This window comes from Gorilla gorilla, chromosome 18 (genome assembly GCF_029281585.2).
Source record: "Gorilla gorilla gorilla isolate KB3781 chromosome 18, NHGRI_mGorGor1-v2.1_pri, whole genome shotgun sequence".
NCBI lineage: Eukaryota > Metazoa > Chordata > Mammalia > Primates > Hominidae > Gorilla > Gorilla gorilla.
The window spans coordinates 102,098,523-102,675,238 of record NC_073242.2 but is presented as its reverse complement, the minus strand read 5'-3'; the positions used below and the strand labels follow the sequence as shown (position 1 = coordinate 102,675,238).

Here is a 576,716-nt window from a genome sequence, read left to right as displayed (position 1 = left end):
GTCCATGGAAAAACTGTCTTTCATGAAACCAGTCCCTGATGCCAAAAAAGTTGGGGACCACTGCAGTGGAGAAAACCGCCTCAATTCTCTTTCTTTCCTGTCTAAAAACCAACTGTTTATTTACTAAAAAAAAAATCTTGAAATTCAGAGAGGAATCTTTTCCATTCAAGTTGTAAAATCATAGGTTAACAGAATTCAAAGTAATTTTGGCTTAACATACTCAAGTGCAGGCAGACAGCAATTGATGAAGCTCTCTGCTAATTCTTAGAACAATTCCAGCTTTCATATACCAGTCTGAAACTCACCAGACCCAACTCTCTCCCCTGAGGTATAAATGGACAATTGTCACTGGCTCAAATGGGAGTCATACCCAGGTACCACTGAGCATTTGTAAATTAGTGATTTGATACACATAAGTCTCTTAGTACAGCCTATATACTGCAGTAAGTGCTTGGTAAGTGTTAGCTAGTATTATTACTATGAGCATTCACCTATCCCCAGCCCACCCAGCTCAGGTTAGACAGACCAGCTTTTTAAATATCCAAAGCTAGGAAGAGTCTCCTGTCCAGCTCAGAATTTGTTTGAATGGTTTTCACATGTTTTCTGGCCTAATGGTACCAAATAATTTTCCATAAATGTTTATGGAACAGAAACAAATATGCACCCACTAGGAACAAGGCATCTTTAGGGATATAAAGATGGAGATTGAATTCTGACCTCAGAGAGCTTACACTCTATTGAAAGAGAGAAGCAGAGCCTGTCCATAATGCAAGTCAAATTGTGGGAATTTTAAAAAATAATGTCTGTATGTAAAGTACAAGAGGACTGGATGGGCCATGGAACTTTCTAGAGGAAGCGACATGAAAGCAGGGCCTTGAAAGATTAAGTCATCCTTCCTTCCTTCCAGCCATTTATCTCTCCACCCACCCTTCCTACTGAGTGCCTGGCAGTAAGCAAAAGGAATGCAAAGTCAGTTGATGCATAGTCTCGACCCTCAAGGCCATTCCAGGCATATGGAAGAGATACAGGTGTGGGTCAGTGACTCCTGGACAACGGAGTAGATGCTGATAAAACAGGCACTGAGAGGCTGTATGAGCATGGGGGAGGGTCTCCTAAATTAAAAGGAGAGATCAGGGAAGGCTTCCAGGAGGAGGTGATGCTTCAGCTAAATTTAGAAGACTAGGTTGGGAAGATCAAGAAGAGGGTAGAAGGTAGGAACGAAAAAGAAAAAAAAAAGTTATGTCAAGGCGTGGAGGCAAAAAAAAAAAAAAAAAGAAAGAAAGATGAAGCCTTGTGGCACCCCAGGTAGTTCAGAGTGTGCAGGAGGGCTGGGGATAAAAGCACAGTAAGGTGGGTGGGATGGTCATGACTTTGATGGGGGTGGAGGAGAGCAAAGGAGGTGGTCGTTCCAGAGAGAAGGACCTGCATAATCAAAGGCAAAGAGATGTGAAAAGTGCATCACATGAAAGAAGGCCAACGAGCAGTGGAGTGTGGCTGGAGCAGAGGGTAGCAGAGAGGTGAACCTGGAAAGCTAGACTAGGGCCGAAGTCCATCTTCCTGCTGCGGAATTCCTGTCTGGTTCCCTCAGCACCATCTGGTTGGCCCAGTCTCAGCATTACAGTGTAGTCATTTCGACTCCAGCAGCCCGAACATCTTCCCCTGCCATAGCGATGGTTTTACGACTTTGATTTTGATTCTGGGCCAAACTGGCCATATGGCTGGGCTGCCTTAGTACAGAAACTCTTTGAGCTATTCACCCTGGGTGAGGTTCATATTTTCTTCTCATGCTTCATATTTCTCTTCCATGTGGCTTTTGATTGGTATTCTATTTTGGCCCACAGTTAATTTCAGAAAGAGATGGTTAGGAAATAACTAAGAGATGGGTGATTCAAAATGAACACATTCTTTTAATGGTGTTCATTCTAGAGAGTTTCAAGGGCTCAGAAATATTGAGTCTAGCCCAGGTTTTGGCCACATTTATGAATTCTAACAAGGGCAGTACTCTTACACATCACCCAGGGACAAAGAATGGGTGGTTGGCTACACAGACTTATAGTGAATAATATTGAGCTCAGATCTTTACATTTAAATGCCTTTTTTAAGAAAATGATTGTGAGTCACAGTTAAAAAAAAAATGTTCTTCCCACTGATTTATGTTTATGTTCTTGGTGTTTTCTGGGAATTTTGTCAATCTTCAGAGAAGTCTGATCATTTGTGGATTGTGTTAAATTCCTGAGAAACACTGCCACGCCGTAAGTGGCTTTCATTCATCAATATGTAGGAAGCATGAAGAACAGACAGCAATTCTTTCTAATAAGTTTAGTCCAGTAAATGCCTACTGTGCATCTAGCTCTTTGTTTGGTATTGCAGATGCTAAGGAAATACAATGACTATTCTTAAGGAGATTTCATATAATTCAGCATTACCTGAACCAAAACAAAACAAAAATAGTGAATCTTCATCTTCATTATTATTTTTAAGGATTTTTCAGCATCTCTCTTCTTGCTCTAGCAGAGCGTTTCTCATACCAAAGCAGTTGCACAGCCAAGTCTAAGATGCTTTTGCAGCATTTTCCTCTCACATGGACAACAAAATTGTTGAAGCCCTTTTAATTTAGTGAACCTGCCTAAGCATTCCAAATTTATTTCAGAATAAGTTTGAAACATGCAGATTGTTCACAGATAAAATTGTCCTAATTAATCAAGCCTCTTTGGGTTGAAACTAACTATAATCAGATTCACATTAGCTTAAGTAAAAATGGCAGTGTTTTAATTGATAGACTAAAATGCATGGGGTTGGCTGCTTTAGGCTTAGCTGGATTCAACACTTCAAACAGTAATATCTGACTCCCCTACTCTCCCCACACCTACTTTGGTTCTGTTTTCCTCTGTGTTTGCCTCATTTCCAGGTGGGCTATTGGCATGTGGTAGCCCCTGGCAGCCCAAACTCACATCCCACCAGTATAAATACCCCAAGGGGACAGAGCCCCCCATTGCCAATGGTTTCAGCAAAAGATCTTGCTTTGGCTCTCACTGTCTCAGCTCATGTCCATCACTGTAGACAAGGTGGTGCAGTGTCCAGCTGGCCTGGCTTGGATCAACCTAGAGCCAGGGAGCAGGGTCTGCCCTGCCCAAACCAAATGAACTGAGAGCCGGGAAAGGTGCTTCCCCATAAAAGAAATTTAGAGTGCACATTTCAAAAGAAAGGGAAGCAATACAGAGCAAGCAAGCACCATGTTCATTACAATTATCTCAGTAAGTCCCAAGGCATTGGAAAATTGGGTGGTTTGCATCAGGTGAAGGATGAATAATCATGAGCGTAACAGGTAATACATAATTAAAAAGTAAAGTATGTCATCAAAAAATTGGCTTTTAAAAAATATTCAGATGCTAAATAGCCCCTTTGATAGGATTATTTTCCGTGATTTCAACAAATTAACTATAATTGGTCCAGATGCTCTCTAAATTCACTTTAAGCTTAAAAAAAAAAAAAGTCTGTGATTTGTGAATTGGTTAGGTTCATTGTTTTGGAAGCATCCAGAAATGGTTTTCAGGTCATAGAGTTAGGTAAGCTACATGATACTGTGTAAACAGTCTGACATTTATCGGTTTTTTCAGACTGTGGCTTCCTCACAGGGCCAATCTAAAATACACTTCTTCAAGGGATCTTTTATTTAATATCATTTTGTAGTGGAAGCATCAAGAGAATTCAATCCTATCTTTGGTTGAAAAGATATCATTTTTCATATGATTATTCGATAATATTAAATTTTCCTTCAAATGTATAAATCACATTCTCACCATAATTCTAAATATATAAAATAAAAATTCATGAAGGGGTTTTATGGCTGAAACAAAAAATATTTCCTAGTAATATATAGCAAAATAGCTGAGTAATTTTTTTAATTATAAACTTTTGAAGGCCAAATAATGAAGTCTGGATAGGAGACTTTAGAAATTCCACCAATTTAATATGATTTATTACTATTAATCAGAATTATACCTTTCTGCATAAGATATTCATTTTTTAGTTTTTTTTCGTCTTCATAACACTGGTATGTTTTACTCAAAAACTCTCCAGAAGAGACTTATTTTCTTCTATGTTTTTTCATCATGCTGACATTTTCCTTTACTTCCATTTCTTTTTTCCATGTGGAACCTTGATTACAACAAAGGCAAACACATATTTTACAAATTGACTAGAGTGGTGATTAATTTTTTAAAAGATCATAATAAATCCAATGTTACCAGCTTTCGGGTTACTTCATAGCCTTTCTTTTTTTTCACTAAGAACTGCCAATCTATAAAACTGTATTTCATTCTGGAAATAAAAGTTGCATAGACTTCAGTAGCGTAACAAGAATGTGACAACATCCATTTTGGAGTTGGCCTCGTTCACCCTCTCACTGTAGCACCTGGAGGACTGTGATGTTACTTTCCATCCACCATGGCCTCCCAAAGGAGCCTGTGTTAGTGAGGAGACTCACCAATTTTTCATCATTCCAGAAAAGAATGTCTCTCTCTAGTGGACTCAGTGATCTTACCTTGAGGTGTTAAGAATCGCTAAGGGCTGTAAGGACTTGTGTAAATTACAGCCATGCAGAGAGGCGTTGAAAAATCAATAAGTAATGAAATAGTACTGGAGTGAAGTAGTCAAGAGAGCAATGGGTGGGAAACTCCCAAGGACGCAGTTTCATTTTGTCAAAAGGTAAAAGAAGATGTTCTGATGTGTTCCTATAAAACCGGCTTCCTTGGAAACAAGAGGCTTTGGGCATAGATGGCAGCAGAGTCACTTTCATGGGCCATGGACTTGGTGCTACCGTTTCATTTTAGACAACCATGCATTTTATCCCACTAAAGGCAATAAATATGGCAATTTCTTTGTCACCTTAGGTGTCTACCTGTCAGCAGGTTTTCTGTACTCTGGAAACCTAAGTGTACCCCGTTACGCCCCATTCTACGAGGGACCAGCCACGTTGTCTACACAAACCGTCTTCTTCCTTTCTGATCATACGTTAGCAATCTTCTCCAGAATTTGATGGTGTAGTTGAACCTGGACATCAGTTTCCAAAGTTTCCCCTCAATTCACAGATGACTCTAGAAATATACACCTGGAAGGTAAAACTCTCTGGTCTCAGCCTAATAGTCAAAGGGCTTTGTTTTGAACGGGACATTCACAAAGTCGAGAGTCCCCGAGCTCACATTTGAATCTGTTTATTTCTTTTTCTTTTTCATTTAAAATGACATCCAATGTCGTTGTTTTTGATGTTGATGGTTTGCTTTGAGAAGGCAGAACTGATTTTTTATAAAAAGAAGAGGCTGAAGTATTTGAATATAACAAGCAGGTTGGGGGAAAGAATCCAGTGCCGTTGGCTTTGCCTGGGAGAACTTGCTTCCCTCCTGTATCTGAGTGAAAGTCCCCTTTCGTTTCTGCCCTTCCCAATGATGACAGAAGCCCTTCGCTTCCAACATGTCCCTCTGGCATATTAAGGAAGTTTCTGTAGCGAGGATGAGCCACCAACTGAATCTGGAGGTCTAGATATAGGAAAAGGAAACCACAAAGATGTCACCCAAGAACTCATCTAAATGATGGGATTACATTTGCCTTTTGTGCCTCTTTGTTTTACACGCAGTTTCTGGCCTGTGTTTCTCAATAGATCAACGAAAGCTAGAGAAGAACCCCAAGCTCTCATCTGAGTCTGTTTAGAAATTCTACCGATTTAATTTGATTTATTACTATTAATCAGAATTATACCTTTCTGCATAAAATAAGCATTTTTTAGTTTATTTTCTTCTTCATAACACTGGTATGTCCAGCAATGGGGTTAAACTTCAAAAAAAAAAAAAAAAAAGATACCAGCATGGAAGAGAATAAAGTAACCAATGGTATTCATGCAGTTAAAAGACTTACAGTCTTTGTGATAACGGTGACATGATTCTTCAAACACCAAATAAGGGGCTGGGCATGGTGGCTCACACCTGTAATCTTAACACTTTGGGAGGCTGAGGCGGGCGGATCACTAGGTCAGAAGATGGAGACCATCCTGGCTAACACAGTGAAACCCCGCCTCTACTAAAAATACAAAAAATTAGCCGGGCATGGTGGCACGCACCTGTAGTCCCAGCTACTCAGGAGGCTGAGGCAGGAGAATCACTTGAACCTGGGAGGCAGAGGTTGCAGTGAGCCGAGATCGTGCCACTGCACTCCAGCCTTGGCGACAGAGCAATACTCCATCTCAAAAAAAAAAAAAAACACCACCAAATCACATACTCTACTTATCTTCTTTTTCTTTACCGACACCCAAGTACATTTGGAACACTGACAAGAAGCATCTTTTATACCTGAAATAAAACAGGGTAATAACCATAAACTGAAAAGCACTGGGATTTGAACGAACGGCCAGCCCATTCCCAGCCCACTTAGTCTATGTCAAGTAAGTTTTGTGATAATGAATGAATGAGTTGTAATTATTGTTTTTTACCCTCAGGCTGTGTCTGCCTATAGTATGTAACATTAGAAATAAAGACATCTATCATGTTTAGTAGAAATACACATGATCAAATCCCAAAAAGAAAAATACTTTTCTCTGAAATATCCAGATAAGTCATGGGGAAGTGGTTTAGGTGGTTTGAATTATCCGCTTAGTTGACTTTCCTCACCTCCTTGCATGAGCATATACAATCCAATTGCTTTATGTTTACTCATCATTTGCTACAATGTCTGGAGCAGGGTACTAAGATGAAAAATACAACAGACAACAGACACGGTACTTGAACCAATCACCATATCCACCTTGCTAGCTTGTCCTCTACTTCATGTGCTCATAGTAAATCCTTCCTAGTCACACTCTCATGCTGTGGATATAGCAATACCCACCTCCTCCAACAATTCATGCACTGATGCCATTATCCATTGTTTATGACATTGTAACCACAGTAATGAATTGATATGTCTTGATCTTTGAAATGCTTAGACAGGAGGCCACACATTATAAGAAAACAACAATGTCAAGACTCAGTTCTATTCAGCAGGGGTTAGAAGTGGATATTGTACAGAAAAATGCATTAAAATTGAAGGGGGGGTTGTTTAACATGATGGTTTTAAAGACATAAACAATTATGGTGGGCAATTACTCCTTCCATCAGAAGATGGTAAAGACGCCCTACTTAGGTCAGGGTTGCTGGTGGTGTTCCAAGTCGTGCTACCAACAGGAAACACTAGGGGGCACCATGTCAATACCAGTGTCCCAGCTCCATGGCCCTCCAGAACGCCTACCATCAAGAGTCCTGGGCTCCCTGCTCATCCAAGGAATGCCACTTTGTGCCTTTCATGTGGCATGGGACCATTTGCAGTTATTTCAAGCATGGCTGAAATAGTGAGGTAGAGTCCTCTCGAAACCTCCTTCTGGTGAATGGTATTTTTTAAGTGCCACCTACACGTATGGGTCCATTATTTGGGCTAGATGTCATTATAAGGAGTGGACAGACCAGTCATTCAAATATGGCACATTTTCATTCCATAGCTACATGGGATTCCAACTCAGATGTTCTGCTAAAGCCAGATTCTCTCAAACTAGGAGAACACTTTTTTTTTTCTGGCCAGGATGGACACTACTGTTGAGTGTTAAGCACAAAATTAATGTTTCCCTTGTCCTTTGTTTCTCAACTCTGTGTTTTCAAGCCCCAGTTCAGAATTATTTTTCAGAGAAGAAATGTAAGCAGTTGTCTATGATCTACAGATATGGCGTCACTAGGCTGTATCGAAGTCTGTAGCCATCAGGACGGGAAATTGCTAACCCAAGTCCTGTGGAGCTCCCAAGCTCACCGTGATATGATTTCTGCGTACTCCTATTGCAGTCTTGAGGAAAATCTGGCCCTCCCCACCACCCCAAGCAGGAAGCCCTAGATATCCCATTCGGGGTAGAGCTTCTGAAGCTTGGGATTAATTAAAGCAGTTGAAGACCTGTGAAGAGCATTTAAACTGCACCAACCCCCACCCACCCCCCCCCTCCAAAAAAAAAAAAAACTATTTCAAGAGAAACAGATGGCACTTGATAATAATGGTAAGATCACAGCCTAGATAAAGTACACTTCTGAGTCAAAATTAATTTTACAGCTTCTGGTGTTTTACACATTCTCTTTGTTTCTGTTTCATTAACTTACTGAGTACCTAATATGTACACGGCATGTGTGTTAGGCAATGAGGGAGATACAAAGATATACATGTATAAAGACGGTAACTAGTGGTTGCTACATTATCTTTCCTCTCTGCACCACTGGTGTAACTGCCTGACCCAAATCTATCTCTTCTGCAACCACCGCTTCTCTCCCACCTGTTCAGTCAGGCCCCTCACTCTCTCTAGCACTTCCTGCCGTTCCCGATTCCCCTTCACCAACATTTACCTGTCCTTTTTTTTTTTGCTCTTTCTAGCCACTTAAATTGGATATAATAGTAAAGACACAGGCCAGGCGCGGTGGCTCACGCCTGTAATCCCAGCACTTTGAAAGGCCAAGGCAGATGGATCACGAGGTCAGGAATTCAGGACCAGCCTGGCCAATATGGTGAAACCCTGTCTCTACTAAAAATACAAAAACTAGCTGGGCGTGGTGGTGCATGCCTGTAGTCTCAGCTGCTCGGAAGGCTGAGGCAGAAGAATCACTTGAACCCAGGTGGCGGAGGCTGTAGTGAGCCCAGATCACACCTCTGCAGTCCAGCCTGGGTGACAGAGCAAGACTCCATCTCAAAAAAAAAAAAAAAAAAAAATAGTAAAGACACAACCATATTTTGTAGTATTTCTGTATCTTCTCTGTACTTAATTTTCAAAACAGGTATTTGTTTCCCTAAGAAAAGGAAATGCAGATATTTGATTTTTTCGGAAAAAATCAGTTTTTCCTGTGGGTTATCAGCCCTTAATAGAAAAAACAAAGGGTCCTCCCCTTCTCCCTTTTCCAAACCATATTCATGGTTTGGTGAGAAAGTGATTTAAGAAATTTCCATGTGGCAAATTAATTTTGCAAAGCCAATGGTATAGAAGTAGAGAAATAAATCAAGAACATGCAAAAGGTGGTATTTGTTAAGTAGGTATTTGGAGAGACTTGAAATATGCTTCTGTCTAACCTGAAAATGAAACTCTAGTGGGTCCAACCCTTAATTCCTACCAAATTATAATGAAGTCATCCAGGTAGATTCCTAGCGAAGGGTATATTTGCCATTATTTGTTTTTTGATTCAGGTTCTCGCAAACCCTAGCCTATAAACACCATACTTAGGAGAGTTCTTCATAAAACTTAAAATAAGAAAACTTCCACTATTAACTGAGAGGTTCATGACTTTGATCTTCCATTTCTCCAGAATTAGGAATTCTTAACAAAGTGACTCTTGGCTATTCACAATTGCCATGGAAATAGAGGCAAAGAGAAAGTTTCTCCAGGATTCTCTCAGAGCAGTGTGAATTGGGTGTGGACAAAAATTGCAATGACATGCATCAAAGGCATACCACTCAAGAAAAAGATTTATGAAGCCTAGCTTGGGTTCAATTATATCATACATTTTCTTTCTTTTTTGGACCTCTAGTTGATGTAACCATAATATAATTTTATTATACCAGATACTTTTCCTTACTATATCCAAAACTGTACTTGGATGATCCTGGTGACCTAGCAAATAAGAAGGCAATAAGGTTGGATGCAGTGGCTCATGCCTGTAATCCCAGCACTTTGGGAGGCCAAGGTGGGAGGATCACTTGAGCCCAGGAGTTTGAGACCAGCCTGGACAACATGGTGAAACCCCATCTGTACTGAAAATACAAAAATTAGCTGGGGGTGGTGGTGCACGCCTATAGTGCCAGCTACTCTGGAGGCTGTGGTGGGAGGATTGCTTGAGCCTGGGAGGTCGAGGCTGCAGTGAGCCATGATCGCAACACTGCACTCCAGCCTGGGTGACAAAGTGAGACCCTGTCTCAAAATAAATAAACAAAATAAAGGAAGGCAATAAAATAAAATAAAAAAGAAGTTCCTAATCCGGGGTCTATGAACCCCAGCAATTCCATGGATGGGTTGGAACACCCTGAAGATATATGTGAAGTTTAGGAGCATATGTTAACTCTTCTGCAGAGAAAGTTCATAACATTCATCATACAAGCCGTGGCCCTCAGAAGCTTAAGAACCCACTGGACTAGAGGGTCCTAGCGAGGTCTTTCAGAAACGAATCAGGCTTCATCACTGCATGGACCACAAACATTTGACTCATGATGATTATACTCTCACTACGTCTTGAGTGTATACCGTGTGCCAGGGCATGGTTTAAGCATGTGGTGCATACTTACACAATCCTTATCTGATGGAAATTCTTATTATCCCCACTGTACAGCTGAGGATGCTGAAACACAGAGAGGTAGGCGGCTTTCCAAGGACATAGGAGGGAAAGTGGCAGAGTTAGAATATGACCAGGATCTGGCCCCATAGTCTGTGGGGTTTAACAAACTGCTTCACCACTATGCAGTACTGCCTCTTGACTGAAGGCTCCTCCCAGCCAGGGGTTGTCCCCTTTCAAAACAAACCAGAACTGAGGGTCTAAGGAACTGTGAACCCTACAAAGTGAGTCAGATAATATATACCTTAACTTGCTTCACTCCAGTCCTTACCCCCAGGATACTGGAAATTCAGGGTGATCCCAGCAAACTGTCAACATGCTCCTTGGTGCCAGGGAAAATGCCAGGGGCAGCAGCAGAGCTGGTTGAGCATCGACCTTCAGGACTCTTCACACCTGACATTTGACTAGCACTTTCTGTTGGCAGTTCACCGCCCCCATCTCTCCTTTCCTCAGTTGCTCCCCAACTCCCCTGCAAAGCAGACAGGGTGGAGATTATGTTACAGGCTAGAAAACTGAGGCCCAGAGAGGTGGTGCCTTCCTGAGTGAGGGTCACAAGACTAGGTTATAGCAGAGCTATGAATAGGACCCACATCTTCAGGCCCCCAGTAACAGTTCTCTTTCCACTGCTCTTTGCTGTCTCACCCACCAATATCACTTGGCATTGAAGAACAGGGTACCCCAAAAAGCAAGAATTCCACGTGCATCCAACTTTCCTGCAGAGGGCACATTTTTGTTTGTGAGCCTGTAGGAGGCATCACCCTGAATCCACGCAAAGCACTTTCCTTCCATTATTTCATTTAATCCTCAAAACAACCCAATGAGGTGGCTGTTATTCCTCCAGTTTCACAGACAGGGAAACTGAGGCTTAGTAGCATAGTTAGGAAGTTGCAGACTTCAGACCCACATGTGTCCAGCTCCCCACCATTTGCTCTTCCCTGTTGGGCCAGTCTATTGCCCAAGGAGACATGAAAAAGGAGAGGGAAGGAAATGAATGACCCCATTTGTACCATGAGCAATGCCTTCTACCTTCTCTGAGGACGGACAAATGGAAAGCTGTTTAAAGCACCAGCGCATGAGGTTAAAATTAACGAGGACAATTACGAGCGATTTATTCACTGGAGTGGGGCTCCACGGGCTTCTTCAAAAACAGGATCAGCCCTCACTCACTTGGACCTAGCACAGAGGAGCCATCCAAGAAGTCTTTTTCTAGGCCTGTGATTCTGTGATTAACTCTTTTAAAGGAGCCAGACAGCTCAGACGCATTAGAAACAAAGACTCCATTTCTCAGGAGCTGTCGAGTCCAGCGGATCCTGAGTAACTTTCTTTGGCACCCGGTGATCATGAAATTAACACCAGGGCCGCTGGCACGGGATCACTCTCCTCTGTTGTGTCCTGGGGAGGGGAGAAGTCACTCAACCTTTTTTGTCCAGAAATCCCAGGAAGCCAGGGCGGCGGATGGTTTGGGTTTCAGCACCTCTCAATGCCTCATTTCAAACAGTCACTCTTCCTAAATGTTCATTCATTCCAAGGTCCTAAGAGAAGCATCCTGAACAGACGCAGAGAGGCAGGGAGGGCTTTGAAATGGCGGTGGGATAGGGCGTTTGGGGAGGAGATCAGTGGACATCTGATCCCAGGGGCTGAGACTTCCAGAGCTGGAGGGAAGGTAGCAAGTGAGGCTCATGTGCTAGTGCCAGGGAGGAAGGCACCCCTCTGTCCCCAGATCCCCTCGGAATAAGAAGAAAAACAACCTGAACAGTTTTGCGTGAACCCCCCACCACACAGCCAAGTAGGGCGACTGAGCTGCTGCCAGCAGCACTTCTAACGGGGGAGGCCCAGGGTGCTGCATCTTTGATGTGTTTGGTGGGTCAGATTCTTCTTTGTGGAACCTTCCCTCGGCTCCCAACATATGTCCACTAAAGCGTGTTTGCACAGCATGAGGAGGCCTGGCCCCACCGCGGCTACAAGCCAGAGAGGCCAGCTTTTCTCCTTCCCCTCTTTTAAGAGATTCCCAGGGCAGCCCAGTGCAGGTACCTGACCCCAGACCACAGGGAATTCAGGGTTCTCTTCCCGCAGGAAAAACAAAAGAAATACAGCTCTGTATTGTCTCTGAAAGAGCCGTGGGTGAGAGGGGACCCGAGAGAGATCAGACTTACTGCCACTGTAAAGAAAAGGTGAGAAGCTGGGGGAAAAAAATCGAGTAGGATGGAGGTGACTAAACGGGAGGGGTTTGGTTTGGTTTTTTGTTTTTCTGCAGCATTTCCTCTTTTGGAGATCTAAAATCTGCAAGTGTTACGTCAAAGCTTTCTCCAAATGACTTGATGAGGGTTTTTCTGTTGTTGGGTTGTTGTACCCCCGGGACTCATTGGGATGGCAGGATAAAAATTAATTAGAGGCAGTTTGGAAGGGGCTTTGCAAGACAGCCTGAGGCTACGCTTCAGTCTGGTTGTTAGAAGCAATATCATCACCGCCTCCTTGCCCAGCGAACAGACCTGTGCTGGGGCGGCCGGGGGGAGCCACGGAACGTTCAACACAGACATCAGAGCCAAGACTTCCTCCCAGAGAGATTACTTACCACAAACCAGTGGATCTACCTGCTGACAACCTCAGAAATATGTCTTGTTTCGTTTTCAGATTTTTAAGAGGGGTTGCATAGAAAGCCCACAGAATCCTGATGAAACAGCTCCTGCAGGAGGGGCTCTGCCTCTCCCACACCTCTGAATATGACATCAGGCTGGGCAGAGCCACCACACAGCCACCAGGAAAGCAGGATCCTTTTCAGCCACGGATTTGGTCCCATTTTTAGTGGGTAGCAAACTAAAAAGGGTTTTTAGTAAGCCAACATGTTTCCCCTAACCAATGATTATCTCAAATTCAGGCAATTTACAAAAAAAAAAAAAAAACAAAAAAAAAACCGGTCCCTCTTCACCCTGGTCTCTATCCTTCTCCCTTTTCTTCCTTCGCCCTGTAGTCCCTCATGTGCCCACTCTGCTCTCCCCCACACATAATCCTCCTCTACCTGAGACACTGGTTCGGTGAGTGACCTTGGAGTCTGATTAATTGGAAACTGGCTCCTTAAATCCGGATAAAACAGTTCAAAGCATGATATCAGTGCTGGCATTTCATCAGCCACAACAAGTACCTTTTCCAGCTGTGTATCTCACCCTGGAAATGGAGACAGAAAAGTGAACAGATGCCTGGGTCCCCTTCTTACGCACACCTTTACTGTCATGAAAGATCGTCTTCACTTATGTAACAGAGTGCATCTGCAGGCCAGTGTAAAAATGTAAGCTAGTTTGTCCTTATAACATTTTCTATGATGCAAGCAATCATTAAGTTCCCTGTTTTATGGCTGGAAAAACTGAAATTGTTCTTCTTTCCCATGTCCAGAAAAAGGCAATCTATGTGTGAGCTCAAAGAAAACTTGGAAACTCCTAGTGCCTGTCCCCATTCTCTCTAAACTTAGCTGTGTCTTTTTTATTCCTATAATTGTTTCCTTGCATCATAGTGGGGATGGGGGTGGGGGAAGCCAATGGGAACAATTACCAAAGGAAAAACAGCAACTTCTTCCCCCACACAGCCACTTCCAAAATGAATTCACCAGCTGTGTAATACGAAGTCACACCATTACACATGTCAGCAGCTTCCTGCTTCCAAAGGTGCGTTCCTTAAGGTGAGTCTTAGTCCCTTGGCCTCAGATAAGGAATGGTCAAGATGCTCACTCTAGCTTAGAAGAAACAAAAAGACTTCTTCCTAGGGAGGCTCACCACTGACGCTGAGCGCTTGGCTTCTTTCAAGAGTGGATGTGAGATGTTGGTGAGCCCATAACATCAACTCCATTTCTCAATTGTGTGTCTTTAGGCTTTTAGTTTTTAATTTTTTTTTAATTTTTTTAGACATGAGGGTCTCCCTATGTTGCCCAGGCTGGTCTTGAACTCCTGGGCTCAGGTGATCCTCCTGCCTCAGCCTCCTAAAGCACTAGGATTACAGGCATGAGCCACCATGCCTGCCCAGTCCTTACACTTTCACCATACAGACAAGGAGGAGTTCTCGGTACACAGAGATGCTCATACCTGGTTGGTGAGCTCAGGGGGAATGCCCAAGACAACTCCTTCCCCATTTGCTCCCTACCAAAGAGAGGTGAAAGGAGAGATGCCAGGGCTGCCCTCAGAAACCACATCCAGCCTAAAGTGGGCATCAAGGAACATGGCTGCAAAAAGCCAAATCCTCTCCACTCACTGCTTCCAAAACTAACCAGTCTGCCTCAAAATCAGTCTTCCGCTTTATAAGCAGCCAGCATATTTAGAACCATGGAAATTAAAGACGGAAAAGACCTATTAAGTCTTCTAGATCATTCCCTAGGGTCCAGTGCCGGCTCGTTTCCCTGTAGTACATTTGTTATTGCTACGTCAGGCCTAATTTCAAGTGTCTCAAGCAATAAACGTAAAGGAAGCAGAGACAGTGGCGTCTGCCCACCCCAGTGAACAATGATCATGTGATTAGAATTCTGCTAGCTGCTCACTGGCCTTCGGCATGCCCGGAAAGGGTTTGGAATCCCTGGGGTGTGGCCCAGCAGCTTCTAGAAGGTAGAGACGTTGGAGAATGTCTTCACCCTTTTATGTTAAGCAGGATAACATACTGCCTCTTAGAAATACCCAGACGTGGGCGGGCGCGGTGGCTCATGCCTGTAATCCCAGCACTTTGGGAGGCTGAACTGGGTGGATCACAAGGTCAAGAGATCGAGACCAGCCTGGCCAATATGGTGAAGTCCTGTCTTTACTAAAAATACAAAAAGTAGCCGGGCGTGGTAGCTTGCGCCTGTAATCCCAGCTGCTTGGGAGGCTGAGGCAGGAGAATCGCTTGAACCCAGGAGGCGGAGGTTGTAGTGAGCCAAGACCACGCCACTGCACTCCAGCCTGGGCAAAAGAGCAAGACTCCATCTCAAAAAAAAAAAAAAAGAAAAAGAAAAAGAAAAAAAGAAATATCCAGACGCCAGCCTCCCTGTAAGTAGCCATAGGGGAAAAAGTGAGAACCTAGGTGTTTCAGGATTTGTTCTGAAACTAAACAAATCCTACCCCTGGGAATCTAACATTTTCTCTCTCAGGTTTTCTTCTGGTTTGGTCACCAGTCAACAAAGCCACCTTTCCAACCAGTAGCAAAATAGTGGAAATATTTTCAGAGTTGCCAGGGCTTTATTCTACAACATGCAGGGCCAAGTGATAGGAAAATAAGGGCAGGTGACTTCACAATAGTTTAGTCAGGGTTTTCTGAAAAAACTATTTCTCTCTTTGTCCCTGTTTCCCCGCTAGAGAGGAAGCAAGTCAAATTCACCATCTCAGGTGAGAGTGTCTTCACAGGAAGGTGGACCGAAACTCATCAGCTCGAGAGGACAAAGGGATCCAAACAGAGTATTGGCAAGGTTCTTTCTCCTCCTCTATTTTGAAATGGCTGCAAAAGTCCCTTTAGGGACCCCTTTTAAGGGCTAGGCCTGGTGACTCATGCCTGTAATCTCAGTGCTTTGGGAGGCCGAGGCCGGAGGATCGTTGCAGCCCAGGAGTTTGAGGCTGCAGTAAGGTAAGATTGTGTCACTGCACTCCAGCCTGGGTGACAGAGCCAGACCCTGTCTCTTAAAAGGAAAATAATAATAATAAAGATATCCCTGTTAAAAATTCCAAGCCTGGCCGGGCACAGTGGCTCATGCCTGTAATCCCTGCACTTTGGGAGGCCGAGGCAGGCGGATCACAAGGTCAGGAGATCAAGACCATCCTGGCTAACAGAGTGAAACCCCGTCTCTACTAAAAATACAAAAAATTAGCCAGGTGTGGTGGCAGTCGCCTGTAGTCCCAGCTGCTACTTGGGAAACTAAGGCAGGAGAATGGCATGAACCTGGGAGGCGGAGCTTGCAGTGAGCCGAGATCACGCCATTGCACTCCAGCCTGGGCGACAGAGCAAGACTCCGTCTCAAAAAAAAAAAGTTCCAAACCTGTGCATTATAAAGCCCAGCTCTGTTATGCAACGTGGATGACGTGAAAAGGAGTGCTTGGTCCAATGTAGAAACCACGCCAACAGTTTCTCTACACCAAGCATCATGAAAATGTCACCACTTCACACGAACAAAGCCAGGATCACCTAAAGAGGGCAAATCGCTGTCATCCAAAGAGACTCGCCTGCTCCATTTCTGGTCTAGAGGATGAGACCCGTTTTCTTTACCAGATACTTTAAGCAAAACTGAACTTTGAAAAGCCTGAAGTTTAACTCACAGGCCAGCAGCACATTCACTTCTGAAATGCCCCCATCTGCCGCAGGAGTCTCACCACACTCCTTTTCTCTTTCCTCTAAAACATTATCTCATCTCGGCATTGCAGTTTTTTTAAGTTCAATGTCAACAGCTAGTTAGGAGAGGGCAGGGAGGTCAGGGATTAGGACTACAAACTGTCCTTGACGTTTCTCTGTAGGTTGATCTGCTGTTTGCATCAGCCCAATTTAAAAAAAAAAAAAATCCCTCTTTACTATCTGAGAAAAGATCAGAACAGGAAAATGTCAGCTTGAGAGCTGACAGAATTCTCATAAGAATGAACTGGAAATAAGAGAAAGAAAGGAAGAAATGCTGTCACTCTAAGAAGTTGTTAATTTAATGTTTTTAGACAAATACATTTCCCACTGAGTGAGTGTGCGTGTGTGTGTGTGTGTGTGTGTGTGAGACATACAACTTGTCCATCCCCCCGCCTCTCTTCCAAACCCTCTTCTTGAGAGAAAGCCTGTCTATTTTGACTTGATTTGATTTGATTTCCACAGTCTTTCCACAACCTTTCAAAGATCTGGAAGGGTCAACCTTTCCGGCCTGAAAGCTGTGAGCACATTCACTCCCACAGAATTTCTTCTAAGCCCTGAAATAGTTTCCCGTTTCAGTAGTATCTGTACATATTTTTAGAGTTAGAGAGATAATTTAAATTCTTAGGCTTAATTGAACCGACAGAATGGAGAATGGAGTGCTACAGATGGAAACATTTTCCAAGAGTGACGACCTCTGAGGTCAAATTTAATACCTACATAATAAAGGCTTGACGATAATATAATGGGCATTGTTTCTGTTGCCCTATTTTTTTTTAACTTGTGTAACAACTTTATCATTAGAAGAAATGGCTGGTGTTTTTAAATATAGGATGGATGAAACATCGAAATGCGACCCCCATTAAAAGATATGTTTTTCAGGATGAAAAGGCCAAGTTCTTTCATGCATAAAACACTCAATAGGAGTTAAGTGTTTTGAGTGAAAAAAAAACCAAAAAACTTCCTGGAGACTAGGGAATTGGCTGGTATATCCACAAAGTGTTTCTTGAGTACCTACTACATACCTTGCACACTACTGGGTATTTTATGTCATCTCATTTCACCCTCTAATAACTCTACGAGGCAAATGCTATTGTCCATATTTTGCAGTTGCAGAGAGTGAGGCTAGGTGAGGGGGGTTCTATTCATGATCACACAGCCTAAGGTGTGACAGACCCAAGGTACACACCTGGTAGGGCAGCAGTCTCAAATCTTTTTGGCACCAGGGACCAGTTTCATGGAAGGCAGTTTTTCCACAGATGGTGAGGGGGTATGGTTTTGGGGCGATTCAAGCATGTTCCATTTATTGTGCACTTTATTTCTATTATAATTACATTGTAATATATAATGAATTATACAACTTACTATCATGTAGAATCAGTGGGAGCCCTGAGCTTGTTTTCTTGCAACTAGATGGTCCCATGTGGGGGTGATGGGAGACAGTGACAGATCATCAGGCATTAGATTCTCACAGGGAGTGCGCAACCTAGATCCCTCGCATATGCAGTTCCCAAAAGGGTTTGCACTCCTATGAGAATCTCATGCTGCTGCTGATCTGACGGGAGGCAGAGCTAGGGTGGTAATGAGAGGGATAGGGAGCAGCTGTAAACACAGATGAAGCTTCACTCACTTGCACACCACTTACCTCCTGCTGTGCGATCCGGCTCCTGACAGGCCGTGGACCAGTACTCGTCCGTGGCCCGGGGATTGGGGACCCCTGTGGCTGGGGATCTAGGGGGCCCATGTGTACAAGTCATGTCCTGTCCTTAATAATTTCATCTCGTGTCATTATTCACTTTGTCAAAATGCCCAAATTGTCCTGCATTCAGCTATTTTTAATACATTACAAAAATTCATTAGAGCGATTCTTCAAATTTAACTGGGAGTCAGTTTTGCATTTTTATGTGCTAAAACTGACAGCCCCAACCTCTGAGTCTCACACTCTCAAATCCAGAGGTTTGCCCATTCCACACAAAAGGAATAGCTTTTGCGGGACACTTGCTTACTCCTTGATAAAGCAAACACTGTATATATTAAGCTTGATCTATAGTAGTTAAGAGTGTGGGCTCTTGACTCAGTTAGACTTGGGTTCCGCCCTTTGCTCTGCCACTTGCAAGCTGTGCAACGTTGGACAAATGTCTCAACCTCCCTGAACCTCAGGTTGCCGTTTGGTAAAATGAGGACAGGAATAATGCTTACCTCATATGGTTACATGGGGATTTTAAAAGAGAATGCATATAATAAGACAGCCCACTTCCCGGCACATAGTAGGTGTTCAAGAAATATTAGCCATCACCTTTGCCCTCAACATCATTCTAATATGGCTCTTATAAAGCACAGCTCTGCTCAGGTCGTCCCTTCTTTAAAATATTGACTGCCTATAAGAGATGGTACATGTAGTCCCAGCTACCAGGGAGGCTGAGGCAGGAGGATCACTTGAGCATAGGAAGTCAAGGCTGCAGTGAGCTATGATGATACCACTACACTCCAGCCTGGGTGACTGAGACGCTGTCTCAGAAAAAAAAAAAAAAAAGAGATGGTGCAAGTTCCTTAACTTTGCACACAATATCTGTTGTGCACCGGCCCTGCCGATCTCACCAGCCTGGTTCCTACTTTCACACACGGGAGATAATCAATGAATGTTTCTCAGGATAACCTGTTGAAATTCAGGTCAAAATTGAAATTCACTCTGAATTTCATTAAGGGAACAATTATGTTTTCAGGTTTACGTTTGAAATTTTTTTTCTCCCAAATAGGGTTTCACTGACATTGAATCCTTGGGCCTCCTCATCCTTGCAAATGGATTTCACTTTTAATTAAAGATGCCAGGCAGTCGAGGATGTTCTAGGACCCTGCAAGCAAGAACCCCACACTGGGGTGGCCGGAATGCTAGGGAGAGTGTCCCTAGGAAGGTTTTTCCCAGGAAGAGTTGAGATTTTGACTCTCCACCTGCCCCGCAGGCTCACGACCTGCCTTTCCCTCTGGCTGAGCCGATTTGAAATAAATCCCCACTTGGGCAGTGGCAGAGCACCTCCTGGCTTAGAAGCAGCCAAGCCATAAACACAAAGAAGGAATTTTACTGGCTCATCCTCACCTCACTATTTTATTGTCTGTCTGGCGTTTCCACTTCCACTGCCTTCTCCTGAAAACTGACAAAAATGTCTTCCATGAAACCCTCGCTTGGATTCACATTGGCTGCAAAGGTCTGTAGGTGGCTGCATTGCTGTCTCTTGATCACTCTGAAAGTAGAGGTGTGGGCCCCTGTCTGGACGCATCCATCACTGACTTGAGGAAACACTGGTGACACCACTGAGCCACGTGGCAAGCCCTAGCACCCCTGGAGGTGGGACAGGGTAGATGGTGAGGTCAGAAGGGAGGGTCTGGTCACAACCCGAAAGAGCCCATATACCTCTAGGAGAGAAAAGACGCAGTAGACCAAAAGCCTGGGGTGCTCAAAGCCAAGGACACAGACCAGGCCTCTTTAGAGACACATGGTCCGCATCCCTGAGGCCCTGCTCTTTACAGATTCATGCGCTGGCAAAAGTTCTAAATTGCTGCCAGTTTCACAACTGTTTTTAATTTAAAGGGCTCCAGGCCATGATATTCCAGGGCAAAGAGAGATTTTTTCAGCAAGCAGAGCATAAGAACGAGATCAGAGCGCCCCCACGGTTCGCAGGAGCCGACCTCACCTTCCCAGCTCCCGAAATCGTCATTAATTTCTCCGCATCTCCAAAACGCACTTCCGCTCACAGATAAGGACGCACCCTGGAAACCATTCAGAGGAGGCTCTGAATGGCAGAGGGCAGAGCAGTCAGGCGCAGCAGCTATAAACATAACTTCCTTTAGGAAAAAAAGTAATAAAGGATAGCGCAGAGTTTTCCCAAACGTAAGACAGCGTGTGAAGTCTGGGCTGTAGCCCCAACCATCTCCAGAGGCTGATGGAGAGAGATGGGTTCAGTGACAGCCCTGAACAAGGAGTTCACTCACTCAGACAGGGAACACTGGATGGATCCCTTCAGGGGGAAAACACAAAGAAACACCCACCTCACTTTACAGTAATCCAGTTGCAAAAGGACCAGAGAGCCAGCCAGGATCATTCTCCAGACATTTTATTATCCACTGCTGCCTTTTAAAAGGCAAAGGGTGAACGTCAATCTTTTTTTATTTTTATTTTTTGCATTTTTATATATTTAGAGGGTACACATGCAGGCTTCCTACATGCATATATCACATAGTGATGAAGTCTGGCTTTTAGTGTCCCCATCACCCAAATAGTGAACATTGTACCTAAGAGGTAATTTTTTTTTGTTTTGTTTTAGACGGAGTCTTACTCTGTTGCCCAGGCTGGAGTGCAGTGGCACGATCTTGGCTCACTGCAACCTCTGCTTCCTGGGTTCAAGCAATTCTCCTGTCTCAGCCTCCCGAGTAGCTGGAACTACAGGCGCCCACCACCACACCCCGCTAAATTTTGTATTTTTAGTAGAGATGAGGTTTCACCATATTGGTCAGGCTGGTCTTGAACTCCTGACCTGAGGTGATCCGCCCACCTCGGCCTTCCAAAGTGCTGAGATTACAGGCGTGAGCCACCACGCCCGGCCCCAAGAGGTAATTTTTCACCCCTCCCACCCTCCCGCCTTTTGCAGTCTCCAGTGTCTGTGATTGTAATCTGTATGTCCATGGGTACCCATTGTTTAGTTCTCACTTAGAAGTGAGAGCATGCAGTATTGGACTTTCTGTTTTTTAGCTATTTCAGTTAGGATAATGGCCTCTAGTTCTATTCATGTTGCTGCAAAAGACATGATTTCATTCTTCTGATGGCTGAATATTATTCCATGGTATATGCACACATTTTCTTTATCCAGTTCTTCATTGGATAACACTTAAGTTGATTCCATGTCTTTGCTATTGCGGATAGTGCTGTGATAAATACATGAATGCACATGCCTTTCTGATGTAACGATTTCTTTCCCTTTGCGTAGATACCCAGTAGTGGGATTGCTAGATCGGATAGTAGTTCTATTTTTAGTTATTTGAGACCTCCATACTGTTTTTTTGTTTTGTTTTGTTTTGTTTTGTTTTGTTTTGCTACAGAGTCTCGCCCTGCCACCTGGGCTGGAATGCAGTGGCACGATCTTGGCTCACTGCAACCTCTGCCTCCCAGGTTCAAGCGATTCTCATGCCTCAGCCTCCCAAGTAGCTGGGATTACAGGCATGCGCCACCACACTCAGCTAAGTTTTGTATTTTTAGTAGAGATGGGGTTTCACTGTGTTGGCCAGGGTGGTCTCAAACTCCCAACCTCAGGTGATCTGCCCGCCTTGGCCTCCCAAAGTGTTTGGATTACAGGCGTGAGCCACGGCGCCCGGCCCTCCCTACTGTTTTAGAGGATGAGCTTCTGAATGCTCTAGTTGGGATTTTCTTCACCTGCACTTCCTCCCAGCTCTGAGGAAAAGGTCAGAAGATTCTGAGCCTTGTCTAGCCTATTCTGTACCCTTGTATCATATGAAACAAGCTGCCCTCCTCTGGAGGAACAATTAGAGAAAAGTGCTCCCACTCGGTAAACAAAACCCGAAGGACTGCTGGCTTGAATAACCAACTTCTCCTCAGTGTGAAGAAAAAGTTACCTATCCCTCTTGGTGGATGCCACCCTGAGTCAGGGCTTGCATGGCAGATTGGCAGGTAGAACGTCAGCTGTTTTCAGCCCACAATTGTGCCTTCAGCTGGTGCCTTTACATAGTCCACAGAATGCCCAACCACACACAGCAGCCCTAACGGGAACTGTATCCCCAACAGACTTCTGTTATTTCTTGACATTGCATAGATGATCATCTCCCACCTCCCAATCATTAAATCTCATTTGTCCCAGAACACGTTTGCTCAGTTCTCTTTAAGTGATGATTGTATATTCACAGTCAAGGGCACAAGAAGAGGGGATAGAACTTGGGTTACAAGGGCAAAATTTAACCCCGAGACTACTCATGAATAATGGAACCAGTGGTGACATTAAACAGCCTTTTGTGAGTTTCCCCCATTCATGAGACATAAAGCTATACTGCCCTTTATCAGGATACAGTGGTTTGGGGTGATGGTCCTAATCCCACAGACAGAGCTGGCAAGAAGAAATCCATGGGGCTCTAAAAACTAGCTGCAGCTGGCTGGGCATGATGGCTCATGCCTGTAATCCCAGTACTTTGGGAGGCTGAGGCAGGCAGATCAGTAGGTCAGGAGAAGGAGACCATCCTGGCCAACATGGAGAAACCTTGTCTCTACTAAAAATACAAAAATTAGCTGGGCATGCTGTCGTGTGCCTGTAATCCCAGCTACTCAGGAGGCTGAGGCAGGAGAATCGCTTGAACCAGGGAGTCGGTGGTTGCAGTGAGCCGAGATTACACCACTGCACTCCAGCCTGGAAACAGAGCAAGACTCCATCTCAAAACAAAACAAAACAAACAAACAAACAAAAAAACTAGCTGCAGCCTTGCTTCTAAAGCCCTGCCTACACAAATTACTCCGAGACATTCCCAAAAGGTATTTCTCTTACTCAAGGAGAATGCCATTTAAAGAAGCACAATGGGCCAGGCGCAGTGGCTCACGCCTGTAATCCCAGCACTTTGGGAGGCCAAGGCGGGTGGATGATTTGAGGCCATAAGTTTGAGACCAGCCTGACCAAAATGGTGAAACCCTGTCTCAACTAGAAATGCAAAAATTAGCTGGGCGTGGTGGTGCGCACCTGTAATCCCAGCTACTCAGGAGGCTGAGGCACGAGAATCGCTTGAACCCGGGAAGCGGAGGTTGCAGTGAGCTGAGATAGCACCACTGCACTCCAGCCTGGGCTATAGAGTGAGATTCTGTCTCAAAAAAAAAAAAGCAGCAGCAGAATGACAGTAAGCATGTGATACACACTGAGGGACTAGGGTGGCAGAGCAGAGATTCATTTCCCCTGGGAACACCAACATGAGCACCCCAGAGAGGGTAAACACAGTGGACTGGCATAGAAAGTTGATTGGCTACACATGCAATTCTTGAACCTCTGATGGGCGTGGCTTCGTGCCCACTCACGTCTCCTATATCCGCCTCCCTTCTGCATTTGTAGCCTCAGCACCTCTGCTGGCAGGCAGAGTATACAGAGCAGCTTTCTGGGTCTTTCTAGTGAGTCTAGACCAAACTTCAGAGTAAAGGCAAAAAAATAATAATAAAATAAAGAGAAGAATGAAATAAGAGGATTCCTTGTGAATGGATATGAGCCCTGAATCTCTTCCCAACACGCCTTTAAATTTTCCCTTCAAATATTTGGATCTGTGTACAGCAAGCCTGCGTTTCGTGGAGCAACTTGCTCTCTCAGTGACCCCTGGGTCCAAGAGTTGGCTGGAAACAGGAACGACTGGCCAAAGCCTGGATGGATTCGGCTGGGCTCAGTCCCTGCAGGCTTTGTTCTTCAATCTGTTTATACAGTTTCCCGTAGGAGTCTGTAATTTTAATCAGTAAATATCTCCTTTGATTTATCACCTTCTATTGACATAGTGGTAATTCAAGCAGTGGAGCTAAAGCTGGGCCTGCTGTGTGTTTTTTCCCCTCATTGTGCCCGAGCTCTGTTTGATTTTTCTCAGTCCTCTTAGGTAATTGGACCGCCTCTGACACTCTCTGTATGACAAGGCTGTGGTCAGGGGTCAGTGGGTCCCCCTTCTGAAGGGCAAAATGCTCTAACCAATCACGGCGCAACCCCATCTCGAGTCTGCTAAAAGCGGAGTAGACAAACCACAGACTGATAGGGCCCAGTGGATTTCATTTAAAAAGCAGAAATCCAAGATGCTTATAAAGGACCCTGTTATTCATTCCCTCTAGCCCCAGAGACAACCTGGAGACTTAATCTCCTGATTTAGTATCTCTGAGTTGAGCAGGGAGACCCTCTTTCCCTAACCTTCTAGAGTTGCCATTTTCCACATGAGCAGTTTGAGCCCTCTACAAAAATGGGGTTGGATAAGGCCTGGTACTTAGTTCTATTATTTTTTTTTATTAATGCACTTACTTATTTGGTACTTGTGCTAGTAAATTTGTAACATTCTTTGGGCACTCGGCATCTTGATTTCAATATAACCTTTGACCAAAACTGTTCATGAGCTCCTTGATGGTCAAAGAAATGAAAACTTGATAGTCATGGAGGGGAGTGGAGTCAAAGCTGTCTTGAAAGGCCCAAGGTTCTGGGCTAAGCTACTTGTGTTACTTTTAGGTGGCCCAGAAATAAAAGGAATGGTTTGATGTCAGAGGACAGGATCTAGATTCCCAGAAGATCTCAATGAAGTAAACAGTTGACTGAAACTTAAAATGGTAAAAATCAATGTATAGTGCTGAACTTTGGTTCCAGAAATCAAATGCTAAGCCACCAAACAAGGGCAATCTGTGTAAACATAAATTTGGTGAGAATATATTAGAAGTCCAGGTATCCACAAGGTCAGTAGATGCTAACTGTATGAGTTATGACTGCCAAAAATACTAATAAAATCTTTGGTTATGTTGGTGTCAGCATGGTTCCCTCCAACCATTATCTCACTCAATTTGACTTTCATTTACAATTTTCATCATTGTATCCCCTGTAGTGACTAAACAGTGCTTCATATAACAAAAGCTTATTTACGTATCGTTGGGTGGGTAGATGCATGGATGGATGGATGAATGGATAGATGGGAGGATGGATGGACGGATAATGGGATGGAACTGACTCACTAGTCAACACATATCTAAAATATTATATTGCTTCTGTCATGCTTCTGTGCCTGTAATCCCAGCTATTTGGAAGGTTAAGGTGAGAGGATCGCTTCAGGACAGAAGTTTGAAACCAGCCTGGGCAACATAGTGAGACCTGGTCTCAACAAAAATAAAAATAAAATAAACTATTGTATTGAATTTGCAATGCCATGTTTAAGGATGAACATGAATAAAGTGGAATTTATCGAGAGAAGAATGCTAGAGAGTGAAGGACTGGGGAATCATGCCATAGACAAATGAGTTGAAGAAATCGGCACATTTAATCCAAAAGAGGAAAATGATGAAGGAGTCTTTGGGGTAGGGGCACTGGGGAGAAGGAAAGAAATGTCATTTATGGTCAGGCGTGGTGGCTCACACCTGCGATCCCAGCACTTTGGGAGGACGAGGCAGGCGGATCACTTGAGGTCAGAAGTTTGAGACTAGCCTGGTCAACATGGTCAAACCCCATCTCTACTAAAAATTCAAAAAAATAGCTGGGTGTGGTGGCGGGTGCCTGTAATCCTAGCTACTCAGGAGGCTGAGGCAGGAAAATTGTTGGAACTGAGGAGGCAGAGGTTGCAGTGAGCCAGGATCACACCACTGTACTCCGGAGTGAGACCCTGTCTCAAAAAAAAAAGAAAAAGTCATCCACATTTAGAATTTTGAACGATGGTATGTGGGAGAGGGATTAAACTAATTTACATTGCTTCAGAGGACAAAGCTAGAAGCACCTGGTGGAAGCTACAGTTAGGTAGATCTCAGCTCACAATAGGGAAGCTAGAAGGATTCCCCGATGCCTGCAGAGAGGTAGCCTGCCCCGACTGATGGGTCTTTCTGTTTCTCACGTGAGGCTGACTGTCGTAGCAGCCCCTGTTCGCAGCAGCTCTTTCCCTACCGCGCCTCCACAACTAATTGCCAGTGTCCCTTGCTCAATGCTTTATTTAACAGTGCTTTGCATTAAAGTGAGCTCATATGTCTGTCTCCTCCACTAAGCTATAAATTCCTTGAGAACAAGGCCTATCCCTTTCCTACTCTTTATATGTAGTAGAAACACAATCAACATTTACTTTCTTTGTTCAGTTAAATAGGAATTGGCTGCCTCTTCTATTCAAGTCCACCACCCAAAAAAATGCATTTGGTCTAGTCTGAGATCTGTGGAAACACAGAAACTCCTGAATGGTAATATAACCATATTGGCTGTATGCCAGTGTTCTGTGTATTTTGGGAAAGATCACATCTGTGAATCTGTTCTTCCCATCTTTAAAGTAGGGATACCTATGTTCTTGCGGCTCACAATGCTGTGCACATAATGTTTCATACGCTTTCAAAGAAAAGTAATCTCTAAATGTAAGGTGCCATTATGATGATATGTGTCACATTAAAGAAACATTTTCTTCTTCCCCTTTAACATCAGTATTCTCTTTTGTTTTGCAAGTTTTCACTATAAAATTCTAGAAAGTTCATTTCCAAAAACCCCATTTATCTGCTACCCATTCAAACATCTACAAAGCACTGGAGTCTCTTTTGCATAGAATAGAAGATATTTTTATTTTCCCTCCAACCATTATGTCACTCAATTTGAATTTGACTTGGGTATTTGGTTGGTTGGTTGGTTGGTTGGCTGGTTGGTTGGTTGGTTTTGAGACGGAGTCTTGCTCTGTTGCCCAGGCTGGAGTGCAGATATTAATTTTAGGAATTAATCATTATTTGGGCTTTTTCTAATAACTCACATCATTGAGTATTTTGGTCTGAGGGATATACAAATGTCACCTTCAAGTCACAGTAATTGGACCAAGTGCTTCCTATGTGCTCATGAAATCAACTTGCTTCCATGACTTAGTCATGCTGATGCTGCAAATCTAGGTGGGGCCAAAGATGAAATGATGAAGGCACTTTCCTTTATGCTTATTCTGTGGATGAAAAAAATTGCTCTGATGCAAGCCTTGTGCTTGTTCTCATTATTACATCATTGCATTCCCAGCGTATTAGATGGCAGAATAGGGCTGGACCAGCACATCAAGAAGAAGACTTTTCTCCACTCTTAGCTCTTGTCTAGCCTACATTTTATCACACTGCCACGTTCCTTCCCAAAGGTGGCAGCATTCTGGAGAATGGTAAAGGGAAATGATTTCCAGAGAAGTAATTAGCAAAGTGCATGGAGGCTTAAGGAAAAAAAAGAAAAAAAAAAAGGAGAAGAAGAAGAAGGCTATCAATCAATAAATAATAAAAAATTCAGCCGAGAGCATTTTCCATCTTGGTGTTCTTGGCTAAGAGAGCAAGAAAGAGAGATGCATGAGGACAGGTCAGGTTACTCCTCCTTAGCTCATGTTACACGGCTTCAATATAATACAGTGTACTCACATAAAGGGAGGTGATAAGGAACAAAAATGGGAACTATGCTTTCACCTGCACTTGACTTCCTATCATCATCACTTGAGACTTTCAGGTAGCACTGTAAGATACCTGATCTTGGATATTTATGGAGTAATTGCATTGACATTGATCTCTTAATGGTAGTTGATGAGTTAATTCATCCCCAAACCCTTCTGACTTGGCAGATGAGGAGTCATTAGTCATTGAACTTATTCTGGGCATTACATATTCTATTATTTATCATTTACATATAAATGAAAGTGTGAGCCTCCTAGAGTGACGGGATGGTGCTAGATGGTTTAGAGGTTTTTCCATTGCCAAGAGACCAGAGAGTCAATAATGCCAAAGGATGAGAGAATAAGTAAATACAGGATTTGGAGAGGAGAATTGGCATAGCCGACTAGGTGGATTGGGGATGGCTCTGGTATTAGAAGAAGAAAGATAAGGAGTTATATTCATTCATTTATGCATTCATTCCACAAATATTCCTTGTGCTGGATAAGATTATTAGACATAGCCCTCCTCCCCAAGTAAACAAATCATTCGTCATCCCAAGTTGGAAAAAGTGCTTTGAAGGAAACAGACAGGGTGTTGTAGGAGAAAATAATGGGAATGGCGGTTCAAGGGTTGGGAATGTATTTGAATAGACTGGTTAGAGAAGATCTCTAAAGAGTTAACATGTAAACTTGAACCCAAAGGATAAAAAAGAGCCAGCCATATAAAGGGGAAATGATAAGTGACAGAGGCTTTTGTGAGGCCTTGAAGCGGGAAGAGTCCTTGGCAAATTCAAAGAAGTAAACTGTTAATGGCACTTCGCTTTATCGAGCACCTATCACGGCCAGACCCTGGTCTAGATGTTTTGTGTGTGTTAATGCACTTACTCCTCCCAGCCCTCTGAGCAGGCGTTGTTACATCCTCACTCTACTGGTGATGAAAACGAGGCTAGTGTGGCTGGACCATAAAAGGTGAAGGGGAGATGGCTCAAGACCAAGTTGGAGAAGCAGGCAGGGGCCACCAGTGGTTTTTTGTTTGTTTGTTTGTTTGTTTTGGAGACATAGTCTCTGTTGCCTAGGCTAGAGTGCAGTGGTGCAATCTCAGCTCACTGCAGCCTCCATCTCCTGGGTTCAAGTGATTCTCCTGCCTCAGCATCTCGAGTAGCTGGGATTACAGGCACGAGCCACCATGCCCAGCTAATTTTTTTAGTTTTAGTAGAGACGGGGTTTCACCATGTTGGCCAGGCTGGTCTCGAACTCCTGACCTCAAGTAATCCGCCCGCCTCAGCCTTATAAGTGCTGGAATTAGAGGTGTAAGCCACGACACCAGGCCAAGTGGGGTTTTCAGCAGGGAAATGGGCTTAATCTGATTTGGGTATTTGGTTGGTTGGTTGGTTGGTTTTGAGAGGGGGTCTTGCTCTGTCACCCAGGCTGGAGTACAGTGGCGCTATCTCGGTTCACTGCAGCCTCCACCTCCCAGGTTCAAGCGTTTCTCCTGCCTCCCGAGTAGCTGGGATTACAGGCATGTGCCACCATGCGTGGCTAATTTTTTTTTTTTTTTTTTTTTTGTATTTTTAGTAGAGACGGGGTTTTGCCATGTTGCCCAGGCTGGTCTTGAACTCCTGACCTCAAGTGATCCACCCACCTCGGCCTCCCAAAATGCTAGGATTATAGGCATAAGCCACTGTGCTCGGCCCTGATTTGGGTTTTTAAAGGATCCCTCTGGGCCGCTCATTGATGAGCGGACTGCAATGGGGCAGGAGAAGAGTGTGGGGACCATTTAGAAGGCATTACAGGTTTCCAGCAAGAGGAGATGTGACTGGGCCAGGAGGGTTACAGTGGAGGAGATGACAGGAAATGGTGGGTTGGAGGCAGGTTTTGGCTGTGTGGAGATTTGAGAGGCAGCCCAAGCAGTGAGGATGCAAAAAGAAAACACATGAACTCAAACCTAATACCAGCGCCCTTCTACCACTAAAGAGAGGGAAGAGAGAGAGTCGCGGAATAGATTCCTTGAAATTGGAAGAGTTTCAGGCATCTGACCAGGATCCTGCCTCGCTGTCAATATAAAACTTAAATGCCCATTGCCTGCATGATGCGGTTTGGCAGCCCTTATTCCTCCTTTTGTTGTTGTTGTTGTAGTTGTTGTTGTTTTGTGTGAACACACACACCACCCATTCCTGATCCACTGAGGCCTTAGAAGGCATCAGCAAGTGAGGTTTCCTCCTGTGACCAGGAAGGTCTCCGTGCAGAGAAGAGAGATCCGCTACCCAGAAACTGAAGTTAAGGAAAAAAAGGTGGCTCGCCTGGGGGAAACACGTCCAGTGAACCTCAAGCCGGTCATTAACTTTGCCCAAAGCCTTGAGGACGCTCACACACTTGGGAATTTTGGGAGCCCGGAAACTAACTGCAAAGTTTATTTTCAGAACAAGGCCCAGAGAAGGAAGCAAAAGATAAACAGGGACCGAATGTTTTAATTATTTTACATGGTTCCACCCCAACACCATTCCCTAAATCTTAAAGGAATGAAGGTCCGAAGGGGTTTATGGGAGAGCATTTTATTCCTTCCCCTTTCTGCCATACAGGCTTGCAACTGCCCTGCGCCCCCACTTCTATAGCGTTCCCTTCATGGGAATGGCTGGGTATATCCGTGGCTATCTTGTGACTTTGGCCAAACCTGGGTGTCGGAGCCTGGTGAGTTTCCTGGGCGGTTGTGGTCCTTTCAGAACAGTAGCCACATGGGATGCTCTCCAGGGACCGCCTCTGAGTTGCATGGATACAGTTCTTCATCTGGGTTTTATAGGGAACAGGGGTCCTGACCTTGGAGTGCAAGAGAGCAGAGCATTGTTAGTAAACTGTCCGGGGAAGACTTTAAGAAAAACGAATGAGGTGGAGAAAAGGGAAACTGGGAAGGGCCAAAGGAATCCAGATCCTTCATCACGTTCAGGCACAAGCAGACTCCCTGGGTGTGGCCTTCGGACTCGCAAAATCGACTCCAGATATCTTGGGGAGAGCGAGAAGAGAGGACAAATATGCCGGGCCGGGAGGGGCGGGGGGAAAATACCTGCTAATGCAATTAACTGCAAGTGGAAACGACAAGCCGTCGCCCACGGAAGATCTCAGAAAACACAGCTCGAAAAAGTACAAAAGTCCTTCAGTGTGAGGTAATGAGGCGCATCTAATTATATTTAAGAAAGAAACAGCAAGAACTGCTTTAAAAGCCTCCCCTCAGTCTTCCCCTCTCAAACCAGTATGGATCCAAAACCCAGAGACATCGTTGCTTCAGAGAAAGTGAGGAATTGAAGAGTGCATCACAGGAAACAAGATTATTTTCCCAGAACTGAGAAAAACTATCACATAAGCCCTTCCCTGCCTGTTCTCTTTTCCCCTCCCCTCCACCCCCAAAAAAAAAGTCCTATCAGGAAACAGCAGGGGGAGAAAGAAAGAAAGAAAAAAAAAAACCACAGGCAGCCCCACCATGAGAAATCAAGGCAGTCGAAATGACATTTGACACCGCCAGGCCACAGCTGAAGAACAAGGGAAAAGTTTTAGGGCGACTGTCAATGACCCATGGTCCTTCACTCCTAACCTTGCTCCTAGCATATGTTTCTCATTTCCTTGCTTATAGCTGGTCCAAGCTAATGATATGTGTTTTGGCCGGGATCCCGTGCTTGGCATACAGCCGGTCTTGTTCTCATTGTCCGGGCTACTTACAGAAACCTCTTTCTCTGTCTCTTTCTCTCTCTCAAAAAACCGGCTTTAAAGAACAGTAAATATGCAAAACAGCCCCCACGCTCTATAGAGCTACCATCTTGAACACGGCCTACGCCATCCTCACACACCCCATCAATAAAGGCCTGAAGAGACTGCCCACAGGAGAGGGGTAAGTTCAACACAAAAGCAGTGGAAATTCAAACAAATTGGCCCATTAGAGTCTCACACGGCTATAAATACAGCTCGGCTGGGGCTATTTTGAGGGACGGTGGCATGGGAAAGTTCGGCCTGGAATCTTGAGTCTGTCAAAGGAGACGGATCTCTCCCAAGACATGGGAAGAACACGAAGCGCCTGGCGGGCAGGAGGAAGGAGGGCGTCGGAGCTGGTCAGTTTCAGGGCCAGATTACACGTGGATGGCAGAGACAAGGCCGGGCCTCGCCCCTGCACTCCGGGGCTGCCGGACTTGCTGTCGGAGGCTTGGGCTCGGGTGTCACTCAGAGTGTCCATAACCTCTAAAAAGGCCAAACATGCTCTTTTCCTCCTCAATGGTCAATGGGCCATTTCACTCTTCCTGAAGGACCCGGCAGGCGGGTGGAGGAGGGGTCGGAAATGGAGTGGCTGGCGAGTCTGGGCAGGACCCGGTCTGCAGTCAGCATCTCTGGCGGACCCAGAAGGGAATTTTTTCCCATTTTTTTACTGATACATAATCATTGTGCATATTGATGGGGTAGGTGTGATATTTTGATATAATGTGTAATGATCAAATTAGGGTATTTAGGGTAACCATCATCTCAAGCATTTAGTATTTCTTTGTGTTGGGAACAGTTGAGGAGGGCATTTTTGCCCATTCAACCCCAAAGGTTGACACCGGGTACGTGTATGTTACGAAATCAGGGGCACAGTAGCATGGATTTGAGGAAATGGGTCCCATAAACAAGAGTTAGTAAAATATGTAGGCAGAGAATATATATGCAGATGTCGAGAACTGCTTAACATTCCCCCTCAGGGTGTGTCAACAGATGGCAATTAACTGCTAACAGTTAGGAATCAGTAAACACAGAATACACAGACGCTTATGCATCGTGTACCTGCCTGCGCTGCAGGAACACAGATTCCCCTTTGCGGCTGTGAAATTGCAAGGAACGTCTGGGTTCACTCTGCCCCCTCCCCATTTTCTGTTCAGAAGGCACACCCAGGACAACTGTGGATTTACACATTCACTGAATAAGTCTGAGCATTCACTGTAGACCAAGTACTATCCAAGGCACAAGAGTCACACAGACAGAGCTCCTTCTGCCTGAGGCTTTCAGCCCAGTGGATGCATTTGATCGGTGCCTGACCCTACAGTTTCCTTGAAGATACCTCGGCATTTCCCCGGAACAGCCCAGTTTGTATCTATTATCCCAGAGTAATTATTAATAGCACTTCTTTTCACTCTCAAAAGCGTCCCAGTTTGGATGATAAATTATATGGCTACTCGATCTAGAGTCCCTTTTTAAAAAGGGCTTTTTTGGGGGGATGAAATCTAATACACAGAGAAAAAAAGTGCAAAAATATAGCATCCTCTATTTGAGAGGCTCTTTGGAACTTGCCGAAGTCAAGAGAGGGTTCCCAAATGATGGAGAAAATGGCTTTAGCAGATTAAATTTTAATTAGTTCATAACAGGTTCCACCGCATTCTGGACTTGAATCCCTGCCGCACGCTGTCGCCGGTTCTGTAGTCCCAGACATTGTCGGCTCTGGATTTTCCACGGTGCGTCGGAAAACTCAAACTGACTGCCCTCTTCCACAAGCCTGGGGACAGCTGGGGCACATGAGGGCACTTGTCCCCATACAGCCTGGAGGGGAAGAGCCAATTCAGGTTTCCATGACAACACCCTTTCCTGAAAATCTCTGACTGACACTTCCTGGGGAGACAGGAAGTACAGACAGGAAGATCCCGAGGTCATTCTTTTCCTTTGTCCAGCTTTTCCCACCTCCCAGACTCTCTGATGATTTGACGTTTCCTAGCTCAGCATATCTTCTGCCAGCCCCATCAGCAAAGCTGTCCTGGGGGCAAAAAGCAAGCAACTGTTTCTGTCCTCTTCTTCCCAGCTGGCCAGTGAACACCCAAACTATTTCAACAACAACCTGCATCAAAGTAACTAGTGAGGGCTGGGCACGGTGGCTCACTCCTGTAATCCCAGCACTTTGAGAGGCCGAGGCAGGCGGATCACCTGAGGTCAGGAGTTCGAGACCAGCCTAGCCAACATGTTGAAACCCTGTCTCTACCAAAATAAACAAATTAGCTGGGTCTGGTGACATGTGACTGTAGTCCCAGCTACTCAGGAGGCTGAGGCATGAGAATCGTTTGAACCCGGGAGGTGGAGGTTGCAGTGAGCCGAGATCGTGGCACTGCACTCCAACCTGGGTGACAAAGTGGAGCTATGTCTCAAAAAAAACAAAACAAAACAAAACAAAAAACTAGTGAAAGGAAGATGCTTCAAAAAGTTACACAGCTGATTCCAAAGTAAATGAACAATTTATGGACTGTCTGCACTTTCGCAGTTAGCATCAGGACATTAATAATCATCCCACAAGTGTTACTGAGTGCCTACCATGTGCCAGGTGCTGTGCTGGAGATTGGGTATTGAGTATTGAACAGAATGGATATGGCCCCTGCCTCCATGGAGCTTACAGTGTCCTAAGGGAGACAGACATTCAATGGATAATCACACAATAAATATACAACTACCAATTGTAATAAATGCAGCAAAGGAAGAGTACAGAGTAGGAGAGAACCTACAACAGGGGTACCTAATTTACAATTGGGTGGGTCAGAGAAAGCCTCCCTCAAGAAAAAGCAGCTTTGATCTAAGACCTGAAGGATTACTAGAGGTAGGCAAAGAATGTCTGTCATCCATTAATATCAAGAATCCATGCGTCTCCACCATACTGGGCATAACCTTGATACTTTACTGAAATATTTCACTTCTATGCCAAAAGAAGATTTCCCTCACTAGTTACTTTTTTTTTTTTTCCTTTTTTGAGACATCATCTCACTCTGTCACCCAGGCTGGAGTGCAGTGGCACAATCTTGGCTCACTGCAACCTCTGCCTCACTGCAACCTCTGCCTCCCAGGTTCAAGTGATTCTCCTGACTCAGCCTCCTGAGTAGCTGGGATTACAGGCGCATGCCACCACACCCAGCTAATTTTTTTGGATTTTAGTAGAGATGGGGTTTCACCATGTTGCCCAGATATTGCCCAGAAGTGAAAGTCATACCGTGAGGTCATACCATGAGGTATGACTTTCAGGCCTACATATTTATAACCTGCATTAAAAATAATACAAGAGATTCATAATACCAACATTCTAGATTGTTGCTTAGCTCTGCTTGAAATGTAGGAAAAGTTCAGAGTATGCCCTTAGTCTATTTCAGCAAGTCTCTCATATCTGAATCCCCACCACCTAGCATGACTCAATGCATTGTTACCATGTAATCGTTTTATGTATTAGGCGTTCGATATGCATTGAACAAATGAAGGTATCAATGAACAAATAAGTGAACTTTAGTAGGTGTCTTTTATGGACCAGGCATGTGCCAGGTACCCTCACAAATATCCTCCAATTTCAACACCCTAACCTTATTGCACCTTTCTCAAAGATAGGGTTCTAATATGCTGAACCAAACAATAGTTCTAAAAATAATTCTGAAATATAAGCTGAATGAAGTTTGGAGTCGCAGATAAGGGAGAAAATGCATTTTCAGAAGCATTTTGAAGTAGCAAGGGAAGATGGCAGTCAGCAAAACTAAAGGGTGCCATGCTCTCAAGGGTCATAGATGTGGACAAGGAGGTGACTTGAAAGGGAGCAGAGGTGTAAAGCAGAGTGGACGGTCGGTATTGCTGAAACCCAGAGGGCAGCTAGCTGGAGATCCTGAGATGGTGCACAGAATGTTTTGTGGATGGAGATGATACATTTGTATTCTGTTGCCCTTGGAACAAGTGCTGAATACATTCCCAACAGTCTGGGGACAGATTGGGGGAATTGCGGGGAGGGACAGTGTGGGTTTGGAAAGAATGGAGAGAAGAGAATTTGGGCTCAGTAGAACATTTAGGTACAGAGAAGCTTCCAAAACTGGACCAGGTACAGTGGCTCACACCTGCAATCCCAGCACTACGGGAGGCTGGGGTAGGAGAGCTGCTTGAGGCCAGGAGTTCAAAACCAGCCTGGGCAAGACAGCAAGTCCGTGTTTCTACAACAAAACAAGTTTTAACTTAGCCAGGCACTCCTGTAGTCCTAGCTACTCTGGATGCTGGGGCAGGAGAATCTCTTGAGTCCAGGAGTTCAAGTCTGCAGTGAACTATGATCACACCACTGCACTCCAGCGTGGATGACAGAGTGAGACAAGAAAGAAAGAAAGAAAGAAAGAAAGAAAGAAAGAAAGAAAGAGAGAGAGAGAGAGAGAGAGAGAAAGAAAGAAAGAAAGAAAGGAAGGAAGGAAGGAAGGAAGGAAGGAAGGAAGGAAGGAAGGAAGGAAGGAAGGAAAGAAAGAATGAAAGAAGGAAAGAAAGAAAGAAGGAAAGAAAGAAAGAAAAAAGAAACTGTAATGTTAAAAGGCTGGCATTTATGGGGCAGGTGATAATAGAGAAGTCTTTTGAAACAAAAGAAGTAATGAAAAGAGCTGTGAATTCAGAAGTAGCTCTACATCTCACTAGTATAAGAAAGAGCATTAGAAAAGGAAGGAAAATAAGCAGATGATTTTATATTTTAAGAGGTTCTTCTAGAGCTAAAAGGAGCAGGTCTAACTGTGAACAATTTAGACAAAAGAAAGTTTAAACAGAGGTAGGAATTTATTTCAGCAAAGATGACAGTGGGAAGCATCGAGTCGTTTTAGGGTTGGAAATCTCTACATTTTAAAACCATTCACATTAGACTGGGGATGAATGGGAAACAGAAGTGTCTGAAAAGGTTCAAGGGGGTAGGCGAAAATCCGAAGGCAAAAATTGTTGCCCCTGGTGGGGACCTCTAATATTCAAGAGAATTTTCTGCAGAAAAGGATGTTAGTTTGAAGTTGCTATTCTTCTCTTGAATCTCTGCAGTTCCCTGAGCTGGTGACAAGTTCCATAATTGTTCTAGCTTTATTGTTTTTTTCTCCACAAAGCTATTTGTGAAAGAGCCATAAAATTGTCTTACCCAATGTTCTCAGTTGCAAGAAATATGATACACAGCAGATCGGAAGAAATTATTATTATTTTTTTCTATTTCACAGCATCTTGGCACAAGTTCAGCACTGAAACGGTTAAAATATCAGCACATTTCACTAGTCTTGGGTTACTCATAAACATTCAGCAAAGCAATTTCACTCAATCGCACATATTAACTGCTTAAGTTCTTCTCTCTGAGGATGTGGACTGTTATTTTATGCCAAAAGTCCTGTAATTAAGTTTGACATAAGCGCATGGATTAAATGTGTGGCTGGGAGGGAGGGGGGCTGGTCCAGAATGGAAGAGTTTCTCCCCTTGCCTTCTTGCCATATGGAAACTGTAACCAAATAATGTGCAAAAAATTTTAAGAGAATTTCCAATCCTATTACTCAGTGTTGTTTATCAGGTAAATCTCAAGGCCAATACAGTTACAGAGCCAGTTTTTCTTTTCCCCAATTTTGCAATAAGTACAAGAACAAAACATTAACCATCCAACAGCCGAGGAACCTCAGATTATCATCTTTGCAGGGCAGAGAACAGAACAGCTATTAGAAACTCTTCCAATGGGCAAGGGACTGTGGCTATAGTTTGGAGCTAATTTATCAAACTGATCTAATTCGGGGAAATCATGAGGAGGATGCTGTGTGTTGTGTTGTGTTGTGTTGTGTTGTGTTGTGTTGTGTTGTCAATGACATTAAGGAATGCAACATTCTGATGCACTTTGTTCAGATGGCACTTTTATCTCATCAAGATTTTCCCTGTCTGGAGGGTCCTCAGGTGACTCTGAAAAGGCTCAAATCACTTAAGCAACGTAATAACAAATTTACTTTCAATTTCTGGCCATATTCATGAAGGTTTCTTGAGGTTTGAGAGAGGAATGCTCTTGTTCCTGCCTTCCTAAAAACAGCTGAAAATAGCTTTTCAAATGTTTGAAGGAGAAAACATCCTCCTTGAGTTTCCCCCAAATCAGAGGGAGCACACAGGAAATTAACCTGACAAGGGTAACCATGCAGCAGACCCCTTCCCTGCCTCTCTCCCAGTGAATGCTGCCCCGCGCTCTTGCCCAATCCGGCCCTTCCTTGCTTCTCTCTTTCCATTGGTTGAGCTGATTTGACTGCTCTCTTGGTGGCTTCGTCTAGCCATAACTTCCTTAAAGCATCCAGAAATGTTATCCAAATGCCTGCCAGGTTCAAGTTCTTTATACTTGAGCCATCATTCTAAAAAATCTCATTGCAACTATTCCCAGCTTCCTTCTTGATTTGTCTCTGTTTGTCCAAACCCGACTCGGAATCTCTTCCTCTTAGAGGGCCACAGACCAGGCAGTTCATAACACTGGTGTACGAAGCCCCATAAATCTCCATGTCACACCAATTTCTGGCATGGGTTTCTGACCATTTTCACATATGCATTTGTATTTTATAATAGGTGGCTCAAGCTGAGCCCAGCGTTGAGATAAAGCCTTAAAAATCTGCTACACAGGAGTGAATAATTTACTTAGGCCCAATGCGACTCTCTATATTCCCCCTAATTTGGGGAGAATATCTGCCACATCTTTTAAAAGCCCATCCCAAGCCCTCCAGGAATATTCTTGTTTCTCAGTTTATCCTCCTGGTTTTATAGTTCGTATTTCTGCTTATTAAATTACATAAACCTGTTATTAGGCCCACAGTCTTAATGTATTCCAGTCATTCTGAATTGTCCTGCGCTCTTCTATATTATCCCCCAATTTGGTACAAAATATAATTACTACCTTCAACTCTACTATCCATGTCATTGTTGGGAATTGCCTGGTTCACTTACCCAGGGCTTCTTTTTCTTTGATATCCCAGGTAGTTATTTTTATTCCCCAAACTTATTCTTTAGAGGGGCCAGCTCGTAAGAGTAGCCCAAGAGAGGTAATGCAACACGTACTCTACCCCACAGCTAGGCTCTTGCTTTGGTGGGGAGGGGTAGGGAGAAAAGCCTCCAGCGGTTTGCCATTTTCTGAGTCTAGTCCACTGACTTGAAGTTAATGGGATTGACTCAGGCCACGCTGAGAAAGGTGGGCTCGGTCCACTTTCTGTGTCTGGTTACATTTTCCATAGACCGAGTTTGACATTTTATTCTGCCAATATCTGATTCCTCCGCCACAACTCCAGAATGAAGCCACAGCAAAGACACATTGCCACAGGCGGGGCCCAGGCAGAGTGTGGATGGGGTTCCCTGCAGCTGATTGAAGTGGGGCAAAGTGTGGTATGTTAAGAACCCAGAGGCTTGAGCATAATCGTACAAGACCTCCTTGGAGTCCTGTTGAAACATTTTCTGCGCTTGAGCCTCTTCCACCTTTGTCCCCAAATATACTAACTTAGTCCAATTTTTCCTCCCAGCTGCCGGCGTGTTTTGCATCCGGGTTGGGGTAATTCCAGCTTGGACCTTGCATTCCTCCTGCCCTACCTGTGTTCCCTCTGAGAAATCTGTAAGACTGAGAACCTGGTAGGATTTTTTGAGGTCCATGTTCACAGCTTTCTAAATCTGACCTCGTCATGTCAAAGAGCACGGACGTTTCCTGTGCAGTTTATGCATAGCGTCTTTTGGTTCCAAACTTCTTTAGCATGATTCAAAATTATGCATCCTCATGCTTGTCAATGAGTGGCAGTATGGAAGAATGCAGTAAATAAGGATGCAAGTTCTGACCTGGATTCGAATTTTGACTCAGACATTCATTAGCTGTCTAACCTCAAGCGTGTGAACTCCTTGCAACTCATTTGCCTCATCTGTGTAATAGGTACATAATAGTACCTACTTCTTGAAGTCATTGTGAGGATTAAACACATAAAGCATTAATGAGAATGCTTGGTCCATGGCAAAGCCTTCAGGAAGTGTTGGCAATAGCCAAATAGATGGTGTGGATTCCAAATTGTTTTTGTTTTTTTTTTTTTAAACAGAGTCTCACTTTGTCACCCAGGCTGGAGTGCAGTGGCACAATCTCAGGTCACTGCAGCCTCTGCCTCCCTGGTTCAAGCCATTCTCCTGCCTCAGCCTCCTGAGTAGCTGAGATTACAGGCATATGCCACTGTGCCTGGCTAGTTTTTGTACTTTTAGTGGAGACAGGATATCCCCATGTTGGTCAGGCTGGTCTTAAACTCCTGGCCTCAAGTGATCCACCCGCCTTGGCCTCCCAAAGTGCTGGGATTACAAGTGTGAGCCACCATGCCCGGCCCCACATTTCCTAAGGGCATCAGCCACATTGTTTTTGGGAGATGAGCTGGTCCTTGAAAGATCTGAGATGCTCAGGCTTTCAAGAGGATGAGTGACAAGCACATCCATGTCTTTGGGCTTCTCTTTGCTTTGCAGGATTTAAACATAGCCTTATATCCAGACCCACAGTCAACCCATGCATGACTCAGCTTCTCACAGCCTAGCATTATTGAAGGACAGAGAGATTCAGGAAACGGAAAAATTGGTATAAAAATTAATAAAAGGATTTAGTTTCAAATTTCTTATTGTTTCATCTGCTGCACATAGTCACAAATTGCCAAGTTCTCCTGTGGGGTCCCTATAAAAATCAGAACCTTGCGGCAGTTGCAGGATCGGCTCAGCAGCTCTGCAAGGCTTTCCACCTACAGCCAGGCTTTTAACCAACCTCTCTGACGGTCATCTGCCAAACTGGGGTAATTTACTACCCTGCCTACCTCACAAGACTATGGCAAGCAAGAAAGAGAGTGAAAGTGTTTGGAAATATAATGTTATTATTAAACATACAGCTTCAGTTAAATAATCTACCTTAAAATTATCAATAGTATTTTTATTTATTTATTTATGTAAAATATTGATATGCAAAGTTACCAAATACCCTTGGATTATTCCATCTCTCTCATCTCCTTGTCCAAGTTCTACTTTTCTCTAATTCCTCGCTTCCTCTAAAAAGCTACCCCCTCACATACACACACAAACATTGCAGGAAACGTTCACTCTTCTGAACTGTTAGTCCACTTACTATTGTCCTTTCACTTGCTTTAGTATTTAATCATCCACTTCCAAGAGTCAGCAGACTTTTTCTATAAAGGTCCAGAGAGCAAATATTTTCATTTTTGCAGGCCATACTGTCTCTGTTGCAACTGCTCTCAACTGTGCTTTTGTAGCACAGAAGCATCATAGAGAATACATCAAAGAATGGACATGGCTGAGTTCCAATAAAACTTTATTTACAAAAACAAGTCACGGGCTGGATTTGGCCTGTGAGCCCCAGCTTGCAGCCCCTAATCTGCAGCCTGGTTTTGTTATTAAGTCCCTTTCCTAGTGCCTTTATATTTTGTCTACCTGATTAGACCGTCAGAACCTTGGAGACAGGACTCATTGTTAGGTCTTTAGAATACCCTATCCCCCAGGTCTCCGAATCCCTGCACCTGGCTCAGTATGTGCTTATTGGATTAAGCTGTCTCATGGGACAATTGTATATTTATTGTGAATAGATGGACTTAGGCAATCAAGCCAGGCAGAGTTAAACTAGAAAAAATACATGTGTTGTCCCGACTGAATGAAAGACGGCCATCTATGTGTCAAACACATCAGTACAGGAAAAATGCTGCCTACCAATCACTATCAAATCCTGAGGGAAAAGCTACGGAAAACACCTGAAGACCACATGTTCCTGGAATCTGAGCTCTGTGGATGAATCATGCCATATAAGACCAGCAGCATGGGTAGCCTGACTCTTTTCTGAGGACGTAGTTATAATTCTGAATTCACAGATGACCACCATTCTTTAGAGACAACTCTTTCATCATTATCCTTGAGTTTAGAAGAATTTCCCTTTTGTTTCTCATTTAGATTCACCTGAAAATAAATATTTTTATTTGTGGAAAATACAACATTCCAGGGTTAAGAGTGGTTAAGCCTGTAATCCCAGCACTTTGGGAGGCCGCGATGGGCAGATTGCTTGAGCCCAGGAGTTCAAGACCAGCCTGGGCAACATGGTGAAACCTCATCTCTACAAAACAATAAAAAATTAGCCGGGTGTGGTGCATTACATTTACTGTGTGCTTTATTTCTATAATTATTACATTGGAATACATAATGAAATAATTCTACAGCTCACCATCACGTAGAATCATTTTGTGCATTACATTACATTTATTGTGTGCTTTATTTCTATAATTATTACATTGGAATATATAATGAAATAATTCTACAACTCACCATCATGTAGAATCAGTTGGAGCTCTGAGCTTGTTTTCCTGCAGCCAAAGAGTCCCATGTGGGGGTGATGGGAGACAGTGACAGATCATTGGGCATTAGATTCTCATGAAGAGTGCACAACCTAGATCCCTCGCATGTGCAGTTCACAGTAGGGTTTGTGCTCCTATAACAATCCAATACCACTGCAGTCTGGCAGGAGGCAGAGCTCAGGCGGTAATGAAAGCGATGGGGAACAGCTGTAAATACAGACGAACCTTTGCTCACTGACCTGTTGCTCACCTCCTGCTGTGTGGCTTGGTTCCTAACAGGCCATGAATTGATACTGGTCTGTGCCCCAGGGGCTGGGGACCCCTGTTCTATAAAGTCATTAAGCTAACCATTTAGCATTCTTTATGCATCACACCAATTGAGATTTGGTCATTCTCCACTTGCCTGTAGCTTGTATCATTATAACAATGGGCTGTTCCCAAGTATAAATCATATTATTATCTCAAATGATACCTTTCAAACCCTGTTTCTTAGAGACACAGCCCTCTTCTTCTCAGTTGAAAGTCACAATTCTGAGTTCTAGAAGGTTCAGTAAGTCTAGGATCCCTAGGTTTTGCATAAAGAAGTAAGGCGTCCACCAGGCCACCTATGGATTAAATTTGCCCACTGCAGAAAAGAAGGATTCTCACATTTTTATGAACCTAAAAATGACCTGTGCAGCTTGTTTACCGTGCGGATTCCTGGGCCTTCCTAGCAGAAAGGCAAACTCAGTAGGTCTTAGAAGGGGCCGAGAGGTGGTGAGACAGTGTTTAACAAGCACCTCTCACCATGCTAATGCATGAATACACAAACCACACTTTGAGAAATGCTGCTAGCAAAGGTTGGAAACCAGTGCAGTGCCAAATGTCTACTGAGCACCAACCTTAAACAATGCTCTCTGCTAGGCACTTTGGAGGCACAAAGACATATAATCCCTTCCACAAATAGCACATAATCAAGTCTGAAGACAGTATAATAACTGAGCATGCACGTGGAATGTGATCAATAACCGTTGAGCAACTGAGACTCTAAGGCTGTAAGAATTCAGAAGAGCAAAGCAGCTCCATGAGCCAAGGTGGTTGGAGATGACTTTGTGAAGGAGAGGGGTCATTCAGGTCTAACCTTAGAAAGTGACTATGGGCAGGGCAGTGGCTCACACCTGTAATCCTAGAAGTTTGGGAGGCTGAGACAGGATTGCTTGAGCCCAGGAGTTCAAGACCAACCTGGGCAATATAGGGAGACCCCATCTCTACAAAAAAATGTTTAAAAGATTAGCCAGGCATGGTGCCAGGCGCCTGTAGTCCCAGCTATTCGGGAGGCTGAGGCAGGAGAATCGCTTGAGCCTGGGATGTGGAGGTTGCAGTGAGCTGAGATGGTACCACTGCACTCCAGCCTGGGTGACAGAGCCAGTACCTCTAAAGGCCTTGTGTCATCTTAGCTATCAACCCATTGGCCAAAGAAAGTTATAGCCAGACCAGAGTGTCTGAGAGGGCACCACCCAAGAATGTAGATTAAAAGGGGAGAAAAATGTGTGACCATGTTTACCACCACAGCAGTGTACATCTAATATATTATGTACCTCTAAAGGAAATGGTAATTATCTTGTAAATCCTGTCTAGAAAAAAAAAAAAAAGAGAAAAGAAAAGAATAAGCATGATAAGCATGCCGTGACAGAATTCCTATTTTGCTTAAAAGGGTAAAGCAATCCAAATATCTTTTCTTTCTTGCACTCATGGTAAGAGAGATGCTACCTTGAACCAAGCAATTAAGGAATGTGATTATGATGGCAGTAATGAGGGAAATGCAGACGGAAGGAGGGTTAAACCCTCTATGTAGATGGAGGGAGGCTCAGAGATTAGAAAACATGACTGTGGGGTAGGAAAAAAAAAGAGGACAGAAAACTACATCTGCTAAGCCCTGTGTGGGTGTGGAGTTCTCATCCTTAGAAATTTGCTCAGGATAGCTAGAATGAGAAACACTGCTTCCTGTGAAAGAAGGTCATCAACATGCTAGAAACAACCTTTGCAAATCACCATACTCACTACTCAGGAAGACTCGTCAGGTCCTTGGCTTTTTTTGGTTGACGGGCTGTTTATTACTGATTCAGTTTTGGAGCTCATTATTGGTCTTTTCAGGGAATCAATTTCTTCCTGCTTCAGCATCAGAAGGGTACATGTGTCCAGGAATTTATCCACATTTTCTAGGTTTTCTAGTTTGGATAAGGAAAGGGAACAATGCTCTTACCCAGAAAGGGAGCACTGCCATTGCATAACAGCTAATCATCACATATCCAAACAATGCCTTATATTTAAGGAAAGAAGTCCCTAATAATCTAGCTTAGGCCAGGCATGGAGGCTCATGCCTGTAATCCCAGCACTTTAGGAGGCCAAGACAGGCGGACCACTTGAGGTCAGGAGTTCGAGACCCACCTGGTCAACATGGCAAAACCCCATCTCTACTAAAAATACAAAAATTAGCCAGGCATGGTGGCACGCACCTGCAGTCCCAGCTACTCGGGAGGCTGAGGCAGGAGAATCGCTTGAACCTGGGAGGTGGAGGTTGCAGTGAGCCGAGATCATGCCACTGCACTCCAGCCTGAGTGACAGAGCAAGACTCTGTATCAAAAAATAATAATGATAATATAATAATCGAGCTTAAAGGACAAAAATAACAACTTTGGTTATGGCTTATTATGCAGATTTTGCCATAATAACAAAGCATCCCAAAACTTAGTAACTTAAAACAATCAATTATTTCTCACAATTCTTGGGGAAGCTGGGCCATTCTCCGAGTCTGAGTTGGCTTGACCAAGATGGATAAACAAGAATGGCCTCCCTTTTGTGGCCTGGAGTAGACTCCGTGTCAGCTGAAGTGGTTCCTCATCTCTCAGCAGGCAACCCCGAGCTTCTTCACATGGTGGCCTCAGGGCTCCAAAGGACAGCAAGATAGCAAGCCCTGGTGCACACATACTTTTCCAGTTTGGGTTTGTGTCACCTTAGCTATCCTCCCATTGGCCAAAAAAACGTCATATGGCCAGACCAGAGTCTGTGAGAGGGCACCACCCAAGGACACAGATAAAAAGGGGAGAAAAATGCGTGATCATTTTTACCACAACAGCAATGTACATCTAATATATCATGTTCTTCTAAAGGAAGTGATAATTATCTTGTAAATTTGTTTGTTTAAGTTCCTTATAGATGCTGGATATTAGATCTTTGTCAGATGCACAGTTTGCAAACATTTTCTCCCATTCTGTAGGTTGTCTGTGTACTCTGTTGACAGTTTCTTTTGTTGTGCAGATGCTCTTTAGTTTAATTAGATCTCATTTGTCAATTTTTGCTTTTGTTGCAATTGCTTTTGGCATCTTCCTCATGAAATCTTTGCCTGTTCCTATGTCCAGAGTGGTACTGCCTAGGTTGTCTTCCAGGGTTTTCATGGTTTTGAGTTTTACATTTAAGTCTTTAATCCATCTTGAGTTGATTTTTGCATACGATTTAAGGAAGGGATCCAGTTTCAATCTTCTGCATATGGCTAGTCAGTTATCCCAGCACTGTTTATTGAATAGGGAGTCCTTTCCTATTTGCTTGTTTTTGTCAGCTTTGCCAAAGATCAGATGGTTGTGGGTGTGCAGTCTTATTTCTGGGCTCTCTATTCCGTTCCATTGGTCTATGTGTCTGTTTTTGTACCAGTACCATGCTGTTTTGGCTACTGTAGCTCTGTAGTGTACTTTGAAGTCAGATAGCATGATGCCTCCAGCTTCGTGCTTTTTGCTTATGAGTGGCAATGATGTACTCAATCCTACCTAAAGAATCTAGAAGAATAAGGGTCAATGTTGGTTTATGCTGTACATGTCTAAATGTAAATGTTTGAACTCTTGTGAAAAACATTTACAAGTGTATATAACTGATAAAAAAAAGTTTTTAAAAGAAAGAAGAGAAAAGAGAAGAGAGGGGGAAGGAAGGGAAGAGAAGAAGGAAGGGAGCGAGAAAGAAAAGGAAAGAAAAGAAAAGGACTTTCTTGTCATATTTAGTTTTATTACTTTGCACTGGCAGAATACTACCAGTCTTATAAAGATTTTAAACTATTCAGTTGTCATTACTTGTCTTGAAAAAAAGCTTCCTATCTCCTGAACTCCTGGCTGGGTTAGATTTCAACACTGTAGCGAGGTACTCATGGTATGTGTCCAGGAACCCAGGTTTCTAATCCCCAGAGTGGTAAATGCCGGGGCTGCTGTCCCAGCCTGGGAAAGAACAAAGATGCAGACCTGCAGTGTCCCATTCTTAGGACATAATTAATGTGCTGGTAATTTTTTTCATCAACAAAGGATTACCAAAATACCGCATGATTTCCTCCAAAAATGTGACCCTCCCTTTCCTGTCTCATTTTTTTTTTCCTGGATCCAAACATGGTTTCCATTGGCCTCACAAAAACAGTCATTTCTGTTCATTTTCCTCAACTCATCTCAGTTCCTGCATCCCGAGAAGTCCAGAACTGCTAATGGCCAATTATTAGCAGACTCTTAAGGGGCTGCTTCTCTCTCTCAGAGGCTCTTCTCTAAAATGCTTCTTCTCCTTGTGAGGCCAATGGCGTCCACGGCAGCCCACAGCAAACCTCGTGGCGTTATAAAAAGCCAACTAACTAAATAATGCCATAGGAATCTTAATGACTGGGGCCATTTGGCCAACAACATTACACAGTTTTTTCCTCTCAAAATTTAAGCATTCAAAATTACAAATATCCCATCCAATTCAGATTTAATTACTGCTGTTCAAACTTTAAGAACTTTCTCAGTTTCAATTAAGCCAAATTGGAAACAATGAACTGCTAAGGGATAGTGACTTGACCCCCTTTTTTAAGGAGGAGCAGAAAAAATGGCATAATTATTATATCTTTCAGATAAAATGTCTATCGTGGACTGGCCTTTTTTTTTTTTTTTTTACCAAACATTCCTAAATCACCCAAGACAATTTCTCCACATTGATCATAGCCAAGAATGAAGTTAACCTGTGGCAAGCCCTGATGTCTGATTGGGCCACAGAGACCATTGTTTCCACAACACAAGTCCGTGTCTGATAGCTGAGCTGATGCAAGGTTTAAGTACGGCAGAGGGTATTTGAGGGAACAACTGTCACAGAAAACCCAGGACTTAAGAGGCACCATCTACCCAAACATACCTGGAGCTACTCTGTACCATCTGCTGGGTAAGGAAAGGGAACTAAAGGAGACAGCCCTTTGGGGCCTTCAAATGACCACATTCATGACTTGTCCTCCCTCCTGTGGGCGGCTAGACTTCAGAGTCAGGCACATCTGAGTGTGCTTTAGAAACGTGGCTTATATCCCGGGCAATATAGTGAGAACTCATCTCTACAAAAAAATTAAAAAATAAGCCAGGAGGCCGGGCATGGTGGCTCACGCCTGCAATCCAAGCACTTTGGGAGGCCAAGGTGGGCAGATCACGAGGTCAGGAGATAGAGACCATCCTGGCCAACATGGTGAAAGCCCATCTCTGCTAAAAATATATAAATTAGCTGGGCGTGGTGCCACGTGTCTGTAATCCCAGCTACTCGGGAGGCTAAGGCAGGAGAATCACTTGAACCCGGGAAGCGAAGGTTGCAGTGAGCCAAGATCACACCATTGCACTCCAGCCTGGTGACAGAGCTAGACTCTTCAAAAAAAAAAAAATTAGCCAGACATGATGATGTGTGCCTATAGTCCCAGCTACCTGGGAGACTAAAGTGGGAGGATCACTTGAACCCAGGAGGTCGAGGCTGCAGAGAGCCAGGATCACCCCACAGCACTGCAGCTTGTGTGACAGAGTGAGACCCTGTCTAAAAATTAAATTAAATCAAAAGAAACATCTCTTATACAAAGCAAGACCAGGAGCGAAGGCTTAGTTTAAGAGAGCCCTACCTGTTTGGGAGATGTCTTCTTGAAATAATGACGGATCCATGGTAACAGTTCTCTGAAGATCCATTTCAGTCTGCTTTGCAATCTACCCCATTGTCTGTAATGATCATCTTTTTTAAAAACCACAGTTTTCTTTAAGTACCTCAAATCATTTTTTTAAATGGGAACTACCCACCCACCTATCAGCTAGTTCTTATAATAAGCCTGACTTTTGTGTTACTGGAAAAGAACACTTTATATATAGTCTTTTTTTTTTTTTTTTTTTGAGACGGAATCTCACTCTGTTGCCCAGGCTGGAGTGCAGTGGTGCGCCCTTGGCTCACTGCAAGCTCTGCCTCCCGGGTTCACACCATTCTCTTGCCTCAGCCTCCCAAGTAGCTGGGACTACAGGCACCCGCCACCACACCCGGCTAATTTTTTGTATTTTTAGTAGAGATGGGGTTTCACCATGTTAGCCAGGATGATCTCCATCTCCTGACCTTGTGATCTGCCCATCTCGGCCTCCCAAAGTGCTGAGATTACAGGCGTGAGCTACCACACCCGACCACTTTATATATATTCTTACATATATAACATATATGTGAGTGTGTATGATATGCATATGTACTATATATAACGACATGTGTCATATGTATATACATATATACATGTCGTTTGTTTGTTTGTTTGTTTTGAGGCAGAGTTTCTCTCTTGTCGCCCAGGCTGGAGTGCAATGGCGCGATCTGGGCTCACTGTGACCTCCGCCTCCTGGGTTCAAGCGATTCTCCTGCCTCAGCCTCCCGAGTAGCTGGGGTTACAGGCGCATGCCACCATGCCCGGCTAATTTTTTAATTTTTAGTAGAGATGGTGTTTCACTACATTGGCCAGGCTGGTCTGGAACTCCTGACCTCAGGTGATCCACCCACCACAGCCTCCCAAAGTGCTGGGATTATAGGCATGAGCCACTGTGTCCAGGCTTCATGTATATTATTATATCATTGTGTCATTATATCACTAGCAGTTGTTTAAAATGTGCTGTATTTTGTCACCATTGGCCCTTCCACTTCCATGGAAAGCTGAGGGATTGGGGCAAGGGCTGAATTTCCACTCTGTTTCCTCTTGGGCAACAAGATCCTTGCTGTCTGGGAGATGCCCCTAGCTTCATGTAGGACCAACATCCTTTATATTGACTACTGAAGCCTAAAGCCCTAAGATTATTTACCTTTAAGCATGTGCTATTTTGGTTTGGTAGATCAAGTGAAACTATTCAGAGTATACACGCCAACTGAAAAAAAAATCTTTTTATTTTTTCCTTTTTTTTTTTTTTTTGTTTTTTTGTTTTTTTGAGACAGAGTCTCACTCTGTCGCCCAGGCTGAAGTGCAATGGGCCAATCTTAGCTCACTTGCAACCTCTGCCTCCCACATTCAAGCGATTCTTGTGCCTCACCCTCTGAGTAGCTGGCACTACAAGTGCAGCCACCATGCCTAGCTAATTTTTGTATTTTTAGTAGAGATGGGGTTTCGCCTTGTTGGCCAGGCTGGTCTCGAACTCCTGGGCTCAAGTGATCCTCCCACCTCGGCCTCCCAAAGTGCTAGGATTACAGACGTGAGCTGCCACCTGTAATCCCAAAAATATCTTTCTTTATCTTTATGCTGGAATCCAATTTATGCTTGTTGATTTTCACAATCTTTGCTTTTGATTTTTTAATGGCCTTCACTACAAACATCTCCTCCTTTCTTCACCCATCTTTAGTAGTATGAAGCTCTTGAAGGTTGAGCATTTTGCATCTGATGTAATGTCCACTTTTTCCCCAGAACATATTTCTATTTTTTCAAAGCCTCAAATTACCATAGTAACTATCAAGAGTCCCTAAAATGTATGTTGCATTCTCTGGACTTAAACCTACTGCAGAGTCACCACAAATGCCCTGAGGATTGTGAAAGAGCTTCATCCTGGGCTGCAAGAAAAGCCGCCCACCCCTAAGTCATTCATTTCTTTCCATTTTAGTGTGTCTTGGGGGAGACTGAGTGACAGACCTGCAAGGATAACGGAATCATCAGTAGAGACTCTGGTTATTGCAGACAGGGAGTGACTGTCCAGTGGCCGCCTGTGCCCAGTCACTGGTGCAGGAGAAAGAAGAGGAAGTACAGAAAAACGGAACAGGAAACAGATGGGAGACATGATCTCTCCAAACTCCAAAACTTCTGAAAAACTTCAGACCAGCCTGGTTGCTTGAAGATTAAGACAACACTGAGATCTGTGCATTGACCAAAGAAAGGCCATCGGAAGCAGGCCTCAGCAAGGAGCCATGTCACGTGGATGCCAAATCCCAGGGGCTGCAGTTCTGCAATACCCAAGGGAAGTGAGAAAGCAAGACAATCACTGAGTCCGTCTGGACTGAGATGCCGACCAAAGATTGCACATTTTCGCAATGGTCGCCTTCACTCCAGCATCATGTTGACAGCCAGAATCTCTGCAGACGTGTGATTTGGGGTTAAGAATGCTTGTTTTGAGGCCAGGCGCCGTGGCTCACACCTGTAATCCCAGCACTTTGGGAGGCTGAGGCGGGCGGATCATGAGGTCAAGAGATGAAGACCATCCTTGTCCTTAATTATTAATAATTAAATTATTAAGGCTTGTCCTTAATAATTTCATCCTGGCCAACATGGTGAAACCCCGACTCTACTAAAAATACAAAAATTAGCTGGGTGTGGTGGTGCGCGCCTTTAGTCCCAGCTACTCAGGAGGCTGAGGCAGGAGAACTGCTTGAACCCGGGAGGTGGAGGTTGCAGTGAACCGAGATCACACCACTGCACTCCAGCCTGGCGACAGGACTAGATCCCATCTCAAAAAATAAAATAAAATAAAATAAAGAGTGCTTATTTCTTCCCTTAAACTTAAGAGATATTTATTTAGTGAAAATTAAAGCCCATAATGGTGACCAGAGGGAAAGGACCCAGTCTTCCTCACCTGCAGCCTTTAGGGCTCACACAAGGGAAGGAAGGGGACAGAACCTGGAGTTAATGTGTTGAGGCCATTTTCAATGACTCCAGTGCAGAAAAATATCAAGGAATCTAAAGGGCTTCATTAAAATTCACCCCAAGGCTAGGTGTGGCTGTAATCCCAGCACTTTGGGAGACGGAGGCAGGAGGCTTCTTTGAGTCTTTGAGCCAGAGTTTGAGATCAGCCTAGGCAACGTAGGGAGACACCTTGTCTCTAAAAACATAAAATAAACTTATATTACAAAATTCATCCCAAGGTGCAATTATTTATCGAAGATGATTCTTACATCCAAAGTTGAGAGCTCTGGGAGAAACTTTCCAGGTGGGAATGAACATCCAGGCTTCCATGTTCCCTTCCTTCACTGGTTTGGCAAGTGGTTTGGGGTGGTGGGGCTGGAGGGGTAGGAGAGGGTCTCTCCCTAACAACCAGAGAGTTTAACCGGCTTCCTGAGGAGATGCTAAAATCTGACAACCCAGCTGACCTCCTCCTAACAAAGCCTGATAGCAAAACCATCCAAAAATTCCAGACACCCCTCCCCCTTCCCAGCAACTGCATTTCACTTGTGACCCGGCTCAGCCTGTGGTCAGGAAAGAGCCTTTGAACACATCTCCAGAGCTGCAGCGATTAGAAGGGCTTTGATTACCCGGCTCAGCTGGCCCTCTCTTCTCGCGATTACTCCCCTCCCTTCCCCCCAGCCCCCTTCCCTCCCCTCCTCACCCTGGTAGCCCAGGCCAGGGCTTTTTTTTTTTTTTTTTTTTAAGCAACCCATTTTTTTCTCTCTCTCTCTTTTCATTTTCCTATAGCATCCTAAACCTCAAGATGTGGTTAACACTAATCCTGATTTATTTAGGATTTATCTGCATTATTAATTCCAATCACGTGAGAAAAAAAAAAGAAAGAAAAATGCTACAGGCCCCTAGTTTGTATACAAAGTTTGGGTGTTTGTGAAAAGAGCCAGCAATCCCTAAGAAACATATTTTCTTTAGTTATCATTTAAATCTAAACAACTTTCTTTTCTACTCTGAAAATGTTCCTTGAAATGGGCCCTGTCCTTAATAATTTCATTTATTATTATTTCTCCCTCAGTCAATATCCTTTGAAGCTACTTCCTGCATTAATCTGGACTTAATATGGATTTAAACATTGACAATGGAAAATAACTTGGGTTAAAAAATAATCTTCCTTGATAAAGCTAGAAAACTCCCCAAACTGTCACCGTCTCTGACAGCTGGGAATAGAATGAGATTCTTGAATCTGTATATTGAAGATGAGGAAAAGCAGAACTAACAGGCTGTATATTACATTTTTTATTTGTCAGCTGTTATGACTGACTAGAGTTGAGTGATATCCAGGGTCTTGACTTGTTGTTTGAATGAATTCATCATCGTTCGGGACATATGAGCAGTTATTTGGTGCCTGGGATGTACTGAAAATATCTTGTTGGAGTGAGGGAAGTGTCTCAGGGATGGAAGCTTGCGTGTCTCCTCCACAGAGTGGCTCCTCAGTAACTGCTAGGGCCCAGAGGTTCCAAACCCCCTTCCCAGCTCTCTTCTCCGCCCCTCTCCTTTTCTGTTTTTTTCTGTGGGGGTGGGGTGGGGGTGGGTCTTTTCTTTCTTTCTCTCTTTTTTTTTTCTGTTTTTTGCATTCTCCTTTTAACTGATATAATGCTGGAAATAGAAAGTTCACTTTTCTTTGTGTAGGCCCCCGGCAAGGCCAGTGTTATCACGTGAATTCTTCCTGAATTTGGTTCAAGGAACCCATGGAGATTGGAATATTTTCATGGGAATTTAGAGGAATTCAGATTAGATCTCCAACTCTACTTCGTCAGACCTTAACACATAGGACAGACCTAAATGTGTTTTTATTTCTCGGGCACCTGCAGAATGAAGGCTCCTGGAGGAGTAGAAAGTGTGTGGCACTGATTCATCACCGCGCATTCCTATGCCCGGGCAGGTATCACCAATCAATCACGACATTCTTTCCCACCGAGCAGGAGGCAGCCTCTGTATCCTGATATCAGACCCAGATCCTTCTCACAGTTCCTCAAGGCCTTCCTCCAACCTGCCTCTGACTGGTTCCCCCTTTCATTCCTGCTACGGAATGCTGTTCTCTACATGCGACATTCCTTTCCCAATGAGGAAGCCTTCTCCAACCCCCACACACCTTCCTTTCCCCTCTGAGATGCCTGACCTCAGTAACCAAGTCTCCCCTTCCCTCCATGTCCCTCACCACTTTTTGTTTGTGTTGTACATTTTATTTTAATAACATTTACCTTCTTCCAAAGTAATAAAAATTCATTATAGAAATTATATACAATACAGATATGCAAAAAAGTTGGGAGTTTGGTCGCCCTTAGCAATCACTCATCTATTTTCTGTCTCTATGAATTTTTGTGTTGTGGACATTTGATATAAATAGAATCATTCAGTGTGTGGTTTTTTGTGACTGGCTTCTTTCATTTAGCATGTTTTCAAGGTTCTTCTACATGGTAGCATTCCTTTATTCCTTTTTATTGCCAAATAATATTGCCCATTCTGTGTAAGACTTCCTGTTTTGTTTTTGTTTGAGTGATGCCGGTTTCAACACTGTATTCATGTCTCTTATCTGTGCGCACACTTGAGTTGTGCCAGTGATTATTTTTGGTAGAATTCTACTGAATTTACAAAGAAATCCAGTTCAACTTAGTTCAACAGACACATGTTAAGGGTTAAAATGTACAAGATTCTTTGCTAGAAAGTGCTGGAGATACAAAGATGTATTCAGGCTCTGTCATCCGGGAGTTTACAATTTATTTACACCAAATCATGAAAGCAAATCATGTCCACCAGTCACGCTGATACCCCTGGCTTTTAACTAGTCTTTTAGTTTACATTATATAGATGAAGACGTGTAAATGTTTTTCAAGGTGATTTCATGCTTTTATGTTTATATCCTGTTATCTTCTAAGCCACTCCAAAACAGAAACTATGGGTTCTATTTCTTTTTCTATTATAATAATATAATTACAACAGCTGCCACTTGCTGTGTATTTATTTTATTTGATATGTAAAACAATGTGTGAGGTAGTTATTGTTACTTTCATTTATTGATGAGGACACACTGAGGCTGACAGTGGGAAGTAACTTGGCAAAGATCATCTGCTGGGAAGGGGCAGGAGCAGGACTTGAACCCAGGGCCATCTTACTTCAAAGAAGCTCACACATTTGATTACTGAGCCACACCAGCCCCAAACTACAGGGAGAACATTCTTAGCAGCCAGTAGATGACATTGTCCACCTACCACTCTGGCCAGCCCCTTGGTCTGGACAACCTGAACCAGTCTGTGGTGGGGGAAGAGTGAATCCAAAGGGGCCTGGAGCCTCCATCCAGCAGCATCTGCGGTTGTGTCTGTTCTACTCTTCTGTTGACAGTGGTGGAAATTGTAACTCCCCCAAAAGCTCCGTCTGCTTGGTACAAGAAATCATTGAATGTCATCTTTGGAAACGACCATTCTGGAATCATACTATAGAAAATGCAAACTTAGGGATAACAAATTAGGAACCACTCAACCCAAAATGTGCCCTTTGACAGCGCAGGTGTCAGATGGAAGCATCTGAGAACTTGGGCCTCCAAAGCGGTCTGACTACTTCTCCAGACACACCTGCCTGCACTCTGCTGTCATCTTCAACAATAAGGCAGGTTACATCTGTGAGTCTACGTAGCACAATGAAGACAATAAATATTAAATAATAATTATTGTTTCTTTCACATTCGCTGACAGGATAAAATCCAGGTAAAGAGCCTTTAAGGTCTAATTACTTTGTAAGCATTGAAACCAAACTGCTAGTTGAAAAATTAATTGTGGAGCAGTCAGAGACGGAGTAGTAGGAAGTTGTTTTGAGCAGTGGTGTCACTCTGAAACGCCGCAGAAGATGTAGAGCAATAAACACCAACGCAAAGTGCCGAAAATGACTGAGCAAGAGAGGACTAGACGTGCAGCTGGTAGCGCATGGACTTTGGTTCATTTCCTGATTACTTTGGCACACAACAGATGTGTGGAGTGAGTGGCCAACTGAATTAATTAACTAATAAGCGGAAATGTCATTAGGGATATTTAGAACAATATGGAAGTGATCTCTACAGCATGAATGAAGGCCCCACATGTTAATAACAATAATTTTTATTAATATAACAAAATATTATATTAATGACATTAATATTAATAAAGTATAATATCTGCTGATACTATTATGTAATGTCAATATAAAATAATATTATAATATAACATAAAATATAGTAATGACAATATGAATATAATTAATCGGATAAAATATCATAATATAATATAAAGTAAAATATATTGGCATTTATTAATAAAGTATAATATCTGTTGATAATAGTCTATAATATTAATGTAATTATATAAAATATCAACAATAACTGCTGACATTTGCTGAGCACTATGAGCCAGGCCCTATTTTAAGTGCTCTATTTATATATATAGCACTTTATATATATATAAAATATATATATAATCTCATTTAATTCTTACAACAAATTGTGAAGCAAATACAATTATCCTCTTGTTTTGTTTTGAGATGGAGTCTTGCTCTGTCACCCAGGCTGGAGTGCAACGGCACCATCTAAGCTCACTGCAGCCTCCACCTCCCAGGTTCAAATGGTTCTACTGCCTCAGCCTCCTGAGTAGCTGGGACTACAGGCTCATGACACCACACCTGACTAATTTTTGTATTTTTATTAGAAACAGGGTTTCTCCGTGTTGGCCAGGCTGATCTTGAACTCCTGACCTCAGGCGATCTGCCTGCCTCAGCCTCCCGAAGTGCTGAGATTATAGACGTGAGCCACCATGCCCAACCCAACTTTCTTTATTTTTAAAATGAGGAAATGGAAGCACAGAGAAGTTGAGTAAACCACCCAACATCACACAGATAATAGTAAAAAAAAAAAAAAAAAAAAAGCCCAGCATTTGCCAGACGAAGGCGCATTTGCTGCCATTCTCTAATCTCTGAAGAAATTACTGAGTTTCTAGGACCTTAAAGAAGTATCCAGAGATTATCCAGTTCATAGTTTTCAAATTGCTCCATGGAACCATGGAAATTGCTGTAGAATTTCTACCAACCATAGATTATTTCTGCCAAACAAGGAAGAGTTCAGCTTCCTGGGGAAATATTTGTTTCTTGAACCTGCTTTGCATATTGAATTTCCACATAAGATTTTACTTTTAAACAAAGGAAAGAGTGTTCCATTGTTGTAGGTCAGGGCTGGCAAACGTTTACTATAAAGGGCCAAATGGTAAATATGTTAGGCTTCACAAGCCACGCTGTCTCTGTCATAACAAGTCAACTCTGCTGTCGTGGTGCAGAAAGAATCATAGACAATACATAAATGAATGAGTGTGGCTACGTTCCAATAAAACTTTATTTACAATAGTGGGCCATGGGCAAAATTTAGCCTGCCAGCCATAGCTTGCTAAGCTCTGGGCTAAGTCAGCTCCCTGTGGTCAAGTAGAGTTTGCCTAAACTTTCTAAATAGATACTAGACTTTCTTGCTCACAAAGAGAAGATATATTATCCAACACCTCATATTTAACAATGTCCATCATGGAAAAGCCTGGGCTATGGGTTTTTTTATTTTTGTTTTTCGTAGAGGATCTCGCTCTGTCACCGAGGCTGGAGTGCAGTGGCATGATCATGGCTCACTGCAGCCTGGAACTCCTGGGGTCTTAAGTGGTTTGCCCACCTCGGCCTCCGGAATAGCTGGGACTACAGGCACACGCCATCATGCCTGGCTAATTTTTTTATTTTTATTTTTATTTTTATTTTTCAGTAGATACGCAGTCTGGCTACGTTGCTCGGGCTTCAGGCTGCGGTTTAAGGCAAAAGGAAACTGCTGTGTTTCGAAGGTTGAATTTGTCTAACAGTCTAACAGTTCTACATCCAAATTCATCCCCGTTGTACCTGTGTTGGGTGGATGGCATGATCCCCTTTAACAATGAAGAAAACAGGCTTAAAGAGGTAGAAGTAGTACCTCGAGTCATGCCAACGTCTCCCCATATGCCATCATACCATATTGGCATGGCCAAAGCAACATGGCTTATCCTACAATGGAATACAGTGGAAGGTCATTGATGTCACCTTTAACCTGTTCTTTTCCAAGAAAAACAATTCCAGTTCATTTCCCAACCTTGCTTTTCTCCCTAGGATGTTTTACTACTTCTATTAATAAGAGGCTTAAGAACTAGTACTACCAGCCAGGCACGGTGGCTCACGTCTGTAATTCTAGCACTTTTGGAAGGCCAAGGCAGGTGGATGGCTTGAGCCCAGGAGTTTGAGACCAGCCTGGGCAACATGGCAAAATTCTATATCTACAAAAAATACAAAAACATTAGCTGGGCTTGGTGGCAGCGCCTGTAGTCCCAGCTATTTGGGAGGCTGAGATGAGAGGATTGCTTGAGCCTGGGAGGTCAAGTTTGCAGGATTGTGGCACTGCACTCCAGTCTGGCAACAGAGCAAAACACTGTCTCAAAAAAAAAAAAATAATAATTAATTACAAAATAAAAAAGAAAAGAGTTTAAAAAACTAGTACTGCCATGTTCATATGGTTTTCTCAAGGCATAACTCAAGAGGAGAATAACCTTGCAATTTCAACAAGCCGTTCTCCCATTCATGCTTTCTAGTTGTTTATTGTCTGCCTTAGCAGAGGCTGCATTGGGGGTTTGTATTAGCTGATCCTCCATGGTCCATATGCCTTTCAGAAGATCTTTTTTTTTTTTCCTTTTGAGATGGAGTCTTGCTGTGCCACCAGGCTGGAGTGCAGTGGCTCGATCTCGGCTCACTGCAACCTCCGCCTCCCGGGTTGAAGCGATTTTCCTGCCTCAGCCTCCCAAGTAGCTGTGGCTACAAGCGTGTGCCACCATGCCCAGTTAATTTTTGTATTTTTAGTAGAGACGGGGTTTCACCATGTTGGCCAGGATGATCTCAATCTCTTGACCTTGTGATCCGCCCATCTCAGCCTCCCAAAGTGCTGGGATTCTAGGCGTGAGTCACCGCGCCCGGCCCAGATCATTTTTTATCTCTATACTTTGTTTTCCTCCTCCTGTTTTTGTCTCTCTTAAATTCATACTATCTTGGGAAATTTTGGAATTCTTCCAGTTTTGTAACCTCGTTTTCATCAAATATTTAATGGCACTACTAGCCTGGTTATATGCCACCAGTAGATAAAGAAATCTAATTTCTTCCACCTGCCTGAGATAGGTGGAAAATTTGAGGCTGGGCTATTGATAGTTAGAATACTAAATCTCTTCCAGAACACATTGATTGCCTTCTTTTTATGTTCGCCGAACTGTCTTGGACTTGCAGGACCTCTTATATCTATTTTTCAATTCATTCTGGATTGGTTTCATTTCAAGAACCAATCAGCCCCATTCAACTGACAATACGAGGTTGGTGCCATCCCAGAAGTCAGTGACAGTATCACCTCTCATAGCTCTCAGTTCCAGAAAAGTCTGTGGCCATGCGTCACCGCAATCCACCTCCATGACTGAATGGAAATCCAGCTGCATGTGAAACAGAAGAGAAATCCATCATAAGTGGAAAACTCAGTCATCAATAAGCGGCTCTGCAGGCCTTTCAGTTAGGGACCAACCACAGAACTGGCTCTCCATCAACAATCAAACAGTCTTTAGCTGTGATCAGCCACTTCCATCACCTCTGAGACTGGCAGGTTTCCAATAAAGCCAATCGCCCCCTCCCCCCAGGGTAAGGTCCTCCGCAGGAGGCCGCCATTGTCTTTTAGCCCAGCAATTTGACAACAGTGTTAGCTGACACTCTATTAGCCAGCAGCTACACCCTGACCTCTGACCCTGACATTGGCCCCTGGCATTGCACCCTGACATTGGCCACACCCTGACCCCTGACTTTGATCATGTGAGGTGGCCCGCCCTGCTGGTCAGCTTGAGAGAAAGCTGGCCAGGACCGAGCAGGGCTCTCTGGTCACCCCTGCTCCCCCAACAGGATGCTTGAGCTTGAAGTACAGAAACAAGCCCGAGTTGAACCTAAGATGGCAAAGGTGAAAGTTCAGAAGCGTGTCCATCAGCAGCCTGTCACCACAGGACGATGTACGAACCATGGGGGCTTTCAGCACAGGGATAGCCATTGTCACCAGACAGTTCTGCTCCTTAATGGAAAAGACGTATCAAAATATGGCTTACAAAATACAAAATAATGGACTGAAATGTACATTATATGAGGGTGTTAGATTGCAATGTACTTTACAGTGGGGGAATTAGATTGAAGTGTTATGCCAGGGTAGTTAGGTTGAAATATGGATTATCCCAGGAATGTCAGCTTGAGATGTGCTTTATAACACAGTTGTTAAATTAAGATATGCTCTTCAGTGCAGGCATTAGCCAAGAGATGTGCATTATAGCCAAGTTGTTAGGGGAAGATGTGGATTCCACTTTGTGGGGAGGGGCGGGTAGGAGAGAGGAAAACACCTTGGGTTGAATATTATTCAAGGTTAGGGAATGTCTTCTGCATTCGATGGATTTCAGGGGTCTGAATACGTGGGAGTAGGACACAGCGTGGTGTATAATGTTCCTTCCCGCCTCCTTTCTCCCCAGCCAAACAATCTGCCACTTTCCCCACTTTTCCTGTTAGGGACTTAAAGGCTTCCCCCATCAATAAAAACATTAGCTCACTAAACAGCCTGATGGCTTTTCCTTCCCTGGCTTAACCCTTCGGGAGCTGGGGTTTCCTTTGGATTTGTAAAGATATTGATTCCAGATAATGTTTGCCGTTCTAACTCTCTCTTCCTTAGACTTGATGGATAGGTTCAGGGCTACATCTCGGCAGCCAACTCACCGCAGCTACCCAGGGAAAGAGGAATGGAAAACGAGGCAAGTGTTCAGTAGTTAACACCATTTGAATCCTTTCCCTGGGATGGACGGGCAGAAATGCGGTGGCCAGGAGAATTCAATGAGTACAAGATTTCACTTTCAATTTCCCTCATCCTTGTCCTGATCCCGCTACCAATATTTCTTTAGTTCAACTTAGAGTGTTTTATGATTTTTAATTAATGTCAGACGCTGTCTTGAGGTTGGCTGCCCTGAGTTTCATTTTTAAAAATGCCTTTCCCAGTTCAAGAATGTGCTTTTCTACAGCCTAGGCAACATAAGTGAATACAGGGAACTGTGTCATTTGCCTTGATACTGGCCGACGAGGGGGTGACTTGAATAAACCCTCACCCTAGAAACAAATCTTATTTAAGAAAAATAAGTGAAAAGCAATGGGAGAATCATTCATTAGCCACTCGGCCTGCGAAGGTTTGCCAAACATCTCCCCAACCGTGTTTTTGTCCTTTCTTTTCTTCTTCAGTTCGGAAGATATAAGTTACAACCCCCAGAAGTCTAGCCTAGCGCTGTTGGATGGTGTCCAGCTTTGCCGGAATTAGAGAGGTGAGTTCCAGCTTTCTTGTTTCTCAATGAAAGAAAATGTTATACCAGGTGAGTTAACGCAGTCAAAAAAGACTAACCAGCCAGACAAGGACACCAAACAAAACCAAACAGTTCAAAGGAAATTGCAGTGTTACTAGACACCTCTGCAGTGTGCCTGGGGTTTCAAGAAAGAGATAAGCAGGCATTTCTGTGTGCATTTTTTGGGCCGTATTTCTCTAGTTAGAAAAGTGGGTTTGCTGCAAGACAACAGCATTTACCTTTCCTGGCTGAGCTTTCTGTGGGCAAAACACAATGAATGTGACAGAAATATGCTGTCCGGGTGAAGGAAGAAGAAAAAAGCAATTTCACCCACCCTACTATGTCTCTGCCAATGTTATCTTTGTCAATCTTCCCACTTCTCCTCTCTGAGCATTTCTTGGTGAAGGCTTCGTTAGAAGTTGGCCCTATTCTCTAGCCTGGTGAGTTCTCTTCTCTTCTCGGGGTCCATTTCTGCCTCATTTTCTAACGTCATGCTTTCCTTAAAAATAGGCTATGAGAGCTATTTCTAACCTCTGTCAAGGGATCCGTCCAACCAGACTCCCATGAGATGTGAGAATGAGCTTAAACCAATCCTGGAGAAGAAAGGGGGGAGACAAGGTTGGCTTATTCCCAGACTCAGTTAAAAAAAAAAAAAAAAATCTGTTGGGTCAAGTGACATATTTGAGGCCCCTCCCTAGAAGGGAAATGGCAATATGGTTCTCCTTAAGCACCACCTAAAACTCCACCCGAAAGAAGAGACCAAATTGTATCCTGGCAGAATCATGGAAGACTGGGGATTAGGAGCAGCTTTGGAGTCAGTTTCATCCCCATCACTTAATGGCCTTGTTAATATGGACCAATCACTGGGCCTTTCTGGACGTCAGTTTCTCCATCCATGAAATGGACATAGTAGCATCTGACCTATAAGGATATTATGACTCTCAAACAGGGTAGTGCATATAAAATGCTTAGTCTTGTGCCTATAATCATTCAATGAATAGTAGCTGTTAACTTTATCATTTTATTACCATATCAACATCTAGCCCCAGAGCATTGTGCCAATTCACACCAGCGCCTGCGGCATTGACTTATCACATTCCACACTACCCGTCATGCACTCATTAACGCATCTGGTTTTAAAAACACAATGTATCTCTTAGCCTCACTGCTTTATGTGACTACTGTTTATAAGGATTTTCTCTGTACAGGAAGAATGGTAGCCCTGCCGATGGGGGGAGAAACAGATTACAAGGGCCTCACTGATGGAATATAATCCCCCTTCTGTACTCCCTGGTAACTAGCCATGATTGTATTTCAAAGGTAACAGTTCTTCTCTACGGCGGGTATTGGCGTGCAGTCCGCAAATAGGACCTAATGTGATCCGACAGCCCTGATTTCTCTAGATATATATTAAAACAACATGCCCAGTGCTGATGGCTCAGAGGTCCTGACCTTTAACAAGGACTTATGACGTAAGGCAACCTGCCCAGGAGAGCAGGCAGGGCAAAAGGCCAGAGGGACAAGGTCATCGGCTAATGAAGTGGTCAGCATTGAGTTTCTGTCACTCAGCTGGTTAAGAGGAAACGGAGGGGGAAGTAAAAGAAAATGGGAACATTTAAGAAACAAAGGGAGGGACCATGTTTGAGCTAATGCTCTGGAGGTGAATGATATTGTCAGAAGGCAGGGTGATGATGTGCAGCCCATCTGAGCCTTCATCGCAGCCTTGTTCAGTTTTACCTGCTCAACAGGGGCTGGTTGAAAGAGCATCTGCAAGAAGCCAACTCAGTATAAACCCTGAGTTAGAATGAAAATAAACAGGTCCTAAACCACCCTGCTCTTTGTTGCAAATCTGCTCCAGACACACAGTCAGGAAAGAGATCAAGATTACAGGCTGGGCAGTGGCTTCCAGACCTATTCTTTCTCTGCATGGGCAGACTACCTCCTGAGCCTCAGAGTCAGAATCTGAAAAACTGGAATGATAATGCCACCTACCTCAAAGGGAGGGTGGTAGGATTAAATGACAAAATTTATTTAGCTGAGCATGATGTGATGCCTTATGCCTGTAATCCCAACGCTTTGGGAGGCAGAGGCAGGAGGATCGCTTGAGCCCAGGAGTTTGAGACCAGCCTGGGTAACACAGCAAGACCCTGTCTCAACAAAAAATTTAGAAATTAGCCCTACATGGTGGAGCACAGCTGTAGTCCCTGCTACTCGGGAGGCTGAGATGGGAGTATCCCTTGAGCCCAGGAGTTCGAGGCTATAATAAACTCTGATCGAGCCACTGCACTCCAGCCTGGGTGACAGAGCAAAACTCCGTCTCTGAAAAAAAAAAAAAATTATTTAAAGAGATCAGCACAGTGCTTGGCACAAAGTGATCAGTCAAATGTCAGCAACTACTTTTGTCATTCCAAATACTCTAACAATCTCAGAAAGCGTGTGAGCTTTTTTAAATGGGTAATACATTGTATATTTCAGAGTAAGAGAGTTCCATGAGTTCCACTGATACAATCTCTAAGGTATTTCACTGGTGGAGTACTTTGAATTTCTGAACCATTCACCCAGTCGGCAAACATCTATTGAAAACTACAGTATTAGGTCATAGGCATGGTATTATATTGAATCAGAATCATTCTTGACTTTGTTCTTTCACAGCCCGACTGGGGAGGCAGAAACCTCAAGATGTAGAGTGTAAGTGGCAGCATATTACAAGATTATGCTATGGGATGGGGTGACCAGCTGCTCTTGAGAAGGCTAGAGAGAAGTCAAAGAGAGGGGCTTCTTATCTCTTCCATCACTTGATCCTCCAAATGATGCCTTGGGGAGTGTAAAGCCAAGGTTTCTCTCCCCATTCGTGTTTTTTTGTTTGTTTGTTTGTTGTTTTTGGGACAGAGTCTTACTGTGTCACCCAGGCTGGAGTGCAGTGGCACAATCAGCTCACTGCAACCTCCGCCTCCCGGGTTCAATTGATTCTCCTGCCTCAGCCTCCCAAGTAGCTGGGACTATAGGCACTCGCCACCACGTCTGGATAATTTTTGTATTTTTAGTACACAGGGTTACGCCATGTTGGCCAGGCTGGTCTTGAACTCCTGACCTCAAGTGATCCACCCACCTCGGCCTCCCAAAGTGGTGGGATTACAAGTGTGAGCCGCCACGCCCGGCCTCCCCATTTGTTTTAGGTATGAAAAGGTTGAGACCTAGTCAGGTTAACCCTTGCCTTTGTTTGCCACTGTTAATAGTAGAACTGAAACCTTTAACCCGAACTCCAGACTTCCCTGAGAGCACTGTCTCAGCAGATCAGGATGAATCAGGACCAATGATAGCCATTAGAGGTCCAAAAATATTCCTCTTAATGAGCACTTTGATCACAGCCAGATTATAATCCAACTCTTGAACATCCCTACACAAGATACGGATGGTTTTAGTTTCGTTTCCTGAATTATTAAAAAGGTTATTTTATTTTATACCTTTTTTTGAGACAGGGTTTCACTCTGTCTCCCAGGATGGAGTGTAGTGACATGATCATAGCTCACTGCAGCCTCAAACTTAAGCAATCCTTCCCACCTCAGCCTCCCAAGTAGCTGGGAATACAGGCATGTGCCCACCATGCCCAGCTAATTTTCAAATTATGTGTAGAGATAAGGTCTCACTATGTTGCCCAAGCTGGTCCCAAACTCGTGGCCTCAAGCGATTCTCCCACCGTGGCCTCCCAAGGCGCTGGGATTACAGGTGTGAGCCACCATGCCTGGCTCCATCTCACTTCTGAAAGTGAAGCACTAGGGGTTTGTGGAAGAAGCACTGAGCTGAGAGATTGAGAACCAGTATGCTAGTCTCAGCAGTACCATGGTCTCCCTCAAGTCCCATAGCCACTGATGTCTCAGGTCCTGAAACTTTTCTTCATATTCCCTACCTACCTCTGCCTTACAAAGATGATATGAGGATGAACTTGAAAGCATTGATCCAAGGAAGCACTCTGAGTGTTTAGTAGGGAGCATAAAGTTTCAATGGAAATGATTATCAAATTAGACTGTCGTAGCCTGGGAATAAAGAGTTGGAGCATCACGGCGGCAGCCAACTCCCTGTTCCCATCATGACCCAGCCAAAGCTCTTTCCCAGGATTCAATGTCTTGGGAAATTTTTGGGTTTGGAGACTTTAGGAGAACAGCGTAATGACTCACATACCATTAACCAAGGCTGTTCTTTTTTTCTCTCAAATATAGACCTAGCTTTAAGCTTTATTTTTCTGATTAAAAGATAATGTACAATATCTTCAGAAATGCAAGCAATTTATCAAGGCATAAAAATTAAAATCGCCAAAAATTCCACCACCCAGAAGTAAACACGGTTAACCTGGAGTTCGTCCTATCAGATGTCTCCTATGCATGCACATATACATATGTTTTATTTCATGCCAGTGGTATCATAGTATGCATACTGTCTGCAACAATATACCATGTCAGTGGGTTATACATTTTCAATAATTTTTGATGATTTTTCATAGTTTCATTGCAATGACTGCATTGCATTCCAGTGTTGGATATACCATCGTTTATTTAACTAATTCCCTATTAATGAGCAGTGATGTTGTAAACAATGATATGATGGACATCTTTGTGCTTAGTGAATCTGTCTCGTCTCATTAGGATAAATTTCTATAAGGTGGAATTGCTGGAGATGCTGTCCCCTTCAACCAAATGTTGAAAGGGATTCACATGGTGCAGTGAGAGAATAAAAGGGCAATGACCAGGCAGGGCACAGTGGCTCACACCAGTAATCCCAGCCCTTTGGGAGGCCGAGGCAGGAGGATTGCGTAAGCCTAGGAGTTTGAGACCGGCCTGGGCAACACAGTGAGACTCTGTCTCTATTAAAGAGTTTTCAAAAATAAGCCAGGCATAGTGGTGCGCGCCTGTGGTCCCAGCTACTCGGGAGGCTGAGGTGGGAGGATCGCTTGAGCCTGGGCAGTCCAGGCTGCAGTGAGCCATGATCATGCCACTGCACTCCAGCCTGGGTGACAGAGTGAGACCCTATCTCAAAAGTGAGACCCCATCTCAAAAAAAAAAGTAGGGGGCAATAACTAGCCAAGCTGAAGAGTCTCATCAACCCTGGTGACCTGTAACAACTGCAGGAAGACATCCGCTCATCCATGGGGAGTGGAGGGTAAGAGAAGGGGAACTTTTATATCCCTGGGGTTAAGCATCATGCCTTGATATTCTAGAACCAGATGTTTGTTTTCTTTCACTCCCTGCCTCCTACTCTTCTTGCCCTGGTCTTCAGAGCCCTGGCATATCTCACAGCTCTCTCTGCAGCGGACAGATCCAGTCTTCATCCCCTGACCCTCTGACCGTCAGTGGGTAGATTCCATCTCCTCTTGAATGGATTTCCTTCCTTGTTGCTTTTCTCTATACAGGGCCCAAACATTGATTAACTTCTTTGGGTAAAAGTAGGCACTGGGGCCAGCCAAGCAGAGAGTGGAGCTGGGTGATTACATTGCAATGTTTTAATTTGTCTTCAGACAAACTCTCATAAGCTTTCACGAGAAAATCTCCCATTAGATGTAGTCATTTAATTTAAGAACAGTTGGGAGAGGAAGATGAACTAAGATGACAGATGGAGGAATGCAGCTGTATGTCTTAGAGGGACTCAGAAGCACTCTGAGGATTTGGCATCCAGCGAAACACAATGTTGGCTTCTACTGATTGTGCCCATGGACTTCAGAAGTTGTCAAGAAATCATTAGGATACAGGGATTTTCTCCGACGACAAGCAATTTTCATTATTTCCTTCTGTCGGCAAAGTCATAGCAAGATCAACTAAAGAACTGGATATTCCCTCACCCCCCAATACCCCAAATCTAGCAAATACAAAAAAAATTTTGAGTAGCCTTATAGGAAGGCAAAACAAAACAAAAGCATTATAACAAAGCTGCTGTTTGAGATAAGTTTCCTTTGGTCCTGCCACAAAGATAATTTTTTTAATTCCCTGCTTTCTCTGGCTTCCTTCATACAGATTTTCTGAACATCCTAATTTGGTGTTTGTATCATTCAACATCTATTACTGTTTTAGGACCACAGTTATTATTTTAATTATAATTTAAAGCTGCCTAATATACCCGGAGGTCACTGGGCACCTAAAAGAAATAAATAAAAACAACTTGCCATTTTTAAAGGCAGCATGTTTATTTGCAAGTCCCACGAGCCACTCAACCAAGACATCATAAAACCTTCAAATAAACTAAAACGGAAACAAAATAAAATGCCCGTTCTTAATCTCCTTAGAAGGCAAGCAGGAGAAAGTTGCAGCTAGCTGAATGCTGGCATGAGAACTCTGAGGGCGATTTCATTACTGAGTTCAGGAACTGAAGTGTGTATCTCAACATCCATATTCCATATTCCAAGCTGCGGTGGGTTTACAGTCCCTCAGCCTTGATGTAAAGTTTCAGTCAATGAGAGGTCAGTATAGCAATGAATCTGGTGCAGAAAAAGAAAGGGGTAGGTGAGAGAGGCTTGCAAATGCCTACCTACTGTCTACTTTATCCAGATAGCACTGGCTGGCTCTCTGCAGTGTAGGTATCTACAAAGCGGTATCGATCTCATCAGCTCTGATATTTTAAAATGTAGAATTGCTGAAATATCAAAGTCTAGTGATTTTATATTTAGAAGGCAAAAGAAATTTCAAGACAGTTCCATAATGTTCCTACATGTGAGTTTCCATAACAGAAAACAGTAAAATCATTTTCCAATCATTTACTGCTAGCATTTTCCATGTAATCAAAGCTGTTATGGTTTGTTAAGCAACAGAATTATCTAGTGGGCAGGAGGCTTATGCTGCTGCAAGACCTGCTAGCTACACAAGTATGCAAATCACCAAGTATTATAGAAGCTGTTAGATAAACATTGTCAGAATCTCCAGCAGAAAGCATTTCTTCCCTGCACCCCTAGAATTGTCTTATTTGATTGGTGCAAAAGTCATTGCAGTTTTGGCCATTACTTTTTTTTTTTTTTTTTTTTTTTTTGAGGCAGAGTCTTGCTCTGTCACCCAGCCTGTAGGGCAGTGGTGCACTCTCAGCTCACTGCAACCTCTGCCTCCTGGGTTCAAGTGATCCTCCCACCTCAGCCTCCCAAGTAGCTGGGACTACAGGCATGCACCACCATGCCTGACTAATTTTTGTGTTTTTAGTAGAGACGAGGTTTCACCATGTTGGCCAGGCTAGTCTCGAACTCCTGACCTCAAGTGATCTGTCTGCTTTGGCCTCCCAGAGTGTTGGGATTACAGGCATGAGCCACCGCTCCCATTGGCCATTACTTTTAATGGCAAAAACTGCAATGACTTTTGCACCAACCTAATAGATAGTTTAGAATGAAGCTCTTTGGGAACCAAAGAACTGGACTGTCAAGTTTGGGTCACCCCAAATTCCAAAAACAAGGCAGAAGAGTGATGTCCTCAGAGTGGCAAAAATGGAGTCCCCAAGATCTCCTTGTTTACTATGGAAGACATAGGAATAAAAGAAGGCCAAGAAAAAGGAAAGGAAAGGAGTTAATTGATACTCAAGGTGGCAAACTCAAGTGGCTCCACGGATTAAGCAAATAATATAAATAATCACACCTGTAATCCCAGCACTTTAGGAGGCCAAGGAGGGCGGATCACAAGTTCAGGATTTCAAGATCATCCTGACCAACATGGTTAAACCCCGTCGCTACTAAAAATACAAAAATTAGCTGGGCATGGTGGCGTGTGCCTGTAATCCCAGCTACTCAGGATGCTGAGGCAGGGGAATTGCTTGAACCCAGGAGGTGGAGGTTGCAGTGAGCCGAGATCGCACCACTGCACTCCAGCCTGGGCGACAAAGCGAGATTGTCTCAAAAAAAAAAAAAGAATATAAATAAGTGAAGTGAGCCTAGTATAAGGCAATAGGGAGAGGTAGGGACTGTGGAAACCATGCCCAGCCTAAAAGGCAGCTGCTACTCAACTTTAGTTGAAGTTTCCTAAGCCCAGTGTAACCAAAGCTTTCAATTAAGAGAAGCTGGAACTATTTTTTTTAACCTGAAATATCTCAAATTTTGATTGTTGGCAATCAATTTGATTCGAACATCCGCACATAGAATAGTGTTTTATTTGGTATGTGAAAAGACTTCCACAGGCCACATTCAGTTCATAGGTCATAAGTTTGCAACCTCTAAGAGAAGTGAGCGATTCGGAACTAAAAATGGCAGCAGGGTCAAAAGCTTGGAATGGATAATTTACATTGAAGAGTTCTTTTATTCTCTGTCCTTGGATAAGGGACAGTCTCATCAGGCCTTTGTACTAATTCCCATCCACGAAAGAAAATAAATCCTTTTTCTCTCCCATTCTATCCAATGTCCTGGAACCTAAAATAACATTTAGTCTGCTCCATCTGTTCTTTCTGATTCTCTTTGTACATATTGAGCTGGTGAATGAACTCGGTGTGTACTGAGCTAGGCAAGGGTTTATGATCTTTTAGCCTTCTGAGATGGAGATTGATAGACGCATAGAAAGTATTCACAGAGGGCAGAAAGCTCTATTGCAAGATTTCTTGGATAAGCTATAATACAGTTTATTGGTTATTTAAGAGTATGCTTATTGATTAAAGATATTATCCTTACAACAGTCCTGGCATTTCACTTAAATATATTGGTATTCAGAGACTGTATCAGTCAGTTTTTACTAAGTAATGATGCAGTAACAAACAACCCCTGAGTCTCAGTGGTTTGCAACAAAGATACATTTTTGTTCAATCAACACAGGTTGATCACATCTCCCCTCTATTTTGTCTTTATTCTGAGACCTGAGCTGAAGTTGCTGCTTGGGCCTGGCTTCAAAGCATTCTCATGCTAGAAGGGAGAAGAGAAAAATCACATGGTGACTTCTAAAATTTCTGCTCAAAAGTAGCAAACATCACCTCCTCTTACATTTTATTGGCAGCCAAAGCAAGTCACATGGCCAAGTCTGATGTTGATGAGATGGGAGAAGGATAATCCTCCCATAAGGAAGGGTAATATTTGGAAACAATTTAAAAAAAATCTCCCACAGTGGGTACTGTCTCAGTAAGAAATAGAGAAATAAGAACTAACAGGGAGCCAGGTGCAGTGGGGCACACCTGTAATCCCAGCACTTTGGGAGCCTGAGGCAGGAGGATCACTTGAGCCCACGTGTTCAAGACCAGCCTGGGCAATATAGCAAGACCCCATATCCACAAAAAAATTTTTTTAGTTAGCTGGGTGTGGTGACACATGCCTGTGGTCACGACTGTTAGGGAGGCTGAGGCAGAAGGATCACTTGAGACCAGGACTGAGCCATGATAACGCCACTGCATGCCAGCCTGGGCGACAGAGGAAGACTGTCTCTTAAAAAAAAAAAAAAAAAGAGGTGGGGAGACTAACAGGGAAGGTCACTAACAGCTATTGTTAGAAAAACAAAGCTAGTCCTCAAAGTCTGTTCTGACCCTGCTAGGGGCCATTGAGGTCATCTGAGTTGTGAGTGGTTAAAAGCATGGTACCTGAAGTCAGACTTGCTGGGTTCAAATCGTAGCTCTACCATTTACTATCTGTGAGACCTTGGATACATTGCTCAACCCTTTTGTGCCTCAGCTTCCTCTTTTAAGCACACCTACCTCATAGGGCTATTGGGGGGATTCAACGAATGAATATTATGTATAGATGTAGACATAGATATAGATAGACACAGAGCACTTGGAACAGTATTTGGCACATAATAAGTATTGGCTATCACTACAGCAATTATGACTGGAAAGCCATCAGTCCAAATGCATCTCAGCTACCTAGATTACTCCAAGTAAGAATCTCATATTAAAATGCAGGCACTTGTGGGAGGGCTAAAACGTTAAGTTCAGCTAATACTTTCTTGGGGATTACTGTGAGAGCAGCTTCTAACAGGGTATGTCCCAGGAAAGGGATCTGGAGATGGAGAAAACAGAAATTGGTGGACAGGAACCCCCAAAATACCACAAAGAAAGTACCACAAACTAGGTGGCTTCAATGACAGAAATTTATTTTCTCATAATTCTGCAGGCCAGAAGCCCAAGATCAAGGTGTTGGTGGGACTGGTTTCTTCTGAGGCCTCTCATCTTGGCTTATAGCTGGCCATCTTCCTCCAGAGGGTTCACATGGTCTTTGCTCTATGTGTCTGTGTCCGAATCTCCTCTTCTTAAAAGGACACCAGTCTTATTGGATTAGGGTCCACCCCTATGCCCTCAATTTACCCTAATGACCTCTTTTTTTTTTTTTTTTTTTTTTTGAGACAGAGTCTCAAGTAATTCTCCTGCCTCAGCCTCCTGAGTAGCTGGGACTACAGGCACTTGCCACCACACCTGGCTAATTTTTGTATTTTTAGTAGAGACGGGGTTTCACCATTTTGGCCAGGCTGGTCTTGAACTCCTGACTTCAGGTAATCCACCCACCTCAGCCTCCCAAAGTGCTGGGATTACTGGCGTGAGCCACCACGCCCAGCCCTGAATTACCTCTTTAAAGGTCTTATCTCTAAATACAGTCACATTCTGGGATACTGGGGGTTATGGACATAATTCCACCGTAACACTCAGTTACACATTAGAATTCCCAAGAGATGCCCAGACCATGCCCTAGACCAAAAGCATCAGAACTTCTGTGGGTGAAATACAGGGCTCTGAACTTCTTAAAACACCCCAGGGGCCTCCCATGTGTTGCCAAGATTGGTCATCACTGGAGCAGCTGGCCTTCCGCTCAGAGCACTCTTTGGTGATCCATATTTTGCTGTGCCATGCATCTTCATGAATTTCTCCATCATGATCGGCCAAACTGACCAGGAGAAGAACACTTGCTGACGAAGACGAGAGGGAGAGGTGGCCAACATCGAGCATTTGTCTTCCCTCTCCTCCTGATTGATCACTTTATACAATAATAAAACTTTTAAAAGGTTGAACCTGAACTGAGGCTGTGACTGTGACACAATTAATCAAACTCTTGAAGAATCATGTTACATTATGTGCTTCAAGCATTGATCCACTTCACTAAAAGTTGGCCTGAAATACAGCCTAGACGCAGGATATTGGATCTGTAAGAAACGGCCGGGATACTGTCAATTGCTTTGTGTCTCTGTGTGATATGTGGTCCTAGAGCAGACCAGACCATGAAGCAGGACAAATTCCAATGCATCAGAGAGGACATCATCCAGTCCCCAGCTGGCCCCAAATTGCTAGAAGTGGAACTACAGAGAAGAGAGAGCTGATTACGGCGTGTTCCTGAAACCTGCTATCATAATACCTTCATCCACGAGGCTCCCAGTCTCCTTCCCTCTTCTTGAATTGATTCCAGACAATACCAGGATCTCTGACACCATAAAGTTTTCTCCAGGGAGGCACAAGTTTGGGTCCTGTCTAAATCAAAGTTTTAAAGGACCAAGTGCATCCCCTCTCCACTCTTTTTTTTTTTTTTTTTTTGAGACAGAGTCTTGCTCTGTCACCCAGGCTAGAGTGCAGTGATACAATCAAAGCTCACTATAGCTTCATTCTCCTGGGCTCAAGTGATCCTCTGACATCAGCCTCCGGAGTAGCTGGGACTACAGTTGTGTGCCACCTCATGGGGCTAATTTTTAAATTTTTGTAGAGATGGGGTTTCACTATGTTGCCCAGGCTGGTCTTGAACTCCTGGCCTCAAGCAATCTTCCCACCTTGGTCTCCTAAAGCACTGGGATTACAGGTGTGAGCCACTGCACCGGACCCTCATCCCTCTTGCATCACAGGGAGGCATCAAGCCAATAATAATATCTAGCATCTCTGTGCAGTGCTTTCTAGTTGACCGAGCAGTTAAACATCCCCAAACATTTGAGCCTCACAACAGCTCCAGGAGGTAGGTGAGCCAAGATTTTTGATCCCCATTTCCCAGAAAATGAAATTTACTGGGAAAGGAATGTGAGTTGCCGAGATCATAGAATGTGTGGTAGAACTGGAATACAGTACCTAGTTTTAGGACTCGGATCCAGTGGCTTTTCGTAACTCCCTGCTCCAGGCAACATTGGAGACCACAAAAGAAATCAGATCTTGTACTGGCCCCAGGGAAAATCAGGTAAAGCAAAAGCTCCTTTGATGCTTTCGCCCTCTCCCCTGGATATCCCTCCCACCCCGTGAGGCTCACTGTGTCAGCTCACACTTTGACTAGTACCTCTGGGTCCTAAAGTCTCTCTGTCTCTCTGTGTTCCCCTCTTGAAACTACCCTGTCTTACTTAGCTGGTCCAGTAGGAAGAATCAGACGTGCCCTCAAAGTCCAGCTTGACCTAGCTGCATGACCTTGGACAAGTTACATTTTGCTTTTGCATTTCCTCCTCTGTGAAATGGATTTTTACTAGAACCTACTTCCATAGGGTTGAATGAAAGATTGTATGAGTCATGTACATAAAGCACTCTGGACCATGAATTGTGTTTATTAAGTACTTCACAAAGGCAGTTGTTTTTTTAAATGATTTATATTTAGGCATTCATTATATATAACAGGCATAGTAGCTGACCTTTTGCAGGTCCTGCTATGTAATGCTATGCGTTGACTTGTTCTCATGGTATTTTCATATGTTCTTTCATTGAATTCTCATGTCAACCCTAGAAAACAAGTCCTATTATTACTCCCACTTTACAGATAGAGAAACTGAGACACAAAGGAGTTAACAAGAGCCAGCAAGGGACAGGACCTGGATTGGAGCCCAGGGGGTCTAACTCCAGAACCAGCACCACCAGCTCAGGCACAAAGCTGCAGTTGCAGAGGGGTTGGTGACAAATATCTTATAGTGCCCCTAGCCATTTGCATTTTAAAATAAGACTGTCTGGGCCCAGCGTGGTGGCTCACGCCTGTAATCCCAGCATTTTGGGAGGCCAAGGCGGATGGATCACCTAAGGTCAGGAGTTTGAGACCAGCCTGGCCAACATGGCGAAACCCTGTCTCTACTAAAAATAAAAAAATTAGCCAGGCATGGTGGCAGGTGCCTGTAATCCCAGCTACTTGGGAGGTTGAGGCAGGAGAATCCCTTGAACCCGGGCAGCGGAGTTTGCCGTGAGCTGAGATCACCTCCATTGCATGCCAGCCTCAGAGACAGAGCAAGACTCCATCTTAAAAACAAACTATTGTTTGGTTTTGTTGTTATTTTCTTCCCTATATACTCCACACTAAAAAGTAATGAACATCGTGTTTTAAAATGATAGTGTAAACCCAGTCTCTGGCTCCACGCCAGTGTCACTCTCCTTGTCCTCAAGTTGCCTACTGCCTCAGTGCAAAGCTAGACATCGTAGACCCTCTCGGAGAAGAGTGTATGGTGCCAGGGATCCTGGTATTGTCTGTAAAGACCAAAAGGATGAAAGCATTGGAGCACACAGCAAGATGGGATATAATTAAGTGCCCAAGAACGCAGAGCCATCTCTTGAGACTGTCGGAGTACAGCTCTCTTTCCAAACATGGTATTTTCCCTGATGTTTTTTTTTTTTTTGCCTCCACCAAAAATTTTCCACTTTAATTATGTGGGTTAGGTTAGAGGAGCTCACCTTCGGAACTTTACATGCGCAAACAGCTAATCCCTTCCATAAGACACATTTCTGGGAAAGCCCAAAAATAAATGTTTACAGTCTGTGCTGGGATAACAGAACCCAGTGGAATTAGAAATGATTTAAGTATTATAGGTCCATGCCCTAAGAAACAATTTTGGGAGAGCTTTCGCCTCTGCATTCTGGAATTCTGGCCTTCATTGTCACAAAGAGTGGAATCACTGGCAATGCTCTCGGGTTAGACGCTTTCCCTGTTTTCCTGCTTTTGCCTTAAACACAAGGATGATGGTTAATTAAAACCATATTTAAAATATTAAGTCGACTACCTAAAGGAATGAAGTTTATTAAATTTGCTAAGCATTAAGTACAGAAACTTAAAATAGCCTGAGCACACTCTCCTTAGCCCATACCCAAAATATCGGTTGAAATGAGCATGAGCACAGACATTGGTGAGTGGACATACACACACACACACACACACACACGCATATACACATGCACACACATGCACATGCGCGCACACATGCACACACAGGCGCGCACACACACACATGCACACACGCACACATCTGCATGCACACACACGCACACACTACACCTCAATACATTGATATATCAGTAAACGGAATGCATTTCTCAAGCAACCTGCATTTGACAAGCAGAGGGCAAAGACGATCTCCTAATTAAGGTACATAGAAGGCTGTTACACCTCAAAATTGTGAAATGGTCTCATGGGCTCAGAGAAAATAGAGACAGACACTAGATATCACTTCAATTCTGTGTGTGTATGTGTGTGTGTGTGTCACAGAGTCTCTGCCACCCAGGCTGGAGTGCAGTGGTGCGATTTTGGCTCACTGCAACCTCCACCTCTCAGGCTCAAGCGATTCTCATGCCTCAGCCTCCTGAGTAGCTGGGATTACAGGAACCCACCACCACGCCTGGCTAATTTTTGTATTTTTAGTAGAGACAGGATTTCGCCATGTTGGCCAGGCTGGTCTTAGAAACTCCCGACCTCAAGTGATCTGCCCACTTCAGCCTCCCAAAGTGCTGGAATTACAGGTGTGCCCCTCCGCGCCTGGCCCACTTCAACTCTTTAAGGCTCAGTTTCTCCACCGGTCATCTGGGGTCAGTGTTATCCCCTTTGGAGGAGTGTGGGGAAGGTTTAAGGAGAGACTTAGCACAAAGTAAGTAGGCACTTGGTCAGTGTAATGCCCCTTTCTCCCCAGGATCTCTTTGGGGTTCAATTGATAAAACATGACCATTACTCCAACAACTGCACGAGGTGAGTGTTACCATCCCCGTTATATAGATGAGAAACTCTTTCGAAAAGTATTCTCTGATGGTCTCTTCTAATGCTAAGGAATTCCCTTGTTTGTATCACAAATGAGTGGGGAATTGATCTGGACTTTCAGAAACAACCAGGATTTGGGGAACAAGCGGAGAAGGATGTTTCAGACAGGATCAAACTCTACAGAGGCTTGTAAGGGAATAGGGAGTATAAAATGGTAAAAGATCAAAAGAAATGCAACCTTTTCTTCTTCTCCTTCCATGTAGAGTGCTTGAGTATGGGTCAGTCAGTGAATTTATTCCTGGGCTTATAGTACCTGTTATTTATTAAGTACCCAAGCTGAGAGCTAGTATAGGAAAATGGTTAAGAAAAAGTGCTCTGGAGTTGGTCTGCCTGGGTTTGGATTCCTGCCTGTCATTTATAAGCTGTGTGACCATAGGGAATTCTTTCAACCTCTCTGAGCACTAGGTTTCATGATTGTAAAATTAAGACAAGAATAGATTCTTCACATGGTTGCTTTGAGAATTAATCAAGTTAATATATGCAGAGCTTTTGCTGTGCCTGCACCTGTGAACATTCAGCACATGGTAATTTGTTGTTGCTGCTGTTTTCATGTGCTTTATATAAATAAAACAAGATTTGGGTGGATTAAGAAATAGACCAAATCACCCAAATAGTAACAACTGGTAGAGACAGGATTCTAAAACCCAGCCCCCACGTATCAGTCAGAAAAAGTTCAGTTATGCTGGGTAACAAACAAGCCCAAAAATTAAGTGATGTGACACAATAGAAGCTTATTCCTTATTCACACAAAATTCATTGCAGTTTTGGAAAACTATGCATCCATTTGCTTAACATTCCAGATAGTTTCACTCTTATCCATATCAACACTAGTACGCAGGATCACAGTGGCAAGCAAAGAACAGGAAGGTTGTACACCAGTAATTAAATGCTTCTACCCAGCAGGGACATGCGTCACTTCTATTCACATTTCATTGGCCAAACAAGTTGCATGTTCACATCTAATTCAAGAAAAAGAATTACAATCCTTCCGAGGGCATAAAAGTTCAGGAAAATAAGTCATCAGCCAGTTTCTTAACTACACTATATGGCACCATTCTGCTTCTGTCTGTGATAGGACCAGGCATTGTCCAACTTTCTCTGCAGCCATTAGTTTCAACAGCCCTTACTGAGTGAGGTTCAGGAAAAAGCATCAGGGTTTTAAATGAACTAATTAATCAGCAACTGTTCCATAACATCCAGCCTGTACCCTGTTCCTTTCTTGCCTGTCAGCAGTGCTCCATGGTCAGTGGCTGTCCTCAAGTGCCCCAGTCAGCTCGGCTGAGCCCAAAGCCTCCCATCTCTGCATTCAGGGGCTCTCTTCTTCCCCCATCCATCACCAGGGACCAGTGATCTTGCCTGTCGATGCCCGGCTCTCGCTTGATGTCTCAGTTCCGGAACAGAGATGCTCCAGCTACTACCTGGGAAGGCTCTGGCCCCAAAAATATTTAGTTAGCAGCCATTCAGTTAAGTGGAATTGACTTTTTATCGGCTTTCCTCTGTACGGCTGCCACCAGCGAAGGCTGTTTCCTTCTTCCCTCTTCTCTGCCTGTCAGTTTCCTCCACATTCCTATCGGCAGCCTTTAGCTCTGATCGATACTAACCGCTGTGTAACAACTCACGCACGACTGCTCTGGTTTGCATCGATCAGACCCTTCTTCCAACAGGTAGTCAGCTATTTGAGGCAATGACTTGAGATAAACACCTACTTTTACTTCAGGCTAATTCATTTCAGGTGGATTTCAAGGAGGCTCTGCACCCCGTCTCTTAGACAAGCTGAAATTGGAGAGTCAAGATCCACGTATTGCATGCTTGAGATCTTAGGAGACCTTTCTTCCTCTCCCGTTTTCTTTTTCTTTCCCTTGTACTTTGTAAGTGCCACTTATAAACAAGATACCAGGACTCAGGACGTTGAAAATGCCACTTCAGAAAATGTGTCGGCCATCCATCCGTCTATCCTTTTAATGAGATGCATCCGGGACTGCAGGAAACCAAGACTGCTACGGAGGCAGCATTGTCGCTGGGCAACCAAGCATCCTTCCAGCTGCCCCAGAACGAATCTCACAATGTCCTGCAACCCCTGGTCTTCTCACCACCTCAGGGGGAGGTCCTTGAATCCACCCCTATCCTTGTTCCAGGCTCACAAGTGAAATTTACCAGGAGCTGATATTGCAAAATAGATTGCTATTTCGCAACTGACTGCAGTGTGTGGGAGTGGTACAACTTATTAACATGTGCACTGTAACCAAAGAACACACAAGACTGGCTGATGTACACTTTTTTTTCCAACGTGTACACTAAGTGTGGCTGAATGATACATCTAATACTATCATTCACCTATCACCTCGCTCCCAAACCTCCCATCTGTTTCTGTTTCTTCAGTCCCCGCTTGACACATCCAGTACTTCAGTCCCCAAGTCCTGTTGTGCTTCCCCTAGCAGTGCAATGCCCTTGTCTCTTCCCTCCATCTAGGCTGCTATCATCCTCATTCAAGCCCTCATCACCTAGTGCTTGGACCTCTGCAGTATCCTCTCGCTGATTGCCTGGCTTCCAGTTGCTCCCTGCTTTGTTAGTTTGGCCTTGCACACGGATAAATTTCCCGGTGCCCCGCTGTGATTGCCTTTCTCTTCTCTGAAGTCCTCAGTGGCTTCCCAGAGCCTCCCAGAATGGAGGACAAATTCCTCCGCCCATCATTCTGGTCCTTGGCTCTCTCCCCAGGCTGTCTTTCCCCATTCTCTAGCACAAACCCCATACTAGTCCATGTGGATGACTCACTGCTTCCTCTATGTGCATTTTTCAGCTATGTGCCTAAGAAACAAATGCTGTGTCCCACACCCTCTTTGAAATTGGTTCAAATCCTGGCTCCATTACTTATTACTGTATGTCATACAGTAATAAGACTGAGTTATCTAACTTCTCTTTGCCTCAATTTCTCATCTGTGAAGTGGGATAATAATGGTACGGTATTAGGGTTCTCTACAGGGACAGAACTAATGGAATAGATATGTGTGTGTGTGTATATATATGCATATATATATATACATATATACACACACATATATATATGGGAGTTTATTAAGTATTAACTCAGACAATCACAGCTTCCCACATTAGGCCATCTACAGGCTGAGGAGCAAGGAGAGCCAGTCCAAGTTCCAAAACTGAAGGATTTGCAGTCCAATGTTCGAAGGCAGGAAGCATCCAGTACAGGAGAAAGATGTAGGCTGGGAGGCTAGGGAGTCTCTCTCTTCACATTTTTCTGCCTGCTTATATTCTAGCTGCACTGGCAGCTGATTAGATGGTGCCCACCCAGGTTAAGGGTGGGTCTGCCTTTCCCAGCCCATTGACTCAAATGTGAATCTCCTTCTGCAACACCCTCACAGACACACCCAGGATCAATATTTTATGTCCTTCAATCCAATCAAATTGACATTCAGTATTAACCATCACAGTACCTACCCCATAAAGTGGCTATGAAGGTTAAACAAATTAATGTATGTACAACATCCAGAATGGTACCTGCACATAGTAGGTTCCATGTCAATGTTTGCTCTATTATTTTCTTCATCTCTCCAAGCCACATCTCAAAGCAGACCTCCTCCATGAGTATTCTGCAGGTCGCCCTAGCAAAAAAACAAAACAAAACAAAACAAAAAAAACTCAATTCCTCTTCTGCCACCCACAGCTCTTGGTTTCTTCCGATAATATAATAATATTACAGCAAACAGTGACTGGGTGCTAGGTACATGATCAGGGCTTTCCTATGCATTATTGCTTTTAAATCCATGGGCTGGATACCTTCCATTTGCCCCAGATCTACTCTCCCACCTTCTCCACCTTGCTTTTTGCCACAGGAGGCTGATTCGAAGCCCAGTGGCTTCCAGTTGGATTTGGCCAATGAGGATCACTGGCAAAAATAGGCAAGAGGAAGAAGTTAGATCAGAGTTTATATTCTCCCAGCCCCCTCCCAGCCATGTCACTGCAGAACAGACTCATTTCTCAACACAAGGTTATGGGTCCTGTTAAGCAACCCTCTTGACCCCACCTGCTCTGTCCCCAGCTTCTCGTCACCATGCCCTGTCCTTGCTTCCCACCTGGGTGCTATCACAACCCCAGGCACTACACTCTTGTGTTTCCCTGAAACCTGACCACATCTTTGTAGATGTAATAGCCCCTTTATAAACTCTCCTCAAGTTATCCTAATACAGATGTGTGACCCTGGCCGACACAGTTCTCATTACAACCCTGCAAAGCATGTACTGTCACTGTTACCGTTGTTATCAAACGTGTCCAGGATTATATCTAAGTGGTGGGACTGAACCTGCCTGGCTCCAAAGCCCGCACTATGAATGGCTCTAGGGTATGGTCTGAATGTTGAAACCTAACCCTCAATGTGATGATATCAGGAGGTGGGGACTTTGGGAAGTGATTAGGTCATAGGGGTGGAGCTCTCATGAATGAATGGAATTAGTGATCTTATAAAAGAGACCCAGAGAGCTAGCTTGCTCCTTCCACCACATGAAGACACAGCAAGGAGACACCATCTATGAACCAGAACGCAGGCCCTCACCGGACACCAGATCTGCTGTCCCCAGTGCCTTGATCTTGAACTTCCCAGCGTCCAGAACCGGGACAAATATATTTCTGCTGCTTAAAAGCTACCCAGTTTATGGTATTTTGTTACGGCAGCCGGAACAGGCCAAAACACACTATTATAATAGCTCTCCTATACAAGGTTGTAAAGTGGTTATTTCTACATGGATTTTCCCACCTGTGACTCAAACTGTATTAGTTGGTTGGTTGGTTGGTTTTGCCATCTGTCTTAGTCCATCTGTACTGCTATAACAAAACACGACAGACTGGGTAACTTATAAACAATAGAAATGTATTTCTCACAGTTTTGGAGCCTGAGAAGTCCAAGATCAATGTACTGGCAAATTTGGTATCTCATGAAGTCCTGCTCCTCATAAATGGCATCTTCTTACTGGGTCTTCATATTGCAGAAGGGGCAAACAAGCTCCCCCAGGCCTCTTCTATAAGGGCATGAGTCCCATTCAGGAGGGCTCTACCCTCATAACCTAATCACTTCCCAAGGACTCTACCTCTTAATGCCACTAAATTGGGGATTAGGTTTCAACATATTAATTTCCAGGTGACTCAAACATTGAGACCATAGTACCATATTTTTAAAATATCCAAAACTTAGAGACTTAAAACAACAATTGTTAATTAGCTCACCATCCTGGAGGCTGGCAGTTTGGGTTAGGCTTAGCTGGGAAGTTCTTCTGTTGAGTTCACCTGAACTTGTGTATGTGGCTACAGTCAGGTGAGGACTGTCTGAGGCCTGGTGGTCCCAGATGGTATCACTTATGTGCCTGGAACCTGGGAGGGATCCACAAGGGTGACCAGGCTATGTGTCTCCAGGATCTAGTAAGCCAGTCTAGACTTCTTCACATGATGGCTGGATTCCAAAAATAGCAAAAGAGAGCAAACCCCTCTGTGCAAGTGCTTGTCAAGCTTCTGCTTGCATTAGGTGTCCTGATGTCCCGTGAGTAGTATAACCCAGATTCAAGGGCTGGTGAAACTGACTCCATGTCTTGGTGGGAGGAGCTGCAAAATACTGTAGCCGTTTTTTTTTTTTTTAAATCTACCACATGGGACGCTCCTTTCCGGAAAGATCTATGCCTTTGACAACTTCACATCCTGTATCCTCATAACCCTAGTCAGAAAAGCAATGTGGGGGCCGGCCCTGTGTTTTAGAGGGTGGGGAGTGTCCTCTTTATAGCTTGGTGAACATCTGACACTCTTCCTGCCTGTTACCACCAGACTGAAAATAATTCTGAAAGGGCAGTCTCTTAAAACGTAGCATGAGGGAGTGGAATTTTTTCTTAATTAGGCTTCAGCAGAATTTTTAAAAGAATCTTTTCTTTTCTTCAGTTGCCTCTCCCTTGTTATACATTTTAACTCCACCCAGTGGCCGACCACATCCAGGCTGGGCTCTCCTTCTCGCTCCTCCACACCACTGTTTGCTTGGCAGCAGTGCTCAGCTCCCAGGGCCACGGAAAGCCGAAGGAGAAGTCTTGCTTCCTGCTGTCCTCACTTCATGTTTTCTTTCCTCTGCTCCTTCTGGGGCTCGCCCTTAACTGCTGACTCCTGCTCTGTGCCCATCTGGTGCCCCACTAGGAACAGGATGCTAGGAAGGGCTGGACAGTTTGTCTACAGGGAATCCCCTGATGGCCCCCCAAGTCGGTCACTGCACCCCATGGTGGCCTAGAGACACAGCCAAAAGACTTGACCTCCAGGAAGCCCCAAGACAGAAAACAAATCCTAAAATTAGTTATATGTGGCCAGGCACAGTGGCTCACACCTGTAATCCCAGCATTTTGAGAGGCCAAGGCAGGCAGATCACTTGAGGGCAGAGTTTCGAGACCAGCCTGGCCAACATGATGAAACCCTGTCTCTACTAAAAAAAAAAAAAAAATACAAAAATTAGCCGGGCATGCACCTGTAGTTCCGGCTATTCAGGAGGCTGAAGCATGAGAATCGCTTGAACCTGGGAGGTGGAGGTTGCAGTGAGCCGAGATTGCATCACTGCACTCCAGCCTGGGCTACAGAGTGAGACTCCATCTTAAAAAAAAAAAAGTAGTTGTATGTGAAATTATATTTAAAGATACTTGTGAACTTGATGTGGCTATCCATTAATTAATTTCACAAGTATGGATAGAGTACCTACCATGTGCCAGGCCCTGGAAATATAAAATATGGTTCCTGCCCCTGAGAAACTTATAGTCTTAGTGGGGAGAGAGATACACGAAGACAATATGAATTAATATTCATGAATAATAATATTCATGAAGAGAATATAATTAATATGAATAGGTTGGAGCAAAAGTAATTGCAGTTTTCACCTTCAAAAGTAATGGTGAAAACCACAATTATGGCTGGGTGCGGTGGCTCATGCCTGTAATCCCAACACTTTCGGAGGCCGAGGCAGGTGGATCACGAGGTCAGGAGATACAGACCATCCTGGCTAACATGGTGAAACCCCATCTCTACTAAAAATACAAAAAATTAACCGGGTATGGTGGCGGGTGCCTGTAGTCCCAGCTACTTGGGAGGCGGAGGCAGGAGAATGGCGAGAACCCAGGAGGCCGAGCTTGCAGTGAGCCGAGATCGAGCCACTGCACTCCAGCCTGGGCAACAGAGCAAGACTCCATCTCAAAAAAAAAAAAAAGAAAGAAAACCGCAATTAGTTCTGCGCCAGCCTAATAAGTCCTATGTAAGAACATATCATGAAAGATGTTAGAAGGCCACTGTGCCTAGCCTGAGTGATTGGGAAAACTGTTCTCAAGGAGATGCTGTCTGAAATGGTCTAGGCCAAAGATGTCCAGTAGAAACACAGTACAAGCCATGTGTGTAATTTTAAATATTCCAGTAGCCATATTTTAAAAAGTAAAAACAAACAGGTGAAAATAATCTTAATAATATATTTTATTCAACCCAATATGTCCAAAATATTACCATTTCACTATGCAATCAATGTAAAAATTATTAATGAGATATTATACATTCTTTTTATTGTATTAAGTCTTTGAAAGCCAGTGCATATTTTATACTTACAGTACATCTCAATTTGGATGCCAAATTTTCAACTGTTAAAGTAAAATGTAGTCCTATCAAAGCAATAAAGCTGTGTTTAACAGAAACATATATTATATTGCTTTGATTTAAAATTTGTAATTTAAATTAATTGAGATGAAATAAAGTAGAAAATTCAGTTCCTCACTGGCAGTAGCCACATTTCAAGTAATCCATAGCCACACATGGCTAGCAGCTGCCATATTGGAGAGTGGTGGCTTAAGTGGATAAATAGATGTAAAACAAAGAAAGTAGAGAGGATAGGGGCCCAGCACAGTGGCTCACACCTGTAATCCCAGCACTCTGGGAGGCCGAGGTGGGTGGATCACAAGGTCAGGATATCAAGACCATCCTGGCTAACACGGTGAAATCCCGTCTCTATTAAAAATATAAAAAATTCACCCGGCGTGGTAGCACATGCCTGTGGTCCCAGCTACTCAGGAGGTTGAGGTAGGAGAATCGCTTGAACCCAGGAGGTGGAGGGTGCAGTGAGCCGAGATCACGCCACTGCACTCCAGCCTGGGCGACAGAGCGAGATTCTGTCTCAAAAAAAAAAAAAAAAAAAAAGTAGACAGGATAGGGCAGAAAAACAAACAAAAAAAACAATATGAAGAAAGGCACATGAAGAAAGGTATGGGGTTTGGCCAGGCACAGTGGCTCATGCCTGGAATCCCAGAACTTTGGGAGACCAAAGTGAAAGGATCACTTGAGCCCAGGAGTTTGAGAGTAGCCTGGGCAATGGAGTGACACCCTGTCTCTACAAAAAAATAAAAATATGAAAAATTAGTGGAGCATGGTGGCATGTGCCTGTAGTCCCAGCTACTCAGGAGGCTGAAGCAGGAGGATCATTTGAGCCTCGGAGTTTGAGGCTGCAATGAGCTATGATTGTACCACTTATGCGCACTCCAGCCTGGGTGACAGAGCAAGACCCTGTCTCTAACAACAATAACAACAACAACAAAAATAGTATGGAATGTGGAACTCTAAACAGCTTAATATTACTGTGATTCAAGGGGCAGGACTAGAAATGGGAAATGAGCCAAGGGTCATGAAGGGATAGATCAGAGACAGAAAGAGCCTTGAGTGTGAAAAAAACAACCAAAAAAAACATACGTGAACTGTGTATTTCACTTAGTATGGGGGAAATTGAGCACAGAGGAACTTTCAGGAGTAGACTCCTGGCTGGAACCACTAAAACCCACTGGGAATGAATTCAGCCTCCTGGAGGCCTGGGACAGAGGCTCTGCAATTCCACATCTGGAATAAGAAAGCTCAGCCTCAAGCAAAACAAAGGTTTTTTTGTTTGTTGTAAATATCCTGGGAAACATAGCAAGTCCCTGTCCTAAAAAAAAAAATGTAAAAATAAAAAATATAAACCATGCAAGGTGTTGCACGCCTGTAGTCCCAGCTACTCAGGAGGCTGAAGCCAGCCACTTGAACTCAGGAGTTCAAGGCTGCAGAAATAGGATCACACTACTGCATTCCAGCCTGGGGGATACAGCAAGACCCCATTTCTAAAAGACGTAAAATAAAATACATGAAGTTTATATTTCCTATGATGTCACTGTTAGAAATCAACTCAAACAGATCTCAGTAAGGATGCCTGTTGGCTCACATGGAACATGGCAAAGGTAAAGCAGGCCACACGGCTGGTTGGTCCAAGCGCTCAGGAGCATAATGAAGGGCCCAGAGCCCTTCTTCCTCTCTACCCCATCATCCACAATGTTGCCCTCATCCTAAGGCCTGCCCTCCTTGGAGACACAGTGTGGCTGCCAGTTTAGTGCAGAGCCCCATGGTAGAAAGTGCTTCCGGGCTGGGTGTGGTGACTCACACCTGTAATCCCAGAACTTTGGGAGGCTGAGATGGAAGGATCACTTGAGCCCAGAAGTTGGAGACCAGCCTAGACAACATAGTGGGGCCCCATCTCTACAAAAATTGTTTTAAAATTTAGCTGGGCATAGTGGCATGCACCTATGGTCCCAGCTACTCAGGAGGCTGAGGCAGGAGGATCACTTGAGCACAGAAGGTTGAGGCTGCAGTGAGCCATGATCGCACCACTGCACTGCAGCCTGGGCCACAAAGTGAGACCCTGTCTCAAAAAAAATAAAAATAAAAGAATTTTAAAAAGAGAGTGTTTCTGCACTGTCATTTCAAGTAGGATTCCTGAAATTTACATGATAGTACCATCCCAGGACACAGTGCCCACCCTGAAAGGAGTGACTGTAATCAGGGAAATAAAAGGTGCTGCCTGGCTCAAGTTATTCAGGGCTCTCAGCTGGAATAAGCTACTAAGTACATGGGCTGCATGGGGATGTAATTACCTGAAGGAAAATCTGGATACTGCTAAGGTGGAGGATAGTTACATGGGTGCTGGGTAGCAACCAAAAAATGTCAAGTACTGTGCACCCCTTTGGCTACTCAACATGTACTCATACCTATCTTCCACAGAAACACTCTTACAAATACCCATACCCATATAAAAATGCATGCAACTCAAATGCAAGAGCCCGGAGGCTTGTATAATTACTACATCCTGTGAAATTCCTCTTCTTGAAATTCACAGGTAACTCCTAGTGGTCCAGTGACCTGTGATTAAATAAGTTATCTACCCGCAATACACCCAATACACTGAAGAAAGAATGGGAGGTATACAATAAAAACTCTGGGAAGATGGGAAGTTGCACATGTCATATCCTAAGAACAAAAAATAGGCCAGGCATGGTGGCTCACACCTGTAATCCCAGCACTTTGGGAGGCGGGGCAGGTAGATCACCTGAGGTGAAAGGTTCAAGACCAGCCTGGCCAACATGATGAAACCCCATCTCTACTAAAAATACAAAAATTAGGCAGGCGTGTTGGCACACATCTATAATCCCAGCTATTCAGGAGGCTGAGGCACGAGAATCACTTGAACCTAGGAGTTGGAGGTTGCAGCGAGCCAAAATTGTGCCACTGCACTCTAGCCTGGGTAACAGAGTGAGACTGTCTCAACAACAACAAAAAAACTAAGAACAAAAAATAATTAAGACCTCTGGCAATAGAAAGAATTCTTGGTATCTAATATAGACCACAGAGGGTCGTCTTTGTCCATCTGTCCTTCATGGGCATCTCTGAGGAAGGCAATGGGAACATGCATTCTCTGAAGACTGTACTGCTTTAGCAATTCACTACCTCTGGTGTGAGTTTGGGGGTGTCTTAGTTAGTTCAGGCTGCCATAACAAACAACTCTAGACTGGATGGCTTATAAACAACAGAAATGTATTTCACATGGTTCTGGAGGCTGGGAAGTCCAAGATCAAGGCACCAGCAGATTTGGTTTCCGGTGAGGGCTCACTTCCTGGTTCATAGACAGTCATCTTTTCTGTGTCCTCATATGGTAGAAGGGGCAAGGGAGCTCTCTCAGGCCTTTTTTATAAGGGCACTAATCCTATTTGTGAGGGTTCCACCCTCATGACCTAATGACCTCCCAAAGGCCTCACCTTCAAATACCATCATATTAGGGGTTAGGATTTTAACATGTGAATTTAGGTGGGGACACATTGGGTCTATAGCAGGAGGCTAGAGATTGACCTAAAGTACGCCTAACAATTTAAACAATTGCAGACTATTGTCACCCTTTCTTGCCATTTCTTTAGCAATACTCATCCCCCCAAAAACTAATAGGCTTTTCATATTTTTGCCTCTAGACAACTCCATTGGGTCGTAACCATAGTCAGAGGTTTTGTTTGATCATGTGTTTTCAACCTGGAAATTTCTACTTTCTGGCCCCAAATCTCTATGCTTCACCTGTCTACTAGTTTTCAAATTTTTTGGCCATGACCCATAATGAGAATGAATTTACTTCATGACCTAGTATACAATTATGCATGTGCATATTGGTATGTATTTATGTATAACTAAATCATAAGTTTTATTATACAACAGTATTTATGGCCACTACATGGGCTACATGCTAATAGTTTCTATTCTGTTGAAAGAGGAAGGAAGGAAAGAAGGGAAGGAGGGAAGAAGGAAAAAGAAAAGAAAAAACAAGCCAGTAACAATCCATCAAATTGAGTTTATAGTCCACTAATGTGTCATACCTAGAGTTTGAAGCACTACCTTTAGTTCAGGCCTAGTGTGTGGCCTCTTCCTTCATTTCAGCCTTTGCTTTGTAGGAAATAAAGACAATAGCCTTGGGTAGGCAGATTCTTATTTCTTCATGCCCTCAGACTGTTCCCAGACACTTCACAAAGTGCATGCATCCCCCTTGCTTAGACAGACAATGTTCGCCAGAACAAGCTGGGAGACAGCCTAGGATGAGGCAGGCCAGGCTTTTTCTGTGTTCTCATCTCATCTTCTGAGAGCCCTCCCCATTCCTGCGTGAATAAACTGGGTTTGAGATAGAAAAATGTGGTTTTTCCAGCCCTGCAGTACCCAGGGTTAGGACTTTTGGTCATTTACATTACAGGCCACAGGTGGAAAGAACCTCTCTTAGCCAACCAGAGTCCTTTGACTTCTTGCTGGAAAACAGAGCACCTTCAGCCTGCCTCCCAAAGTGCTTCACTGAAGGCTGCTGGAAGAAGCCAACCCACTCCAACATCCTGAATTTTTTCTGCTAAACTAAGCTTTGATAGGTACATGGTCTGCATCCCCAGGTACAAAAAATGACAGTTTCATCCTCAGCATAATGGAGGCCTCCAGCTTCCCAGCCTGGAGTCTGGCACCCTCCCCAGCCACTCCTGGCCTTCTGCACTTGCGATTCCACAATGTAGGGAGTGTTTGTTACACACTCCTGGTTCAAACTCTCATTCCTTCTCTTGAGAACTAGCCTCTCTTCTCCAAACCCTCCTTGTCCTAAGAAAATGCCTGTGAGTGAGTAACTGTCAGCAAATCCCCATTAATGAGGTAGTCAGAATTTTCAAGGGACACTCCCCCGCCACCCACCCACTCAACCCGGCTCTGGAGTACCTGGATTTCATCTGGGAGACTCTTGAAGGTAGGAACAGTTTTCAAGACCCAAAGGGCATAAGCACTAAAGGCAGGATGAAGCAGTGGAAGCAGAGAGCAACATTTTTTTTTTTTTTTTTTTTGAGACAGAGTTTCGCTCTTGTTGCCCAGGCTAGAGTACACTGGCACGATCTCTCCTCACCGCAACCTCCGCCTCCTGGGTTCAAGCGATTCCCCTGCCTCAGCCTCCCGAGTAGCTGGGATTACAGGCATGCATCACCACGCCCGGCTAATTTTGTATTTTAACAGAGACGGGGTTTCTCCATGATGTTGGTCAGGCTGGTCTCGAACTCCTCACCTCAGATGATCCATCCTCCTTGGCCTCCCAAAGTGCTGGGATTACAGGCATGAGCCACTGTGCCTGGCCAGAGCAACCTTTTAGAACCAGACAACCCTGGACTTGATTAGTGGCTCCATCACAAACAATGTGAACTTGAACAAGTTATCTCACTAAGCTTCAGTTTCCTCATCTGTGAAACTGTCTATAGCAGTGCCTCCTATAATTGTGAGGGCCAAATGAAAGACGTAAAGCATCTAGCCTTACACCTGCCCTTGAGGAGGTGCTCCAAAAAAGTTGCTATCTGGTTCTAGAAGCAAGGAGATGCTAGAAGGTGGGAGATGCTGAAGGAAGCCAAGTATGGATATTGGACTCTTGAGAGAGGGTCTCATTCTGTCACCCTGGCTGGAGTGCAGTGGCATGATCCCGGTTCACTGCAGCCTCGACCTCCCAGGTTCAAGCAGTCCTCCCCACCTCAGCTTCCCAAATAGCTGGGACTATAGGCACACGCCACCACACCCAGCTGATTTTTGTTTTTGTTTTTGTTTTTGTTTTTTTGTAGAGATAGGGTCCCATTATGTTGTCCAGGCTGGTCTCAAACTCCTAAACTCAAGTGAGCCTCCTGCCTAAGCCTCCCAAAGTGCTGGGATTACAGGCATGAGCCATCGCGCCTGGCCTGGACCCCGTAATCTTGGGGCAGTGGTAGACCTTGGATCCCTGGAGTCGGACTTAATGGTCTCCCGCAAGGCACCAACTCAGCAGCGTCTGCTGAGACTTGGAGATGAGGGGCAGCCAGGATCAGGGTCTGGTTTCTCCGGCAGTTGGTCCTGAACTTCAAGACATTGGCTACCCCAAGAATTGCTGGTGGCCAACAAAGAAGGCCTAGGGAGAGAAGCTGAAGACAGCTGCTTCTATGACAGTAGACTCTTGAGGAATCGCTATAGAAGGGCCTGGGGCCCCAGGGTAGAAATTGCAATCAGCTAGGCATGGTGGCATGCGCCTGTAGTCCCTACAGCTTGGGAGGCTGAGGTGGGAGGATTTCTTGAGCCCAGTAGTATGAGACCAGCCTGAGCAACACAGCAAGACCCCATCTCTTTAAAAACAAACTAAAATTAGGAAATAGTAGTAATCCTTTGCCTATGAGTTGCCCTTGTGATCAAAGACAGGCTGGCCATTCACGAGGTGGCAAAACTTATTTCCTTGCAGAAAATTGCTAGTTTTCCCATTTTATTTTTTTAATTTTACTTTACGTTTTTTGAGACAGGGTCTCACTGTGTCGCCTAGGTTGGAGTGCAGTGACGCAATCATGGCTCACTACAGCCTCGACCTCCTGGGCTCAAGGGATCCTCCCAGCTCACCCTCCTGAGTAGCTGGGACTGCAGGCATGTGCCACCATGCCTGGCTAGTTTTTAAATCTTTTTCATAGAGATGGGGGTCTCACTGTGTTGCCCAGGTTGGTCTTAAACTCCTGGCCTCAAGTGATCCTCTCACCTTGGCCTCTCAAAATGCTGTGATTACAGGCATGAACCACCATGACTGACAGTTTACCAAATTTCTGATAACAACCTAAGGGGTGATTAATAAAGAATATTAAAAAGGTAACTTTAGTTAAGAAAATTCCAACTTATTTTCAACCGTAGTGTGAGACCATCACCAAATAGCCTCAGAAAATGAGTAACATACAGGCAAAATCCATTCCCTTGAAAGTTTCCAGCCAGACACGGTGGCTCATGCCTGAATCCCAACACTTTGGGAGGTTGAAGTGGGAGGGTCACTTGAGCCCAGGAGTTCGAGACCAGCCTGGGCAACAGAGTGAGACCCCCATCTGATAAAAAAAAAATGGCCGGGCACGGTAGCTCACGCCTGTAATCCCAGCACTTTGGGAGGCCGAGGCGAGCAGATCACAAGGTCAGGAGATGGAGACCATCCTGGCTAACATGGTGAAACCCCATCTCTACTAAAAATACAAAAAAATTAGCTAGGCGTGGTAGTGGGTGCCTGTAGTCCCAGCTACTCAGGGAGGCTGAGGCAGGAGAATGGCTTGAACCCAGGAGGCGGAGCTTGCAGTAAGCAAAGATCACGCCACTGCACTCCAGCCTGGGTGACACAGCGAGACTCTGTCTTAAAAAAAAAAAAAAAGTTTCCAAAAAAGAGTCTTGGTCTGAGAAAAACTATTTGTTTTAACCTTCTGCCCATGTAATGTAGAAATGGACGCATCATACCCCATTAGTAGGAACCAAGACCCGCCATCCGTGTTTAATTCCACTTTCTCATATCTCTTCTAGAACGTTCCTTCCTGTGCATTTGTTGCTGGCATTCACCTCCTTGCCTCTTCCCAGTAGCTCATGTAGTGGGTGTATGAGATTATAGCCCATGGGATTCTTGCATAATTGTAATTACTCACATTAAAGCAAGGCCTCGAAGGATGCCTCATTCTCCAGGCTGTCATGTGGACATGGGTGTGGATAGATGTGGGCCGTATTTATCGTGGCCTGTGATTTTTAATTTCTTAGAGGCAGCTTTATGAAAGCTGGCAGGAATTTTTGTACTTCCTCAGGCCTTTTGCTAATCCTCAACGACAACTTGTTCTTAATTTCGCAGGCCAGTTTATTGACCTCTGGGACGTGGTGAAAGATCTTATATTGTTCCTTCCTATTAATATATAATGCCTCCTTCCTCCCTTCACTTCCTCTGGCAGCTTCTCCACCTCCTCGCCTGGTTCCGTCTCCCACTCTCTTTCTCCAGGCCTCTTGCCCTCCTCTCCTGCTCTCCTTCTTTCTGACCTTCTCTTTCTCTAACTCCTCTTCTCTCTTCCTCCTCTCATTCCCTCTTTCTTTCTCATATTCTCTCTCTCCTTTCTCCCAAAGACTAATCCGGCTGGTTTGCTGGATCTTAGGGAAAATCCCTAAGACGTTAGGGATTTTCAAAGTTTGTCTGAAGAGCCAAAGTTTGTCCAGTGAACCAAGGCGCAGGGCTGCTGTGGGTGCTGGGTCCAAAGTGTGCAGGATAACTCCAGGGCGGGCCTGGCTCCGCTGGGGCTGTGCAGCCGCTCACCTGGTCAGCCAGGCCCCAGGGGCAGCAGCTAGGACCCTCCTCCCTGGATGCAGAGGAACGTGGGTGGGGTCTGGGCTGCTTCTCTCCGCCCTTCACTAACCTTCCCCTTTCTCGGTCTATTGGGGGAAAGCACTTACTTTTTTTTTTTTTTTTTTTTTTTTGAGATGGAGTCTTAACGCCGTCGCCCAGGCTGGAGTGCAGTGGCGCGATCTCAGCTCACCGCAACCTCCACCTCCCGGGTTCAAGCGATTCTCCTGCCTCAGTAGTCTCCCGAGTAGCTGGGATTACAGACATGTGCCACCACGCCCGGCTAATTTTTGTATTTTTAGTAGAGACAGGGTTTCACCATGTTGCCCAGGCTGGTCTCAAACTCCTGACCTCAGGTGATCCACCCACCTCAGCCTCCCAAAGTGCTGGGATTACAGGCGCGAGCCACTGGGTTCGGCCTTTTTAAAATTTTTTTAAATCTTTCCTGCCTGGCTTTGTTGTCATCCTTTTAATTTATGAGACTAGGACTCCCAAAGCTCCTTGCCTCACAGGCCCTGCCCTTCTTCCCTTCCTTCCATTTTTCTGTCTTCCTATTGTGTCGACTCCTCTGTAGGCTCCTGCTTGGGGTTCTGCCTCTCTTTCTCTCATTATCCCATCCCTCTCTTCTTCTCTGTCTTCCCTCTTTCTCTCCTTCTTATCCCTCTTGAGATCAGGTGCCATGGGCAGACAGGAGCAGAGAGAAATGGAAAACTCTGGAGAGAAGTTTGTCCAACATGCCCGGGGCATCTCCCCAGGTGTTTTCTAGAGCACCTCTAGAAAAGTAGGAAAAGGACTATGAACCACCTAGACCCACCAGTGTAAGATTCTACAACTGCGAACCTGTTCTCCAGTCCCCTCTAAAGCGATTCTTGGTAGAGGACGGTCAGTGGGCTTTGGAGCCAGGAAGGACTAAGTTTGAATCCAGGTTCCTTGAGAACTTACACGAATTTGTTAAACCTAGTTTTCCCGTCCATAAAATGGGGACAAGAAATGCTTCTTGGAGTTTCAAAAACTAAATGAAATAGCATATATGGCAAGGGTTTAGAATGTGTTAGGTGCACGGCAAATCCCTCCCTCCCTCCTTCCTTTCCTCCCTTCCTTCCTCCCTCCCTCCGTCCTTTTCTTTTCTTTCCTTTCTTTCTTCCTTTCTCTCTCTCCTTCCTTCCTTCCTCTCTTTCGCTCTCTCCTTCCTTCCTTCCTCTCTTTCTCTCTCTTCTTTCTCTCTCTCTTTCTTTCTGTCTTTCTTTCTTCCCTCCCTCCCTCCCTCACAGAGAATATGGAATCTGTAAAGACTTAGGATAAACAGCAAAGCTTGGCAGTTGAAACATAGGAGAGTGTAGAGTTCCTTTTATTCCTTTCTGAATGGGTTGGTGCAGTTTCCTATAGACAGCAAGAGCCCCCAGGTCAACTTTTATTCTGTGTATGCTGTGTAGCTGCATTTGATTCTTTAATGTTTAAATAGTGGCTGCTTCCCCTAAGCTGGCATGATTGTTAGACCTCCCATTAGTGTGTTTATTTATTTGTAATTTCACTAGCAATGTGTCAAAACATTCTCAAGGGAAAAAACAAAAACAAAAGCAGAATCGAATAGGATAATAGAAAAATGCTGGCCGGGTGCAGTGGCTCACGCCTGTAATCCCAACTCTTGGGAAGGCTGAGGCAGACAGATCACTTGAGGCCAGGAGATCGAGACCGGGCCTGACCAACATGGTGAAACCTCGTCTCTACTAAAAATACAAAAATTAGCCGGGTGTGGTGGTGCGCACCTGTACTCCCAGCTACTCAGGAGTCTGGGGCAGGAGAATCGCTTGAACTCAGGAGCCGGAGGTTGCAGTGAGCCGAGATTGTGCCACTGTACTCTGGCCTGGGAAACAGAGTGAGACTCCATCTCAAAAAAAAACATAAAATCATAAAATCAAAAAATGCATCCTTACTGTTATTATTCTGCAACTTGGTCATTTGTTTCTTTATTAGTTTAACCTGCTAGGCCAGGCACAGTGGTTCACACCTATAATCCCAGCAATTTGGGAAGCCAAGGCAGGCAGATCACGTGAGCCCAGAACTTCAAGACCATACTGGCCAACAATGGGAGACCCCATCTCTACAAAAAATTGAAAAATGAGCTGGCTGTGTTGATACGCACCTGTAGTCCCAGCTACTCAGGAGGTGGGGGTGGGAGGATCATTTGGACCTAGGAGGTTGAGGCTGAGCTATGATTGAGCCACTGTACTTCAGCATGGGTGACAGAGCAAGACCCTGTCTCCAAAAAAAGCTGGGACAAAATACAAAGAATTAGTGATCCTGTGTAAAGAGTGTATGGAAATTTTAGGAGTGTTTTTTGTAATTTTTCTTAAAACTTGAATTATATATGTTTTTAAAATTACATAATAAATACAATGTCATGTCAGGGAAATTCAAGTTAAAATATCACTGATGTATCTTTTATTACAATTGAATTGTCACAAACAAAATTATATTATCCAAGGACCAAGGAAAGGGCATACTCAGATACTACTGTTTCATGTGCAAATAGACACAACCTGTTTGAACGTATCTTACTGAGATACTTGCACAAGTACATGAGAAAATGTATAAGGATTTTTAGGATTTAAAAGTAAAACAAATGAAACTCTTCTTTTTTTTTTTTTGAGACAGTCTCGCTCTGTCGCCCAGGCTGGAGTGCAGTGGCGCGATCTCAGCTCACTGCAAGCTCCACCTCCCAGGTTCACGCCATTCTCCTGCCTCAGCCTCCTGAGTAGCTTTTTGTATTTTTAGTAGAGATGGGGTTTCACCGTGTGAGCCAGGATGGTCTCGATCTCCTGACCTCATGATCTGCCCGCCTCAGCCTCCCAAAGTGCTGGGATGACAGGCGTGAGCCACCGCGCCCCGCCCAGATGAAACTCTTTAATGTCGTATCATTAGTTTTGTTTACTTTGAAAAGCTTTTAATATGAAAAGTTTTGGTGGTTTTTTGTTTTTGTTTTTGTTTTTGTTTTGAGACCAAGTCTCGCTCTGTTGCCCAGTCTGGAGTACAGTGGTTTGATCTTGGCTCACTGCTACCTCTGCCTCCCAGGTTCAAGTGACTCTCGTGCCTCAGCCTCCCAAGTAGCTGGGACTACAGGTGTGCACCACCATACTCAGCTAATTTTTGTGGTTTTTGTAGAGATGGGCTTTCACTCTGTTGACCAGGCTGATCTTGAACTGCTGGCCTCAAGCAATTCACCTGCCTTGGCCTCCCAAATTACAGGCATGAGGCACTGCACCTGAAAATTTTTAAACAAAAACAATATGGAATGCTTCACGAGTTTGTGTATCCATCCTGCGCAGGAGCCACGTAACCTTCTGTGTCGTGCTGATTTTAGTGCATGCGCTGCCAGAGCAAGCACTGCAGCTTTATTTGTGATACCAAGAAACGGGTGGAGATGGCCAAAATGTTCAATCACATTTATGTTGGTTAAATGTATTTGGCTTTGTTCATATTCTGGATTAATACGAAGCTCTTCAACAGAATGACATGGAGGGGTGTCTGAGATGGACTGTTGGGTGAAAAAAAAAAGCAATTTACAGAACAAAATGTTTCCTATGATTGCATTTTTGTAATAAAGACATGAAGCCTATGCACACGCAGGCGTTCACATCCTCATTCACTCAGTCACATTTGAATGTGCACAGGAAAAAGTTTGGAAAAATACACGTGAAACAGTTACCAGATCATTCTCTAGAAATTCCTCTAGTCCTGCGGAAAGACCACCCGGCTCCATCTCTCAAGTCCTCAGGCTGGCTGTGGAGGGTCCCCTCTGAAGAGCCTTGTGCTGGAACAACAGGGATGCCTCCGGCCAGCCAGAAATCCCCAACCGGTGCCTATCGGCTTGTTAGCCGCACCTCTTTGCTGCACCACCAAATTGCTGGCAAACGCCCCCACCAAGGGCTGCTGTTTCCAGCCCCATAATGGCCAGGGCCCCTCCCCATCGCCACCAGGCCTGCAGGGCAGGCAGGGTCATTACTGAGTTCCAATGAAGGGAGTGTTTATTATTGTTTTCAGTTTGATGCTGATCCCAAAAGGACCTAATCAACAGGTAATAAGACCTCATGGGAGTGATTAGAAACCTCAACTTTAACCCTGTTAGAACCGCAGTGGAGAAGGCCAGAGTCACTTCAGGACTGTGCCCCGCACTCCACAGGGCCTGATGGGGAGCGGGCCAGAGAGGTACTGGTGGGTGTGCTCCAGGACCAGCAGAGAAGGGGATCTAGATGGAGGAGGAGATATCCAAAATTTAGTTTACTCAATAACATACATCCACTTGGTGTAATCCCAGCACTTTGTGTGGTCAAGGTGGGAGGATCACTTGAGCCTAGGAGTTTGAGGCTGCAGTGAGCCGTGATCCCACCACTGCACTCTAGCCTAGGCAACAGAGCAATACCCTCAAAACAAACAAACAAAAAATAATATACATCCTTCTCCTCTTCATCGTCTTCCTCCTCATCATCATCATCATTTCTCTCTCTCTCTTTTTTTTTTTAAGGTAAGGTCTTGCTCTGTCACCCAGGCTGAAGTGCAGTGGCATGATCACCACTCACTGCAGCCTCAACCTCCCAGGCCCAAGCAATCCTCCCACCTCAGCCTCTTGAGCAGCTGGGACCATGGGGGCACACCACCATACCCAGCTAATTTTGTTGTTGTTGTTTGTTTGAGATGGAATCTTGCTCTGTCGCCCAGGCTGGAGTGCAGTGGCACAATCTCAGCTCACTGCAAGCTCCGCCTCCCAGGTTCATGCCATTCTCCTGCCTTGGCCTCCCGAGTAGCTGGGACTACAGGTGCCCGCCACCACGCCTGGCTAATTTTTTGTATTTTTAGTAGAGACGGGGTTTCACTGTGTTAGCCAAGATGGTCTCGATCTCCTGACCTCGTGATCCGCCTGCCTCAGCCTCCCAAAGTGCTGGGATTACAGGCATGAGCCACTGCGCCCAGCCCATACCCAGCTAATTTTTAAAATTTTCTGTAGAGACGGAGTCTCACTATGTTGCTCAGGCTGCTCTCAAACTCCTAGGCTCAGCGACCCTGCTACCTTGGCCTCCCAAAGTAGGATTACAGGTGTGAGCCACCACACCCAGCCCATTATCATCATTCTTGATTGAAAACCTGTGCTAGGTGCTTGGGGTTCCAAACCAAATACGCGTGGTGCTGCCCTCAAGATGCTCACAGCATGGGAATAAAGACTCAAAATGCCATAGGAGCTACACTACAGAACAGGTTTGTTCCAGGCACAGGAGTGATGCGGAGGAGGGAATTCTCAACCTTGTTGGGTGAGTCAGGGAAAGCAGATGCCCCAGTAAAGTGATATCTTGTCATACGCAGATGTGACAACATTTGTCGGTTGAGCAGAAAGGGCTTATATTTAAACACCCACTTCTAACATGGATCTCCTTTTGTTTCTGAAGCTGCCTTATATCCTTTTTCCAACAAGGTTTGATATGAAATATATAAAACTAAAGAGGAATCCATTTTTTAATTTTATATTTTATTTTATTTTATTATTTTTTGAGACAGAGTCTTGCTCTGTCGTCCAGTCTGGAGTGCAGTGGCATGATCTTGGCACGCTGAAACCTCTGCCTCCTAGATTTAAGCAATTCTCCTGCCTCAGAGTCCCGAGTAGCTGAGATTACAGGTGCGCACCACCACACTCAGCTAGTGTTTTTGTATTTTTAGTAGAGACAGCATTTCGCCATGTTGGTCTCGAACTCCTGACCTCAAGTGATCTGCCCGTCTCATCCTCCCAAAGTACTAGGATTACAGGCATGAGCCACTGCACCCAGCCTAAAGAGGAATGATTTTTTAAATACATACTTAAATACTTGCTTTTTTGGTATTACAAGTGACTCACCTGCTAACCAGTTAGATGGACTGTTAGTCCCATCCATTAGCAAAACTTAATAATGCCTGAGACGATAGCAGTGTCCTGACCCATTTGTCATTACTCACGTGGTGACCAAGTGCATTGTTGCATAACTGTCACAGGAGGACACCCTTGGAAGTGGACAGACTAACTCTAGACAGGTGCACCGTCATTATTGTCAATTGATAGTTGATAAACGTTTTGATTACTTAAACTTTCTAAGGCAGGGCTTCCATGATGAATGATGGGAACTTGGAGACAAAGTCACATCTATGCAGGCCACATTGGCCCCCGGCTTTTTCCAACTTGCACAGAATTACAACAGGCTCTCTAGTTATTGCCGTGCAAGATTTTGCATCTTGCATGAAACTAGCTGCAAATGTCATATGAGCTGGGATGACTGATTTGACCAGGCCCAAGGGCACAATAAAGGGATGATATCAGATAGAACATGAAGCCATCTGACTGCTTGGCCCTTTGTAGCCTTTTAAGAGCACTCACCCTTAGAAAGGGAGAGTTTGTACATCTTCCATCTTGTGTAATCCTGGGTTCTCATCCCGCTAGAACAAAAGTCTTGGAACCCAAAAACTGACACCATGCAAAAAGCATAGGCATTTAAGGTCTTCTCAGAGCTGAGAAAGCTTCACCATCACTAAATAATAAAAGAATGTTAAATTCCACAGATTCTTATTTTACAATTCATCCAGCCACCTGGGACCCAGCAGTAGGCATGGAAAAAAAAAGAACAAGACAAGATCCTTGCTCCTAAGGATCTTGCGCTCTAATTGAGCAAAATGGGCAGAAATCATTGGAATATCATGAGAAAAGTCAGGCAGTAGCCAAAGCTCAGGGAACTAAGAGAAGTCCCTAACATGTCATAGGGACAAGGGGTCTGGGAGGGCTTCCGGGAAACATTGAAACTGTGTTTTGCATGGCGGAGAGGATTCCCTGGCTCTGAGGCTGGTGTTCCAGGCAGCAGGTATTGCATGAGCCTAAGCACAGAGGTAGGAGATGGGGCGGGGGGAGGGGGTTCATGTACATGTAGGGAGTGGGAGAGATGAGGGTGTGAAAGAAAAGCTGGATCTAAAGGAATCTCAATCATGATGATCATGAGGGCCATGAAAAGAATTTTTGACTTGGAAAGCCATTGCAGTGAAATGTTTTGTTTTAATTAACAACAAAAATATTTAATTTAATTTTATTTTTTGAGACAGAGGCTCACTCTTTCACACAGGCTGGAGTCCAGTGGCACGATCTCAGCCCATTGCAACCTCCACCTCCCAGAATCAAGTGATTCTCCTGCCTCAGCCTCCCAAGTAGCTGGGATTATAGGCACCCGCCACCATGCCCAGCTGATTTTTGTGCTTTTAGTAGAGATGGGGTTTTGCCATGTTGGCCAGGCTGGTCTTGAAACTGCTGACCTCAAGTGATCCGCCCGTCTTTGCTGGGATTACTGGTGTGAGCCAGCACGCCTGGCCTGAGGGAAAAAAAAATATATATATATATGTGTGTGTGTGTGTGTGTGTATGTGTGTGTATATATATATGTATGTGTGTGTGTGTGTATATATATATGTATATATATATAAAATTAGAGACAGGGTCTTGCTGTGTTGCCCAGGCTGGTCTTGAGCTCTTGGCCTCAAGCCGTCCTCCCACTTTGGCCTCCCAAAGTGCTGGGATTACAAACGTGAGCCACCACTCCTGGCCCAGCAACAAAAAACTGACAATTAAAGAAAACAGTGGCCAAGGACATATTTGTGCAAGAGCTCATCGCCAAGCACAGTGAGTGACAGCTGCAGTGGCCTGCTGTTTTGTAGTCCTCTTCCCTCCGTAGGATGCTTGCATCACTTCTTCTTCTCAGAATGGTCCAGTGACAAACATACTTGACAGGTCCCTGCCTTTAGGGATCTCACAGTCAAGTGAGGGACAGACTTGGGTTTGATCATTCAGCCATATGATGATGGAAGCGAACATAAAATGCTATAGGAGCACATGGGGGACAGAATGGTGGGGTTGAAGGAGTGGCCAAGGAAGGCTTCTGAAGTACCCACTTTTCAGCCACATGTTAAAAGTTAGCCAGGTGAAGAGGATACAGGATCAGGCCTATACCTGAGGTCAACCGAGGCCCTGAGAGGTTCTTCTCTAGAGACCCTGTGTGTTCCCATTACGCTTGTACAGCTAAGCTTGTGAACTATGAACCAGCCTCATGTGGTACGTAGTCCCCCAGAGTCTCTCGTAAAGAAAATGTCCCACTCCTTCACTGAGAGATTTGCCCAAATTGTCACATTGAAATCCACAGGAGGCTGGGCATGGCGGCTCATGCCTGTAATCCCAGCACTTTGGGAGGCTGACGCAGGTGGATCACTTGAGGCCAGGAGTTGAGGCCACCCTGGGCAACATAGCGAAACCCTGTCTCTACCAAAAATACAAAAATTAGCTGGACATGGTGGCGCGCACCTGTAATCCCAGCTACTCGGGAGGCTGAGGCACCAGAATCACCTGAGCCCAGGAGGTGGAGGTTGCATTGAACTAAGATTGCGCTACTGCACTCCAGCCTGGGTGACAGAGCGAGACTCTGTCTCAGAAAAAATAAAATAAATAAATAAATACATAAAATAAATCCATAGGGAGCACATAATTCCAAAACGTGGAGATTAAGTATTCAGTTACTGGATGATTGTGGCTGTGGCCTCAATGCCTGTCCATCTGGAGACCTCCCATAACAGTCTGGATGGAGATCGGTGCATTTCATAACCTAACATGTCAATTTACTTTGTCCCAAAGATACTTGGCCAGTTCTTCCTCGGAGGCCACCATCACACAGCTTCCATGGGAAGCCGTGAGACTGGGAGATAGACCAGTGGAATCAGAGTGTCTTCAGTTAGTTTGGAACTTTGGTCAAATCACTAAACTCCTTGCCTTGGTTTACTACATTATTTCCCACCGTATCTGCCAGAACAAGCCTAGTTTTATCTGAAGATCTAGCAAGATGATGATCTATGTAAAATGTCTCTGTAAAGAGGCCTACGGATAAAAGTCTCCACCAGACTGTTATAGGAGGTCTCCAGATGGACAGGCATTGAGGCCACTGCCACAATCATTGGGTGACTTAATGCTTAATCTCCACGTTTTAGTAAACACAGAAAATATTCATCAGACCGTAGAATGTTCATGCACTGTGAGTGGGCCAAAAGGAGGCACGAGCTATGATTCCTACCCCTGAGGAGTTCACGGACTCACAGAGGAGTCTGGATACAAACACAAATTAACTGTACTGCAATGTGAAAGTGCTGTAATAGAGGAAGGTTCAGAGAGCTATGGAAATAAGGATAAGGAAATAATTAATTCTTGCCAAGCATCTTTCTGTGGGCCACCAATGGGAGGAGAGACCCTCCAGGAGGAGGGAACTGCTGGAGAACAGGCCTAGAGGTGTGAGCGCACAGGACTTGTTGAAGGAAGAGGCAGAGTCTGGTTTGGGGTACCCAAGGTTGGGGTACATCAGTAAGGCCGGGAGACAAGGCTGGGAACCTGAGATACTCATGGCCCAGGACTTTAAGCCTTACCCAGTAGAACTGGGAGCCAGTAGAGACCTTTTCAAAGATAATAGGCTGGGCGCAGGAAATCATGCCTGTAATCTCAGCACTTTGGGAGGCCGAAGCGGGTGGATCACTTGAGGTCAGGAGTTCGAGACCAGCTTGGCCAACATGGTGAAACCCTATGTCTACCAAAAATACAAAAATTAGCCAGGGTTGGTAGCAGGTGCCTGTAATCCCAGCTGCTCAGGAGGCTGAGGCAGGAGAATCGATTGAACCTGGGAGGTGCAGGTTGCAGTGAGCTGAGATTGCACCACCACACTCCAGCCAGGGCAACAGAGTGAGACTCTCTCTCAAAAAAACAAACAAAGATGTAAATGTAGGAACACCAGTACCCAATGGCTACCATTCACTGAGTGCCTGACCTAGGCCAGGAACCATGTTAAGTACTTATGTTTGTTTTCTCTTTTGACCTTTATAACAACCTGTAAGAGAGGTACTATTATTACTTCCCTTTTACAGAAGATGAAACTGAGGCTTAGAGAGGTAAGGAACTTATCAAAGATCGTCCAATAAGCGATAGAGCTGGGGTTCTCACCTCAAACCCAGATGGTGGTTTTTGTGTTTTTTTCAAATTTCCATATTAGTAAATGCAGACAAATTGACAGCCAGCAATACCAAGGACAGAAAGGCTAGCTATGCTTATGACTGTGAAAGTGTTTGAAAGGTCAAAAATCTATACACATGTCGCTACCCACAGCGATTAAGAAATTCACCTGTTCAATTCAACAAATATTTTTCAAAGCACCATATACAAGGTCCTATGCTAGAGAAAAGCAAAGGTGACCTAAAGAAACTCACTTCCAGGAGCTTCAAGTCTAGTGGAAGAAATAGAAAAGCATATGCATAGATACGTATTTCACAAAGTGGACAGATGCCGGAAAAGAGGGGCAGTGTGTACCCTGGATTTCCATACTGGAAGTGGCAGCATTTGGCATCTTGAGGTGAGCTCAGGTGAACATTTCCAAGTTCTTCATCTGCAAGAGCAATCGTGAGGATGGAAGAGGCCAGGCACGGTGGCTCACTCCTGTAATCCCAGCACTTTGGGAGGCTGAGGTGGGCGAATCACCTGAGGTCAGGAGTTTGAGACCAGCCTGGACAACATGGTAAAACCTCGTCTCTACTAAAAGCACAAAAATTAGCCAGGCGCAGTGGCAGGTGCCTGTAATCCCAGCTACTCAGGAGGCTGAGGCACAAGAATCGCTTGAACCCAGGAGGCGGAGATTGCAGTGAGCTGAGATGGCGCCAGTGCACGCCAGCCTGGGTGACAGAATGAGACCCTGTCTCAAAAAAAAAAAAAAAAAAAGAGGTGAGAATGGAAGAAATATTACTGAAGAGGTAGCACCCAGCTAGAGTGAGGTGCATGTTGGAAGGGGTAGTGTACTGGGTGCAGAGGACTGGAAGGTTGAGGTTTGAAGCCTAGGGTCTGTGAAACAGTGATGTCATTAACAAAAATAAAGAAGTCAAGAAGCAGGAAATCTGAACATGTAATACAATCTGGAAGAAATGCCAAACTTTGGCCAGGCACAGTGGCTCACGCCTGTAATCCCAGCACTATGGGAGGGTGACGTGAGTGGATCACTTGAGGTCAGGAGTTCGAGCCCAGCCTGGCCAACATGGTGAAACCCCACCTCTACTAAAAATAAAAAAAAAATTTAAAAAAATTAAAAAAATTAGCTGGGCGTGGTGGCACTTGCCTGTTGTCCCAGCTACTCAGGAGGCTGAGGCAGGAGAATTGCTCGAACCAGGGAGACGGAGGTTGCAGTGAGCCAAGTTCGTGCCATTGCACTCCAGCCTAGGCGACAGAGCAAGACTCCATCTCAAAAGGGGAGCAATACCTTTCAACACGGTAATTATATTACTTGTGCCAAAAGACAATGTTCTCAAATTTATGAGTGATGCTGAGGAGTCTGAAGCCCACCTTAGAAATTCTGATTCAGTAGATCTTGAATGGGGCTCATCAATTTGAAATAAATTTTGAAATTTTGAGAAGATGGGTTATGGACCACAATTGAGATATAATGGTGCTGCAGTGCTCTAATGGTACAAACAGGTTGGAGAGGAATCGAAAGTGAAGCAGAGGAGATTGTATCAGATTGTCCAAGAAGAAGGCAAGCGGGACTCAGAGCTGATGGGATTTGGAACAGGTGGATTTAGATGGTTTGAGAATGAACAGGGGTTGAGGGGGTGCTGAAGCACCAGAGCAAGGACATGGTGGATGCTAAGGACATGGATAAAGCAGAAAGCAGCAGTCAGGTGCTGGGGGTCCCTTGTTTTCCATGTTTAATTCTCAGAATCCTTTCTTAGAGAATCCTGGAAATTGGCTGGGCAAGGTGACTCACCCCTGTAATCTCAGCACATTGGGAGGCCGAGATGGGCAGATCACCTGAGGTCAGGAGTTCAAGACCAGCCTGGCCAACATAGTGAAACCCCATCTCTACAAAAATACAAAAATTAGCCAGGCATGATGGTGGGTGCCTGTAATCCCAGCTACTCGGGAGGTTGAGGCAGGAGAATCACTTGAACCTGGGAGGTGGAGATTACCCAGGAGGCAGAAGTGGCAGTGAGGCGAGGCAAGGTTGCGCCACTGCACTCCAGCCTGGGTGACAGAGCAAGACTAAGACTCCGTCTCAAAAAAAAAAAAAAAGAGGGGAATTCCTGGAAATTGATTTCTAACCTGGAAATCAGAAAACTGGGAGATGTTTCCATTTAAGTATGGTGAAGGGGCTTTCTTGCACTCTGCCACTTCCTGATATTTCTGAGAACCAAATTCTGCCAAAGAGTTGCAAAGTTAATCAAACCCAGCAAACCTGGGCTAGATCAAAGAAAAAGGCATGCCCGTTGGTGAGATCGTCTCAGCTCTTGAGTCCTAGGGGCTGATGTTTATTTGTTCATCTGATCAAGGTGTTTTTGAATACTTACCATGGGCTTTGGGCTATTCTAGAGTATGTCAGGGTCATCCCTCAGCTGTCTGTCTTCTCTGCACTGTCTATTCCTTCTCTGCTCACTAGCTCAATTCTCAGAAATTAGGAAAAGGAATGAAAAAGAAATGGAACAAAACCCAGTATGTTTGGCTACTTCCTAATGGTTTTAATGAGAGGCTCAATGGTGGAGCCCCGGAATTGTCAACACTAAAACCTATGGCTTCTCCACAGGTATCTTTCATCTGAATTCCCCTTGCCCCCAACCCCACCCTGTCCTCATGTGTAATGGGCTGATACCCATAGTGAGATGGTGAACATTTAAATAGCATCTCAAGTCCTCAAGACAATGCAAGGTTCCCAGGAAAGGGATTCCACTGAGAATGCCCCAGGTAGCCAGAAGGAGAAGTTCCAAGGTATTCCAAGATAATCCAAGGCATGGCTGATGCATATGGTAGACTTGATGACCCAGATGACTCTGAACATTTGGCCTGTTCCTGCTTTCTCCTTCCCCTTCCCACCCCACGTCTGTTCTTCCTGAGAGCAGGACACACAGAGCTCATTTCTCTCTCTCTCTCTCTTTTTTTTTTTTTTTGAGATGGAGTCTCACTCTATCGCCCAGGCTGGAGTGCCGTGGTGTGATCTCGGCTCACTGCAACCTCTGCCTCCAGGGTTCAAGCTATTCTCCTGCCTCAGCCTCCTGAGTAGCTGGGATTAAAGGTGCCTGCAACCACACCCAGCTAATTTTTGTATTTTTAGTAAAGACAGGGTTTCACCATGTTGGCCAGGCTGGTCTCAAACTCCTGACCACAGGTGATCCACCTGCCTCAGCCTCCCAAAGTGCAGGGATTACAGGTGTGAGCCACCGTGCCCGGCCAGAGTTCATCTCTTAATGTTTCCAAATAAAGCTGTGGTAAGAACCTAACTGTCTGGTGTGACAAAAATAAAAAACTCCGACAACAAAAATTGCTATTCAAAGTAAAGTATTATTTTAGGGTGGCATTATTTTTTAAATTCACATTTTTCATTTGTTATAACATGTAGCCGTTCTGTGAACACATAGATAAGAGGACACAATAGCTATTTGACAGTGTAGCTCTCAGAATATTTGCATATCCAAGAGATTATTTCAGCAAGTGTACTTAGACTGACCCTATTAACCATTCACAATATTTTGTCTTGAATCCAATTCACACTCTATAGACATGTCCAATTCACATTTCAGCTCTTACGCTGTTTTCCCTTTTAGACTGTATATTAGGAAATAAATCCCTAACATCAAATTTCATGACAACCTCTGCTCTGGCTGACATGATTGAAAGGGAATTTCACTCATCCCAGGTGATTCTGTTTCTTAATTTGTTCTTTAGCATACCTGAGAAGCAGCTTGTTTTATCAAGTCCAATGTAGGGGGTGGAGGTTGCTGGTGCAGAATTCACAACCAGCACCAGCCGTGGCAATGCCAGAGGATGACTGCAAGAAGTCCTTTGAAGCAGCGGCGCTGACAGTCAGAGAGGAATTCCCAGGCATAAATGGCTTTGCCACTTGTGCCCACGCTGGCTCTGCCAAGCTAGCAAACAGAGCATCCAAGATAAAGGTAGATCAGATGAAAAAAAATGTGATGGTCAAAACATAGATATACAGCCAGGTGCAGTGGCTCATGCCTGTAATCCCAACACTTTGGGAGGCCAGGGTAGGAGGATCGCCTGAGGTCAAGAGTTCAAGACCAACGTGGCCAACATGGCAAAACCCCATCTCTACTAAAGATACAAAAATTATCCGGGTGTGGTGGCATGTGCCTGTCATCCCAGCTACTCAGGAAGCTGAGGGAGGAGAATCGCTTGAACCCAGGAGGTAGAGGTTGCAGTGAGCCAAGATCGTGCCACTGCACTCCAGCCTAGGTAAGAGAGCAAAACTCCATCTCAAAGACAAAACAGGTGGGGCACAGTGGCTCACACCTGTAATCCCAGCACTTTGGAAGGCTGTGACAGGTGGATCACGAGGTCAGGAGTTCGAGACCAGCCTGGCCAATATGGTGAAACCCTGTCTCTACTGAAAATACAAAAAAATTAGCTGGGCCTGGTGGCCCATGCTTGTAGTCCCAGCTGCTCAGGAGGCTGAGGCAGGAGAATCGCTTGAACCCAGGAGACAGAGGTTTCAGTGATCTGAGATCGTGCCACTGCACTCCAGCCTGGGTGACAAAGCGAGACTCCATCTCAAAAAAAAAAAAAAAAATAGATACACAAGTGACGCAGATACTTGTACACTCATGTTGACAGCAACATTATTCCAATAGCCAAAGAGAATAATAATCCAAGCGTCCATCAACAGGGGAGTGGATAAACATAATGTGGTATATCCATACAGTGGAATATTATTTCGTATAAAATGAATTAAGGTTAGATACATCTTATAACATGGATGAACCTTGAAAACATTATGTTCAGTGAAAGAAGCCAGATACAAAGGGACAAATATTGTACAGTGCCATTTATGTGAAATGTTCAGAATAGCAAATTCATAGAGACAGAAAGTAGATGAGAGGTTTCCAGGGGCTGGAGGGGCCACGGGGACGGGGAAAGAGGGAATAGGACTTATTGCTTAATGGGTAAAGAGTTTATGTTTAGAGTGACGAAAAATGTTGGAAAGAGATAGTGGCCATAGTCTCACAACACTGCCAGTGTGATGAACAGCACTGAATTGTACACTGAACAGTGGGTAAAATGGCAAATTTTATGTTGTCTATATTTTACCACAATGAAAAATTAAATAACTTGAGACATATGTATATATAAATCCAGGTAAAACCTAAAACCAGATAATCCAGTTGAAGAGTCATGAAAGCTATTCATGGGAAATTACATAAACAAGTTAGAAAAGACAGTAAGGGCTGTCTCAGAGCTAACGCTATTCAAACTGTCCAGAAAGAAATCTTTCTAGGCCAGGCTCAGCAGCTCATGCCTGTATGGCCAGCACTTTGGGAGGCCAAGTGGGGAGGACTGCTTGAGAACAGGAGTTCAAGACCATCCTGGGCAACAGAGCAAGTCCTGTCTCTACAAAAAAAAAAAAAAAAAAAAAATTAAAATTAGCTGGGTGTGGTGAGGAGGCAAGTGCCTCTAGTCCCAGCTACTTGGGAGGCTGAGGCAGAAGAACTGCTTGAGCCTGGGAGGTTGAGGCTGCAGAGAGTTGTGATGGTGCCACTGTACTCCAGCCTGGGTGACAGAACAAGACCCCACCTCAAAAGAAGGAAGGGAGGGAGGGAGGGGGAGAGAGACAGAGAAAGAGAAGAGATGAGATGAGATGGAAAGAAAAAATATTTCTCCTCTTGCCTTGGCTTTCCCTGTGGCCGTTTCTTTACAGCACATACTTATGGCTGTGTTTTAAGATCTCATCTCCTGCGTTTTGGGCAAAGGTGCCAGTCTTCTTGACTGAGTTCCCCTCTGTCCCAGCACACCTGACATGAAATGAGGTTCTAAAGGCAAGCTTACTCCCGGGCATACTTCTGCCTTGAAGAAGAGTTTTAACATGATGCCCCATTCTCTGCCTTCTCCTGTCCCACTCCCTTCCCACCACCAGAAGTTCAGCTTCAATGTCGGGCATGGTGGCTTGTGCCTGTAATCCCCCTGTAATCCCAGCATTTGGGGAGGCTGAGGCAGGTGGATCCCTTGAGGTCAGGAGTTAGAGACCAGCCTGGCCAAATGGTGAAACCCCGTCTCTACTAAAAAAAAAAAAAAAAAAAAAAATTAGCTGGGCTTGGTGATGCACACCTATAATCCCAGCTACTTGGGAGGCTGAAGTACAAGAATCGCTTGAACCCAGGAGGCGGAGGTTACAATGAGCTCAGATCGCATCACTGCACTCCAGCCTGGGTGACAGAGTGAGACTCTGTCTCAAAAAAAAAAATAAAGAAGTTCGGCTTCAGCTATTGCATACGAAGACCTCTGAGTTTTCATTGGTTTAAGAAATGTGCAGGGCTGCTGTAAGAGCACCTACGAGATGGAGGGAGATCCCCTGAGCTCCCAGACCATGAAAGACCCAGCCACTGCCCAGTCTCCAGCACTGGGAGTCATAAGGAGCAAAAGCTACTTTCTGGAACAGTTATGGGAGCCCAATTCGGGGCAGGCAGCCGGAGCAGGCAGGCAGGCAGTAAAGAGTTTCCAGGTCCCTAGGGGACTGTAATCACATTCCCCAACCAGGTGCTGGGAGGAGGGCTAGTGGCTTCCAACCTTCTTGGCCCGGGGCCAGCATCTCCAGGCCTCTCTCCACCCTTGGCTCAATCACATCGTCTTTCCAACCAGAAGCTTGTTAACTGTTTTCCTGTGCTTTTATTCAGATTTCAAGGCACCCTCTGTGTGTTAAACTTCAAAGAAAGTTTGCTACAGTAAGTGCAATGTTGTAACAAGTGGAAGCTCCTAACAGCTCTGTTGAAAATGTTTTATTAAAAAGAAGGGGCCAGGATTCTTTTCCCCCTCCACCCACCACCTTCTTTCAAATGAAATTGCATTTGTGTCTGAATTAAGTTGCCCGGTATCAATCCTGAAGTTTTTAAAGATGAAAAGCAGAACAGCCACACAATATTTAAAATGTAAAATGATTACCAAATGGCATCAGGCCAATGTTTATGAATCATTGAATATGATCATAAAATCATAAAAAATAATCACCAAAAGGTAAATAAATTACCCAGCTTACTGCTTATTTTCACGTAGGGTCTGACACAAAAGCTGCAGCCATGAATGATTTATACCTGTTTTAACAATAATACTCATTTTACTGAAAGATGGTCAGCACTTGGGCCGCTGTGGGCAACATGCCAGTTGTCGAAAGGTTAATGTTTCAGCAGCAATACATTAAATTATGAATAACACCAGTCCCAAAATGGAATGTTATTAGCTCAGTCTGCTTAATTAGCCCAGCTAGAACTTTGCCATCTAGTAGCAGCGCCCATTACTTCAGCAGTAGCTAAGATGGGGGCTGGAAGTGTGGGATTCTTATGCCAGAATGGGGACAGGGAGAGGCAAGATGGGTGTAGGATGTCTTTTATTTTCTTTTCATCCAGTGTAATATTAAGAGAAACATCCCAGAGCCAGGCGCAGTGGCTCATGCCTGTAGTCCCAGCACTTTGGGAGGCCAAAGTGGGAGGATCACTTGAGCTCAGGAGTTTGAGACCAGCCTAGGCAACATAGCAAGACCCCTGTCTCTATTTAAAATAAAAAGTAAAAAAAGATAAGCATTTCAGAAGCTGGTTTTCAGGATTTTTAACTCTCCCATGGTTTATCTATGAAGACTTCACAGAAGGAGCTGCGCACAGTGGCTCATGCCTGTAATCCCAACACTTTAGGAGGCTGAGGTGGGCAGATCACCTGAGGTCAGGAGTTTGAGACTGGCCTGGCCAACATGAGGAAAACCCTATCTCTATAAAAATACAAAAATTAGCCGGACATGATGGTGTACATCTGCAGTCCCAGCTACTCAGGAGGCTGAAGCAGGAGAATCACTTGAACCCAGGAGGTGGAGGCTGCAGTGAGTCAAGTTCGTACCTCTGCACTCCAGCCTGGGCAAAAAAGCAAGACACCATCAAAAAATAACAACAACAAAAAACACTTCACAGGAGCTTGCAGTGAGCCGAGATCGCGCCACTGCACTCCAGCCTGGGCGACAGAGCGAGACTCCGTCTCAAAAAAAAAAAAACAAAAAAACAAAAAAAACAAAAAAACACTTCACAGGAGGAAGGAGCAGAAATTGTTAGGGAGGAGCTTGGTCCTTGGTCCTTGTTGGTGTGGACCCACCGTGATCTGGTTCTACATGTGTTTGTTGCTGCTATACCTGAGCCCCACTGAAGTAGCAGAAGGTACCATCCACTTCGGCGCCCACCGTGACCCATCAGCACTCATCCGACACAGGCATGTATTGGGCAGCTACTTTGTACCTAGTACTTACAAAGTCAGGAATAAGACAAACACATTTTTAATCTAAGGGAGGGGACAGACAACCATGCTAAACAATCAACTATGCAATTATTGCATTAATTACAGTCACATGGCTGTTATGAAGAGAAGGTTTACAGGACCAACGCCTGGACTGGAGTCAGGGTAGGGGTTCTTAGAGAAGGCTTCTTACTGTTCAGATCTCTAAAATGTGTGAGTAGGAATTAATTGGGTGAATTTCCAGGAAAGAACCTTCCAGGGAGAAAAATACCTAAACTATGCCTGTGTTTCCAAAAAGAATGCTGCTGGAGAAAGATCAGGCATTATTTTCAAAGGTATATTGGAAGAGGATTTGCCTACCTGGGCTATAAGAAAGCTATTGAGCGCCTAGCTTGTGTGTGCATTTGTAGGGGGTTGGGGGGGTCCACAGTCAACCCCACAACTTTCCCTCACCCCATCCTGCCTTTGCCCTGCCAGGTGCTCCAGTTCTAAACTCTTAAGTTTTCAGCCAGGAGCAGGGCCAGGACTCACCCGTGCCATGCCGGCTACATCCCTGCTAGAGCTAAGCTGTCTGCACCACCGCCCCAGCTCTACTTAGTACTATTAGTAGCTTGTTTTTCTAAGCCCTAAAATTCATTTTCTTTTCCCGCCTCACTTCCAGAAAAATAAATAAAAGTGAACACATCACTCATTTAAGACGAGGAATGGAATTTAGGTTGCGTTTTTCTTTCTATTTTTATGATTAGTTAGAATTTTCCTGGGAACGCCGCCAGGAGGGCATTATGGTGAGATAATGTCCTGTATTTAATCAGCGCTGTAATGGCGAACTGTATTCTGTGGGGAGAGGCCGAGTTCACCCATCCTTCTCTGTGTTGTCTGTTTGCAGGAGACGACCGGTTAGCCCAAGATGAAGACAAGGCCAAGAAATGGCTGGGCTCCAGGCTTGTGTGACAGCCCGAGAGTGGACAGGGCGCAGCTATGACTCCATCTCTTCTTACAGGACCTGGAAGCTCTGAGAGCCCTGGAACCCCCAAAAGAGCTGAGCGAAAGGGGTCCTCAAACGGACCAAAGTGATCAGCTGTGGTTCTGCATCTGCCAGACTTTTTCAGGGTCGTCACCTGTGGCTTTCAGACGTCTGTGGGCCTGGGCACACTTCTGGCTTTCAATATGCATCTTTCCCCTTTGCAACCCAAACACGATGTGCAAAGGGTGGCACGTGGCCTTTGAGTGAACCTGGAAGTCAACGCCAGGTAGGACCGGATCATTTCCTTACCTCTGCATGCACGTGGTCGTCCAGAGTTTCCCGAAAACCTCTGCTGGAGGTGAGGGCTCGTGGTTTGCAGCTGTCGGGGTTGTTCTTGTTTTCAGAGTTCTTTGATCCATTGCTGAAGAATGAAGGGATCTCTGGGAGGGGTGAAATAGCAAAAGGATATGTTAGAGAGATGTTTGAAAGGATGGAAGAAAACAAGGGCCCGAAGAAAAAGGAGAAGGGATTTCACCTCCAGGAAGGGCACACAGAGCATAACTGAAGGGATACAGGTTGGCCTTTCTCTGCAACTAGCATGGGTGGCCGGGAAAACAGGAGCGCGTGGGGCACACACAGCCTCTCAGATTTACTGTTGTCCCTATTAAACTCGGGGTCTGCATGAGCCGTCTGTTCAGGTAAAGGCAGTGGAGAGCTCAGGATGCCCCAAGCAACCCATAAATAGCAGGGTGAAGACAAAGTGTTTATTACTTAGCCTCATGAAGCCCATATAAGCGCTCTCCTAGAGCGCGAGAGAGCAAGAGCATGTGTAAGCCAGCTCGCGTGTGTGTCCCGGGAGTGGGAGCCCCAGACACGGCGTTCGCGCTCGGCTTGATTCTATGAAGGTGTCTATTTGATGGAACGTACTGGAACAGTTCATAGCCAGCCCAGCAAACCTTGTGTGGAGACAGAGCTTGCTTTTTCTCTTTCCTTTTCCTGTTTGCAGTGAGAATGAGGCCTTTCTCTCCTCGGCCCTTTGCTCTCCCCACAGTTGTCTCACGAGGTCACTTCCTGCTGACAGGCTCCTTTCAGTGCAAGGTTTGGATGGAAACAATGCTCCGTTTTCTGGGGGACTGGTGAGGCTCTGGGCCTCACCAGGCTGTCTTAAACTTAAATGGGATATTGTTTCAGTAGGGCTGACAGTTTCTACAGACAACTGGGTCTATGCGATGCAAGACTTTATCCTTTTTTGTGTGTGCATGTGTAAACATATATACGGTATCTTCATACCATCAACACGCAGTGGCAGAAAGGTGGCTTATGATCATGATGTTTGCTTTCAAGTCGGGTTCAGCTACGCACTAGCTGCGTGTTCTTGGGCAAGTTACTAAGTGACTTTCCCTTTTTAGCTGGGCGTTAGTGTCCTTAATTCACACTAGCCTGTCTATAAGAAATCTTCGAGCTCAAACATTCGTTGATTCTGTGATTGCAAGACACTACATTACTATGTTCAACAATGAACTTAAAAGCACTTTCTCTGAATAGCTAATATGTCGACAGAACCAATTTCTAAGAGCAGTTAAGGATATGTGCTGAATGTTCTATTGAATATCCTGAATACCGAATGTATTGCTTTGCTAAGGTGAGGGGAACGCAGAAGAGACCTATGTCGTCACATTCTAGCGTCTCAAAATACCCTTATAGATATTCTCAGGGTTTTCAGCTACAGCGATCCTTGTGGCCATTGGATAGTATTTTGAAAATTAAGTGGCACTGTCAAATGCTATATTTTGCGAATTTCTGAATGAAGACTCAGCTCGACAAACTCTTTCATCCCATGAAGATCGTAAAATAAATGAATGCAATTCACCACAACTAAGGTTAACTATTTGGGGTCATAATATCAAATATCAGAGTCCTCAGAGGAAACTGACAGGATAAAGATGGGATTGAGCAAGGCTCAATCTCTGAGATGCTAGGGACCATTTGACATAGCCATCCTTAGGCTACTGCTGGCCAGCTCTGCAGAAGTGTCGCCAGCACAGGAGTGTGTGCTGGCCTTCGAGGAAGGTAAGTCCCTGGTTGATCCAAGAAAGAGGGATTCCCTGGGGTTCCGCCAATAGGCACAGTGGGAATCACAGCCCTGCAGCCACTGAAAGCCACTGCCAACTCCTTTGTTGATCTCCATGAGGTTGTCTCTCCCAGGCTTACTGCCAATGCCCCTTTTGGAAAAGCGTGACACTACTGGCTGCCTGATTAGTGGTCTTTACTGCTTTTTTTTTTTTTTTCCGCTTTCTTTTTTTTTTTTCTGAGACGGAGTCTCACTCTGTCGCCCAGGCTGGAGTACAGTGGCGTGATCTCCGCTCACTGCAAGCCCCGCCTCCCGGGTTCATGCCATTCTTTTGCCTCAGCCTCCCGAGTAGCTGGGACTACAGGCACCCGCCACCATGCCTGGCTAATTTTTTGTATTTTTAGTAGAGACGGGGTTTTACCGTGTTAGCCAGGATGGTCTTGATCTCCTGACCTTGTGATCCGCTAGCCGCAGCCTCCCAAAGTGCTGGGATTACAGGTATGAGCCACCATGCCTTGCCTTTTTTTTTTTTTTTTTTTTTTTAATATGGGATCTTACTCTGTCTCCCAGGCTGGAGTACAGTGGTGCAATCATGGTTCACTGCAGCCTTGACCTCTTGGGCTCAGGTGATTCTCCCACCTCAGCCTCTCAAGTAGCTAGGACTACAGATGCACACCAGTACACCTGGCTAATTTTTTGTATGTTTTTTGTTTTTTTTTTTTTCTGTAGAGGCCAGTTTTCACCATGTTGCCCAGGCTGGTCTCAAACTCCTGGGCTCAAGCAATCTGCCTGCCTTGGCCTCCCAAAATGCTGGGATTACAGGTATGAACCACCACGCCCCACCCTTTACTGCTTCTTTAACATCCAGCCCGCTTTCCCTCCCTTTCTTCCTTCCATAGACATTTACTGAGCAAATACTATGTGATAGGCACTGTGATAAGCACATGGCACTCATATATTTAAACCAATGGTCCCTGAGCTCAAAATACTTTTTGCCTTATGAAAAAGATAACCAAGTACACAACAACAAATGTACTTTATTTATTTATTTACTTAATTTGAGACAGGGTCTCTGTCACCCAGGTTGGAGTGCAGTGCCACCATCTCAGCCCACTGCAACCTCCGCCTCCCAGGCTCAAGCCATCCTCCCACCTCAGCCTCCTGAGTAGCTGGGACCATGAGCGCGTGCCACCATGCTGGCTAATTTTTGTATTTTTCATAGAGATGGGGTTTCCCCATGTTGCCGAGGCTGGTCTCAAACTCCTGAGCTCAAGGGATCTGCCCACCTCGGCCTCCCGAAGTGCTGGGATTACAGGTGTGAGCCACCAAGCCCGGCCCCACAGATATAGTTTAAATATAGTTATTACAGTGAACTTGGAGAGCACGGATTAGGGAAAAAAGAGCCTCAGGCTGGAGGGGTTGATATTGTTGGGGGCAAGGCATTGTCAGGAGAGGACACATGCCCTATTTGGGCATCACAGGTAGGTATTTTGTGCGTTGTGTGTAGGATCTGGGAAGCAATCAAGACTGGAGATGAGCTTGGGGGCCACTAGCCTTAAAGCAAGCACAGCTTGGGTTCAGGAATATTTCTTCATCCTTATATCCTACAGATAATTCCCCAGCCTTGAACACTAATAGGGGAATCTTCAAATCTTGCCAGTCATCAACAAAAGGCTCGACGATCATTAGTAAAGCCTGCAGGTCAGTGTCCCAGGGCAGCATGGTGCCTCAGGCTCTGTGTCTGCAAGGATGAGAGCCTTGCCTGGTACATTCATCCTATCCAGGGATGAATCTTGAATCACAGGATTCCTGTTGCCAGAGACCTGCCCTGATTCATGCCAGTCAGTGCAGGGTCAATGGATAGTGTGGTCACTGCATCCATCACTTAATCACAGCGGCATCCCTGATGTTGCTTGCATTAGACCCTTGTTCGGTGACACAGTTGGCTTCATGGTGGCCCAGCTCTCTGCTGTTTGATTTTTCCTCGGTAAAAATATGTTCATGGAGTAATGAGATGCAAGGACACAATCTAAAGGTATAACATTAGACCGGGTGCAGTGGCTCGTGCCTGTAATCCCAGCACTTTAGGATCCACTTTACGTGGATCACCTGAGGTCAGGAGTTTGAGGCCAGCCTGGCCAACAGAGTGAAACCTCGTCTCTATTAAAAATACAAAAATTAGCTGGGGGTGGTGGCGGGTACCTGTAATCCCAGCTACTCAGGAGGCTGAGGCAGGAGAATTGCTTGAACCTGGGAGGCGGAGGTTGCAGTGAGCTGAGATCGCGTCACTGCACTCCAGCCTGGGCGAGAGAGCAAGACTCTGTCTCAAAAAATAAATTAATTAATTAAAATTTAAATTTAGAAAAAGGTGTAACATTACCTTTGCCTTTGGAAGTGAGTGTCTGTCTGAGGGTACTGAGATCCTCACCCAGGGCTATGTTAAGTTCAAATGCAGAGGCCCCATCCAATCCTAAGGCCTTCAACGAGCTGTGCCTTTCTGCCTCGTGCTTTCTCTGGCTGCCACCTGCCCTGGACCCCCACCATGGATACTAAACAGTCTGACTTCCCTTTCAGGATCTATGTAGGGTCAAGACTGTCCAATGAGTAGTGGGCATGGCCAGCACTATGAGGTTAGAAGACCAGACTTCTTGTGACAAGATGAGCTCCTGTCAGTGGTCTGCTTTCTGACACTGGCGTCTCAGTCTCTCTGATCTCCTGCCTTGAACTTCAGGATGTACCTGAGAATGTTTTAACTCTCATTTAGTTACCTGGATTCATGCCCTCACTACCTACTGTGACCTGCCATACCTACCTGATCCCCAAAAACTTGCCTGAGCATGGAACTCTAATCCTCATTCTGCCACACTCATTTCTCCTTTGTTCTTATCCATACCTAGAATCGACATGCAGATAGAATTCATTTAGGTGGTTTCTTATATTCTAGGCTTCATGTAATCATGGAGATGGTAAGTACAGGTATATGAAATAAAAGAAATGGGGCAGGCACAGTGGTTCATGCCTGTATTTCAGCACTTTGAGAGACTGAGGCATGTGGATCGCTTGAGCCCAGGAGTTTGAGACCAGCTGGGGCAACATGGTGAAACCCCATCTCTACGAAAAATACAAAATACAAAAATTAGCTGGGCATGGTGGCACACAGCTGTGATCCCAGCTATGCAGAGGGCTGAGGTGGAAGGATTGCTTGAGCCCAGGAGTTTGAGGCCGCAGTGAGCTATGATCACTCCGCTGTGCTCCAGCCTGGGTGGCAGAGGGAGACCCTCTCTCAAAAAAAAAGAAAAAAAAAATGAAATGAAAGTTTAGGCCAGGGGCAGTGGTTCACGCCTATAATCCCAGCACTTTGGGAGGTTAAGGCGGGTGAATCACCTGAGGTCAGGAGTTCGAGACCAGCCTGGCCAACATGGCGAAACCCCATCTCTACTAAAAATACAAAATCAGCCAGGCGTGGTAGCGGGTGCCTGTAATCCCAGTTACTCAGGAGGCTGAGGCAGGAGAATCATTTGAACCCGGGAAGCTGGAGGTTGCAGTGAGCCAAGACCATATCACTGCACTCCAGCCTGGATGACAAGAGCGAGACTCCATCTCAGAAAAAAAAAAGAGAGAGAGAAATGAAAGTTTGGCTTGGCTGGTAAACTTCTTTGTCCCTTACAATTTAAGACATTTCCTGATCCTTGTACCACATTAAATCTCAAAATGTATTAGACTTTGGGGACACTATCCTCGACTCCTGGAAAGAGCCCAAACTGACATTAAGTCATCTTCTCCATGAAAAAAGATGCGCAAATGCCAGTTGCTTAGAGTCCCAGGGGATTCTTGTCCATCACCCCCCATTTTTAATTAGAGTTATAATCATCTCTCAGGGGACATCTTGAGGCTTCATTAAATCCAGCAGCTTCCCTGTGATATCTAAAACTGGTGATGTTTAAAATCTTGGCTATATCAAAAAGAATGGCAGTTTGGGGAAAACATATCTGTTGTCTAGGGGCTTTAGGAGAAATGAGGTTCCCTTGTGCCTCTGTAAGACAAGGACTTTCCTGGAGTTAGCCTGAAAAGCTGTACCTCTTGTTGTCCCACTGGGTACATTGGTTTCATATTCACGTCACATTCCCGGATCCTCAGAGGCCCCAGTTAAACCTCACAGTTTGCCATCTGTGACTTACTTCACAAACCCACAACAGGTAGTTAGTTACATGACCCTTCGAGATGGACCAGCCTGTCTAGTTTTAGGACTAGTACTGTGTTTGTAGACCAGGAATTCTCCATGGCAGTATTCATTATACTTTTTAATTAAATTTTTAAAAGTTTTTAGTGTTTTTCTAATTGATACATAATAGTTGTACCTATTTCGGGGGGCACATGTAATATTTTGATACATGTGAACAATGGGTAATGATCTCATCAGGGTAACTGGAATACCTGTCACCGCAAACATTTATATTTTCTTATGTTGGGAGCATTCCAGTTCTTCTCTTCTGGCTATTTTGTTGTTTTGTGGTTTTGGTTTTCTGTTTTGTTTTGTTTTTTGAGACAGGGTCTTGTTCTTTGACCCAGGATGGAGTGCAGTGGTGTCATCACAGCTCATTGCAGCCTCAACCTCCTGGACTCAAACAATCCTCCCACCTCAGCCTCCCGAGTAGCTGAGAGCACAGGTGCATGCCACCACACCTGGCTAATTTTTGTATTTTTTTGTAGAGATGGGGTTTTGCCATGTTGCCCAGGCTGGTCTTGAACTCCTGTATTCAAGCAATCTCCCTGCCTCAGCTTCCCAAAGTTCTGGAATTACCGGTATGAGCCACCATGCCTGGCCCTAGATACTGTGAACTATACATAAAATTATTGCTAACGATAGTCCATTTTCATTCATGTTGCTTCAAATGACAGGATTTAATTCTTTTTTTGTAGCTGAATAATATTCCATTGTGTATATATACCACATTTTCTTTATCCATTCATCCATTGATGGACACTTAAGTGGATTCCGTATCTTTGCTATTGTGAGTAATGCCACAATAAACATGGAAGTGCAGATTTCTTTTCAATATACTGATTTCCTTTCTTTGCGACATACACCCACCAGTGGCACTGTCAGATCATGTGGTAGTTCTATTTTTAGACTTTTGAGGAACCTCCACTTTTCCATAGAGGCTGTACTAATTTACATTCCCACCAACAGTGCATGTGGGTTCCCCTTTTTCTGCAACTTTACCAGCATTTGCTATTTTTTGTCGTTTTGATAAAAGCCATTCTAACTGAGGTAAGATATCTCATTGTGGTTTTGATTTGCATTTCTTGGACAATTAATGATGTGGAGCATTTTTAAATAGCATTTTAAAAATATACTTGTTGGCTATTTGTCTTACATATGTCTTCTTTTGAGAAATGTCTGTCTGTCTAGATCTTTTGCCCATTTTTAATTTGATTTTTTTTTTTTTTTTTTTTTTTTTTTGCAATTGAGTTGTTTGAGTTCCTTATATATTCTGGTTACTGATCTCTTGTCAGATGCATAGTTTGCAAATATTTTCCCCCATTCTTGTAGGTTGTTTTTTCACTTTGCGAATTGCTTCCTTTGCTGTACAGAAGCTTCCTAGCTTAATGTAATTCCATTTTTCTAATTTTGCTTTTGATGCCTGTGCTTTTAAAGTCTTATTCCCAAAATTTTTGCCCAGACCAATGTCCTGAAGTGTTTCCCTAATGTTTTCTTCTAGGAGTTTCACAGTTTCAGGTCTTAGATTTAGTCTTTAGTCTATTTTGATTGATGTTTATTTATGGTGAAAGATAGGGGTCTAGCTTTATGCTTCTGCATATGGTTATCTAATTTTCCCAGTCACATTTATTGAAGAGACTGTCCTTTGCCCAGTGTATGTTTTTTGTTGAAAATGAGTTGTAGGCCAGGAGCAGTGGTTCATGCCTGTAATCTCAGCACTTTGGGAGGCCGAGGCAGGTGGATCACTAGAGGTCAGGAATTCAAGACCAGCCTGACCAACATAGTGAAACCCCATCTCTAAATTAGCTGGGCGTGGTGGTGCACACCTGTAGTCTCAGCTACTCTGGAGGCTGAGGCAGGAGAATCACTTGCTGGGAGGCAGAGGTTGCAGTGAGCCAAGATTGTGCCATTACACTCCAGCCTGGGCAACAAGAGCAAAACTCCATCTCAAAAAAACAATAATAATAAAATGAGTTGTAAATGCTGTAAATGTGTGGACTTATTTCTGGTTTTCTATTCTGTTCCACTGGTCTAGTGGCTGTTTCTATGCTAGTACCATGCTGTTTTGGTTACTATGGCTTTGTAGTATATTTTGAAGTCAGGTAGTGCAGTGCCTCCAGCTTTGTTCTTGTTCTTCATGTTTGCTTTGCTATTTGGGGTCTTTTGTGGTTCTAGGACTTTTTTTTTCTATTTCTGTGCAGAATATGTCTGGTATTTTGATAAGGGTTGCATGAGTCTGTAAATTGCTTCGGGTAGTACTCTTGACATTTTAACATTAATTCTTTCAATCCATGAGCATGGGCTATCTTTGATCTTTTTGTGTCCTCCTTAATTTCCTCCATCAGTGTTTTATAGTATTCCTTGTAGAGATCTTTCATGTATTTGGTTAAATTTATTTCCAGGTATGGCCAGACGCGGTGGCTCATGCCTGTCATCCCAGCATTTTGGGAAGCTGATGTGGGCAGATCATGAGGTCAGGAGATCGAGACCATCCTGGCTAACACGGTGAAACCCCATCTCTACTAAAAATACAAAACAAAATTAGCCGGGCATGGTGGCAGGCACCTGTAGTCTCAGCCTGGGAGGCTGAGGCGGGAGAATGGTGTGAACCCGGGAAGTGGAGCTTGCAGTGAGCTGAGATCGTGCCACTGCACTCCAGCCTGGGTGACAGAGCAAGACTCCATCTCAAAAAAAAAAAAAAAAAAATTTAGTCCTAGGTATTTTATATTTTTGTAGCTGTGAGATTGCTTTCTTACATTCTTTTTCAGGTTGTTTGCTGTTGTTTTATATAAATGCTACTAATTTTTTAATGTTGATTGTGTATCCTGCAACTTCACTGAATTTGTTTATCATTTCTAACAGGTTATTTTGGTGGTGTTTCTAAGTTTTTCTAAAATAGGTCATCTACAAACAGTAATAATTTGACTTCTTCCTTTCCAGTTTGGATGCACTTTATTTCTTTCTCTTGCCTAATTTCTCTGGCTAGGACTTCAACTTTGTCAAGAATAAAAATGGTGAAAGTGTGCATTCTTTTCTTGTTCTAGATCTTAAAGGCTTTCATTGATGACATTTTTATTAAGATCATTGCTATTGGCATTTTGAGCCAGATAATTCCTTGTTGGTGGAGGGAATGTGTCTTGTGCATTGCCAAATATTTATCAGAATCCGTGGCCTCTACCCATGAGATGTCAGTTGTCACTACTAGAAATGTCTCCAGACACTTCCAAATGTCCCTTGGGATGTGGGGGGCAAAGTCAGCCCCAGTTGAGAACCATGGCCCTAGACCTCATGTAGAACAGGTGTGTCACCCTGGGGCTGTGTGGTCTTTCCAGTGGAGGCATGTTCTGGGGTATCTGTGGAATCTTCTCTGGCCTATAGGAAAGAAATAGGAAAGGCCGGGCATGGTGGCTCACACCTGTAATCCCAGCACTTGGGAGGCTGAGGCGGGCAGATCGCTTGAGCCCAGGAGTTTGAGACCAGCCTGGGCAACATGGCAAAAACGCATCTCTATAAAAAACACAACAGTTAACCAGGTGTGATGGTGCGCACCTGTAGTCCCAGGTACTCAAAAGGCTGAGGTGAGAGGATGGCTTGAGCCCGAGAGGTCACTGCTGCAGTGAGCCAAGATTGCACCACTGTACTCTATCCTGGGCAACAAAGTGAGACCCTGTCTCAAAATATAAAAAAAGAAATAGGAAAGGCATGACTACAAAGAAAGTCACTTGACCATGAAAACCACAAGACTTTCCACCATTCATTTACATCTTTTCACCCTTTGTGTTTTATATATCAGATAATTATTCAGATGTGTTACCAGTTGTGATACAGAAGGGAACCATAATGGAGAGAAAAGCCAGATGTCCCTGTCCAGCTATGTCACATCCTACCGACACACTTTGTGCCATCACAAGAGGTCTCATTAGCAGTAAGCTCATAACTCAGGTTTTATCTGCATGTTATGCTGACTTAGATGGCTCTACTAAGGTAAGGTGTTGGGGTTTTTTTGTTTCGCTTTTTTGAGACTGAGTTTTGCTCTTGTTGCCCAGGCTGGAGTGCAATGGCATGGTCTTGGCTCACTGCAACCTCTACCTCCTGGGTTCAAGTGATCCTCCTGCCTTAGCCTCCCAAGTAGCTGGGATTACAGGCACCCGCCACCAAGCCCAGCTAATTTTTTTTTTTTTTTTTTTTTTTAGTAGAGACGGAGTTTCACCATGTTGGCTAGGCTGGTCTTGAACTCCTGACCTCAAGTAATCCGTCCACCTCGGCCTCCCAAAGTGCTAAGATTACAGGCACGAGCCACTGCGCCTGGCCAGGTTTTGTTTTGTTTTGTTTTAAATACTGTTTCCTGTGTCTGTTTGGCCATTACTACAGATTCCAGTAATGTTGTGATGTTTCAGAAACTGTGTCATCCTTTCTGTGATTTCATCACACTGCATTTCAAAGACTGCTTTTATTCTAAGGAGCTGATTTTTATGAGCAGTGACTAAGAGAAACAATTGGGACTGCTGAGATCTGCCCAGGCACACCACTTCCCTCATGCCTAGGGAGCTTAGTCTTCCAGTATTCACTCCAGGATCTGCTTTCATCTTATATAAAAAAAAAGAAAGTAAGTTAATGGGAATAAAATGTAAAATTCATTCATTTGGCTGGGCACGGTGGCTCACGTCTGTAATCCCAGCACTCTGGGAGGCCGAGGCAGGCGGATCCTGAGGTCAGGAGATCGAGACCATCCTGGCTAACACGGTGAAACCCCTTCTCTACTAAAAATACAAAAAAAAAAATTAGCCGGGCATGGTAGCGGGCACCTGTAGTCCCAGCTACTCGGGAGGCTGAGGCAGAAGAGTGGCGTGAACCCAGGAGGCGGAGCTTGCAGTGAGCCGAGATCGCGCCACTGCACTCCAGGCTGGGCGACAGAGAGAGACTCCCTCTCAAAAAAGAGAAAAAAAAATTCATTCATTCAAAGAAAGGTTACCAAGTAGGATCTTGTGCTAGTTACCATGAGATATTTTGAGGCACCTAAGATAAAAGCTCAGAGTTCAGGAGCTCCTTATCTCATAGTTGAATCAAGATGTAGACGAGGGCTGGATGCGGTGTCTCACACCTGTAATCCCAGCACTTTCAGAGACTGAGGCAGGTGGATCACCTGAGGTCAGGAGTTCAAGAACAGCCCGGCCAACATGGTGAAACCCCGTCTCTAGTAAAAATATAAAAATTAGCTGGTTGTGGTGGTACACACCTGTAGTCTCAGCTACCCAGGAGGCTGAGGCAGGAGGATCCCTTGAACCTGGGAGGCAGAGGTTGCAGTGAGCCAAGATCGTGCCACTGCACTCCAGCTTGGGTGACAGAGTGAGACTCCATCTCAAAAAAAAAAAAAAAAAAAGATGTGGTCAAGAACATTTATAATTACAAGTCAAGGGTCCTATGACATAAGTGCCATAAACATCCAGAACAACGTCACTGGAAAAAAGGGTGAGTTCTACACACTACAGTCCATTGCCTGACCACAGATTCTAGAATGCACGTGTAAATGGCCTGTGAGAATACTTCATTTTCTTTTTTGACAGAATTGGCATCTACCAGTGGAACAAGGAGATAGAGAATACAAAGAAGAGCTGGGCTTTAGTGAGGCATTTGATAATATGGTTAAAGACAATTTGGGCCGGGCACAGTGGCTCATGCCTGTAATCCCAGCACTTTGGGAGGTCGAGGTGGGCAGATCACCTGAGTTCAGGAGTTCGAGACCAGCCTGACCAACTCTACTAAAACCCGTCTCTACTAAAAATACAAAATTAGCCGGGCATGGTGGCGCATGCCTGTAATTCCAGCTACTCAGGAGGCTGAGGCAAGAGAATTGCTTGAACCTGGGAGGCGAAGATTGTGGTGAGCAGACATTGTGCCATTGCACTCTAGCCTAGGCAACAAGAGCAAAACTCTGTCTCAAAAAAAAAAAAACCAAAAAACAAAAAACAAAGAAAGACAATTTGCTCATTTATCTCATGGAAAAGAAGATGAAAGATGAAGTACAAATTAGTTAGTGATTGGTATCAATGTGGAGGAGATTTCTGGTGCTAGGACAGTGAGGTTTTGGTAGTCCATGTGTGGTTATCATGACATCATATGTTGCAAAATAAAGAATTCAAAAGATTTTTGATAGACCAAGGCAATGCACCAAATCTAGCAAGGTGAAATGTAACACAAGAAAATGGCAGGTCTTGACCTTGGGCCTGAAAACCCATCTGCACAAACTCGGGTGGAGGGAGCCAGGCTTGGTAAGTAGTATTAGAAAAGACCTGAAGCTTTTTTTTCTTTTCAGACTTTTGGGCACATTTAAGAATCACCTGGCTGAGCACAGTGGCTCACACCAGAAATCCCAGCACTTTGGGACGCCAAGGCGGGAGGATTGCTTGAGGCCAGGAGTTCGAGACCAGAGCCTGGTCAACATAGCAAGACCCTGTCCCTACAAAAAAGTTTTTTTAAAAATTAGCCAGGCATGGTGGTGTATGCCGATAATCCCAGCTACTGGGGAGGCTGACGTGGAAGGATCATTTGAGCCCAGGAGTTTGAGGCTGCAGTGAGCTCTGATCATACTGCTGTACTCCAGCCTGGGCAACACAGCAAGATCCCATCTCAAAAAAAAAAGAAAGAAAAAGTCACCTGGCATAAATGTTTAAAATGTGGATTCCCAGGTGCTACCCCAGATTGTCAGATTCAAGTTTGAGGTGTGGACCAAGAATCTCCATTTATTAAAGTGTCTTAGATAGCTCAGACTGCTATCACAAAATATCATAGACTAGGTGGCCCAATCAACAGACATTTATTTCTCACAGTTCTGGAGGCTGGGATCAAAATACCTACACATTCAGTTCCACCCTCTTTTGGGAGGACACAAACTTTCAGTCCATAACATGAAGCTCTCTGGGTCATTCTGAAGTAGGAGCTCCATGAGCCACACTTTCTGAACCACTGTCTTAGAGGTTTAAGTTAGTGGGTGGAGGCTTTCACAATTGTATTGGGCAAAAGTGTAATGAGGAGAACAAAGAGGTGAGAATCCTGCTGTACTGTGGAAGACAGAGCAGATGTGGATAATTCACATTTAATATTGGGCCATGACATTTTAAGAAGAGAGTCAAACTGGAAACAGGAAGGCAAAGGGGACTCAGAGGCAGAGCCTGTGAAAAAGAGTTGAAGAAACTGGCAGTTCCTAGCTCAGAAAGATCAGACTGAGAGAGGAGGCCAGGACAGGAAAAGGTTGTCTGCATCAGGGAATTAAACTTGCTCTGTGTGACCTCACAAGGTGACACTAAGACCAGTAGGCAAGAACCACAAGGGATCTATTTAAAAGGCTCAAAATAATGACCATCTTCTGTAACAATCAGAGCCAGCTGTCCACAGTGCCAGAGGTGCTCAAGCAAGGGCCAGAGAACACATTTAAATGATTCTTCAGGAAGTTGGGTAATGAATGGAAGGATGGCACATCAAAAAGGTAGCAGAACCAAGGGAAGTGTTACTGTTCTTGTTCTTGTTTGATCGGAGAGAATACAGCATGTGTAGGTTTCCAAGTAGAAATGGAGTAAAGACAGGAGGCCAGGTGTGGCGGCTCACGCTTGTAACCCCAACACTTTGGGAGGCCAGGGTGGGAGGATCACTTGAGGCCAGGAGTTTAAGAACAGCCTGGGCCACATAGTGAGATCCCATCTCTATTTTTAAAAAATTAAAAATAATTGTTTTTTTTTTTGGAGACAGAGTCTCGCCCTGTCCCAACCTCTGCCTCCTGGGTTCAAGTGATTCTCCTGACTCAGCTTCCCAGATAGCTGGGATTACAGGCATGTGCCACCATTCCTATCTAATGTTTGTATTTTTTGTAGAGACGGGGTTTGACCATGTTGGCCAGGCTGGTCTTGAACTCCTGACCTCAAGTGATCTGCCCACCATGGCCTCCCAAGGTGCTGGGATTACACATGTGAGCCACTATGCCCGGCCTTAAAAATAAATTTAATAAGAGAAAGATATGAAAGTGATGGAGGCAGGTGTGCCGTGGGGACAGGAGTGGGGAGAGACAAGTAAGTGAAAGAGAAGGGGACTGGAAGGACCTGGTCGGGTTGGACTCTAGAGATCAGGGAAGATTTGCAGTGGAATCACAGCAGAATAGAAGGAAGGAAATAATAGTTAAGGCTACAAAGATATTTCGTGGTGAAAAAGAGGAGGTGGTATAAGGCACCATAAGGTAATGTGACAGGCAAGTTGAAGTTCATTCCAATCTTGGTTTTAAGAAACAAAGGGGCCGGGCGCGGTGGCTCACGCCTGTAATCCCAGCACTTTGGGAGGCCGAGGCAGGCGGATCACGAGGTCAGGAGATCGAGACCATCCTGGCTAACATGGTGAAACCCCGTCTCTACTAAAAATACAAAAAATTTGCCAGGCGTGGTGGCGGACGCCTGTAGTCCCAGCTACTCTGGACGCTAAGGCAGGAGAATGGGGTGAACCCAGGAGGCGGAGCTTGCAGTGAGTGGAGATTGCACCACTGCACTCCAGCCTGGGCGACAGAGCAAGACTCCATCTCAAAAAAAAAAAAAAAAAAAGTTCTTTAGTGGCCAGGCGCGGTTTATAATCCCAGCACTGTCTAGCAATCCAGAGGCAGGTGGCTGGGGGTAACCTGGGCTAGGAATTGGCATGGTAGACCAAAGAAAAAGGATAAAGGAACTTAAATTTCAGGCTCACAAGATTGGTGAATACCAAGCTGTGACCTGTGAAGGATAGTGTGGATTTTCTGCTTCCAGAGCCTTTAAACAAGCAAGTATCTTAGTTAAGCTTAGAAACCCCAAGCCCTAGAGATACCCAGAAGTACCCAAGATACCTGAATTTCATTTCAAGGATGCTGCCTTTGTGCTCCCGTCTTGGTCTTGACAGAGTTGGGGCTTTGACTTCGAGGTTGTCTCTGTGCCAGGTGTATTCTGAAAATGTTGGGTTTTTATGAAGCCCTGAGATTTCAGGAAGGGCGCAGATCCTGTGGCCACTGTAATTTGTCTTAATACAAATAAACAATGAGGTTTTTCATACTTTTTCTCCTGTCTTTCTCCTTTGCTGCCTAGTGGATTTTCAATGTGTTTATGAAAAATAATGGCTTTGGCCAGGCACAGTGGCTCACGCCTGTAGTCCCAGCATTTTAGGAGGCCGAAGCAGGTGGACCACCCAAGGTCAGGAGTTCGAGACCAGCCTAGTCAACATGATGAAACTCCGTCTCTACTAAAAATACAAAAATTAGCTGGGCGTGGTGGCAGGCACCTGTAATCCTAGCTCCTCGGGAGGCTGAGGCAGGAGAATCACTTGAACCCAGGAGGCGGAGGTTGCAGTGAGCTGAAATCACGTCATTGCACTTCAGCCTGGGAGCAAGACTCTGTCACAAACAAAAAACAAAACAGAAAAATAATGGCTTTGACGTGCATGAGATCTACATGATTGACACAATCTGCAAATTTACTCTATCTGTCTTTGGTCTTGACCCCATTTAATTCAGAAATAATTTCTAAATCTAACACCTAAATCTATGGGAGAGATCTGGAAATAGGCTTGTCAAAGTGGAGGTCATATACCTTGACCATTTACTTCCTCATTGTTTTTGCAGGATGAACTCTTAAACATTTCTTAAACACTAGTAGATATGCCTTTTTTTTTTTTCTAAGCAGATTTTTTGCAGGATAAAGTTGTTTATAAGGGAAGCTGTTGTTATTGGCTAAAATCACGGGAGAATCACTTCATTTTTAACAACTTAGAAAGACTGAAAGAAAGCAGGATTAATGCATCTATTTTTAAAAAAGAAACAGGGAAGTGCGCAGTGTCCTAATCTGGAACTTCACCTGGAAAAAAAAAAGATTACCAATTTATTTCTAGAATAATCTGTAGTGAATGCAGTGTTGGGAACTTATATCACTTGACAGAACAAGTCCTGTCAAACTGATTTATTTCCTTCTGTGAAAGAGTAACAAGATTTTAGTAGATTGAGGGGAAATGATCAATATAATCTATATTTTATTTAGCAAGATGCTTGAACCTGCTCCATCCAACATGTTGGTCAATAAATTCAGAAAATTTGGGGATTGGCATTAGACGTCTAGAGGGCAACTGAGCTCCTATCCTGGGGCCTAGATTTATTAGCACATCCTTTTTGAGAGTCCCAAAGGAGGGGAATAGTTACCTGACCTATTTTAAGAGGAAGACATGCTAGTGAATTCCCCTAGAAGATCCTCTGAGTTCTGATGAATGTATCTGACATGTTTGTCATTCATGGTTTTGATTATTCAGATATGGTTGGAAGATCAGTCGTGTGTGTGTGTGTGTGTGTGTGTGTGTGTGTGTGTGTGTGCGCGTATACATATATATACACACACACACATATTTTATAAAATAAAGTTAATGCCGCTGCGCACAGCCATTCACATACTGTGTGTTCACATCCTTCTGAAAATTCCCCAAGAAATTCCTGACAGGATCGGTTCTCAGGCTTCTCTGTCATCAAAGGGGTGGGGGGAATAAGAGGAAACAATAACTCTGAAAGCAAGTGAGATGTGTGGAAATAAATCTGTCATACTCTGTAATTCTAAAAGAGAAAGATACTTCTGGAAATTCTATCCCAGCTTAGGGAACAGTCGGCTGTGAGAAACAGTGACGATATTACTTTTATGATGAGTCCCTGGATTTACATATCCCCTCTGCTCGAGGGAATCCAAGCACCTTAATAACTGTGACATCATTCTAAACTATTAATCTTCACAACATCCCCCTGAGGAAGTCTGTTAGGCACTCGCATTCCTCGTATTTCAGCAACTTTATGGCTGGAATGAGGTATATCAGGTATCTGTGTATAGGGAAAGTTTGTCCTTGATAATGTATCTTTATCTCATTGCTCCACTTCCCAGTACTAACAGATTTAACTTAGAGCCCAGTAACACCTAAAAAGAACATCTTAGATTTGTTTCAGTTCCTCTAGTTCATGCAGTACTTTTACAATCACTTGATCTTCACGCTGCAACCCTGCAATGCCGACAGGTAAGAAATATCAGAATATTGTTAATCATTTCTGCCATGGATTGACCCCCCTCCATGTGCCAGGGATTGTGCTAGACATTTTATACCTGCAGTCTCATTTAATCCTGAAACAACCCTGTGGGGTGTGCACTGTTATCTCCATTTTACAAGGAGAAGTTACACAGTGAGGATTAAGTGATTTGTTGGGGGCCATCCAGCTGTTAGTGGCAGAGCTAACACTGGAACCCAAGCCTTTGGTAATCTTCCTGTTCTCTAAATTTTGTTTCATTTTTATGACGAAAAGCCGGCCGGGTGCGGTGGCTCACACCTATAATCCCAGCACTTTGGGAGGCTGAGGCGGGCGCATCACGAGGTCAGGAGTTCGAGACCAACCTGGCCAACAGTGAAACCCTGTCTCCACCAAAAATACAAAAATTAGCCGGGCATAGTGGCATGCACCTGTAGTCCCAGTTACTTGGGAGGCTGAGGCAAGAGAATCCCTTGAACCTGGGAGGCGGAGGTTGCAGTGAGCTGAAATTGCACCACTGAACTCCAGCCTGGGCCACAGAGCGAGGCTCCATTGCAAAGAAAAAAAAAGCCTTTGATTCTTCTAGGTAGCTCTTTCTTGTATGTATTCACTTTTCTATATATTTTTAATTTATTTATATTGTATATCACTGCAAGATCATGTCTCTGACATTTAGGCTTTGCCTGTAAGGTGAGTCTGTCCTGAGCTGCCAACACTGCCTCACTGATTTGCCATGAGAGAGAGAAGTATTAGGTACTAAATCATATTTTTAAAAATATACCAACAATGAAAACTGATTGTTTTATTGTTACGCCATTCTAGCCCAGCCCACAGGCTCAGCAGTAGATATTATGTGCCCTCTCCCTCCCTCCCTCCCTTCCTCTCTTTCTCTCTTTCAAGTTGGGGATCATTCTCTTGTTGTTGCTCAGGCTGTAATGCAGTGGTGTGATCATGGCTCACTGCAGCCTCAAATTCCTGGGCTTAAGTGATCCTTCTGCCTCAGCCTCTCTAAGCATTGTGATTACAGGCATGAGCCACCACACCTGGCCTATCTTCCTTTTAGTAGGTAATAATAGAGTAACTACGCTTTTAAACAAACAAACAAAAAGGCCGAGTGCAGTGGCTCACACTTGTAATCCCAGCACTTTGGGAGACCAAGGCGGATGGACTGCTTGAGCTCCGGAGTTCAAAACCAGCCTGGGTAACATGGCAAAACCCCGTCTCTACAGAAAAATACAAAAATTAGCTGGGTGTGGTGGCATGCACCTATAGTCTCAGCTACTTGGGAGGCTAATTAGCTACTTAGGAGGATCGCTTGAGCCCAGAGGCAGAAGTTGTAGTGAACTGAGATTGTGCCACTGCACTCCAGCCTAGGTGACAGAACCTGACCCTGTCTCAAATAAAAAAGAAAAAGGAAAAGAAAAGAAAAAGAAAAAAGGAAGGAAGGAAGGAAGTTGGTTTAGGACTTACACTGAGTGTTTCAATGAGATCTGATCCTCCCTCCCTCCCTCCCTTCCCTCCTTCCTCGTTGGTTAAGCATGTCTGTATGCCCAGAACTATCTTCATCTTGGAATCGATATCTGCAGTTCAGTGTCGTCATCATTGTCGTCATCATTGTCGTCATCATTGTCATTATCATTCTCATTATCCTCTCTTCTCCACGGGTACAGCACTGAGTACCAATTAGCATGGTGGGCGTTTATGGAGATGTGTACAGTGAACACTCCATATGGTGCCTATCCTTGGGGAAGCAAGCGGGTCATCCGTAACATGAATACAAATCTACTTATGAATGCATATGCATTTCCACATCATCACAGGTATTCTGTAGTGAAACAAATGGATCTTGTTGCTATTATTTTGGTTTCCATACAGTTTTACACAAATGCAGGAAACCCACTCAGAGAGCTGAATATGAGGAGCTGGGTGAGGTCACCTCCAACATTGCGCCTGGGACAGGGTCCGCGTGAGGAAGTGAGCCTGAGCCTTCAGCTAGACTCAAAGATGGAGAAAGAACCTCCTTCGTATTATTCTCCAGATCCCTCCAAAGTTGAAAGATGCCACAATAAAGGTCATATAATCCTGCTGGGTTGGTTGCTTTGTATGATTCTCTCTACCCTCTCTTATATCTTTCCACCACTTGGAGTTTAATTTGACAAAAACTGATAAGAAGTGAAGAGCACACATTCACTGACAGAGGCATCTCAAACCCACAGCTGGGAGTCGGGAACCTGTGCTTCACCTTATCCTTCCGTACTCATAATTTAGCAGTGGCTCCATAAATGATGAGATATTGAGATGATGAGAATGACATTGAAACTTTCCAGCACTAGTTTTATTTGGAATCAAAAGCCACAACAATAATTTCATTGACCAACGGAGTTATCTACCTAATGATGTCTCAAAACAGCAAGTCCAGGCCGGGCTTGGTGGCTCATGCCTGTAATCCCAGCACTTTGGGAGGCCAAGGCTGGTGGATCACTTGAGGTTGGGAGTTTGAGACAAGCCTGGCCAACATGGTGAAACCCTGTCTGTACTAAAAATACAAAAATTAGCTGGGCATGGTGGCAGGTGCCTATAATCCCAGCTACTTGGGAAGCTGAGGCAGGAGAATCACTTGAACCCAGGAGGTGGAGGTTGCAGTGAGCTGAGATCGTGCCACTGCACTCCAACCTGGGCGACAGAGTGAGACTCTGTCTCAAAAAACAAAACAAACAAAATCCAGCAAGTCCTTGGCCTATGACATTTAGAAGTTTAAAATTAGAACTTGTACAAAATGTTTAAAGCCTGTAGGAAGTTCTAGATTTCCAGCATATCTGAAGAGGATTTAGATCCTGTTGATCCTGGAGAGGCATATCTATGACCACCCTCTTCCACCACACCCCTCCCTGCTGTCTTTATACTTTGCTGAAGGAACAGGTCTCTAGAAGGTAGCCTCATAATAACTGGATTCTCTTCTGACTGGCTGCCAGGGCCATTTCAATGGGCATAGTACTAGAAATGTGTCTTAAGTAATAGGAGGCTGGGCACGGTAGCTCACGCCTGTAATTCTAGCACTTTGGGAGGCCGAGGCAAGCAGATTGCCAGAGCTCAGGAGTTTGAGACCAGCCTGGGCAACACAGTGAAACCTCGTCTCTACTAAAATAGAAAAAAGTAGCCGGGCATTGTGGTGCATGCCTGTAATCCCAGCTACTTGAGAGGCTAAGGCAGGAGAATCGCTTAAACCCAGGAAATGGAGGTTGCAGTGAGCCGAGATTGTGCCAATGCACTCCAGTCTGGGCACAGAGTGAGACTCTGTCTCAAATAAAAAAAAAAATAGAAAAAGAAAGAAAGAAATAGGAATGCGCTGGGCACAGTGGCTCATGCCGGTAATCCCAGCACTTTGGAAGACTGAGGTGGGAGGATACTTGAAGCCAGGAGTTCGAGACCAGCCTGGGCAACATAGCAAGACCCTGTCTCTACAAAAAATTTGTAAAACAAATTAGCCTGGCATGGTGGCATGTGCCTGCAGTCCCAGCTACTCAGGAGGCTGAAGTGGGAGGACTGCTTCAGCCCAGGTGTTGGAGGCTGCAATGAGTTATGATCATGCCACTGCACTCCAGCCTGGGTGACAAAGCAAGATTCTGTCTCTAAAAACAAAGAAATAGGAATGAACCCAAACACTGAAGGCAGGTACTATATTAACATTCAGAGTCCCACCTCTAGGTCTTAGTAGGGTCTTCCAATAGGATACTGTATTTTTGATTTTCCTTTTTTTTTTTTTTTTTGAGACGGAGTTTCGCTCTTGTTGCTCAGGCTGAAGTGCAATGGCACAATCTCGGCTCACTGCAACTTCCACCCCCTGGGTTCAAGCGAGTCTCCTGCCTCAGCCTCCTGAGTAGCTGGGATTACAGGCGCCCCCACCACGCCCGGCTAAATTTTGCATTTTTAGTAGCAATGGCGTTTCACTGTGTTGGCCAGGCTGGTCTTGAACTCCTGACCTCCAGTGATCCACCTTCCTCCCAAAGTGTTGGGATTAAAGGCGTGAGCCACCCCGCCTGGCCTACATTTCTGATTTTCTATCCAACCCAGTGGTGAACATACCCATCAAAGTACTCATGCCCTCCAGGAAGAATCCCACCTTTCTGAGTGCTGGGGATTATGAATTTACCCCTAAGTAATGACTACTTAATAGTCTCACTCTCATGTGACCCTTCATATCTTCTTCCACGTCCCACTTCCAAGCTAAAAGGGGTATCATCCCACTCAGAACAGCCTAGGGTGGGAGGTGGAAGCAATGGGGCCCATCAGTGTCTGCCTTGTGCCCCTTGGCCTGAGACAGCTGTTCCCTTTGATTCCCAGTGGTGTCACCCTGTGGCCTCACTACCTTGCTGTCCACTTTCAAAGCAGTTTCCAGGCACACCCTATCTCCACCTTTCTGTGAGAATAAATAAACACTTTGAGGCTCCCATGTCTTTATTAAACATTTCCTCTAAACTGCATGCTCTGGCTCTGTGCCCACGTGCACCAAGAAAGCTGCCCAGGAGCAGCCGAACCCCAGAGCCCTGCCTGCTGGTTCTTCCTATAAATAGGCCTTTGAACAGGCAGGAGGCACCTGCATGGACTGCCACTCCTCCCCTCCTCTCTGCATCCTGGCTTTCCCAGCTCCCCGGGTCTCAGGCTGGGAGGATGCTGAGCAGCCTCCCCAGCCCCCGACAGAATGAGCAGCAGTATCGGCGGCGGCGGCAGCAGCAGCAGCAGCAGCAGCAGCAGAGAAAAGACCAGGAGCGAGTTGCACGTGCTCCCTCCCTCCCTCCCTCCGCTCAAGGCCAGGAGCTGCTGGGACCTGTGGTCTGGCAGTGGGGAAGGCAGGGGAGCCTGGTCAGCAGCAGGGTGGGAAAACGTGGAATGGAGACTAGAAGAAGAGAAGCTGTACATAAATAAAGAAAGAAAGCATGTTTGACCAAACCCCCAACACCGAAATCTCGAAGCCCAGTGGAGCAGGAAATTGAATGGCTGGACTCCGCAGCCTTGCCTGGCCCTCCTCCCCCTACCCCTGGCCCAGAAGATTTTTTAGGCCTCCAGACTTTTTTTTTTTTTTAATTTAGAAATCTCAAATCTAGAAAGAAAGAGGAAAGGTGTTTTTAAAAGAGTGAGGGCTCAATGGCCACAGATCTGAAAAAACTGAAAAGCGGGGGGCGGGGGAGGGGTTGGGGGGCGGGGGAGGGGAGGGAGAAAGAAAAGGGCACCCAGATGTGTGTGTACGTGTGTGTGTGTGTGTGTGTGTGTGTGTGTGCGCGCGCGCGCGCAAGACGGTCTAGGAACCAGCCCGCAAGGGGAAAAGAAAACAAAGGAAAGTGTGACATGAGAAAGACAGAGAAATAAGTGGTGGAAGGCGTGAGTGGTGGGGGAGGGGACCGGGCGCTCGAGAGAGGCAGAGAGGATGGATACCGGAATGCAGGCGGCCTGGGGAGGGAGGGAGGCTCACATGTGCGAGAGAGAGAGAGACAATGATGTCAGCATTTCCTTCTGGATTGGTCACGTGGTCCTTGCCAGGTAAACAGACTGGAAATAGACTCCATAAAGGCAGTGCCTGCCGAGGGAGGGCGGGAGACGAATCCCGCTTCACCCTTTCCTCTCTGCTGCGTCCTCAGCAAGCAGGTTTTCACGTCTGCGACAAGGTGGTCTCAGAGTGGAATTGCATTCTAAGTTAAGGAATATGATTCGGAGAGGAAAAGCTATTCGCTTTTATAATTAGCTCAAGGGGTTTGGAAACATTTTGATTAAAAAAAAATAATAGAGGTGGGGACAAATGTGAATCTAAGCTCAGATGCTATGAGTGTGTTGGGCCAGGGATAGCTTATCTTTGTGTCTTCTTTGGAAGGGGCTCAGATGGATCTAGATTAAGGATGAATTGCACGGCCGCAGTTTAGAGTGAAAGGATCAGATGCTATAATTATCAACATTAGGAAACAGAAAATGCTAACAGATTCAATGAGAATACATTAAAAGAGTTTGATACAGTTCAGTGTGTGACCCTGGTGCCCCAGGAAGGAATGGAGACCCCACAACAGAAAAGAAGTTGAAAAAAGGTACAATGACTTTCAAGCAGTGTTCTTTAAAAATGGTATGAAAGGATTCTCAAGCAAAACATGGCAGGAGTTCGGGGCACTTTAAAATGGGAAAGGGACCTCTGGAAACTTTATCTGAAAGCAAACTGAATGAAGCAGGTAATTTTTCCACCTGGAAAGCTCTAGAATCCAAAATGGTAGTGGGAGGGAGAAGTGTATGGATCTTTCTTCAAATGCCTGGAAATAAGGCTTTTGCGTCCATGATGAAATATCTCATTTAGATCACTCTTCGAACAATTTTGGATTGACAGGATATACCATTATGACCAGTTATTTTCTGACCAGGTGGAAATTTGGCCAAAGCCTGTGGGAAGTGGAGTGACCAACTCAGTTTTTCAGAAATGAGTGGGTTCCTAAGATGCAGTTTTAAATGTGGGACAGTCTTAGGTAAACTGGGACCAGTTGGTCACCTTAGTGGGAAGCTAGGAGTCCTAGTCTAGTCTTCATGAATATAATGAGACAATTCACCCCTTCCCCTTCTCTACCCACCAAAAAATAAAACAAAACCACCTTTCATTCTGTTTTTCTCTCATTTCTTATTCTCTCCCTCATTTCTTTTGCTTAATCTTCCCTGATCAGTTTATAGCACTGCATGGCTAATTTGGGTGTGCACGATTCTGTAGACGGACACGTGAGCTGGCAGAATATAGCTAAACTCAACAGTCGGCTTTAGTTGCACCTGGGGAAAAGGAGGGGAAAAAATAACTGTGCATTGTTGCTGCTTCTTTTGCTTCCCCCCCGCCACCCGCTTAACATCCCTTATTGGGGGAGAGGGTGAGAGGCCAGTCAGTATACACAAGTGTACTTTCAGCCCTCGGGTTAAAAGACAGATATTTGATACCCCTCTCTGTTAACAAAATACGTCACTCTCAAGACTCCCAGCCCAGAGTTATTTTTGCAGCATTATGTAATTGGATTGCCTAGTCAGAAGTACTTCCTTAACAAGGCTTTCAGCAACCTCTCCGTGTGGGCCTGGCCAGTCCTGCCCAGTTACACACACTCATACTTGGGCAGCATCAGTCAGAGTCAACCCAGCCGAGCACGGCGAGGAGGCGAGGAGTGATCAGCCCATACCACTGGATTGACCACCCTTCCCCCTTGTGCAGTTTCGCCCAAAGGAGTGGTCAGTACCTGCAGTGTGCATGGAGGCCAGAGTTGGTGGATGACCATCAGGTAGCCAAATCTCAATATTGGCAAAGCAGGCATCATCTTTGTTGCAAGGGAGCTGTGGAGCTGCCCCACCCACAGCCTTCCCTACCTTAGGGCCTGCAAATGGAGCACTCAAGTGACCAGGAGTTCCCAAGGGGCCTGCCTTTGGATGTCTGTCTCTGCCCGCTCTTATTCCCTGTCTACTGGATTTCCTCATATTTTTTCATGAGCAGTTGGTCATCTGATCATCCCTTCCTGTTAGCCCCGCTGACTCACAGAAGTAAGGAACTTGTCTGAGCTTCAGACACAGTCAGAAAATTTACAAAGAAAAACAAAGAGGCCTCGTATGAACTTCCCTAGTATGGCCAGCCGAGGCTGGAAAACCAAGGGGCACACCAGGCAATTGTTACATGGGTTCCAACCCTGTAATCCTAGGATTTTGTTGATATTTCTCTATTGCATTGTCCCTTTTGGCCTTTTTCCCTTTAGTGAATAACATGGGGGACCATGCCCATCAGTGACCTGTCTCTTAGTCTTGAATCTAGCCCTGAATCCGTACAAAACCAGAGCACCCTTCTGGGAATATTTTTATTTCCTGCCCCTCAGCCCATCTGCCCTACACATCTATCTTTTCTCATCCCTTGGGTCCCCTGATTCTCCTGACCTTGATAAGAGGCAACTGGTGTAATAGAAATAGCTTTAAAGCCTGACAGGCCCAGGTTCAAATTCAAGCTGAGCCACTTAATAGCTGTGTGACCTTAAGTGAGTGACTTAACCTCTCTGAATCTGGTATTTCTCATCTATAAGATGGGACTAATAATACCAGTTTCCCAGGGTTGCTGGGAGAACTGAATGCAATTATTTGGAAAGTGCCTGGCAGGGAGCTAAGGCAAGGTAGGTGCTCAGCAAATGTGGGCTCTCTAGGGAGGGAGAAAAAGAGCCACCTTCCCTGGCTCCTGAGAGCTGAACTGCATTCTCTTTACCATCTATCTCCTGCTGGAATATACTTTTTAGGGGTGCTAAATTGAACTTTACCATCATTTGGTGGTGGGTTGGGGGAGGGGACTCCCTTGGCTATTCCTTTGGGGGAGGCTTTCCACCTGACAATCCCCCGCCTGCCTCCTTACAGCCAGCGTCTCTCTGCAGACCCCTCCAAGGCTGGGCACTAAATTCAGTGTATTAGCCTTGGTTTTATCTGTGCCAAGCTGCAGGGGCCACCGAGTGCTCTGTGCAAAGGGACAAGGGATGAATGCAGTTTCTCCAAAGTGTCCACCTGTGTGAACCCTGCATCTTTGTTGCAAAGGTGGGTCCATTCCAACTGCACAGCAGGAACTAGTTGGGACCCACAGGGCAGGATCCCAGGGACAAACTGAGGTCTCAACCAGCCACAGGCAAAATAATGGGGGAGACCAGGAAGGAGAGGTTCCCTGAAGATGAGGGGCAGGGACAAGCCAGCACCCAGGGGCTCCTTTCGCTGAAGTTCACAAATGCCAACAGCCGTGATGTGAGCTGTACCTGGAGGGGCCAGGCTGGGGTGGAGGAGCGCCCGTGGCAGCGCGCACCACTGTTCCAGTTGGCAGGAAGCCCTTCCCTGAAGACTGTAAGTTTAACCTTTAGCATTCAACTGTCGGGGCTTAAGTGTCGTTATGAGCAATTCTTCCTGCTGCAGCGTTCCCAGGCTGCGGAAAGAGGGGTCGGCTCAAATCTGCCCGCTTTCTTTTTTCTTCCCAGACAGAATGAGAGGGAGGGAGACGTGCAGCACCAAACACGCAGGCACAGGCACCCCTCCAGTCGGCCCTTCGCTAACTCTACACACCCACTCCCGCCTCCTTGGCGGACCCGGTTTCTGGTCTGCCTTGGAGGCGAGCAGGGCCCCGGGGGTTCTCCACTCCCAGCTCTTGCACCTGGGGCTGAGGGGTGCAGAGGCGCCTTCCCTCCCCAGGCCTTGGCTGGAAGGGGCTCCTGGGGACATCGGGGTCCAGCCTCCTCCTGCAGTCGGGTTCAGGGTCCCCATCTCAGTGCTCTCACCTCCGTATCCCGCGGGGCTGGGGGGAGGAGGGCGCATCTGTGGCCCTAAAGAGACTAGGCAGCCCGGCGAGAACGGCGGAAAGAGAAGGGAACCACCAGCAGTCCCGGGTGCGGAGTTAGGGTGACGGGGAGGCAGGCACGGGGCCTGGGCGGCGTGGGCCCTGGGCGCGAGGTGCGCCCCTCGCCGCGCCCTCTCCTTTCCAGACCACTGCTGGGGCGGTCCCCCGGGCCTGGTGGCTTTTCTGGGCATCCGCAGGGGCATAATGGGGTGATCGAATTGCTCCGCCCGGGCCTGTTTCCCCGCCCATCCGAGGGGCCGTTGGGCCATGCCCTGCGTACACCTGTGAGGGGCGCCTGGGTCCCAGTGCGGCGACTCTGCACTGGCCTAAGCGCCTCAGCCGGTGTCTCCGGGGAGCCGGAGGGCCCGGGGCTTCCTCCCGGGAGTCCAGAGCCCGCAGGAAAAAAAAGGGTCCCGAAATGGAGATGGGTGTGCCGGGCATTAGGGACGCGCACGCCGGCTCCGTGAACTGGGATCAGCATCTCGGGGCAACTGTCGAATTCTCATTGATAAGGTTTTGGGAACGAGAGGCGGGGAGGGAAGGGGCCTGCGCTATACAACATCCAGCGCAGAGGGACGGAAGAGCAGACACGAGAAGGGCGCGTCTCACGCCCGGGCCAGAGGAAACTGGCGTCGAATGTCCCTGCAGCCCGCTGAGCTCTGGAATTAAACAGGGAGGCGGCTGAGAGGGCGCGCCCCGAGTGCACGGGGGACCAGTGCCCTGCCCGCAGCCTTGACACAGGCTGGGCCCTAGGCCACCCCACGGGTAGCCCGGCTAGCCGGAGCCCCAGTCGGTGCGCTCCAGGCCCAGTGTGCGCCGGACTCCTGCCGGCCGTGGGGCCACGCCCTGCCCTGCACTCACCAGCCTTAACCAAGTATGGGCTCCAAATTTCGTGTCATGAGCGCACGGGAAGATCGGATTCGCATTTTTCCCTATTTCTGAGAATGGGAAACCAACGAATCGGAAATTTTTTGCCTTGGAAAAATATCTGTTCGATGTCGTTTGTTGCTTAAATTGTCTTTGGAATTTTTTTTTCAACTTTATTTGAAAAAGAGAAAGTTGATGCGCTCCCCAAACCCTGTTTCTCTTTACACCGTCCCTTTAGACGTGCAGCCGGTTATCGCAGATGTTTTCTGGGGCGAAGAGAGCAAAATGGAATGGGAGGGAGGACGAGGACTGGGAATCTCTCATTTTAAATCCCATTACTGGCTTTGGGGAGACACACACACGCACGCACACACACACACACACACACCAGGAAAAGCTAGTTCGTCCCCCACTGATTTCCTTCATTTCAAAGATTTCCCTCGCCCCCTTAAATCAGAAAATTATGGCGCTAGGTATTTCTCAAGAAAAAAAAAAACCCTCACGTTTATTCAGAATATGTACACGGCATAGGTTCCTTTTTACATTTCTCAGCAAAAAATAAAAGGGATGGGGGTGGTGGGTAAGAGGCACTCAATTCCCTGGCCATTAAATAAGCCATGCCTGCAAGAAATGCAAGCATGGGGTGGGGTGGGGGGATTGTTCAGCCGCGCATCCCTCCGTTAACGCATGCCTGCGTGTCTGCGTGTCAACAATGCACGTGCCACCGTGGGCACCGTCTCCCGGCGCTGGCCCAGGAGGGCTATGTGCAGATGGGAGCCAGGTCTCAGTTGCCCACTCACAGCCCTGCTCCCAAGCCCGCCGCCCGCCCATCGCAGGGTTTCCTTTTTTCCTGGCTCCGGCTGGCAAGCAAGAAGTCTCTATCATTCCCCCAAGTTATGCCCTTGGAAATCCCTAAAGCGAACACAGCCCGACCGAGGGTCTCTTGCCCTCAAGTTGTTCACTTTGTTGCGCTGTGATGAAGTTAGTTCTCTCTCTTCTTCACTCTCCCCAGGCTTTACATGTGGTGCAAACTTCTAGTACCTACCAGGTCACCAAAAGGGAAGTCAGGCGCTAGCCAGCGGTGCAGGCGGTGTGGAACCCGGGAGAGCCACCGGCTCCGCGCCTCCTGCCCCAAGGTTGGATTTCAGATTTCCATTGCAAAGGAGCTGAGGAAACTGGGAATCTGACTCAAACCCTGGAACTGACTAATTGCCCTGCATTTTCACAATGCGCCATGTATTCAAAATGAAGGGCAGGCTTTATCATTTGGAACTCTTTCAAGGACCCGGGCGCTCCAAGTTTGGGGCTCATTCTTTAAAGGTTTTACTTCTGAGAAACAGGAAAAAAGAAAGAATGAAACATACCCACAATCCATGTACTGGAGATGACACTCAAGAGTAGGTTGTGGTCTCTTTTGAATCGGGAGTTCAAAAGAAAAAAAAAAAGGCTTGTTCCCTCCCCCTTGCCCCAGGGATGAAACCTCTCTAGATTTGAGCGGCCAATTTGGTTTGATTTCCGCGGTTTGGAGGCTCTGGCAGGGTTAGGGGCGGCAGGGCTCAGAAGACAGACCTCAGCTGCCTTCTAGACCAGCTGGTCTGCTCTTGGCCCTGGAAGCAGAAGCTAAAATCGGGGTGATTCACCCTCACCCTGGTAGCCGGAGTGAGAGTCAGGGGAGGGCGTCGCGGAACCTCCCTGGCCGCGCCCCACTCCCTGTCCGTGTACTTCCCGGCTCATCTCCTTATCTTCTCACCGCACCCCCCACCTGCCTCCTGCCCCCCAGGGATCTAGTTCCCTTTTCTCTCTGTCATTTCGAGCCAGTTTTCTTTTCCCACCAAAAAACTCCTTTTTCTTGGAGTAACTTTCCGAAAGAGCTGTCGTCCTAAATGCCATCCTCATGGAGTTGGATTTGGGAAGCTCGTTCTCAATTAAAGCGCCTTTTGTGGGCACGGTGCGCATCCCTACAGCCCCCAGAACGTCACCTGGGCGCGGGGACCCTCAACCTGGCGGGCCGGACACTGAACCATAACAAAAGGGGACTTCAGACCCTCTGCTCTTTTCCAGTGAAAAAACCCTAGAAACACATCTGAATTTGGTTTTTGGTTACCTTTCAGGTGTAAAAAATTATTTTGACCAAAGTATTCCCCAGTCCGCCTGAGTTGGGGGAAAGCAAGATCCTGAGAAAGAATATAGGCACAAAGCAAGAAGCTGCATGTAGTGGGCACCACTGTGTACATCCCCTCACGAATGTGGGGATCGTGACAGGAGTCTGAGGGTCTAGCACCAACATTCAAACGGCCTAGTCCTGCCAGGGGGACCCCTGGTTTTCGTAAACGGGGAGCGGGGGTGATTTTTACTCAGACTCAGCTACTCACTGTCTGGCGCATTGAGAGCAAACTTTTGAGATCTGGTGGTTGAGGCTCAGGGCACAGTGGCTTAACCTTAGGGCAGAGCCTTGGATGGAGCGATTCCGGACGCTCAGAAGAACCGCACCCCGCATCTCTACCAGAAAAGGGAACTGTCCGATTTGTCTGGGGGTCAGGGGGTGGACCGGGGCGATGGGGGTGTCGGATGGATGGAGCCCACGTGCTGCGCCTGGCTGCCACTCTCTAGTTTCTCCCTCCCTATCTCATCTTCTGCCATTTCCAGAGGCAGGAGAAAGGTGATCTCGGACTTGACCCCTAAATCACAGCTGCCGGTGGCTGCACCTCGCTCCAGGATGAGCGCAGCCCCTTCCCCGGGCTCGGACAGCTTAACCCTTTCCTCCCCGCGCGCGCAGAGGCCGCCGGTGGCGGCGCCTCTGACCCCGGCACTGCGAGCAGCCCGCCTCCTCCGCGCGGCACCTTGGATCCCGTGCAGAGACCACAAAAGGACGAGGCTGCCGGGCGCTGCGAGCCTGGGGCACGGGCCGGCTGGCCCGGAGCGCTGCCGAGGAGCCCGAAGAAGAGCCGGAGTTAGCGGAACGAAGAGGGATGTTTAGATCATGTTAACTACCCAGACAGATGCACTTCGGCATGTCTGCATTTATGGAATCCATATGTTGTGGCAAATGAAAGGACTGCAACACGTACATACAATAGACTTAGAATAACAATACACATTCAAAAAGGGACTCGCACATTCTTCACCCTCCAACCCCTTCCTTAGATCTAGCTCTGGAGTTGTACGGAGAGGCGTCCTTTCAACCTCTCCTGCCTCCACACGGGGTTTTCTTTTTTCTTCCTTTTTTTTTTTTTTTTTTTTTTTGCTTCTGTGTCCCCAATCTCCCTGCAGAAGAAAACCGAGGGCCCAGAGCTAGGCTTTTTCCAAGTGAGATCTCCTAAGACCCCTTCATCCTCCTTGCCCCTTAAGATGGCCCATTGCCTCTTTAGCCTTTGGACCAAATAATAGCTGCTCACATTGCAACCCCATATTCTGATAATTGCAGGGAAGCAGATTCTTACTCAAATTCACCATTCACATCTTCATCATTAAATCAACCTTTTTATGTTATATTTGCAAAGAAGTGGCTTCAAACAGATCTGGAAACACAAGCCCCCAGTGAGCGAGCACTCACACAGCTCTGCCCAGTACCTGAATTTATGTACACCTTGTATATCTGTGTGCACAGATATATTCACACACACACACACAAATGCAAAGACATCTGAAGTCATTCAAATGTATATTTATGTACCCCTTTATGCATATATTTTTGTGTTTTTATATCTATATCCATTCGAGTGAGAGCTAGAGGAATGTACACAGCAATGCAATATTTAGCCTACATTCCACTTTCCCTCCTAACGTAAATGTCTTAAAAACAGGTTGGTCTAAAATTTTCTGCCCTCTTGCCAGCTAAATGAAAGATTTAGATTCTGAATTTCTTGTTTCCTTTTTTTTTTTCATTTTGTACGTAAAATAATCCATATAGATGCTGGATTATCGTCTAAGCATTATTCATTCATACAAGCTTGGTACCTCTCCTCCTTATAACGAATTCACTCAGTAAAATTAGCATAAGTATTTACCAGATTAAGCTGACATTTTCCTATATTGTAACATGAAATACATTTATATCCAGAATTTCCTCCAAATAGGTTATACTAAAGGAAATACTGACTTCCTCCGCACCGTTTTATATAAGAAACAAGCTGCAAGTTCACTTCTAGTACTATTTACATTTCAAAAGAAAATAAATACATAGTATTTAAGTGATTTTTCAAGATCTACAAGGAGGAATTTAATTCTACCACATCTTTAAAAAAATAAACAGCTTTATGAAGATTCGTGAAGACAGATAAAAAGGAAGTGAATATATTCCTGAGGGTCTGAACAATTTTCCTTACCTGATGTATTATGGAAAAATTCAGAATTTACCAGTCTTCCTTCAGTCAGCTACATTTTACACTGACCTGCCCTTTGGACTGAAAGGGAAAAAAAAAAAGATTAACTGTTGCCATTGAAAAATTTAAAATAATAATCAGAAACCGGACAAACTGAAGGTAAAAATATACAATGGCTACAATAAAGATAAATATTTATTTAATCAAAGTAGAGGTTGTGTTTGGACTGTAGGAATGTTTCATCCTTCCCTTAAAAAAAAAAAAAAAAAAGGCAAGAAAGAAAAAAGCTAGAGTCTTTGCAGGCTCCTAGAGAGTTCCCCATTGTCCAGGGCTATCGAGAGCCCAGAATGGCATTAACCTCACAAAAGACGCATTGTGCAGGGGACAAAAAAAAGCCCCTTCTTCTACAATAACTTTTAGCTTTTTTATTTTTAGAAAATGACAAAGGTTTTGCAAGCACTGACTGGTGAAACCTGTAGCAAGCCAGGCTGGACTTGGCTTTATTGATCAGCTGTCCTGCATGGAAAAGCAGCCAGAAAAAGTTCGAATGGCAACCCAGATTTGGCTCACAGAGAGGAAACCCCTGATTTTTCCAAATGTATTTTCTTCCCCCCCCTAAATAAAATAGCATTATTCCCAGAGTGAATTCAGAAGGATTAGATGAGGTAACCCTGCAAAATCCTAAACCGGTTTTTTTCTCTCTAGTCTTGACTAAGAAGCTGCATGTTCTTAAGAGCATTGGAAAATCTCTCAAAATGAAGAATTACTTTCTAATCAAACAGATTTCCTGATTAATTCCCAAATTCCTTCTAAAATAAATAATCTGGTAGGCTAGGGCAACATTTTTTTCCAAGAAAAATAAGTTTTAGCAAGCTATCTGGTGTTACAGGGTTTACTAATAATGGCTTCAAAAACATAAATGTTGTTTTTACATTTGTTTGCAGATTACTTAAAGTGCTGATTGCATTTTATTTTATTCCAGACATTGTAATTTCAATGGTATTAGTTCATATTTAGAACTTACATAAATACAACTTATCATTTTTAAAAAATCTATTGCAGTAGCAGTGACGCTGAGGCTAGGATTTGAAAGGGGGGGGAAGAGACAGAGAAGAGGGGGGAGAGAGAGAGACAGACAGACACTGACTCTTGTTCTTCCTGCGTTTGTTTGCTTGCTTTTTGGAGGTACCGTGCACCAGCCTAAGTGATGGCTTTGATGTACTGGGAATCGGTACAGTAGCAGGGTCCCTGGCTGCTGTCTTTGATTCCAGGGATCTCCTTTGGGCTCTAGTGGGATGTACCGCTCCTAGTCTTTATCTGAAATCCATCCTCTCATTTCAAGCCCTTTGGCTTCGTGACTGTGCTCCAAACTCTTGGAGGTAGCTGTAAGGCTTTTTTTTTTTTTTTTTTTTTTTTTTTGGCATTAGGGAAGGGGTATGTAATTTCCCCTTTCTACACCCTAGACCTTTCCTCTATATTTAAATATATTGGCTTTCTCTCTTATGAATTCAGTCTGAAATTATTTTTCACTGCCTTTATTACATCCCTGCTTTTGATGGCAAAATAGCTTCCTGTGTTTTGAAAACATCTGCTTTCCAGGTTTCACACGAGAAAATTGATTTTACTTTTCTCTTAAGTCCAGAAAGGTAGAAAGTTGGACTTGTTTCCAAGTGCAACTTTTCCTTTTCTTGTCTTTCCTGAAGTTATCCCCTTTCAGTTCTGATTCACTTTCTCCCTTTTATTTCTTCTAATCACCCCTCCTCTCTTCCCCTCTCCTTCTAAAGAACCAGAGAAGACCGATTGCGTCTTATTTCAGAAGACAAAATTAACATATTTTTTGTCTAGTCTATGGTATGTGTTAAAGTTTTCTCCATATTTTCTTCATTCGTCCTCTGATTTGGGGGGAGGTAATTTTCCTTCAGTTAAAAAATCTCAGATTTGCAATTTAAAGTGGTCTCTATTCGAAGTCTCTGCTCTTTCACTTAAACCTTTACTCTAAGCTGTCCCCCTCCACTAATGCCCCCATTCTTTGGAGATGCTCTTTTCCTAGTTAATTTAAACATTGCTGCGTTTGCTTAGAGAGAGAGAGAGAGAGAGAGAGAGAGAAAGGGGAAAATAATAAGAAAGAAAAGAGAAGGGGGGGAAGAAGAAAGGAAAAAAAAATCTTAAAAAGATTCTTAGCCAGGTTCCTATTGTTGCTCCTATGCATTCCACTTCTCGGTGTGTGTGTGCGTGTGTGTGTGTGCTCGTGTGTGTGTCGTCTGTGTGTGTCGTCTGTGTGTGTGTGTTTTTAATACATGCATAAACTTTTGGAGCCTCTCTCCCTCTTCTAGGCTCTTCTCCCATCCTCTCTTCCTGCTCTCCTTGCCCTGCTCATCACTTTCCCCTGGTTTTTTTTTTTTTTCCTCCCTTCCTCCCCTCTGCCTCCCTCCACCTCCCCCTTTTCTTTTTTGCTGAATCTTATTGATCCAGAAGGTGGCTAATTAGCCCTTCCCGTCGTGCCTGGGTAATGAAGCACATGCGCACTGAATTAATCACAGCCATTTTTTGCAGGAAACTAATTAGCAGAATAAAGATCCAAAGACTTTTTTTTCTTTTCACTCATCAGCTCCCACTTCCAGCGCGTCCCCTCCGACCGCTGCAGCCGCCACCGCCGCCGCCTCCTCCTCCTCCTCCTCCCGGCCGCAGCCGCCGCCGCCGCCTGCTTTGCATCCCAATTACAGCCTAGAGCCGCTGCCGCCGCCGCCGCCGCTTCTCTTCCGTGGCCCCTGCCCGCTCCAGGGGCTGTAAACTCCCCGCCAACCATGCTGCTCGGCGGCAGCGGCGGCGGCGGCTCCGGCTCCCCGGCTGCGGCCGCCTCCCGCCCCGGGCTCCGCCGAGCGCGCTCCAGCTCCGCCGCCGCCGCCGCCGCCGCCGCCGCCAGCAGCGCGTCCTCCGCCGCCGCCGACCCCCGCCAGCCGCCGCTGCTGCCTTGATGGGCTCCGCGGCCCGAGCGCCTCTTTTCGGGATTAAAAGCGCCGCCAGCTCCCGCCGCCGCCGCCGTCGCCAGCAGCGCCGCTGCAGCCGCCGCCGCCGGAGAAGCAACCGCGTAAGTGGCAACTTTTCCCTCTTTTTTTTTTTTCCCGCCGCCGCCGCCGCCGCCGCCGCCGCCGCCTGCTCCTCCTCCTCCCGCCGCCACCGCCCGGACGCGGGGCTCCTCGGGGCGCCCGGGCTGCTTTGCATGGGGCTCGTCCTGCCCCCTCCCGGCTCCCGCGCCCGGCCGCCGCCGCCCGCGCTCCCCGCGCCCGCGCCCTGCTCGCTCGCTGCGTCCCGCTCGCCTTCCCCCTACGCCAAACTTTCTCTTTCTCTTCTTCTTTTTCCTCCTCCTCCCGCCGCTGCCGCCGCCGCCGCCGCCGAGCCCGGGCCGCCCCCTCCTCCCCGGCCCCGCGCCGCCGCCGCCGGCCGCCGGCGACCCCCGGGAGGGTGGAGGCGCCCGGGGCGAGGCCCGCGCGGCGAGTTTGGAGGCGCCGCCAGGCAGGGCCGGCCGGGGCGCGGGCCGAGGGCGGGAGGGCGGCCGGGGTCCCAGCTCGGAGACAAAGGCGGCGGCCGGCGGTGGGGGGAGTATGGGGGGGTCCGCGGTGCCGAGTGCCCCCGCCCCCGCCGCTCCCGGCCCCCAACTTTGCCCCACCCCGAGAGGCGCCGGGGCCCCGGGCTGAGCAGCCGCGCGGGGCGCGCACCCGGCCCGGAGCAGTCGCCGCGGTCGCAGCCACTGCTGCTGCCGCGGCCGCCACCGCTGGCCGGGCGAGCGCCTTCCGCGCTGGGGCTCGACTTGCCGGCGACGCGGGAGCCCGTTCGGAGCCACGGGGTCCCGGAGGGGGCGAGGCGGCCGCGCGATCCTCTACCTGTGCGCTCTCCGCCCTGCCCCACTGGCAGCGCCGCGAGCGCCCAGAGGGGGCTCTGCCCTGGACACTAGGGGCTCCCGGGGGCTCGGGGCTGCGCCGCTGGCCAGGGCCAGACCTCGCCCGGCCGGCCTTCTTCCGCCAGCTGAGCTCAGAGACATCCGAGGATGCCTTTTTTCTTTTTCTTTTCTTTCTTCTTCTTTTTTTTTTTTTTTTGCTCTCGCGAATCTGGGATTGTTTACGTTCGGTTCCCCACTCTCACCCCTCGCCCTGCTCCACTCGATGCAAAAACCGTGTTCCTGAATTTTACATTATGCATTTTAATGTCCGTCTTTTTGCATATCTATTGGAGAGTAAATCTAAGTGTATTTCATGCAGTGTATATAATTAAGTTGTGTATGGACTCAGTACTCGGTTCTTGTATAACTATTGAATTAAAATATGTATATATCACTTTGCGAATGAAGCTGTTGCTCAGAATCTGACTTTTGTTCAATGTTGTGCTATTCTTTGGACTGTGGCAAATTCTTTGATTACAAGCGCTTTCAAAAGGCACCCAGTCTTAACTTTTCCCCCTTGTTGCTTTCAAGTAGGGTAAATATGACAATTTTTAATGGTCTCAATTATTGAAACTTGATCTAAGCACTGTATGGACGGAGCATGCTGATTGCCTTTTTCTGGCCTCCAGTTCTAGTGACTTTTAAAAGGCAGTTTGTTAAGTACCTTTGAAGAATATGACAGACGGTGATCGCTTGGCTGTAATGCAAATTACAGAACATAAATTCACTTTGGAATTTAAAAAAGACTCGAGCCCTTTCAGTGGGGACAATTGAGGATTTATTATGTTTTTTAAAAAATTACTTTTTTTCCTCCCTACTTTGGGAGAATAGCTGGTTGCAGACCAACTTATTTGGAGGTCTTCCGAAAGAGGCTTGGGCAGTGGGCGAGGGGAGAAGATTGATCACAATCTGCATAATCAATAGGGCAGCGTGCTGCAATCGTGTACCTACATTTACTGTAAATTTCTACAATATCTGCAGCGTGGGTGCTCCAGCGCCTTGCTTGGCTTCTTAGAGAGGATTTAGAGGGAGAACAACCAGAATTTACTGCCCTGCCCTCTGGAACAATATAGGGAAGTCCACTCCATAGTAGCTCATTCTAAAACTCCATTTTGCTGAAGTTTTTTTTTTTTTTCAAATCTGTTTACATGTGGGGGTTTCAGGAGCTGAACCCCCAAAGTGTAGACATCCTGTGGGTTGAGGGGAGTGGGGGGTATTCAGGAGACCTAGGGGTTGGGAGTTTGCTTCTTGAATGGGCACTTTGGGGGCCCTCTTCTTATCTTACAATGTTAGGTTTTTTTGTTTTTTTTTTTTAACTAGTGCAGGTATATTAGAGATAGGAAAATAAAAGAGAATATACTGGAGATTGAAGCAGTGTCAAAAGTATGAGTTGCTGTGTGTGTATGAGAAGAGAGATAGAATACAGACACAGTCAGTCTTGAAAGCTTGGTGGTAGGTGAATCCATATTTGGAGATGATTTTGAAATAGTCTAGCAAATGGTGTACGAAGAGGATTTCGTAAAAAGTGTACACGGAGTCAGTTTTGAAAAGATTGCGGTTTGGGAAGATGAGGTGTGGGCAGGAAAACCTACTCTAGGCCAGCAGCCTTCCTCTGTCTGTGTGTCTCCCTTCCCCCTCCTCGGGTTTTAGTTTTTAATTACTTAATGCTGAAACGCACAGGGCTTATATAAATATTTGCAAATACTCTTTCCTATTGATTTCTCTGAATAAACTGCCCTGCTCCGGTCCAGAGAGGAGGCGATTCAGATCTGTGGACTTTTTAAACATACAAAGTCTCTGGAGGAGTGGTGTTCTCTGCGTGTGTGTGTGTGTGTGTGTGTGTGTGTGTGTGTGTGTGTAGAGTTGTAGGTATGAGGATTTTGGGGGCCCGCAAAGAGAGTTCAGGCTCTCAGTGGTGTGGGCCAAGAAAACTGGGGTGGAGCTGGTCCCATGGCCTGGCAGTCCTGACGTGTGTGTGTGTGTGTGTGTGTGTGTGTGTGTGTGTGTGTGTGTGTGCGCGTGCGCGCGCGTGTACGTCTGCACCGTGTGGGTGTCTTCACTGGGGGAGTCTGGATGCATATGCACTTACTTCCCCCACCCCTATTAAATATGGAGCAGCTTTCCAGGACTCTGTGACTGCCTTCTCCTCAGGGTCACATTGAGTTTGAATCTGACCCAAGGTGCAGGAATCCTGCAATGGGGAAATAAAAGAATATACGGAACGGGGTCAGGTCAGCTGCTCAGAGGCCAAAACCCCTACAGCTGCTTTGATTTTATTTTTTGGTGTATATTTTAGGCTCCTCCTGCCATTCTACAAATTGTGCCTCCCCCTTTCAGGTGTTTGGTCTGTGGTTTAAAGGCACCAGAGCCTGTGCCTGCATAGACATAGGCTCCCAGCAACAACAGAAAACCTACAATACCGAATCCAAAACAAAACCCGGGAGGAGGGGGAGAAAAAACCCCTATTGAGTTCAGGCAAATAAGGTTGGGTCTCTAGATCCGGTTACAAAGCAGCTTTGAATATGCAAGACAGTGCACAAGACCAGTTATTCCAGTTACAACAAACTATTAAAAAAAAAAGAGAGAAAAGAAAAGGCATGTTTAGGTCGTAATTTGTTAGTACAAGGAAAAGAATCCCACATAAAGCTGCCTTTTTTTTTTTTTCTCTACCTTTGCTGGCTTCACACAGAATTCACTCACCCCTTTCCAATTCATCTGCTGTATAGGTTCTTTTATTAAAATCTTTTGGGTTTGGGAAGATGGCTGCAAGCAACACATTTTCTGTATTTTTTTCCCTTTTATCTTAGAGAGAGAGTTGGCAGGGGTTCTGTGGTTTGCAGTTACACAATATGTTATCATGTTTTTAATCACTAAATCATTGCAGTGGTTATAGATTTACAGTCTTGGGGTATTACAGAGAGGAGCAACGGCGGCTATATATATGCTTTTAAATTACACCAATGTAAACTGAGTGCGGCAGCTGTGAATATGGTCGGCAGACATCTATTCCCTCCCCCACCAAGTTCTTTCTCCCTCTGTGATTTTTCTCCCAAATTTCTTGGTTTGCTTAAAATAAGCTACCCCTCTCCTCCCCTGTATTGTCTCTTCACCACCTCTTCCAAAAAAATTAATTTTCATTTTAGACCTTTAACCCCAGAAAAGCTAGAATTCAAACTCTTGAGCTATAAACTTCGGATGAGAGTATAATAACAATAATAATGAAAAGTGTGGATTTCCTTAAAAAAAAAAAATCCTCCTGGTTTCCATACCGACCTCCTGTATCGGGATGGAGGGTTGATTGCACGTCAGAAAGTAGGGGGGCGGGTGTGGGGGAGGGGAACCGGGCTGGTGGCGCTCGCCTGCCTGGAACCTCGAATGTCCTGTCCCCTGTGAGCTCACTTTCAGCTTCTGTTTTTCATATTATTATGTAACAGAATCCTTGGCAGCATTAAAAATTCAGTATTACAAGCTGATTGTAATGCTACCTCATTAGACAACACTGTCTGGCCTTGTATTAAGTGAAACGTGGAGCATGGCTTTTAGATTATAAACACCAATAAATATTAAGGATCAGCAGAGGGGGCAGTAGCAGCTGGGTTTTGGGCTCCTTCTGGTTTTATCACTCCTCCCCCCAGCCCCCCAGATCATCTTCCCTTCAGCCCCTTTCCTCCCCCCTCCCCCCCATGGTAACTGTCATGCGTTTTCTTGTGGGGCTGCTGATGTGTCGACCCTGGTGACATTTTAGGAAGGCTTTTTATAGAGTTTTCTTGTGTACACAAAAGGTTTGGAAGTTTGTTTTGTTTTGATCTGCAGTAAACAGGTCCTTCACTTTGCTGACGTCATTTCCGTTCATATTTGAGTTGTTGATTGTGCTTCTTTGCAGGGCCCTCTTATCCCTACCCCCACCTTGCCTTTCAGCTCAGAGCCTGTGGCTGCCTGGGGAAGGGGGAGTGTGCTCCTAAGCTGCCAGGTCTGGGTTCAAAGGCTGAGGGTCGCGTGGCTGTGCCTCGTCCTAGGGTTTGCCCGCTGGGGAAGATGCTTCCAGCTTCAAATCTGGTTAAACACTCCGACATCCACTCGCCCTGGTATTTTCATGGCACGCGGTGATTCATCTCAGCTTCCTTTCTTTGTAACACCTCCCCCGACTTTGCCCCTGCCACACCTTGTCTGTGTCTTTAATACATCCTTATTGTCCACTTCTCCATGCCCCCACCCACCGAAAAACCTTGTAATGACGACTCGGAGACTTTGATTCAGTTGCAAATCTGAAGCTGGCATTAGTGGACTTCATGCTGTGAAAAAAAGAAAGTGTTTCAAGGCCTTGCCCCCGCAGCCTCCCCACCACCGCCTTCTATCCCTGTTGGGTTTTTTGTGCATGTGTGTTTTCTCCCCGTTTCCTGCCTTTTCGTAGATATAAAGGCCGTTCTGGTGTTACTAAAAATGACTATAGTGTCCAGTGTCTCTTAATTCCATGTGATCTACAATTGGAACCCCCCTCCAAAAAAGAAAAAAAAAGCAGGATGAGGAAAGGAAAGAGGAAAATCTGACTGCATAGGCCCCAAAGGCTTTCCTCTAATAGAATGATGGGTTTTAGGTTAAAAAAAAATTATTGTTTTGTTCTTTTAGGTTTAGAAATAATAGGGAGAGAGGGAAAAAGCAGTCATTAGGAAGTTCCCTGAGCCGCTTTCCAAGTAAGACGGGTGAAAAATGAACCAGCATTGACACTTGGCTCCATGTGAAAGCCCCTGTCACCTCTCCCCCTTTCCGTGGCCCTGGCCTTTTGTTTCTGGAGAACGGAGCTAAGGTACTTTTTCTCCCAGACCAAAGGCAGCAGGGAAGGAGTCCCCTTGTGTACGCATCGCCTTTAGATGGCCTTCTCATGGTTATTGTCAATGCAGACTTCCCCAAACAATTGCTCCGGGGAGACAGAAAAGCAAAAACATTTGTCCTATTTTTTTAACCTCTTTGTTTTAGACTTCTTTTTTTCATCCATTCTTTAAATTTCACAGTTTCTATTTGTCTGCAGAGAGACAAACGAAACAGCATGAAGCACGTTTTTACCGTAGGCCTCACTGGAGATTGGAACAGCCTCAATAGAAATCCAAATTCTAAAACACTGGCTGACTTGGAGGATATGTGAATTTTTCAGCTCGGGGGCTCTGAAGTCAGATTAGCACAGATTTTTGAACCCAAATGCCCTAAAATGAAAAGATAAGAAAATAGGATTCTAGAATTATTTGGGAGAAAGCATGAAAAAGGTCATCTTTTGTCTATCTTCCTGTCTTGTGCCCCATCCTTAGAAGCTTAACAGGGGAGAACTGCAAACCTCAATGAATTCTTCATTAAAAAAAAAAAATAAACTCCAACCCTGGTTGTTGTACTTTCGATATAGCATTTAATGGATCGTTTTAACTCACGTGTGAAAGTGCTTTTGGTACATACTATGGAATGGATACCGTGTTGGGATTTTTTTTTTTAAATCTACGATTTGTATAAACAGGCAGTATCCCATCGCCCATTTCTTTTCCTCTTCTGTTTCCCTTTTCCTTTCTTCTCCTTCCAACCTGCTTCCCCTCCAAGAATTCAGTGGTTAGCATCAGACCGACTGTAAAGGGATGTGTCAGACGGTGGGAATGGCCTATGAACAAAATAGGAGCCCACCTCTTTTTACTTGGCCCCAAACAAAGCGCCTCTCTCTCCTGTAATGTATGGACCCAGATTGCGATGCTGTCCTTAAGCATCTGTCCGCCTTTTCATTAAAATTCTCAATTTCAAGGTTTAGAAACACAAATGTAAGAATCCCCCTGGGTATAAAATTCTTGCATGGCAAATTCCCTTTGCCCTTTCAGAAATAATATTTTTGTTTAAAAAAGAAGGAGCGAGAAAGAGAGAGAGAGCTCTTTACCTAACATGTAAAGCTGTTTTAAGGCAACTTCTGTATTTTGGCTTTCTTAAAACTTGGGGCTTTGTAACTTAAAATTAATTTAGAAAAACTCTCCGAAATCACAGCTTTTAAAAAATGGTTACTCATTTGTATCTTTGTTGTGGGATATCATTGACAGATTTAGCACCTGAGCTGGGGAGGGTGGGTAAGGAAATTAGATAATGTTCCACCTACGATTTGGGGGTAAAAATTAATCTATGGAATTAGCACTGTAGGGATGGATGGAGGCCTTGAGGCTTCAGCAGAAAAATGTGAATCAAAACATCTGTGTTCAGGCCTTGGCACACCAGCTTCCAATGGTTATGAAGGCAAATGTGAGCTGTTCTGAGGAACTTCTGCATTCTGTTCCATACCCAGGAGGGCCCGGCCACCCAGCGGGTACCAGGCCCCTAAATATAACTGCCTCAAAATCATGGGGTGAACTCAGGCCAATTCAGCTCCAAATGGTTCCTTGTTTATTTCAGGAACGTTTGTTTTTGTTTCTTGCCCTCTTCTGGATTTTTCTTTGTTAAAGCCTCCGGGTTATTTAAGCACTAGTTTTAAAAATCAATGTATACGTATAATTTAATAAAAATAGAAGAACCCGGAAGGGTGCACAAATCTGTCTAAACCCACTGTACTGTGAAAAGAGAGCCCAGGTTACGCTGGAAGTCAGAATGCTGACATCCACTGTATCTTAGAGATCATATTTACCTTTGCAAAAGTGGAAGGATACAGCATTAGTAAGTGTGTATGTGTAGAGAAAGAGAGAGACAAGCAGGTTTGGCTCGGTAGAATCATTGTAATTTACCAGCCAGCTCAGCGTTAGGGGGCAGGCCTCTGGCTTGGAGAGTGGGTAAGGGGAGGAGTAGGGAAGGGGTTAGCGCTCCCTGATTTATTTTTAAATATTTATCCTTTCGGCTGTTGCCAATTACGCTTTCCAGATGAGATGAGACTGGGTATGGAGAACTGCGAGGGAAGAATTGCCTTTTCTGAGAGTGGGTTTATTTGTCAGCAGTGTTCAGGATGGAGCGATGAGAATGTCAGGCTGTCACTGCTGGGTAGGCCATGGGTTTAACATCAGGCAGCTGCCCTCCGAAGAGCCGGGGCTTCCAGAGCTGGAGGATAGAATTTGCAAGGAGTATTTCAGAGAAACTCCTGATTTCATATGTAAGTGCAGAAGTTGCCAATTCCCTTTGAAGAGGTATTGTTTTTATGAATAAGGAAAATGAGTTTTAGTAGAGGTGACACCCAGCTTGTGTGTAGTCCCTCATTTCCATAATGTACAGAGGCCATAGATCACCTGCCTGTGGATTACCTGTTAAATTTTTGCCTGGAACAAAGGCAGGCTTGACTAGGCCTCATCATGTGTGTAGCTGGTGCCAGATAAAGAAAAGGAACTCAGGGTCACTCTCAGTTCTACTTGTCAGGCCTCTCAAGTGCAGGAGGCAGGTTGCAGGGTCTGCCTCTTGGGACAGTGGCAGTATTAGGGCAGATCCCGTCCAGGCCTTCTGCCCAGGCAGTGCTGCATCCTCCCAGGTTACTTTAATAGCTTGTTCTTTGGGCTTTCTAGCTTTTATTTTATTGAAGGTATTTGTCTGTGGGCCTACCAGGATCATGATGTCACCAGATTACGAGGTTGTCCCTGTTAATAAAAATGAAGATAAAGCAGCAAAATTAGATTTTCTGAGAGTATCACCATTTTCTTGTTGTCTTTAATTTGTCCAGCAGGCCTTACCTATCCCAGGTAAGGAATCTTCGTTTTCCTGAAGAGATTGCCAGAGGCATCTCTGCGTTGTGGGCCACGTTGCTTGCGGTCCTGCTAGCATACGTCATCTTCATGTCTTATTCATAGTCACTTTTTCAATTAAATTATTAATTGTTTTCTTTAAGGTGTTCTCAACTTATATGGCCAATATAAATAACAGTGTGTTTTGAAAACACCACCTGTTCTTGGGCCTGAAGTCAGGTGGTCTGGAAGCAGCTCTGCAGTGACCACAGTCTGGTTTGCAAACTCATCCTCCACCTTCCCTGTTGGCTCTTCACTCCCCCCACCCGGCCCCTGTGCTCTCACGTGTGACTGAATTGGGCTTGTGCCCTCATTTGTCCCTAATCGGACATGATTCCCTGGAGGCAGTCTTTTCTCCCAGGGCCTTAGCTGAAATAAATAATAAATAAATAAATTTCCCCAGAATCTATTCTGGACTAAAATGTAGAAAGGGGCTGTCTGTACCCAACAGGTTAGATACTTACATTAATCTGAACCCAACTTACATTGTGCAAAAAGCCTTCTATACGGGGATGTGATGGTTTTCACCAGCTAAGCATCCCTTTTTCTCCCGAGTCAGTGTGTGCCTCATGCTAATACAATTCCATACATACTGCTCTTCGCCTCATGAGCTGATTATATTTCTAACACTTGCATGGTTCATTATTGTGCCCGAGGAAAAGACTCTCCAGGCTGTAAGCCAGCCTGGGTGGGTGGTTTTCAGAAAGGGTAAAAGCAGGTGCCTTTCTGTGCTGTGAGAATCGGGAGTAAATTCAGACTGAGGGTGGGATTCTGACAGGGAGGACAGGGGACTTCCGGTGAGATTTCTTTGGGGCTGGCTTTCAGATGAGAATGGAAAAAGGTGGACTTGGGGAGATAGAAGGCGCCCAGCAATCGCTTTGACCAACTGGAAAAGGTGAACTTGGGGAGATAGAAGGCGCCCAGCAATCGCTTTGACCAACTGGGGTGGCTGCTTTAAATCTTACCCTGGCGGTAGGAACTCCCTGGGAAAGGGCACGATCTTTGCTATCTCTGCGGTGATGTGGCTTTATAAGGTGAGGCTAAGGAGCCTGGAGGCTTACATTGTAGACTGCATCTCCTTTTCTTCCCACTTCTTTTCTTCCTATCTTTCTAGTGATCTCTTCTTCTTTTCTCTTTCTCTGGCCTCAAAAACTATCCTTAAACTCTCAACGGAGAGCAGGGGGATGTTTTTATAAGTTTCTGCAACTGAAAAACAGAAGTGCTCTGTAAAGCAGTTAATAGGATGGGTGTGTGTTTCCAATAAATTCTTGTCCACATTGGCTCCTCTCCCCATGCTTGAGTGGCCTGGCTGTGACGTGGACGGGGCCCAGGGAGCGATGGCTCCGGTTCGGAGGCCTCAGGCTCCTTTTAGTGGCCGAGGGCGCGTCCCTTTCTTCTCGCCCGATTCTAGGCCGGCCCCTGACCTTTGATGAGCGAGGGGTCAGCGCCTCCGGGAGGGCCTGGGCTTTGTTCCCGCCGGGGCCGGTTCCCGGGGCGGCGCTGGCCGAGCGGCGAGGGTTCCTGGCCCCAGGCGGGTGCGCGGGCCCCCCGGCCTGCCCCAAGGCCCGCGCCCCGAGCGGAGCGAGCGCAGCTGAGCGCCCGGGTCCCGCGCGTCCCTGTGCGTCCCCGGGTCCCTGCGGGCGGGCGGGCGGGCGGGCGGGCGCGGTCGCCGCCGAGCAACCCGGCCTGCGCCCTGCACGACTGTAGATGTCAGGCTTTGCCCGGGGAGCCGAGCGGCAGCGGGGCTGTGAGTTTCAAATTAACCTTCCGCTTTGTTGCTGTGTAATGTGGATCCCCGAAGGCCCCCCGCCCCGCCCGCCCCCCTTCCCCGGGCGGTGCGCGCTGCAAACTGCGAGTTGGGCTTCATTTACATAAAGCGATTCCGGGCGGGCGGCGGCAGAGGAGGAGGCGGCGGCGGCGGGCAGGCCGGGGACCCGGACGCCAGCGCCGCGCCCCGTGGGTGAATCCCCGCCGCGCCCCGGGGACCTCCCTCCGGGGACGGGCCGACCGCCAGCCCCGCCGCCACCATGAGCTCCCCTCCCCTGTCTCCGGGCCCCCTGCTCCTAACCAGAGCCACCTCCGAGACCTGGGGCCAGCGGGAGGTGGGGAGCATGCCGCCTGGGGTGGGTGAGCTCGGGGCTCGGGTGCCACTGGAATTTCCCGTTGTTGCGCATGGCGGCGCGGCCCCCGGACCTGCAAGTGCCGCCTCCCTCCGGAGGTGCGCGAAGGCTTGGTGTGCCAGGTGAGTGCAGCCTCCCTCCGGGTCCGCGCAGCCGGCCTGGAGCCGCGGGCAGGTGCTGCGAGTCTTGGCTGAACTTCCCATTCTCTTGGGGGCGTGTGGGGGAAGGGCAGGCTGGATGCACTTGAACTCCCAGACTCCAGTTGCCACCTACCTAGGGTGAGAGCGCCTAAATTCCGCTGGGCACACAGTAAAGCTCCTCCTTCCTCCTTCCTTCCCTTCCCTCTGTCATCCCCTCCCTCCTCCTTTCCTGAGTCTGCTTTTGGATTAGTTCCTGCCTTCTGAATACTTGTGGTACTGGTGTCATTTAGAAGTTTGGGTGCCTCCGCCTAAAAATGCACCCTTTTCAGCCCTGGAGAAGTCGCTGGTCAGTTCGAAACAATGTGAAGAATGCACTTGTGGAGTAATTAAAGGGAGAATCAGAGTTTTGGAGCTGGAGGGCACCTTTGGAGATCATCTTGTCCACCCTCTAATTTTAGTTTTTTCGCACTCTTGGAAAAGTCAGAGCATTTATTTCCTTGGGCAGGGGCGGGGTGGGGAGCTGATGCAAAGGAGAGAGTCAAGATTTTTATCCTGTTAGGAGGAGGAATGCCTATGTTTAGGTCAGTAGCAGAAACACAATAACAACAAAAAGAAGCATTGTAGGCTTGGAGGGAAACGAACCTTCTGGAAAATGGTCTTTTCTGCCTTGGACACACCTGTGTTATGATAGGAAAAGGCCTGGAGGGCAAAGACTGCAGCTCATGCATGGTGTGTGCTAAGAGGGAATTGCGTGGCACAGTGGTACCTCGTGGCTTAAGTGAAAGCCGTCAGCAGGTGAATCCAGGAGGGTCATCCCTCCCCCCACCCTCTGTGTCATTTAACAGTCCTTGAAGACTCCCTAAAGCCACTGACAGAAAACCCCAGAGAGGACAGATGGCTCTGCCTGGGCACAGAAGGAAGGCCTCTCCTTCAGACTGAGTCCTGCTTGTCAGAATGCACCAGGGCAAAGCCTTGAAGATAGATTGTGAGAAAGTTACACATCATCTTATTTCTCTCTATGCTTTGAGATCCTTGGAGACAAGTCACTAAATAAATAGAGTATAATTTAAAGCTCACCCTAGCTGGGGAAACTCTGTTTCCTTGCCGTCAAGCAGCAGGTGCGAGTTTGTAGAGTTGGCCCCTCGAGTTCCCTCATTCCTGAATTCAGGAGGTGTCAAATCTTCATGTTCAGTTAACGGCTGTGGTTTCTGGATAGGTTTCAAGGGAAACCCTGAAAATCACGAGTTCCAGGAGGCTGGGCTGGAGGAGGACACGAGAGTGCTGTGGTGGGGACTGCATTGGGTAGGAAAACATACACCTTCCAAGGTAACCTGATCAAGAAAGGCCGTAGCAAGGAACGTGAGTCTGCTCCTTGTTATGAGAACAGCCACTGGCAGCCTGAGATTCTGAATCCCTCTTGCTACTCAAACATGAAAAACAATTAAGGCAAAAGTGAGGTGTGAGGGAAGTCAGGAGACCATGGTTCCAAATAATTGAAGGGTTTCAAGAATGGGGTCTTCACAGAGAGGTACATACCTGGATGTTTGCACGCCTGTATTTGTGTTCATTCTGTTTTGCAGAGACCCTGCAGGCACCCTTTCAGAGAGTGTGTAGCTATGATGGCCAAAAGAAACTTTTTCTCTCTCCCTTTGCTAAATTACAGGACTAAGGAGTTCTCCTCGTGGTGTTTCCAGCATAGTTTTCAGAAAGCATGTAAAGTGCCTCTCAGAGTGGGCTGGGGTCACACTTGGCTCTTTTATTTAACTACACAAGTGTTATTTAACAACATGGAGCAGATGCAGAAGCGAGCACTTTTACACTTTAAAAACAGCCCTTTCAGAATCACAAGGAGTTAAGTGACTTGGAGACCTTCTGTCTTTATGACATGGGTCACTTCCCTCTCTCAACAACCCCCCCCCCCACTTTTTTTTTTTTTTGAAATGGCTGTACTTTCTATGAAATAGAGCTACTGTTTTCCATTTCTCCTGAAAACAGTGTTGATGAACAGAGAACTATTGAGAAACACTTGCTAACTATTCAATAATAATAATAATAATAATAATAATGATGATGATGATGATGATGTAAATCCATGCTGCTTCCCCAACCACCTGAAACTTAATTTTGGTTCCTTTTCTTCCATTTTTTGTTTGCACAAATGAATGTTAAGGGAGGGTTGGAAAGGCCCAACTAAAACAGTGCCCTCCACAGGCCCCTGCCTGGCTCTTCCCACCAGGACAGTGAGGTGCCTGCCTTCTTGCTGCTTTGAGGTTGAATTTAACTGCTGTGTCAACTCAGTGCCAATTGGACAGCCCAGTGGCAAGGAGCTAAAATAAGCGAGATTTAGTTTTCATCATTATGACTTTAAATGATGCTTGCTAGACACTCCCAGGACCGGCCTAGCTCATCTTTGGTGACCCAAAAGTGGTTAGTTCATTAGAATAAATCTGTGATTACAGACTGCTGGAAAAGTATTTCTGGGGCTAGTGGTGATGTGGCTTAGTTCTAGCATCCAGGAAACATGTCCTTATTGTCACTGTGTGCAGTTGTTCCTTTTTGGTGTATCTTTCAGGGGTAGGAGTTTTTTTTCTTCCACCTACAAAGTATCAGTAAGAATCTGGAAATGCTTCAGGGCTCAGAGAAGACCCTTACCTAAGAAATTATTTTTATTGCAGAGTTGTAACAGTGTCATCTTAAAAAGTAAATATTTAAGTGACTAAGCAACATTTTGTAAAAGTGTAGGGAACTGGCTTGAATTATTTAAAGGGGAAGAAAGTGAGCTGTCTTTATAAAACTCACCTTTTGGCCAGGCACGGTGGCTCATGCCTGTAATCCCTGCACTTTGGGAGGCTGAGGCAGGCAGATCACTTGAGGTTGGGAGTTCGAGACCAGCCCGATCAACATGGAGAAACCCCGTCTCTGCTAAAAATACAAAATTAGCCGAGTGTGATGGTGCATTCCTGTAACCCCAGCTACTCAGGAGGCTGAGGCAGGAGAATCGCTTGAACCTGGGACGGGGAGGTTGCAGTGAGCTGAGATTGGGCCATTGCATTCTAGCCTGGGCAACAAGAGCGAAACTCCGAAACTCCATCTCAAAACAAACAAACAAACAAACAAACACTCACCTTTTAAGAGTAACTCACTTGTTTCTCAGCTCTAAGGATTTAGCCTTGACTTGCAAGTAGGCAGCAATGATTCTGGTCTGAACAAACTTATATAAACTCCATCTCACCCTCACTTGTACTGCACACTGAAGATGCCTGTCAGTAACCTGAAGAAGTACAGTATGTGCTGTGGTTTATGCTTTCATTTGTTATTAAAATGATTGCTTGCTGTTAGCCTGGCCTATTTCTGTGATGTTTGGGCCTGTTGGCTTGCTCTGGTTCCTAAGGCTGGTGCAATTAACCAGGATGGGGGCGTTACTGTAAAAACACAACAGGAAGGCAGATTCCATTACAGTGAACTTCATAGGGGTATCCAAATGCTCTGGTATGAGAATTTGGTGGTAATGGTTATTATTAGAAATCACAGCACAGCTCAGAACCACCGTCCTCTGCCTGAGTTAAAAAACTGTGGTCAGGGGAAATGGGAACCCAGTTTTAATAGAATCTAGGCAAGGGAATTCCTTGGCAGGAGCTAGTTTAAATCATAAAGGGCGCCTGTTCTGTCCAAAGCACAGTGTCCTGTGTCCTCAGGCCACTCAGATTGAGAAAGGAGCACGCAGAAGCTACGGTTGTGTCAAACCGCCCCGAGGGAGAGACCCAGGCAGAAATCTTGGCTCATTGGCAAGCCACTTTCAAAATCCAGATTAAAGAGAAGCACTACAAAATCAACAGCTGTCAGAGGGCTATTCTCTATGATTTAAAGTTGACTGCCAGATTGATCTCTTTGAACATGTGCAAAGTGGCAATCAGATGTTGGAGGGCTTCTTTGGGCTAATATGGTAAATGACTCTGATATGGACAGAAACTGAGGACAGAGGTGCAGAGCAAGGCTTAGTGCCGATTGACAGCAGCACTGAGCTGAAGCTTCAGAAGTAGGGAAACGACTGGAATGTTTCTGGTTTTCATTCTTTGGGCCAAGGGACAGGTGGGTGAGGACAAGACCGTGGTCTAGGCAGTGATGGGGGTGTCTCTAGAGAGTTATTTGCCCAAGGAAAGTACTTTGGCTTTTAACATTTAAAGGGGATTTTTTTTTCTTTGATGTTTCTGCCTTTCTTTCAGCCTTCATTCATGGAGTTTCTTGCTTTTACAAGAATAAGGGCTCAAATAAAAACAGGGAGGGAGACATAGAAAGTTTGCGAAATGGCAAATTCAGCCCCATTTTGAAGCAAGACTTCTGTTTTGTTGGTTTTAACCCCAGCCCGGGCCTCTTAGCAAAATGCCTGGGCTTCATCTGCCTTTTGGGTGACCCCCTCTCCCTGTCCACCAGAGGGTCACCACAGCAGTCTCAACATGAGGATTACTGCGTGGGGGGTTTGATGTGTACCTTTCCAGAGGGGCCTTAGCTGGCTTGCTGTGTCCTGGAGGTCTTAGGTGGTTCTGCTGTGCGTTCTTTGAGTTTTGGTATTAACACATGTGCTGCCTCTGAGATTTGTTCATCCTTTTCCCTCCCTGGAGTCAGGTCTAAAGCTTCCAGTGAGGCGGGCAAAACATCTGCCGCACTCCCACCCCTACTCCTGGCTGCTGGTGGTTTGGGATGAAGCCACTGAAACTCCCTTGCAAGGCCACACCTTGAGAAGATGGGCCGGTGCTGGGATGCCTCTCACTTTCTCTTCTGCTTGGTTTCTGGGAGGAAGCTGATCACATAAGGGGCCTAAAGGCTTTCTTAACTGGTGACCTGGAGTTTAATTGTAAGTGGGTCTTTCGGGGCAGCAGTTAGGAATGTATGGATCACCTTCAGTCATCTGCAGGGAGACTTGGACTGGAAGTGGGAGAACTGGCTCCACTGGACTCTGAAAAAGGCTGTGGAGTTTTCATCTGCTGCTGATTTCATCCACTGTCCCAAAAGTTATCTTGGCCACAAACCTTTGATCTGGGAGTGAGACCCCTGGCCCGATGCTTCTAGGGCAGGAGTCAGTGACTGCCTATACCCGCTGTTCTGTGTAGATGGGAGAGGGTGTTAGTTATTGAGTAGGGCTGAGTACTTGGGGTGATTTGGGGTGGTTAGGCATGATTGGGGCTTACACACTGGAGGGGTCATGTGTAGGCTTCTTGATGGGGTTCTTCCAGGAAGGAGGAGGCAAAAGAACAGTTTTGCTTGTTTCTTGGTTGTTCCTGACTCCATCCAGGAGTGTGACTGGAGAAAAATTCTTCTGAGTGTATCGGTTAGGCTGGCTTTTGGATAGATGGTCCCCGGTGCCCATCTCTATCATAGGCTCTGCATTTCAGTAGGAAGATTCTAGTTCAGAGGCGACTGCCTCTGTCTTCTCATTTGAATCTCCTTAGTGGAGAGGCAGGAGGCAGATTAGCTGAGTGCAGAAAGACCAAGGGGCTTAATCTGATAGTTGATTTCAGCCCTGCATCCCCCGAAAAAGTCATATAAGTGCCTGTTCAAATATGGATGTCTGTCTCCCTTCAGTATGCAAACATCGCTTTTCAGAAGCATTTAAACTCCTGAAAGTCTATAAAAACCACATATGTGTAGACATGAACTGAGCTGCTCCCCATGCTTCCAGTCTCCTGAGTGGCCTATTTCTGATGACTTCTCCCTTCCCAACATCTTTGTCCTGTGGAAGTTGCTGAAGAACACATGGGTGCCTTTCTTCTCCATCTCCCAACTTCTCTTTTTTCTTTTTTTAAACAATTGTTCTTAACTACTCAAGAAGCAATGCAAGCCTCTTCCACCATTTAAGGCCCTGCTTCCTAAAATGCTCTTTGGCTCAAGGCCTTGGTTCTTAATGTACATTTGGCCTTGACTGGAGGAGTGGTTTCTGCTTCCCTTCTAACAGCTCCGCTGTTTTTTGTGGAGTATCTGCATCAGTGTTAAAGTGTCAGGTCAACTTTTGGACACTTTAGAAGAGGCTCATGGATTTCAGTGTGTGCGGCAGGAGGTTGGTGTCACTACTCGAGCGACTGCTTTTAAATGCCATCTCTGTTCTGACAGAATCTTGAATAGTGTCCCCTTATGTTATTTGATACGTAATTGAGATGGGCATTGATGAAGACTTTCAATCTGTGTACCTGACTATATGAATGTGTGTTACCTGGGCCCCTGTTGGTTTGTTTTTCATAAGATAGTATTTTGCCCACTTAAAAAATGTTGTTCAAATAAAGAATGGCAGAAATGACAGTAGTAGGGTCACCTCAGCCCTGCACACCCTTTTTTAACGGAGGAAGTCGAAGCTGGTTTTTCCTTCAACAGATAGGAGATCCAGAGGTATATTTGGGGAAAGCAGAGAACTTTTACACCTTGTGGGAAAGGACTGTCAATATATTTTGCCCTTGCTGGTGAAACTATAAAAATTGTCCAGACAGTGGAAAAATTGGGTGACAGAGGAAATCCTGGGGGGACTCCCAGATGTCTAACTGGAGGGAGGTGTGGTCTTCCTCATTGTTTGTTTGAAGGTAGGAAATAATTACAGAATAAAACAGGGAAGGGTCTGGCTGAGGACCAGAGCGCTGCTTGTGAATCCCCTTCAAATGGGGACTCAACAGTGAATGGGAGAAGCAAAGGTGAATCAAACAAGCCCACTCTTTGGAAAGGTTGCCTCTGCTCTTTCCTCTGCTATGGGCCTTACACCCTCTGCTGAGGCCATCAGTGGGAGGCCTGAGCTGTGTGACTTTGGACCAGTAATTTAACCTCTTTGGGCCTCACTTCTTTCATCTGTAAAATGGGCCTAATGCATACCTTACATTTGTAGTGGGAAGTAAATGAAATAGGAATCAGGGCTTCATACCACTTCACATACTGAAAAGCCTCTCCGGATATTGGCTGCCATCTCCACGCCCTTTTCATTTCTTTCTTTGCTACTGATGGCCTCTGCTACCTTTCGTTTCTTACCACCTTGGAAGAAATAAACTAAAAGGTCCAGCAATTCTGTTCTTCCCCATGGGGTGGAAATAGAGCCAACTCCTTTTGACATCTTTGCAACCGTGTTCAGAAGTGAAAGAGTCTGAAATAGATACAGTGTCCCTCATCCACCCCAGCCCTCCCCTTATGTCCCCCTCCCCAGGCTGGCAGGCGGCCCTCCAAGTGAGCAGCCTACTCAATGACCCACCTAGAGAGGCCTTCCCGGGCTGGCTTGTGTATGCTAATAGGCCTGACTTGTCCTGGCTTGTTTGTAGTGATTTGTGGAGGCATTTATATGCAAATACTATCAACTTGCAGAGTTAATTATCATGTGCCTCCCCTCTACCCCCTCCTGCTCGGCCTCCCAGCCTGGCTGGGCTGTTCTCATTCAGCACCAGGCTCTTCCTGTCTTGGCCTTGCCTGTCCCTTGCCCTGGCCCTTTCCTATACCTGCAGGCCCCATCACAGCTCCTTTGCTGCTCCGTTGCCTGTCACGGGCACCCAGGCCTAGCCTGTGTGGTCAGGCATGGTGAACTGGGCATGCCAGTGACTCCCCCAGTTCAGACTCTCTGTTAGAGGCCTACTGTTGCTTGTGGGGGAGCCTGTTGCTTTGAGTTTTAAGCCCCATTTTTACCTACTAGCTTGAAAAACAGAGCTGCCCAGACATAATCAACCCTTGACACTCAACCCAGTCTGGTGACAAAGCGATTATAGTTTTTAAATTATTAGTAGTATTTTCATTTCCTCACATTGCTTATACCGCTCAAACTTATGACCAGTTCTGAGCTCTGGAGAGAAGCCATTTTGCAAAGGGATGTCCCCTCCTGCTCCTGGATATCTGAGTATTAAAAATTTGCTTGGGTTGTGCATGGTGGCTCATGCCTGTAATCCCAGCATTTTGGTAGGCCTAGGCAGGATTGCCTGACCTCAGGAGTTCGAGATCAGCTTGGGCAATGTGGTGAAACTCCATCTCTACTAAAAATAAAAAAATAAAAAAAGAGATACTTGGGTGGATCTCAGGCCTGGTCACTTCCTGGTTGTGTGTTGGCACTGTTGATGTTTGGGGATAATTGTTTTTGGGGGGAGTGGGCCACCTTGTGCATTGTAGGACATTTAGTATCCCTGGCATCTCCCCACTAGATGCCAGTAGCATCTTCTTCCCTTGATGTGACAATCAAAAATGTCTGCAGGAATTGCCCACTGTCCCTTGGGGAGGCAAAATCGCCTCCAGTTAAGAACACCTGAAATAGAGGTTACATTTGCTTCTCCTGGTCTAAAACAATGGCAGGTTCCCGGCCACTCCCCGCGTTTAGACACCTTCACTGCAGCCTGGGAGTTGAGCAGCCTCTGCCTATGTGATTCCACCTGATAACAGATGATGCTGTTTGCTCAATTTTACACTGGTCTTTTTGGCATTTAAAAATGAAGAATCTGGGCTGGGCGTGGTGGCTCAAGCCTGTAATCTCAGCACTTTGGGAGGCAGAGTCAGGCGGATTGCTTGAGCTCAGGGGCTTGAGACCTGCCTGGGCAACATAGGGAGACCCTGTCTCTACAAACTTTTTTTTTTTTTTTTTTTTAATTAGCTAGGCTCGGTGGCATGTTGCCTGTAGTCCCAGCCACTCAAGAGGCTGAGGCGGGAGGATCTCTTGAGCCGAGAGGTTTGAGCCCAGGGGTTTGAGGCCAGCCTTAGCAATATGGCAAGACCTTGTCTCTACAAAAAAAATACAAAAATTAGCCGGGCGTGGTGGTGCACGCCTGTACTCCTAGCTACTCGGGAGGCTGAGGTGGGTGGATTGCTTGAGCCCAGGAAGTAGAGGCTGCATTGAGCCGTGATTGTGCCACTGCACTCCAGCCTGGGTGACAGAGTGACATCCCGACTCAATAATAGTAATAATAATAGTAATAAAAAGGAAGAGCCTTTCCTTTTAGAGCATAGTAATGTGCTAGCACTTGAGGTGGTAACATTTTCACCTCTCTAGTGCTGTCCAATAGAGAGAGAGAGAGAGAGAGTACAAGCTTATATGTAATTGTACATTTCCTAGTAGTCATTCATAAAAAGTAAAAATAAACAGGTGGAATTAACTTTAAAACATATTTTCAGCAACTCACGATTTCACCGTGATGTTCTGGTCTCAGCGCTCAGAACCAGCCCCATGTCCAGTGCTCAGAAGCCGCGTGCAGTTGTGGCCGTCATATTGGATGGCTTAGTTCTCAGATGATTCTGGGCCTTTGCAGCCATGACGTCAGGTCATTTTCTACTGTTACTGAGTCAAGGAGGAAGTTTTTTTCTTCTGTTTATTCTCTGAAAGGTAAGGCCTTCATTGGCTGCACAGCTGCAGCTGAGAAGCGGATTCTGAAGGGGCAGGGTCTCTAATCTCTAGGGAAGCTCCCCCAGCCTCCACGGTGGGGAAGCCCTCTAGACAGGATCTTGGGCTGAGCCTGGATGGTTGGGTGGGGGAGTCAATATTCCGAGGGCCCCGTGGACTCTCGCACCGCACAGACTAATGCTTCAGGTTAATTTTGTGTACAAGGTCCCTTTTGTTGGACAAAGGGATGAAAGTGCACAGCTGTGACTGGAAAGAGGGGAAGGACCCTCTGGGATGACCTCGTTTTGGAAAGTCTAAATGGAATACTAATGGCCGAGATCTAAGAAGGGTGATGTATGTGTGTGTTTGACTGGGCTTAAAGATAAGGTGAAGAGTATTTTAAAAGTTGGCGTGCAGCTTCCCAGATAACCGTATGCCTGGGGCCAGTTACGATTATGGCAAGCTGGTAGTCATGGCTGTGTGTTGGTCTCACTTTATCTTTTGAATCCTGGCTCTATAGCTTAACCGGTGGTGCTCTGTTTGTTTATTTTATCTTTTTTGGGTGGGTGGGGGACATGGGGATCGGCCAGGTTTTACAGTGAAGCATAGCAGCATTTTATAACACACGAAGGGCTGTTCATATTTCTGCTCCTGGGTGCCCTGGGCTGTGTCACTTTTTACTGTCCCTAATGATAGCACATACCGGGGTGTTGCATTCTAGAGTTTCCAGGAGCCTGAAGTGCAGGCCCCCATCTTGTACAGTGCCACAAGCTTGCCAGAGCTGTGAGCCAGGGAGGAGGTGTGGAGGCCTTAATATAGCTCCAAGCCCCAGGTTTCTTTCATCTCTGAGGTCAGCTTTTTCCTGTTGCCTCTTGACTTATTGAAACTGTCGCCGGGCTGGCCAGCACACCCAGCAGACTTTCCTAGTAAACAGAACAGCCCTGGGTGGCAGGTTCTTCGCTTTTTCTAGACGACAGATGAGCAGTGGGATCTTATGTCACTCAGTGGGACATTTCATCTCTCCTCTGAGTCATTCCCTAAAAACCGCTTTTCTTAGAACTTAAAGAGATGCAGAATTTTACAGTAACCATGAAATTTCATGGATGCATTTGAATAGCAACCGGATATTTGAATACCTCCTTACCCCAGTATTCCTAAGGAAGAACTTTACACTGAAAAATACTCCCAAACTTTGTGTTTGGAAAACGTATGTTCTTGAGCTAGTTTGGACTCTGCTTTTAATAGTCGGGTTGTGATATACGGGTGTATCTTAAATCTGGGGTTCTCTTTTATTTGTACTTTGACAAGGTATAGTTGACGGGAGGGTGGGGTGAGGGTCTTTTATTTGCGCAGCAGTAAGGATGAAATGGACAGTTCTTCTGATTTTGGGATGTAGTCTACAAAAATAACTTCTCTCACAATACATTGGCATAGGAAGTTTGCGGGTGTGTTTTTTTGGAGGGTGAGAGATGTGGTCTGACTTCCCTCAGACTCTTCGCTTCACCTCTTGACTAGGCCACGGCCATCTGCTTTAACAATTTTATTTTTTTCATTTTAAATCCTCAAAGACAAAGGGACCTGGAAGTTCAGACCTGTCCTGCCACATTCCTGAGTAATTTGGTTTTGATTAACCCAAGGAGAAAAGTTGGTTTCTCCTAGCGACCGACCGAGGGGATCAAAGCGCCAGGAGGGGCAGTTCCCCTAATACACCCAGTCCCCCTCCTCCCTCTCTCCTGCCGGCCCCTCTCCCCCTCCTCTTCCTCTACCCTCTACCTCCACCTCCCTCCCCCTCCCTGGGCCTTTTCAACCTCCCCCTCTTTAGAAGCTGAGCAGGAGTTATTTCCACTTTCTGACTCTCACAGAAGTGGAAGTGTATCATAGAGCTTTGGATGGACAGACCAGGGAGAAATACATCCCCCCACCCATCCCTTTCTTCCTAAACTCCTTTTCCCCCCACAAAGCTGCAGAGCGCATTCCTGTGCTAATCCGGCTGCTGGAGGAATGCAAATGGCTGTAATTGTGTGCCTCTGGACCGGCCTTCCGCATCTGTGCAGCTTTTCTTCTTTGAGGAGGTGGCTAAAAAGTTCATTTACATAGAGAAATGAGACTGGCCTTGTGATCCCTAGTGGCAGAATAGGGACTTTCTAATAGGAAAGGGGCCATGTCTGTGCTGCCTGCACCTTCCTCCCCCAGCCCTCCCCAGTTGTAGAGAGAGAGTCTGTCTGTGCGCGCGCACGCGTGTGCTTTGTGGTGTGTGTGTATGGGGTGGGGGAGAAGGTGGACACCAGGCCCCTGCTGGGCGTATTTTACAGAAGGGCAGTTAAAAGGGAGACGTCTTCTCTTGATAGTAAGAAATCAGGCTGGAGTAGGAGATGGCTTACTTTTGGACAAGCCTCGTGGGTAGTCCTGGTATTAAACCACAGTAAATGACTTATTTTTATTTTGTTTTTGAGACAGGGTCTCACTCTGTCTCCCAGGCTGGAGTCCAGTGGCACAATCTCAGCTCACTGCGCCTTCCTCCTCCTGGGTTCAAGCAGTCCTCCTGCCTCAGCCTCCCGAGTAGCTGGGACTACCAGTGTGGTCTGGTTTTCCACCATGCCCGGCTAATTTTTGTTTTGTTTTGTATTTTTAGTAGAGACGGGGTTTTGCCATGTTGGCCAGGCTAGTCTCGAACTCCTGAGCTCAAGTGATCCACCTGCCTCGGCCTCCCAAAGTGCTAGGATTACAGGTGTGAGCCACAATGGCCGGCCTATTATTATTTTTTAAAAGCACGCTGTGGGTCCCAGAAGTGATTGATTTTTTTCTTAGTTTATACTTGAGTTTGGCAGTGAGTTGTTGGATACTAAGATTGTTCAGCCCATTTAAAAGTATCATTTGGGAGCCAGTACATTGTAGCTTTAGGGAGATGTTCAAGACAGGCAAGAGAAGTCTGTCTCAGTCATATCCGAGAACACTTAGAATCCCGCCTGAATCTGAAGTTGAAAGACAGGCAGAGGTTCTGAAACAGGACCATCCAGTAGAAATACAGTGTAAGCCACGTAGGTAATTTTAGATTTTCTGTTAGTCACATTAAACAATGAGAAACAGGGGGAATGAATTTTCATAATACATTTAGCCCGGTATATCCAAAAGGTTATCATTTCCACAGGTAATCAATATTAATAAAACTATTAATGAGATATTTTACATCCCTTTTTTTTGTACCAAATCTTTGGAGTCCTGTATTTTTATACCTTCAGCACATCTCTATCGAGACAAGCCACATGTCACAGGCTCGGTAGTGACAAGGGTCGGTGGCTACCTAGTGGATGGTGCAGCTCTGGAATAAAAGATTGCTGCCCTGTGCTCTTCTGAGACATTCTGTTGATGGAGCCAAGTCAGCCATCACCCCTGTGACCAGCTGCTCACATTTACTGGGGAACGGGTGCAGGCTCAGTCTGCACACAGCGGGTTTGGTCAGAAATGCCTGGCTCCCCTGACGTGCTCATGAGATTGTTAGGAGATAGAACTGTGACATTGGGGTGCCAGTGTTCTGTAAACTGCTTCCTTGCGTACAGGTGGGGGTGCTCACCTGACTGTGAAAACCTTCCCAGAGGCAGAAGACCAGCAGTGGCAGCAAGGCATGGGCCACCTCCTCGGGGGACAGCCCCACTCTCATTCATTCCTGTGAGTGCTAGTGTGTTTGTTACAACAGACTTACTGCTTCATGTATATTACTGAAATCACAGACAGGGCTGCAGGGAGCCTCTAGAAACGCTCGTTTCACCCTCTCTGTGGTGGGTTGCTAGTTTGGGGCAGGAGGAAGGCATGAATCTAGAACCTTCTACCTGTAGGTAATTGGTGTGGTTTTTCTGACTTCACAGTCATTTCTAGCACCACACACACAGGCTTCCGGTTTGGCTAGTCCGGGGACTGTGTGGTGCATTGCTTGGAGGGGACTTTCTCTTGGAGGCTCTAGTGCCCCCCCAAGATGAGAGTTGTAGGAGCTGCCACTGTTGGGAGGGTCACTGATCCCAGCAAGAAACTTCCCCTTGCCTTCTTCTCTTAGTGTTTATTTGGATTTCTGCTTTCTTGCCTTACCTTGATGCCGCGGAATGGAAACCTTCCCTAGTCGAGGACCAGTGGGCGGCTTTCATTGGAGGAGGAGAAATGGAGGGACAGAGGGTTATATGGAAAACTCAGAAACAACCTTGTCCATGAGAATCAGGGGTGTAATGGAGGCAAGAAGTCCCATCCTAGACTTTTTTTTTTTTTAAAGTTTGTTACAGTTTTTCTTGTTCACCCAGAAGTGACTTCTTTTCAAAGCTGAATGATTTCAGCCTTGGTACCATTACAGCTCTTCTCAGTGAAATAGCAAGGAGAACTGTCTGCTGGCTTCTAGCAGAAAGCGCCACTGTGAAATGTACCCTAGAGAAGATGCTGCTTTCAGAGTGGCCGGGAAGTCCTGGAGTCTTCTCACTGTTGATCTTAGCGTTCCTTGGTCAATACATGTGACAACAACAATTTTCCTTTGCCATTGCTGTTCCCAGCCAGCCTCCTACGATTTGAGGGTCTCCTCTAGGATGCCAGTGGGATTTGTGCCCCTGGTAAGCTGAGAAGCAGGTGTGGATTTGGGTTTGGAGGGAGGGAGGTATCGAATTCCTTTAACAGGCTGGCCTCCTGGCAGGCAGGAAAAAAACTGTGAAAGTGTGAGGTGGAAGGGGCCCCGGCGCTGGCCTCTGCTGGGGACAGAGCATCGCAGCTGTCTGACCTCGGGTGAAAAGTTCAAATCTGCATTTAAAAGGAGTGCCAGTCCCCCCCACCCCCCGCCTGCCCCCTTTCCCCCCAGTCAAGTTGAAACTGTTCACGTTTTAGAGGATATGATCAGGCCCTGTGCTGGGACACCAGGCAGCCCCGCTTCACTTCTGTCAAGACCCAGTGCTGGGGGGCGGCGGGGGAGCTGCTCAGCTAAGACGCAGTTCTTGAATAACAATAGTTGTTGAGGACGAACCCTCGGAGGCGCCTGGAAGGGAGGGGAAGTTTCTCCCTCAGTCAGACACTGGGCATTTAACCCCTTTTTCTCCAGGTGCTTGGCAAGGCCGTTCCTCTTCTGTCCTCCTCTCCAGGGCATTGGTGGGTTATGTGGGGGTGCTGGCAGGGCTCCAGGGTACTGGGGGTAGGGGGTAAGGAGGTGTTTGGCAGCTGAGGTCACCTGTCCATGGAGGGTGGTGGAGCTCAGGCCTGGAAGGGCTGCTCCCCTGTCGCGTGGCGTCAAGGAGGGCCCAGGCTTGGGGAGAAACTCGGGTGGGTTGGGATGAGAGCCTGGCTTCTGTTTTCCATGCATCTACCTTCTTCCTTCCCCATCCTGCTCCTGCTGCCCGGCACCCAGTGGGTTCTGGCCGCAGCCCTGCCTGAAACCCCCTCCACTGGGGCTCTGATTTGTTTACTGGAGCATTAGGTGAATGTAAACAGTTCAACCTCTCCGGTTTTATATGCTTAAAGGGTCTGAGTGTGAATACAAATGGGTATTAGGCCCCTGTGGTTCCAATGACTGTCCTCCACCCCCTCTTGTTGCTAACTAGCAGGTCTTTAACCTGCCAGGGGGAGGAGGAGGAAGAGAAAGTCCTTTGCAAGCGTGTGGACTCTGGGATGTCTCTTCTTCTTTTTTTTTTTTTTCCTGTTCTTTTTTTAAATGCTGAGCTTTAAAAACTGATGTTGGGAGGCCCCCATCTGCAGGACTGAAAGTTGAAGAGCATGGAAGAGGAAAGCTGCCTGCTCTGGGGAAGGCTAGTTATTTTGGTCTCTTTTTGGGGATGAAGAGAAGTTTTCTAGGTTCCTGTTACTTTGTCGCATGCGCTCGTGAAGTCTGACTATGGCGTTGAGAAATCCTTTAGCACTGGGCAGGTGGTCGAGTATACCTCTGGTTTTGTTGTTCTTTCTGAATCTTCTTTTTAAAAGGGTAGTTAGGAATGGATGCCTTGTATGACTGTGGTCACTAGGAAAGGGTCTTTAGCCAGGTTTTTGTTTTTTGTTTTGCTTTTGTTTGTGTTTTTTGAGAGAGGGTCTTGTTCAGTCGCCCAGGCTGGAGTGTAGTGATACAATCATGGTTCACTACAATCTCCATCTCCTGGGCTCAAGCGATCCTCCCACCTCAGCCCCGCAACCCGAGTAGCTCGGACTGTAGGCATGCATCACCACGTCTGGCTAATTTTTTAATTTTTTTGTGGAGACAGGATCTCCCTGTCTCCTCGACATCCCAAAGTGCTGCAATTACAGGCGTGAGCCACTGCGCCCAGGCTATTTGGCCAGTTTTAACACATCTTCTTATTTTCTCCCTACTAGAGTAGGACACATTTTTTTTTTTCTTTAGGGGCTCTCAGGAGCTCATAAAGTTTTGAGGCAATGCCAGGCCACTTACTCTTATAAGGTTCTAGAATGTGCATTCTATTGGGGTGCTGCCTTCCCTCTGAAATCTCAGTGCCCTCACCCCCTTCCCCACTCTAACTCCTCCCATTCTCTCCACACCTCTGCCCTCTCCTTCTAGCAAGGGTCACAGTGGGCCTTCTTTTCAGCCAGAGGGCCCGTGGTGACCTGCAGAGGAAGGAGCAGAGGATCTTCCGCCCTGCACACCGGCGTTCTGGTTCATGCATTCAAGGCCCAGCTCGTTCTGTTTGCTGTGGTGGCTCTGAGTCCAGTCACGCCATCATGGGGGCATTTTAATTAGCAGTGCCTTAGTCATTAGTGAGTTATTGTTTTTGTCTGGAAACACTTAAGTACTGTTTACTCGATGTCTCCACGAAATGCAAAACAGCAATTAAGCAGAAATTTGTTGTATGAGGCAGGGACCAAAATGGATCATCAAAAGCAGGTTGTGGTTCCTCCAAACCAAGGAAAATCGCTTTTCCCTTTGGCCTCCTGATACCTGGAATGCTCCAAACCCTCTCTTTCTTCCCCGACCTGCCCCCTAGAGTTACTGGCTAGAAACACTCGGGAACTTCGTGTTTTCCTGCGTCCTTACTTCCTTCGCTGGTGTGAACACTTGGGTTTGGTGAAGTGTGAATGTTTACTTCCCCCACCCCCCGCCAGACTTTTTTGGTCGGCTACCTGGGATATTTCAAAACATTTTCAAACGAAGATTAATTATTTGTGAAAACATTTGTGATGATTTATAGAACTTGAGTTCGTTTTCTTTACGCTTCTTGAGACCAAGTGCCATTGTTAGTCTGATAGATCCTTGTGACCTCTTGGGAGTATTGGGATGCTGAGATAAATATCCTATTTACCTAAAAATAAATCTTTTTATGGATTGGTAAGAAAGAAGCCAAGGCTAGGAATTCTGACTGCAGTAGAATGGAGAGGTAGCAGGAAACCACACAAGAGGTGGAGAAGTATGGATCTTCTGTAACTTGGACGAGTATGGCTGAACCTAAGGAAGGAATTGCTCCTTGCTAAGACACAACACAAAACAAAAATCCCAAACCAGCTTCAGTAGGATTCACCCCCTCACCAGGGTACAAGGTTTATGGAAAATGGAATCCCTGAGAAGGCTGAGAGGGGCATGCAAGGGAGGCAGGTTAACTCCAAATGTATCATATTAGCCTTCTTTGCAGGAGACACATTGGTACAAAACTCTTGGTAGCAAGTTGATCATTGGGGACCCTAGTTTCTAACTGCTCTAGCTCTGGACTCATGCTTCCTGTTTCTTCTTCTTCTTTTTTTTTTCTCTTTTCCCTTCAAACAATATCTTCTGACTTCCAGATTTCTGATAAATTGATAAGAGGCATTGCGTGAGTCAATAGAGCTGTAGACACTTTGCCAATATAACCCCGGCTCTATTGATCTGCCAGTAAATTAAAGTCTTACTTAGAGGCTGCCGATATTTCTAATCTCCTGCCTCACCAATTACATCCTCCCAGCTACCTGGAAAGAGGACTTGAGCCTTCTAACCTTTTTGTGGTTGTTGCGGGCGGGCTGCTCTCCTTCCATGGAACTGGGGGCACTTGCCTTGCTTATCTGGTAGGTGAAGGGGCAGCGTGGAGGAGAATGAACCTGCTTAACTCCTTATATGGGATCTGTCTCCGTGCTATGAGATTCATTAGTAAAAATGTCTGGCAGAGCAATTCCATTGTGGTGGTCACGTACATTTTATAGCAAGTCTCCAGGCCACTCTTGCCCTTGGGTGTGCTCCAAGATTGGAGGTAGAGAAAGTTGACAGTAGCCGGTCTTGGGGATTATCCTGGCATATTTTATGGCTGTCTTTCACTTTTAAAAAATTTGTGAATAGCCTTTCCTTTGCCCTGGGAGGAGAATGGGTGTTTGGATTAGATGTTGGGTTATTAGTATTTATCACTTATTAAAACAAAACATGCCTAAGAGTTTGTGGAAAATTAGAGGATCAAAGAGGAGTCCCAAGATACATTAGGAAGGATTCAAGTGTGTTTATCTGCATGCTGCTTTTTTTGGAATTTGTTTTGTTGACATTTTGCATTCTCCTTATTGGAGCAGAGACATGACAGAGAAAGAACTCATTTTTTGTCCATTGTAACTTTTGCCAATGTCTCCCCTCTGCCACTTCCCAGGCCAGCCTCTCTGTCGTTGGCATGAAGTTGAGTAATGACAACAGCCACCTAAAGATGTCCACGCAGGAACAGTGGGGCTGATCGAGTTCCCTGCCGGGATTCCCACTTGGGCGATGGCCTTGTGAGCAAATTGTTTGTCCGATAAGCTCTTTTCAAGTCCCGTTTATGTGGTTGGCTTTGGGAAGAAATCTCCAGATAAATGCTGTTTTCTCTCTAATACTCCAGAGCGAAAAATCAATGGGAGGGATAATTCCTTCCCTTGTCCAACACACACTTCTTATGTGTTTCTACCTGTGGCGTCACTCACAAAATTTTTTTAAATAAAATATCCAGTCCTGAGGTCTCAGCTTTTCTCCAGCATTTCAGGGAAGGGAGCTTTAGGAGGCTCTTGTGTCCCCTTTAGTAGAAGGAGCAGCATGGACCCTGTGACCAAGGAGCGTTTCTCATTTTCCTCTTTTTCACTCTCCTTACCTCTCAAGAGGCTGAAGGTGATGGCGAACCCAGGTGAGGAAATGTGGGAAACACGCCAGTGTGGTTCATCGATGCTAGCTGCATTTGGGAGGTGATAGAAGGGGCCTTGGGGTCCCAGGAGCAGGTGGGAGCCATTGAAAGGACTCCTGTTCCTAGCAGAGGCTTTCAGAACTGCCCCCGGGCAGCTGAGATGGCCCCGTGTTGAGGCAGTGGAGAGGGTCCACCTTTGGTGAGGTCTCCTCTGCTGCTGGGCTTGAGGAAGGTGCACTTGGCTCCCCTGGGCTGAGTGAGTGAAGAAGATGTTAGACAAGCAGAAACCTCAGGAGGCTGGGATTGACTTTCCCCTTTGTTTGGATTGCATTGTATTGTAGGAGGTGTTGAAATCTTGTTCACACCTGTCGAGGCTGAAGCCTGGCTTTCAGAGCAGTTTGTAACAAGACTTCTGTTGTTGTTGCCGAAAAGGTTTCCCTGCTCACAACAAAGGAACTTTATTGTAGCAACTTGTTAATGTTCAATTAGGCAAATTTTGGGTGCCCCGGGGCTGTGGGAGGGCCCCCGCTCACTTTTTCTGGGCGGCCCACTGCCCCCTTTCCCAGGGATGGGCCTGGAGAAGCAAAGCGTGTACCATGGGCTTCTTGGGGAGCCACCAGTGGGGGTCTTGGCAGAGCTTGAGAATCCCTCCGAGCGGTTGAGGTTATTGGAGATGGAGTTCTGTGTCTTGAGTTCTAACAATCGTCCCCTGTCTGTTGGTGCTTTGGGGCTCTCCCCACCCTTGGGTGTGGCCAAGGCTGTGCCTGATGCATCCTTAGCCTGTGGGTTGGCAGGAGGAGCGACCAACCCCAAACCCGGTGTGTGGCAGCCCCAGCATCACACTGCCCCGGGCTCTGGAGCCCTGTTCTTCTTTGGGATCTGAGCCTGCCTGGCCACACCTGGGCATGTTCTCTGGCTTTCTTCCTGGCAGGACTTCTCCCGAACAACTGTCCGGCACCTTGATGAATGGTGTTTTCCACCTCCTGGTGGACTGAGGTCTTGAGACCTTGGAAAGGGAAAAACAGGAAGCTCATTTCTCTAAATAGGAGGTCTGACTTGGAGGTGCTTATGTTTTCCCACATGAACATGGCTGACTGTTGTCTTCATGGTGGAAAAAAGGGGCATCTTGGGACTGAAGCTCTGTCCCCACACCCCCCAAAAAAAGGAGAAGCCGCAGGGTCCCAGAGGGGCCGTGTCATATCCTGCCCTGCCCTGACCCGACCCACTGTCTCGGTGCAGCTGGGACCTGGCAGCCTGGGAGGAGGTGGGAGGTGGGTGCTGGCTCCCCTTGACTCTGGGAGGCATCTGTGCTGGGAAGGCCTGGCTCTGTAAAATATGGTCCCCGTGGCAGCCCCTCTCTGCAGTGCTGAGCGATGAGGAGTGCAAGGCACCCGGCAGTGTATTAAACACTAGTTGAGCACAGGAGGGGCAGTATATCACAGGAGAGAGATAAGCAAAGTTCTCTGATAGTGGATCAATAAAGGTTAGTGACATCATATCTCAAAGTGAGGGAACCTGCTTTCTGCACAGCCATTTATCAGATCCCAGCCTGGAAAGACATTAACCCCTTTCTGGCCAGATTTCTTCTTACTGAACACAGACCCAAATTCCTTCTTGGTGGTGGGGGCAGTGGGGAGGATAGAGGGTGTCATTCTCCCTAACGCTGTATTTAAGGAGGACTCTTCACATGCTGCTTTCGGAAATGCCTTCTGCAGTTAGCATATGAAACCAGCTGTGGCTAGAGCATGCGTTGTGTATTTATGGAAAGTTTCTTAACTTGAAATTTTGTGCAAAAATTCCCATAAAAAGGCATTCCCATAAAAAGGCATTGTTTCCTAGAGAAGTTTGAACACCCCGCCTGCATGCGCAAGCTGTATTGCTGTCAGATACCTGGAGCCTGGGTTACGTTTGGTGTTTGCTAGGCAAGCAATTTTGACTGGACTGGAGAGTTAAAATTGTAATAAGCCTGGGAATGATCACGGATTGTCTTTTTTTTGGCTTTGTGGTATTCTATTAGTAGATATTGAGAAGTCTCCCAGCAATCTGGGATTGGCAAACTCTAGTCTGCGGGCCAGTTCTGACCCAACACATGTTGGCGTGGCCGGCCAACCAAGAATGGCTTTTACATTTGTAAATGGCTGGCGGAGAATCAGAAGATGAATACGATTATGGGACATCTGACGATATGTGACGTTTATATTTGTGTTCCTAAATGTTCATTGGCAAACAGCCGCACTTGCTTGTTTGTGTTTTGTCTGTGACCACTTTCATGCTATCATGTGGTGTAGGTGAGTAGTTGCAGTGAGAATGCGTGGCCTGCAAGGCCTGAAATAGTTACATGGCTCTTTATGGGAAAAGTTTGCCAACCCTAGTCTAGGCTCTAGCTCCAAATCTACTGCTAACTAGCTGTGTGACCTTGGGTAAGTCACGTTAGTTTTCCTTTACCTGTGTTTCACTGGTCTCTGGAATAAAATCTTCTCCCCCAGCGATTCCAGGGTGTGCCGGGAGTCAAATAAAAATGGATGAGAAATGGTTTTGAAACATAGCTTGCATTTGCAAAGTGTTTACTATTAAATGAGCAGACCCTTTACTATGTGTGTGGTTTTTTTTTTTTTGTTTTTTGTTTTTTCCCCGAGACAGAGTTTTGCTCTTGTTGCCTGGCTAGAGTGCAGTGGCATGGCACAATCTCGGCTCACTGCAACCTCCACCTCCCAGGTTCAAGTAGTTCTCCCGCCTCAGCCTTCCAAGTAGCTGGGATTACAGGTGCCTGCCACCATGCCTAGCTAATTTTTTGTATTTAGTAGAGACAGGGTTTCACCATGTTGGTCAGGCTGGTCTCGAACTCCTGACCTCAGGTGATCCACCTGCCTTGGCCTCCCAAAGTGTTGGGATTACAGGCGTGAGCCACTATGACTGGCCTTTCTGTTTTTGTTTTTGAGACAGAGTCTTGCTCTGCCCCCCAGCCTGGAGTGCAGTGGTGTGATCTCGGCTCACTGCGACCTCCGCCTCCTGGGTTCAAGCAGTTCTCCTGCCTCAGCCTCCCTCCCAAGTCGCTGGGATTACAGGCGCCTGCCACCACACCTGGCTATTTTTTTTTTTTTTTTTGGTATTTTTTGTAGAGATGGGGTTTTGCCATGTTGGCCAGGCTATTCTCGAACTCCTGACCTCACGGGATCCACCCACCTCTGCTTCCCTAAGTGCTCGGATTACAAGCGTGAGCCACTGTGCCCAGCAGACCCTCTGCTATGTCAGCCTATCGGAGACTGCTAAGACATGGGTATGTTCCTTTCGGGAAGCATCGAATCTGGTGTGAGAGGTTGAGCTTTGTGGAGGTCACATAACTTGTCTCAATCCTGTGTCACATTGGGTGAAGTTTGAGTCTCAGTCTGTCTGCAGACTTGAAGGCATGCATCTTCCCAGAGTGAACATCTTTCACTTTGCAAGGGAACATCAATTTTCCTCAGCGACCGCTGTGATTTTTATCCTGAAAGAGTTGGATCACTTTTCTTTCCTTCCCACCAGTGATTTATAGACAGGGAGAGCAGGCCTTTTCCTGTAGGTCTCTGACTGTTTATCTTTTTCGGCTGGGCCCTGACAATACTCTGGCTGGGATGTTCATGTTGGCTGGGGTGTCACGGGGCCAGATGCCAGACCTGCAGCCCAGGGGTGCCTGGGGGAGGGATAAGGAGGCCAGAGATTCCAGTCCAAAGCTAATGGGATGATGTCCAAGTGGAAAGTGTATTTTCATTGAGGAAGTGTAGGCATTAGAGGACCCTGGATTACTGTGTGATTGTGCAGTCAATACTGCTGTATCGAGTCCGTGAGGGCTCCACAATACGGGGAAACACTTAACTCACTGCTGCTGCTTATTGAGAAGCCAATAGCAATTTACTTGCTGACACTTGACATCAAATCCATTCCCAGAGGTGGAGCTCTGCAAACCACCATGGTGTCCCTCTCCTTCCCGGGCCCCCTCTCTTACCTTGGGTGTCTGCCCATGTGTGAGTCCTACATGGGCTGGTGGCTGCCGCCGCATTGGGAGGGACTTGGGGCAGGGCGGTGCAGGGCGGTCGTTGTGGGGAGGGGAGCGTTCCTGTTTAACTTTCATAGCTGACATGACATTTTCTTCTCCTCCCGATTGCTCTCATACTCATCTTCTTTCAACAAGTGCTAAATGACCCTCCCTTCATTCCCCCTGCGGTGTAAGTCTTCTACGTGTGGGAACTTTCTCCTCTCCATAAAAAAGTTAGCTCCTTATAATGGATACATGCGGAGATCATATGTGGGAGAGGGCTGAGGAATGTCTCGTCTCCAGCAGGCAGGCGGTGTCTAAGGGGCAGTCAAGGCCGAGGGGTATTGTGTTGGGGAGTAGACAGCTTCCCATACAAGGTGCAGGGCCTTCCTGGGCCCACCTTCTGGGGGACATGTAGCCGCTGAGCTGTGGGATCCGGCACAGCCAGACCCTCTGGTCCTCCTGTAATTGTTCGTGGAGTGGAGTCTCTCTGCAAAGTGTCTGGCTGCTTGATTGACTGTGTTTTTACATAGCCAGCCTGTTGAGATACTTTCAGACCCTGGAGTCTTCTAGAATAATCAGCTCCCAAATCAGGGTAACCCGCTTCTGGGAGGCGGAACCCGACTGACACATGGCGGTTTAGGGGTGACCAGCCCAAGGCTGCCATTGGATCTGGCTTTACTGAGTGCTGGTGAGATTTCGTTTTATCATTGCATTCCCAGTCCTCAAGAACCAGTGCCCTGATCCTTTCAGTGCAACTCACGTGGGCTTATTTGCAGCTACCACTTGGAGATCAGGGACAGGAAGAATTGGGCTTGGGTAGTCAATGGTGCATGATCTCAGACTCAGTCTTCATGGGTGGTGCCTCCTACCCGTGGCTGGGGGAAGGAAGGGGAGTGGAGACTTTGCCTGCGGGGCATAATGAGGCTTGGTGGAGACTGGCCATCAATTCAGTGGCGTCTGCTGCCTCCCATCTGGAAGTTTCTCTCCAGCTGGGAGATGGGGCTGCCTCTTCTCTTCTTTCACCCCTCCCTTCCCCCATCTCTCCTTGCTCACCTGCCTCTTCGTTTCTTTGCCAAAACACTCCAGCTATTTCATTTCTTTCAGGAAGAGCAAAGCTGTGTGGATGTGAGATGAGGGGGCTCTGTGGACTTTACCTTGTCTCCAGTGACCTTGATTCGATGCAGACTATGGAGCAAGTGGGTGAGGCAGCCTCTGTCTCTGCTGTTTAGCGCCACTGGCATGTGCATGTTGTTTAATGGCAATACTGCACGTGCCTTGTTTCCAGGACGTCCTTCTCTGGGAAGACAGAGCGCTCAAAAGAAGCCCTTCTACCCAGTCTACAGATAGGGCGGGAGGAGCTGGTGTCCTCCCCGTAAGCCTGTCCTGAAACGGAAGTGTCCCTCGGAGCTCCCTTGCATTTTGTTGCCGTGGATGGAGCCACGTGGCCTTTGGGCTGACGTCGTGGTGTGTGTGGTCGTTGCAGCCTTTCTCTTCGTTACTCTAGGCTCAAGGATTGGCGTGGGTGGTGGCAAGATGACATGAAGCCTCTGAGGTTGCGGATTTGAGCTCTGATTCCAGCTGTCTTCAGAATACTCACTTTAAACCTTTTCTAAGCTCTGGTTTTCTGTAAAGCAGAGGGTCCTACCTGAAGGATGCATTAGGGGTCTTCCGGCTCCTAGGTGTGTGACCTGCGTAAGCACAGTGCTGCCTGTAACGCATCGTGGGAGGGAGCCGGGGCCATTGGCTGTTGCTTTGGCCCTCGTGGCTTATAATTACAGTGTGCACACTTGTCTTGCTGTGCTTATCTTATTCACCTTAAGAGTTTCTGGGATCCAGCCTTTCCCTCCCCCCGCCCCTTACCCTCACAGGCCTGCTCCAGGCCCCTTGTGTCTAGGTGACAGCAGGCTCCTAAGGGGGGTTTCCCTCCAGCCCCTTCCACCTCCAGGCAGTCTCCGTGCGGAGGTTGCACAGTCTTAGCTTGTAGGCAAAACCTAGCCTGTAGATGTGTTTTGTTCAGCAAATACTATATTTTATTTTATTTATTTATTCTTGAGACAGAGTCTTGCTCTGTCACCAGGCTGGAGTGCAGCAGTGCGATCTCAGCTCACTGCAGCCTCTGCCTCCGAGGTTCAAGCGATTCTCCTGCCTCAGGCTCCTGAGTAGCTGGAATCATAGGCATGGGCCACCACGCCAGGCTAATTTTTTATTTTTAGTAGAGATGGGGTTTTGCCGTGTTGGCCAGGTTGGCCTCGAACTCCTGACCTCAAGTGATCTGCCCGCCTCGGCCTTCCAGAGTGCTGGGATTACAGGCGTGAGCCACTGCACCTGGCCACATACTATGTTTTAAACATGGGCACATTTCACAGAAAAATCAGTATTAAAACCTTCTCTTGAAAAAAAAAAATCGGGGGATTTGGCCATTTTGGGTCTTCAGGGCAAAACCTGGCTAGAACAGGGTGGTGACTGCCCCTTGTGGAAGGAACATCCACTTTTTAGGTTGCCAGAGCTCATTGTTGCTTAGCAGCTCTTACCCTACCACGTCCTGTTTCCCAGCCAACTTCGCTCATGTGTTTTACCTGCTTGGTCCTGTGCTGTCTGGGATCGTGGCATGTGGGCCGTCATTGGACTGAAACTCAATTTCAGTGGTTCTCCGTAGGGGGTGATTTTGCTTCCTCCCCCCGAGATTTGGCAGTCTGGAGACATTCTTGGTTGTCACACTTTGGGGAGAGGATGCTACTGGCATCCAGTGTAGAGGCCAGGGATGCTCCTAAACATCCTGCGATGCCCGGGACAGCCACCCCCGTCCCCAACAAAGAATTACACAGCCTGAATATCAGTGGTGCTGCCCTCAAACTCCCGGCTCCGTATTCTTGTTCTGCTGACCAGGGGCCTGCAGTGTCTCCTCTCCCTCATGCCTTTCACCATCTGCCTGCCTGGCTTGCAGGCCTGACTCAGGGAGACGGGCTTCTCCCAGCCTGGCTTTCTCAGCAAGAGCTTCCAGCCTTGGAGCTTCCCTGGGCTGCCCTTGACCTTTTGTTTGAGAGTCCCGTGTGTGCCAGACACTGTTGTTGGTGCCGGTGATACTCCAATGGGGGCAAAAAAAGAGAGAAATGCTTGTCTGCTTGGAGCTTATACTACCTCATCTCCCTCACTGGACATCATTACTAAGTGCATTATAGTATTTTGGATGATGTTAAATGCTGTGGAGAGGAGGCGGGACAAGGGCAGGGGGTGGGCAGTAGTTGGCAGGTTCGGTGGACACAGTGAAGAAAGGCTTTAGGAGAAGGTGACATTTGAGTAAAGACTCATTCCTTAGCTTGGAGCTGTGTCACTCCAACCTCTGCCTCCCGTCTACACGTGGCTGTCTTCCCTGTGTGCATTTCTGTGTGTTCCCTCCTCTTCTAAGGGTACCAGTCATTGATTTTTTTTTTTTTTTTTTTTTTTGAGATGGAGTCTCGCTTTGTCACCCAGGCTGGAGTGCAGTGGCATGATCTTGGCTCACTGCAACCTCCACCTCCCAGGTTCAAGTGATTCTCCTGCCTCAGCCTCCTGAGTAGCCGGGATTATAGGTGCATACCACCACACCTGGCTAATTTTTGTATTTTTAGTAGAGACAGGGTTTCACTATGTTGGCCAGGCTGGTCTCAAACTCCTGATCTCAGGTGATCTACCCACCTCAGCCTCCCAAAGTGATGGTATTATAGGTGTGAGCCACCACACCTGGCTCAGTCGTTGATTTAAGGCCTACCCCGATCTAGTCTGAGCTCAATTTAGTTATAAATTACTTCAAAGACTCTATTTCCAAATAAGGCCATGTTCTGAGGTTCTTGGTAGACATGAGTTCTAGGAGGGATGCTATTCGATCTGCTCCAGGTGCTTATCCTCTGGATAGATTTTGAAGGGAGATATGGGACAAGACAGGACATAGAGTCAAGGGTGACTGCAAGATTTTTAACTTGAGTGACTGGAAGGACTGTATCCCTGTGGCCTTGGCTGGGCTGGCCACCTCAGCAGGCCCTCGTCCCAGAACCTCAAGCCCCGTTTCCTCGACTGTCTTTCCTCACTGCTCTGAACCCCTTCAGTCTTTCCTTTTATTGAGCCACTTTATGTTTACTTAACATCACAATTAGGCCTCTGAGTTAGCTGCTCAAATCTTTAATTATGAGTAAAAGGGTAAGGTGCCAAGTCTGTCTGAGGACATCGGGAAAATAATTTAAGGAACTTCATTTTTCAAAGTCCTTGGGCCTATACCCTTTCAACTAATCCTTGCAGTTGCTCTATACGGTATGCAGAGTGGGGACACATCTCATTTTGTAGATGAGAAAAGCTCAGAGACTAAATGGCTTTGGGGGATCATCGAGCAGTTGGTTCAGATCTGCATTTGAACCCCTATGGAAGAGTATTGGGGGGGCGGGATGAAGTGGATTATATAGGAAGACATCCTGCTGCATAACGTTTTACTCAGTTCAGCCAGATTTGAATAGGATAAGACAGAAAAGGTCCAACAACCATGCCCGTGCCTCCCTGACTTTACCCTTAAACCAGTAAATATTTAAATGGAGAATTTCAGGAAGACAAGGGGCATTGAAGAATCATCGAGTCAAACTCAACATTGGAGGTCTGAACTGATCAGTTCCACTTGATTTCAGTTTCGATGACTATTGCTGAGTCATGGTCGACAAGCACTGCCAAAGTCAACACCACGGGCCTGGCCGGGGCAGCTGGCTACACAGTGGTTTGTCCCATGGGTCCCGCGTTGCCCGTTTTCTGTGTATTTCAGAAGCTGTCCCATATGGTGAGGCCATTCTTGGCCCTTACACTCTGTGTGGGGGATGTTTTTCTTTCGGAATCTAAGACAGAGACCTTTTGTTGGGAAATTTCTTGTGAGAAATCAGAAGTATGTCTTTACTTTTTGAAAGTGTGATAGCAACATCACCCCTCTTCGTGGTTTCCTTGGGCAGTTTGCTATTTGATCTGATCAGAAATTTGCTCATGATCCTAAGGGAGTGTTCTGCCAATGTAAAGTTTTCGTATGTGGTTCATTAAATGTATTTTTAAAAAATTAAAATCAGGCCTCCCGGTGCCTCTGTAGAGTAATTGATGCAGGGCTCTTGCTGGTGCCTCTTGTCCTGGTGACAGTGGCCTTTCCCACAATCATGGTGCTTCCTTTTTCTTGCATAGTCAGCTCTCAAACCAAGAATGTGAAGGATCTGTGTGAGATGTTGCAGGGTACAGTGGATTTTGTCTTTCAGCGATGATAACGAATGGTGATAGTTCCCATGGAATGTCTGCATGGCCCTTGCAGGAGGTTAAAGGGCTCAGTACGGGACCCAGACAGAGTTGGAACAGACATTTTTTAAAAACGTGTTTATGCCCAGCCAGGAATGCCAGCCCGCTCTCTCATTTTTCTTACCAGTGGGCTAAACAAATAAACAGTTCCAGTTGTGGGCAGATGGACGAGGAGATCTTGAAGAAGCCATAGAGAAAGGGAAGGGGGCGGGTGAGCCCTGATTGCTCTACGTGGGATGAGGGGTGAGAGAGCGGAGAAGGCTCTCTAGGAACGGGCTCAGGGTTTGGACTGAGACGTTGCTTCCTGCGCGTCGTGATGACTCACAATCTCCAGGTTCATGCCCTTTAGAGCAGACAGTCTGTGCATCTCGGGGTGAAGGTGTGGATAGCAGAGCGGGGTCACCCAGTAGCCAGGGCAGGTTTGGGGAGGCAAAGTGCTGTTCCCTCGATGCTGCAGTGTGGCTGGGAGGGCTGCAGGGGTCCAGGCAGGGGTTTCTGGTGGGCACCTTGGTAAGGAAGTGTATGTGTGTTCACACTTGGTGGAAGGGTTGTGGTGGCCTGTAAACCAGGCAGCCCATGTGCACTGAGGTGCGTGTGCACACACACACACGCACACGCACAGACACACACACACATGCACAGACACACACACGCACACGCTGATGGAGGATTCAGAGGCCCTTCTGGGGCTTGGCGTCATGCCCTGAGGGCCACCTTCCTGAGACTATGAAGTGGGAGTGAGGCTCACGTCCACTGGCAGCTGGCAATTTCAACAGCATCAGGCCACTTTCTGAAACGAACTGGCCACTCGGTCCTTGCCTCGTAGTGATAGCTTTTGAAAGTCACAAGTGGCTTTAATCCCAACTCTTTTGACTTGAGGCAGGATGAAAAGGTGCCGGATGTTTTGCTGTTTTATTCTTTCATCCAGTGACAGCCTTGAGGATTCTGGGAATGATGCATCGAGGGATGTGACAATGAGTGTGTGATACAGCAGAGCTCTGGGCCTCTGAGGTGTGTGTCCTTAGAAGCGAGGTCAGAGTCTTAGCGGAACCGGAAGCTTGAGCCCCAACACTAGGGTGCAAGCAGAGCTGGGTAGTGAGTTCTTTCTGGGTTGGTTAGGAGGGAGGGTAACCTTTGAATGAGAAGAGCTGTAGCTTTCAGAATAAAATCACAGTGGCAAGCATTGAGGAAACTGACAGCCAGTTTTAGCATTTAGACTATACAGAGGCTAGCTTCAGTCCTTCAGGGAGACAGTTCAGATTCTCAGAGTGAAGAGAGTATGATAACACACAGCCAAGCCTGGGGTGAATCCCCACAAAATGCCAATTAAAGAAAATTCTTGCCATTTATTATTTAGAGTTATTTTATTTTATTTTATTTTTGAGATGGAGTCTCACTCTGTCGCCAAGCTGGAGTGCAGTGGTGTGATTTTGGCTCACCGCAGCCTCTGCCTCCTGGGTTCAAGCGATCCTCCTGCCTCAGCCTCCCAAGTAGCTGGGACTACAGGCTAATGCCCAGCTAATTTTTTGTGGTTTTAGTAGAGACGGGGTTTCACCATGTTGGCCAGGATGGTCTCGATCTGTTGACCTCATGATCTACCCCCCTCTGCCTCCCAAAGTGTTGGGATGACAGGCGTGAGCCACCACACCCGGCCTTAGAGTTAATTTATTTTATAAGATCAAAACCATGGTCAGGCGTGATGGCTCACGCCTGTCATCCCAGCACTTTGGGAAGCCAAGGCAGGAGGATTGCTTGAGCCCAGGAGTTCGAGACCAGCCTGGGCAACATAGTGAGACCCTGTCTCTATAAAAAAAAAATCAAGCAAAATTAGCCAGGTGTGATGGTGCATGCCTGTAGTCCCAGCTACTCAAGAGGCTAAGGTGGGAGGATTGCTTGAGCCTGGGAAATTGAGGCTGCAGTGAGCCATGATCGTGCCACTGGACTCCAGCCTGAGTGACAGAGCAAGACCCTGTCTCAAAAAAAAAAAAAAAAAGATAAAAACTGAGAAAACATAGGTCCCACTTCATCGAAAAAATCAAATTTTCATCCAAAAGGAGGAAATCCTTTTCTGAAGAGGAGAGAGTAAAAGTGGGGAATTAAGGAGCATCTGCAGAGGTAGGGATGGGTCAGACAGTAGGCATGGGCTCTATGCAGGTGGCAGAGGTCTTAGCCTGTTTGCTTTGCTGCTTACCCCTAGCCCTAGTCCAGAGAGAGCAGTCTCTGGGACACTGGGGCCACTTGGATATTTTAATGGATGGTTGGACAATTCTCTGGACGGGCTCTATCTGTGGGGTGCTAAGCTAGCAAAGCTCTTGGTGGAGGACTATGTGGTCTAGCTCCCTGGAGTTGGAGAAGTCAGCTGATAGGTTGTGCTAAAGACCAGAGAGGGGTGGGTGGAGGGGAAGAAGAGAAGGCATTATTTAGTCGTGACGGCAGCCAAGACATTGGTGGGGAGCCCAGGTGAGTACTGGAGAGAGAACAGTGTTGGCAGAGTTTTCATGACTTGGCGAAGGGCACCATTGGAAAGCGGGGCAGGAAAAAACTTGGAGCATTTTCAGATATACCTTTCAAGTATTCCTCCTCCTAAGGCCAACAGGGGATATTTTTTGGGACCCACCTCCCTGAATGAGAGCAAAACTAAGACCCCACTCCCCTGAATCCAGACGTAGAAAATTCCCATCACGTCTTGGGAACACATGCAAATTGCCCACTCAGCCTTTGACATCTTTTTGCCTTTTTTTTTTTTTGAGATGGGAGTCTTACAGTGTTGCTCAGTCTGGATTGCAGTGGCACAATCACAGCTCCATGCAGCCTCAACCTCCCAAGGCTGAGGGAGGTGATCTTCCTGCCTCAGCACCCCCAAGCAGCTGGAACCACAGGCACAGGCCACCACGCCTGGCCGATTTATTTTTATTTTTGTAGAGATGAGGTCTTGCCATGTTGCCTAGTCTGGTCTTGAAATCTTGGGCTCAAGTGAACCTTCCACCTTGGCCTCCCAAAGTGCTGGGATTATAGGCATGAACCACTGCGCCCAGCCCCCTTAGTCTTTTTTTTTTCAAAGGTGCATTAAGGCATAAGGAGTGTTCAGCGAACTCTCTTGGGATATACACGTGAACTTGGGTAGGGTCCCAGTGGGCTTCAGCTGTAATGGGGAGATTCTGCTCGGAGCCACTCTGCTGTCACCAGGGTGTGAATCCACATCATGAGAGGCACAGAGAACATTCTCAGTTCACCCAGAGGTTACAGAGAGGCTGTAAATGGACATTCAAATAGAAGAGGAGGAAATTACTGGAGTCAACTCTGGTGTAAGGGCTTTAAACAAAGGCCATAAATTAGTCATATGGTGACATCTAAGGAAGACAGGATTCTATTTCTGGGGTTTGTTTATTATTTTGAGAGGCATCAGGAGAAGCAAGAGGAAAGAGAAATGGGTCAAGTAGCATAAAGACTTTGAATCAAGGCAAACTAGAAACCAGTTTTGCTCGAATTACCCTTCTTGGGACTTTCACTATTCAAAGTCGTATCTTTCACAAGCAGGAGGCTGAATGAGAACCCTTTGTGAAAGGTGGTTATGTTTTGTTTTTTTTTAAACCACTTCATCTTGTCATGTACAAAGTAGCGCCTTGTACATGTGTGCTAAAATTGAACATTTAAATCCTATTGAGTAATCCTAGTTACTCCGACCTTAAAAACCAAAACACAATTCATGTTAATTGTTAACATAATACTTCAGGTTAATTGTTAACACAAAATGGGGAAGTGGCAACAAACATGTAGGAGTGGGAGAATTAAGTCATATCTGGGCCTAGAGAGTTAAGTGGATGGGTAGTCTGGCTTGTGATTGAAAGAGAACTGGAGGAGCCTGGGATAGAAATGAGATGGTGGTGATGGGATCTCCTTTGCGTAAGAGAGAAGACTATTCTTTGCATAAGAGAGAAGACTATTCTTTGCATAGAGGTGATTCAGAAATCGCCCTGTGGCAGGATGCCTTCTGTCCATATGGCCGGTCTTTGCGTGGGCCATTCTTCAAGGTGCCATGCCTTGACTGGGTCAACATGGCCAGTGCCCGTATGGCGTGTAAAACCCAGTCCTGGAAAGCCGGCTCCCCTGGAGGTGTTGTGCAATTGGGGCAGCCGGCAGCCAGCTTCTGATGTGGTTGGCTGCCTGGCTCACACCTCTCAGGTGCTGCGGAGACGGCAAGATCCAGTGGCCCCAGGCTACCACGGAGGTGGGCAGGGTGCCACGGCCTTCCCGAGCCATTCTGTTTTCTTTGTCTTCAGGAGCCCAGCGTGCACGGGCCCTGGCTTTCCGGTTCTTCAGGCTGGCTGCCTGGCATCACAGCAAGGCTTCAGGCGGGCCCACCTGTGGAATATATTGGGTAAGGCTGGCTCGGCCTGGCTTCTGTCAATTGATAAAAGGAACTATGGATCCAGGAATTCTTCTTGAATGTAGGTGTTTCTAGTTCGGTGTCTCCTATTAGATAAAATAAACATGTAGCACACACAAACTCTTTGTCGAACTACTGTTTTTCTGTTGTTTCCTTGGTTAATTTGGATATTTATGAATCTCAAATGCGGTAGGCCAGGATGGGAGGTTTTTTCTGTCTAATGCTAAGGTACTCCACTGAACACCTCTCCTAAGACATAGCCCTCGTGGCCGGTGTGGTGGCTCACGCCTGTAATCCCAGCACTTTTGGAGGCTGAAGTGGGTGGATCACTTGAACCCAGGAGTTAGAGACCAACCTGGGCAATACAGCAAAACCCTGTCTCTACAAGAAATACAAAAGCTAGCTGTGCACTGTGGTATGCGTCTGTAGTCCCAGCTACTCAGGAGGCTGAGGTGGGAGGATCACTTGAGCCCGGGAGGTAGAGGGTGCAGTGAGTTGAGATTGCACCACTGCACTCCAGCTTGAGAGACAGAGTGAGACCCTATCTCAAAAAAAAAAAAAAAAAAAAAAAAAAAAAAAGACACAGCTCTTGATTACAGCATCTGAGGCCTTTGGTCCTAATTTTTGGTGATGGAGAAAGAGAGGTTTCAGCTGGTTCCTAGGGTCTGGAGAAGGAGGGTAGTGTGAACCCCAATGGTAGGGTGAACCCTTCAGGGACACCCCTGCTTCTGTGTGTCCAGTGGTTCTGTCCCCCTTTGTCCAGATGGCTATACTAGTTTCCTCTTGATGCCGTAAGAAATTACCACATAGGCCGGACATGGTGGCTCATGCCTGTAATCCCAGCACTTTGGGAGGCCGAGGCAGGTGGATCATGAGGTCAGGAGATCAAGACATGGTGAAACCCTGTCTCCACTAAAAATACAAAAATTAGCCAGGCATGGTGGTGACTGCCTGTAATCCCAGCTACTCGGGAGGCTGAGGCAGGAGAATCACTTGAAGCAGGGAGTCGGAGGTTGCAGTGAGTTAAGATCGCGCCACTGCACTCCAGGCTGGTGACAGAGCAAGACTCTGTCTCAAAAAAAAAAAAAAAAGAAATTACCACAAACTTGTTGGTGTAAAACAACACAAATTTAAGTTTGCATTTTGATATTTTCTGTAAGGATGTAGTATGTTTAAACTTTATTAACTAATGTTCAAAACTGCGATGTGTGCATAGAATATTACGTATGCATGTTCATGTCTAAAGAATGGCTGTTGATGATAAAATAAAAATCAGCTTTCATTTTTCTAAAAAAAAAAAAAATGCAAAAAACCATAAACTGATTGCCTTGTAGCTGGAGCCTAGAAGTCTGAAATCAGTTTCAGTAGGCTGAAGTCAGGGTGTTGGCAGGGCTGGTTTCTCGTAGCGGTTTCGAGGAGGAACCCATTTCCTTGCATGGTCTAGGTTCTGGAGGCACCCACATTTCTGGGTTGATGGCCCCTTCCTCACATCACTCTGCGTCATGCTTCTGTTACATCTCCTTCTTCTGCCTGACTCTGTCCTCTCCTTTGCCCCTGTTTTAAGGACCCTTGTGATTGCATCAGCCCCCCCTGGATAATCCAAGATCATCTCCTCTATCCAAAGATCCTTCACTTGATCGCATCTGCAAAGTTTCCTTTGCTGTAGAAGGTAACATATTTGTAGGTTACGGATATTAGGATTTGGGCATCTTCGGGGGTTGTTATTCAGCTACTGCACGGTCCTGTGGAGGAATTGGTGCAGTTGGCAAAGAAAAAGACCCACATGTGCCTCTGGAGGTAGGTGGCTCAGGAGGGCAAAGCTAAACCAAATATTACAGCCTTACCTGTTCCAACAATGCCTATTTCCTTGGAAATGAGGGAAGAGGCTTCGAGATGAAATTTGGTGGCCTCTCCCCTCCCCCAAATAATGTGACATTATTTTGTGAAATTGTATTTTGGTGAGGCCCAAAGAGTCATACTTGAGAGACAAATAAAAGAGAGTGTTTATAAAGGGTTTTTGGCCAGGCACCGTGGTTCAGGCCTGTACTCCCAGCAATTTGGGAGGCCAAGGCAGGCAGATCACTTGAGCCTGGAAGTTTGAGACCAGCCTGGGCAACATGGCGAAACCCTGTCTCCACAAAAAATAGAAAAATTAGCTGGGTGTCTTGGCACACGCCTGTGGTCCCAGTTACTTGGGAGGCTGAGGTGGGAGGATCACTTGAGCCAGGGAGGCAGAGGTTGCAGTGAGCCAACATCGTACTACTGCACTCCAATCTGGGCGACAGAGCGAGACCCAGTCTCAAAAATAATAATAATAAAAAAATAAAGAGTTTTCACATGGGTCCCTGTAAAGAAAGAATCCAAGTGTTGTGGGAATAAGAGCAAAGGTTCAGTGGAGATTGATAACCACACTTTAGAGGTCACAGATGGGCAGTCTGTGATGTGTTCAGGATGGTGGCCTCCTCTCTGCCCTTCCTGTACAGCCCCTTGGCCTGGGTACCTTCACTCCCGTGATTGGTAGGTCCGTACCTCCTGAGTGCCCAGATGAAATGTCCAGTCGCTAGTTGATGGCTTCTAGGCTGCCTTTGGGAGTCCAGGAGTCCTGGGGGAAGTGTGTGCATAGGATGGAGCTATGTTTCTAGAACCAGCATGGATACATTTTCTGCTACAAGAGATATTGCAAATGACAATTCATTCCTTGGCTGGCCTCTGATACTGTGTGTTTGAACCATATGGAATCACCATTTTTGGATTAAATTAGAGTTGTTAATAACATCATGGAAGAACGTGTTAGGTTCTGGGCAAGGATCTTAACGGCACGATTTTGGAACAAGTATAGGTTGCTGGGTATCTAGATTACATCATTCATGCCAGGATCTCAAAATTTGGGATGGAAAATATTTCTATCAAATTCTTTTCCTTTTCTCTCCTCTTCTCTTCTCTTTGTCTTCATCTCCAGCTGCCTAGATTAAGATATAAGTAGTTTCACCCAAATTCCAAGGAGGACTTGGAGGACGAAGGCCAGTTGCTGCTGTAGTGTGTAGCCACCGCTGGGCACCGGCTGTGGGCTTGGGCCCCTCCCTACACTTGTTCCAAAACTGTGTATTTAAGATCCTTGCCCAGAACCTAACACATTCCTCCATGATGTTATTATTTAACAGCTCTAATTTAATCAAAAATGGTGATTCCATATGGTTCAAATGCATACTATCATAGGCCAGCCAAGGAATAAATTGTCATGTGCAGTATCACTTGTAGTAGAAAATTTGTCTGTGATGGTTCTAGAAACATGGCTCCATCCTATGCATGCGCTTCCCAGCACAGAGGTTGAGCTGCAGTGGTCATGCAGAGGCGCTGTGGAGCTGAATGGAGTTTGAGGCTGTCTGCCCATTAGTTGTACCTATTCCACCACGTGTTTTGGTGTTGGAAGACTTGAGATCAAGTTCTCAGTTGGCAGTGGTTTCAAAGCCCTGCTGAGAAGACTGACTGCTTTTTTGGGTGCCTCTATTTTGAAGTGGCTGTGACATTTGACTGTAATGTTTAGCTCGAATGTGTTTTGTGCTTGATGAGCTAATAGCATGCCTTCCTCTAAAGATAGTATTTCAGTGGTGGCAGAAGAGGCTTCCTCTTTGGTCTTGGGGGATGGGGACAGAAGTCAGCTTCTACCCCTCGATAGAAACTTGCCTGGTGCCCCAGAATTAGTGCAAAACACCCAAATAACACCAAGATAAAAAAGGGTATCCCACCGAATTGAGTTGAGGAGGGGCATCTTAATTTTGGTTGCATTTATTATCCCAGTATTTTTGGGGGAGGGGAGTTAACTTAAAGCTTAAGAATCCACAGGGGGGCTTGTGATTTTTTTTTTTTCCTTGAGACGGAGTCTTGCTCTGTCACTAGCCTGGAATGCAGTGGCATGATATCCATGCACTGCGACCTCTGCCTCTAGGTTCAAGTGATTCTCCTGCCTCAGCCTCCTGAGTAGCACCACCAAGCCCAGCTAATTTTTGTATTTTTAGTAGAGACAGGGTTTCACCATGTTGGCCAGGATGGTCTCGATCTCTTGCCCTCGTGATCTGCCCACCTCGGCCTCCCAAAGTACTGGGATTACAGGCATGAGCCACCACGCCCAGCCCAGACTTGTGATATTAATATATGCAGTGTTGCTGGGTGTGGTGGCTCACGCCTGTAATCCTAGTGCTTTGGGAGTTCAAGGTAGGAAGATTGCTTGAGGCCAGGAGTTTGAGACCACCCTGGGCAACAAAGGGAGACCCCATATCTACAAAAAATTAAAAAAAAAAAAATTAGCTAGGGCCAGGTGAAGTGGTTCAGGTCTGTAATCCCAGCACATTGGGAGGCTGAGGCAGGCAGATCGACCTGAGGTCAGGAGTTTGAGACCAGCCTGGCCAACATGGTGAAACCCCGTCTCTACCAAAAAATACAAAAATTAGCCCGGTGTGGTGGTGCATGCCTGTAGTCCCAGCTACTGGGGAGGCTGAGGTGGGAGAATCGCTTAAACCCGGGAGGTCGAGGTTGCAGTGAGCCAAGATCACGCCACTGTACTCCAGCCTGGATGACAAGAGTGAGACCCTGTCTCACAAAACAAAACAAACAAAAAATTAACCCAGTGCGGTGGTGCACACTTGTAATCCTAGCTACTCGGGCGGTAGACTTGGGAGGATCACTTGAGCCCAGGAGTTCGAGGCTGCAGTAAACTATGACCATGCCAGTGCACTCCAGCCTGGGTGACAGAGCAAGACTCTGTCTCTGTGTAAAAAATAAAATAAAAAATAAAATGTTCATTGTTGGTCAGAGAGTAGAACTTGATGTAAATGTCTCCTGGAGTAGAACTCATGTGCCCAAAGGACTGGCTCTGGAGTGGTGGTTTCTGAAGACAGACACAGCACATCAGGCAGAGTGGAGACTTCTGGCTGCCAGCTCGGTCCTTTTATGAGGTGTCTAGAGTCAGCTCCCCTGAGAGGAGGAGGCTGAGATGAGGTAACCTGGTTCTGCAGGTCAGCAGGGAGGCTCTGCCCTGAGGCTGTATGCCGGGCTCTCTGATAGTGCAGCATTTTTGCTTTAATGCATCTGAAATGTGGATTATACTATTAATTACTGCTGGACAAAAAGGGATTAGTGCAGCTGGCCCACTTTCCCCTTTGCACTTTTACACTTCCCCTTTGCTAGGGAATGGGCCAAAGGCCGGCGGGTTTTCCTGTCATCCGTCTTTTGTTTTAGCGGCAGTGGCTGCTGAACCTCCCGTAGGGATGAATGGGGAAAGGTGCAGAGTCTTGAACTCCATTTGGCACACGGGCGATACAGGTGGCACAGTTTCCTTCCCCACAGCTGGGCATTCTGTGCAAGGTTCCTAGGGTGGCTGCTGGGTGGCTTCTCCCCAGCAGGGCGAGTAGCAGTGCCCTGCAGCATCTTCGCTGTTAAAGGGCCTTGCTCTGTGGTGGGAGCTGAGTGCCACCTTCCCATGGGGTGTGCCTCCGTGGGTGTTCTGATGCTAATGGAAGCCCCCAGGTGCTGTGTACCTTTATGAGTTTTTTTTTTTTTTTTTTTTTTTTGAGAGGGAGTCTCGCTCTGTCACCCAGGCTGGAGTGCAGTGATGCAATCTCGGCTTACTGCAACCTCTGCTTCCTGAGTTCAAATGATTCTCCTGCCTCAGCCTCCTGAATAGCTGGGATTACAGGCGTGTGCCACCACACCCTGCTAATTTTTTTATTTTTACTAGAGATGGGGTTTTGCCATTTTGGCCAGGCTTGTCTCGAACTCCTGACCTCAAGTGATTCGCCTGCCTCGGCCTCTGAAAGTGATGGAATTACAGGTGTGAGCCACCATGACCGGCCCCTTTGTGAGTTTCTTAAATGGTCAAGTAAAGTACAAAAGGCTGGCCATGCCATCTGCTGCTGGGGGATGGAGGTTTTGGTAGCCAGCAATTAGCCCCATGATATTGTATTTTGAAACATTCTGAATGCCTAAGTTTGGTACTAACACCTTATCTTTGCATAAAACGTTATAGATTTTAAGTAATATATGATTACATTTTCTATTTTTTCCCCATATTCAGGCTAGTATACTCATTTTTCATCCATATGGAATGAGTTTTTTTTTTAAATAGATGAAGCATTAAATAACCACATCTCACTAATAATGCTCCCAAGAGTACGTAACTTGGTGGTGTTTGCAATTACATACAGTGTAATCTGTTGTGTGTGCAGGCGTGTGGATTTCTGTTTACCGGCATCCTTCATTATATGGTAACATAATATACAGAATTTCCCAGTTGCAGAAATTAGAAAGTAGGAAACAGATTTCTTCAACGTAAATTGGAAAACTGATTTATGGAGTCCATTTTTTTTTCTTTTCTTTTTAGCTTGGCACTACAAAGTTTGTGGGAAGGAAGGGAGTTGATACGGTATGATGCTTATAAGCACAAGTTAATTCAGTTAATTTGGGATTGAAATGCGTTTTAAGGTCTGTAGCAGGCAAGATCTACAAGATGTAGTATTTGTAAAATGGGAAAGGCTGCGTAAGGAGTTAGAGGGAACTGGCTATTATACTGCCTCAGCTTTGTGTTCCTGACATTTGGGTTTCAAAGTAGCCCGGTTGGAACCTCATTAAGCTTTTTAACATATATATACACATATACACATACACACACACACACACGTATATACTTTATTTTTCTTGTAGCTCTCAATTCCTCTGAACTTGGAGATTGCAGAATTAGAGATTATTGTTTTTCCCTCCTGCCTTCTTTAGTCACAGATGTAATCATCTTGGGGCCAAGTCTTACTCAATTGAAACCATCTCTAAATTTCATCAAAAAAATATGGAAGTTTACTTGGTTATGTACTTAGATGGTGTATCTGGGATGGTTTTGTTCCATTTATTGAGGGGTGACTTTGCTTCTGAAATAAGCAAGCAGTATATGCCCAAGATAAAATTTTCAGAAGGCACAGAGACTAACATCCTCTTCCCTCTCTCCTTGTGTTGCTTACACTCAAATCTCTCAGTGCCCCAGGACCAGTGGTGGTTATATCCCTTCTACAAGGAGTGTCTGTAGATATGGCCATCACAGCATTATATGAGTCATTTTTCACTCTTTTAACATTGTCGTGTTTTCTATTTAAAAGGTTTTTTTTTATTTGCCAGAGTTTCATCTCCTTTCAGAGATGTTTTTATCCTCCATAGAATACTTAATATTAAACATGTTAATGAAATCCAGTTACTTGAAAATTTAAAAATATTCTCCTAAATCACACTTGGGTCAAAGAGGAAATGAAATTACTGTTACAGGATCATTAGGAAATATTGAGAACTCTGTATATCTAAATGTATGGGTTATTACCAAAGTTATATTCAGGGGCACATTTGTAGCTTTAAAACATTATTAAAGAAAATGAAAATAAATGAATTAAGTATTCAGCTCAAACTTGGAAAGCATAAAACAAGCCTAAAGACAGCTGGAGAAAAGAATTATAAGATAAAAGTGATATTAATGAATTAGAAAAACAGATAAAAACACTGAATTGATAAATCTAAAAGCTATTTGGGAAAAAAGGTCAAGGAAGTAGACCAAATCACTATCATGTTTAATTAAGAAAAGAGAAAAGAGAAAACCCCAAATACAGAAAACTAAAAAGGAATTGATATGATAGAAAAAGTGTAACAAATGTAAGTTGCATTTGAAGTAATTGTTTTGTAATGTAAAACACAGTAACTTAAAATGCAACACCTTTGAAAATCCCAGTGACATGGCTGTTGGGAAATGACTTGGATGTCTGAAACTTTAAATCAGAAACTGGGGAAGAAGCTGAGCATTAAAAAAAAAGTTCTGGCCTTGCGCGGTGGCTCACACCTGTATGTAATCCTAGCACTTTGGGAGGCCAAGGCGGGTGGATCACGAGGTCAGGAGTTGAGACCTGTCTGGCCAACATAGTGAAACCCAGTCTCTACTAAAGATACAAAAAATCAGCCGGGTGCGGTGGCGGGCACCTGTAGTCCCAGTTACTCGGGAAGCTGAGGCAGGAGAATCGCGTGAACCCGGGAGGCAGAGATTGTAGTGAGCCGAGATCGCACCACTGCACTCCAGCCTGGGCGACAATGTGAGACTCCGTCTCAAAAAAACAAAAACAAAAAACAGTTCTGAAGAGGGCTCTGGATGCAAGAAGTTTAAAGGATAAGTTATTTTAAACTTAGAGGGATGCTATAATTGCCTGCTAAATACACTGTTTCAGGGAGTAGAAAAAGAGGTAAAACATCCCAGTTGATTTGACAAAGCTAGCACAATTCTGGGAACCAACACCATCACAAAGATTACACAAAAAGAAAGCTGAAGATTGAGTTCCGACATGAGTGGAGATGCAAAAATGCCAGATAAAACAGTCACAGATTGAATTTAGCGTTTTAAAAGAATCATAACCACATAGGATTTATCCTGGAAATGTAAGAAGGGGCTTAATATCAGAATGTCTTCTCTTGAAATAATCATGTATGTAGAGCCGAGAAGAAAAACATAATATAGATGGCCTTCATAGTCACCCGTTCTGCATTTGTAGATTCCAGCAACTGCAAATCAAAAATATTTGGGGAAAAAATTGGGTCTTTACTCACCATGTAAAGACCTGTGGACTCGACAGCCTTTTTGCTTGTCATTATTCCTTAAATGATACAGTTTAACAAATATTTATATAGCATTTACATTGCATTAGGTGTTATAAGTAATCAAAAGATGATTTAAAGTATACAGGAGGTTGTGCATATTATGCTGTTTTATATCAGGGACTTGACTATCCTCAGATTTTCGGGATCCGTGGGAGATATAGCAAGGGACAGCTGTGTGTCTGTGTGTATGTGTGTGAGATATATTTGGTCACCTTCCTTCCTTTCCTTCCTTTCCTCTTTCCTTCCTCCCTTTCCTTTCCTTTCCTTTTCTTTCGTTTCTTTCTTTTTTTTCTTTTCTTTCTTTGTCTTGTTTTGTTGCTTAGGCTGGAGTGCAGTGGTGCAATCATGGCTCATTATAGCCTTGACCTCCAGCTCAAGCAGTCTTCCTGCATCACCTTGAGTAGCTGGGACTACAGGCACACACCACCATGCTGGGCTTTAATTTTTTTTTTCATAGAGATTGGTGTCTCACTATGTTGTCCAGGCTGGTCTTAAACTCCTGGCCTCAAGTTATCCTCCTGCCTTGGCCTCCCAAAATTCTGGAATTATAGGCTTGAGCCGTCACACCTGACTGCATTTGGTAATTTTCTACCCTTATTCCTAGTCTGCTTAGAATTTTGAAAACTCAAGCTTGAAAGAGGATGCATTGACTTCTCGATGGAGAAACAGGCAGCCAACACCCTCAGACTTAGTGATGAATCATGAGAGGCAGCATTCTGAAACTAGGAACACAATGGAGACTACAGAATATACTAATTTGCTAATTTCTTTTTCCTACCTTATTGAATTGGTCAGGATGGACAAACCAAAGTCAAATAATGGTTAAAAAGAAACAAAGAAAATTATTTCCAGATGTTACTGTCTTCCTAGTGGCCCAAGACACATTTAAATTTAATTAAGGAGTTCAGTTACAACGTAACATTTTAAAAGATAATTAGCTTTCTCATATACTGGGAAAAACTGGTTAGAAAATATAGAGATCACTCAATGGGATGGAATCAAATAGAAATGTGTCTGGTAAAGGTTGTATTTCATGTTAAGTGAGAGGAATCAGAGTAACAGCCCACATAACGCTTCAGAACTTCTAAGTGCCAAGCATTATGCTGAAGACTTTTTTTTTTTTGAGACGGAGTCTCGCTCTGTTGCCTAGGCTGGAGTGCAGTGACACAATCTCAGCTCACTGCAAGCTCTGCCTCCCGGGTCCACGCCATTCTTCTGCCTCAGCCTCCCGAGTAGGTGGGACTACAGGCGCCCGCCACCACGCCCGGCTAATTTGTATTTTTAGTAGAGACAGGATTTCCCTGTGTTAGCCAGGATGGTCTCCATCTCCTGTTCTCGTGATCTGCCTGCCTCGGCCTCCCAAAGTGCTGGGATTACAGGCGTGACCCACGGTGCGCAGCCAACTTTTTTCTTTTTTTGAGACAGAGTCTTGTTCCCTCACCTAGGCTGGAGTGCAGTGGCACGATCTTGGCTCACTGTAACCTTTGTCTGCCAGGCTCAAGCAGTTCTCCTGCCTCAGTCTCTCAAGTAACTGGGACTACAGGTGTGCGCCACCATGCCCGGCTAATTTTTGTATTTTTAGTAGAGACTGGGTTTTACCATTGTTGGCCAGGCTGGTCTCAAACTCATGGTCTCATTATCTTCCCGCCTTGGCCTCCCAAAGTGCTGGGATTACAAGACGTGAGCCACTGCACCAGACCAAGACTTTATATGAACTTATTTAATCCTCATAAAAACCAGATGAAGTGGATACTACTAATACATTACTAATAGTTCATTTTATAGTGAAGGAAACCGAAGCTCAGGGAGTTTAAGTAACAGGCTCAAAGTCACCCAGACTTGGACACTGATGTAACTGACAGCAAAACCAGTGATCTCTATCACTGCATTTCACTGCCTCTTGTATTATGAAATTATGCAATAAATGGTTGTAGGACAGTTAGATAGCCAAATGGGGGAAAAATTAGGTTAGAGCCATTTTTCATAGCATATATTACCATCCATTCCAGGTGAGTTGGAGAGGTAAAAGTAAAACTAAAATCACAAAAGAGCTAGAAGAAAATATAGGTTAATATTGATCTGAATATAGGGCAGGGAGGAATATTAGGCCTAAGCCTTGTAGGGAAGAAATTGTAATAGAAAAGATTGATGTAGTCTACTTAAAAAAAATTGTGCATGCTGGTCACTAATCACAAAATTTTAAGGCATATGACAAACTGGGAAAAGGTGTTTAGAGCACATGGAATTGACAGTGTGTCCTAAATCCTTAATATATAAAGAGCTCTTAAAAATGAATGAAACAGCCAGGTGCAGTGGCCCACACTTGTAATCCCAGCACTTTGGGAGGTTGAGGCAGGCACATCACAAGGTCAGGAGTTTGAGAACCAGCCTGGCCAACATGGGGGAACCCCATCTCTACTAAAAACACAAAAATTAGCTGGGCGTGATGGTGGGCATCTGTAATCCCAGCTACTTGGGAGGCTGAGGCAGGAGAATGGCTTGAAACAGAAAGGCAGAGGTTGCAGTGAGCCGAGATTGCACCACTGTGCTCCAGCCTGGGTGAAAGAGTGAAACTCCGTCTCAAAAAAAAAAAAAAAAAAAAAAAAGATTGGTGCATACAGATAGAGAAAAATGGAGGCCAGGCACAGTAATCCTAGCACTTTGGGAGGCTGAGGTGGGAGGATTGCTTGAGCCCAGGAGTTTGAGACCAGCCTGGGCAACATAGTGATACCTGTCTCTACTTAAAAAAAAAAAAAAAAAAAAAAAAAAAAAGTCGTGTTTTTATGTAGTTATTATTGTGGTAAACAAAAATAAAAAGAGAGAAATGGGCAAAGAACATGAATGGACAATTCATGAAGAATAAATCTAGGCTGCCCATTTGAAGAGCCAAATGAGACCTCATTGTTTTAACGTATTTGATTACTGGTAAGGTTGAGCTTTTTTTGTTTTGTTTTGTTTTTTTGAACTAAGTGGGAAAAAAAAAAAGCAAATACCCTGTTCTGGTTATTGGGTATAAAAATTAGTATACCCTTTCTGGAGGATCATTTGGCAGTATGTGTCAAGAAACTTTAAGGTTTATTTAAATGTGTAGCTTTTCCCCCCATGAATTTCTGACCCCCTCACTCTGTTCTGCCTCTGCATTTCTGACCATACCATATGCCACTAGTAAAATACTATACAATTAAAAAAAGTATTATCCTTTTTTTTTGTTTGTTTGTATTTTGAGATGGAGTCTCGCTGTTTCGTCTAGGCTGGAGTCCAATAGTGCAATCTCAGCTTACTGCAATCCCCGCCTCCCTGGTTCAGGCGACTCTCCTGCCTTAGCCTTCTGAGTAGCTGGGACTACAGGTGCCCGCCATCACTCCCAGCTAATTTTTTTTTTTTTTAAGAGATGGGGCGGGGTGGGGGGTGGGGGTCTCACCATGTTGGCCAGGCTGGTCTCGAACTCCTGACCTCAGATGATCCACCCGCCTTGGCCTTCCAAAGTGCTGGGATTATAGGTGTGAGCCATTGTGCCTAGCAAAAAATGTATTATCCTTGATTGTTTCCCCTGCTAGAATCTAAGCTTCACAAGGGTGGAGTCTTTGTCTGATGTTTTTTTTTTTTTTTTCCCCCTTTAACTATCTTACCTCTAATACCCGGATCAGGACTGGTGACAACTCCATTTGTAATAAGGAAACCCTGAGAGTCGTGCAAAGGAAATTTATACATAAAGATTTTTGCTACAGACACTTATAACAGACATTTATAATAGTGAAAAATGGAAACTATCTGAAAAATCTTACAGGGGATTGATTTAAACTGTGGTGCAGCCATATGGTAGATGCTTATGCGGCTATTTAAAACTCCTGCCTCCTGGTTATAAATGTGGGAAAACAGTGATGTAAATGGAATGAAAGGAACTCTGTGGACTATAGGACTTCAGTTTAATTTTTAAAATATGCATAGAAGAGAAGCTAAAGAATTACATATGACTGATGGCTATTTCCAGCTGGTAGAAGTACAGGCTACTTTTAATACTTTGTTTTCTGAGCTCTGCATAGTGAATATCTATTACTTTTTGTCATGAGAAAAAAATATGTGCTTAAAAGTTTGCAAAAATGTAGAATCACTTAAATAGCACTGGCCTGTGGCTGTGTCTGGAGGCTTTTTGGAGATGATTCAATCTTGTGAATTAGCGAGAACCTAATTTAAAAAAAAAAGCAGCAAAGATGCTTCACAAAATGTCCTTAGGCTACTTAGCTTTAATTATTTATGATATTTACTGTAAGCATCTATGGTATGTGTTTGTAAAAATAGTGGAAGTCTTAGTGATCTGCAAGCTTGTGGAATCAATCGCCTTGGGTACTTGAGAACACCTTTGCCCAGGTTAGCTGTCTTGATGGAAATGTGTGTGCTGTCTTTCTGATATGTCATTGAATTTCAAAGCAAACTTAGATCACACCTCAGCATAAGCTGGGTGGGCAGTATGCAGTTGTGATATGTGATATGTCGATTCTGGTATTAACCAAGGAGCAGACGCTCTGATCTACCTTCTCTATCTCGTCACTTTGTGGAAGGACTTAGGGGGCAGGTATAGGAGAAGCTGCCAAGTGCCAGGGGAGCCAGCCACCACAGAGCATTAATCTTGGTGTGCCAAAAGAGAAGACCAGAGTTACTGATGGAGTTCTCCTGGCCAGAGAATTAGAAGCTTGTTCAGCATGTTTGAGCAGAAGTTTCCTGGAATCCCTAAAGAGTCACGTGCTATCCTGGCGGGGGTTTGAGTTCCATGTCCGTTACTTTATGGCTGTGGGTCTCAGATGCTTTATCTGTAAAAGAAAGTTAGACTGGATTCTCTCCTCACTCTTTCTTCAACCCTAAAATTCCAAAGCAATCTGGTATCCTTTTATTTGGGGGCATGAATGTTAGGTGTCTCTGTCATCTGTGAGGATGGAGAGAGGCCCAGGGAGTTTTGCTGCTTTTCTGGTCTATGGACCAGAATGTGGGCTTGATAGGTAATGCCACATGGTGAGAGGAAGGTGGCTAGAGAGAGTCAGTCTGGCCTAAGTGAGAATCTCTGCTACTTACTGGCCAAAATTATATATTTTCTTTTCTTTCCCTTTTTTTTTTTTTTGAGAAGGGTCTCACTGTCTTGTCCAAGCTGAAGTGCACGGTGGTGCAATCAGGGCTCACTGCAGCCTTGACCTCCCGGGCTCAAGGCATCCTTCCACCTCAGCCTCCTGAATAGCTGGGACGACAGTCATGTGCCACCACACTCGGCTAACCTTTTTTAAAAAAAATTTTTGTAGAGACAGAGTCTTGCTGTCTTGCCCAGGCTGGTCTTGAACCTCTGGGCTGAAGTGATCCTCTCACTTCAGCCTCCCAAAGTGTTGGGACCACAGGCATGAGTCAGCACTCCTGGCCTCCATTATATCTTTTCATTTGCAAAATGGAGATGTGTATTGTTATCTATTGCTGCATCACAGATTACCCCTAAGTTCAGTAGCTTAAAACGGCAAGCACTTATTATCTTACAGTTTCTGTGGGTCAGGAATCGGGCTGTGGCGTAGCTGGGTCCCCTGCTGCAAGGTCAGGGTGTTTACCTGGGGCCGTGGTCTCATCTGAAGACTTGACTGGGGACAGACTGAAATCTGTGCTCACACACACGGTTGTTGATAGGATTCAGTTCCCCAAGAGTTGCTGGCTGGAGGCTGCTCTCAGTTCTTTGCCATGTAGGTCTCACCACGGAGCAGCTCACAATGGGGCACTTGGCTTCCATAAGGAAGAGGAGGAGGAGAAGGGTGCAGAAGACTAAAATGACAGTTTCTTTGCAGCCTCATCTCAGAAGTGGTGTCCTATCACATTTGCCCTATTCCATTTGCATGCTGTTGGTAAGAAGTGAGTCCCTATGTATTGCTCACTCCCAAGGGGAGGGGACTACACAAGGGTGTGAATGCCACGGGGTGGGATTGGAGGATCTGGCTTAGAGGCTGCCCACCAGGGATCATAAGGACTGAGTGAGGCGACAGTTTGTTCAAGTGTCAGGAACAGCTTCATTGCTTAGTGTTGGCTGCTGTTCTTGTCTCCACCCCCAGTTTCAAAATTGCTTTGCCTAAGGGGTTTGTGGGGTTCAGCAGAGACTCCAGGAGTGTGTCGAACGTGGAGGAAGGTCTTGTCACATGATCTGATGCCCATCCGCTGTCCTTTTCCAGTTAGGCTTTGGAGTGTCTGCTGGGTGTGGCATGTCTAGCGTAATTTGAGAGGGAAATGGGTGTTTGGCCGCTGAAAACATCCAGTATGTGTTTCTGTGGGTTAGGCAGCTATTCAGAGAAACACCCAGGAGCTCTTTGGGAGCCCACGGGTCGAGACAGAAAAGCTTCCTGAAGTTGTCCCTTTTTGTGTGTCTCAATGCCACCACTTACGAAGTCAAGGAGGAGGCCTGCCTGGCACATCCTTCGGTTAAAGGATACTCTACTGGGTTGAGCCGAGTGCCAGACATTGCCACAACCCTAGGAAATGAGTTAGGAAAAAAATGGAAAGCAGAGTCCTCCCACTAGAACAAGCTGAGCTTTGTGCAGAACAGGCTCCAAATATGAAAAGACCATTGTTCCCGGATGGCTTTTTAATTCATGCTCACCACTCACACCCATCAGCTCGCCAAGAAGAGGCGCCTCCTTCCTTCCTTTCACCGCGTGCCCTTCGTCCCTCCCTCCTCTCTCCAGTGCCCTGGGGACAGGTCAAGGGACCCTGGGGGATGGGAGGATGCCGAGCCTGGTGTTGACAGACAGTGGTGCCCGCTCTGTTCTTCTGCCCGGGATACTTATTCGGGTGAGCCCTCCACCTGTTGGAGAGCAGCTCTCTGCATTTCTAGGTTCGGAAGCCAGCCCTGTCCCCGTGGGGCTCCGGGAACAAAGCCCAGTCTCGGCCCATTCCAATCTTTCCTTCAAAACTCTGAGCACACCTTCTCTTGCCTGCAGCCAAAGCGACAAGCCAGAAGTGAACTGTTTTCTGTATGTTTCCGTTTCCCCCGGGTTGCCCTGCTCTTAGAGCTGAATCTGGATGGATGAGCCTGCAGAAGCTTTCAGCTTGCCAGTGTCCTCCACTCCACCAGATAGGGCAGGTGTAGCTCTTGGGCAGAGAGAGTGAAGTATGTACTTATGGTGTGAAGAAAATTGACTGATTCAAGAGTTGCTGCCAAAGTGTGTGCGGTCTCGTGGGCTCAGGTGAGACCCCTGCCCACCCTGGCATCGAAGGCTGTCCCATGTCTGACTTGTATCGTGCCCAATAGGATGGGGTCCTGAAAGCTCTCAGGATAGATGGGTCACCCCTGAGCCAATCCTGCCCAGATCTGGACTGAGCCTGCAAAGTTTTCTGGTTAGCGGTTGCTGTGAGCATGCCTCCAAAGTTTATGCCCTGTGGACATTTTTCTTCTGCTTATAGTGATTCCAAAGCCTGTGGATTTGTCCTTTGTCTGTTTGTGCCTTAAGATTTTCCAGGTATCCAGGCACGTTGGCTCATGCCTGTAATCCCAGCACTTTGGGAGGCTGAGGTGGGAGGATCACTTGAGGTCAGGAGTTCGAGACCAGCCTGGCCAACATGCGAAACTCTGTATCTACTAAAAATACAAAAATTAGCCGGGTGTGGCGGCGTGTGCCTGTAATCCCAGCTACTCAGGAGGCTGAGGCAGGAGAATTGCTTGAACCTGGGAACCTGGGAGGCGGAGGTTGCAGTGAGGGAAGATGGTGCCACTGCACTCCAGCCTGGGTGACAGAGCGGGACTTTGTCTCAAAACAAAAAAACAAAAGATTGTGTAGGCACCACCTCAGTTGATTATTCTGTGTAATCTCATGTCTGTAGCGTACATGTGACTAGGGCAGAAATAATTCAGAATAATCTCAGATTAGGTCAAAATGGGAGTCTCCTGTTTAAGAATGCGGAGATGTTTATGTGGCTACTACAGAGTTAACCACATGTCATTGCGAAGACAGTGAGTTTTCAAGTTAAAGGGTTATGAGGATTTTAAATTAAGAAACCCCAGGGGTCTAGTTTAATGGTGGACAAGCCCCAGAGAGACGATCTGATGGACCAGATAAGTTGTACACAATTCTGTGAAAATCTGTTAACTCCAGGCCCGGGCAGCTTAACTTCTTGACATGTCACCCAAATATAATTGTTAATGCCGTGGGAAAGAGTCTTGAGCAGCGGTAAGTTCTGTAAAGTCTGTGAGTGAGAACTACAAGCATGAATTATTACAGTGGGGCCAGATCAGAGTTATGTTTTAGGTTCTCATCATTAGAGAAAGCCAGGGTTTTAGATTACTGCAGTATGTGGCCCCTAAGCACCCGAAATGTGGCTGGTTCGCCGTGAGCCATACTGAGAGTGTGGAACGCATACCAGTTTTCCCAGGCTTAGTAGGAAAACAAGGGGAAACTGTCTTAATAAAACCTAGATCGATTACGTTTGAAATAATGTGTAGACAGATTCGGTTAAATAAGACATATTACAATGAATTTCACCTGTTTCTTTTTTCCCCTTATTAGTATTATTATTTTTTGAGACAGAGTCTCAGTCTGTTGCCCAGGCTGGAGTGCGGTGGCATGATCTTGGCTCACTACAAACTCTGCCTCCTGGATTCAAGCAATTCTTGTGCCTCAGCCTCCTGAGCAGCTGGGATTACAGGCATGCACCACCACACCTGGTTAATTTTTGTATTTTTAGTAGAGATGGGGTTTCACCATGTTGGCCAGGCTGGTCTCAAACTCCCGACCTCAGGTAATCTGCCTGCCTCGGCCTCCCAAAGTGCTGAGATTATAGGTGTGAGCCACCGCACCTAGCCTTGAATTATTTTTTTGTTTTTATGTTTTCATTTTTGTTGTTTGGACAGGGTCTTGCTTTAAATCACGGGAGTACAGTGGTGCAATCATGGCTCACTGCAGCCTCCACCTCCCAGGCTCAAGCAGTCCTCCTATCCCAGCCTCCCGAGTAGCTGGGACCAGAGGTGCACACCATCACACCCAGCTAATTTTTTTCTTTTTTTGTAGAGATAGGCTTTCCCTGTGTTGCCCAGGCTGGTCTTGGAACTCCTGGGCTCAAGCGATCTTGCCGCCTCGGCCTCCCAAAGTGTCAGGATTGCAGCTGTGAGCCACTGCACCAGGCCCCTCCCCTTTTTTAACATGGATACTGGGAAATTTAAAGTTCATAGATAGGTGGTTCCCCTTTTAGATGAAGGATTTACATGAAAGATGGTTAAAGAAGGAAGAGCCATAGATGTGTGGGTTATGATTCTGGCCAGTGAACTTTGTGGAAAGTCAAACCTGGCTCCAGTTGGGAGTGCTGTGAATAAGTCTGGGGGAGATGATCTGTATTTGCTTTTCAGATTACCCCACCTTAGACAGAACTTTGTCAGATTGTGTCCCACTGGCTGTGATCTGACTGGGAAGTGAGGAGACAGATGTGTAGCGAGAAGACGGAGTCGCTGCCTCCTTGGTGAGGCAGAGGCAATGGGGCTTCACCCTGGGGAACCCTTGAGGGCAAGGGTGGTTACTCAAGACTTGGAACAGCCCTCTTGAGTAAAGAACTCTATTGCTCAACTGTGGGACCTTTAAAGGAAGGCAGCTGTTGCTCAAACAGAGATGTCTGGACCCTCAGAATCCGGTTGTTCAAGTTTCACAGCCCATAGGCAAGACAGCACCATTGAATTCTCCAGTGGGATGGAGACCGCCATGATATGCAAGACAGATCTTACCCCGCCAGTGACAGATGGGAGCGATAGAGCAGATTCCCACAGAACCTGTTTGTGAAGCTGCAGGAACACTTGTGCAGTGTGCCCTTATAGAAAAGTTAGATTTCTGTTTGTGATTTCCTTTCTCAGGGTTGGTTTGGGAGGGTCTGTTTTTGAGCCGGGCCCAACGGTTCTCTTTCCGGAGCATCAGAATCTTGCGCTTCTGCCCAGAAGCTGGGTAGCTTTCTTGGCCACACTGAATGTCCAGCTTTACTCTTGGCTTTTACCAGTTTAGGGGTCAAGGGTTGACCATACCAGTTGTCAGTAGTAATACCTAGAGGGCTAGCAAAACGAGGCTGACCTTAAGCTTATTTTAAGTTTGTCTTTTCTTTGTGATCCTGGATCCAGAGTACTGGTCAGACCAGTCCATATCTGGCTGATTATTATCAACAAAGTAAACTTAACTCTGTGGCCAGAAACAGTCCTTAGCATCCGGCAGCTTAGGTTTACCAGGTGAAACTGCCAGAACTCCGTGGTTGGATTGCATTCAGGGCAGGGCCTGGTAATGCAAGGAGTTGCACAGGGGGGGGTTCCCACGCCCCCAGCCCCTCCCCGCCTTGTAGGCTCACAACCAGTTATGGAATTTATCTTGTTATTAGGTTTGTCTCTTTTTGTAGAGAGTTGATGGATAGTTGTTAGCATTTTGGTGCTTAAGGATGGTCTGGATAACTGCATGGGTTATAGATTCCAACCCTTTATTCAGGACCGGCTTCTTGCTGCTTGGTGCTCTGGCTCTGGGCACGCTGGTTTACAGAAGATGAGAAGACACAGTCTCTGCCAATAAGAAAATCATGCTTAGTTGGACTGATCATTGTCCATGCAAATAAGTATCTACACTGAGGGGCTTAGGAGAAGCAAAAGAACGAATTAATTAATTTATTTACTTATTTTATGTTGGAGTCTTGCTCTGTCACCAGGCTGGAGTGCAGTGGCACGAGCTCAGCTCACTCCAATTCTCAGCCTCCCAGGTTCAAGTGATTCTTCTGCCTCAGCCTCCTGAGTAGCTGAGATTACAGGTGCCCGCCACCATGCCCGGCTCATGTGTGTGTGTGTGTTTAGTAGAGACAGGGTTTTACTGTGTTGGCCAGGCTGGTCTGGAACTCCTGACCTCAGGTGATCCACCCGCCTCGGTGTCCCAAAGTGTTGGGATTACAGACGTGAGCCACCGCACCTGGCAGTAAAAGAACGTATGAATAAGCCTTCATAATTACCAAGACAGGACAGTGCCTCCTGAGCAGAACATCGAGAAATTCTGGAGCCTAAGGCCCTGGGCAGCTGGAAAGTACCGACGTTTATTTGTGTTTTCAATTGGCGCTGTTCTCATATGTGCTCATTTGACCCTCTTAATAATCGTAGAAGTCATTTGGCCAGGCCCAGAGCTTTCCTTTGTTGATGGTGAAACGCTGAGGCCCTGTGAAGTTGCATGATTGGCCCAAGGTCTTGCAGCTAGGGAGTGGCAGGACCCAGCGCGGGGTTTGTGGGCGGATTCCCGTGTTCTTGCTGCACACCATGCCACATCCATGACTTAAGCCTCTGCAGGAGCTTGGAGAGCTCTGAGGACTGACAGCCTTTGTGTTTCGTATTTGGGGAATTTGGGGCCTGGTCTTGGGGAGAGCAATATGACCGCTGTAGTTGTAGTTGTGATCGGAGGGATAAAGAAGGTGTCCATCAGAGAGGTTTGTGCCAGCGGTTTAATTTCCTTTATTTCAGGACTGGAAGTTATTTAAATTACTTTATAGACTTCCTGTTTCCTTCCAAGAGCTCATTAAGTCCGTGCTGAACTGCTTGCTGGGTTGCCATAATGGAGTGCCTGGATCTGCAGTTCCCGTTCCGTCCTCCAGGGCACCCAGATTGGAGAGGCACGGGCGAAGAGTGGAGGGGAAAGTTTGAACAGCTTGTTTGTGGTGACCCCTTTAATTGACATGCCATTAGGACTCGACATTTATTATTTTCCTCAAGGATAAAGCGTACCCTGGACTCTGGACTCTGTAGAATATTTTCTGAAATGTGTTAATTTCACTATCCCATTTTGGAGAAGGGGTAGGCACCTCTCATCTGGCTGTAGGAGTCGGAACCCTGTCTACATTTTTGGTGATTGGAGTGCAGCATTGGACTAAATGGGGCGTTAGGAGCAGATTACGGGGAAGGCTGAGGATTCCCCTGGTGATCAGGAAAACACATTGGTGTAACTGGATTACCTTAACCCTTCATTTAACTTGATGGGAATGCTTTCAAACAGGGGTTCTGGAATATTGCTACAGCTTTTCAGCCCTGTCCACAGGCAGCTCTTGAAGAGATGTGCATTTGACTAGATGATTTACCTTGAAACCTGCCAAGAGAATAATTTTAGGAAACGCCCCCGCCCCTTGTGCCTCTTTAATTGTTCCGTCAGGAGGAACCTTGGTGCTCAGCACTGGTTCTGTTGAGAAGTGCTAATTAGAAATAATAGCTACAACAAACAAGTGTTAGGAGGCAGCCTAAGTGATGTCAACATCAAGAAGCTGTCATTGGCTCCCTGCAGATGTGCGGCCCAGCTGTGAGGCAGGGGAGGCTGCTGCTCCCTGCCATCCACCTGGGGAAAGGTAGAGGAGGTAGGAATCGGATAGGCTGCCATAGCCAGGCCCCCTTGGCTCGATGACTTTTGTTCCTTGGTTTGAGGTTCTGTTAATGCACTCTAAGTCCCATTGGTACTCAATATGGACTCAGTTTCAGCTGGTCCAGAAAGTCTTGGGGGAATCCCAGAAATGGCACCTGGGGGCTTGGGGAGGGGAAGTCATTCCATCCCAGGAGGCAGACAAGAATCCTTCTAAAGGTGGAAGTAATACAGCGACTTAAATATAACCTGAGCCAGACTTGCATGTCTAAGTGAATGCTGAGTCTTAAGTATTCATTTACAATGTTAAAGTCTGTAATTTCTTCATAAAGAATTCTAAAATAATAAAGATGACCTGGTAGGCAAAATTCACTTGTATTTTCTAAAAGCTTTTGATAAGGTCCCTCATAAAAGATTAAGAGAGAACAAAACCACAGTGTGGCACAAAGTCCTTGTTGTGGATTAAAAAATGATTAAGTGATAGGGAACAGAAGAATTCTGGTGGAGACCCACTGCTTGTAGCGGGGAGAGGTTAATAGAGGGGTGTCTGAGAAGTCTGTCGTCGGGGCTGGAGTTATTAAGTATATTAATTGTTTGGAGAAGGAAATGGAGGGTGAATTAGTGCACTCGGCTGCTGCTACCCCAGTTTTTATAACTGGATTCAACCCAGAGAGTCTCTACAGCCTCGAATGCACTGGGGGATCGGGCAGCACAGTGGCAGAGGAAATGAAGTTTGAAGACGTCTAGGGTGTAATTCAGATTGGCAGAAAGTCTGGTCCATGTGGGAAAGCTACCATGCCCCCTGAACTTGCCGCCTCTCCTGAGGACAGAGGTTCAGGAATTATCGTGAGCAAACAGCAGTTCAGTGAAGTGACTTTTTAAGTACAAAACAGATAAAGGAAATTGGAGTGAGGAGTGGTGGGCTTGAAAAATAAAGGGTTTTCTTAGGAAGGATGAAACAGGCGCTGCTGTGCTGTTGGGCATCGCTTGTTGTCCTGTTAGAGTGAGGAGGGATGATTCTTTTCGTCTGACAGTGTTCTTTTTTGTGCAGTTTTAGGTATTTTTAGAGTCAGGAGGAGGGCAGCTGCTCTATTTGGAAGTGCTCACATCTTTATTTCTCAATGGGGATTTTGCACGTTATTCTGAAACATGTTAATACATGTAGGCAGCTAACGGTGGGGGGGCCTGTGGACAGGTCTGGTGGAATCGCCAAATCATAGCAGATGATACTACGGATCTCTTAGCGTAGACCACATGGCCTGGCATCTAGAATCTTGTGATGCGAACAGTGGGCCATACAGGGTGCTTGGGTGAGGAGTGATTTTGGTTGAGTGGGTGATAGGAGCAGGCAGCCAGGCTGGCCAGCCAGGCCGGGGGACCTGTCTTCATGTGTCCTGCCTTTTTGCAGTTCTTGTTTTTTTTTTTGTTTGTTTGTTTGAGATGGAGACTAGCTCTGTCACCCAGGCTGGAGTGCAGTGGTGCGATCTCGGCTCACCACAGCCTCCACCTCCCAGGTTCAAGCGATTCTCCTGCCTCAGCCTCGGAGTAACTGGGATTACAGGTGCTTAGCACCATGCCCGGCTAATTTTTCTATTTTTAGTAGAGACGGGGGTCTCACCATGTTGGCCAGGCTGGTCTCAAACTCCTGACCTCAGGTGATCCACCAGTCTCAGCCTCCCAAAGTGCTAGGATTATAGGCAGGGGCCATCGTGCCTGGCCTTTCTGCAGTTTTTGATGCCCCTCGAAGGCTCTTTGGTGCCTTCCTTCCGTGGCTGGAATGAGTTTCGTGTGCACGGCCATCCACCTTGAGAGGTTGTACCTTTCTGAATGGGCTCTTCCAAGCAAGCCATACATTTCTTTCTTGGTCAGTCTCCTTTATTTGCTAATTTCCTTTTGCTGTCTGTCTCTTTACATGGGTGCCACTTTAATTAAGACCTAGAGAAGTGCTGGCCTCCATGAGAAATGTGGCTGAGTCCCCTCTTTTGGCTGTGAGTAGATGCCTTTGTGTGGGTTGGGATCCCTAGGAGGCACCCCCCTAGGGAATTTTTGCAATCTTGGCCGAGCATAGTTAGAAGCTGCAATTACTACTTGGTTGCTAATTACCCAGCCTCACATTAGATCCGTTTACAGGGAGAGCTTGGAGCCTGTCAGCAAAGGTCAGCCGGAGGTCCTCTCACTAAACAGCCCTCTTGTGATAGCTGTTGGAGGGGAAAGGCATTAATGGGGGAAGGCAGGGAAGCTGGCTCTGGGCTGTAGGATCCTCGCTGGGGGGGATGGGAGAGGCAGAAGTGCTGTTGATGGCTGCAGAGGTCAGAGAGGCTGATAACCCATCTCATAACCTTTCTCAGGAGCCTGGAGGAAGGCAGAGAAACGCTTTCATTTTGGAGGCTCTGCTCTAGGAAGGAGGGAGATGGATACTTAGAAGAAACTAGGACCTGTGGGTTGGGGACTTTTAATGGTTGACTATGTGAGAAAGATCAGTTCGGCGACAGCCTCTGAGAGTGGAAGAGACCCCTCTGCCCCCAACTCAGGGTATCATTTCTGTTGTGTCTTTCTACTGCCTATACTGTATTATTTGCTTTACATTTTTCTTTTCACTGGATCCTCCGTTATAACCACAAATACCCACCTTAGCATCATCCCAAGCAGTTGTGTCTGAGGAATCACAGGCTCGTGCTGGTTGGATTGGCTCAGATAAACATTGACTGGCTAATGACCAGAATGTACAAAGTTCACCCACTCCCACCTGGAACCATCTAGCCCCTGGCCAGTGTTGCGTGGGTGAAACACCCTGGAAAAAGATGATAGAAAAGACACTGGCCTGGAAGTCTTGAGTACTTGTGTGTGACCATGGACAAGTCTCTCTGCTTCTCTGACCCTCAAAAGTGAGAATACGGCCTTTGTTGGATTGCTATGCAAATGACATGAGAACATGTTCTTTGTCTGTATAAATGTTAATAAATATTAATATAAGCATTAATAGCTAACCCTTATTAAGCATCTACTGTGCTAAATACTTCACTGTCTCATTAATCCTTACAACCCTATGGGGTAAAGACAATCCTACACCCATCGTATGAGTGATGAACTTGAGGCCCAAAGTCTGTAGCAAATTTGCTGCTGTTAAATGGCCTCTGCGCTGGGATGCCAGCTCAGAGCATATACTCCTAGCCACGACAGCAGTCCCCCTTTATCCTTGGGGAGACATTCCAAGACACTTAGTGGAATGTCTGAGAGGGAGGATAGTATCAAACCCTAGGTAGACTCCGTCTTTTTCTCTACTTGCATGCCTATGATAAAATTTAATTTATAAATTAGGCACAGTAAGAGATTAACAGTGATAACTAATAATAAAATAGAACAATTAAAACAATATCCTGTAATGACAGTTATGGGAATATGGTCTCTCCTTTCTCTCAGAATATCTTATTGTACTGTAACGTGGGTAACTGAAGTCATGGAAGATGAAGCCTCGGATAAGCAGGGACTGCTATACTATATTATACTAATGCTATACAATACATACTATGCTGTGTATAGGACTTCTTTGTCATTAACCCATTTCTCTCTTTTTTTTTTTTTAATTTTATTTTTTGAGACAGGGTCTCACTCTGTCACCCAGGCTGGAGTGCAGTGACGCGATCTTGGTTCACTGCAACCTCCGCCTCCCGAGTTTAAGCGATTCTTGTACCTCAGCCTCTCGAGTAGCTGGGATTACAGGCATGCGCCGCCACACCTGGCTAATTTTTGTATTTTAGTAGTGGCAGGGTTTCGCCATGTTGCTCAGGATGGTCTCGAAGTCCTAGCCTCGAGTGATCCACCTGCCTCGGACTCCCAGAGTGCTGGGATTACAGGCATGAGCCACTGCGCCCAGCCGTTATTGACCCATTTCAAGGTGTTAGTTTAGTGCTTCTCTGATATCTGCCTGTTGGGTACATTATTAGACAAAAATCGTTTAAAGTGAGAAGAACTGGAAAGAAGAGGGTGCTCAGCTCCTCCAGGGTGGATCCCTTTTAGGATCGCTCAGCAGCTACAGCAAGGTCTTTAGCACTCAGTTCCTGTCTGTTTGTCCCGTCCCTGGCTGGGACAGGCCTGGACTTCCCCATAGCTCTCTCCCGCTTCAAATCAGGGCAAGATCAGTATGTGGTGATGGGGGCCTTGGAGACAGGGGCACGATGTGTGAGATTGATAACGTTCTTGCAGCCTGAGACATGGGCTTTAGAGCAGTTTCGAAACTCTGTGTTCTCTCTCTTCACAGGTACAGTGCGTTTCCCCGGCATTTACAGGCCAGGACCTGGGAGAACGCCGTGTCGTCTTAAACCTCAGAAATTGCCAAGTGACAGTGCCAGGGGACGGGTTTACTGGTTTCCCCTCCATCGGACTGAGTGCAGCTGCCCTTCCCCACCCTCCTGCAGTTAGGGAGGCGTGTCACTCTTTTGACTGGCTGAGTCAGAAATCAGCCAGGAGTTAGCGCTTTTTGATTTGAACAGAAACGGTGGGGGGAAGAAAACCCAAACCTTGTGGTATTTTATAATTCGGGAAAGTTGGTCTAGAGAGGGCCAGCGAATTGGCTGTGGAACCCTGTTAGGGAAAGGTCTGGGCCTCCTGACTCCTGCTTCCTCTTTTCCTGAGCCAGAGGAGCCCCAGGCCTGTGCATGAAACATACTTGACAAAACTAAATTTTTACTGAATTTTCACCCCCTGGGTGCTGACTAACACCGCTTCCCCGCGTATAACTCTGCGTCCGCATAATTAACATATAATTTGATACCTGGAAATTCATGCAGGGTGGAGCTGGAATGGATTACTCAGCTTTTGGCAATTCTTCCTGGGCTGTAGAACTCTGTGTGCTGCATCTTGCTTCTCCTGTTACTGCTAACTCGTTTGGCCCATGTTCTTCCCACTTATTTCTTCCTTCTGCCCTGGAAAGATGAGTGAAATAAGTATGTGGTATGTTTTTGTCACTGAAGCAACTGAAGGATGGTTGACTTATCCATGTGCACTGTCCACTTACCTAGTATGCGTGTTCTTAGCCTGCTTCTCGCATTGGCTGGTGGAGTTTGATAGTGCCATGGTTTCTTTTTTTGAGACAGAGTCTCTGTCGCCCAGGCTGGAGTGCAGTGACACAATCTTGGCCCACTGCAACTTCCACCTCCTGGGTTCAAGCAATTCTCCTGCCTCAGCCTCCTGAGTATCTTGGATTGCTGTCATGCAGCACCACACCTGGCTAATATTTGTATTTTTAGTAGAGACAGGGTTTCACCTTGGCCTGGCTGGTCTCAAACTCCTGACCTCAGGTGATCCACCCGCCTCGGCCTCCCAAGGTGCTGGTATTATAGGCATGAACAGCCGCACCTGGTTCTGTTTTAATTTTTTTTTTTTTAATTTGAGACAGCGTCTTGCTGTCTTGCCCAGGCCAGAGTGCAGTGATGTGATCTTGGCTCACTGCAGCCTCAGACTTCTGGGCTAAGTGATCCTCCTGCCTTGGCCTCTCTATTAGCTGAGACCACAGGTGTGCACCACCACTTCCTACTAATATTTGTATTTTTTGTAGAGATGGGGTCTCCCTATGTTGTCCAGGCTGGTCTCAAACTCAGGGGCTCAAGTGATCCTCCCACTTTGGCCTCCCAAAGTGCTGGAATTATAAGTGTGATCTCTGTGCCTAGCCAGTACCGTAGTTTATTTCATTGCCTGCTTCCTCATCAAGGTGATGCCATCAGTATTAAAAAATGCAGTCGGTAATTATCAGTGAAGAATAAAGATGAAAAATTATGATGATTTTGCAATTTAAATTTATAGCATATGCTGATGGTTATAAGTTTTGTTGGAGAAATTATTTATTGTGTTGACACATGTATTAATGTGGGGGAATCATGGCTCTTAATGTACATGATACCTGCCTTTATAGATTGAAAGACTGGGTGAACCCTGACCTGTTGCAGGGACCCAATTAGTGCGATTGAAGTCCAATCAGGATCACTTGGAAATGAATCCAGAAATCCGCGTTATTTGGAAAGAAGTGATTTAGAGCAGTGCAGAGGGAAGATTGTATATGGTGTGAGCTCAGAGGAAGGCTGGAGTGAATCCCTTAATCAGAAATGTTTGGCGGGTTCCAGCCTGCATATCGACCCCTCGATGGCCACAGCTTCCTGATCCAGTGGCTGGAGAAGGATCTTGGGTCCGTGTACCAGCTAAGCATGCACCCTTCAGTCAGCTGCAGGAAAGGTGGGAGCAGGAAGAGTAGCTCCGGGACTGGCTGGCTGTTCCCTGCCCTAGACTGTGCTTATGAGCCTTTCAGGTTTTGAGAATTTGACTTTGGAAAGCTTCTAAATTTGTTGCTAGTGGGTTGATTTATTTTGTGGAGGTCAAATTAGAGCTAATGGCCTTAATGGTTTACAGTGCTCCTAAATGGTTCTTAGCACTTATGCAGGCTCGACTGGCCCTGTTGGGCGGGTTTCCAAGTGTGGACCATACTGTTCTTAGGGTATGTTTTTTGCTGAAGTTATTGTTAGGAGGACAGATATGTGCAAGTGAGGTTAAAAGGTAACAGCAGAATTAGCCACATATAATATTAAACTTTCTTTTGGTATCAAATCCAGGGAGGTGTTTGTTAACATGGGCCCCGTGAGCGTATGTGAATGAATAGGGCGTCCAGCTTGGAGTTCAGTAGGTGGCGTTTGTCTGTCCTTTGCCACTTTGCCTAGGAGCAGGTGATTCATGAAAGGCAGTCCTAGGGAAGCCTCAGATTCCCTCCGGCCATTCCTGGTTGCCAAATAGTTCCTCTAAGAGCAGGTAGCCAGGTTAAAGGAATCCCTGGTGCATCCCTTCCAGCCATGCTGTGGTATCCATGAGTTCATGGCAAGGTCTTTGGCAAACGAATGATACTCTACATAAAACTGGCTCCAGTGTTCTGATTTCCGTGTGTTTGGGAGTAGGTGGGGCAGAACCAGATGTCTATAAAGGAGCTGCATGTCTGTACTGGTCCACATCATTGAAGCATACATGTGTACGCAGGCACACTCTGTGGGCAATGACCTCCCAGAGCTGCTGGTTGTAGCTGAATGGGAAGAAAATAGGGCAGGTAGAGGTCCCTCTACCTAAACTGAGGTGGCAGTGGCAACGGAGACCAGGAGCACTGGTGAATGATTTCTCCATGCTTTGATCGGGGAGGGTGGGAGGTGGAAGCAGCCTCCACATCATCTTACTTTGGCCTGTCAGCTCTCAAAGTAGTGTCCCTTCAATTGCAAATGTTGTTTTGAAGGCCTAGTGCTGTAGAAGTCTATTACAGGTAAAATATTCTTAGCTGCTATGAGAGTTGAGTGAGGGATGGGTGCTTGCCTTCTAGCTGCTGATGGAATGACTACTGAGTTCTCCTTAAAACTTGGGTTCTTTGTTTTGTGTTGAGACAGGATCTCACTTTGTTGCCCAGGCTGGCGTGTAGTGGCTTGATCACAGCTCCCACAACTCACTGCAGCCTCAGCCTCCTGGACTCTGGTGATTCTCCCACCTCAGTCTCCCGAGTAACTGGGGCTACAGGTGCTCGCCACCACACCTTGCTAATTTTTGTGTTTTTTGTAGAGGTGGGGTTTTGTTTTCGTCGTGTTGCCCAGGCTGATCTCAAACTCCTGGGCTCAAGCGGTCTGTCTGACTCGGCCTCCAAAAGTTCTGGGATTACAGGTATGAGCCACTGCACCTGGCTGGGTTCTATGTTTTTTCCATTTCACACTCTGAAAACACACCTTCGGTATATTTGCAGAGCCCTGAAGTCCTGGGGCTGCCATCCTTAATCGCAGGACCCAGTGGCTTTCCCCTAAGAGGTCTGAAGAACATGATTATACTACCTGCGAGATGCCTACTTATATTGAAAAATATGTCTGCATTGCAGTTCCTCTTGAACATGAGGTGACAGCATTGGAGACGGTGCCGATAATTCAATAACTTGCGTCTCGAGGAAAACGGTGGTGTCTGTGACCAAGCAGGAGTTAATTTCCACTGCTAATAAAAAGTAAATGGGTGCCTTGGGCATGATAGAACTTGGGACCCAAGCCCAGTTCAGCAGCCCAAGTCACAGTTGAGTAGTGTTGGCGGAAATGCATTCTACAATCAGCATTTGACCATGTTCAGTTAGCTTCATGGCCACCAAGTTCTCCAGAGAAGTTTTAATTACAAACCAAGGTGGTGTGGTTTCTTAAATGTGTTAGAACAAATGGATGTCAGCCCGAGGAGCCCTGAGCAGCCCCCCTCCATGGATAAAACCCCATAATTATCACATGGCGGGTCCTAAGGAGGAAATCTGAAGGCCCTGAGTGGCTGTCAGCTGTGCTTCCGTCCTCCCCTTCCTGAAGTTGGGGGCAGGGTGAGGGTGGAGAAGGACAGTCTGTTCCTTAGAGAATCTGAGAGTGAAGCTCCACCCAGGACGGGCCATGGAGTGCCTGTCCCTGGGAAGAACATGTTAACCGCCCAGGGGTGAGGCCTGCTTTCTGGGAGTGGGAGATTGTAGGGAGTTGGCGGGGTGGGGGGTGGTTAAAAATGGGAGACCTTGAAATGGCAAATCTTTATTAGTTTTGTAAACAGCTTTAGGAAGCGCTGGGAGCATCTTGCAGGGACCCTGCAATTATCATAATAAACAGTTTTATCATCTGCTTGGCAATCAATATTGTGGCTTACACTGCTTTAGTATCTCAGTGGTATTGATTACCTTAACAACTGTGCTGCGGTCAGCTTCCATTAACCCCTGCTCTGCCGGCAGAGCCTGTGCCTTCCCTGGTTGGGCGGAAGACTGCTCTGGTCACAGCCCAAGCAAGTGCCAGAATGTGACAGCTGCTAGTGAGTTCAACACAGCTTGTATCTGAGAGCGTCCAGGAGAAGGGAGGGTTTTAACCAGGGAATCTGGAAGCCAGTGCAACTTTTTAAAGGCGTCTTTTTGTGTGTGTGGAGACAGTGTATTAAAACAATTATAGCAGTGGGATTTCAACTATGACTCAGGAATTTGAATCTCAAGAGCGAAAATTCCGTTTCTTCCCTGCCTTGAGTCTGTCCAGTCCAATGTTGTTCTCAGCTCTGCCTCACCCTCCCTGGGGAAAAATTGACGTGTGTAGAATTTAATTGAGGACACCCTTATGCAACTGGCGTTCCTGGGACTCCCCTCACATTTGTTTTGTGATCCACATTTGACTTTTACAGAGAAACCACTTACTTGGGGACATCTAGTTCTAGGATTCAGGTTCCTCTGGATGTCTGGAGTTACATAGTTGATCATAAGATGACAGAATGCTGGAAAGAGATGTCGGTGGCGCCTGAGATGATATCAGCCTCACTGGATAGCCCATCTCTGGTGTGGTTCATGTTTACGTTCCCCTTTTCTCCTGATGAGAAGGTGACAAGGACAGTTTAGGAGAGCAGCTGGAGTCCAGTCTCCAGACAAAGCCAGTAGGCAGACCGCATCATTTAGAGATTATGTAGTATTAAGTGACGTTTCTCAGAAACTTAGGACAAGATCCTGCCTGTGGGGGTGTGGTGGTGTTCGTAGTGGTGGTGGTAGGGGTACGTATGTGTTGGCTTTGTTTTTTTCCTCTTTTAATTGCTCTATTTTGTTTTAAATATGAGAGATGTATGTGTATATGTGTATAGGTATATATGCATATTTATATAAATATATCCATATATATACTATATACATGTACATGTATACATACATATGTAAACATTTAATGCATATAAATTTTATATGTATAAATTCTGTTGAGGCCTGGGGTGAGCTTGCAGACGATAGTGAGGTTTAGCCCCTTCGCCCCAGCCTTATTGAAGACCATCACGGGGTCCTCAACATTGCAGACCCAGCAACACAGGTGCTGTTCAACCTAAGGGACATTGACCTATAACATTGACCTCTAAGCCATCTACCACATCTCCTCAGTGAATTTTTTTTTTTTTTTTTTTGAGTCAGAGTCTTGCTCTTTGGCCCAGGCAGGAGTGGAGTGGTGTGATCGTGGCTCCTTGCAGCCTCAACCTCCTGAGCTCAAGTCATCTTCACACCTCAGCCTCCCAAGTAGCTGGATTCATAGGCATGCACCACCATGTCTGGCTAATTTTTAAGGATTTATAGAGACGAGGTCGCACTGTGTTGCCCAGGCTGGTCTCAAACTTCTGGGCTCAAGTGATCCTCCCACCTCAGCCTCCCAGAGTACTGGGATTATAGGCATGAGCCACTGCACCTGGCCTCACCAGTGAATTTTTCAAGTTTGTGAACACAAATTTCATGGAGTCACTGGGGAATGGAGGAGGAAGAGGCAGTAGATAGACTAGGAGGAAGGTTGAATCAGGGCAGCTGCCACCTTCCTGACTGTCTTGCCAGGCTGCAGCCTGTGGCTTGCTTATTCCTCTTTGCTGCCTGAGAGGAGCCAGGAGTGAAACTATCAGATGGGGAGGAAGCCAGCAGACAGGTTATTCAGATAAGGGCTGAGGCCTGTGCTTGAAGGAGCATGAGCAGGTATAGGCAAGAAGGTTGCAGGTGTATGAGATTCCCACCCATGGGATTTAAGCCCCAGCTGGTCAAGGGTTCATGCAAAACAGGGTCAGGAAGCCAGGCCATAGAGAGCCAACAGCAAGATGGAAGGTTCTGGACTATAACTGGTGGGGCCGGGGGGTAATGGCAAGATATGACTTTAGTATCAGACCACAGGCTTACTGAGCAGGGCCTTACCCTGTACCCACACTTGGCGGTGGGTAGTTAGACCTGTGCTGGTGAGGGAAGGGCTCCAAGGAGAGATGGTAGGAATGGTGTTTGACATGTGGCTGGAGAGTTGCATGGAGCAATGGCTTAAGCAGCCTTTCTCTCTCTCTCTCTTTTTTTTTTTTGAGACAAGATCTTGATCTGTTACCCAGGCTGGAGTGCAGGGGCACGTTCATAGCTCACTGCAGCCTCGAACTCCTGGGCTCAAGCGATCCTTCTATCTCATCCTCCTGAGTAGCTGGGACTACAGGTGGGTGCCACCACTCCCAGCTAATTTTTTAATTTTTGTAGAGATGGGGTCTTACTATGTTGCTCTGGCTGGCCTCGAACTGCCAGGCTCAAGTGATCCTCCCGCCTCGGCCTCCCAAAATGCTAGGATTACAGACATGAGCCATCGCACCTGGCCTAGGCCTTCTCTCTCGACCCCTTTGGGGTTGCCCTCCTTCCAGCTGGGATGTTCGGGGATCCTGGTCATTGTTTTGTGTTCTGGATCTACTCACTCTGCCCCCACCCTTCCTCTGCCCAGATTACCTCATTCCATGGATTGGAAAGGTTTGTTTTCCGCGTTAATGCTCTTCCTAAAAATGTCACTCAGCTTAGTCAGTTGGACTCAGAAGGTGGTCAGTGGTTATTAAGTTGCCTCATAAGTCTCATTGTTTTCTATCACGGTAGGAACAGGGGCTTCCAGGGGCTCCACCGTGATGGCAGAAAGTGGACTAAAGAAACTGCTCACACCCATAGAATAAGCGACATTCCTGACGGGGAAGAAGCCGGTTTCCTTCTTTTCTGTTTTACATAGATAGGTGCACTTTCCTTGGGTCATGCTACAGTAATCCTGGGGCCCAAATCACCCTTTACGTTACCCCCACTGGTCCTAACCTGAACTCTGCGTTGACACGAGCTCCTCTGAGTTCAGCCTCCTTCATGAGGAGCTCCTAGACGTTGACAGCTTATTACATCTTTTTACAAATAGCCTTTTGAGCCGAGTGGTCAGTCTGTTTTGGATGACAGTGTTGTCTTTGCAGTCTAGGGTCTAAGAGGAGGAGTTGCACCCAGGCTACTCCTCAGATCTTAAACTTTTTTATGGGCCAAAGATCCTTGCTTCAGCACTTGGTGCTTTAGTGGATTTGTTTCTCGGGCCCTCCACCATTCTGGCCTATGTAAAAATTTACGACTTAATGTCTTGCCATCACTGTTCTGGTCTGTGTGGAGCAACTCAATATTTGGTGGTGTCTATAACTCTACTCCACTGAGGTGTGATCAATGAAAATACCTCCTTTGGGTCTTTGGCATCCTATCTTTTTCTCGTATTTAGATGATACATGTTTTGGAAGGATTTGGAAGCTTAGGCATGCAGCTGGTAGGTTTCTGTCTTTATTCTTCTTGTTTCTCTGTGAGTTGGTGATTCTCTTTAAGGAAGTGATGCCTTCATGGAGCCAAGAGCACCTCAGTAGAAACTGGAGCTTGTGTCCTGGTCCTTGCTCTGCAGCTAACCAGTTGCAGGACATTGAGAAAGAATGACTCGTAGGAGTCACTCAGATGTTTGAATGAATTGTTTTTTTAAACCTGTAAAATCGAAAATATGATTCCCATTCTATTTAAAAAGATTGTTAGAGGTCAAATGAGAGTGTTTGAAAATGTGTAGAAAGGCTGGGCGCAGTGGCTCACTCCTGTAATCACAGCGCTTTGGGAGGCCAAGGCGGGCAGATCACCTGAGGTGAGGAGTTCAAGACCAGCCTGGCCAACATGGTGAAACCCTGTCTCTACTAAAAATACAGAAATTAGCCGGGCATGGTGGTACGTGCATGTAATCCCAGCTACTCAGGAGGCTGAAGCAGGAGAATCGCTTGAACCCGGGAGGTGGAGGTTGCAGTGAGCCGAGATGGCACCACTGCACTCCAGCCTGGATGACAGAGCGAGACTCCATCTCAGAAAAAAAAAAAAAAAGGAAAATGTGTAGAACGCTGTGTGCATGGAAGAAGCATTGTTATGTGCCCTTTGGAAGGCTGGTGCTGGGTGTGACTGTGCCCTTGGTCACATATTGAGGTCCCCGTGAAGAAGTCCATTGCACAGAGTGCTTCTGGGGAGCTTGCAGCATGGTGATGCGTATTGAAGTTGGAGGGTGTGCTGGATGTTGGGGGTGGGTATGGGCCCACATATGGCCAGAAGCCCACTTACCACTGGGCCGTTTACCTACAGAGCCACACTAGAGAACCAGCCCAATTGGGAGCAGTTCAGTTGAGGCTTTGCAAAGCAATTAAGGTGCTTATAAAACATTCATGCTGAGATAAAAGACAGTGTGCGCAAAAACAATGGCTGGTAAACATCTGATTTTTTAAACTCACTGAAAGTGTTAAAAATATTTTCTTAACCCATTGAGTCAAGAAGTGGAGGCTTTTAATTCAACGGATGTATATTCTTCTTAATCAGACTTTGGCTCAAAGCTTTAAATCAAACTGTTATATAACCTTAGGCTGTTAACTTTTGTAAACAGGTGCATTTTTGCTCACTAATGATCGTGATAGCTACCACTTATAAAGGCTGTCAGGTGCTATGCCCAGGCGTGATGCATATTGTCTTTTTCTGTGTTCTTTTAAACATTAGCAGCCTGGTGGTGCTTGGTACCTTCTAAGAGTAGGAGTAAGAGTGGGGGTCAGTAGATGGTGATGTTTGAAAGGAGCTTTAGAGATAGCTGGGGCCCACCCTGGGAGGAAAGCCCTTCGGAAGAAAGGAGAAACCCACATTTCTTTGAAAAAAGGCTTGGCTTGCCATGAACATATTGACTCAAGACTGAATCTCTTGGTTCTGGTCAATGCTGTTCTTGTAGAAGATGTTCCTGATAGCGAATGGTAACTTTTAAGGAAAAAAAAAATACTGTATAAAAGTAGAAAGAATGATATAATGAACCCTTCCATAGTTCTATCACCTTGACTTAACAATGAACTTTTGGCTAGATTTGTTCTGTCTTTTTTGTCCATTGCTGAAATATTTTGAAGCCAACGATATCATGCTGCTTCATCATTTTCTTATGTAAACATAATATTATTCCCTAACAAAACTGACTTTTTTTGAGACAAGGTCTCACTCTGTGGCCCAAGCTGGAGTGCAGTGGTGCAATCACAGCTCATTGCAGCCTTGACCTCCCTGGTCTCAAGCAATCAAGTAGCTGGGACTACAGGCGCACACCACTGCACCCAGCTGTTGTTTTTTTTTTTTTTTAACTTTTGGTAGTGATGGGGTTTCACCTTGTTGCCCGGGCTGGTCTCAGACTCCTGGGCTCAAGCAATCTGCCTGTCTCAGCCTCCCAAAGTGCTGATACTTGAGGTTTGAGCCACTGCCCCTGGCCAAAACTGACTTATTAACATGATCTAATCCCAAGTTGCAATTCAGACTTATCTGATTGTCCCCAAAATGGCTTTTTACAGTTGGCTGGTTAGAACTGGCATCCATACGAAATCTACATAGCGCATCTAGCTGTTGTTTGGTTCTTAGGTCCCCTTTAATCTAGAACAGGTCTCCTCCTTCCCCAACGTCCATGTGAGCCCCTACCCATCCAGCCAGCCTGTGGATTTAAAAGGAGTAGCTTCATGTGGGAGGAAGGCACTGTTAGTGTGGCGTGAGGATACCCAGGTCTTCGTCCTAGCTCTGCCACTGACCGGCTCTCTGACCTCAGCAAACCACCAATACCCTGTGGGGTCAGTATTCTTGTCTATCAGTGGAAACAGTGAGACTAGTTGGCCTCACACTCAAGCCTTCTCATTATTACCTCCCCAAAGAGATCCGGGAAATAGGGCTGCACGCCCTACTTGCTCCTAGTCTTATCCCATTCTCAGCAGTTGAGAAATTACTGGAGCTAAATAATCCTGACAAATTGATTTTTTTTTTCTCTTGGACATTGTAAATAGTGTACCTTTAAAGGCATACCTAGCATGCCTTTATCCTCTTGACTTTTAGAAAGCTTAGAGCCAAATTTGACTCAGTGTGTAGGTTATTCTTACATGCATTTTAAGCTTGATTTTTTTGGTTCAAAATTTCCTCCAGTTTTGTTTTTTCTTTCTTCTTTTGCCCGGGCCTCAATTTCTGCTATGATGTTGTATTGTATATTGTAAACAGGATCAATAAATAACTGTGTGCTAGGCATTCTTATGGGGCCATCACCTAGTCTGTAAGTGCATTGATTTCGGGGTCCATGTCTTATATATTCTTTGCTTTGTTGAGGCACAGATTAGGTGCTCAATAAAAGCTTCCTGAGAGATTTTGGTTGGACACATTGCCATCACTGGTCCGTGTAAAATTTCCATTTTAACAGTGAAGAGTTGTGGGGAGCAGTGTTAATTTCGGGCTGTGCCCTGGTTCTTCTGTGATCCATCTTTCCTATGGCGAAATGGCCTGTAGAGGTCTGGAGAGCCACCTGGCTGGTGGTGTTTTTCATAGAACTTGTCTTTTTGAGGAGCTCCTTGCTGTTTTTTCCATAGGCCTTAGGTGAGCAAAGCAATATTTGGCAGGCAAACAGTTGGAGGGATCTTAACTGCTAAAACAGTAACCGTTCTACGCATTCCGAAGAGAAGCCCACCTGTGGTTCCAGCCTTGGACACAGGAGCGCTGTTGTTGGGTGCTGAGGATGATGGAGGTGGATTAGTCACAATCTATCATCTGCTACATCTGTAAAAGAGTAAACTAGCCCATCAGATGTGCTCCACGCTCTCTTAGGACTCAGGTGTGAGCTCTCCTGTTGACACTCAGCTTTCCTTTGCTGCTTGTGAGAGTTTGGCCTGACCCTCAGGAAGGTGTTGGTACCAACTGGTTCTCTCCTTTACCTTCCTAGACCTCTGCCTCTTCATCTATCCAGGAGAGAGAGAGAGAAGAACATTTGTCCTAGAGGGTTAGGTGAGGACCAGAGTCTGGGCATGTTAAGCACCTAGCAAAGTGCCTGGCACATAGTAGGCACTCAATAAATGGTAAGTGCCTTCAGGATCATCTCTATGACTGGCTGGAGGACATCTTTACAACTGTTGTATAGTGGCCTCCTCTTTTCTTGTTTGTTGACATTTGGAAGGGGATCCCAAGGGCTGTGGAGATTGGTTGTAAGGATCTTTATTCTGCATCCCTGGAAGACTTTGCTGTAATCCATAGAGAAGCACCGAGGTGCCTTGTTGGTTCAGAGTCCAACGATGTCCCCCACCCCCCGGCCGATGCTCTCCTAGGCCAGCAGCGTGGCGCTGGTCTTTTATTTTTCTGGGAGGAGAGCACTTCCAATCCTCTGGGCAGCGTGGACTTAGCCCAGAGGAAGGCGAGACCTCGGTCAGGGAGGGAGGGCAGGGGTCCTGGGTGTGGCTGGGAAGTTGAGGCTTATGGCCTGCAAGTTTTCTTCTAATGGAATTTCCCATCACTTACTGCCCTGCTGATTTCTGATCAATGAAAATGAAATTGCATCACCTCCTCAGAGGCTCCACGTATGCCTGCTGCTTCCAGCTGTGTCAGTTCCGGTAAAATAATCTCATCAGGCGTGCGAGAGGGTAATAGGAAATAAAAATAAAAACCCACAATTAGCAAGAGGCCTTGTAGCTGAGTAACACTTTCCATCCCAGAGCAGAAAGGGCTGGGTCGTGAATGCTTGGGAAAGAGTTCCTTAGAAAGAAAAAAAATCCCAGGCTGGGTGCGGTGGCTCACGCCTGTAATCCTAGCACTCTGGGAGGATGAGGCGGGCAGGTCACCTGAGGTCAGGAGTTCGAGACCATCCTGGCCAACATGGTGAAACCCCGTTTCTACTAAAAATACAAAAATTAGCTGGGCATGGTGGTGTGCGCCTGTGGTCCCAGCTACTCAGGAGGCTGAGGCAGGGGAGTTGTTTGAACCTGGGAGGCGGAGTTTGCAGTGAGCCGAGATCGTGCCACTGCACTCCAGCCTGGGCAACAAGAGTGAGACTCTGTCTCAAAAAAAAAAAAAGAAAAAAGAAAAAAAATCCCTGGTCCTTTTCTTCTTCCCCTTTTTCTTCTCACTTCCCCTGAATTCCATCTCTCCCCTCCACCCTGGGGTGCATGGTTTGAAATTGGGCACAGATTTTCATTGCCCCGCTTTTGGAGTCAGTAGAATTTCTGTGTGATATGCTCATGCTGGTGTGGCTTTTGCTTTTTTTTTTTTCCCGAGTCCCCTGCAGGTAGACACCAAGTGAATCGTAGAGATCCCAGCCTCTCCTCAAGAGCTGTATGGAGAGTGATTTTTTTTTCCCCCACTGACCCACGACAGGGAACTAATAGTTGGGGAACAACTTAAAGTCGAGTGCAGGTTGTACATAGACTTCTAAGAGGTGGTTCATGTTAGTTCCTGGACTTTATGCTTCAATTCTAACTCCTTTAAGAATGAGACTCCCCCCTCTGCAGCATTCCCCATAATGCAGCATGTGTCGTGAGCATGCGACCATATAAATGGACACTGGTCACGTGAAAGCTGGGCTGAGCCACCTCCTCGTGCAGTGCAGTGAGTGTGTCAACCCGCCAACCCTCAGCACCTCTTCATAAGACCTGGGGAGGCCAGACGCTGCGTCCGGAACCTGCTGCACTGTGTGTGGAGTTTATAAAGTTGCTGGTCCCAGCTTAAAGAGGAACCAAGGCCAAAGAAACCAGGATGGGAATGCAAAGGGCAGGTGAGGAAGTGGGAAACCGGTTGGGTTACCTAAGAGGAGCCAGTAGAAATGAAATCATATCCTTTCTTGTCAACTCGACATCAAAGGGGAAGAAATGCTTATGTGTAGGCCGGTTCAGTGGTTCTGCAATTTCTCATCACCATTTGTGGGATGGCATATGCCCGTCATCCCAGAGAAAAACATGTTGGGCTGTCAGGAAATGGTCAACCTAAAATATCCCTAAAATGCCTTTGATGGGTGACTCCCATGTGGACTGAAGGCGAGACCCCCGAGGGGGTTAGAACTCCTGGGACACTGGCAGAGTTGAACCGAGGTCTCAGGGCCTCCAGGTTCCCCAGCACTGCAGGGTCTCAGGGCGGCGGCGCCACTTGTCCAGCCATGTGATGGCATGATCAGTGTTTTTAAACACAGTGGACCTCAGTCAGTTCACTGTGACCACACCTTGTTAATAGAAGGACAGATTCTGGCATCAGGGCAGGTAGACTCTGGAATGAGGCGAGCAGTAACCCAGATAATTGTGTTGACATAGTGAATCCCAGTGGCCACATGGAGTGCTGAGTCCATTTCTACCGGGGTTCTGGTCACTGCCTTCCAGTTCCTTCCTTTGCCTGCCTGGACGCTACTGAGAGCAAGCTCGTAGGAGTCTGTATCGACAGGAGGGACGCGCTGTGTTATGTTGTAGGCACTCAATAAATATTGTGGCACGAATGAATAAAAATCATTAGAACAACCAGTGAGTAGTTGGATAAGTATTATGCAGAGGAGCTTAAAACTATGACCTCTGGGGCTGGAACCCCAGTAGCCTCTGTGTTATTGAAGTCAAAGAAATTGGCCCCATTCACCATCCATTCACCATCCAGATTTGATTCCCCTAATCTTACCATGGCTTAACATGGGAATCTTTTGGAACTGCAGGAACAGTTGCCAAAATTTGTTCTGGCGCTGTCCAAGATTAGAACTGCTGGCTGGAAGTTTTGGTGGAATGAGCAGAGCTCTAGGCATGAAAGGAGAGAGGGTGCAGCTTCAGAAAGAAAGCTGAAGTTCTTTATGTTAACATGCATTTTTCATATGTTTGTGTGTTTGCACAAATACGCTTCCCCTCTTTCATCCTAGACTCAGCACAGGGTCTTGATCTACATTGATCACATTTTATGACTTGAGCTGGCAATTTCTCCCCTGGGACCAGACCTAACCAGGGTGTTCAGGAAGCCATTAAGGAAAAATATGTAACCACACTCATTCCCAAACTCAATTGTTCTGTCTTAGCAGTGCTCAGATAAGAGATTTTCAAGCATAATTAATCCAAGTACTATTTAACGTGGCCTTGGTGGTTCTTCTTAGCAGCTGTTGACCCAAACGCAGCATTGGGAGAAGCAAGAGGAGAAAGACCATCTGTGCCATTTTTGCTGAGTTGGTGAGGGTGTAATTATTGCCCACAGTCACTTGGTTCTCTGGGTGGCTTCTGGAAGGTTAAGGAAGTGTGAGCTCTTGGATCCTTACACTTCAAGAAGAAATTTTCCTTTGTTATTTTAGCTAATTATCAGGGCCGCTCTTTGAAGTGGCCAGTGGTAAGTATGTCTCAATATGGATTTCTTGATTAAAAGTAACAGTGCAAATAATGGGCTTTGTAATTACCATGTGGGATGGAGAAGGGGCCATGAAGAAGGGGACATGTGATCACGTTTCATGATCCCCTCTCTTCCCCCTGCACACCCCCTCTCTCCTGATTGTATTGTATTTTATTTTGTTTGAGACAGAGTCTCACTCTGTCTTCCAGACTGGAGTGCAGTGGCACGATTGGCTCACTGCAACTTCTGCCTCCCGGGTTCAAGTGATTCTGCTGCCTCAGCCTCTTGAGTTAGCTGGGATCACAGGCGCCTGCCACCATGCCCGGCTAAGTTTTGTATTTTTAGTATAGAGGGTGTTTTACTATGTTGGCCAGGCTTGTCTTGAACTCCTGACCTCCAGTGATCCGCCCACCTCGGCCTCCCAAAGTGCTGGGATTATAGGTATGAGCCACCACACCTGGCCCTGATAGGGTTTTAAGCTTTGGAATTTGGAAGTCTTTCAAACAAACTCAGAGTGCCAGCAGAATCCATGCCCCCTTCAGTCTGTCTCAAAGCCCTCGCGTCGTGGTGGTAGTTCTTGCTGCCGGTTCACTTTACCCTAAGAAAGAGAATTGAGATAGAAGCAACTCTCTGGGCCTCTAGGATATGAGGACTACTCATGATGAAATACACCTCTCAAGCCTTCAGTCTAGTGCAGTGAGTTATCTAGGAGGGAATTCAGTGATGGGGTCTCTGTGCATAGCATGCCTCCACCAGATAGGAAGTTGGGTGGAAGCTTAGTACACACATCCCAAAGGGGTCTCTCGAGGGTGCCCAGTCAAGGCATGGGGAAGACCCCGTGTACGATTTTGCTTTTGCAGTAGGCATCCCCTTTTCATGCCTTTGCCAATGTCTCTACCTTACAGTGGCCATTACTGCTTTGTTGAGTGGCCCTTTGGCTTCCCACTGCTTGAAAAGCTCTTCATGCTAACAGGCCAGGGACATCCGAAGAACTCGCTGTGCCCGTGTTGGTGAGAGGCTGTGTGTGTGTGTGTGTGTGTGTGTGTGTGTGTGTTGCCCTATTAATGAGCCTCCAAAGGGCAACCCTTGTTTGTTTTGTCATGGTGCCAGTTCCGGAGCCTCGTGCCAGAGCAAGCTGCCGATGGTGAGCCCACCGAGTGGTTTTCTTCCTGCCAAGAGGAAAACACACTCCTTGTTTCAGAGTCATTTTGGAGATAACTGCTGGGGGAAACTTTCCTTCGCCCAAGGCCAGCTCTCACCTCACCCTTATAGGGTTTCCCCATTGTCCTGTGTGTACCATTTGGCGGAATCATTGCGAGGACGTACCTCTGTCCAGCAACGTTGAATGGTGTTTCCCAGGTGCTCTAATTAGCTGCCACAGGCCCAGAGAAAAGCAGCTGTACCATGTTCTTCATTTGTTCTCAGGTAGATTCGATGTGAATAAAAGAAAACTTAAGGCTCCTGGATGCTTCTGCCTGCATTCCCCAAACTGCCAAGTGCAAAGAATCTGACCAAGTTCATTTCTCTTGGGTTTGTGCAGCCTTGAATGATAGCACTTACTTCTGTTCAAATTAGTGTTCTGCTGACTAAGAGCTACCTAACAGGAACTTAGGAACCATAGTAGACTCATCTTTCTATTGAACTAGTGAACCCGGCTTTGATAGCCCTTCCCAGGAAGCGGAAACCCAGGGGTTCACTTGCATGTAGTTCATACCTGATTTTTTCTTCTTCTGAGTAGAGTTTTTTTTTTGCAGACAAAGTCTTACTCTGTCGCCCAGGCTGGAGTGCAGTGATTTCGATCTCTGCTTACTGCAACCTCCACCTCCCAGGTTCCAGCAATTCTCATGCCTCAGCTCCCCAAGTAACTGGGATTGCAGGTGCCCACCACTACGCCTGGCTAATTTTTGTATTTTTAGTGGGTTTCACCATGTTGGCCAGGCTAGTCTTGAACTCCTGACTTCAGATGATCTACCCGCCTTGGCCTCCCAAAGTGCTGGGATTACAAGCGTGAGCCACCATGCCTGGCCAATAGGCGAGGATTTTATTGGCCAAGTACAACTTGAGCTTGTGCTTCTTTAAGGATATCCCAGGTTTGGATGAGTGTTGAGGAAGAGAAAGGCTATTCAAAGGGCCTGGGGTTGTGGGAACAGAGTTGATAATGCATCAGAATGCAGAGATGATGGGGAGGAATCCTAGTTGGAGGGAAACGACACAGGTGATTGAATGGTAGTGTTAGTGGTAGATCTTGGAGTGATTTGAAACCGCTCTGGAGAGTTTCAGTTTGAATGTGTTTTGGTAGTTGTTTCTTGGATGGGGAAGGATGGGGATGAACATGACATTGGGAAAGCCAGACTGATCTTTCCTTTCTGTTTTCTGCAAAGATGGCACCAAAAGTTCCTTCCAGAGAGACCAGGGCCGACAGTGACGGGGCAGTGTCCTTTGGACATGTTGAGCCATGCTGAGTCTTGGTTGGTGGGACACTAGGCATGTACAGACATCTTCTGGTCTTCTGAAAGTATGAGACACATATTCAAGTGCCAAGTCAGGAATGGACATTTTTGCTTTGGGAGTCAGCTCGTAATTTCAGTAATTGAAACCGCAGAAGTAGTTAAGGTAGCTGATGTACAGAGTTAAGAGCAGAGAGCCAAGGGGGAAGAGTACGATGACGCTTAAATACCTACAGGAGAACAGGGAGGAGAGATGTCTGTGAGTTGAAATGATAAAAGAATTTTATTGAATAAGTGGAAAATGTACCCGTGGAGAGCTGTAGGAATGGGGAGAGGACAGGCAATGTAGAGATGACAGAGGTGGGAGGAGGGCCAGAATATGTCAGAAGTGAAGTGGGGGAAGATTTCATGGAGTAGAGGGGGAAGCAGTTTTGAATGCAGGGGAGATTGAAGCTTAAAGTAGAAGAGGAGGAACCATTGACCAAGACCAGGAGGACACCGGTGACTTTGGACAGAGGACAGAAATCTTGGCAACATAGTGTCTTCCCACCTTCCCGGAGCAGATACCCAGCCCTTCAGAGAGCTAGTCCTGTGCTCTGGGCTGGGGCTTGACATCCATATGTATTTTTATTGTGCCGCATAGTTGGTTCCACTGCACAAGAAAGCTTGAAAATGATTGATGCAGTTTGGCCCTTTATAATCACATAAAGGAGGGGGACTTCACTTGAATACAGGAAAATTGATGTGGAGCAAATGAAGCAGTGGACAGAGTCCACTCTTTGGATGGAGTTGAGATCTGAAGGACAGAGAACATCTTCTGAACTGGCAGTGTAAGTAGGTCGGACTCTCTCCTGTCCAGGAGCTTATAGGATGGTGGACTGGTAGGAACTCAAGGGGGAGGGATCACCAGTCAAATTCTGCAAAACCCTTTCATTACTCACTCAGAAAAGGACAACACACACCTGCCATAGAAATAACAGGCAAGGCCGGGCACGGATGCTCACACCTGTAATCCCAGCACTTTAGGTGGCCGAGGTGGGTGGATCACCTGAGGTCAGGAGTTCAAGACCAGCCTGGCCAACATGGTGAAACCCTGACTCTACTAAAACTACAAAAAATTAGCCGGCCGTGATGGTGCACACCTGCACCTGTAATCTCAGTTGCTTGGGAGGCTGAGGCAGGAGAATCGCTTGACTGCAGGAGGTGGAGGTTGCAGTGAGCTGAGATCGCGCCATTGTACTCCAACCTGGGCAACAGGGTGAAACTCCATCTCAAAAAAAAAAAAAAAAAAAAAAAAAAAAAAAAAAGAATTAATAGGCAATTCACAAAAGAAATGTAGACTGCCAGTAAATATCCATAGATGGGTTCTGTCTTATGAGTAAAGAATGTAAGTTAAAATGAGATGCCATTTCTTGCCTGTCAAACGGACTTTTAAAAATAACAAAGTAAATACCCACTGTTGATGAGGGTGCAGGAAAACTGGTGCTCACACACCAGTGCAAGCAGGAGTGGAAAGGACTTTCCTGGGGGACAGTTTGGCACGTTCCAGAGGGCCTTAAATGTTCCTAGCATTTGAGTCAGCAACTCTACTTCCAGAAATGCATCCTAAGGCAATACAGACACAACGTCATGAGTAAGAGCCTAGTTTTAGAGTGGTAAGGGAGGCTTACCTACTTTCAAAGGCCGACTAAACTAGCATGCAGCTTGGGCAAGGTACTTAACTCTCTAAGCCTCAGTTTCCTCACCTGTAAAGTGGGCTGCCGCAAGGATCAAACAAAACAACGTGTTCAGAAAAATAGTGCTCAAAACCATGCTTGATTCAACCAGGTGGACAGTAATGGAGCTACTACTTGGTTTGTTGTTTTTGTTGTTGTTGTTATGTGTGTACAAAGATTTAAGGGCCCTTATTGCAAAATGAACAGCAAAATATTGGGAATTGTTTAAATGTCTAATAATAGCATTTGGTGGAAATTATGCAATGTGTATAAGATATAGTATCTTTATAGCCATTAGTTTTAACTTATGAAGAATATTGAATGGCATAGGAAAAATTTCATACTAAATTAGGTTAAAAGGGCGGCCTACGTAAACAGCAGTGTGATCCGAGGTAGGTAAGGAAAATCTGTATCTGTAAACGTGCAGAGGAAAAAAGCCCAAAAAACTACCTACCAGTGGTTCTCTAGCTGGTGGAATTGTCAGTGATTTTAACTTTAGCTGCTGAGTCTTTTTGTACATATCCAAATTTTTAAAATAATGAACTCCCACAACTTTAATCATAAGACATTATTTAACATAAATTTGACATCATGAGATGCCAGATTGAAACTGTAATGGGCCAGATGGCATGTTTTTACATTGTCTCCTAGCTTTTGCCCTATAATCCCAATAGCAAGAGTGGAGAGAGAGGAGAAATAGGATCTTGGAGAGGGACTTTGAGGAAATTGGGAGGAGGTGAAAAAGCCTTGAGTGCTGGCAAAGGAAACACATGTGTTGGTTATGGTTAGTGTCAGAAGGTGTCCGGTTTAGCTGGGAAAGTGCCAGAAGATGGGTGAAGGTTGGGGTTGTGAGCTGCGGGCTTGCTAGGTAGGAGAGGTGAGTTGGTACAGTCAGGTAAAGCAATGGTATTTGGTGAAAGGAGGTTCTGCTGCAAATCCGGGAGGGGATCCGTGCTTTATGGTAATTAAATCCAAGTCAGGAGCACCAGTGAAGCCAGTCATGGGCACACGATGCTTGTCTTTCTTGTTCTGCAAATGATGGAAAGGCCTCCACGTGACTCAGGGTAGAGACTTATGTACTCAAGTGTGAGATACAGTTACTATAGCTGTTTAAATTGCCCCAAATCCCTTTTTAGAACAAGGCAGAGCATAAATAATAGCTGGTTTGTCTTGCTTTTTATTATTATATTCATGGGTTTGGTTTTGATTCATTGTGGTTGAACTCTGAGTATGTTTACATATATAGTAAAAAAAAAATCTTTTTTAATTCCTCTAAGTACACACAGACTGGGTTCCTAGAACTGCCTCTGCTGTCACGACTCTCTCCTGTTCCCCTCCACGACTCCATTGTAACCAGAATATCATGGTGGTTGTGGATTCCCTGCAGAATGGGCTGAGCTAGCAGTTTTCACTTCTAGGCTGATTTATGTTCATGCTGGAAATAGCACAGATGCACTTATTAGCAAACATGGAGGCCCACGGCCTGGGCGATTCTCTGGGCCTTCTGGGCAGTGGGCGTCCGGCAGCACAAGGCGCCTGTTCAAGCACCTGTGTGTTCTCTGACCTGGCCACACTTGCAGAGCAATCCTGAAGGCTGCTGGGAAATTGCTACCAAGCAGATGGAATCACCTATGTATGGCTTAACACGTATTGACTTCTGTGCAGCAGCAGTAGACAAACACTGTTATTGTAAAAAAACACAGAAGGGAACTGGGTATGGTTCTTCAGTGGATTCCAAGCTAAACAGATGCAGGTATTATTTCTTTGACCCTTGAAAGAGGTTTCACCTTCTCTTGGAATCTGGATTGCCTTTGTTTTTTTGTTTTTGTTTTTTTAAGGAGGTGGGGTTAGTGAGGGGATAGTTGCTTCAGTGTAGTGTGTTTTTCTCTCTGATATGTTTTAGTCTGGATTTAACAATGCTCACACTCTGGGGGCTGCTGGAGTTCTCCTTTTCTCTGGGGGCTGCCCTTGTCCTTTTACTTAGAATCACTTTTCACAAAGTTAGGGAACTTTGTGAAAGTTCCCTAAGGAACTAGGGAAATCAGCCCACAGTCAGGATCATGAGTGTCACGGGGAAATGGCTCAGTATTGTATTACGTGAAGTTCTGCCCAAGTTGGAATGGCCATTTATTTGTCTTCTCCAACTGGAAGGCTCCACCTAGAAGCCTCTGGGCTGGAGGAAGGGGAGACCAGTTTCCAGTTTTTGTCTCTCTACACCTCTCTGTCCAGCCTCACAGCCACTTCTTTTTGAAGCTCTGCTGGGAGCAAATTTCACATAAAGATTAAAGATACGCATGTCAGGGTGGGTTGACTCTTCATTTATAGTTTTGGGGGTTTACTATGTCGAATTTTTACTCTGGACAGTTTCTTTTTCTTTTAACAATTTCAAGTGTACAGGGAAATTTTAACAGTAGAACAAAGAATTCTCGTGTCCTCCTTCTAGACTCCTCCTATGGTAACATCTCATATATTTATTCCTGCTGTATATATGTAGGTACATATATATGTGTGTATGTGTATATATGTATATACTGATACACATACACACACTTACACACTCACATATTTTTTCTAACCCATTTGAAAATCGAGGCATTGTGCCCCTTCACCTCTAAATATACCAGTGTGTATTTTAAAAAACAAAGACATTCTCTTTTATAACCACACTGCAGTTATCAGAATTAGGAAATGAGGCTGGGCACAGTGGCTCATGCCTGTAATCGCAGCACTTTGGGAGGCTGAGGTGGGCGGATCACTGGAGGTCAGGAGTTCGAGACTAGCCTGGCCAGTGTGGTGAAACCCCGTCTCTACTAAAAATATGAAAAAATTAGCCAGGCGTGGTGGTGGGCATCTGTAGTTCCAGCTACTTAGGAGGCCGAGGCAGAAGAATTGCTTGAACCTGGGAGACAGAGGTTGTAGTGAGCTGAGACTGCGCCACTGCACTCCAGCCTGGGTGACAGAGTGAGACTCTGTCTCAAAAAAAAAAAAAAAAAAAAAAAAGGAAATTAACATTCATGTGCCACTATTAGCCCATTTACAAAACCTTATTCAGATTTTGTCATTTGTCCCAGTTATGTCCTTTAGAGGAAAAGAAGATCCCAGATTATGCATAACGTTCATTAGTCATGTCTCCTTAGTCTCTTTTAATCTGAAACAGTTCTTCAGTCTGTCTTTCCGATGCATGGCCCTGACATTTCTAAAAAGCATAGGACATTCTGCAGACTGTCCTCAGTTGGATTTGCCTGATGTTCCCTCATGATTAGATTCCGGTTGTGCATTTTTGACAGGAACACCAGGGAAGGGATGTTGTGTTCCTCTCGGTGTATCCTACCAGGAGGCACATGACGTCTGTTTGCCTCACTGCTGGTGATGGGAACTTTGATCACTCAATGAAGGTGGTGTCTGCCAGGTTCTCCACTGTGAAGTTATTGTTGTTGTTGTTGTTGTTGTTTTCCTGCTATAATTAAGAAGTATCCTGTGGGGAGAGACTTTGAGATTGTAAATATCCTGTTAGTATTCAAACTTTTTTTTTTTTTTAGATGGAGTCTCTCTCTGTCACCCAGGATAGAGTGCAGTGGCACGATCTTGGCTCACTGCAAGTTGTGTCTCTGGGGTTCACGCCATTCTCCTGCCTCAGCCTCCAGAGTAGCTGGGACTACAGGCGCCCGCCACCACGCCCGGCTAATTTTTTTTTTTTTTTTTTTTTGTATTTTTAGTAGAGACGGGGTTTCACCGTGTTAGCCAGGATGGTCTCGATTACCTGGCCTCGTGATCTGCCCACCTCGGCCTCCCAAAGTGCTGGGATTACAGGCGTGAGCTACCGCTCCCGGAAGTATTCAAACTTTCATCCATTAGTTTGGGTACCCATTGATTCTTCCCTGAGTGGATGATGATGAAGATGATGATGGTTATCAAATGGTGATTTTCTAACTCCATACTCTTTTTCTACGTTTATTAGTTGAGTTTCTACCCTGTGGAAGAACTTTCCTTTCTCCCACACTTTTTTTTTTTTCTTAAAGTAGGGACTTGGGGATTCTTATATTACACATTGGGTTGTAATCCCTTACTGTCACTTAATTTTCTTGCTCACGTTGTCCCTGATGTGGCCACTGGGAGCCCCTCCAACCCACTCCTAGGTCATTTTGACACATCTTCCTTATTCTTTGAGCACAAGTAGATGCTCCGAGCTCATCTTGAACTTTTCCTGCTCCAGCCCAAGAATTGGCCATGTCTCCAAGGAGCCCCAGTTCCATTTTGTGGAGAATGGTTACACCAGACACATCCTAAACTAAGAGAAAAAAAGAAAAGGAATGGATTCAGGTATCCTCTTTTTTCCTATTTCCCCCATTGTTTTATTAAGCACCTATTACATGTCAGATGTGGAGGACTCAGAGATGAATAGCACAGGGAACCTGATCTCATGCCACTCATAGCCTTGTGGTGGGGACAAACAAGCCCACAGATAACACCCAGGAATGAGAAGAATCTTCACCTTTCATAGGCTGCCTGATACAGCCCCCTGGCCACAGCACAATCCCCTTGTCCATTCTTGAAGCCACAGAGTGCAGTATTTCACGGCATAAACATTCCATTTGGGAACTGTGATAATCTTGAGAAAGATTTTCATTTATAGTGACCCCACCTCTCTTTCCTTATAGATTCCCCTCATTGCCCCTAATTTAACCCTGGAACTAGGTGGAACCCATAGAACCAAACCCACTTGCCTGTGGCAGGCAGGGTTTCATATAGCCGAGGATAGCTGCCTTGCCCTGCAACGGGACTTCTCTTTCCTGCACCCGTGAATGGTGTGTGTGTTCAGCCATTCCGATGAGGCTACAGCTTCTTTGTTGGTATCTCTCTTAGGAGATTCCCTGGAGTGGTTCCTAACATTATTCACGCAGACAGAGAAAGTGATGGGCTGTGGACCTTCTGAGCTCCAACAGGTACAGAGTAGTCCTGTTGCCAAAGGCCCCATTATGGTCTTTGGCCACCATGCCAACTTCGGGCTTCCTCTGAGTTTGTCATCAAGTAAAACTCCTAGATATTTTGTTATTGTTGTTTGCATGAACTCTTATGACTCCAAGTCTCTTCCATCCTCTATTGGTTTAGCATATTGCCTGAAGTTAAATGTAGGGCTTCATGTTTTTCCATCTAAAGTTTTGTTCTGTTAGTTTGGGCCTGTTGTTCCAACTCAATGGAGATTTTTTTCCTCAGTCTTGATTCCACCGTTGAGCATTTTAATTGTTGCCTCGAGTCTGCTGTGCTCTGCAAGTGGACATGCCTGCATGGTCTTGTTCCTCAAGCTGTTGATTTCAATCAGCCAAATAGGGACAAGACAGAGCCTTGTTGGCGTGTCCCGAGACACACGGACCTCTGTGTTGACGCTTAAAATAATGGCATCATTAGTCGGCTATAAAATTGGCCACAGTTTATTATCTGAAAGCCATTTTGCCATCCTGGATATAAAGAAATGATAAATTTCGTGCTACCTTATTAAGATAAAAAAGCAGACTTTACTGTATTTCTCAGATCATTAAGTCTAAGTAAGGGTATTTTTGGGTTTATTTTATGTGGGTTTTCTTACTGGACCTACAGCTAATCGCTAATTCCTCAGGATCATCCCACCCCTAAAATTCTTTTCCAGCAACTTGAATCTGTTTGAAAACTATGAAGAACTTGCAGTATATGCTTTACAACATATTCTTGAAGTATTTCCATATCCATTAAGTCACTTTGACATTGTGACTTTCTCCAAAACGATGCACACACATCACTCTTTCCCCTTCTCTTGTTTTATATTACTTTATATTGCTTTTTATTTGAGTGTATTTGTGTGTGGTCTCTCTTCTCTACAAGAATGTAAGCCAAGACCTTTTATCATGGATTCTGTAGCATCTGACACATAGTACATGCTCAGTAAATGCCGAACGAATGAATATGTTTCCTGATCTGTAAGTTCTGGAACCTGCCTTTTGTCCTTCTTTAAAAATCAGGATATTGGACCTACATTTCAGTTCTTTGCAGCAGCTTCTCCTACCTCCTTTATCCTCTCTTGTCTGCCTAAAGATATCCAAGCAAATCAGTCTGCTTTGAACTGTTCCCCTTACCCCCATCACTCTCAAGCAAGAAAAGGGCGTTTGGGTGAGATGCCAGCGTTCTTTTGCATGAGCAGTCCTGGGATCCCATCACCTTAGGACAGTCCCTGGGTGCTTAAAGACTGAGTGTGAATGTGAGATGTAGGGATGTTCTAGTGTTCTCTTTTGAAAATTAGACATTAAAGAAAAACAGGCCGGGTGCGGTGGCTCACGCCTGTAATCCCAGCACTTTGGGAGGCCGAGGCGGGCAGATTGCCTGAGCTCAGGAGTTTGAGACCAGCCTGGCCAACATGGTGAAACCCCATCTATACTAAAACTACAAAAAGTTAGCCAGACGTGGTGGTGGTCGCCTGTAGGCCCAGCTACTCAGGAGGCTGAGGCAGGAGAATCACTTGAGCCCAAGAGGCAGAGGTTGCAGTGAGCTGAGATTGCGCCACTGCACTCCAGCCTGGGTGACAAAGGAAAACTGCCTGAAAGCATAGACTCCACACCCATACTCTCTGGTTTGTCAGTTAGGCTGCATAACTGGGCCACCTCAGTTTTCCCATTTCTAAAATGGGGATAAAAATAGTATCTATCTCCTAGTGTGGGTATGAGGATCAAAGTGATGCTGTACCCGTGGGTCTTAACACAACACCTAACTCATTAAGTGATGACTTCCATTATGATGGTTTTCAATTTTTTTCCTTTTTTTTTTTTTTTTTTTTTTTAAGTAGACTAAGTCTCATTTTGTCACCCAGGCTGGAATGCAGTGGCCCGATCGTAGCTCACTGCAGCCTTGAACTCCTGGGCTCCAGCAATCCTACTGTCTCAATGATGGTTTTAATTTTAAAGAGCTTCGGGAAATAAAGGCACAAAGGAGGAAATGAAGTCACCTATACCTCATTCCCTAGAATTCACAGTTGTAAAAATTGTAATATAAGTCTCTCCTGTTTTCCTCTCCATAATACCTATATGTGCTTTGTTCATTCAGCATCTGTATGATCATTTTCCCATGCTTATAAATAGTTTCTTTAAAGAAAGCATCTTTATAACAACATATGGAGCTCTGTGCACTGTAATTTATTTAGGGTCTGTTTTTGCCCAAATTTTTCCTCTTTTTTCCTGTTATAAGTGTTTTTCATGAATAAACTTAAATCTCCATGCATTGCTTGGGTTCTTTCCTTAGGATGAATTCCTAGAACGGGGAATTGTTGAGTCAAGGGGGAGGGATGTGCACTTTTGAGGCCTTCGATGTGCCTGGTCGCCTGTAGGAAGGCGGTATTCACTGCTTCTCCCTCCGGCAGAGCAGGGGATCACCCAGGGAATCAGGCATCCTTGCCTGCTGGCTGATGTCTCTTGAGTGATCCCGCATGGGATATTCTTGGAGGCAACAGTTTCTCACTGCCTCTATTCTCTCTTTGTTTTTCCTCCCTTCCCCTTTGTTTCCCTTCTTGGTTTCCTACCAGACAGCCTCTTGTGAAAGGACTGCCTAATTAACCCTGTGCTAATTAACAATTTAAAATTACACAGTGCGACTGTTCATGTTTAATTCTCCGGGAGCTGGAGCAACAGCAGGAGCCCCCTCCCCTTCGTTATAACTGCACCCCTCCCACCACAGCTTCCCTGAAACTGTTGCATTTTACCCAGTTCTGCCTCCTTAAGGGAACAGGATAAAACTGTCATAAGCACATGTTTTTAAAGAGGGAGATGAACGTTTTGATTAATAGGGAGTTACAGGGTAACAGGGTAGAGTTTTATCCTTTTAAACAATCTTTGAAAAGTAAAGATTGACATTTGCAAAGATGCAGTGGGCTTTACAGGTGGTTCCAAGGGAGCTTGGAAGATGAGCAGGAGTTGGGGGATACTTGATGAAGGTGCTGGAATTCTTCTGTACAAGATTACCTTTTAGATGGCAGATTTAAGTGCTAAGCAGACAGTGAGCCAGCTAGGTCATTCCTATCTTCCCTTTAACTTTCTCGCTGGAGAGATGTGCTCTATTAAAATCTAACTGAATTCTTGAAGCCCATATGTTGAGTGCAACATTGGGGGTTGTGAGTAGAATACCTGGACGTTTTTTAGAGGGAGTTCCGGGTGCCACCAGCAGAGAAGCGGGCTGCAGGAAGGGAGGAGGGGTGTGAACCTGTACCAGCTGGCCCTGGCACTAGGGAAGTACTGGGAAGGGGCACAGAACGTGGGGGGAGCCTGAAGAGAGGTGTGTGTGTCAGGCTGGCGGGGCTGCTTGGAAAAGTGCGGGGACCCACTGGGTTCCCAGGCTGCCTTCTGTAACTGAAGATCATTGATTTTACGGGAAACCATGTTTACAGACAGAGTGCTGATCGACCTGCCGAGTTGACTTCTGCCTCCTTAAGTAAGAACTACCTTTTTCTTATTGACTGGCTGATAAACAGAGCGAGAGAGAGACAGCCGGCTGTTGTGGGGGAGTGGTAGATGCCCCGAGACCCTTGAGCCGCAGGATGTGGCGGATTGGAGAGACTTCTTTACCTCTGTGCATGCGTCCCCCTCTTCTCCATCTCCATCCCTGCACCTCCCAGGGACCACAGGGAGTCTAAGACTGACCTTCCCTTGTTACCTAGCAATACAGGTACCAAGGACAGAAGAGCTGTGCTTGGTACCTGTATTGGTGAAGATGGAGTGAAGCAGAGAGTGTCTTAAGTTTAATGCATGGTCCCTGAGGATGGTGTGAAAATGCAGATTCTGATGGGGCAGGAGGAGACAGTGCATGTCTCTTAAGCTCCCCGGAGAGGATAATGCTTCAAGTCCACAAACCACGCTTGTTTGGCAAGGCTGCAAACGGGCCTGTTTGTCACAGCTCGTGCGCATGGGAAGGAGGCCCAGGGGAGGTAGCTTGGGTCCTGCAGTGGGTTCCTCCTCGCTGACCCGTGTCCTCATGGCTGCTGCTCCCCGTGAATGGGCGGGCTCTAGTGTCACCACCACAGGGTCACCAGTCACCATCATAGGTGGATACAGTGTCATTCTTTCCTGACATCTTCTGCTTTGGAGTAGAAAACAAAGTAAGGGAGGTTTTAAAAGTCCCAGCCCCTTGGCTGGATAGTTTGTGGAAGAGGAGGAGGAATAAGAGGAGAACAGAGCAAGAGAAGCCCACCAATTAATTGGTAAACGCTTGCAGGTTTCTCTGGCCCAGCCCAGGCTGGAGAGGAGATTGGCTTTGCTGTCGATAAACAAGTCCCTGGTGCAGCATCAAAGCTGTTCTGCTTTATCAATCGTGGCCCCCCCCTTCCCGCATGTTCCTGTAACTTACCAAGCATTTATGACATTGATTTTACAATCGGGCTGTTAACCCTCCCGCCCCTTCAGGCCTGCCAACCTTTTTGGCCCAAGCTGTCAATCAGATGTCATCCAGCCAATCAGAAGCATCCCTAAGAAGAGCCGCCCTGCAGTCTCACCTGTATCCCGGCTCAGCCTGGCGAGGAAGTCCCATTGCGTTTGCTGTTTGGTTTGGTTTGGTTTGGTTTACTGTAGTCGTCTCTGTTTTAAGTCAGTATGTCCTTTCTAAGGCTCATGGAACTTTGTGGTTGCAAAATCTGAAGTTATAAACGGAGAGATAGGGGTATGTGTTTGCATGTGTGTATTAGACACATCATAGCTTTATTCTTCCAAAAAGTTATTTCTCCCTGAGACTTCTGGTAAACCTGCCTTCCTCAGTTTTTCCCGAGGGGGAGCTGTTGTCTCATTGTGCAGTCAATAATCAAGAAATGAAAAAAAATAAAAGATTGAGAAGATAGGGGCTGTCGGGGAGGGAAGTGAGATCAAACCTGACCGAAACCTTCACCGGCCGAGTATGAATGAGTTGGTGGGTGGAGGAGCAGCCACATGTTCTCCAGGAGGAGCAGCAGGGGAATGGTGGCTGGGGACCTACGGGCAAAGGATCAGGGCTCTGCAAGGTGCTGAGCTGCCTGTAGGAGCAGGGCCAGACGGAATAATCGCCCCTGCGATGATATTACTGCAGGAGCAGAGTGGCCGTGATCCGATGCCTCCCTCCCCAGGGACATGAGGTCTCAGAGGGCACATTCAGCTCAGTGGCACTTTGGAGTCGGAAATGGAAAAGCCCCAGGGCTGAACGACAGCTGGTTGGGTAGCAACTAATAACTAAGAGGCAGGTGTGGAGCTGGGGCTCGCCGAGCCCAGCTGCCGTCTCGGCTTGCTGCTCAGATCCTTGATAGCAAAAACCACCAGGCACGTGGGGAACGCACTCCCTCCAGCCAGGGCCACATAGAAGCTGCTGGAGGGGGAGTTGGCAGATCCAGAGTCTGGTCCATTCCTGCTGGAATTACCAAGCTCACGTTTTGCACCTATGTAGTTTTAGTCTGAAGTCAGCTGAATCACAGGCAAGGGAGCTTGACTGGTACGGGTGGAGGAGACAGGAATCTGGGGACCCATCTTTTCTTCTGTTTCATGGTGGTCAGATTAGCACTGAGCCAGTTTTTAGATTCAAGCCCCTCTGTTTTACTGCTTGTAAAATGGGACTGATGCCTCCCAGATCTGGAGAGGACTTTGCGGAGTGTGTCTAGTCCTGCACACCTGCCCTGTGAACCTCAGGGTCCTCACCCGCCTTCTTTGAACTTCTCAAACTAGAACCATGGTCAGTAAAAGCAACGGCTGCAACTTTTCTAAATCCGTGAGCGTATCCCACTTTACCATCCTTTTTCCAGGGACATTGAACCTCCCTCTTCTCAGCCCTCCCGTGTTCCCCTGACCCAAAGACAGCGCGGGGAGTCGGGGCTGACTTCATGTGAGCTGTCCATAAGTGGTAGGGCTGTGGCTGTGACCTCGTAGGGGGCTGGAGAGATGACGCGTCCGTTCTCCACTGTGGCCCGTCGAAGCTATGCTGGCAAAGAATGGAAATTCCCGCTAGTCTTCAGGGGCAGAGTGGTGACAATTCGAAGCCGAAGAGGGCTGCTCCTGGCCTTCTTTCCCCATATCCCTCGCTCAGGCTGTTGACCCGGCCACGCCACCCCTGTGTGCTGGACCGTGTGGGGCAGTGTCCCCAGGCCCGCCCTCCACCCTGTGTCTCTGTGTTGTGGGTGTTGTGGACAGAAGCCTCTTAGAGCGCTCCGTGCGGTAGGACCTCAGCCTCGGCCCTCCTAACCTCTTTCCTTTCTCTCTCTCTTTCCCCTCTCTCCCTCCTCCCCCCTTGCCTCCGCCCTTCAGGTCCGATCCTCCGTACTGGGTGCAATGAAAGCTCCACGCAGGCCTTACCATGGAAGGCTGTGACTCGCCCGTCGTCTCGGGGAAGGACAATGGGTGCGGTATCCCTCAGCACCAGCAATGGACTGAACTCAACAGCACCCACCTCCCTGACAAACCCAGTAGCATGGAGCAGTCCACAGGCGAGAGCCACGGGCCCTTGGACAGCCTGAGGGCCCCCTTCAATGAGCGCCTCGCGGAGAGCACCGCGTCGGCCGGGCCCCCCGCCGAGCCCGCCAGCAAGGAGGTCACCTGCAACGAATGTTCGGCCTCCTTCGCCAGCCTCCAGACCTACATGGAGCACCACTGCCCCAGCGCGCGCCCCCCGCCACCCCTGAGAGAGGAGAGCACCAGTGACACCGGTGAGGAGGGGGACGAAGAGAGTGACGTGGAGAACCTGGCCGGGGAGATCGTCTACCAGCCGGACGGCTCCGCGTACATTGTGGAGAGCCTGAGCCAGCTGACCCAGGGCGGGGGCGCCTGTGGGAGTGGGAGTGGCAGTGGCAGTGGGCCTCTCCCCTCGCTTTTCCTGAACTCTCTCCCTGGCGCGGGGGGCAAGCAAGGGGACCCTTCGTGTGCTGCACCCGTGTACCCGCAGATCATCAACACTTTCCACATAGCCTCATCCTTCGGGAAATGGTTTGAGGGCCCAGACCAGGCTTTCCCGAATACCTCAGCCCTGGCGGGGCTCAGCCCCGTCCTGCACAGCTTCCGCGTGTTTGACGTGCGACACAAAAGCAACAAGGATTACCTGAACAGCGACGGTTCTGCCAAAAGCTCCTGCGTATCCAAAGATGTTCCCAACAATGTGGACCTGTCCAAATTCGATGGCTTTGTGCTCTATGGCAAGAGGAAGCCCATCCTGATGTGTTTCTTGTGCAAACTCTCCTTTGGGTACGTCCGTTCGTTTGTGACCCACGCGGTGCATGACCATCGAATGACCCTGAGCGAAGACGAGCGGAAAATTCTTAGCAATAAGAACATCTCCGCTATCATCCAAGGGATCGGCAAAGACAAGGAACCCCTTGTAAGTTTTCTGGAACCAAAAAACAAAAACTTTCAACACCCTTTAGTTTCCACAGCTAACCTCATAGGCCCCGGACACGGTTTTTATGGTAAATTTAGTGGCATTCGAATGGAAGGGGAGGAAGCTCTCCCAGCGGGCTCCGCCGCTGGCCCCGAGCAGCCCCAGGCTGGTCTCTTGACCCCCAGCACCCTGTTGAACCTTGGCGGGCTCACCAGCTCGGTACTGAAGACCCCCATTACCTCAGTCCCCCTGGGGCCTCTGGCTTCCAGTCCTACCAAATCCTCAGAGGGCAAGGACTCTGGGGCGGCAGAAGGAGAGAAGCAGGAAGTGGGCGACGGGGATTGCTTCTCTGAGAAGGTAGAGCCAGCCGAAGAGGAGGCGGAGGAGGAAGAGGAGGAGGAAGAGGCGGAGGAGGAGGAGGAAGAAGAGGAGGAGGAAGAAGAGGAGGAGGAAGACGAGGGTTGCAAAGGACTCTTTCCAAGCGAGTTGGATGAGGAACTGGAGGACAGGCCCCATGAGGAGCCTGGGGCCGCAGCAGGTAGTAGCAGCAAAAAGGACCTTGCTCTCTCAAACCAAAGCATTTCTAACTCCCCCTTAATGCCTAACGTGCTCCAGACCCTGTCGAGGGGCACAGCTTCTACTAGTTCTAATTCTGCTTCTTCCTTTGTTGTCTTTGATGGTGCGAACAGGAGGAATCGTTTAAGCTTTAACAGTGAGGGCGTCAGGGCCAATGTGGCAGAGGGCGGCAGGAGGCTGGACTTCGCTGACGAAAGTGCCAATAAAGACAATGCCACAGCACCAGAACCAAATGAAAGCACAGAGGGTGACGATGGGGGCTTCGTTCCCCATCACCAGCACGCTGGCTCCCTCTGCGAGCTTGGGGTTGGGGAGTGCCCCTCGGGGAGTGGCGTGGAGTGCCCCAAATGCGACACGGTCCTGGGCTCCTCCCGCTCGCTGGGCGGCCACATGACCATGATGCATTCTCGTAACTCGTGTAAGACACTCAAGTGCCCCAAGTGCAACTGGCACTATAAGTACCAGCAGACCCTGGAGGCACACATGAAGGAGAAGCACCCGGAGCCGGGGGGCTCCTGTGTCTACTGCAAAAGCGGGCAGCCCCACCCCCGGCTGGCACGAGGCGAGAGCTACACGTGTGGTTACAAGCCTTTCCGCTGCGAGGTGTGTAACTACTCCACAACTACCAAAGGCAACCTCAGTATTCATATGCAGTCCGACAAGCATCTCAACAACATGCAGAACCTGCAGAACGGAGGGGGGGAGCAGGTCTTCAGCCACACTGCCGGGGCGGCGGCGGCGGCGGCGGCTGCGGCGGCAGCGGCAGCCAATATCAGTAGCTCCTGCGGGGCCCCCTCTCCCACCAAACCAAAAACCAAACCCACCTGGCGGTGCGAGGTGTGTGATTATGAGACCAACGTGGCCAGGAACCTCCGCATTCACATGACCAGTGAGAAGCACATGCATAACATGATGTTACTGCAACAGAACATGACCCAGATCCAACACAACCGCCACCTGGGCCTCGGCAGCCTGCCGTCGCCTGCCGAGGCCGAGCTCTACCAATACTACCTGGCCCAGAACATGAACCTGCCCAACCTGAAGATGGACAGTGCTGCCTCGGACGCCCAGTTCATGATGAGCGGATTCCAGCTGGATCCCGCCGGGCCCATGGCCGCCATGACGCCTGCTCTAGGTGAGGATGACTACGTGTTTGTCTGTTTTCATGATAGGAATTTAACCAGGGTGAATGGTGAATAGGGTGAGATAGTCCTGTGGGTTCAGTTGACTCTGGTCTTCTCGAGTGGTTTTTGTGTAAACTGGAGTGTCTTACAATCAAGTATTCTCAAGAATCCCTTGAACTCTGTGTGTACATATGGAAGAGTTTATGCATTCAAAAGAGATATGCTTGTACTCTGGCTACATGGTGGCAGGATTAAAATGTGAGTGTTTCCTCTAGTTTTCTGTTCCCATTCTCTCTTTCTCTGTCTCTTCTTTCAATTTGAAAAATCACTATAATCACCTAAAACTTTGGGGTTTCATCGAATATTTACTGAAACTTACAAGAAACTGTAGCTGAGGCAATCATCTCAATAAGAGGACTAGGGACAGTTACCTCAATGATTTAAATAGAGACAATCATCTTAATAATAGGAATTCGGAACCATAGTGTACATAATTTAGATAACCAAAGGCTGATTCTGTGCCGAGCTGGGAACCATCCAGATAGACTTCTCAAAGTTCTCTGTATATTTATGAGGACCTCGATGAAAGAGATGTTTTTTTTTTCTTGCTTATTTTTGATGAGTACTTGGTGATTAGAATAGTTGGAAATTAATTGGGAATTAAATTGCCCCAGTGGCACTGTTGTGAGGGGTGTGAGAGATGAAAAATGAGTAAGTTGTAAAAATTGTCCATCAAGGAAAGTTAACTTTTAATAGCAGTTAGATCCTGGTTAGCGGAGCCTTTGTTGCCAGGAAGAATGACCTCTGCTTTAGAGAAGCTGATTTGGCTCTGTCCGGGCTCCCAGTCTTACCAACTGGCTTACAATATCTAGAATAGGACCAAGAGTGTAGGATTTGGGTGCTGAAAACTTTGAGTTTTTACGTAGAACGAACCACAGCCACTTTGAGGATAGCTGCTGCTGCCAAAACAATCTACAAATGGGTTTCATGAGAACCTTCTGATAGTTGGGCCACTCGTGCCTCCAGCCGGTATGCTTCAAACAGGATCCTGCCTGTGTCCCATCCCGTGACGCTGCTAATGGACTTCGTGGGACCAGTGACAATGGCCTGAATTAAGCAATATGCCATTATTGACATGGGAATAGGTTGTTCTTGGCAACAGAGTGCCAGTGAGGACTTTTTTTCCGGGATGGCTTAGATGACTGCAGGGCCAGGCCTCAGCAGTTGGCAAGTGTTTATTTGTGTGGCGTTTTAGTGCTAATTGTTGCCGATGAGTTATATTTCAAAGCATTCCATTGGTTTTTCTTGCTGTGTATTCAGTTTTTAATCCTTAGTACTTTAATCTCATTTTCCATTTTGAAATATTTGCCTGTTGATCCTTTATTACCAAATGATTTGAGGGTATTTGAAACCAACTGGCTAATTGTGGATGCACAAGCACCGGTCGTCTTATTTGTCACCAGGGTGAACCATGCACACCAGGAGATGGGAGTGAGTACTCTAAGGTTTTCTTTAAGCCAGTAGGAATTAGAAGGAGTCATAGAATCTTGGGAGGTAGATCTTGGAGCAAATCAAACATAATGGAGGTGGAATGAAGACAGAACGTGGGTAGGTTCATGTTGGGTCAAAGCGAGGGTTTTTTTTTTTTTTTTTTTTTTTTGAGACAGAGTCTCGCTCTATCACCCAGGCTGGAGTGAGTGGCGCCATCTCGGCTCACTGCAACGTCCACCTCCTGTGTTCAAGCGATTCTCCTGCCAGAGCCTCCCAAGTAGCTGGGATTACAGGCACCCGCCACCATGCCTGGCTAATTTTGTATTTTTAGTAGAGATGGGGCTTCACCATCTTGGCCAGGCTGGTCTCAAACTCTTGACCTCAGGTGATCTGCCCGCCTTGGCCTCCCAAAGTGCTGGGATTACAGGCATGAGCCACTGTACCCAGCCTAAAGTGAGGCTTTTTAATTACCTTAAGAACAGGTAACTAAGGCTTGTATTGAGAAGTAGAGAAATATTTCGCTTTCGCACCAAGTGTCTGTGAGTCTTTGGGGCATCATGCACTGTCCTGGGCATTGCGGCAGATTCAGAAGGAGCAGAAGAATGAAGCCCTGTGTTGTAGACACACATGGAAGGGACACACTGTATTTCTTAGACTGGAGCTCTTCCTCCCAAAGGATTTATCCAGCTCAGTCACAAAGGGCTCTTGAATTTCCAGTGTCACTACTTGTCGGCCGAGGGGAGTCCCTGGAAACCTGTGCCTTCCTTGGGCCACGAAAACTGCTGAGAAGGTGTGAGAGCCACAAATCCTTTATGCCAGAAGCTCGAGTGGGTGTGGGGGCCATAGGAAGTGTCCAAAAGACTTGGAATTTGAGTTGTATGACCTCAGTAGGAGAAACCAACTTATGCAAATAAAAATAGCCATAACTTTCAGTTCTAGCTGTGGCTGTACTGATTTTTTTTTCCGTGGTCCATTTATGAGATGGCTGTAGGTGTTACTAGATGTGACTGAGTTCTGCAGGGAGAAAAATGTTTTTGTGAAATACACTCCTCTTTACAAGGTGATTGTTTTCATACTTCCCTTGGCAGAGCCCTCTTTAGTATCATCAAACAGACACTGATTCTGGGGTTGCTTCTTTTCAGAAGCCATTGAGGAAAGGCTTGGGGCTCCTTCGCCTAGTACAGTCGGATCTGCTGCTCTTTGTAGACAGCACATTAGATTTGAGGCCTTGTGAACATCCTCCCAAACCTTCCTTTCGACTCTGAAGTTTAGCATAGCACCAAGAAAGGGGTTGCTTGTCGGGGTGGCTGTGTGTTTCCCAAGTAGCCAGCCAGCTCCTGGACACCTGCACAAGGTTTAACAGCTCCCTTCGTCTCCCTTTGATTCCAGAGTGTGCCTTTGAATCCATGTGCCTTCCTGAGGATGTGCTGATGGGTGGGCTCACGTGTCAAGGTGTCAGTTCCAGTGTTAGAGTTAGGTGCATACCCAGAGATGGGGACCTGCTCCAAGACCACGTATCCAGTGTGGCTCAAGACTAAAGACCTGCCAAGTTCTTTTTTTCATTTCTTCTTTTTGAGATGGAGTTTCCCTCTTGTCGCCCAGGCTGGAGTGCAATAGCGCAGTCTCGACTCACTGCAACCCCTGCCTCCCGGGTTCAAGCAATTCTTCTGCCTCTGCCTTCCGAGTAGCTGGGATTACAGGCATGCGCCACCATGCCTAGCTAATTTTTGTGTGTTCCGTAGAGACAGGACTTCACCACATTGGCCAGGCTGGTCTTGAACTCCTGACCTCAGGTGATCTGCCCACCTTGGCCTCCCAAAGTGCTGGGATGACAGGTGTGAGCCACTATGCCCAGCCCCAGTTTCTTATTTATAGGGGCCCTGCTCCTGTTTGTGAACTGGGTGAGATTCCCCCACTTTGTGGCAGCTGGATTAGTGGATTTGTAGGATTCTAAGCCCTGGGCTTGTTTCTCTGAGGCATAGTTCTCGAAGGGAGTTTTCACTTGCCTGTCATCCTCACTCATTTCAGCACTCTGCTGCTTCTGTCCTTTGCATTTCATTTTAACAGCCTAGAATGCTGGCCAGGCATGGTGGCTCATGCCTGTAATCCCAACACTGTGGGAGTCCAAGGATCTCTTGAACCTGGGAGTTTGAGACCAGTCTGGGCAACATCTCGACAAAACATTTTTGTTTTAAGATCAGCCAGACGTAGTGGGGTGTACCTGTAGTCCCAGCTACTTGGGAGGCTGAGGTGGGTGGTTCACTTGAGCCTTGGTGGCCCAGACTGCAGTGACCCACTCCAGCGACCCACTCCAGCCTGGGCAACAGAATGAGACCTTGTCTCTTGAAAAAAATAGAGCTTAAAGTGGAAACTGGGACTTCGTTCCTCTGCTTATTCCAAGGACTTCTCATTTTCACTCAGGCATCAGCAAGTGACAGCTGAATTTCTTTTTAGAGCGATGTTGATGTGCCGGGGTGAAATCTAAAAAGTGGAGACGATTTGATGCTTCAGGTGGTTGGCATTAGAAACAAATATATGTTTGCTCCTTGTCTTACCCTCCGGGCAGTTTCTGCTTTGACTGAACACCGAGTATGTTTCCTGGATGTTGCCTGGCCTTCGTCCCTGTTAAGGGATGGAGCTTTTAGGCTTTTTTTTTTTTTTTTTTTCCTTTCTGTTTTTCTTTCTTATCCTAAAAAGAATGACATAGTTATGGTTCCTCTCACCAGGGGAGATGGGGAGACAGACAACAAGCCGAAAGCTTCCTAAGCCTTCTGGAATGCATGTGCAAAAGATTTCTGTGGCTTGCTAGACTGTCCGTGAGCTTCAAACGCAGCTGCTGGTCTGCTTAGCAGAACCTGTACTGATCTTGTCACTCGAGGTGACTTGTGTAGCATCAATAAGAAAATCACAAAAAAAAAGAAAAATATATTTTCTCTGATGAGCCACTGACTTGGATTCTAATCAGTTGTAAAAAATAAAATAACCTCAGCCCAGCCACACATAAAAGGTCAAGTTTAAATTTCAGTTGGGGGGTGGGGCAGACCTAATAGCTGAAGTGCACGTGTGTCTAGGAAAGAGAAACTAGACGCCAGTGCCCAGCCTTCTGCTTGACCGTACGCTTCTAGGAACTGGAGGGAAGGCTGCTCTTTTTAAGCCATTCTCCTGGTAGAAATAAGCCCTTGCAGTACTAATTTACCATAGCAAATGTGAGCTTGTACCCAGTTTATGCAGGGCAGTGATGGACTGAAAAAGACCAGGGTGGGAGAGGGAGGAAGAGATCTTCGCCCAGCCCTTTCGTGGAGACGTGGAGCTGAGCCTTGTGTCTCACTGCCTGTCTCAATCCACTTCCTGAACGTGCAGCAGTCTCGCTCTTTTTTCACTCTTGTCTGGCACAGTGAACATTTGGGCGTCTGTGCGCTCTGTAGAGGGCCAGTGAGGATAAGACTGGACCCCTGTCCTAGGGAGGTGGCGCCCTGATGGGGATCCCAGCTATGGTGCATCTCTGTAGGTAGGTGACTGAGTGATAAAGGGAAGGTGATTGGTCCTAGGGTAGCCCCACATGTCACCCAGGGCAGAGGCTCAGGAAAGAGAACAGGTAGCCCTACTGAGAAGACATGGGAGGGTTGGCAGCATTGACTGACGGGAGGGATATTGACCAGAGGGCAGCAGTGAGGAGTAGAGGGATTGCTCCCCAAGTCTTTTTTTGTCTTGTTTTGTTTTTGAGACAGGGTCCTGCTCTGTCACCAGGGCTGGAGCTGGGTGGCATGGTCTCAGCTCACTGCAGCCTCTGCCTCCCAGGCTCAAGCCATCCTCCCATCTCGGTCCCTGAGTACTGGAACTACAGGCACGCGCCACCATGCCTGGCTAGTTTCTGTTGTGTATTTTGTACACCATGTTGCCCAGACTGGTCTTGAGCTCCTAGGCTCAGGTGATCTGCCTGCCTTGGCCTCCTAAAGTGCTTGGATTAGGGGTGTGAGACACCACGTCCAGCCCCACTCCCCAGATCTTTGCTTTACAGATGCACTATCCAACCCAGGTGCCACTCACCACCATGTAGCTTCCTAAATTTAAATAACATTGAAAATTCAGTTCCGTAGTTGCACTACCCATATTTCAGGTATTTATTAGTCACAGGTAGCCAGTGACTGCTGCACCAGATGACACAGCCATAGATTGTTCTCAAGGTGGCAGAAAGTCGTGTTGGTCACTGCCACCTCAGATACATTCTGGGCCCAATTCTGGTTCCCCGTGAAGGCTTGGTATGTTACGATTGCAGCTGTAACTCATTTCCAATTTTGGAAGGTCTGCAGTTTGAGATTCTGTTATATCCAGTGAATGATACGTATTTCTGTCTTTTCTTGGATCTTAGAGAAGGGATGAATTGAAATATTAAAGAGGTGGTTGGGCGCGGTGGCTCATGCCTGTCATTCTAGCACTTTGGGTGGCCGAGGCAGGTGGATCAGCTGAGGTCAGGAGTTCAACACCAGCCTGACCAACATGATGAAACCCTTTCTCTACTAAAAAAGACAAAAATTAGCTGGCCGTGGTGGTGGGTGCCTGTAATCCCAGCTACTTGGGAGGCTGAGGCAGGAGAATCACTTGAACCCAGGAGGCAGAGGTTGCCGTGAGCCGAGATTGTGCCACTGCACTCTAGCCTGGGCAACAGAGCAAGACTCCATCTCGGGAAAAAAAAAAGAAAAGGAAATATTAAAGAGGCTATGGCTCCTAACTTTTCTAGGTGTTCTTTTCCTAAAGAAAGAAAATACAAAACCTGCCAGAAATCTCAGAATGTCCGCAGGAAAGATCGAAACACATCAGGTTGACTATGTGTGTTTGTTTGCTTGTTTTCCAGCCAGTAGCCCTGGCAACTGCATTTCAAGCAACACTTGAAATGTCATCTTCTCCTTTTGGACCCCAGTTGAGGGTGGCGGAGGGCTGGGGGGTGCCTCAGCTGTGGCCGTGACCATGAGCCTGGTGTCTGACTCTCTCCTTCTCTCCTTCCCTGCAGTGGGCGGTGAGATCCCCCTAGACATGCGGCTCGGGGGCGGGCAGCTGGTGTCAGAGGAGCTGATGAACCTGGGTGAGAGCTTCATCCAGACCAACGACCCGTCGCTGAAGCTCTTCCAGTGCGCCGTCTGCAACAAGTTCACGACGGACAACCTGGACATGCTGGGCCTACACATGAACGTGGAGCGCAGCCTGTCAGAGGACGAGTGGAAGGCGGTGATGGGGGACTCATACCAGTGCAAGCTCTGCCGCTACAACACCCAACTCAAGGCCAACTTCCAGCTGCACTGCAAGACAGACAAGCACGTGCAGAAGTACCAGCTGGTGGCCCACATCAAGGAGGGCGGCAAGGCCAACGAGTGGAGGCTCAAGTGTGTGGCCATCGGCAACCCCGTGCACCTCAAGTGCAACGCCTGTGACTACTACACCAACAGCCTGGAGAAGCTGCGGCTGCACACAGTCAACTCCAGGCACGAGGCCAGCCTGAAGTTGTACAAGGTAAGGCCCGGCTCCTTATGGCTCAGGCGCTCTTTCTGAAAGGAGGGGGTTGCGCACCGGGGAGTTAGGGAGCACTGGGGAGGAGTCGGACAGTCTCTGGCATGGCCTGCTTGGCTGTTGGTTGGGAACCTGGAGTTGAGGAGAGTCGGCGGCGTCCGCTTTGTCACCAGGTGGAAACGTGACAGGTTCAGTGAGTAGCTTGAGTAGCTGAAGGTTCTCTTTCTGGGTGCCCAATTTTGGGTCAGGTTTTGTTGACAGCGCCTCTAGGGTTGGTTCTTTTCTTTCTTACATGGGCTCTTTTGCATCCTCTGCTCCTGTGGTTTCCCTCTCTCCTTTAGGCTTTCTGTTCTCCTTTCCATCTCTTTATTCCTTTTTTTTTTTTTTTTCTATTTCTCCTTTCCCGGATGCTCCTGGGGTGTTTTGTTCCTCCCTTCCTTCTTTCATCCATCCATCATTCCACCAACATATGTACACTGGGTACCTTCTCAATGACAGGTACTGTTCTGGGCATTTGTTCACATCAGTGCATGAAACTGACCAAAAAAAAAAAAAAAAAAAAGAAAATCCCTGACCTCATAGAGCTTCCATTCTTTTAGCAGGAGATGGGTGAGAAACGATGGATAAATTTTGTAGCAGGCTAGAAGGTGCTAAATGCTGTGGGGAAAATTGGGTCCATGAGGGGCCTCCTTTGTTTTTTTTTTTTCTTCCCCCCTCTGTTGCTTCCTGGGTTCTGTGTCCTCGTTCTCTTCCTTATACTTTTTCTTCTTCTTCCTGGGCTTCTCCCATCCTCCCCCTCTTCCTCTGTCTCTTCTCCTCTTCCCTCTTTCCTGTCCATTTATTCTTTCTCTCCCTCCACCCTCCGCTTTCCCCCCAGCCCTTCCCTCTACTCCATAGATGGCGACCGAGGAGGAGGTGCTCCGGATACTGTAAATAGTCCTTTCACTTGCACGGCAGAATTGCTCCAGACGTCTCTATTGATTTTCACTGGACTTAAAGCCTCACCTTTTTCTCTAATCATCCCATAATGGCTTTAGTATGAACAATCAGGTACAAATCGCCATAAATCTCCCCGGCCTGATCCCACACACCTTCCACTCCCTCGCTCTCTCTTTTCATTTTCCTCACTCCCATTATCAGCCTCTCCTCCTGCCTTTCACACTGTTTCTCGCGTCTTTGGGCCCACGAGTGTTTGGTTTCTGCTGGCCCTGAGCTAGTTGAGTCCCTATTCTACTCAACATGATTTTAAACGGAGATTCCATATAAGGAAGACTTCTAGTCCTTTCCCCATGTCAGCCTCTGCCGGGATTGATAATTGTACTTCATTTTATAGTTGTTCCTTCTCAGGATGTGGGGAGGCCTGCGTAACGTAGTGCTTAAGAAAGCACTTTAGGGAAAGGAGGAGAAAGCAGGAATGAGGTAGAGGGGATAGAATGTTCTGGAACTGACTGTGGACTCAGCTATGGTGCAGTGAGGAAGGTCTGGACACCACGCATCCAATCCCCTTATCTCAAATGAGCAAGAACCTTGCTGGACTGGCTTAGTTTTGTGCCACCATTAAAAGAAAAAAGCTCTTTGCAGTCAGTTTAAATTGGAGGTCTGAACTGGCCACAGGATGGTGCCGACGTGGTCAAGAAAACCTGATGGAAAAACCAGTGGAAAAAAGAATTTCCAAAGGACCCAACTGAGTAAAATTTGTACAAAGGACTTGGCGTGGCCATTGAAGGTTGCATGCAACTTTGATGAAGGTCGTTTAGAGGTAGCATGAAGCTGGCCTCTTGCATCCAAGGAAAAAATTGCCCTTTAGATTCTAAAATGCACACGGTGGCAATTAACTCTCATGCTGCATCCTCCGTGCGGCTGGAGTCTTGAATAAGAGTCTATCAGGCACTTGACTTTGCTTCTTATGGGCCTGGAACTCGGAGGATTTGCTGAGAACATCCTGTTTTGGTCCCCAAACTGTGTCCACGGATCACACCCAGAGAGTCAGGGTGAGGTGTGGATGGAAGAGACGCGGTTTATTTGCGTGTTTCTGCACTGCTGGCCTGTCATCCTGGGACTTTTTTCTCATTTCTTTTTTTAAGGTAGAGGAAACTGTTGCTCAAAAAGATGGCGTGGGTAGAAGGGTCCTGAGCGTTGGGATGCAGGGTAGAACGTGGACCCAGCACCTGAAGGAGAGATCCTGAAATGGTACATCTGGCTGGCACATCCCCGGAGTGACCAGCCTGAGGTTCAGGGCAGAATTGCCTCCGTCAGGAGCCAAAGGTCATTAGTCTAGTCTCATTAGTCCTTGGGTAATGAATGGCCCTGTGCCTGCCCGGGCTCCGCCACAGGGGGCAGGGAGCTCTCCCGCTCACTCCTGGATGACACCGCTGGGATTGTCATTCCAGTGCTCGCCCTCAGCCCTTTGGTCCCTCAGTACGACTAAGATCAAACTTCTCTTGCCACTAAGGAGGGCTCCCTCTCAAGGTTTCGTCATTCCACGGATTTGGGATGGGGATTGGAGGTGGTTTGAGAGTCACTTTTTCTCTAGGCCCTGGTGTGGCCTGTAGTAAATGGAGATTGATTGCATGTTATTTTTCCTCTTGCTAATGTAATCCATTAGCCCGGCACATGCATAATCAGTTTAGAGCACAGTTAACTGGATGTAATCGAGTTCTTTACTGTCTGCTAGAGAAACCGCTCCAGATGCAGCTGACCCGGGGAGCTGACCGGGCTTCTCACACACAACCCTCCTTCCTCACCCCTTCCCCACCCCACCCTGTCCCGGTTCCCTGGCAAATTATTCATGATCAGCCAGGGCGGCTCTCCAAAGCTGCTCTCCGCGGCACCTAGTGAAGTGGCAGTGATGTATGTGGCTTCCCGGTGGCCCTCCCAGACCTCTTTCAGCTGAGGCTTTTATTCTCCTCCTGTTCCTTTTTCATGTTGGAGGAGACAGAGCTGCATTCTCAGGAGATTCAAGCAGCGGCATGGCTTTCGGTGTGTCGTCTGACCTCACCCTGGGCCGGAGTCACTGCCCTTGCTGTCACGCATGCTAGTGCGTAGGTTGCTGTAAGAGTGAACTTTCTGAAAGCGTGAGATAATTTTTAATCCAGAAATGAGAGAGGGTTGTGCTAATCTACAAAACCTGATGGTATTGTCTTCGTTGCCTGGAATGGTGTCGTTTTGATTTTTGTGTGATACTAATGTTTAAATCAGGATTAGGTTCAACCTGTTTTTCTTCTGCACCTCCTGGAAGTAGAGTGGAGTAGGGGAATGCCGCAGGGCCCGAGGCATCCGAGGGAAGCCCCCTTACCTTGTCTCTGGGCCTCAGGTTACTTCTGCAAAGTGCTCCTGATTGAAATCCTTGGGATCTTTTGGGCTGAAACAGTGGCCGGCTCTGGCCTAGCCCCTAATGCTCACATGTCCACGTCCTAACATTTACCGTCTTGGGATCCCCGTGATTGGCTGACATAGCAAGAAGCCCAGAGGCTCCAGTGAAGCTTGGGAACTGGGCTCTTTCTGTCCTTAGTGTCACATCTGAGCCAGCATGGAAAAATGCAAAATGCACTTGTCTCTCAACTGGGACTGAGCTCCGGGGTCCTTAATTCCTCATCCTTCTGCTTTCACATGTAAATGTATCACTCCTTTCTCAGAGGACTACACCCTGGCTCCACTCTCAATCTTCTCCACCCGTAGAGATGTGGGTGCCCTTGATCCTCAGAACTAGGAGAGCGGCTGTCACTGACACATGCTTGCCCTCTGCCCTCTCCCACGGCTAGTGTACAGCCTGCGTCTGAGGCGTGTGGGTTCAGAGCTGGCACCAGCTCTTCCACGTTTATCTTGCATTCCCAGCCAAGTGACGTCCATGGTGAGCTCTCTGAAATGTGTGCTGCTTTCTACCCGGAGGGGGCGGGGCACAGAAAGGGCAGTTGGAAATCAGTGCACACTCCCGCCATCTCCCAGAATCTGTTTTTCACTTTGATGTTTTTCTTCACCTGAGAGTCATTGGAATGGAAATCTGTCAAATTTAGCAGATAGATTAAGACCCTACCAGAATCTGTTACTCAAAACGGTTTCCAGCTGGGGTTCCTTTGATTGGACCAAGACTGAAGGTTACCTATTAATCTTAAATACTATACAAAGAGGGTTGTCTACCACGGTGTTGGGTCTGGGCCACATGTGAGCTGCTGTGGGCCAACAGGGCACACAGGAGATGAGAAGCCAGTGTCCAAGCCAACTCTGCTTGGCCTGAGGTAGGAGGCAGAGTGTGGTATTGATTCATGCACATGGCCAGATTCTCCACATAGAGGATGTCTGCTTCTGCCATTCTAGGAGGATTGTGCAGTACGGAAGAATGTTAAGAAAACTTCCATCAGACTTTGCATTGCTTTAGAACCCATCTTTTCAGTTCTTTCCCTGATGCATAAGAAACTCATTGGGATTCACACTCCCAGCAGGGCCATAAAATCATCGTATGGTAGACGGGCAAATCAGAAAATGTAGGCGAAGTCAGACAATGATCTGGTTTGAAATCTGCATTCTTGGTGCTCCTCTGTGGGTGTGCTGGGGGGGAAGTGGGGGTCTTAGGAAGATAGCTGCACATTTTACGTCCATAGGTGGTGCCTCGAGGCCTTTGTCTTGCACTGAGAGCAAAAAACGTACATCCTTTGGGGACCGTCCCCTTCCTCCCTCCCGTCCTGCCTTCCCAGCTTGGCTGTGTGTTTGAAGCTCCGGTGAAAGTGTCATATGGTTTGCGTCGGGATTCTGGAGCCAGTTGCCTCAAACCTTGTTTTCTCATTATTAGATTATTTTTGTTTGTTTGTTTCAAGTACATACTTCTGCCACCTTCTCTCCCTACCTTGGTGCCTTCAACCAAAAAATGAAAGGAAAGGAATGTTTTCCTGCAGGTGATTTAGAAGGTGTGCAAGGCCAGATGTTTTGGTGAATTTTAGCAGAGTTCGCCTGCATGCCCTCCTTCTCCTGGAGCAGCTGGAGGCCTGCGGTTCATTTCCATGGCTTGATGGTTGGTGCTGGTGGGACGTGGGTCTCTGCAGCTGGACTGGAAGGCAGCACGTGGGCCTGATGGGTCCTCACTGAGAGCCTGGGCTGACTCTGAGGGCTCTTGTGGCCACCAGTTAACTTCAAGAGGACTCCAGGAGATGGAAAGACCAAATATTTTGGGGGGCAGGGCTTGTGCTAGGACCAAGTTCATCCATCACTGCTGTGGGAACGTATGGCTCATGGTTCACCAGTGGTGTGCGGCATGAAAGCTGGGTACCTTGCTGGGAGGTCCCTTGTTCTTTCCTGCTTCCAGAAGCTTCCCACCTATCTTCATCCACATTCCTCCAATAGGTTGTATTTCACACTCTCAGCCGATGGCTTTAGGCACAAGCTTTGTGTGGGTCACTCTGGTTAAAGCATTTTACACACCCTCATGTCAAGAAGATCAGGTCAGTGATATCTTTTCACTCCACTCTTTAGACACCACATAATGGAACTGAAATCTTATTAGTTGTGCCTATTGAAAAAAAAAAGTTTAGTACTTAAAAACCACCTGTTGAAAAACCGGTTTTGCAGCCATTAACCATAGCACGTTTATTCTCATTTTTCTAAATGCTTTTAGTGTTTTTTTTCTCTCTCTCTTTTCTGAGTCTTTTTTGTGGATAGTAAAGAACTGACCAGACCCTTTTAGAATAGTATTGTATTCTTAATTATTTCTTAAAAGGTTAGCATTCCATGTTTACCTCAAGTGTAAGCTAGTAATAAAATGTGGATTCCCTATTTTTTACAGTTAAAGTAATATGAGTAATGCATGTTCACTGTAAAAAAATTTGGAAAAATCCAGGAATAAAAAAGAAAGTAAATATATCTGGTTAATCCTACCATGTGATGGATTTTTATTTTTTATTTTTGCATGTAACATAGGAATTTTACAAAATTGGAATGACGTTGTGTAATACCTGAGACCTTTTTTACATCTTTAAGTATTTTCCAATGATTTTTAAAGTGGATGTCTTTTGTCTACTTTCTGACTTTACTGTCCAGAGGCAAACTCACTGTTACATGTAGTTGATATTTTGTGCTCTTTTCTGTGCTTCTGTAGATGAAAATGTATGTGTATGTATCTGTACACACACACATACTGTTCATTTTTAAAAATCTTTATAGACACATGCTGTGGTTTCAATTTTGCTTTATTTTGTTTTTTGAGACAGGGTCTCACTCTGTCGCTCACATGGGAGTGCAGTGGTGTGATCTCGGCTGGCTGCAACGTCTGCCTCCCAGGCTCAAGTGATTCTCCCACCTCAGCCTCCCAAGTTGCTGGGACCACAGGTGCACACCACCACACCCAGATAATTTTTTGTATTCTTCATAGAGACAGGATTTCGACATTTTACTTAGGCTGGTCTTGAACCCCTGGGCTCAAGCACGATCCACCCACCTTGGCTTCCCAAAGTGTCAGTTTGTTTTATTCAGGAAAATCTTTCAGGTCAGTAGATATAGATACTCTTAGGTCAGTACATATAGATACTTTTTATGAAAATCATTTTAGGTCAGTACATGTAGATACTCTTTTTAATGTCGACATAGTATTTCCTTTATTAACCAGCTCCTTTTTGATGTACCTTGAGGTTATGTGCAGGGTTTGGATACTGCAGATAATGAGCTAGGAACATGATTCTCTACACACACACCATGAAGTGGGGTTGTTGGGTCCCAGGACCTAATGCCAGTAGATGCAGCACTTCCCAGTGGCCTTTCAGAAAGCAGGTGGCCATGTCATCCTTCCCCAGTAAGTGACGGCCAGACTCCCACACAGTGACCAACACCGTGTTGTTGTTTTTCCATTTTCATTGTCAGATTGACAACATTGTTCTAAAGTAAGTCCCTTTTCACTGTTCTAATGTAGATGGGGGAACATTTTTTGTCATGCAGTTTTTTGTTTTTGTTTTCTGTTTTTTTGAGACTGGGTCTCACTCTGTCACCCAGGCTGGAGTGCAGTGGCGTGAGCTCAGCTCACTGCATCCTCCACCTCCGGGTTCAAGTGATTCTCATGCCTCACCCTCCTGAGTAGCTGGAATTACAGGTGCCCACTACCACACCCGCTAATTTTTGTACTTTTAGTAGAGATGGGGTTTTGCCATGTTTGCCAGGCTGGTCTCAAACTCCTGAACTTGGGTGATCCACCCACCTTGGCCTCCTAGAGTGCCGAGATTACAGGTGTGAGCCCCCACACCTGGCCCTATTTGTGACTTTTGAGAAATATATTTTGTGTATAGTTGTAAGACTATGCAGTGTGATTTAGGACTCTTTATTTTCCTTCAAATTCAATGGCTAGCTGTACAACGATTGCTTAAATAACCAGCCTTTCCTAGCTGGTGTGAAAAGCTGTTTCTCATTCTCCATTCTCTTACGTCTTGCAGAACCTCTTGTGAATGATCCACAGATTTAGGTAAATCAGAACATATTTATGGAATACTGTCTTCGGAGACACTGGGGAACAAGAAGAAGGGATGGAAAGGCCTGGCTCTCTTTCCTGGCATTTGGAGTCTGTGGACCAAATGCCTTCCTCTCACCTTTTCCTATTTCTCTCTGGCGTGTTCCCCAAAATAAAATTTCTTAGATTAGTTTGCCTTCATTGAACTCTCCAGGATGAGAGAGTTTCCAGAAGAAACAGAGTCTTCAAAGAGGAGCTGGGTTTTTAGGGCACCTTAATGGAGACTGTGGATCTCACCATTTATCTTAAAAAAGGGGTCAGGAACAAATTCTGAAAGCCATGGAAATTCCCTTTCCTGAAGTTCTTATGTAAATAGCATATAGATTTCATGACTCTGTCGACATATTTCCAGTATAAACTGTTTTCAGGTACTGGTTACAAGTCTCTTTTTGGATTCCAAAGGTATACCATGGCGCCTGACTTAGGCTGAGCAGCAAGGAGGTCTAATTTCAGAAAATCTAATAGCTACCACTTTGTCAACATATTTAGGAATCCCCCCGATTCTCTATTTAGAAAGCCCTGGACCTTCTTATGAGCGAGAAATCTCAAACTTCCAGTCCCTTCACCTACCCCCCACCCATCCAGAGGAATAAGTCACACCGTGGAATTCTTCACATAAATGACATCTGCCGTCTTAGGGGTGGTCTGTAACCCTTAGGAGAATTTTGTGCAAATATTCCGTTGCTTCTGCATTCCAGGATAACGCGTTGTGTTACGGTTGTTTTAGGTAAACACACTCTGGCAGGAAAGCCAATATGGCAGGTGCCACATAATGGGGCAAAGGTGTGAACTCAGTGTTGAATTCTTTCAACTTGCTGAGGAATTGGACTAAAAGGGCGAATTTGAATACGTCTCGTCCCAACGGGTGTTGCTGGGTTTTTTGTTTTGAAAGGGAAATCATAAGGGAACAATTAGGCATTGTCAGGAACATCGTCAGGAAAAGGCAAGAGTTTTTAAATAATTATATGATCCACCTGAACCATGTTCTTTATTCTGTTTTACACATCAGTTGAAACTGTAAATACTAGTAAGTGTAGGGTGGGAAAGGCTGTTACTATGAAAACCATTTCGGTAGTATTGAGTACGTATATATGTAATACTTAACAAAAATTGATTGTTAGCACTTACAGCAGCCGGGATGTAGAATGAAAGTTAAAATTTTCTAATGACAGAAAATCTGTCACTCAAAGAAATACTGGCGATTGTAGAAACTAGCAACATTAGGGTGGTGACTTGGGATAGTGTTGGCAAATACAGCAAAGAAAACTGTGGAATTCTCAGTGATGTGAATTTGATTTTTTTTCTTTGTATAAAAAGAAATTTAAATGACATTAAAAAAAAATAGAAACAGGGTCTCACTATGTTGCCCAGGCTGGTCTCAAACTCCTGGGCTCAAGTGGTCCTCCTACCTTGGCCTCCAAACATAAATTTCAGATAAGCAACAATGATGTTTTATGTAAGTGTATCTCATAAATTATACTTACACTTACCTGAAATTTCACATTTAACTGGGCATCCCGTATTTTGTTTGGCAGCTCTACCTCTGGATAGCCTAGAAATTTGTTCATAATGACCTGCCAACAGGCTCTATAGAAGTGTAAAGAGAGCTATGTGGCTTCCTTGTTTGTGAAACCCGTTTTCTTCCAGTGGTTCCCAACAAAAGAAATTTACAAATGCCTCTAATGATGATATCCAGTTTTTGTTATTTATAGAAAAGTGTCCTATCCAATATTAACATTTTGTGTGTTAAGTAAAATGCTTTCCTATAAAGAAATCTGAAGTTTTCTCTAGAGCTGTTTGTTCAAACTTACTTTTCAGTCATTTTTTTCATGAGTCCCTTTTGCGTCACGCAGTGGACGTCAGGAGGCCTGGTTCGGTCACCAGCAACTTGGCCAGATGTTGAAGCTGCCCCTGGTTCGCTCCAGGCCTTCTTGGTCTCCTCCTGCACTGGTTACTTACATGTAGACCATGAAAATTCACAGCACGTGAGCATTGCTCACAGTGCGTGGGAGACCCTGTGTGCCTATGGTGTATAGGTCGCTAATAGGGAATGCAGAGAGTAGGTTTAAATTGGGACTAATCATCAAGAATGATTAGGAGATGTTCTCTAGGGTCCCCCTCCTGGTTCTGTAAAAGGCAAACTAGTTAGAAGGTTAGAAATGTTTATCTACTGACAGTGTTTGGTTTGTAACCCGTTAATGAGTGGAGCATGTTCCCAGACTCAGGATGAGAGCCTCCAAAGCATAGCCAGTCTCTTAGGTCAACAGTGATACTCACGTTGCCTTGGCAGGGCCGGCCTGTGCACTGGGGTTGCTGAAGGGGTTTACACCCACCTGCTGTTCCTTTTGAGTCTCTCTTCCTGTCTTCTGTCACTGGCAGTAGGCTCTTCCTGGAGGATGACTGGACCTTTCTAACCCCTTCTGAGCTGACCTCTGTGGACTTTCTTGGTGGCACGTGTCACACCGGGGCATCCGTGTCTTCCTGCTGCCCCTCAGAATGAGACAGAAGTCTGGGTTCTGGGTGGAAGACATCCTTGCATCGGCTACCCTGACTTCTTCTCCTCCCATGGGTTCAGACCCCAGCCCTCAGGACCCAAGAGGCACAGGATTTCCCAGATTTCCCTGTGCAGCTTCTGGGAGACTGAAATCACTGGGAAGGGGTCTTCGTTCCCTGGGTCAACAACATTTGTGGAGTGCTGATTTTGTGCTGGCCATTGAAGTAGGATTTTGTACAGACTCAGGCTCACGAATGTGTGATGTGTTACTAAAAAACTTGTTTGGGGCCATGGCTCTCACCTGTAAACTCAACACTTAGGGAGGCTGAGGCAGGAGAACCACTTGAGCCCGGGAGTTCAAGACCAGCCTGGGCAACATAAACAGACCCTGTCTCTATAAAAAAAATTTAAAAAATTAGCCAGGTGTGGCGGCACACACCTGTGGTCCTAGCTGCAGTGGGGGCTGAGGTGGGAGGATCAGCTGAGCCTGAGAGTTCAAGACCAGCGTGGGCAACATAGCCAGACCTCATCTCTACAAAAAATAAAAAAATTATCAGGGTGTGGTGGTGCTTGTAGTCCCAGCTACATGAGAGGGCTGCGGTGGGAGAATTGCTTGAGCCGAGGAGGTCAAGGCTGCAGTGAGCCATGATCACAGCACTGCACACAACCTCTGCCTCCCGGGTTCAAGTGATTCTCCTGCCTCAGCCTCCCAAGTAGCTGGGATTACAGGCGCCTGCCACCACACCCAGCTAATTTTTGTATTTTTAGTAGAGACAGGGTTTCACCGTGTTGGCCAGGCTGGTCTCGAACTCCTGACCTCAAGTGATCCGCCCACTTGGGCCTCCCAAAGTGCTGGGATTACAGGCCTGAGCCACTGCACCCAGCCTGTATCTATGGGCCTTCGGGACAATGAGAATGATAATGTCGGGGTTTGGTGTTTGCTCCCAGACCCCTTTTGCCCTTGGGAGCGAGTCTGTGTCACTGCAGTGGTCCTGCAGATGCCTGTTGGTGCTCCTGAAGATGTGGGAGGAGCTCTGATTGTGTTTATGGCAGGGAGTGTCTTAGCAGAGTGGCTGCATCCAGCTTTAGAACATGTCTTGCTGGTTTTGAACAGGGCTTGTTTGAATTGAATGTTTCATGTTCCAGATTCTTTACGAACTGCTTATTGTCGCAGGCCCAGGAAGGTTCTCTGAGCAGCATCAGATGTTTTTCCTCTGTGGAGGGTACTCTGTGCCTCGAGATGGGGGTGGGGGAGATCAAAGGTAACCCCACAGGCTCGTCCCCAGCTGAGGAGTCCCCTGCTCCAAGATGGTTTTCACTGTGGTCCTCCCATAGCTCCTGTGCCTTTGTCTTCTATACTTCCCCTCTACCGCCATGTCTCTTGTTGTCTAAAATAATTATAGATAGAGAAGCATGGGGAATATTCCTTGGCTCCTCTAGTGAGCCAGGCCAAGTGGCGCGGGTCCCAGGGCTATGATTTCCTCACTGTCCTAGACAGGAGTCAGCAAGTGTGACTCCGAAGCCAGCTGTGCTTGAGGAAGCACTGTGGGGAGTGATTTGGCTGGAGACATCTGTTTGTGCGTGGTTGTTCGCTTTCTGGTTCTCAGATTAGGCTCTGACCATTTTCATTATTAATTTTTTTTTGCCCAGACTGGGTTCACATTAGTGATGGCTGCAGCTGTCAGCGTAGGAAGACCAAACAACTCCTCCAGGGACAAGAGCTCTGACCTCTGTCCCGTCTCTTTGTGTCCAACTTGGAATCCATACTCGGCTCTCTTCACCTCCACGGTCTTGCCGCCCTAATTCATGTCTCTGAGCATTTAGTGCTTTGGGGTTATCCAAAACTCATGCCTTGGGGGCGTGCCGATTTGCTCTGAGGTGGTGAGTTCTCGAGTGACACCTCTGTGGATGGCTGTTCCTCCCTGATGTTCTAGCTAGGTTCCCGAGGGACCCACCAAATTCTCCAGAAACTCCCTCTCCCTTCCTGCTGCCTCCGGCAAACACATTCGGACGCCTGTCTTCTTTTCCTGGCCTGCGCTTTCTTCCTCTTGGAGTGTGGCATTTGGAATCAAGTCACCTGGGGAGATTTCAGACAACAGCCACAAAGCCCAGCTCCGCTGAGGGGAGACTAATTACACAGCTAATTAATCCAACAGATGTCATTTTAAGTGCTCATTTCTGTGTGATTTGGTTACACACGCCCTGCGTTGCTGAGATGGGCACGGGGCTCTGTTGGAAAGTATCTTTTATTTTTTAATCAGACTTTAAGGAAGAGCATATTTCCTGTCCATCTTTTATGCTCTAGTGACACATCCCTGGTTTTCCAGAACTGTCTCTCCAGCTGCTGTACCCACACACGGTATCTCTGCCCCACACGGGTGTCACACTGTTTGGCACCACGCTGGTCTCTGCGTCATGTGCTAGGTGGTTTCACCAACTGGTTCGTAAACCTCTTGAGGACCTGGATTGCCTTCAGTTTTGTGAGTTTCTCAAGAATGCAGCACAAGTAGACATCAGCAGGTGGTTATCCGTTTCTCTCCATTTGTTCTCTTGTCTTTACTAAAAGCAAGTTTCTTTGCAAGAAAAGTAGCTGAGGAGTGTCTGAAAGGTGTTGTTTTGCAAGTGGAGGGTTAAGAAGTGTAGGACACCAGTGATTGTTGGAAAACTGAAAAAGTCGTGCATAGGACAAACAAACAAAAAGGCTCTTGGAGGCAGAAGAGGAAGGTCAGGAAGTGAGAGGAGATGGTGTTTTCCTTCCTTCCCTCTGCAGTGGTAGAAGTGGAACAGAGAGGATGGAAAGGTACTGCCTTCTGCAGGTGGCGTGGGAGCAGCTGCGGGGTGTAGCATGGCGGTGGCCCTGAAGCTGGCAGCCTGTGCTCATGAAAGTCACCTGGTCCTCCGTGGGGGCTGGCACCCAAGGCCCAAGGCCTCATTGCCCAGCAACCCCTCACTCTGAATCATGTCCACTCTAGAAGTTGACTCACCATGTCCCCTCCCAGTTGCTGGATCCAGAAGTGACACTTTTCACCACTAGTAGGTCGCCAGTGGTTTCTGTGTTGCTGACTCTGTTGGCTGTGTCCTAATTTCCCGGACCTTTCAGCCGCCTTTGCCACCCTTGCCCTTTGTCCATCTCTGTTGGCTTCTCTTCTGTGACTTCACGGTGAGTGTTATTATGCCCCCAGGCTTGTCCCAGAGCCCCTTCTTTTTTCTGTCTGTAACTCTCCCTAAGTATCTCATTCAGTCCAGTGGTTTTAAACCCCATCTACTTTCTGGTGACATCTGAATCTGTCCCTAGCCTAGGCCTCTTCCTGTATCCAGCTCCCCACCTGGCATTTGCATTCGAATGTCTGAGAATGAACTCCGCAGGCTTAGCATGGTGCAGAAAGGACTCTGTGACCATGAACCCCCAGATGCTTATGGGCTCCCCCATCTCGGTTAGGGCCACCTCCAGCATATCATTTGCTTAACCCAAAAAGCTGGGAACTATCTGTGAGGCTCCTTGTCTTTTGCTCCCCTACAGCCAAACCATCAGCAAGTTCTGTGGGTGCTACCTTCAAAAATACATTTGCACCACCACCCTCCCAGGCCAGCCCCCATCGTCTCTCTGTGTTTCAGCTCTCCCCCTGCCTCTACTCTTGCCCTTTACAATCCCCTCTCCATACAGAGATTTTACGAAGAGGAAAATCAGGTCATATCACTCTCTTGCAAAGACCCCACAAAGGCTTTCCACCTCACTTAAGATAAAAGCTCACCTTTGTACTGTGGCTTACAAGCTCCTTTGTGATCTGAACTCCTCCCACCATGCTGACCTCATTTTACAACCCTCTCCCCTTTGCCCCCTACGTTGCAGCCACAGCGGCCTTCTCTGTTCATTGAACATGCTAAGCTGGCGCCTGCCACAGGGCCTTTGCACTTGCTGTTCTACTGAGTGTATGTACCTCCTTGACCTTGACATTCAGCTCTCATTCAATATCTGGTCCTCAAAGAGGCTTTCCCTGACAACCCAGTCTCAAGGAGCTACACCGTCACTTCACTCAAGATAACTTCTCTGCATTGACAGTGATTATATTTATATTTCTTGTCCGTTCATTAATTTAGTTGTCTCCCAAGACAGCAGGGACCTACGTTGCCCCATTAACAGCTCTGTCCCTAATGCTTATAACAATGTGTGACACCAGCTCAATAAATATTTATTGAACCATAGGGTACCAGCAGAGCATGCTGTTGCTTCTGCCCTGTGCTAGAACAGGTGCAACAGCCTCATGCGCACACTTGGCATTTCATAATGTAGAGCCCTAAGGCATATGTTGGTGTAAAGTGGATGGCTTGTGTTGACCAGGTCATTGCAGAGCTTCTGCAGCCCAGGTCATTTACCATCAGCTTCACACACAGCTCTGTTCCTGTACTGACCCCTGAGACACAGCCCTGGCAAGATCGTGCAGCTGGTGTCAAAGTACTTTGAAAATTCCCACGTGCTGCTGGCCACCCATGAGTTTCGGCTCTGTCCCCCCAAATTCTGCCAACCAAAATCACAGCTCTTTCTCCCCAGCACTCTCATCAAAGTGCCTTGTTCCTTTCCCATTCTTACGATAGACCATATTTTTAGTGGTCTTTCTTCTCTGCTTAGTTGTAAGATCCTTACCAGCGGGATCTGTTTATTCTCACCCAACTTTGTAGCCTTCCCAGGGTCTTGGGGATATTAGGTAGACTATCAGCAAGTGTCGCCTGATGATTTGATGGCAAAAGATGGAATTTTTTTTTTTTTTTTTTTTTTTTAGACAGAGTCTCACTCTGTCGCCCAGGCTGGAGTGCAGTGGCGTGATCTCAGCTCACTGCAACCCCCACCTCCCGAGTTCAAGCGATTCTCAGCCTTCCGAGTAGCTGGGATTACAGGCACATGCCACCATGCCCAGCTAATGTTTGTATTTTTAGTAGTGATGGGGTTTCACCAAGTTGCCCAGTCTGGTCTTGAACTCCTGACCTCGGGCGATCTGCCTGCCTCTGCCTCCCAAAATGCTGGGATTACAGGTGTGAGCTACCGCACCCGGCCAAAAGACGGAATCTTAAACATAGAAATTTAAAGATTAGGGGCAGCCCCGAGTCGCCTCCTCCCTCAGTTTCCCTAGAGGCTCCTCTGCTGCTTTCGTTCCCTTATCCTTGGGCGACCGTCTTTGTCTGAATGATGCTTACTTAGTCCCGTATCTGATTGTCCCCCGCCCTGAGAACCACATTTTTGGTGGCAGAACATATTCCCAGTGAGAGAAGCTCTGACCTGCTTCTCTCCTCCTGTCCCATGTACAAGCCACACGTCCTTGAGCACCCGCTATGAGCAGGATAACGTCCTTACTTCTTTAGGGCAGTGACTTTTAAACTTTGTTGACGATAATCTAAAAAGAAATGCATTTTACGTGAGTGACCCAGCACATACATATAGCTAGATATTCTGTATATTTGACTAAAACAGAAATTGTGCAGAATGATTTTATCCTTACTGCAGGTGCTACGTTCTGATGCTTTTTATTACATTCAATTCTGTTTTGTTTTACAAATGCTGGTTGTACTCACAGCATGGTTTCATGATCCCCTGACATGATCCTGATTTCGTAATCCAGCGACTCTCAGCCCAGGGGCCTTTAAAAAACTACGCCTGCCTGTCTTGACCCCCAGAGGTTGTGGTTTCATTTACTGTCGGATTCTGATGTGCGGCTGCAGTTTGAGAACCACTGCACTAATGGGTCATGATCCACAGTTTAAAAAACGTTGTGATACGTAATACAAAGAGGAATTGATCATTCAGTAAGAGCCGTCAGATGCGGACACAAGAGTTATCCAAGTCGACAGGAAGGTGAAGGGAGGGAGCAGCCACACCCAACTGGTTAGATCCAAAAAGACCTCTGGGAGGGAGGGGCAAGCTGGAGTTTGAGCAAGATTTAAAGAGGGTAGAATCATATACAAAGGTGAACTAGACAGAGGACAAAGGCAGATTCATTCTTGTACTTACTGAACCTGTGGCTATGGTACTAAAATAATTTTAATAACTGGAACTTTCTCTCACATACTTGTGGATACTACTCTGTTTTATTTTTTTGAGAGAGTCTCGCCTTGTCGCCCAGGCAGGAATGCGATGGTGTGATCTCAGCTCAGTGCAAGCTCCGCCCCCCGGGTTCAAGTGATTCTCCTGCCTCAGCCTCCCAAGTAGCTGGGATTACAGGCGCCCGCCACCAGGCCCGGCTAACTTTTTTTGTATTTTTAACAGACACGGGGTTTTACCATGTTGGCCAGGCTGATCTCGAACTCCTGACCTCAAGTGATCCTCCTGCCTCAGCCTCCTAAAGTATTGGAATTACAGGCTGAGCCACTGCGCCTAGCCTACTCTAACTTTTAAAAGAAAGCTGTGGCCGGGTGTGGTGGCTAACCTCTGTAATCCTAGCACTTTGGGAGGCTGAGATAGGTGGATCACCAGGTCAGGAGATCGAGGCCATCCTGGCTAACACGGTGAAACCCCGTCTCTACTAAAAATACAAAAAATTAGCCAGGCGTGGTGGAGGGCACCTGTAGTCCCAGCTACTCGGGAGGCTGAGGTGGGAGAATGGCGTGAACCCGGGAGGCAGAGCTTGCAGTGAGCCGAGATCGCGACACTGCACTCCAGCCTGGGCGACAGAGCGAGACTCTGTCTCAAAAAAAACGGAAAGTTGTGAGCTAAACATTTCGTAATAACAACACACTGGAGTTTGGGTCTTTTTAGTGTTTTGCTAGTCAGGAAGTCTGCTCACATGATCTATTAAAATAATAAAACTACAATAAAAACCCATAAACAAAAAGAAAACTGTAGTTGAGGCTGTGCATGCTGGAGTAGGGGGAGGGGTGGAGTGTACTACTTCTGCAGTTTACTTTGGAATGAATAAAAGATGTAAGGCACATTGATAGCAGGATAAAGAGATGGCTAAAATAGTCAGCAAAGCATTAATTTCAGCAGCTGGGTGGTGGATACTTAAGTGTCTACTGTATGATTTTTTTTTTCAACTCATCTCCTTGATTGGAGATGTTCATAATGCAATGTGAGGGTAAAATACTAAAACCTAATGGTGAAATGTTCTCTCCTCTCTCAGCTCCACCGTGTAGAAGCTTCGAGGTCTCTTCTCAACCCCTGCTGTCCTCCCCTCCACCTTCCTACTCCTCTGGGAGAGTAGTAATGATGATCTGTTGTGTCTCTGAAGACGGGGCTCAGATCGGTTATTTCTGTTTTTGCAGACGAGGGCGTACATTTCACTAGAGGTAGTAACATAACTGGTTAAGAGCGCTCAAGCTACTGCGGGAGAGGCCATGGAAATCTAATGGGATCTCACCATTCAGGAGGTGTCTGGATGCCCACGAGATGCCGGGCACATGTTGGTGTGGCAGGTGGAGTGGGGCTCAGTGGGTGCTGCAGACTAGAAAAATTTAAGATAGGATGTCCATGCGTCTTAAAGGAAACCCAGATAGCTCTTGGGGTTTTAAGGAGGGAGAAGATCCCTGGGGTCAGGCTGCCTGGGTTTGAATCCCAGCTCCTGGGACTTAACTTAATTCCTGTTTGTTCATCATCTGTAAAATGGGCTAATAGAATGACTTGCTTTGATAGGACTCTCGAATGACTTAAATGAGATAATACATGAAATGCACCTAGACGCAGTCTGCATATATCATCAGAAAGGTGTTAAGGACTCTGCTTTTCTGCATTAGATTTCCCATCGTCTTCTTCGACCACACAACTGACGTTATTTTTATAATTTGGTTTTAATTAGCTTTGAACTTGACACGCTGTTGGTTTGGAGAATGGAAAGGTCAGTGGATTTTTTTTTTTTTTTTTTTTGGTGCGGAGCAGGGAGGTGGAATTTCCCTGAAGAGAGATTATGACCGATGTTTAGTGAAATGACCTTGAGCCAGTAATTTAACCTTGGCCAATCTGTAGTGGCCTCATCTGAAGGACGAGGAGCTTGGATTCCTCACTGAGTCTCCTTCAAGCACTAAGTGTGTGTTTGTAGGACTTTTTTTTTTTCCAAGGGGATATCTCCATCTCTTCTAAGTAATGGAGCAAAAAGTGATCTAGTGAAGTACTTAGGAAAATTAGAAAGTGATCCAAGTCCAGCTGCATTGTAGGTATGGCTTGCTCCACCCCTTCCCTGAGAAGTACCTAAGACGTCGTCCGTTGTGAGAAGAAAACGATGTTACTTTCACTGACATAATTTTATCATATTGTCCTGCATAACCTGGGAGGTTTCAGTATTTGTTTGTTTCTTTTTAAATAGGACTTCCTGCAAGCATCAACACACGTGTATTTCCCTTATGTGACCAAAATTAGATGCAAGTTAGAACGTAGGCTTGGAAACTGGCATAGAGTACACAGGACACTCAGGGGAACTATATTCCTTGGTATTTTTCATTCCCTTACGTGTATATTTTTCTGATTAAAGCTAGTGCATATTCACTCTAAAAAAAAGAAAGCCACAATCTAGAAATACACAGCTTAGAGGACAAAGATGGAAAAACGAGAATATATTTGACTTTGGTTCTTGTTATGGTTCGTGTTTGTATCTGTTTACATTTTGTAACCTTGGCAATACCACAGAATATCGTAAAAGGGAGAACAGCTTCTGGACGCAAGTGTTAGCTGGTGTTGCAAAGCTCACATACCCTCGTTGCATAAGTGAGTTCATTTGTTGGAAAACCACAGTGTCCGTGGCTTGGATGACTTAACATTGCCTTAGGAATCTCACTTTAATTTTTACATCAGTGTCCTTGCTTGTGGCTGTATCATCCCAATCTCCCTTCACTGTAGGGAGCACCTGCAGTCAAGTATGCAAAACTGTTTCCATGGCAACCCTTTGTTACCCATTAATTTAAGATATTCCAAAATTTTTCTCCAGCTGAAACTTTTTTTTTTTTTTTAAATGGTGCATCCCTCCTCTTCCCTGCAGGTACGTTGGAAGTTAATCTCCTTGGCTACTGAAGTCATGATTGTTTTCTCCCTTCCCCCCACCTCTTTTGAAAGCTGAAGTGTGTGTGTGTGTGTGTGTGTGTGTGTGTGTGTGTGTGTGTGTGTAACGAAATAAATGGCTAATCCCAGAATCTCTGATTACAGCTCTGAGTCAACAAGTGGGAGGAAATGCCTCCCTTCTTGATTTGAAAGGAGAACTTAATGCGAAACCATCTTTAACATCTGAAACGATGTGCAAAGTATGTGCAACAGAAACAAAATCTCACCAAGCTCATGACCTGCCTGATGATTAGATGCATAAGTGGATCTGGAAAGTATACTTGAAAAACAGAGCAGCTCTTTGTAATGTGAATGGTGAATTGAATGGGTACTAGGAGGACTGAGTTTTGGCAACATAGGTTTCATGCTGGTGTCAAGAGGTGTATAAGAAATAAGTCCACAGCTTATGTTTGGAAACTTTCACCTATGAAATGAAATGCAAATCAGTGGCAATAAACATGTTAAGGTTGCAAATTTGAACACAAATGAAGAAATGCAAAAGAAAGTTTTGCATAGCAATACTCATTTCACGTGAGTTAGTTATTACTATCAAATACGATATTGTAATGTCCAGGATGTGGGGTACGGCTCAGTGATGGCGCCTTATACCACATTTTACATTTTATGACTGTCATATACAAGTCTTTTGCATTTCTTATGTGTAGGTAATGATTTGGTCATTTATTGTTACCAGAACCGTAATCTTCCTTATTTTGGCAATGTACAGGCATTATTTTTGTTTTCTTCCGTAGTAGGTTTTATGAGTGTTTCTAAATGTATCAGTTCTGATCTGTTATTCACTATTGGCAGTGGCTGAAAGAGCTAAGTGCTGGCTGTGTTTTATAGCTGTGTAGCTTTCAATTGCTATTGTCTGCTCCATAGCCCTTTAATTTCTGAAGCATCCTTGCCATTATGTCACAAGCGGGTTGTGTTCAGATCATTTCGGGTCTTAGGACTTTGGGCCTCGAGATACTTTGCACTTATAAAATCTGTCTGCAAGAGATCACACAGAATCCATTATCTCCTTATCGCCCCTCCTGTTTTTTTTTTTTTAAGCTTATGTTTATTTTTCTTTTTTCCCCTCCAATTCCAAATAGTTTGGCAAAGATTTTTAGATGCAGAAGAACCATAAAGGGGTGCTTTGATCAGATGCCGCTCCCCTCCCTTGGGGTGACAAAAATGGGCGAGAAGCTGTGTTTGTTAGGAGAGTATGAAGTGTATTATTTTATTTTATTTTATTTATTTATTTATCTATTGAGACCGAGTTTCACTCTTGTCACACAAGCTGGAGTACAGTGGCAAGATCTCAGCTCACTGCAACCTCCACCTCCCGTGTTCAAGTGATTCTCCTGCCTCAGCCTCCCGAGTAGCTGGGATTACAGGCGCCCGCCACCATGCCTGGCTAATTTTTGTAATTTCGGTGGAGACGGAGTTTCACCATGTTGGCCAGGCTGGTGTTGAACTCCTGACCTCCAGTGATCTGCCCACTTCGGCCTCCCAAAGTGCTGGGATTACAGGCGTGAGCCACTGCGCCCGGCCTGTTTTCTTTTTTAAGTGAAGGTTTCTTTTCCTCTTGTCCTCCTTTTCATGCTGGGGGGCTGGGAGCCCAGCACGTCCGTGTGACTGCAGTCGGTTCAGCATAATTGATGCGGTCTCCTTTCCCACAGCTGATGAGGATTATGTCAGCTTGGTTTAACAGTCTCATTTTCTGCTCCCAGTGCACACTTGTTTTAATGTGTTTCGGTTAATGAGGTAGAAGAGAGAATGAGGTGTTACTGTTTATGTACAGCCAGCTTGTGTGGAGGGCCCTGTCGCAGCCCATGTGGCCCCAGGCATCCTCTGGGGCAAGAGCCACAGGGCGAGGCCACCTTTCAGAACACAGTTTTTCCTGGCTGAGGAATGCAGATCCTGATGATGACCTGTAAGCTTTGCCAAATAGTCTTATTTCTACCATTTGTGTTCTCTAGACATATCGTTCTCATGTAATGATAAAAAGATTAAACTTGGCTTAGAGCTTGGGGTGCATTTGAGGGAGCTGATCAAACACTTCACCCCCAGAGCTTTTTCAAACTTAGCTTTTGCATCCCTTTCACCAGTCCCTCACCCCCGGGTGGACCTCTCCCCAAGCAAGGGTCAGTTAATTTAACATATAGGTAGAACCAATATCAAAAATCCAGGTGGAGTTAAGCAGTAAGAATTTGATTTTTTGCCTCACTCTTTTTTTTTTTTTTTTAGACAGGGTCTGGCGGCTCTGTCGCCCAGGCTGGAGTGCAGTGGCGCCATCTCGGCTCACTGCAGCCTCCACTTCCCGGGTTCAAGAAATTTTTCTGCCTCAGCCTCCTGAGTAGCTGGGATTACAGGTGTGCGCCACCACACCCGGCTGATTTTTGTATTTTTAGTAGAGATGCAGTTTCTCCGTGTTGGCCTGACTGGTCTTGAACTCCTGACTTTTAGTGATCTGCCCACCTTGGCCTCCCAAAGTGCTGGGGTTATAGGCGTGAGCTCCCACACCCAGCCAAGCCTCATTCTGTTGTCCAGCCTGGAGTGCAGTGGTGCAATTTTAGCTCACTGCAGCCTCAACCTCCTGGGCTCAGGCCATCCTCCTGCCTCAGCCTCCTGAGCCACTGGGACTACAGGCACATACCACCACACCCAGCTAAACTTTTTATTTTATGGTAGAGATGGGGTCTTGCTGTGTTGGCCAGGTTGGTCTTGAACTCATGACCTCAAACCATCCTCCCTACTGGGATTACAGGCCTGAGCCACTGTATCTGGCCTAAGAATTTGTATTTTATCTTACATGGATCAGAACAGTGCTACTGGTGAGGGAGGTAAAAGAGATCAAAGAGTCTTCCAGGGGTAATCTTATATGAACAGGCATCTGGTTTGGTTCTTGCTCATCTGTGGAGCTTGGGCCTAGAGTTTGGGGGCCTATCGTAAACCCCGCTGACCCCTCCTTAGGGTGCCTTGGTGAGCCGGGTGCTGCCAGAGAACAGCCAGGAAACCAAGACTTGGGCCGAGGGGTTCTGGTGGGGGGGCTTTTGCATGTATTCACATCTCCAGTCCTGGATGCATGGACAGCAAAGGGAATATCAGGGGTACAACAACAACTTTCCCTCTTTGGGACCAACCCAAGCCATTTTGTCAATTGCGCACACATTGTGGAAAGACCTGTTCTCGTACCTCCTACCCACTCTTTGCATCTTCCCCTTAAGCCCTTTCCTCTCTTGATCTCTCTTACTCTCTCTCTTGCTCTCTCTCGCTCTCTCTCTCGCTCCCCTTCCCCCTCCCTCTCTCCCCCTCCCCCTCCCTCTCCCCCCTCTCTCTTCCCCCTCCCTCTCTCCCCTCCCCCCTCCCCCCTCCCCCCTCCCCTCCCCCCATCCTCCACATCATTGAGCACCCTAAATGGTTAAACCCGTTGCCTGGCCTTGGCATGGTGCCAGCCCCACGGGGCACTGTGCAGCCTGGAGGCCTCTGGCGCATCCCAGCTTCCCAAAGGCACAGTGGCCGTGGGTTTCAGCAGGAATTAAACAATTACTAAGTCTTAGTCCTCCCCACCTTCCGTGGATTGACTCTATAAATTGTCAGCCTGTTGACATTTTAATGCGAATTATGTCATGTGGTATCGCCTTTGATTTCGACATGCCTCAGTTTGTAAATACATGAGCCACTCAAAGGCTTGTGGTTAGTGTACACTCCGGAGGCCTCAGGGTTTTTGGTGGGGGAGAGCGCGCTGGAGGGAGCACAATGCTGGGAGTGTGCCTGGCGCAGAGAGGCTGCTGCAGCTCCCCCGGGCGGCTCCGGAGGGGCGGAGGACTGTGCGGAGGGCCTGCTGCCAGCCCCAGTGCCATGCTGGGAACCTCCCAGCCCCTCGCGGACCGCTGGGAAGGCCACTGCCTTTGAGTCCAAGTCACGAGATATTTTTATTGAGGGCATCGGTGGCTGAACGTTCCCCCAACTCCTCCTTTTGTGAGGTGTGATGTCACTTCCCCCATCACCTGCACCTGGAGAAGAACTGACTTATTCCAGATTCCAAGGCAAATCAGGAGGCCAAGGGGGCACGGCCTGGAGCAGGTGTTGCCCTCAGAAGAACTTGGCCATCCCAGCGGGAGAATGAATCGGGAGGATTGTTAAGGAAAGAATCGATGGGGATTGAGAAATTGAGAGAGAAGGAAGACAAGGAGGAAGGATTGCTGTGACACAGGGAGAAGACTCATTGGTGTGGGTCTAAACAAATTTAAATAGAAATTTTTTACTACTGTTTAAAAATGGAAATTATTTTATTTTAACCAATGTCTGACCAAGTGAAACTGACCAAGTGAAATTCTCTGACCAAGTGAAGAAGGAGTGGAGATCTGAAGGTTGTGAATGTTCAGATTCTAAAAGTGAAATTCCAGGGAAGAAATATGGAAATAGATTTTTAGAGGTAATTTCAAGTGAGAACAGCTGAGAAGCCCCTGTGCTGGGACTCTCCTCCAGCTCATGGTTCCTAACGCCCTGTTCTCTGTCTCCTGACCTCTTGATTGGAGACTTTCCTGTAAATTTCATAAACCTGGGGGAGCTGGCTTCTTGGTAATCCTTTGTGTGTGGGATGTCAGTGCTCTGGAGAGAACTAGCCGTCTGGAGGTCTGATGGGCTGTGCCCAGAGGAGGTTGGCCAGGATAGACCCAGAGAATGGGCCAGGAGTAGAAACATTGGTCTCTGCTTTGTGTAGGAGAGGCAGGAGCATGTAATCGCCCCTCATCTGAATACAGCAACTGCTGGGCCTGCTGTCTGTGTTGGAATTTGGCTGATTTACAGAAATGTCATGGGATCTTTGATGCCCATGGGTGGTCGGGACCTATTTCCCACGTGCTGAGCAATTCCAGTTTCATGTGCGAATAATGTCCATAGTAAAACAATTAGTATCCATACTCCGAAAAGGAAGAAGGAACCCCAATTCATGTTGATCAGAGACACTTCCAGCTCATTTGAGAAAGGACTGGTAACTTCCACAAGGGTCCGAATATGTTTTTCAAAGTGGATTCTGTAATTCATTTTTAAAGAGTTGTAATACACACAAGTGTTTGGAAAGTGGAGTCGCTGTAGCTCTTTCACCTCTTCCATGGATTTATCTGGCTTTTGTTACTTGGGAAGGGGAGCGAGTGGGTGGGCAGGATAGAGTGAGAGTGTGAGAGAGACAGAGACGGAAAAATACACATTGCTTAGGGGAACTGTTTAGTTGGTTACTATGGGCAATTATATTCTAGCATCTAGTTTGAGTTTAGCTATAAGGGCATATGCAAAATAAAATGATAAGACATTAGAATAATCATGACCCATAACAACATTACTCCTTGTTAAGTTTTTAAAGGTTTCAGTTGATAGATGTGTTTCCAAATTAAAAGAAACAGTGACTTCCAAGATAAAAAGGGAGGCCTGTGCTTTTTAAATAGATCACAAAATTTTGTTTGTAACATGAAAATAGGTCTCAGTTACCTGCTTCCTCTCTATTGTAATAATTATAAGTTAACTCTTGGGAACATGCTTTCGTGCACAAATATAGGGCCCTTTCAAGAAACTGACGTGTTATATAATGAGTAGTGGGGGACAGGGGAGTAGCAGTTTGTGCCTCTTTGCATTTTCCTCCTTCCTTCCAGAGGACGTAAAAGCTATGGTCACTGCCCACCCTTGGCTGGTGCCCGTTCCAGCCCCTCTGGGCAGTTTGGTCAGGGAAGGAGCAGGCCCGAAGGTGACACTTGGTTTCCCAGGCCTATAAATTAGACAAATTCTGGACTATTGTAGATGATTGTGCGGGTCCATTTGCTTTCATTCATTCCTTTTTCCTCATTGCTTCAAAGTGAAAGGCAACTCAAGATAAGGGAAAGACACGGGACAGGGTTAAGTGGACACAGGTGTGGGCTGCCTGTTAGCAAACCTGGGAAATGTGACCATCAGGATCACCTGTCCTTGACCCCACAGCGTGCGTATGCAGCATTGCTGCGGTGGTTGGGGACCATTTAGCCTGACCTGCGACATGCCTGTACCTCCTGAAATTTCCTGGCATTCAGGGGCCTCTAGAATTCTCTTGCCCTTTCCAGAGTTAGGGACCTCAAGGTTCTTTGTGTTGAACTTTGTGTTTAAAAAGTATAAGCTAGCTCAGTGATGGAACAGTTGACAAGGTAAAAGCGCAGCTGACTCACTCTACAGATGCGTTGACGGTGGGCAAGGATTGGTAGGAAGGAAGAAGTGGGCCAGCTTCTGGGAAGTGGGGGAAGAGTGGGCAGCCTCACGACCGATTTCGATAGCACAGCAGTGGCTTTGTGTTAACTCCACATTCCAGCTTGCTCCAGCCCCACAGGTTATTTGCATAGCACACAAAGCACAGATTGTACAATGTATCCAGGTATCACCAGCATTGGCAGTTGACCACAAATATGAATGGGACCTGTGTGTCCCCGTTGTAAGGCCTTCCCAAACCACCCCCGTGACTGCCTGGACAGAGTTCAGACTTGCCAGCCGGGGCGCCGGAGTAAGACCCATCTGCTTTCTCCGTTTTCGGGTCTATAGGTGCATTTCTGTAAAGGGTAGGAGGAAATGGGACTGAAGTCCCATAGGAGAGAAGTGCCCGGAGGAAGAAAACCCAGGAGGTTAGTTTAATAAGAAGAGAAAAAAGGAAGTTAAAGGGAGGCGGGGGCTAAACGAGAGTGAACGAGAAGGGTTTCTGACAATTAACTAATTCTCCTTGCTCTAACCCGTGACAGAATTAATCACACATTAACACACTGACAGCAGAATTAATGTCATATGCAAATTAATAGTTCAGGCTTGGCATTCAACAGCCTGTTGGCTTCTTAGGGCTGGTGTCGTAGTTCTGCGCACCCAGCCCCGGCCTCTCTGTGGGCCTGGTACCATCTCACCCTCATTCTGCCTGAGAATATCCAGGGTGACTTTGTCGTGGAAGCAGCATCTCATCCCATCTGCTGTCTTGAAACAACTTATGTCAAAACCCATAACCAGTTCCTGCCATGTTGTTTTCATTGTGGACACAAAGGCAGGTGTATAACAGGAGCCTGGGTTGAGGAACCCTTGGGCCGTAGTACTTTCTTACCTCCTCTTGTAGTTTTACCGTCAGTGACCGTCCTTGTAGGAAATCAGAGGCTGTTTTCTTGAGGTATTCCTAGGAAGGGCCTGCGGTGTTGCCCCAGAGCTGCCCTGTTTAACAGAGGGAGCTGGGTTGCAGGGAACAAGGAGGGATAGCAGTATAGTGTGGTCAAATCTAAAGTCGTTTAAGTTTTAGTTACATAATAGAAAGTGAATTGTTTTATGTGGCTTCAAAGAGGTCTAACCTATTGCAGCCAACTCTGAAAGACAAAATGTGAGCCTCTCCTTGATGTTAATACATGAATAAATAACAAGAAGAAAGAACAGTATGTTTTATAGCATTTTGACTGCTGAACTTCAGTGCCTGGGGCAAGTGCTAGCTAGCCTGTTACAGCCAACGGCTAACCCACTTGTGAATTCGCCATCTGTGATAATTATTATTTTGACATGCAATGAGTAATCGTGTTGTGAACCAGGCATTATACACAACTTAAAGACGTGGACCTGCCCAGTAGCCGCGTCTTGAACGTGGTAGGACGATGCAATTCAAAGTAGGATGAAAACAGTCAACTGTGCATGTTCATCGGGAATGAGTATTGGCATTTTCTTAGTGGTGCTGATTTCCTTAGCTTTTTCATTAGCTCCCACTTCATCTACTACCAAGGAGAGAGACTTGAGATTGATGAGGTCATGACAGAGATCTGGGAAGCGATGTTGTAGGCTGTGGAATGGTCTTAATTCCTGGGTGCTCCTGGTGGTGTCTGTATATGACATGTATAAAACAGGCTCAGAGACGCATCAACTATATCAGTGCCATGGAAATTAGGTCTCTGGGAAATCATTAACCTGAAATTTTGATTTTATAAATAATGTGAGGTGTTTGCCTCTATCAAGGATAGAAGACATATATATTCATAGCGTCTTTTTTTTTTTTTTTTTTTTCTGGTCTGAGACAGGTCTCACTCTGTCGCCCAGGCTGGAGTGCAGTGGTGTGATCACAGCTCACTGCAGCCTCTGCCTCCTAGGCTCTACAGATCCTCCCACCTCTGCCTCCCGAGTAGCTGGAACTATAGGCATGCACCACCCCGCCCAGCTAACTTTTTGTATTATTTGTAGAGATGGGCTTTTGCCCTGTTGCCCAGGCTGGTGTTAAACTCCTGGGCTTGAGCGATCCTCCCACCTTGGTCTCCCAAAGTGCTAGATTTACAGGCATGAGCCAACGCACCCAGCCCTATGTTCATATCTTCTATTCTTGTTGTAGACAGATAGATGCCAGCTTCTATTTATGTACACAACATATACATAGATACACATATACCTAAAAATATACACATATACTCTGATGTGTGTGTATGTGTGGATATACTTGCTGTAATTTTCATGTATAGTATAGTGCCTTAGATACTAATCATTTCGTCAAGTCCTTCTAGCAGCTTTACCATATATGGACTTAGTGCTCTAATCTGAGGAGCCTGGTATGGACAGAGCAGGAAGCAGGCTGGGGAGAGTCTGCCCTGTCCCCAGCCCTGACAGGTATCAGCCTCAGACCCTGTAACGTCAGCTGTAAAGTGAAGGTGTTTGCCTCCCAGAGTTTTTAGGATTAGATATCCTAAAATAGAATATCCTGTTCTAAAAACTGTACAGCATGTAACAATCTGAAACAAATGTTTTGTGATTCATTTTTGATCACACAAGGCAATTTCATAGGAAGAAAGCCAGGTACGAAGAGAGCGCTGGGAGTGACGGTCGTTCCATAAGGCTGTAGGTAGGTTTGGCCACACTCAGGTTCGTGTGGTACTGGCTGTCACCATGGTCCCTGGGTTGAGGGTGACGAGCAGGTGGATTTCTGTGACGCTAAAGCCATCCTTGATGGTGGCCCTTTCTGTCTGTGCTAGAGGTAAGGATTTGTCCTCTCCATTGCCACACCTCCCTCTTGACATTGGCATAATGGGTGGAATAGGATGAGATGAACTTGGGCTGATAGAGAACTAACAAGTGACAGAGGCCAAAGGGAAGGTTGTTTGTCTGGGACAGGGGGGCCTCAGCGTCCTGATGCGGGGATGGTTAGGAGAGGATGGAGGATTAAAGCTCCTTCAGCTGAGTGCAGAACCAAACCAGAGGGACGAGTTGCAGTAACTGCAAGGAAGAATTGGGTGCAAAGAGAGGAGTAAAGATAGGGTAGTCTGGGTGTCACCCCGTGTGATTAAAGTTCTCCGCAAGAACCCAGGAGTGGGATTTCTGGTTCTGGTGCCCCTGCAGTGTGTTAATGCGAAGGTCTGCTGTTTCGGTGACTCAGTGGCAGAGTGTGGGCTTCACGGCGTGCGTACCGTGCTGCAGGGCTGAGAAGGAAGTGAGACCCCCTCCATGGCTGGTGCCCCCAGATGTTTCTCCAAGGAGTTTGCTGTGGGAGCTGTCTGGCAGGGGCCCCTGGTGCCTCCGCACCCGACTGGGAGGCAGGCCTGCTTTCGTTTTGCATCTGTGCGTGTGGCCATTTTCATTTTTCCCTGGACAGCCTTGCCTGGGGTACTGCCTGCTGCCGGTGAGGGTTGCTAGGAAACCGGCCAAGGCCTGTCTCCTCCTGGCTCAGGACAAGGCCCCCGCCAGCTTCCTGGGGCCTGAAACCAGCATGCAGCATGCTGAGCGCCGAGCCAGGCACTGCCCCCTTTTCTCTCTGCCCCGTCCTTTCCCTCCAGACCCCTCAATCCCCTTCTGTGCATGCAGTGATCATTTGCTGCATGAAGCATTGGGGGAAGGTGAGGCCACGCCAACTGTCTCCATCATGCTTCTCCCCGTACTGTTAAGGTGCTTTCATCAGAGAATAAGAGTAACCCCAAAGCCAAATGAAAGTGAGATTCCCTCTGATTGTTTTCTGGAGTCTTTCTTGGCTAGCACCCAAGCATCCCAAATCCCTGTTCAGTTCTCTGCCCTTTTGCATTACACCGTCTTCCCACTTAGCCCTATGTATCTCCTTCCTCCTGAGCGATAGTTGTGTCTGATGCCTTTTGAAGAACAGGAAAGCCGCAAGCATTTTTGGCCATGGGGTCTAGGAAGGAAGTAACCACGATCACATTTCTGTGAAGCACTTGTCCAAGTTCCTAGAAGCTGCATCTCCTAGAAGCTTCGTTGATGACATCACCCGGTTACCCTCCAGCTCTCTAAGCATGATGTAGGGTGTGGCAGGAGAGGGAGAGCAGGGTCTGTAATTCAGAAATGAGCTCCGTCCTTAAGTGAATGAATGCCTAGATGTTCTGCGAGGACACTCTGAGTATCTGAGTTTGGTTGGATTAGCCTTTTTTTTTTTTTTTTTTGACAAGGTCTGGCTCTGCCACTCAGGCTGTAGAATAGTGGCGGGATCACAGTTCACTGTAGCCTTGAACTCCTGGGCCCAAGTGATCCTCCTGCCTCAGCCCCTCAAGTGGCTAGGAATACAGGCATACACCACCATGCCTGGCTAATTATTTTATTTTTTGTAGATATGGGGGGGTCTCACTTTCTTACCCAGGCTGGTCTCAAACTACTGGCTTCAAGCGATCGTCCCACCTTGGCCTCTGAAAGTGCTGAGATTACAGGCATGAGCCACCTTGCCCACCCTGGATTTGCTTTAAAAGCTAAAAAAGTTGTTGTCTTCCACTTGAGGAAGCTGCTCTGCAGATGACACACAGACAGGCAGTTTTTCCTCTAGGTGTGTTTTTTTAAATTTTTTTTTGAGACGAAGTTTCACTCTTGTAACCCAGGCTGGAGTGCAATGGTGCCATCGTGTCTCACTACAACCTCCACCTCCTGGGTTCAAGTGATTCTCCTGCCTCAGCCTCCTGAGTAGCTGGGATTACAGGCGCTTACCACCACGCCCAGCTAATTTTTTTTTTTTTTTGTATTTTTAGTAGAGACGGGGTTTCGCCATGTTGGCCAGGCTGGTCTCGAACTTCTGACCTCAGGTGATCCACCGCCTCGGCCTCCCAAAGTGCTTGGATTACAGGCATGAGCCACTGCACCTGGTTGGTGTGTTTCTTTAAGTTGATTATATTCCTAATCATAATGGAATCCAGGGGCTCATGTACCCTGTTGGTGGCTGTGTGTATTAGTTTAATTTTTCCACTGATAGCTATCACAGTGTAAAGTGTGCTAATTCTGTGCTGAGGCCCAGTGACTTCTGGGTGTTGATATGTATGAGATGCTCTTCTTCATAACATTGTTTATTTTGGTTATTTTTTTTTAAGTTGGCAAATTGTTCAGTTGGACTAGTTAAAATAATTACAGCATGTTCTTGTGGCTTACAGTGCAGGTATTAAAAATGGTGATGCAGGGACCGGGCGCAGTAGCTCATGCCTGTAATCCCAGCACTTTGAGAGGCCAAGGCAGGTGAATCACAAGGTCAGGAGTTTGAGACCAGCCTGGTCAACATAGTGAAACCCCGTCTCTACTAAAAATACAAAAAATTAGCTGGGCATAGTAACGGGTGCCTGTAATCGCAGGTACTTGGGAGGCTGAGGCAGGAGAATCGCTTGAACCTGGGAGGTGGAGGTTGCAGTGAGCTGAGATCGTGCCACTGCACTCCAGCCCTGGCAACAGAGTGAAGAACTCTGTCTCAAAAAAAAAAAAAAAAAAAAAAAAATGGTGCATATACATGTTTTAGTTGGAAAGAAGGCCTTTGTCAACATAGTATAAAAATGTTACATATACAGATCATTGCGTTTATGTAAAATTGGACGTATATTTTAGATAGATAGGAGATACCAAGATGGATATTGGTAAAAAATGTTCACATTAGTGATAGAACGTGATGATTTATACATTTCTTTCTGTACTGCCTTAAAAAAAAAAAAAAGAACAGATCTTTCTTAAAAATAAAGATATCACCTGGCTCAAGGATTCTTAAACCTAGCTGTGCGTCAGAATCAGTGAGAGAACCCTTTGAAGTACAAAATGTGCTGGGCACACTGGCTCACACCTGTAATCGCAGCACTTTGGGAGGCCAAGGCAGATAGATCACTTGAGCTCAGGAGTTCAAGATCAGCCTGGGTAGCATGGTGAAACCCCCATCTCTACAAAAAAATACAAAAATTAGCCAGGTGTGGTGGTGCACGCCTGTAGTCCTAGCTACTTGGGAGGCTGAGGTGGGAGAATCGCTTGAGCCTGGGCGTTCCAGGCTGCAGTGAGCTGTGACTGTACCTCTGCACACTCCAGCCTGGGCAACAGAGTGAGACCCTGTCTCTAAAAAAAAAAAAAAAAAAAAGTACAGAATCTGAGCTGAGGTCCTGCCTGAGAGACTGATCCTGTGAGCCTGGATTAGGGAAATGCACAGAATCTGTGTTTTTAACAACCTCCAGGCGCATCTACCCGCATTTAGGGAACACACTGAACCTAGCAAAGGAATATCGTATAGAAATACCTCTAAACAGGCCGGGTGCGGTGGCTCACGCCTGTAATCCCAGCACTTTGGGAGGCCGAGGCAGGAAGATCACGAGGTCAGGAGATCGAGACCATCCTGGCTAACACAGTGAAACCCCATTTCTACTAAAAATACAAAAAAATTAGCTGGGCATGGTGGCGGGCGCCTGTAATCCCAGCTACTCAGGAGGCTGAGGCAGGAGAATGGCGTGAACGTGGGAGGCGGAGCTTGCAGTGAGCCGAGATTTCACCACTGCGCTCCAGCCTGGGAGACAGAGCAAGGCTCCATTTAAAAAAAAAAAGAAATACCTTTAAACAAAGGTCATAGGGATTCTCTGAACATTTCCATTTCTTTATACAAAGGAGTCCAGGGCCACCTTTAATTATCATAAAGCCCATCCTTTATGTTGAGAAACTGGCTGCCTAGTTACCTGCAGGGGTAGAGATACTTTTGTCCTGTTCCTCTTCTAGAAGAGACATCTTCCTTGTGATATGATGAATTTGTAAGTGTTTAAAGGATACTGGTTTTTGTGACTTTTTAAAACTTTGCAATATTTGATTTTTTGAGTGTCACTATTTTTTCCATCATAATTTTTAATAGCTGCGTAGTATTATTGTATGAAGATACCATAAGCAGTTTAGCTAACTGTCCCTCCTTTTCTTGTCTCTTGTCTTCATGTGTATGTACCGTCCCCATCCTCCTGAATGCAAATCTCAAGCACTTGTGACTATTCTTTATATGGTTTCCGAACCCCTTACCATCCTTGCCCCCTGCTTTTGACTTATTTGCTTGTTGACAGGTCCCTTGAATGATGATGCCTTTGATGGGAGGTGGTCTTTTGGCGAGGCCTCACTCGTGTTGATCACAGGGAGTCTGTCCCTTTCCTTGATATAGACACCAAGTCATTAATGTTCTAGTCTTTTATTAAGCAGCCATCTCAAGCCCTCATGGAACTGACAGTTAAACCAGGCCTCCTTGTCCCCTCAACCTGGGGAAGGAACTTGACATTTATTGCTGTTTTTCTTCATCCTGTTTATTCCATTGACTCAGTGGGCTAGCTGGCTGCCCTCTCAAGTTTATAATATCTGAAAGTGTAACAGTAAGGTGATCGTCTTTATATACACACATATATATTTCCACATAATTATTTTTATTAATTTTGAGTTCAAAAGTGCTTCATGTTTATTGTATGTAAAAAAAATTTTGGAAATGCAGAGACACACACACAAAAAATCATCCCTAGTTTCACTACCAAGATGCTTTTAATTTTAAACGGTTTGGCATATGTCATTTTGGCCTCTTCTGTACAGATGTGATATTATTATTTCGTAGAATTGAAATGATACTGTGTGTATCTTGTAACTGGCTTCTAAAAAGCTTTACAATGTGTGACCTTTTTTGGATGTCACTAGATGTTTTCTACAACATGATTTTTGATAGCTGCACCAAACACCCCGTGGTATGAAGGTGCTGCCATTTAGTTAGTTACTGGGCATTTGATAGTTGGCTTGTTTCCAGTTTTTCACTGTTATAAATTAAACGTTCATAGATGGATAATATAAACAAATTAAAATAGCTCTTTCTCTATCAAAGGTGTTAAACATGTATTTATGTATTTGTGTTACTGTCTACCTTTCCCCCAGTTTATCATTATCTTTTGCTGTTTATGGTATGTTTTGAGATTCCGAAGTTTCGAAATTTTACATGGCGAAAACTTCTCATTTTTGCTTCCTTCTCCTTTGTTTGTTTGTTTATTTATTGAGATGGTGTTGCTCTGTCACCCAGTCTGTAGTGCAGTGGTGTGATCATGGCTTACTGTAGCCTCGGCCTTCTGGAATCAAGCAATCCTCCCACCTCAGCCTCCTGAATAGCCAGGACTATAGGCGTGTGCCATGATACCTGGCTAATTTTTGTGTTTTTTTTGTAGCGACGGGGTTTCACCATGTTGTTCAGGCTGGTCTCGAACTCCTTGGCTCAAGCAATCCACCTGCCTGGGCCTCTCAAGGTGCTGGGATTACAGGTGTGAGCCACTGCACCTGGCCTTCTTCTGCTTTGCTAAGCTTAGAACTGCCTTTCCCCTGCCAAGATCACATTCACTCCATCCCCTTTTAGTCTTTCATCTGGAGTTTATTTTGGTATATACTGTGAGATAGGGGTTCCTCTATTTATTTTTTCTCAATTATCTGTCCCTGCCATGTTTATTAAGCAATCTACGCATCCTTTGCCGTGGTGCCTAGAAATGCCGCTATATCATACATGAAGTTCTCATTTGGATCTGTTTCTAGATATTTTCTTTTTTTATTAATTCGCCTTTTCTTGGGGCCGTACAGAACTGTCTCCATTGTTTAGTTTTGCACTGCCTGGTATTAAAATATAATAATCCTCGTTAGTCACTTCGTACAAATGATTTTCATTTAACCTGTTTCTTCCCCATATGACTTTTTGACTAACTTTGTTGGGTGATAGGCATGACTTCTGTCTCTGTTCACATCTTATTAGAAACGCTGGACAGGAGAGGTCCACCTGGATAATTATATTTTACCGCAGGCATTTTCCTCCGTGTTGACTTTGATTTATCATCAGCATTCTCTGGGCCAACATTTTTAAGTACAGAGACCTCTTACCATAGTATAATTAGATCCCCCCATTCCAGATTGTTCACAAGGATATCATGAGATACAAAATCAAATGTCATTAATCTTTAATAGTCCCTGATCTCCCAGTTCGGTGTTAGTAATAACAGCAGTAGTCACCTTATTTGAGAAAAAGAAAGGCAGGGGGGAAGTGAAGAGTCAAGGAAGAAAAGAAGTCAGTCTCTTGCTCTGTACTTGGTATTTACTTCCAGTGATTCACTGCTCTCTTTTCTAAGTGCTTACAAACATCTTCTTAATTATTTTAGATTTTTGCCACGTATACTATTCCAGTCCGTCATTTCCAGCTTCTGATGCCATTAAAAATCAGAAAATATGCCTCTCTTCAATGCTATTTTATGTTTTCTGGCTGAAGTGAAACGTTGAAATGCATGGAAAAGAATACTTTGAAATGTTAAGTAGTTACGTCTAGCGTGGGTGATTCTTAGAATGGGCCTTGGAACTGTGCCTGGCACATAGTAAGCACTCAGAGATTAACTTATTAATAACACTTTTCTGCATTTTTTTTTTTTTTTTTTTTTTTTTTTTGAGACGGAGTCTCGCTCTGTCGCCCAGGCTGGAGTGCAGTGGCGCGATCTCGGCTCACTGCAAGCTCCGCCTCCTGGGTTCACGCCATTCTCCTGCCTCAGCCTCCCGAGTAGCTGGGACTACAGGCGCCCGCCACCACGCCCGGCTAATTTTTAGTATTTTTAGTAGAGACGGGGTTTCACTGTGTTAGCCAGGATGGTCTCGATCTCCTGACCTCGTGATCCACCCGCCTCGGCCTCCCAAAGTGCTGGGATTACAGGCGTGAGCCACCGCGCCCGGCCCTGCATTTTATAAAATGATTATATGTGCTTTTAAAATCACAATGAAATTCAGCCTTTTTTTTTTTTTTATGACAGAGTCTTGCTCTGTCACAGAGGCTGGAGTGCAGTGGCACAAACACGGCTCACTGGAGCCTTGACCTCTTGGGCTCAAGTGTTCCTCCTCCCTCAGCCTCCGGAGTAGCTGGAACCACAGGCATGCATGTACCACACACCTGGCTAATTTTTTTTATTTTTTGTAGAGACTGGATCTTGCCTTGTTGCCCTGGCTGGTCTCGACTTCCTGGGCTCCTCTTGAGCCTTGGCATCCCAGAGTGCCGGGGTTACAGGTGTGAGCCACTGCACGTGGCCTCAGTCTTGAGAGGTGGCAATTCTGTTTTCCTGTTGAGATCTAGTTGGGTGGACAGGTTTGAGCAGAGGCCCGCCACGCTGATCCCGGACACTGGGTGTCGAGAGCCTTCTGTTTGATGTGTTCTGCGAGTCTAGGTGTTGATGGAAGATCTGCTGTCTGCCCAGTCACTGATGGGATCAATATAGTATTAGAATTTGTGTGATGTGTTTCTTTATTAGTGTCATTTTTTTAAAGGCAAATTTTTGCAGTTGAAACAATGGGAAAACAAAAGACAGGGTTAAATGGAGGAGAAATAAATGCCAGATAGTGGGAGAATCCAGTGTGGGGCAGGTGTGCAGGTAGGGGACATTTGTTGCTTCCTACACACTTCATCATCTTTTCTCTGTGGACAGGATGATGGTAAAGATCAGTACTGGAATTTTGAATTTTGAATAACGTAGGCTACTTGTTAGCCTATGTGTTTTTGTTGTTGTTGTTGTTGTTGTTTGTTTGTTTGCTTTTAGATGGAGTCTCACTCTGTCGCCCAGGCTAGAGTGCAGTAGTGTGATCTCAGCTCACTGCAACCTCTGACTCCCAGATTCAAACAATTCTCCTGCCTCAGCCACCCGAGTAGCTGGGACTATAGGTGCACACCATCACACCCAACTAATTTTTGTATTTTTAGTAGAGACAGGGTTTCACCGTGTTGGCCAATTTTGTCTCAAACTCCTGACCTCAAGTGATCTGCCTGCCTCAGCCCCCAAAGTGCTGGGATTATAGGCGTGAGCTACCGCACCCAGCCTAGCCTATGTTATTCTTTTGGGTAAGAACGCAGCAGTTCTTACCCAAACATTCCTTGTTCCTTTCTTGTTTCTCTAGAAGCAAGAGCTTCCTTGTTTCTTTTTTAATGTCAGAACATCAAATGTTAGGATTAAACAAGCCCATGAGTGGATATTTGCAGGTTGTAGATCGGGGGTGTCGTGGGCCAAGTTTCTCCCCCCAGTCTGCCTGCTGATCGCTTTTTTCCTGACCTCTGAGCTTTATTGCTTTGTCACAGTGAACTCTAAATGTTTTTGGAGACAGTTCCAAGTTTGTGTCTGTAGTAGATAGGGGCTGAGATGAGAGTAAGTATCGTGGCCTGTGGGTTCTGAGCTTCTTCCATACCTGTTTGTAGAGAGGGAGGTCCTTAGCCAAGCTCATGTGTTCTGGATTCTCTGCCACACTATAGAGATGAAGGCGGACTGTCTTCTGTTGAAAACCCTCCAGACCATCTTGGTTTTGTTGGGCCTCCTTAGCGCTGTCACTCACAATGCCACTGTGGGAGTGACATGGTGCTGCCGCATTTTAACTGCCCTGAAATTTCAGAGTTGTATATCAAGAAGCAGGATAGCAGAGAGGTCTCTAGACAGCATGATCTCTAGAGCCAGGGGGCCTGGGTTCAGATCCCGCCTCTGTCCCTTCATAGCTGTGTTAACACAGGCAAGTGATTTAACCTCTTGGTTCCACATTTCACCTACTGTCATTTGGGAGGATTGTTGTAATCTTGTGCGGTCTCATTCATCTGGCTGTGGTGGGGATTAAATGGGCTAATATCTATAGCTACACAGCACCTGGCCTGGCACTGTGAGGGCCCTGAATCTCTTGGCATTGCTTCATTTCCATTGTCGAGAGCCCAGGTATGCAAAACAAGGACAACAAACTCTGATTTTCTAGACAGACATTTCCATTAGCCACCTCTGTTTGCATAAAGAGAAGTTTATCTCTTTTACGAGATGTTTTTATTTTATTAACAGCGTAATAACCAGAAGGTGGAGCTTCACTCCCCTCCCCTGCTAGGATTAGTGACTCTTTTTAATGAGTAAAGTCTGGAGAAAGAAAAGTGTTAACTTACCCGTGGAGAAACCCAGCAGATGTCACCTTAACAAAGTGATCAAGGTCAACATCACCAGTGATGGGTCATGTTGATGTCACATAGCCCCTGATGTGATACGGTGGATGGGAAGGGTCCTTCCCCTTGGTGGCATTCTCCCCAGAAATCCATAATCTCAATCTAATTGTGAGAAAACATCAGACAAACCCACACTGAGGGGTCCTTTACTGACCTGCCCCTGTCAGAAGCGCCCCGGTCTTTCAGGACAAGGAAAGACAGATTGGAGGCGATGGAGGAGAATGACATTTCAGTGCTATGCAGGGACATGGTTTGGATCCTGGACCACAGAAAGGCCTTGAGTAGAAAAACTGGTGGCATCTGAATAAAGTCTGTAGCTTGGCCATAGTATTGTAGCAATGCTCATTTCTTTGCTTTGACAATGTCCCAGCTGTTAAGATGGAAGATGTTGACATTAGAGGCAGCTGTGTGAAGAGCACATGGGAACTCGGTGTATCTTTACAACTCTTCTATAAATCTAATGTTATTTCAGACACAAAAATTTCAAAATCGGAATTCAAAAACCAGACCTGTTTTACAAATCTTTAATTAGGGCTGGGTGTGGTGGCTCACGCCTGTAATCCCAACAGTTTCGGAGGCTGAGGTGGGTGGATCATGAGGTCAGGAGAGTGAGACCATTCTGGCCAACATGGTGAAACCCCGTCTCTACTAAAAATACAAAAATTACTCAGGTGTGGTGGTGCGTGCTTATAGTCCCAGCTACTTGGGAGACTGAGGCCGGGAAGTCGCTTGAACCTGGGAGGCAGAGGTTGCAGTGAGCTGAGATGGCCCCACTGCACTCTCCGCTGGCGACAGAGGGAGACTCTGTCTAAAAAAAAATAATAAAATAATAATAAAAATCTTTAATTCATTTAGAAGAAAAGGAAGTAAAAGCGCAAGTCCCATCCCTGCTCCCCATTCGCTCCTATCCTCTCTCCCAAGGACAGCGACCCTTAGGAGCTGCTGTTTCTCCCAGACCTCTAAGTGCACGTAAACAGTTTTATTCAAAGTCTTAAAAAGGCTTTTTGACTCCCATTCTGATCATACGCCTTAGAAGCTTCCAACCTTTTAGCTTTCCTGCAACAATTTTCCAAATAAGTTTCTTTTCAGATGTATTTTGGCTCTTCCATAAGACTTATTTAAGAGCACGGTTTGGCCAGTGCTTAATTTTATTTCCACTCATACCTCCAACCCACCCAGGTCCCATTTATATTGCCACTGCCCTTGCCAGTCTTTCTAAAGCCTCCCAAATTAGCATCATCTGAGAATTTAATTAACTTGCTGTTTACTAACCCTCTCCTTTCAAGATAATTAATGAGGATGTTAAGTGACACTGGGCCTGACATTGCTCCCAGCGGCACCTGAGCAGGCACCTCCCCGCGCGGAGCCTGGCGGGGTCGAGCTCCTGCCTTTGTCTACCCTTCAGCCAGCGTCTGGGCTGCATGGCCATGCTGGGTACACGCAGCGATGGCACATGTTTGCTGGAAATCATCCTTTCCTGCCTCGCCTTTTATCCTCCCGTTTTCTGCTTTGTTAATTAAAAAGCCTCATTTTACTTAGAATGGAATGCTTATTTTTTATGTTATTCCCTAGAGAGCGTCTACATTACCGGGCTTGAAATTAAACTAGCTGAGAGAGTCCGGAGTTACAATTCCCTTTTGTTTCTAAAGTGGCAGTGTGACGTCTCCTGCATCCCTCTCCCCCTGCCCTCTGCTTTCTACTTAATCCAGGTAACTAGATGTGATTGTTGGTCTAGAATTCAGCACCGTCCACTAGAACTTTCTGTGATGATGGAAATGTTCTGTGATCTGTGCTGTCCAGTGTGGTGGCCACCAGCCACATGGGGCCATCGAGCACTTGAAATGTGGCTAGTGTCACCGAGGGATTGAACTTTTCATTTTATTTAACTTAATTTAAATTTAAATAGTCACATGTGGCTAGTGGCTGCTATATTGGCCAGCCTCTGTGAATGATCTTTTATCTGCCCTGGGTTATCCGTGGAGGGTCTGAAATGCCCAGCCGTTTCCAAACCTTCCCCGACACGTTGTTTCTCTGACCGAGAAGGTAAACTGATTTCGCCACTGCATTCAGCAAGCCCTAATTAGGAAGGTAAGTTTTGCGAAGGAAAAAGATGTTACTTTCTAAATCCAAATGTAAATGACTTGGATTATCCGTGTCACTGAGCGCTTCATTCATGCAGATAATTGAGAATTGACAGTGTCCTTTTCCCTCAATTACTTCCTGATAGTTCCATGTGTTACAGTGGGGGAAACATGGAGCTGTTTTTAAATAGCTATGTTAACGTCCTCGTTAATTTTACCTTTTTCTACCAATTAACAAATATTAACTCCTGTGGCGGAATTAGGCTGGCTTCCCTTGTGAAGCTACACTCATTCTCGACTCCCTTACTGCCCAAGTCTGGTGAAGCTGAGCTTCTCACCTTCTGTTTTGCAGTGTGCAACCCAGGCAGCAACATGATGTTTTGTAGGGGAATCTTTGTGCTGGGTTATTCACGGAGTAGCACAGCACGGGCTGACAAACCCCAGCTGAGGACTGGTAGATCCCAGGGTTGACGTCTGTGACTCCTACTTGCCAGCCACATTCTCTTTCACATTCAGATCCAGGAATTGCAAACCCAGATGCCTGCAGGGGCCATACAGGTATCAGAAGTGGGTAACTGGTGTGGGGCTGGAGGGCTCCTGCACCATCTTTTCTAGGTAATTGCTGACATGAGGGAATGTACAGCCAGAAACCCTGTTTTTTTTTTTTTTTTTTTTAATGTCTAAAGAGGCAAAAAATCTTGATTGTATGGGAAATTGGCAGATTTTTAAATGTTCACCATTAATTAAGCATTTTTAAAAACTCCCAGGGGTTGTGAAGCTCCCACCTGCAGGCTTCCCAGCCACTGCCAATTTGCCATCTCTAGATTATCTCTCTCCTGTGTCCATTAAACAGAGGAGAAAGCCATCTGCCACGCTGCCATCCACTGCCTAATGTCTCAAGGTGCTTGTGAGAATCATTTGAGCTGTGTTATGGCCAAACCATTTGAAATCTATGCAGGACTATGTGCATGTAAGATGATGTTATTGAGAAAACACTTAAATACTTCATTTTTCTCAATCTAGATTTCCTGACCACTTGTTCTTAGATGTCAGGATCCAAGATTCTTGGACGTCCTAGCGTCACCTCTTAAGAGCATCTTAGGAAGGAAGCAAGAGCATGGCATGACGCAGGGATGATAATGACCTGATTTTTCACCTTCTCATTTTTTCCTCCCTGGCTGTTTAAAACTGGATTGTTTTCAGCTACTGGAAGGCGTAGACTCAGAAGGCTACATTTTTGTTGTTGTTAGTAATTCCATCACTAGGTTCGTTCAAAGTGGCGTCAGTTACAGGTATTGTTAAGCTGTGAATAAATGTATAACCTTAACCCTTATTCCTGTGGTGTTATTTACCTTGATTGTAGAGTGAGATGCAGAACCTGAGAACCAGTGCCCTGTGACTGAGCACACTGACGAGAAAGTTATGTTCGAAAGCCTTGAAAACAAGGAGTGAAGTTGAATTGTTCTGAATTCATTTCGTAATTCAAAGTTAAATGGCTCTTAAATAGGTGTTGACTTTCACTTTGAAACAGCTTATTTGCATATGAAGTTTGCAAGCCTGGCTTTTTAATTTTTTTTTTTTTTTTTTTGAGACAGGATGTCACTTTGTCACCCAGGGTAGAGTGCAGTGGCACGATCTCGGCTCATTGCGGCCTCAACTTCCCAGGGTCAAGTGATCCTCTTGCCTCAGCCCTCCAAGTAGCTGGGACTGCAGGTGCACGCCACCATGCCCAGCTAATTTTTGTATTTTTTTGTAGAAACAGGGTTTCACCATGTTGCGCAGGCTGGTCTCGAACTCCTGAGCTCAAGCGATCCTCCCACCTCAGCCTCCCAAAGTGCTGGGATTATACCGCACCCGGCCTGAGCCTGGCTCTTAACTTGAGTTTCGAAAATTGTAAGAAACTTATTTTGCTTATCAAAGAGTGTGTGTAAGAGGGTGTGTGTGTGAGAAAGATAATGTATATGTTCCCTTCTTTATTGAGAGCAGGCGCGTGATTTTTCTAAATGATTGTATAAATTTGTTATGGGGTTTTAGGTCAGGGAACGGCATATCACTGCCAGAGGAGGGAAAACAGCCAGGCATTTGTCTCCATAAGTAAAGTTTTATTGGAACACAGTCATGCCTGTTCTTTTATGTGCTGCCGTGGCAGAATTGAGTAGTTGAGACAGAGATGGTACGGGCCTTAAAAACCTAAGCTTTTTAACCCTCTGAATGTTTACAGAAAAAGTTTTCTGACCCCTTGCCTACATTTTAGAAACGTGCCTTCCAAGAGGCTGTATTCTTATGAATTCTAGGAAAACTGGGACTAAGACATTATTCTCCCCAAACCGTTCTTCATGCAATTGTTGTCAGCTCGGTGGGCTCTGGCTTATTTCTGGGACCGTAAGAATTTGCTTATTAGATGTTGAATGCAATGGCCCTGGTCTCATGGTAACTAAACCTGCATCTGCTTCTCGCTAATGTACTGCTAGTCATTTTATTCAGCAGACTGAGTAGCTTTCACCGTTTCTATGGGAAGGACAGTGCTCATTAGTGGATGTGCTCAGCCTTCAGTTTAGCTAAAATCTGAATGCTTTCTCAACCTGAAACAGTGGGTATTATTCTAAATGTTAAGTAATATGGCTCTTTACAAAGACAAAGTGTTTCCCAGTCATTAGCTGCTTCATCATCGTTCCTCATGATGATGCCTTGAAGTAGGTTCTCGTATCGCCGTGCTGATTTTAGCACTGGAGCAGGGACGGGCGGGTAACTTGCTGAAGGTCACATAATAACAAAGCCCAATGGCAATTTGTGTCATCGCATGAGTCATGTTGGCGTTGGGGATGCAGCTGGCACCAGCGGGACTGACACCCAGAGGCAAGCCAGTCCTCCTAACAGGTTCTTCCCCAGAAAAACCCAATGATTTCATTAGCAAGGTAAGTGAACGGACGATCAAGTAATTAATTCCTCTTTGTGTAGTCAGTCCTAGGACCCTGATGAAATCAGATGGCAGGGGAGGCGTCCTGAATCTTCAAGTTCCCCTTTCCACCCATTGTCGTCACCTGAGCAGCTGTTTTGTTTTAGTTTTGCTTTATTGTTTAAGGAAGTTCATTCATACTGATTTTGTCACTCAAGCCTCATGGCCCCTCGTGAGGTAGGTGGCCCTATTCCTCCTTTTACAATGGAAGAGACAGCTCAGCGTCAGTCCTCCCTCTTCTCCACGGCTGCTCACTCCCATTCCCATGTTCTCACTGCAGAATGACGTGGCTCCTGTGTGTCAATCCCCAGGGAGGAGGGCATAGCATCCCTGCCCTCAGGAACCTTCCAGTCTCACTGGGGGGTGTGCCACATACATAAAGCTGATTACCAGCACTCAGGGCAGCAGTGCCCATAGCCGTGCTGAGAGCCCAAGACTTGGAGTTCAGAGGAGAAAGGATCGCTGCAGACAGAAAAAGGGCAGGAGGTGAGATGCTTAGAAAGGAGGATAGAATTTGGAGGAGCAGGGGCTGGGCGCGGTGGCTAATGCTGTAATCCCAGCACTTTGGGAGGCCGAGGCAGGCGAATCACTTGAGGCCAGGAGTTTGAGACCAGCCTGGCCAACATGATGAGACCCCATCTCTACTAAAAATACAAAAATTAGCTGGGCGTGGTAGCACCGGCCTGTGGTCCCAGCTACTCTGGAGGCAGAGGTGGGAGGATCGCTTGAGCCTGGGACTCAGAGGTAGCAGTGAGCCGAGGTCCTGCCACCTGCCACTGAACTCCAGCTTGGGTGACAAGAATGAGACCCCATCAAAAAAAAAAAAAAGGAATTTGGAGGATCTAGCATGGACTTGTACACAGGAGGAAGTGGCCTGAGCCTGCACCTGTGTGCATACACACAGCACACACACACACACACACACACACACACACAAATAAATAGAGGAGACCTTTGGAAACTGAAAACCAGTAGAGCTGCTGGCTGGAGACAGGGGTGGTACAGGGGAGTAGTGGGTGATGAAGACCCTTTAGTGAAAGGCCTTTCTCACGTACAGAGAATGATAAGGATAATTTTTAGAGGTGATTGATGAATACTCATTTTGGGGAGAGATTAGAGCATGAGGAAAGAAGCAGCAGGAAGGTAGACAGACACACGGGGAATGAATGAATGAATCAAAGCCGGAAGAAAGACCATTATAAAAATACCAGTGCTACCAGAACCTGAGACTGGCTGCTGCTGTTTCCTCTGGCCTTATGCTATTATAGAGTCATCTGGAAAGGTCATCGAAAGATTTATGTTTTAAGACTTAAGCCTTTAAAATACCTACTAATATAAAAGCGTCCATAGACTGACTAGATTAAGGCTAGCAGAGCAGGCTACTGGATTTGAGATTCCAAAAAGACATCACTTGCCCACTGGTGTGATGGTGAGCGATTGACTGCATCTTAATACTGTAGCCCCGGGAGAAAGCACGGCCAGGTCTGTGTCCACATGCCACTGTGCACGCGTCACATAAAAACTTGTAGCATGCGTGATGTGTCCTGATGCTTTCCACCTGGCAGGGTCTGGGCAGTCCTCTCTCTAGTCCACGCTTCCACCCACCTCCTTTGCTCCTCCCCAACTCCTACCATTTTGCTCAAAGAAAATTTTCCCAGTCATTAGTTTTTTTTTGGGCGGGGGGGAAGGGGGGTAGACAGAGTCTCGCTCTGTTGCCCAGTCTGGAGTGCAGTGGCATGATCTCGGCTCACTGTAACCTCCACCTCCCAGGCTCAAGTGATTCTCCTGCATCAGCCTCCTGAGTTGTTGGGACTGCGGGTGCGTGCCACCATGCCTGGCTAATTTTTGTACTTTTTTGTAGAAACAGGGTTTCACCATGTTGGCCAGGCTGGTCTCGAACTCCTGACCTCAGGTGATCCGCCTCCCTCAGCCTCCCAAAGTGCTGGGATTATAGGTGTGAGCCACCATGCCCCGCCAGCTTTTTTGGTGCAGTTTTCTGAAGACTTGATTTTTACTGAAGGAAATTCCTCACAGTTCTCCAGAAGGTTTTGTAAACTATCATCTGTCTGGAATAAGATTGACGATGCTCCCCACCCCGGTCCCATGCCCCCCCAGTGCGATCATCGACCACGGCTTCTTCCTGTGTCATCACTGTTTCTTGGGCCTGCAGTACAGTGAACTTACTGAGTGTAAGCAGGGGATGTTTTGGCCAGTGTGGACTGGCTGATGAAAATTCTCCCTGTATTTTGCCACTTAAAAATAAGTTGTAAAATGTTTTCCCGGGCTGGCCTTCCAGTCTCATTCCACTAGGAGCTGGAGAGCTGACCAACCAGGAGGCGGCATCTTTGGATCGAATTGCTTGGATGTCCCGGGAGGGATCTTGTCGGGGGGTTGGCCAGTCAGAAGGCTGGAGATCCCTGGAGTTTGGGCGTAGCTGGAGAGGGAAGGAATCACATCTGAACATGCAACTCTGACCCCATGTAGAGAATGGTCCATTCCTCCTAGGTCCTAGAATGGAGAGTAGAGGAAGGTGAGAGCCTTAACCACGTGTGTTATATGACTTGGAGATCCAGTCAGCAGCAGTCCCTGGCAACAGTTAGATTAGGAGGACAGGAAATTCAGGAAGAAAATAAAGTTGTACGTGTGATGTGTGTATTGAAAAGATGTCCCCCTCGTTCTGACTCATCGGAGCTGTAGACAAGCTGTCTTATGTTCTAGGAATGCCTGTGTGGCCACTGCCTTCCAGGTATCTGAACACTTTCACACCACTCTGTTGGCTTGGGTGGACATTTTATGTTTAGAACTAAAATATGTACCACATTCTTTTTATCTGCAAAGGTGTGTGTGGTGAACACTGCCCACACACATGCAGAATTCTGACAGCCTGAGTTACTCCCCCTGGGAGGCATCTGCGGAGTGTACTCCCTCTTCCTTTCTTCTGTGGTCTTGATCGTCTCGATGGTGCTCAGATACCTGAATCTTGCAATTATTTGTCAGTTTAATAGTAAAGGAGCATAGTGATAGTAAACCTATGTAAATAACATAGCTAGGGATGTAGAAGAAATGGAGGAATGGAATGAGGAGGACCAACTCAGTTGTCCTCTGGCTGGGGGACATTGTGGCTGATTGGTGGGGAGGGGCGAGCCCTTTTGTGATTCACATACTAAAAAAACCAAGTCACTGAATAAAGCCATTTAGTGTAATTATCTCCTGTCATTAAATCTTATTTAAACAAGCAATAAATATTAGCAAACATTTTTATTCTCTTCAGCCCCCAACCTCCCATCTCAGTCATTGAGGGACAGAGAGCCCCGTGTAGAAATCAAGTGAAGCATCTATACAAAAGAAAGGGCCAGGTGTAGTGGCTCATGCCTGTAATCGCAGCACTTTGGGAGGCCTTGGTGGGCGGATCACTTGAGGTTAGGAGTTTGAGACCAGCCTGGCCAACATGATGAAACCCCGTCTCTACCAAAAATACAAAAATACAAAAATTAGCTGGGCATGGTGGCGGGCACCTGTAATCTTAGCTACTTAGGAGGCTGAGGCAGGAGAGTCACTTGAACCCAGGAGATGGAGGTTGCAGTGAGCCAAGATGGCACTACTGCACTCTAGCCTGGGTGACAGAGTGAGACTCCATCTCAGAAAGAAAGAAAAAAGAGAATGCTTTGTGGTGGGCCCTGATCAGGACCACCTGGTGCTGCGGGACCCCCCCCCCCCCCCCCACAGGCAAGGAGCCACAGTTTTAGCTCAGGTGCAATGCATAAAGCCTTCCAGGCGCAGGTGCCATCAGCCTGCCGTAGGAGATGTGAGGCATTTCAGCATGGGTCAGAGTTATCTGGGAGGGTTTCCCAGCAAGAAAAGGCACTGAGACCAGAAAGATGATAGTTGGTGGGGAAGGTGGGAACTGACACGAGTCTAATTGCACGTGGAATGGAGTGGAGGATTGAAATCTGAGATGGGGGAAGTGAATTTGGACTGGATTAGATAGGTCTTGAAAGGCAAGCTAAAGACCCAGGAGGAATAGTGGAGCCTTAGAAGGATTTTCTTCATCTGTTCAAACTTTCAGCCCACAATTTTTATTTATTTATTTATTTATTTATTTATTTATTTATTTTGAGACGGAATCTCACTCTGTCGCCAGGCTGGAGTGCAGTGGGTGTGATCTTGGCTCACTACGACCTCCGCCTCCTGTGTTCAAGAGATTCTCCTGCCTCAGCCTCCCGAGTAGCTGGGATTATAGGAGCCTGCCACCACGCCCGGCTAATTTTTGTATTTTTGGTAGAGGTGGGGTTTTGCCATGTTGGCCAAGCTGGTCTCTAACTTCTGGCCTCAAGTGATCCACCCACCTTGGCCTCCCACAGTGCTGGGATTATAGGCGTGAGCCACTACAGTTTTTAAGTCCCTGCCATGAATCAGGAGCTGTGCTGAGAACTGAGGATAGAAATATTCGACTTGGTCCCAGCCTGTGGGATGCTGTTGACGGTGTGGCGGAGGAGCAAAGGTGGTTTGCAACACGCACAGCATAGGAGCTGCTTCCAGTGGGCTGAAGGGCCCAGAGGAGGAAGCAATGGAGCCTGGGGCTTGGGGACAGCTTTGGAGTAGGAGTGGTCTGTGAGCTGGGTCTCTGCATAGTGCAGGGATCTGATCTTTCTAGCTGTATATTTATTTTCTCTTAGTCTGCTGATCCCTTAGAGCTTTCAAAAGACCCAGTTATTCTCGTTTTTACTTCCATCACAATATGAGACTGTTAACTTCTGAAATTCAGTAGTGCGACCCATTTCATGCTCTTTCTCAACTAATAAAATGGAGTTGTCACAAGGGCCTCTGTGTTCTTTTGGCTTTATTTTTCCCAGGGGCCTTGCATTCTGGAGCAGATGGGTGGTGGGCTAGAATAAATAGTTCCTCCTCTGAGCCAAACCTCAGTAAGAATACGGTTTTCTAGCTATATCTTGGGCATCTGGACTATTTCCGATCCAGAAAGGTCCAACTCTGTGTAACATACGAGGAGGTTATCCCTATTAGTAGCCTGCCTTGTCTAACCCCCACTGTAAGACAGTGGTCACCAAGTAAGCTTGCCTCAGAATCGCCTAGAGGGCTTGTTAAAAGCCAGATTCCTGGCCCCATCCCTAGAGTTTCTGTCGATCTGGACAGGGTCTGAGAATTTGCACAATCTGACATTCCCAGAGGGTGCTGTTGCTGTTGGTTGAGGAGCCACACTTTGAGAACTCCCTGCTCTAAACCAAGCATAAAAGGAACTGCTGGATTCTTGGCGGGACCTGCCCTTATCATGGGCCTTTCTCAACGACCTCCACAGTGGGCACCCTCCTCGAACTCTCGCAGCAGGAACAAATGCACAGTGGCCTCTGAGGAAGGGAAGATGGTGTCCCTTCCTCATGGGTTCCCTATAGAGCCCTCTCTAGTTATCCTGGTGAGAATTCAGACTCCTGCAGTACCGGGCTGGGTGCAGTTGCATTCAAGACTCCTGACTTCCCACATCCTCATCTGGAAGGAATAACCATTCTCAAGACCAAGACTTGGCCTCAGAAACTTGGACATCAGCCTCAGAGTGGCGGTTTTTGTTCCTGTCCAACTTTAGCCCCCGGCTGGCCTGCGCGACTGTCAGACTTTGAGGTTCAGCCTTGTCCTCCATCTCTCTGGCTGTTTGGTGCTAAGGCCCGTCCACGAAAGGCTCCTCAGCCCCCCGTCAGCCCCTTTGTGCTCTGAAAACGGTGTCTCAAAAATGAGGGTGCTCATATTTCAGGGACAGCTTGAGATCCTCTACCCCAGGGGATGCCCATAGGTCTTTGCGCTCAGGCCCATTGGAATGATTAATTGGTGTCCTCCACTCTGCCGGACAATTAAGGCAAGCAGGAAAAGGAGGGAAAAGTCTTCAGTGAGACCTAATTTGGCACCATGTTGTTTTCTGTTAATCTATTTTGTTTTCTGTCCGTCTGTCCCCAGGGATGGGTGCCTTGCTGCTTGCTGAAGCATGCATAACTAATGTCCTCATTAAGGGCTGATCTGTTTATCAGGGCCATGCGAGGAAGCCAGCCTGCCAAACCCAGGCGCAAGCTGGGGGCTGTTACCTCCCTCCAGGCCTCAGCCCCACCTCATTAAGCTGGTCCGGGCTATTGATTGGGAGCCTGTGTTTGGAAGAGTCTTACTTACTCCATGCATTATCTTGACAGATTGATCAGACCTGATTGAGAACCTCTTAAAGGAACGAACAGCTGTAATGGGAAAGTTGGACTCTGTCATCCGTTAGGATGATTCTGGGAGCAAGAAGAACAAGGCTGACATCTTGGAGCAATTGTATTTACAATTAACATGGTTGAAAACGATTGCCTCTATTGATCCCCCCTTCCTGCAATTACAGCCCCATTGTTTACATTCCAGCACTTCAGTTATAAAAAGGAAATTCAATAATTATTGCATTATTTAAAGTTAAAGTGCCACAGAGTTTGCTGGCTGCGCTTGCTGGTTGATTTAACGTTCAGTAAAATCCATGCTGAGCTCTCCATCTTGAGGCGGAACAATATCGGCTTTTAATGAGACTTAAAAAGGGGGTGGGGGAAGGAGGGCAGAACCCAGTGCATGGGGTGTTTGTCTGGGTTATTTATGGGGGAACCTAAAAGCAGAGCTGGGAAACGAGCAGTGTCATCGTTTGCAGAACTGTGGCCCTCTCGCCACGTGGCCGTCCGTTCTGCATACAGCCATCTCCTGGCCTCTTGAAGCAGACTCTTCTGTCCTTCCTCAAAGAACCATCTTTATCATTTCACTGTTGGTCCCTTGCTTCCCTTCGACAAGTCTGTCTCTTTCAACCTTCCAGAAAACAAATGGAATTTAAGGAGAAAAAGTGAAATGTCTGCATCAGCCAGAGTGATCGACGCCAGAAGTGTTGATTTAGAGGGAGTTTTTCTGCCTCGCCCCGTCACTTTCTCATTCTCTCTTTTAAGAGAAGAATAAAATAAAAAATCAAGCCCCTTGTACGAGGCAGAAGGCAGCCTTGTGGGTGCTGCTTACCTCCTGCTTGTGTTGCGCCGGCTGCCCTGTCTTCTCTCATAATGAAGGTGATGAATGTATTTGTCAGCAAATAGTAGGAACTCAAGAGGAGCCTCTGGGTTTGAGCACCAAATTCATGCTCTGCAGCAACAACCAGAAAGTTCAAGAGCATGGGAGGAATTTTAAAGAGCATTTTCCTCTCGCATTTGGTTGAAATTCTTCTGTAGGCTCGGTTCCAGCAAGACATCTGGGCAGGTGCACTCAGCAGGCTGCAGAGCAAGGGAGGAAAAAATGATGCCTCATGCTTTCCCATCAAGAGCCACGCTGCCAGCGACAGCCCTGGGAAATTTTCGAGTGCAGGTGTGAAAGGGGAGAGGAAGATGAATAGAGCCAATTCTGACTTTTATGAAGTATCTGGAGCAGGCCAGTAGCGGGCAGCTGCTTCCGTGTGACTTTTTCATTAAGGAGGTGAATTCTTGTGTGCAGGCATTGCATGATTTATCAAGTGCAGTTTGCTAGAATTTAAGATACTCTTTGGGAAAAGCCAAGTGGAGAGATTTTTGGTCTTGGAAATTTTCCTCCCTGCAACAGAACATCTCCAGGTATTCCGACTTGGGTCCTTTTTCCGTGGCCATTGCTGTCCTGGCCAGAGCATCGGTTCTCAAAGTGTGGTCCCAGATCGGCGTCATGATGACCTGGGAGACTGTTAGAAGTGCAGATTCTTGGGGCTCACTCCAGACCCTCTGAATCAGAAACCCTTGGGATGGCCCCAGCGATCTAGGGCGTAGCATGCCTCCCAGGTGCTTCCGATGCACACTTAAGTTAGAGAACCACTGAGCTGGAACACCAGTGGCATCATCCATCACCAAGCCCACCCGGCTCTACGTGCCCATCAGAAGCGACGAAGCAACATCTGGAGTTACAGTAAAAAGACCATGACTGTCTCAAATATTTGGGTAGTTCTTCACATGTTCTGAAGGATTTTCACATATGTGGAAGTTTTCTCATGTGGTTTTAAAAATTGCTTTGTGTAAGACAGGGCAAGTAAAATATCTCCAGGTTACAGATGAAGTAGCACACCTGTTTTGACCAGTAGACACGTGTTTTTTTCTGCTGGATTGACTGTCATGGGATTGGAGATACAAATAAGCAAATTCTTGAGTGGATTTGGAGAATCAGGGAAGTGTCTCCCAGGCATTTCAGCCGAACTTTCCTCCCTTCCCTGCTCCTCACCCAGGATATTGGCAGACATGAGAAAGAACGTGGTGCTTGCATTTTATTACATTGGTGCCCTGATGGGCAAACAGACCCAGTAAACACTTCTTGTTTTTTTTTTTTTTTTTTTTTTGGCAAGGGCATGGGCTTAAGGTTTGGATCTGGGCTCTGCCTACACCAACAGCCTGACTTTGGCAAGTTTTGCACTTCTTGTAAGGGTGAAGGCAGCCCTGTGTGTGTTCAATATCCTCTGTCCATGTCGTAATTTCTATATATCAGTTTCTTTATTGTCAACCAAGGATTGCTTTTTGGAGCCTGGGGAGGAGTGAGGGTTGGTTGTAAGAAGAGAAATATCAAATAGGTATGTTCAGTAGATGTTCGTTTCCATCCCTAATCCTGAAGATTAACTGATGAAAAATAACATTAGTAATAGCCTCATTTATTATGAAGGCTAACCGTATATCAGACACATTTTATATGAATTATCCCATTGAATCCTCCCAGCAGTGAAATGAGGCTCTGTTATTGTCCCTGTTTTGCACACAAGGAAACTGAGACCCAACAGTGTATGTGACTTGCCCTACGTGGCACAGCTAGTGAGATTCAGGGTGAGGGTTTTCAACTGGGCTGCTTAATCTAGAGTGCCCCACAAACCATCATTATTGGCAACAGTTTGACGTGGAGTTGGATGAGCACAAGCTAGAGTAATGTGTATATGGCGGTGTATTAGTTTGTTCTCACGCTATTAATAAAGACATACCCGAGACTTTTTAAAGGAAAGAGGTTTAATCGACTCACCATTCAGCATGGCTGGGGAGGCCTCAGGAAACTTACAATCATGGTGGAAAGGGGAGCAAACATGTCCTTTTTCACATGGCAGCAGGAAGAGAAGTGCAGAGTGAAGGAGTGGGGAAGCCCCTTATAAAACCATCAGATCTCATGAGAACTCGCTGTCACAAGAACGGCAGCAGGGGTAACTGCACCCATGATTCAATTACCTCCCACCAGGTCCCTACCATGATACATGGGGATTATGGGGACTACACTTCAAGATGAGATTTGCGTGGGGACACAGCCAAACTATATCAGGAGGCTTTTATTTTTGTATGGGGACCTAAATTTGGGAAAGCTGGAAAACAGTGCTAGGGAAGAAGTACATCTTACAAATGAAGAAAGTTGCTGTTCCTGATATGATATCCTAGTGAAGAGGTGATTGTCAGATTCTGGAAGCTCTAGGTTGTTTCTGGAGAGTAGTCAGTTTGAGGTTAGCTTGGTGGGACCCACTTTGTTGTTTTATCCACCTACATACCCCCCTCAGCTTCTGAGCTCTGTGCACACTCACTCAACCATTGTGGAAACCAGTCCTCATTTTGCTTGTGACATTATGATCTGGTAGGCCCCTTCCTCAGGGTCCTACCATGAAATAAGGAAGATGTAGGGGGTGTTCATTCACCATCATATGCATGCATAGCATTTACTATGGGCGAAGCACCTACACACACTTTGGTTTTTTTTTTTTTTTGAGACAGGGTTAATAATTTGCTCCCATAATGGTAAAAATGCATGCCTGATAAATTTCCTCCCCATGTATAAACAGCGGCTCCACACTCCTTTGTGGAGTTCTCCTAACAGAGGGATGTGAAATCTGTTTACATGGAGGCGTCGACATTCCACAAGGATCCATGTTTGTGTTTTTCCAGAAAAGAGTCAAAGCGAAGGCAGGTACAACCTATAGACAGGTATAGACTTAGTTATTTTCCTTCTAGAACTTAACTGTTTTTCTCAAGGCCACTAATGTTGAGAATTTTGAATCAGGAAATGTGATTCGTGCAAGGGAAAAGATAGAGGAATGGGAAGTCTCCGCTCTGGCATTGGATATGGAGAGTGAGCAATCATGGCTTGTTCCACGGCCTAAGGAGCCTGGCCTAGAAACCAGAAACTAGGTCAGAGCAACCCAAATGGATTGATCTAAGGGAACATTTTTACTTCCTTTTACTTTTTTCTTATAAATCATGGTTGGGGCTTCTATCTTATGGTGTCTGCAGGGATCCTACAATGAAATAGAACTAAATTAGCATGTGTCAAGGACGAGAGCTTGAGCAGATGAAAAGCCAGCATTGAACAGAATATACATATATATTTAGGTTGACCTTCCAGGAGTCTTCCTAAAAATGTGACATTACATTTGGAACAATAATGCGATCTGACTGATTAAAAAATTAACCTCCCCCACTCCTGGTTGCATTACCCCTGGAAGGATTTTCTTTTTAATTTTAGGCATTCAAGGTGAACACCTGGGTGTGCAGAGTCTCATGTTCCAGAACCCCCTGCAGTCTGTGCAGCGTAGCTTGGCGGCTGTGGACTTGGAACTTGGACTCAAGTCTCAGGCTCTGGTCCTGTTTCCTCCACGCTCTGTGTGACCTTGCAGGAGTCATGTGGTTTCTTTGAGCTTTGGGCTCCTCCAAGGATGAAAACCAAATGTGACCCACCTCATGGGGTTGTAATGTGAAAATTTAAAAGTGTGTGTAGGCTGGGTGCGGTGACTTACATCTGTAATCCTAGCACTTTGGGAGGCTGAAGTGGGAGGATTGTTTGAGCCCAGGAGTTTGAGACCAGCCTGGGCAAATTGGCCAGACTCTGTCTCTACAAAAAATTTAAAAATTAGCCAGGCATGGTGGCACGCACCTATAGTCCCAGCTACTCAGGAAGCTGAGGTGGGAGGATCACCTCAGCCTGGGGAGGTTGAGGCTGTAGTAAGCCATGAGCGCACCACTGCACTCTATCCTGGATGATAGAGTGAGACCCTTTCTCAGAGAAAAAAGAAAAAAAAGTATGTGTGTAGATGCCGCACCCACAGTAAATGCTCTGCATGCATATGATGGTGAGTGAACACCCGCTATGTCTTCCTACTTCATCTTATCAAGTTGAGGAATTAGCAGACTTACTGGTCCCCATCTTTTCCCCATCCCTCTCACCAGGTTTGTTAGTGAGATTACATAGTCCTCTCCCTGGAGAAGCTGAAGCTGTTGTGTGCTGTGGTTGCTGTCTTTCCCTGGACAGGGGTGCTGTAACGGGCAGCCTCTTCCATCATGGGGCCTCCAGTTCAATGGACTGAGAAGAGTTACAGACAGGCTCTCCTGCCTGCCTTTGGCCTGACAGGTGTCTCAGGGGTTTTCAGGGACATTCCACCATGGGGTTTCTCCTCTGCTGGGCAGGAAGCACGTGGCATCTCCTGGAATAGCCCCCTGGCTCAGAGGGGCTGCTCTGGAAATGGAGTTGCCATGTGTGCCTGTGTGCACAGCACAGTGTGCCGAGAGGGCGGCTGCGGGTGTGTCTGTAGTAACAGGTGGTACTCCTGAGGAAGCTTTGTTTGTGAATTGTGCATGTTTGTGTGTGTGTGTCAGAATGTACTTTGTCTGTTTCTACTTTAAAAGGGAGGCTTTGACAAAACTTGATCAATATTTTGCATTCCATGCATGAGGAACCAGATGTTAGAAGTTTCCTATCGTTGGGGAGGAGGAGGGAGCTGGGGCCCCTCCAGATTTATAGAAATCAATGTTCTCTGACAGAAGTTGGTTGGTTTTCCCTGGGAAACAAGTAACAGGAACACATTTTTTTGATTTTCACGATGCATTATTTTCTAACAAGAGCCCTCTTTTCGTCTCTTTGACTTTCAGTGTTTGATGAGGGTGAACAAGCACAACATACTAATGGGGTAGAATCCCACAAAGTCGCGCAGCGGAGCCTCTGTTGTCTCCCTTCTTTTAAAATTATTAGTTTGCTTTTTGTGCTTGGTGTTACGTGCCAGCCCCTTTATCCCAGGTGCCTCTGGTTGCAGGGAGGGCTTTGCTGTGTTCTTCTCAGTGAGCCAGACCTAGAAGGGAAGGCACAGAGACAGATGGGGGCCGTGAGATGTTTTCGTGTCAGAAGCATTGGAGTGTCCCCCTTCCAGCGAAACTGAGACTGGATGAACATTTTAAAACATGAGTAGCCCTAATAGGATTAGGAAGAGGTGCAAGAAAAGGTCTCTTTGACTGACGTGAGTGAGCCCTCGTATGAACCCTGGCTTCGTTTCCAGCCGTAGCCGTTGACCCCCGAACGTGTGCCAAATTTCCAGTTAATCCAGATGAGGACAGTCTGTTATCCACTGCACAGCATTTGGAGGACTTGGAGATCGTTGAGTTCTTTTTCTGCTCCCATTTATGACTCAAACTAGATACTTCCTTCCTTCATCATACTTCTCCAAGATTTCAGAAAGTAAATTCAATTGCCAAGCATAGATGTTTCTTTCTGTGAAAGCTACAGTACCTTTGCAGTTCTTATGATCCGGTCTTGCAGGTGCTATCTGTCTGTTTTTATCTATCTATCCGTCTATCTATCTATCTATCTATCTAGTCTAATCTACCTATCTGTTTATCTATGTAGTCTATCTAATCTATTTACTGAGACAGGGTCTCACTCTGTGAGCCAGGGTGGAGTACGCTGGTGTGATCATACCTCCCTTCAGCCTCCACCTCCTGGGATCAAGTGATCCTCCTGCCTCAGCCTCCCAAGTAGTTGAGACTACAGGCATGTGCCACCACACTTGGCTAATTTTTTATTTCTTTTTGTAGAGACGGGGTCTCACCATGTTGCCCAGGCTGCTCTTGAACTCCTAAGCTCAAGTGATCCTCCTTCCTTGGCCTCCCAGTGTTGGGATTACAGGCGTGAGCCACCACGCCCGGCCTCCAGGTGCTTTCTAAACAAGCAAGTGAGTTGGAGTGGGAGCGATCAAGGAAAAGTATAGTCAGATTTAAGGTTATAGGGAGAGGTTGGCCCAACCAAGTGAGTTTGGGTAGACCTGAGTTCTCACTCTTTTTGGTTAGCTAGGTTGACCTCAAGATACTGGTTGGTCTCGCTTTCTCATTAGTAATTTGTGGGAAGATACTGGATTTTCTTGAGTTAGCTAGGAGGCACCTGTGTTTTACAGTATTCCGGGAAGTATATTCTCAAAACAGTATTCAAGCCAAAGGGGGAGTGCCCTCATTATACCCTTTCTTATTTTCTTACAGTTGCTGCTGACATTGCCTGCATCATCTGCAGGTTAAGTCCCTGGGGTTGGGCATAGTCTGTGTGCATGTGTGTGCGTGCATGTGTGTGCACGTGCATGCAGTGTCTCGTGTTGTAGACACTTAGACTCGAACCGAAACAAACCCCCGCCAAACGGGCTCACCAGCTAGTTTTCTTTGGGTCCCCGGGTGGCATGCATCCCAGCACACTGCCCACAGTTGGAGCTGTTGTTTTGTTTTCTTTTTAAAATTACACTCCTGACCCAACAAAGGAGAGTAGGTAGGAATTGTGAGCACAGAGTAAAGAAAATGGAAAAAGTAAAAACAGAACCTGGCTGCCCTCCTCCCCAGTGGGTGACTCTGTGATAGAGGCGGAAGGGGTTGGGGAATTCAGGATTTGCGTGGGAGAAAAATTTCCTGCCTGGCGAGGAGAGCAAGAACTCTGAAAGCAGGCATCTCCTTTCTTGAGTGCACCACTGGGATTTGTGCCTTGGTGGATTCTTCATATATTACAGTGAATTTAATTAAATACATTGTGATCCCAATTGAGGGTATTCTAATTAGCTGGGTCAGGAACAAATTATTCTCCCTCCTCCTCCAAATGAAAACATCCACTCTCTTCTGCGGGGAAGGCATGTTCTTGGCTGACTGACTGGCCCCGTGGAGTGCTCATGGGCCTCTTAGCACACTCCCTACCGCTGCTTTTTATTAGGCAGGTTCCAAGGGTGGGATTCTGGGGATGAGGCCATTGCCACTTGGGAGGAAGGGGGAGAGGATCTGACCAACAGGGTCGCGGGTTGAGCCGCTCAGGGCCTAGGAAATGGCCGAATGATGTGGAGAAGGTCACAGAGGTCAGGACCCTGCTGCTAGCTTTGGGTCTCTGTTTACTTCCAGTTGGACAACTTAAGAAATAACAAGACACTTGGAAAATCTGGGGAGAGCAGGACTTGTCACATGCAGGTAGACATAGTAGACCCAAGCACAGGTTTGGGTTGGGATGTTAGGTTTATGCACAGCTGTTTCCTGGCAACCAAGATATAGTTTATTCTGGATTTTTTTTTTTTTTTTGAGACAGAGTTTTGCTCTGTCGCCCAGGCTGGAGTGCAGTGGCACTATTGTGGCTCACTGCAACCTCCACTTCCCAGGTTCAAGCGATTCTCCTGCCTCAGCCTCCCAAGTAGCTGGGACTACAGGCACCCACCATTATGCCTGGCTAATTTTTGTATTTTTATAGAGACGGGGTTTCATCATGTTGGCCAGGCTGGTTTTCAACTCCTGACCTCAGGTGATGTGCCCGCCTCAGCCTCCCAAAGTCCTGGGTTTACAGGTGTGAGCCACTGCATCCGGCCTATTCTGGATTTTTTTTAAGTGTTTTGGAGAATAAACTTGGAATACAAAGCAAGCTTGGAATTTTGAATGAATCTTTCATGAATTTTCTAGGAGAGAACCCTAGGTGTTCACTGGACCAGGTTAGGTGGGAGCAGCTGTGGCTTCATTTTCTTGGCTTCATTTTCTTGTTTCCTCTTATTCTTTTCTCCACTATTTGTAATGTATGCCCAGTTTCTTGCTAAAATGGCTCTCAAAGTGGCAGACAGAAGAATTCATGGCAGTGTAAGAGATTGTAGTTTACTAACATGAGCTAGAGTGTGGAGTGGATTTTAGAATATCTTTATCATATCCATTTTTTAAAGTGTGAGTACCCGGTATGATGTTTATTTCAATCCAGGGTTTATACGGTCCTATGACCCAAGAGCCCATGGATTTAAGGACAAAAGACATTTGACATCGCATTTCCATCCAACTCTTTTGGCCGTGTTATTCCTCTCTTGTGGCTCAGAGATTGAAGACTCCAGCCATTTGGAATAGAACTCTCACACATCCATATTCAAATTTGATGTTTGAAATTCAGTGCCTTATTGTGAGGAAATCCTGTTTCATAGGGAGGTAGTGGGGGGATTGGAGGTAAGGCTTTAGTGATTCTTGATCTGATTTCATAGTTTATTCTACCTCCAAAATCTCTTGATGGAACGTATTTCTTTGAATTTCATGGTTATTGTCTCTGCCATCTTTTCTTCACTCAGTTTCAGTTGAAGCTTTAATGAATATCATTCTTTTGGTCCTGGTGACCTAAGACAGCAGTTCTTGGCTCCCTTACAGGTTTCCAGCTCCTCAGTTTTAGGACAAACTCTTGCTGCCTGGAATACCCTGGTCCTGTTTCTGGCTTCTGAGTTCTGAGGGGCCTCGGGGAGTAGTTTGGGGGAAGGGACATGGGCTAGCTCATCTTCTCCCTTCACTTCTGCCTTCCTTCTCCCCAGGATTGTAACCTCCAGAAAGCACTGCCTCAGTGCATCCCATCCTACCAACATCCTCTGAAAGGAACCTCATCACAGAGAAGGCAGTGAGGTTAAATCATTTTTTAAAAGCAGCTCAGAGGTCAGGTGCTGTGGCTCACGCCTGTAATCCCAGCTACTTTAGGAGACTGAGGCGGGTGGATCGCTTGAAGTCAGGAGTTCGAGACCAGCCTGGCCAACATGGTGAAACCCTGTCTCTACTAAAAATACAAAAATTAGCTAGGTGTGCTGGCTTATGCCTGTAGTCCCAGCTACTCAAGAGGCTGAGGCAGGAGAATTGCTTGAATCCAGGAGGTGGATGTTGCAGTGAGCCAAGATTAAGCCTTTGCACTCCAGCATGGGCAACAGAGTGAGACCCTGTCTCAAAAAAAAAAAAAAAAAAAAAAAAAACCAATAAATAAAAAGTAAACAAAAAGCAGCTCAAATTTATCTCCAGAAAAGTAGCTTTTTATCACCAGTTGTAATTTTTCTAATAGGTAACATTGCACTCACTGGTTCTTCCAATACTTTCTGGTTGTAGAAATTTTGCTTTGTCCAAGGTGCTGCATATGAGTGTGTGAATCACCCATTTTGGGGGCAGTAGGGATTGTTCTCTCTTGGTGCCTGTGAAGCTCATCCCATTCTTACGTACAAGTTGGCAAGATTTCCTGTGGGATACTTTAGCCAGTTTATGTCATTGAGGGCTTCAACCCCCCTCCCATGAGTTTTGTGTGACACTTAGTTGGTGCATTTATGTTTCTTCTTCCAGCAAAGTACAAACATGCTTCTGGATTTTTCACACGTGATCAGTGAACACAGGACGTGTGCATGTCAGTACGTGAGCCTTAGGGCAGTGTCCCTTGATAGGAAGCACTCACAGGGCCACTCTGGTATTTTCAGGATTGCGTGGAGTGCAGGGCATTCTAACCATTCTAGCTTGTCAGTGTCTTGCATTCTAAGCTGGACAAGGATGAGACATCCAAGCAGGACTAGAAACCATTATCCTGGCATAAACATCAGACAGAACCAACCAACGTGGGCAGTTCCGAGACGTTTGTTGTGTGCCTGCCATGGCTCCATGGGCCAGGCTTGGCTGACTGGGCTGGGGGTTGGGGACAGGTGGTGAGGAGGAAAAAGGAAGGACACGTAATCACAGGAGCACATAAAGCACTCACGTGACCTGAATTTCCTCCTTCAAAAGGGTGCTGGGTACATGGCTGGAGGAGACAAGCCTCAAGTTCTACATCTCTCTCTCCCCCTAACTAACTGGGTTACCTTGGGTCAGTCATTTAAGCTTTTGGGGAGTGTTTCCCTTGCTTCATGTGTACCCAGTAGAAGAATTGCCTCTTCCCCTAAAGTGAATCATTGGAATGAAGGAGATGGCCTTTCTACACCAGGTGCACATTCATTCTCTGTTAGTCAAAAAGGGTCCATAGCTATCATTACATTCCCAGGAGACTCAGAAACATTGTGAGTTTTGTTCTTGGGTCGTCTTTAAGTCTTCCTAGCCACAGAAGCCTGGGGTCTGCCACCTGTCTGCATGACCTCTTCTGTTCTGTTACCCCAGACATGAATCCTGTCTGTGCCTGCCTCCTGGAGGCTCTTAGGCTGCCGTGCTCTGGGATCAATACTGTGTCTACTAAGTACAACAGAGGACGTGATTTGGACCATCTGACCATCTGATACACCAACTGACCAATGATATTGGCCAATGATAAGCCAGGGGACTGTGAGATATTGACAGGGAACTAGTCTGGAGAAATTTATTTTTCTGGCATTTTTTAATCTAGGTGAAAACCTAATTTGGGGTTCTCCCAGTAGACTGTGGTTTTAAATACAAACACTGGAGTTGTCTTGTGAAAAAGCCAGATACCAGCTCCGGCTCTATGTTCCTGACCTAGGGTGCCATACAGGCAGGATGACCAGAGGCTATTTATTACCTGAAGCAGGGGTTGGCTTAACTTTTCCTGTCATAATTTAGTACATTTCTATAGTAGTAATCTAGACTTTGTGGACTATACCATCTCTGTCATAACTGTTCAACTCTGATGTTCAAAAACATCCACAGACAGTATGTAAATCAATGGACGTGGCTGTGTTCCAATAAAACTTTATTTACAAAAACAGGCAGTGGGTTGAATATGGCCCGTGGGCCATAGTTTGCCAACCCCGATCTAACAAGAGCAGGACACTTTAGAGAATAAAAGGGGAAACCTTTAACCTTGTGCCAGGAAAGCCGGTGTTGCACTGGGAGGGCCCATGTGATCAGGATTATCAACATTCTGAAAAGCCACATGGCTGGGGCCATTTGGGGGAGATAGGAATGGGTATCAGCTTGCTGTGTTTTTTCAAAGAACTGCTAGAGAAGGGTGCTGGGTACTCTGGGGAAAAAAAAAAAAACCCTCTAAGGAATCTCACAGTTGAAGACCACATTAGTCCACTACCGTGCTGCTGCTAAGAACTGCCTAGGACTGGGTAATTTACAAAGGAAAGAAATTGACTCACAGTTCTGCAGGGGTGGGGAGGCCTCAGGAAACTTACAATAATGGCAGAAAGGGAAGCAGGCATGTCTTTCTTCACATGGCAGCAGGAAGGAGAAGTGCTGAGTGAAGTAGGGAAAAGCCCCTTATAAAACTATCAGATCTCATGAGAACTCAGTATCACAAGAACAGCATGGGGGAACCACCCCCATATTCTAATCACCTCCCACAAGGTCCTGTCCCCAACACGTGGGGGTTACAGTTCAGATTAGAATTCAAGATGAGATTTTGGGCAGGGACACAGCCAAACCATATCAAAGACTGTCCTGTTTGGCTGTGGAGATGTGTCCCCTGGAGGCATGCCTCTGGCTGTGACCAGGATGGTGTGGGCTGATGCCAGTGGCGGCTTCGAGTGGCTTACCCAAGGCATGTCTTTCTCTTTTGTTACTTGCAGCACCTGCAGCAGCATGAGAGTGGTGTAGAAGGTGAGAGCTGCTACTACCACTGCGTTCTGTGCAACTACTCCACCAAGGCCAAGCTCAACCTCATCCAGCATGTGCGCTCCATGAAGCACCAGCGAAGCGAGAGCCTGCGAAAGCTGCAGCGGCTGCAGAAGGGCCTTCCAGAGGAGGACGAGGACCTGGGGCAGATCTTCACCATCCGCAGGTGCCCCTCCACGGACCCAGGTGAGTGGTGTCACAGGCATGGGAGGCCCAGGTTGGGCCTGGGTGTTCACCTCCTTGAGACCTCCAGAGGACTTCTGTTTGAGGGAGACGTTACTGATCCAGCTGGTCCTCATGTTCCTTACTGACTTCACAGGTGAGCATTGTGTTTTGGAAGGAACATGCAGGGATTGTTGCCTGCCTGCCTTTCTGTCTTTTTTTCTTTTCTTTTCTTTCTTCTTCTTCTTTTTTTTTTTTTTTTTTTTTTTTTAAAGGAAATTGGCAGCACTTTTCTTGGAGCAAGGCTCAGTCTTAGGGAAGTCACAAGCTGCTACCCAGGGAGCAGGCCAACAGAAGATACTCTCCTCTATTCGAAGATTCCTCCAGTACATACTTTAGATTCAATTTATTGGTTCAAATTGACATAGCAGATGCTACATCGTGTGTCCTGCCCAGTATTAAGAGTAGATAATTTGTGGCCTCAAAGTCTGGTCTGTAAAACTGAACTTTAGAGAGGAATAAAATAAGTGCCTGTTATAAAAATTTCAGTTGTATTTGGGAGTGATTCTGGGTGTTTCTTGGGTCCATGCTGCTTGCTGCTTCAATGTGTCGAGACCTTCTAGTGGGAGCTTGCCTTGTTTCTGCCTCCCCATGTCATCTCCCTGCAGCCACCTTTTTCCCCACCTCCCTCCCTCCCTCCACCCATGACTCCTCCTTCCATAGGGACTTCATTGGGTAGAATCACCTCCTCTTTTCTATTTTTTCAATTTTCCAGTCTCTTGCTCTCAACTTAGACACACAAGACAGTCACTTACCTCTTTAGAAACCAAAACTTTCCAAGAAAAGCTCTCCTTTCATCCTAGGCCCCACACTGTCTCTACGACAGAATCTTCCAGATTCTTGAGAGAACCCTGTGAACTGCTCACCTCTATTCCATGTCTCAACCTCCTACAACCCATTTCCTCTGTCACCAAGCCACTCTTGGGAGGGCGCTGCTGATCTTTGATTGACACAGCCCAGGACCCGCTGGGCCTGACCGTTTTCTTTCTGCAGTGTTTGAAATTGTTGCCCAGCCCTTTCTTGAAGGTCCCTTCCCCTTCCCTTGCCTTCCCTTGGCTTCCGGGGTGTTTTTCTCTTGTCCTCCGACTTCCCTTGACAGTTCTGCAAGCCTGACCCTGGCTGGTGGTTCTCAGCCTGCCCCATGTCCCTGGGCACAGGGCACTGTGGCCTGGTCCTCGGCTCCCAGCCTCTTGAGCTTTTGTGTCCTGGTGCTGCCAAATGCCTTTGTACAGCTTCCTGGACACCACTGGTCCCACCTCCCAGATGCTGAGCTTTGTGGACATCTCATTGGTCCCACCTCTTGGGCACCTTGCTCACCACTTTCTCTGTCACACTTCTTTTTCTTCTTAATGGCAGCTTGTCTAACGGCCTGGCCAAGCCTGAGACCCAAGGCCACTCCTGATCCTACAGTCTCCTCCGGTGCCTTCTCAGCCATTCAGCCATCATGGATGTGTGCAGTTTTAACCTTAATATAATCAAATTACACATTTTTATATTTTTTAAAGGCAAAAAGTTACATAAACTTTATGGAGAAGAGCATGGCCCTCTCCCACCCCCTTTTCCAGGGGATCAGCTTTCAACTTTCAGATGTTTCTTTTGTTACTTATTTCCATGTTTCTTCTCATACTTCTACGACTGTTTCTTGTTTTTAAGTTTTAGATGTTACCTCTTGGCTTTCTACCTGGGCAGATGAGAATTTCACCAGTGTGCTGTTCCACAAACCCACCCGTGTACACACCTATACCCATACCCCAACCACAGACTCATGCAGACGGCACACACACCAGCCCGATACCTCATACACGTTCTCGCACGTGCGCACACACACATACACTTTCTCTGCATCCTACACATTCCATCCACACTCACATACACACCCCACAGACAAGACACCGTACCCACATACGTTGTACACACACACCCTGTATACACTCACACACCCACACAAGCCATATACTACACCCACACGCCCCATCTGCACCTCCCCCACATACACTGCACCCCCCACATGCATCATAAACACATAGACACTGCACCCCCACACACCCCACACACACTGACACGCATCCCACACGCACCCTCACTCTACCCACAAATACACAGGCACTGCTCCGCACACTCCTGCACACCCCCCAAACAACAGTTGGACTCCCTCCCACTCCCCAGCCCCCTCCACACTCAGTCCTTCCTCCCTCCACCTTCCATTATGATTAAATAATAATTGGGGGTTATATTAATATTCAGTGTTTTCATTATTATAACTATAAATATTAATCGCAGCTGAGCCATGTAGAGTTTTATAATTTCATTTACCTTCTTGTACAACTTATTGTTTTCTCTGGTTTTCTAGGTACCTATGATTAATTCATGGCAAACCTTACTCTGCCAGAAGTAGACATTTCCTAATCTCTGAACGCTCTGCTCTATCAGTTTTTCTGTCAGCTTCATTTCCTCCTGGAGGCATCCCTCCTAAGCCCCTCCAAAGCCCTCTGCCCACCTGCTCCTCTCTGGATCATCCGACTGCTCCTTCGCTGTCTCCTCATATAAATGAAACAGCAATTCCCAAATGATGGGATAGACTACAATTCAAGAATTTTTCTCCCTGCTAGAGTGGTTGAGGTTTCGACAGTCAGTAGAAACTGTTTGTTCAGGAAAGGGCTGTTGGGTACCGGGATAATTTTTGTCACTTGAAGGTCACTGCAAGACTGTCCCTTCCATGTGTTTTTCAAATGCCTCTTCTGGTTAAAGTTGAAACACCTTAATTGGTGGAGCTTCTGCTTTGCCTCTGATCCCATCCGTCTGCATGGGAGCACTCTCAGGAGTAAGGGACGAGGATGGGCCTGAGGCTGAGGCCCCTGGGCCATCTGGCTGTAGGGGAGCCTGTGCCCCACCCAGGGATTGTGGCCTCTGTTTGATCCACTGCTCTGCATTAGTGCACTGTTGAGTCATTCCCCGGATTCTCCTTCTTTCTACCAACACACCTAGACCTGTTTCTTGCTCAGGGTTTGTGCTTTGTTTGGGGTGTTTTTTTGGCCAGCTCTGCATACATCATTGTTTTAATCATCTGTTAAAAGCTGATCCATTTCACTCTTCAATTCTTTCTTTTACTCTGCTCAGAATTCCTTTTGTATTAATGAGGTGCCCCACACTAAACAGTGTACAGCTGCCGTTTCACCCAGAGTCGGTGGCCTGGAACATACAGTTCCCTGTTTTGGAATGTAGTGCTTCCGTGGATGCAGCCCGGCACCAGTGCCTTCGAGGTTCCTCTCATTTAGTGCATACTAGGGGATTTTCCCCCGAGAAGTGTGTGAGCAACTTCAGTGGAGATGATAGACTTCCCTTCCGTATTTCAAGATGCTTTGGGATTGGCTTTGACCTGGAGTCATGTTTTTGCTCTCTCCCCTACTCCCTCCCCACACCACACTCCTCCCCTCCCACACACAGGCTCCGGTTCGGTCCATATGACTGATGACAAAAGGGACAAAGTATTACGTATTATTTATTCATATTGACATTAACAAGAACTTGGTTCCGTTTTAGGAACCACTTTAAGAAAACTCATCTTAAGATGTATCTTCACTCTCCCCAGGGGTTGGCTCTTCAAAACTTGAAAGGATATCTTCAAGAGAATGGACATTATGGACCTGGTAGAATTGAAATGTTTAAGATGATCAACTTCAAATTTTGTAAACATCGACTTTATAGACTATTCCCAACTCTGTCCTCTTTAACATAAGGGTCAGGACATGATTTTTCAGCTAGAAATGTCATCCTGTGGCATCAGGAGCATTAGGAAGTCTTGGTGCACCTTTTAGGAGCCCCACCCACTCTGACCAGAAGCTCCCCATCCATGGCTATGCTGTCTAGAGTTGGAAGTTCTGGCTTTCTGTCATCATCCTGCTAAGTGATGACATTCCTTCTCCTTTCCTCTTCTCCTCTGTTGTCCACATGCCACAGAATATTACATAAAACCCTTCAGAAATAACCCCTTGTCCTTTCTGAGTTCTGGACCTCATCCCCAGTCTCATGTCACCTCCTACAGGTATCTAGATGTCTCCTTCTAAGGCAGGAGGGGTGAACTCTGCAATAGTTTCTGCCCTGTGGATGACAAAAAATATCTATTCCCAGTTTACCTGTTACTTAAGTCACTTGTTTGCCAGTCGGTCCAGTTCATCATGTAGCCTGCCAACCCATGTGAACCTGTGGGTCTGGAGGAAGGAGTCAAGGTAGAAGAAATTGCAAAGGTCTCCTCCATCCCTTCAGAATCTTCTGGTAGCAGCCAGGATCTGTATCTGCCATGACTGGCCACGTAACTCCTTGAGAGGCCTCGTGGTTGGGCACATACATCTAAGTCCTGCCCTGCACCAGTGGACAGAGCCTTGGCCGCCAGCTGTGTGCTAATAGTTAGGCTGCTGTGCCCAAGTGGCCCTGCCGTGGCGGAGCTCTGCCCTTATGTCAGTGGGCAGGCCGAGACCTGTGGTAAATTGTCTTTGGTTCAGTGTGATGGTCTTTGTCGTTACACTTTTCCACCCCTACCCCACAATAGACGCAAGCACGCAAGCCTGCTGGGCCTTCCTGTTTTAAAAATGGCTTGGAAATACATCTCTCAAAGACAGTAACTAACCAGGTGAGGTTCCTCTTCCAATCCCTACAATTTATTTTTATTGGCTTGAGTGTTTTTTCTGCAAGACCAAGTAGTCTCTGGAATTGGTTGGGATTTGGTCTCGGCATTTCATACTTACCTACCCACAGGTAGAAACCACTCGTCATCACTGGCCAATGCACTGGGCCAGAGCTCTGAGTTGCTGGCATCTGCCATTTGCTTCCCTGTTTTACCAGAAGCTCTTGAGAAATGGAGAGCTCTCAGAGGTGGGTCATGTGTAGGATCAGCTTCCCTGTTTGCTTATTTAAAAGGCATTTCTGGCTCCTGGGTGAAACTGTAGTTAACTTCATTCTATCAAGTGCCCTGGGCTTTGAGAACACAGGCCCTTTGTGTTTCTGCTGTCGGCCTTTCTCCTCCTCCTCCTCCTGTTTTCTCTCTTACTAGCCTTGTCCTAAGTACTTTTTCTTTCATGTAGACATAGACCTCCAAATTTTACATGCATGTAATTAAAGTTCAACAATTCTTTATTGACGACCTATTACATATAAGGCTTTTTATGAGTTGGAGAACATAGCTGATCACTGATGTCTCCTCTGCACTCTTAATATGGACACACTGATGACTAGACCAGCTCAGGCATTGGAAATAATTGGACCCGGACTCAGTTTACAGAGGGCGCACGATCATTCAGAATTTAAGAGACTTGTTTTGCTTGGAGCAAAAAGCAGTATCCTCCCTTTACAGATACGTCTTTGGCATTCATAGTAGCGAATTTCTGGGGCCAGAGAGGTGCACACAGCTTGCCAAGTGATAATGTGGTTTTGGTGACAGCCTTTACTGCAACACTCACTGGCCTCCTTTGATGAATCACTTTTTAAACCAAGTTTCAGGGTGTTCTGCTTAACGTATACAGCTTAAGAGTTAAGAGACCAAGAATATATACTGTCTTCAGCTTTCTCACTTGATTTTGTTTTTATTTTGCAAAGTTGGTGTAAGGCTGCCCTCTAAATATAAATTACATCTTTTTTTTTTGTAAATAGCTAAATTATGTGCAATTTCAGTGTAATTTTTCTGATAGCACTAAAATATGTTGTGGCCAGCTCTGAATTTCTAAAATATTGTTTTTATAAAATCAACACACACACACTCTTTCTCCTTTCCTTTTTACTGTATGTCTTGTTGACCGGGTTTGGGGAAGGTATAGGAACTTAAAGTATTTTTAACTAGAGAAGTTAAATGTAAAAGTGCATCAAAACAAATGGGAGTGACTGAAATTTTAAGCATTGATGGAGGCATGGGGAAAATATGACTTTATCTGTCTAAAGGACATTCCCTGATGAAGGACTGTTTGGACAGGGATTGTAAATTTCAGCAAGCTTTTTAGAAAGATGCTTTACAATGCAAGGGTAAAGAGAGGTCATTATGTATGAACATGAAGAGAACATAATGTTGTTAAATGAAAAATAGAGTTTACAGGATAACATAGGTTGATTCCTTTTTGTAAGTATTTTTCTTACAGCTTTTAAAATATTCAAGCAAGGAGTTAGTGACTGGTGTCTCTGGCTGTTTTGGGGGTGGGATGTATTTATATGGACTCTAACAGAATGTCAGATGTGTGGCAAGGGCTCAGAATGGTGGTGGTGCTTGTTGATAGAGATTTTAGCAAAATCACTAACAGGCTACCAAGAAGTAAATCTTGGTTGTCTTTTGTTCATGGAGATGTTTTTTATTTGCCAATATTCGTAGTTTGATTACTCTGTGATTCTCCTGCATTTTGCATTTACATAGAGAGGATGGAGTAGTTCTCAGGGTGTATACTGTCTTGTTTTTCTGTTGGAACAGAGTTCTTGATTTGCCTTAATTAGTCCTCTAACAATCTACAAAGGTCAGTGCCAATTGCCTGTTCATTTACATTTGTAATTGTGATGGCTTCTGATTACATATTCCTTGTCTTAGTCCTTCCTAAGTACATGCTAGTGTGTCCTCCCCACTACCCGCTGTACACACACACACACACACACACACACACACACACACACACACACACACACACACACACACACACACACACACACCCCAGAGTGGTGTGAAGGCCAAAAATCTGACTCCTCATAGAAGAAACCTTTGTAGCGACTGCCCAGCCTCACTGGAACTTCAGTGTCTGTTCTGGAAAGCCATCTTGGAGAGGCTATTGCTTCTAAGTTAGGGATATAATGAAGCCAGAGTCAGGGAAATTACGTCGATACCAGGCAAGAAATCTGAGAGCCATTATCTAGGAGCCTTGTTGAACTGAGTAATTAAGGGCAATTAAACTTTTCTGCTTGCTCTCTGCAAAATATGCTAATGATCTGGTCTGCTGGAAGGTGGACATACGCAGTGCTGTTTCACTGCTGTCAGATGCTGCTGGCCTGGAAGGTCCCCCTGGAGAAGGTGTGGCATCACCAGGATAGTCAGGTGGGCAGTGGGTTAAGCATGCAGCCTCCTACCCAGCCTCCTGTGTCCTGGCTGGCTGTTCCAGGACTTGCACGTTTTCAGCAGTTATCTAGACCTGGCTGCAGTGGCCTGAGTTGCAGTGATTCGTATTCACTCATTCTTTGATGTTCTAGATCCACCATTCATTCGTTGCGTTATTTTTCTGGGATGATGAAGCTACCAGGGTTTTGTGCGTGTTGTTTCAGCATATGACACGTGGCACCAGCTGTACACTGCCCTTCTGGTTAGTGTTGTTCTTGGTCAAGGGCTCCAGGCTGTCTTCCATGCTATCTTCATGAGTGGGTGGCAGCGCATGCCCAATGCTGCCCACTGGGAGAAGCAGTGATACTGTGGCCACTCACTGCAGGGAGGGTTTTTTTTGGCACAGCAAAAAAAAAGGAAAAAGGGGTACCTGCTGATGGTTCCTGGAATTAGGAGAGACAGTATATGAGTGTGTTTGCATTTGTTGAGGGGTAAGCATTGGGCGGGGGTCCTCTGTTTAGGGGTGTGAGCATGCCAGAGACCCCCGTTGGCTCATCAGAGCCCAGTGACATGGGGACCCCCAAGGGAGCCACAGGACATCATGTCATACCAAGTGTTCTTTCTGTGAAACCTTTATTTCCAAACATCCCAAGTCACCTTCGAAAGGTGTATCCAAGAAACTTGAAAATCTGAAACTCCACCCTAAAGTGAATATGGATAGCTAGCCAGTCAGTGGGTGTTTGTGCTGGGCTGGGAGTTGGGGGTGCTGTCCCTGGATTTGGGGGTGCTGTCCCTGGATTTCACTGGAGGGAAGAGACCTCCTAAAGCCGACAGTGTAGCAGGAAGTGACAGCCGTCCTCTGCTGTCTCCTGCCATGTGTGCAGACCCCTCCTATATGGATCCCCCATCCTAGCCTCTGGAGTTCACACTTTCTCCACTGCCTGAATGGATGTTTTCCGAGAAATAATGATTTGTACCTGTACTGTCTTTAGGAATGTCCAAAGAATCCATTTCTAGGGCTACTTACATCCTATATGAAACTTGTTCCCGACCTTGGTAGGGGCCAGGGAGGAAATAGAACGTGCATCTATCTCTCTGCGTACAGAAATAGCTCAAAGGCTTTTTCTCAGAGTCACAGATGTTAAGGAACCCCCTTCAAACTGTGACCCAATTATAAGAATTATGGTTCCAAATTATTTTTTTCAAACATTGACGAGCAGTGGAAAGTTTTGTGGCCTCAGTCTAAGTGCTACCCATACCTCCCTGGTTCCTGGGCTTTCTGATCTCCTGAGAGCCACAAGGAAGCTTCTCAAAATTCTCTATTAATGCTAAATAAAATTTTAAATCCAGTTTCTGCATCACACTAACCAGATTTCAAGTGCTTAATAGTGCCATGGGGCTCATGGTTAACTCAGACAATTCAGATTTCTAGAGCAGTTCAGAAGGTTCTGTTGGACCATGCTCAGCTCCTCCTCACTGGGTTTCCTCAGACTTCTGGTAGACCCAGGCTAGGTTTGGGGCTACATTTTCCTTAATATTTTTTGGCTTGCATTTTAGAGAAGTGTGGTTCCCACCAGCCTGGATGGAGTACATCTTTTCTTGCTGATCTTTCTCTCTGTTTCACAGTTTTTCTCAGTTGGGGAGAACAGTCTTCAAATAAGCATTTAATTTTGCTTTTTGCTACTTATGTCTTATTCCATTAGCAGTTTTGAGGGACTTTGAAAGGACTTTGTAAAGATGTGTTTTTCAGAGTGGATGTTAAATGGGCTTTTATAGTTTGATGCCTCAAGACTATCTTGAGACCTTTTGTGTATATCTTAATAAAAGGAGCCATTTATTGCTTTTAAAAGATCTTTGACCTCTGCTCTAATTAGAATATCAAAAATCAGACAGTGTGTGATTTTCTTGGTACAGGGCCATCTGTTGTTTCAACCCAAAATTTTATCCAAAATTGTCATATTATAAAGTCAAAAAAGAATGTGTGTATTTTTCACCCCCTGTTTCCATTGGTTGGCTGAAACAAAAGAAGTGTATTTTCTCACAGTTCTGGAGGCTAAAGGTTCAAGATCCAGGTGCCAGCAGGTTTGGCTTCTCCCGAGGCCTTGGTCTCATATAGCCTGGTCTCTGTGAGTCCCCCTGGTGTGTCTCTGTATGATTAGGACATACCAGATAGATTGGATTAGGGTCTACCCTAAAGGCCTCACGTTAACCTAATCACCTCCTTAAATGTCCTGTCTCCAGTCATAGCTACATCCTAAGGTACTGGAGGTTGGGACTTCAACCTAGGACACTGGGAGGACCACAGTTCTGTCTATTACCCAGACTTTCTGATACCTGAAGCCAGTTTCTTGTTTCCTTTTCTGTGGTCACTTTGGGTGGGGCAGGAGGGTAGGACAGAAGGTGGTGGGAGAGATGAAGGGAGGTCATGGAGATCCTGGAAGTCGCCTCGGACAGAACTGTCAGCGCCCACCAGGCCTTCTCTGGTTTCCTGCTCGAAGCGCACGGTTCTCAGTGCTGGCCTTGGCATGGGATTAACTACTGCGACCCCGCTGGAAGGGGACTCCAAATGAAGCCGGAAGTGCTCAAAGACACTTGTTAGGACAGGAAAAGGGGTCAGAGCCCTGTGTTCTCTGAGCCCATTTTACCATGACTCTTTCCTTGCCTGTCCTCACACAGCCCTCGCCGAAACCTTCTTGCTGGCAAACACCAAGAGGGCTGACAGCCGGCCACATGGAGGAAGGTTCTTGTGCCTGTGAAATTTGATGGTCTTAGCATCGAGAAAAGCTGCCTTTGCTGAAGGTGCTCCAGCAGGCTGGCCTGTGTTAGGCTCCTGTTGGAGGGATTTATAGAAATAGGAACTCCTTAGCTGGGCATGGTGGCTCACGCCTGTAATCCAGCACTTTGGGAGGCCGAGGCGGGCGGATCACTAGAGCTCAGGTATTGGAGACCAGCCTGGCCAACATGATGAAACCCCGCCTCTACTAAAAATATAAAAATTAGGCAGGTATGGTGGCGGGTGCCTGTGATCCCAGCTTCTCGGGAGGCTGAGGCAGGAGAATCGCTTGCACCTGGGAGGCAGAGGTTGCAATGAGCAGAGGCCGCGCCATTGCACTTCAACCTGGGCGACAGAGTGAGACTCCGTCTCAAAAGAAAAAAAAGAAATAGAAACCCCTCCTTGCTGCCCACTGTACTTTTAGGCACTAAGCAGATCTCCCTGGGCTTGTGTGTGGTGTTTGTGCTCTGGTTGGGGTAGATGCTACCTAGAGCCTTACAATTTTCTATGACCCGTTAGGGTATAGAATTCCATAGGGTGCCAGCTGATTGACTGGACTTCCATCCAAAGGATTTCAGTTGCTCGAAGTACCTGAAGGACTTTTTATTCCTTGGTTTTTCCTTACCCTGTGTTATATACTCCAGGCTGGACATAATATAAAGATCCCAGTGTGTATGTTGTTACCCTGTGTAGCTTTCATTCGGAGCCCGTCCTTCACTTGCGCTTCCAGGGCAAGTCACATCCTGCTTCCCATGGCTGGTCTTTCCCAGATTGAGCCTGTGATGTGAGCCTCGAGGGCAGCCTCCACAGGGCCGTTCCTGTCCTGCACGAGCATAAAGCAGAGGCGAACTCGGACCCTTCCTGGCAATCTTGGATGTCTCAGGTCGCTAGGTTCCCATTGCAGCGGCCCATCTGTCTCAGTGCCATGTGGCTAGTGGCTGCTGTATTGGATGTGCAGACAGAAGCCATTTCCTTCCCTGGAGAAGGTTCCTGAGGACAGGGCTGCTGTAGACAGCAGCAGAGTAGGGACTTGGTACAGAGGCCCAGAGCCCAGGGCTGTGCTCTTCCCACCGCGTCTGGCCTCCTTGCTGCGGGCTGACAAACTCATCCACGGGACAAGTAGCACTTTGCCCCAGGGGTGGGATTCTTTGTGTCTAGATAACAATGTGATCCATTGCTGGATTCTCTCCAGGATAGAAATGAAGAAATCCTAAGACTGAGGTGAGCAAAGAGGCAGCAGTTATCTGTGACTCTGCACACTCCAGAGCGCGTGCCTCGGGTTGCTCTGAGAAGTGGAAACAGTTTGCATGGTTTTCCTAATGTCCAAAGCCCTTTGTGACTTCCTTGTGTGAGTCCATTTCAGAAGCATTGAGAAGCCCCACAGCATGGGGAGGGCAGCCCTGATCTGATTGGCCCTAGCAGGGGTCCTCACTGGAGTGGCTTCTAGCCTGTCACTGGCACTGGCACCAGTGAAGTGCGTGTGTGATGAGGATGTAGCCTGGCCATCTGCTATGCAGCCTTGAACCCAGCCCACATGTTTTTATGGCAATAATGGGAATTTTGTAGTAGATGTCAGCTGGACTTTTGGTAGGTGAGTTTTTTTTGTTTTTTTGTTTTTGTTTTCTTTTTTTATAGAGACAGGGTCTCTACACAGGCTGGAGTGCAGTGGCACAATCATGGCTCACTGCAGCCTCCATCTCCTGGGCTCAAGTGATCCTCCTGCCTCAGTCTTCCAAGTAGCACAGGCATGCACCACCACGCCTGGCTAATTTTTTCATTTGTAGACAGGGTCTCACTATGTTGTCAGGGCTGTTCTTGAACTCCTGGCCTCAAGTGATCCTCCTGCCTCAGCCTCCCAAAGTTGTGACTTGCCCTGTTCAGGTTTACAAGCCCACTATAATTCAGGTGTGAGTTGCCTCCTTCACCACTCAACCTGTGGCCCCCAGTTAAGGGGGCTTTTTCGGGCAGGGAATAGAGGTGCCATGTCTCCAGCAACCTTGAGTACAGGGCTGACTGCAAGGAGGAGGGGCCTGAGTTGACCTGAACTTTGAAGAATCCACGCACGTGCTTGTCTGGGATCAACATAGCTCTTTGGGGCTCTCTGTTTCAGCCCAGGGATCAGAAGTTTTTTTTCTAAAAACTAAATCCTTTCCTAGTGACTCACTGCCCAAGTATGAAACACAGGAAAGACTTTTGTCCTTTTAACTTGAGGACGAGTCGTCTCTACTACAACATAAACACCAGACACGAAACATGAGAAACTAACTGTGCTCAGGGTGTGTGCTATCATGACTAAGGCAAATTGAGATTCTCCTCCTATGCTGGACCCTCTGATGCGTGGTCACTTTCTGCAGACCATCTTCATACAGAAGACCGTGATGTTTATTTCCACAATAAGAATTTGATCTCACTATTAGATATTGTAACAACAACAACAACAGAAAAACCTACACAGTGCCTTAACACCTTTGTTCTCTTGGTGGCCCCAGCGCTGCGAGTCCAGAGGTCATTATCCCATTCTTGAGGGCTGATGACCTACTTCTGATTTCCATATCTAGCTGGCCTCGGACAGACAGGCCTGATCGAATTCTGCAGCCATTTGATTCTCTGCGGACCTGTGCCCAGACCCTGGGCGGATCTGAAGACTTCCTCAGAACACATAAGACCGGGGAGATTTGTGCCATACTGGGCTGTTTTCTCTGAGCTTTGCTTTAATCAGGAATGTAGACTATTTTTTGGTTTTGGTAGATGGCATGCAGGGGCAGGGCATCCAGTCATTTCTGTAAGGCATTATTACAGGGCTAATAGGGAAATAGTGATTCTTTTTCAATAACTATTTTGGAATCACCCCCCTTTCTCCCCCCCAAGTCTCTGTTCCCCTTGGGATTGTCAGGCTCGCGTTGAAAGACCCCCAGAGGGAAGGATGTTGGCATATATCATAGATATCTGGAAAGAATGTTTCAACCACACCTGGCTGCCGTGTGTGAGGACAAATTTAATTTATTTTAAAAATCTGGCCACAGGCGGCTTTTTCTGTTTGTTTCTTTAGGGGGGAAAAAAATTGAAAAGCAGCAGCAAGCTGTGGTTCACATTTGTTTTCTCCCAGATTGGACCAGCCAGGAGAAGAGAGATTATCTCTAAAGGATATGAAAGGTTTAATCATTTTAATTTTGTTTTTATTAAAGTTTATCATAACTTTTTTTTTTTCCAACATGCCCGGGTAGAACAGAAGGAGAGAAGAGGAGGTAATATAAATATACAGAAACCCCCAAGCATTTGGTTAATAAAACTTTCCAACGGGCGATGCCTCGTGGGGAGGAAGTGGTTGGATGGCTGGGGATGGTGGGCCGACTGGGGAAGGCGGTGACTGCGCTGAATCGTAGCCAGCATCTTGCAAGCTTCCTGTCCAGTTCCAGCAGACACTTGTGGGAGCTCAGAGCTTTCATGAAACTGAATGAGAAGAAGCTCTGACTGTGGGCTTATTCCATCATGTTTCTCAAGCGAGACTGGATCCCTGAGCTATCTGTGGCTGAAGAAGTCTGAATTTACAGAGAACAGTAAAATTTGCTTCTATAAGATTCTTCCACCCCTGCCATCTCAATGAAATATTTGAACCCGGTTATTTTGAAAACTTGCTTTAGGCCAAAACCTCTGAAGTTGCATGCATGCACGTGTGTTTTATGAAGCGGCGAAGTTGGGACAAAAATAGCCTTAGTTTTTGGATAGAAAAACTATCCTATAAATTATGGTGAAACTGAGTAACCAGGATGCTAGATTAACAGGATTTTAGGCTCGTTTTCCCTTTAGGACAGAAAAATAAGCTCATTTCAACATTAATTCAATTGTCAAAAATCACCGGGGCATGGGCTGGAGTTATCATCACAGGTGTTCAGTGTGGCCTCCCCTCTCTTCCAGGGCTGTAAAACTCTGCAAAGGCGTGACTGTTTGGAATTCCAGCCCTGGGACCGGGCAGGATGTTGCATCACCTGATAATGATGAAATTATCTTTACCATTATGTTCTTACAAAGGCTTGAAATTTGACTTGCACATTTTAGACATCGTTTTAAGCAGCAGGATTAAAGCATTGTCATCTCGTTACACCTGACTTAACGTGGCAGTTCAGTTAACCCTATACTAGTCTTTAAGTTTTTGGCTGCATTAGCGCTTACAGTACTTTCTACAGCATTTTTATGGGAGGAATGGTTTGTTCATCAAGGAGAAGCAGCTCTTCTAGTGAAAGCTGCAACTCCAGTTCCCTGAATGAAGTAGAAACTGCACTGAGGCTTCAACTTAGCCGTGTGAGCAATGACCTGGCCTCTAGCAGGCTGTGTAGATAGTCACATGTTTTATGAAATTTCCCTCAGGGATTCCTGGGGTATCTGGGCTGTGCCTCTTGGCACAGAGGGCTTCCAAGAGGAGCTGTGTTGGATCTGCAGCCTCTCTGCAGGGCTGGGCTCACAACCAAGCCAGGTCTCCCCGCTGGGAAAGGGACCCAGAGCCTAGTTTCTGCCCCCAGTCTGCAGGTATCTGCCGTATTCAGTGAGCTGTGTTCCAGGTGGAAGAGCGGCCAGGCCACCTTACTGGCCTGTAAGTTTGGAATTCCCTATGGGAGTTCCCTGAGCTAGTAAGGGGCAGTTTTCTTGGTTGCTCTCAGCTAGAGTTGTATGAACACTAAAACAGAACAAACACTGGCCCATATCATTCTCTGTGAGCTTCTTGATGGGAGCACAGCATCAACAGGTTAGGCAGCCCCCTTTCAGAGGAAGAGAGACCTGACACCTCTCCTGTCCAAGACTTCTGTCCCAGGTTGGACTGGATGACCCCAGCAGTTGTGGTGTGTAGGTCTTGGTCCTTGTTTTTGAAGCTGTATCACAGGCTATGAAGACAGCAGAAGGTGGGGGAAAAAAAAGGTATTCTTTTGTTTCACACCACTCAGCTATAGATCACAGAAACACTCCAAAGTGGCTTTAATGAGTTAGGAGGGCATGGTGTGGTGGCTTACGCCGGCAATGCCAGCACTTTGGGAGGCCGTGGCAGGAGGATACCGGGAGCCCAGAAGTTTGAGTCTACCCTGGGCAACACAGCGAGACCCTGTCTCAAAAAAAAAAAAGAGGTTTCATTTTTCCTTATATAAGCAGCCTTGGGAGGAGGGCAGTCAGGTGCAGAAGTGAAGGTTCCACTGAGTCAGTAGACATCCACTTTCCTTATATGTTTCCATGTAGCCATTCTCACCAAGCACTTGTTGCCTCCTCGTGGTCTGAAGATGGCTCCTCCAGGCCGGGCGCGGTGGCTCACGCCTGTAATCGCAGCACTTTGGGAGGCCGAGGCGGGCGGATCACGAGGTCAGGAGATCGCATCCTTACTAACACGGTGCAACCCCGTCTCCACTAAAAATACAAAAAATTAGCCGGGTGTGGTGGCAGGTGCCTGTACTCCCAGCTACTCGGGAGGCTGAGGCAGGAGAATGGCGTGAACCCGGGAGGCGGAGCTTGCAGTGAGCCGAGATTGCGCCACTGCACTCCAGCCTGAGCGACAGAGTGAGACTCTGTCTCAAAAAAAAAAAAAAAAAAAAAAAAAAAAAAAAAATCAAAAAATCCTCCATCTGAGCTCCAGGCACAAGAAAGTGACGCTGGTGAGAGTGCATGCGTCACCAAAGACCACCTCTTTAAAGTTTCCTCCAAAGCTCCGCCCACTTGCTTTATCTTACATCTCATTGGCTGGGACTGCATCATATGACTGTCCTCCGGCACAACAGACAACAGTTTTTGGCTGAGGGTATTGTGCTTTGAATAAAGTAAGTGTTCTGTTAGCAAGGAAGTATGCTTATTACGAAGGCAATTAGAAATGTCAGCCATACGCCTTTTAAAAGATAAGAAGATTAAGTAAACCGTGTTACGATTATGTGGTGGAAATCTGTGTAGCCATTAAGAATAATGTTCTTGATTAATATTTAAGGATATGGAAGCAAGCTCCGTAGACTGAGGGGTGGGTAGCAAGACCCAAAAACACATATAATTGTCACAGTTTCCTTAAAAATATCTATATGAAGACAGCACTGATTATGGACAATTTTCGTCTTCATACTTTCTCTGTTTTCAAGATTTTTGACAATAGGCACTTAGGCTTTTATGATCAGAAAAAAATTGGCGAACTTGAAGTGTCAGGAGTAGAAAACCTGATAATTACTACCTCGTATATGAACTATACTTGATGGAAAAAATAAAATGAGTAATAAAAGGGAAAATCTATAAACACGTAGTGATAATGGAATGATGACGAGTAGCTGAGGTGGTACGGATTCATCAAGAACAAATCTCATCATACTAATAAGATAAAATGAAAGAACGTACGTGAATTCTCATTGAAAAGGGAAGTCGTGCAAATGCAAATTTGTATTCTGGGGCCTCTAAATGTGCAGCAGAAACATTTGCCATTTTCTCCAAGCATGCTTTTGGAGTCATTCAGAGGCATTCTTTCCCCTTCATTCTTGCATTGAAAACATTAGGGCATTTTGAGCTTTGCAGCTGTTTATTAAACATCTGTTAGTTGTAAATACTGGTTGCTGTGAAGGAATATAAAAAGAACAGAAGAAATGAGCCCAGCCTATGATCTTTTGGAAGGATGTGAAAAATACGCCCATTGAAGGTTAACAGGGTTCAAGAGGATCCATAGTGAGTACCAGAGAGTGGAACAGGAAGTAAATACTCTGGGCCTTCAAGGGTGAGGAATTCCTGGGCTGAATGGTGGGGAAGCTCTAAGGAGAGAGTCAGGCTGAACCTGGAAAGATAAATCATTAGAGACAGAGGAAGAAGACCCCAGGCTGTTGTGGGAGTTCAGGACTCTGGTCGGGAGCCAATGAGCAGGCCATTCTGCCTAAAGAGAGGATCTTGGACAGGGCCAAAAATTGCAATCCCATTTTCTTCCATCTTTTGGAAGTCTAGTTTTGCCCATCCCCCACTCCCCACCATCTTTTGAAAGGCGTGTAGGTGAGTGTGAATATCATAGATTTATTTAAAACAAATACATGGCCAGGCACGTGGCCCATGCCTCTAATCTGAGCACTTTGTGAGGCCGAGGCGGGTGGATCACTTGAGGTCAGGAGTTTGAGACGAGCCTGGCCAACGTAGTGAAACCCCTTCTCTACTAAAAATACAAAAAATTAGCCAGACATGGTGGTGCGTGCCTGTAGTCTCAGGTACTCGGGAGGCTGAGGCATGAGAATTGCTTGAACCTGGGAGGTGGAGGTTGCAGTGAGCCGAGATCACCCCACTGCGCTCCAGCCTAGATGACACAGTGAGACTCTGTCTCAAAAAAAGCAAAACACAAATACCTGAAAACTCCTATTTTTCTCGTAATTTCCTAAACAAATTGAGAACCTAGAGAGTACTTTCACATGTTGAATTCTGACTAAAAAGAAAGCCTTAAAGATGGGAATAATATGTTGATTTTGGGGCTATTTGTATTGGAGGGGAACTGCAAGTGCTGATAGGAGCTCTGTTTTCATTGAACATTTTCCTTAATATGGAAACAATAAGTAGTAAATGAAATTTGCATATCATCTGAAATATGCATAATATATATAATTGCAATACTTAAGAATATATATAATTGCAATACTTAAGAATACAAAATTATATAATTGGACTGGGGATGTTAGGAATCTTATTTTAATTTCAATTTGTAATTCCTTGAAATTTTTTTTTGTTTTTTGTTTTTGGAGACAGAGTCTCGCTCTGTCGCCCAGGCTGGAGTGCAAGTGCAGAGGCAGGATCTCGGCTAACTGCAAGCTCCGACTCCTGGGTTCACGCCATTCTCCTGCCTCAGCCTACCCAGTAGCTGGGACTACAGGTGCCCACCAGCACGCCCGGCTAATTCTCTGTATTTTTAGTAGAGACACGGTTTCACTGTGTTAGCCAGTGTGGTCTTGATCTCGTGACCTCGTGATCTGCCTGCCTCGGCCTCCCAAAGTGTTGGGATTACAGGCGTGAGCCACCGCGCCCAGCCAATTCCTTAAAAAATTTTTAAAATTTTGGCCAGGCTTGGTGGCTCACACCTGTAATCCTAGCACTTTGGGAGGCTGAGGCGGGTGGATCACATGAGGTCAGGAGTTCAAAACCACCCTGGCCAACATGGTGAAACCCCATCTCTACTAAAAATATTTTTTAAAAGGCCAGGTGTGGTGGCTCACACCTGTAATTCCAGTGCTTTGGGAGGCTGAGGCAGGCGGATCATAAGGTCAGGAGATTGAGACCATTCTGGCCAACGTGGTGAAACCCCGTCTCTACTAAAAATACAAAAATCAGCTGGGCGTGGTGGCGCATGCTTGTAATCCCAGCTGCTTGGGAGGCTGAGGCAGGAAAATTGCTTGAACCAGTGAGTCAGAGGTCGCAGTGAGCCAAGATTGCGCCATTGCACTCCAGCCTGGCAACAGAGTGAGACTCCATCTCAAAAAAAAAAAAAAAAATTAGCCGGGCATGGTGGCAGGAACCTGTGATCCTAGCTACTTGGGAGGCAGAGGCAGGAGAATCGGTTGAACTTGGCAGGCGGAGGTTGCAGTGAGCTAAGATTGCGCCGTTGCACTCCAACCTGGGCGTCAAGAGCAAAATTCCATCTCAAAAATAAATAAATAAATAAAATGTTGATGTAATTTCAGACTTACAGAAAAGTAATGTACTTTACATAGTAAGAAAATTCTCTCACCTGCATTCCCCAAATATTAGCATTTTACCACATTTCCTTTTTTGACTTCTCTCTCGCATTCATAATCTTACTTTCTCCATAAATACGGAGAATCAATAGAAATATACACATTGCTATTTTTTTTGGAAGCATTTCAGAGTAAATTTCACACATGGTGCCCCTTGACATCAAAATAAGTTAGTGTGTATTTCCTAAGAACAAAGATATTTTACATAACCACAGAACAATGATCAAAATCAGAGAACTAACATTGCTATAAAACTATTAGGTTATTATAGTCCTTATTCAGATTTTCCTAATGATATCCTTTGTATGAAAAGAATATCTTAGATCACAAGGTATATTTAGCTGTCCTCTTTCATGTTCTTTACATTTTTTTTTTTTTTTTGAGACAGAGTCTTGCTCTGTCGCCCAGGCTGGAGTGAAGTGGTGCGATCTCCGCTCACTGCAAGCTCCGCCTCCTGGGTTCATGCCATTCTCCTGCCTCAGCCTCCCAAGTAGCTGGGACTAAGGGCGCCTGCCACCACTGCCACCACTCCTGGCTAATTTTTTGTGTTTTTAGTAGAGGCAGGGTTTTACTGTGTTAGCCAGGATGGTCTCGATCTCCTGACCCCGTGATCTGTCTGCCTCTGCCTCCCAAAGTGCGGGGATTACAGGCGTGAGCCACCGTGCCCGGCCGTTTTTTTTTCTTTTTTCTTTTTTTTTTAAAGACAGGGTCTAGCTCTGTAGCTCTGTCACCCAGGCTGGAGTGCAATGGCGAGATCTTGGCTCACTGCAACCTCCACCTCCTGGGCCCAAGTGATCCTCACACCTCAGCCTCCTGAGTACCTGGGGCTACAGGCATGCATCACCACATCTGGCTAGTTTTTGTATTTTTTGTAGAGATGATGTCTCACCACATTGCCCAGGCTGGCCTTGAACTCCTGGGCTCAAGCAATCTGCCCACTTTGGCCTCCCAAAGTGCTGGGATTACATCTCACCTGGCCCATATTCTTTAATCTAGCATTGTTCCTCTGTCTTGCCCTTTTATGACCTTGACATATTTGAAGAGTGTAGGTCAGCTGTTTTGTCAAGTATCCTTCAACTGGGTTTGTGTGATGCTTCCTTATGATTAGAATCAGGCTGTGTATTTTGGTAGAAATGCCAAAAAAGAAAGCATGTTCTTTCTCGTGTATAGTTTCATGAGATACATATTGATTTGTCTCTTTATTGCGGGTATCAGCTTTGGTCAGTTAGTTATGGTGGTTCCTTCTGGGGTTATCCATTCTGAAGTTACTATTTTTCCCTTTGTAATTAATGAGAATCTAGTGAGGATATGCTTGGAGATGATTTAATAAGGAATTGAATTGTTTAAATGAGATTATTTTGAAAAAATGGCTAATAAAAATCAATAGGGAGAAATATTTGGCAAATGAAAGTGGTGGTCATTAAGGTTTATTTTTAGCCTATACTCTCCTTCCCAGTTTTCTAGATGATTAGGAAATTCAGCAGGCCAGAACTTTAAAAAGACTGGGAAGAATTTTCCAAAATGTCACTGATCACTGATGGTGTCAAATGAGGAATGGAGGCTTTGGGAAGTGGACAAAGAAACTATTACAGAATAAGAAGGAAGATCACGTGTTACCTTGGACAGAGCCTGAGTAACAGGGTCTTAGGAATGTGAAAGTTGGTATTATGATAAATTGTAACTTATTTCTAAATCTTTTATTTAAGAAAAAAAAAAACACCTTTAGCTCTCATCACTGTGTTCTGCTATAACTGAGCCTCTGGTTGGCGAGGGCTCTGGCTGGCTGGTCCTTGAAGGATGATGGCAGAGGGGCTGGTAACTGTGCAAGAGCGCACAGAAGGGAAAGTGAAGGCTCCAGGGCCAGGCTTGCTGTTTCGTGTTTCTAGTCTCCCCAGTATTTTTTAAATGTAAGGCCTGGTAATAGCATTTGATTAACTTTCCATTTTCTCTACTAAAACTATTAAAAATTTGAAGTCCTTCCTGCCTTCCTTTCCGTCTTCTCTCCCTTATCTGAAGGAAATGAATGAGAAGGCAGATGTTTGCCCTGGGATGGCTCAGAAAGCATAGTCTCATCTTCACCTTTCACCCTTCTTCTGTTATTTGGATTTTGGAAATACAGCCTTCTGATTTTTCTTCCTTTCATGTCAAATCATCGTCAGCTTTTTCTCCTGTCCATTCTTAGAATTCCTGCCAAGACCCACTCTTCCTTTCTGGAGGTAATTATTCCTGCTTTCATCTCCAAGGCTGTACGTACAATAGGGTTGTTTCTTACAACTCCTGAGGTGAACAGAGGGCTACTGAGCCTTGAGCCTGGAGAAGCAATCAAGGTGGAGGTGCAGAAGGTGACTAGGAGGCTCTCTGTGCCTGAGGAATCTCACTGTCTAACAGGAGAAGATTCCTAAGAAGCCTGTCGATGTGGACCCTGAAAACTGAAGATCTGCCAGTGTGTAAAGGTCGTGGGATGTAGTTGTAGCCAAAGATAGAGCGCGAACGGGTGGAGGGGGAGAAGCAAGAGCTGACGGCGCTAAGGACTTTCCCCTCTAGGGAGTGCGGAGCCCTGAGATCTGGGGGACCTGACAAAGTCACCTGATCTCTCCTTGTTTTAGAGGGTAAGACTGGCTCCCCAGTGGAAGATGGAAGAATGTGAGGGAAAGCTTATGTAAGGTGCAGGATGCCAGAGGGTCTAGGTTAGAGTGAGACACTTAATGCTGTTTTTAGGTGGTTCCACCTGGGAGAAATGGGGAAGAGAGCAGGTAACGATGATCTGAGGATGTGAGCTTGGGCCTTGGATAGGCGCTGATTCTCCAAGTGGGAGAGAATAAGATGAAGGGCAGGAATGGGTAAGAAGGCAGGGTGAAAATGATGTTATCATCAAAACCACACATACCTCCCTCATTCCCCACTTTTGTAAATGAATATAGCAGTGAATCTGTACCACTGACCCTTGCACCCAATTATATTTATGTATTATTTATGTATCTCATGTTATTCCAAAAAGATTGGACAGCCTCGTTTGGCTGATTATTTAGTATTTGCTTACTATTCATCCCTAAAATTGTAAACATCTTGGGGCAGGGATCATGTCTTACATTACTTTTGTCCAGAGTCTATCCCATTCTTCAGTGGCTCAGTCAGTTCCATGCTTCCTTGGGCTCCATCTTGTCCGAGGCCCGTGGGTTCCTTGGCAGACTCTGTGCGGCTCTTGATATTGTCACCATTTTTGGCCTCCACAAACACCCTTTTCAGTGATTGGTGAGAACTTTCCAGAAAAACTTACTCAACTGGTTGGTACAGTGACCAGAGGTATCATTAGAAGAGGAAAGCTGCCACCTTAAGAAAATAGTGCCTGGGCACAGACAGCATCCCTTCTTCTTCTTCTTTTTTTTTCCCCCTGTCAAAGAGTCTACTCTGTGGGTTCGCTGCTTTTCACCTTGGCTAGAAACTTGACAGGAAATGACTGCAAGAGCAAAAATAGATGATCCAATCAAAATAAATGTGGATTACGTGTTTAAACTGGTGTCAACAATAAATGGAAGAAGAGTTTACTCATGGGTAGTCGTACTCCATGAGGGTACTAACCTTAGCATGGGATTACGATGTTGCTTCTTACAGTCTTAGATTTTGGCGTGTTTTGTCTTCTGAAAGGCGTTCCATGTGTCTTGCAATCTTCCAGATAGAAGGGGACACACTTATAAAATAGTTCTCATCTTCCTGCTTAGGATTAGACGGAATGCACTTCTCCATTGCGTAAAGTGCACGTTTCCAGAGTTCTGCTCTGTGAGTGATGCTGTTAATGCAGTTTTTTCTTCTAAATTTTGTGTAACCACTCAGAGTAATCACATAATATGCCACACTGACATTATTGGCACCTGGTGGAGTAGAATTAATGCTGAGCTTCTTCCCAGCAGAGTCACAGATGACAGCTTCCTCAGCTTCCTGTGGGGTTGAGGTTGCCACCTGGACAGTCTCATGCTGGCTTAGTGACACTTGACACTGGACCCAGCACATCATCTTCTGTTCATCCCATGGTGGGAAGCATTCATGCCAATGAGGTGCACTCTTAATTACTTTCTACACAGTTCCTTCTCCAAATTAAGAAAAGCAATACAGGCAAGATAGTGACTGTTCATGTTCTGCAGAACTTCCAGACAGACAATAATTTAGGGAATCTGGATATTTCCTGCTTATCCCATTGTTTCCAGGTCATTCTCTGGCTTCAGTTAAGGTGGAACTGCAGGTCGGTGGGTTTGTGCCTTTGTGGATGGTGAATGGGTGGGGTTGCTGTGGGGTTGGTTCATGTCACTTCTGTACACTGAAGATGTTCAAAGAGGTGACATGGCTTTGAAGAACCTCTGGGATAGAGTGAAAGGGGCTTGGAAATGTCCTTGGACATTCTACTTAGACCCAGCGCCCGTCTCATTTCCTTTTCCATCTCCTCAACTCTTGTGTTTCTTTTTCTTTCTCACTCAGTGAAGACTGGGGGCTTTCAGATCAGATCTGGTTGCAGAAGCTTTTATAAGTCACATAGGAGTTTAGATCCCAGCTTTTCTGAGCTTAGTGACCTTGGTCAAGTTATATAACCTGAGGATTTCTTACCTTTTCAGGTAATCTAATGAAAGAAATGATCCCTCACCCCAGAAGAATGCTCATGAATGCACATGCACAAAAAAATGTCTACGTGTTTGTTTCAGGGGCTCCCAATTGCACCCTTCTTGAGCCTCAATTCTTTTACCTATAAAAGGGGACGCAAATGCACCCTCGGGGTCTACCTCATTAATCTTTGTTTGACAGTTAAGTGAGGGAATATACATAAAGTGTCATTATACTTAGTGTGGGGCCTGGCACATAGTGGGTGCAACCTTCTTTCTGACCCTCCCTCTCTGGCTACTGCTCTCACTCTCCCTCTCTGTATATCTGCCAAGGGAGAAAAGTTAGTCTTACTTCATTTTAGGATCATTTGTTAGGACAGAGCCCTGCCAGATTTTCATTTCATCTGTCCACAGTGATTTCTTTGTTCCTTTTTTTCCTCCTTCCAATTTGGGCATCTCACGACCGCATCACATTATCTTTCTGGGCTGCAGCCTCAGTACACCCGCTTCCTTTGTGTGGGAGGAGTATGTTGAGCTCAGAGAAGCCCCGGGTCTCCCTTTCCCACTTAGGGCTGTCCCGGTGGTATGTGGAATCTTCAGCATGGCGTTTCCTCCATTGTGTAGGGCAAGGGGAGCCCTACTCCAGAGTTCATGCCTCAAAGGAGCATGAGTGGCGTAACCATGACCTCAGCCTGCAGGGCACACAGCCCCACAGAGGGCTCCTCTGTGGATACGGAAGCTTGGTCAGCAGCAGAATTGGGAAGAGCCAGTCCTGATGGTGGAAGCCCTCATTTGTGATGAGTTTGAAGGTGACCCTGACCACCTCCAATCCACAGCCTTCCTCCTTGGCCAGTCACAGGTAGTGGGAGGTACCCTCCATCTCAGTAGCAAAAACTCGCCTTCTCTTTCTGTTGCCTATACCTGTCCCTATAGCCTATGACAGCATACTCCTTGTCAGTGTGCCCTTGGGTTGGCACATTGGGTGGGGACAAGATCCAAGTTCATTCTGGGAGCTCACCAGAGAGCAAGCCAAGCACTGCTGTTAACAAGGGGCTGTCACAGCCCAAATGCCTGATATGGCCCAGCACAGGGCCGCCATGAAGGTGAAGACAGATCCACGGCACTCAGAGCCCAACTCAGGGCTGAACGGGCTTGTGTGTATAGTGAGGGTTCTGCTGGGCTAGTGGATGGCACCTTGGAGGGATTTCAGCCACAAGCCCTTTTCCCATTGGTCTCTTCCCCTTCTGACCTTACCTGGTTCTCAATTGAGTCCTCAGTCTTGTGCCCTGCCTGGGCACATGGAAGTCATCCATAAATACTTGTTGGTGAGTCTCTTTCAAGTCACAGGTTCATCTTAAGAAAGTGAAAGCCTCTCTCTCAGGTTCCTAAGTTAATGTTTCATCTTCTATTTAAAATAATTCATTAGGGTTGTTCAGCCGGCTGTCACTATCCTGACAGTAGGCAGGAATGCAAAATCCACTTTTTAAAATAGCCTCATTGGTAGAGGAATATTGGCCTCACCTAACACCCATTCGGGCCATCCTGGCTGGAAATGCACTGGCCCACATCTTTATTTGCATCCTCCAGGATTACAGGACAGTCTCATTTTTCAGGTGGCATCATCACGACTCATAAATTGAGCAACACTTCTATTAGATTGCGCTAGGCATCATCTTCAAAACTCTAACATCTGGATGTTTCCAAATAGCCTGCCATGTAGATGATTGATGGCTTTCATTCTTGGTTGGATTCTGATATAGGCCATAGCTGTTGGGATTGGAATTGGTGGTCCTGATGTGCCACTGTGTGATCAACTGATCGATAACATGGGTGGCCATGCAGTGAGGCCCAAGAGTGTGGGCCACCTGAGAGGTTAACTGCTGCTCTGTCCATGGTATTTGGTGCTTCATTCACAAGTTTAGAGAAAGATTTCAAAGCTTTACGTGTGTGTCTATCGATACGTGACAGTCTGTTGCCAAGATACAATGCTTAAACTGTTTGGGTGGCCCGGGAATACTTTCACATCTTCCTAAGAAGGGGGATGAACGCCCCCTCAAGACTTCCTACAAAGACAAGAGAGCGCGACGCTCTGAGTTGCTACTGAATGATTGATGTGGTCTTGTTTGTACATGTGCTTCTATGTTTTCTAATGTGTATTTAATGAAGCTTCCCATGTGCCAGGTATCTTCAAAGCCCTAGAGACATGGTGGTCAATGTGGGTGGCCAGGCCCCAGCGCTTGTGCAGCTTATACATCAAGAAGGGTTTATGAGGAGTAAATCAAAAGAAAAAAAATAAGGGTCAGGTAAAGAATTAAAATCAAACATAAGATGGGTGACTAGGGGTTGTTGAGGTACCTGTTGTAGAGGGATAGTCAGGGAAGGAAATTTTTTTTTTCGAGATGGAGTCTTGCTCTTTTGCCCAGGCTGAACTGCAGTGGCGCTATCTCGGCTCACTGCAAGCTCTGCCTCCCGGGTTCACACCATTCTCCTGCCTCAGCCTCCCGAGTAGCTGGGACTACAGGCACCCACCACCGTGCCCGGCTAATTTTTTTGTATTTTTAGTAGAGACGGGGTTTCACCGTGTTAGCCAGGATGGTCTCGATCTCCTGACCTCATGATCCACCCACCTCGGCCTCCCAAAGTGCAGAAGGAAGGAACATTTTTTAAAAAAATAAACCTTCTGTGTTCCTGAGTTGGATAATTTCAAACATATCCACAAGTAGAGCATGAACGAGCAGACCCCATGAACCCATCATCCATCCTCGGCAGATTCCCACTCACAGCCAGTCCTGTTCCATGTATACACTACCCCTCACTCCCTGCTTCCCTTTACTCAATTATTTTGAAACAAATCTTGGTTATATCATTTCATCCCTATTTCTTTCTCTCTCTCTCTCTCTCTCTCTCTCTCTCTCTCTGTCCTCTCTGTCTCTGTCTGTCTCTCTCTCTGTCTCTGTCACCCAAGTTGGAGTGCAGTAGCGCGATCATAGCTCTTTACAGCCTTGATCTCCCAGGCCCGAGCCATCCTCCTGCCTCAGTCTCCTGAGTAGCTGGGACTACAGGCACGCGCCACCATGCCTGGCTAAATTTTTTTTTTTTTTTTAGTAGAGATGAGATTTTGCCGTGTTGTCCAAGTTGGTCTTGAATTCCTGAGCTCAAGCAATCCTCCCACTCCGACCTCCCAAAGCACTGGGATTACAGGTGTGAGCCACCATGCCTGACCTGTATCTCTTTTTTTTTAACAAGACTGCAATATCAGACCCCTAAAAATTATAAATTCATGGAATCATCAGATATTGAGTTTGTATTAAAAATTCCCTAATACATGGATTATTTTTATTTATTTTAATTTTCATTTTTGTAGAGGCAGATTCTTGCTTTGTTGCCCAGGCTGGTCTCAAACTCCTGGGCTCAAGCGATCCTCCACCTTGGCCTCCCAAAGTGCTGGAATTACAGGTGTGAGCTGCCATACCCAGCCTAATACATGTGTTTTTTGATAGTTGCTTTGTTTAAATCCAGATGCCAACATGGTGTTCACATTACATGAATTGATATGTCTCTAAAGTCTCTTTACCTGTATGTTCCTCTTCTAACTTTTTTTTTCCTTCCTTGCAATTTTGGTTGAAGAAACTGAATCATGTATCCTGTAGGATCCCTGCAGTCGGGATTTGGATGTTTTGATGATTATAGCCCCACAGCATTGTTGAACATGTTCTTCTGTCCCCCTGTGTTCTCTGTGAACTGATAGTTAAATCTAGACACTTGATCTGATTTAGGAGCAGTTTTACTTTTTCTCCATGGCTGCTTCATGTGTGTTAGTCAGTGTGTCTGATCAGGAGATACATGTCTCACTGATTGTTTTGTGATGTTATTAGCCATTGATGATCATTGCCCAAATCTCCTATTTTATTTGGAGCTGGCAAAATGATGATATTTTCATTCTATTATTTCTTCACTTATTAGGTGGGCTACTCCTTACCAAGGGAAAGCTTTCCTCATTAAATATTTGTTTACCCTGAATACTGCAAAGGCAGGTTAAATGCTAAATCTTTAAGGTGGTAACATTTAGGCTGTGACCTGGCTTGACCTTGAAGAAGGCAGGGAACATGGCAGGCTTAGGGCCTGGTTGGTGCAAAGGGCCTGGGGCAGAAGGTACGCCAGTGCAGTTGGTGTCCTAGGGAGGGCTGAGGTGGGTGGCATCTACCACCAGACCCACCTTTGTAAGCAGGGTCCTAAGTTTGGGGTTTCAGTGCTATGGGAAACTCTTGGAGGTATTCAGCAGTGGCCTAACATGATTGATTTCCCTTGAAGTTGCATGGTATACAGTGTGTCACACAGTTCCTCCCCACAGAGCATATGGTCTCAGGGAGCAGAGGACACCGACAATGAAACAGAAAATTCCAGTTCTATCTATTCTTTTTTTTTTTTGAGATGGAGTCCTGCTCTGTTGCCCAGGCTAGAGTGCAGTGGCATGATCTTGACTCACTGCAGCCTCTGCCTCCCAGGTTCAAGCAATTCTCGTGCCTCAGCCTCCCTATAGTAGTTGGGATTACAAGCTCATGCCACCACACCCGGCTAATTTTTGTATTTTTAGTAGAGGTGGGATTTCACCTTGTTGGCCAGGCTGGTCTTGAACTCCTGACCTTAAGTGACCCGCCTGCCTCTGCCTCCCAAAGTGCTGGTATTACAGGCATGAGCCACCATGCCCAGCGGGTTCTATCTATTCTTGTGCAAATTTTAAAAAATATGTGGACCTTCAGGCTAGGCTTTCTGGTTCTGGCATCTTTTGCATGTTGGTAATTCCACATTTTCGGATAGAATTTTTCTCTGATGTATTTTTCCATTCCTGGACTCTGGTTTTCCAGGAGGCGTTTGGGGCTTCCTTGGGGGTATTGGGTTGTTCTCTTGCTCTGGTAAAAGCTTGAAAGTACCCAGGTATCAGGATTCACTGGTGTAATAAAATGTGCACATGGATGGGGAAACAGTCTCTTTTTCCAAACTCTGAGGAGTAACCCGCCTCCCAGGGAGGGCTTGTCCTTGTGTCTGGGACTGCACCCAAAACAGGATGGCCGGCCAGCTTCTGAGTGGCTTCTCCATCCTGGGGGTTGGGTTCACATTGCATTATTACTAATGTGAGAATTTCCACCCGATGCTTAGTGGGAAGATCTCATACCCTTTTATCTTTGTTAATATTCTTGATATAGTGATTTAAATATGCAAAATGAGGACATGCCATATGGCAGTGTGTGACAAGACAGCCCAGTGGCTGTAGGGGACAGTTGGTACCAAGCACTTCCAGAAGGGTGATGTCAACACAGCACAGGGGACACAGGTGTCTGCTAGGTGGATGGCGGGTTAGGGAGTCATTTGGATGGGAGAGGGAAGGTGCGTGAGAAAAACATCTGCTGACCCGTTGCTGTTGGCCAGGTAAGAGAAGATGAAGAAAAGTGGTGGCAAGTGGTGTCTGTAACTTGGGAAAACCCTGGGAGGCTGTAAAGTCACCTTTGTGCACACAAAAAATAAATGCATTATTTTTAACTGTCAGACCAGGGATGAATTTTTGAGAGCTGTCAGAGGAACAGCCAGGCTTGCGCAAAGATCGAGAAAGGACAGACGACTGAGCATTTAGCCAACCCCTTCCCTGAGGTGTTGTGCTCTGAGGGCGGTCCACAGGGTGGCAGCTCCAAAGGGGACCTAAAAGTTTGTAAATTTTGGCTGGGCGTGGTGGCTGACACCTGTAATCCCAGCACTTTGGGAAGCTGAGACGGGTGGATCACTTAAGGTCAGGAGTTCAAGACCAGCCTGGCCAACATGGTGAAACCCTATCTCTACTAAAAATAGAAAATTAGCCAGGCGTGGTGGTGCATGCCTGTAGTCCCAGCTCCTCGGGAGGCTGAGGCAGGAGAATCACTTGAACCCAGGAGGCAGAGGTTGCAGTGAGCTGAGATTGCGCCACTGCATTCCAGCCTGGGCAACAGAGTGAGTGAGACTCTGTCTCAAAAAGTAAAAAGTTTGTAAATTTGGAAGGTGGTTTGGAGGGACACATGTTTGATATTTGTTAAACGCTGAAAGGCAAGGGGGGAAAGCGGGCAAGCTTTTAAGAATTGTTGACTGTGTGGATTTGGAGCTTCCTGGGGGAAAACAAAGCCATTCCACCGAGGCCTGGTGGAACAGGAAGCGGGTGTCTGCGGCACCATCCCAGAACCAGCTCTGCAGGGGGACCAGCTGGAGGGGGCTCAGTGTTTTCCTCCCTGCTCTAAACAGAAAGCCGTTTTTCTAGATGGGAATCTGGATCTGTTAAAATATAATCGGTAACGAGACCAGGATTATTTATTTAAGTATGTGGAACGCTGAGGGAGTGTTGTACTTCCCAGCTGGGCTAGGAGCTGCAAACGTCCACCATGTCGAGGGGCACGGAAATAAGAACTCGCCACCCCTTCAGAGATGCCTGCATAGTGTCCTTATAAGCTTCTCTTCTCCTTGTTTTCATTGTTATTTATCTTCCATTTCTGTAAACTAGCCTGTCTTATGGCCTGGGGGCTTCTATCAGTGATACCTTGGAGCGGAGTCCTGTTTCTGTAAACTCTTCTGATCTCAGAAATATGAACACAGAGTGGCCCAATTGTGTTCTTAAGGCCATTACCAGAAGTGACCACAACCCAGCTGTTCATTTCCTCTAACCCATGTCCTGCCGCATTCTCCCCTCACTGGGCAACTGCTTGTAGACTAAAGGATGGTCTCAGTAAAGCTCGTTTCTGCGCTTCTGCGCTGAATTTTCCTTGTACTCCAGTGGGGACAATGAGTTTTAGCCTGTGGTTTCTTCTGTTGTAATTTATATGAAGTTAAAGCTATATTTCAAATCCCTAAACGTCTTTATTTCCCTCTATGGGAGACAGAAAAAAGTGGGGCCTTATAAGTGGACTTCCACATGTCCAAGTTGGGAATCTCTTCCAGACTTCCAGAGACTTTAAACATGGCTGTAAAAGAGGAGTTGAGAGAAGAAGGCTGAGGTGGGATTTTGTCTCTTGCCCCCTTGCGGCCTCTCTGGGACGATAGCGATTGTCATAGAAATCCAGACCCACAGGCAACCCTTTGCCCCATTTCCATCCACAAAGAATGGAATCCAGAGAACTTTCTCGCCTTTTGGACATGAAGAGAATGGCTGAGTTGGTGACAGGGGAAAGAAAGAGGATTGGCCCAACAGTTTGTTTATGTGGGCTGCCTGTTTCTGGAGAGCGTCATCTTTTCGGTAGAAATGCCCTTCTGTGGATTGCTTTAAAAAAAGAAAAAGAAAGATGAAAGTTCTCATTGCTTTTTGGAAACATCAAGCTGTGACCTGGTTGGAGGAGTCCAGTCATCGTGGGGAGGGCTTTCAGAGGCACAGAAGCCAGAGGGCAGAGGGTGTGGAGGGAGCCTGGGAATACCCCGTGCTGGCCAGTCCGGCCTGGCTGTCAGCTTGAGGAACTCAGGATCTGATTGTGAGAAGCAGACAGAAAGCGAAGTTGAGCTGGGCACAGCTTTCTAGATGAGCTGTCTGAAGCTGCCGTGTTTGGTTTGGCCTGAAGCTGAGCAGGAGACCCGGCTGGCTTTCCAGAAGGGAGGCCAGCCCCGCCCCGCTGCAGGGCCTGGGGCTCTGCCCTCTGTGTCGCCCAGGTTGCGGCAGCTCGTGCATAAATGGGGCAGCCAGGTCCACATCTCTTCCTCCCTCTGCACAAATTGGAAACAACTAACCTTGCCATATTTAGTGCAGCACTCACGGCTGCTCGCCTCCAAGGGGTAATCATGCAGGCATAAATTCGGAAAGTTGCTAAGCTATGAGCAGTCTTATGAGCATTAAAAGTGTCCTCTTTGCCAGAAAGGTCATTCATAACTTGGCTACCCTGCTGATGTACAGCCAGTGATATTGATTGATTAATGTATAAAAGCACCAGATCCATTTGCTTCTATGAAAGAGAATAAAGTGCAGTCGACTCTCTCTTTATTTTCACCTCATCCTTTTGTTTGAAGGACATTTTTCCCCCCTCTTTTTGTTTTGCCGGCTATGTTTAAGGGGGTTACAAAAAGCCAGTTTCTGCCAAGTAATGTGTTCACAAAGGGAACATTGATTCACATCAGTGTCGCTTGAATTACCCTTAAAGGTTTGCCAAGGAGTTGCTCTTATATTAACCTTCTGTTCGTGAAGGAAGAAATAAATAAATAAGTCATAAAGTCAGCCTCGTTGCTTGGGATTTCATTTTGGGCTTGATCTAAAATAATTTCTTCCACGGCTGCTTGTGGTGAAAGGTGTTGACCAGAAAGGCCCTTGTTAGTTTTTAGGGTATGGGATGGGGGCACCAAGGGAAGCAAGCCCACCCCTGCCACCGGAGCCCCCCGCCACACCAGATCAGGGAAGAGAACACTGAATTTACTTCCAGCACAGAGATTAGTTCTGATTGGCTGCCCCGCCTTTCAGGCCGAGGAGCGGCGGGCCCTGGTCCTTGCTCTCTTACTCGGGCAGTTCACACTGTCAGGTGTTGGAAACGGCAAGAAAACCCTGCCTTTGTCTGAAAGATGAAGGATTTTGGTGGGGAAGGCAACTTTGCTTTTTAGAACCAGTGGCATGAATTATACAACCTTCAGAGTTATCCTTAAATTTCCCATTTCTTTGCAAACCTAGCAGGGCAGCAGCCTGAAGTTGGGAAAAAATAAGTCCTCAGCTTTTGTTAACTTGGAATTAAGTTTGTTTTGTTAGTGTTTTGTTTTGTTTTGTTTTTGTCAATTACAGAGACAGGATCTTGCTCTGTCACCCAGGCTGGAGTGCAGTGGCATGATCGCGGTTCACTACAGCCTCATACTCCTAGGCTCAAGCTATCCTCCCATCTCAGCCTTCATAGTAGCTGGGACTACAGGCATGTGCCACCATACCTGGCTAATACTTTTATTTTTTGTAGAGATGAAGTCTCGCTATGTTGCACAGGCTGGGCAAACTCCTGGGCTCAAGTGATCCTCCTGCCTCAGCCTCCCAAAGGGCTGGGATTATAGGCGTGAGCCACCACACTCAGCTTAGTCTTTATTTTTTATTTTTCTGTTATCTCTGTAGGTGGAGGAACTTCCTGTCCTTGTGAAACCCAAATGGGGCTGGTCCTCTATGAAAACTAACAAATACTGATTACCCTGTGATTTGGTTAGCCTTGGGTATTATACAGAATACAGCATCTTGCCAACCAATTAGCTTTGTTGTTTAGGTTTTCTTTCAGTGACTTGATCAGAAATGCCTAGGAAGATAGCCCAGTGCTAGGCAATGTATGAGGCCATTGGTCAGTATCCACTGGCTGCCCACCTTGGATTCTTTATCATTTGACATGGGTCTTTTCAAAGCTGGAAGAATTCCAAGCAGGTGGGAAGGCGGGGGAATGTGGAATTGTGGAAACATAAGGCTGCATTTAGCTCCTGTGGAGGTGCGATCTGAAGCATCACCTGCGGGTGTCAGTGTGGAGTTCTCCTTACCGGCTGCCCTACTGGCAGAATGGCCTTGCTTTTTGAGGTCTGTGTACTTTTGGTGGGTGCTGTGGAGTGAAAACTGATCAATCTTCCTGTCTGTATTTATAAGCCAGGCCCCACTCACTTGACACAATCCATTTCACCAAGGGTGGAGATGGCCCAGGCTGTTCCTGCAACATGGTTTAGTAGAAGGTGGCCACCTTCTGCCTACAAAGCTGATGTGTATAGGGAAGAACTAATTTCACTTCATTTTGCAGCTCTTGAGCATTGAGGTTGATGATTGCTGGGAGCCACAGAGGAGTTTTCCATGTGCTAGGAAGATTAGACATTGAAGTCTCCCCTAGGAATCTAAGCCCTTGGACCTACACGTACCTCTGTCTGCCCTGGGCAGCTGTCTCCAGGTGGTGTAAAAGCAGCAGGTGAAAAAGTAGATTGCTTTCTTCTCCCAGAGGTGGTTTGGGATTTTGAAGGCATCTAAGCTCCTGCGAATCCCTCTTAGTTAAAAGAGGCACAGAGTAAGCTAGCTGCACCTGGCCTGTGCTTTGATAGAGAAGCAGCTCTTCACTTGGGAACACTGGAAGCCTCGTGAGCCCCCCAGGTCTTGCATGACACTTTGAATAATCTCTTCTGTTCAGCCATGAGTAGTACGATGTTACTGATGGCTTGTGGTCTGACTGCGTGCGTGCTCATTGTCAGTCTCATTGGCTTTTCCTTTGTTCTAGAACATGGCAGGGGAGCTGCAGACAGACAGGTGCAGCGCGTAGCTTTACAGTTACATGCACGCTGTGTCATCAGTTTCTTTCCCCCCTTCATAGCAGCCAGAGCTCTAAACACTCATTGCTAAACTAACCCCAAGGCGCTGGTGAAGTGTTGGACTATACAGGGAGCCAAACTAACTTTTATGTAATTGTTTAATTAAAACCTTGGTTTTCTAATTGCAGTCTAAACACAAGTGCCTTTTGTTAATGAAAGGCAACCTCTGTGCTTGGTGTTCTCATACACGGCATTTCTTTTCCACTGTTTCAACTAGAAAATTGACATTTAAGTTCCCACCACGGGGAAGGTGGCAGTTGGCGTTTCTTGCCATTGGGGGAGATGTTCCACAATCCCTTTTGTCAGTCCTTGTCAACAACTTATCTAGGCCGCAGTTGCCTTTCTGATTTCCTATTGCAATGAGTCAAATTTGTAAGCTTCTTCACGTGCTGGAATAATTGGAAAGCCAGAGAAGGACCCCTGCGTTTCTCTGGCGTGAGCATTATTTTCCATATTCCTGGTGCAGGGTATTGAAATAGATATATTTTAATGTTTGCTTTTTAAAGGGGAAGGTTTCTCTCGATTTCCAGATGAATCTTGGAACCTTTCTTTCACTCCTCCCTCTGCTGAGGTGATAGGAGCTGGCTCAGAGGATATACTGAGAATGAATCCATTTTCGTTCCTCTGTCTCTGCAGAATGAATTAGAATTTGCCTGATTTAATAAAATGGCTTCATCTGCCTGCCATCTTTTCCATCTCCAGAGTATTTCTTCCTTAGTGGCCTGCCCTTCTATAATGGATCTCAGCTCCATATCTCCTTATTACAGGCTGGTGGTTTCATATGTAATGCATTCACTCACGCTCTCACGCACACACTGTTTCACACGCGTGCACGCATTCCAGCGTTGGGGGATCCTGATGGCTGAAGGTGTGGAAATTTGTCACCAGATCTCATTTTCCCCATTGTCAGGCATGATGGTTATAATTGATGAGGTTGGTGCAATTTGCCATCCATCTGCCATTAACCCCAGCCTCGTGGAGTTGACGTGACCACAATGTAGAATATATTTTGGGAGAAGAGGGAGAGGTTGAAGATGGGGAATTGCAGCATAAATCTTCTCAATCTGCCCCAGCCCTCTCTCTGTTTAATTGGAACATATTTATCTCTGCGTACAGTAGAGTATTTTGCTATCTCCCCATTGCCCTCAGATGGACTGATAGGAGTTTGTTGTTTGAATTTGGAATGGTTTTTCCATTTGACCCCCCCCCCCCCCGCCAATTTGTGTTTTAATTTCTATTTCCTAGGTTGATTTTTTTTTCTTTCCATTTTGACACTAATTATGCCAGCCGCATTGGGAGTGCGCGCTGCTGGGAGGTACCCAGCTAAGTGTTAAGAAGGGTTTTAAAAACAGGCTGAACTCCCTCTTAATGAGGCTCAATCGGGCTCTCCTCCGGGTGGTTTTGTTTTGCTGATCTGTCAGTTTTTCAAGGATTTAATTGCACTTTTTTCATATTAGTCTTTGAAATTGGCCTATCCAATCTTGCTATAAAATACATTTTTTTAAAAAGCAAAAAGTTCGTGGTTTGTCCCTCCCCTCTTATTGTTTGGGAATTTTTACTTTTTGCTCTCATTTCTCCAGGACCATCTTCTGCCAGTCGTTCTTGGGACCCAGAAATAGTGAAGAGCCAGAATGGGAGTGGCAGGAGGGGCCTTGGAGAGCCCGGATTTGTAGGCCTCAGAGGGAGTTTCCCCATTCTTTAAGCCTTCCCTCTTTAGGGCTTCAGTAATGCAGCTTGGCTTATATCTCCTCTTCCAGATTTGCTCTTGATCAAGGGCAGGGAGAGACTCGCACACAACCGCCATTTTTTCGGTATAGAAGTGACAGATTCCATAAAGTGGTGCCAGGCCGGCTAACCACTGTCTCGAATCCTCAAACATGGGAGGCAAAGAAAAGGAAAAGTCCAAAAGCTAGAAGGCAAAAGTTAGCAGGCAGGGGAGGGAGAGAAGCAAGGCCATATCCTTTATGCTATTATCTTTATGGCATAGAAAACATGCTTAGAGCAATCAGCATGAAATTCTTAATTGCTTCGCTTACTTCTGCTCTCCTCATGGGACAGATTGTGCAAATGCTGGAGCTGCCAGGACCCTCATGTTAGCACACTGTCCCTGCTGCATACACTATTTTTAACTAGTGCTTTGTTTTGCAAAGATGCACAAAGCTTTTTCTTTTCTTTTCTCTTCTTCTTTTTTTTTTTTTTTCCTTCTCAAGGATGCTAATAAACAGCAGAGGCCATAAAGAGCTGTTCCAGCCACCTTGACAGCAGCTACACTTTATTAGGCTGTGCACCTAGCTCTCTCCTCCTGCCGCTCAGCCTTCTGCTTCCTCTCTTTGGATTTCTTCATTCTCTCCCTTTCAGCATGAGTTTTGGCTTTAAAAAAAAAAATTCTGTGACCAACCAACTTCCCTTTCTTCCTTCCCCGCCCTCCTGAATCTGATTTGCATCCTTCTACTGCCCTCTCTTCCAATGCCTACCTTCCTCTTTTGAGATTTCCAGTCTCCTCTCATGAGAATGTAAAATCCAAGAACCAGATCTCAGAGATTTCAAAATAAAATAAAAGTAAACTCTGCTTAAAAAACACTTTAGCAGGAAAGCCAGGCTAATTGTAAATCAATGGGTCTTAAAATGCAGCATCGATCTCCAGTTAGAAGTTTGAAGGGGAAAGCAGTAATTACTGCACCAGAAGGTAGTTTTTCCTCTTAGTAAGTTCTGGGCAGAAAGAAGGCTCATTAGGGCAGCACTTCAGAATCTGAGTAATTAGTTTAAAAAGTACTTTTGTGGTGTTATTCCCTTGGCTAGAAATTATTGGAGTCTTCACAGATTTATAGCTCAATTCTGATAAGATTTGATTTCTTATTGTGTTTGGTGGTAGAAGAACCTTGATCATAATCACCCAGGTGAAGATTCAGGGAAGCCTGGATCAGACAGTCTTTTTAGAGTGGGTGGAGTTTAATTCTTTAACGATTCCTGCTATTCATAGTATTGAAGGTGTCCAACTTAGATCCTTAGCATGGTGGCCCTGTTACACCACCTGGGGTCAACCTTGTCATCCCTCAGGTGAGCAAACAGAGTCAAAGAGGTGATTTTCTTGTCCAAGTACATGTTGACGTGATGGTTCAGTGAGAAAGCTCTGGACATAACACAGCCATCTTATGTTACCTAAAGTGGATCTACTGGAGGGTAAGTTCCATGAGGGCATGACTGTGACTCACTTGTCCAGTTGGATCCAGAATGGCTGAAACCTAGGAGGCATGAACAGATAGGTTTCACTAATGACTTAGTGAGCAAATAAATGAATAGAGGACTCTTCTGTTCCAAAGAGAAAGCTTCTAAGCTCTTTTCTTTGGAGAAGAAAACTACCATGGGGAGCGTTCTGTCTGGTTAGATTATCAACTGCCACTCTTGAGCATTCAGCATTACAGAGAACAGAAGTAGCCCCTCTCCCTCTTTTTTTTAAAAAAGGAAACTTTTTATAAAAGGAACTTGGTTTTGCTTCTATGAGGAGTCATCAAGAGATCTTTCTCTTCCCTCATGTTTTACTTAAAAGAAAATATACAACTTAAGCAATACTTTTCAATCATCCATTGTTGCACAGCTGTCTCCATTTTGGGACATTATCTTTTTTGTGCCTGTTTAGTAGTAATAGCCAGTCAAATGTATGTGAGAGTGTTTTGTCCACTTAAGAGATGTGAAGTTCTTAAATTCTTCCTGGAAAGTTTCAGTTATCTGTGCTGTTTCTCAAGGGAGGCTCTCTGAGGAGTGCGCTCCACTTTTAATCTAGAAATAGACATCAGATAGAGCGGTGGTTTGTAAAATTTTATTAGCGGAGCCCTCTTTTAGAAAAAAAATGAAAACAAATTTGGACCTAGTATATAAACAATGTTTCGAAAGGCTTGAAAACTACCGTCATTTTAGGAGTTCAGATTTTTAACATTTACTTATTAAGTTAAAAAATTAGAACAAAACAGAGTTGATCAACAGATCAAAATTAAGAATTGTGGAAGGTAGTTAAATAGTATCAACTAAGCTTCTGTTTTGTTTCTATATTTTGTTTTAGTCCATTTCTGTATAATCCTCTTTCATACAGAAGTAGTTACAAACAGGACTGGTTTTAATAGCCTACCTTGCAATCCCAGAAGAGTCTTCCATTAAGTGAAAATGGCAGAAGTTTTATGCTAAAGTCTACGCAAAAGCTGTTTAACTTGGCCACATAACTAGTTCACCTGGCCGCCAGTGTGTTAAATTTTGGCATATATCACATTTGAGCATGCCTTATTATTACAGCATTTTAAATGAAATTGAGGCCAGGTGCGGTGGCTCACACCTGTAATCTCAGCACTTTGGGAGGCTGGGGTGGGCAGATCACTTGGGGTCAGGAGTTTGAGACCAGCCTGGCCAACATGGTGAAACCCCGTCTCTATTAAAAATACAAAAATTAACCGTGGTGGTAGGGGCCTGTAATCCCAGCTACTCGGGAGGCTGAGGCAGGAGAATCTCTTGAACCCAGGAGGCGGAGGTTGCAGTGAGCAGAGCTCTCACCACTGCAGTCCAGCCTGGGCGACAGAGTGAGACTCCATCTTAAAAAAAAAAAAAGTGAAATTGGAATCAAAATGTGCAGAACCCTTGTGGTATTTGGGAGCTCCCCAGAGAGGAATTTAGACACCATTGTATTAATACTATAGGAACTCTAGTCAGAAGTACACTGGGACTTTTGCCGTTGGAAGAACCCAAGAGTACTCTCTCTGGAAGACTCACCATGGTGTTGAGTGGCTGATGAAGAGCCCCTTGTCTGGGTGTCTCCCTGTCACCCACATTGGGTGACCTTTGCATAGAATGTGCAGTCCTGTTTCATGTAAAGTCACTTCGTGGATTGCAGAGGTCTTGGCCTCCCCTTGGAGGCCTCTTGTCCCTCTTCTTCCTGGTATCTGTTGGTCCCCACCCTGAGAGTGTAACATCTGGCTGGGGCATCTCTCTCTGGTCCCTGCCCTGTCTGCTCAGGACTCTCCTCTCCTCCGTACTGTGAACATGGAAGTGATGACGTTCCATGTGGAAAAAAATGGCACTTTCTATTTATAAGTGAAAGGAAATATTTCTGCTGTTTATCCTAGAAACCCTGAGCCATGCTTTCAGACGCTGAGAATTATGTCCCTGCACCACAGCCTCAGTCAGGCTCCTGGGCCCTGTCACCACTTGGCCCAAAGCTACTTTCTCCCCCCAACCCCATCTGCTTCCCACCAGTTTTCGTTGCTTGCACCCCCTCCCCTTGAGTCAAATGTTCCTGCTTGCAGAGTTTATTAATAGCTCTAGCATCACTGAGTAGTGATTTTTCTTCCTTTTTTGATTTATTATTTTTTTTAATTTTAGGCTTTTAGAAACAAATCTGGAATAATATTTCAAGCTGCTCCCATCTGGGGCAAACTCCAGTCAGTCCTTTGAGCCCAAAGCACATCTTAGGGGGAGGCATCCTCCACGTTTCGTCCCAAAGCTGTGGGCCTGGCCGAGCTCGGCCTCTTTGCTCTGGTGTTAATGCCCTGGTGATCACTGGTCATCAGTAGTCCAGCTCTACCATGGTCCATGGTTCTGTGGACCCACCCTGTATCCCCAGTTCCTTGAGCCTCCTCTAATCAATGTCCCTAAAAACTTCTCGCTGCCCAGAGAAATTTTTTCCCCAACTTCGACTCTACAGTGATATAAGTGCTGTTGAAATGATTGACTATGTGTATTTCAACACACATGAAAATAGCACTTGTGTGCACAGATTTACTGCACACTTGGTAGTGACAGTGGGATGGTCGTTCGTCCTGTGGTAAGTCCTTTTCCATACTGAAGCGTAGGAGTGAAGATGGGCAGGTGATGTTTCCATGTGGGACCTGTGGTCTGAAGTGCTAAGTGAGGTAGACACTGGTTGGTGTGACTTTGTAGGTGTGACAGCAGGTGTGACTGTGGCTTGGGGAGGCTGGGGTCAGGAAGGCTTCCCCAGGGTGGGCAGAGGGCTGATGATGGCTGTGGCTTGTGTTTTCAGGCTGGTCCCATCTGGAGTGTTGTCCCGAGTCCAGTCTGGGGCCTGAATCGTTTCTATCAGTGCCTAACCTAGAAACATCTGATTTCTCTAATCCTCTTGTTTGCTCTGACAGTCCCCCGACCGTTCCGACCTTTTCTTTCAGCTTATGTCCCCTGACATAGCTTAGCACTTTTGTCATCACTGGAACATGGAAAGGTGATTTTCAGATGGAAGGGTAGGTGTGAATTTTTTTTTTTTTTTTTTTTTTGGTAGGTGAACTCCAAGTGGCAGAGAGCCCACCTGGAAGTCAGCGGAGAGCTGGAGCTCTAAGTAAAGGCACTCTTGACAGGGCTCTGTCTCCTACCCTCGAACAACCAGGGAAGCGAATGGCAGCCGTTGGCCAGGAATTGATTGCATTAATTGATATGCCAATAAGAACGCTTGTTACATCCGCCATTGGTTAGGAGGCCAGCTAACAAGTCCGCTGATCAATGGCACCAATAAAGATTTCATCCATTAATGAGGAACGTGGTAATTAATGTTATCCATAAACCTATTAGCCTGGCTAGCTAATGCGCTGGTTAGTGCCATGAGTGGCAGTGCGGAAAGTGGGCAGGGCATGGGTTGGGACTTAGGCAGGATCGTGGGCACCATCTTGGCAGGATCGTGGCCTCATCTTCAGGCAGGTTTATTCCAAACGTAAGCACATTTCAACCTCCTGGCAGAGAGAGAAGTCAGGCTGAGCCGGCTGGGCCCCAGGCTGGAGTATGGCTGAGCCCTGCTTTTGTCCCCGTACCTGCTGGGAGGAGACCAAGCCACGTTTTTCTCTTCCAGCTCCTCTGGCTGCAGAGCTTTCCCACGCATGTCTCTCAGGGGCTGTTAGGGGCGTAAATGGAATGACTGAGTTCCCGGGTCATTCCAGTCCCAGCTGGGCACACTGTCCCCAGGGACACTCTCCGTCAGTGGCTCACACGCACTGCCCTGTGCTCCTGGAGGGCGGGCGTTGGCCTCTTCTGGGAACCATGAGTGAGTGGTAAAGTAATTAACATCCCCCACCCCCGGGCTTCATTAGGAAGAAAAATTTTGCTAGACGAAAGAAAGAAGGAGAAACAGATGATTTGAAGCTGTGCCTTTTTCCTTCCCCCCTGGTTTTTTGAAATGACATCAGTGGGTTGTTTGCCAAGCATAACCTGGCAGCCCGGCGGCTCTGCCTGCCTGCCTGAGATTTCTGGGGACCGTGCAGCTCGCCAGCTCCAGCCGTGGCAGCGTGCCAAGGTGACGTTCCGTGACTAAGCAGAAACGAGGGAAAGGGAAAGAGGGAGGAAGAAGGTATGTGTGGTTGGGGAGCTGGGGGAGAGAGTGGTCCTGGGTCTGGGTGTGGCATGGGGAGATGAGGAGGCATGTCTGGGGGCATCTGTTCAGGAGGGCGGGCAAGAGGGGCAGGCACTGGCAGGCCAGGAAGTGTTCCAGTGGCATAGGGGGTGGGAGGGGGGGCACAGGGTGATGGCCGCAGACCCAGCCTGGGAGGCCGCTGAAGGGGTCTGACTTAGGAGGGAACCAAATGAGCCACAGTGAAGGTGACAGCCCAGAGGGCCTGGAACTGTTGAGGAGGAGGCTTAGGAAGCTTTTATCAGCATCAGGCCTGATACTCCACAGCGGAGTTTCCTTTGCACTGTTAGGTATTGACCCTCAGAGACCCCTTGTGGATTCCCTAATTGAAAATTAATACTAGATCAATGCCATGGGCAATTTGCATATTGATCATAAACAACTTTGAAGGCACCGAGTGTGCGGCAGATCAATAGGGCTCGTGAATAGGCTGCAGAGGGAGCATCTCCCAGTACAATGCGCTCCGAGAAAGGTTAATGATTTGGGAAGTTCCTAACTGCTTAGCGCAGGGAACAGCCCCCACGCCACACAGCATCCCCAAGAGCAATTAGTGCCAGGCCTGTGCGCCTGCCCTCCATTCCCCCTCAGCACCCCCATCCCCAGGAGCGGAGGGAGGGCCACTGTGCTGGTGTGAGGCAAGGGGCTGGCGACCTGTGTTTTTACAGTTGCCTTTTTTGGTGATGGATGAAGTCTTGGGGCAGTTTATTCTGGGAAGCTACTGTAAAAGGCAGCAGCTAAGTTCAGGCTCCAATCATTGTCCTGGCCCCTTCCCCAAAACACAGTTCTCCTGATGATGTGAATGGAATGAGATGGAGGAGGGGAGGAGCCTGGCTGCACCCAGCCTCCTCCCCCTCGGGCTTCAGATCAATGTGGAACCTACATTAACGTTTGCTTTAAGCCGTGATGGGTTTGGCCCTGGTTTGCTTCCTGTTCCATTCAGCTCTCATCTTCGGGCTTTTACCTCTTCGCCCATCGCTTACTCTCCCCTGCTTTGCATCTGCTTGTTTTTGCTCTGGCTTTAGGCCTTGCCTTTTGGGGTGTCCCTGTTGGGTCCCCAGGAAGCCTGGAAAGGAATTCACTCCTCTGGGGAGATTCCGTTTACCTGCCACCCCTCCCCTTCTTTATCCTGGCCTCCATCCATCCCCTCTTTTCCCTTGGCTGCGGAAGCTGTGTGTGGATCAGCTGCCCTGGGGGTGCTCCGGGCTCACTTCTTAACATTGCAGCAAAACCTGGAACACTCCGGGGCCTGACCACTGAGTTTCTTGGAGCTCCCAGGGTACCAAGAGATGGCTGGTCCTAGGTTCAGGGCCAGATGCAGCCTGCAGAACTAATGCTGCCTGCCTGCACCTAGCTGCCTTGCTCCAGCCCTGAGACTGCAGGGTGGTGGCACCAGTAGCAGAGAGGTCTGCGTGTCACTAGGGGGAGACACGTCTTAGGTAGTGCTGAGTTGAGCAGACTTTCTTCTACAACAGCCAATTTGAGAAAAATAAAGTCCCCCCTTCATCCTCAACACCAAATTCATTTTGTACTAGGAAGTGCTAGCTTAAAATAGCCCTGCCGAGGTCACATAGTTTTCTATGGCTTTTAAATTTACAAAGTCCGCTGAAATACATTTAGGTGCAGGGACAATGCATTTCCATAGAAGGGACATGCAGAACAGTCAGTAACTAATTTCTGCATTTGCACTGCAGTAACTAATTTCTGCATTTGCCATTCTGAGCCTTGAGTCCTTCACCCCAGTCTTGGTGCTGCCCTGTCCTCTTCTCAGGGAGAGGCTTCAGAGCATGATGGTCAGATGGGTCCTTTGGTTTATGGGCGTCCAGACTGTCCAAGTGCTGCAGCACGGCCCATGGCAAAGGATAGCCACTGGTCCGCTTCCCCTCTTTGTGTTTCTTCACCATGAGGCCAGCTCTGCCCCCACCCCTGCCAGCCCCCAGTAAATGGAAAGGTTCAAAGAGATTTTATCTGTATCTGCAGCCACATCCGTATCTGCACTTATATATTGCACATGCATGTTTAGGGAAAGACAGGAGTTTTTCTACTGGAAATCCCTGCTGGGGCCACCGGCTAAAGCCGTGCAGGTTGTCCCCCACACAAACAGTTCTCTGCTAAGGGGGATGCATAAGGACTGCAGTCCATCCCAGACACTACCTTACCCAGCAGAGGGAGTGGCGGGTCTCAGGACCATATGTGCCCAGAGGAAGAGGTGCTGGAGGAGCGCCTTGTTCTGACTTTCTCAAAGGTGCCTTTCGTGTTCACAGTGCCCGTGGCCCTGCAGTGGGTAGCAAGGCCTACAGGATGCTGCCCAAGACCTCTCTGAGCGTATCCCCTGCCTTGTCCCTTCTCTCCCTGCTTAGCGCTCAGCACTCTTCCAGCAGGCCAGCCCTCCTCCTGTGCCCTGGGCCTTTGCATGTGCCATGCCTCTGCTGTGTGAGCCTCCTGTGGCTCACACTCTCACTTCTTCCAGGTCTGTGTGCAAATGCCACCCTCTCTGAGCTTCCCATGTTGAGGAACTCCCTGGATTCCTTTTTCTACTTTATCATTGTCCCTTAGCAGCCCCTGACTTAGAATATGCTCACTTACTGAGCTGCTTACTGTGTTTTACTCTCCCCACTCCTTCCTGCCCCTGCCCCATGAGAGCAGGGGCTTTCCTGTTGTGTTCACAGCCGTGTTGTCAATGCCTGGGGTAGGTGCCGCATGGATATGTGATGGGTGGGCGGATGGATGGACAGACAGCACAAGCACAAGTGTGTGTTCTCTGTGAAGGCCACCATGGTGCCTCTAGAGGTAGCCATTAAGCATATGGTCCTTGGCATGAGCTGTCACCTCCTAGCTATGTGACCTTCACCAGTAATTTAACCTCTCTGAGCCTCATCTGTGAAATGAGAGTCCTAATACTATCTACTTCAGTTGAGTGATGATTGTGTTGCTATTGTTAGATACTTGCTAATGACTTAAGCCAGTGGAGGCTTTCCGAGCGCGTGGTATTGGTTTTCGTGATCAGGCTCTTTGTGGTGAAGGGGTCTACACAGGCAGGAGAAAAGGAAAGTCGTCAGTGTTTTGTACTGATTGGTCTCGGTCACAAATGCTTTGCGGTCAGAACATTTGGGATTGGGGCAAAGAAGATGGCAGCCAGAGTACAGGCTCCTGGGGCAGGACGGGGGTGCCGTGACACAGAGCATGGGGGCACATGGCGTGGGGCAGTGATGTGAGTTGGGGGCGGAGAGCCCACGCAGGCCTGGTTCAGGGCCGGGCGTGGCTGCAGCCCTGCCAGCCCAGCGGGCAGGTGCCGGGATGTCCCTGTGCATGCGATGAGTTCATTATGGAGCCTTTCATTGACTTGGCTGCACTGTGCTGATGAACTGAGACTGGGGACAAGAGCACATAATTGAGGGAAATAAATTCCCATCACAGGCCGGGCTGCAGCCAGGAGTGTGCGTCCTCTAGGCATGTGTGTGGTGGCAGGGGGAGGGGGTTCCAGTGTTTTCTCAGGTGCATCTCCCCTTCTTTCTTTCCCTTCCAGACCTTCACAAGCACTGGGCGCAGGGGGAGGAAGAAGTGTGCCTCATCTCCGCAGTCCTGCCTCTGTTTCCCCCGCTTGGAGCTGCTTTTCCAGAAGCAGGCCTCTGGTGTCCGCACCTTGCCCTCTTTTCCACCACGCGGAGGAGCAGGAACCTGCCGGGGCCTCCCTCGTTCCCCTCATGCACCTGTTCATTCTCTCATTCATTCCATTTCCCTTTGTTTGTTCACCTTCAGTTCTGTCTGTGCTCTCGGCTTAGCTCTCTATGAAGGCAGGGAAGGGGAGCACTGTTACTGCAGGACTTAATTGAAATAGCATTTCATTCATCTGGGAAATGAGGAAGGGGAGGGGGCGGGGCAGGGTTTTCGGGGCAGTCTGCTTGCCTCTCATTCGACACAGAGCCAGGCCTGAAGATACCAATGCCACAAATGCATAGCAAGATCTTAAGAATTTAGGAACCAGAGTCATTTGCATAAAACTAAACCAAAAACCGCACAACCAGCCACATGGTTTAACGACCACTAAGCCAATGTCCTGCTGCGGTGCATTTTCTAAAAACGGGGATATCAGCTGCTCTGGTCACCACGGCATCTGAGGTCAGTCATTATTAGTTGTTTACAGCAAAGGGACACCCACCGCCCCACCACCACCCCTGAGCCCCAGTGTGTTTTGGGCCTTAAAATACATTTCTTGGAATGTGAGGTCTGTGTGCTGTGTGCTGGGGGTGCATGTAATGCTTGGGCGAGGGAGGCAGGTTGCCTCAGTTACAAAGAAGCATGGGCGGTGTGAAGGCACAGTAGAAAAGAAATAGAGAGCCCTCACTTGACACCCTCTGACCTCAGCCAGTGGAGCTGAATGCTGGAGAGCCAGGACTGAAATTGCAGTCACTTTAGATTATTTGGAGCGAGGAGAGGCAGGGAAAAAAGGGTCTGTTGACTACAGGAAGCTGAATTCTTCCTCTGCTGAAAAGCTTATTAGTGGAAGGGGAAAAAGCAATTACTTGGCTTTTGCTAGTTCTCTGTGGCTGGGATTCGGGGCTGTGACAGCAACCCCGTCAGCAGTGCCTTGGACCTCACCCTGATCCAGAATATCGATGATGAGCTCTGCCCCAAGCCATCTGGGAGCAGTACTTCTGGGATTCCCCCCTTTCCAGAAAAGAGCATGGAGGGGAGGAGTATGTGAGTGAGTGGGTGAGTGTGTGCGGATGTAGGAGATGGGGAGAGAGAGCTGTGTCTTGTCCTTTCTTTAAATGTGATGCGTTTATTTGGGGCTTCATGTTGCCACTGGGCAGGAAGTTAACCGGGTACCAGGTGCCTGGAAACAGGATTGGCTGGTTTTGTTTTGTGTATCATGGGGTTTGCTTTGGTTTTGGTGAGTTCATTTTTTATCCTTGCCATGCCATTTGTCTTAAACTGTAAAGAAAAATTAGGCATTGCTTTGAACACCTATGGTACCATTATTAGAATCCACCTGCCTCAACATCACCACCTTGATTGAGGGAAGATTCCCGCAGAGCCAGCACCCAGGGAGCGGGGTGTGAGGCTGCACTGCCCACACTGCCCATGGCTTCTGTCTTGTTTGACTGTGTAAGGACACCCCGAGCACTTCTTCCCTACACAGCTGATGGCCTTCATCCTCCTTTAGACACCTTTCTTCAGGCTTCCTCACTGTGTGGCTTTTTTTTTTTTTTTTTTTTTTTAGACGGAGTCTCGCTCTGTCGCCCAGGCTGGATGGAGTGCAGTGGCGCTATCTCAGCTCACTACAAGCTCCGCCTCCCGGGTTCACGCCATTCTCCTGCCTCAGCCTCCCAAGTAGCTGGGACTACAGGCGCCCGCCACCACGCCTGGCTAATTGTTTGTATTTTTTAGTAGAGACGGGGTTTCACCATGTTAGCCAGGATGGTCTCGATCTCCTGACCTCATGATCTGCCTGCCTTGGCCTCCCAAAGTGCTGGGATTACAGGTGTGAGCCACCGTGCCTGGCCCCACTGTGTGGCTTTGGAGCCCTATCCTGCTCTAATCCCTGGTCTCCTAGTCTGTAAAATTGAGGTACTTGTGGTCAGCTCCCCCAAATACCTCAAAACACAGGTAGAACCTGCCGGTGACCAGGCTTTTGCAAACAGCCTTCATTCCTCCTTCCCAAATCTGCTGTCCTCATGTTTATGCTCTCTTTGTGTTTGGACTATTCTGCCTAGTTATCCTTTTTATATTTTCTAAAACACCCAAGAAATTTCTGCTTTTGCCATCCTAATTGTATCCAGCTAAATTTTACACAGGTAGATTTTTAATCCAATGTCCCTTTTATCTTTTCTTGCTTATATATCTCCATTCTTCAAGTTACCTGTCTTCAAGGCTGTTTTCTGTCTTAATTTCCATTCTCCTGGAACATTTCCTATTCTTTTTAACCTTTCAGCAAGTTCTTTAGTAGTTGAGTCAACTCATAGGCTAGCTCTTCTTAACAGAAGTTGATCCATTTTTTTTTCCTACCATAATATATATTTAATTTTAAGATATAAGCTTACCTGGGTTTGTTTTTTGAAAGTTTTCATTGGTTGCCATCTAAATCTCCTCCTCCTTCTCCTCCTATTTGAAGATTTTGCTTGGTAAGTGAAGAATCACTTATTCTTTCTAATCATGGGACGGTCTTATCTTCAGTGTTGCACTGCCCTTTGATTAGTTCATCTTCACACCTCTGGCTTGTTTTACCCTTCCTTGCTAAAATCTTGGCCTTACAAAGTGAAGCAAAACCTTTTATTTATTTTGAGTTTCCTTTCCTTATTCTCTCACTATCCAGTTTCTATATTTCACTTTGTGAAATGTTGCTGGCTGGGCATGGTGGCTCACACTTCTAATCCCAACCCTTTGGGAGGCTGAGGCGGGAAGATTGCCTGAGCCCAGGAGGCTAAGGCTGCAGTGAACTGAGATGGTGCCACTGCACTCCAGCCTGGGCAACAGAGCAAGACCTTGTCTCAAAAAAAGAAAAAAGAAAAAAAAAACAAAAAAACAAGTTGCTCACTTATGAAAGTTTGGGGACGTCTGAAGTAAGGATTTTTCTGTCAGTGGGTTTCTAGTGCTTCCTCCAACTGCAGTGTGTACACGGAAGGATCTCAGCATCCCAGATTATTTCTTTAAAATGTAATTGTGTGCTACAGATTTCTATAGATCCCTTATTTCTGTGTCAAGTACCAACTCTTTGTCACTAAACTGCACCTTCTGCCCGATCCCTGATGACTGTCATCTCATGGCAACATTTTCTTTCTCTTAGGTTTCATGTATTTGTTGTTTTCGAATATTCCCACCACTAAACAGGATGGGGTGTGAGTCTAGAATTTAAATTACTTTTGTTCAAGTGTTTGTCTTGATGACTATTACTGTGTGTTTTGGGGCCTTGAGAGATATTGCTGTATACATTTGTGGAATGGAATGTATTGCTTTTCAAGGGTTGCTAGCCTGTTCTTAGGTCTGAGAAACACCTCACAGGAGGAAAAGCTAAAGAGATACACAGCGAGTCCTGAGGCTGAGTCTACAGGGCAGTTTAGTAGCTGTGGGAGATTTGAGGAGCGCTGCTGTAGCTAAAATCATTGTGAAAGGGATATGGGGGTGGCATTTTGTTAAACCCTAGCAAAAGACCGTTTCATTGTACAGGATCCAGACTTTAAAAAAACAGAGGCTTTGGATCCAACTACTGGCATCACTTTCTAAGTTTCCAAAGAGGAGGAGGATCCAATATTCTTTCTCCCTTTGGACACAGAATAGCTGTACAAGGTGCCTATTAAAAATGACAAGTTAGCAATTCCATCTGCTTTTTCACCCATTAATGGAGGAAAGCTCTTGAACGTAAACCTTTGGATTTTCTCTGTACCTCAGCTTCCTGCTTCACTTTCTTTGCAGTTTCCCAGGAAATGTCAACTGAAACATGTTGCTTCTGTTGCCTGTTTGTTTCAAACTGATGCATGCTTGGGGACTGGATGATTTTTGGAGAGTAGCCCAGTTTTTGACTTTCCACGTGTAGATGCACCTTGAAATGTCTTGGGTCTGGCTTCTGGCAGAGTTAGGCTCTTCTCCGCTGGCACCAGGGAACTCGTGGTAGGCACTTGAAGGCTCCCCACGATGCTTGCAGTTGTAAGGGTCTTTTCTTGGCCACTCCGGGTGTTCACACGTTTCTAGCATTGCATTCTTGAATGTGCAACCTGTAAATACGTAGTGACCTTTGTATATGCTTGGGTCTGGCCAAGGGAGAGCAGATTTAGCTGGTGTTTTTCTGGGTGCAGCATTGCCTCAAGCTGGCCTGATTTCTGTTCCCCAGATTTGGTTTGGAAAGTGTAAGCCTTTTGTTTGTGCTTTGTTTTTATGAATCAGCTTATTTTACCAGCTGTGCATATTAGTGGCTTATGATCATGCAAAACAAAGCTCATTGACAGTCAGTTCCTCATTCTGCTGTCCACTGGTGGGAGTAAACTCATATTTCTGCCTGAGTTCTGTGCTTCGCAGGGGTGAAGCTGTTTTCTGAATAGGTTAGAGATTCTTCAGACGCTGTGGGCTTCAGAGTAAGGTGGCAAACAGGGAATCCAAGTCCCTCATTTGTATCCTCATGTGACTCAGACCTCTGGAGTCATGGTTTTATTTTTCTCTGTTGTGTGCCATTTGTTTTGATGGTCAGACACAAAATGTTTACCTCTTTCTTTTTCTCTTTGCTTTTTTGCTTCTCTTTGCCCCAAATAGTCCGTCATTCCCATTGGTATTGTCAAACTGTGTCTCCCCAGCATTGCAAATGCCTTGGGCCTGCATGGCCGCCCCTCCATCTCTCCTTCCCTGGCTGTCGTTCTTGTATAGATTGCATCCATCACCGTTGACGCTCCTGTTACGAGAGCCATCCCACAAGGTTTCACTTATGCCCATTAGGTTCTAATCACCATCATTTAATATCACTTCTGGTACATCCTGTTCATTTCCCATACACCTTCATTTGTATATAGATGCTTAAGTACACTTACAGGCCCTCCTTGACTTTCTTTCATCCATATATTTCCAATATTTTCCAATTAAAAATAAATAAATAAGGAAACAGATTTTTTTTTTGGCATTAAGCATAAGATCTCTCTCTGACAAGCCAAGTCAGTTTTGATTCAGAAGGAGATACCAGTCTTCTTTAATGGAAACTGTTAAATTTTTTTAATTTACTCTCTATCACTCATGTGTGTTTATCTGTCTTGTCTTCTCCCCTCCCAGCATGGAAACCTGGCAGTGTTTATTTCCGGCAGGTTGTTATTGAAAGACAGATGCTTGTAGGGACTGCTCAGCCTCACACCTGGAATGTTAAAAAGCTTTCAGGCAGGTCTGCTCTGTTGAAAAATGTCCCTTCCTACAGAGGAAGGGGACAGGAGGGAACGGGTACCCCATCAGGGAAGCTCCCCTTCTTCATCCCCCCCACATTGTCATGAACCCCCAATTCTGACCATAAATCTAGACACCTTAGATGATGCCTCTGAATCCACAAAATGGTTAATTCTGATGAGCAAATAAATACTCCATCGAGACCTTCTTCTATCAACTCCAGCTTTTTTTGGGGGGGGTGGGGCTTTATCAAATTTTCTGTCTTTAAGACATTACTGTTTCCTCTCTCTCATCCTCCTGTCTTTCTCAGTAGCATACTGGGTTGGAATCATTTTTCTTGACTCCTTTGTTTTTAACGAGATGGGGGACACCCTTCTTGGTATCAAGGACCTTCTATTTTGCATGCCCCTTCTTTCTAGAACATTCCAGTTTGGTGTGAGGTTAAACTGTGTAAAATACTGTTTGAAAGAAAGGAGAAAAAGAGAAAGGAACTTGTCAAAATGCATTTGTTAGATCACGTTTTAAATGAAGTACAATTGAAGGTAGTTTTTGTCCAAAGAAAGGAAAAACCCCTGCAAATCCGCTGAGCTCCCAGAGAGCGCGCCTCCTTTGTCGTCGCGCTGACATTGAAGTGTAATTTTTCATGGTTATTTGGACTGGAAAATGGGGGGGGGGGGGAGGGAGAGATGGGCCTGCGATTATTTCCCATAAATGACAACACAATCACATCACGCTCTGCTACAGACATGCTCGGAGAATTTGCCTTTTTTACATTTCATGTGTGAAAGTAACAGCAACAATCATGGCTCTGTAGAAATCCGAGGGCACTAATCCCTGCTGAATTCCGTTTACTTCAGGGTTCTGGGACATAGCTAGCTTTCTTACTTAGCGTGTATTCCGAGAGCGTTTCAGGGTTGGGTTTGTATTTTACAAACTGGAACTCACACCTTTCAGTTATTAAAAAAAAAAAAAATCCTCCTGTGAATAGCCACCAGGCGAGTCCGCGACATATTTCGTTCCGTTGTGCTTTGTCGCCGCACATTTACTTTTATCCTTTCTGGATTTCTGCAGGGGGCAACCCAGGTGCTTTTGCTAAGAACACAGATAAATGGAACTTGTTGCAATACTGGCTCTAGGCGTTTCCTCCCTTTTTCTCCTCTCTTGACCCCCACCCACCCCCGTAATTCTTGTGCGGTTTTGACAAACTGTTCAAATGGCCAAGTGGCCTTGCCTGGGAGAGGAAAAATGGCAGGACCCGTCCCTCACCACACAACAGCAGCATTTTTCACTTCATGCTCTGGCGTTCTGTGCTGTTCCCACAGGAGGGACGGCTGAAAGGGGAAATTTTCTCGGGGAGGCCTTAATAGGCCCTGGCCACTTTGGACTCGTAACAGGCTCTCTCCTGTCAATGCTCAAGTTGGAGGTGAAGTAAAGTAAAAAGGCAAATGGAGAGGCTCCCCCAGGCTTGCATTCTTGTTGAGCTGGGCCATACTCTGCCCAGCAGGGGCCGAACACGCAGGCTGCAGCCTGGCCCTCCCTTCCCAGGCTGCCTCTTGCCACACAATCCCCATTTTTCTTGTTTCTGTAAACAGTGGTAAGATCTTCAAATATACAAAAGCATAAATGGTCTCTATTCTCCAATTAGTCATTTTTAATAATACGCAGAGTTGCTTTCAGAGTGTTGATTCTTACAGCCTGATGCCAAAAAACAGGGATGGTGGTAATGGGGGACAGGAACAGGGGTCAGGGTGGGGGCGGTAAGGAGGCTGAATTCCTTCAGTGTGGAGTTTTCCTGCAGGGCCTCCCTGCTGCAACCCCCTTGGAAGCTGGCAGCTCTCCACCACCTTTCAAGCTGTCCAGAAACTCCAGGCGCTGTGGCCCCAGGTGTATTTGGTAAATGACCATCTAGTGGTAAAAAGAATTCTTGTGGTAAAATGATTACTTAAAGGATCCATGTGAAAAAGAGTATGTAGGTCCAGGCATAGTGGATCACATCTGTAATCCCAACACTTTGAGAGGCCAAGGCAAGAGGATCACTTGAGCTGGGGAGTTTGAGACCAGCCTGGGCAACACAGCGAGACCCCTATCTCTAGAATTTTTGTTTTAATTAGTTGGGCATGGTGGAGTGCACCTGTAGTTCTGCTACTCAGGAGGTCAAGGAAGGAGGATCACTTGAGGCCAGGAGTTCAAGACCAGCCTAGGCAACATAGTGAGACCCCATCCCTACTAAAAATACAAAAATTATCTAGGCGTGGTGGCATCTGCCTGTAGTCCAAGCTACTCAGGAGGCCGAGGCAGGAGGATCGCTTGAGCCCAGGAGTTTGAGGCTACAGTAAGTGATGATCGCACCACCGCACTCCAGCCTGGGTGATGAAGAAAGACCCCGTCTCAAAAAAAAAAAAAAAAAAATCATCATTGGAGCCAGGGCGCATGTCTGAGTTTTCCATGACCCCAGTTTCTTTCCTGACCCCATCCTCTCCACTTTTAGAGGGCTGAAATCTGTTTGCGTCGTTGTCATCTTTGAGAAGGCAGTTTTGTTTAAAACAAGCTAGCAGTTTGTTAGCAGTTTGGCCACTTTTTTTTGGTAAGCCACCAGGGTGGGAAAATTACCTGTAGGAGCATTAGGCTGACCTCTGACTGTTTAGTCCAGCAGGTGGAGAAAGGTCTTTCGCATGGCAGAGAGATTAAGTGGGTGGGAAAATGGAAAAGGATGAAGGCAATGGCGCCCCTGGAGGGAGACCTGCCTCTGTTTTTCCCACACTCTGTCCCATTGACTTGGTGCACTTCGGTCCTACTGAAGAGGCAGCTTCTAGAGGCCCGCAGGAGTGCGGGAGGCCCATTTGCTCATCATCCACGCAGAGAGCAAATGGGCATGAATGTCTCGAGCTTTATTCATGCGCTGGAGTTTGCCCATTGGAAAAGAAATGACATCCTAAGAAGGTGGGAAAATATTACACTTCTGATGAGTAAATAGATGCTCCAGCTGTAGAGCCCCTGCCTGCTTCCCCCTGCCCCCACCCTCCCACACACATCTGCACTCAGTCTTCACCCCTTCGAGGTTTCCTGCCTGGACTACCATAGGGTTAGTCAGCTCAATATGTCCCACTCATCAGTGCTGGTTTGGATCCCAGGCCCTTCCTCTTGTGATCTGGCGTTTTCCTCAGTAAATGTATATACTCTGCTGAGAAGGAGAAGATGGAATGGGCAAAGCTGGTTGGTATTTTGTTTTTAATTTAGATGATTATCCACAGAGGACTTCCATGGAGATTGGTAAATTCCCTTTTCCGTGTACATACATGAGAACATGCAGTCACCTTTACTAAGATGCTGAGTGTAAGATGTGTGATGAGAACAATTTGTATTTGTGGTAAGCAAAAACCACCTCGATTTAAGGGAAAATTCCCGAGGCAGGGCATTGTTACCCAGAAGACCTAATCGCTTGGAAGTTACCTCTCGGGCATCTAGCCAGGTTGTCAGGGCTGGAAGAACACCATGGAATAAAACCAGGGAGTAAATATTTGAGATGTGTCTGGGATGTTGCAGAGTAGGTTGCTACATTCTGGGTCTGGCTGTCACGGTACAGGTAGGATATAGCTTGGGGCACATGGAGAGTCACTGGCAGGACTTGTGGTCACTATTCGATGTGACTCCACTTGCTCGAAAGTCACAGAGGGAGAATGGCATAGGGAGTGGCCCACCTCCATCGGTGTAGCCACAAAGATTACCACCACTAGCCTCTTCCTTCCTGGCTTGGAGAGAGAAGACGGGAGTAGAAGTAACAAGCCGGGAGCAACACAACTGCCCGTCCACCAGCATTGCAGATTGTATTCCGTTATAAGTTTCTATTGTAGCAGAATTATAATGCACTGGATTTTATTTGAAATAAGTGGTCTAGGCCTTAGTAGTCAACTTTTATATTGTGGGATTTGATTTGACCTGTATTTGCAAAATAAAGCCTGCATATTCTGTAGAATATTTGCAGCCAGTAGAGGTTTCCCATTGACAACAAAATGCCAAGAGGATTGGACACGCTAGAGTGTTCTGCCCTCGTTTTCCAGTTGTGCCAGCCAAGGCTTAAAGAAGACAAGTGATTGGCCAGGGTATACAATGAGTCTCAGGATGCCGCACCTACACAGGAGTTAGAGGAACGAGAGCGAGGCACATCCCCGAGTCCTTCCTTCCACCCACCACAGAGACACCAGCAAACGCCACTTGTAGCTGCCATCCTCCGTGTCAGTCCTGATGGTCAGAGTGTACCCCGCCTTTCCCGCCTGCTTCCGTGGTCGTCCTTGGGTTAATTAGGTTGGAAATGGAGAAAGGAAAAGCTTTAACTCTATCTTCAAAGTAAGCAGATTGGTTATTTTGTTTTTCAAAGAAGAGGTCCTATATACAATTAAAACTTGTTTCTGGTAAACCTCATTCCAGGAAAGATGAGCTTTTAACAAAAGGCTTTTGACAGCTGCAGGCTATTTCATTTTTTTTAATGCCGAATGAAAAATCAATACATTTTTCTGGGTTATACATATTCAGAACAGGCCTGATATTTCCATTATAATGGAAAGTGGGTGTCTGTGCACATCTCGCCTGTCAGAGCTGCACCGCCGCATTTTCCAAGCCACTGCTAAATATTTCAAACCTGATTTGATTGTGGTTCATGACAGCTAATGTTTCTCAGCTCTTGAGCCTGCCGACAGGCAAACGCACTTTATTTCACCCCCACCCTCAAACATCCCTCCCTCCAAAGAAAAAGGAAAGAACAATTTCATTCTTCGGGGATCACAGATTGGTGTATTATTTAAGTAACATGGTCATGTGAGAGCCTCGGGTACAGATACCCTGATTCTTAGGAGAATTTCCAAATTTCTGTCACACTGAGGCACTATGGGGGCTTTGTCAGGTTTGGGGAAGGTTTGAATTAATCTGCATTATCCTGTTAAGAGTTAGGAACAGAGGGACTAGTCTTAATCATTGATTGACTCCCCTTCCTTCAAGCTTATAAGTGATTCGTAGAATACCCGCCGTGGACACGTCACTTGGCCCCCATTATTTGGGAAAATAGTACCTTTCTTTTTTTTCTTTTTTAAACAGCTAGAACATTTTCTTGGGTGATGCATTTGGGGAGTGCATCCAGTGAGGTTGCGGGGTTGAATGCTGGCTTTGTGGTGATGCCACCTCTATTTTTGGCTTCTGCATGGTGCTGCTTTCATGAACCAATTTCCAGGTTGTTCATAAGATTGGTGCAAATTCCCATGGGGCTGCCAGTTGGCATGCTCTCCTCCTTCAGGAGCAGATTTCACCACCAATGGGGGAATTGTGCAGTCACCTTTACCAAGATGCTAAGTATAAGGTATATTAAGAGATCAACTTGCATTTGTGGTCAGCAAAACCACTTTGATTGAAGGGAAATTTTCTGGGACTGGGGTATCATCCCCTTAACTGAAGCTGTCCTAGGAAGCTTTCCCCTTTAGAAGGTATTTATCTGCTGGAATTCTTGCACTTCAGGGCTCTGCACTTAGTCAGGAAGCCTGAGTGATGAGCAGGCTGGATTTTGCCAAGCACTAGTAAGTAAGTGCTATCTGGGAGAAGCAGTTGTAAAAAGGAGGTGGTGATGGAAAGAGTTTTGTTTTGTTTTGTTTTTGAGACAGGGTCTCACTCTGTTGCCCAGGCTACAGTGCAGTGATGCAGTCATGGCTCACTGCAGCCTCAACTGCCTGGGCTCAAGTAATTCTCCCACCTCAGCCTCCCAAGTTAGCTATGACTACAAGCATGTGCCATCACACCCAGCTAATTTTTGCATTTTTTGTAGAGATGGGGTCTCACTCTCTTGCCCAGGTTGGTCTCAAACTCCTGAGTTCAAGCAATCCACCTACCTCGGCCTCTCAAAGTGCTGGGATTTACAGACATGAGCCACCATGCCCAGCCAGAGAGGTTTTTTAAAGGCCTTCAGTCACCGTTGAACATGGAAATGAAAGGCAGAAGGGACCCTAGGAAGACACTGCAGTTTTCCAGTATTTGCTTTTATTTCCCTAACTCTTTAACATGAAAACATATACAGGAGGGGGTGCTGCAGTTTGAGGCTACTGTGGGCTTCCATAGGGGTTTTAGAGACACCTTCTCTGGTGTCTTCTAAAACACAGCTGTCTGGGAGGCATTGGGCCTGCTACCTCCTGCCCAGAACCAGGGCGGGACTAGGGGAGTGGGGATGACCTCCTCTCCCAGGTCCTGGCCACGCCCTTGGGAAAGCATTCCTGGTGTGCTCTGGTTGGGATTGGAAATACCATTAAATGCTTGAAGGAGAAGATGGTTTTGATTTGTCTGTTTCAGCCTTAAAAATGGCACAGTGGCTGTTAATGTGTCTTGGTCTCTTTTTCTGTAGGAAAGACAGGATTTTCCAGATAAAACCGATCATCAGTCCATCAGGTCTTCACTTGTTCCCACCATCTGTCAGTAGCTAATATTATAGGGGAAAAAAATCTGCAGCCTCTGTAATAATGACCCAGCCAGTTGCCAGTGACTTCGCAGAGGAGGGGGGAATGCAATCCATGATCTGTGGGGAAAAAAAGCAAAAAACCTCCCCTCCATTCTCCAGCACGTGTGTATCAGATCTACATTCCTAAAGAGAACAAGGGCTAGGTAACAGCCCTAGGAACTTAGCGTGTGGACGCAGATCTCTGTTTCAAAGCAGGATGCTATTTTGCCCCTGGTTCCCACGTGTTTCCAGGGCGGGGAGACCAAGCCCTTCCCCAGGCCTGGCTCTTGGTAAGCAGCTTGCTTTATGCTTTCGGAACCAATAAAACACACCCTGCCTGCAAAGCATCGTGGGCCTGAGCTGTCCAGACAAATTTTCAGTTTGCATCTCTGTTTTTTAATCATTTCTCTACCTTTATTGGTATTCAGAGCTCACAGTTTTCCGGTTACTGTCAGCCTGGGCTTTCATCCATTTTAAAGAGCTATTTTTCCTCTTGCTGTTGATGATGATGGTATAAAGACAGATGGTGTAACTGCTTATGAATGTCCTATTTTATTTCTCCAGGACCAGACAGTTCACTTGAAGACATATATTATTTCCACATGCTCAGGTTAGGCGGTCCAGACTCCTCTGCCTCCTGCAGCCAGCTGCCCTTCCGGGCCTCGCCATGCGGAGGGCGACACCTGTAGGTCATGGATGGAACTGCAGGGATGAGCTGGCTGGGCTGAATGGGACCTGCTTTTTAGGTGGGGGTGGGGGACTGAGGACACTGATCCCCTTGAAAGGGAGCTGGCTTATCCAGGATTTTCCTAATCATTTCTTCTTCTACCACGCATAGAACAGCCTTTTAGTGAATGAATCACAAATGATAATATTAAACCTAGGAACTCAAGAAGAGGACTTGATTTGTAAATCTTTTAAAAAAAAGAGATAAGCAAAATAAGTTCTTGAAATAACCTCTTTCGTTGATCCTCTCATCGGAACTCAGCCGCCTTCATTTTCTGCTTGCAGTAGGGCAGGGAGGGAAGAAAGCAAAAGCCCAAGTGGGCTCACAGAATGAGAGCTCCAGGAATATTCACAAAGCAACATGCAGTTTCCATGCTTGATGCATCAATGATCTGCTTATACATTACAGTCTCTAGCTTCTCAACAGATTTGTTTGGTAAGGCTCAAAGAATTGGGGTCAGTGTTGGGTGACTGTGAGTTTTTAACGCTCTGCTCTGATAGCTGCAGGCTGTATAATGTGCTGGCTTGGAGATGGCCCCCCAGTGGGTAAATCCCTTCCCATGTCTGCTGAGCAGCACCTTCAGACACTGCACATCACCATCTCAGGGTGTTCCGTAGTTTGTAGGTATCAGACTGTCTTCATCTAAGGTGGTCATATGTATGCACTAGAGATGAGAGGCCGTTGAGCCATCTCTTTGCCTAATCAAATTTGATTATCCCATTTATGCTGGAGATTGCAAATTTTTTGTGTGTGAAAAATCAGACCTTGGCGATGACCTTGGGCAGTAGGATATAAATAACTCCTACAAGCTTAGTGTTCCAATAATGGAACAATAGGCATAATGTATCAACACTACAGATATTTTGTATCACAGCATGTATTGGGACAAATAAGGGTCCTTTAAGGGACCTAGCTCATCTGGGTAGACCGAATGCAATAATATTCATTGACCGCACGCTGGTATCACCATTCAAAGATGAATTTTATCATTATAGTGTTGAACAATTTTATTGAAATCCTAAAAATGTGCACAGAACGTCCCACCTGGACATAATGAAGATAGTTCCTGTGTCATGCTGTGTAATTCGTTATTACTCTGCTGACACCTATACATGTTTACTCTACTAAATGATGTATGATGTCAATGTGGGGCTCTATATCTGATTGACTTCAAGCTGTGGTTGCCTGATTTTTCTGTTTGAACTGAGGGTAGGGTAGGGAAACTTGATGTTGACTTTATTGTGCAGTGAGACAAAGAAGGAGACATAGAAATTATATGTGGAATCCTGAGTTGGAGATGAAAATAAACAGTACCTTATTTCACCTGTATTCCCAGTGACTGCCTCATAAACTCCCTCTTGGTGGTAAGGAAGAAAGAACGTTCCGTGACACTAGTTCAGTTTTCCAGACCTTGGACCTCCATCATCTCTTGAGTCAAGACAATCTGATTCTAAATAGACATCTTCTTCCTCCGTGTTTTAGAAACCCTTTGAGACCAATTTACTTTGTACTCCTATTACTTCCTTCGTGAGATACATTTAGAGGCTGTTTTCTAGACAATCAGAAGGCATGACATTTAGAAAAATGGAAAAGTAGCATTGGGGTAGAGGCTGTTTTCTAGAGGGTCAGAAGGCATGATACTTTAAAATACTGAAAAGTAGAATTGGGGTTGGACAGACCTCTGGCGGTGCTGGATAGAGGCCTGATCCAGTGTTCTAAGCCAGACCCAGTACTTCCTTGCTGGGGTCTGGTCTACTGACAGATGTGGGCATCCTTGCCCTCACGCCTGTGTACCTGAGAAAATGTGCTCTTCACAGCCTCCTAATAATTTCATCTTTATTAAAATTATTTCACCTTGGTTTTTCCACTTTATTCATTCCCTTAGCCCATTCTTATTGAATGCATGTTTTGGATAATGATTCGGAGGGCCAGGAAAGCAAGAGAGAAGTGTCTCCCCTTCTTTCCCTCAGCATCTAGAGTATCTTATTCTCTTCTTCCCCACTTGGCCGAACGACATTTCACTTCATAAGCAGCCTAGCGTTGGCAGCCATCATTCTGCCTTCACTGTAGCACTGTGTACTGAACTGGAGAGAGGTTTCCTGCATTAGTTTTAAACCCATAGTGAGTGAAGGATGGAATTGCTTCAAAAAGAAAGTGTATGACTCTGTTACAAATTTTTATCCCTTACTCTACAAATCTCACTTCCCACCACTGCCTCCTGGCATGTTCACAAGATACCATTTGGTTTCTGGAACTCTTCAAACTGATGAACTCATATCACTGATATTCTGTGACTCTTCGCAACCTGCATGACTTCCAGCAACTCCCACACACTCTGGCACATGCATAGGCACTGTGAGCCCTGTGAGGGGTCAGTGATTGGGGCTGGTCTAGGCCAGTACCAGGAGGCTTTGGGAATGGAGCTAGGCATGAAGTGAGCAGGTGGCCATGTTTTGCATTTTCAAGTGTAAAAGACTTGCATGCAACTTCAGGGATTCAGGTGGCGTTACTGCTTCAACCAGGATTGGTTTTTCAGTTAGGACTGCTCAAGCGAAGCATTCAGAATCTATATGGAAATACCTAATGGCCACACATCTGGAGCGAGTCACAACCTCATACCAACTGTTTACCCAGAAGGAAAGTCCCCACTGCTTACCCAGACCTCGGTATATCCTTAGCACAGTCAGTCTCCCAGGGGCCTCTGGAAAGAGAAGGGGGACGAGTCATTGGTGTCTGTTTTGTCGTTGGCAGTTGTTTGCAACAGAGGCCAAAAGTCCTTCATCTTCTTTTTATTTTTAACCCTTGACATGTTTTTCTTCTGTTTCAGAAGAAGCCATTGAAGATGTGGAAGGACCCAGTGAAACAGCTGCTGATCCAGAGGAGCTTGCTAAGGACCAAGAGGGCGGAGGCGAGAAAGACCAGGGCAAGTGGACAGGTAGTGTGTGTGGCTGTCCTTGAGCCTTCTAATCTTTCCTTCCCTGGAAGAATGGAGCTATCAAGTCAGGGAGCGGATACATCCTTAGTCTGCCCAGAAAAAGGATGAGTGGGAGGGAGATTTCGTTTGCTTCTTTGAGCAGTCACCTTTATTCTTCTTTATTATACTACATTATACTGTAGTTTTTAATGGTTAAGCTTTTTAAGTGGCACCAAAGCCAGCTTGCTTATTGAGTATCCAGGTAAGTGCCAAGCTGTGTGCAAGGGCATCTGGGTGTTGGTCACATCTCTTTGGTGGCTCTTCACCAAAATGCCCTTGATGTCATTCTTCCTCTATTGAAGGTCCAGTCGCTGGTCCCACCTGCTCCCAAGGCCAGTGGAGAGATTTGTCATGTGGAACTTGATCAGGGTCACCCCTGATTCTTAGCCTCAAGATTCTCTAAGGGTCAGGCACAGTGGCTCATGTAAGCTCAATACTTTGGGAGGCTGAGGTGGGAGGATCACTTGAGCCCAGGAATTCAAGACCTGCCTGGGCAACATAGCGAGTCCCTGTCTCTACTAAAATTCAAAAAAAAAAAAAAAAAGCTGGGTGTGGTAGCACACACCTGTAGTCCCAGTTACTCGGGGGGCTGAGGTGGGAGAACCACTTGAACCCTCAACTGGAGGTTGAGGCTGCAGTGAGCCCTAATCATGCCAGCCACTGCACTCCAGCCTGGGCGACAGAGTGAGACTCTATCTCGGGGGAAAAAAAAAAGATTCTCAGCTGAGAGTAATGGCTCACGCCTGTAATCTCAGCACTTTGGGAGGCTGAGGTCGGCAGATTGCTTAAGCTCAGGAGTTCGAGACCAGCCTGGGCAACGTGGCGAGACACTGTCTCTACAAAAAATTAGGCATTGTGGTGCACGCTTGTAGTACCAGCTGCTTGGGGGACTGAGGTGGGAGGAATACTTGAGCCAGGGAGGTCGAGGCTGCAGTGAGCTAAGATCATGCCATAACACTCCAGCCTGGGTGACCAAAAAATAAAAATAAAATAAAAATAAAAAATTACTAAGGGAGTCAGCAGTGAAGGGTGGTCTTTGTCCTGCATTTGGGGGCCTGGGCAGGGCCCTGCACAGGTGGTGCCTGCCCTGCATATTCTTCCTGTCCTCCCCCTCCCCCAGGGTGAGCACTCATGTGCTGAAATCCACCCAAAGGGGAGACAAGCAGTGCAGCCAGGCAGGGGGACATCTTACCCAAAGCAGAAGACATTGAAGAAGCCAAGACAGGAAGTGCTATTTCTGGAAAAACTGGTGTTGAGAGAAGGAGAACGGCCATTTCTCAAGATGATAAGCTTTCTATGTTGAGGGGAAGAAGAGCTGAGACTAAAAGAGCTTAGGGTTTTTGAGGAGGAGCAAAGTCATTTCAGAGAAGACTTAGGGGACAGTTAAGCCTTCTAGAAAATAATAAGAGGAAATGATGTGACGGGCAACAAAAATGATTTTATTTGGTCAACCTAATTCTTACTACCATTATTAATATTACAATACTTTTGTTTTTGAGAAAATGTTTACTTTCTGGAGTCCGTATTCGTTGGGCCTTTGTTACTTTTCCAGGCATGACTGTTCTTAAATCATGTTCGGTGTTGGCCTTCACTATTTAAACAAGATACAGAATCTTGGAGAGAGGCCAGAAGGAGCAATGAAAATGACTGAAGGGCTGAGAAATATTGCCTTTGAGAAGAGGCTGAAGAAATGGGTCATTCAGCCTAGAAAAGAGAAATTAGAGAGGTAGTACAATAGTTCCCAGATACCGGGAGGGATACGCAGGGCGGGTGATGTGCCACTGTTCAGTGTTTCCTGGGAGACACAGAGAAGGCCATACTGCAGCCGAATGAATGGGCGGCACACCAGGTGGACTCTACTGTCCACTGTGCTTAGCGTTCCCCTTCAGACTGGCCTGTGTGGTGTCCAGAAGCCTAAACTCCAGAAAACAATGAGGGTCAAACACCCTAGGAGGATGTGTAAGGTAGGACCGAGGAGTGGAGGATGGACATCTGTGCTCAAAGGAAGGCCCTGAATGTAGTGGGGGACGTATCCTCCTGTGGGGCTTTGCCTGGACCAAGATCCCAGTTTTGCCTCCACGTTGAATGAGAGCTAAACAAACGGTTCACACGGCAATTAAACAGATCGCCAGGTGAGCTGGGGAAAAGGATTTCACAAACACAGTTTGAAGACTGGGTGACCTTCTGGGCCATCTGTCCTTTGTTGTCACAATTTGGGTGCTTGATTTCTAATCCTGGCTCTGCCACTCATTAGCTGTGTGACCCCACTCAAGGTACCTTGACCTTTCTGTGCCTCATTTTCCTCAGATGAGATGAAGATTAAAAATAGTACCTATTTCTGTAGGATTGCTACGAGGATTATTTGACTATGGGAAGCTCCGAACAGTGCTTGGCATGTTGTAAGCTCTATGTAAGTTGTTTGTTTGTTTAATGGTTTAGTGATATATAAGATGAGGAAACCTGGTAGCAGTTTCTCTTTGGGTCCTCTGTTGCAAGGCAGCATGTGGCTCCTGGGAATTTTGAGCTGAGGGAGGAGCAACATACAAGCATTTAATGGGATCGTGCGAATGATGTTTGGTGCATATGTTTCATGCATTTTGTGTGCTAAGGGCACTACGGAAATAATAAACAGGAGCCACCATTTGCAAAGTCCCTACTCTATGTGCTGCCTTATGATAGCCACTCTATATGTGCCTCTCTAATCCTTCCAACCAGTTTAGGGCAGGCTTTGTTGAGAGCAGTTCAATTAAATCTTATTCAGAGTGTTTCTGATTCATTGGGAGTGTGTCTTCACAGCACTAGTGGACATGCTAGGCAATCAGGAGACTACTAAAAGACGTAAAATGAGCACCATAAAAAATGAATGTCCTTAATAAGGTTCCACTTTCTCATGCATTCATTCAAGCAACAGGCCTACTTAATCTTTACTTCCAAAAGACAGAGAGAAAATGAATGAATGAGTGATTGAATGAATAACTCAGAGATGCACCTTGCCAGCTGCACAATAGTAAAGAGAGAAGGGAAAATTCTTTCCCGACTCCTGCAAATGATCCTCTTTTGATCCGAAGCATAATTTTGTCTATAGTATCTGAGTGTGTAATGACAGGCTTTATTAAGGTACTTGGGCCGATTTGATCTTGGAATCGATAGAGGTGCCAGCAACCTCCTCTGAGCTTTCTTCTGGATCCTTATTATTTTATATATATTTTTAAAACTACGTTTGTTCTGTTCTCTCCCTAAATTGAGCTGTTCCTATCTGATTACATGTGACGGGGAATGCTTCCTCCTGGCAAGTAAATAAATAGTGATTTCACAATCTGTTATGTTGATTAGTGGCTGTTCATGATGCAGATTAATAATATTTCAGATGGGCCTGGATAATTGGCATTTTCTCAGCTACCGATTTTGTAGTTTTGGGGTTTGTGCAGGAATGGGTACTCTGTACTGAACACTTTCAGCTATTTATTTCTACATTTGGAGTGGGCCTCCTGGTTTCCTTTTTGGGGGTTCCTCTTTGGGATTCTTTTATTCAGATGTCAGGTCTTTTACCCTGGGTGGCAGCACAGCAAGCAAGATAGTGATCTGAACCGAGGTTGGGTCAATTCCACGATCAATGGCTGAGTCCCTACCCCATGCGAGGCACTGGGCAGAGTTCCACTGATCACAAATTCAGTGAGATTATAGGGCCTGCCTTCAGGGAATCTAACATTCTTCTGGGGATTTCAGGAACGCCCGTAGTCGTAAGACCGATATTACTATAGATCAGTGCTGTCGAATGGAACTTTTGGTACGGATAGAAATGTTCTGCATCTGAACTGAACAATACGATAGTCATTTACCACATATGGCTATTGAGCCTGCAAAGTGTGGCTAGTATCACTGAGGAACTGAACTTTGAATTGTATTTAATTTTAATGAATTTAGATTTAAGTAGCCACATGTGCAGCTATAGATACCCCAAAGGAACAAAACTAACCCTGAAAGAATGCATCATAGGTACAGCAACTTTCTGGTAATTATAACGGCTGCATAAAGCTCTAACCCTGTGCCAGGCACCATTCTAGAGCTTCACACCTGTCCTTCCCAGCAGGCATGCCATGAATTGCTCACAGGTACACAGGTCCTGCTTCATCTGTTTATCCCAATTTGCCATCATTTTCTGTGTGTGCCATGATGTGAAAAAAAGGAAGGTAAGAATCTCTAGCAAGTCGCCAAAAGGTATACAGACAGGTTCAGATTTACACACTGGCTTTTCCACTTATTCTAACTTAGGACAGAGCCCAAGCTCTTACCAATATACCATCTCTCAGAGAAGGATCATTTTCAGTTTGATCATTAGATCTAGTTTTCATCTATGTCTAAGTATAAGGAGTAGCGGTCTCCTGACATTGTACAGTGATTATAGTAACACGATAACCACCAGGATGTTCAAAATGAACTGGATTATCAACCATGGATATATATCTTGTAAGGAGCTGGCGTTGTGCTCAGTCTGAAAGTGGGATGGTGATGTGGAAAGACTCTAGATTTGGAGTCAGGAAGCCCACCAGCCAGCAGATGACCTTGATTGAGGCACTTGGCCTCTTTCGGCTCAGGTACCTCCTCTGTGAAACATGGACAGGGGATATCCACTAGTCCCAACCGCCTGAGAGTTCCAAGAGGGTGAGTGGTAGCACATGTACAGGCCCTTGGGGGCACATCTTGTCAAGGAAAGTGTGATGTACTCCTGTGGGCCAGTGAAGGGTATAGGAAGGTTCTTTGTTCTCTTCCCTAATGCACAGCCATTGCCACTGTCCAACTTTGTGGTTTTCTCTTTTGAAACATGAAAATGACCCTTGTTCTCTTTTACCAGAATAGATTTGAATGTGTGTATTCTCGAATGAAGAGCCCCCCGTGTCAGCAACTGAGCAATGATTAATGCAGTGATTATCCAATTAATCATTAATTGCAATAAGTTAAGTGATATACAATTAATGTGATGCTTTATCACCAATAATTAGGGGAAAAATTGAACTCTTGGCAAAGAATCATAGCAAGATGGTTATTTAATTCCTGTAGTCGTCATGGTTTCCAGCCACAGAGTACCAGGCTGAGTCTAGTTAAGGTAATTTGGGACGAGATGACCAGAGGGTATTGGTGCTTTTGAAAAATGCGGGTTGGAGGGGAAGCAGGGAAATAGCTCAACTTGAAATGACACCACAATAATGCTTCAAAAATCCCTGACGTTCGTATTTTTGTAAATTTTTGAGTTAGAATGGTAGTTTGAGTGTTTTCATTTTTCTAAAGGATTGGCCTGAAGGGATTTTACTTTATTAATTTTTTTAAATCTATGATGCTCACCTAACACAGCAATTAGTGCAGTGGAGCGTCCCTGATTTGAATCTATAGAAGATTGCTATTAAAGGAAGTATTAATGGGCTGGCAAGGTCTGGGTGACTGTTAGGGAAAAGTACGTTTATGGAATATGGTGCTGGCAGGCATGATTCCAATCGGATTTGACATGTTTAACATAAATGTATAGCGTATGGCTCCTGCTGCATATGAATAATTCCTACAGACCTGCTGCCTTTCTAATTACTGAGGTTGAAAAAAAGCAGGTCAGGCACATCCTGGTGCAAATCTATTACCAGCCCTCCCCCTGTTTTCCCTGTTGTTTACAGCTTTGTATAAATAGAGATGCCTTTGTATGGGGAACTTAGTGGCTGAAATATAATCTGTGACAAAGAATGGAAAGGGGCTGAAAAAATATTTTTTTTTTGTTTTTCCAAATTGAGTCTCTAAGGACAAAAGAAGGTATGTGCTGAGAGGAAACGTGTTAGGAAAAATACAGGACTCGTAGGAGTCAGAAGCCCTGGGTTCAAGGCCTAATTCCGCCACTAAGGTCACCTGCGTGACCTGAGGTCTCTGGACCTCAGTTTCCAAATCTGTACAGTGGCAGGTTGGACCAAATGGGTTATTAACAATACTGGAGCTTCATAAATTATGACTGGGGGAGGGACAGTTGTAGAGCATTATAGAATCTTGGAGCATATTAATTACTAAAGTTGGAATGCTGATAACTTTCCAAGATTTCTCTTGTCTGTGGCTAGTTAATATACCCTGGATAAAAGGCTCAAGGCTTTCTCAATGGAGGTCAGGCAGCACCAAGGCTACTTTTCTTGATGGAATGTCTGAGCACCATATGCCCTTACCTAGTTCTGTGTTCTTGGGACAGACACACTGTGTTGTCAGAGGCAGTGTGATGAGGACATCAACAGAGGAGTCCTTGGAGATTCACATGGGTGCCTTTGAGTGGCCACCCATATCCCAACCCTGTTGTTGACTAGAAACCAGGCCATTCAACACCACCACCATACCTCTACAAAAATCATTTTGGCCTAACTCTGTATCTTATTGGTACTTGGTTTCATTTCTCCACCTCACCCAGAAGTAAATTCGTCTTTGCAGTAGGATGCATGTGAGGGAATACTGGGAGCCCATTTTGCGTGACCCCTTTGTGGTTCGTGGTCCTGCCAATGGAAAGCATTTTTGGTTTTATGTTTTCACACGTAGATTGGAATTGTGTGACTGTGTCACCTTTTCCAGAGTCAGCTTGTGCCCCATTCTCTCACTCCCCACTCTTTTTTTTCCAGGCCACTTTCAGTATACTTGGCTGCTTAAAGTCACTGCAGGCGGAATTCTGTCTCACAACTGAAAACACATCATGGACTATTTTTATGTTGGGAAGCCAAAATAGATACAGGCTGTGGTGTATATCTGGACTTGCCCAAATTCCAGTTAATTCAAAGGTCTTGGCTTTGAGAATTTATATTGTAAGTCATAAGAGAGATAGGGACCACATCAGTTGAACAAATATTTTCTTGCATAAATATCTAAGGCAGGTACAGGACATGCAAAAAAAAAAAAGGAACTCACTTTCTAGAAGTGTTGTCATATGTAATCACAATTATGACACAGTATAATGAGAACTATCATCAAGGTATAGATAAAGGGCAGTGAAAATGTAGATTAAGGAGCAAATCATTGTTCATCACTATAGAAAATACCTTATAGATTTGCATATTATTCTTACAGAGTAGCCATGTTAATCTTGCCTGCTTTGTTCCAGCTTTAACTTTTGTGCCAATGGGAAAGTACCTCTGTTATTATAATCATGATTATTTAAAAAAAATACCATTGTGCCTTTCCATGGGGGATATTAGAGCACGTTCATTAGGTTCTCATATTCTTCTTGGGTCCAATGCTACCTTCGTTTTGCAGCCTCGAGAACTAAGCCTCACAGATTGGGAACTTGGGTGTCAGAGTTGCAGTCAAATCCCAATTTGCCTTCTGAGTCAGATATATTTTCTGCATTATAAAGCCAAAGAACATGTAACATTATCACTTTCTCTAGTTTTAGGAAGGTTGGAGGAGGAGAACTTAAATTCTTTGCTTCTCTTGTTGTCAGATAGAGTTTGTCAGCTGTTTATGGTTAGGAGCTATGTGGCAACCATTGATTTTTGTAATCCCCAGCACCTAGCAAGTGCTTAATACTGTTTAGATGTTTCATTAACAATCAATCGGTAAAATAGCATGACATAAGTACCTTTAAGTCCAAGTTATTCTACTTTCTGCTTTGTAGACATTAAATCCATGGGTTAATAGGATTGTTTCATCCTGGTATAGAGAAAAGACAAATTTAGGGTGTCTTTGCTTGTCTTAAAAACCAAGTTTCAGTGTTACAGCTTTTAGAATTTGTCTAGCAGGCTTTCCGCTCTTCATTGGAAAGCCCATAAAAACGCAAAAATAAACAAGTTTCTCCCCTCGTTCTATGGTTTTATAGCCCCACCAGTATTATTTCCCAGTCCTTCTAAAAAAGAAACCATAGCAACAAGTGTTTGCGCTTTCACTATGTGCCAGACTCTGTGGTAGGCATCATATGCCTGATCTCTGGCTAGCGGCACAGAAACCATGTGTAGACAGTGTTATCCCATTGACAGATGAGGAAACAGAAAGCTCAGTGTAGTCAGATAGGATGCTCGAGGTCACACAGCCAGGATGTGAACCAACTGTGACCAGCGCTACAAAGTATTGTGCTTTATTACCTAGCAAGGGGGGCTGAATGATGCCTTCGGGTAAAGAGAACTTGGCCTTAGGCAAACAACAAGTGAAAAAACATCAGTTCCTGAGGAGTACCTGAAGGTGCTCCAGAACCGCCTCCCCATGTCTTCACACAGGTCACTTATCCTAGGCCTTTGGAGCGCTGTGAGTGAGCTGAATGTGGGAACTCAATGGAGACGGAAAGCAGCACTGATATTAAATATAAACATTACACAATATAGGGTGTCTATCTCTCTGTACTGTACAAAATGCCAAGAGATGTTGACAGTCTTTGTAGTGCTTAAATCTGGAGGGGAAAGTGGAGAATCATTCCCATTTTCCACCCTTGCAGGGACCTGAGTAATGTCTTTCTTCCCTAAGTGTAAGTTCTCACATTTTCCTGTGGAACCTGACTAGTAAAAAGAAACCCTAGGTGGATCATGAGGGAAGGCCAGTTTGTAAGGTTCTGATAAGTTATATTCAGCAGTTCTCCGTGTCTGTCACCATTCTGGACACACACCCACATTTTACCTGTTTATGTTCACAAGTTCACTTTCACTCTTAAAATTTAGTATTTTAGGAAGATAGATTTGGAATGGAGAAGAAACCAGAAGAATATTGTTATATTGCAGTGTCTCAGAGTCTAGACTGTGTTGGGGCTCAAAGACCCTAACTAACCTAATTATTGTTTGACTCGGTGGAGACTGAATGGGCCTCTGTTAATTAACTTTGGCCGGATCCCAGAATGACTCGCATGCGACTGGTTTTGATCTATGTCCTGCACCTCTGGGCTTTTTCCTCTGTTGGTCCAAAGGTTTCTGAGGTTCCTTCCCGCTCTGGTTGTCTTCACAGTCCTGTAATAAAGCCACAGGGAAGCGTGATAAGTGCAGACCCCCTAGTGTGTCCCTGGACTGTGGCCACCCATCCTCACAAGATACCATGGCCATAGCTGCAGTAAGCTATGCCAGGGGAAGACAGCATATTTTGGGGGAACCAACAAGAGGCCAAAGACAGGCAGGTTGACTCAGTACCTCAAAGTCAGGAATCAGGTCAAAATCAAAATCAGGAATATTTAGCAGGCCTCCAAATCCTGGCATGAGCCGGGCTCACGGTGGCAGTCCAATGCCTATAATTTATTAAACAGACCAACAGCTGATGTTGGTCTAAACCAGGTGGTGGCTCTGTTTTGACTGGTGGTTCATTTGCAAACCTGACACAGAGGGAGCAAGGTGTCTTGAAATTGAAATGTGGAATGGCCTTTTGGGAACTCAAATCAGTGTGGTTAAGCAGCCTTATGCATATTTCAGCAAGGAATTAGTGCAACAGATTGATGTCTCTGATGTAGGGCTTAGCACTATTTTTCTCCCAAAATACGCAGAGCAAGCAGCAGCACCCACCGGTCAGCGTGTGCCCACCATCCCACCTTGAGGCTTCCAGAGCCTGCCAGAGAGGCTGCTTCCTGCAGAGAAAGCAGAGGCCCCACAGAATGGTGCCTGAACCCCCATTCCCAGATTGCTGACTTGTACAAATGGGGGCTAGCATAGATCTGTGCATGCTTCCAGGGCTGAAGCAAAGAGGGCCTTCAGCTGCTGAGGCCTGCAGGTGCCTGGCCGAGGGAAGCCAGCACTAAAAAGATGCTTCCTCTTTCTGCAAGGTGGAAGGAGCCCACAGGTATTTGCCCTCTTTTCACAGAGGCTCTCCAGGACAGGACATGTGGAAAGAAAGAGATTTCCGTAAACAAGGGAGTCTGTCCTTATTCTGGATTACGCTAACAGAACACGTGGAGCTTATTCCTTCTGAATTTCTGGTTTTGAAGGTGTCTGCATTTGTTTTAGAGTAAGCAGGTGGCCTGAGGGTGTTTTAAAACATCTAGGCTATGAGACCAAACCTGGCTATCATCCCTGAGTTTAGATGAGAGTATCATGTCATCAGAGCCATTTAAAGTGGACTGACAGATTGGCCCATGCTTGCTGGGCCCTCTCATTTAATTCTAGTTAGACCACAAAGCAGCGTGGTTCCTACCTATTACACAAAGCCTTGCCTCTGACCACTGTTCTCAAAGTGTCTTCCCTGGACCATCAGCATTGCCTGGGAACTTACTGGAAATGCACATTATCTGACTCAGACCTACTGAATCAGAACCTTAGGGCAGGGACTGTGATCTGTGTTTTAATGAGCCCTGCCTGGGAGTCTGACACATTCTGGCATTTGCTGAACCTCAAGGCTGCCATCTCAGTGACAAGCGTGAGGTTTTGAGATCGACTTCTTAACTAGACAGTAAGTCCTGAGCCCTTGCTGAGTTAGGGAGGCATGGAGCTTTCCTAAAGGACAGGGAAGGTGTATGACAGGCATAGGGCCCTAAGTCTTGGTAGATGTAAGCAAGATTAGGGGTGGGGGAGAGGGAGGGAGGGAGGGAGGGAGCCGGAGAGGCAGGGTCACGATGAAGAGTGATGGAAGACCTGGAAATCTTTATCTAAACTGCTTAATAAGTAACACCTGGGTGAAGTGTACATGGGTCCTCTCTATGCTGTTCTTGAGACTTCCTGTGAAGCTATAATTATTTCCAAACAAAAAGTAAAATCGTAATAATAACAACTAAGAGCTGCTGGATTTTTAAAGTGCTGACCTATTTTGTTCATATTTAAGTTGGAGAAGAAAAATAGCCTTTCCCTGAGTAACTCTTATACCTATGTGTAGTATAAATCAAATTTTCTTTGAAACCCTTTTTAGAAACAAAAGGTCTGTGAAGTTGATAGAACCTCTGTGTCTTGCCATACCTATGTAGGCATATTCTACTTTTAGGGGTAGGTGTTTTCTAGGGATATACGGGAGCGAGATAGCTTGCATTTCCTTAGAATAAGACTGTGTTTTGAATAGAAGGTTCTTAACTTCACCAGGCTGGATGTTGAGACAGATTCTGCTTCTTTGATTAGGGAAGAGAGAAGCCTCAGTTTCTTTTTAGCTGTGGCCTGAAGACCGCCCCCTGCTGAGTGAACATGTGCGTGCATCTGCTTCACACAAATCCCCTTCCCCTCTTCCCCTATTCCTCTTGGAAACATCTCTAAGTGCTTGGTTGGAGGCAGAATGAGACCATGCATGTTTAAAGACCAAGTTGGCAGGAAAGCAGATTCTTTAAAGGAACTGTTGTTCTCTCTATTGGGGGAGGAAGAAAATTTAGCTAGATCTTTGGCCACTTATCAAGTGCAGTAGCTCCACAGGAGATTCGAGTAAGAAAGCCCAGCCTGTCCTCTGGGGAAGGAATTGCAAGCAAATGCCAAGAGTAACTCTACTTGCAATGAAAGTCAGATCACAAAATCCAAAAGCACAGATGACCCTCTGGAAACATTGCATTTCTGCTGTCTAGTGGGAGCATGAGGTATGAGAAGCTGAGAGAGAGGAGCTATGGGAAACACACATTTCACCTTCCATTTAATTATAATTATGAGCCGAAGGACCATTTTCAGATCTGGTGATACATCTGTGTCTTGTGTGTTGGAATAGTTATCCCAACTCAGACATTAAATATGGAGCTATGTGAATTTCTTTTTTCGCTAGTCAATGGAGATAGAGAAAAGATTGCTGTAAATTTCTGGGGCAGGTGGCAAGCTGGTTTACGGAATGCAAGGCGATGAGAACCTCTGGCTTACGGAAAGTAGCATGAATTAATAATCATTTAATTGGCTCCTCCATTATGTTGCTGGTTTGGGAGATGGAAGTTTAGATGGAGGGGCTGTCAGTGGTACTTTTTAGCTAAGAGTCTGATGGTTGAGAGGTGGGGGTGGTGGCTGCCTTTGGATTCTCCACAAGGTTCAAGTGTCAGGCAGCATCCCAGACCCTCAGTGGGCTCACCTCGGGACGCCAAAAAGGAAGAGGATCAGCACTTCGGTGATTACCACCTCCAAGAGTCACTCCACCCTGAAGAGATGCAAAAGAAACTTCCCAGTAACGTGGACAGTTTAATGCCTGCCCAGGATCTCCCCAAGGGAGGGAGGCCTCTGGCCAGAGGGAGACTGGTCTGCATCGTAGGATGCAGCCATGCCAACAGCGCACTGGTGTGTTTAGTGATGAGAAGATGAATTTTGCTTAGGAAACACAGAAACTAATTCTACCAGTATGTTGGTTTTCTTGGGGGGCAAGTGGATATCTTGAAAATGAGGGACCTTAAGGTTCCATATTTTACTTCATTTCCAATTTTTCTTCAGGCTTATCTTTGATGAAGCAGCAACTCCATGCCTTACTTGGCTTCAGAGTTGTACAGAGTTACTAGATGAGAAATGAAGCCTGTGTTGGCATTAAGTCCACTGGGATTGCAAGCACAACTCTTAAGTTTTCTGTGGCCAGAATTTCAGTGATTCGGATGTCGAATTTGTTAGCAAAGATTGGGATCACATGAGAATTTGTTCTAGCAAGAATGGTTTTATCAGATGAAGTTATAAGGGACTGTGAATGTTGAAAGGCTGTGCTTCTACCATCTTTGTCCACTTGACAAGCTTTCTAAGTGATACTGTTCCTTAAAGTAAGTCACTTCCTACATGAAGTTTTGCTAGCCATATTTTCATTATTCTATATGCTTACAATATAATAAAACCATTTCTTGCAAATTCCAAACAAAACTTTGCATGAATGCTTATCAGCTCTCTTCCCTATTCCAACTAGCATGAGTAGAGGGGTAACTTTTAAAGTAATTATTTTTAGAGGTGTAATACTTCTAAAACAAATATGATAAAATCAGAGGATATCTGGAAGCTGGTGTCTCCATGCATAAATTATTTTCCCCCTAAGGGAGCCATGTATTGACAACTGTGCTTCCCTTTGAAATGAAATTCTTTTGCCTAGAATGCAGAGGAGCCTAAAAGGATAAAATAGACAATCATGAACAGGTTTGTTTCTCTCAGTATTTGTCTTTGTGAGTTTTAGTTGGCCAACTCATCACAGAATGAGGAGAAGTGGTGGCTGTTGGCCCAGAGAGCCAACTTTTGAATTTTCTGAACTCCATAACAGGGACATGCTAGTCTTCCCTGTGCCTCATCAGCACGTGTTGGGTAGGGCCACCATAACACTAACAAGCAGAGCAAGTGCTTTCTCACTCCCTGGAAAGTCTCTGTGGCATGGAATCCATAGCTCACGTCGTGTTAAGTTTGAGTAGGAGTTTGACCCAGCATTTCGTTGTCACAATATCCCATTTACGTAGCTTTATAGAGTTTGTCATCTATAGCGCATTCAGTCGCATGATTCCTTACCACATTTTTATCCCCTTTGAAATCCCAGGAGCCCAACATGTTGCCTATGGAAGATTCACTGAGATTTAACACATATTTTCATATTTTATAACTGCCAAAATGAGAGAACTTGCTTTTACCAGCAAAGTAAAAAATACCATCTGATGTTTTGCACAGTATAGAGCCAATACCAATTTTTTCATGGACAGTTGAACTTAAATGATAACTGTAATGTTAAAAATAAAATGACTATGTGAAAAACTTATAAAGTGTTCCATGATGTCATCACCTAAAGACAATGATCATTTTCTTCTAGTCTTTTTTTCTAATACCTACTTTTTACATAGCTGTAACATGGGATAATACACATTTTATCTTCTTTTCTGATTTGCATTCTCAATGATTTTTCCATATTGCTTCATAGCAATCAGTTTTAATGTCTTCTAATACTCAGTAGAATGGCCATACCATTGTTTACTTCTACCATGCCCTATTGTAAGATATCTAGATTGTTTCCAAATCATTTTGTCATTATTGTACAAACCACTAGAGTTACTAAAGCTTCAAGTTGTTTGTTTTTTTGTTGCCGATGTAAACCAAAGGTTCCAGACACCAATTGTCTAAACTATGTCTTGTCTCTGGAGTGCATGTATTTCCATTTCACTTATGTGACATCATCGCAGGCTTAAAGTGACCAGTAATTGATTTTTAAAAGTGTTTTGTATATTGTGACATGTCTTCTAGAGTTTAAGTTTAGAAAAGCCTTCAAAGTGAGAAACCACAGTACTTTCTCTCTTGGTATTCATACAACTTCATTTACTTATGCCCACGATGTATGCTAGTGACAGAACTGAAGTAGAAATTGATTCTGAGACTCTGGCCCTTTTGAAGCTGTTCAGAGAGAAGAAACTTGAGAGAACCTCTGACTGTGGCCTGTGATAAACCCTCATCCAGCATAGCATGTTGATGGAGAACTTGCACAACTCTTTTTTTTTTTTTTTTTGAGACAGTCTCACTCTGTCACCCATGCTGGGGTGCAGTGGCACAATCATGGCTCACCGCAGCCTCAACCTCCCAGGCTCAGGTGATACTCCCACCTCAGCCTCCTGAGTAGCTAGGACTATAGGCACTCGCCAACACGCCTAGCTAATTTTTGTAGTTTTTGTAGAGATGCGGTTTCACCATGTTGCCTAGGCTGGTCTTGAACTCCTGGGCTCAAGCGATCTGCCCACCTCAGCCTTCCAAAGTGCTAGGATTACAGGCGTGAGCCACAGCACCTTGCCAGAACTTGCACAACTGTTTGCCCATCTACAGAAATGGTGTAATGACTTTGGTACGATATCTTGATAGGGATTGACATTTTAATGTCTGAGGTCAAGCAAGGGAGGCGCATGTGTCAGCCATAGTTAACTCTTAGGAGCCATCCCCACATCACTCAGGCAAACACAATGAGATTGTAACTGGGTGTTTATAGAATCTGTTATAAGGATGGCATTGCTTTATCTTTAGAGAAGGGGCCAGTGAGCTGCAGGTGGCTAATATCCACTTCTAGACAGATTTGATCTAATAAAGATGCAGATTGTCCTAGATAGAAACTAGATGAACCTGAAGTTTGTGCACCAGTGGATGCAGCATTTCATGTTAAAGCAGGGCTGTTGTATCACTGGGAAGAAAGAGAAATGAGTGAGCAATTGGTGATTTTATTTTTTAAAACACTTTATAATGGGTCCTTAGCTCAAGCTCACAAAAGAAGCTTTAGAATTCCAGAGCAGTTTGAGTTTGAAAAAAAAAAAAAAGAAGTTCCCCTCTCCATGCAGGGGGAAAGAATAGTGGCTTCTGAAACCGGAATTCTCACCTCTGCAACCTCACCACAATTCATCATGTGTTCAGCATTCAAGGAAGAGGATGGACTCTTTGGTCCTATGAGGAAACTAATGCTGCACTGGGTTACTGTGTTTGCTTTTCAGCTCTGGGAGAGTGAGATGAGTTGGGTGGTCTCAGCCTCGGTGCCCATTCATCCACACTGTTGAGCAAGTGCACAATTGACTCTTTCCGTAGTAGGGGGGCAGGCAGATTGAGGGCATTTACAAGGCAGTCACAGTCCTGTAAAACAGGTGGTGTTTTTAGTCAGGCAGAGTAACAAAAAGATGGGGCTGGGTGTATGGAACAGAATCTATGTCTTAGTTTGCCTCTACTGGAAAGAGGAGCAAATAGCAGCTTTTTCCTAACTATATATACCCTGAGCCTAACCTAATGCCTACTGATTGGAGTTCACAATAGAGAAGGTAAAGAAATGGCTGTGACAAATAAACATTGGAAGTATTATTTGATGCCCTCACCCACCCCATCGTGAGAATGCATTGGAAGAGTTAATATATAGAAGATAACCACTAAGCAAAAATCAAAATGATGGAGAATAAGGAAGTTTCTCGGGGCAAGGGAACTTAAGTTCCTGAAACATTAATTAAGGACTCCAAATGTAGATGTGTTCAGGAGCGGCCCATCACACTGCAAGGTCTAAAACCTGCAACGCGACGTTCCATAGGCTCAGGTCTGAGCGGGGCCAGGAGATGGGAAGTAGGCCATGGGGGAACTGGTCTAGAATGTCGCAGCACCTAGTTAATCGGCAGCCATTCCATCACATTAAACATCCAGCCGTCATGTATTACCTTTCAAGTGAAAATGAATAACTCCCATTAAGAGCAAAATGGGTTTGAAGTCGATTCGAGACAGATTAAAATACTGTTATGAATGTGTGTGTTGGGAGGAGGAGGATCTGTGTGTAATATGCTCGTCCTTGTACTTTTTAAATAATAGATATCCTACAAACTTATGTAGAGCAGGTTACCAAGATACTGGGGTTAAAGGTCACAAGATGTGCATTCTGGGAAGAGCATCAACTTCCTGGAATATATTTCCTGCATTTGGCAAATTTCTTTTCAAAATTATATTGTGGCCTTATGATTTTAATGAATAAAATTGATTTTCTAAAATTGTTTATTAAAGTAATGACAGCATCTTGGTGTCCACATCAGAACAAATTTCAAACCCAAGCATAAATGGAAATACATGCCAGATAACTAGACAGGGTAAAACAGAAAGCAGTTTAACAGGGAATAAAAATTGGGCTTTCTAATTCAGTGACCTGAATGCTGAGTCACATTATTTTTTCATGAGGGCAGTGGGTATATATATTTTCTCACTACCACTTTTATTACTTTTTTTTTCTTATTGCTTTAAGCAAAATTCTGAAAAATGGAGTCCCATATTCAAAACAAATGAAAGAGCCAACACTCAGATATTGACCAGGTTATGGAACAACCAGATCCAACCATACTGTGTTTAAGCTGGAGGAGCCTTGCTTATCCTGGATAAACCCTTAGCCTGGCTGTTTTCTTATCAAAGTATTTGCCTCTACTGGAAGGAGGAGCAGATAGCAGGTTTTTCCTAACTATAAACCCTGAGCCTAACCTAATGCCTACTGATTGGGGTTAAAAATAGAGAAGATAAAGAAATGTTTCCTTTCCATCCTTCAGAGAACTCCTCCCACCAGCACTTCCATACGTGCTGTCTGCTGCTCAATCCTCATGGGCCACTCCTCTTTAAATAGCGTTTGGTTTTTTTGGTGGTGTAGGCAAGAGGGGCATGGAGGCATGGTTTGGGCAAGCAGATAGGAAACTTTCCCTGTTCCCACCCACTCTGAATAAACTCCTGGGTCTGGAGCACTGGCTAGATTATATCTTGGATTCAGGCCCTGCCTAGTTCCACTCCTCAATTATTTCTTCCCCAAAAGCAAACTGCTGAACCCAAACTTGATTTTTTTTCCCCACATATTTGGTGTGCTGATACTCATGTGAACCTTTCTCAAATCACATTTTTCATGTTGCCAATGCTGTGCCATGTTGTGATTCCAAGAGGAGGGACAATAAAGTTGAGAGCACATCTCTTCTTACATTTCTGAAGCAGAGCATGTCTGGTACTGAGGCTGGCAAAGCAATTGGTGAGACTTTCCCACCCACCCTCAGCCCTACTGCCCCCCACAAGCCAGCAGATTGTATCTAGATTGGGGGAGGTTAGAACAGACTGAATTTAGCTTAATCCAACTCCAGAGCCTTTTATTCCATTTCTTTGCCTTCTTTTCCTAATGTTCAGTTGTTAAAGTAGTGACAGAAATTCATGGGGGAGAAAGAAACACTTGCTTCTTTTCCAACATGCTTGATAAATCAGTCCGGATGTTCATCCTTCTTGAATTTTGGTGTTTTAAGAAAATCCTGTGCTATAAATGAATGTTGATTTTCACCCAACACAAACCCTCTGGGAGCTGGCCTGGTCTGGCTGCTGTATTGCATCTTCTACTTTCTCTTTTAGCATCGTCCAGCCAAGCAGAGAAGGAGCTGACAGATTCTCCTGCAACCTCCAAACGCATCTCCTTCCCAGGTAGTTCAGAGTCTCCCCTCTCTTCGAAGCGACCAAAAACAGCTGAGGAGATCAAACCGGAGCAGGTGAGGCTGGAAGGGACTCTGCTGGTGGGGAGGTGAGGTGTTTTAGACATTGGTAGGGAACAAACTTTTGGGTGGGCGGGCTTGGGGCACACACAGTTGCTCAAAGCAGTGGGTGTGTTCCCCACAGATGTACCAGTGTCCCTACTGCAAGTACAGTAATGCCGACGTCAACCGGCTCCGGGTGCATGCCATGACGCAGCACTCGGTGCAACCCATGCTTCGCTGCCCCCTGTGCCAGGACATGCTCAACAACAAGATCCACCTCCAGCTGCACCTCACCCACCTCCACAGCGTGGCACCTGACTGCGTGGAGAAGCTCATTATGACGGTAAGGCAGCCAGGAGCAGCACCCTGTGGTCCTTCTCCAGGGTCAAAGGTCACGCAGTAACATGGGCAAGATACTGTATTATTGGACGAGAAAGTCAGTGTAGAGTTGGAGACGTCAGAAAACAGTCCTTGTTCTGTGACCTTTGTTGTACTATCCCTGCCTTAGACTTGGCATGACCATAGCCCAAAGTGCTGAACATGTGTTTCTCAACCTCCCTTATCATCCTCTCTCCCCTCAGGGGACAGAGGCATGGATTAGCTAACCATTTATATGAAGAAATCATTATTCAAATTCTTCAAACCTTTACTGAGCAGGTCATGGACTAGATTGCTCTTACCTTCATTATGTCTCATTTCATCCTCATAACAAACTCTGTTTTTGTTTTTGTTTTAAAAGGGAGCCAGGCACACTAGCTCACACCTCTAATCCCAGTTCTTTGGGAGGCCATGGTGGGGGAATTGCTTGAGGCCAGGAGTTTGAGACCAGCCTAGGTAACATAATGAGACCCCATCTCTACAAAACATACTTTAAAATTAGCCAGGCATGGTGGTGCATGCACCTGTAGTCCTAGCTACTTGGGAGGCTGAATTGGGAGGATCACTTGAGCCCAGGAGTTTGAGGTTGCAGTGAGCTATGATTAGGCCACTGCGCTGCAGCCTGGGTAACAGAGGGAGACTCTATCTCTTTAAAAAAAGAAAGAAAAAAAATTTTTTTTGACACATTCCCATCAGCAGCAGATAAGGAAACTGAGGCTCAAAGATGTTAATTGACTTGATGCCATTTGTGAGGAGCAGAGATGAGATTTGAACCCGCAATTTCCAACTCTAGGGTAGGGAGTTTCTCAGTGGATACTTTGATTTTTAAAGCAAGAAAATGGTGAGCTGGATATTGCTGATTCGTGAATGTGGGTTTTGCATTTGAACATGATATTGCTACAACTGCAGATTTTGAAAGCATGCCCCTAAGTGACCACTATAAACATGGCCTAATTAGTGTAAAGATGTAAATCTAATTGTAATATAAAAACTTTTCAAAATAGTGCCAGTGATGGTGATGTCCTACTTTTGACTATGCTGGTGCTGCTGTGAAAGTCATTTCCTGGCCGGGCGTGGGGGCTCACACTTGTAATCCCAACACTTTGGGAGGCCAAGGCAGGTGGGACACCTGAGGTCAGGAGTTCAAGACCAGCCTGGCCAACATGGCGAAACCCTGTCTCTACTAAAAATACAAAAATTAGCCAGGCATGGTGGCGGGTGCCTGTAATCCCAGCTACTGAGGAGGCTGAGGCAGGAGAATCACTTGAACCCGGGAGGCAGAGGTTGCAGTGAGCTGACATTGCACTACTGCACTCCAGCCTGGGTGACACAGTGGGACTCCATCTCAAAAGAAAAAAGAAAAAAAAGGCTGGGCACGGTGTCTCACACCTGTAATCCCAGCACTTTGGGAGGCCAAGGTGGGTGGATCATGAGGTCAGGAGATCGAGACCATCCTGGTTAATACGGTGAAACCCTGTCTCTACTGAAAAATAAAATACAAAAAATTAGCCGGGCTTGGTGGCAGGCGCCTGTAGTCCCAGCTACGCAGGAGGCTGAGGCAGGATAATGGCGTGAACCCGGGAGGCAGAGCTTGCAGTGAGCAGAGATGCGCCACTGCACTCCAGCCTGGGTGACAGAGCGAGATTCTGTCTCAAAAAAAAAAAAAAGCCCTTTCCTGATCATTAGAGGAAAAATCACCAAAGAGAATTATTCTCACCCCTTTCTTAGCATTATTTTAGCAGTGGAGTAATAAGTTAATTTGATTGCCTTTTCACGTGAAGATTCCCAGAGAGGTAGTCTGTTCACAACTGCACGTTATAATGTGCAGGTCACAGACATATCACCTCTAGGCATTTTCTATTCAATTTGGTTCTGCAAACATTAATGAATAACGTTGTAAGTGATGTTTAGTCATGAAGAATATATAATTGATGATGCATCAAGAGAACTTTAGCAGCCAATGGGAAGCTCAAAGGTGACCTAGCATGAGCTGCCTTTCAGAGATCTTTGAAGTATAAATTAACTTTCTGTGGGTATTTTCAAATTAGCTGGTGAACATTGTGTAAAGATTCTCTGTAAGTGACAACCTCCTTCTGTGGACCAGTGGGTTTCTGTGTTACTGGTTTCTTCAGCTTTCTCATCATCCTTGGAAGTAACAGGCCTCATTGTACTTCCCAGCTGATGGCCTAGAACCATGGGAGCCTGAAAGAACAGAAAGAGATGTGGGGAGGGAAGCATTGTCAATACTGACCTACATTTTTCTTTTACTCAGGTGATTATTTTTGCTATTTTAATATAAATCTAGTCTAGGGACTGTGGGCCTATAGTAATCTACATGACTGGTTTACATTAGTAAAAATTTCATTTATATATCCCTAGGAACTAGAGTATAACTTATATTTCAAATATTCATTGTTTGTCATATTTTCATAATAGCAATAGCAAGGTAAATTTCAAGTGACAAGTGTGGTGGTCATTGTGAATCTTCATTTACCAACAGAGTCTTCAAGGGCAGGATATTACTTCTGTGTTTGCTTGGGTGCCAATCCCTAAGAGATTTCTGGAAGTTACCCATTAACTAGCACCTTTGGAAGCAGTGATTCTTAACCTTTATGGAGACTCTCATGAAAGCTATACAACAGCCATACTGTATTATTCTTTGCATACCAATGTTTGATAACCACTGTTACTGACCCTCCGTCAAGTATTTTGCAAATATAAAATTGTGTGTACAATGCCAGGGAGCATAAGGATATGTCCATGGGACTGGTCAATACAAACTGTTCTAGAACCCCTGACAATATAATTATGTAGGAGACACTGCTCCCTAAAGCACTGCTGGGCTTGGTACCTTGTTTAGAAACCCCTATGTTCCTCATCTTTCCACAGCAGACCGTGGAGATGTTTTCTAGACATTTCTGATTGTGGGATTGTGTGCAGATTGTGGGAAATGCACTTGTAATAGGAAGTCAACTTGTTAGTCAATGGATTCAGGAATAAAGTTGAAAGTTATGAGAAATGTAATCATATAAGTATTTTACTTTTTACTGAAAGATGTATATGCAAGGATGAGTTTTCTCTTTGCATGGAGTTAAGGCATGGCTGTCAGTATTGAACTGGTTTGTCCAGTCATGGGGATAGTTTGCATTGAGCCAAACTATGCATTTCTATCTCAGGCCTTTAGTTCAGCAGGAAAAAAAAAAATGAGCAACCAGGGTTAGAGGGAATTTGTGGGCCTACCACAAGGTGAACCTGAGATCGTATTTGAGGACTGGAATACTGATGATCTTGGTCTCTGCTCTGATGAATCAAAGCAGATGCCAGTGTCTTTCCTCTGAAAAATTTGGTGTAAAAATGGAATTTGCAATTGTTTTACAACTAAGTGATTATAATGAACCTATGGTTAAAATCATGCCACGGGAGGGTATTTTACTGTCATTTTATTAGAAAATTGGCCCCGGGAAAGTATTGGTTAGGCTTTCTAACGATATATGTTTGTTCATGGCCAACTAGAGCAGGAAACTGAAAACAGCATGATGAAAAATGCCCCTCTAATCAGGGCTCCATTTTCTAAACCATATCATTAAGGAATGGCCAGTTCTACAGTCATTCATGCTCCAGGAGAAGAAAGCTATGTCTGCTTTGTCCCTGAGTGGCTAGGATGAATGGCAGCAAGAGGAGTGAATCTTCTTTCTTTCCAAATGGGTTGACTGAGTTAGTTGCCGTTGGCTGCAGAATAGGAAAAGCTTGCAAAATCCCCCAAATAGATGATTCCTGGCAGACATGGGGTGTGTCCGGGGTATTTACAGCTATAAATTCTGGTAAATATTTTTTGCTGTCTGTGTCCAAAGTCTCAGGATTTAGCTTGAGTTCGGTTCAGTCCCACTAAAAGTAAATTCCACCCTGATAAATGGAAACAGATTACTTTCTACACAACGTCTTTCTGTGCAGTTGTAAATGGAGTGCGTTTTGAGGAGGCTTCATCTAATAATACATTATCAGACGGCTTTCAGGAACCTGCAGTGTCTAATATGTCTGTTGCTATGGTAACAGCTGCTTGCTTATGCTCTGCATCTCATATGTATGTCTTCCATGGGCCCCCTTCTTACTGATGAGGGGGCTTGAGAAATATTCTCCACTAGGAACAATTGCAGTGCTGGCCCTCCACTATGGAGACCACACCCACAGCACTTCATTCTTCTTGGCCTATTGGAAACAGAGCTGCAAAGAGTACCTCTGCACACGTCATATGAAAGAAGGAAATCTATAAAGCTTAAGGGAGATGAGACAAGGCCCCCTCCACAACTGGCTGGGCAGCCCTCCCCCAATGTCAGTTACACATAAGAACTCTCACCTATTTACAAAGAAGCTTGAGATTTCAAATTGGTGAAAGAGATGTAGGAGCTGCTGCTCGGTGCCCTTATTTTCCCATTCTTTCAGGAAAGGAGGGTGGAAGGCATGGGGCCCATGTTTCTGTCCCCTGAATGACAATAGGAAAGACCACCTACCATGCATTTCAATACTCTTAAATTATTCTAATTGATCACTATCTTTCTAAGTGACAGGACACACCACTGGGATCCTGAAGCACTGATATGGGGAAACTCTCTTTGTTCTTTCATCATTTAACAAAATATGACCTCATAATGGAGATGGGATTGGCTCCTGGGCAGCTTAGGAACACCTTCTGTAGCCCTTTGTCTTGGCTCCCTTTGGTAGTTCTTAATTATTCTGTATTTTTTGTACCTGCACAGTTTCCCTTCCATGCTCCTGGCCCTGTGTTGCCTGCACTTTTCTCTGTATCTCTTTTGAGACCAATAGTTTGTAACCTTGTGATTTTTTTCCATCAGCATCTGTGACTCTCTATGCTTCATGTGTGTGTGTGAGTCTCTAGGACAGGCTGGTCATCTGGGGCTCTAGGGCGGCCACTGGCCTGGGGGCGGTTGCACCCACCTGGGTACCAGCTCTCTCACTTTGCCTGTATCTTAAGAGGAAGGTAATGAAAATAATCGGGCTTCATTAATTCCAAGCCCTGTGAGATGATAGCCATTTGGAGCCTGTTTGCCAATTAGATGGTCTAAATTAGAAGTGACCTTGGTATACTGCCACTGCTTGCCTCTCTGAGTCTAATGAAGCTTTTCTCTCCAATTCATTCTCCTCAGTTCTCACCTCTCTGCGCACACGTGTATAACTCTTCATGTGTTTCCTGTTCTCCCATCTACCTTTTCAATCTTTCTCATCCTCAGTTTCAAAAATCTGGTTCTGAACTACATTTGTTTCCAGCCTACATGAATGTTAACACGGCCCTACAGTATTTTCTTTTGAGCTTGATGTATTTAAAAATTGAATGAACTACCATACAGAAGCAGTTTTAGAAAGGAAACAAGGAGGCCAAGGTGGGAAGATGGCTTGAGTCCAGGAGTTCGAGACCAGCCAGGGCAGCATGGCAAGACTGTGTCTCTACCAACAAAACAAAACAAAACACACAAAAAATTGCTGAGAGTGGTGGTGTGTACCTGTTGTCCTAGCTACTCAGGAGGCTGAGGCAGAAGAATCACTTAAGCCCAGCAGTTTGAGCCTGTAGCGAGCCATGGTTGTGCCACTGCACTCCAGCCCAGGTGACAAAGTGAGACTATCTCAAAAAAAAAAAAGAAAGAAAGAAAAGGAAATGGGACAAGGAGAGAAGGAAATGGGACAAGGAGAGAAGAAGCTGAGCCTTTTAAAAAGACTCCATGGTCCAGTATTCTCCCTGGCACATGTAGAAGACTGTAAAGTGGGGTGGGGAACCCAACTCTGAAACTCTACTGGCAAGAGGCGCCCTGGTTTGTTGGCTGTAAGTGTGCAGAAACCAGCCAGTGGGCCCCAGTGGCTGTCTAGGTACAGGAAAGGAAGTGAGCAACTGGCCTCTCGCTGGAACAGCTGGCTTTAGATATACCACTAGCTAGACTGCTCAGCCCTAAAAGCAGCTGGCTTTTAACTTCATGCTTAATGTTTTGGGCAGAACCAGTCTCATCCACAGGGATGTACAGACTGGCTTGGTCTGTGCCAAGGAGGTCTGTGCCTGAGGTCTCTCCTCTTTTTGTCTGAATTTCTTCATTCTATTGATTTTCAATTAAAAGTAAAGGATTTGAGGCATTCTTGGGAGCCTAGGTATCGGCAAATCTATACTTTCACCTGGAATAGTGGGCTTTTCAGAAAGAAGTCCTAAAGTGAGCAATGCCAAGGCGGTAGGAATAAGGGTCTCAGAGAAACTAGGTTCACCACTTTTGCTAAGAAAATATCTCTGCTGGCCAGGCGTAGTGGCTCACGCCTGTAATCCCAGCACTTTGGGAGGCTGATGGGGGCAGATCACTTAAGGTCAGGAGTTCGAGACCAGCCTGGCCAACATGGTGAAACCCCATCTCTATTAAAAGTACAAAAAAAATAATAGCTGGGCGTGGTGGTACACATCTGTAATCCCAGCTACTCGGGAGGCTGAGGCAGAAGAATCACTTGAACCTGGGAGGCGGAGGTTGCAGTGAGCCGAGATTGCGCCATTGCACTTCAGCCTGGGCAACAGAGCGAAACTCCATCTGAAAAATAAATAAATAAATAAATAAATAAATAAATAAATAAATAAATAAATAAAATCTCTCTGTTTTCCAGCACACAGAATGTGTCTGGGGCATCGATCTAACCTAGGTGAGCCTGTCTGCAGGTAGCCTCAAGAGATGAATTGGCATGAACGGTCCCATAAGAACTTAGCAAAGGGTGACCTTGGCTGCACAGGGTGTTATATTGGCCCTTCCACATCTGTGACCTGCAGGGATTGGCGTAAGTGGCAGGATGGTGTTCCTTATAACTCCAGATTCTACCAAGAGATTATATATTTCAGCAGCCCCTCCCAAATGTCAGAGTGGGAGACTAGTCCCATATCTCAGACACGGGGCTGTATAAGGTGTGCCCTTGAGGCTTTAGGGTCCACTCACCTCATAGAATCTTGAAAGGCATTAGAACATAATCCAAAATAATAATGAACCAAACTAGGAAGAGCTTGGAACTATGTATTTATGAACCTATATGTCACCTCTCCTAGTAGATCAAGGGCAGTTCACTTGAGTACATGGATTTCCTTCTGGGGAGCTTGTAATTTCCTAAAATTATCTGGAATATTCTTTCTGTGAAAGTATTTTCCTAGGAGTCTGCAACTTGTATTAGATTTCTAAGGCTTTTGTGACCTCTAAAGGGTTATTTATTCTGCATCATAAGCCTTTTGGAGACAGGAACTTTTGTCTGGCTCTCTGCATCTCAGAAGCATGCAGCACATGGATCCTGTACAGTGTTTATTTAGTAAATGGTGGTCAATTGAATGAACTGAGAGTTACTCAAGGCTACTCCTTTTCAACTGTGTTATTTTGGAAGTGCTTAAGCTTGAACATTTTTAGCATCAATGTGGAACGCTTCTGTTTCTATTATATATGAAAATTGCTTAAACTGGGAGGTTTTGAGCACTGGAGTAGAACTCTACATTTCTTTTGTTATGCATGAAAACCTGTTTGTTAGGAATATATCAGAGCCACTGTTGGCTTCCAAATTTTCTGCACCCCAGTCAGCTGATGGTTTCTTCCCAAGTTTCCATGAAACGTACATGTACTCTGGGAGGAAGGTAGTCGAACTGGCTCAGAAGGTTTGGGAGGAAAACGTGGTGTCTAGAAGATCACCATGGAACTGCCTTTTGCATGGCAGAGGCCAACCTTGAGAGACCCAAGTGCTGTAATGGCTGTAATCAGTTGAATTTTCTTAACCAGAAAAACTTTTGTCTTCTCATTACTTCTCAGGTTCATTAGTGAATAGAGTGGGGGATATAATTTAATGTATTAAATGTTTATTGATGTATGGATTATCGGAATAATCAATGTGGATGGTACATTCAATGTAGAAAGTGTAGGTGTTTGGGCTGATTTGTACTGTCATCTGGCCAAACCTTAGAACTTTTTTCGTTTGGCTCTTGAGTCCATGGGTGGAAGTATGGACATTGTAGGATTGCGGCCAGAGAGGGGGAGAAGGAACAGAGAGAAAGCATGTATATTGTTCTGCAGGAAAATTGGTGGTAGGACCAGTTATTTGAGGGCCTCTGAAATTTGGCACACTTGGCATGACCCTGGTTATGCTACAACCAGGTTTTGTCTTCTCATAAACCTACATGTTTCAGTGTTCCTGGCAAAAGGGAAGGTCTTTACCTGTGCTCAGCACAGCTGGGATGGATGGATTGATTGATTGATTGATTGATTGATTGGAGACAGAGTCTCACTCTGTCGCCCAGGCTGGAGTGCAATGGCGCAATATCAGCTCACTGCAACCTCTGCCTCCTGGGTTCAAGCATTTCTCCTGTCTCAGCCTCCTGAGTAACTGGGACTACAGGCATGAGCCACCACGCCTGGCTAATTTTTGTATTTATAGTAGAGATGGGGTTTCACCATGTTGGCCAGGCTGGTCTTGAACTCCTGACCTCAAGTGATCCACCTGCCTCAGCCTCCCAAAGTGCTGGGATTACAGGCGTGAGCCACTGCACCCGGCCGACAGCTGGGTTATTACTTTCCCATTTTCAGCTATCCATTAGAGACTATGGCTGGGACAGTCTGAATTCCATGCAGTTTAGTAGCCAGATATGATTGTAAAACAAAGGGGGTGCCAAGGCAAGTGTTGAAGGAAGTCTGCCTTTGGATATATATATCACCTCAGTGAGCAGAAGGACTCCTCAATGGGCTCTGTTGGCAGGATTGTTTATGGCTCTTCAAGATAAAGCATGAAAGCTTTGAGTAAAAAGCTTTGGAAGCTGGTAGGAGAGGGAAGAATGGGCAAAGGGAACGTTAGTGTCTGAGAACTGACATGGGGCCCTCCAGTAGCCTGTGTAGCAAGGCAGCTTCCATTCTCAACCTCTGTTCAGACACATGCGCAGACAGACGCCATCTGAATTGCCAGATCCTTAGGATTCTCTTTAGGGATCTTCCTCTTTGCCTCCTGGGAATTTCTTGCCCATCAAAATTTCATATACCAACCCCCCCTTTTTTCAGGGAGAGGTTGGGTACACTATAGATGAGAAAAATGCAGGTGGATAAAAGTAGTTACTTAAACACATATGGGGCAAGACTTACAGGTTTGGAGGCCCAGATTAAGATGCAGAGGAGCATGTGAGGTTGATGATTATATTTCGGGGAGAGTTAATTGATGGAAGGTGAAGGCAGACAAAGAACCGCTGCTTACTGCCTTCTTGAATCCCAATCAGGAATTATGATTAAAGTCGCAGCGAGACAACAGAGGGCTGATGAATTGGTGTCTTTTTTTTTTTCTTTTTTGCCGTCATTCACACTTGATTGACTTCAACCTTTCAAGTGCAAAAGTCTCTCTTTTCCATTATTATTCATAGCCATCTGAGTTTTTCTAATTAAAGTGTATGAAAACAATTACTGATCCGTCGTACTGAGTCTGTTAGAGGGGATGTCTGCCTTACTGTAATGTGTATGAAAAGCCCACAGTTTTCTATAATGATGTGCAGCTGAGGTGTTAGATAATTTTATTCTTTTTTACTCTGTAGGGCTTTTTTTTATTTCTCATGATTCATTTTTCATAATTCCTAAAGATCCCAGGAAAGGACTGATCCTGCAGCTACAACCGAGAAAGGAGGTGGGGGGGAGTCTTTTTTCCTTTCCCTTTCTCCCCCTCTTACCCCCAACCTCGTGCTCCCCCTCGGCTGAGGACTACAAATTAATCGGTGACCTTTCACTTCTCGGATTCCCGCTGGACTCCCCAACCACACTGGTCAGAAATGCCTTCTATTAAAAAGAAAATAGATGGAATGAGTTTGGCAGTCTCCACTCCATTCCTAACGATTCATCAACAGCTAGCCTTAACCAGCTGCCGATGAGCTTTGTGTGAGGTGCAGATGTCTGTGGGGGCAAGAATGCTATGTCACACACATTCACCTGCCACACACCTGCTCTTCGTAAACACAGCATTTCTCAGAATGCTTCTCCATGGTGCCTGTTGCTTACTTTTTGCACCCGCTGGCATCTGGGTTGCTGAAATTATTCTAATACACCTAAGTGTGATGAGGAGTTATCTTATGTTGATGGGGGTGGCTGTCTGGGTTTCCTCTAGTTGTCAAGCTTATTGCTGATGATTCTAGTGGACATCTCAGTAGCTATTTTGAGCAAGGCTGGGATCGTCACACCATTAAAAATTAATAGTAATGTATTTAAAATATTATTTAATTTTGAACAGAAATCTAAGTATTCCAATCTTTGCAACAGACAGTGAAGATGTCTGTGCAGTACGGTTGTGTTTGATGGAAAAATAATGTCTCCAAGTGGGGCTGGGTGCCACGTAGAAAGGTTAGTGGTGACTGTAGTTTCTGGTCCTGTAACTTCTAGGTCAGTCCATTTCTCCAGCTATCATCAAATGGGAGGCGGTTTCTAATTCATTTGAAGTATCATCGCCACCTACCCTTCCCACTCCATATCAGGCAAAAGGATATTGCTTCTTTTTGAATGAAGAACCTTTGATCTTTCCATTGGATATCGAGGGCTGCTTATCACATAAACATAAGGCAAATGATAACTTGTTTGGACAGGCTTCGGGCCGTATGGCAGGGAGGCCTAGAGAAATATCTGAGGCTCTGCCCGAAAGTTGCAGCTGTTTGGATCCAGGCGATTTCCAGAACTGCTGTATTGAGAAAAAATGGCCATGGTCAAGGTGGGGCTGCCCTATTGTAGAATGCTGTGCAGGCCACCCTCTATTGCTGGGACGTTGGTCAGAAGTTCCTTCTGATGTTGTATACCTTGGGCAGAGACTCCAGAAGAAATCGTGGCTTAAGTGAGTCACAAAAAAAGGCTTGTTTGTGCTTGATGTCAGCTTGTAAAGGGTTACAAATGTTGTTTCCTGGAAAATCTGCCAGCATGTCTGCGTGTCCTTAGCCTTCCCTTTGTTCTCTTCTTTTCTTCTTACCCTTTCCTTCACTCTTACTCCCCTCCTCCTCTTGCCTGAATACATTTTGAAAACAGTACTACAATGCTCCCTGCTTCAAGATTACAGTGTACTTTACTAGGTATGATTTAATTAGGGCCCTTATTATGTTTTCAGCAGCTTAAGGTGGGCCTTTCAACTTATCTACCTAATTGGTTGCACAAGAAGTTTCACAGCCCATGACAAAACATTGTCAGTGATCAAAGTCAAAATTCTGCATAAAGGAAAAATATTAATAATAAGATTATTCTTCAAGTGTGCACTGCTAATTATGTCCAGAATGTAACCGTAGAAACACTTTTGACTGATGTGAGCTTTGTCTAATAAACATGAATCTTCAGTGAGCTATGAAAAGTGAGACACCTCTAGCTTTACACTGGTGAAGGCTAATTTTGCTTATTAAATAATTTTTAAACATTTCCTATTTTGTGTCACTTTCCTCTCCATTTGACTCTCCTTGCTCTTGCTCCTCAGGTGACCACCCCTGAGATGGTGATGCCAAGCAGCATGTTCCTCCCAGCAGCTGTTCCAGATCGAGATGGGAATTCCAATTTGGAAGAGGCAGGAAAGCAGCCTGGTCAGTATCATTATTCTTGATCCCAAGAAATTGAAACAAGATGGAATGCCAAAATGTTCATGGAGAAAGGTTTTCAGGAATTCTTTACAATACTCTTAAGGTGAATGTAACTGATCAGGAGATGAGGGGCACTGTCATCAGCTACTTTATACTCTGCTTCTTGGCATGTATTTGTATATTACTCACATGGTTTAAAGTGAGAGAAAATCAGTATGAGAACCAGTGGAATTCTGGCACAGACACACACATCTTCTTAAACTATACAATTAGGGAGTGAATAACCAGAGACTCAGTCAGTAGGCCCTACCATTCTAAGCCATTAAACACTGTATTTCTGAGGACTTAATTAGTAGGGACTTGTGGGTTGATTTTTAGGTACACTGGATTAGTTGTCTTTCGTTCTGAGTTTTTTGGGATTGGCTTAGGATGAAGCACAGAGATGCTGTTGGAAAGAACATTGTTGTAGACAGTAGTTGGTGCCACATAGTGTTTCCTGGCTAGATGAATGATTAGACCTCTGTGAGGCTGTCCTACATCTTTCACCTCTAAGGTGGGAAGAGTTCTAAGTTGGGAAGAGTTTGGCAACACTACTGTCCTGCCTCCTCTCTTTCTTGTGAGTTTTCCATATTAGACAATGGACAAATGACCTGATAAAGGGTCTCGGTATTTATGGGTGTGATGATCTCATTGTAGGGAAAAAAAATGTATTTTAAATAATTGAACACTTGAATGTTAATTGCTTATTGAATAGAGATTTGCTTATTGAATAGAGATGGCAATCAGAAGTCACATTATAACAAGAAATTAAATGCCTAAAAATATGTATCCCCAAATTTCTTATATTACGATGTTCAGCAGTTCTTGTAAATTCCTCACAACTTAGGACAGCATTAATTCACATATTCTACACTTCAGATCTACTGTGCTAAATTCTTATTACATAAAAGATGAACATAAAAGGGAAATCCAGTCTAAGATCAGTAACCTTCAAACCATTTCTTGAGAAATTGAGGATTCTGAGTCAAGCAATTAAATGCTATTTAAAAGACTGTTAGATCTGTGATATGACATGGGTCTATTATGCATTGAAACTTTTTGTATTTCCTTTTATCCATCTCTGTTCATGTGCACCCTGTTTATAATATGTGCTCTACTGGAGGAACAAAAGAAAGCAGGAGGCGCTCCGCAGAGATTCTGTCATTCAGGTTGGGCACTTCCCTCATCATCAGATTCTGTGTTCATGAGGCCTGACTAGGTAGACCACTCTGGGTGCCATCCTTGAAACAAAGTCCTCTTTATCTTTGGGTTTGATTTTTTTTTCTTTTCGTTTTAACAGAAACCTCAGAGGATCTGGGAAAGAACATCTTGCCATCCGCAAGCACAGAGCAAAGCGGAGATTTGAAACCATCCCCTGCTGACCCAGGCTCTGTGAGAGAAGACTCAGGCTTCATCTGCTGGAAGAAGGGGTGCAACCAGGTTTTCAAAACTTCTGCTGCCCTTCAGACGCATTTTAATGAAGTGCATGCCAAGAGGCCTCAGCTGCCGGTGTCAGATCGTCATGTGTACAAGTACCGCTGTAATCAGTGTAGCCTGGCCTTCAAGACCATTGAAAAGTTGCAGCTCCATTCTCAGTACCATGTGATCAGAGCTGCCACCATGTGCTGTCTTTGTCAGCGCAGTTTCCGAACTTTCCAGGCTCTGAAGAAGCACCTTGAGACAAGCCACCTGGAGCTGAGTGAGGCTGACATCCAACAGCTTTATGGTGGCCTTCTGGCCAATGGGGACCTCCTGGCAATGGGAGACCCCACTCTGGCTGAGGACCATACCATAATTGTTGAGGAAGACAAGGAGGAAGAGAGTGACTTGGAAGATAAACAGAGCCCAACGGGCAGTGACTCTGGGTCAGTACAAGAAGACTCGGGCTCAGAGCCAAAGAGAGCTCTGCCTTTCAGAAAAGGTCCCAATTTTACTATGGAAAAGTTCCTAGACCCTTCTCGCCCTTACAAGTGTACCGTCTGCAAGGAATCTTTCACTCAAAAGAATATCCTGCTAGTACACTACAATTCTGTCTCCCACCTGCATAAGTTAAAGAGAGCCCTTCAAGAATCAGCAACCGGTCAGCCAGAACCCACCAGCAGCCCGGACAACAAACCTTTTAAGTGTAACACTTGTAATGTGGCCTACAGCCAGAGTTCCACTCTGGAGATCCATATGAGGTCTGTGTTACATCAAACCAAGGCCCGGGCAGCCAAGCTGGAGGCTGCAAGTGGCAGCAGCAATGGGACTGGGAACAGCAGCAGTATTTCCTTGAGCTCCTCCACGCCAAGTCCTGTGAGCACCAGTGGCAGTAACACCTTTACCACCTCCAATCCAAGCAGTGCTGGCATTGCTCCAAGCTCTAACTTACTGAGCCAAGCGCCCACTGAGAGTGTAGGGATGCCACCCCTGGGGAATCCTATCGGTGCCAACATCGCTTCCCCTTCAGAGCCCAAAGAGGCCAATCGGAAGAAACTGGCAGATATGATTGCATCCAGGCAGCAGCAGCAACAGCAACAACAACAACAACAACAACAACAAGCACAAACGCTGGCCCAGGCCCAGGCTCAAGTTCAAGCTCACCTGCAGCAGGAGCTGCAGCAACAGGCTGCCCTGATCCAGTCTCAGCTGTTTAACCCCACCCTCCTTCCTCACTTCCCCATGACAACTGAGACCCTGCTGCAACTACAGCAGCAGCAGCAGCACCTCCTCTTCCCTTTCTACATCCCCAGTGCTGAGTTCCAGCTTAACCCCGAAGTGAGCTTGCCAGTGACCAGTGGGGCACTGACACTGACTGGGACAGGCCCAGGCCTGCTGGAAGATCTGAAGGCTCAGGTTCAGGTCCCACAGCAGAGCCATCAGCAGATCTTGCCGCAGCAGCAGCAGAACCAACTCTCTATAGCCCAGAGTCACTCTGCCCTCCTTCAGCCAAGCCAGCACCCCGAAAAGAAGAACAAATTGGTCATCAAAGAAAAGGAAAAAGAAAGCCAGAGAGAGAGGGACAGCGCCGAGGGAGGAGAGGGCAACACCGGTCCGAAGGAAACACTGCCAGATGCCTTGAAGGCCAAAGAGAAGAAAGAGTTGGCACCAGGGGGTAGTTCTGAGCCTTCCATGCTCCCTCCACGCATTGCTTCAGATGCCAGAGGGAACGCCACCAAGGCCCTGCTGGAGAACTTTGGCTTTGAGTTGGTCATTCAGTATAATGAGAACAAGCAGAAGGTGCAGAAAAAGAACGGGAAGACTGACCAGGGAGAGAACCTGGAAAAGCTCGAGTGTGACTCCTGCGGCAAGTTATTTTCCAACATCTTGATTTTAAAGAGTCATCAAGAGCACGTTCATCAGAATTACTTTCCTTTCAAACAGCTCGAGAGGTTTGCCAAACAGTACAGAGACCACTACGATAAACTGTACCCACTGAGGCCCCAGACCCCAGAGCCACCACCACCTCCCCCTCCACCCCCTCCACCCCCACTTCCGGCAGCGCCGCCTCAGCCGGCGTCCACACCAGCCATCCCCGCATCAGCCCCACCCATCACCTCACCTACAATTGCACCGGCCCAGCCGTCAGTGCCGCTCACCCAGCTCTCCATGCCAATGGAGCTGCCCATCTTCTCGCCGCTGATGATGCAGACGATGCCGCTGCAGACCTTGCCGGCTCAGCTACCCCCACAGCTGGGACCTGTGGAGCCTCTGCCTGCAGACCTGGCCCAACTCTACCAGCATCAGCTCAATCCAACCCTGCTCCAGCAGCAGAACAAGAGGCCTCGCACCAGGATCACAGATGATCAGCTCCGAGTCTTGCGGCAATATTTTGACATTAACAACTCCCCCAGTGAAGAGCAAATCAAAGAGATGGCAGACAAGTCCGGGTTGCCCCAGAAAGTGATCAAGCACTGGTTCAGGAACACTCTCTTCAAAGAGAGGCAGCGTAACAAGGACTCCCCTTACAACTTCAGTAATCCTCCTATCACCAGCCTGGAGGAGCTCAAGATTGACTCCCGGCCCCCTTCGCCGGAACCTCCAAAGCAGGAGTACTGGGGAAGCAAGAGGTCTTCAAGAACAAGGTTTACGGACTACCAGCTGAGGGTCTTACAGGACTTCTTCGATGCCAATGCTTACCCAAAGGATGATGAATTTGAGCAACTCTCTAATTTACTGAACCTTCCAACCCGAGTTATAGTGGTGTGGTTTCAGAATGCCCGACAGAAGGCCAGGAAGAATTATGAGAATCAGGGAGAGGGCAAAGATGGAGAGCGGCGTGAGCTTACAAACGATAGATACATTCGAACAAGCAACTTGAACTACCAGTGCAAAAAATGCAGCCTGGTGTTTCAGCGCATCTTTGATCTCATCAAGCACCAGAAGAAGCTGTGTTATAAGGATGAGGATGAGGAGGGGCAGGACGACAGCCAAAATGAGGATTCCATGGATGCCATGGAAATCCTGACGCCTACCAGCTCATCCTGCAGTACCCCGATGCCCTCACAGGCTTACAACGCCCCAGCACCATCAGCCAATAATACAGCTTCCTCCACTTTCTTGCAGCTTACAGTGGAGGCTGAGGAACTGGCCACCTTCAATTCAAAAACAGAGGCAGGCGATGAGAAACCAAAGCTGGCGGAAGCTCCCAGTGCACAGCCAAACCAAACCCAAGAAAAGCAAGGACAACCAAAGCCAGAGCTGCAGCAGCAAGAGCAGCCCGAGCAGAAGACCAACACTCCCCAGCAGAAGCTCCCCCAGCTGGTGTCCCTGCCTTCGTTGCCACAGCCTCCTCCACAAGCGCCCCCTCCACAGTGCCCCTTACCCCAGTCGAGCCCCAGTCCTTCCCAGCTCTCCCACCTGCCCCTCAAGCCCCTCCACACATCAACTCCTCAACAGCTCGCAAACCTACCTCCTCAGCTAATCCCCTACCAGTGTGACCAGTGTAAGTTGGCATTTCCGTCATTTGAGCACTGGCAGGAGCATCAGCAGCTCCACTTCCTGAGCGCGCAGAACCAGTTCATCCACCCCCAGTTTTTGGACAGGTCCCTGGATATGCCTTTCATGCTCTTTGATCCCAGTAACCCACTCCTGGCCAGCCAGCTGCTCTCTGGGGCCATACCTCAGATTCCGGCAAGCTCAGCCACTTCTCCTTCAACTCCAACCTCCACAATGAACACTCTCAAGAGGAAGCTGGAGGAAAAGGCCAGTGCAAGCCCTGGCGAAAACGACAGTGGGACAGGAGGAGAAGAGCCTCAGAGAGACAAGCGTTTGAGAACAACCATCACACCGGAACAACTAGAAATTCTCTACCAGAAGTATCTACTGGATTCCAATCCGACTCGAAAGATGTTGGATCACATTGCACACGAGGTGGGCTTGAAGAAACGTGTGGTACAAGTCTGGTTTCAGAACACCCGAGCTCGGGAAAGGAAAGGACAGTTCCGGGCTGTAGGCCCAGCGCAGGCCCACAGGAGATGCCCTTTTTGCAGAGCGCTCTTCAAAGCCAAGACTGCTCTCGAGGCTCATATCCGGTCCCGTCACTGGCATGAAGCCAAGAGAGCTGGCTACAACCTAACTCTGTCTGCGATGCTCTTAGACTGTGATGGGGGACTCCAGATGAAAGGAGATATTTTTGATGGAACTAGCTTTTCCCACCTACCCCCAAGCAGTAGTGATGGTCAGGGTGTCCCCCTCTCACCTGTGAGTAAAACCATGGAATTGTCGCCCAGAACTCTTCTAAGCCCTTCCTCCATTAAGGTGGAAGGGATTGAAGACTTTGAAAGCCCCTCCATGTCCTCAGTTAATCTAAACTTTGACCAAACTAAGCTGGACAACGATGACTGTTCCTCTGTCAACACAGCAATCACAGATACCACAACTGGAGACGAGGGCAATGCAGACAACGACAGTGCAACGGGAATAGCAACTGAAACCAAATCCTCTTCTGCACCCAACGAAGGGTTGACCAAAGCAGCCATGATGGCAATGTCTGAGTATGAAGATCGGTTGTCATCTGGTCTGGTCAGCCCGGCCCCGAGCTTTTATAGCAAGGAATATGACAATGAAGGTACAGTGGACTACAGTGAAACCTCAAGCCTTGCAGATCCCTGCTCCCCGAGTCCTGGTGCGAGTGGGTCTGCAGGCAAATCTGGTGACAGCGGGGATCGGCCTGGGCAGAAACGTTTTCGCACTCAAATGACTAATCTGCAGCTGAAGGTCCTCAAGTCATGCTTTAATGACTACAGGACACCCACTATGCTAGAATGTGAGGTCCTGGGCAATGACATTGGACTGCCAAAGAGAGTCGTTCAGGTCTGGTTCCAGAATGCCCGGGCAAAAGAAAAGAAGTCCAAGTTAAGCATGGCCAAGCATTTTGGTATAAACCAAACGAGTTATGAGGGACCCAAAACAGAGTGCACTTTGTGTGGCATCAAGTACAGCGCTCGGCTGTCTGTACGTGACCATATCTTTTCCCAACAGCATATCTCCAAAGTTAAAGACACCATTGGAAGCCAGCTGGACAAGGAGAAAGAATACTTTGACCCAGCCACCGTACGTCAGTTGATGGCTCAACAAGAGTTGGACCGGATTAAAAAGGCCAACGAGGTCCTTGGACTGGCAGCTCAGCAGCAAGGGATGTTTGACAACACCCCTCTTCAGGCCCTTAACCTTCCTACAGCATATCCAGCGCTCCAGGGCATTCCTCCTGTGTTGCTCCCAGGCCTCAACAGCCCCTCCTTGCCAGGCTTTACTCCATCCAACACAGGTGGGTTCTGCTCTAGGCGATTGTTTCAGGGCTAAATAGTTGCCCAGTCATTATTCTGTTATGTGGATACCACCCAAACCCTCTGAGTGCTGGGCAGATGGGAAGCTTACCTTTCTAGTTCTTTAAAAGCAACAAGACTTCAGTTCGTTCCTGTTGAGTCTCCCAAGTACTGGTGTGTCAGGGATGGGACCTCCTGGTCGGAACAGTCTCCTTTGAAACCACTCTTATCCCCTATAATAGGGAAAAACTTGAGGGTCCCGGCATACTAATTTCTGGAATATTTCAAGAAACAAGTTTTTATCATAGACCCTTTCATTCAGTCCTTGTGGAAATGCTGATCCTGTCTAGATATTTGTTGTAAATATAAGACACCTGAGTTAGTCCTAGCTAATTCTGGATTATGCCCTAAGAAAACTGGTCCAAGAGCATTTAAATCAACTCTTTGCCCTCACCTGGGGTCCCTGCCTTCTTGAGAGAGCTACGGTGGCAAAAGAACTGCTATCAGGGCCGGGTGCAGTGGTTCATGCCTGTAATCCCAGCACTTTGGGAGGCCGAGGCGGGCAGATCACAAGGTCAGGAGATCGAGACCAGCCTGGCCAACATGGTGAAACCCCATCTCTACTAAAAATACAAAAATTACCCAAGTGTGGTGGTATGCACCTATAGTCCCAGCTATTCGGGAGGCTGAGGCAGGAGAATCGCTTGAACCCTGGAGGCAGACAGTGGTTTGAGATTGTGCCACTGCACTCCAGCCTGGGTGACACAGCAAGACTCTGTCTCAAAAAAAGAAAAAAAAAAGAACTATCAGAAAGAAGCTCTTATGTGGTAGATCCTTAATGTTGGGGTTCTCTTCTAGCCAGAACAATAGTGGCTGTTTTTAACAAGATGACCGTTCTACTTGAGTGCACTGACCAGGAATCTTGTATTGGGCAACGTGGTTCTGTTAAAATACTGATGCACATTTCAGAGGTCCTCAGTCACCTCTTTTTTTCCCTTTTGCCCATTTCCTTTTCCTTGCTGCTGATCATTGAGAATCATACATACTTGTTGCTCTTATAGTCTCACTTAATAGGGAGTTTTGCAGTTCTTCCTACATACTTCTCTTGTTTCTCCTTCTCTGTCCTCACATCTTCTCTGGATCCAGCCATCTTTGCTAAATTGGACCTTCACCTCCAGGGTCCTGTTAGGCTTAGACATAAGTCTGCAAATTCCCCCCACAATGGCCTGAATTGATTAGTTCCAGTTCACCAAAGGAGAACCCCTCCTAATGCTACCTTGCCTTCAAAATGTGTCCCTGTTCCCAGGGGTTAAAGCAGCTGTGCTGCTTCCCACAGCAGTCTTAGTTTCTGGTTGAATTAGTTCCACATTTTACACTTGGAGTGGTGTTTTACCAAACATAAGGCTACTGCATTCCTGGTCCCCATTTCTTATTCAAAGAGAATATGAAAAGAAAGCATTAAGACATAGAAGTTGTTGCTTATGTGTTGACAAGTCATGTCACAGAAAGCCAGCTAGACATAAGCCAGGAAAACAAACTATGGAAAATAGAGAAGCACTTAATTACCCCTGCAGCCCAGGACCCTGGCAGAGGGGCTTGGGAAGGCTTAACACATCACAGTAATGTGAAAAAAAGTAGAATCAGAATGTATGATTTATTCCGCTTGTTTTACAGATGAGAAATCTGAGGGCCAGAGAGGTCAATACCATTCAACAAGCTAGGGTAGGAGCCAGAGCTCCCATCCAGGCCTCTGGGCTCCCAGTGCTATGTGCTCCTTCCACAACACCCAATATGATGAGCCAGGCAGTCAACAGGTATATGTTTAGTGCTACTCAAGTTCTGACCACTTAGAGTGGACTTGAGATAGAAAGATAAGCTCTTATTTATTCAGGGCAGCAGACATGCCCCAGTTATCATCAGCTGACCGTTTTAACACAGTTCTCAAAAACACTGGATCTGGAATGGGAGGGAAGGAACAAACTTGTGTTTATTAAACAAACATCTATTATATGTCAGGCCCAATGCTAAGCTTTTTCTATCAATATGGTCTTTCATTTAATCCTCATAACCATCTGTTATGGAAAGCTGAGGTTCCAAGAGTTCAACCGAAAGTCCCAGGGTCACACGTCTGATGTGTGTGACCATAATCCCACAGGGTCAGTGTGACTCCAGAGTTGTAGGAGTAAGTCTAGGGGGGATGAAGTACCTTGCCTGATTCTGATCTTACAGATCAGAAAAAGGATGTCACAGAGTTGTGAGTGTGTTGAGCTACTGTGTCTAGCATGGCTAGTGCAAGGCTTGGTAAATAGTAGAGATTCGTAAACGTTTCTTAAAATTTGAACCTCTTATATAGACCATCAGTTGAAGACACACAGTTTAAGGCTTTTTGACCTGAATCTTTCTCCTAGAAGTCTGGAGCCATGGGGATGGGGAAATCTCTAGATATTCCTTCCTTGCCCCACTGAGAGCAGGCCCATTGCCTAGTGGAGACAGAGCCATGTCCCAAGTTTAGAACTCATAATCTATTGTGTCTTGTTTGTGCCAATTTAACCAACAAGTCTTTACTAAGCTTTTCTGAGTAGAGTCACACATATCTTCTCTGGTGTCTTATGTGCACTGAGGACACTGCATGATGAGATGCTGAAGGAACCTTTCTCCTTGGCTATCCAGTATTAACAGATGTTTGTCTGGGATTGGCAATTTGAAGCAGTCTTGTTCTTTTCATCTGAAATCTGAGGGTTTTGATGGTGAACACTACCATGATAGCAAGAAATCAGCAGTCTTCCTCCAGGTCTGGGCTTCAGAGTGCTTTTTCTTGCTTTTTTTCCCTCAGTGTCATGTTATGGAACTCCTTCCCCAGCTTTCCAGCAGGTGAGGTCCAGATGAAGTAAGATTTTGATTTTGCATTTTGATGTCCTCTGAAGAGATGTATATACCATCTAGTTTCTTGGATATGGTGAATATAGAGGTGTTCTGAGAGCTGTTGCCTGTGGGATCCTCCTCTTTGTTTTCTCAGCTTTTCATCGTCCAGCACACACTGCACCCCACCCCCATGCCGTCCTTACCTACTATCTTGCTAGTCTCAATACACCTGAAGCTTGGAGTACCAGCCGTAGCAACACCCTCTTGCATTACCTTGGACCTGGTGACTCAAACCAGGAGATAGCTATGGGTCAGGGAGGGTATTAGGCTCTCGGGTTGGTGAAGGCATTGCAGGGAGTGGTGGTAGATTAGGGGTATGATCAAGGATGGGATTCTAGTCCATGAGGGCCTGGTGACATGGTCACCTTTGCTATCCATAGGCAGTGGTGCTTCAGGTAGGTTGTGATGTCTTGGGAATTGGTGTCAGTATCTTGGGCTATTCCACTTCTGACATGGCTTTTCTCCTTTTCCTGCGGTTGTTTCTCAACCATCTACAGTCCCACTGGCCCTCCTGTGTATCATTCAAACAGGGGCAGGAAAAGAAGATGGTCGTTTCTCCAGCGGATTCCAGAATCCTATTCCTAGGCGGTTATACTGTTGAGTAGACTTGTTGAAGCAGATCAGCTGGGCCAAGGCATGGAAGCAATTTTCCCTGAATGGATTGTTCTTATTTCTTCCCAGGCCCTTCCTCCACACTTTCCTATTCATCTTCTTCTCTCTACCCTCTGAAAGCATCCAGTCAACTGCAGCAACAGCGGTCAGAGAGGAGGAACACATGTAGAGCCTGTTTTGTTTTTGTTCATGTGGCCGTGCTAGCTTTCTTGCTTTTGTTCTCTCTTCTCCTGTTGCCGCTCTCCTCCAGATAACTTCTCTGGGGACCTCATGGCCATACTATTTTTGTGATGAAGGCCTTTGGTGCAAATGGGCCCCAGCTAGAAACAGCTAGCTTTGGGGCCTCTAGACTAATTGCAGTTGGGCAGAGTGAATGGTAGCTGGGAGTACTTGGCAAAGAAAATGTGAACTAGCGGGTGTGGCACATTGGGCAGGAAGGTGTTGGAAGTTGTTTGGCTGGAAGGGGAAGTATGGGAGCTAACCCAGGACTGAATCTTCATTAGAATACAAGGTTGTCCAGCCCTGAGCCTGGTGGGATACTTCTGGAAGTTGTTTGGCTGAAAGGGGAAGTATGGGAGCTGACCCAGGACTGAGTCCTCATTAGAATACAAGGTTGTCCAGCTCTGAGCCTGGTGGGATACTTCTGTTGGAAATGTTCATTTTGAGAGGATCCTTCAAGCCTTGACATCTCAAACTGTGTGCCAGTCACACTGGTAAAACGTCTTGAGCTTCAGCCCTACCCCTGCCCAGACTGACCGGTGATTTCTGTCTCCATTCCTTTCAGCTTTAACGTCTCCTAAGCCGAACTTGATGGGTATGCCCAGCACAACTGTTCCTTCCCCTGGCCTCCCCACTTCTGGATTACCAAATAAACCGTCCTCAGCGTCGCTGAGCTCCCCAACCCCAGCACAAGCCACCATGGCGATGGCCCCTCAGCAACCCCCCCAGCAGCAGCAGCCACAGGTGCAGCAGCCTCCCCCGCCGCCAGCAGCCCAGCCGCCACCCACACCACAGCTCCCACTGCAACAGCAGCAGCAACGCAAGGACAAAGACAGTGAGAAAGTAAAGGAGAAGGAAAAGGCACACAAAGGGAAAGGGGAACCCCTGCCTGTCCCCAAGAAGGAGAAAGGAGAGGCCCCCACGGCAACTGCAGCCACGATCTCAGCCCCGCTGCCCACCATGGAGTATGCGGTAGACCCTGCACAGCTGCAGGCCCTGCAGGCCGCGTTGACTTCGGACCCCACAGCATTGCTCACAAGCCAGTTCCTTCCTTACTTTGTACCAGGCTTTTCTCCTTATTATGCTCCCCAGATCCCTGGCGCCCTGCAGAGCGGGTACCTGCAGCCTATGTATGGCATGGAAGGCCTGTTCCCCTACAGCCCTGCACTGTCGCAGGCCCTGATGGGGCTGTCCCCAGGCTCCCTACTGCAGCAGTACCAGCAATACCAGCAGAGTCTGCAGGAGGCAATTCAGCAGCAGCAGCAGCGGCAACTACAGCAGCAGCAGCAGCAAAAAGTGCAGCAGCAGCAGCCCAAAGCAAGCCAAACCCCAGTCCCCCCGGGGGCTGCTTCCCCAGACAAAGACCCTGCCAAAGAATCCCCCAAACCAGAAGAACAGAAAAACACCCCCCGTGAGGTGTCCCCCCTCCTGCCGAAACTCCCTGAAGAGCCAGAAGCAGAAAGCAAAAGTGCGGACTCCCTCTACGACCCCTTCATTGTTCCAAAGGTGCAGTACAAGTTGGTCTGCCGCAAGTGCCAGGCGGGCTTCGGCGACGAGGAGGCAGCGAGGAGCCACCTGAAGTCCCTCTGCTGCTTCGGCCAGTCTGTGGTGAACCTGCAAGAGATGGTGCTTCACGTCCCCACCGGCGGCGGCGGCGGCGGCGGCGGCGGCAGTGGCGGCGGTGGTGGCGGCGGCGGCGGCGGCGGCTCGTACCACTGCCTGGCGTGCGAGAGCGCGCTCTGTGGGGAGGAAGCTCTGAGTCAACATCTCGAGTCGGCCTTGCACAAACACAGAACAATCACGAGAGCAGCAAGAAACGCCAAAGAGCACCCTAGTTTATTACCTCACTCTGCCTGCTTCCCCGATCCTAGCACCGCATCTACCTCGCAGTCTGCCGCTCACTCAAACGACAGCCCCCCTCCCCCGTCGGCCGCCGCCCCCTCCTCCGCTTCCCCCCACGCCTCCAGGAAGTCTTGGCCGCAAGTGGTCTCCCGGGCTTCGGCAGCGAAGCCCCCTTCTTTTCCTCCTCTCTCCTCATCTTCAACGGTTACCTCAAGTTCATGCAGCACCTCAGGGGTTCAGCCCTCGATGCCAACAGACGACTATTCGGAGGAGTCTGACACGGATCTCAGCCAAAAGTCCGACGGACCGGCGAGCCCGGTGGAGGGTCCCAAAGACCCCAGCTGCCCCAAGGACAGTGGTCTGACCAGTGTAGGAACGGACACCTTCAGATTGTAAGCTTTGAAGATGAACAATACAAACAAATGAATTTAAATACAAAAATTAATAACAAACCAATTTCAAAAATAGACTAACTGCAATTCCAAAGCTTCTAACCAAAAAACAAAAAAAAAAAAAAAAAGGAAAAAAAAGAAAAAGCGTGGGTTGTTTTCCCATATACCTATCTATGCCGGTGATTTTACATTCTTGTCTTTTTCTTTTCTTTTAATATTTAAAAAAAAAAAAAAAAAAAAGCCCTAACCCTGTTACATTGTGTCCTTTTGAAGGTACTATTGGTCTGGGAAACAGAAGTCCGCAGGGCCTCCTAATGTCTTTGGAGCTTAAACCCCTTGTATATTTGCCCCTTTTCAATAAACGCCCCACGCTGATAGCACAGAGGAGCCCGGCATGCACTGTATGGGAAAGCAGTCCACCTTGTTACAGTTTTAAATTTCTTGCTATCTTAGCATTCAGATACCAATGGCTTGCTAAAAGAAAAAAAGAAATGTAATGTCTTTTTATTCTCAGGTCAATCGCTCACACTTTGTTCTGTTTTCAGAATCCATTGTTTTATATATTATTGTTTTTTCAGTTTTTTTTTTGTTTTGTTCCAGAAAAGATTTTTTGTTTTGTTAATTTAAAAATGGGCAGAAAGTATTCAAGAAAAACAGTGTGAACTGCTTTAGCTTTCTGGGGATTTTTAAGGATAGCTTTTCTGCTGAAGCCAATTTCAAGGGGAAAAGTTAAGCACTCCCACTTTCAGAAAAAAAAAAAATAACCCACACACACAAAGAGTGTTGAGGACTTGTAGCTTAAAAAAAATAAGTTTTAAAAACTGACTTTCTGTATTTATGATAGATATGACCATTTTTGGTGTTGAGTAGATTGTTGCATTGGAAATGAACTGAAGCAGTATGGTAGATTTAAAAGGAAAAAAAAAAAACCTTTTGTGTACATTTAGCTTTTTGTATGGTCCAGCTGACAGCTCCTCATTTGATGTTGTCTTGTTCATTCCTAGCAGATAGATTGCAATCCGTTGATTCGCCTAAGCTTTTCTCCCCCTTTGTCCCTTAATTCCACTTTCTTTCTCCTTCTCCCACCTCCCGTCCTATAATCTCCCACTTAAGGTAGCTGCCTTCATTTCTTAGAGGGAGCTGCAGAATTATTTTATAAAACTAAAGAAAGAATTTCAAGGGATTCTAGGGGTCATTAGGATCCTCACAGATTATTTTTGGTTGGGGAGTTGAAACTTTTTAAAGGCATATAATTCTAGTTACCTGTGTCTGTTAGCTTTGTGCATTTATTTTTTATTTATCCTTCTTTTGGCTTTTCTTTGTACCCCTTCTTTTCCTCCTTGTTTGGTAGGAGCTTCAAATATTCTTTTTTTTCTATGCTAAAGGATTTGTTTCCATTTGTGTAATTGGCTGTGTACTTTTCTTTTCTAAAAAAAGTTTTTGGTTAGGGATTTGGTTTTTGGTTTTGTGTTTGTTTTTTTCTTTCCTCTCTCAGAAAAAAAAATTTCATGCTTTAAATAAAATCCAAAGACACACCCTTTCACTGCTGATGCAGAAAAAAGGGAAAGGGTTCTTGTTACTTGAGAATTTGTTTCTGATTTAAACAAACAAACAAGACTTAGTTTAATAAAAGAAAGAGAAAAACAAAAGATTCCCAGGTTGTTACGTGCTTCTTCTGCAAGCAGAGAGGCAAATGTTAATGACAATTCCATATACCAAAAGACACATTTTTTACTTCAAAGTTTTGTCCTTGTGTTAGGCAGTCTGAGCAGCGAGTGATCCAGAGCGCAGCCAACAAAGCAGCAGATAGCAATGTACAGAAAGCAAAAAAGGAACTGTATGTGAGGCACTTGTTTCTGTTAATATCCATATTCCTGTAACACACACCCTTTCTCATGTAAAAAAAAAAAAATAAATGGTCTGAACTTTGAAAACTTTGTGCTGCTAAAACATAGATTTTGGAGACAAATAAATAGATGCTTTGCTGTTTCACTTTCATAGCTAAACATCAATAGAAACCATCTATCTCCCCTTGCCCCCAAAGTGTGAAATCTTTCTTCCCTTCGTTTTCTTCCTTATGTTTCAAAAGGGAACTTTGAAGACTGTGAATGCAGGTTCCATTGGTCACCTTTCGGGCTTCTTTCCCCAGTGCTGAAGCCACTCATCGACTTTGCAAAAGACTGGAGCATTCCAAGATCTGAAAATGGATTTTTTTTCTTTTTTTCTTTTTTAGCCGGGACTATTTTATTTTTATGAATTTGTTTTTAGTTTAATGAAATAGTAGATCCTGAAATGTTGTACATATTTCTAACTAGGCTGATGCACAGTGCAAATTCCTTTTTTAATTGTTTTTTTTTAAGTAGAAATAAATAATACTAAAGAAAGAATACCATCTAACTATTCATACCAGTATCCAGTTGTAGCATACGGTGTCAAAAGCAAGTACGCAAAACATTTACTGTTTTAACAAGCTATTTCCTTTTAACAAGAAATCTTGTATTTCTTCCTGTGTTTGAGATGAACATTTTTAAATTTTAAAGTTGTACAGTTTTTTGTTTTCCATTATTTTATCTTGTTTGTAACTCTATGAAATATATATATATATTTTTTGCCATTTAACTGTTGTATGTTACTCTGTGTCTGTACCATATAGAAAAAAAATTGTTTTTGTTTTTGGTTCTCTATGTGATATCAGTTAACAATTTAACACTAGCTTTACCTGTCAAATTCTGCTAGGTCTTCTCTGAAAATGTTGTTTTTAAAAATGATGATATTGCTTGGTAATAGTGCAATTTCTATCCTTTTCCCTCCCTCCTCAACTTTAAGTTCTTTTCTTTATAATTTTGCTGCCCCCTCCCTGATGGTTTGGGTTTTTGTTTTTTCATGGAGCTACTATGCCATCCTCCCTCTGTGAGGCAGAGTGACTGTGTTTTGTTATGCCATGCCTTGAGCTGTGGGTGTTTGGCGACAATAAGGTGGTTGAATAGATTGGCTGAGCACGCTTCCACCCACCTAGTGTTCTCAGAGGGGTTATGTGATTGTTTCAACCTGGAGTGGGTTGCACCCTTAATGCTTTCCTCTACAACTAAACCGCCCACATATATGTTCATTGAAAAAAGTAAGAATAATTCTCAGCACTAACCCAGAAGTAGCAAAGCAGTCAGTGATGGTGAACATTAGAGGTCAAACATGAGTTAGATGTTTGTGGGCTGACAGCCACCGTGGCTATGACCAGTACTATTTACAAAGCATGAATTCACTACAATGCTCAACTGTTCGTTTAGCTTTATCTCACTTGGGGAATTTATTCCTGTCTGCTGCATTGTAGGTAGCTGGGTAGGATATATTTCCACTTGCTTTTTAAATTAGTTCTTCACCTCCATTGACACTCGTTTTTTGGTTTTCTCCCTATAGTGTGGGTTGGTGCTAGACACCAGTCTGACCCACGGAATGGGAGTTATTTCATCCATCTTTCCTCCATCCTTCCAAAAACCACATATCTACACAAGGAAAAATTTAATACATCTAGGAATTTTTTTTTTTAATTACAAGCTATTTAAAGAGATGAATGTGGCCAAAGTTTTACACAATTGAAAATAAAGTAAAACAGATGGCATGTGTTTAAACCTGAGTTTATCAGGCATGGCAGGAAGTTGCAGGAGAGAGAGGCAGTGACCCAAGCCAGTGCACTTGATGTTCATGGACATATATTTTTTTTAAATAATAAATTAAAACATTTTAAATAGAAGCATAAATTGAGTTGTTTGTTGGCGCTGAGATACTGCCCACTGTGAAACAAAGCTTTGACTAGTTTTTTGTTTGTTTGTTTACTTTCTTCAGGGGGGAGGGGGGCAAGTTTGGGTAGGAAAGAAAGCATAAATGAACGTGACCCTGAGGTGAAGAGGTATATGAACAGCCTTTGCAATGTACAAAAAGAAAAAAAAACAAAAAACAAAAAAAAAAAAAATAGAGCAAGTGAAACCAAAAATGATGTTCTTGGTGTTTTTCTATAATGTAGTCTTGTTAGCTTTTTTGTTACTGTAACAATGCTGATCTCGAACTGTACCAAAATACATGGAGACTAACAAACAGAACCACATGGAACTTTCAAACTGAAAAACAAATTTGTCACAAAAACTTTGTTGTCATAGTTAAGTTGATTGTAGATGGTAATTGAATATACTCCTTTGAAAATATTTCATCAAGTATGTTTCCTGCTCATTGTGATACATTAAAAAAAAATATGAGCAAAAGCTCCTGTCTCTGTTACCAGATTTGTGCACATGCATGTGTGTGTGCAGGAGAGAGAGGCTGATGGCTGGCAAAGTATAAATGTGAATACCTTGAGGTTGTGTGTGCAGGGAATACTTATCCCAGGGTACAAAAGGATGTACATGAGCCCTTTAGTGTTTCTAAAGACGCTTGTATTTCCCATCTCCTGGGGCTCATGAATGTCAGAAGTTTGGGCCATGATGCTGTCTGCGTTACTTCACTGGGAGGGGTGAGCCTGATATCTTGGACGATATTTGGCCCTAGAGTGCCCTAATAGCAACTAGATTTTTAATTCAAATATTTATATGAAAGTTTTCGATGCTTGACACAATTGCAGGCAAAAAAGTTTTACTGATTGATTGATAGCCATGAGAAAGGTAGGTTCAACTTTTTTGAAATGGGAATTGGATCTAGTGTTTATGACAGAAAGATATGAATGGTAAGTTGAACTAAGTGGATAACTGACTACATTTACCTGTCCTAGCAGAAGACTTTTCTAAACCTCTGTTAGAGCAGAATTTGAGAGGCCCAGTCTGCACAACAGCAGCATCAGTAATGTCTGCATACAAGAGATGATTCAGTCCTCTTACAAAAACCCTCCCCTACCACAGCAAATGCTTGAACTTCATTAATAAGGAATGCCTCCAAGATCAGGCCTGAAGACCTTCCATTCATCTCTAATTTATAGCCACAGCTAATAAATACTTTACTTTACTTTTAAAACTTTAGCGGGTGGGCCTAGATGACATTGCAGACTGGCTATGTCCTTGCAAGGTCTACAGCACCTGCCCTCCGTCAAAAGGAGTATTTTCTTCCCCAGGAGTTGAGCTACAAAATCCTCTTCTATTGGCTCAGCCAGCCATTTTTCTTAGTTTCTGCAGCAGGCATGCAAAAAGTAGTGACCCTATTAACTCAAATTTTAAAAGAATTCTACAACTGACACTGGCATTACTAGTGCTCAGGGAGGAAAGGTGGTTCCCTGGCCAGCGCTGGAACCTCTATGCCAAACAGGTATTGTCACTGTCCCTAATGAAATCCAGTCTTTCCCCAAGCGTTGTACCTTTCTTTTCGGTGTTCCTGCAGAAGTGGACGGCTTCAATCTCGGTATGTTTTCTTGACACCCAGTTAGCGTTGCTGATCTCTCTTCCCACCCTGTGAAAAGGTACAGTGGGATAAAACTTGTTGAGACCCAGAGCCACGTCTGCCGTTCTAAACTATAATTATTTTAGGATCTGGCAGGATTGCATTGAAACATTTTAAATGGAACTAGTTTTGCAGAGAGGTTTTGCTGCTTCAGCTATTTGGAGGAAGGTGACTACAATTCAAATTCTCCTACAGATAAATTTCTAACAAGAAAATAAGACAAAACTTTATTGATGGTTGAACCCTTTGTATCAGAGAATCTCTGAACACCTAAGTTACATTAAGGAAGGGCTGGGTAAAAGACTGAAGCTCTTTCTGTTACTGGAAAATCTGTTTTTCTTAAGGGGGAAGAAGTCTTCCAGTCTGGCTTCAGTATCATCCTCATATGGATGAATTAATGGCTTTCTCTCCCTTGGAAAATGAAATGGCACTATCTGAAAATGGCAGATATGTGTTAGGTAGCTGTTTCTAATTCTGCTTTAAAGAAACGTCTGTAGCACCTAACCCCTCCCTGTTACAGACTAATGACCTTCCAAACCTTACTTTTAACAAGTTTAGACTTTAAGTTACAAGAGCACATGCAGTTTAAGAGTCAAGTTGAAGGATGAGAATTTTGCACCTGCTGCTCTGCTCGGCAGCCTTACAGAGTGTGCAGCAGGACAGATGTGCTCACTCAGCCTCTGTACATTACTGCTGGGGATGAAACAGCCAAGGTTCTGGAAAAACTTGCAAAGAATTAAGTGCTCTCAGAACCATTGAGGAAGAGGCAGTTTTCCATCCCTTACTTCATGATGAAGGTAGGTATTTTCCTTCCCTCCTTCTTGTTTCATTCTTTTCTTAAACTAGAGGCATTTGTTTTTAGGATGTCCTAGTCACTAAGCTTGGGTTCCTCTGAATCTGTCTTCTTGAGTTTTTAAATTACAAGCAACATAAATAAATTTGCTTTTGATCCTTTATGTATGTTCACTTCTTATTCTATGTAGAAGAGATGAACAAAGAGGCTATTTAATTAAACTTTTCAATCCCTTATTAACATGGGAATGAAAAATCTCGGATAAACTGTTTTAATTTTGGGCCAAGATCCCTTGGCCTGAGAAGCAAGTGCTGAGCAGTAACTAATAGTAACAATGGAGAAAGGCAGCGGTGGCTATTCTCTACCTCTGCAATGTTCACAGCTTTTTTTTTTAACATCATTCTTCCTTGCCTTCCTACTTAATACACTACTCTCCTACGCCCCCTCATACATTGCTGCTCTTTTAATTCCTGTGTATGCCTTATATTTACATAACACTTGTAAAAATATTTTGTAAAATTACATACTTCTTGTTTGTTCCTCAAATGATCTGTAAGGTAGACAAGGTGGGTGACATTTATCCCCAGTATTCAGGATAGTGAGGTAATGAAGGGAGAAGGCACTAACCAGGTGTTTAACCTTCATCCAGTGCTCTTCCCCCATCACACTATTTCTTGAGAGACTACAGAAGAGTGAGAGTGGGGGCTCCAGAGTCAGACTGATTGATAGGGTTCAAATTCTGGCTCCATCATGGTGACCTTGATTTAGCTATTTATTCCCACTGTGAAATGAGGGTAACGGTACCTGCTTCATAGGGTTGTGAATTTTAGATAAATTAATATACGTAAAATGCTTAGGACACCACCTGGTACATACTAAGTGCTAAAAATCGGCTGTTACTATCAGTCATTATGACCTCTCCACGTCTCCTTTCTGTAGGCCCCTTGGAACTGCTGCTTTCTAACCCTGGCTTTCCTTCACAGAGGTTTGGGAACTGCAGCTGTAAAGTTAAGTGCCATCAAGCCTCTGTCATTTATTTCTGACATTTTCCTGTCTATACATATCTCAGAGGGTGCAGAGATCCTTTAGGAGGTTTCTGCTCACGAGTTGTACAGGAGTATGGTATAGGAGTTTGGGTTATAGTATTTCAATGCCCACCAGTAGTAATTAATTTGGACATGAGGAAAAGATGGCTTGTACTTTGCTTTTGTTTCCAAGACAATATGTATGTCTGCTTCACCATGCCTTGAAAGATGAGCCCCTTAGATGTACGAGGTTACAGAATAGGGAAAACAGAATATGCTGTGACAGTTTGCCCACTACCTGATTTGAGGTAGTTCAGATGTGCAAGTTGAGAAGTGTAGCATCTGAAATGAGACTCCGCATGAATCAATTGCAGGTGAAACAAAATTGAAAGGGGAACACATGCAAAAGAATGCAGCAAGAGGATCTCTTCACCCCTGGACCCAGGAAGAGGTTTTTAAAATACTATTATTGGAGTAAGCTGCAAAATAAATATTTAAAAGACGCATGGAAAAAAAAATGGGTAAAAACTAAATCAGCAGAGAGAAAAGACTCAATTAGAGTGTTTCTATGATAGCCTCTGCACGTAAGAACTCATCAAGCTTTAGGATACAGGCTTTAGGAGGCCCTATCTGTGAACTTTGTCTATTTTTAATCAGAACAAGGATGGCCTTAGAAAGAAAGTTGCCAATATTGATATCAGAGGGCTAGTAAAGACCTCTTTACTAGAGAATGACTGGTGGGTGATTTTTCTTTTTCTCTGAGGATAACAACCCATAAATGTAGCTTTGTCATACTGCCTGTAGATAGGACATCGTCATACAGTGTCTTTGTTACATGGTTGTAAGTTTGACACTTTGAATAGTTAGCAAAGTGTGATTTGTATTCAGCTTAATTTATTTTTTTTCTTTGAGTACTTTAAAGGTAGTGCTCCACTGGTGCCTCATTTGCATGGTTTCCAGTAACAAATCTGCTATCATCCTTATTTTTTATGTATTTTTTTCTCTAGTTGCTTTTAATTTTCTCTTTATCACTAGTTTTATCACATCACAATTTCATTATGATGTGCTTTGGTGTAGTTTCATTCATGTTTCTTGTGCTTATGGTTTGTTGAGTTCTTGGGATCTGTGGGGAATTACTTTTCATCAAAATTGGAAGATTTTTAGCCATTATTTTTCAAACACATTTTGTCTGTCCCTTCTCCCTTCACTTCCCCTGCCACCACCCCCACCCCGCCCCCAAAGGGATGCCAATTATATAGGTATTAGGCCACTTGAAGTTAACCCATTACTTACTGATGCTCTAAGTTTTTCATTTGTTTGTTTGGTTTCTTGTTTGTTTGCTTACTCTTCTCTCTGTGTGTTTCCTTCTGGATAGTTTCCAATGCTATGCCCTCAAGTCCACTAATATTTTCTTCTAATCTGCCATTAATCCCATCCAGTGTATTTTTTCATCTCAGATATTAAAGTTTTTATCTTTAGAAGTTTAAGTTGGGTCTTTCAAAATACCTTTCATGCATCTCCTTAAATTTTGAACATATGAAAAACAGTTAAAATAATTGTTTACCATAATCCTCTGCTAATTCTAACATCTACGTAAATTCTGAATCAGTTTCAGTTGATTGTTCTCATTAAGGCTATTGTCTTTTTGCCTGTTTGTATGCCTGCCAATCTTTGATTGGCTACTAGACATTGTAAATTTTACCTTGTTGGGTCCTGGATATTTTTGTATTCCTATAAATTTCCTTAAGCTTTGTTCTTGGATGCACTTAAGTTATTTGGAAATATTGTGATCCCTTTGGGTCTTGTTTTTGTTTCGAGCAGAACCAGAGCACTATTTACTCTAGAGCTAATTATTCGCCACTACTGCAGAATGATCGTGCTGATGCTCTACTCAAATGTCCCGTGAACTGTTCCCCATCTTGTGTGAGCATCAAATATTGTTCCCTTTTATGCTTTCCGTTCTTTCCAGGGCCAAAAGTAATTGGTACTTTTCTGAATACTTATGAGGGACCCCATGAAGATCTCCAGGTTTTCATCTTTCCTGTGGCACTTTGTCCTAACAATTCTAGCTGCTTTGGTCTCCCTAGACTCAGCTTTATCTCTTCAACTCAGGGAGTCTGCTGGGCTTCACTCAGGTTCCTCATCCTGTGCTGTGGCCTGGAAACTTTCAAGGCAATAAGGTGGGATAATCATAGGGCTCACCTTGTTTGTTTCTCATCTCTCTGGGATCACTGTCCTTCACTGTGTGATGTCTAGTACCTTGAAAACCATTCTTTCATATATTTTGTTCTGTATTTTTTTGTTGTTTCAGCTGGGAGGGTACATCTGGTCTCTATTATTCCATCTCTGCTAGAAGCTGAAATCAAATTTATTTTTTAGATATATGTGGTAAGAGTCCTGCATACCTTTCCAAAGTGCTACCAACACTTAGGAAATTTCCCAAAAGGTTTGAACACAGGAACCTGACGTTCCCAGCAGACTTCTCTGGACATAAGGTGCTGATTGACCTCTTAAGATTAAGGTTGCAACTAATTCATCCTTTTGCTTACAATGATCAGAGATGGAAGAAAGGTAGGCAAACATATGAATTCTTCTAGCCACCTTTTTTTGCTTTGCCATAATGCCACATAGAGTGGGAAAACCATCTCTTAGGTTTTGAAGTTGTAAGCCAGCCCAGAAATATGAGGGAGCAGATGTATGACTGACCCTAAAACAATATATTAGCTCTTTCCCCTTAACTACAAGAGTTATCACTATTCATAAAGTTATTCTAGCCTTTTAAAAAAAACACATTTCAATGTCTTCCTTCACACAGATATTTTACAGGCTAACCAAATGTGGCTCAAAGAAATCCATTGATTTGAAAGTATAGCTCTCACTCTGACGTGAATTCACTACACTGAGTAATACAAAGGAGTGAGAAAAGTTAGACCCCAGCAGATGCTAGTCATTTTGGCTAAACCTAAATAATGTCTTCTGTATGTTTATTTATTTTACAAAACTTAATTCCCACTTAAATTGGGCATATAATACATCCATGATAAGTGAAATTCTTAAAGTGTTAACTCATTACCTGCTTTCATAATTCAGTATTTGTTCCAGGCTACCTTTCTCACTATACTTATCTGTGGATAATCTGTTACACCAAAACCAGCCTACCTTCCAAACACAACCTGTACTTTCCCCTCTACCTTTACAGGCTTATCTAATATCATTTGTTCCATGACATTTACTCTCATCATATCTTCCCAATCCCTTTTCTGATTCCTTACAGTGGCACATGAAATATCTTGTTTGGCAGTGATTCATGCATGTGTCTTATCCTTAGGTAGCCTGATAAACTGCGTTTACATTGAATGTTCATGTAATTGAGTAAATTAATTAAAGAATGAATGAAATAAAGGGTATTCACTCTCATCTTTATGCTAAGGGGGGAAAGGTCTTAAGTGAATGAATGGGTATATATGGAATTATATAAAATTAGGATGGAATGGTTAAAAATATTTATAGTCCCCAAACCCTCTGTAAAGTAGAAGGAGAGAGACATTTTTCAGTAAGCAGAGGAGTAATGGAGAATCGAAATCAGTTTAAAAATTAAATTGGACAGATTAAAAACTATGCTAGGTAAACATTATATTTAGATTAAAAACTATGCTAGGTAAATATTTTATTTTTAAGGGAGAAAATGATTACAATAAAAAACAGTCTAGATATTTGGAAGTACCAGACAAAATCCTTTATAGCTGTCCCCAAGTTGAAGGGTGGTGTTAAATACTATTTGAAAGGAGTTACATGGTTATGTTTTTCTAATTAAAATAGAAATGTTTGTAGAATATTTGAAAGCCAGGCCTTACCCTAAACCTAGAAAAAATACCAGAATATAACCCTAATAGAGAGTTAGATAATTAAGAAGTCTGAAATCTGCCTTCAGTCTTTACTAGCTGGTGGATTAGGGGAAAGAAAAGATACGTGGATTTTTTTTTTTTTTTTTTAAATAGAGACATGGTCTCACTATGTTGCCCAGGCTTGTCTCAAACTCCTGGCCTCAGGCAACCCTCCCACCTCAACCTCCCAAAGTGCTGAGGTTACTGTGTTCAGCCACATGAAAAATTTTTATGATTTTTCTATCTGTAAAATCTCATACCAATAAAATTTCCCTGTCATGTATAAATGCAATAGAAAGAAACTGAGTACAGAAAAGAGAGATGCAGACTTCTTGAGCTCCATTTAGTGGAGCTACATGATCTGGAAAACTACAAGAGTTTTTCATACTCCAATTGTGGGGACAGGGGGCTCGGGGCAAGGCAAGGGATCTCTGGTAAGATCTGAAAGGGATGAAATTGAAGTTCCCTTTTGGGACAAAACCCCACAGTAAGAAGAAACTACAGGCAAGATAATTCAAATTGAGCAAGACAGGGGCATGAGAGACTGAAAATAAAACGAGGGGAGGGGAAGAGACCAAGAAACCTCGGAGAATGAGGCCATGTTCTTGAATGTTTCGTGAAAACAACATAAAGCTAGCAGGACCACTGGAACTGTGAAGCTAAAAAAGTTACCCCAACCTATCTGTTCCTACTAAAATTCAGAAAACTAGTTACACATGAAAATGACCAACAGAAACGGACTGTTGTTGAATTCCATAAAAATTTATTATAAGAAAAAATGGTGGCTGAGAGCCAAGATGGCCGAATAGGAACAGCTCCGGTCTACAGCTCCCAGCGTGAGCGACGCAGAAGAAGGGTGATTTCTGCATTTCCATCTGAGGTATCGGGTTCCTCTCACTAGGGAGTGCCAGACAGTGGGCGCAGGTCAGTGGGTGCACGCACCGTGCACGAGCCGAAGCAGGGCGAGGCACTGCCTCACTTGGGAAGCGCAAGGGGTCAGGGAGTTCCCTTTCTGAGTCAAAGAAACGGGTGACGGACGCACCTGGAAAATCGGGTCACTCCCACCCGAATATTGCGCTTTTCGGACCAGCTTAAAAAACGGCGCACCACGAGATTATATCCCGCACCTGGCTCAGAGGGTCCTACGCCCACGGAGTCTCGCTGATTGCTAGCACAGCAGTCTGAGATCAAACTGCAAGGCGGCAGCGAGGCTGGGGGAGGGGCGCCCGCCATTGCCCAGGCTTGCTTAGGTAAACAAAGCAGCCAGGAAGCTCCAACTGGGTGGAGCCCACCACAGCTCAAGGAGGCCTGCCTGCCTCTGTAGGCTCCACCTCTGGGGGCAAGGCACAGACAAACAAAAAGACAGCAGTAACCTCTACAGACTTAAATGTCCCTGTCTGACAGCTTTGAAGAGAGCAGTGGTTCTCCCAGCACGCAGCTGGAGAGCTGAGAATGGGCAGACTGCCTCCTCAAGTGGGTCCCTGACCCCTGACCCCCGAGCAGCCTAACTGGGAGGCACCCCCCAGCAGGGGCACACTGACACCTCACAGGGCAGTGTATTCCAACAGACCTGCAGCTGAGGGTCCTGTCTGTTAGAAGGAAAACTAATAAACAGAAAGGACATCCACACCAAAAACCCATCTGTACATCACCATCATCAAAGACCAAAAGTAGATAAAACCACAAAGATGGGGAAAAAACAGAACAGAAAAACTGGAAACTCTAAAACGCAGAGCGCCTCTCCTCCTCCAAAGGAACGCAGCTCCTCACCAGCAACGGAACAAAGCTGGATGGAGAATGACTTTGACGAACTGAGAGAAGAAGGCTTCAGATGATCAAATTACTCTGAGCTACGGGAGGACATTCAAACCAAAGGCAAAGAAGTTGAAAACTTTGAAAAAAATTTAGAAGAATGTATAACTAGAATAACCAATACAGAGAAGTGCTTAAAGGAGCCGATGGAGCTGAAAACCAAGGCTCGAGAACTACGTGAAGAATGCAGAAGCCTCAGGAGCCGATGCGATCAACTGGAAGAAAGGGTATCAGCGATGGAAGATGAAATGAATGAAATGAAGTGAGAAAGGAAGTTTAGAGAAAAAAGAATAAAAAGAAATGAGCAAAGCCTCCAAGAAATATGGGACTATGTGAAAAGACCAAATCTACGTCTGATTGGTGTACCTGAAAGTGATGGGGAGAATGGAACCAAGTTGGAAAACACTCTGCAGGATATTATCCAGGAGAACTTCTCCAATCTAGCAAGGCAGGCCAACGTTTAGATTCAGGAAATACAGAGAACGCAACAAAGATACTCCTCGAGAAGAGCAACTCCAAGACACATAATTGTCAGATTCACCAAAGTTGAAATGAAGGAAAAAATGTTAAGGGCAGCCAGAGAGAAAGGTCGGGTTACCCTCAAAGGGAAGCCCATCAGACTAACAGCGGATCTCTCGGCAGAAACCCTACAAGCCCGAAGAGAGTGGGGGCCAATGTTCAACATTCTTAAAGAAAAGAATTTTCAACCCAGAATTTCATATCCAGCCAAACTAAGCTTCGTAAGTGAAGGAGAAATAAAATACTTTACAGACAAGCAAATGCTGAGAGATTTTGTCACCACCAGGCCTGCCCTAAAAGAGCTCCTGAAGGAAGCACTAAACATGGAAAGGAACAACCGGTACCAGCCGCTGCAAAATCATGCCAAAATGTAAAGACCATCGAGACTAGGAAGAAACTGCATCAACTAACGAGCAAAATCACCAGCTAACATCATAATGACAGGATCAAATTCACACATAACAATATTAACTTTAAATGTAAATGGACTAAATGCTCCAATTAAAAGACACAGACTGGCAAATTGGATAAAGAGTCAAGACCCATCAGTGTGCTGTATTCAGGAAACCCATCTCACGTGCAGACACACACATAGGCTCAAAATAAAAGGATGGAGGAAGATCTACCAAGCAAACGGAAAACAAAAAAAGGCAGGGGTTGCAATCCTAGTCTCTGATAAAACAGAGTTTAAACCAACAAAGATCAAAAGAGACAAAGAAGGCCATTACATAATGGTAAAGGGATCAATTCAACAAGAAGACCTAACTATCCTAAATATACATGCACCCAATACAGGAGCACCCAGATTCATAAAGCAAGTCCTGAGTGACCTACAAAGAGACTTAGACTCCCACACATTAATAATGGGAGACTTTAACACCCCACTGTCAACATTAGACAGATCAACGAGACAGAAAGTCAACAAGGATACCCAGGAATTGAACTCAGCTCTGCACCAAGCGGACCTAATAGACATCTACAGAACTCTCCACCCCAAATCAACAGAAAATACACTTTTTTCAGCACCACACCACACCTATTCCAAAATTGACCACATATTTGTAAGTAAAGCTCTCCTCAGCAAATGTAAAAGAACAGAAATTATAACAAACTATCTCTCAGACCACAGCGCAATCAAACTAGAACTCAGGATTAAGAATCTCACTCAAAACCGCTCAACTACATGGAAACTGAACAACCTGCTCCTGAATGACTACTGCATACATAACGAAATGAAGGCAGAAATAAACATGTTCTTTGAAACCAGCGAGAACAAAGACACAACATACCAGAATCTCTGGGACGCATTCAAAGCAGTGTGTAGAGGGAAATTTATAGCACTAAATGCCCACAAGAGAAAGCAGGAAAGATCCAAAATTGACACCTTAACATCACAATTAAAAGAACTAGAAAAGCAAGAGCAAACACATTCAAAAGCTAGCAGAAGGCAAGAAATAACTAAAATCAGAGCAGAACTGAAGGAAATAGAGACACAAAAAACCCTTCAAAAAATTAATGAATCCAGGAGCTGGTTTTTTGAAAGGATCAACAAAATTGATAGACCGCTAGCAAGACTAATAAAGAAAAAAAGAGAGAAGAATCAAATAGACGCAATAAAAAATGATAAAGGGGATATCACCACTGATCCCACAGAAATACAAACTACCATCAGAGAATACTACAAACACCTCTACGCAAATAAACTAGAAAATCTAGAAGAAATGGATAAATTCCTCCACACATACACTCTCCCAAGACTAAACCAGGAAGAAGTTGAATCTCTGAATAGACCAATAACAGGGGCTGAAATTGTGGCAATAATCAATAGTTTACCAACCAAAAAGAGTCCAGGACCAGATGGATTCACAGCCGAATTCTATCAGAGGTACAAGGAGGAACTGGTACCATTCCTTCTGAAACTATTCCAATCAATAGAAAAAGAGGGAATCCTCCCTAACTCATTTTATGAGGCCAGCATCATTCTGATACCAAAGCCAGGCAGAGACACAACAAAAAAAGAGAATTTTAGACCAATATCCTTGATGAACATTGATGCAAAAATCCTCAATAAAATACTGGCAAAACGAATCCAGCAGCACATCAAAAAGCTTATCCACCATGATCAAGTGGGCTTCATCCCTGGGATGCAAGGCTGGTTCAATATACGCAAATCAATAAATGTAATCCAGCATATAAACAGAGCCAAAGACAAAAACCACATGATTATCTCAATAGATGCAGAAAAAGCCTTTGACAAAATTCAACAACCCTTCCTGCTAAAAACTCTCAATAAATTAGGTATTGATGGGACGTATTTCAAAATAATAAGAGCTATCTATCATAAACCCACAGCCAATATCATACTGAATGGGCAAAAACTGGAAGCATTCACTTTGAAAACTAGCACAAGACAGGGATGCCCTCTCTCACCACTCCTATTCAACACAGTGTTGGAAGTTCTGGCCAGGGCAATTAGGCAGGAGAAGGAAATAAAGGGTATTCAATTAGGAAAAGAGGAAGTCAAATTGTCCCTGTTTGCAGACGACATGATTGTATATCTAGAAAACCCCATTGTCTCAGCCCAAAATCTCCTTAAGCTGATAAGCAACTTCAGCAAAGTCTCAAAATACAAAATCAATGTACAAAAATCACAAGCATTCTTATACACCAATAACAGACAAACAGAGAGCCAAATCATGAGTGAACTCCCATTCACAATTGCTTCAAAGAGAATAAAATACCTAGGAATCCAACTTACAAGGGATGTGAAGGACCTCTTCAAGGAGAACTACAAACCACTGCTCAAGGAAATAAAAGAGGATACAAACAAATGGAAGAACATTCCATGCTCATGGGTAGGAAGAATCAATATCGTGAAAATGGCCATACTGCCCAAGGTAATTTACAGATTCAATGCCATCCCCATAAAGCTGCCAATGACTTTCTTCACAGAATTGGAAAAAACTACTTTAAAGTTCATATGGAACCAAAAAAGAGCCCGCGTCGCCAAGGCAATCCTAAGCCAAAAGAACAAAGCTGGAGGCATCACACTACGTGACTTCAAACTATACTACAAGGCTACAGTAACCAAAACAGCATGGTACTGGTACCAAAACAGAGATATAGATCAATGGAACAGAACAGAGCCCTCAGAAATAACGCCACATATCTACAACTATCTGATCTTTGACAAACCTGAGAAAAACAAGCAATGGGGAAAGGATTCCCTATTTAATAAATGGTGCTGGGAAAACTGGCTAGCCATATGTAGAAAGCTGAAACTGGATCCCTTCCTTACACCTTATACAAAAATCAATTCAAGATGGATTAAAGACTTAAACATTAGACCTAAAACCATAAAAACCCTAGAAGAAAACCTAGGCATCACCATTCAGGACATAGGCATGCGCAAGGACTTCATGTCCAAAACACCAAAAGCAATGGCAATAAAAGACAAAATTGACAAATGGGATCTACTTAAACTAAAGAGCTTCTGCACAGCAAAAGAAACTACCATCAGAGTGAACAGGCAACCTACAAAATGGGAGAAAATTTTCGCAACCTACTTATCTGACAAAGGGCTAATATCCAGAATCTATAATGAACTCAAACAAATTTACAAGAAAAAAACAAACAACCCCATCAAAAGGTGGGCAAAGGACATGAACAGACACTTCTCAAAAGAAGACATTTATGCAGCCAAAAAACACATGAAAAAATGCTCATCATCACTGGCCATCAGAGAAATGCAAATCAAAACCACAGTGAGATACCATCTCACAGCAGTTAGAATGACAATCATTAAAAAGTCAGGAAACAACAGGTGCTGGAGAGGATGTGGAGAAATAGGAACACTTTTACACTGTTGGTGGGACTGTAAACTAGTTCAACCATTGTGGAAGTCAGTGTGGCGATTCCTCAGGGATCTAGAACTAGAAATACCATTTGACCCAGCCATCCCATTACTGGGTATATACCCAAAGGACTATAAATCATGCTGCTATAAAGACACATGCACACATATGTTTATTGCGGCATTATTCACAATAGCAAAGACTTGGAACCAACCCAAATGTCCAACAATGATAGACTGGATTAAGAAAATGTGGCACATATACACCATGGAATACTATGCAGCCATAAAAAATGATGAGTTCATGTCCTTTGTAGGGACATGGATGAAACTGGAAATCATCATTCTCAGTAAACTATTGCAAGAACAAAAAACCAAACACCGCATATTCTCACTTATAGGTGGGAACTGAACAATGAGATCACATGGACACAGGAAGGGGAATATCACACTCTGGGGACTGTGGTGGGGTGGGGGGAGGGGGGAGGGATAGCATTGGGAGATATACCTAATGCTAGATGACGAGTTATTGGGTGCAGCGCACCAGCATGGCACATGTATACATATGTAACTAACCTGCACAATGTGCACATGTACCCTAAAACTTAAAGTATAATTAAAAAAAAAAAAAAGAAAAAATGGTAAAGAGCAGAATAACCTTCTTGCAGTTAATGAAAGACATGCCTTTAAAACAGATAAGTTATATAGCCAAATATTTCAAAATGAGCCAATGGAAAAGTTTTTAAAAGACAAAAGATATAAAAGAACAGCATCAGAATTAGAAAAATCTACAAAATTATCATTTTTCTTGAATCCATCAGAGAGCTGAGGTTAGATAACAATGAAGAAAACTGAATTCCAAAAAGGAGCAAGCCCTTTCAGGAAGAAAGAAGACTCACAACTATCTTACCTTTAGCACAGCATAGGAGAAAGGGCCACTCTAAAAACCTATAAGAAATCAAGTACAAATGTGACAAAATGTTAATGACCAATTGAAGGCTAGTTCAGTATGGAATACCTAGGCTGAGGGTGGGGACAGGCATAGATGAGTGAGATTAGCATTCACTTGCTACTCTTTTCTATGGGCCTCTACCAGGCCTACTGGAGGTGATCAGCTAATGTTAGGAAACAAGCATTAAGCACAACCTGTTTCAGAGGACCTTCTCCCTTACAAAGCAAAAGCACTGGAGGAAGGGATAGCTAACCCTACTGCCCCATGGACACAGGCAAAAGACACTTTGTGGCGAGGAAAGAGGATAGAAGGAAAAAACTCTACACCCCTGGGGCAGGGGCAGGATCAGGAAAAGGTCATGGGTACAGGATCCTACACCAATACACATCAGATATCTGCTACCACTAAGGGAGAAACAGAAAATTCTTGCCCAACACCAACAACTCTGAGTAGAGTTTGCTGCTATGGGGAGGAGGAGCAGGAACATGGAGAAAGTCCTTTTGGGAAAACTCCTGCTCAACACCAACAACTCAGAGTAGCGTTTGCTGCTATGGAGAGGAGGAGCAGGAACATGGAGAAAGCCCACTGCCAAGCCCTTTTGCCAGGGCCTGCCTAAGATGGACACTAGACCTGGATCACCAAGAATACCCACTTCCTGCTCCTACCATGAACCTAACGCTGAGTGAGAAAAACCCACTGTATGATACCCAAGCCTCCACCCGAAACACAGGGCAGCAGCAGCCCACAATTAGAGGATGTGAAGTCTATGGTATACTGAGGTTACTCTTCTTGATTTATTGACTCAATCTCCTAACAAACAAAAAGCATGTCCCTATCTGGGCATAAATACTGTTTACCTTACTCTCTACTGTTATACACACAATGTTATAAAAAAGCAGCAACCAAACATCACGTCACTATCTTTGGAAAAGTATAACATTAGCCAGGCATAGTGGCTCATACCTGTAATCCCACCACTTTGGGAGGCCAAGGTGAGAGGATTGCTTGAGCCCAGGAGTTTCAGACCAGTCTGGACCACATAGCAAGACCTTGTTTCAACCAAGCTTTTTATTAGTTAACCAGGAATGGCAGCATGCACCTGAAGTCCAAGCTACTTGGGGGGCTAAGGTGGGGCGATCATTTGAGCCTGGTGTGGGGGCGGGGGCAAGGCTACAGTGAGCCGTGATTGGGCTACTGTACTCCAGCCTGGGCAACAGACCAAGATCCTGTCTCTAGATCCAACTATGAATTCCTAAGGTGTTACAGGCTGAATTGTGTCTCCCCTCACTCCCCACCCCAAATTCAGATGTTGAAGTCCGAGGAATGTGACTGTATTTGGAGCTAGGGTATTTAAAGAGGTAAACTTAAATGAGCTTATTGAAGTGGGCCCTAATCCAACATGACTTATAAGAAGAAGAGATAAGGACACAGACAGGCCCAGGGATAAGACTACATGAAGACACCACAAGACGACAGCCATCTACAAGCCAAGAAGAGAGGCCTTCAGAAGGGCCAACATCTTGATTGTGGACTTCCAGCTTCCAGAATTGTGAAGAAATAAACTTCTGTTAATTCTTCCAGTCTATGATATTTGTTTTGGCAGCCCTAGAAAACTAATACAAAACTTATATAGAGAGTAGAGGAACACATTAAACTATAGCACAGGGATGCAATAAACCAAAAGTAGACTGTGGGAAACTATATTAAACAAAGAGATATCTTTTTCAAATAAATTGCAATGAGACTGAAGGCATTGGAAGGAAAAAGCTTATGCATTAAAATATACCTAAAAACCTTATTTTTAAAAACAATGGCAATGTAAATGTAATTGGATCCTGATTCAAACTATATATTTTTTAAAGTTATGATATTTAAGACAGTTAGAAATTTGATCATGACTAGAAATTTCATAATATTAAGAAAGCATCATTAAAGGAAAAAGTATGAAATTTAAAGTCCAGGGCCCCTACAAAAGAGGATTCTAACAGGAGACACCTTACACAATAAACTAGGACCAAAAGAGGCTACAATCTTGAGGTAGCCTCAAGGGGTAATCCATAGATAGAACAGGCCTCATCCAGATTGACAGTCTGAGTTCCAATTCACTAAGAAATCCGTGGAATCTCAAGATTTAAAATTGGTTTTCCGGACTGATAATAGCCACAGTTACCTGACACAGCAAATATAAAGCTTCACTAGCAGAAGGTACATTCATTATATACCTAAAATTATCTCTACAAATAATTTTCAAAAACACAGTATTGTGTCTGGAATTTATTCTTTTTGGTGGGTTCTTGGTCTTGCTGACTTCAAGAACGAAGTGACGGACTCTCGTGTTGAGTGTTACAGTTCTTAAAGATGGTGTGTCCGGAATTTGTTCCTTCAGATGTTCAGATGTTCAGAATTTCTTCCTTCCGGTGGGTTCGTGGTCTCACTGACTTCAGGAATGAAGCCGCAGACCTTTGCAGTGAGTGTCACAGCTCTTAAAGGTGGTGCATCTGGAGTTGTTTGTTCCTCCCAGTGGGTTCGTGGTTTCGCTGACTTCAGGAATGAAGCCACAGACCCTCGAGGTGAGTGTTACAGCTCATAAACATAGTGTGGACCCAAACAGTGAGCAGCAGCAAGATTTATTGTGAAGAGCAAAAGAACAAAGCTTCCACAGGGTGGAAGGGGACCCGAGTGGGTTGCCACTGCTGGCTCAGGTGGCCAGCTTTTATTCTCTTATTTGGCCCTGCCCATGTCCTGCTGATTGGTCCATTTTACAGAGTGCTGATTGGTCCATTTTACAGAGTGCTGATTGCTGTGTTTACAATCCTTTAGATGACACAGAGCGCTGATTGGTGCATTTTTACAGTGCTGATTGGTGCATTTACAATCCTTTAGCTAGATACAGAGTGCTGACTGGTGCGTTTACAATTCTTTAGCTAGACACAGAGCGCTGATTGGTGCGCTTACAATCCTTTAGCTAGGCAGAAAAGTTCTCCAAGTCCCCACTCAACCCAGGAAGTCCAGTTGGCTTCACCTCTCAGTATCAGCTCACAAAGATAAATAAAACACAAGGAAATTAAGACTCCATGAGTGAGAAACAGGAGACAACAGAAATAGAGCCTTAATGACTTAAATGTTCAAATGATCAAATGCAGAGAACGAAATGACTATGCTGAATATACTTGAAGAAATTTTAAAGGGAGCTTAGGGATGTAGTCACTGGACAAGAAAGTAACATTCAAATGACAAAAATACAATAACTAAAATTAAGGACTCAATGAATTTAACACTGGACCGGGCATAGTTAAATAATTAATGAATCAGAAAACAGATCAGAAGAATTTACCTAAAATGCAGAACATAGAGAGAAAAAGATAGAAAATACAGATGAAAGGGTAAGAGATATAAAGCACATGGTGAGAGGGCCTGACATATATTCAGTCAGTGTCCCAGATGGAGAAGAGAAAGACAATGGTAAAGAGCCAGTATTTGAAGAGATAACAGCTGAGAATTTTCTAGAAATATTGAAAGAGACAAATCCAGAGATTCAAAGTACAATGTAAAGTAGAAGAAGAACAGGGAAGTAAAGAAAATAATTATATAGGCCAGGCACGGTGGCTCGTGCCTGTAATCCCAGTACTTTGTGAGGCTGAGGCAGGTGGATCACTTGAGGTCAGGAGTTCGAGACCACCCTGGCCAACATGGCAAAACCCCGTCTCTACTGAAAATACAGAAATTAGCCAGGCATGTTAGCACATGCCTGTAATCCCAGCTACTAATAAGGAAGCTGAGGCAGGAGAACCTAGGGGGCGGAGGTTGCAGTGAGCTGAGATCTTGCCACTGCACTCCAGCCTGGGCAACAGAGCAAGATTCTATCTTCAAAAAAAGAAGAATTTTACGAAAAAGAAAACAAAAGAATTATACATATCATAGTGAGGATGCAGAAAACTGAGGCCAAAGTAGGCATAGAAAGCAGACTTGTTACCTTCAAAGAAATAGCTTTTAGATAGTCAATTGGTTACGCAACACAAACAATGGAAGCCAGAAGACAGTAGAATAATATCTTCAATCTGCTCTAATAAAATAACTACCAGCATAGAATCCTATACCCAGAAAAGGATAATTTTAGAAAAAAGGCAAAATAAACACATTTTTAAATGAACAAAAACAGAGTCTGCCACTTGTAGACTGATTAAAGACTGTAATGGTCCTAGACAGAAGATCTGATACAAAAAAGACATGAACATTTTAAAAATATCGAAACTGTACATAGGCAAATCTAAATGAATACATATAGTATGAAACAATAACTGTGTAACTTGAAAAAAACTATATAGAAATAAAATGCACAACATTAGCATTTAGATTAGGAGAGGGTAAATGAAGTTAAAAATCTTTTAAAGTTCTTGTTTTGTCCAGGAAGTGAGAATAATTATTATCATTAGCCTTTATATGTAAATAATGATGGTTTTAAGTCTTAGGCATTTATGAATTTGTATTTAATATTCAAAATTACAAGGCAAATGAGAGGCGAATATTCCATGAGTTCAATACATGGTCAATAAATTGAGAAGGCATTTTTGCCATAGAGGGGAAAACAACACTCAGAAAAAAGATAAATATATTTTAATTTTCAAAAATTCATTAGCAAAACAGAATATATCCATTAGCCAAACTTCAAACTCTATTGTCTTTAACAACAACAACAAAAATCCTTGAGTACTAATGTTTTTACTTGCCTAAGTCATATTTATTTAGGTATAATCAACATACAGAAAAAAATCATCCTTTTCAGGTACACAGTTCTATGAGTTTTGACAAATATGTGTGTGTGTAATCACACATATTTTACTGTGTAATCCCCAGTAAATATAAAAATAAATACTAAATTGTTTCCACTACCACCCTAACGTTCCCTCCTTTGTTGTTAATGCCCTTCCAATCCCCAGCCTAGGCAATGACTAATCTTAATCTGTGTTCTTTCCCCGTAGCTATGCCTTTTATAGGATATAATATAAACAGAATTATATAGTATGTAGCCTTTTGTGTCTGGCTTTTTTCACTAAGCATAAGACTTTGGAGATTCATCTATGTTGTTACATGTATCAGTACCTCCTTCTTATTGCAAAATAGTGTTCCATTGTATGGCTATGCTATGATTTAACTATCTGTTCATCAGATTATGAATATTTGGGTTATTTCCAGTTTGGGGCAATTTTTAATAAAGTTGTTATAAACATCCATGTATAGATCTTTGTATCAACGTACATTTTCATTTCTCTTGAATAAATACCTAGATGTGGGATCATATGGTAAATGTTAACACATAACCAGATAACACACAACTTTATAAGATTGCTACCTGTGGTGGACAGACTCTAAAATAGCCCCAAATTATCTTAGCCTCCTGGTATGTGTATCCTTGTGTAATACCTTTGTCTTGAGTCTGGGTGGAACCTGTAACTTGCTTCTAACCAATAAAATACAGCAAAGGTGATGGGGTGTCACTCCCATGGTTGCATTACATAAGTTTGTAACTTCTCTCTTGCTAGTAGACTTTCTTCTCATCCTTCTTGGCTCTGATGAATTAAGCTGCCACATGGCATAGTCCAGTGGCAAGAAAATGAGGGCAACCAATAGGCAACAATGAACTGAGGCTTTCAATGACAGAGGCAAGGAACTGAATCCTACCAACAACCACATGACCTTGAAAGAGGATCCTTCCCTGTTTGAGCTTCAGGTGAGACCCCAAGTGTGACTGACACCTTGATTGAGGCTTTGATAGAGACCTTGAGGCAGGGGACTTAGTGAAGCTGCATCTAGATTCCTGACACATAGAAACTGTGAGATAATAAATGTCTGTTGTTTTAAGCTGCTAAATATATATAACTTATTATGCAGCAATTGATAATACATTACCTAAATGTTTTCTAAAATGATGATACCATTTTACACTCCCACTAACAATGCATGAAAGTTCCAGTTGCTTTGAATGCCACTAGAGTGATATTGTCAATTTCGTAAATTATAGTACTGCTAAAAGGTTTGTACTGGTATCTCATTGTGATTTGAATTTGTTTCTCTAATGTAGGAGTTCTTTGTTTATTCTGAATGCTAGTGCTTTGCTAGTTATACATGTTGCAGATACTTCCTCTTACTCTGTGGCTTGCATTTTGTGTTCTTCGTAATGCCTTTTGATATGCTGACGAAGTTCCTAGTAGAGTCAAATTTATCAGCATTTCCTGCTCTCATAAATGATTTTTTTTTTTTTTTTGAGACAAGAGTCTTACGCTGTCAACCAGCCTGGAATGCAATGGTATGAGCTCTGCTCACTGCAGTCTCCAACTCCCAAGTTCAAACAATTCTGGTGCCTCAGCCTTCCAAGTAGCTGAGACTACAGTCATGTACCACTATGTCTGGCTAATATTTTGTATTTTTAGTAGAGACAGGGTTTTACCATGTTGGCCATGCTGGTCCCAAACTCCCAACCTCAGGTGATCTGCCTGCCTTGGCATCCTAAAGTGCTGGGATTACAGGCATGAGCCACCATGCCTGGCCTCATAAATGATTTTTTTTTAAAAAAGAAATCCCCCCTACCCCAAGGTCATGAAAATGTTCCTCTATATTATCTTCTAAAAACTTTATTATTTTGCTAAAAGGGATTTTGGGTGTACAGTCTGCCTTAAAGTCATGCTACATAGGGGTCCAGTTTTATATTTTTTTCACACATGGATAAGGAGAAAAGATAGAAAATCTTTGTGACCTTGGGTTATCACAGATTCTTGGCTTAGTCACAGCAAGTAAATATCACAGAAGGAAAACTGACAAATTGGACTTGAAATTCAAAGCTTCTGCTCTTCCAAGTACATTGTTAATAACGGTACATTTAAGTCTTAAGCCCTTTTCTATATTTGTGTATTTTCTACAATAAAATGGATTTTAAAAAATACAACATGCAGAACAGGTTACATAGTATGCTAACATTTGTATAAAGCAATAAATAACATTTATTTTATATATATATACTGTATCTATGTGGGAGTGTATGAGAGAGAGCATGCGTGTGAAAGCAAGCACACATTGAATATAAGAGGGACTCACAAGTAACAACTGTCACTTTTGAGGAATTGGGAGCATCAGGGATGGGAGAGAGACTTAATTTGTATTGTATTCCCTTTTTACTGTTTGAACTTTATACCAAGTATATTACTTTTACAAAATGTGTTTTAAATGTTATTTCAAAAATAACAAAACAAGAATTACATGTTATGCCAGATGTGCCTAATATTACAGTGGGCCAAGAAAACTGGTCCATCTCAGGTTTATTTTAGTGAAGAAGAGATTTAAATATAAATGTTGTTTCCTGACACCACAGCTTATTGCCTTGGGCTGTTTTGTAGCTGGTTACATCCCTGGTTTTAACTGGTTTGGTACAGTGATGCCATAGTAAAGTTTTATACACTAGTGATGAAGAGTTACTTGGGAACAACAAAACCCAACAGGTTATTTGACAAGGCTTAAAAGTATGCCATTGATCTACTTTGGGTTTCATCTTGATGTTTATTGGAGATAAAGGCATTTCTCTCCCAGAAACCTGGAGATTTACTCCCACTCATATCACTTAAATAAAATGGCAAAGCAAACCTACTAAAGCAAATGCCCAGAATCATGAGGTAGCCAGCCCAAACAGTCTTACGGCACTGTGGCTAATGCCTATAATCCCAGTGCTTTGGGAGCCCAAGGAGGGAGGATTGCTTGAGACAGGAGTTCAAGAGCAGCCTGGACAACACAGTAAGACCCTATCTCTACAGAAAATTTAAAAATTAGCTGGCCGTGGTGGTGTATGAAAGTAGTCCCAGCTACTCAGGAGGCTGAGATAGGAGGATGGCTTGAGGCCAGGAGTTTGAGGCTGCAGTGAGCTATGAACGTGCCACTGCACTCCAGGCTGAGTGATACAGCAAGACCCTGTCTCAAAAAATAAACAACAACAACAAAAAAAAACAGTCCTAAGCGTTCTCTAAAAATTACTTGTTGTTTTGGATTGCTGTACGTGAATTACTGTAGGCTTTTTAAGTACTCACAAAAGCTTTTCTAGATGACAATACTCACAGGAGGAAAAATCGAGACAATCAGAATGAAGCTCCTATTTAGTAATGTGTTTAGTAATGTAGTAAAATTTTAGTAATGTGTTAATGTTAGGAATATGAAACAAAGAAAATTCTATGCAATAGTTAACAACTGATTCAGCTGAGAATACTTCACTTAATCCCCTTTCCTAAAGGCCCATTATGTATAGCTGTTGTTTCCACCACTAGGTCATCCCGTTCTATTCTCTTGCTTCACCCTCAGCTTGCTGTCTCAAATCCTTTTTTGCATGAGGACTACATGTGCACACTCCTCAGGCTTGCTCCCTTGCTTTCCTTTCTCTCTTCCTTCCTCCCTCCCTTGTGTATGGGAGGAATGGGGGTGGGTTAAGATCCCACTTCCAGTGACTGATTATAAATGCCCTTCCTTATAATACACTGAGGGAACCACAGGACATCTTTTACTCTTCTATGAACTTCCATAGTCAAAAGCTCAAGGACAGTAGTCATGCTGCTCAAGCCTTTTTTTTCTTCACCTGCTGAAATGTTCTTTTGGTAAAACACACCATAACATAGTATGATAAAGATAAATGAAGGACATTTACTGAAGGAAATGAAATACTTTCGGAAACCTCACTTCTTATATTTCTTTTTCAAGAATGATCTAAGTCATAGTTTGGTGTTTTGTTTTTATTTAGTTTAAAGTTCCATTTGGTATAAAGACTGGCTATATTAACATACAAGAAATGGTGATTTCCTAGCAGGAATTTACACACTATTTCCTACATTTTGATATCTAAATATAACCAGCACAACTAAACTCTATAAAGGTAAGCACTCAAGATCAGATTAATTTATTCAATTTTAGGTTTGGACTCAGCACTTTAAAGCCAGGATCTTTTTTTTTTTTTTTTTTAATTATACTTTAAGTTTTAGGGTACATGTGCACATTGTGCAAGTTAGTTACATATGTATACATGTGCCATGCTGGTGCGCTGCACCCACTAACTTGTCATCTAGCATTAGGTATATCTCCCAATGCTATCCCTCCCCCCTCCCCCCACCCCACCACAGTCCCCAGAGTGTGATATTCCCCTTCCTGTGTCCATGTGATCTCATTGTTCAGTTCCCACCTATGAGTGAGAATATGCGGTGTTTGGTTTTTTGTTCTTGCAATAGTTTACTGAGAATGATGATTTCCAGTTTCATCCATGTCCCTACAAAGGACATGAACTCATCATTTTTTATGGCTGCATAGTATTCCATGGTGTATATGTGCCACATTTTCTTAATCCAGTCTATCATTGTTGGACATTCCCATTACTGGGTATATACCCAAATGACTATAAATCATGCTGCTATAAAGACACATGCACACGTATGTTTATAGCGGCATTATTCACAATAGCAAAGACTTGAAGCCAGGCTCTTTATTAAATGCCATGAAAGAGTGAATCTACAGACAAGCGAGATTCAAAGGCCAAGGGTATTTTTGTAAGTAACCACCTTGTTCCTGTCTTCTCTACCATAACTTTGAGAAATTATGAACAGTGTGAATCTAGAATACGATTTCTGATTGCCTAAGAAGAACAGAATGTTAATCTTGGCATTAATATGAGATATTTCAATCTGAAAAGCAACAAGTCTTTCAGGATTCTAGAAAGACAGCCAAAGAAAAGGATGTCAACAGGAACACCAAACCCAGTAAAGACATATAGTCTGAGACATCTAGGACATCCACTCTGTATTAATGTGATAGTTCTTATAATGAGAGAAAATATTTAAAAAAAAAACCCAGGCCATCAGATGTTCTAAGAATGAAATATCCTATCTAATTATGTGACAGTTTTGCTACCAATATCTACCTAACAGTTCCCTTTCTTCAGATAAAAACCTCAAATTCTGTGCACGCGTGCACGTGTGTGTGTGTGTGTGTGTGTGTGTGTGTGTGTGTGTGTGTGTGTTTAGAGACAAGGTCTCACTCTGTCACCCAGTTTGGAGTGCAGTGGTGCAATCACAGCTCACTGCAACCTCGATCTCCTAGGCTCAAGCAATCCTCCCGCTTCAGCCTTCTGAGTAGCTAGAACTACACGCACCACCACCATACCCTGCTTGCTTGCTTATTTATTTATTTACTTATTTAGCAGACAGTGTCTTGCTATGTTGCCCAGGCCAGTCTCAGACTCCTGGCCTCAAGCAAATGCCTAGAAATGACTGACTTGGACTGTTGCTGCCTTTTATTTACCTTTTGTTTGCTTGAAGCATTTCAGGACTTTTCTAGGATCTATCAATTGCTCAGCACCTTATAGGTTGTGCAGGATGAGGACTGGAGAAGTGGAGGATATCCTTATGAGATATATTTGTTTTCAGAGAAGGCTGTGTCTCTGTTTATCATTGCAGGCAAAGAAGATTTGAATCTGAGACACTCAAAAACTTGAAACAGAGTTTACAATCTGTGCTTGAGGATCCCAAAGACACCATTCAACACATCTCACTATCCTCTAACAAGGACTGCCCTGTGACACATCTGAAAGAGAATCAACAATTTTATTCAGACTCTTCATGGACTGGCCCTCTATTTGGGCAACTACATAATATCTAGATCTTTGATATCATATCTGAGAACAAAATTTTGTCAACTGTGCAGGAACCAAATTATCCTGGGATATAGTAAAATAAACCACAAACTACCTTTTCCTATTTATCAAGCAGAGCAAAATGATATCACTTCCTTTAAATCTGGGTTGTTTCCCTTTTTTCTTACCTAACCAGCCCTTCAACCTGGGGCTGGAACTGATTGGGACTTTAAAATGCTTTGTTACCATTCATTCTTTTCTCTAATAAGCACAATGGTTTACTCCCTTTTGAGGCAGGGGCCCCGTGTAATGAGTCAATGCTTCTGCTAACTCCAAGAACCCTTAATTATTTCCACCATTTTCTCCATATGTTTCCTTCACCGACTGTGCGAATCAGAGGCAGGCTGCTGGTTGTCAGAGACTGGAAAAGTCACTGGCCTTCCTTGTTGGCAGGGAACTGAATTCTGCAGGGTCTGCATTCATGGACAGAGTATCCTGTCTCAGAGTTTATGCAGCACCTTCTGTTTTTAGTTTACTGGTGAACGGGGCACATCACAAGAACTTGGAGTGCAGCTAAAGCCAAATCAGACTTGACAGAAAATTATTAGCAGGGTACTGAAGGAAAAAAGATCCCCCTTCCTTTCTGTAATCAGGTTAATATGTGCATGGAATGTTTCACTTAAAAAGGTAGTGTGTTTTGGCAAAGCTGGTTTCTTAAGTAAAATTTCAGTTCCCATTATGCGAGGCTATCCACTGCTGCTCTGGCAGAGCCTTTGATCAGTGAACTCAGTGGGGGAGAAGGGCATAGGCATATTAATAACTTCAACATGTGGCCCTTCGGCCCAGCTGCACCCTGTCTTGGAAGAAGGCCAACTGGAAAGGGTTTTCTTAACACGATCTGTATATGCATATTTTGGAAAGGGGAAAGGGAAGGTAGGGGTTCAAAGGAGGAAATAAAATCTGGTTTTATTGTGGTTCTTTCTCTTGTCCCTGTTACCTATTTGGGCCATTCTACTAGTACATATGTGGATCCTGTGGAATCTGGCTCCATTTTCAACTTTTAGTATCTTTGTTCCCCCCTATAATATTATAAAGATTAAACCTAGGGGTTTAATTTACATACCAGCTCAGGACAAGGTTAGGGGGAGGCATGAGGCACCATAAGAATCTACAGGGATGAGAGATTAATGGAAACCAGGTGTCTGAAATAGGAGCCCAGGGTCCATTTTGCCAGGATTGTATCTTTTGCCCTTTCCTCCCTGCCCTGGTATTTTTTTACTGTTTAATTTTAACAATCACAGAGTTTAGGCCTCATTACATTACTGCTGCAAAGTAGAGGCTAGCCTGCTCTTTTACTGTGTGTTTCCTTGTATTACTTCATATCATTCTCCTTTCATTTTCTACTTCTGAGAGGTTCATTTTCCATGTATCCCTGTCTGATCTTGAAAAGGTTCCTGAGTGACTCTTCATCATGGTCATGGAGCAGGCTTCAGTTCTCATCACAAGTGGCTTTGCAATGATGACCTCAGCTGACATTCATCTCACATTCTCTCACCCTCCTCCTCTTCTTTCTTCAATTTTATAATATTCTTATCATTTTCTTGATCCAAACCTCCCATGCTTTCAATTCCCTAGCTGCCTGATACCAACTTGTCACAAGGAATTAGCAGGGAATGATCCCAGAGGTGGGATGTAACACCTAAGGGCACTGTATAAGTTAGGGTACAGATTTGACTTCTGTAACAAAGGCCAAAATATTAATGGCTTAAGCAAGACAGTGGTTGATTTTTGTCTCATATAACAGTCTGAGCATTAGCAGCATGGGGCTGAAAAGATGACACCATCATTTCTGGTAGTGGAACTCCTATCCTTTTGCTTTCTGATTTTCAACACACAGCTTACATTTTGTAGGCTAGGATTGCTTCTCCAGTTCCCATGCCCACATTCCCATGTAGGGAGAAAAGTGAGGGGAGGGCACACTGCTTCCTTTTTGAAGGTGTTAAGCTTTACTTATTACTTCTCATATCCCATTATCCAGAACCTAACCACTTGGGCACACTTAGCTACCAGGCAGAATGGGACATAAATTCTTTACCTGCTGGCTTTCTTTGGCACAGAAACCTACTTAACATTTTGTCTCTGACAACTATGGCAGTTGTGAAATTGTGAGATAGTTATAAAACTGAACTATCACAGTTATGTTATCTTCTTGGAAAAGGTGAGAATTAGAAGAACAAGTAACAGTGTAATGGCAATGTTTTCCTTTTGTTTTTGAACTACTCTTCTTTGATGATCTCAATTCATTTATTCCTTCAACAAACTAAGCTCTGGACCTATAAAAGCTCCCCCAACATAGACTCTACCTTTATGTATCTTCCCACAGGCATATGAAGGAGTCAAACAAAAACACAGGTGAGCATGCTGGGGATCGTGAGTTCAGTGCGACTCTAGTAAACAGTTTCTACAAAGAGTGAAAGGAAAGAAGCTAGGCAAGAATGAGATTAAGATCAGGATAAGGAGATTCAAATTTATCCTATAAAAGTCAATAGCAAGATATCAAAGATAAATTAGCAGGAAATACATGAATTAATTTCTTTTTTAAGTACAGAATTCCTCTATAAAAGAGATGCTTGATCAATGTTGACTAAATGAAAAGTTTTTTAAAATTTGTTGGCACAAACATCATGAAAAAAATCAAAAGATGAATGACAAAATGTGAAAAATATTATCTACACATATGAAAGACAAGGAGCTAATATCCTCATATAATACAAAAGCAAATAATCTGAAGACCAGTAATCCAAGAGAAAAGTACCCAAAAGATAAGAACAGACCCTTCACAGAAAAAAATGATTTACTATTGACTTTCAAATAAAGGAAATAAGCTCAACCTTACATTAAAAAAATTAAACAATTGATACACCACATCCAAAGTCTGCTCATACACCATATTGGTAAGTATTGTAGGGAAGAGGCACTCAGGGCAAAAAGGGTTACTCAAAAGGAATGCTTTTTAATAATACTCGTTTTAAAGGTATACCTCACTATGGTAAATAGCCCCTAAAATAGCCCCCAATCCCTGCTTCCTGGTATTCATGTCTTTGTATAATCCCTTCTCCTTAAGTGTGGGCTGGACTTACTGACTCTCTTGTAACCAAACGAACATAGCAAAACAACTGAGATGTTATTTCTGAGATTAAGTTACTGAAGAATTCTGGCTTCCATCTTGCTCACTCTCTTTCTTTCTTCCTTACTTACTCTGAGGAATACCAACTGCCCCACTGTGAGGTGCTCTGTGGAGAGGCCCAAGTGGAAATAAGTGATGTCTCTGGGCAACAGCCAATGAGGACGTGAGGCCTGCCAACAGTCACATGAGTAAGCTTGGTAGTGGATTCTCTCTTAGTTGAGCCTTGAGGTAACTGCAGCCCCAAATGACATTTTGATTACAGCCTTATAAAAGACTCTGAGTCTGAGAGTCCAGCTCAGCCATGCCCAATCCCTGGTCCACAGAAACTGTGAGATAATAAGGGCTTTTTGTTTGAAGCCACTAAGCTTTGGGACAATCTGTTGCACAGCAAGAGATAACTAATACAGACTTTGGTACTTGGAAGTGGGGTGCTACCTTGGCTTTGGAACCAAACATGGGCAGAGGCTGGAAGGATTTTGAGGATTCTGTTAAAGAAAGCTTAAGTTGCCTTGAAAGACTATTAATAGAAATCTGGACTTTGAGGATGCCACCAGTAAGGGCAAAAAAGGAAGTTAGGAACATGTTATTAGAAGGTGGTGAAAGAGGGATCCTTTTTATGTCATGGTAGAAAGCTTAACAACACTATTGCCTTCAGTAACATGGAAAGCAGGATATGCATTGAATGAACTGGGTGATCTAGCTTAGATTTCCGAACAAAGTGTTGAAGTTACTGTCTAAGTTGTTATGTTGTTTATTGTAAAATGTGGGATAAATTAAAGGAATAATGGTAAAATGAAAAGAAATCAGGACTGGAGAGGACAATTCCAGGAAGATGGTGGAGTGGAAAGTAGCAGAAATTAGTCTCCCTACCTAGATAACATTGTTCTGCAGAAACTAGCTGATGTAACTATTCTGGAACTCTGGAGTCTATTCAAAGACTTGCAACTTCCAGATAAAGGCTTGGACAGTTAATTAATTTTGTTCAATTTCTGTTCTTAACCTGCTAGCTTGCCCGCCCACTAGCCCCAGCACAGGCAGTTACACATGTGTTCCAGCAGCAGCTTATACACCACTTGCAGAGACATGGGCAATAAGGGCTCTGTCCTCCAGATATAGAAGATCTGTGCTCTGATGACTGGCTGCTACTTCCGAAAGCACAGGTGGAGACACACAAAAGAGAAGCCATTGTTGCTACTCTCACCACCATTGCTGTAAGCCCCTTCCCCTGTGGCTGAAGCAGTTTCTAGAAGATTTAAAAAGCCAACACATTTCCCCTCTTCGGTTTTCTCTTTTTCCCCTTTTGGGAGCCAGACATTTAAGGACTAGGACATTCAAAAGCAACCATATATAAAAGATAATTTAGAAAGTAATTACACAAATTTAGAGAAAGGTGCCAGCTGAGAAAAGGCATAAGAAACCTTAAATTTACTGATCCCAGGCACAGAGACAGCCTATACCAATTTAAAAAAGAAAGAAAAGCAAACTCTGAGAAAGAAGGAGAATCTGATTTCCAGACTTTCCACATTATAAGATTCAAATCTCCAGTTTTCAACAACAGCAACAAAAAAATCACGAGGCATAAAAAGAAACAAAACAGTATGGCCCATTCAAAGGGAAAAACTAAATCAACAGAAAATGTCCCTAAGGAAGACCAGATGGTGGACTTATCAAAGACTTTAAAACAACTGTCTTAAAGATGCTCAAAAAACTAAACAAAAACATGGAGAAAAATGTTTTAAATGTATATGAACAAAGTGGAAATATCAATAAAGAGATATAAAACATTTTTTTAAAACCTCAAAAGTGTTTCAGGGCTAAAAAGTGCAGTATCTGAATTGAAAATTTCAGTATAGGGATTCAAAGGCAGATTTGAGAAGGCAGAGAAAGAATAAGAAAACTTGAATATAGGACAATTGAAGTTATTAAGTCTGAGAAACACAAAAGACAGAAAAAAAGTGAATACAGCCTAAGGGACCTGTGGGACACCATTAAGCTGACCAACATGTACGTAATGAAAATCTCAGAAAGAAAAGAGAGAAAGAAAAGGCAGCCAAACATTTCTGAAATTTGATGAAAGACATGAATATAGAAATCCAAGAATCTAAACTGATGCTAATAGGATGAAATCAGAAGCCAGTATCAAGACATACTATAATTAAACTGTCGAAAGACAAAGAATCTTCAGGCCAGGTGCTGTGGTTCACGCCTGTAATACCAGCACTTTGGGAGGCCAAGGCGGGTGGATCACCTGAGGTCAGGAGTTTGAGACCAGCCTGGCCAACATGGTGAAACCCCGTCACTACTAAAAATACAAAAATTAGCCGGGTGCGGTGGCTCACTCCTGTAATCCCAGCTACGTGGGAGGCGGAGGTTGCAGTGAGCCAAGATTGCACCACTGCACTCCAGCTTGGTTGATAGAGTAAGACTCTGTCTCAAAAAAGACAGAAATAAAAAAGAATCTTCAAAGCAGCAAGACAGAGCAACTCATTACATACAAGCGTTCCTCGATAAGGGTATCAGTAGATTTCTCATCAGAAACTTTGGAGGTAGAAAGCAGTAGGATGATACATTTCAAGTACTGAAAAAAAGAAACTATCAACTAGAATCCTACAACCAGCAAAACTGTCCTTCAAATATGAGGTAGAAAGTAACACATCTCCAGATAAACAAAAGCTGAGGAAGGTCATTACCACTAGACCTGCCGTTCAAGAAACGGTAAAGAGATTTCTTCAGGTTGAAATGAAAAGACACTAGAAGTTAACATGAAACCATATGAGGAAATAAAGGTCTTAGTTAAGGCAAATATAGGCAATTATAAAAACTAGTATTATTGTAACTTTGGTTTGAAACTTCATTTTTTGTTTTCTACATGATATGAGACAAATACAGATATAACCATTGTGACATCAATAACTGAAAGTAGTTATTGAGGGGGACAAAGCTGTACATGAGTAGAATTTTTGTAGTTATTAAAGTTAAGCTAGTATAAATTCAAATTAGAGTGTTATAACATTAGGATGTTAAATGTTATACCCATGATAACAACAAAGAAAATAGCTATAGAAGATACATGAAGGTAAATTAAAAAGGAATTAAAACATTTCATGACCAAAAATAAAAAAAAAAATGCTAATGCAGGAAATGAGGAACAAAACAGCTATCAGGCATATAGAAAAAATAGCAAAATAACAGAAGGGAGTCCTGCTGTATAGGTAATTATTTTAAACGTAAATGGATTAAATTCTCCAATCAAAAGACAGAGGCTGGCATAATGGATTTTTAAAAAAGTAATCCAACTATAGGTGATCTATAAGAGATTCGCTTTAGATACAAAGACAGAAAGAGGTTCAAAGTAGAGGGATGAAGAAAGATATTCTATGTAAACAGTACCCAAAGGGAGCAGGGGAGCTATAGTAATAAAAGGCAAGATAGATTTTACATTTGAAAAGATTACAGAGGACATAGAATGACATTATGTATTAATAAAAAATTTAATGCAGCAGAAGATATAATAATTATAAATATTTACACACCAGCAATAGAGCATCAAAACATAGGAAGCAAAAATTGCAAAAAGATTAACAAAATTGACAACTTTTAGCTAGACTGACTAAGGAAACCAGATGTCTCAAATAAATCAGAAATGAAAGAGGGGACATTACTACCAATAAAAAGGATTCTAAGAGCCAGCAGAGTGACACATGCCTACAGTTCCAGCTACTCAGGAGTCTGAGGTGAGAGGATTTCAAGGAGTTCAGGTCCAGCCTGGGCAATATAGTGAGATCCCACTTCTCAAAAAAAAACAAAAAAAAACAAAAGGAACAAAAGAAAAGGAAAAAGGATTATAAACGAAGACTATGAACAACTGTATGCCAACAAATCAGATAACCTAGATGAAAGATTGTACAATGAAAACTACAAAACATTGCTGAGGAAAATTTATAAAGACATAAATATATGCGAAGATTCCATGTCTGTGAGTTGGAGGGCTTAATATTGTTAAAATTGTCAGCAGTACCCAAAATGATACAAAGATTCGATGTAATCCCTATTAAAATCTCAGTAGCATTTTCTGCAGAAACAGAAAAATCATCCTCAAATTCACACAGAATCTCGAGCCAAAACAGCCTAGAAAAAGAAGAGCAAAGGTGGAGTACTCACATTTCTTCATTTCAAAACTTACTACAAAGCTACAGGAAACAAAATAGTGTGGAGCAGGCTATTCTATTCCAAATGATTTCTTAGCTATGACACCAAATGCACAGGCAACAACAACAAAAAATTGGGCCACGCGTGGTGTCTCATGCCTGTAATCCCAGCACTTTGGGAGGCTGAGGTGGCTAAATCACTTGAGGTCAGGAGTTCGAGACCAGCCTGGCCAACACGTTGGAAACCCATCTCTAATAAAAATACAAAAATTAGCCGGATGTGGTGGCATGCACCTGTAATCCCAGATACCTGGGAGGCTGAGGCTCGAGAATTGCTTGAACCCAGGAGGCAGAGGTTACAGTGAACCGAGATTGTGCCACTGCACTCCAGCCTGGGTGACAGAGCAAGGAAAAAAAAGAAGAAAGAAAAGAAAAAATAGACAAGTTGGGCATCATGAAAATTTAAAATTTTTGTGCCTCAAAGCACAGTACCAACAGAGTAAAAAAGCCACCTCCAGTATGGGAGAAAATATTTGCAAATCACATATTTAGCAAGGGGTTAATACACAGAATATAGAGAGAACTTCTAAAACCCAACAACACACACAAAAATAAACTGATTAGAAAATAGGCAAAGGACTTGGATAGACAGTTCTCCAGAGAAGATATACAAATGGCCAATAAGCATGTGAAAAGATGTTCAACCCCATTAGTCATCAGAGAAATACAAATAAAAACCAAATGAGATACCACCTTCACACACATTAGGATGGCTACTATAAAAAACAAACAACAAAATGGAAATAGACAAACGTTGGCAAGGATGTGGAGAAACTGGAAGCTGTGTACTGTTGGTGGAAATGTAACATGTTGCAGCTGCTGTGGAAAACAGTATGGTGGTTCCTCAGAAATTAAAACCAGAATTACCATATGAACCAGTGATTCTACTTGAGGGTATATACCCCAAAGAATTGAAAGCAGAGTCCTGAAGAGACATTTGTACACCCATGTTCATAGCAGCATTATTCACAATAGCCAAATGGTAGAAGCAACTCCAGTATCCATTGATAGGTGAATAATGTGGGGTGTGTATATACACACACATATACATATACGTATACATATATATATATATATATAGAGAGAGAGAGAGAGAGAGAGAGAGACATACATACATACATACACAATGGAATATTATTCAGCCTTAAAAAAGATGGAAATTCTGACATGTTACTACTTGGATGAACTTTGAGGACATTATGCTAAGTGAAGTAAACCAGTAACTAAAAGACAAATACTGTATGATTAAACTGATATCAGGTACCTAGAGTAGTCAAATGCATAGAGACAAAAAGTAGAATGGTGGTAGTCAAGAGCTGGAGGAAGGAATGGGGAGTTGCTATTTAATGGGTATAGAGTTTCAGTTTTTAGGATGAAAAGTATTGTGAAGATGGATGGTGATGATGTTTGCATAACAATATGAGTGTACTTAATACCAGTAAACAGTACACTTAACAATGGTTAAGATGGTAAATATTATGTGTATCTTACCACAATTTTAAAAATTTTTAAGAAATCAGGACTTGATGTTTTTGAAAATTCTCAAACTCTCCAGATTTAGAAGATGCTATCATTAAGAAATAGCTCCCGGCCGAGCATGGTGGCTCATGCCTGTAATCCCAGCACTTTGGGGGGCCAAGGTGGGTGGATCACCTGAGGTCAGGAGTTCAGGACCAGCCTGGCCAATATGGTAAAACCCCGTCTCCACTAAAAATAGAAAAATTAGCTGGGCGTGGTGGCATGTCCCTGTAATCCCAGCTACTTGGAAGGCTGAGGCAGGAGAATTGCTTGAACCCGGGAGGCAGAGGCTGCAGTGAGCCAACACTGCACCACACTAAAGCCTGGGCAACAATGACACTCCATCTCAAAAAAAAAATAGAAATAGCTCCCAAGAAAAGTTCATACTGTGGGCACCGCCAGAAGAACCCTGGTCTAAAGATGACACTAAGAATGTGACTGTAAAAACTTCTGTTATATTAAGAAAGATAAAAAGTGGTACCATCAGAGTACTATTCAGTCACACAAAGGGCCTTTGAAAAAGATTAAGGGTATGCTTCATAGATCCTCTCAAACAGGAAGGCCTTCAGAAAACTTACGTGCCTTGACCCTCAAACTTTTAAGCAAGAACCGAAGGTAAAGAAAGACTTATCGAGAAAAGATTTCTGGTTTGACTTTTGTGTAATGGAGTAAACCCTAATAAGAGTCACAGGAAGCCCACAAGGTTTTTGCAAGAATTTTATCAGGAACAACTCAGCCAGCTTGAACTGAAAAGCACAGAATGAAAAGTACAGCACGAAATGAAAAAAGACTATTAGACTGCCAATATGAATGACAAGTAAAGAAGGTTGAGGCGATTTCTCAACTGTAGCATGTGCTACCTTCCTTGCAAAAGGAAAGGTAACTCTGAGAGTGAAACCTGAGCCCAAAGAGCAGAACTGAATGCCATGAAGAATCATTCCTAGGTCTTGAGACCTAATCAAAAAGCTTCTAACACTGGAAGGCCAGGAGTGGTGGTTCACGCCTGTAATCTCAGCACTTTGGGAGGCTGAGGTGGGTGGATTGCTTGAGCTCAGGAGTTCAAGACCAGCCTGGGCAACATAGCAGAACCCTGTCTTTACAAAAAATATAAAAATTAGCCAGGCATTGTGGCATGTGCCTGTAGTTCAGGCTACTCGGGAGGCTGAAGTAGGATGATCGCTTGAGCCCAGCGGGTCAAGGCTACAGTGAGCCATGATTGTACCACTGCACTTCACCTGGGCAACAAAGTAAGAACCTGTCTCAAAAAACAAACAATTTCTCACATTGGAGTAACTGGATTTCAGAATTGCACTGGACCTTTATGCCTCCCATTTCCTCTATTCTAAAACAAAAATGTCTAAAATGGTTATCCTGTGTCTGTCTCACTACTGTATGTTGGGCTTGGTTGGGGAGGACTTTTACAGATTGAGCAGAACTGCAGAGGAACTACACCTGAGGCGCCTCATCTACACCTGGACATTATTTAGGTGATGAGATTCTGAACTTTAAGCTGATCATAATTGGATTAGACTTTGGGGGACTGGGAAGGGGGATGAGAGTATTGCATGGATGGGGACATGATCACTGGGGACAGAAGGAAGACTAGAGTAGACAGCCTCTAAAATAGTCCCCGGAATTCCACAGTTTCTCGTATTTATGCCCTAGGCAATCCTCTCTCCTTGATTATGCACTGTACCTACTGACTCTTCTAACCAAAATAATACGGCAAAAATGATGAGATGTCAGTTCCAGGTTAAGTTATAAAAAGACTGGTTTCCATCTTGCTTAAATTCTCTCTTGCTTTTTCCCTCACTCCCTCTAAGGAATACCAACTGTCACACTGTAGGCTGCCTGGCAGAGAGGCCTACATGTCCTGGGCAGGAACTCATGTCTCTGTTGAACAGTCGGTAAGGATCTGAGGCCTGCCAAGAGCCAGGAGAGTAAGCTTGTAAGCAGATCCTTCCCTAGTTGAACCTTAGGATGACTGCAATCCTGGCTGATACCTTAATTGCAGCCTTGTGAGAGAGACTGACCCAGAGGACACAACTAAGCTGAGCCTAGATTCCTGATCCAAAGAAACTGAAATAATAAATGTTTGTTGTTTGATGTTGCTAAGTTTGGGGGTAATTTGTTATACAGAAATAGAACTAATACAACCACAATGAAGGTTTAGCAATCCAATGATGGCAAAAAGTGTTCTTGATAAAAATGTCTTTAAATTTTTTAAGTAATTTTAAGTTTTAAGAAAGTTAAATTTTTTAAACAATTTGTAATATTCATTTTAAATATGTATCTAATATACATATTATATTCATATTACACATACATATATTTTAAGAACTTTGGGACATTTACAAAAGTTAACTCTATATTAGCCCTTAAAAAAACAATACATTCCACAAAGTATCATAAAACTAGTACAGATAAAATTATCTGATCAAATGGGGAAAAACACCCTAGAAATATTTTTACAACTTTCTTAACAAAGGACAAAAGGAAATCAAGGCCAAAATTACACAATTTCTTTAAAAAAAATGATAGCAGAAGAAGCTTTATCAGAACTTATAGATAACCAGAGGATAATATGTAACATTAGTTAAATATTTATGTTCATTTATGTTATTCACATAGGAATAAAAGTTTAAGTTTCCAATTCAAGAAACTGGAGGGCACCAACAAACCATTTAGCTAATAAGTAGTCAAACAAGAAAAAAGAAACATAAATAAACAAAAAAAATTAGAATGTGGAGAGAACATATTCAGATAAAATATAAAACAAATTATAACTGATTGCTTTTCTCAACTCTACATGATATATTTATTTTAAGACAGAGTCTCTGTCACGTAGACTGGGGTGCAACAGCATGATCATAGCTCACTGCAGCCTTGAACTCCTGGGCTCAAGTGATCCTCTTGCCTCAGCCTCCCAAGTAGCTGAAACTACACGTGTGTACCATCACGCCCAGCTAATTTTTAAATTGTTTTGTAGAGACAGAGTCTTGCTATGTTGCCCAAACTGGTCTTCAGCTCCTGGCCTCTGGAGATTATCCTATCTTGGCCTTTCAGAGCGCTGAGATTTCAGGCATAAGCCATAGCTCCTGGCCCCTGAAACCATTATTAAAATGGATGTATTTTTAGGAAAATATAAATAATAAAAATCTAGCTCCAGAGAAGACAGCAAATCTAAATGGACAAATTGTGATACAAAAAAAATTTTGATCGTCAGAAAGCTACACCTCAAAATGCACCAGGCCAATAAATTTTTAGTAGTTCGCTTTCACTACTATTACTTAGCACTGTCATAGAAGGAATAGCAAATGCGATTAGGGAAGAGAAAGAAAAATGCAGTCTTAAATTGGAAAGGAAGAGGTTTCATTATTTGTAGGAGACACATGCCTATTAAGCCTCCTTATGTTCTGGAGGCCACACATTCCACAACTAGGTATACTGATCTCACCTACGTATCAGGCAATATAAGAGGCTGCCAGCTTTGAGTGGGGCTGGGAACAAAAGCTCTTTAGAAGGTACAGGCTGTGATGCAAGTCACCCAGCCACTTGAGTCATACAATCCAGCAGACCCTATGGTATTGTATGTATCAGTTTTGATAAAAAGGGCGGTGTGTTTATAGTAAACTCTAGAGGAAGAATCACAGTGCAGAACCTGGGGTCTGTGACATCTGTAGCATAAAATTATATGACTTTTAAAAAACAGCTTCTGGGCCAGGTGGTGGCTCACGCCTGTAATCCGAGCACTTTGGGAGGCCTATGTGGGTGGATCACCTGAGGTCAGGAGTTCGAGAGCAGCTTGGTCAACATGGTGAAACCCCGTCTCTACTAAAAATAAAAAATTAGCTGGGCATGGTGGTGTATGCCTGCAATCCAAGCTACTGGGGAGGTTGAGGCAGGAGAATCGCTTGAACCCCAGAGGCGGAGGTTGCAGTGAGCCAAGATTGTGCCACTGTACTCCAGCCTGGACAACAAGAGCAAAACTTCATCTCAAAAACAAAACAAAACAAAAACAGCTTCTGATATGATACTGGGACCTGACAGAGATGGAAATTTGACCATGTGACACTTAGTGACCGTATGTCCAGAACTGCTGAACTCAGTAAGTCATAAAGTTAAGATGGCTTGCCAATAATCTATTATAAAATAGAAATACTACATACAGGATAATCACGAGCAGGACCACGGGGCACATGTAATCTGCATGAGCGGACCCCCCCATCATCCACCACAGTTCACCCAGAATTCTTCCCTAAGTCACACCTATGGCCTACATACCATAACCTATGTACACACATTTATATATACACACATATGTACAACCATGTGAAGGAGGTAGACAAAGCCTGGGTTTTGAGGTAATGAATAGGTTACTCAAGCCAAAAATGAATGGCAGCTGCATTACAACTTCATTGACAGGTGGCCTTGAAAGACAGTGGAGAGGGAAAATCTTTCTGATGGTCCCAGTTCAGGCAATGGTCATCCACCTTGTGTGGAAGGAGGAGTGGGCTTGTGACGACAGTATGTATGGATTCATGGGCAGTGACAAATGGCTTGGCCTACTGGTCAGAAACATGGAAGACTGAAAGATACAGAGACAAGGACTTCTGGGGTACCAGCATGTAGATAGGCCTATGAGAATTGACATGAATGAAGTACAAAGATTGTTGTATCACACACTAATGCTCATTACAAAGGTACAAGGGTCTTGGCATGTTGCCCAGGCTGGTCTTAAACTCCTGGCCTGAAGCAATTCTCTTATCTTGGCCTCTCAAAGCACTGACATTACAGGCCTGAGCCACAACACCTGGCCCCTGAAAACGTCATTAAAATGAAATTATTATCATGGAAGGAGCATTAAACAATCAAGTAAACAAAATGACTTGGTGAGTTAATATTAGCCAGTTTTTGTCACTGCCCACCCCAGCACAATGGCCCATGAATGAAGTGACCAGAGAGGCAGAAATGGAGGCTATACATGGGCTCAGTGGCATGGGCTTTCACTCACCAAGGTTGATATAGCTACAGTTGTCTCTGAGTGTCCCACTTGCCAGCAACACATATCAGTGCTGAGCCTCCAAGGTGACAACCAGCCATTAGATGGAAAGTTGATTATGTTGGGCTCCTTTTATCCTCGAAGGGTCCACGGTGTTTTGTTTTGTTTTGTTGTGTTTCCTCACAGCAATTGGTATCCATTCCAGATGTAGGTTTGCCTTTCCTTTCCTCAGGGCCTCAGCCAGCACCACTAACCAGGGATTTAAGGAATACCTGATCGATAGGCATGGAATTTTGGCCTGTTGTGTACTGTTTTTCCTCCTCTCTCTTCCTCGGTATTCAACCCAGACCTTGGCCAGGTAGTCTTGTGTTTGTATCTACGCAAGTCATGATCACTCCAATCCAGATGAGGTCTGATAAAGGCATATTAAGATTCTTGTCCCAGGGTGACAATGGAGATAAACCTGATGCTGTCACAAAGCTCACAGCCAGCCACTTCTGTTCTGATTACGAGGATGTACCTTCCTTCAAATGTACCCTGAAGTTTTCTAAAGTCACAGCCCAGTGTAGTGACCAGAAACTTTGTTTTCCCCTAGCCTTTTTGCCTTTTTTCATGAGAAGAAGATCCTTTTCTCCGGCCCCTGGTTTCATATGGAAATCAGGATTCATGCCCCTTGTTCATATACTTTAAGTACTCCTTATCTCACAGCAGCTAAACTCCCAGCAAATACTGCCCCTTAAAAAAACAAGAAACCCACAACACAGAAGCCCTTTGACTGCAGCTCCACTCATTGTTTTGCTTTTCTGTTCTATATTTGGTTCACTGAGAGATTTATCTGTTTCTGAGATTGTGTCTTTTGGTGTTTTAACATTTCATTGAACACTGCTAAGTATTGGAGTGTTTTATATCATAAACTTATGATTATTGTGATTGGAAACACCCTAAAGGTGGCATTTAAAATATTAATTGAGGAATGTTTTCAGAGAAGTTTAAAAGCATTTGGAAAAAAATAAAATTGGGTCCCTACCTCATATCTCTTACTAAAACAAATTCTCAATGGATTAAAGATTTAAACTTTGAAATAAAGCTGCTGAAATATTATAAAATACCTTAGGGTAGACAAAAGTTTTTAAAATACAAGTGCTAAAGACATACAAGTGCTAAAGACATACAAGTGCTAAACATAAAGGGAAAAACTGATAAATGTGACTATATTAAAATTAGAAACTTATGTTCATCAAAAGACACCATTAAGAGAGTAAAACAGCAAGCCACAGACTGGAAGAAGATATTTGCATGATGCATACCCAGTAAAGAACTCATATTCTAGAATATACTTTCTTTTAAACTACTAATCAATAAAAGAGACAAAAAAAACCCAAAAAAAACAAAAAACAAAAAAACAACCAACCAACCCTCAAAAACCTAACCTCATTTTTAAAAATAGGCAAGAAATTGGAAAAGGCACTTTACAATATATGATATCTAAGAATCCAATAAACATATGAAAAGGTGATATATACCGTTTGTCATCACAGAAATACAAACTAAAATCACAATGAGAAACCACCATCCCCTCATCTGAATGTTGGTGAGGATGTGGAGACACTAAAACTCTAAAAAATTGCTGGTGGGAATGTAAAATGGTAAAACCACTTAGAAAACTGGCAATATGTACTAAAGATAACTATAGGCCTAGTAAAGGTCAAATAGATTAAGTCATAGGCCCACTTAAAGTCACATAAAAAGGAAGTAAAAGAAATGTCTATCAGATGTCTGAGGCTTTGTTCTTTACTGCTATTCCTACATAACCCAGGTCTTGTACAAACACACCAATGCCTTAAATGGACTTGATGTCTCTTTCTGGTTCAATGTTATTTGTATTTGTTTAAAATGGAAGACCTTATCACAGCCCAGCCCTTGGTCGACTGTCGCGGTTTATTGAAACTTAATAGGAACCTAGAACTAAAATACCAGGTAAGAATTAGAAGAAGCATCACATAAACTATTAGTGGTTGTTTTTCTGATTTTAAGTTGAATAAAATCCTTCCCAGTATACATCAGAATTATTTTTTAAACTAAATTGCCTTGCTACTCTTTCTCTTGGTTGAAATCCTCGGGGTTCAGAATATCCTCAATTCCTAACTCTAATAAAAATTCAAGGCCATGGCCTTGCCTAGTACTTATTTTGTTTCTGATGTCATCTGTCTATCACCTTAGATCCCTGCCTAACCTCATGTTTGTGAGTCTACTAAAGCTGCCAATATTTTATTACTTCAGGATCTCATCTGAAGTCCTTTACCTAGAAATCACCACAGGTTTTTCTTCTAGAAAATGCTTTTCACTCCTGTTGCTCATCAGGATCCAGTAAATCTGCAACACTAGACTAAAATTTATGACCTTTGTGGTCAACACTTTTTAAAGCTTTTCCAAATCTTTGTCTTTTGGGCAATCCTAAACTGCTGCTTTCACAGCCAGTCGATGGGTTTCCAATCATACAGACTCACCACACATGAACACCTGAACATTCCTGGGATAAATAATATTGCCACACTGATCTGCTAAGTTAATAAGTCTTGCTAATATTGTATCGGAGCCTAAAAGTTATGCATTAAACATTCCATTAAAAAGCAGCAGCATAGGGTGTAGTGGCACATGCCTGTAGGCCAGCTATTTGGGAGGCTGACGTAGGATTGCTTGAACACAGGAGCTCAAGACCAGCCTGCTAGCCAACACTGTAAGACTCTATCTCAAAAAAAAAAAAAAAAAAAAAAGCAGTAGCTTAGAAACCATAAAAGTTTAATTTGTATTCAGTTATTTAATAATAGTTATTATTCACCCTGGAGGTCCCTCAACTAATTAGAAATCTTTTTTAAAACACTGAAAAATTTTAGACAGTACCTAAGGGACAGAAAGAAGACTCAAATTTCAGTCAAAAGCCTGACTATTACAAACAGTTTGCTGGAACAAAGTGCAACAAAGAAATCTCCTCAGATGTCAACCTTTTCCCCAGAGATCAAGAGGCTTGGGCATGGACAGGAGCAAGGAAGAGTACACTTCTGAGCTCTGAATCTGCAAGAGAGCGTTTTCTTGATTGATTAAAGCAGCAAAAAAGGATATGAATTAAAGCAATCTGGCTAAATGAGAGAACAGGTTAGTAATGACTTTTTCCTCCTTAAGAAATTTTATGACGATTCTACACATGTGGGACTGTCTAGGCTTCTCCAGCACAATTTTTTTTTTTTTTTTTTTGAGACGGAGTTTCGCTCTTGTTGCCCAGGCTGGAGTGCAATGGCGCGATCTTGGCTCACCACAACCTCCATCTCCCAGTTTCAAGCAATTCTCCTGCCTCAGCCTCCGGAGTAGCTGGGATTACAGGCATGCACCACCACACCCAGCTAATTTTGTATTTTTAGTAGAGACGGGGTTTCTCCATGTTTAGGCTGGTCTCGAACTCCTGACCTCAGGTGATCTGCCTGCCTCGGCCTCCCAAAGTGCTGGGATTACAGGCGTGAGCCACCGTACCCGGCCTGCACAATTTTGATTCTAGGCTTTGAAACTGTGAAGACTTCTTCCCTATGAACAATGAAGACTAAGCATCCTTAAACTGAAGTTAATGTTCAATTCATATAAGCCATAAATGTATATCATAGATATTGTGACACTGCTTTTTATCAGTTTGGTTCATATTGTGCTATTATATATGCCCTATTGCTCATGTTTATTTTAGAAACTGTGACCCAATGTCCTTTGTTCCTCTTCTAATTAAAAAAAAAAACAAACAACAACAACAACAACAAAAAACTGTCCCAAGTCTTAAGTTTCTTACATTTTCCTATGTTTCTGAGACTGCTCTGCCTCACTTGGGGGTGCTCCTTTCTGTCTCCAAACCTGGGTGTAAAGGTTCACGACAGTAAGATTCTGAGTCAGGAACTTAGAATCTGTAGGATGGAACTGGCCAGAAGGGTTTGAGTGAAGGCAGTGGCTGTCAGGACCTAAGGCAGAATGACAATAATCAGGGATACCCCAGAACCCACTTTGCCTCTACCTTTGGCCACTTTGGAGAAGAAACTTACAGGTAAACCATTACTGGTATTAATCCTCACTCATTCTTACCAAATAATTGATGTGGGTTTTTTTTTTGTTTTTTTTTTTTTTTGAGACAGAGTCTTGCTCTGTCGCCCAGCCTGGAGTGCAGTGGCGCAATCTCCGCTCACTGCAAGCTCCACCTCCCGGATTCACGCCATTCTCCTGCCTCAGCCTCCCGAGTAGCTGGGACTACAGGCGCCCACCACCACGTCTGGCTAATTTTTTTGTACTTTTACTACAGACGGGGTTTCACCGTGTTAGCCAGGATGGTCTCGATCTTCTGACCTCATGATCCACGCGCCTCGACCTCCCAAAGTGCTAGGATTACAGGCTTGACCCACCGCGCTCGGCCTGATGTGGTTTTTTTTTTAATCTTAGAAGACAGAAGGATATTTCTTAGAACCATCAGTGTCCTTATGTTATTCCCATTGTTCTCTTGATCCTTGTCAGAATTCATTTTTAGCCTTCCACAGCAAATTTCCTACAATAGCCTTCTCATACCTCCCTGGAATTATATTTGCCCCAAAAGGTAATTTGTTCACCTGTCTTTTTTTTTTAACAAGTAGAACAGTGAATGCCAAAAATTCATAAGAATCATCATAGATAACTGTTAAAAATACAAAATACCAGTTTCCACCTCTGACTTACTGAATTAAGATCCATGGGAGGAACACAGGGATATTTACCTTTAACAGAACCCCAAGTGTTATCTTGGTTAGATAACTTTAAGATACATTGCAGAAGATCATAGTACTTCTGGTTACACATATGGTGACCATATAGTTTATCATCAAAACAGGACACTTTTGAAAGCTAAGTCAGAGCTATTAACAATTCACTGGCACACCTGGTAAAAAAATACTGGTTATTTGGGGCAATCAGAACATATGGTCATCCTAGTTGTGGATCACCATCTTCCTCCTCACCTACACCCCCTTTTTTAATAATAACTTTGAGATAAAATCCTCAAATTTCTCATACCATGCAATTCATCCACTTAATATGTCCAATTCAATGTTTTTTAGTATATTCAGAGTTTTGCAACCATCACCACAATTAATTGAGAACATTTTCATCATCGCCAAAAGAAACCCCATATCCTTTAGTAGTCACCCCCACTTCCCTTCTTATATGTGGAATCATATAATAAGTGGTCTTTCATGACTGGCTTCTTCCACTTACGTAATGTTTTCAAGGTTCATCCCTGTGGTACTGTGTATCAGTACTTTATTCCTTTTTATTGCCAAATAATGTTCCATTATAAAGACATAACACATTATATTTAGCTACTCATCAGTTGATGAATATTTCTACTTTTTAGCTATTATGACTAATGCTGCTATGAACTTTTGTGCACAAGTTATGTGTGAAAGTATGTTTTCATTCCTCTTGGGTATATACCTATGTTCTCCCCCACCACCCCACCCACTTTTTTGTCACCCCTGTGCAATGTGCTTACCTTGGATGACTCTAATAGTTTTCACGAGCCATGAAGAAGAGCAACACATCAGTAAGAAGGACCTAAAAGGTAGAAAATTATGTTACTTAGATCAAAGAGCTATTTTTGCTTTAAAACTACATGTATGCCCTTTTTAGCAATGACTCAAATACTTGTTCAGAAATTAGTGATTGAGAAACACACCCAGTGAGGGAAGGAATCAGCCTTCAATATCAACAGAAGTCCCTGCTGGGCTACTAAGGGTCCTTGCTTCAGAGTTTAAAGTCATTTATCTATGAGGAGATGGACGAATACATTGAAGCTAATATAATGGTTCCAAAAAGCTCCTGAGGTCTTTGTTCTCTGACCAAATATTTGCATCCTGTGTCTTGAATAAAAAGTTTTAATTTCTACTTATTAGTTCACTCACTGATGACTTCTTTAATTTGGTCTTTTTCTTTAAAATGTATGACACAGGCAGGCTAAGATTTCAGGAAATGTGTTTAACCTTATAAAGATCAACACATAGGTGTAATGGTCTTATGTGAGGAGAGGCATAGTAAAGTTAGTTGTGTTAAAGTAAAATCAATACCTATAGAAGAGAAAATTAGAAAGCAAACTGCTGATTTTCTGTCCCTCTTTCTTTTTTCTTGTCAACAGTCTGTGTAGGTTTGGAACTCTAGGAATCATTACATTATAAAACTCCAGGTTTCCATTCTAATGGGTTCCAGGTTTTCCTGTTATGGGGATGAAACTAGCAGACTTGGTAAATCCTTATTTATTTGTCCCAAAGGCCAGGCAATACTCTTCCTTCTCTGATGCTGGTTTCTATTCATTCACCACCTCTTCTCACATTCTTTTGCTGCCCATTATTAATCTTTCAAGCTACAGCTGGGTGGGTTTAGAACAAAACCATCAGAGCAACTGAAAAATGAAATATTTACCTGCACCAATGGGGAAAAAAGGCCTATCAACTTTATCCTTTCAATGCAATCACATTTTGAAAAATTTTATTCTACTCACTTTCTAGATAGAAGACAGGATGTATACATACACACATATAAATATTCACTCTTGGTGTTTATATATATATATATATATATATATATTTTTTTTTTACTATCTATCCTCATTTGTAATGAGGTGTAATATATAGAGCTCAGTTAGTTACCATGGAGACACTGGTCCTCTGTTTCTTATCACAGAGCCACACTATCGTCTGGTGTCAGCCAAGGAGGGATGACAAAAGCCTCCCCAAGAGCCTAGCTCTGCAATTACTGAGCAATCAAGCGCCTCTTTTAATAGAGCACATCCAGGTATACATGGCTCCTCTCCCAGCACTGTCTACCCTTCTTCCTTTTTCAACTTATACATAGCAGGATGCACTTACCAAATATAGATATATTCCTCTCTTGGATGGCTTCTTTATTTAGGATTTCAATGATATTCTTTGGTTTAAATAACAGAGCTCACTATCATCCTCTTTGTTTTTATATCTCTAATTTTTTAGCAATTATTTTCCTCTGATGATACAAAGTGATCATCCTTTTATCCATTAATCCATTTTTATGGTTTGTCATAATTAATGAAGTGAAGGAGTGGATAAATGAAAATCACAGTCTCTAAATTTTCTTAGTCCTAAATTTTCCCTAATTTTTCTAACCAAATTGCTAGAGCTATCAACAACAAAAATTTTTTTAACCTGAACAGCTAGGATTTATTCTTTGTCAGTGATGATATAAATGAGAAGCTAAACGAATTGAATGCATTTAAGAGGAGAAACAAAAAAGTCTCTTTAATTATTTTTATTTTATTTGGGGGTTGGTTCGACTATTCCAAGGTTTGCTTCTGATGCTCAGATGTTCTAAACTCACTCAGAAATCTGAAGTGAAACAAACACGAAAAAATGCTCAACACCACTAAGCAGAGAAATGCAAATCAAAACCACAATGAGATAGCATCTCAGGCCAGTCAGAATGGCTATTACTAAAAAGTAAAAAACAACAGATGCCGGTGAGGTTGCGGAGAAGACAGAATCCTTATACATAGTTGCTGGGAATATAAATTAGTTCAGCCACTGTGGAAAGCAGTTTGAAGATTTCTCAAAGAACTTAAAACAGACCTACTATTTGACCTAGCAATCCCATTACTGAGTGTATACCCAAAGAAAAATAAATCGTTCAACAAAAAAGATACATGCACTTGTATGTTCATCTCAGCACAATAGCAAAGACATAGAATCAACCTAGGTGCTCATCAACAGTGGACTGGATAAAGAAAATGTGGTACATATACACCACGAAATAGTATGCAGCCATAAAAAAGAACAAAATAATGTCCTATGCAGTAACATGGATGCAGCTGGAGGCCATTATCCTAAGCAAATTAATGCATGAACTAAAACGAAATATCACATGTTCTAACTTATAAGTGGGGGCTAAACAATGGGTACATACGGACATAAAGATGGCAACAACAGACACTGGAGACTCCAAAAGATGGGAGGTGAGGGTGGAATGCTGAAAAACTACCTATTGGGTAGTATACTCACTACCTGGGTGACAATATCAATTGTACCCAAACCTCAGCATCATACAATATACTCATGTAATAAACCTGCAAATGTACCCCCTGAATCTAAAATAAAAGTTGAAATTAAAAAATAAATAAATTGGGGATGAAATAAGATATAGACTGAGGCATTCAAATTAGCCTGAATCTATTATTGTAGATAGGCTTCTTGCAGTAACAGCTAAGCTTTGCCCTGTGTAGTATCTCTAATGTTACAAAATATACCGCTGTCTTTGATTTTGCTCAAGTTATAGAACTCTCACCTGAGAATTTGAGTGTCAGAGGAAAAAACAAAAAAAGGTTATAGAGCTTTCCTAACATACCCTTATTGCCAAGGAAGAAGGAATGTTCAGGTGTTTAAAAAAAGTATGATTATAGTTGGGGTAGGGAAAGATAAAAACAGTGAGATACTATAAATGTATATGACACAATCCCTGCTCTGAGTAAACTTATAATCTAATTGGACATACAAGCCTTTAATTTATGTACCAGGTTCAGTAATATGAATTAAGTAGCAAAAAGTGTGCAACAGCATAAGTGTTGAGTGGCAGGGGATCAATCAAGTCCAGAGTTAGTAAGATTTAGAAGAAGAAGTAAGATTTGAGATTAATTTTGAAGAAAAAAAGCATAATAGACAACAAAAATAGTAGAAGCTAAAATGTAGTAGAAAACTGGTGATGGTCTTCTCAGGGGATTGTGATGTTAGCATTACTGGAGCAAATCATTTTTGAGTTTCAAGAAAACTTCTAGAATCAGTTTAAGTGATGATGTTAGTTTCCTCCTCTAAGACCAATGCCCAAGGTGCATCCCTCTTCCCTTTACTAGGAAGGGTGGAAGCGGTGAGGGAAGGGAAGAGAGGGAAAGAGGGAGAGAGGAAGGGAAGGAAAGAAGAAAAGGAGGAGAGAGAGAGAGGGAAGGAAGAGAGAGGGAGACAGAACAATGACATTAAAAAATGACACAATAAAGAAATGAAAAGCAGAGGTTGCCTTTTTGCAGATGGAGAACAAAGTGGGTTTTCACAAGCAGAATGTGGACACCTTCTGTGCTATATAATCCCCATATGCCAGGAATGTCATTAATTAGATAGAAAGGAATGAATGGAGACTGGCCAAATGTAGCTCAGGAGATCAAGCGCTATATACTCACGCATTTTCACCTATGCTATGGAATCTTTGGTATAGCTACACAGTATGTATATGCTTTGTCAGGAGATTGACAGGAGCCTGAATTAATACTAGGATTTTAATAAACCATTGATTCCTGGCATTTTTGTTACCAAAAGATGGTCTCATAAACATACAGTGTCTTTGAGCTGGACAATAGAGAAAAAGATATCTGGACAGTGGCATAAGCTGGGGGAGGGGGGATGCCAGCATAAAAGTTTATTAGAACTACTTGAAAAAGTCTGCAGAAAAGGTTTACTGGGAGGTGATTTGAAAGAATAAAGATCTTCATGATAATATAACAGTAAGGACAGGCATGGTAGCTCACACCTGTAATCCCAGCACTTTGGGAGGTGAAGGTGGAAGGATTACTTGAGCCCAGGAATTTGAAACCAGCCTGGGCAACACAGTGAGATCCCGTCTCTGCAAAAAATACAAGAGTTAGCCAGTAATGGTGGTGTGAGCCTGTAGTTCCATCTAGTCAGGATGCTGAGGTAGGAGGATGGTTTGAACCCAGGAGGTTGAGGCTGCAGTGAGCCAAGGTTGTACCACTGCATTCCAGCCTGTGTGACAGAGCAAGACCCTGTCTTTAAAAGACAAACAGTAAGTGCTCCATGAACATTATCTATGTGCCAAGCACTGTGCTAAATGCTTCATGTGCTTGATCTCATGTAATTCTATAAGGTAAATAGTAGTTACCTCCATATATTATAGAAGAGGAAACTGAGGCTCAGGAGAAATTAAGCTGCCCATGATGACCTGACTCTATTATAACAAAGGCAGTATCTGCTTCAACATATATAATCACTATAGTATCTATTTCTTCAGTGTTTTCCTCTCTTCTATTTCCTTTGATAAGGTTATATGCAACGGCATTAAAAAATCTGCATTTCCTTTGTAAATTTTGTTAAGAAGGCAAACAAAAATTGAAGAGGATATTTCTGAATAAAGAGGGGAAATGGAGACATGGTGCTCATAGCAAAATACTTCTTAGGACACTAGGGGAAAGTAGTAAAACAGTCAAGATAATTCTCTTCTTTAACATGCTTCATCTAGCTATGTAGAGACTCATGCAAAAACAAAAATAAAAATGTACAAATAAAGAAAAGTTAGTGTATTTCATCTTCCCTCATTCACTTGCCATTCTGCAGGCATGAGATTACAAATTCCAATGAGCTTTGCTCACTTCATAACCTGGTCTTGTCATTCTGGAACATACCAAGCTTCTTCCTATCACAGCATCTTCACACTGCTTGCTCCCTCCACTTAGAATTTATGGCTGACTTCTCAAGAACCATGTCTCAGTTAAGGTGTTAGTTCAGATTGACTTTTCCTGAACAACCTAGGTAAAATGTTTCTCCTCTTCCCAACTCAAAACCTACCCCCTTCCTCATACACTATCTAAATATCTTGATTTTTCCTCTTCACAGCATGTATCATTATCTGAAGTTATTTTTAATTTTTATTATTTTTTAATAGAAACAGGGTCTCACTGTATTTATTTATCAGGCTGGTCTCAAACTCCTGGCCTCAAGCCATCTTCCCATCTTGGCCTCACAAAGTGCTAGAATTATAGGTGTGAGCAACCATGCCTGGGCTATTTTTTACGTTTTATTTTATGTATAAAAATTTATTCATATGAATATAAAGTTTTATTCATTACTATATCTCTAGTACTTACAAAAGTAGTTGGCACATAGTAAGCACGTAGTAAATATTTGTTGAATGAATGAATGACCACTATACTTGCCAACAGGAATAGGGCAAACCTAAAACAGATACATTTGGTAATGCTTCATAATTTAGAAAGTGCTTACATATACTTCAATAGTCAATATCCCACTGGGGACTAATCTGCATATCAACTGGTTATATCAAAACACCTACAAATCAAAGAATTCTATTTGCTATTACAAGTCTTAGTCTTATTTGTATGAAGGCCCTCAACTCAATTAAAATTCTTGGCATAGTTGTGTGCTTAGTTACTGTCTAAACTCCTTTCAAAGCACTGGTAAGAAGGACTTTCGATAGAATACAGAAGAGCAACAAAATATGTTGTATCAATGAGTTCTGAAGTTTTTACTGCCATTCATAACAGACAAAGTTCCTGCTTTCATCTGCCAAAAATGTCCTTATAAACACTAAGGTTTTTATTTCTGCTTTTCAGACTAGTACAAGTTATACTGCTCTGCACAGCTAGAAGAGAACACCATGGTTAACACATGAAAAATAGCTGGTCAAAGCACGTAACATTTTTGTTCATAACCCAGAGTTACTTTGAAATTTTCTGGGTATTTGAAGAGAGAATGATATCTAGGGTTGAGAATTCAATCTCATGTTCATACATTTTCTTTGCTGACTTATTCAGGAACTAGGATAAATTCTTTATGGATTTTATCCCATTCCAGTTTTACTGGCCTGGTGTTATCCTGAAGAATTAGCACCTCCATCTCCCACTTGGGGCTTGACAAGAATCAACATATTTGGAATTGGTAGAAGATACAGGTAGCAAACTCTGAACTTTCAGAAGTAATGGCATTTCAAAAACACTGAATTATTGGTGTCCTCTCTACCAAATGATTTTTTGTTTTCATTTGCAGAATGAGGCTTAGGTAAAAAATACCATTAAGAAAATCTTATGTTGGGGCCGGCTGCGGTGGTTCACACCTGTAATCCTAGCACTATGGGAGGGTGAAGTGAGGGGATCACTTGAGGTCAGCAGTTCGAGACCAGCCTGGCCAACATGGTGAAACCCCATCTCTGCTAAAAATACAACTAGCCAGGCATGGTAGCACACGCTGTCATCCCAGCTACTTGGGAGGCTGAGGCAGGAAAATCACTTAACCCCAAAAGGTGGAGGTTTCAGTGAGCTGAGATCACACCACTGAACTCCAGCGTGGACCACAGAGAGAGATTCCGTCTCAAAAAAAAAAAAAAAAAAAAAAAAGCTAAACAAAAATGTTTCCCTTAGTTTTAATTTTAAAGTAAGTATTAAAAAAAGAAAATCCTACGTTGAACTTGACAAAGAGATCCCAGGTCCTTTCAGTATCTCCAGTGGGAATTATAATTATTTTTGCTGAACTGATGACTGAAGGTTTTTCCTAGAGTATTTTCTTTTCAACAAGAGGCAGAGACTACAATTCTCATTGACCTCCATCCATCCAGTTATCTGCTCTTAACTCATCAAACAGTTCTGTCGCATTTCTAGGACATTACACATTGTTTCAGACCTCTTTTCACTATAAGAAATGAAAACAGATGTCTAATTCCTCGGACCTATACGGTGGAAGACAGTTCCGCTCCTGGTGTAGACTCCAGTCACAAGAGTCCTTCTTAACTGACTGAAAACAACTAATCATTCTCTTTTTGTGATTTTATTACTGTGCAAATGTATATCCCATTAGGTATTCATTAACTGATAATTTAAAAGATTTTTGTCTATAAATAGCACGTTTATCTTGGAAACACTGCTAGCAATTTCAGCTTAAAAATTTGCAATGTGGTTCATTTGCCAAAAAAGGGGGTATTTTAAGTAAAATGCAATGTTCAATGCATCATATACAATTATTTTACGAAAGGCTTTTGGTTTTTTTAGCGCCATGTCAGAGCAGGTACAAAGTGATAGAAGAAAGCTGATTGGATGAGCACATAGGGCGGTACTTATTGAACTACACATGGGTAAACAATATGGTAAGGAGACCATTAATAAACTCAATAATGGTATCAAGAAATTGCAACAGAATACAGAAAATGGTAGTGCAAGCATGCATCTTTGAAAAGCTATGTAAACATTTGAGATTACCCAAATGAAGTCCCCTCCCTCACTTTGGTAGCATCTAAAGTTAACAAACCCTGGCTTTTGTCCTTCCCCTCCTGTTCTTCATTTTAACAAGCTAGTTTTAAAAAAATGGTTGAGTGTGGTGGCTCACGCCTATAATCTCAGCATCTGGGAGGCCAAGGTGGAGGACTGCTTGAGGTCAGGAGTTTGTGATCAGCCTGGGCAACACAGTGAGACTTTCATCTCTACAATCAATCGAAATATAGAATACAAAAGCAAATAGTAACACAAAGAAGGGAAATCAACAAGATGTGGGAGCATCCAAGAGGTACACATATCAGTAAATGCTAAGTAAAATGAATAAAAGACCAAATTTTGGTCTTTAAATATATTTCTATCTCCATTCTTTAAGTATGTATTCAAGAGATTATCATAATAAATTAGTAACTTATTTTTCAACTTTAATTTCATTAAAAAGGGAGGATGTATAATATTACTGATGGTTAGATAAGCACACTAACTTTTATAAAACAAAGTGCATATTTTCCTTTATAGTAATAATTGGGAAATTATACATTTATTCCACCACTAAATGTACTATACATTTTTTTAAAGCAAATCTCCTTTGGAGTGCCTTTAGTATCAGTTTAGAAATCCATAGGAGAAAATTTGTCTCATTACTTTAAAAATCCATCTCTTTCTGTTTTCTTTTTATTTTTTGAGATAGGCTCTCACTTTGTCACTCAGGCCGAAATGCAGTGGCACAATCACAGCTCACTGCAGCCTCAACCTCCCTCGGCTCAGAGGTGATCCTCCCACCTCAGCCTCCAGAGTAGCTGAGACCACAGGCACATGACATCACAACTGGCTAACTTTTGTACAGAAAGAGTTTTGTACAGACAGAGTTCCACCATGTTGCCCAGGCTGGTCTTGAACTCCTGGGCTCATGTAATCCACCCACCTCAGCCCACCTCAAGTGCTGGAATTATAGGCATGAATCATCATGTCTGGCCTCTATTTAAAACAAAAACAAAAACAAAAAAACCCCACCTTGGTCACTATACTTATTTCCAAATGACTTTTGATTGTTTCAAAAACAGAGATACCTTCGGTTCAAACACTTGAAAAGTATGGCGGGGAGGGGCCAAGATGGCTGACTAGAAACAAGTGCAGTCAGACGCTCCCACTGAAAATGAAAACAACAAGTGAATCCTGCACTGGCAACTGAGGTATCCAAGTTCTCTCAATGGGACTGACTAGGCAGTTGGCATGACCCACGGACAGCAAGGAAAAAAGCAGGGTGGAGTGACGGCCCACCTGGGAGCCACACATAGCAAGGGGAACTTCCACCCCCAGCCAAATGAGATGGTGAATGATTGTGCTATTTCGCCTGGGAAACCATGCTTTTCCCACAGATCTGTGAAACCTGTGGATCAGGAGATCCCCTCAGGAACCCATCCCACCAGGGCCTTGGGTCTGTGGAGATTCTCAGTGGTCGCTCAGCTGGAGACTGCCTAAGACTACTGAGTTCCTGGGGGGGAGGGGCAGCAGCCATGACTGCAGCTCCAGTCTGCTGTTTTCCCCTGCCTGTGCCAGGGTGACTGGGTAGTTTGGACCCAGTAGGAATTCCCCACAGCACAGCACAGCAGCTGTAGAAGACTGTGGCCAGACTGCCTCTTTAGGCTGGACCCTGACCCATCCCTCCTCACCAGGCATGGTCTCCCTGTGGGAATTTCCGCAACTCCAGCCAGGGAGTTAGGGACAGAACTCTGATCTCCCTGGGATGGAGCCCCTGGGAGGAAGGGCGGTCGTGATCTCCATGGATCAGTGGACTTAGTCTTTCCCCCTGCTGGCTCTGAGAAATCCAGGCAGTCCAGACAAGTGGGATTCCCCCCAGTGCAGTGCAGCCCCTCCAGCAAGGGGCAGCCAGAGTGCTTTGTTAAGCACGTCCCTGATCCTGTGCCTCCTGACTGGGTGAGAACCCCAAACACAGGTCACCAGACACTTTATACAGGAGCATTCCTGCTGGCATTAGGTCGGTGCCCCTCTGGGATGGGGTTCCCAGAGGGAAGGAGCAGGCAGCTATCTTTGCTGTTCTGTAGCCTCCACCGGTGACACCTTCAGATGCAGGAGAGACCCAGGTGAAAAGGGTCTGGAGTGGACCCTAGGCAAATGGCAGCAGCCCTACGGAAGAGGGACCTGACTGTTGAAAGAAAAACAAACAAACAGAAAGCAACAACAACATCATCATCATCAAAAAAGTCCCCACAAAAACCCCATCCAAAGGTCAGTAGCCTCAAAGATTGAAGCTAGATAAATTCATGAAGATGAGAAAGAATCAGTGGAAAAACAATGAAAACTCAAAAAGCCAGAGTGCCTATTCTCCTCCAAATAATCACAACACCTCTCCAGTAAGGGCACAGAACTGGGCTGAAGCTGAGATGGATGAACTGACAGAAGTAGGCTTCAGAAGGTGGGTAATAACGAACTTTGCTGAGCTAAAGGAGCATGTTCTAACCCAATGCAAAGAAGCTAAGAATTATAATAAAACATTACAGGAGTTGTTAACAAGAATAACCAGTTTAGAGAGGAACATAAATGACCCAATGGAGCTGAAAAACACAAGAGAACTTCACAATGCAACCACAAGTATCAATAGCTGAACAGACAAAGCAGAGGAAAGAATTTCAGAGCTTGAAGACTATCTTGCTGAAATAAGATGGGCAGACAAGATTAGAGTAAAAAGAATGAAAAGGAATGAACAAAACCTCCAATAACTATTGGATTATATACAAAGACTGAACCAATGACTGATTCAGGTTCTCCCCGATCCCTGAAAGAGATGGAGAGAATGGAACCAGAATATCATCCAGGAACACTTCCCCAAGCTAGCAAGACAGAATAACGTTCAAATTCAGGAAATCCAGAAAACCCCAGTAAGATACTCCATGAGAAGATCAACCCCAAGACGCATAATCATCAGATTCTCTAAGGTCAAAATGAGGGAAAAAATGTTAAGGGCAGCCAGAGAGAAAGGCCAGGGGAAGCCCATGAGACTAACAGTGGACCTCTCAGCAGAAATGCTGTAAGCCAGAAGAGAGTGGGGGCCAATATTCAACATTCTTAAAGAAAAGAATTTCCAATCCAGAATTTCATGTCCAGCCAAACTAAGCTTCATAAGTGAAGGAGAAATAAAATTCTTTTCAGACAAGCAAATGCTGAGGGAATTCGTCACCACCGGGCCTGCCTTGCAAGAGCTCCTGAAGGAAACTCCTGCCTTGCAAGAGCTCCTGAAGGAAAGGAATTTAGGAATTCCTTTCCTAAATATGGAAAGGAAAAGCCATTACCAGACACTACAAAAAACACACTGAAGTACAAAGACCAATGACACTATGAAGCAACTACATTAACAAGTCTGCAAAATAACCAGCAAGCATCATGATGACAAGATCAAATTCACAATAACAATATTAAACTTAAATGCAAATGGGCTAAATGCTCCAATGAAAAGACCCAGAATGGCAAGCTGGATAGAGTCAAGATCCATTGGTGTGCTGTATTCAAGAGACCCATCTCACAAGCAAAGGTATGCATAGGCTCAAGGAAAATTTACTGAGCAAATGGAAAGCAGAAAAAAGCAGGGGTTGCAATCCTAGTTTCTGACCAAACACACTTTAAACCAACAAAGATTTTTTTTTAAAAGACAAAGAAGGGCATTACATAACGGTAAAGGGTTCAATTCAACAAGAAGACCTAACTACCCTAAATATATAATTACCCAATACAGGAGCATCCGGATTCATAAAAACAAGTTCTTAGAGACCTACAAAGAAACTTAGATTCCTACACAATAATAGTAGAAGACTTTAACACCCTGCTGTCAATATTAGACAGATGATCAAGACAAAAAATTAACAAAGATATTCAGGACTTGAACTCAGCTCTGGATCAAGTGGACCTGATAGATATCTACAGAACTCTCCACCTAAAAACAACAGAATATACATTCTTCTTGCTGCCACATGGCACTTACTCTAAAATCAATCACATGATTGGAAGTAAAACACTCCTCAGCAAATGCAAAAGAACTGAAATCATAACAGTCTCTCAGACCACAGGGCAATCAAGTTGGAACTCAAGATTCAGCAACTCACTCAAAACCACACGACTACACAGAAATTGAACACCCTGTTCATGAATGACTCCTGGGTAAATAATGAAATTAAGGTAGAAATCAAGAAGTTCTTTGAAACCAATGAGAACACAGAGACAATGTACCAGAATCTCTGGGACGCAGCTAAAGCAGTGTTAAGAGAAAAATTTATAGGACTAAATACCCACATCAAAAAGCTAGAAAGATCTCAAACTGACACCCTACCATTACAACTAAAAGAACTAGAGAACCAAAAGCAAACAAGCCCCAAAACTAGCAGAAGACAAGAAATAACCAAGATGAGAGCAGAAGTGAGCGAGATAGAGACACAAAAACCCTTCACAAAAACCCCCAACAAATCCAGGAGTTTTTTTTTGAAAAAAAACACCCTAATAAAACAGACTACTAGGTAGACTAATAAAGAAGAAAAGAGAGGAGAATCAAATAGACACAATAAAAAATGATAAAGAGAATATCACTACTGACCCCACAGAAATACAAACAATGATCAGAGAATACTATAAACACCTCTATGAAAATAAACTGGAAAATCTAGAAGAAATGGATAAATTCTTGGACACATACACCCTCCCAAGACTGAACCAGGAAGAAGTTGAATACCTGAATAGACCACTAACAAGTTCTGAAATTGAGGTAGCAATAAATAGCCTACCAACTGAAAAAAGCCCAGGACCAGACAGATTTACAGCTGAATTCTACCAGAAGTATAAAGAGGAGCTGGTACCATTTCTTCTGAAACTATTACAGACAATTGAAAAGGAGGGAATTCTCCTTTTCACTGCCGGGAGCAAGGCTGGTTCCATATACGCAAACCAATAAATAAAATTTATCACAAAACCAGAACTAAAGACAAAAACCACATGATTATCTCAAAAGACATGGAAAAGGCCTTTGATACAATTCAACATCCCTTCATGTTAAAAACTGTCAATAAACTAGGTATTGATGGAATATACCTCAAAATAATAAGGTATTATTATTTAATGACAAACCCACAACCAATATCATACTGAATGGGCAAAAGCTGGAAGCATTCCCCTTGAAAACCAGCACAAGACAAGGATGGCCTCTCATCACTCCTATTCAACATAGTACTGGAAGTTCCAGCTAGGGCAATCAGGCAAGAGAAAGAAGTAAAGCATATTCAAATAGGAAGAGAAGAAGTCAAACTGTCTCTGTTTGCAGATCACATGATCCTGTATCTAGAAAACCGCATTGTCTCAGCCCAAAAGCTTCTCAAGCTGACAAGCAACTTTAGGCAAAGTCTCTGCATATAAAATCCATGTGCAAAAATCACAAGCATTCCTATACACCAACAACAGACAAGCAGAGAGCCAAATCATGAATGAACTCCCACTCACAATTGCTACAAAGAGAATATAATACCTAGGAATACAACTAACAAGGAAAGTGAAGGATCTCTTCAAAGAGAACGACAAACCACTGCTCAAGGAAATCAGAGAGTACACAAACAAACGGAAAAACATTCCATACTCATGGATAGGAAGAATCAATATCATGAAAATGACCATACTGCCCAAAGTAATTTATAGAGTCAATGCTATTCCCATCAAACTACCATTGACATACATTCTTCACAGATTTAGAAAAAAAAAATCTCCTTTAAATTTCATATGGAACCAAAAAAGTGCCCATATAGCCAAGACAATCATAAGCAAAAAGAACAAAGCTGGAGGCATCACGCTACCTGACTTCAAACTACACTACAAGGCTACATTAACCAAAACAGCATGGTACTGGTACCAAAACAGACACACAGACCAACGGAACACAACAGACAACTCAGAAATAAGACCACACATCTATAACCATCTGATCTTTGACAAGCCTGACAAAAACAAGCAATGGAGAAAAGGATTCCCTACTTAATAACTGGTGCTGGGAGAAGTGGCTAGCCATATTCAAAAAATTGAAACTGGACCCCTTCCTTACACCTTATACAAAAATTAAATCCAGATGGATTAAAATCTTAAACATAAAACCCAAAACTATAAAAACCCTAGAAGAAAATCTAGGCAATACCATTCAGGACACAGGCACAGGCAAAGAGTTTATGATGCAGTGGCCAAAAGCAATTGCAACAAAAGCAAAAATTGACAAATGGTATCTAATTAAACTAAAGAGCTTCTGCACAGCAAAAGAAATTATCATCAGAGTGAACAGGCAACCTACAGAGTGGGAGAAATTTTTTTGCAATCTATCCATCTGACAAAGGTCTAATATCCAAAATCTACAAGGAACTTAAATTTACAAGAAAAACACAACCCATCAAAAAGTGGGCAAAGGACATGAATAAACACTTCTCAAAAGAAGACATTTATGTGGCCAACAAACATGAAAAAGCACTCAACATCACTGATCATTAGAGAAATGCAAATCAAAACCACAATGAGATATCATCTCACACCAGTCAGAATGGCAATTATGAAAAAGTCAAGAAACAACAAATGCTGGCATGGCTGTGGAGAGAGAACACATTTACACTGTTGGTGGGAATGTAAATTAGTTCAACCGTTGTGGAAGACAGTGTGGCAATTCCTTTCCTCAAAGACCTAGAATCAGAAAAGCCATTTGACCCAGCAATCCCATTACTGGATATATACACAAAGGAATAGAAATCATTCTATTATAAAGATATATGCATGCGTATGTTCACTGCAGCATTATTAATAATAGCAAAGACATGGAATCAACCCAAATGCCCAGCAATGATAGACTGGATAAAGAAAACATGGTACATATACACCATGGAATACTATGCAGCCATAAAAAGGAATGAGATCATGTCCTTTGCAGGGCTATGGACGGGGCTGGAAGCAGTTATCCTCAGCAAACTAATGTAGGAACAGGAAACCAAATACCGCATGTTCTCACTTGTAAGTGGGAGCTGAATAATGAGAACACATGAAAACAGGGAGGGGAACAACACACACTGGGGCCTGTTGGCAGGGGTGGGGGATGTTTAGGGGAAGGAGTACATCAGGATAAATAGTTAATGCATGCTAGGCTTATTACCTAGGTGATAAGTTGATAGGTACAGCAAACCACCGTGGCACATATTTACCTATGTAACAAACCTGCACATCCTGCACATGTATCCCGGAACTTAAAATAAAATAAAAAGTATGTGCATGTTATGGGGACCCTCCAGTGTTTCTTGCACCCACCTCCTCCTTTTCATTCCCATAGCTATTGCTCCAGTGCAATCTGGCATTTCCCCTTCCCAGGATCTCTCTTAACTAGCATCTCTCTCATGATCAACTGTACACAGTAGTGCCAGGATCATACTCTTAAAGTATAGCGCCTATCTTTTCACCACCTTGCTCAAAAACCTTCAGTGGCTTCCAGTACAGTAGAGAAGATACTCCACTCTCTCATTTTCTAACACTTACATGGTGCTTGTTATGTGCCAGGCATTGTTTTAGACGTATTATTATATATTATTCCTCATAACAACCCTGTGATGTAGGTACAAATCTTATCCCCATTTTACAGAGGAGAAAACCAAGACACAGTTCAAGTCACTTGTCAAAGGACACGGTATGTTTCAGCACTGAGGTTAGTACCCCGGGACTCTAGCTCCAAAATTCTATCTCCGTTTCTTTTTCTGTCTCACCATTCTCTGACTGAACCAAATGCTTTTCTGCTTTGGGGTCTTTGCTTACAATTTTCTCTTTTCCTGCTATACCCTTCTCCCATATTTTCCTATCTATATCCATCGAGATCTGAAATGCCACCTCTTCCATGATGCTCACCCAGAGACCTTGTCGATTCCACATGTATACATTTGTATACGATTCCACATGTATACATGTATACATTCCAAATGTATACATTTATCTGCTATAACACTGTATTTTCTCTTTTTTTTTTTTTGGACCGCTGAACTTTTCATTGGCCTTCTGCTCCCCAAAGGGTACCCTGCTTCTGCTGGCTTAATGTTTCAGAACTTTGGGGTCATTGGTCTCAGACACCACTTTGCCATCCACTATCCGGCAGGTGGTGGTCTTTTGAATGGTTTGCATGGAGTTGCTGCTGTCCAAGGCATCACCAAGATTGAAGTCCTCGCCATCTTCCAGCAGGCAGCGGTAGGTGGTGATCTCAGCCTCCAGGTTGACCTTGATGTTCTGCAGGGTCTCATACTCCTCGGCCTGGCGCTACCCCTCTGCCCGGGTCTGTGCCAGCTCTGACTCCAGGTAAAGCAGGATCCCGATGAGCTGCTCCATCTGCAGGGTGTAGCGGGCCTCCACCTCCCTCAGGCTGTTCTCCAAGCTGGCCTTCAGATTTCTCATTGCGTCCAGGTCAGTCTCCAAGGACTGGACTGTACATCTCAGCTCCGTGAGTGTCGTCTCAGCAGCTCCAACCTTGACGGACTGCGTGGTGACCACTGTGGTGCTCTCCTCAATCTGCTGAGACCAGTACTTGTCCAGCTCCTCTCTGTTCTTCTGAGCCAGCTTGTCATATTGGGCCAAGATGTCTGCCATGATCTTGGCGAGGTCCTGAGATTTGGGGATCTACCTCCAAGGTCAACCCAGAGCTGGCAATCTGGGCTTGTAGGCCTTTTACTTCCTCTCCGTGGTTCTTCTTCATGAAGAGCAGCTCTTCCTTGCGAGCCTTGATCTCTGTCTCCAGCTGCAGCCAAGTGACACTGGTGTCATCAATGACCTTGCAGAGCCCATGGATGTCATTCTCCACAGATTAGTGCATGGCCAGCTCCGTCTCATACTTGACTCTAAAATCATCAGCCGCAAGACGGGCACTGTCAATCTGCAGAACGATGCAGGCATTGTCCACAGTATTTGCGAAGATCTGAGCCCTCAGGTCCTTGATGGTCTGGAAGTAACGGCTCCAGTCTCTGAACTGGGGTCCCTTCTTCTCCAGGTGCTCCCGGATTTTGCTCTCTAGCTTCCAGTTCTCCGTCTCCAGGTTCCTCACTGTGTTCAGGTAGGAGGCCAGGCAGTACTTCAGGCTTTGCATGGTCTCCTTCTTGTTCTGGATGCCTCCCATTCTTGCAAGACCCCCAGCCATCCCCGCGGACAGGCCCCCAGACCCCATGCCGCCCCAGAAGCTGGAGGAGTGGGACATGGAGATCCAGGAACCAGAGCCCCTGCTGCCTGCATAGACGCTGGCCGTGTTGCTGACTGGCCGGGCACTGTAGCTGGGCGCCTGGACAAAGCCCAGGGACCAGTAGTTGGTGGAGAAGGTAGAGCGAGTGGTGAAGTTCATGCTGTCCACAGAGGAGAGTGAGAGGACAGGACTCAGGCTTTGCCGACGACCTGTATTTTCTAGTATGTTAATTTGAATGTATATTTCTAAGTTATAACTCTTGGAAGAGAACCATTTCTTATTATTCTATTTTTATTTTATCTTATTATTTCTCACTGTCCACCTTCAGTACTTATTAACTGTTCCTGACACAAGGGAGACTGCTGTGCAATAGCTACAACTGCAGTAAATAAGCTAATGGGTGAAATCATGATACTTAAAAAGCACAGGCCAGGTGTAGTCGCTTATCCCTGTAATCCAAACACTTTGGGAGGCCAAGGCGGGAGGATTGCTTGAGGCCAGGAGTTCAAGACCAGCATGGGCAACATAGTGAGACCCCCATCTCTACAAAAAAAAATTGAAATATATATATTATAGACACTAAATAAATATTAATTGACCTGCAAAGATAAGTATATTCAAAAGACTCTAACACAAGCTCTGAAGGCAATTCCAGAACTGTTTTGGACACTGATATAATAAATACATAGCATTCCAAAAGAATCACTTTGAAAATGACCAAAGATTTTCATGGCTTCAACTATTATTGAGTACCTACTACATGTCAAACATAAATATATGAAAAGACAAAAATAAAAGTCCTGAAGTGTTTAATTAAAAAAAATCACTCTAGCTCCCTCATATTTTTAAGGAAGGAGGTCTAAATGATAAAAGTATCATTGGGAACTCTGCTGTGGTATAAAAGCCTCTAAAAAACATGCCAACTGGGCACAGATCTCCCTTCAGTGGGAATAATCATCACTAGGAACCCAAAAAAATTTCCTAAAAACAATGGGATATAATGCTTATACCCACCACACCTGCTCCACACCCTGCCAGGAATTTGCAGGAAGCCTCATGTTTTGTATATTTTACATATAACAACTACTATGTATGAAATTTGTGGGAATTTGAGATTCCTGGGTAAAAGATGCCATACTTGTTCAAAGTATTAAAAAAAAGATAGCTTCATCTGCCATTAAAAACACAGCTTTAAAAGAAAATTAAACAAAAAGAGGGGAAGAGGGAAATTCGGCTTTAATATCTCTATTAAGGGGTATGTTTAAAGCTGAGCTATTTCCTAGATCTGTATATAATATCCTTAGCAGAGAGTCTAGGTTTTTAAGAACTGTAGATTTTTCTTCATTTCCACAGATGTCTGCTTCTATTTTGAGATGTCTGATTCTTCTGATGAAATAAACCCAATCAAAATGTTCATTTTCCTTCAGTTTTTGTTTATTTAATTAACATGATTTTCTACATGATTATAAAGGCCATAATTATATTATCAAATCCCTGTCAAAGTAATAACTTAATGTAAAACGTTAACACTTAGCAGTGTTTAAAACAATATTAAAAAAAAAAAACAAAACCCTGTGTATGAATAGGGTGAATTTATTCAGACTATTTCCTCTGGAATGCAAATGAAAATTTTGGCTATGCTTATTTTTTTATTATATATTATTGCAAGGAGAAACAGTTTTTAGCCTTTATGAATAATAAATGTCTATCCCAAACCAAGACCTTTTTCTGATTGGTTTATAACGGACACCAGCTATTATGAAACCAGGAATGATAATATGACAAAAGAACACAGGACAAGCAAGGTACATATTACCAGGTAATATTTATAGTTAAAATATTTGAGGATAACACAATCAGAAGTACGGGGCTAAAAGGGATTTCATTAGAATTTTCTCTTCCCTTTGGTTGGAAACACATGCACATAGCCATTCTAAATACATTAAGAATATTCTTTGTTTTTAGCCTCTCAGAGTTAGAGAGTCTATCATCCTCTTTTGTCTTCCATGCTGTGTTTGTATGCTCCACTGAAGTATATTTCTCTTCTTCTGTCCTGAAGATGGAGAGCTGGCAGCCACCTTTCTGTAGCAAGAACCTTTGTGTACTTGAAGATAATGTTTAATCACTCATCAGCCTTATTGTCTCCAGAATAAAAACAAAGTAGAAGGTTTTGTCTTTTGTTTTTTAAGGATGTCAGAGGACATGGTTTATTATTGGCCCATATATAACATTCAAAGTCCTTACAAGCAAGTGAGGGAAGAGGAAAGGAATACACAAGAATAAAGGTCCAGCAGGCCAGCTGGAATGTAAAAGAAAGGCTAATAGGAAGAAATAAAGAAAACATTCATGGAGAGCTTTAAAAGTAATATTTGAGTGCTTATGATATGCAAGGCATGGTGCAGAGTCCTTTATACAGTTGTCATCATCACCATCATATTAGCTAACACTCACTGAACACATACTTTTGTGTCAGGTACCATTCTAAGTGCTTTTCATGAACTCACATAATCTTCAGGACATCCCAAGGGTGGGGTTATTACTACATTTCAGAAAAGAAACTAAAACATAAGTTCATAATACCTTCATATATTTGGTGCTTTCTATAAGGTTAGACATATTATTTCTTTTTGACAGATAAGAATACTGAGGATCACAGATTAAGTAACATGCTCAACGTCAAAACGGCTAGTAAGTGACAGAGCTGGGATTTAAACCCAGCACTGTCTGATTCCAAAGTAGTTTTTGACTACAGTAAATCTTCACTATCATCAATAGGTTCTTGGAAACTGACTTTAAGTAAAACAAGATATATCAGGTCTTCGAATAACACTGTTATTATAATGTTGATGATTAAAAATTGGTTTATTTGTTGAATCATTTAAAGTCAGTTTTCAAGAACCTCTCAATGATGTTAAGTGAGGACTCACTGTACATGCTTAACTTGATTGAGAGAAGAAAAATAATAATGATGATGATAAGCACGAGCAGTTACAGAGCATGTATTATATGCCAGGCACTGTTTAAAGTGTAACTATTAACATATTTAATCCTCATAACAATCCTATGAGAATGAGTACTATTATTATTTCAATTTCACAAATGAGGAAACTGAGACACAGAGAGACTAATGTACTTAGTGTTATTCAGCTGCCAATTAGGAAACTGGGCCTCAAATCCAGTTCCAGAGCCATGCTCTTACCAAAGCACTATTAAAATATATAATGAAAGCAATTGTTTGGGATACTAAGAATGGTCTCCCAGGTAAATATACATTGACACTATTATATAGCTAATATTTATTGAGTGCTTACTAAACTCTTCTAATAGACATTGTAATGTGCCACCCAACTCCCCCTAAAATAAAGAATAAAGGATTTATTTCCATAGCTAAAAACATTGCTAGAAGACGACACCCCTTAGTTGCTGTCAGCTCCCAGGAAGCTGAAAAAAACCTGCCTCAGTGTTGGCTGAGGTCTTCGTTGGAATGCACCGCAGCTCACCTTCCACAGGTATTGACAGCACCCCCTAATAAATAACACTCAATGTTAATCTCAGGTCTGCTTCTCTAGGAAAGCAACCTGTGACAATACTTAATCTCATTTAACTTACATGATCCTATACATTAAGCGTTATTATCCTCATATATTCATTTTACGAATTAAGACACTCAAGCTTAAATCGTCCAAGGTCACAGAGCTAGTCAAGGATGGAGTCAGAACTTGAACTGAGATTGTCTAATTCGGAGGCTTCACTCTCAACATCTGTGTGATTGCAGAGGAAAAGACTTCACTAAGTGAGACCTATCATTGGTTTAGTATGTATTTTTTGTTTAAAGTAGAGGTAAGAATAGTAGTTGGAATGACCTGAAATGCAAACAAGGTCTCCTGAAACAATTTTTCCTCTAGGCCTTCTACAACTTATTTCTTGGGAAGAAACAACTGAGGACAAAGTTGCCATATGATAGGGAAGAGGAAGATATTCAATTAAAAATATACCCTTATATATTAAATTACCTTGAATTCGAAGATAAAGGTTTCACTCTCCAATATGAAATGTTTATCATTTAATACATCTGTGTAGCATCTTTCCTCATATGAAGGAAGTTGAAAACATAAAATGCCAGCATGTGGCCCTAACTTTAACGAGAAGTTACAGTATGCTATCTGTCTATAATATCCTGAAAATATGGAGTAGTGTTAAAAGGTAAGATGGGATGAGACGGCTTGAGGTGGCATAGAGCCATAGCTTTTGCCTCAGTTATGACGGTATACAATCACAGATTTTATCCAGTGTTGTAAATTTCCTGGTGCTTTTCTCCATCTTTATTGCTTTTTCCAGGATAGAATGATTCAAGACATATACAAATCTCTTCACTCATGTAGGCTTAAATTGTGTGGAATCCACTTTTTAAAATTACACTTTTTTGTAATTGCCCATTATTTCCAGCGGAGAAAAGGGAAAATTTGCAACTAAAAAAAATCCAAATATTAAATGTATCCTCTCAGTATTTGTATGTTCTGGGTACATCTTTGATTTCACTTAAAATATAGAGTAAATAAAAAATATACCCAGACATAAGAGGGCCTGAAAAATCCAGTTCAGAGAAAATGAGATGCAGTTAGCAAAGATTACATGCATCAGTGAACTGTACTAAATTGAACACTTTTAAATGCCAGAGATTTTCCCCGTGAAACTGGGGAGTTTGAAAGAAAAATCAATAATGCTGGGGAAGGGAAACCTTCTTCACACACCTCTAATTAGTCATAGCAGAATCTGGTGGATTTCCATATTATGACTCGATCAAACTTGTGAAATTGGTTTTGATCCCAGACTCATTTGGTACATTTTCCAGAAGAAGCTCCACTCCAGACAATGAAAGGTTTTTTCAACCTTGAATGAGCCTCAAGATCACTCTTTCAGTTTGTACCCATCCTATATTATGTTCAGTATCTGTATAATGTTGACAACAGCAATCTCCCTGGGATTACCCTGTAAAAGCTCCATTTCTAAGAACAGGCAAAGTATCTTCAAACTGGCTGGCTTCAAATTTAGCACGAGCCTTCAAAATCTGTATTAGTAAGTGAAACCAGGCATAAAGAGGCACACTTCTTCAGATCTTTCATTTTTTAATAAATCAAATAAATATTGGCCATATTGTTTATATTAGGGCATGCACCCTTCTGTAAAGTCATTGCTTGAGTTTAACAATGGAGTAGGTAAAAGGTTTCTGTATTTTTCTGCATAATCAATACCAAACCTGCTGATGCAAATTTATCTGAACTCCAGGGAACATATCCTTTGAAGTTCTGGGAAAATTTTAAATATTGTGTGCAAATCAATAAGTGGACAAAAACATCTCTGCCAATGTGTTCATTTTTATTCAGAGAGGAAATATATCTTTAAGTGTAATCTCTCTCTCACTCCCTCTATGAACCTTTTCCCCCAATCATTTCCTTTACAAAAGAAACTCATGACAATCAGCTGAACATAAAACATTCTTTTTGGCATAATTATAAGTGGTATGGAGGTACCTCTCTGAACAGGATGATTATTCAAGCCCTAAAGAGTCTTCCTCTTTCTGCCCTTTTATAATGTTCTATTTTTCTCTTTTCCCATCATTTCACATCCAAGTTTTGGAGCCTGAGTTAACTAGGATGGTGTGAGGGCATTTCCAGAAGGCCTAATTTGGTAGCATGTCTTATTTTGAATGGGATGCATCTATGAAATTAAAAAAAAATTTTTTTTCATGATTGCCTATTTTCACAGTCCACTAAGCAAAAACACAAAGCAATTTTTTTTCTTACTCCCATTTTCCCTTTCTCCCTTCATTTTCTTTCTTCCCCTGTGGAGTTCAAATTAAAAAAAGGTGAAAATTGAAGCTGTTGTATGGAAGGCGATTGCAACATGCATATTTGATTTTTATGATGGATCTAAATTGCTGAATAAGGCCATGGAACAAAGGGAGACTGCGGCTTCCTGCCCATCACATGCAGCCACTGAATGCAGAACAAAAGCTTTGGCCATTAGGGGCTCAGCAGGGAGACACATTATATAAATGACTTTGTCTTCCCTGCCCCCTCCCCCCCACTGGGTGCACTGGACAGGGATGGGTGTGTGTGTATGTGTGTGTGTGTCTATGTGTTATGGTTTGCTAGGGCAAGACATAAGAAATCCTAGGAGAAGCAATGGGAATAGAAATGAACAGCACGTTATGATTCAAAAGGGCCACGCTTTCCTCACTACACCAGTGTAGCTCTTAGTGCTGTGGTCAGAGTGCCACCTAAGACAACTACTCCCCAACAAAACTTGGTGTGTATTCAGAGTAACCTGTAGCTTTTCTTTATACTGTTTTCTTTCTTTCATCAGGAATGATGAAGTAGAAGGAAAAAACATTTAGAGAAATATAGAGCCCTAGTATTCCAAGGTAATTGCTAGGTCGGCTTCAAGAACAAACAGACATACAGTTTACTGTGGCACCAGTTTCCTAGGAAAATACACTCTAATTCCTCCTTCCAGGCTCAAGGCTTTTCTTTCGGCAGTACAAGAGATGATATCAATAAAAACGTCCTAAGCTATCACATAGCAGAGTCGGTCTATTTTTAGGGGGCCCCTGTGGTGGTGACTTGAATAGGTACTACTATTTTATCTAGTTTGAAAAACCAGCAATTCTGCACACACCTTCTCAATAATCTCTGCATGGTATTGCAGTTTTGTAGAAGAATTTTATTAATTTTTTTCTATTTTTTATTTTCCTCATCCCTGTGAATTACCTGAAGATGTAAAAGAATTTTAGTAAGCTTCACAAAGGTCAATCTTTCTACTACTTCTGGTATCAATGAAAGGGGTAAGGAACAGGAGAGAGTCTCTGCAGATTCTAGGTTGAAGCACAAACTGTACATTATTAAAGGTGACACAGTGAACTGGGTATGTTAGGACTGACACCCAGGTCAGTGGACCCCTGTTTCCACCCCAACTGTCACTAAACATTTCATGTGGGGAAACGTCTCTGTGGTTAACTTTGTACTTCAGAAATTGTACTAGGATTTTCCAATAATCCTCCAACTCTCTAATGGGAGAAAGCAGTCCTACCATGAGCCAAAATAACTGAAGGCCTTTCTATCATGTGCGTGGAACCAGAGCTGAGGGTTCTTGGAGAGAATCAATCTCAAAGACAAAACCAACTTAAGGGTGTATCTTGAAGTCACCTAACAATAACTGAATTGTGTAAAGCTAGCTAAGGGAAATGCCATGAGACAAGTGCCATTTGTCACATACCATCATTACTCTGTCAAAATGGGCTATTCATTTAAAATAAGGTAGAATCTTATGACTTATATAAAAGTTGAGAGGTTATGAGGGACAAAGAGTGGGTTGTCGCTGTAAAGTAATTCAGTTGTGAGCTACAGAGGTCACCAGGCTATCTTTTTATCAGTTCCTTTGGGTCTCACTTTAAGGTAGTATTTAAATATTTTTTTAAAAAGATAAATCTTTCTTATTGGATGGGAGAAGGTCTCTGCTTCATGGATTATGGATAATAGAGAGACTTATGCTTATCAATAGTTTTAAGTAACTGGGATGAATAGAAGGTTAGGGAGAGTCCTTTAACCCTGTATGGCCAGTGGTGAGGGGGTAACAGTCAATATGGATAAATAAGAAGATGGATGAGTACAGTAGAGATGAGACTGCTGAATACTTTATTCATTTATTCAGTTATTAAATATTCATTAATCGACTACTAGGATTTCATATACTGTGGATTCTATGTGAATAAGACAGGCACAGTCCCTGCCCTAAATAATATAATAATCTTATGGTTGGGTGTTGCACAGAAGATATAAAATAGTTATACAAATATATACATAGGTTAACAAATGACAAAAGATAGAAAAAGTGAAATGTTCTATGAGAATGTTAACTGAGAGAAACTATCTCATCCTTTAATGAGCAAGAGACATTAAGTTGAAGCAGGAAAGAAAAAGTTAGATATGCTGTCACCACTTACATTTCACCTTTTGGAGTGCATCTTAAGATATCAATTAAAAATATGAGTCAAGGAAATTATGTATTTCTTTAGGCTCTTATATATCTTCACCTCTCCTTTATCCTATCAAAAAAGGAAGTTTATTATTTTGCTTAAAAGTAAAACAAAATACCAATTTAGCTACAGGCCTTAGGTAATTCAAATTTAATTACTTCAGAGTAAAAGCCAAAGGTCACAAAGCTGTAACTGTTCTATCCAACATGGTAGCCACTAGCCACACGTGGCTGTTCATACATTTAAATAAAATGAAGTAAAATTTCAAAAATTCAGTTTCTCCACTACACTATCTACCCTTCAAGTGTTCATTAGCATACTGTACACTACAGCTAGAGGCTATTAAATTAAAATTAACTAAAATTTAATATGCAGTTCCTCAATGGCACTAGCCATGTTTTGAGTGCTCAATTTCAAGTGAGTAATGGCTATCATAGTGAACAGTGCAGACAGAGCATTTCCATCATCGCAGAAAGTGCTATTGGATAGTACTGCAAAACTACCTGGCACATTCTCCAACTGTTCCCTCTCCAATTTCATTTTTTACTCTTCTCTCCTTGCTCATGTCCCTCCAGCCATGGTGAAATCCTTGCTGCTGCTTGGGCACACTAGGCATACTCCTACTTCAGGGCTTTTGCATGATTTGGCCCCTACTTTCCTCTCCAGTTCCTTGTCTCTACACTAGCCATGCTGGCTTCCTTTCTCTGTCATTGCCAGTCTTTCTTGTCCCAGGGCTTTACACATATCGGTACCTTTCCCTGGAAGGCTCCTCCCTCCCTGCTTTACTTTTCCTTCAAATATCACCTCATTTATCACTTCATTAAGAAAGCCTTTTCTGACTAGATCAAATTTTCCTGTTACAAACTCATGTTCCTTTCTCTCATAGAACTTATTACAGTGGCAGGTTTACATTTATTGTGTCATTTTTAAATTCATGACAGACTCTTCAAATCCACTGAGAGCTCCACGAGGGTAGGGACCATGTCTGTTTTTGATTACCACTGTATTCTCAAAAGGTAGCAGAATGAATGGAAAAAGTAGGAGTTTAACAAACATCTATGAGTGAATTATGAATGAATGAATGCTGGGGAATGGCAGCCAATGGTATAATAAGTTAAAAGATGTATGTTGTGTTGCTTCTTCCATGCATATCAAACACCCAAATTCCAAAGGTTATACACAGTGAACAAAAATGAATGACAGGGATTGTAAAAATGTGGGAGGTATAAAGTACTTCTTTTAGGTTGATAAAAAAATACTGCCCCCCCAAAGAAAAATTGTTATTTGAAAATGATAGAATTATGAGTGTTATTTGTATTATTTTTGCTCAGCTAAATTTTCTAATATTTTCCATAATAGTGTATTAATATTGTAAGCATGTTATTTTTTACTGCAACATAAAATCATTCTGGCTTCAGTGCAGCAGAAAACCAAAGTACCTAGGAGGGGCAGCAGTTAACCATAAGAGAGCTTTTTCCCGCCCCCCTTCTAGACACATAAGAGTTGAATTCTTGGTTCATGGCTAGCTGAGCATAGATCTCAATAATCATTCTCATTCTTATATATTAATTTCAAAGCAAAAGATTTTAGTTTACAGATTCCAACTTTGGTTTCTGATACTGGGTTTGCTCCCAAAATTGTATGTTCTTTTGAATGTAACAAGTCCACATATTCTACCAATTGAGATTAGTTCTGAGGAATTAAATCTATTCACTTCTTCAACAAACATTTTTGTATGCCTTTTTTTTTTTTTTTTTTTTTTTTTTTTTTTTTTTTTTTTGAGACAGGGTCTTACTCCGTCACCCAGACTGGAATACAGTGGCATGATCTTGGCTAGCTGCAACCTCCACCTCCTGGGCTCAAGCGATTCTCCTGCCTCAGCCTCCCAAGTAGCTGGGATTACAGGCGTGCACCACTACCACCTGGCTAATTTTTGTATTTTTACTGGAGATGGAGTTTCACCATGTTGGCCAGGCTGGTCTCGAACTCCTAACCTGAAACGATCCACCCACCTCAGCCTCCCAAAGTGTTGTGATTACAGGCATGAGCCACTGTGCCCGGGCTTTTTGTATGCCTTCTGTAAATGAGGCATTGTGCTGGGGAAATGGTCAGCAAAACACATATTAATACATCTCTTTCAGCCTTACTAACCTAGCTAATTCCTAGGTGAGCATGTAAGATAAAAATTCAGTTACCACCTGTCACACACATTATTTCATCATACCCACAAGAAAATGTTTTAATAAATAATTTTTTAATGCGTGCTATTTGTAGATGTGTGAAAAATGCTTTTATTTATTGGTATTATTTTCATAAGGGGTCTCTGTCACCCAGGTTGGAATACAGTAGAACAATCATAGCTCACAGTAGCCTCAAACTCCTGGGCTCAAGTGATCCTCCCGCCTCAGCCTCCTGAGTAGCTAGCATTACAGGTATGAGCCACTACGCCAGCTGAAAAGTAATTTTTTTGTGGGGGGGGGAGCAGATATGGTTTTGTTCAGTCACCCAGGCTGAACTGTGGTGGTACAATCTCAGCTTACTGCAGCCTCAACCGCCCTGGGCTCCGGTGATCGTCCCACCTCAGCCTCCTGAGCAGCCAAGACTATAGGCATGCACCACTATGCCTGGTTAATTTTTTTATTTCTTGTGAAGTTGGGTTTTTGCCATGTTGCCCAGGCTTGGAAAAGCACTTTTACAGAGATATTATCTTAGCATTGTTTTCGCTATTGAAAATTTAAGTGCTCAATATAGTTACACAAATGATAATATAACCATATTATGGAATATTACACAACTATTAAAATGTAGTACAACTATTAAAATGTAGTACAACTATTAAAATGTAGTGGCAGAAGTATATTTACTACTACAGCAAGATAATGATATGCTGGTAAACACAAAAGGTTTCAAAACTGTGTTAGGCAAGAACGTATTTATATAAAAATTGTATAAGCAAAAAGGTTGGAATGACATCAAAATGTTATCTGCTATATCAATGGTTCTCACCTGTGCTTCATATTAGAATCAACTGGGGCACTCAATAAATATACTAATGCAGGATTACAATTAGAAATTCTGATGTAATTGACCATATGAGAGGCCTGGGCATCAATATTAAAAAAACAAAAAAACAAAAAAAACCACTCTAGATAATTCCAGTGTGCACCCAGACCTTCTTTTTAAGGCCTGAATTTGTTTAGTTATGCCTTTCTTATCCTTCCTCTAGAACCACCTTTTGGCTTTGCTGATGTCCTATATTGAATGTTTGTTTATTATTTCATTAACTGCTATTTTTAAATTATTTTCTTTCTTCTAGTTCTTTTTGGTTTTCATTTGTTCTTTTTTCTACTTTCTTCAGCTGGAAGCTTAGATCACTGAGTTTTTGGCTTTTCTTCTTTTCTAATATAGGCATCTAAAGTTAAGATCTTCCTTCTATAAGCATCCCTTAGCTATGCCCCCCACGAATTTTGATATAAAGTATTTTGATTGTAATTTATTTTAAAATATTTCCTATTTTTCTATTGTGATTTTTCTCAAGGCATGGGATATTTAATAGTGTATTTTGAAATTTCCAAAAACACAGAGCTTTTCTAATTATCTCTACGTTGTTCTTTTCTAGTTTAATTCCATAGTAATCTAAGATTATACTCCATCTGATTTCAATTTTCTCTGAAATTTGTTGGTACTCTATGGCTAAAATATAGTTGTTATAGACTGAATATATGTGCACCCCTACCCCCTGCATATTCAAATGTTGAACTCCCAATCACCAATGTGGTGGTATTAAAAGGTGGGACCTTAGGGAGGTAATTAAAATCATAAGAGAGGAGCCCTCATGAATGAGATTAGTGCCCTTTTGGAAGAGATCCCAGAGAGTTCTCTACCTCTCCTCCTGCCATCTTAGGATACAATAAGACAGCAATCTACAAGCAAAAAGAAGGCCTTCACCTGAACCCAATCATGGTGGCACCCTGACCTTGGACTTCCAAACTCTGAAACAAGAGAAACACATTTCTGTTCTTTATAAGCAACCTAGTCTACGATACTTTCTCAAAACAGCCTGAACTACCTGAGACAATGGTCCAATTTTTAAGTGTTGTGTGCACTTAAAAATAATGGGTATTATGTAGTTATATATTCTGAAGTTTTTACATACAAAATAAATAAGTCATGTTTGTTAATTGTGTTGTTCAAATTTTCCCTCTATAAATTTGTGTTTGTTCAAAAAGTTATTGGGAATGGTATGTTAAAATCTTCTACTGTAAATATGAATTTGCATTTCTCCTTCTTGTCTTGTAAGTTTACATTTTGAGGCTATGTTATGAGGTGCATACATTTTCAGAATTATTTTAGTTTCCAGGTGAATTAAATATTTTCTCAAGAAGTATCACTATTTTTCTTTAATATGTTTTTAAATGACATCCTTATATGATATTAATATGCCTTTCCCATATATGTTTCGTTAAGATTTGAATGATTGGTACACTGTATTATTGGTTCCAGTTCTTCACCCCTTCCTGTATCCATATCCTTTGCCACATGACTGCTGTTCCTTAAACTAGAGGCAGGGTACCCTCCCTGCCCTTTGACTTTGGGTTCAGTCATATACTCACTCTGCTTTGAGAAGTTAGTAACTGTGCTGCAATCAGAGCCTTGACTTGCACTTATTCAACTGAATTTGCTCATGCTTCCACCACCACCATGAGATTATGTCCTGACTTCTAAGGAAGAACAGTAGACCTGGACCCAAATTCCAGTTTGAAGCCAAGCTAAACTTAGATCTGTTCATCCCAAGAAGCATGAGAAAAAATAAATTATTTTTGTCACTAAATTAGAAGCATTACTGTAGCAAAAGCTAATAGATAGAGAAGATGGTAACCTAGACATAGGATGCTCCAGTAGCAAAAACCTAAAATAATGTGATAGATTTGGAATCAGAAAGCAAGTAGTATGAAACTAAAATAGCAAGCTGGAAAATGGCAAGGAAAACAGTTACAGGAGACTAGAAAAATGATGACTCATAGCGGCAAAACATTTGGTAAGAATGTTGCATGGGATAATATGAGAGAAAAATTATATAATAAACTTGTGGAGTTCAGGTAGTAGAATATGAGGGAAAATGAACACATGAGCTGTCTGTTTTGTGCTGCATTTGGTAAGGTACTACAAGAAAGAAATGACACCAAAAAAAGTGGTCCATTTCCAAGTAGGATTAAAGTGACAATGAATTGTCCAGACATTTTAGAATTGTAAAATAAAACTGTTTGCTACCAAGTAAAAGCTATGGCCATTAAGAAACAGCTTCAGAGAGAAGATCAAACCCAGGGAACTGGGTAAAGACCACATTAAGAATATGGCTGTCAGACCCTGTGCTAAGACCTCTGAAAGATAGAGGTGCCTCACAGGTCATCTCTACTTGAGAAAAAAGGGTGACTTCTAGAAATATAAAAGGCTTACTCCCACAGATATGTGATGTACCCCCAAGTACCTGTAATATAAGTCTAAAGAGAACAACATGTCTAAAAAAGAATTGTGGGTGTGGGTTTTGGCATACAGAGTGAATTGGAATCAAACATGAAAACCTAGACAGTTTTCGAGACAGACAAATTAGTAGAAGCATGGCCGGCCTGGCCTAAAAGAAGTGGTGATTATTTGAGGTGTAACACACTTGTGGGGCAGAGGATTCTGGGAAATTAGTGGAGTAAGAGACACCAAGAATCTATCTCACCACCTAAACAAAAATTTCATTGGCAGAATCTAAGATAACTATTTTAAAACACTGGGAACTACTTTGAAGGCTTGCAACTTCTAGAGGAAGGCTTGGACAGTAAACAGTGATTATTTTCAGGTAGCTCTTAGCAAGGTGGCAGCTACGCATTCCGCATCCCCCAGCCCCATAGCAAGCAGCCATGCAAGCGTGTTCCTGGAGCAGTTGGCACACAATTATAAGAGCCAGGTTGGGCAATAAGTGCCCTGTGCTCCAAATATTGGGGAGCCATGCTGATAATCACTGATTGCTGATGATGGACGGACAGACACAGAGACAGGCAGCCATTGCTTTAAGTCCCTACCACTCCAGCTGAATCAATTTCCAGGGGATTTAAAGGACTAGCATATTTTGTGCCCCTAAAGTTTTATCTTTTTCTCTTTTTGGGAGTTTAGTATTTAAGAACTAGGAGATTCAAATGCAGCCACATATACAGAGGATTTAGAAAGTCATGGCATAAGCCCAGGGAAAGGCATAGGCTTAGAAAAAAACTTGAGTTTTTAAAATCTTAAGTTGAACCTTCAGGCTGATCCCCAGCATGGAGATAACCTAAAACAAAAATTTTTAAAGCAAACCCTGGGGAAGAGGAGGATGTAAAGTTCAATTTCTGTACAGTTATCAACAAAAAATTCACAAAGCATACAAAGCCATAGGAAAGTATGGCTCATTCAACAAAAATATTAAATAAACAGAAAATGTCCTTGACAAAGACAAGATGGCACTTACCAGACAAAACCTTCCAACAACTATCTTACAGATGCTCAAAGTCCTAAAGAAAAATTAGAAAAAGTCAAGAAAACATAGTATGAACAAAGTAGAAACACCAATACAGACAGAAAACATAAGAAACTAAAAGAAATTCTTGACCTGAAAAGTACAATAATTGAAATTAAAAAGTTTACTAGACATATTCAAAAGCAGGTTTGAGCAGATAGTAGAAAGAATCCGTAAACTTGAAGACAATTTAAATTATCAAGTCTGAGGAACAGAAAGAAGAAAAGTGAACACAGCCTAAGGCAATCAAGGTGACCAACACAGTGAAACCCTGTCTCTAATTAAAATAAGAGCCCCAAAAGAAGAGGAGAGATTATTTGAAACAGGAGTCAGAGAGATTATTTGAAGATAATGTGTGAACTCTCCGAATTTGATGAAATGCATGAATATAAACATCCACAAAGCTCAACTAACTCCAAGTAGGATAAAATCAAAGAGGCCCCACCAACATACTATAATCAAACTGTCAAAAGCCAAAGCCAAAGTATCTTCAAAGCAGAAAGAGAAGTAACTCATCACATACCAGATTTCTTCAACAAATGTATCAGCATATTTCTCACCAGAAATTTTGAAGTCCAGAATGCACTGGGCCAATATAATCAAAGTGCTAAAACAAAACAAAACAAAACTGTTAACCAAAAACTTTTATCCAGCAAAACTGTCTTTCAAAAGTGAGGGAGAAATTAAGACATTCACAGATAAACAAAAGCTGAGGGAGTTTGTTACCACCAGACTTGCCCATAAAGAAATGGTAAAGGGAGTGCTTCAAGTGGAAATAAAAGACACTAGAAAGTAACACAAAGCCATATGAAGAAATAAAGATAACCACAAAAGTAAATACGTAGGCAATTATAAAAACTAGCATTATTTTAACTTTAGTTTATAACTCTACTTTCTGTTTGTACATGACTCCAAAGTCTAATGCATAAAAATTATTAAGTCTATGTTTCTGTGCATACAAAAATTATCAGTCTATGTATAAAGATGTAATTTTGTGATATGAAAATGGTAACTGAAATGGCAAGGAGTTATACACAAGCAGTGATTTTGTATGGTATTCTGTATTTGTATGCTATTGAAGTTAACTCCGTGTAAGTTTAAATTTGAATGTTGTAACTTAAGGATGTTAAATGTAATTCCTATAGTAACCACAAAGAACACAGCTATGGAATAAACACAAAAGGAAATGACAAGGGAATTAAGACACCATACTATAAAAAATTAATTAAACATTGAAGATGACAGCAATGTAGAAAATGAGGGGTAAAAAATGCTATAAGGCATACAGAAAACAAACAGCAAATGAAAGAAGTCTCTCCTTAGCAGTAATTACTTTTAATGTAATTGAATTCAGTTTTTCAATCAAAACAGAGATTAGCAGAATGGATTTTAAAACATGATTCAAATATGTGCTGTCTATAAGAGACTCATTTTAGATCCAAAGACATAAATAGTTTGAAAGTGAAAGGATGGAAAAAGATATTTCATACAAATAATAACAAAAAGAGAACAGGGACAGTTATATTAGACAGAATACATCAAAAGATATTACAAGAGATATTACAAGATATGGTGGCTCATGACTATAATCCCAGCACTTTGGAAGGCCAAGGCAGACGGATCACTTGACCTCAGGAGTTCGAGACCAGCCTGGGCAACATAGTGAAACCCTGTCTCTAATTTTAAAAAAATTACAAGAGATTAAAAATGACATATATTTTAATAAAAGACTCAATACAGCAAGAAGATACAACAATTATAAACATTATACCTTATAACTGACCATCAGAATATATGAAGCAAAAATGGAAAGAATGGAAAGGACAATTCCACAATAATATTTGAAGGCTTAATACCCTACCCTTAACTAACTGGGATTTATTCCTGGAATGCAAGGATGGTTCAACATATGAAAATCAATCAGTTTTCTTCAGTTGGCTTTTTCCATTTTATATTTTACATGTATAGATACATGTAAACATATCATGTTAACATGTAACAGATATAATATATGTACAGATACATGTAAACAGATACAAAGTTAACAGAATGGAGGAACGAGAAAAAAAATAGATGATCATCTCAACTGATGCAGAAAAGCATTTGACAAAAGTCAACATCCTTTCATAACAAAAACACTCAACACAATAGGGATAGAAAAAAATCTACTTCAACATAATAAAAGCCATACATGAACAACCCACAGCTAATATCATACTCAATGGTGAAAGACAGAGAGCTTTTTTTTTTTATAAGACCAGAAACAAGGCAAGGATGTCCACTTTGCCACTATACTCAACATAGTAGTGGAAGTTCTAGCAAGGGCAATTAGTCAAGAAAATGAAAAAAAAAAAGAAAAAAGACATACATATTCCAAATAAAGAAGCAAAATTATCTCTGCTTGCAGATGTTATAATTGTTTATATAGAAAATTCCTAAATATGCCACACACAAAAATTGTTAGAATGAATGAATTCTGCAAAGTAGTAGGATGCAAAATGAATACTCAAACAGCAGTTGCATTTCTAAACACTAATAATCAACTGTCCTAGAAGGAAATTAAGAAAACAATGCATAAACAATAGCATCCAAAAGAACAAAATATTTAGGAACAAACTTAACCAAGGATGTGAAAGGCTTATATAATGAAAACAACAGAACATTGCTGAAAGATATCACAGGTTAATGGGTTTGAAAACTTGATATTGTTAAGATGTCACTAATACCCAAAGTGATGTACAGATTCAACATCAAAATCTCAGTAACATATTCTGCAAAAACAGAAAAATCCATCCTCAAAACCATATGGAATCTTAAAGACTCTGAATAGCCAAAACAATCTTGAAAAAGAAGAACGAAGTTGGAGTATTCATACTTCCTGATTTCAAAACTTACTACAAAGCCACAGCAGTCAGAACAGCATGGTACAAGCATAAAGATGACATATAGACCAACATAATAGAATAGACAGCACAGGAATAAATCCTAACATACAAAATCAAATGATTTTCTTCAATGATGCCAAGACCACTGGGGAAAGACCAATGGGGAAAAGACTGTCTTTTCAAAAAATGGTACTGGGACTTTGGGAGGCCGAGGTGGGTGGATCACAAGGAAAGGAGTTCGAGACCAGCCTGACCAACATGGTGAAACCCCATCTCTACTACTAAAAATACAGAAAAATTAGCGGGGCGTGGTGGCATGCGCCTGTAATTCCAGCCACTCAGGAGGCTGAGACAAGAGAATTGCTTGAACCCAGGAGGCGGAGGTTGCAGTGAGCCAAGATCGTGCCACTGCACTCCAGCATGGGCGACAGAGCGAGACTCCATCTCAAAAAAAAAAAAAATGGTGCTGGGAAAACAGGATATCCATATGCAAAAGGGTGAACTTGGACCCTTACCTAATACTATATGCAAAAATTAGCTAAAAATTAATAAAAAGCCTATACATAAGAGCCAAAACTATAAAACTCTTAGGACAGAACATAGTGCAAAAGCTTTATTTACTACAACGGATTTGGCAATTATTTCTCAAAAGTGACATGAAAAACAGTAAAAGAAAAAACAGATAAATTAGACCTCATCAAAATTAAAAACTTTTGGGTATCAAAGGTCACTATCCACAGAGTAAAAAGTCAATCCATAGAATGGGAGAAAATACTTGTAAATCACCTGTCTCATAAGAAATACCTGGAATAAATAGAGAACTCCTACATTAAGCACAATCATTTTGAAATATGTCTGCAAACTCCATTATCTGAATCATCTGTGTGATTCTGTTTATACTGAGTGTTGCTTCTCTTGGTTTTCTATTATGCAGTACTTTCTTAAGCTTTTTATTTTTGATAGAGTACCAATAGTGCTTATAAAAACATTGCGGTGAGACAATTGATGGCCTAGGATAATTTTATCTTCCTCTAAAAATGGTTTAAATTTGTTTCTGTGATGGGAAAGGGCACTAGCAATTATGAGTCATCTAAATCAGATTAGGATTTCAAGTAATTTGAAGTTGGTTTTCACTTGCGTGGGTGAGCTGGTCTATTATAGGTTTAACCTTCCTCTTAGATTTAATTAGACATTTCTCCCCTCTCTGTGGGCCTTGAACTCCAATTTTCCCCTGGGCTTCATGATTCTGGGTATCTCTATTCAGCTTTGTAGTCTTTTAGCCATCATCACTGGAAATGGCAGATATTTGGATCTACAGGAAGTGGCACACACCTGAAGAGGGAATACACTTTTTTTTGAGACTGAGTCTCCCTTCATCACCCAGCTTGGAGTGCAGTAGTGAGATGTGGGCTAACTGCAATCTCTGCCTCCCGGGTTCAAGCGATTCTCCTGCCTCAGCCATCCAAGTGGCTGGGACTACAGGCACCCACCACCATGCCTGGCTACTTTATGAATTTTTAGTAGAGACAGGGTTTCACCATGTTGACCAGGCTGGTCTTGAATTCCTGACCTCAGGTGATCTGCCTACCTCGGTCTCCCAAAGTGCTAGGATTACAGGCATGAACTACCGTGTCCAGCCTAGGGGCAATGCACTTCTAAGTGCCGGACATCACTCTTGGATGTTCTCTGAGTTGGGCTCATAATTTTTCAGTATTTTGTTAGTATTACAAAGCCTCAGGTTTTTGTTTCCATTTCATCCAGTTTTCTCATTTATTTTTTTTGAAACAGGGTCTCACTCTGTCCTCTGTCACTCAGGCTGGAGTACAGTGGCCCGATCATGGTTCACTGCAGCCTCAACCTCCCAGGCTCGAATGATCCTCCCACTTCAGCCTCCTGAGTAGCTGAGACCACAGGCATGCACCACTACAGCCTGCTAATATTTTGTATTTTTGGCAGAGATAGGGTTTTGCCATGATACCACGCTGGCAATCTTTCTAACTGTTGTCAGCATTAGGAATGGTCCAAATTACTTAGTCTACCATTATCACTAGAAACCAAACGGCATGCCTTAATTTTTAAAAGCATATTTAACTGTCAAAGTAAATTTTCACAAAATGGTAGTCATATCATTTACATAAGAATCATCTATGATGCTGGTTTAAAATGCAAATTCCTAGATTCTCTCTCCAATCTAGCTGAGTCAGAATTGTATTTTAAACCAGAATCCCTGTTCACTGAGTAACTATATGCATATAAAAATAAATTATTGGAACAATACCTTATTTATATAATAGTACTTGACCATCAGTCATAAATTACTACTTTTCAGATGAGTTAATGGAAATATATGAGTTCTAATACAGTTCTTAGTGTAAGTTGCATCTTTAATATGAAATTAGATGAAAAGAAAGACAAAAGTGAAGAAAACTGCTATAGTTTCCAAGTAATCATTCTTAAATGGATAGGCAAATATATTGTTAAATTTTCCACATAGAAATATCTTGCTGATTTTTTATTTAAATATAAACTATTAGTTTAAAACATGGTGGCTGGGCACAGTGGCTCATGCCTGTAACCCAAGCACTCTGGTAGGCCGAGGCGGGCGGATCAGCTGAGGTCCACAGTTCAAGACCAGCCTGACCAACATGGAGAAACCCCGTCTCTACTAAAAATAAAAAATTAGCTGGGCGTGGTGGTGCATGCCTGCAATCCCAGCTACTCGAGAGGCTGAGGCAAGAGAATCGCTTGAACCAGGAGGTGGAGGTAACGGTGAGCCAAGACTGTGCCATTGCACTCCAGCCTAGGCAACAAGAGCAAAACTCCATTTCAAAAAATAAATAAATAAATAAATAAATAAATAAATAAATAAATAACAAAAAAAAACCATGGCTATAAGATCTGTATCTACACATGTAAATTATGCAATGAAAAGAGCCAAATGAAGAAAATTTCTTCCCATTAATAAGATCAAGATGTGTTATAATGGGAAACTATCCAATAACAGAAACTGTTTTATCTTTTCTGTCCTGATTTAAAATTCTTATTTAGCAAACTGTCAGATAAAAGAATTTTAAGATCAAGATAAATGATAAGGGTGAACACTATAGAATATATTTAAAACTTAGCCTAATGAATCTTGATTAAAACTTTCTAATGGTGAACTTAAAATTTCATGTTTAGGAAGAAACGAGAAATAAATTTGTTCTCTTACATACGTAACTCTCAGTAGCGTGTTAGACAGCTTCTATATCTTCTTGAAATTTTAAGTGTTCACTGCCAGTCTTAGTTTTTGCTTAGACAAGCCATACATATTAACTTCCATTAAACTTGACTGAGAGATTAGTTCCCTTTAACCCATTAATGTCTGTAAATATAGTCATGTTAATTTCTTCCAATTTCCTTTTAATATAATGTTCAAAATGCAACACAATTGTCTTGTGTAGTCTTGCTGGAATAAATAGAAGCACATAACTATATTCTTTCAGTTACAGTAGTCTCCCCTCATCCACAGCAGATACTTTCCAAAACCCTAAGTGGATGCCTAAAACTGCAGAGAGTACCCAACCCTACATATACATTACGCTTTTTTCCCCCACACATATACATAAGTATGATAAAGTTTGGTTTGTAAATTAGGCACAGTAAAAGATTAACAACAATAATAAAATGGAACAATCATAACAATATACAGTAAAGTCGTGTGACTATGGCCTTTCTGTCTCAAAACATCTTATTGTAAGGTACGCATTTATTTTCAGACTGCAGTTGACCACTGTTACCTGTAACCACAGAAAGCAAAACTGTGAATAAGGGGGGACTACTGTATATGCTCCTTTCATTTTATTGCTTTACCAGGTAGGAACATTTTAATCAATTTTTTATTCCCCTTTTGCTTGTCTCTACCTACTGCTTAGTCATCTTCCTAAATGTTCTGTGCGGTCCTTGATCTTTTAACTCAATCTAATCACAGTGCTTCCCAGCATGCTATTCATCCTTTCAGGATCTTCATCTTTGGTAAAAAGGTAATGTTCAATTTTGAATTGAAGGGATTTTGAATTGTTTGATTTTATCTGTCTCTTATAACCAATGTATTTTTCCCCCACACTATAAATGACCCTTATTGTAAAGCTTTTTATGAAACATTTTACAAAAACTAAATTCAAACTGCATGTTCATAGGGGAAAACAGAATACCAACAAGACAAATCAGCTCCACTAGTCTTTGTAAAAATAACTTAAAGTCTGGAGAACGCTAAACACATAAGCAGAGTCCATAATTGATCACCTCTCTTAGTTAAGTTGTTAGTTAAGTGAGAAGGCATAATGCCAAGGTGAAGGCTAGGATTCAATTAATGGAATCATTAATATTATTAAGTAAAAAATAATATTTGTCCAAATTTCATGCATTAGGAGCAGTTACTTTTTATGTATTTGGTTCATATTTGTTATGGAAATATTAAAAGAAAAGTCACACAAGAATAATGTTAGAATCAATGAAAGTAAAATTTTAGAAAAAAAATTTGCCACACAGAAATCCACTGCTATAGCCATAAAACTTCATATTTCTCACATTTTCTTTCTTAGGCTCAAAAAAGAGCCTAAGATTTGAATTAGGGGCTTAGAAGGTTTTCTCTTTCTCCTCTCTGTAAAAGTGAGAAGATAAAGAAGGGTGAGAGGAACAGGACTGCTTAGACTCCCATTCCTCTATGATGCCACCTTCAACATAATGCCACCTTCAACATAAAACACCTAAAATGGTGGCAAACCAAATGATGTCTCAATAAAAAAGAAGTCTACAAAAATGCTGTAGGCATTTAAATTACACTTTTTGTTCACTGCTTAATCTTTATTTGTTCAAGGATTTGCAGTGGGAAAGGAAGCTACACCCCTGAGAAACAATTCCCAGAATGCACTATGATTTGTGTTGCATTTGAGGGCTCTGCTTATTAAGGAAACCTACAAATTTCTTCTTTGTGTTTTAAGAGGGCAGAATCTAGTAATAACTCAAATGCTCAGAACTCTCCTCAGACATCATTTTTCTAACAGTCCAAGAGGAGCTGATTCAAGGTCAGAGGTCATAGGCTGTGCTCCATTTGCCAGCTGGCAGTAAGCTCCAAGGACAGAGGGTGCAAGAAGCGTGACGATTCCTCAAGATGCTCATTCACAGAGCATTGAGAGTATCCCCACGGATACCTCAGAAATACTCATTTTGTCTCAGTTTGGTGGGTTAGAGAAAAGGGGGTCAATTTTCTGGGATAGACTTGCAGAGCTTCACATGCTATGATCCCATCTCACTGAGGCTGACTTTATTTTACACTAACACAATAAAGCTTAAGAGAGGACAAAAAGTTTCTATTATAGATAAATATTATCTGCTCTGTGATTCTGAACCGAGCAATACTGACTAAAAGGCAAACATCTGGAACTTCAGTTGAGGCAGAAACCGTGACTAGGGTGAACACTCTATCTGGAGTGATAGGAAAACTTCCACAACGAAATCATATTAAAACGTTGATCTACAATTATTTTGGTCGAGTTCTTTCTTATCTCAAACTTCTACCTCAGATTTTTTTGTGCCAGTCTCATACCTCATCCAGATTTTAACTGTTTTTCCCTTCTTAAATGGCTAAACTGAGATGCTGTGTGTAAGAAATAGAAAGTGACAAGATATGACCAAAGCATTGGAAATCAATCCAAATGAAATGTGCTTCTTAACTATAAGTGAACAGTTGAAAACAATCCTCTTTTATAGCCATGGAGATAAATACTCTGTTTTTATTAGGAAAAAATTGCTTTGGACTGAATATAGTCATTTGATTAACAAGTCAAAGCAGACGGTTTATTGATATTTCAAACAGGAGTTTACAAGGTCTAGCGAAAAGAGAGACCCAGGTCTGAATTAACAAATTACCCTAGTATATGGGACACTGACAGTTCACTGCTAATAGATTTATGGGCTACTGCTGGGTGTTTCATCCCCATTTGGGTTATTATGATAAAATATTGGGGCATGGGTAACCTATAGCCTTACTGCAATATACTATGTTGACCTTTGACCTTTAGGACCTGACAGCAAAACTATGTATTAGATTTTTAATTTGTCTTAATCTCACAGGATCAACATGAGTATTTTGTGGTTTATTTTGAAGAGGCTATGCAGTGTAACTAACACATGGCATGCTGCCTTGGGATTTGCTAGAACTCAGTAAGTTAGCTCTCAGAGGTTATAGGAGTCACATGTTAAGATCCAGAAGTCACTGGCAAAATATGCTATGTGGCTTGAAGGTGCACATAAAGAATCTCACTGTTCAACATAGAAGGAAGTATTTCTTGCCTTTTGGAAAATTTCAGAATTTTTTTATTTGAAAATGGATCTTTTAATTTCAATGAATTTAATTTTTTATCTCTAGCGCTTCCTTTTATTCCTCCCAAAATCTGCCTGGATATTCGATACTCCCTGTTCTTTTCTCATATTTTCCATTCCTTCTTTTTTTATGACACAGGGTCTCACTTTGTCAACTCTGCCACCCAGGCTGGAGTGCAGTGGTGAAATCACAGCTCACTGCAGCCTTAGCCTCCAGGGCTCAGGTGATCGTCCCACCACAGCCTCCAAGGTACCTGGGATTACAAGTACACACCACTACGCCCTACTAATTTTTTTGTTTTGTTTTGTTTTGTTTTTTTGGTAGAAATGGTTTCACCATGTTGCCCAGGCTGGTCTCAAACTCCTGGGATCAAGAGATCCACCCAGCTTGGCCTCTCAAAGTGCTGGGATTGCAGGTGAGTCACCGTGGAAATTTAACTCAATTCTGCCATTTTAGAAATGTATTGTTTTCTGCTCAGATCCAAAAAAAAAGGGAGATTAAGAATAAAAGAAAGGTACTTTATAAAACATGTCTAAGTTACTGTGATACTTTCCTTTTGAAGGTAGAGGAAGCAATAGAATAAACTGGAGTAGCTGTTATTTTTCAAAAATTACACTTATAAATTCAGTATTAATTCTGGTGCAAGAAAAAAAATCAGCCATACATTTTGAAAAATCATCTAAAATAAAATGAATTAGATGACATTTTCCTTCGGAAAATAAAAGGGAAAAAGGCTGTGTTATTCTGAATTAGTGGAAGAAAAAATATGTAATCAGGGAGTATATGTAAATTTGCAACAAATTTTAACTCTGCAGCAGTGCAGATGCAATATCTGCATCTGAAGATGAAATTGTGATGAATGGGACACAAATGCATCTTTTATTTCCTCTCCCAATTTTTTTCAGTCACTGGTAGACAGATGGATACAGGAATTCTTATGATTTGTTCTGCAGTCTCCCCCTGCCCATCCGAAGCCCCAACTCTACTAGGATCTGCAGAAATAATTTAAAAGCCTGAAAGATAATTGTTTTCTCTAAGCTTACTTTCTCCACCCCCTCTACATTTTCCACAAGCACAAGGTACCCTCCAAGTGAACTAACCCTGTTGGAAAATACAGTATTTCTTATCTTTATTCTTCTAGTCTATCAGTTGTCTTCAGTTGTATGTATAAGGCTTTAGATTAAATTGATAAAAATTAGTATTCTGATTTGTCTTCTCTTTAGACTTGACTTTGTATCATTTATTCCTTTAAATGCTATTTGTGTTCCTCCCTCTATCTCTCTGTCCTCTTTTTCTGTTTGTCCATGAGAGGGGTATTTTATAAAATAGAACTGTAAAATCCCAGTTTCCATTCTATCTCAAATTTTCTTTTTCTAAAAATAATCCCTGCTTTTTAGAAAACTAAAACCCCAAGTACTAATATGGCTTTAAATATCTTGAGTTACTCTTTTAGTAAGTGGAAACTTTAGTTTTATATTTGAAAGTTATAAACCTGTAAGTGAACCTGTAGAATAATAAATAAGACTTGTTAACCAGTCTGGGCAACATAGTGACACCCCATGTCTAAAAAAAAAAAAAAAAAAAAAAAGTACAAAAATTAGCTGGGTGTGGTGGCTCGTACCTGTAGTCCCAGCTACTCAGTGGCTGAGGCAGGAGGATCCATTGAGCCCAGGAGGTCAAGGCTGCAGTGAACCATAATCGTACCACTGCACGCCAGCCTGGGCAACAAAGCGAGACCCTGTCTCCAAAACAAAACAAAACAGACCTGTTAAATGATACAGCTCAAATTCAGAGTAAGTTGTAGAAGAGAATGTTTGACACCGCATATTCTCACTCATAGGTGGGAATTGAACAACGGGAACACATGGACACAGGAGGGCGAACATCACACTCTGGGGACTGTTGTGGGGTCAGGGGAGGGGGGAGGGATAGCATTGGGAGATATACCTAATGCTAGATGACGAGTTAGTGGGTGCAGCACACCAGCATGTCACATGTATACATATGTAACTAACCTGCACATTGTGCACATGTACCCTAAAACTTAAAGTATAATAATAAAAAAAAAAAAAGAAGAAGAGAATGTTTGAACAGCTAAGAAGCTGGGCATATTGGCAGGTGACTCTGGAACAGAATCTACTCTTCAAGGACAGAATACTGATAATGTGATATCGAGTCTACAGAGTTAGCCTTAAAACAACAGAAATACAAACCTAAGCATTTTTTTGTTTCCATAAAACCACCTCTAATGAGATTATGGACATGTTTCAGAAGGTAGTGAGGCATTTTGAATTATGTGTATCTTTCACATCTGAACTAACTGTCATGGCTCGTGTTCCTCCATTCCTTTCTCCTTTGAAGCAATCTTTAGGAGTTGGGTCATACTTACGGAGAAATATATGGTGGACCCCGAAGCCAAAGCCACCTAGTTTTAAGAGCATGAGTTGTGATAAAAGGCAATGGTAGGTATAAGTGCCAGCCTAAGTGAGCAATGAATAACTCTGCTTAGTTAACCAAGTCCTTCAAGTAGTTCCAGCATGAACCCATAATGATATCCCAATTTCTACCACTCCACTCCAAAATTAGCATAAATTTTCTTTTATCAGTTGCCCATGGCTTGTCTTTCATCTTGAGTTTTTAACCTATATAAAGAAATAAAAGCATATTTACAGGTAGAAGGTAATGTGGGAGTTTGTAGGCAAAAAAAATAAAATTTCTAATATAAAGGAAGGTTACATTTACAACTAGACACAGTGGAATACATTCTTTAAAAGCAAACAGTTAACAATTAAGAATGTAAGAGGTACTATAAAATATTTTATAGTTGGAAGATAGGACAGAAGAATGAGAGAGTTTTTCGAAGTTTAAAAAAGATTTTAAAAGGGCAAACAATTCCACCTCAAATTAAATATACAGGAAGGCAAAAAAAAAATCTGTTTGGATAGAATGTTGGTGAAAGAAATGAATAAAAGAAAGAACTGTATTAGAAATAGAGAAGACAGGCAAATGAAAGGATATAGTATACTAACCGCCAAGGAAGGCAGACTTAGAAAAAAAAGTAAAATGAAATAATGCTCAATAAGGGAATTAAAAGAGATCAGAAAGGATCAAAAATACATTCAAAGGGAGTGCGACAGCTACCATAACACATGAGAAATGAGTATTTCGCAGGAATGTTAAAAAGAAGCCAACGCGGCGGGTCACACCTGCAATCTCAGTACCTTGGGCGGTGGAGGCAGGAGGATCACTTGAGCCCAGGAGTTTGAGACCAGCCTGGGAAACATCGTGAGACCCCACCTGTGCAAGAAATTTCAAAATGTAGCTAGGCATGATGTGCACCTGCAGTCCCAGCTACTCTGGAAACTGGGATGGAAGGATCACTTGAGCCTGGGAAGTCAAGGCTGAAGTGAGCTATGATTCACGGCAAGTGCACTTCAGCCTAGGTGACAGAGTGAGACCCTGTCTCAATAAATACATAAATAAACAAATAAATGATAAAAATAGCTCTTTTGCTTAGCTTCTGTAAAAAGGAAAATGATAAGATAATCAAGAACATGGGTGAGTCTGGTGACTCATGCCTGTAATACTAGCTCTTTGGGAGATCAAGGCTGGAAGATTGCCTGTGCTCAGGAGTTCCAGACCAGCCAGGGCAACTTAATGAGACTCCATCTCTACAAGAAAATTAAAAATTTAGCTAGGTGTGGTGGTGTGCACCAGAAGTCCCAGTTATTTAGGGGGGCTGAGGTGGGAGGATTGCCTGAGCCTAGGAGGTTCAGGCTGCAGTGAGCTGTGATTGCACCACTGCAGTCCAGCCGGGGCTACCGAACAGGACCCTATCTCAAAAAAAAAAAAAAAATCAAGAAGAAAGAAAAGAAAATCAAGAACTTTATACAAGAAGCCAGCAGTTGAAGCCACCAATAATTGAGAAAAAAAATACTATAAACCTAAAGGATTAATAAAGACACTGAAAAGACAATTATATTTAATTATATTTACATATACAGATTTGTATGAAGTAGTCCCAAGAATGTTTAAAAAATACTGTGGAACACCCATAACTCATCTTGGAGTCCACAGTTACATTCATCATCAAAGGACAATGATGACAACAATGACAACAACAACAACAACAACAACAAAAACCAAAGGGATTCTACCTCAACATTCTCAAGATAACAGAATTTGAAATCTTGTATTATGTGTTCTGGCATTGGCTCCATGAAAACTATAAACTCACTGCTAATTCACATCTAAAGAGTTAAGAAAAAGACAACTAACTGATTACTAGTAACGGTAACTTTTACTAGATAAATCTGTGTCAAATAAACCACATAGGCTTTGCATAAAAGTTAGAATTTACTTAATAATGACAATTTAGAAGGGAGACATCAAGAATATTTGGATATTCCTGAGATCATCAAGAATTTTGTAATACCTAATTATCATTTAATAAACTTCTTGTGACACTTAGTAGATTCCAAGAAAATTTATTATAGTCTGGTTTTTATATGACAGAGTCTGTAAAGATGACACTGAAGTCCCGCTATTTCATTTTGGTCACATATTGCCTGATAACATGCAGTTGCAATAAATTCAGTACAAAAAAAGGTGAACTTAAAGCTCTCCATACCATATGTTAGAGTTTGATTAATGAGCTAGTAATAAATACTGATCTACAGTAAAAAAGAACTTAAAAAACTGTAAGAAATGGAGTTAAACCCCATATTACTTTGCATCAGTATCTAAAATATGAACAGACTCTTATTTTAAGTTAATACAACAACATAGCCTATTCCCAGGCTTTATGCACAAGGAAAACATGTGACTGTCTTGAAATTTCTTATCCAAATTCTATGGAAAGACAGAGATTCTGCTCTATCTTTCCCTATAGCTATAGGGAAAATAAGTTGGAAAAAAAAAACCACACCAAAAACAATTTAGTTTGTCATTTGGAGATATTAGCAGAAATCAGGGATGCTTCAAAACTCCACATGGGACCACTGACTTAAAATTGCAGATTCTATCATGAATACCATTATAAATGTCAATATCACTGTAAGGAAAGTAACATTACCCCAATAAATTCAACTTATGATGAAAGGATTACAGAATAAACATTAGATGATGTTTTCCACGTGATCTAAAGGGTCTTACATTTTGTATCCACAGTTTGCATACTTGCTTTTTGTCTACGCAGTGTAGGAGGTAGATTACGATAAAAAAAGAATATAGAGATGATCTCATTCCATAGTTGGGATTTGTGCATAACAATAAATCAGGAAAACATGGAAATTCAATGCCATGATTAAGATAATTCTGTAGTTCTTTTAATATTTGTTTAGTTTAAATCAAAATATGAACAATAAGGGTCAATAATCTGAGATTACAAAAAACTTCTTAGGAAATTCTCTGAAGAGATAGTACAATTGAGAAAGTTTTAAAAGGAAGGCAATAATGGAGGATCAGAATCAGAATAAATTATCCATTTGATAAGAATAAATAGTAATGATATCTTTAAAATCATAAATTCCTGGCCAGGCACGGTGGCTCATGCCTGTAATCCCAGCACTTTGGGAGGCTGAGGCGGGCAGATCATTTGAGGTCAGGAGTTTGAGACTAGTCTGGCCAACATGGCGAAACCTCATCTCTATTAAAAATACAAAAATTAGTCGGGCATGGTGGCAGGCGCCTGTAATCCCAGCTACTCAGGAGGCTGAGGTAGGAGAACCGCTTGAACCTGGGAGGCAGAGATCTTGGCTCACTGCCACCCCCACCTCTGGGATTCAAATCACTGAGGCAATTCTCCTGCCTCAGCCTCTCAAGCAGCTGGGACTACAGGCGTGTGCCACCACACCCAGATAATTTTTGTACTTTTAGTAGAGATGGGGTTTTACCATGTTGGCCAGGATGGTCTCGATCTCTTGACCTCCTGATCCGCCCACCTCGGCCTCCCAAAGTGCTGGGATTACAGGCGCAAGCCACTGCACATGGCCGCTTATAACATGGTAAAAGATTTAACAATAAAAAGATACATCAAACAGCTCAAGGTCAAGGGAATATTTCTGATTTTTAAGAAAGTGATACAGACGTTAAGACCTAAATAAAACGCAAGAAATGCTAACTAGTGGCATCTAGAATGACAAGGATATTGAAAATTCTTAACGAAATTAAGTTCTGGGTAATCAGAATTAGATATTTAATATCAATAGTAAACTGGATGCTTTTATGCCTTAAGTCAGTGGACATGATTAGTTTACTATTTTTTCATTTGTTGTTGTTGTTGTTGTTCTTGTTGCTGTTGTTGTTGTTGTTTGAGACCAAGTTTCACTCTTGTTGCCCAGGATGGAGAGCAATGGCACGTGACCTCAGCTCACTGCAACCTTTGTCTCCTAGGTTCAAGCGATTCTCCCGCCTCAGCCTCCCAAGTAGCTGGGATTACAGGTGCCTGCCACCACATCTGGCTAATTTTTTATATTTTCAGTAGAGATGGGGTTTCGCCATGTTGGCCAGGCTGGTCTCAAACTCCTGACCTCAGGTGATCCACCTGCCTCAGATGGGATTACAGGCCTGAGCCGCCACGCCTGGCCTACTAACTATTGTTGAAGTGATTGTAGAAATGAAAGTTATGCCTCTGACAGATGGGTAAGGACCAATACTATGACAAGGTTACCTCAAGGAATATAAAAATGGCAGCCTCTTGGGGTTTGCTACTAAAAAAAAAAAGTCCAAAATACTGAACAACATGACCTATTTCAGGTATAGGAGCAGCATTCCCTTTTTTATTCCTCATTAAAAAATTTTACAAGAAATTAATGATAATCACACTTATGCCCAGCCTTTTATCCTCCTTATCCTTCTGGCCTTCTGCATTTTACTGGAGTACCAGGTTGTCTAGTAATAAATAATGTAATAACCAAGCATACCACTTTAGGCAACTAGAGATAAACTGAGGGAGCAGTTCTTGTTGTAATTTATATACTCATTCTTATTGCATATTATATGAAATTTGTTATGTTTCATATGGAAAAGCTGTATCTCCACAGTTGGGAGGTTTATTGCAAGAAATACATGGGTAATGTTCTAGTTCTCCTGTAAAGCTTTTAAGACAACCAAATTGTCTTTGTATTGTGCAGGTATTCAAGTAGCCAAATGATCAACACAATATGTCCTCAAAGCACACGAAGGGACCTTAGAAATGATTTGGTCCAATCATCCATCCAATGTAGGATTCTCCTCCATCCAGTGTAGGATTTTCCTCAGTTTCTCAAAATAAAGATCAACTTATTTACAAGTAACACCTTTTTCCAACCAGGTGGGAGTGTTCTTTCCTTCTTCTCCATGCTCTACATGACTTTATGCATAAAAGAAGGAGAATTCCTTCGAACTCACTGCTTCTCAAATATTTGTTGCTAGTTGGAACATACCAAGGGCCTAAATATTACACGTGGCCTCACGAATAATTTTTTTCAATGCAAAAGTTAAAGAAATAAGCTTTCCTAAACTACAAAAAAATGGAGATTTTTAAAGGCTTTTTTCTGTTGAGACAATTTTTCAAAAAGCATCTATCACATCTCATTTAGTAAGTATAGATAGTCATCCAGGTGGGTGATAACATCTTGGGGTCACCTGATTTATGCTGTGGTCATTAAAATACTGTATTGCTAAATGAATTCAGATCTGTCGTTTATTTCTTTATCATTCATTCAGGTCTCAATTGCAACACAGTTCTGAGATGTTACTCTTCTCTACACTCTTTGTTCTATAGTTCCTGATAACATATACCTGTATTTGCAAATAGTGCATGCAGCAGTGGGACACAGACATGACCTAGACCTAAGATAGTTTCAGCAAGTAATCAAGGAATACTATATGTACTTTAATATAGATGGAAATAAAACGTATTAGGAAGAATCATTTTGTAAGTTTAATTATGGAGACAAAGGAGGTTAAAGAGAGGTAAGGTGCTCTGAATGAGGCCCAGTATAAGTTACATATCTGAGGATGGGAGTTACCTACATTCGATAAGAAGTAGAATCAGCAACTATGAATGGAAAGACTTGTAAAATAGCCCAGGGTAATTTGCTGAAGATGAATATACTGGTCTGCAGTGTTATATGGCTTAATCATTCTTATTACTACTTCTATTTTGTCAGCAGTGGTTAGCTACCAACTTGCGACAAAATGAGATGTCTTCCTGAAGTCTTTTTACTGGAGGTATGAAGAACGAACTATGATGGGAGGAGCCAAGATGGCCGAATAGAAACAGCTCCAGTATACAGCTCCTAGCGTGAGCGATGCAGAAGACGGGTGATTTCTGCATTTCCAACTGAGGTACGGGGTTCATCTCACTGGGGAGTGTTGGACAGCGGATGCAGGACAGTGGGTGCAGCTAACCGAGCATGAGCCAAATCAGGGCGAGGCATCGCCTCACCCGGGAAGTGCAAGGGGTCAGCGAATTCCCTACCCTAGTCAAACAAAGGGGTGTGAGACAGCACCTGAAAATCGGGTCACTCCCACCCTAACACTGAGCTTTTCCAACAGTCTTAGCAAACGGCACACCAGGAGATTATATCCCATGCCTGGCTCGGAGGGTCGTACGCCCACGGAGCCTCGCTCATTGCTAGCACAGGAGTCTGAGATCAAACTGCAAGGCAGCAGCGAGGCTGGGGGAGGGGCGCCCGTCATTGCCGAGGCTTGAGTAGGTAAACAAACTGGCCCAGAAGCTCAAACTGGGTGGAGCCCACCAAAGCTCAAGGAGGCCTGTCTGCTTCTGTATACTCCACCTCTGGGGGCAGGGCACAGCCAAACAAAAGGCAGTAGAAACCTCTGCAGACTTAAATGTCCCTGTCTGACAGCTTCGAAGAGTGTACTGGTTCTCCCAACACACAGCTGGAGATCTGAGAACAGACAGACTGCCTCCTCCAGTGGGACCCTGACCCCCGAGTAGCCTAACTGGGAGGCAACCCCCAGTAGGGGCAGACTGATACCTCAGATGGTCGGGTACTCCTCTGAGACAAAACTTTCAGAGGAACGATCAGGCAGCAACATTTGCTGTTCACCAATATCCACTGTTCTGCAGCCTCTGCTGCTGATACCCAGGCAAAGAGGGTCTGGAGTGGACCTCCGGCAAATGCCAACAGACCGGCAGCTGAGGGTCTTGACTGTTAGAAGGAAAACTAACAAACAGGACATCCACACCAAAACTCCAACTGTACGTCGCCATCATCAAAGACCAAAGGTAGATAAAACCACAAGCATGGGGAAGAAACAGAACAGAAAAACTGGAAACTCTAAAAACGAGAGCGCCTCTCCTCCTCCAAAGGAAGGTAGCTCCTCACCAGCAACAGAACAAAGCTGGACGGAGAATGACTTTGACGAGTTGAGAGAAGAAGGCTTCAGACGATCAAACTACCCAGAGCTAAAGGAGGAAGTTCGAACCCATGGCAAAGAAGTTAAAAACCTTGAAAAAAAATTAGACGAATGGCTAACTAGAATAACCGATGCAGAGAAGTCCTTAAAGAACCTGATAGAGCTGAAAACCACGGCACGAGAACTACATGACGAATGCACAAGCCTCAGTAGCTGATTCGATCAACTGGAAGAAAGGGTATCAGTGATGGAAGATCAAATGAATGAAGCAAGAAGAGAAGTTTAGAGAAAAATGAATAAAAAGAAATGAACAAAGCCTCCAAGAAATATGGGACTATGTGAAAAGACCAACTCTACATCTGATTGGTGTACCTGAAAGTGACAGGGAGAATGGAACCAAGTTGGAAAACACTCCGCAGAATATTATCCAGGAGAACTTCCCCAATCTAGCACAGCAGGCCAACATTCAACTTCAGGAAATACAGAGAACGCCACAAAGATACTCCTCAAGAAGAGGAACTCCAAGAAACATAATTGTCAGATTCACCAAAGTTGAAATGAAGGAAAAAATGTTAAGGGCAGCCAGAGAGAAAGGTCGGCTTACCCACAAAGGGAAGCCCATCAGACTAACAGCTGATCTCTCAACAGAAACTCTACAAGCCAGAAGAGAGTGGGGGCCAATATTCAACATTCTAGAATTTTCAACCCAGAATTTCATATCCAGCCAAACTAAGCTTCATAACTGAAGGAGAAATAAAATCCTTTACAGACAAGCAAATGTGGACAGATTTTGTCACCACCAGGCCTGCCCTAAAAGAGCTCCTGAAGGAAGCACTACACATGGAAAGGAACAACCGGTACCAGCCACTGCAAAAACATGCCAAATTGTAAAGACCATCGAGGCTAGGAAGAAACTGCATCAACTAACGAGCAAAACAACCAGCTAACATCATAATGACAGGATCAAATTCACACATAACAATATTAACCTTAAATGTAAATGGGCTACATGCTCCAGTTAAAAGACACAGACTGGCAAACTGGATAAAGAGTCAAGACCCATCCATCAATGTGCTGTATTCAGGAAACACATCTCATGTGCAGAGACACACACAGGCTCAAATTAAAGGGATGGAGGAAGATCTACCAAGCAAATGGAAAACAAAAAAAGGCAGGGGTTGCAATCCTAGTCTCTGATAAAACACACTTTAAATCAACAAAGATCAAAAGAGACAAAGAAGGCCATTACATAATGGTAAAGGGATCAATTCAACAAGAAGACCTAACTATCCTAAATATACATGCACCCAATACAGGAGCACCCAGATTCATAAAGCAAGTCCTTAGAGACCTACAGAGAGACTTAGCCTCCCACACAATAATACTGGGAGACTTTAACACCCCACTGTCAACATTAGACAGATCAACGAGACAGAACGTTAACAAGGATATCCAGGAATTGAACTCACCTCTGCACCAAGTGGACCTAACAGACATCTACAGAACTCTCCACCCCAAATCAACAGAATATACATTCTTTTCAGCACCACACCACACCTATTCCAAAATTGACCACATAGTTGGAAGTAAAGCACTCCTCAGCAAATGTAAAAGAACAGAAATTATAACAAACTGTCTCTCAGACCACAGTGCAATCAAACTAGAACTCAGGATTAAGAAACTCACTCAAAACCACTCAACTACATGGAAACTGAACAACCTGCTCCTGAATGACAACTGGGTACATAACGAAATGAAGGCAGAAATAAACATGTTCTTTGAAACCAACAAGAACAAAGACACAACATACCAGAATCTCTGGCACACATTCAAAGCAGTCTGTAGAGGGAAATTTATAGCACTAAATGCCCACAAGAGAAAGCAGGAAAGATCTAAAATTGACACCCTAACATCACAATTAAAAGAACTAGAGAAGCAAGAGCAAACACATTCAAAAGCTAGCAGAAGGCAAGAAATAACTAAGATCAGAGCAGAACTGAAGGAAATAGAGACACAAAAAACCCTTCAAAAAATCAATGAATCCAGGAGCTGGTTTCTTGAAAAGATCAACAAAATTGATAGGCTGCTAGCAAGACTAATAAAGAAGAAAAGAGAGAAGAATCAAATAGACGCAATAAAAAATGATAAAGGGGATATCACCACTGATTCCACAGAAATAGAAACTACCATCAGAGAATACTATAAACACCTCTACACAAATAAACTAGAAAATCTAGAAGAAATGGATAAATTCCTTGACACATACACTCTCCCAAGACTAAACCAGGAAGAAGTTGAATCCCTGAAGAGACCAATAACAGGCTCTGAAATTGAGGCAATAATTAATAGCTTACCAACCAAAAAAAGTCCAGGACCAGATGGATTCACAGCCGAATTCTACCAGAGTTACCAGGAAGAGCTGGTACCATTCCTTCTGAAACTATTCCAATCAATAGAAAAAGAGGGAGTCCTCTCTAACTCATTTTACCAGGCCAGCATCATCCTGATACCAAAGCCTGGCAGAGACACAACAAAAAAAGAGAATTTTAGACCAATATCCGTGATGAACATCGATGCCAAAATCCTCAATAAAATACTGGAAACCGAATCCAGCAGCACATCAAAAAGCTTATCCACCATGATCTAGTGGGCTTCATCCCTGGGATGCAAGGCTGGTTCAACATAAGCAAATCAATAAACATAATCCAGCATATAAACAGAACCAACGACAAAAACCACATGATTATCTCAATAGATGCAGAAGAGGCCTTTGACAAAATTCAACAATGCTTCATGCTAAAAACTCTCAATAAATTAGGTACTGATGGGACGTATCTCAAAATAATAAGAGCTATTTCTGACAAACCCACAGCCAATATCATACTGAATGGGCAAAAACTGGAAGCATTCCCTTTGAAAACTGGCACAAGACAGGGATGCCCTCTCTCACCACTCCTATTCAACATAGTATTGGAAGTTCTGGCCAGGACAATCAAGCAGGAGAAGGAAATAAAGGGTATTCAATTACAAAAAGAGGAAGTCAAATTGTCCTTGTTTGCAGATGACATGATTGTATATCTAGAAAACCCCATCCTCTCAGCCCAAAATCTCCTTAAGCTGATAGGCAACTTTAGCAGTCTCAGGATACAAAATGAATGTGCAAAAGTCACAAGCATTCTTATACACCAATAACAGACAAACAGAGAGCCAAATCATGAGTGAACTCCCATTCACAATTGCTTCAAAGAGAATAAAATATCTAGGAATCCAACTTACAAGGGAGGTGAAAGACCTCTTCAAGGAGAACTACAAACCACTGCTCAATGAAATAAAAGAGGATACAAACAAATGGGAGAACATTCCAGGCTCATGGGTAGGAAGAATCAATATCGTGAAAATGGCCATGCTGCCCAAGGTGATTTATAGATTCAATGCCATCCCCATCAAGCTACCAATGACTTTCTTCACAGAATTGGAAAAAACTACTTTAAAGTTCATATGGAACCAAAAAAGAGCCCGCATTGTCAAGTCAATCCTAAGCCAAAAGAACAAAGCTGGAGGCATTACGCTACCTGACTTCAAACCATACTACAAGGCCACAGTAATGAAAACAGCATGGTACTGGTACCAAAACAGAGATATAGACCAATGGAACCGAACAGAGCCCTCAGAAATAATACCACAAATCTACGACTATCTGATCTTTGACAAACCTGACAAAAACAAGAAATGGGGAAAGGATTCCCTATTTAATAAATGGTGCTGGGAAAACTGGCTAGCCATATGTAGAAAGCTGAAACTGGATCCCTTCCTTACACCCTACACAAAAATTAATTCGAGATGGATTAAAGACTTAAATGTTGGACCTAAAACCATAAAAACCCTAGAAGAAAACCTAGGCAATACCATTCAGGACATAGGCATGGGCAAGGACTTCATGTCTAAAACACCAAAAGCAATGGCAACAAAAGCCAAAATTGACAAATGGGATCTAATTAAACTAAAGAGCTTCTGCACAGCAAAAGAGACTACCATCAGAGTAAACAGGCAACCTACAGAATGGGAGAAAATTTTCGCAATCTACTCATCTGACACAGGGCTAATATCCAGAATCTACAAAGAACTCAAACAAATTTACAAGAAAAAAAAAACAACCCCATCAAAAAGTGGGCAAAGGATATGAACAGACACTTCTCAAGAGAAGACATTTATGCAGCCAACAGACACATGAAAAAATGCTCATCATCACTGGCCATCAGAGAAATGCAAATCAAAACCACAAAGAGATATCATCTCACACCAGTTAGAATGGCGATCATTAAAAAGTCAGGAAACAGGTGCTGGAGAGGATGTGGAGAAATAGGAACACTTTTACACTGTTGGTGGGACTGTAAACTAGTTCAACCATTGTGGAAGTCAGCGTGGCAATTCCTCAGGGATCTAGAACTAGAAATACCATTTGACCCAGCCATCCCATTACTGGGTATATACCCAAAGGATTATAAATCATCCTGCTATAAAGACACATGCACACATATGTTTATTGCGGCACTATTCACAATAGCAAAGACTTGGAACCAAGCCAAATGTCCAACAACGATAGACTGGATTAAGAAAATGTGGCACATATACACCATGGAATACTATGCAGCCATAAAAAATGATGAGTTCATGTCCTTTGCAGGGACATGGATGAAGCTGGAAACCATCATTCTCGGCAAACTATCGCAAGGACAAAAAACCAAACACTGCATGTTCTCACTCATAGGTAGGAAATGAACAATGAGAACACATGGACACAGGAAGGGGAACATCACACACTGGGGCCTGTTGTGGGGTAGGGGTAGGGGGGAGGGATAGCATTAGGAGATATACCTAATGTTAAATGATGAGTTAATGGGTGCTGCACACCAACATGGCACATGCATACATATGTAACAAACCTGCACATTGTGCACATGTACCCTAAAACTTAACGTATAAAAAAAAAAAACGGACTATTGTATTCTTTCTGTGACATGCAGTACATGTGGCTGTAATCTTCAAAATCACTGTATCCTAAATTTATATGTACTTTGTTATTCACTGCCACCCTTAGGTCTTTTAGAACATTTGATGACTTTCAGATCTTGTTCCCTTTGAATACTTATTTTGTTTTATTGTTTTTCTCCTAATGCAGTAGTAGTTTCTACCTTGGAGGAAGAGAATCTAATTTTGTTATTTCCACTCCATATTTCTAAGCTCTCTGAGTACCTTTACCTTGCTTTTGTTGCCCTCACTGCTGTTTGCATTACCTCCTAATTTAATAGCATCTGTGAATTTCATTAACACGCTTTTCACTCCCTTTTCTACATCATTAATGCAGCAGCTGTATAAGACAGGAGATAACACTGATCCTTGCAGCACCTAGACACATTCCCCAACTTGATACATTACCATTTATGGTTTATCAATATTTTTTATGGTTCTCCAGCTAGTTTTTAATCCATATCACTCTGCTTATATCCAGGACAACTTAGATTAATTGTACACAGACGTCATGAGATACTACATCAAACGCTTCACTAAATTTAAGAAAAACTATATCTACCATATTTTTTCATTTACTGATATTATATTTAAAAACATAATTTCAGACTAGCTTAATATTTATAATTCTAGTGATATATTTACTTCTCTTTCAATATTTGTACCATAATTTTCATATGAATACAGACTACACAATAATCTTTAAACAATCCTTTTTTTACTTTTGTAATTTTGGAATAATTTTAGACTTACAGAAAAGTTACAAAAACAGCAGAGTTCCCTTATGCCCCTCCCCACAACTTCCCCTAATACTAATATCTTCCAAAACCACAGTAAATTTATCAAAATTAAGAAATTAACATTGATATAATGCTCTAAACTACAGACTTCATTTAGATGACATCTGTTTTCCCACTACTGTTCTTTTTCTGTTCCAAGATCCAATCTAGAATATCACACTGCATTTAGTGGTTATGCCTCCTTAGTCTCCCATGATCTGGGACAGTTTCTCAGTCTTCCATTACTATTATAGACTAAATATCTGTGGTTCCCCACCTCAAAATTCAGATGTTGAAGCCAATCCCCAGTGGTATCTGGAGGTGAAAACTTCAGGAGAAGATTAGGTCATAAGGGAGGTGTCCTCATGAATGGGATTAGGGACCTTATAAAAGTGACAGAGAGCTCCTTTGTCCCTTTGGCCAAGTGAGGTTATAGCAAGAAGGAAGAGGTCTACAAACTAGGAAGCAGGCTCTCAACAGACAGCAAATCTGCTGATGTCTCAATCTTAGGCTTCCCAGCCTCCAAAACTGTGAGAAATAAGTTTTTGAAGTTTATAGGTCACCCAGTCTATAGTATTTCATTATAGCAGCCAAAATGGACTAAGACAATTACCTTGACACCTCAGAAGAGGTCAGGTATTTTGTAGAATGTCCCTCAATATGGGTTTGCCTGACATTTCTCCTAAGACTAAAGTTATGAAAAGACTACTACAAAGACAAAATACCGTCCTCACTGCATATGAGGGTATATGGTATTAACATGACTTATCACTGGTGATGTTAACTTTGATCAGTTGATTAAGGCAGTGTCTGCCAGGTTTCTCCAAGTTAGAATTTCTCCCTTTTCTCACTCTATTTCATGTATTCTCAGTGGGGGTTGTTAAAATGCCAAGGAAGGAAAAAACTGGCTCTTGGTGGGCAAAAATAACTTACTATTTTATGCATAAAACATGGATACTCATATAGCAAAACACATATACAGAATATTTGGGGCATTAATATTTCACTGGGGCAGGGAGGATGTTAGAAAAAATTTTCTAAAGAAGCTCCTGCATGTCTGTGTTTGGGAAGGAGGAGGAGGTAATAACAGAAAAAAACACTATTTTATTCACTGGAAGCAAGTTACTAAGCACAGACCACACTCAAGGGGACGGGAATTATGCTCTCCCTTCTGGTGGAGGGAGGAGTTACATACATTATTTGGGATTTTTCCGTAAGAACATTCTTTTTTAAAAGTCATCATTTTAGTACCTTTTCTGTCACTAGTTTGGGTCTGTGTTTCTTTATTACCCTGGATTTTCCAAGAAGCAAATGCCAAGATGAGACTAGATATGCAAAAAGATTTATTAGGAGATTTACCTATAAAAGATGAAGGAGGGGGAGGAAGAGAAGAGAGCCTTCAAGACTGTGACACAGTTTTGTTACTTGTGATGGAGAAAGGGAAGGAAGGAGGATTGGGTAGGAAGGGTCTCAGACTGCAGCACATTTCTACAAAAGTTTTGGCCCAGCTGATCGGAAGTCCCTAAGCCAAAGTGTCTCATTAAAGGGTCCTGCATTTCACAAGAAAGAGCCTGCATTAGAACTCCTACCATACACAGTCACTGCCTAGAAAGACCACTTACAACCACAGTCTTGGCACAAAGTTGGGGGTGAGTTCTAAAGGGCAGCAACTGTGGCCATAAGTCAATTATACGCTCCCTGCAGCTGGAGATCAAAGCAGTATATATTTTCATGCCCATAGTCCCTAATTTTACAGTCTTATGGAGACACTAGAAATTATTTTTTTAAGATTGTCTAACTCTTTTTCCCATTCTAGGTAGTATCTTTACTTCTCCAAATATAGCTGGGTACAATTTTAAAAACCAGTAATTTCTTAGAAACCACCCCTTTATTTTTCCATTTAAAAATACTGCTTTAGTAACTGCTGGCTTTCATAAATAGTGGCATATCTTAAATGAGATAACCCCTCTGATAATAACAATTATAAACCCTTCCTAAAATATAAGAAGACAACTATTTGAAGGCACTGTGGAGCAATCAAAAGCAGACAGAAACTGAAGGTGATATGACCCTTGAAAGAAGGAAAGCCAGGTTGGGCATGGTGGCTCCTGCCTGTAATCCCAGTACTTTGGGAGGCCAAGGTGAGAGGATCGCTTGAGCTCAGGAGTTTGAGACCAGCCTGGCCAACATGGTGAAACCCCTTCTCTACTAAAAATACAAAAATTAACTGGGCGTCATTGAGCATGCCTGTAATCCTAGCTATCTGGATGACTGAGGCAGGAGAATTGCTTGAACCCGGGAGGTGGAGGCTGAAGTGAGCTGAGTTGTGCCACTGCACTCCAGTCTAGGCGACAGAATGAGACCCTGTCTCAAAAAAAAAAAAAAAAAAAAAAAAAAAAGAAGGGAAGCAGTAGATGATACCTACATTTATCTCGACTTTTAAAGTGAGGTTATTCCCCAGCTTGCGTGGTACACAGGGAATAAAGCTTACACAAAAGACAGCAGCTTCTCGTCTGAGGAGTCAGAAGTTAGAGTCTGAGGCTGCTGATGCAGCTGGAGTAAGAGGGAGGAAATCTTCAGTAAGGGGAAGTCGTGGGATGAGGGGGAACAGGGGTTGCTTCAAAATCTGACTCCTGAACTGTGTACATGTAGGGCAAGACCCAAGAAACCTAGAGGAAAACAACAGTGAAGAAAAAAGGAATAGCTAAGCAGAAATTTTCGCAGCTTCCAAATGATGAATCAGTTTAGAGAGTAAATCCCTTTAAGTTGGAAGGATATATATAACACTAGACTTTCTAGAAACCCCAGAAGAAGCATACTGTAAGAGTATGGTTTATGCCTCAGAATAAGGGAAAAACTGAAGTAGATAAATTTGAACAAAGCCTAAAACCAAGCCTCCACAGAATCAAGAAAACCTATCAGTAAATTAACTACCTGCTGGAACAAAATTAAAAACACTCTTCTAAGATAACAAAATCAAGAATGTCATAAACATATTACTTACAATAGTAATACATAGTCAAAAAATTATAAGATAAGAGAAAAAGCAAGAAAGTATGACCCATAGTCAAAGGAAAACAGTCAATAGAAACAGAATCACTGACAATAGCGATGTCAGGATTAATAGATAAGTACTTTAATGTAGCTATAATTCATATATATGATAAATGATGTACAAGAAAAGGAGGATATAATGAGCGAAAATATAAGGAATTTCAGTAGCAATTAAAAACTGAAAATAAAAATCAAATGGAAATCCTGGAACTGAAAAAGACAGTATCTGAAATGATTAAAGAAAAGAAAACCGCTATAAAGTTAACAGCAGATTGGACAATGTAAAAGAAAGGTTCAGTGCACCTGAAGACAACCTTTAGAATAGAAATTATCTAAACAAAAGCACATAGAGAAAAAAGATTAGAAAAAATTAACAGATCCTCAATGACAGGTGTATTCAAGATTAGGCTAACATATTTATAAATTGGAGTCCCAGAGAGAAAGGAGAAAGAGAATGGGGTAAAGGTTTTGATAAAATATTGGTCAAAATTTCCAGAGCTGGTTTAAAACATAAACCTGTACATCCAAGATGGACAGCAAATCCCAAGCAGGATAAATGGAAATAAAATCACAGCTAGGCACATCACAGTTAAATGGATGACAAACAAAGATAAAAAAGAAATCTTGGCCAGGCACGGTGGCTTACACCTGTAATCCTGGCACGTTGGGAGGCCAAGGCGGGCGGATCATGATGTCAGGAGATCGAGACTATCCTGTCAAACACTGTGAAACTTCGTCTCTACTAAAAATACAGAAAATTGGCTGGGTGTGGTGGCAGGTGCCTATAGTCCCAGCTACTTGGGAGGCTGAGACAGGAGAATGGCATGAACCCGGGAGGCGGAGCTTGCAGCGAGCTGAGATCGCGCCACTGCACTCCAGCCTGGGTGACATGGTGAGACTCCATCTCAAAAAAAAAAAAAAAAAAGAAATCTTAAAAGTAGCCATAGAACCAAAAATTATACAGAGGAACAACAATAATGATGACTCACTTCTCATTAGAAACAACAAAGAACAGAAGATAATGCAACAATATCTTTATTTTAAAGTCACCCTAATATTCTATAGTCAATGAAAATATCCTTCAAAAATGGTGAAATAGACATGTTCAGATAAATGAAAGCTGAGCTAATGTGATACTAACAGACTCGCACTACAAAATTTGCTAAAGTAAGTTTTTTATCTGCAAAGGAATACTGTATGAAAATTCATATCTATGGGAAGGAATACAAAGAATTAAAATAGTAAATATATGGTAAATAGACATTATTTCTTTCTTTTCTTACATTCTTTAAAAGTCAGTTGACTTTTCAAAAAATGATGCTGGGAAAACTGCATAGTCACATGCAAAAGAATGAAGTTGGACCCTTACCTTACACCATATACAAAAATTAACTCAAAATGGATTAAAGGCCTAATTATAAGTGCTAAAGTTATAAATCACTTAGAAGAAAAGATAGAGGAAAAACTTCATGACATTGTATTTGGCAATAATTTCTTGCAAACAATACCAAAAGCACAGGTAACAAAAGTAAAAGCAAATACATTGGACTGTATCAAAATTAAAAACTTCTCTGCATGAAAGGACACAAGAGAGTGAAAAGGCAACATAAAGAATTGAAGAAAATATCTGCAAATAATCTAATAAAGCGTTAATATGCAGAATAAAGAACTCCAACAACTCAACAACAAAACAACCAACAGCCTAATTTTAAAATGAGCAAATTACGTGAATAGACATTTCTCCAAAGAAGATATGCAAATGGCCTAGAAGCATATGAAAAGATATTCAAAATCACTAACTGGGGAAATGCAAATCAAAATCACAACACCCATTGGAATAGCTACTATGACAAAAAATAGAAAATAAATAAGAGCCTTAAAAAGGAAAAAATTGTGACACATGCTGTAACATGGATGAACCTTGAAGACATTAGGCTAAGTGAAATAAGCCAGTCATAAAAAAGGCAAATACTTTATGATTATATTTATACTAGGTACCTAGGGTACTGAAATCACAGAGATCAAGTTAGAATGGTGACTGCGAAGTGTTGGAGGAAAGGGAATAGGGAGCTGTTGTTTAATGGGTATAGAGCTTCAGTTTTGCAGGACGAAGAGCTCTAGAGATTGGTAGCACGACAAGGTACATGTATTTAACAATATTGAATGGTATGACTAAAAATGATTAAGATGGTTAATTTTATGTGTATTCTACCATAATTTAAAAAAAATTGATGATTTTTTTTTTCTTTTCTGAGACAGAGTCTCACTTTGTCACCCAAGCTGGAGTGCAGTGGTGCAATCTGAACTCACTTCAACCTCCTCCTCTCACATTCAAGTGATTCTCCTGCCTCAGCCTCCCGAGTAGCTGGGACTACAGGTGTGCACCACCACACCAGGCTAATTTTTCTATTTTTAGTAGAGATGGAGTTTTACCACGTTGGCCAGGCTGGTCTCGAACTCCTGCCCTCAGGTGATCCACCTGCCTCAGCCTCCCAAAGTGCTGGGATTACAGGCGTGAGCCACCACGCCTGGCCAAATTAATGACTTTAAGCAAAAATAATAATATACTGTGGAGTTTATAACATACATAGATGTAAAATATATCACAAAAGTATAAAACATGAAAGACAGGTAAACAGAATTATACCATTGTAAGGTTCTTGCATTGTAGGTAAGGCAGCATATCATTAATTCAAGGTATAATGTGGTAACATAAGTATATATATATTGTAATCTCTAAAGCAATCAATAAAAAACAAACCCTATGGCCAAAAAAAAAAAAGAAATCAAAAAATACTTTATTAACCTAAAAGAAAACAGGAAAGATGAAACAAAGGGACATAAGACAGATGGGACATACAGAAAATAAATACCAAGATGGTGGACTTAAATTCAAACAAATTAGCAATTAAATGCAAATTGTCTGAACACATCAATTAAAAAATGCTGCATTTTATTTTTATAGACAAGGTCTTGCTCTTATATCCAGGCTGGAGTGCAGTGGTGTGATCATAGCTCACTGCAGCCTCAACCTTGTGGGCTCCAGCAATCTTCCCGCCTCAGCCTCCAGAGTAGCTGGGACTACAGGTGCACACTCTCACACCCAGCTAATGTTTTTTTATTATGATGTTTTTGTAAAGTTGGGGGTCTCACTTTGCTGTTCAGGCTGGTCTTGAACTCCTAAGCCCAAGCAATTCTCCCACCTTGGCCTCTCAAAGTGCTGGGATTACAGGGATGAGCCATGCTTTGCCTGGCCCAAATTGCTGCTTTTAGAAAATACACTGACAAATATTAACAGTCCCATTTGAAAACCCCTTCTAAAAACAGGGTTTTAATGTAAAAATTTGAATTATAGAAATGACGCCCTCTATTCTTCAGATAGCTCTGATCTTCCCATATATCACAGTTATATACAAAAGAAATGTGCGTTAATATATATTCTATTATTGTTATCTGCATTATGGATGTTTAAAATGCTTCCAATGAGACCTACTATCAATAGCACTGCTCCGAGGTAAAAAGATAATGGTACAAAACCAAGAAAATGTCTATTAAGTGGGTTGTTTTTGGGAGAACTTTTGTCACCAATGAAGCTTTGTTTTTTTTTTTGTTTTGGTTTTGTTTGAGACACAGTATCACTCTGTCACCCAGGCTGGAGTGCAGTGGCACCATCACAGCTCACCACAGCCCCAACCTCCCAGGCTCAAGCGAGCCTCCACCTCAGCCCCTTTTGCCCCACCATGCCACAAAACCTGGGACTGCAGGTGCATGCTACCCTGCCTGGCTAATTTTTGAACTTTTTGTAGAGATGGGCTTTCGCCATGTTGCACAGGCTAATCTCTAACTCCTGGGCTCAAGTGATTCGCCCGCCTCGGCCTCCCCAAGTGCTAGGATTACAGGCATCAGCCACTGCGCCCAGCCAACCTTAACCTTTTCGTCTAAATTGTGTCTCACTCTTTTCTCCAACTGCTTCTATAGTCTGTCTATTTTTAGTTCTATGGATTTTACAGAGACAGAGTATAAAAAGACAGATTATCTAAACTTCTTATGAAAACTGTTTATATATCAAGCCAGCCTGTAGAACCAAGTTCACATTAGCAAAAAGATTTTTTAAATGGGTATATGAAAGCAGGAAACAGGGAAACTAAAGCATTTCCCATATATATTATTATATAATCACTCCCTCCTTTTTTATAAACTCCTATATATCATTAAAATAATGTTTGGTGGACCCTTCCTTGTATTCCTTCACAAATATTTTGTCATATTATAATTGGTTCTCATCTTGGTGCTGCTAAAATCATAGACTAGCTAATCCAGATAGAAAGTAAGTGGAAAATAACTTTTTACCTGATTTTTTTAAGCCTAGAAAGCAAAGTTTTATAAGTTAGGTATAGTAATGCTTCTGTCCCAAGATAAAATTCACCTTAAGAAAGTAGCTAGTTTGCATGTCATTTACATTTTTGATCTGTCTCAAGTAATCCTGATAATCCTAGACATTTTCTTTTTTTTTGAGACAGGGCCTCACACTGTTGCCCAGGCTGGAATGCAGTGGCACCATCATGACTCTCTGCAGCCTTAACCTCCTGGGCTCAGGCAATCCTCCTGTTCCAGCCTCCAGAGTAGCTGGGATAACAAGCATGTGCCACCACTCCAGGCTAATTTTTATATTTATTTTTGTAGATACAGGGTCTTGCTATGTTGCCCAGGCTGGTCTCAAACTCTTGCAAGGCTCAATAGATCCTGTAGGTTCTGTCTCCCAAAGTGTTGGGATTACAGGTGTAAACCACTGCACCTGGCCTAGTATTTGCCATTTTTAGCTGTGACACTTCAATAACTTTGTCAGTAACAGCAACACTACAGAATGAAACAGGTTTTTTAAAAGACTGACAAAAAATGAAATTGGAATTAGTTTGTCTAATAAACGATGGCAATGATGTATCTGATGGACAGCAATGGGAAGTAACCAAGCAGTTTCAGGAGATACTTGACTGTCCTTTACAGTCAAATACTCCTTCAAAAAGGAATGGTGAATATTCTTTTATGCATAATAATAGCTATGGTAGACACCCATTCCCCCCTTATTAATAGAACACTAATGTTATTTAGGCATCCACCCTTTAAAAAAATGATACAACAAAAACCTTGGAGATAAACTGATTTGTGTAAACCCATCCCCTAGGTAATTCATAACCCCGCTCTCTTCACCAGTAATCATTCAGGAGGTGGGGATGTGACTCAGTCAATCCGTTAGGAAGGGAAGTATGCTAGAAGGCTTCTGGGAAAGATTTCCTTGTTCTTAACAAGAAACTCAGGTTAAGAGATGCTTTTCTTTGTTTTTCTGGATGCTGTTTTGACTGGATTTGAAGACTGAAACTGCAGCAGTCACCTTGTGACCATAAGGTTACCTAGTCTGAAGACAACGACTACCTCTTTGAGGATAGCAGAGTGGAACAATAGAGATCTGGATTCTGATGAAGTCACTGAACATCTGAAATAACCAATTTGGGAGCTGTCCAACTTTGAAACATATTAGAGAAACGTTTTCCAAATATTTAAGTAATTTTGAGTTAAATTAATCATGGCTGAAGTTACTCATATTTTTTACTTACTAGGTATCTGGCATTGTGCTAAGTGTTCTACCTGTGCCATTTAATACAATAAACATGTAAGATTGTTATTATAATGCCCATTTAGCACATGAGGAAACTTTGTTTTATACAGTTTAACTGCATCACCCACAGACACATAGCTAGTAAATGGCATAACTGAGAATCCAACACTTTTTTAAAGTTAGGGTCTTAGCTACAGTAGTTCTTGAGGTACTGGCTCAATGTTATTTTATCAATAATTCCACAAAAAATTACTGACAACAGATTATGGGCTATGTACTGTGTCAATTTCCTGAAAATTGTCTTCAGATTTTTTAAGTTTTTTTTTTTTTTTTTTTTTTTTTTTTTAGAAAAAGCAGTATCTTAACTTAGACTGTACATGAGAACAAATATTAAAGGCAACCCAACAAATAGGCTTGGTAATAGTGTTTTCTATTTGGTAAGGAATACCTTCACTAGGTAAGTAATCTGCATTACCTATTTCAGTAGCCTCAGGTTTAGAGTATCTTGGAAAGCAACGTAGATTGCAAAGATCTGTGTTATGGATTAGAGAGGTATAAATCACTCTTATCAGGTCTGCATCTGCTGGGATATACAGGAAGGTTACCTTTGACTGATGGGAATTCTCAGGTGTATAGCAGCAATCTCATGTTCAAAGTAACATTAATTCCAATTGCAATTATGATGTGCTTAAGAGCTTACTTAGAAATCACCAATTGCTAAAAATAAACAAATGTTTACTGAGTATTTGACTAAGTACATAGTGCTTCATGTAGGAGATACAAAACAAATATGAGCTATGAAATATTAGTATGTATAGGAGTGTATATACTGGTTTGGGAGATGAAATTAACACCCACAAAATAAGAGCAAAATGAAAGGAAGTATATAATTAAACAATTATATAACGAAAATAAGGACTTCAGAAAAAAGATTATAATCAGTTGTCAAGTGAATATCTACATACCAACTTACAATTTTCAAAAAGCTCTTACACTATGTCATTTGATGTCCGCCAAACTGTATGAACATAGAAAAAGCCAATTAATATTCAATCAATAATGACAACTGCCATTAATGATAACCTGAAGTGTATCAGACACTGTGAAACACTTTACATTCACTCATTCTCATTTTATCCTTACAAGATTTCCATGTGGTAGGTACTACTGTCCCCATTTCCAGATGCTGACATTGAGTTAAAATTAATTGCTTGAGAACATACAACTAATTCACACAACTAATTTACACAGTTGGTTCTTAACACTAGCATCAAAGTTGATAACTGTATCAAAGTTGAGAGTTCTGAATTTTGCCAGTACTATGAAATAACGAATCTCCAAAACCTGTAAATATCGCATCTCTAAAGAAATCTTGTCCTTATTTTGTCTGAAATAAATTTTAGCAAATCTAAACGTCACTGAAACATCACATAGCTCACTGTGAAGAAAATTTTTAAATGTAGGTTACTATGAAAGAGCCACTGACAGATCTTCATCATATGAAATCTGCATTTTCCACCTTTGAGGTAGTTAGATTGGTACTAAATACAAGAGGAACTCGAGCCTCTCTTGTAGATAGTTGTTGATGAGAAGGTAACATCACACAAATTTAGGGATTTCTTTCCTCCTGCAGCACAGCCTATCTTATCCTGACTAATGAAAAGGTAATATTTTGTTTTTAGAGTTACTTCAATACATAATGTCAAATAGGTAATTTGAATCACCCTGTTTGCACAGCACAACAGTTATGTACTTTGTTTCTATTGGGCCTCCGGGTTTACTATCACCAAGATATTCAATATTCTGGACTCTCAGTGTCAGAACCGCAGTTCAACCAACTCTAATCAACCCCAAAAAGCTAGGCCTATTACCAAATTCTTCTGAGAACGACTGGTTATTTGAAAAGCACTCATTAAATTATAAAATTAACAGCAGAATACTAGAATATTCCTGATGCCTGGCCAGTATGTTTTATTCTTTTGAGACAGAGTCTCGCACTGTCACCTGGGCTGGAGTGCAATGGCGCGATCTCAGCTCACTGCAACCTCTGCCTCCCAGGTTCAAGCGATTCTCCTGCCTCAGCCTCCCAAGTAGCTGGGATTACAGGAGCCGCCACCATACCCAGCTAATTTCTTGTATTTTTAGTAGACACAGGGTTTCACCATGTTGGCCAGGATGGTCTCAAACTCCTGACCTTGTGATTTGCCAGTCTTGGCCTCCAAAAATGCTGGAATTACAGGCATGAGTCACCGAAAAATCTATTTCGAAAACCCAAATAAGATTGAAAGATAAAGAATTTGAATCAAAAAAACCTAAGGGTTTTCTCATTAACTGTTAGGTTAGAGTAGTGATTCTCAAAAATAGTAACTACACTGAATTCTTATTCATATACATACATAATATAGTTTGATTGTGGAAAAAAGTTTATAACATAAAATTTACCACTATAACTGTCTTTAAGTGTATGATGTGGTGGCATTAAGTACATTCACAATGTTGTGCAATCATCACCACTATCTATTTCCAGAACATTATTATCCAAAACAGAAACTCTGTACCTGTAAAGTAGTAACTCTCCATTCCCCCTCCTCAGCCTGCAGCCCCTGGTAATCTACTTTGTCTTTATGAGTCATACAAATTTTGAATCATACAATATTTGTCCTTTTGTTTATGGCATTTCAACTAGCATATTTTCAAAGTCCATTCATGTTATAGCACATATCAAAAACTTTATTCTTTCTGTGGCTGAATATTCCATTCTATGGGTATACCATGTTTTGTTTATCCGTTCATGTGTTGATGGACAATTGGGTTGCTTCCACATTTTGGTTATTGTGAACAGTGCTGTTGTGAACACTGGTGTACAACTATCTCTTTGGGTATATACCTAAGAGCGCAACTGGTATGTTTAACATTTTGAGTAATTACCAAGCTGTTTTCACAGAATATGTATCATTTTACAGTCCTACTAGCAATGCACGGGGGTTCTAATTTCTCTGTATTCTTGCTAGTATTTGTGATTTTCCCTCTTTTAAAGTAATAGCTACCCTAATGGGTTTGAAGAAGTATCTTATTGCTTTTAATTTGCATTTCTCTCATTACTAACAGAGTTTAGCATCTTTTCATATGCTTATTGGCTATTTGCATATCTTCTTTGGAGAAATGTGTATTCAAGTCCTTTGCCCATTTGAAAATTGGGTTTGTCTTTCTGTTGTTGACTTGCAGCAATTCTTTACATATTTTAGATGGTACACCTCATCAGATACATGGTTTGCAAATATTTTCTATTCTGTGGGTTGTTTTTCCACTCTTGATAGTATTCTTCGATGCACAAAAGTTTTTACTTATGATGAAGTCCAATTTATCTATTTTTTCCTTTTGTTGTGAGTGCTTTGGGTGTCATATTTAAGAAATCATTGCCAAATCCAAGGTTATGATAATCTGTCCCTATGTTTTCTTCTAAAAGGTTTACGGTTTTAGCTCTAAAATTTAGTCCTTTAATCCATTTTAAATTTTGGATACAGTGTAAGAGTCCAGACTTGTGCTTTTGCACGTGATATCCAGTTTTGCTAATACTATTTGTTGAAAAGACCCTATTTTCCCCATTGAATGTCTTGGCACCTTAGAAAAAAATCATTTAACCATATATGTGAGGGTTTATTTATGTGCTCTCGCTTCTGCTTCATTGGTCTATATGTCTATCCTTATGCTAGTATCAAACTGTTTTGGTTACTGTAGCTTGTCCCTCAACTTTTTCAAGATTATTTTGATTATTCAGGATCTCATGAAATTCCATATTAATTTCAGGACGAGTTTTTCTACTTCTATAAAAAAACACCATTGGGATTTTTTTATAGAGATTAAACTGAATCTATAGATTGCTTTGGGTAGTACTGCTAACTTAACAATATTAAGTTTTCCAATCAATGAACATGAGATGTCTATTTGTCTACTTTCTTTCAGCAATATTTGCAGTTTTTAGAATACAATCTTGTGCCTCCATGATTAAATTTATTCCTAAATATTTTATGTTAATGTTTTGGGTGCTACTGTAAACGGAATTGTTTTCTTAATTTGTCAGGTTGTTAATTGCTAGTGCATAGAGGTACAGTTATGCATCGCATAATGACATTTTTGCCAACAATGGACCACATATATGATGTTGGTCCCACAAGATTATAACGGAGCTAAAAATTCCTATTGCTAACTTAATGTCATAGTGCAATGTATTACTCATGTCTGTGGTGATGGTGGTATTAAAAAAACTGCACAGCCAATCGTACAGAAGTGAAGAGTAATGTGCAAGGCCTTCACATTCACTCACCACTCACTGACTCACCCAGAACAATTTCCAATCCTGCAAGCTCCTTTCATGTTAAGTGTCCTATACAGGTGTACCATCATCTTTTGTGCCTTTTTACTGTACTTTCTCTGTTTAAGTTTAGATACACAAATACCATTGTATTACAATTGCCTGCAGTATTCAGTACTGTAACATTCTGTACAAGTTTGTAGCCTAGGAGGAATAGGCTGTACCACTTAGGTTTGTGTAAATATACTCTATGATGTTTACACAAAGACAAAATTGCCTAACAATGCATTTCTGAGAAGGTATCCCTGACACTAAGTGACTCATGACTGTATAACTGACTTCTGAGTATGAATTTTGTATCCTACAACTTTGCTGAATTAGTTTATTACATCTAACAAAGTGTTTCTGTGTGTGTGTGTGTGTGTGTGTGTGTGTGTGTGTGTGTGTGTGTGTGTGTGTGTGTGTGGATTCTTTTGGGTTACATATGATTACATCATCAGTGAATAAAGATAGTTTTACTTCTTTTTCTTACCTAATTGCTCAGGACAGAACTTCCACTACTATGCTGAATACAAGTGGTAAGTGTGGGTATCCTTGTCTTGTTCCTGATTTCAGGGGAAAAGCTGCCAATCTTTCACCACTGAGTATAATGCCGGCTATCAGCTTCCACAGATGGCCTTTATCATGCTAAGAACTTTTTTTTTTTTTTTTGAGACAGGGTCTCATTTGTCACCCAGGCTGAAGTGCAGTGGTACAATCTTGGCTACAGGCATGCACCATCAGGGTTGGCTAATTCCTTTTTTTCTTTTTTTGGTAGAGATGGACCATGTTGCCCAAGCTGGTCTTGAACTCATGAGCTCAAGTGATCTCCTCACCATGGCATCCCAAAGTGCTGGGATTACAGACGTGAATCACCATGCCCAGCCTGAGTACATTCCTTTCTATTCCTAGTTTACTCAATGCTTTTCTTCGTGGGATGTTTCCAGATTTTTCAAGTACTTTTCTACATAAATTAAGATCATGCAATTTTCTTTCTTTATTAATGTGGTATATAAAATGATTAAATTACCTATGTTGGTCCACCCTAACTTTTTTGGGATAAATCCCTCTAGGTCATAGTGCATAATCTTTTAAACAGGCTGCTGGATTTGGTTTGCTAGTATTTTGTTGAGGATTCCTGCATCTATATTCATAATGAATATAGTCCTATAGTTTTTTGTAATATCTTTGCCTGGCTTCAGTATCAGGGTAATGCTAGCCTCATGAGTTAGAAAGTGTTTCCCACCTTTTCAATTTTTTTGGAAGGATTTATGTTAACTCTTAAATATTTGGTAGAATTCATCAGTAAAGTCATGTGATCCTGGGCTTCTCTTTGTTGGGGGATTTTTTTTATTTTGATTCAATCTCTTGTTATAGGACTATTCAGTTTCTATTTCTTCTGCAATCAGTTTTGGTACTTTGCATCTTTCTAGGAATATGGCCATTTCAACTAGGTTATCCAATTTGTTAGCGTAATATTTGTTGGTATACAACTTTTCATAGTATTCTCTCACAATCCTTTTTCATTTCTGTAAAGTCAGTAGTAATGTCCCCATTTTCATTTGATTTTAATAATTTGAGTTTTTTCTTAGCCAATCTAGTTAAAGGTTTATCAATTTTATCTTTTCAAAGAACCAGGTTTTGCTTTGTTAATTTTTCTGTCTTTCTATTCTCCATCTCTCTGTTCTCATATTTATTATTTTCTCCCTTTTAGCTTTGAGTTCAGTTTGCTCCTTTTTTACTCATTCCTTAAGGTATATACTTAGGTTATTGGAGCTCTTTCTTCTTTTTAAACGGAGACATTTATAGCTATAAAATTTCCTCTTAGCACTGCTTTCCCCACATCCATAACTTCTGGCATATTGTGTTTTAGTTTTCTTTTGTCTCAAAGGATTTTCTAATTTCCCTTGTGATATTTTTCTTTTCATTTCTTTTCAAAGAGGGAAGCCCTTGTGATTTCTTCCTTGACCCATTTGTTATACAGCAGTTTGTTTTTTGAATGTCGCATAGTTGTGAATTTTCCAGTTTGCCTTCTATCAGCGATTTCATTTTTCTTTTCTTTTTTTTTGAGACACAGTCTCACTCTGTCGCCCAGGCTGGACTGCAGTGGTACAATCTCAGCTCACTGCAAGCTCCGCCTCCAGGGTTCATGCCATTCTCCTGCCTCAGCCTCTGGAGTAGCTGGGACTACAGGCGCCTGCCACCACACCCAGCTAATTTTATATATTTTTTTTTAGTAGAGACGGGGTTTCACTGTGTTGGCCAGGATGGTCTCGATCTCCTGACCTCGTGATCCACCCGCCTCAGCCTCCCAAAGTGCTGGGATTACAGGAGTGAGCCACCACGCCCGGCCTTCTTTCTTACTTTATTTGAGACAGAGTCTCACTCTGTTGTGGATAGAGTGTGAGATCTCAGCTCACTACAACCTTTGCCTCCTGGTTTCAAGTGATTCTTGTGCCTCAGCCCCCTGAGTAGCTGGGATTACAGGTGCCTGCCAAAAGACCTGGCTAATTTTTTAAAAATATTTTTCATAGAGATGGGGTTTCACCATGTTGGTCAGGCTAGTCTTGAACTCTTGACCTCAGATGATCCACCTGCCACGGCCTCCCAAAGTATTGGGATTACAGGCGTGAGCCATCGTGCCCAGCCCCTAATAAATTTTTAAGATTGAAATCATACAAATTATCTTCTCCAGGAACAATGAATTGCTTGAACCTGGGAGACGGCGGCCGCAACGAGCTGAGATTGCACCATTGCACTCCAGCCTGGGCAACAAGAGCAAAACTCTGTCTCAAAAAAATAAATAAATAAATAAAAACTTATTAGGACTTCCTTTGGGGCCTACCATATGGGATATATCCAGGAGAATGTTCCAAGGGCACCTGAAGAAAAATGTGTATTCTGCTGTTACAGGAAGTGAAGAAAAGTGATCTTTATGTCTCATAGGTCTACTTGGTTTATGTTGTTGTTCAAGGCCTCCATTTCCTCATTGATCTCCTGTGTGGTTGTTGTTTCAATCCATTATTGAAAGTGAGATATTGAAGTATCCAACTACCACTGTAGAACAATCTATTTCTTCCTTATATTTTATCAATATTTGCTTCATATATTTCAAAACTTTGCTATATATGTTTATAATATACTCTTGACAAATTCAACCTTTTATAAAGAAATAACATTCTTCGTTTCCTGTTAACTTTTTGGCTTAAAGTCTATTTTTCTGGCTGGGCATGGTGGCTCATGGCTATAATCCCAGCACTTTGGGAGGCCAAGCCAGGTAGATCACTTGAGCCCAGGAGTTTGATACCTGCCTGGCAACATGGTGAAATCCTGACTCTACAAATAATTTTTTTTTTAAATAACAAGGTGTGGTGGTGGCACATGCCTGTGGTTCAAACTACTCAGGAGGCTGAGGTAGGAGGATCATTTGAGCTTGGGAGGTTAAGGCTGCAGTGAGCTGTGACCACAGCACAGCACTCCAATCTGAGCGACAGAGCAAGACTCTATCTAAAAAAAAAAAAACAGTCTATTTGGCCAGGCACGGTGGCTCGCACCTGTAATCCCAGCAATTTGGGAGGCCGAGGAGGGCAGATCACCTCAGGTCAGAAGTTCAAGGCCAGCATGGCCAACATGGTGAAACCCCGTTTCTACTAAAAATACAAAAATTAGCTGGGTGTGGTGGCAGGTGCCTGTAATCCCAGCTACTTGGGAGGCTGAGGCAACAGAATCGCTTGAACCCAGGAGGCATGGGTTGCAGTGAGCCAAGATCATACCACTGCACTCCAGCCTGGGAGACAAGAGCGAGACTTCATCTCAAAAAAAAAAAAAAAAAAACATAAAAAACCCAGTCTACTTTTCTGACACTAATATAGCCACCTCAGCTTTCTTTTGATTACCACTTGCATAGACTATCTTTTCCTGTTCTTCTACTTTTAACTTCTTTGTTTCTTTGTATTGAAAGAGAGTCTCTTGTAGACAGTATATAGATGGATTGTGTTTTTCCAATTCTGACAATATTCGCCTTTAAATTGCAGAGTTGAATTCAACTACTTTCAGAATAATTACTGATAAGGACTCACTGCTATCATTTAGCTATTTGTTCTCTATATATCTTACATGTTTTTTTAACCTCAATTCCATCATCACTTAAAAATATATATATTTAGTTCATATTTTGTAGTGTACCATTTTGATGTGTGTGTATGTTATTTTCTTTGTGGTTACTGTGGGGATTACAATTAATATCTTAAAGTTATAATGACCTAGTTTGAATAATGTCAACTTTGTTTCAATTATATATATATACACACACACACACACACACACACACACACACTATTCCTATACACGTCCATCTCTATATTGTCACAGGTAACATATTTTTACATCATATACTATTAACACAAATCTAAAATTATTGTTTTATGCATTTATCCTTTAAATTACATAGTAAAATGAAACATCACAAACCAAAAATACAATAATGCTTTTATATTTACTTGTGTAGTTACCTTTACTAGTGTAGTTACCTTTACTAGTAGTTACTTTTACTAGTGTTATTTGTTCATATGGTTTTCATTTCAGCCTGAAAGACTCCCTTTACCATTTCTTGTAAAGCAAGTGTACTAGTAATAAATTCCCCCAGAGTCTTTTCATCTGAAAATATCGTAATTATTTCTCCATTTTTTTTAGGAGTGGAGGGTGCTTCCAGTGAAACTAGGAACCAGCTAGACAAATTCTAAAAGAGCTGTAATACTTTTCTCCACTCTTGAAGGACAGTTTTTCCAAATATAGAATTCTCAGTTATTTTCTTTTACTATTTTAAATATGCCATCCCACTTCCTTCTGGCCTCCATAGTTTTTGATGAGAAATCCACTGTTAATCTTATTGAGGATTCCTTGTACATGAAGAGTTAGCTCCTTTTGCTTTCTAGATTCTCTTGCTTTGTAGAATCTGAGTATAACATGTCTTACTGTGGATCTCTTTGACTTCATCCTGCTTAATGTTTAAGTTTTTGGATGAATATATTCATGTCTTTCATCAAATTTGGGAAATATTTGTTCTGTTTTTTTCTCTCTCATCCCTCCTGACACTTCCATGATGCATGTGCTGGTATGCTTGATGGTGTCCCACAAATCCCTAAGGTTCTGTTCCTTTTTTTTCATTCTTTTTCCCTTTTGCTCTTTAAATTGCATAATTTTAATAGCCTTATCTCATGTTTGGTAATTTTCTCTTTTGCCTACTCATATTTGCAGTTGAACTCCTCTGGTGAATTTCCATTTAATCTACTGTACTTTTATGTTCAGAATTTCTATTTGATTCCTTTTTTATAACTTTTATATTTTTATTGATATGCCCTATTTTGTTGTACATTTTTTATTTTTATTTATTTATTTTTTTAAGAGACAGGGTCTTACTCTTGTGACTCAGGCTGGAGTACAGTGTCAGTTCAGCCTCAAACTCCTGGGCTCAAGGGATCTTCCTGTCTCAGCTTCTCAAGTGGCTAGGACTACAGATATGTGCCACCAGACCTGGCTAATTTTTTTTTTTAAATTTTTGTACACATTGGGGGTCTTGTTATATTGACCACACTGGTCTCAAATTCCTGGCCCCAAGTGATCCTCCCACCTTAGCCTCCCAAAGCACTAGGATTACGGGTGTGCATCACTGTGCCAGGCCTTATACATTGTTTTTCTGATTTTCCATAGTTCTTTGTCCATAGTTTCCCTTTAACTGATTAAGCATTTTAAGAGAGTTGGTTTAATGTCTTTGATTAGTAACTCCAATGTTTAGTATTCCTCAGAGATGGTTTCTGTAAACATTCCTAAAAAAAAAAAATTCCCGTGAATGGGCTATACTTTTCTGTTTCTTTATATGGTGACTTTTTTGTTGAGAATTAGACAATTAGACATCTTGAGTACTATAATGTGGTAACTCTCAAAATCAGATTCTACTGCTCTTCATGGATTGCTCATTTTTGCTTGCTTAAGGCTGCAGTATTTTATGTGGAAAAAGGAGTTTCTCTTCTGTTATTGCTGTAGTCAGGCACCGACCTGACAGAGATTTAATGAAATGTATGGATCCAAAGAGAGAGAGAAAAGAGTGTGTTCCGTTACATTTTCTGTTAGTTGCCATGAGAAAGCTGCTACAAGCCAGGGGGGCTGAAAAATAAAAAGTGTCTTTGCTGGTTCCTTAGGGAATTGCCAGACTGACCAAATGCACAACTCCTAAAATTTGTAGGAAAAGTTCCTTACTGCCACCCCTGGCAATAGCCAGCTACTCCAGAAATGCAGACTACTATCCCCATGGCTGCAGCAGGGTAGAAGAAAGGGGATTGCTAGCTGTATTGCAGTGAAATGTTATTGCATTTCAGTTGTACTTTTCTTCATCAAGCACTCCTCAGGTTGCTGTAAGTGTTCAATCAGTTTCCAGAGTTCTAAAATAGTTGATAATACCTTTTTCACATTTAGTGGTTGTTTTGTTAGAAGACCAAGCTCTGAAACTTCTTATTCCACAATTTTCCAGGATATCACTCTTCTTTCTCCATAGTCACTGATGTGACAGTAAAAATCCATCCAACATGTACAACTAGGTGCATTTTCACAAGAAAGCATTTTGAGAAGAAAGGCAGGCAATTGCCATTGAACCATCTTTTGTTTTTTGAACCATTTTTAAAAGGAAAAAGTTGTGTCATCTAAAAATCCAAGAACTATGTGTATTTAGATTTGAAATTTGAGAGTCTTTGTCATTGTTAATTTCTGTCATGTGGTTCATCCAATTCTTCTCTTACGACATGTAGGCCAAGAACTTAGAAAGAGATCCATTGTTCCACCAGAGAGAAGGCTTACGTTTTATTTTTAAGATGTCTTTATTTTTCACATAAATTAAATGTAAATCTTATTAAAAAATAAAAGTTGTCTATGCCAAAAGGTTACAATGGTTAATCCATTTATATAATATTCTCAAAATGACAAAACTGTAAACCTGGAGAATAGACTAGTGATTTGCAGGGGTTAGCAGCTGGGGTATAGGAGGATCAGTTGTGGCTATAGAAAAATGTAGCATGAGGAATACTTGCGGGGACTGAAGTTCTACATCTTGAATGTAGTGGAGGTAACATGAATCTACACATGGTACAACTGCATTGAACTAAATGCACACACACACAAACAAATGCATGTTAAACCTGTGAATTCTACATAAGGTCACGAGATGTCAATTTCTTGATAGTGATACTGTACTATAGTTATACGAGATATAGTTACCACTGGGGGAAACTGAGTGAAGGATATAAGAGATCTTTCTGTACTATTACTAACTGCAACTACATGTAAATCTAATATTTAAAAAATAAGCTGTGGCTGAGTGTAACAGTATACAATAAATCATCTCTTCTGCTGTCTTAGCTGAAGAATTGAAAAAAATTTTCAAGACAGAAAGTTAAAAAAGTAAGTCTTGTGAGTTAAATGCATGTTGAGAAAGAGAACTGGCCTGGAAATAAGAGGACTGCTTGTTTTGCACTAAGTTTCTCAAGCTTTCTGCATCTCATCTGTAAAAGGGACTATCACAATATTGTTGAAAAGAGTATATGAAGAATATATTTTAAAGCACTGTGAAAATTGTGATACGTGTTATTTTGAGATTTTTGATAACAGTATTTAACATTTACTGAGTGTTTTTATGTGTTATGTGTTATTCATACTACAAGTTCTAATAACCCTAATTTTCTAATAACTTAATCTTCTTGATAACCCTATAAAAACATCATACAACTAATCCCATTTGACAGAAAAAAAAAAACTTAAAAATTCAGAGCAGTTAAGTAAATTGCATAAGGTCATTCACTTAATAAAAATAGCTACCATTTATTGAATGCTTTATATAGTTGGCACACACTTAACATTATATCATTTATTTAACGTTATAAGGCAGGTGTTATTATTTTCCATTTTATAGAACAGGACTAACTTAACCAAGGTTGTATACACAACTTGTAAGAGGCATGCCAGATCTTTTATATAGTTTACCACCACAGTCACTATCTACTTATAAATAGCTTATAAGACTGGCATATAACATGCAATGTTTATAAAACTAGTTTGTTGCTAAACCTAGAAAAAATATTATTTTCCCTCCAACTATTTTTCTTCTTTAAAACTTAAAAACTCCATTCCTCAAATTACCTTTATTCTTTTGTTTTCTTTTACTTCTTAAAAAGAGGACTTTTAATCAATTTTATTAATTCATTTCTTTTACCTTCCCCTACTATTCAAGAAGAACCTTACAAAAATCTATGTTTGGCTAATAATGAATGATTACTATTAATTTTATCATGGCCATTTTATCTCTCACTTTTTATTTCCTTTGATTCTGCTCTTAAAATTATTTTGTTATAAAAAATGGAAGTCACAGCTGGGCACATTGGCTCACGTCTGTAATCCTAGCGCTTTGGGAGGCAGAGGTGGGTGGATCACCCGAGGTAAGGAGTTCGAGACTATCCTGGCCAACATGGCGAAATCCTGTCTCTATTGAAAATAAGAAAATTAGCCAGGCATGGTGGCGGGTACCTGTAATCCCAGCTACCTGGGAGGCTAAGGCTGGAGAATCTCTTGAACTGGAGAGGCGGATGTTGCAGTGAGCCGAGACTGCGCCATTGCACTCCAGCCTGGGCAACAAGAGCAAAACTGTCTCAAAAAAAAACAACAACAAAAAAAAAAACCTCTATGAATTAGAAGTAACTTGAGGGGTCACCTCTTTGTTATAATAATTTCTCACTCTTTTTTCTACATTATAAATTATGCTTAATCACCTAGGTTTGATTTTGCTGTGAAATTCATTCTTCAACTCGTAGAAACTCCAACATTCTACAGAACTTCCTCTATTCAACAATACAGATACATGTCAATTCCGGAAACCTCTCTACACCCACACCACAACCCCTGTATTTCTTATTCACCTGCTATAAATATTATTTGCTTGAGACTCTTGTTTTTGGTTTCTGCCAGTTTGTTTTTCTTTCCACTGTTTCATACGCTGCCTCTTTCAAGGTCTCTAAAAAGAGAAATACTCCCTCAATTCTCTGTATAACCATTTTCTTTTTCTTTGATCTCTCAGAAATCTTTATTAAACAAAGATTTTCCAATTTTTTCTTCACTCATACGTCTTTTCCAGGCTCTTAAATGACATTTCTTACTTGCCAAATAGCTTCACGGATGAACTTTATTTCCCTCGAAACCAAATTTTCAGGGTCTATTAAAGGCTTACCATATTCCCTATCGCTCAAGATTTAATCTTTAGAATTCTTTTTCAATAGTCCCTCTTCCCTACTCACCATGGTCAACAGATCAGTGTGTTCTTAAATTGAGGTTTTTAATTTAAATAATCTAAATCAAAATAATGAAGAAGGGTTGTTAAAAATGCAGATTCATGTGCTTTACCCTGAATTAGCTGAAAAGGTTTTCAAGGATAGATCCCAGAAATCTTTTTAAATCAACAACCCATGTAAGACTTAGGCATACTACATTTTGAGAACTACTGCATTATATCAATTTTCACCTAAGTCTGCTCATTCTACCTTCTCAGTGTTTCTCATCCATTTATCGCCTATTGTCTCTACCCTAGTTCAGGGCTGCTTCATCTCTTAGCTGGACATCTGTAATAGGATTTTCCTGCCTTTAGGATATTTCCCACTTTAATTCATCCTACACACTGGAGTCTTATTAATCTTACTAAATTGCAGCTCTGCTCATTTAATGTGACAACAATTTACTGAGAGCATACTATATACTAGGTGCTCTAGGGCAGTAGATTCTAAATGGTGTGATCACCAGATTTATTAAGTGAGGGAAAACTTTTCAAAATAGAGATCCTCTACCACCTCTCCAGGCCTACTTAATTACAATCTTCAGAGCTAGAATTAAGACAGGTTTCTTTTTAAAAAGCTCCCCAATTGACTCCTTTGGGTAACACTAGATGCTTTTGAATAACATTAGACTGGAACAAATAAAGATTAAGACATTCTTGTGTATTTCAGAACGTACTGGGAGGGATATGAACATAAGCAAATAGCTACCATATAATATGCCGATTAATGATATATTAGAGGTACCAAGTGCCATGAAAAGATTAATTCGAACTGCATTAAATACCTTCAGCACCACACCCAGCTGGATGAAATCTGTTTGTCCTCTAATCTTCCATAGCACTTTATCTATAATCCTCTTATGGTCTTCTTTCATCTTGCTCAATAATTATTTTTTTACTTGTCTCATTTCCTCTACCCTTGTACTTGAGGCCACGGTCTTGGTCTTTGTGGTGCATGTAGTCTGACAAGAAATTTTTTCTGGAGTTCGAATTTATTTACAGGATAAAGTTACACAAAAAATTAAATTTTGTAAAGTTAGGTATTTAATAAATGATCTCAAAAATAGGTCCTTGTAACTCTAGGATATATGTAGCCAAACGTATGGATCTTAATCCCTGCATGGCACTTAGTACATTTCCTTTAACACAACAAGTACTCAATAAAAAAAGCTGTGCATAAACCAATGGGGTCTGGGAAAAATGTATTTGGATATGCAATAAAAATACTTAATATGTCCAATATCCACCATGAGGTTATGATTCCAAATGAAATAACATGGTGGTGGGTTTTGCAAACTGATAACCTGTAAGTCAAAACCAGCCAAACTGTTTTGTTTGGATGGCTCGGGTGGGGATGGAGGGTTGTTTACAATTTTAATTTGAATGTCTTCTGTCTGGGCAAATATACTTTGAATTGCCACAGGCCGTACCACTTCCTATTATCTTACACTAATCTGACTTACACATTTATGCTATCTATAGGTCTGAAAATGGGAGTTCTGAAAGGTGACAGATAATTGCTCCCAATCATTTCTGCTTTTTGAGTCTTGGCTACTGTTATGGGCTTGAGTCCCCCCAAAAGTTATATGTTAAAGGTGTAACCCCTAGTACTTCAGAAAGTAACCCTATTTGGAGATAAGGTGTTTGAAGAGGTAATTAAGCTAAAATGAGGTCTTTAACACGGGCCTAAATCCAGTACGGTTGGTGTGCTTACAAGGAAAGAAAATTTGGACACAGGTGTGCACACACATGGAGAAAACAGCACATGAAGACAAAGAGATTAGACAGTGATCTGAGTCAAGGAGAGAGACCTCAGAAAGAAACCAACCCTGCTGATACCTTGATCTTGAACTCCTAGCCTCCAGAATTGTGAGAAAATAACTTTCTGTTGTTTAAGCCACCTAGTCTGTGGCATTTTGTTATGTTTGCTCTAGCAAACTAATATGGATCTCAACTATATTTAGTATTAATCTTGGCATTTTTACATCAAAACTTATTTGTTCAAGTCTGTCTGCCAGGTACATGGTGAACACAATTCTGAGTAGTTTAGGGTTTAGATGATGCAAGTTATATGTAAGATATATTCATAAACATAAATAAGAAACATTATAAGGAATACAAAAAAATGCCAAATAAAGACTATTATAGGCATTCAGGAGGGAGAGAGGTGACTATGGACTAGGTCACAAAAGATTCACAATTTGACCTGGGTCTTAAAAGCGTAAGTAGGATTCAGCCAAGCTGAGGAGAGAGGACATCAAGGAGAGAACAGTGAACAATGGCAAATACATGTCTACTACCGGAGGAAATTTATTTTTCTCCTTTTAAGTACCTCTAATTTATGTTCAAGTTTCTTTTCTGTGCTTTCTAACCTCTAAGATCACTATATATTTTTAAATGAATGGTGTAAGTCCTTACAAAATTTAGGCATTTTTTTCTTGTCAGATAAATAACAGTTCAACTGACTTTGTTCAGTACAACACTGACATCCAAAGGATACTCGGGTTCATCTGAAGGCCTCTTGGGCTTCTGCTGAGTTGGTTTGATTTTCAAATGGTCTATGTAGGCAGTAAGCTGCTCATGGAACATTCTCTTTTGAAACCCTGGGCATTTTTTGATCTCCTGCCCATTTATCAAATCTCATCACATTAAATGGCTCCACAATGCAGGTGGCCTGTGTTTTCTTAAGTGCCTCCTCTTAAGAATGTATTACTCAGTTCATTAATGTTTCATACTTAAGTATTCTGTGTATTTAATTTTTTATTTAATGAAATTTCTAACCTTCAGGCTGAGGAATTATTCAGAATGTTTCATCCAAGCTACTGGAAAAGTGCTCATTAGCAGGGAGTTCTGAAGATGGAATTTTAAGAAAGGGGTTGGCAGGATCCCAAACACATATAGATCTAAGCTTTCATAAATGCTTCCCTACCTTAGCTATGGAGGAAGAAATTGTTGATAAGCAGATAAGTTTTGCTTTACTTTTTACATTTTAGTGACAATAATTTAACAATGATTTCTGCGGTCTGATAAAAGATGTTCGTTTAAAGAGTTATCTGCAGAAAGCTGTGTGGTCACTAATGTTTACTTTCATTGACAAACGAGATCGTCTTGTGTGGGACTATCATCATCAAATGAGATACAACTGAAACTAAAGCAGCCATGTTTACCATTCGGTTTAAAATTTTTAAAATTAATGCTCCTAACGAAAGGAGTCTCAGCTGAATTAGTTTGAGTGTTGGCATGGACTGGGCTCAAATCACCTGCTCATCTTTACCACCTGCCTTCAGATTTATGGGCGATTAAGAACTTAAGTCTGAGAACCTATGAGACTGTTACAGAAAATAAAATTTCAGTTCTTCGTGCATTAACTGGTTCAGATGAAATTTGGGGTCAGAAACAACCAGAACGTTAAATTTCATTGTAAACTTAAATCGCATTCAATGGTTAAAGACTACAAAATGTATGTAGTGCAGTTAAAAAACCTCACACAGCAAGAGGTTATTGAATGTTTAAAGATCCAAAATTTCAACTTTTTGTGGTTGAGTACAGTTATGTTGGGTAACAAAGTTGACAGCAGGTTTCTGTTACCCCCCTGTTTGAGGAGGAGGAGGCGCTACCACACGCTTACCTTAGGGAAATAACGTGCACTTTATAACCGTTCAGGTAAATCGTTGGGTGAGAAAGAAGAATAAAGGACACAGCCGGTGGAGTGACCCCAGCACACAGTCCCGTGGGTGCTCCGAAGGAAACGGCCGCAGCCCCAAATCTCCTAGCCCCTCTAGCAGGGAGTTTTCCCGCGGAGTCTCGCCTTGCGGCCGGAAGCCACCTCAAGCCGCCCACCCGGAAGCCGTCGTCTTGGCAACTGGGTATCGTCCCACCCCCTTTTCTTAGCAACGCCTATCGCCTTAGACGTCTGAGGTCAGCCGGGCCTCGATTGGTTCCTCTGTCTTTCACTCTGGGAGTCGTTTGAGACCGAGCGTCTCTAGATCTCGTATTTGAATTTGTGGCGCTTGGTGTCCGCGAGTTGCCGAATGAAGCTGAGCGTCTCGGTGGAACCAGGGATCTCAGGGGTGAGCGACCGCGAGGGGAGAGCGACGAAAAGGGCGGCCGGAGCTGGAGGGGCGCGGAGTTAAACAAAAAAGGGCGGCCGGAGCTGCAGGGGCGCCGAGTTAAACACGTCATTTCCAGATGGGGGGCTTCAGGCGAGCTGCCTAGCTCCCCTGAGGCAGGCCCTCCGTCTGTTCGCCTACTGGTAGCCTCTGGGTTTTTCTCTCACGTCGTTTTCCGGCTGTCTCAGAGACGCCACGCCTGCCCCCGTTCTGCTGCCCCTGATGGAAGGCTCCTCTTAACGCTACCTTCCCTCTTTCACAAACAAAATGTCTCTCAGCTTCCTTCTTTCTCCGACGTGCTTACACCTCCCCCAAGTATAATTCACTCCCCACTGATGTCTTTGGTAATTTCATCCTCGTCTTCATCACTAATACTATGAGACACGGGGTGCGTGCCCTTGACGATGTAGAAAAATGGCTTTCGCGCAACCTGGTGAGCGTCCCACACCTCACAAATTGAATCCAAAAAGTTCCTTATTCATAAAAGATGCTGCTGTCCTACGCTTCCCGACCGGGAATATCATGACGTGGAAAGCAGCAAGTGACAGCGTTTTATAAAGCGCTACAAAAGTAAGCTATTGATGCATTCACATCGGAAACATAATTGTTTTGTTTTCGGTCGGACCCTCTTGATCCATAGGTTTCGTATTGGGTTTATGGATACTTTTCAGACTTTGAAACGAATAATGCCAAAAGTTACGTTGGAGGACAAACTGAGGATTGATCCCAAGCACAAAAGTAACCACTGATTAAAACCTTCTCTTCATTAACCTTTAGCTTCTTTGTCTATTATGATACTTCTTCCACCCCGGTGGATTTAATTTCCATTGAGATTTATGAACATTTTAGGAGTTTACAGTCTAAATAGACAGCTTTCCCCACCTCTCCTGTATATGACCGTGAAAATCCTCTACTAACTTTCCAGTTTGATAATGCAGTATGAGCTTCTATATGCTTAGCCTCTAGAACAGAGATTGTTTTGGGGGTGGGGGGTCTTAGTCCTGTTTAAGACCCAGAGGAAAACCTTGGAGCTTTTCTCCAGAATATGACACATACACACAAAATTTTGTATTAGTTTTAGAGAGTTGTATTTTGTTTTAGTAGAGAAGAGATCTCACTTTGTTGCCCAGACTGATCTCCAGTGTCAGCCTCCCAGAGGGTTGGGATTACAAGCGTGAGCCGCCGAGCCCAGCCCTGATTTAGGGAGTTTTAGATTCTGTTTTGAAATGTGGATATTAGTGGGACCCCAGTCCAATTCTACACGTTTATTTATATATATACACACACATATGTCTATATATAAATTATATATATTTACATAATATATATCTATGTATATAATTTTTTTAAGTAGAAATAAGCAGCGAAACAGAGTGTTTTAACTTCTACCGAATGGCTGTCATTTCTTAGTTTTAAGACTTGTAGTTCGGAGGGAGGTGGAATGAGAAGGCTGAAACTTTCACATGAGCTCTGATTTAAGGATATTAGAAAAGTCATTTCTAAGTGTGGCGGTCCACGCCTGTAATCCCAAGCAACACTTTGGGAGGCTGAGGTGGAAAGACTGCTTCAGCCCAGGAGTTCCAGACCAACCCAGGAGTTCAAGACGATAGTCGGACCCCATCTCTACAAAAAAATTTCAAAATTAGCCAGCCGTGGTGGTGTTCGCCTTGCTCCCAGCTACTCAGGAGGCTGAGGTGGGAGGATCACTTGGGCCGGGGAGTTCCAGGCTGCAGTGGCCAATGATCGTGCCTATCTCCAAAACAAACAAACAAAAAACAGAGAGATAAAGGTAGTAAGGTAGTATATGAGCACAGGGGCATACCAAAAAATAAGTTTACAAGGTATTGCATCCAGAGTCTTTTTGAATTAACAAGAAATAGGAAAATTATTGATCAACATGAAGAGTGAAAATAGTTTGTGTGCCTTAATTTTTTGGACGTTTTATATTAAAATAATTTTATGGTGAATTCTACCAGCATATACCTGAATATAATCTCATAATCTTCTTGCTAACCATCTCAGGCATTATCTTTCACATGAGAACATTAGCTTACCTGAAATTTGCTTTTATATATGATGTGAGGAATGGCTTTAATTAAATTTTTTTTCATTGTTCGGTTGCCATTTTGGGGAGATTGGTCTTCAGTTTTGCTTTATTTTGATTGTCTGGTTTTAGAATTAGGGTAATCGTGTCTGACATCTTTAAGTGATCTGGGATGTGTTGTATTCTTTACTTCTTGAAGAAGTTTGTATAAGATTGGCATTGCGTTGTTAAGTGTTTGATAGAATACATCCATCTATGTAGATCCATATTTTCATAATTTTCCTTCAGTTTGAATAACTTCATTTATTTAATACTGCATGTAGGTGAAGGATTCTATCAGTGTTTGTTTCTTAGAAAATGTTTTTATTTAACTTTCATTTCTGAAAGACTTATTTTTAAACTGGATATATAATTGTAGGTTGACTTTTTTTAGCACTTTAATATTCTATTGTCCTCTGGCTGTTGTTTTTAGATATTTGGTGTCGTTCTTATCTTTGTTCTCCTGTATATAATGTCTCCCCCAACTGCATCCCACCTCACCCTCACTTTTGAAAAAACAAAGTCGGGCATATTTAGTCATAATTTGCGTATGGTAAAGTTGACCCTTTTAAGGAATACTATTCTATGAGTTTGGACAAATGTGAAGAGTTGTGAACTCTCACAATCATTTTTAGTATATCTGTAAGTCTGTAAAGTCTCATGCACTTATTATCGATTTTCTATCCTCACCATTGGTCCCTAGCAACCCTTGATCTAATATCTACTGCTATAGGTTTGTGTTTGGAGGCATCATGTTAGTGGAATCACATGGTATGAGCTGGTAGTGTCTGGCTTCTTTCACTTGATGTAATACTTTCAAGATTCATCTATGTTCTTGCATGTATCACTAATTTTTTCTTTTAATGTGTGAGTAGTATTCCATTATATGTATTACCACAGTTTGTTTATCCATTCAGCAGTTAATGGGCTTTGAGTTGTTTCCAGGTTTTGGCTGTTAGTAATAAAGCTGCTATAAACATTTGGCTACAGGTGTTTGTGTGGCCAAAGATTTTAATTTCTTGCTTGCTTGCTTGCTTGCTCTTTGCTTTTTTTTTTTTCCTCTCTATTTTTGTTTTGTGTTGTTTTGTTTTGTTTTTGAGGTAGGATATGGCTCACCATAACCTCGAATTCCAGGGCCTCAGCCTTTTCAAGTAGCTGGGACTACAGGAGCATGTCACCAGGCCTAGCTAATTTTTAATGTTTTGTAGAAGAAAGGTCTTGCTATGTTGTCCAGGCTGGACTTAACCTCCTGGTCTTAACCTCCTGCCTCAAGCAATCCTTCCACCTCAGCCTCCCAAAATATTGGGATTATAGGTGTGAGCCACCATGCTCAGCCTTAATTTCATAAAATACTTTCAAACCTTTTTCAAAAGTGGCTGTCCCATTTTGCATTCACATCAGCTGCATATGGCAGTTCCAGTTATTCAACAGTCATATCAGCCCTTGGGGTCGTTAGCAGTTAATACTTTAAATTTTTTTAAATATTGCTCTGGGTCTGTACTGATGTCTCATTGTAATTTTAAGTTATATTTCTCTGATGCTTAATGAAATAGAGTAGTCAGTCATTCATCCACTTGTTATCTGAACGTCTTTTGTGAAGCATCTTAAAAATGTTTTGCCCATTTTTTTTTTTTTTTTTTTTTTTTTTTTTTTGAGATACAGTCTCACTCTGTTGCCCAGGCTGGAGTGCAGTGGCACGATCTCAGCTCACTGCAGCCTCCTCCTCCTGGGTTCAAGCAGTTCTCCCACCTCAGTCTCGTGAGTAGCTAGGATTACAGGCGCACGCCACCATGCCCAGCTAATTTTTGTATTTTTAGTAGAGACAGGGTTTCACCACATTGGCCAGGCTGGTCTCGAACTCCTGACCTTGGGGATCCACCTGCTTTGGCCTCTCAAAGTTCTGGGATTACAGGCATTTGAGTTACCATGCCTGGCCTGTTTTGCCTATTTTATTTGGTAGTTTTATTGAGGTACAATTTACATACAACAAATTTCATATTTTTAAAGTGTATACTTTGATAAGTTTTGACATGTACCCATGAAACCATCACCACAATCAAATTAATGTACATCTACAACATGGCTGAACCTTGGAAACATGTTAAGTGAAAGAAGCCAGTCACAAAAGGTCTTATATTGTATGATTTTATTTATAAAAAATTTCCAAAATAGGCAAATCCATAGAGATAGAAAGTAGATTAATGGTTGATAGGGGCCAGGGCAGGGGAGAATGGAAAATTACTGCTAATGAGTATAGAGTTTCTTTTTGAGATGATGCAAATAGTCTGGAATTAGATAGTTGTGGTGGTTGCATAGCTTTATGAATACTCTCAAAACTATGAATCGTACACTTTAAAGGGTGAATTTTATGGTATATAAGTTATATCTCGATAAAGCTGTTGTGAAAAAGAGAAAAATAACTCTAGTTGTGATCTAAGGGGCTGTTCAAAAAGCATTGTTTGTAATAGTAGAAACATGGAAACTAAATGTCCATCAGTAGAAGAATGATAAAAATGGTTGTATATTCTTAAAATGAAAGTGATGCTATTAAAATAATGAAGCCAAACAGTATCAATATGATATATCTCACAATCACAGTTAGAGGGGAAAAACATTGCAGAAGAATCTGTAACATATAATACAGAATTAGCATTTAGAAATATGTAGAATAGTATATAGTTTAGTAAAGGTGTCAAAAATGCATGGGGATCATAAACATCAGCTTCCAGGTGGTAATTAGCTGTGGTGATAACTTATGGTACATGTACCTGGTGTCGGTGGGGGAAAGAGAGGGGGAATGTTATTAAGGAAGTGTTCATAGAATGTTTCAACTATACTGGTAGTGTTTTATTAAACTGCGTGATAGATACACAGAAGTTATTTTTATTTTTAGAATATTTCAAATAATTTTATAAGAATATTTGCAGAACACAGCAAAATGATAGTAGATGATTTATCCCATGGAAGGGATAAACCATCAAGATAAAGATGTTTCACTTACGAGAGTAGCAACATCAAATGTAGAACTGAGGCTGAACGTGGTGTCTCATGCCTGTAATCCCAGCACTTCCGAAGGCCAAAGCAGAGGATCCTTTGAGCCCAGGAGTTTGAGACCAGCCTGGGCAACATAAGGAGACCATGTCTACAAACAATTTAAAAAATCAGCCAGGTGCAGTGGCGGATGCCTGTGGTCCCAGCTACTCTGGAGGCTGAGATGGGAGGATGGCTTGAACCTAGGAGGTTGATGCTGCAATGAGCTATGATTGCGCCACTGCACTCCAGCCTGGGCGACAGAGTAAGACTCTTTCTCTATCTGTTCTGCCATAGTAACAGAAGAAAAAAGAAAAAAAACAAGTAGAACCAAGGGCAGACAAGAACCAACTGAAGAAAGGATGTTAGGGGAGGCCTGATTTGCATACATGAGGTCATAATCATGTAACTTCTTTTAAAGTAGTTGTGGTTTCCTTTGGGAATATTACACCAAGCAAAAATGTAAAGTGTGATGACCTGGAAGCAATTTCACTAATGCATATTTTGCAAAGTGTTATTACTCTCAGAAGTCAAATCAATGCCTTCTAGGAGATTTTTGAACGATATAAAATAGTCTCAGAGGGAGGAAACAGTAAGGATGTGGAGTGTGAGGAAAAACCTTAAGGAGATCATTCTTACATGGCATGGGAGCTCTGTTTTAAGGTAATCACCTTGTCAGGAAATCCCCCGAGAAACAGATTACACAGCTGAAACAAGAAGTTACTTGAATGATTTCTAGTTCATAAAAAATGTTATTGATATCAGACCCCATTCTAGTATCAAGGAATTATGAAGCTTTGATCCATGTCCTCAAGGAGAACAGAAATTTATTCTAACTATACCATCAAGCCTGTTTCTTGGGAAGAGAAACTTCCGTACAGAGGGCTTTTTAGGAGCTGTGAGTTCGGGAGTCTAGGATCATTTAAAAAGCATTACCCAGAGATCTATGAGGGACAAAGGAAGCTCAAGGGATTTCCAAAAACCCAGACCTACAGAACATGGACATGGATTATAAGAACTTTTAATAGCTTCTTAAATTTAAAGACATTCTCTCTGGTGGGTTGAATTGTGTCCCTCAAAAAGGTATATTCAAGTCCTAACCCCTAGTATTTGTGAATGTCCTAACCCCTAGTAATTCAGTGACTGGTTTCTTTATAAGAGAAAGGAGGCCAGTCACAGTGGCTCACACCTGTAATCCCAGCACTTTGGGAAGTTGAGGCAGGAGGATTGCTTGAGCTCAAGAGTTTGAGATTAACCTGGGCAGCATAGCGGGACATCATCTCTACTAAAAATAAATAACAACAACAAAAAAATAACCAGGTGTCCCAGCTACTCTGGAGGCTGAAGTGGGAGGGTAGCTTGAGCCCAGGAGTTTGAGGCTGCGATGAGTTGTGATTGTGCCACTGCACTCCAGCCTGGGCAACAGAGTTACACTCTGTCAAAAAACAAAACAAAACAAACAACAACACCAAAAAAAAAAAAAAAACAGAAAAGAGAAAGGAGAGGGAAATTTGGATACAGAGACTTAGACATACACACACACAGGAAAAGAGGTCATGTGATGACAGAGGCAGAAGTTGTAGTTGTGCAGCTGCAAGCCAAGGAACAAAGAATCACCTCCAATTCTGCACCAGAAGCTAGGGAGAGGGTAGGAAGGATTCTTCCCCAGACACATCAGAGGGAGCCCCAGACACATCAGAGGGAGCACAGCTGTGCTGAAATCTATCTGCACCTTGATTTCAGATTTCTAGTCTCCAGACCCCTGAGAGTAAGTTTCTGTTTCAAACCACCTATTTTGTTGCAATTTGTTACCACAACCCCAGGAAACATACCTTCTTCACTAGGCACTACCTACTTCCCTATAGCAATTAGTAATAAAACACTTAAAATGAAAATGACTCCTAGGCTTGCTTGGTGGGGCATAAAGAACAAAATACAACACTGGGGATGTGTGTCCCTATTCTGTAGTCAGTCCCCAAGAAATAGAAGTACCAAAAGTAGTTGGTGACAGCTTTGGGAAAGAAAGGAATAAGACTTGTTTTTATTTATTTATTTTTTTAAGGTATACAACATGATTTTTAAAAATCATTTGTTATTGAAGTAAAATACACATATATAATTTACCATCTTTACCATTTTTAAGTGTACAGCCCAGGGGTAATATATACTTTTATATTTTCTTTTTCCTCTTCATTTGCCCCTCCCTCCTTCCCTTCCTGGCCTCTGGTAACCAGCAATCTATTCACTATTTTCATGAGATTCACTTTTTAAGCTCCCACATGTGAGTGAGAACATGAGATACTTGTCTTTTGGTGTTTTGCTTATTTCACTTAACATAATGGCCTCCAGTTTCATCTGTGTTGCTGCAAATGACAGGATTTCATTCTTTTTGATGGCTGAATAATATTCCATTGTGTATATATATCACATTTTCTTTATCCATTCATCCATTGATGGACAGTTAGGTTGATTCCATACCTTGGCTATTGTGAATAGTGCTGCAGTAAACATGGAACTGCATATCTCTCTGATATATTGATTTCCTTTCTTTTGGATGTATACCCAGTTGCGGAATTGCTAAATCATATGGTAATTCTATTTTAAGTTTTTTGGCGACCTCCATACTGTTTTCCATAGCAGCTATGCTAATTTACATTCCTACCAACAGTGTGTGAGGGTTCCCCTTTCTCTACATCCTTGCCAGCATCCGTTATTGTCTGCCTACCTGTTTCTCTGGTAGAGTAGAGCCAGCATATGGCAGACATACCCTATAGGAGCTTCCTTTGTTACTATGTGTGATCCTCAAGGTACGACTTACCCATTCCTCAGAGTGGCTCATGCCAAGCATTTGACCTTACTCTCAAAAACAGTTACCATTGCTGAGACATACTCTCAAAAGTAATGATCATTGCTGGGAAAAGATAATAAATAGGAATAATAGCAACAGCTAACATTTATTGGAACTTACTGTTACCTCATTTGATTCTTTTGCCACACTCTGTGCTAGGTACTATTATCTCCCTTTTAGAGATGAGGAATTGAGGTTGCTAGAAACTTGACTTATCTATCCCCCAACCCCTCTACCTCAAAATTTAACACCTCAAAGAAAAAAAGTCACCCTGTCTCAAGAGAATAAGGAAAACAAGAATTCAGGCATTAAATAGTACTGATTAACAAGCATATGAGATTCCGAATTTAGACCTGTTGGATAATGGAAGAGTCAATGTAGATATTTTAATTACATGTTCTGAAGTTGAACTTATGCAACAAGTATCTTGTAGCTGCTATAGAAATAAAAATGTGATTTCTCAGTTATTCTGTGAGGATAATAACTCATTTACTACATTTTACTAGTTTTGTTCTCACTTAAAAAATGGATTAGAGGCCAGACGCAGTGGCTCATGCCTGTCATCCTAGCACTTAGGGAGGCCGAGGCAGGCGGATCACTTGAGGTCAGGAGTTAGAGACCAGCCTGGCCAACATGGTGAAACTCCGTCTCAACCAAAAACAAAAAAATTAGCCAGGCATGGTGGGGCATGCCTGTAGTCCCAGCTACTCAGAAGGCCGAGGCAAGAGAATTGCTTGAACTGAGGCAGGGTTGCAATGAGCCCAGATCGTGCCAATGCACTCTAACCTGGGTGACAAAAAGAGACTCCATCTCAAAAAAAAGAAAAAGAAAAAGGTGGATTGGAAATAATTTTTTTAACTTAAAAAGTATATCCTCAAATGTTTTAAACCCCCAGTTTTATTTTTTCAGGAAATAAAGATAGGTTTTCTTGTTCCTGCAATATGGAGAAAAAGATAACCAAAAATGGTATCCCTTACAAACACCTATATATAGCATATGAGGCATTAAAAAAATAAGGGAAATCCCTCGGGTCTAGAAGCAATCAGGGAGCTGTAGGCTCATAAAACTGCTGATAGGAAAGAGTTATAGGTCTCACTGTTCAAGAGGCTTGGGTTTTAAAGTCATATAGCCTCAAGAGATAAGGTCTTGGGGTCCTTAAGAGTCCAGTGGTTAGAAATGAGATGCCTGCAGTTAGACCTCTTAACATCATCACTCATATATTTGTGTTTAATCCCAGCACTTTGGGAGGCCGAGGCGGGTGGATCACCTGAGGTCAGGAGTTCAAGACCAGCCTGGCCAACATAGTGAAACCCCATCTCTACTAAAAATACAAAATTAGCTGTTTGTGGTGGCATGCACCTGTAATCCCAGCAACTCAGGAGGCAGAGGCACGAGAAACTGCTTGAACCCGGGAGGTGGAGGTTGTAGTGAGCCAAGATCATGCCACTGCATTCCAGTCTGGGCGACAGAGCAAGACTCCCTCTCAAAAAAAAAAAAAAGGAATGTAGGCAGGGTGCAGTGGCTCATTCCTGTAATCCTAGCACTTCAGGAGGCTGAGGTGGGTGGTTTGCCTGAACTTAGGAGTTCGAGACCAGCCTAGGCAACACAGTGAAACACTATCTCTACTAAAATACAAAAAATTAGCTGAGCGTGGTGGCGTGCATCTGTAATCCCAGCTACTCGGGAGGCTAAGGCAGGAGAATTGCTTGAACCTCAGAGGCAGAGGTTGCAGTGAGCCAAGATCGCGTCATTGCACTCCAGCCTGAGCCAGAGAGCAAGACTCTGTCTCAAAAAAAAAAAAAGTACAGACCTTATAATATTTTATGTTCATTTATTCACACTTGTTTTTTGCTACTGTGCATTTTAATTCTCTATTTTTGGTGCCTTTAGACATTAATATTATTATTTTATACAGCCAATAATTGCTTAGATTTACCGTTTTTGTGGCTGTTCATTCCTTTCTGTGTCTTCTAGCTTCCCTTGGTGGGATTATTTCCCTTCTGCCTGAATAATGCACTTTAATATTTATTTTAATGTGGATTTTTTGATGAGAAATTCTTTTTTATGCCTGAAGAAAAGTCTTTATTTCACTGTCATTGATGAAGGGTATTTTTGCTGTTTATGGATTGGCATATCCCTTTGAGGATGTAATTCCATTGTCATTTGGCTTCTATCATTTCTGTTGAGAAGTTAGCTATCAGACTTATTTTTGTCTGATAAAATAATAAAGAGAACTTGCCTCCTTGGCTTCTTTGAAAGTTTTCCCTTTGTCTTTGATTTTCAGTAGTTTTAATGATACGCCTATACATATATTTTTTTCCAGTGTATATATATTGTTTATCCTTTAGTGAGTTGAATCCATGGCTTTTTATCTTTTACCAGCTTTGTTAAAATTCTTAGTCAGTATCTTTTTAGATACAGCTTGTTTTCCCCTTCTCACTCTTTATCCCAGTAAGTTCTCTTGTCCTATCTTCAGTCATTTTCTATCCCTTGTCCCTCAACCCTAGGCAATCATTAATGTGCTTTTTGATTTTATAGATTAATTTGGACCTTTCTCTAATGTCATGTAAATGAAATTAAACAGGGTGTACTATTTTGCATCCAGCTTCTTTTTCATAGTATTGTTTTTGATATTTACTAATATTTTTCTGTGTATCAGTATTATGATATTTCTTTATACCTAGGTGTATCTATAGATTACAGTTTGTTTATCTATTCATTTATTGTTTGACATTTGGGTTATTTCCAGTTTGGAGCAATTATGAATAAAACTGCTATGAACACTTGTTTACAGTCTTTGGGAAAATACTTAGGAGATGGAATTGCTGAATCATACAATCATTTTATGTTCAACTTTGTAAGAAACTGCCAAACTGTTTTCCAACGTAGTTGTAGTATTTTATATCATTTTCAGGAATGTATGAAAGTTGCAATTTCTCCACATCGTTGGAACTGTCAATCGTTTTAATTTTAGCCACTGTAAAGGGCATTCGTTGCTATCTCACTGTGATTTTAATTTGCACTTTACTGATGGCTAATGATGTTGAATATCTTTTTATAAGCTTATTGTGTATTCAGGTATCTTCTTTCATGATATGTCTGTTTACATATTTTTCCAATTTTTAGATGGGTTTGTCTTTTTATTGAGGTATAAAAGTTCTTTTTGTGTTCTGTATAAAAGTTCTTTGCCAATTATGTATGTTCAGATTATCTTCTCCCAATCTGAAGCTTACCTTTTCATTTTCTTAATGATATCTTTTCAAGAGCAAAAGTTTTAATTTTGATAATGTGCTGTTTATTTTTATGTGTTGTCTCCTATCTAAGAAACTTTGCCTACCACAAGGTCACAAAGATTTTCTTCCTCTGTTTTGTAGATTTAGCTTTTTTTTTTTTTTTTTCGTTGAGATGGAGTCTCACTCTGTCACCCAGGCTGGAGTGCAGTGGCGCGATCTCGGCTCACCGCAACCTCCACCTCCCAGGTTCAATAAATTCTCCCGCCTCAGCCTCCCGAGTAGCTGGGATTACAGGTGCCCACCACCATGCCCGGTTAATTTTTATATTTTTAGTAGAGACGAGGTTTCACCATGTTGGCCAGGCTGGTCTCGAACTCCTGACCTCAGGTGATCCACCTGCCTCGGCCACCCAAAGTGCTGGGATTACAGGTGTGTGCCACCGCACCCAGCCAGATTCAGATTTTATGTTAGTTTATGATCCATTTTGTGTTGAGTTTCATGTGTGGGAAGATTAATTTTTTCCATGTGGATATCTAGGTCTCCCAGCACTATTTTTACCTTTCCTAATGAGATTATTATTGCTTCTGATAACAAGAGAGTCCCACCTATTTGAACAACTCTTCTGTGCTAACAACTGTAATCTGTCAACAAAATATAAACTTAACTACTTGAATACAATGGAGAACAACCAAAAGCAAGCAGAAACTGGAAGAATATCCGCTTGGAAACGGGTGAATTTCCCATTCTTATGGTGACTTTTTTTTTTTTTACCCCAGTAGACACTACATTAGACAGCTATAACTTAAATAGAATATTAACAGACTTACTAACCTGAACATACAGAGGGCAGGATTTGGGCTAACCCCCACAGCTAGAAAGTGAGTAGGAAAATGACAGATTGACAGAGAGGGATTCTGTGTATAGTCTCTCCCTTCTCTTCACCTGACCCCTGAACTAGATTTCCATTAGACAGTTTTCAAGCAATTCAGCTAAAGCTAAAAGATGTGAACAGAGCTTTCAACTGAAATCCATCACAGGAAAGACAACTGGGTTTTCTACTTCAGCCAAATTAACTCCTTGTTAAAACAAAAATGTCAACATTCTTCACAGGAACACAACGTAATTCATAATCTCCACAACACATCAACATGTCCATAATACTGTCAAAAATAATGAGACACCTAAAGAAACAGTAAAATGTGATCTATACACAAGAGAAAAGGCAATCAATGGAAGCTGGCCCTAAGAGATATTGATTTAGTAGACAAGAATTTTAAAGCAAATGTCATAAATATGTTCAACAATGTAAAGGGGAAATATTCTTGTAATAAATTAAAAATGAGGAATCTCACCAGAGAAGTAGAAACCATTAAAAGAATTCTAGAATTGAAAAATATGGTACTCAAATAAAAATAGGGTACCTCAAATAGAAAATAAAAAAATAGGTGGGCTTAAAAACAGATTGGAATAACAGAAGAGTTAGTGAACTTGGAGACAGACTAATAGAAATTATACAATCTGAAGACAAGAGAGATAAAGAATGAAAAATGAAGAGACTCATTTACATGTAGGACAATAGCAAGATGTCTAATATACATCTAGATGGAGTCCCAGAAATAGAGGTAGAGAAAGGGAGCAAAAATAAATAAATAAATAAATTGAAAACATATGAATGAAAACTTACTAAATTGCTGGGCGCGTTGGCTCATGCCAGTAATCTCAGCACTTTCGGAGGCCAAGGCGGGCTGATCACCTGAGGTCGGGAGTTAGAGATCACCCTGACCAACATGGAGAAACCCCTTCCCTACTAAAAATACAAAATTAGCCGGGCATGGTGGTTCATGCCTGTAATCCCAGCCACTCAGGAGGCTGAGGCAGGAGAATCACTTGAACCCGGGAAGCAGAGGTTGTGGTGAGCCGAGATCGCACCATTGCACTCCATCCTGGGCAACAAGAGCGAAACTCCATCTCAAAAAAAAAAAAAAAGGTACCAAATTAGGTGAAAGGCATAAATTTACAGATTAAGAAACTAAAAATACAAAATTAGCCAGGTGTGGTGGTGCGCACCTGTAGTCCCAGCTACTTGACAGGCTGAGGCAGGAGAATGGCCTGAACCCAGGAGGTGGAGCTTGTAGTGAGCCCAAATGGCGCCACTTCACTCCAGCCTGGGCAACAGAGTAAGACTCTGTCTCAAAATAAATAAATAAATAAATAATAGAAAAATCCCAATATACCTGAATTCTCTATTCAGCAAAAATATCTTTTGAAAATGAAGGTCAAGTAAAAAGAGTTTTTAGATAAATAAAAGCTAAGAATTTTCTGCCTGCAGGTCTTCAATATAAACAGTGCTAAAGGAAGTTCTGAATTATTTTGACAGCTTTGTTGAAAATCAATCTTATGTATGTTGTTTTATTTCTGGACTGATTAATCTGTTCTGCTGATTTATATGTCCTTTATGCTTATAATATACTGTTTTGAAATTAGGTATAATAAGTCTAAGTCTTAATATCTGGTAGTGTCACACCTCTAGCTTTTGCTACCTTTAAAAGACATCTTGGCCAGGTGTGGTGGCTCATACCTATAATCCTAAAACTTGAAGAGGCTGAGGAGGGTGGATCTCTTGAGCCCAGGAGTTTGAGACCAGCTTGGGCAACATGGCAAAACCCTGTCTCTACAAAAAATACAAAAATTAGCAGGGCACAGTGGATTGTACCTGTGTTCCCAGCTACTTGGGAGGCTGAGGCAGGAGGACCGCTTGAGCCCTGGAGGTTGAGGCTGCAATGAGCTATGATTATGCCACTGCACTCCAACCTGGGCAACAGAGTGAGATCCTGTATCAAAAAAAAAAAATCTGCAGTTGTTGGCCTTTTTAAATATTAGAGTCAACTGGTCAATTTTTACAAAAGGCTTGCTGGAAACCTCTTTGAGATTTTACTGAATCTATATTAGACCAATAAATTGTTGCTTTTCCCAGTAAGGAATATGATTCTTCCAATCTATGAACATGGTATCTCTTTTCATTTGTCTCTTTTTTTTTTTTTTTTTGAGGTGGAGTCTCGCTCTGTCGCCCAGCCTGGAGTGCAGTGGCATGATCTCAGCTCACTGAAACCACCACCTCCCAGGTTCATGCCATTCTCCTGCCTCAGCTTCCCGAGTAGCTGGGACTACAGGTGCCCGCCACCACGCCCGGCTAATTTTTTGTATTTTTAGTAGAGATGGGGTTTTACCATGTTAGCCAGGATGGTTTCGATCTCCTGACCTTGTGACCCACCTGCCTCAGCCTCCTAAAGTGCTGGGATTACAGGCGTGAGCCACCTCGCCCGGCCCTATTTGTATCATTTTTAAATTCTCTCAGAAATGTTTTATAGTTTTCCATTTACAGGTCTTGTACATATTTTGTTAAATTTATTTGTAAATTCAAAATATGTATAAGTAGTTTATATTTCTTGATAACACTAAATTTTATTCTTTTTCTTTTGCTAATTTTTAAAATTTTTGTATATTAATCTAAAATTTTATGACTTTCCTGAATGCACTATTAACTTTTTATTTTTAGAATTTTCTGTGTTAACAATAACTTCTGTGATGTTTTACTTCTCTCTTTCAGATATGTATGCCTTTAATTTATTTTTTGTTTTGTGGCACTGTCTCGAACTGCCAGGGTAATGTTTCATAGAGATGAGAGGCTACATCTTTGCCTTATTTCTGATCTTGGGGAAAAAAAATGTTTAGTCTTATTTTAAACGGTTTTGGAATGAGAGAGAGAACAAAAATAAAGTCAGATACATGCACAAATGTGTTCATATCAAAAAAATTATACTCATAGCTATTACAGCCCTCACTTACTTAACTTATCATGTGGTTGTAGCCAGTATTTATAACTACTTTCTACTGCCAGTCTCAGTTTCCCTTTGCCCTCAGCAAGTACCTGTGTGTACTGTGGTTTCTTTTCTGGTGGGATGACTTAGACCTTCCTACAGGATTTGGTCTGCTAGTAGTCCTGTCTATATTGAGCTGTTTGTGGGGGGAGGGGTATGTTAACTTAGGACATAGCAGTGCTCATAGGTTCTTCCTGGTTCCACTGTATTCCTGGCTTACCTTTCCTTATTCCCATCCTGTTTAAGTAGCTCAGTTTCTCCTGGCAGTCAAGAAGAGTCATCCAACTTAGTAGAATAACCCTTTCTTTGCCTGTTGATTCAGTGGCAAGAGAGAGCATTCCACAGGTGAGAGCCGTATGAGCACCAGTTGGAAGCTGCATGGCATTTATTATCTAGTTTCATTGCATCACTTCTGTCACTGTAACTCAACAGTCACAAAGCTGCCCAGTTTTAAGATGAGGGGCCATAGACTTCATCTCTCAATAAGAGGAGTGTTTTGGGACCATATGTTTTTTCCAATAAACTTTTAATTTTAGAAGTTTCAGATTAAAAAATAAAAAACTGCCAAGAGTTCAACAGTTCTCATATACCCACAGCAGTTTCACCTACTATTAACATCTTATGTAAGTATGGTATATTTGTTACAATTAATGAACCTTCATTGGTTCATTATTATTAACTAAGGTCCGTATTTTATTCAGATTTCCTTAGTTTTTACTTCATGTCCTTTTTCTATTCCAAGATCGCATCTGGTATCCCATATTACTTCCAGTACTCATGTCTCCTTAGTTTCCTTCTTCTTGGCTGTAACACTTTCTCAAACTTTGTTTTTGATGACCTTGAAAGTTTTGAGGAATAATGATCAAGTATTTTATACAATGTCCCTCAATTGGGATTTACCTGGGTTTTTTTGTTTTGTTTTTTTGTGATTAGACTGGGCGGTCACCTGGCAGAGGTAGTGTTTGTCAGGTTTTTCTGCTGTAAAGTTACTCCCTTTTCCCTCCTTTGTATATTGGACTCTTTGGAAGAAAGTCACCATGCACAGTGCACACTTAGGGAGAAGGGAGTTATGCTCTACTTTTTTAAGAGCAGAGTATCTACATAAATTATTTGGAATTTTTCCGCATGAGAGATTTGTCTATTCTCTCCCATTTATTTGCTTACTCAATCACTTATTTGTGTTAGTATGGACTCATGTATATTCATTTAATACTTTGGGTTATAATCCATTACTACTTAATTTTGTTGCACAGATTTTTCCAGCTTTGGCTCTTGAAAGCTTTCATTTGTCTCTTGTGTTTCTTCGACATAATTTCTTTTTTGTGGGCTTTTTTTAAAAAAAAAAAACTTTCTGGGGTCATATTTGTTATGCTTTTTTAAAGGTGGATACACATTTTGAATTGTTATATCTCCTTCCTGTACCTATTAAGGATGGGCAGGAAATATATGAACAAAGAATAAAACTTACATGAAAAGTAGCAGGTACTTTACTTTTTTGCTTCAGTAAAGGGGTATGGGGAATAAGGTTGGACTTTTCAGATCATTAATTCCAGGTCTTCAAGTTTGAAATGTATTTTTTAAGGTAGTGGAGCATTATTGATGTTTTTAATGGGGCACACAAATGGACAGGCCAACTTTTTGGAGATCAGAGGAACAAAAGGGAGAAAGAAAAATAAAATATTGAGATTTCTAAGCTTGGTGATTGGGAGAATGGTGCTGCTAGTAGAAATATAAAATGTAGAGCAAAGGCATGTTTGAGGGGTGAATTGATGGAGGTAGCTTAGGACATAGCAATTTGAGAGACCCCCCCACCACCACAATCAGGTAAAGTTGTCTAGCCATCAGGAATAAAGACTATAAGTGGCAAGAGTTCTTGTCTTGAGAAATGTGTTAGGGCATTGCCCATGTAAAAGAGAGATTTGAAGTTATGAGTGTGGTAAGAGCTCAGAAAGAAGAGAAAGGAGACAAAAGTAAAGGTGTCTTTGGCAATAGCAGGACAAAAGGTAATATGACAGGTAAGTAACTGAAATAAGCAGTCTTCACTTTATTGGCTATCGTTGTGTTGTATATTTGTGGTATTGTTGAAATGTAAGCATTTTATCAGTGAAGATGTTCATAGTAGCATTTATTATAGTGTTAGATAAAGTAGAAGCAACCTAAAATATTCAATAGTAAGAGACATACTTAGGGGCAGCATTGATAGTGGTTATGAACAGTATGAGCTTTGTAGTCAAAAAGGTTAAGCTCTATCACTTAATAGTTGAGTTCCTTTGGTACTTGTTTAGTGCCTCAGTTTCCAACTTTGTAAGGTTGTTTTGAGTTTAAAAGACTTAATATGTTTGTTCCCCTGAATGTTGAAGTAAGAAAATAAAAATTTAAAAGTTTGAGAGTTAATATTTTTAAAGTTATTCAAACTGCCTAGCATATGTTAAGTGCCATATGAGTGTATATTCAATAAAATGAATTGTGAAGTGAACTGTGAAGTAAATTGTATCTGTTTCATAGAATATCTTACTGTTCTTAAGCAATGCTTGTGAAGACAAAATGAGTGTTTTGTCAGATCACGAACAAGTACAATACAAAATATCTATGATATCATCACCATGAATATAAATGAAATATAACAACTACTAAAAGGAAATATAACAAAATATAAACAATGGATATGGGAAGTATAGGTGACCTTTCGTAATTTATATCCTTCTGTAATATATTCATGTATTTTTTAAAGTTTTCTCTTTTGTTTTTAAATAGATTTAGAACAGTTTTAGGTTGTTCACAGGAAAATTGAGCGTAAAGTATAGAGTTCTTGTTCACCCTTTGCTCCCACAACCACACAGTTTCTTCCCCTATCAACATCCTGCATTTGAGTGGTATGTTTGTTATAATTTACATGTATCTATCAGTTTAGTATCATACAGAATAGTTTTATTGCCAGCCTTGGCAACATGCCAAAACCTTGTCTCTACAAAAAATGCAAAAATTAGCCAGACGTGGTAGATTAGCACCTGTGGGCCCAGCTGTTCGAGAGGCTATGGTGGAGGGATCTCCTGAGCCTGGGAAGTCAAGGCTCCAGTGAGCTGAGATCTTGCCACTGCACTCTAACCTGGGAGAAAGAGCGAGACTCTGTCTAAAACATAAAAAAAAAATAAGGAATAGTTTCATTGCCCTAAAAATTTTCTATGCTTTACCTATTTATCCTTCTCTCCCTCTAACCCCTGGAAATCTCTGAGCTTTTCACGGTCTTCCTAGTTCTGCCCATTCTAGAATGCCATATAGTTGGAATCATACAGTATGTAGCGTTTTCAGATAGGCTTCTTCCACTTAGTAATATACATGTAAAGTTCCTTTGTGTCTCTCTTGATTTGGCAGCTTATTTCTTTTTAGTGCTGAATAATATTCTATTGTATTGATTTACCATAGTTTATCCATTTACCTGCCGAAGGGCATTTTGGTTGCTTCTAAGTTTTGACAATTATGAACAAAGCTACTGCGAACATGTGTGCAGGTTTTCGCGTGAATATAAAGTTAACTCATTTGGGTAAATACCAACGAGGAAGATTGCTGGATCAGATGGTGAAAGTATGTGTAGTAGTATCTCATTGTTCTTTTAATTTACAGTTCCTTAATGGCATATTTTGGTGAACATCTTCTGATATGCTTATTTGCCGTCAATGTATCTTCTTTGATGAGTTATCTGTTCGGAATGTTCTGCCCATTTTTAAATTGGGTAGTTCATTTTGCTGTTGTTGACTTTTGAGAATTAGGTTTAAGAGTTAGATTCAACTGTTGTCTCAGGTTGTTTTTGATTAATGCTCTAAGGAAAATGCTTTTCACACTGGTAAGCTCTGGATCATTTCAAATAAAGACAGTATATGTGGAGTCTTCCAGGTCCAATAATGACAATACTCTGAGAATAGGGCTTTGAAAGAGTTTCAACTTCTTGGACAGTCATTGTTGATTGTGGCTATTGTTTTTCAAGACTCCTGTGTTGCCGAGGTTGGGCAGATGCACATAGAGCAAATTTAAATGCCACAAATCTCAGCGTTCTTACCAAGATTTAGCTGTGGTTTTGTTGTCATTGTTTTTGTAACAGTCATTTTCTGGATTGCTGGAAGTCTTTGCTTAGTTTCTAGTGTTCTGAAAAAGTTGGGGTTTTTTTTCTTTGTTTGTTTGTTTTTTCTTGTAGTCTCATTGATTTTATGGAGGATTTTCAGAGGTTTTTTTTTTTGAGATGAAGTCTGGCTCTGTCAACCCAGGCTGGAGTGCAGTGATGCCATCTCTGCTCACTGCAACCTCCGCCTCCCTGCTTCAAGCAATTCTGCTGCCTGAGCCTCCCAAGTAGCTGGGATTATAGGCACCCGCCACCACACCTGGCTAATTTTTGTATTTTTAGTAGAGACGGGTTTTCGCCATGTTGGCCAGGCTGGTCTCAAACTCCTCAGCTCAAGTGATCCGCCTGCCTTGGCCTCCTAAAGTACTGGGATTACAGATGTGAGCCACTGTTCCCTGCCAGAGGTCTTTACTTTCAGTTTTTTAGTGATGTCCACTATCTTTTTTTTTGTTAACAAAGCCATAGAATTTATAAGCTAATGGTCTGAGATCTGAAAGATATTCCTTTCCTGTGGAACAGGACAACAAGATCTCAATTATTTGATCAAGGAAAGTAATATGCTGTAAGCATAACATGTCAGTTGATAAATTGTATCGATGCCAGAACTGGACGAGCCAAACTTTGCTCTGTAAATAATGACTGATTAAATCTCATTAGCATATAACATAGAATGGTTTATATCCTTTAAGTTTCAATGAAAAAATATTATTTAAATAATAGTTAATCTAATAATACACTATTTCACCTAAAACAATTTTGCTATCTGGAATGTCTCTTGATAGAATGGCTATGTTTATTTGTTTGTTTGTTTGTTTTCCCTGAATGTTTTATAAGCAGTGTAATATTTAAGACTAGTGTTAGCTTTTTATTTGAATTTCCTGAATATACAGCAAGGATTTTTGAATCTTTATTACTAGATTTTATTTTTCTCTCCAGTTGTTGCTGTGTATGGAGTATTGTAGGTAGAAAAGAGAGGAAGATTTATTTGTAAATAATAGGTTAATCTGGCTAGACCAGCCGTGTATAGGTCAAGCTGCTTGAGGGTGACCTGCTAACATTGTGGAAAGATTTTATTGTACTTTCATTTTATTGAGTTTAATTATACATGCAGAGCAAATGGAACGTGTAAATGCAGTTGGTTTTGTGGTGTTCCATTCAATGTGATGGTCATTTTATATATTAAGTGCCTACACTGAAAATACTGGGGAGAAAGGTTTTAAATGTCTTTTATCATCTATGAATTTTACATAAAAGTGCAATGTAGCTAATCATATTTGAAATTCTTACCTATTTTGCTCTATCTGATCTGGTTCAGTTATATTTGCAGTCTAAAAATTAGGATGCCAGTTTACTGTTGCCTGAGGATATATTATGGCATTTAAAATATATTTCTTTTTTAAAAAATTAAGCATATTTATATATTTATTATTTATTATTTTTTCTGAGACAAGCTCTTGCTTCATCACCCAGGCTGGAGTGCAGTGACCTGCACTTCAATCTCGGCTCATTGAAGCTTCAACCTCCCAGGCTCAAGCAGTTCTCCTGCCTCAGCCTTCCAGTAGCTAGGAGTACAGGTGCACGCCACCACACCTGGCTATTTTTTGTAGAGACAGGGTTTCACCATGTTGCTAAGGCTAGCCTCAAACTCCTGGCCTCAAGTGATTGCACACCTCTGCCTCCCAAAGTACTGGGATTACAGGCGTGAGCCACTGCGCCCAGCTTAAAATACATTTCATAGTTGTAGTTAAATCTCATAGACTTAGGTGATCTTCTCATTTTTCTTGTGATCTGAAATGAAGGAATGAGCGATGGATTGATATTTGAATAGTTTCCTTCCATCTGGTGTTATTTTAGTAACCACATTAGTAGGTGGGACTTCATAAACTGTAGACCATTCAAGTTTTCCAAAGGATGAAAAGTTATATGAAGACCTACCTTTTTTTTAACCATCTATCTTTGATACAGATCGTGTACTTAGTAAATTTGTAGTTCCACTACAAAAGGTAGGAAAACAGAATGCTTTGTGTCAGTGTTGTTGTGTGTGTTTATTGCTGGTGGATGCATTTAGAAGGCATTACAAGAAAGCAGAGATCAGAAAAGAATTGTCATTTTTGAAAACAGGAATGAAAGGGAATTAAAAGGAACTATGGTGTTGGGAGAGGCACAATTGCTTCTTAATCCTGACTTCACAGAGATAAAATTTATAAAGGCTTTAAGTGACAACAGCCAATTAAAACTCAGTCTTTTAGTAAGGATCAAATCAAGGGCCTGACCTTCACGTCCATTGATAAAACCTTAAAACTGATCCTGTCTCAGAATGAACTTCACCTATGGGTGTATTTGAAAGTTCTTTGAATTGAACAGAATATTTCATGGAAAAGAGTCCCTGTCTCAAATCCTTGATGGGCCCAAAATTCCCATAATTAAGAAGAGAAGTGAAAGCAAAAGGGAATAAAAAGATGTAGCAGACCTAAGAATGTCTAGAAAAGAACTGTGGATGTAGCTGTTGGACTGAGGCTCTGACTAAAATAAAGTAGGTGAGAAGCCTGTTTATTAAGTTTGTGAGAGAAATGCATATTTTAGCTAAGTAGATACATCACAGTTTTCCAAAATGGTTGCACCAATTTACACTCTCACAAATAGTGTATCAGGTTTTTAAATTTTAGTCAATCTTGTTTGGGTTGTAGCAGTCTTAATTAACATTTCCTTGATGTCCAATGAAGTTGAACATGTTTTCTGATCATTTGTATTTTGTGTGTGTGTGTGTATGATGTGTCTGTTCATGACTTGCTTTTGTTGTTTTGGTTGTCTGACATGCAATAAACTGTAGTAATTGTAGTGACTTTAAGTGTATAGTTCAAAAAAATTTATTTCTTTACATCTGTGGATAGATCCAGATTAAGATAGAGAACATTTCCAGCAGCCCATAAAAGTCCCTGTGTTCATTCCCAGACCACCCTTTGTCTTCCCAGAGGTTACCACAGTTCTCATTGTTATCAATATCAATTAGTTTTGCTTGATTTTGAACTTCGTTTAAAAGTTTGAGGCTGGGCGTGGTGGCTCACGCCTGTAATCCAAACACTTTGAGAGCCTGAGACGGGTGGATTGTTTGAGGTCGGGAGTTCAAAACCTGCCTGTCCAACATGGACAGGCTGTCTCTACTAAAATTACAAAATATTAGCCAGGCATGGTGGCGGGCACCTGTAATCCCAGTTGCTCGGGAGGCTGAGGCAAGAGAATCGCTTGAACCCAGGAGGCGGAGGTTGCAGTCAGCCAAGATGGCAACCCTGCTCTCCAGCCTGGGCAACAAGAGCGAAACTCCATCTCAAAAAAAAAAAAAAAAAAAGTTTGCTACTTTGTGTCTAGTTTCTTTTACTTAAAATAATATGCTGTGTCATTTATGTGTTTATAGCAATCTTTTGCTCATTTTCATTGCTATGCAATATTCCACTGCATGAACCGTCATCCTAAAATGAGTGATCCAGAGACCAGCCCTCCAAAGCAAAGAGTTTATTCAGGAATAGCAGAGGACTGAAGTCCAGGATAAACCTGCCATAAGCAGACTATAGGTACATCCAAGAGGGTTAGGGGAAAACGGGAAACTTAAAGACAAAAAACAAGTCCACATAAGCTAAACAAGACCATTGGATAGAGGGGCTTGTTGCAGAAGCTGACATCAGTTCAGTGGTGGAGACAGCCACTGCAAGGCAAGTGTCCTTGTGCAAGTAGCTTATCTGGTTGGAGAAATTTCCCATGATAGGTCTGTTACAAGGGTACATGTAAGACATGCAGGAATTTCTTGTAATAAAACCTGTTACAGGCATTCATATGTGAAGGCTCCTTCTTCCTGGCCTCCTGACTCCATTTAGTTAGTTTGACATAAGTCAAATATGCCATTTTGGTGCCTGCATCCCTCACTGAATATACCACAATTTCTTCATGTATTCTCTTATTCATAGACACTGAGATTATTTCCAATTTTTGGCTATCAAGGGTAAAGCAGCTGTGAATATTCATGTGCACTTGAAAAAGAGATTATTTTTCTGTTATTGGTGTTTAAATGTATAGATACTGATAAAGCTTGTTTTGTTTATGTCTTCCACGTCCTTTTGTATTTTCTGTACACTTGTTTTGTACTAAGTATGAGATTTTGATGTTTTCTGTTTGGTTTCTTTCTTGCACCTTTATTTCTCTTTGATTCTGTTTTATTAAAGCAGTTGTGTTAGTTGGTGGATAGATATTCATAACTATTGCATCTTTATTGGAAATTGTAGTGTTTATATCATAAAGTGTTCTTTATGTCATGCTTTTAGGTCTCAGTTCTCTCATGTTTAATATCAGTATTACAATACCTACTTATTGTTTTCATTTGCCTTGAATACCTTTTTATCCCTTGCATTTTTAGCCTTTCTGATTCATTTTAATTGTGTTTCTGTAAAATACAGTGTAGAGTTTTACTTTGAGTCCATTTGAAATTTAACATTTACAATTTAAAAAATAGGTAAGTTAAATCTATTTACATTCGTTGATATGGTTATGTGGTCTCTGACACATTATTTTATATACATTTATTGGGTGTATTATGTTTCCTTTGTTTGTTTCATAATCTATTAATAGTATGTTCCTTTCCCCACTCCTTTTTTATTTTTTGTTTTTGTTTTTGTCTTGTATTTTGGGAGGTTTGTATTTTCATTCTAGTGGTTACTTTTATATTATTATTTACAATGCTCTTACTTTCCTTCATTTGCCTTTTACTTACTTAGGTTTCAGCTGTTTGGATTGTCAGTTTAAATGACATACTTTAATTCCTAACTACTCATTATTGTCTTTTCTATGTTGCTACCAAGAAGTCTGACACTGGTTCGATTTTGCTTCCTTTACAAATAATCTCAGAAGATTTGTGCTTATTTTCCCTACCTTTGGATGGATTTTTAAAAAATCTTTAAAGCCTAGTTGTATATTGCAGTACATCTCAGTTTAAGTATTTGTATCAGTTTTTCCAAGTTCTTTGTAGGCCTTTTTAATGTATACATTTATATCTTGTTTTATTTCTGATTTTTCTTTGTATATTACAACTTTATTTATTTATTTATTTACTTTTGAGACAGGTTTTCAGTCTGTCACCCAGGCTAGAGTGCAGTGGCACAATCATAGCTTACTGAGGCCCTGATCTCCCAGGCTCAAGTGATCCTCCCACCTCAGCCTCCTGAGCAGTTGGGACTACAGGTGCACACCACCATGCCCGGCTAATTATTTCATTTTTTTGTAGGGATGGGGTCCCACTTTGTTACCCAGGCTGGTCTCGAATTAGCGGGCTAAAACGATCCTCCTGCCTCAGCCTCCCAAATTGCTGGGATTACAAGCATGAGCCACTGCACTCAGCCTACAACTTTATTTATTTATTTATTTATTTTATTTATTTTTTGAGACAGAGTCTTACCCTGTCGCCCAGGCTGGAGTGCAGTGGCGTGATCTTGGCTCACTGCAACCTCCGCCTCCCAGGTTCAAGCGATTCTTCTGCCTCAGCCTCCTGAGTAGCTGGGATTACAGGTATGCGCCACCACGCCCAGCTAATTGTTTTTGTATCTTTAGTAGAGACGAGGTTTCACCATGTTGGCCAGGCTGGTCTTGAACTCCTGACCTCGTGATCCACCTGCCTTGGCCTCCCAAAGTGCTGGGATTACAGGCGTGAGCCACCGCACCCAGCCACCTACAACTTTATTTTTAATTAAAAAAATTTTTTATACAGATGGAGTCTTGCTATATTGCCCAGGCTGGCCTTGAATGCCTGAGCTCAAGCAATTTTCCTGCCTCAGCTTCCCAAACTGTTGGGATTATAGGCATGAGCCACTACGCCCAACCCATATTATAACTTTAAATTTTAGTTTTATTCCATTATTTTATTTTCTTATTTGGGTCTTACAATTTTATGTATGTTGGACCCTCTTTCTCTCTCTTTTCCCCTGGTTCTTCTTCTTCTTCTCCTGGTTCTTCTTCTTCTTATTCTTCTTCATCTTCTTTTTTTTTTTTTTTTGGCAGAGATGGGGTCTCATTATGTTTCCCAGGCTGGTCTTAAACTCCTTTTCTCCAGCAATCCTCCTGCCTCAGCCTCCCAAAGTTCTGGGTTTACAGGCATAAACCACCATTTCTGGCCATTTTCCTGATGCTTACTACTCTACTTCATTTTGTTTTGTTCTCTTGGCTGTTTTTATGGCTTTGTTCAATGATATATGTTTTATTTTCAGTCAGTCTTTCCCTCTCTTGGGTACTTTATATTTATTTTTAATTTCTAAAATAATTTTTGTCTCTCTCTTTTTTTTTTTTTTTTTAATTTTTTTGAGACAGAGTCTCACTTTTTCACCCAGGCTGGAGTACAGTGGCATGATCACGACTCACTGCAGCCTTGACCTTCTGGGCTCAAGTGATCTTCCTGTCTCAGCCTCCTGAGTAGTTAGGACCACAGGCGTGAGCCACTGTGCTTGGCCATTTTTGTCTTTTTTAATTTTAATTTTTTGGGCATGAAACCAATTACATCTCATTTTAAATCTTTCTGACTTTTGCCTTTTTTTTTTTTTTTTTTTTTTTTGATACAGTCCTGCTCTGTCACCCAGGTTGTAGTACAATGGCATGATGTCAGCTCACCGCAACCTCTGCCTCCCAGGTTCAAGTGATTCTCGTGCCTCAGCCTCCCAAGTAGCTGGGGTTACAAGTGCATGCCACCACAGCCAGCTAATTTTTGTATTTTTAGTAGAGATTGGGTTTCACCATGTTGGTCAGGCTGGTCTCGAACTCCTGACCTCAAGTGATCCACCTGCCTCAGCCTCCCAAAGTGCTGCCATTACAGGTGAGAGGCACCACACCTGGCCAGACTTTTGACATTTTTGAACTGAATTGTTGAATGTTTAATATAAGAGGATTTTTTTAAAAAAATCTGTAAATACTTACTTAACAACATAGAATTCAGGTTAAGAGGTATTATAGTTTTCTCTGCCTTATTGTTTTGTTTTGTTTTTTTTTTTTTTTTTGAGGAGGCTATTTATCAGCTGAAGCATTCTTGTTTTCATTTTCTTTATTTTTATTCTTTTATAACATTTTATAGTTGTTGCCTGTTTTCTGATCAGGTTTGAAAATTTTATTCTTCTTAACCAGCAATAATAGTTTATGTAAAAAGAGAAATTACAAGGTTTCTTAGTTCAAAAACATCCTATTCTTTTATTATAGTGAAGTGCAGTTTCTTTAACCTACCTGGTGTGTTTTTTGTGTTTATTGTTTTTGATTTTCTTGGAAGGGGAGGTGGGTTTGGTGTTTCTCTGATTTTATGATTATCTTTTATTCTTTTATTCTTTTTTTTTCTTTTTTTGAGACAGGGTCTCTCTGTTACTCAGGCTAAAGTGTGGTAGTGTGAACATGGCTCACTGCAGCCTCAACCTCCTGGGCTCAAGTGATCTTCCCACCTTAGCCTCCCAAGTGTCTGAGACCAACAGTGCATGACCCTGTGCTCGGCTTTTTTTTTTTTTTTTTAAATTTTTGTAGAGACAGGGTCTTGCCATGTTGACCAGGATGGTCTCAAACTCCTGGCCTCAGGCAGTCCTGCCTCACCCTCCCATAGTGCTAGGATTACAACTGAGAGCCACTGCCCAGGACCTTTTTTTTTTTCTTTTCTTTTTTTTTTTTAAATATCTCTTATCTCTTATTTACTTCTTTCTCTTTACAATCATATATCTCAGGAATCCCATTTCTAAGTCACAGTCCTCTCCCGGAGAAGTGGTTTTTTCCCCAAGAGTGTTACTTCTCCTTCTTATAATTGGAAGTCCCTTCCTTTTGATTCTATAGTAATCAGTGCTCTGTCCTAACAGGTCTCACACCTAATTTTAGGATTTCTATACTTTCTGAGGTTATTTTGTCAGTATTTTGCTTCCCTGCTTCCTTCTCTGTTTTCCACATAGTGTCTATCTTGTTTTTTTCTGGCATGGGCTCTAGAGACAGCTCCTGGATTTTAGTGTCCAATTTTCTACTTACATGTTGTGAGACACAGTAGCAAATGTAAGGAACCATGTTTGCTCATTCTGCTTGCCAGAAGAATTTCACAAAGGCTCTGACTCAGTGATGGAGGGCAGCCCTCTGGAAGAATGCCCTGGAGACTGTAAGCAGGATGCCCAGGTTACCACATCTCTTGATGGAATCATTGCTTTTTTTTTTTTTTTTAAGATGAGGTCAATGACCCTAGCCCTTGGCTCTTCCTGTATATAAGATAAATTCTGAGGGATTAGTGACTATGCCTCTGTAATCAGTAACAAGATGTACTCTCACACCCAGACTTTGATGGGACTTTGCTCTAACGTAACTTGTGAGCGTGTTTAATGTAACTTATGAGCAGATGCAGAACTGCCACCCCCTGATACAGGGGCTGAAATACTGCTTGGGAATCTCTCTGAAAGATTCTCCTGGGGTACAGTCTTCAGTAAGACTGAATAAAACTAAATTTTCTTTTTTAAAGCCTGATTTTTTTCCTTAAGTTGACAATCCATTTGAAGTTTGTACTATTCTGTGCCTCTTAGTTATGCCATAGACATGGATTGTGAGGGTTTTTTCAGTTAATTTTTTTTTCTTTTAGCAATACCCATGTAGCCTCATCTCTTCATTATTTTTAAAGTTTTATGGAGGTTATGTGGAGGCATTTGGATTTAGGTGGTTACCATGTTTTTTAGGGGAAGCTATAGTTCTCTTCTGTTTTCTTGAGCATATTAGTCAAAGATATTTTAAAGTCTGGATCTGATAACTTTAACACCTGTGTTTCCTATAGGTCTGTTTCTTTTATTTTTTCCTTCTTATAGATTTGTCTCCTGGTATGCCTAGTAATTGTCAGTTGAATGTCAGATACTAATTTTTTCCAAAGAGGGTTTATTTTTGTTTCTGGCAGGTAGGTAGAATAGAGACAGTTTAACAATATAGTCAGAGACTGAGATGATATATAGTTGGGTTTCATTCTACAGATACGCTTCTGGTTTATCGCGAGCAGTTCCCAAACTTCAAGTTTTTTCCCCCTAGTCTGTGATACTGCTAACAGCTCTACTTAGCTTCCCAGCCTCTTGAGAATTGGCAAATGACTTGGGAAAATTCATGCTGAAAGGTGAGGTTACTTCCCTGTACTTCTCTTTTGTTCAAGATTTTGGACCCTTGAGTCTTGGCTGCATTAGTAGCTCTCTCATGCCTGCATATAGATGTTTTCTGTATTTTACCTAGTTTTTCTAGTTATTCTTATTGGAAGGGTCAGTCCGTTGTAAACTAATCTTCCATAACCTCTTCAGTGAGTTTTTATTTTCAATTAGTGTATATTTAATTTGTTCAAATGTCTTTCCAACCTTCTAGATTATTTATTTTTAATTTTCTTTCTGTGGAGGTATTTTCCCAGTGTAAAAAATAATTTTAAATGTATTAGCATGGTTATTTTATAATCTACATTTGATAATCCTAATAAATGAAATCCTTGCAGGTTTATTTTGGCTGGTTCTTTTTCATGGTGCCATGTTTCCTTGTTTACTTTATTTAATAGTTTGTTCTACCAGATGACATTGATGTCTGCTACAGTCTGGCACCCAGGAACACTACCACTTGGGCACCACTTTATGTTTATTTATTTGGGGGGCGGTACTTATTTTTGTGATGTGAATTTAGATTGTATCTCCGAGTGCCCATTTGCGGTTACGAGTTCTTGTGGTTTTTTGTTTTCCCCTGCTTTGCTTATCATCAAGGCAACTTTTCTTTTAGTCCCCTAGGTCCAGACTTCTCATCACCTTTACGTTGAGGGGATAACTCTTTGATGTCTCAGCTTCCTGGGAGGAGAGTTTCCTGTTAGACTCTTAGGTGGTGGTTATTTTTAAATTTTTATTTTATTTATTTATTTAATTTTGGGGGGAGGAGAGTGTCCTGTTAGACTTTTAGGTGGCGTTTATTTTTTAATTTTTATTTTATTTATTTATTTATTTAATTTTTTGAGATGAAGTCTCACTGTGTCACCCAGGCTGGAGTGCAGTGCTGCCATCTCGGCTCACTGAAGCTTCTGCCTCCCATGTTCAAGCAATTCTCCTGTCTCAGCCTCCCAATTAG

At 43.8% G+C, this 576,716-nt stretch overlaps 1 protein-coding gene, 1 long non-coding RNA gene, 2 other non-coding genes and 1 pseudogene across 8 annotated transcripts; 2 read left to right on the top strand and 3 right to left on the bottom strand.

The window, feature by feature from the left end:
- Positions 1–110,183: 110,183 nt before the first annotated feature.
- On the bottom strand, positions 110,184–111,609 carry LOC101151179 (uncharacterized). The gene is made up of 3 exons (XR_176554.5): positions 110,973–111,609; positions 110,747–110,877; positions 110,184–110,494 (listed from the first exon to the last, which is right to left on the bottom strand). It is a non-coding gene; the product is annotated as an uncharacterized lncRNA (long non-coding RNA).
- A 33,617-nt stretch (positions 111,610–145,226) lies between these two features.
- On the top strand, positions 145,227–421,066 carry ZFHX3 (zinc finger homeobox 3). Of its 5 annotated transcripts, none has more exons than XM_055366439.2 (10): positions 145,227–145,403; positions 243,686–246,459; positions 252,948–253,444; positions 314,203–314,434; positions 374,157–374,264; positions 391,970–392,103; positions 392,231–392,431; positions 403,942–404,044; positions 405,381–410,828; positions 415,145–421,066. In XM_055366439.2, the coding sequence occupies exons 2-10, from the start codon at positions 243,735–243,737 to the stop codon at positions 416,815–416,817; spliced, it is 11,121 nt and encodes a 3,706-aa protein (XP_055222414.2). In that variant the 5' UTR covers positions 145,227–145,403; positions 243,686–243,734; the 3' UTR covers positions 416,818–421,066. The 5 variants fall into 5 exon arrangements, with proteins under 5 accessions (XP_055222414.2, XP_055222416.2, XP_055222415.2 ...); XM_055366440.2 differs by lacking the exon at positions 145,227–145,403 and adding an exon at positions 154,346–156,206 and having other exon boundaries at positions 374,160–374,264; XM_004057969.5 differs by lacking the exon at positions 145,227–145,403 and adding an exon at positions 154,347–156,206.
- On the top strand, positions 382,017–382,076 carry LOC115931123 (U7 small nuclear RNA). The gene has a single exon (XR_004067677.1). It is a non-coding gene; the product is annotated as a U7 small nuclear RNA (small nuclear RNA).
- A 59,732-nt stretch (positions 421,067–480,798) lies between the features above and the next one.
- LOC101150436 (keratin, type I cytoskeletal 18-like) lies at positions 480,799–482,089 on the bottom strand (annotated as a pseudogene).
- A 56,558-nt stretch (positions 482,090–538,647) lies between these two features.
- Positions 538,648–538,708, bottom strand: LOC115931125 (U7 small nuclear RNA). Its single transcript, XR_004067679.1, has one exon. It is a non-coding gene; the product is annotated as a U7 small nuclear RNA (small nuclear RNA).
- Between the last annotated feature and the right edge of the window lie 38,008 nt (positions 538,709–576,716).

Bases quoted from the DNA above. Each gene is read 5' to 3' on its own strand.
- ZFHX3 (XM_055366439.2), top strand. From the start codon at position 243,735: ATGGAAGGCTGTGACTCGCCCGTCGTCTCGGGGAAGGACAATGGGTGC. The intron at 253,445-314,202 runs GTAAGGCCCGGC...TGTTACTTGCAG, and splicing joins CCAGCCTGAAGTTGTACAAG to CACCTGCAGCAGCATGAGAG. The intron at 314,435-374,156 runs GTGAGTGGTGTC...CTTCTGTTTCAG, and splicing joins GTGCCCCTCCACGGACCCAG to AAGAAGCCATTGAAGATGTG.